Here is a 576716-nt window from a genome sequence, read left to right as displayed (position 1 = left end):
AGCGCTGTCCGACATCGATAGCACCACCTTTGGATCAAGGCAACCTAACATGTCCGCCTGCATCTTCCTCACAGACCGGCAGTTTGCCGGGGACACCCTTATCAACCCCGTCTAAGCACAATAGCCAGCCCTCGGTCCCTCAGATGTGGACAAGTAAAAGACCATTTCCTCCTAGCCATGAGAAAGCTAAGAGGTTGAATTTCACCATCTGCAAGCTCTTGGCTACAGAAATGCTGCCTTTCCGCCTGGTGGACACAGAGGATTTTCGAGACCTTATGTCTGTCGCAGTGCCCCAGTACCAGATGCCCAGTCGGCACTACTTCTCAAAGAAAGGTGTGCCTGCGCTCCACCAGCATGTCGCACACAACATCACCGCTTCTTTGAGAAACTCTGTGTGTGACAGGGTGCATTTCACCACAGACACTTGGACGAGTAGGCATGGACAGGGGCGTTACATGTCGCTGACTGGGCACTGGGTAACTATGGTGACAGCAGGACAAGGGGCTGCTGTCCAAGTCTTGCCGTCCCCACGAGTTGTGCGTCAATCCTCTTTATGTCAAAGTTCCTCCACTGCTTCTGCCTCCTCAACCTCCTCTCGGTCTTCCACCTGCACCCAAAGCCTGTCTGGTCATGCCACAAGCTTTCTAACTGCGCAGAAGGGATCCTGCACACCTCCTTACTATGCTGTCAGTAGGGCTCAACGTCATCAGGCGGTTTTTACATTGAAATGTCTGGGAAATGTGAGTCACACAGCTGAGGAGTTGTGGTCAGCTCTGGAGAACCAATTTCATGAATGGTTGTCTCCACTGGACCTGAAACCAGGGAAGGCCGTGTGCGACAATGCTGCAAACCTGGGTGCGGCCCTTCGCCGGGGCAATGTCACACACGTGCCTTGTATGGCTCACGTGTTGAACCTGGTTGTCCAGCAATTTTTAGCCCACTATCCCAGACTAGATGGCCTTCTGCAGAGGGCACGGTCGCTGTGTGCTCACTTCCGCCATTCGCATCCCGCAGCTCAGCGACTTACATCTCTACAGAAGTCGTTGGGCCTGCCACTTCACCGGCTAAAATGCGATGTGCCTACCCGGTGGAATTCAACTCTGCACATGTTGCAGCGACTGTGGCAGCACCGACAAGCCCTGGTGCAATACGTTCTGACGTATAGCCTGGGCCAACGAGATTCAGAGGTGGGGCAAATCACGCTGGAGGAGTGGTCTCAGATCAGGGACCTATGCACCCTTCTGCACAGTTTTGAAATGGCGACGAAGATGTTTAGTGCTGACGATGCCATTATCAGCATGACTATTCCGGTGATTTACATGCTGGAGCACATGTTAAACAGAATTCGGAGTCAGGTGGTGGCACAAGAGGAGGTGGAGGAAGTAGAGGAGGAGGAGTTGTATGCGGAAGGGCTAACATCTGCAAGGTCCAGACGGTCGGCAGCACCAAGGCGGCAGGCATGTGAGGGTGGGGGAGATGGTTTTACCAGGGCGCATGGTAGCAGCCAAACTAGTGAGGAAGGTGCAGGAGCCCAGGAAGAAGTGGAGGACGAACTGATGGAAGACTCATCAGATGAGGGAGACCTTGATCACATTTCTGTTGTGCGAGGTTGGGGGGAGAGGACAGAGGAAGGAAGCATGATTGTTACCTCGCCACCAACACAACAGGGACTTGGTGCTCCTGGATGCGCAACACACATGAGTGCCTTCTTGCTGCACTACCTGCAACATGACCCTCGAATTGTGAGAATTAGAAATAATCCTGACTACTGGGTTGCCACACTGTTAGATCCCCGGTACAAAAGTAAATTTGCAGAAATTATTCCTGCCATAGAAAGGGATGCACGCATGCAGGAGTATCAGCAGAGACTGTTGCAGAATCTTACATGTGCTTTTCCACAAAATACCAGTGGTGCATGTAGTGAATCTCACAGTTCCAACTTGCCAACCGTGGGACCGTCAAGTGTTCAGCACTCAAACCGTAACAGAACCACAGTATCTGCTGGTAACATCAATTTTGCGGAATCATTTCACCACTTTTTTAGCCCATCCTTTGCAAGGCCACAGGAGACAAGAAGTCTGACACATAGTCAACGCCTAGAGACGATGGTACAGGAGTATCTCCAAGTAAACATTGAAGCCACGACTGTGTCACTGGACCCTTGCTCTTTTTGGGCTTCCAATCTGGATAAATGGCCGGAGCTAGCCACTTACGCCTTGGAGATCTTGTCATGCCCCGCAGCCAGCGTTCTGTCTGAACGTGTGTTCAGCGCTGCTGGTGGTGTGCTGACAGATAAGCGCACGCGGCTCTCCACTGCTAATGTAGACAGACTCACGTTCATAAAGATGAACAAATCATGGATCCGAAACGACTTTTCTACCCCTGTGTCATCCTGGGGAGAGTAAAAGCTTGATGATTGGTTAAAATCACCCTACCAACCGTTTTAAGCTTTCAAATTACTAATCATGTTTATCTGTATCTTGACTGGAAAATAATTTGGGCTTTGTAGCAGTGTGCAGCACTGATCCTATTAGGCCATCTATACTAAAGCTTCACCAGATTTAAAATTAAAAATAATTTTTACCTGCATCTAGCCCGGAAAATAATTTTGGGGCTCCGAGATGCGCAAGGCACATAAGTGCCTTCTTGCTGCACTACCTGCAGCATGACCCTCATATTGTCAGAATTCGAAGTAATCATGACTACTGGGTTGCCACACTCTTAGATCCCCCAAACTTTTCGATCAACCTTTTCATTTTAATAAAGACCAAAAAAATGGTCATTTTTGAAATTATAAGCATTAGCAGGTTGTTAGAAACTGAAATAAAACAGTTTTCAACTCAAAACTTTATTCTAGGTGATGTTACATTTTCACATAGGACCCCTTGTTCGAAAGGAGCTTCTGAACTCTCTCGTCCATTGAATTTGTCAGGTTTTGGATGGTTTCTGCTTCAATTGTTTTGCATGAGGACAGAATACCCTCCCAGAGCTGTTGCTTAGATGTGAACTGCCTCCCGCCATCATAGACACTCCTTTTAATGATGCTCCAAAGGTTCTGAATGGGGTAGAGGTCAGGGGAGCATGGGGGTCACACCATAAATTTGTCCCCTTTTATGCCCATATCAGCCAGAGATGCAGATGTTTTATGTGCAGCATGAGATGGTGCATTATCATGCAGAAAAATGATCTTGCTGTGAAATACACGGTTCTTCTTCTTGAACCATGGCAGGAAGTGCTGTTTGAGAAAATCCACATACATTATGGAGTTCATCTTTAGCGCCTTCAGGGATCCTAAAGGGGCCGACAATCTCTCTCCCCATGATTCCAGCCCAAAACATTACTCCACCTCCTCCTTGTTGGTGCTGTAGCCGTGTTTGCGTGGGGTGTCCATCAACCAGCCATCCTCCACTCCATCCATCTGGACCATCGAGCGCTGCACGGCACTCATCCGTGAACAAAACAGTTTTGAAATCAGTCTTCATGTAATGTTTGGCCCACTGGAGCCGTTTCTGCTTGTGTGAAGTGGATAGAGGAGGTCGACAGGATGGCGCATGCACAGCTGCAAACCTCTGAAGGACCCTGCATCTTGTTGTTCGGGGGACGTTGGAGGCACAAGCAGCTTCGAAAACTTGTCTGCTGCTATGACAAGGCTTTTTTGCCGCTGCTCTTTCAACCTGACGTAATTGCCTGTAGGAAAGAGTCCTCAATTTGCCCTTATCAGCACGCACACGTGTGTACTGTGAATCAGCTACATACTTCTTGATTGCCAAGACACTTCATCCTGATCATCGCACAATGTTGATTGTAGTCATGCCTTGACCTAAACACTCCACAATTTGTTGCTTCTCAGCAGCCGACACATCCTTTTTCTTTCCCATTTTGGCAGAAAATGTAGGCTGCTTAATAATGTGAGAGAGCCTTCTTAAGTAGTCTTGCCTTTCATTGGACACACCTGCCAAACTAATTAGCACAGGTGTCTGCAATTGCTTACAGTGATATAAAGAGCCCTGACACACATCACCATCAATGAGTTTAACTGACAAACAAACAAATTCTTCCCTTATCACTCCTAAACACTTTTTGTATAATAATTTGGAACGCAGTGTACATGTGCTTTTCCACAAAACACCAGTGGTTCACGTAGTGAATCTTACAGTTCTAACTTGCCAACCGTGGTCTGTATGGAGTTGTTCAATAAAGGGCCCAAAATTAAGATAACATAGATGGGAAAGGTCTCTATGAATAGGAATTCCTAAGTATTTGATACCCTGTGAGGGCCAGGCAAAGGGAAAGTTGGACTGGATGGAATCCTATATGGATTTGGGGAGGGAGACATCGAGGGCCTCAGACTTCGCTGCATTGATTTTAAAATTTTACCATGTAACAAAGTGATCTATTTCAGCCATAACAGCATGGATGGATATATGTGATTGAGTGATATATACTAGGACATCTTCAGCAAATAGAGAGCACTTGTACTCGGTGCCTCCCACCTCAATCCACCTAATATTGGGGTTATGGCGAATTAATGAGAGCAGGTGCTCCATCACTAGGATGTATAAGAGAGGGGACAGAGGACATCACTGCCTTGTCCCATTGGTGATTGTGAAAGGTGATGAAAATGTTCTGACGCACCCCCTGGGCCTTGGGACACCCGGAGCCGGACCCTTTTTGGTGGATGCTGGTGGTTGTAGTCTTCGTGGCGGCGACCCAGTTCCGTGGCTCAGGGCGGTCAAACCAGTGGCGGAACTATTTATGTGGTTTTCATGTTTAAATGTCCGACTACGCCACCCGTGGATTGCGGTCAGAGTGAACCGCCGCTTCAGGGCAGACCACTGAGGCTGGTGTTGTGGGTGCAGCAGAGCGTAGCATAACTCCCCACGGGAGGAGTATAGCCTCAGGGCAGTGTATGCGGAGGATGGGGGTAATGGTGCAGGGCAGCAGCAGTAACGACACGGAGTCAGTGATGCAGTTCAGGGCCTTTACTCACAGTTCTTATTATCCAGACCATGTCTGCAGGTAACGGCTGCCCACGTCGTACTGTGCTCACCAGGTGAGGGGCTCAGACAACTCCCAGATAACTTTGGAGCACTTCACAGGACCCCCTTTGTGTGTCCTTTGTCTGGCCTTTCTTACCAACACTTCTGTCCGGCTGCCTCGGGCCTCCTCTTGGTAAACTTGGCGCCAGTTTCCCTGACCCTATGTGGTGCGTTCCTAGCGGGTGTAGCGAGGGGCTGCGCCACATAAAATGTCAGAGCCTCCGGTTTCTAGCTGAGGGTCGTTTCCTGCCTCCACTAGTTCGGGGACCGGTCTCCCCCTTTGGCCTGACCCCTCCACGCAGGTGGATTCGGGCGTGCGGTGGCGACTCGCCCGTCCGCACCCCTGGGATCCCTTCATTCCTCGTTCCTGGAGCCTTCTCCGCTCCTCTTCCTTCCTTCTCCCTCTTCCAGGCCTGGGCCTCTGTTACTAGGCCCGCCTCCGGAGCAGAGCTCATGCAGAGCCCCTGCTCCCTGCCACTTCTGCTCAGACTTCTCTGCACTGAACTAAGATGGTGCCCACCTTTTATACTCCCTTCTCAATGCACCCAGGAACTGCTTCCTCCCTGCTCCTGCACTACAGGGTTCCCCTTCCTCAGTGTTCCCTCCCCCCACTCCAGCCAGGGACAGGGACTGTCGTGCCCATCTCAGAGGCATATTGGTCGCCCTGCCCCACGGCAATGTGGTGTAATGCATGCAGGTGTCGGGTCCTGATCCACACTCCATCCTTACCTGAGAGTGAGATATCACACCTCTGGGTGAGGTGCAATACGTCTGTAGCAACCGAGCCCTCAGGGTGCTACAGTTCCATTTATCTTCAGCCTAGGTGACGTATTGCGATACAGGGCCGTGATTTTGGCTATAAAAGGGTCCCCTAGACCCCTACCCCAAGCTTTTTAAGAGAATCATATATGGCGTGCCAGGAGACTCTATGGAATGCTTTCTCAGCATCCAACGAGAGTATCTAATTACAAATTTTTAACTGCATCTAGCCCAGGAAATACTTTGTGCCTAGTAGCAGTGTCTGCTAGTGAGCGGATTATCCCGGCTGTTAAGCAAGCTGCACCACCTGTAGTTTAGACACTTAATTTTTTCAAAGGAAATGCTTCGGGACCATGGGATACTTAGTGAAGAGCATCAGGAGGCACCCCAAGGCATAGGGGCTGGGACTGGCAGTAGGATGCCTTGCGGTGGACAGCCAAGCTCAATCCTTATAAAAGCTTTTTAACTGCAGCAGCTTTAGTGGACGCTACTGGAGCTGGAATTACCGCGGCTGCTGGCATGAGACTTGCCCTCCAATAGATCCTTGTAAATGGATTTAAAGTGTATTCATTCAAATTAGAGAGACAATTTAAATTAAAAAGCTTAGAGCTGCCTCCACCACAGGGGGGCTCGCTCGACCCACCAGCGGACAGGCACCAGTATTGGGAGAGGGGGGCTGGCCGTCAGGGTTCACCGCGGCTCTGGCACAAACCCGGCGACACGGAGGTGGCACGGGCAGGAGCGGACTGGCCGTGTCGGCTTCTCACTTTTTGGATTTTAGAAGGGCATGACATGCCTATATCTGTGTCTCCCCCTCCTTTTACTCCTCCACCTCTTTTATTTTCGCATGACTATATGTACTTGTCACTTTTCCATGTGTTAGTTATGTCTTCTGAGCAGTTTGTCAGCTTTTGGACACCTTTGAAGGTGTTTTCTATGTGTTTCTATGTGTTTTTGTTTGCCTGCCATTGGTTTTAACGGTGTTCGAAGGTGTTCGACGAACAGTTCGACGAACAGTTCGGCGAACACACGGGTGTTCGACGAACCGAACCGAACTCGAACACTACGGGGGTGGCTCAACACTAGTCCTCATTGTTAAATAGTATACAGTATGTGAAATCTTTTCTTTTTAAACTAATGAATGTATAAATATTTAATACATGTAGCTGCTTTATTGTTCACTCTGAGACAAGTACTTTGAAGAGCTTTTACACAAATTTTTATAACTTGCATTAAGACATTAAAAAAGTAATACTTGTCTGCATAAACCCTTTGTCCTATTTCACTGTAACTCTTAGCATATGATATATTCAGAAAAACAAGGTCTATTTTCATTATAATCAATTGGATGAACTGACAAGTCTCCATAGCCTTAGTAAACTCAATCGACTGTCGCGGGAAAAGAAACCTTCTAATAACAATACATTTAATGCAATGATTAAATCTATGGCTAAACTTTTTTTGCCAATGTAGTACTTGTTCATTTAGGGATTTGTTAAACTAAGAGGGGTAATGATAGTCTAGGGCCTTGAAGGGGTTTTCACCCTGTTAGGAAGTTACCTATTTGCGCTGAAGACTACAAGACCCCTACTTTTTACTCATCCTGTTGTGGCAGTAGATTGTGCAGATAGATGATACATCATCAACCATCAGGCAATCACGGATCAGATTGGACAGTTTTAGAGTCACATTGATTGGCTGGTTATGATGATGAAATGCAAGTCCAGTGGGTGTTAGGCTCATTAGGTGAGGGGGATCCACCAAGCCCAAGGTCTGATTGGGCACAGCTAGGTGAGGAACATAGGACACGGACAGCCAAGAGATCATAGACAGGTAGGCAGGATGGATGTCAGGAAACCGCAGGCAGGCGGAGGACATCAAGAAACCGCAGGCAGGCAATCGAAGGGAACCAAGGTCAAGCAACACAGAAGTCTTAATGCAATACCAAGACGCAAGGATGTGTCTCAGTGAGCCTTATATAAGCCCGGGCTGGTTCTCACATGTGATCAAATGGGGCCAACTCCAAAGCCCAACATGGAGAATAGCAGAGTCTAGTGGTGCAGGGGAGGGAAGAAAGGCACAGAATGGGGAAAGGTGCTTAACAGTGAGGAGGTTGAGCAGGAGGTCAGAGGGGCAAGAGAAGAAGGAAACTTGTTTCAAAACCCTCTGTGATCAAAGAGGATTCCCGAGTTTCTTTAACTTCTGTGCAGAAGATCAGGCTACAAAGTAGCAAGTGTTGATGAATGTTTTGCATGCTAAAGCACAATTACACTTTATTTGCTTAGATTGGAATGCAACAAACATTTGTTTCATGCAGTGGAAATTCGTTTGGTGCGGATCACTAGATATGAGCGGTGTTCGACTCGAACTGTTCGCCAATCTCAAATTCGAGCTGTTTTGGGCGGTGTTCGAGCCGTTCGGCGAACCCGAAGGATTTGAAAAAAATTCGGCTGTTCGAGGTTATGTTCGATAACTGTTCGTGCACCAAAATCATAACTGGATTTTTTCTCAGTAATGCTGAAAATTAATGTTAATACGCAGTTTGAGTGTACAGTGGGGCGGGGGGAGGGGCAGGGGATGGATCTCTGCAGAAATAATGAAGATCTCCATTTTTTTTTCTCTTTCCCGCATTTACAGTGGGGAGGTGCAATCTGTCAGCCTATCAGCAGCGCACACACGGAGCGAACTGCTTTTTTTCACACAAGCAAGGGCATGTGTCATTGGCAGTGTATGTCACATGTACTTGCCCTATAAGACCCAGCCATTTTCCCCGTCGCCACCATTTTCTCACTGCTGCAGCTGCGTGTTAGACGGCACCGCTGTTGCTGTGCGCGCTATACTTTGTTAATTTGAAGCCAATTTTCGCACAAATCTACAGATAGCTAGGGAGTAGGGAATAGTTGTGAATGCAGTCCTTTTAAGGACTAGGTTACAGCATTTCCTACGACTTTTATCAGGCAGGTCTGTGCTCTTAAATAGATTGGTTGGGAGTAAGGAATAACTTTAATTGCAGTCCTTTTCAGGGCTAGGTTGCATCAGTTCCTATCACTTTTATCAGGCAGGTCTGTGCTCTTAAATAGATAGGTTGGGAGTAAAGACTAATTGTAATTGCAGTCCTTTTCAGGACTAAGTTACATCAGTTCCTATCACTTTTTGCCAGGCAGGTCTGTGCCAGTGCTGTGCAAGTTTTTTTCACAGCATTTGGCTGAATCTAGCAAAGCAAATCCTTTTTGTCCTCTTGCAGTGTGTGTTAGTCAGTGGAGAAGCCTATCTGTGTTGCAAGCTACACCACCTGTGTATAGAATACCAATTTTTTTACTGCACCTAGTGAAGTAAAACCTTTTGGGCATAGCATCATTCTATTAGTCCATCAATACTAACCTCCACCAGGTTGCAAATTCAAAATAATATTTATCTGCATATAGCTCTGAAAAAATATTTGGGCTTGGGCTTGTAGCAGTGTGTGGGACTTGTTCTATTAGTCCATGTATATTAACCTCCAGCAGGTTGCAAATTCAAAATAATTTTTATCTGCATCTAGCTCTGAAAAAATATTTGGGCTTCGGCTTGTAGCAGTGTGTGGGACTTGTTCTATTAGTCCATCTATACTAACCTCCATCATGTAGCAAATTCAATATAATTTTCTTCTGCATCTAGCTCTGAAAAAATATTTCGGCTTGTAGCAGTGTGTGGGACTTGTTCTATTAGTCCATCTATACTAACCTCCAGCAGGTTGCAAATTCAAAATAATTTTCATCTGCATCTAGCTCTGAAAAAATATTTGGGCTTCGGCTTGTAGCAGTGTGTGGGACTTGTTCTATTAGTCCATCTATACTAACCTCCATCATGTAGCAAATTCAATATAATTTTCTTCTGCATCTTGCTCTGAAAAAATATTTCGGCTTGTAGCAGTGTGTGGGACTTGTTCTATTAGTCCATCTATACTAACCTCTAGCAGGTTGCAAATTCAAAATTATTTTTATCTGCATCTTGCTCTGAAAAAATATTTGGGCTTCGGCTTGTAGCAGTGTGTGGGACTTGTTCTATTAGTCCTTCTATACTAATCTCCATCAAGTTGCAAATTCAATATAATTTTTCTCTGCATCTAGCTCTGAAAAAATATTTCGGCTTGTAGCAGTGTGTGGGACTTGTTCTATTAGTCCATCTATACTAACCTCCATCAGGTTGCAAATTCAATATAATTTTTTTCTGCATTTATCTCTGAAAAAATATTTCGGCTTGTAGCAGTGTGTGGGACTTGTTGTATTAGTCCATCTATACTAACCTCCAGCAGGTTGCAAATTCAAAATAATTTTTATCTGCATCTAGCTCTGAAAAAATATTTGGGCTTCGGCTTGTAGCAGTGTGTGGGACTTGTTCTATTAGTCCATCTATACTAACCTCCATCAGGTTGCAAATTCAATATAATTTTTTTCTGCATCTAGCTCTGAAAAAATACTTCGGCTTGTAGCAGTGTGTGGGACTTGTTCTATTAGTCCATCTATACTAACCTCCATCAGGTTGCAAATTCAATATAATTTTTTTCTGCATCTAGCTCTGAAAAAATATTTCGGCTTGTAGCAGTGTGTGGGATTTGTTCTATTAGTCCATCTATACTAACCTCCAGCAGGTTGCAAATTCAAAATAATTTATATCTGCATCTAGCTCTGAAAAAATATTTGGGCTTCGGCTTGTAGCAGTGTGTGGGACTTGTTCTATTTATCCGTCTATACTAACCTCCATCAGGTTGCAAATTCAATCTAATTTTTTTCTGCATCTAGCTCTGAAAAAATATTTCGGCTTGTAGCAGTGTGTGGGACTTGTTCTATTAGTCAACCTATACTAACCTCCCTCAGGTTGAAAATTCAATATAATTTTTTTCTGTATCTAGCTCTGAAAAAATATTTCGGCTTGTAGCAGTGTGTGGGACTTGTTCTATTAGTCCATCTATACTAACCTCCACCAGGTTGCAAATTCAATATAATTTTTATCTGCATCTAACCCAGCCAATACGTTTGGGCTAATACCACAATTTGGCCACTCAGCTCTTTTCGGTTCCCATCCATTGTTTTTTGTGCAAACAACTCCACAGTTGTGAATTAGTTAACCACCAAAATGAGTGGAAAAAGGCCTGCTGCTGGTTGAAAGGGGAATAGGCGTGTTGGGAAGGGAAAAAAAGGTTGTGTCCGTGGGGTAGGTGTTAAAGCAACAGTAACATCTGCAGAAGAAAGACCTTCTTCCAGCAAAACTAAGAGGTCTACTTCTTTTAGCGGACAATGTGATAAGATCCCTTTCTTACGGCCTCGCCAATCGCTACAAATTCCAGATGAGGCACAAAAACAGCAGGTGCTTCAATGGATATCAAGTGCTCCTTAAAGTGGGCTCTCCTCCACCTCAACTTCAACATCACAAATACTCCAGTCCTCAGAGGTGTCACCCCAATCGCACTTGCTTCCTCACAGCTCCCAAGTCTCCAGCTGCCTGTCAGAGTATGGAGTAGAACAGATGGTTGAGTCTGCAGTGCTGTTTACTCATACTATAGCCGGGGAATCACAGGTCGGCTCCAGAGCATCTGTGAATCCAGACGAGGAAATGATCTGCACTGATGCCCAGAAACTTTATGAGTCGGATCCAGGACCAGACGCAGAAGGTTCTGACTATAATGTAGACCCTCGTTCCAAAACTGTAACTCCTGTTGGTGGAGACAATGAGGAAGATGATGATGAGACTCAAACACATGATTGGAGCGACAACTTTTTCTTTTTTGTCAGGGCAGGAAGAGGTTGGCTCTGAGGACGAGGGGTGTGATAACACACAGGGTGATGATGATGAGGTTTGAGATCCCACTTAATGTCAACCCACAGTCTGCCAAGAGATGAGGGCAGCAGAGGAGGTGGAGGAGGATGCTAGTGACGACGAGGTCAGGTTTCGCCTTCCAGGACAGAGACATAGTACTGGAAGCACGTCAACAACTGCATCCTCAAACACAACTCTGCCTCTGACCACAAGTAGTGGTGGCTCTTCAGTTCGCATGGGTGCTAAGCCTTGCATAGCCTGGGCATTTTTTCAGATCGATAAAGATGACCCAACTCGTGTTATCTGTAACATTTGTCAGCAAAAGCTAAGTAGAGGCCAAAAAATCCATAGTTTGAGTACTTCATGCATGAACCGGCAAATGGATATGAAGCATAAGTTGCAGTGGAAAGCTCACTGTGCTACAATGCGGCCTAGCCGGCCGGGCCAACCACCGTCTGCCACATCTTGTGTATCCGCGGCCTCTTCATCCTCTGTGACTGGGGGGACAGCAGTCACACCTGTTTTGGGACGCAGACCTGCCACCTCTTTACCTTCAACAGTCAGCGTGATTAGCAGGTCATCATTTTCTTTGGAGGTGGAAACACCAGCTGGTGTTCAGCGCTGTCCGACATCGATAGCACCACCTTTGGATCAAGGCAGCCTAACATGTCCGCCTGCCTCTTCCTCACAGACCGGCAGTTTGCCGGGGACACCCTTCTCAACCCCGTCTAAGCACAACAGCCAGCCCTCGGTCCCTCAGATGTGGACAAGTAAAAGACCATTTCCTCCTAGCCATGAGAAAGCTAAGAGGTTGAATTTCACCATCTCCAAGCTGGGCTACAGAAATGCTTTCTTTCCGCCTGGTGGACACAGAGGATTTTCGAGACCTTATGTCCGTCGCAGTGCCCCAGTACCAGATGCCCAGTCGGCACTACTTCTCAAAGAAAGGTGTGCCTGCGCTCCACCAGCATGTCGCACACAACATCACCGCTTCTTTGAGAAACTCTGTGTGTGACAGGGTGTATTTCACCACAGACACTTGGACGAGTAGTCATGGACAGGGGCGTTACATGTCGCTGACTGGGCACAGGGTAACTATGGTAACAGCAGGACAAGGGGCTGCTGTCCAAGTCTTGCCGTCCCCACGAGTTGTGCGTCAATGCTCTTTATCTAGAAGTTCCTCCACTGCTTCTGCCTCCTGAACCTCCTCTCGGTCCTCCACCTGCACCCAAAGCCTGTATGGTCATGCCACAAGCTTTCTAACTGCGCAGAAGGGATCCTGCACACCTCCTTACTATGCTGGCAGCAGGGCTCAACGTCATCAGGTGGTTTTTACTTTGAAATGTCTAGTAAATGTGAGTCACACAGCTGAGGAGTTGTGGTCAGCTCTGGAAAACCAGTTTCATAAATGGTTGTCTCCACTGGACCTGAAACCAGGGAAGGCCGTGTGCGACAATGCTGCAAACCTCGGTGCGGCCCTTCGCCGGGGCAATGTCACACACGTGCCTTGTATGGCTCACGTGTTGAACCTGGTTGTTCAGCAATTTTTAGCCCACTATCCCGGATTAGATGGTCTTCTGCAGAGGGCACGGTCGCTGTGTGCTCACTTCCGCCATTCGCATCCCGCAGCTCAGCGACTTACATCTCTACAGAAGTCGTTGGGCCTGCCACTTCACTGGCTAAAATGCGATGTGCCTACCCGGTGGAATTCAACTCTGCACATGTTGCAGCGACTGTGGCAGCACCGACAAACCCTGGTGCAATACGTTCTGACGAATAGCCTGGGCCAACGAGATCCAGAGGTGGGGCAAATCACGCTGGAGGAGTGGTCTCAGATCAGGGACCTATGCACCCTTCTGCACAATTTTGAAATGGCGACGAAGATGTTTAGTGCTGACGATGCCATTATCAGCATGACTATTCCGGTGATTTACATGCTGGAGCACATGTTAAACAGAATTCGGAGTCAGGTGGTGGCACAAGAGGAGGTGGAGGAAGTAGAGGAGGAGGAGCTGTATGCGGAAGGGCTAACATCTGCAAGGTCCAGACGGTCGGCAGCACCAAGGCGGCAGGCATATGAGGGTGGGGGAGATGGTTTTACCAGGGCGCATGGTAGCAGCCAAACTAGTGAGGAAGGTGCAGAAGCCCAGGAAGAAGTGGAGGACCAAGTGATGGACGACTCATCAGATGAGGGAGACCTTGATCACATTTCTGTTGTGAGAGGTTGGGGGGAGAGGGCAGAGGAAGGAAGCATGATTGTTACCTCGCCACCAACACAACAGGGACTTGGTGCTCCTGGATGCGCAAGACACATGAGTGCCTTCTTGCTGCACTACCAGAAACATGACCCTCGAATTGTGAGAATTAGAAATAATCCTGACTACTGGGTTGCCACACTGTTAGATCCCCGGTACAAATGTAAATTTGCAGAAATTATTCCTGCCATAGAAAAGATGCACACATGCAGGAGTATCAGCAGAGACTGTTGCAGAATCTTACATGTGCTTTTCCCCAAAACACCAGTGGTGCACGTAGTGAATCTCACAGTTCCAACTTGCCAACCGTGGGACCGTCGAGTGTTCAGCACTCAAACCGTAACAGAACCACAGTATCTGCTGGTAACATCAATTTTGCGGAATCATTTCACCACTTTTTTAGCCCATCCTTTGCAAGGCCACAGGAGACAAGAAGTCTGACACATAGTCAACGCCTAGAGACGATGTTACAGGAGTATCTCCAAGTAAACACTGAAGCCATGACTGTGTCACTGGACCCTTGCTCTTTTTGGGCTTCCAATCTGGATAAATGGCCGGAGCTCGCCACTTACACCTTGGAGATCTTGTCATGCCCTGCAGCCAGCGTTCTGTCTGAACATGTGTTCAGCGCTGCTGGTGGTGTGCTGACAGATAAGCGCACGCGGCTCTCCACTGATAACGTAGACAGACTCACGTTCATAAAGATGAACAAATCATGGATCCGAAACGACTTTTCTACCCCTGTGTCATCCTGGGGAGAGTAAAAGCTTGATGATTTGTTAAAATCACCTCACCAACCGTTTTAAGCTTTCAAATTACTAATCATGTTTATCTGTATCTTGGCTGGAAAATAATTTGGGCCTTGTAGCAGTGTGCAGTACTGATTCTAATAGGCCATCTATACTAAACTCCACCAGATTTAAAATTACTAATCATGTTTTTCTGTGTCTTGGCTGGAAAATTATTTGGGCTTTGTAGCAGTTTGCAGTGCTGATTCTATTAGGCCATCTATGCTAAGCTCCACCAGCTTTCAAATTAATAATAATTTTTAGCTGCATCTAGCCTGGAAAATAATTTTGGGTCTCCTAGATGCACAAGACACATGAGTGCCTTCTTGCTGCACTACCTGCAACATGACCCTCAGATTGTCAGAATTCGAAGTAATCCTGACTACTGGGTTGCCACACTCTTAGATCCCCCACACTCTTCGATCAACCTTTTCATTTTAATAAAGAACAAAAAAATGGTCATTTTTGAAATTATCAGCATTAGCAGGTTATTAGAAACTGGAATCAAACAGTTTTCAACTCAAAACTTTATTCTAGATGATATTACATTTGTACATAGGACCCCTTGTTCGAAACGAGCTTCTGAACTCTCTCGTCCATTGAGTTTGTCAGGTTTTGGAAGGTTTCTGCTGCAATTGTTTTGCATGAGGACAGAATACCCTCCCAGAGCTGTTGCTTAGATGTGAACTGCCTCCCGCCATCATAGACACTCCTTTTGATGATGCTCCAGAGGTTCTCAATGGGGTTGAGGTCAGGGGAGCATGGGGGTCACACCATAAGTTTGTCCCCTTTTATGCCCATATCAGCCAGAGATGCAGATGTGTTATGTGCAGCATGAGACGGTGAATTATCATGCATGAAAATGATCTTGCTGCGGAATACACAGTTCTTCTTCTTGAACCATGGCAGGAAGTGCTGTTTGAGAAACTCCACATACATTATGGAGTTCATCTTTACCCCTTCAGGTATCCTAAAGGGGCTGACAATCTCTCTCCCCATGATTCCAGCCCAAAACATTACTCCACCTCCTCCTTGTTGGCGCCTTAGCCGTGTTTGCATGGGGTGTCCATCAACCAGCCATTCTCCACTCCATACATCTGGACCATCGAGCGTTGCACGGCACTCATCGGTGAACAAAACAGTTTTGAAGTCAGTCTTCATGTATTGTTTGGCCCACTGGAGCCGTTCCTGCTTGTCTGCAGTGGATAGAGGAGGTCGACAGGATGGCTTACGCACAGCTGCAAACCTCTGAAGGACTCTGCATCTTGTTGTTCGGGGGACGTTGGAGGCACCAGCAGCTTCAAAAACCTGTCTGCTGCTATGACCAGGCTTTTTTGCCGCTGCTCTTTTAACCTGACGTAATTGCCTGTAGGAAAGAGTCCTCAATTTTCCCTTATCAGCACGCACAAGTGTGTACTGTGAATCAGCTACATACGTCTTGATTGTGCGATGATCAGGATAAAGTGTCTTGGCAATGTTGATTGTAGTCATGCCTTGACCTAAGCACTCCACAATTTGTCGCTTCTCAGCAGCCGACACATACTTTTTCTTTCCCATTTTGGCAGAAAATGTAGGCTACTTAATAATGTGGGACAGCTTTCTTAAGTAGTCTTGCCTTTCATTGGACACACCTGCCAAACTAATTAACATCCAACAAGAGTATGTAATTACAAATTTTTAACTGCATCTAGCCCAGGAAATACTTTGTGCCTAGTTGCGGTGTCTGCTAGTCAACAGATTATCCCAGCTGTTAAGCAAGCAACATCACCTGTAGTTTGGACACTTAATTTTTTCAAAGGAAATGGTTCGGGCCCCCGGGACACTCAGTGAAGAGCATCGGGGAGGCTCCCCAAGGCATAGGGGCAAGGACGGGCGTTAGGACGCCTTGCGGTGGACCGCCGAGCTCGATCCTTATAAAAGCTTTTTAACTGCAGCAGCTTTAGTGGACGCTACTGGAGCTGGAATTACGCGGCTGCTGGCATGAGATTTGCCCTCCAATAGATCCTTGTAAAAGGATTTAAAGTGTACTCATTCAAATTAGAGAGACAATTTAAATTAAAAAGATTAGACCTGCCTCCACCGCAGGGGGGCTCTCTCGACCCACCAGCGGACAGGCACCAGTATTGGGAGAGGGGGCTGGCCGTCAGGGTCCACCGCGGCTCTGGCACAAAGCCGGCGACACGGAGGACGCACGGGCAGGAACGGACTGGCCGTTTCGGCTTCGCACTTTTTTGGTTTTAGAAGGGCATGACATGCCTATATCTGTGTCTCCCCCTCCTTTTACTCCTCCACCTCTTTTCTTTTCGCATGACTATATGTACTTGTCACTTTTCCATGTGTTAGTGTGTCTTCTGAGCAGTTTGTCAGCTTTTGGACACCTTTTAAGGTGTTTTCTATGTGTTTCTGTTTGCCTGCCATTGGTTTTAACGGTGTTCGAAGGTGTTCGACGAACAGTTCGACGAATAGTTCGGTGAACATATGGATGTTCGACGAACCGAACCGAACTCGAACACTACGGGGGTGTCTCAACACTACTGATCACATCTGTATGTACAGTATTTATTACACCATCATCACTGTCCCCAGTGGGGCTCACAATCTAAATTCCCTATGGAGTGTGAGAGGAAGTTGGAGAACCCAGAGGAAACCCACACAAACATGGGGAAAACAACACAAAACTCCTTGCAGATGGGATAAGAACCCAGGAACACCTCGCTGCAAAGCAACAGTGCTAACCTCTGAGCCACCCGGCACAGGATGTCAAATGATCCATATTGCAAAGCTGTAACTCAACGTGCACTCTATGTTCCACTGTATAATGCCGTTGCCAGACACCTTACTTTAGGGAACCTTTAAGGCATGCAATTTAATAATACATGTTTTTATTTTCATCCTTAGCTCATATGGGATGGGAATATCTCTGCATGCTTCCATGTAAAGTTGAGGACTTTTTATTTCAACTATGCACTTTTTTGCAACTTACAACGAACCTTTACATATTTTTGGTACGTGAGACCTTAGCCCACCTTCTTCTAATTTCCCTTCATATTACAATCTTTGAAATGTCCTTATTTAGACATTTCGATTTCCCTTGATAGATAATGTGATAAATAGACAATCTCTATTTATACTTTTTGTTTTCTTACTCTCGAAAAATTGCTCCACAATGCCGGACTCTTGGTATTTCCCTTATGTCTATCTTGTTGTCTACCGCCTGTTGCCAAGTATAATCCATCTCTAGCAGCAGAGATGCCAAAACAGATTACAGTAAGTGAGGGAGTCTCTTTCTCTCTCTCTCTATCTATTTCTCTATCTCCTGGATATAGGGCTAGATCTCTCTTCTTTTTATTTTCTGTCTGCAAAATTGTATACAGACATACAGGCAAAAAAAAGGATGGCATCTGGTTTGGGGCATAAAATCCATTGGACATTGGCAGTAGCAATGCATGATGAAAAGTAGGGGAAAGGAAGTTCCAGCATCTATAATACTGGCAGAACGCTCATGAGTAACATACACAAAATAAGCCGATTTTATGCAATTGTCCTTTTCATTAAATGAACAATTGTAGCACAGTTTATATATTGATACAACTATCTTTAAATATATTTAAATTAAATTATTACATTTTCAGGATATTTGACAATTATATGTTACCAGTGCGAACACTTTTCTTGCTTTCTTCTTTATTTTACGGTATACATTACAAAAAATGCTTAGATCTTTAAGTGTATTGATTGTGCTACTCCAGATCTACAATGTATTATGAGAACGCGTGGACTGGAATAATGTTTTGTGACCGTGCCATTCTATCTTTCACAGCAGTTTGCAGAGTAGTGTTGACAATTGGCATTCACATAAAAACCTGACTGAATCCCTGTTTAAATTTCCCATTTCTGCATAATCCTAGCAGTTCAGCTTGTCAGTTATTTAGGTATTTTCTGTCTCCACTTTTATAAACAGTAAAACATGAAAGAAATAGAATTGCTTTTTTCACATCTGAATTTTATGGAAAAAATCCATAGCAAAAAAATGTGCTCAAGAACACTCACAATGGATTTTCATTTGAATGGTCACTGCAATTTCAGACTGCTTGATCTTATTTGAATGAGAATGTGAGAAATTGTCATTCTTCAAATCACTTTATTTTGAAATTTTGTTATAATATCCCCCTAAAAAAAAACACTCTAAATAGGTGTCTCCCTTATGTCTAACATGATGCCAGTTGTCAAGTGCAATCTGTCTCTACCACAAGATAGACGGGTTGCAGGAAGTGAAGTGGGGGGCAGGTCTTTGTCCTTATACAGTTTGAAAGGTCTGGCATTTATCTCTCTACAGTATGTGGGGACTGGTATTTGTTTGTCTCTACAGTAAGCAGGTGGTGGTATTTATCTCTCTACAGTATGCGGGGGCAGGTATTTGTTTATCTCTACAGTAAGGAGGGATTAGTATTTATCTTTCTCCAGTATGTTGGGGAATTTCTTTGTCCTTCTACAGTAAGGGGAGGTTGGTACTTATCTATCTACAGCATGTGAGGACAGGTCTTCGTTCTTCTACACTAAACAGGGGCTGGTATTTATTTCTACAGTATATGGGGGCTGGTCTTTGTCTCTCTACAGTAAGCATTGGTTGGTATTTGTATCTCTTTACAGCAAGCAGGGGCTTGTATTTATCTTTCAACAGTACGCAGGGGCTGCTATTTAGTTCTCTACAGTAAGTAGAGGCTGCTATCTATATTTCAACAGTAAGTAGCAGGGGCTGGTATTCATCTCTCTACAATAAGTGTGGCGCCCCTGCGGGTTCAGTCGCCACAGAGGTACTGCATCTCACCCAGAGGTGTGGTATCCCACTCTCAGGTAACGATAGAGTGCTGCCCGGGACCCTAACACCTGCATCCAACACATCCACTTCAGTAGGGCAGGGAGAGATTGCTCCTACGGGAGAGCACAGTCCCTGGTCCCTGGCTGGAGTGGAGGGGAACCAAGTGAGGGGGAACCATGTAGTGGGTGTGGGTGGAGGACGTAGATCAGGGGAGCACTTGAAAGAAGCTGTATAAAAAGGGGAGCCATCTTGAGAGAGAGTGTTCAGTTGGAGGAGGAGAGTGTGTGGAGCAGAGGCTCTGCAGGAGCTCTGCTCCAGAGGCGGGCCTAGTGAGAGGCCCAGGAAAAGGAGAGGAGAGGGAGCAGGAGAAAGGCTCCAGGAACAGAAGGGATCGCAGGGGTACGGGAAGTGCTGGAAGCCACCCGTACGCCCGAATCTGCCAGGCGGTGGAGGGATCGAGCCGCAGAGGGGACCGGCCCCTAAACTAGTGGAGAACTACAAGGCTCAGCTAGGAACCGGAGGCTGCTGTACTTGCAAGGTGCAGTGGCCACAATCGCAATTATATCGCCGAGAAGGTGGCCACAGAGGGTCCAGGGGACTGCAGGTCACTCGACAAGACCCGTGGCTACCGGATTGGGACACTGATTGCGAGGCGCAGGGCAGGAGGGCGTGAGCCAGTGCAGGAAGATGACTGAGGAAGGCACATGGAAAGGGGTCCTGTCAGGCACTCTTGAACTACTTGAGGGATTGCTGAACCCCTGCCTGGTGAACGCAACATGACATGGGAGGTTGTAGTCCAGAACCTGTTACCTGAGGAACTTAAGAACTGTGAGTAAACTCAGAAGACTGCACCCCACTGTCTCTGTGATTATTGTCTGCTCCATCACCCCTGCACTACAACGCCCAGCACAACCTATAACATCTACATTGCCCTGGAGCTAAGCTCTACCTGTGGAGAGCCACACCAGCTTTGATGCAGTAACATCAGCTCCAGAGGATCTGCTCCACACCGGTGGCTCCCTTAGCCGCATGCCACAGGTGGTGTCAGGAACTTTGTATATAAACTATAATCCCCTGTAAATAATCCCCTTTTGATTGACCGCCCTGGGTCACAGACCGGGTCACCACCACTGTGACATCTCCCCTAGCAATGACCGGCCCGGCACGAGTACCCCACGGCCTAGGGGGCGCGTCATAAGCAGGGGCTGATATTTACCGTATCTTTCTACAGTAAGCAGCGGATGGTATTTATCTTTACAGTATGTGGGGGCTGGTATTTATGTCTCTGCAGTAAGCAGGGGCTTGAATTTATCTTTCAACAGTACGCAACGGCTGCTATTTATCTCTACAGTAATTGGGGGTTGCTACTTATCTCTACAGTAAATAGGGGCTGGTATTTATCTCTACAGTATGTGGGGCTGGAATTTGTCTCTCTACAGTAAGCAGGGGCTGTTATTTATCTTTCAACAGTAAGCAGGGACTAGTATGTATCTCTCTACAATAAACAGGGACTGGTATTTGTCTCTCTACAGTAAGCAGGGGCTGGTATTTATCTCTATACAATTAGCAAGGGCAGGTATTTATCTCTCAACATTAGAGTAAGCAGGAGCTGGTATTTATCTCTCAGCAGTAAGCAGGGACTAGTATGTATCTCTCTACAATAAACAGGGACTGGTATTTATCCCTCTACAGTAAGCAGGGGCTGGTATTTATCTCTATACAATAAACAGGGACTGGTATTTATTTCTCTACAGTAAGCAGGGGCTGGTATTTATCTCGCTACAGTAAGTGGGGGCTGATATTTATCTCTCTACAGTAAGCAGCGGCTGGTATTTATCTCTATACAATAAACAGGGACTGGTATTTATTTCTCTACAGTAAGCAGGGGCTGGTATTTATCTATATGCAATAAACAGGGACTGGTATTTATCTCTCTACAGTAAGCAGGGGCAGGTATTTATCTATATGCAATAAACAGGGACTGGTATTTATTTCTCTACATTAAGCAGGGGCTGATATTTATCTCTCCAAAGTAAGCAGAGACTAGTATGTATCTCTCTACAATAAACAGGGACTGGTGTTTATTTCTCTACAGTAAGCAGGGGCTGGTATTTATCTCTATACAGTAAGAGTAAGCAGGGGCTGGTATTTATCTCTCTACAGTAAGCGGGGGCTGATATTTATCTCTATACAGTAAGCAGGGACTGGTATTTATCTCTCAACAGTAAGAGTAAGCAGGGGCTGGCATTTATCTCTCTACAGTAAGCAGGGGCTGGTATTTATCTCTCTACAATAAACAGGGACTGGTATTTATTTCTCTACAGTAAGCAGGGGCAGGAATTTATCTCTATACAGTAAGAGTAAGCAGGGGCTGGTATTTATCTCTATACAGTAAGCAGGGGCTTGTATTTATCTCTATACAATAAACAGGGACTGGTATTTATTTCTCTACAGTAAGCAGGGGCTGGTATTTATCTCTCTACAATAAACAGGGACTGGTATTTATCTCTATACAGTAAGAGTAAGCAGGGGCTGGTATTTATCTCTCTACAGTAAGCGGGGGCTGGTATTTATCTCTCAACAGTAAGAGTAAGCAGGGGCTGGTATTTATCTCTACTGTAAGCAGGGGCTGGTATTTATCTCTCTACAGTAAGCACTGGCTGGTATTTATCTCTGTACAGTAAGCAGGGGCTGGTATTTATCTCTTTTCCTTCAACAGCTCTTCGGTCTTCACCATAGTGGAGTTTGGAGTGTGACTGTTTGAGGTTGCGGACAGATGTCTTTTATACTGATAACCAGTTCAAACAGGTGCCAGTACTACAGGTAATGAGTGGAGGACAGAGGAGCCTCTTAAAGAAGAAGTTACAGGTCTGTGAGAGCCAGAAATCTTGCTTGTTTGCAATTGACCAAATACTTATTTTCCACCAAAATTTGAAAAAAAAATCCTTCCAAATCAGACAATGTGACTTTCAGGATTTGTTTTCTCATTTTGTATCTCATAGTTGAGGTCTACCTATGATGCCAATTACAGGCCCCTCTCATCTTTTTAAGTGGGAGAACTTGCACAATTGGTGGCTGACTAAATACTTTTTTCCCCACCGTATAGTTGCAAAGTGTTGACTAAGTACTACATCAACATGAGTGGAACATTGCACCCTTACATGTATTTTAGAGTTTTTAGTGTGTCTACTCTTTTCTTGAGACAAAAGGATGCTGATGCTGCACCCCTGACTGTAAATATTCTCCCTGAAGCAAAGATTAGAGGAGAAATGGCAAATTTTACTTATAGCAGGCACAGATCTCAGTGAGAACACCCTTTATAACAAACAGATGCAAAGGCTTATTGGTTCCAAGTGGCAGGCTGACAGTAAATGGTTTGCCACTTTCAGGAAAGTTTCCCCCAAACTGTGCAAAATACCTAAAATAACAAACTCTGCCGGTCTGGTTCTGGGGTTTTGGCTTCACCGTGGTCATCACGTCAACTACGTGCATCACTGCTCTAGCCAGTCACTGACTTCAGCATCTGTGCCAAGGTTGACGGCACACGCCACTAAGTTCAGTGTTCAAACACTAAGCACAGTGACTGGATAGAGCAGTGATGTCTACTTTTGACATGATGTCACTAATGCAGTCAAAACAGGACTGGAGAAGTGGCAATTCATCGAGGACTAGTACCTGCTGATTTTGTTATTTTAGGTATTGTACATACATAGTTTGAGACCCACTTTTCTGAAAGTGGTCAACCCCTTTAAATGACTTCACTTCCAATAGCAAAAGATTTTTGATACATTTGGCTTTGGTAAGCAATATAGTAATCAACTCTAGTTACATGGAGCTGCATAGAAATATATGCAGTCACGCTCGGGTCATGAGAGCCGTAGGCCAGCTCGAGCATTGCGATGGATGCGATTGTCATTCATGTTATATGGCCATCTGACTGCACCCTCAATCTGCCCCAATATCTGTTGGCTATGAATTTTTGCTAATGTGATATTAGTATATTCTTTTTGCATATACAACATTGTTTTAGCTTTTTGATGAGTATTGTATATTTTTTTGTTGTTGCTTTTGCAATATAAGGATTGATTTCACTATTTTAAAGGCTCATTATAATAAATGGTTAAAAATAGCTTTCCTTGGTCCATGTTCAGTGTGGTACACACCATGATACCAAACAGCACAATGACTACTTTTGACCCTTTAAATAGGCAGACTGACTGATTACAAGTTGGCAGACATTTGTTTCACATGTTCCTATGGTCAAATTATTTTCAATCTTTTCTAAGGGTACCATTATTTTTGTCCAGGCCATTTTCAGTAATTTTTGTATTAAACTTTTTCTGTTGAACTACATTTCAGATACAATAGGCAGAACAGTGGTGCATTTCTGCAGGACTAGTTGAGAAAACCCATAAAGCATGCTCTTTTTGGCAGTACGGTTATGATACTTACTGCTGACATACTCCTTATAGCCAGAACTATCTGACTTTCTCAAGGGGTGTCTTCTTTCCTATATTCTCCAGTTCTTTATTCCTGCTACTTGTTCACTAACTCAAGTATCCTGCTTAACACTCCATGCCTGTACGCTGCATTGTTACCAGGTTGTTTTCTTGTAGTGATCCTGATTCTCCACTTTGATTACTCTGGTGCTTACTGTTATGCTAGGTATGGGAAGGACCTAGCATATGATGATGGGAAAAGGGGGGAAGCCCAAACAACTAGGGAAAGGGAGAATGGAGACCCCTAGGCAGATCTAATAACACACTAACTCCCCTATTGTCCCTAAATAGGTTACACACAGATCGCTGAGAAGGATACCTTAGCCCTGGCTGACCCTAGAGCTAGGCCCTATATAAGGAGGGGAAGGGGTGAGCAGAGGACTAGTCAGCCCCACTACAAAAAAAGACAAACAAGGGAAATAGACAAGGGGATACATTTAGCTTTGAGAAGACACCAGAAAGATCATGGCTACAATCCAAAAAGGAACTCCAAGAAGAATCTAGCCCACTGCTAGAACTTCAGACCTGAGCAGAGAAATATACTCTATCACCGTTGATTCTCTGGAGCAACTGAGTGTATTTAAGGGTGTGTTAATTAGCAGAAGAAGATGGATCATCATCGCTGGGTCCTAGAGCACTAGGGAGAAATGATGAAAGAATCAAGAAGGTGTCTGCAAGGCCAAGACCTTCTACAGCCGGATTCAGAATGATTGTGTCACGGGTGTGTCAGAGGTGACCGTCGCCCTGCAATGGTTTGCAGGAGATCTCCATGTTTGGCAATGCAGACAGCTGCCTAGATAGGAGGCTGTGTTTAGGACCCAGCAACTACCTCCCTTTAGTCTGGGTGTATATATACCTAGTGTGTCTAGGTGGGTGTCGCCGGTTATACTTATTTCTACTTGGAACTTGGCTGAAGCAGCATCACTTCCTCTCTGGAGTCTTAGGCCGTGTGCCCTGTTGGAGTTCTTCTAAAGCTGAGTTGTTGTTCCCCTGTGTTGTCTTCTCCTTTTGTCTTTAGAGTGCTAGCGGAGGTTGACTAGTGCTCATCTCCTTCCTCCCCCAGTTATAGCTTTACGCCAGGGATAGTAGGGTGAAGTACGTTATCGGCGACAGCTGCGGAGGCTGTATAGGGATGTTAGGGGGAGACAGGGTGATGCTAGTCCAGATTAGGAGGTCACCTCTTCCTCCTTTCCCTAGTGTCTGGGCTCCCTTTCCCCTCCATGTTGCACTCACACCTGGCGTGACAGATTGTCAAACCTGACACACCCGTGACAATTACTCACTATCATTCTACTATGCCAAATTGAGAAGGAACATCCACTTTTAGGTTTGGTGAGATTTTTTATGCTCTGGTTCTTGTTACGTTCCGACAAAATTGGCACTGGTGGCAACTATGTATGTGACTGGTTCTGACTGAGCTGAGCACACGATCTCTGCATACTCACCTTTGTATTGGCCTTATCTTCCTCATTATTCCTTATAACAAAGGATCTGACAACCTTTGTGGCTAAAGTCAGATACATAGGAGATGGATATTGTGTATTAATTTTGCACACAACCACAAGTCAAAGTTCACAGACATAAGAGAGAAGGATGCCCCATTCAGCTTACATTTCCATTATGTAATCACAATAGTCAAAGGAGCACCACACCTCCTTAAAGCGGTTGTCCGGGCTTGGGACCAAACTCTGCAGTCTCTCTTTGTGACTCACAACTAAAATAAAAAGTTTTGACAGCAAGGGGTGTGACCACAGTCACAATTCTTGGTATTGGTATTGTTGGTTCGAGCGGGTGGTCAAGTGATTGCATGTTTGCCACGTGCACACTTTTAGTCACATGCCAACTAGATTCTTTCAGCTTCTCACAATAGAAGTGAATTGAGAGAGGCTGGACAAGTCTAGTTGGCATGTGACTACAAGTATGCAAAATGCACTGAGAATACAGCAGAACTGTGGCAGCATTTGCAATGTAAACTGCCACAATTCGTCAGTCTGTAGTTACACAGAGTGACTGTAGACTTTTTTTCTCAAGCCCGGACACTGGTGTTATAGTTTTGAGCAACATGTATAGGATCTGCCCCAAAATACAGAAGTGGTGACGTGTTTCTATTATTCTTTTCCTCTGATTGTTCTACTCCTGATTTTGGCTTATAAATACTGATGTAATTTACTGACCAAAAAACTGAACGTGTGAACGTGGCCTTACACTCTTCAGCACAGTATTATTGTATTTTTACATCGTTGACACATTGATTAATGTTCCGTTGTGCATTTTTATTTTTTTATGGCTGAAATGTGAGGGTACATTGAAGGCATTTACTTTTTTTTTTTTTGCCGTCCAATAATTATAATGATAATAAAACTGACATCTTCACTGCTGGCAAAGAAAAAACAATAAATACTTTAATATAGTTGATTTGACTTTGACAGCCATAATAATTTAATCCAGGAAAAAGTTGTACATGCCAAACTTAAACTGATAGTGATGGGGACAGAAATGCACAAGTAATTTGCAAGATTTTACTCTAAAATAGTAATGCTGGCATAAAATATTCTCATGCCTGTTGTCTGAAGAAGAAGCCACTCAGAGATAAACGCTGAGCTTCACGTGCACAGCCTCCAGGGATTTTAATGCCAATGTCAGATCCTCAGCTCAAAGAATTTATTCCCATGGCGTCTGTGAATAAAATCTATTTTATATTTGTTCCCACTTGTATTCTAGAGAGCGATGCATGATGGATGATATGTTGTACAAAGCAATACAGAGATCATATTAGTACATGCTCTTATCTCCTAATAGGTTACGGTATAATTATATAGATTGCATGTCATATAGCAACATTCACAAAGCATCACATGAGGTTTTTTTCTATAACTTGAGTAGTTTTTATCTGTATGATGGAAAATTATTTATTTTCAAATGTAGTGTATCAATTATATATCCACCGTTGAACGTAGACAGAAGTGGTCTCTGTGCAAGAACATTATTGGGCCCTTTGCAGTCCAATAGCTCATCATAATGCCCAATTCCATCAGCTTTGGAGGTGGTAGTGGCCCCCTTACCTCTTGGACCCCTGTGCGGCTGAACAGGTTGCACCAATAATATGTTCGCCCCTGGATCCCTCAAGGGTTTCAAGCAGATATGAATAAAACGATTCTCAATAATCTTATGAATTTTCTAAAACATTCAGATTTTCGATAATCTGTATTTTTCACTATTTATTTTGCACAATTTCTAGCCTTCCGCCATTTTGCTAGATTCAGGAAGGGATTAAAATACAAAATTGTATACTGATCACTCCTTGGACCTCCCCATACCCCACTTCCTCGGCAACCTCACCAATGGCCCTCCAATAAGCTCCTCTGCCTTCCATACTGAATGTTCTTCTGTTGTCCTTTTTAGGGGCCTCCAACAATGCCGTTCTGCATTAAGTCTTATATCTCTGAATATGGCATGACTTTAATTTTCATGTCATTCCCCACATGGTTAACGTTATTTATGTCGAAACGCATGTGATAGCGTGGGATCTAGTGAAGAACGGCAGCACCAGAGGCCTAGAAAGAAGAAGATAAGAGATATAAAACAGAGGACTGAAATAAAAAAAAGGTTGAGGCAGAAAGGGTACTGGGACTTCCAAGGAAAGGTGAGTATAAACTTAAATTAATTTTGATACTAATCAAATTCAAGCTGATTTCAAGGAAATCTGTCGAATTTTAATTTTGGCAAAAAAGGAAACTGTTACATTTCGGTGGGCTGAGCTGTGGGAATGAAGAGCCTTGGGATTCCAAATTGGTTTTTATTCATACCAATAAGTTTCTGCTCTAGACTGGCAGACACAATTAGCTTTTAGACTTTGAGAAAGTCACCGTTCCGGTGCAGAAACGCGTTGGTATTAATAAAATTCAATTTGGAAACCCAAGGCTCTTCATTCCCACAGTGCAGCCCACCTAAACATGCCAGTTTCCATTTTTGCCATTATACATCTGGAAGAACCATTTCCTCCAGCCACAGTGCAGCAGCGGCCTTCCACGCTTTTACAGCTGCTGTGCCTATATTGACAGTATTGCCCTATTTTGTGTGCACTTCTGTCCCTTTCCAGAGCTTTTTAATTCACATTTTGGCAGATCTCTACTTTCAAAACCTCTGTTTACAAACTTTACTGCTTCCTCCAGTACTTTTTTTTGTACCAAATGTCACATCATGGCCAAAAACCCTTCAAATTGCTCTACGGATCCACATCAATGTCCAAGCCTTCTCTTCTGGTGCGGACGGACACTACATGATTTCTGCAACCAATCAACGGCTGCAGCAGGGAACAACACATTACCACTGCAGTCAGTGATTGGCTGCAGCAGTCACATTTCTGTATGAACGGAATCAAATGTAAAGATAAATCCCGGACCCTTAACAATATATAACAATCTGCTGGTGTAATGAACACAGAGGTACGATGCTTGAATAATGTCACTGACTGCTGGTACATCGGTCATCAACACTCCATGATGTTGATTTTTCTTCTAGACAGATTATGTATTTTTTCCCATAAAGGGGTTTTCTGGACACCACATTAATATCTGCAGTTAGTTTATATGAGATTCCCATTCATTTTAAAATTAAGCCCATTAACTTTAGCATTGTAAATTAGGGTTTCTGTCCTTGTAGGGTGCACTTATATAGTGCTGGGCAGCCCACCTAATGTAAAAGTATGGACCTCACTAAGAGGCTGTAAACCAGACATTGTTCATTACATGTGTGACCTGTGCCCTATACAAGTGGTTGTATGGTTGTTTCAACAGTACCTGTGTGTTTTACACCTGTGTTCCTTCCACCTTTATCAAGGGGTAGCTGCTGCATCCTGTTAGTTCATTCATTTCTGTAACCTGGCTGGTAAATACTGTTGCCTTTTCTTCTTTATTTTCTATTTTTTAATATTTAGAGGAGGGTACATTTTTTTTGTTTTTGTGGCTTTGCTTTTAACTTTATATTTGCAAATCCTAACCGAGTGCAATTTGCACACGGTCAGGATTTCTTTCTTTGGAATGCACTACCCAGGACAGTTCGATTAATTCCCAATACCCACAGTTTCAAGCGGACCCTAAAAACCCATTTCTTTAGACTGGCGTATCACCTCCACACACTATCTGTCCATCCCAGTTGTCCGTCCCAGTTTTCCCCCATATTAAAATCTTCTTCAATTTCAGGTTCATACCAACCATGCACATAATAGCCTCGGTCAGGACTGCACACATACTGGCAGGCGACCAGTCCATGTATTATTTATCCTATTTTGTATATCAAGGCTGCATTATACAATTTTTGCTCATTCTACCTTTTGTGTCTCCCCCATTTCCTCGTAGACTGTAAGCTTGCGAGCATGGCCCTCACTCCTTTCGATATGAAATATGCTTATTCTGTAGTGTCTGTATAAGTCCCCCTTAAAATTTGTAAAGTGCTGCAGAATATGTTGGCGCTACAAAAATAAAAAAATTATTATTGCTATTAAGAAGATGAGACACTAATTGACATGTGAGTGTTTATTCTGCCACCGATTTACGTGGGGCGAGATGTGTCTAAGGGATGTGACACGGATCTCTGTATAAGCAGTGGCGGATAGTGTCAACTCACTGACCTGCGCTCCTGTTCCTGATGAACTGCACATGGTAATCCGGAATGATGATGCAGTGATGAATTCAACGGATTTATTTACAGTTCTTGATGAGGTGAGATGAGGGAAAGTGAAGGATGAGGAAAGGGTATGAATTGTAGGTATTAGAAGCGCCAGGTAAGGTGATAACAAGAGAATCGTTTCTCCAGTCCTGCAGCATGAGTAGTCAAGATGGATGTGATGAAGAAGAAGGAGGTGAGGAGAAGGAGATAGGAGGAGTTACAGACCGAAGGGGTTTGTGGGTAAAACACAAGAATAATACATGTTATAACATACAGTATTATAACAATGGCCAGTAGATGGCAGCAAAGTACAACAATACAACAATCCTGCAACACCAGGCAATGTCCAAAATGGCTGAAAGTCTTTTCAAACAAAGAGCTGGACAGCATACTCCCCGTCTGAAATCCCTGGATTTCACTATATTATCAGTCTTGAGGTGGAGGTGTTTTCCTGAAGTACTGAGGGATACCTCAACCTGAAAGAAAAACAATGCATGCAATGCAACAATAACATATAACAAACGAGGTAGACGAATGTCTATAACAGTTCCTGAAGCAATCCAAATGATGCCCATCTTTGGATTGGAGAAGCCGCACTAGGCCAAACTGTCTCCAACCCAATTGTAATCCAGTGGTTACAGTTCCTGGTTGCAATTAGTGTTGAGCCACCCCCGTAGTGTTCGAGTTCGGTTCGGTTCGTCGAACACCCGTGTGTTCGCCGAACTGTTCGTCGAACTGTTCGTCGAACACCTTCGAACACCGTTAAAACCAATGGCAGGCAAACAAAAACACATAGAAACACATAGAAAACACCTTCAAAGGTGTCCAAAAGCTGACAAACTGCTCAGAAGACACAACTAACACATGGAAAAGTGACAAGTACATATAGTCATGCGAAAAGAAAAGAGGTGGAGGAGTAAAAGGAGGGGGAGACACAGATATAGGCATGTCATGCCCTTCTAAAATCCAAAAAGTGAGAAGCCGAGACGGCCAGTCCGCTCCTGCCCGTGCCACCTCCGTGTCGCCGGGTTTGTGCCAGAGCCGCGGTGAACCCTGACGGCCAGCCCCCCTCTCCCAATACTGGTGCCTGTCCGCTGGTGGGTCGAGAGAGCCCCCCTGTGGTGGAGGCAGCCCTAAGTTTTTTAATTTAAATTGTCCCTCTAATTTAAATGAATACACTTTAAATCCATTTACAAGGATCTATTGGAGGGCAAGTCTCATGCCAGCAGCCGCGTAATTCCAGCTCCAGTAGCGTCCACTAAAGCTGCTGCAGTTAAAAAGCTTTTATAAGGATCGAGCTCGGCTGTCCACCGCAAGGCATCCTAGTGCCAGTCCCAGCCCCTATGCCTTGGGGTGCCTCCTGATGCTCTTCACTAAGTATCCCGTGGTCCCGAAGCATTTCCTTTGAAAAAATTAAGTGTCCAAACTACAGGTGGTGTAGCTTGCTTAACAGCCGGGATAATCCGCTGACTAGCAGACACTGCTACTAGGCACAAAGTATTTCCTGGGCTAGATGCAGTTAAAAATTTGTAAGTAGATACTCTCGTTGGATGCTGAGAAAGCATTCCATAGAGTCTCCTGGCACGCCATATATGATTCTCTTAAAAAGCTTGGGGTAAGGGTCTAGGGGACCCTTTTATAGCCAAAATCACGGCCCTGTATCACAATACGTCACCTAGGCTGAAGATAAATGGAACTGTAGCACCGAGGGCTCGGTTGCTACAGACGTATTGCACCTCACCCAGAGGTGTGATATCTCACTCTCAGATAAGGATGGAGTGTGGATCAGGACCCGACACCTGCATGCATTACACCACATTGCCGTGGGGCAGGGCGACCAATATGCCCCTGAGATGGGCACGACAGTCCCTGTCTCTGGCTGGAGTGGGGGGAGGGAACACTGAGGAAGGGGAACCCTGCAGTGCAGGAGCAGGGAGGAAGCAGTTCCTGGGTGCATTGAGAAGGGAGTATAAAAGGTGGGCACCATCTTAGTTCAGTGCAGAGAAGTCTGAGCAGAAGTGGCAGGGAGCAGGGGCTCTGCATGAGCTCTGCTCCGGAGGCGGGCCTAGTAACAGAGGCCCAGGCCTGCAAGAGGGAGAAGGAAGGAAGAGGAGCGGAGAAGGCTCCAGGAACGAGGAATGAAGGGATCCCAGGGGTGCGGACGGGCGAGTCGCCACCGCACGCCCGAATCCACCTGCGTGGAGGGGTCAGGCCAAAGGGGGAGACCGGTCCCCGAACTAGTGGAGGCAGGAAACGACCCTCAGCTAGAAACCGGAGGCTCTGACATTTTATGTGGCGCAGCCCCTTGCTCCACCCGCTAGGAAGGCACCACATAGGGTCAGGGAAACTGGCGCCAAGTTTACCAAGAGGAGGCCCGAGGCAGCCGGACAGAAGTGTTGGTAAGAAAGGCCAGACAAAGAACACACAAAGGGGGTCCTGTGAAGCGCTCCAAAGTTATCTGGGAGTTGTCTGAGCCCCTCACCTGGTGAGCACAGTACGACGTGGGCAGCCGTTACCTGCAGACGTGGTCTGGATAATAAGAACTGTGAGTAAAGGCCCTGAACTGCATCACTGACTCCGTGTCGTTACTGCTGCTGCCCTGCACCATCACCCCCATCCTCCGCATACACTGCCCTGAGGCTATACTCCTCCCGTGGGGAGTTATGCTACGCTCTGCTGCACCCACAACACCAGCCTTAGCGGTCTGCCCTGTAGCGGCGGTTCACTCTGACCGCAATCCACGGGTGGCGTAGTCAGACATTTAAAGATCAAAACCACATAAATAGTTCCGCCACTGGTTTGACCGCCCTGAGCCACGGAACCGGATCGCCGCCACGAAGACTACAACCACCAGCATCCACCAAAAAGGGTCCGGCTCCGGGTGTCCCAAGGCCCAGGGGGTGCGTCAGAACATTTTCATCACCTTTCACAATCACCAATGGGACAAGGCAGGGATGTCCTCTGTCCCCTCTCTTATACATCCTAGTGACGGAGCACCTGCTCTCATCAATTCGCCATAACCCCAATATTAGGTGGATTGAGGTGGGAGGCACCGAGTACAAGTGCTCTCTATTTGCTGATGATGTCCTAGTATATATCACTCAATCACATATATCCATCCCTGCTGTTATGGCTGAAATAGATCACTTTGTTACATGGTAAAATTTTAAAATCAATGCAGCGAAGTCTGAGGCCCTCGATGTCTCCCTCCCTAAATCCATATAGGATTCCATCCAGTCCAACTTTCCCTTTGCCTGGCCCTCACAGGGTATCAAATACTTAGGAATTCCTATTCATAGAGACCTCTCCCATCTATGTTATCTTAATTTTGGGCCCTTTATTAAACAATTCCATACAGACCACGGTTGGCAAGTTAGAACTGTAAGATTCACTACGTGAACCACTGGTGTTTTGTGGAAAAGCACATGTACACCGCGTTCCAAATTATTATGCAAAAAGTGTTTAGGAGTGATAAGGGAAGAATTTGTTTGTTTGTCAGTTAAACTCATTGATGGTGATGTGTGTCAGGGCTCTTTATATCACTGTAAGCAATTGCAGACACCTGTGCTAATTAGTTTGGCAGGTGTGTCCAATGAAAGGCAAGACTACTTAAGAAGGCTCTCTCACATTATTAAGCAGCCTACATTTTCTGCCAAAATGGGAAAGAAAAAGGATGTATCGGCTGCTGAGAAGCAACAAATTGTGGAGTGTTTAGGTCAAGGCATGACTACAATCAACATTGTGCGATGATCAGGATGAAGTGTCTTGGCAATCAAGAAGTATGTAGCTGATTCACAGTACACACGTGTGCGTGCTGATAAGGGCAAATTGAGGACTCTTTCCTACAGGCAATTACGTCAGGTTGAAACAGCAGCGGCAAAAAAGCCTTGTCATAGCAGCAGACAAGTTTTTGAAGCTGCTTGTGCCTCCAACGTCCCCCGAACAACAAGATGCAGGGTCCTTCAGAGGTTTGCAGCTGTGCATATGCCATCCTGTCGACCTCCTCTATCCACTTCACACAAGCAGAAACGGCTCCAGTGGGCCAAACATTACATGAAGACTGATTTCAAAACTGTTTTGTTCACGGATGAGTGCCGTGCAGCGCTCGATGGTCCAGATGAATGGAGTGGAGGATGGCTGGTTGATGGACACCCCACGCAAACACGGCTACAGCGCCAACAAGGAGGAGGTGGAGTAATGTTTTGGGCTGGAATCATGGGGAGAGAGATTGTCGGCCCCTTTAGGATCCCTGAAGGCGCTAAAGATGAACTCCATAATGTATGTGGATTTTCTCAAACAGCACTTCCTGCCATGGTTCAAGAAGAAGAACCGTGTATTTCACAGCAAGATCATTTTTCTGCATGATAATGCACCATCTCATGCTGCACATAAAACATCTGCATCTCTGGCTGATATGGGCATAAAAGGGGACAAACTTATGGTGTGACCCCCATGCTCCCCTGACCTCTACCCCATTCAGAACCTTTGGAGCATCATTAAAAGGAGTGTCTATGATGGCGGGAGGCAGTTCACATCTAAGCAACAGCTCTGGGAGGGTATTCTGTCCTCATGCAAAACAATTGAAGCAGAAACCATCCAAAACCTGACAAATTCAATGGACGAGAGAGTTCAGAAGCTCCTTTCGAACAAGGGGTCCTATGTGAAAATGTAACATCACCTAGAATAAAGTTTTGAGTTGAAAACTGTTTGATTTCAGTTTCTAACAACCTGCTAATGCTTATAATTTCAAAAATGACCATTTTTTTGGTCTTTATTAAAATGAAAAGGTTGATCGAAAAGTTTGGGGGATCTAAGAGTGTGGCAACCCAGTAGTCATGATTACTTCGAATTCTGACAATATGAGGGTCATGCTGCAGGTAGTGCAGCAAGAAGGCACTTATGTGTCTTGCGCATCTCGGAGCCCCAAAATTATTTTCCGGGCTAGATGCAGCTAAAAATTATTTTTAATTTTAAATCTGGTGAAGCTTATTATAGATGGCCTAATAGGATCAGTGCTGCACACTGCTACAAAGCCCAAATTATTTTCCAGTCAAGATACAGATAAACATGATTAGTAATTTGAAAGCTTAAAACGGTTGGTAGGGTGATTTTAACCAATCATCAAGCTTTTACTCTCCCCAGGATGACACAGGGGTAGAAAAGTCGTTTCGGATCCATGATTTGTTCATCTTTATGAACGTGAGTCTGTCTACATTATCAGTGGAGAGCCGCGTGCGCTTATCTGTCAGCACACCACCAGCAGCGCTGAACACACGTTCAGACAGAACGCTGGCTGCGGGGCATGACAAGATCTCCAAGGCGTAAGTGGCTAGCTCCGGCCATTTATCCAGATTGGAAGCCCAAAAAGAGCAAGGGTCCAGTGACACAGTCGTGGCTTCAATGTTTACTTGGAGATACTCCTGTACCATCGTCTCTAGGCGTTGACTATGTGTCAGACTTCTTGTCTCCTGTGGCTTTGCAAAGGATGGGCTAAAAAAGTGGTGAAATGATTCCGCAAAATTGATGTTACCAGCAGATACTGTGGTTCTGTTACGGTTTGAGTGCTGAACACTTGACGGTCCCACGGTTGGCAAGTTGGAACTGTGAGATTCACTACGTGCACCACTGGTATTTTGTGGAAAAGCACATGTAAGATTCTGCAACAGTCTCTGCTGATACTCCTGCATGCGTGCATCCCTTTCTATGGCAGGAATAATTTCTGCAAATTTACTTTTGTACCGGGGATCTAACAGTGTGGCAACCCAGTAGTCAGGATTATTTCTAATTCTCACAATTCGAGGGTCATGTTGCAGGTAGTGCAGCAAGAAGGCACTCATGTGTGTTGCGCATCCAGGAGCACCAAGTCCCTGTTGTGTTGGTGGCGAGGTAGCAATCATGCTTCCTTCCTCTGTCCTCTCCCCCCAACCTCGCACAACAGAAATGTGATCAAGGTCTCCCTCATCTGATGAGTCTTCCATCAGTTCGTCCTCCACTTCTTCCTGGGCTCCTGCACCTTCCTCACTAGTTTGGCTGCTACCATGCGCCCTGGTAAAATCATCTCCCCCACCCTCACATGCCTGCCGCCTTGGTGCTGCCGACCATCTGGACCTTGCAGATGTTAGCCCTTCCGCATACAACTCCTCCTCCTCTACTTCCTCCACCTCCTCTTGTGCCACCACCTGACTCCGAATTCTGTTTAACATGTGCTCCAGCATGTAAATCACCGGAATAGTCATGCTGATAATGGCATCGTCAGCACTAAACATCTTCGTCGCCATTTCAAAACTGTGCAGAAGGGTGCATAGGTCCCTGATCTGAGACCACTCCTCCAGCGTGATTTGCCCCACCTCTGAATCTCGTTGGCCCAGGCTATACGTCAGAACGTATTGCACCAGGGCTTGTCGGTGCTGCCACAGTCGCTGCAACATGTGCAGAGTTGAATTCCACCGGGTAGGCACATCGCATTTTAGCCGGTGAAGTGGCAGGCCCAACGACTTCTGTAGAGATGTAAGTCGCTGAGCTGCGGGATGCGAACGGCGGAAGTGAGCACACAGCGACCGTGCCCTCTGCAGAAGGCCATCTAGTCTGGGATAGTGGGCTAAAAATTGCTGGACAACCAGGTTCAACACGTGAGCCATACAAGGCACGTGTGTGACATTGCCCCGGCGAAGGGCCGCACCCAGGTTTGCAGCATTGTCGCACACGGCCTTCCCTGGTTTCAGGTCCAGTGGAGACAACCATTCATGAAATTGGTTCTCCAGAGCTGACCACAACTCCTCAGCTGTGTGACTCACATTTCCCAGACATTTCAATGTAAAAACCGCCTGATGACGTTGAGCCCTACTGCCAGCATAATAAGGAGGTGTGCAGGATCCCTTCTGCGCAGTTAGAAAGCTTGTGGCATGACCAGACAGGCTTTGGGTGCAGGTGGAAGACCGAGAGGAGGTTGAGGAGGCAGAAGCAGTGGAGGAAAAATGACATAAAGAGGATTGACGCACAACTCGTGGGGACGGCAAGACTTGGACAGCAGCCCCTTGTCCTGCTGTCACCATAGTTACCCAGTGCCCAGTCAGCGACATGTAACGCCCCTGTCCATGCCTACTCGTCCAAGTGTCTGTGGTGAAATGCACCCTGTCACACACAGAGTTTCTCAAAGAAGCGGTGATGTTGTGTGCGACATGCTGGTGGAGCGCAGGCACACCTTTCTTTGAGAAGTAGTGCCGACTGGGCATCTGGTACTGGGGCACTGCGACGGACATAAGGTCTCGAAAATCCTCTGTGTCCACCAGTTGGAAAGGCAGCATTTCTGTAGCCAAGAGCTTGCAGATGGTGAAATTCAACCTCTTAGCTTTCTCATGGCTAGGAGGAAATGGTCTTTTACTTGTCCACATCTGAGGGACCGAGGGCTGGCTATTGTGCTTAGACGGGGTTGATAAGGGTGTCCCCGGCAAACTGACGGTCTGTGAGGAAGATGCAGGCGGACATGTTAGGTTGCCTTGATCCAAAGGTGGTGCTATCGATGTCGGACAGCGCTCAAGACCAGCTGGTGTTACCACCTCCAAAGAAAATGATGACCTGCCAATAACGCTGGCTGTTGCGGGTAAAGAGGTGGCAGGTCTGCGCCCCAAAACAGGTGTGACTGCTGTCCCCCCAGTCACAGAGGATGAAGAGGCCGCGGATGCACAAGATATGGCAGACGGTGGTTGGCCCGGCCGGCTAGACCGCATTGTAGCACATTGAGCTTCCCACTGCAACTTATGCTTCATGTCCATGTGCCGGTTCATGCATGAAGTACTCAAACTATGTATTTTTTGGCCTCTACTTAGCTTTTGCTGACAAATGTTACAGATAACACGAGTTGGGTCATCTTTATCGATCTGAAAAAATGCCCAGGCTATGCAAGACTTAGCACCCATGCGACCAGAAGAGCCACCACGACTTGTGGTGAGAGGCAGAGTTGTGTTTGAGGATGCAGTTGTTGACGTGCTTCCAGTACTACGTCTCTGTCCAGGAAGGCGCAACCTGACCTCGTTGTCACTAGCATCTTCCTCCACCTCCTCTGCTGACCTCATCTCTTGGCTGACTGTGGGTTGACAGTAAGTGGGATCTCCGACCTCATCATCATCACCCTGTGCGTTATCACACCCGTCGTCCTCAGAGCCAACCTGTTCCTGCCCTGACAAAAAACTAAAGTTGTCGCTCCAATCAGGTATTTGAGTCTTATCATCGTCTTCCTCATTGTCTCCACCAACAGGAGTTACAGTTTGGGAATGAGGGTCTACATTATGGTCAGAACCTTCTGCGTCTGGTCCTGGATCCGACTCATAAAGATTCTGGGCATCAGTGCAGATCATTTCCTCGTCTGGATTCACAGAAGCGCTGGAGTCGACCTCTGATTCCCAGGCTATAGTATGAGTAAACAGATCTGCAGACTCAACCATCTGTTCTACCTCATACTCAGACGGGCAGCTGGAGATTTGGGAGCTGTGAGGAAGCAAGTGCGATTTGGGTGACACCTTTGAGGACTGGAGTATTTGTGATGTTGAAGTTGATGTGGAGGAGAGCCCACTTAAAGGAGCACTTGATATCCGTTGAAGCACCTGCTGTTTTTGTGCCTCATCTGGAATTTGTAGCGATTGGCGTGGCCGTAAGAAAGGGATCTTATCACATTGTCCGCTAAAAGAAGTAGACATTTTAGTTTGGCTGGAAGATGGTCTTTCTTCTGCACCTACCCCACGGACACAACCTTTTTTCCCCTTCCCAACACGCCTATTCCCCTTTCCACCAGCAGCAGGCCTTTTTCCACTCATTTTGGTGGTTAACTAATTCACAACTCTGGAGTTGTTTGCACAAAAAAACAATGGATGGTAACCGAGCAGAGCTGAGTGGCCAAACTGTGGTATTAGGCCAAAACTATTGGCTGGGTTAGATGCAGAAAAAAATTATTTTTAATTTGCAACCTGATGGAGGTCAGTATAGATGGACTAATAGACCAAGTCCCACACACCGCTAGAAGCCCAAATATTTTTTCAGAGCTAGATGCAGAAATTTTTTTTATTCAATTTGCAACCTGATGGAGGTCAGTATAGATGGACTAATAGACCAAGTCCCACACACTGCTAGAAGCCCAAATATTTTTTCAGAGCTAGATGCAGAAAAAAATTATTTTTAATTTGCAACCTGATGGAGGTCAGTATAGATGGACTAATAGACCAAGTCCCACACACCGCTAGAAGCCCAAATATTTTTTCAGAGCTAGATGCAGAAAAAAATTATATTCAATTTGCAACCTGCTGGAGGTCAGTATAGAAGGACTAATAGAACAAGTCCCACACACTGCTAGAAGCCCAAATATTTTTTCAGAGCTAAATGAAGAAAAAAATTATTTTTAATTTGCAACCTGATGGAGGTCAGTATAGATGGACTAATAGACCAAGTCCCACACACTGCTAGAAGCCCAAATATTTTTTCAGAGCTAGATGCAGAAAAAAATTATTTTTAATTTGCAACCTGATGGAGGTCAGTATAGATGGACTAATAGACCAAGTCCCACACACCGCTAGAAGCCCAAATATTTTTTCAGAGCTAGATGCAGAAAAAAATTATATTCAATTTGCAACCTGCTGGAGGTCAGTATAGAAGGACTAATAGAACAAGTCCCACACACTGCTAGAAGCCCAAATATTTTTTCAGAGCTAAATGAAGAAAAAAATTATTTTTAATTTGCAACCTGATGGAGGTCAGTATAGATGGACTAATAGACCAAGTCCCACACACTGCTAGAAGCCCAAATATTTTTTCAGAGCTAGATGCAGAAAAAAATTATTTTTAATTTGCAACCTGATGGAGGTCAGTATAGATGGACTAATAGACCAAGTCCCACACACCGCTAGAAGCCCAAATATTTTTTCAGAGCTAGATGCAGAAAATTTTTTTATTCAATTTGCAACCTGATGGAGGTCAGTATAGATGGACTAATAGACCAAGTCCCACACACTGCTAGAAGCCCAAATATTTTTTCAGAGCTAGATGCAGAAAAAAATTATTTTTAATTTGCAACCTGATGGAGGTCAGTATAGATGGACTAATAGACCAAGTCCCACACACCGCTAGAAGCCCAAATATTTTTTCAGAGCTAGATGCAGAAAATTTTTTTATTCAATTTGCAACCTGATGGAGGTCAGTATAGATGGACTAATAGACCAAGTCCCACACACTGCTAGAAGCCCAAATATTTTTTCAGAGCTAGATGCAGAAAAAAATTATTTTTAATTTGCAACCTGATGGAGGTCAGTATAGATGGACTAATAGACCAAGTCCCACACACTGCTAGAAGCCCAAATATTTTTTCAGAGCTAGATGCAGAAAAAAATTATTTTTAATTTGCAACCTGATGGAGGTCAGTATAGATGGACTAATAGACCAAGTCCCACACACCGCTAGAAGCCCAAATATTTTTTCAGAGCTAGATGCAGAAAAAAATTATATTCAATTTGCAACCTGCTGGAGGTCAGTATAGAAGGACTAATAGAACAAGTCCCACACACTGCTAGAAGCCCAAATATTTTTTCAGAGCTAAATGAAGAAAAAAATTATTTTTAATTTGCAACCTGATGGAGGTCAGTATAGATGGACTAATAGACCAAGTCCCACACACTGCTAGAAGCCCAAATATTTTTTCAGAGCTAGATGCAGAAAAAAATTATTTTTAATTTGCAACCTGATGGAGGTCAGTATAGATGGACTAATAGACCAAGTCCCACACACCGCTAGAAGCCCAAAAATTTTTTCAGAGCTAGATGCAGAAATTTTTTTTATTCAATTTGCAACCTGATGGAGGTCAGTATAGATGGACTAATAGACCAAGTCCCACACACTGCTAGAAGCCCAAATATTTTTTCAGAGCTAGATGCAGAAAAAAATTATTTTTAATTTGCAACCTGATGGAGGTCAGTATAGATGGACTAATAGACCAAGTCCCACACACTGCTAGAAGCCCAAATATTTTTTCAGAGCTAGATGCAGAAAAAAATTATTTTTAATTTGCAACCTGATGGAGGTCAGTATAGATGGACTAATAGAACAAGTCCCACACGCTGCTAGAAGCCCAAATATTTTTTCAGAGATAAATGAAGAAAAAAATTATTTTTAATTTGCAACCTGATGGAGGTCAGTATAGATGGACTAATAGACCAAGTCCCACACACTGCTAGAAGCCCAAATATTTTTTCAGAGCTAGATGCAGAAAAAAATTATTTTTAATTTGCAACCTGATGGAGGTCAGTATAGATGGACTAATAGACCAAGTCCCACACACCGCTAGAAGCCCAAATATTTTTTCAGAGCTAGATGCAGAAAAAAATTATATTCAATTTGCAACCTGCTGGAGGTCAGTATAGAAGGACTAATAGAACAAGTCCCACACACTGCTAGAAGCCCAAATATTTTTTCAGAGCTAAATGAAGAAAAAAATTATTTTTAATTTGCAACCTGATGGAGGTCAGTATAGATGGACTAATAGACCAAGTCCCACACACTGCTAGAAGCCCAAATATTTTTTCAGAGCTAGATGCAGAAAAAAATTATATTCAGTTTGCAACCTGATGAAGGTCAGTATAGATGGACTAATAGAATGATGCTATGCCCAAAAGATTTTACTTCACTAGGTGCAGTAAAAAAATTGGTATTCTATACACAGGTGGTATATCTTGCAACACAGATAGGCTACTCCACTGACTAACACACTCTGCAATAGGCCAAAAAGGATTAGCTTTGCTAGATTCAGCCAAATGCTGTGAAAAAAACTTGCACAGCACTGGCACAGACCTGCCTGGCAAAAACTGATAGGAACTGATGTAACCTAGTCCTGAAAAGGACTCCAATTACAATTAGTCTTTACTCCCACAATCTATCTATTTAAGAGCACAGACCTGCCTGATAAAAGTCGTAGGAAATGCTGTAACCTAGTCCTTAAAAGGACTGCAATCACAACTATTCCCTACTCCCAAGCTATCTGTATATTTGTGCGAAAATTGGCTTGAAATTAACAAGGTATAGCGCACACAGCAACAGCGGTGCCGTCTAACACGCAGCTGCAGCAGTGAGAAAATGGTGGCGACGGGGAAAATGGCTTGGTCTTATAGGGCAAGGACATGTGACATACACTGCCAATGACACATGCCCTTGCTTGTGTGAAAAAAAGCACTTCGCTCCGTGTGTGCGCTGCTGATAGGCTGACAGATTGCACCTCCCCACTGCAAATGCGGGAAAGAGAAAAAAAAATGGAGATCTTCATTGTTCCTGCAGAGATCCATCCCCTGCCCCTCCCCCCGCCCCGCTGTACACTCAAACTGCGTATTAACATTAATTTTCATCATTACTGAGAAAAAATCCAGTTATGATTTTGGTGCACGAACAGTTATCGAACATAACCTCGAACAGCCGAATTTTTCTCAAATTGTTCGTGTTCGCCGATCGGCTCGAACACCGCCCAAAACAGCTCGAATTTGAGATTGGCGAACAGTTCGAGTAGAACAACGCTCATCTCTAGTTGCAATCAGATGAGTGTCTTTAGTAGTCCAAAAGTTTCTTGAAAGTTCCAAGTTCAAGTTCCAGATGTGTTGGCGCAAACAAGCCTTGTCCATCTGGAGAAGTGTTCAAATTGCTGTCAACCCAAGCCAACCTTCTCTTTGGCAATGGGGGTGCTGACATCAGGATGGATCTCTGGGTCAACATCTGGATCCTGAAGACTGAAGCTGTTTTCAACGGCAGTCTCTTCACACTGGTCGCAAAGGAACTCCGGTCCTGTTAACCAAGAAGAGTTTGCGAAGGCACCAACAGACACTGGCCTAGTAGCAAGGTCAGCTGGGTTAAGATGTGATGGAACATACTGCCATTGCTCTGGTTTAGAGGATTTCCCGATCCTTTCAACGCGGTTACTGACATAGACATAGAAGCGTTTTGTCTGGTTGTATATGTAGCCCAGAACAACCTTGCTGTCTGTGTAGAATCTTGTGTCATCCATGTGAATAGCTAGTTCATTCTGTATGAAGTCTGCAATCACGATGGCTAGTACAGCTGCACAGAGCTCAAGTCTGGGTATGGTGTGTTCAGGTTTAGGAGCCAATTTAGCCTTTCCAAATAGAAATCCAACATGGGATTCATTGTTAGAGTCTATTACCTTCAAATAGGCAACAGCTGCAATAGCTTCAGTAGAGGCGTCGGAGAATATATGGATCTCTTTCCTTTGACTCGTAGCAAGAGATGCTGGAGTATAACAACGTGGTATGTGGATTTTATCTAAGGCACAAAGAGATTCCCTCCATGACTTCTAGTTTAGTTGTTTGTCAGCAGGAAGTGGTGCGTCCCAGTCCTTAATAGACTCTGAGAGTTGCCTTAACAGAAGCTTGCCTTGTATAGTCAGGGGTGCGACAAACCCGAGTGGATCATATAGACTTCACCACTGACAGAACCCCACGCTTAGTAAATGGTTTTTCTGTACCACTAACCTGAAAGCTGAAGGAGTCCTTTAGCAAGTTCCATCACAAGCCCAGACTTCTCTGTACTGGTGGGTTGTCTGAACCTAGATTCAAGTCTCGGAATTCTGAAGCATAATCATCAGAGTGAAAAGCCTTCATGACAACAGCACTGTTGGAGGCAATTTTATGCAATCTTAAATGAGCTTTAGAAAGCATACCTTGTGTCCGTTTGAGCAGATCTATGGCTTCTTCCGCTGTGGGCAGGGATTTGAGACCGTCGTCCACATAGAAGTCCTTTTCAACAAACTGTTGGGCGTCCTTTCCGAATTCTGCTTCACCATCAGAGGCGGTCCTACGTATGTTTCCGAACACGTGCACCTTCATGCGGTATTCAACCATTTCCTTGCTGGTGTCGTTGTCTCGGTGCCATAGAAAACGGCGATAATTTCTGTGATCTTGTCACACGATAAAACAATGGAACATTTGTTCAATGTCAGCAGTAATGGCAACTGGCTCTTTTTAGAATCTCATGAGCACTCCCACCAGGTTATTAGTCAGGTTGGGACCAGTGAGGAGAACATCGTTCAGAGATACACCATCATGTTTGGTGCTTGAATCGAACACCACTCTGATTTGTTTAGGCTTTCTTGGATGGTATACGCCAAAGGAAGGTAGATACCAGCATTCTTCATTGACTTGCAAGGGTGGAGCTGGCTCTGCGTGGTCATTGCGAAATATCTTCTCCATAAAGGCTACAAAATGGTCCTTAATTTCAGGCTTATTTCTCAATGTTCTCTGCAGTGAGGTGAACCTTGATAAGGCGTGTTCTTGGTTGTTAGGAAGCTTGGCCCTTGTACCCTTGAAGGGTAAGGGAGCGACCCAATGGTCAGATTCGTTCTTGAAGAATCCACTGTCCATTATTTTAATGAATTCCTTGTCTTCTATGGATAAGGTGACCTTGTTGTCATCTTGTGTTGTGCAAAACACTGTTCTCCCTAAGTTGTCACCATAGGGAGTGGGAATGATGTCAGGCTCTTGGATGAAGTCAGAGAACCTTTCTTTCACTTCGTAGTGATGAGAGCATGGTTTGAAGTGAGTTGTGCGACCATTTTGAAGCACATACAGTACGTTTTAAAGGAGTTGACTTTGGATGCCTTGTGACTATTATCCAGACATATATTGGCCACGATTACCCAGCCTAGGTCAAGTCTTTGGGTGTATGGAGCATCATCTGGGCCATTGCATTGTTGGTGCACCTTGTGGACCCTTAGAATGTCTCTCCCCAGTAGGATTAGAATATCAGCATTCGTGTCCAGAGGAGGAATTTCGTTAGTTAGGTGCCTCAAGTGGGGATGATGAAGTGTGGCTTCCGGAATGGGAATTTCTTCCTTGTTATCAGGTATCTGGTCACATTCAATTAAAGTTGGCAAGGGTATGTGCACATTCCCCTTAATTGAAGAGATAATGTACCCAGAGGCTCTCCTACCAGAAGTCTCAATACGACCAGAACAGGTGTTGAGTGTGTAAGGAGCCGTTTGTCCTTTTATATTGAAGATCTCAAAGAGTTTTGGCTTTGCTAGAGACCTGTTACTTTGCTCATCTATTATGGCATACATTTTGGAGGCCTTGTCGGGTTGTCCTTCTGGATAGACATTGACCAGACATACTTTGGTGCAGCATTTAGGACCAGTCCCTTCTCCACATATTTCCATACATGAGTAGGAAACAGCAGTTGCAGCTGGATCAGGAACTTGTGGCTCCCCGCCATGCTTTTGAGCAGGATTGGGTGCTGCATAAGGTTGTGAATTGTGTGGAGCTGGTGTGGGATGCATAGATGTAATGTGTTTGTCACTACTGCATTTGGTGCACTTAATGACAGCCTTACAGTCCTTAGCAAGGTGGTCTGAGGAGGCGCCACACTTGTAACATACCCCTAGCTCCTTGAGAGTATCTCTACGTTCCTGCAAAGTCTTTGCCCTGAATCCACAGCATTCCTTAAGTGGGTGAGGTCTTTTGTGAATAGGGCACATACGGTTACTGTCCATAGCCTTAGGAGCAACAGCGTTTGTTTTGGTAAAAGAGGGTGCAGTAAATGGAACGTCAGTCTTTTTCACGGATATTGTGCTTCTTAACTCTCTACGTTTGGTGATATTGTTATCATGCCTTGTAGATGATGATGATGATAAAGCTGGTGGAGTAGGTTCAGTGAAGTCAAAGCTGGGATCATTCTTCTTCCGAGCTTGATCACTGATGAACCAGGAGAAATAGGAGAAGGGAGGAAAAGACACATTATGCTGTCCTTTATACCGTGAGCCGTGGCCTGCCCATTTATCCTGCATGCCTTTTGGCAACTTGAGAACTACTGGAATCACGCCATGAGCAGTATCAAGGTAGCTCAGTCCTGAAAGATGTGGGTCTAATTTTGCCAATTCTATTTCCTTTAACAGGTCACTCAGGTCTTGCAGTTTTCGATTATCCTTGTTAGTTATTTTTGGGAAGGCTTGCAGTTTCTTAAATAAGGCAGACTCTATGGCTTCTGAGCTGCCGTAGGTTTGCTCCAGTCTCTCCCATGCTGCAATAAGACTTGCGTCTGAATAGTCCACATGAACTGCCCTTATTGTCTTGATGCGCTGTGCTGATTCAGGACCTAAGCAGTTGACAAGCAAATCTAGTTGTTCCTTGCCGGTGAGAATAAGGTCTTGGATTACTGCTTGAAAGGTCGATTTCCAGGCTCTATAATTTTCGGCACAATCATCAAACTTTGAGAGGCTGATGTTTATTAACTCCCTGCGAATCATATATCTGGCGAATTCAGACATGTCCGACCTCCCGGTAATAGTTGCAGGATTAACTTGTGGTATCGCTGGGGAATGTAAGTTCTCTGGCTTATATGACTGAGACGGATCAGGACGGAATGATGTGGCATGAGGGTTAAGTTGTGGTTTAGTCTCTATAGGGTCTGCTGGCTGCGGCCTAAATTGTGGGTTAGTGCTGGAAGTTACCTTGTCGGCAGTAGGTGGCGAAATTTCTTGGCTTACGGGTGCATCCGTGTGGTGGATTGGAGGTGGCGCTGGTACAGATGGTAAATGTTTTAGCACATAGTCTGTAGTGCGATCAGCTGGGTCCTCCATTTCTTCTGGAATAGAGCAGTCCATATTAGCATCTTGACTTAGTGCTTGTTCAAGGACCTTCAGTTTAGCGAGGGCTGCTGCTTCTTCCCTTTCTGCTTGGAGTATTTTTAATTGAGTTTCCATCTCAGCTTCCTGCTTTTTTAATTGGGCTTCCATCTTGTTTCTTTGAGCTTCCTGCTTTTTTAATTGGGCTCCCATCTCAGCTTCCTGCTTTTTTAATTGGGCTTCTACTTCAGCCTCCTTCCTAGCAAAGGAGCTTCTTACTCTAGCTTCCTCTGCAGATGCACGGATTTCCAGTATCTTGTCAGGCAATGTTGACTTCCTGGACTGAGATAAACTGGAAGACCGAGATGTGATTTTGGTCGAGGTTGTACGATGTGACCTAACCTCTTGGAGGTGTGCGATGCGGAGTTCTGCCTTATCCTGGGCATCTCACACTAATATGGTCTTTTCTTGGAGAAGAGTCTCCCTTTCAGCCAGCTCTGCTGGGGCATCATCCATATCACAGTTACTCAGGAATGCAATGTACTTAACAGACAGTCTCTGGTAGCGATCATAGGCGGCAGATAAACTCTTCAATTTGGCGGTTAAATCTGCTCCGTCATTGTTAGCACGTGGAAGAGCTGCTAAATAATGATCAACTCTGCCCCATAAATGATCTATGTTATCATGGAGCTCATCTCTGGTTGTCTGCAGGTTCTCTATGACCTTCTGTGTTGGCTTGGTTACACGTTTGGGTTGTACATCCTGCTCTGCAGTAAGTGTGGTCTCTGCTCCTGGAGCATCTGTGGTGTCAGGAACATGATGTGCTTCTCCCACAGAGAGATCCACTGTGCCCTTTGTAGACTTGCTTTAGCTAAGATGGTGGATGGTCATAGACTTGCTAGCAGACATGCATATGCACACAGATACTGAAGACTTAGGTCTCTTGTTACTATTCTGCCACCGATGTACGTGGGGCGAGATATGTCTGAGGGATGTGACACGGATCTCTGTATAAGCAGTGGCGGATAGCGTCAACTCACTGACCAGTGCTCCTGTTCCTCATGTACTGCACGTGGTAATCCGGAATGATGATGCAGTGATGAATTCAACAGATTTATTTACAGTTCTTGATGAGGTGAGATGAGGGAAAGTGAAGGATGAGGAAAGGGTACGAATTGTAGGTATTAGAAGCGCCAGGTAAGGTGATAACAAGAGAATCCTTTCTCCAGTCAGGCAGCATGAGTAGTCAAGATGGATGTGATGAAGAAGAAGGAGGTGAGGAGAAGGAGATAGGAGGAGTTACAGACCGAAGGGGTTTGTGGGTAAAACACAAGAATAATACATGTTATAACATACAGTATTATAACAATGGCCAGTAGATGGCAGCAAAGTACAACAATACAACAATCCTGCAACACCAGGCAATGTCCAAAATGGCTGAAAGTCTTTTCAAACAAAGAGCTGGACAGCACAGTGTTCATTTGCAAAGTGCATACCTGCAACCACATGATGACACTCAAGCAGACAAAAACAAGTGGAATCCTGACAGAATGATATTTGCACATTGTCAAGTCTCATAGAGGGAATTGCAGACATGTATTCCTCAGGTTGTAGAGAAAATATTTAGTCATAGGTTTGAATCCAATATCTATCTATATGCTTCCAATAGGTGGCACTATAGAGTTCAAGTCCTCTTTTTCTCTGAAGAGGCAATTTGCATATCCAATATCTATCATCTCAAAGAAACACTCCCCCCCACAAAGTTTTTATCCTCTTAATATATAGCAGACATCATATTATATAGCACTATGTACTTATAATTGCTCGTTTTACTTTTCTACCCAGTTAATTACTCTCTTATCTCTTTTCTATGTAGAAACAGAAAGTCTCTTTTCCCTGCATGAGTCATCCCCTTCTCCAACTCTTGACCCAGCTGTTCTGCTCCTCTTCCCTGCCAGGGTGATGTAGAATTGTAGATCTAATGATGACTCAGGGAAAAGAGGCTTCCTGTTTCTACATAAAGCTTAGAAGGATTCAACTAGCCAGGTTATAATCACGCGATATCATAGACCTAATGGAAAAGAGAAGAATTAACTGAGTAGAAAGGCAAAATGAGCAATTGTAAGTACACAGTGCTATATAATATGACTGCAATATAGGGGATAACAATTTTGATGGAAGTGCTTCCTTAAGATGACTTTATTGACAACAGAGATAGATCTAATAACTCCTGTGCAATTTAAGTAGAAGACCTTACAGAAGACTCGACACCTTACCCGGAATATCCAGGAAGATCCTAGAAAAAAAGGAGTTGACAAATCTCTCAAGCACCACGTAAACCCTTTGGAAACCATCTTTAAGTATTTCTTGAAAAATTTGTGTGTCTGACACCAGGAAATAAAAAAAATACTGAATTGGAATGTGAAAAATGTTTTCAAAAGCAAATGTTTCGAGTAGATTTGATTTTTGGAGGATTCTTCAAATATTTTGTGAGTCATGTAGGACAACAAGCAGCCTGGTTACATGGTGAAGACAGCGGTGAACCCTCAGCTCAGTCTACGAATTGTATTCTTTTCACTTTCTTAATAACAACCCTTCAGCGTTCCCATTTGGCCGCTATGGGATGACACAAACAATTACACTGCAAAAGAATGGAGAGCTCAGAACGGTTTGGAAAAGTGCAAGCATCTCAATCTTAATTAATGTTTCATAACTGTGACCCTAATGTGTCCTGCAGAAGCTTATGTGGGTATTCCAGTCTGGGCTCTCATCCAAGAATAACAAAGACGGAGAGACTTTAGATGACCATCTTTCACAACTCTAACCTAAGACATTATTTTACTATTCACTTTGCAGGAGAAAACAACATAATGCCTCAAAATATAGTAGTATAGTAAAAAAATAAAAAACCTTACTCATTTAGCGATATGGGAAGTCTAAGGGACTGTGTTACCAGTGCCATGCAGATCCCCTTTTAAATGAAAGTGCCTACAAGATGTAATGGAAAGTCAACATTTTTCCACCTACTAAACAGCGACATTGTGCTTCTTAGGGCTCAAATGTAGCACATACCGTATGCAAATATCCAACTCTGACAATATGGAGCTATCTTGTCCTATGATGTTAATTGTGAGCTACGTTGTATGAGGTTTGTAGTTTGTCTGGCAAATTTTACAAATTTTAGATTCTTAGAACCTTATTTCTTCCAATTAAGCTGTCCTCCAGATTCTATGTCTTAAATCAATTGTACAATATGAAGTTCTGAATTGTCAAATTTTAAAGGGAACCAAACATCAGGATTTCCACCTAGAAAGTATTAGGCTTCATCTACCTTCTAATACTCTTTTTAATGATGCATGTATTAGCCATTAAGTTTAATTGTTCCTTTTCTCCCGGTCTGCAGTCACACAGACTAGCCCAGGACTGCTGTCAATCAATGCCATTCCGCGGTTGGAATCTGTCCACAGCAGTGTAACTGGAATCTCGGCAAGTGAGGGAGAAAAAGAGGATGGAGAAGAACCCTTCCCTCTTATCTTCTTCCCTACTCTTCCCGCACTTGCCAGGATGCAAATTATGGCTCATTGAGACGCCTGTTTTTCACTTTTGAGTACTCTCTGTGGTCTTCCGATTTTTTGTCAAAAAAAGTGATCCACATCAAATTGTGGAGACATGTCCGATATTGATCTGAGTGATGGATCCAAATCGACAATTCAAGTCTCTGGTTCCATTAAAAAATCAGACAGCACTCGGATGCCATCTGCATGCTGTCTGTTTTTCAGAGACTGATAGATAGAGGAAGCTGGAGAAATATTTTTATTTCAAATATTAAAAACACTGGTGAAACTCTCACTAAACTCTAGTGACACTCTTCTGAAACGCAGATGAAACGCTGATCACAAATACTGAAGACACATTTTCTGTTTTTCACAAATGTGCAAAAAACAGATGTCTAAATGAGCCCTTACACTTATGTGGGCTCCTAATACCTTCTAGGGGTAAATCTTGATAATGTGTTTCCTTTTAAGGGGTGTTCTCAAGTTCTTCAATTGTTTTAATTAGTTAGCATGAAAATAAGCAAGTTTGCAATTGACTTGTTTTTACTAATTGCTGTCATTCTCCTGCAATGAGAGCTTTTATCTTTTACAGTGTACTGCTCATTTCCATAGAGCCTGGCCTCTAGTTCCTGGCTGAGAGTGCATAGTAGTTTTATTCCAGGAGAGGGGTTAACTCTTAACATCCCTGCTACCTCCAGTCCTTTTAATTTTATACAGCAGTTATCTGCTCACCCCCCTCCTCTCTTCTGAAGAGATGCAGTTATAAATCACCAGTGTCGCACATTTCACAGCAGTTCTCATAATTATGTCTCTCTGTTCTCGCTGTTTGATGCGCTGTTTTTGTTTAAATGTCTTGTTATCTCTATGTGTAAATTCAGGGATAACAGTGTAAACTAAGAACAAACCACTGATATCAAAATGTGCTATAGCAGAACTTTTGCTGAGCTATATAGTACTACTAATACTACAATTCTATTTGCCAGAGCTGTCATTCAATGAAGAAAGTCCGCCCTGCCAGAAACCAGGAAGTAAGGAAACTGTAAGGAGACTGCATTGGTTTGAACTGCTCAAGAGACAACTTGAGAACACCCCTTTAAGCAAAGTTTTAATGCACACCTTTTATGGTAATAAGAAATTAAAATAAGCTAAATAATATGGAAAACTCCGGGTGCCTTTTTGTTTCAGAAAGCACATGCATTTTTTTTTTACTTGCAAGAATGTTTGCATTTGGGTTTCATTTAAAAAAATATTAGATTCTGTGCCTTCTACAGCCTCTATTTACACTTCTCAAAAGAATAAAGGGGACACTCAAATAACACACCCTAGATCTGAATGAATGAAATATTCTCATTGAATACTTTGTTCTGTACAAAGTTGAATTTGCTGACAACAAAATCACACAAAAATCATAAATGGAAATCAAATTTATTAACCAATGGAGGCCAGGATTTGGAGTCACCCCCAAAATTAAAGTGGAAAAACACACTACATGCTGATCTAACTTTGATATAATGTCCTTAAAACAAGTCAAAATGAGGCTCAGTATTGTTTGTGGCCTCCACGTGCCTGTATGACCTCCCTACAATGCCTGGGCATGCTCCTGATGAGGTTGCGAATGGTCTCATGTGGGACATCCTCCCAGACCTGGACTAAAGCATCCGCCAACTCCTGGACAGTCTGTGGTGCAACGTGACATTGGTGGATGGAGCGAGACATGATGTCCCAGATGTGCTCGATCGGATTCAGGTCTGGGGAATGGACGGGCCAGTCCATAGCTTCAATGCCTTCATCTTGCAGGAACTGCTGACACACTCCAGCCACATGAGGTCTGGCATTGTCCTGCATTAGGAGGAGCCCAGGGCCAACTGCACCAGCATATGGTCTCACAAGGGTTCTGAGGATCTCACCTGGGTACCTAATGGCAGTCAGGCTACCTCTGGCGAGCACATGGAGGGCTTTGCGGCCCTCCAAAGAAATGCCACCCTACACCATTACTGACCCACTGCCAAACCGGTAGCGCTGAAGGATGTTAGAGGCAGCAGATCGCTCTCCACAGCGTCTCCAGACTCTGTCACGTCTGTCACATGTGCTCAGTGTAAACCTGCTTTAATGTGTGAAGAGCACAGCGCGCCAGTGGCGACTTTGCCAATCCTGGAGTTCTGTGACAAATGCCAAGCGTCTTGCACGGTGTTGGGCTGTCAGCACAACCCCCATCTGTGGACGTCGTGCCCTCATAGCACCCTCATGGAGTCGGTTTCTAACCATTTGTGCAGACATATGCCCATTTGTGGCCTGCTGGAGGTCATTTTGCAGGGCTCTGGCAGTGCTCCTCCTGTTCCTCCTTGCACAAAGGCGCTGGTAGCAGTCCTGCTGCTGGTTGTTGCCCTCCTACGGCCCCCTTCACGTCTCCTGGTGTACTGGCCTGTCTCCTAGTAGTGCCTCCAGCCTCTGGACACTACGCTGACAGACACAGCAAACCTTCTTGCCACAGCTCGCATTGATGTGCCATCCTGGATGAGCTGCACTGCCTGAGCAACTTCTGTGAGTTGTAGAGTCCGTCTCATGCTACCACGAGTGTGAAAGCACAACCAACATTCAAAAGTGACCAAAACATCAGCCAGAAAGCATTGGTACTGAGATATGGTCTGTGCTCCCCACCTGCAGAACCACTCCTTTATTGAGTGTGTCTTGATAATTGCCAATAATTTCCATCTATTGTCTATTCCATTTGCACAACAGCATGTGAAATTGATTGTCAATCAGTGTTGCTTCCTAAGTGGACAGTTTGATTTCACAGAAGTTTGATTTACTTGGAGTTATATTCTGTTGTTTAAGTGTTCCCGTTATTTTTTTGAGCAGTGTATAACTGTACATAACAGACTGCAGAAGCAGTTACCAGTGATTTTGTCAGTCAGCTCGTTCGGAAGAGTCACATTTGAAACTCTTATCTCTCTTCTCCTGAATAAACCACTGTAAAACAGCTTACAACACAGTTCAGAAGAAGGAAGATGAGTGTTACAGATCTAAGCGTAGATGAGTGAAACTGTCAAAATTGAAAATAGAAAAAGCAATTATACTCATCTCACCTGCCCTGCACTAAAGCTCCTCACCAAATCCTTCTCTGATTCCTTATCCCAGGATGGTCTTCTTCTCTTCAGTCTTCTCTCTTCATTGCCTCTAACACTGACTAGACCTCAATCTACATCATGACATGCATCGCCCCATGATGTCATGACATTGCATGACGCCTGATTGGTGCTAGAGGCAACGAAGAGTGGTGGAAAACATGACTTGACCAAGAAGGTAGCCAGTAGAAGACTAAGCATGAAGCTGCAATTGAAGAGTGAGGTAAATCTAATATTTTTTATTTTGTATCCCTTCTTGGCCTTAAAAAGAATCAGAACAGGGGTCAGTGCTCAATGAGATCACTAAAAGATTTACTGTTAATTCATTCTGCAGTCTGTTATGTACAATGAAACATAGAAGCTGGAAAAACCAATTTTTAAAATGAAACCCAATTACAAAAATGTGTGTTAGCCAAAAATGCATGAATTTATTTAAAAAAAGCCCAAAAGGTGTTCATATACTTTAAAGGAATTGCATGAGAACAGTGAAAAATGATCAGTTTTCTTTCCCTAAAAACAGCATCACTCTAGCTCATAGGTTATGTCTGGTATTGCAGCTCATCTCTATACTCTGCAATACCACACACAACTAGTGTTGAGCGATACCTTCCGATATCTGGAAATATCGGATCGGATTGGATCGGACCGATACCGAAAAAGTATCGGATATCGCCGATTCCGATACCGGAAACCAATGCAAGTCAATGGGACATAAATATCGGAATTAAAATAAACCCTTTCTTTCCTTGTAGGTTATTTCTACATGAAGGAAAACAACTAAGAATAATGTAGAATGTATTGGGGGAGGTGGGGGAGACAATAAAGGCATAGAGGTTTAGCCCAGTCAAATGGAATAGCAGGAATTAATATTTTTTTATTATGTTCTGAGTTACGGAAATATTAACTATGTTAAGTATTTTTATATTTTGTCAGATATTTATGTTTCACTACTTCCATGCTCTTCACCTTCTTTTTTACTTCTCCCACACTTTCTCCTTCATCATCCTCAGCATCTTTTTCATCCACTTCTTCTTCACCTTCTTCTTCTTCACCTTCTTCGTATTATTCTTTTTTTTACATTCTTCATATTCTACTTCTTCATCTTCTTCATCTTCTTCTTCTTCATCATATTCTTATTTGTGACAGGCATTCCTGTAGTTGTTATCTATAAAAGGTTGGACATTACACCTTTCGTTCTGCCCGTCACAAAAGATTTACAACAGGATTTGTCCGCGTTCAGTTTGGCCTGCAGCAGCAGGTCTTTTCCAGGGGCACCACGAGGAGGAACGGACTCACCCCCATACACTGCTTAGTCATCTTCTGCTTATAATTTAGATATTATCTTTTGCTCTGATTTTTAGTCTTATGCTTAATGTTCTTCCGCTTTTTGTTCTGCAGCTTCTTGTATTTCTGCTTCTTGGTTTTCTGTCTCTTGTTTTTCTGTATCTTGGTGCTTGTCTTCTCTTCTTTGTCTTCTTGGTCAACTTCTTCAGGGTCATCTTCTTGGTCTTCTTCGGGGTGGTCTTCAGGGTCGTCGTCTTCGGGGGTCCTCGTCTTCGGTATCCTCGTCTTCTTCGGGTTGGTCTTCTGGGTCCTCGTCTTCGGGGTCCTCGTCTTCTTCGGGGTGGTCTTCAGGGTCCTCGTCTTCTTCGGGGTGGTCTTCAGGGTCCTCGTCTTCTTCGGGGTGGTCTTCAGGGTCCTCGTCTTCAGGGTCATTGTCTTCGGGGTCCTCGTCTTCTTAGGGTTGGTCTTCAGGGTCCTCGTCTTCAGGGTCCTCGTCAGGGAGATCCAGAGTGATTACCAAGAACCATTTCAAAAAGCTTGAACTTGGAAATGTAGCAGAAGGTACAAGAAAGCTGAGGAACTACCGAGGACCAGCTGACGGTACTGGAACCCGGATGGATAGCAGAAGGTACAAGAGCCAATGGAACTACCGAGGACCAGCTGATGTTACTGGAACTCGGTTACTAAGCAGGAGGTACCTGTGCCAGAAAGCACTACCAAGGACCAGCAGACGTTGGTGGAACTTGGATACCGAGAAGGAGGCACCTAATCCAAAGGCACTGCCGAGAACCAGCTGACGGTACTGGAACCCGGATGGGTAGCAGAAGGTACAAGAGCCAATGGAACTACCGAGGACCAGCTGATGTTACTGGAACCCGGATGGGTAGCAGAAGGTACAAGAGCCAATGGAACTACCGAGGACCAGCTGATGTTACTGGAACTCGGTTACTAAGCAGGAGGTACCTGTGCCAGAAAGCACTACCAAGGACCAGCAGACGTTGGTGGAACTTGGATACCGAGAAGGAGGCACCTAATCCAAAGGCACTGCCGAGAACCAGCTGACGGTACTGGAACCCGGATGGGTAGCAGAAGGTACCCATGTAAAAAAAAAGTTCAAGGCCGCGAGCCGGCCGCAGTTACCAAAACCCACAGTCCTACAGAGGGTGCTTGTCCTATTGGCACTATGGAACCAGCCTTCATTGCCAGATCCCGCAGCCCACATAGGAGTCACCTAAACTGCAGGCACCATAGAGTCGGCTAACCCGACCGCAACACGACAGGACAACGCATTGGAGGCAAAGTGACGTTGACACTACCCGGAAACAGCTGGCGTGCTGGAACCAGGCTGGGCAGGAGGGAGTACCCGTGCCAAAGACACTGCCGAGAACCAGCTGACGGTACTGGAACCCGGATGGGTAGCAGAAGATACAAGAGCAAATGGAACTACCGAGGACCAGCTGACGGTACTGGAACCCGGATGGGTAGCAGAAGGTACAAGAGCCAATGGAACTACCGAGGACCAGCTGATGTTACTGGAACTCGGTTACTAAGCAGGAGGTACCTGTGCCAGAAAGCACTACCAAGGACCAGCAGACGTTGGTGGAACTTGGATACCGAGAAGGAGGCACCTAATCCAAAGGCACTGCCGAGAACCAGCTGACGGTACTGGAACCCGGATGGGTAGCAGAAGATACAAGAGCAAATGGAACTACCGAGGACCAGCTGACGGTACTGGAACCCGGATGGGTAGCAGAAGGTACAAGAGCCAATGGAACTACCGAGGACCAGCTGATGTTACTGGAACTCGGTTACTAAGCAGGAGGTACCTGTGCCAGAAAGCACTACCAAGGACCAGCAGACGTTGGTGGAACTTGGATACCGAGAAGGAGGCACCTAATCCAAAGGCACTGCCGAGAACCAGCTGACGGTACTGGAACCCGGATGGGTAGCAGAAGATACAAGAGCAAATGGAACTACCGAGGACCAGCTGACGGTACTGGAACCCGGATGGGTAGCAGAAGATACAAGAGCAAATGGAACTACCGAGGACCAGCTGACGGTACTGGAACCCGGATGGGTAGCAGAAGGTACAAGAGCCAATGGAACTACCGAGGACCAGCTGATGTTACTGGAACTCGGTTACTAAGCAGGAGGTACCTGTGCCAGAAAGCACTACCAAGGACCAGCAGACGTTGGTGGAACTTGGATACCGAGAAGGAGGCACCTAATCCAAAGGCACTGCCGAGAACCAGCTGACGGTACTGGAACCCGGATGGGTAGCAGAAGGTACCCATGTAAAAAAAAAGTTCAAGGCCGCGAGCCGGCCGCAGTTACCAAAACCCACAGTCCTACAGAGGGTGCTTGTCCTATTGGCACTATGGAACCAGCCTTCATTGCCAGATCCCGCAGCCCACATAGGAGTCACCTAAACTGCAGGCACCATAGAGTCGGCTAACCCGACCGCAACACGACAGGACAACGCATTGGAGGCAAAGTGACGTTGACACTACCCGGAAACAGCTGGCGTGCTGGAACCAGGCTGGGCAGGAGGGAGTACCCGTGCCAAAGACACTGCCGAGAACCAGCTGACGGTACTGGAACCCGGATGGGTAGCAGAAGGTACAAGAGCCAATGGAACTGCCGAGAACCAGCTGGCGGTGCTGGAGCCCAGGGTAAATACTAAAAACAGAAGAGCCAGAGGTGTATTTGGAGGAGGTTTTAAATCCGTACTACAGTGGATGTGGACAAAGCAGGAGAATTTGCCGGACACACAGCTGGGGATCAGCTGACGTTACTGAATCCCAATAACACTGGAGCAAGCGTTGACTGTGCAGACGGCACTTCTGAGCAGCAACTAGCGGTATTGGAGCCCAGGGTAAATACTAAAAACGGAGGAGCCAGAGGTGTAATTGGAGCAAGTTTTAAATAAGTAGCACAGTGAATATGGACAGAGCAGGAGAAATTGCCGTGAACACAGCAGGGGAACAGCTGACGTTACCGAACCCCAATAACACCGCAGCAAGTGTTGACTGTGCAGACGGCACTTCCGAGCGCCAACTGGCGGTGCTGGAGCCCAGGGATAAGAATGAAAACAGAGGAGCCAGAGGTGTAATTCGAGCAACTTTAAAATGTGTAGTACAGTGGATGTGGACAAAGCAGGAGAAATTGCCGTCCGCACAGCAGGAGAACAGCTGACGTTACTGAACCCCAATAACACGGCAGCAAGTGTTGACTGTGCAGACAGCACTTCCGAGCGCCAACTGGCGGTGTTGGAGCCCAGGGTAAATACTAAAAACGGAGGAGCCAGAGGTGTAATTGGAGCAAGTTTTAAATAAGTAGCACAGTGAATATGGACAGAGCAGGAGAAATTGCCGTGAACACAGCAGGGGAACAGCTGACGTTACCGAACCCCAATAACACCGCAGCAAGTGTTGACTGTGCAGACGGCACTTCCGAGCGCCAACTGGCGGTGCTGGAGCCCAGGGATAAGAATGAAAACAGAGGAGCCAGAGGTGTAATTGGAGCAACTTTAAAATCTGTAGTAGTGAGAATGTGGACAGAGCAGGAGAAATTGCCGTCCGCACAGCAGGGGAACAGCTGACGTTACTGAACCCCAATAACATGGTAGCAAGTGTTGACTGTGCAGACAGCACTTCCGAGCGCCAACTGGCGGTGCTGGAGCCCAGGGATAAGAATGAAAACAGAGGAGCCAGAGGTGTAATTGGAGCAACTTTAAAATCTGTAGTAGTGAGAATGTGGACAGAGCAGGAGAAATTGCCGTCCGCACAGCAGGGGAACAGCTGACGTTACTGAACCCCAATAACACGGCAGCAAGTGTTGACTGTGCAGACAGCACTTCCGAGCGCCAACTGGCGGTGTTGGAGCCCAGGGTAAATATTAAAAACGGAGGAGCCAGAGGTGTAATTGGAGCAAGTTTTAAATAAGTAGCACAGTGAATATGGACAGAGCAGGAGAAATTGCCGTGAACACAGCAGGGGAACAGCTGACGTTACTGAACCCCAATAACATGGTAGCAAGTGTTGACTGTGCAGACGGCACTTCCGAGCGCCAACTGGCGGTGCTGGAGCCCAGGGATAAGAATGAAAACAGAGGAGCCAGAGGTGTAATTCGAGCAACTTTAAAATGTGTAGTACAGTGGATGTGGACAAAGCAGGAGAAATTGCCGTCCGCACAGCAGGAGAACAGCTGACGTTACTGAACCCCAATAACACGGCAGCAAGTGTTGACTGTGCAGACGGCACTTCCGAGCGCCAACTGGCGGTGCTGGAGCCCAGGGATAAGAATGAAAACAGAGGAGCCAGAGGTGTAATTCGAGCAACTTTAAAATGTGTAGTACAGTGGATTTGGACAAAGCAGGAGAAATTGCCGTCCGCACAGCAGGAGAACAGCTGACGTTACTGAACCCCAATAACACGGCAGCAAGTGTTGACTGTGCAGACGGCACTTCCGTGCGCCAACTGGCGGTGTTGGAGCTCAGGGATAATACTGAAAACAGAGGAGCCAGAGGTGTAATTGGAGCAACTTTAAAATCTGTAGTAGTGAGAATGTGGACAGAGCAGGAGAAATTGCCGTCCGCACAGCAGGGGAACAGCTGACGTTACTGAACCCCAATAACATGGTAGCAAGTGTTGACTGTGCAGACAGCACTTCCGAGCGCCAACTGGCGGTGCTGGAGCCCAGGGACAAGAATGAAAACAGAGGAGCCAGAGGAGTAATTGGAGCAACTTTAAAATGTGTAGTACAGTGGATGTGGACAAATCAGGAGAAATTGCCGTCCGCACAGCAGGAGAACAGCTGACGTTACTGAACCCCAATAACACGGCAGCAAGTGTTGACTGTGCAGACGGCACTTCCGAGCGCCAACTGGCGGTGTTGGAGCTCAGGGATTACAGTTCAGGTGGTAGAAACATGAACAGAACAGGAGACCTGGATACTGTTGCCAACCAATTATTTATTCTGGAAGAGGACTGGCAAATTCATGAGAGATCCAGGCCTTGTTCATTTTGAGAAAAGTAAGCCGGTCAACGTTATCGGAGGATAGTCGCATGCGACGGTCTGTTAGTACACCACCTGCGGCACTAAAGACGCGTTCCGATAATACACTAGCAGCAGGGCAAGCTAGCACCTCCAGTGCATACTGACTAAGCTCTGGCCATGTATCCAGCTTACAGACCCAAAACTTGAAGGGAGAAGAGCCGTCTGGGAGTACACTAAGAGGGCAAGACATGTAGTCTGTCACCATCTGACGGAAACGTTGCCTCCTGCTGACTGGAGCTGTCTGTGATGGTGTAGACATTTGTGGCGGCGGGGACACAAAACTTTGCCACATTTCGGCCATACTGGTCTTGCCTTGTGCTGAGGCGCTGCTTCTGCTCCCTCTTTGTGCAGAGCTTCCTCCACTGCCTCGACGCACTGAGCTGCTTTGTAAAGCACTAGCAGCACTGCTCTCGGTTGGAATGGAGAACATGATGGAATGCACCAGTGCGTCTTGGTACTCCCGCATTTTACGCTCCCGGTTCAATGGTGTTATGAGGCTTTGTAAGTTGTCCCGGTAGCGAGGATCTAGGAGGGTGGACACCCAATAATCAGCCGTGTTGAGAATGTGGGCGATGCGGCGGTCGTTTCTGAGGCACTGCAGCATGAAATCAACCATGTGCTGCAGACTGCCAACTGGCCAAGAAACGCTGTCCCCTGCTTGAGGCGTGATCTCTGCCTGCTCTGCATCACCCCACCCTCGCTCTAGATACTGACTACTAGAGCATTGTGTACCTCCCTCCTCTGGACAGATGTCTTCCTCATCCATTGACTCCTCCTCATCCTCCTCACAAAGTGTCCCCTGCCTAGGCCTTTGTGAGGAACCACGTTGCGCAGACTGTAGAGAAGCAGATGGCATTTGTGACTCCTCATCCTCCACCTCTTCCAAAACCTCGTCCCTTAGTGCTTGCAGTGTTTTTTCAAGCAGGCAGATAAGGGGGATAGTCATGCTGACTAGTGCATCATCTGCACTCGCCATCCGCGTGGAATAATCGAAGGCACGCAAAACGTGGCAAATGTCCTTCATAGAGGCCCACTCAGTGGTGGTGAAGTGTGAACGGCGCGCACTGCGACTTGTTTGCGCCTGCTGCAGCTGGTACTCCATTACTGCTGCCTGCTGCTCACACAACCTCTCCAACATATGTAACGTTGAATTCCACCTGGTGGGTAGGTCACATATGATGCGATGTTCCGGAAGACATAATCGGCGCTGCAGAGCTGCAATGCGTGATCTTGCATTGCTGGAACGCCGCAAGTGAGCGCACTCTATGCGGACCTTGTGAAGCAGTGCATCAAGATCCGGATAGTCCCTCAAAAAACTCTGCACGACCAAGTTGAGCACATGTGCCAGACATGGGATGTGAGTGAGGTTGCCTAGGCCCAGAGCTGCCACCAGATTTCGGCCATTGTCACACACTACCATGCCTGGCTGGAGATTCGCTGGCACAAACCACACGTCACTCTGCTGCTTGATGGCATTCCAGAGCTCCTGCGCTGTGTGGCTTCGATTCCCCAAAGAAATTAATTTTAATACGGCCTGTTGACGTTTGGCCACGGCTGTGCTCATATCGGTCATCATAACAGGTAACCGTTCACGGGTCGATGTGGAGGTAGACCGTGACGGCTCCTGCAGCGCTGATTCAGAGGAACTGGAGTATGAGGAGGAGTCAATGTGTACAGACTGGATTCCTGCAATCCTTGGAGTTGGCAGAACACGTACAGCGCCACTCTCAAGATCTGTACCCGGCTCCACAACATTTACCCAATGGGCAGTGAGGGAAAGGTATCGTCCCTGTCCATGCTTACTGGTCCACGCATCAGTGGTCAGGTGGACCTTGCTACTGACGGCGTTTTGTAGCGCATGTTTAATTTTTCCCTCCACATGATGTTGCAGGGCAGGGACGGCTTGCCTGCTGAAATAAAAGCGGCTGGGCACGTTGTATTGTGGGACTGCCAATGCCATAAAGTTACGGAATGTGTCAGTCTCCACCAGCCTGAATGATAGCATTTCAAGGGCCAGTAGTTTAGCAATGCCAGCATTCAGAGCCTGTGCTCGGGGGTGGTTTGCCGAGTATGGGCGCCTTTTCTCCCATGCCTGTGCTAACGATGGCTGTAGACTGGCCTGGGAGTGTGAGGATGACTGGGAAAGTGGTGCTGTGGGTGGAATTACACTGTGTCTCTGTACAACAGTGCCAGAGATTCTTCCATGGCGATCCTGTGAGGAAGCCGAACCAGCTGTGTGTGAGCTGGAGGAAGAGGCTACAACACGAGCTGAAGAGGTGGTAGGTGGCGCTGTAGGTTGGCCTAGGTCTTCAGTGTGTTTGTGTAACTCCACCACGTGCTTGGTCCGCACATGTTTCCACATATTTGTGGTATTGAGGTTGCTGACACTTTTCCCTCTTTTCACCTTCTGATTACACAGCTTGCATTTGACAAAGCAAATGTCATCTGCAACTGTGTCAAAAAAGGACCAGGCACTGCAAGTCTTGGGAGCGCCCGCTTTGGATTTTGGAAGAGCCATGCTCCTAATGGGTGCCGAAGTGGAGGCTACAGGCAACCAAGTCTGCCCCCTCCCTCTCCCTCCTTTTTGGGCCGTTCGGGGAATCTCTTCCTCAGAGCTGCTCCCACCACCTTCCTGTCCCTCACGCCATGATGGGTCAAGGACCTCATCATCTACACCACCCTCTTCAAACAACTGCTTCTCCTGGGTAGTCTCGACAGCACAGTACGCACCAGAAAGTGGCACCTGAGTCTCATCATCAGATGCGTACTGAGGTGTGCTGCTGACCATAGGCACTGGCCCACCCGCCTCTTCAGATTCAGAGAGACAAAACGGTTGCGCATCACTGCATACTACCTCTTCTTCAAATTCTCGAATTCTGCTTGGCTGGCCCCCTCTTTCCAAGCCAAGAGATTCAGAGAACAGAAGTAGAGATGGCTCCTGTCCAGGGCTCTCTGACTGCCTGGGCAATTTGGCAGGTGGTGAAGAGACAGATGGGTGCTCTTCAGTGCTCAGGACCTGAGAGGATCTGGAACTAATTGAAGTCGATGCGTTAGCTGCCATCCATCCGACAACGGCTTCAATTTGGTCCTCGCGCAGCAGTGGGGTACGGCTAGCTCCTACAAAGCTGCGCATAAAGGACTGTTCCCTGGTAAAACTGGGGGATGCTGAGTCACTGGTGCCCGCAGCAGGCACAGAATCCCCACGTCCTCTCCCTGCAGGCACAGAATCCTCACGTCCTCTCCCTGCAGAAACTCCACGCCCACGCCCACGACCACGACCACATGCCTTACTCCCTGCCTTCTTCATCTTGGTAGACTGATAAAGATAGGCAGAAAAGTACTAAGGGCTTAGTGTGCTTATTCCTGAACAGCTGCTAACAGGTATAAGAAACACTAATTTTATAAAGTGTGGACTAGACTTTAATATGAGCTAATGTGGCCTACACAACTGTAAAGTGGAGTGTTTGGTGAACTTTATTTAGGTTTTTTTTGTCACAAAAAGACACTGGATGTGCCTAAAGATGTAATAACGATAGTATCACAAACTTTTTGTAGCTATTACAATGTAGGAAGGTAACCTACAATGCAATAGATGAGGCTGCAAAAAATAGGCTAATACTAATCTGGCTGGGGCTGCAGGGCCCAATGCTGCAGAAAGGCTCCTCTATCTACTCCTATATAGTGTGTTTGGAATCAATTTAGCTGAATATGGATGGAACCACCACACTAATAGGAGATATCAGGAAAAATTATGAATTGGCAATAAAGGACAATGTATGAGGCAGTGACACACACTGAGTGCACTACAACCAGACGGGGTTGAAGCACACACTACAGGGTGAGCTGCACTCACACACCAGACCTTGCAGACAGCGGTGAACAGTACAGATGCAGAGCACTGTGCACTAGTGCTGCAAGACGGAAAAAAAATTCTCTATCTACTCCTATATAGTGTGTTTGGAACCAATTTAGCTGAATACAGATGGAACCACCACACTAATAGGAGATATCAGGAAAAATTATGAATTGGCAATAAAGGACAATGTATGAGGCAGTGACACACACTGAGTGCACTACAACCAGACGGGGTTGAAGCACACACTACAGGGTGAGCTGCACTCACACACCAGACCTTGCAGACAGCGGTGAACATTACAGATGCAGAGCACTGTGCACTAGTGCTGCAAGACGGAAAAAAATTTCTCTATCTACTCCTATATAGTGTGTTTGGAACCAATTTAGCTGAATACAGATGGAACCACCACACTAATAGGAGATATCAGGAAAAATTATGAATTGGCAATAAAGGACAATGTATGAGGCAGTGACACACACTGAGTGCACTACAACCAGACGGGGTTGAAGCACACACTACAGGGTGAGCTGCACTCACACACCAGACCTTGCAGACAGCGGTGAACAGTACAGATGCAGAGCACTGTGCACTAGTGCTGCAAGACGGAAAAAAATTTCTCTATCTACTCCTATATAGTGTGTTTGGAACCAATTTAGCTGAATACAGATGGAACCACCACACTAATAGGAGATATCAGGAAAAATTATGAATTGGCAAAAAAGGACAATGTATGAGGCAGTGACACACACTGAGTGCACTACAACCAGACTTGGCTGAAGCACACACTACAGGGTGAGCTGCACTCACACACACAGACCTTGCAGATAGCGGTGAACAGCACAGGGAACTGTGCACTAGCACTGCAAGGCACAGTGATTTAGAAAGTAGCTTGGGTAAAGCAGTATAGAGCAAATAGGTAGCTAAAACTGTCCCTCAGAACAACAGCGTCCTATCCCTAACTGAATTCACAGCAGAGTGAGCTCAAAATGGCGGCGGTGGCTTTTATAGTGCATCATGACATCATTTCAGCAGCCAATCACAGCCATGCCATTAGTTAAGATGCCTACATGCCTAACAGGATGTGCCCACACTTCTTAGGATCCTCATTGGCTGAATAAAATGAAAATGTCTCATTGCATTATGGGAACTTCCGATTCCGGTATACGATATTGCAATAGTATCGGAATTAAGTATCGGAATTCCGATACCGCGAATATCGGCCGATACCCGATATTTCAGTATCGGAATGCTCAACACTACACACAACCCTTGAACAAGAGTAATGTTGCATCAGGAAAAAAACCATCCTTTCTCCTATTTTCTTACAATTCTTTTACAATCCTATGAAAACTCTTAGGGCTCATTCACATTTGTTTTACTCACTTATATGGTGCCAATAATTATATATATAGCACTTTACAGACGTTATCAGCACTGTCCCCATTGAGGCTCACAATCTAAATACCCTACCAGTGTGTCTTTAGAGTGCTGGAGGAAACCTACTTTAACACAGGGAGAACATACAAGCTCCTTGCAGGTGTTGTTCTTAGTAGGACTAGAACCCAGGACCCAAGTGCTGCAAGGCAACATTGCTAGCCTCTGAGCCACTGTGCTACCTGACATTCATAAGTCAATTTCACTTGTATGAGTTCTTTTTTTCATGGATAGCACTTGTACCTATGATATTCTGCAGTGGTTTCCAAAAAACACCGCAAGGCAGGATTCAAGTACAGCACAGCAGATGAGGAGGCAGAAACAAAACAATGGCTTTATTATGTAAAAAGGGATTATATGCCGAGAGATAAGAATAACAGTATTTAAAATGAAAATATTAATAACATGAATACAAGAAGAAATAGCTGAAGCGTGTCACAGAATATGCTCCAGCTATGGCAATGACAGTACAATACAAACAGTACAAATCAAGTTTCACAAACTACTTTCGGCTAATTCACTATCTGGCTTTCCGCTAACGGGCCATGCTGCTACAGTGTCCTCACTAAAGAGAAAACTGCACTAAACCCTAATACAGTTCACCACTGGTGAGTCGCTCACAATTGTGCAGGTCAGGAACAGATGACAGCTGTCACTTAGTTCTGATGTAGCTGACCCGTGTGAGTTGCACTTGAGTTCATTCTCCTGTATATTGGATCTCTTTCCCTCTGCAGGTCTGGATGGTCTTGTTTCACTTTCAATGCTGAAGAATGGCTGGCACTCTGTGTTATCTGTTACCTCAGGTCAACAATCTTCAGGGAAGCTGATATACAGAAGTGGTAAAGTTCTGTACTTTTGGACACATATAATCAAAAACGAAACTCAGCTCTACTGGAAAGGTACTCAACTAGGGTCCAAACCCGAACTTATATGAGAAAAACCTCAGCACTCAGAACAGTTACTTTGCAACAAGAGATTTTAATGCAGTTCAGGAAAACAAGAAACGTGTAATCCGACTGCTGAGGCAATCAGGAATGGAGGGGGTGAGGGACGCAGTATCTCTAGTGGTGAGGGTCAAACGGACCTGTAATACTCAAGGTAAGGGATGTGTGGGGCTGGAACGCGGTGTTCACCGCTTGTTTTGGGTGGATACTTGAACAAGTGGTGGACACCGTGTTCCAGCCCCACATTCCCTTACCTTGAGTGTTACAAGTCCGTTTGACCCTCACCACTAGAGACACTGCATCCCTCACCTCCTCCATTCCTGATTTTTTCAGCTGTCGGATTACACTGATGAAGGCCAAATTGGCCGAAATGTTTGTTGTTTTCCTGGACTGAATTAAAATCTTTTGTTGCAAAGTAACTGTTCTGAGTGCCAAGGTTTTTCTCATATACTTTTGGACACAGTCCTGTCAACAAATCTTGCAATAGTCTGAACTTTATCTTTCCAGAGAATATCAGTTCCTCCTATAGTCTCTCCATATCTGGACACCGACAAAAGTCTCTCAGTTACGTCAGACACACACGAGGTCTCTCATTTCCTGATTTTGTCCCTACAGCAGTACACACCAAAAACAACAGGAGAGGAAAGGCGACTAATCCAAAAGCAAAACCAAGAGGGGAGATTGGTCTCTTAAAGCCACAGTGTCATTCAATGTTCAGTAAGTGCTGACTCCCTACAATTTTATGGGGGTGTTCACATGTCCTACTTTTTCCTTCAACTGAGAGGTCTGCGAAAAATATCAGAGACATTGAGCAACGGTTCAAAATTGGCAATGCACATCTATGGGTCAGTGAAAAAATTGGACTGCACTTGGATCTCATTTTTATTTCTCTCCACGTCCGAGAAAAACTGATGACACTCAAAGCACAATTTTATCAAACTCTTCAAACTCTGACCAGAATAATCGGTACGTCTTTCACATATGTGGAAAATTCTGACGTTTGAATGAGCCCTTAGATTACACAACTCTATAACTTTGATGTGTCGTGCCAAATGTCAATCTCTTCTCTGCAACATCCACATCGCTAGTGCTTTTCGCAGAATAAATATTACTCAGTGCTTACATTTTGATTTTGTTGGTGCCAACCTCATTCACTGATGTCCTGCCTTGCAGATAATAATATTTCACTTCCTACAGGGTTTTTTTTCCATTCTAATACCAGACAATGATCTATCATTATTCAGGGCAATGTCGGCTTCCCTGCGTCCTCTCACGGTAACTGAATGTGCTGTCAACAAGTGATGAGGCATCGGATTCTAGGTCAGAGTGGCTCGAACAAGATGCTGACTGATGCTGTCTGGTCAGTGTCTATTGATGTGCTCAAAAATTCAAGGACAAAATTGCAGCCTAGGCTTTTTGCCAACAGAACTGATACATTCATCCTAGGGGGATAAAGTCAATCAGTCAATGCATTAGTGACCCATGCGGACTTACCCAAAGTGCACTCTATTAAATGTCCTCAGTTCTGTGGAAAACAACAAGTAAAAGGCATTACCAGCTTCTGGCATTTTGTATTCATTTCAAATGTTAACTACAGGATAGCTACAGAGATGCAATTGGCTTACATGTCCGTCCGTTATTTTTATTTCTTCCATAAAATTCTTTAAATTTCTAGGATGTAGCAATGACGACAAATCACTGGCTATAACCAACAAGATGACTTTCAAAGCGTGCACTTGATATTTTATTAAAGTGGTCATAATGATATTTTCGCATAAATTATTAGACTTTGTGGGATAAATGCACCTCGTTATATTCCTTTGCTGCCATAAAAGATCTTACTTCTCAGAAAGTAAACTTAGATCCCCCAAGGAAATTTTGCCAGAAATTGCTTTGAAAAGTCATAAAATGTTTGAGCAATTCAAAGTTGCCCAAAAGTTTTGCAATTTTTGCCATTTCCACAACAATTTTCCTCAGTTTCATCAAATTAGGCACAGCTTGGGCAGGTCTGGAGCACAGCGGGGGTGGGCACAGCAGGGACGTGGCACAACAGCTTATCTAATTCATGATTTCATGATGAGTTGTGGTGTTCCTTATGCCAGAAATTTTACTCCACTCCCTGACTGAAGTTATATTTGGGCCATTCTTCATAAGCTCCAGATTCATTAAAGGGAATCTAAATGGAGTGAAAGGGTTAATTCTGCCAGTATGGAAGGATAAAGTGGAAAAAATGTCCAGGAATGCAGTTTTAATAGTCGCGTTTCGAAGTTCTAAACTTCTTCATCAAGACAAAGCCACTTTGGTTTTCTCCTGATGAAGAAGTTTGGAACATTGAAACGAGTTGAATATTAAAACCACATTCCTGGACATTTTTCTCCTCTTTATCCTCCCATACTGGCAGCGCAAAATTAACCCTTTCATTATATTTAGTATTTTTCCAAGCAGTCTTGAGCCTTTTAGTGGTTGTGGGTACACAACCACACCAAGTGAGTATCATTGTCTTTGGTCTCCCCTTTGTTTCTCAGGTAAAGCCCTATTACGTTTATTGTTATTCCAGTATCTTTAAATTATTAAAGGGAACCTGTCACCAGATTTTTGCCACTTAATCTGAGAGAAGAATAATGTATAGCCAGAGATCCTGATTCGAGCAATGTGTCACAATGTATGACCCTTCAAATTGCCTAGAAGTAGTCTCCACAAGGAGAAACAGTATCACTCTAAGAAACCATGTGAAAGGCATCTCATCCAACAAACCAACCAGTATATTTTATAACATTGACTTCCTATGCCAACTGGCATAGAAAACAATACCCTCCAGACTCTTATTATTAATAATAATAATAATTTTATATACCAATGGGATACCCACAAAAATATATATAGTGTAAAAGCCTGTAAGATTTTATCTCGAACCCTGGACTTCATTACAGGTTGAAACCGATGATAATAAACTGACAATCTAATTTTAGAGAGTCTGATCAAAGACATATAGAGCAACATGATGCATTGTTTGTATCAGAAAATTGTCTTATTGCAGGACATTGCAATTTAAGGTCTGGGACTGGAAATCGGCGATTATTGTGTGGCCCTGTGTTAAATATACTGCTGAGCCGAATCTAACAGCTATTATAAGGTTCCTTCTGGGTTACCACTGGGTTGATAGATCAAATTGATCTTACTTTGTTTTCTACTAACACCGGTCTACAATTTTGCCCTGTCCATACAAAGTTACCAAATCCTTTGGAAAGAAATAATACACTATTATCCAACACAGCGGGTACAGCACAGAGATTTCAGAAAGCAAAATTATTCTGTAAAGGGAGTTCAATTACTCTGTGGTTAATTGGATCAGAGGTGCACAGCAGCTCGCACTATTATCAATAAAACAGAAAAGTCTCAAAAAATATCATATTTTTTTTGTGTTTTACATTTTAATTAGTGATGAGCGAGCAATAAAATGCTCAGGTACTCGTTGCTCGGGTCGAGCAAATTGGAATACTCGGGTGCTCGACCCGAGCAACGAGCCCAATGTAAGTCTATGGGAAACTCGAGCATTTTTCAGGCGGCTCCCCCCGGCGGTCTGCAGAGGGCCTAAAAATTGCCCAAATCGATGGGACCAGTGCCAAAATGACATGGGAACAGCATGGGGAAGACCCCTGGAAGCATTTCTGACTCCCAGGTCACTGCTGTCAACAATGTTGTCAGAATATTACGCCACTTTTACAGACTCACAATAAAGCACACAAAAACTAAACTAAAATGGATTTTCCAGAGAAAAATGTTAAGGAACATCTTTTCCAGGGTAATGAATTTTATTTAAGGCAAAATAAATATACAAACACAAAAATGCTCCTCCACACCTTGGGCTATGTTCACACGTAGCATTTTTGATGCGTTTTTGCATTTTTGCATTGCTTTCAACAGTGAAAAATACATTCACCGGTAAACGTCATTTTAACATTTTACTACCTAATCTTGCCATGTGGTGTGTGAGACATAATCAGACACATCCTGTTTCATTTATGAAGGAGAGACTCTGAAAGTCACAAACACTATTTTTATAGGGCCATTTGGCGGCCCTTACTATTCTTAAAGGGAAAGCAGTTGGCTATGCTTTGTTGTTGCCATTATTAAAGAATGGGTCTTCTATACTGTTACTGGGTATGAAGTGACTACAAGGGCTGTCAAAAATTTGGACACACTCCAATACCCCTTTGAAGAGACAAAGAGGAGAGCCTCAGTAAAAAAAAAAATGTTCCCATTATAAAGGAGTGGGTCTCCTATAGTGGTAATGCCCATGCAGTGACTTCAAGGGCATTTGGGAAAAACCCCAATAACAATTTAAAGACACATAGAGGTGGGCATCAGTAACGACATGTTTCCATTAGAAAGGAGCGGGTCTGCTATACAGTTATAGGGTATGCAGTGAGTGCAATGGCTGCCAAAAGCTAGGAAAAAGCCCAATACCAATGTAAAGACACATAGAGGTGGGCCTCGGTAACGACATGTTCCTATTAGAAAGGAGCGGGTCTGCTATACAGTTATAGGGTATGCAGTGAGTCCAATGGCTGCAAAGTTTTAGGAAATACCCCAATAACAATTTAAAGACTCATAGAGGTGGGCCTCAGTAACGACATGTTCCCATTAGAAAGGAGTTAGAAAGGAGCATACCCTAATATCCAGTTATAGGGTATGCAGTAAGTCCAACGGCTGCCAAAATTAAGGAAAAACCCCAATATCAATTTAAAGACACATAGAATGGGCCACAGTAACAACATGTTCCCATTAGAAAGGAGTGGGTCTCTCATACTGCTATTGCTTATGCAGTGAGTGCAACAGCTGTCAAAAATTTGGAGGAAATCCAATGCCCCTTGCAAGAGACGTAGAGGTCGGAGGGCCTCCTAAAAACAATGTTTCCATTTTTAGGAAGTGGGTCTGCCATACTGTTTGCCTATGCAGTGAATGCAACGGCTGCAAAAAATTTGAAGGAACTCCAATGCCCCTTGCAAGAGACATATATATGGTGATATGGTAGATATTGTGGTGATATGGTGGTGGAGGACGAGGATGAGGAGAAAAAAGAGGACAAGAGCAAATACTGTAGATAAAATCAGGAAGCATATACCCATGTCTGGGTGTGAAGACAGAGGTGCATGGGAATAGAATTAGACCTCCCAAAAAAAAGACACTGTATTTGAGTTTATGCTAGGCTGCTATCATTCGGTGGTGTTGAGAAGTCTGGCCCAATCCAGCCCTTGTTCATTTTTATAAGAGTCAGCCTGTTAGTATTTTCAGTTAATAGGCGGATGCGCCTATCGGTTATAATTCCACCAGCGGCACTAAAAACACTAGCAGCAGGGCAGGCCAGGACCTCCAAGGCATAGAGAGCCAGTTCATGCCTCATGTCCAGCTTGGATACCCAATAATTTTAAGGCACAGAGTAATCATGGAGGACGTTGGTACAGTCAGCAAGGTACTCCTTCAGTATCTTCCAAAATTTTTCCATCCTTGTGAGAGTACCCCGCACCTCAGGGCTTGTGCGATGGGAGGGTCTGAGAAAACTGTCCCAGAACTTTGACAGTGTTACCCTGCCTCTGCTGGATTGCATTTGTGTCTCTCTCGTCTGTACTCCTTGGATGTCCAACAAACTGTGACCTCTGCCGCCAGCGTTTTCAGATGACAATTTTTGAATTAATTCCGCAACAAGGGCATTCTGATACTGCCCCGTATTATTAGGCCTGTCCGGCAAGGGTATAAGAGACAGAAAGTGCTCCTTGTAGCGTGGGTCTAGTAGTGTCACCAACCAGTAATGACTGTCATCCAAAATTTGGACAACGCGAGGGTCACGGGAAAGGCAGCGTAACATAAACTCAGCCATGTGTGCCATACTGCAAAGTCACCAAGAGGACGATTGACCATGCTCTCCTCCTCATTTTCCTCCTCCTCCCTGTCCTTAGCCCATCCACGCTGAACAGACGGTATGACAATTGTGCAGATAGTACCGTTTATAGCACAAGAAACTAGCTCCTGTCCTTCCTCCTCCTCTTCCTCATTGTCACCCAATCCACATTGGGATGAGATGAGACTGGGTTGTGAGAAATCACCCTGTATGGTTCCTTTCTCCATCTGATCATGCTCTGCCTGCAATGCATCCTCTTTAATTGTAAGCAGAGAGCGTTTCAGAAGACAGAGAAGCGGGATGGTGACCCTAATTATGGCGTCATCGCCGCTCACCATCTTGATGGAGTCCTCAAAGTTTCGGAGCGGTCAACAACTCTTCAGCAAGGTGAGGTTTGTCACCTAAGCATATTAGCTTCAGCACAGCATGTTTCCGCTTGGCCAAGGCAATGCTGCAGTGCTTCCAGCTTCTGACTGATGTGGTAATTTCGGAGATGGAGCCAGAAGAAGAGGAGGAGACTGAGGAGGATGAGGTGCAGGAGCTGTAGACCGTGGGGGCAACCCTGATTGACATAGGGCCGCAATCCTTGGCTTCGGCAGGACGTGTTCCGTCCCAAGGTCCGACTGGGTCCCGGCTTCCACTATGTTAACCCAGTGTGTCATGAGCGAAATGTACCGTCCCTGCCCACAAGCACTTGTCCACGTGTCCGTGGTTAGGTGGACTTTCCCGGTAACTGCGTTGTTGAGGGCACGGCTAATGCTTTGGGACATGTGCTTGTGTAATGTGGGGATGGCACACCGCAGAAATAGTGGCGGCTAGGGACCGAGTACCAAGGGACAGCCGCCGCCATCAGGTTGCGGAATGCTTCCTTCTCCACGAGCCTAAAAGGCAACATTTCGAGCGCAATCAGTCGTGAAATGTGAGAATTTAGTAGTGTGGCCTGTGGGGCATTGGCTGCATATTTGCGCTTGCGTTCCAAGGACTGGGGTATGGACATGGACGTGCTTCCTGATGCTGCTACTTGAGAGTGTGCAGCGACAGGTGAAGAAACAATGGTGCCACCTGCAGACACTTTTCCTGGACCCTGGGGTTCGGCCCACAAAGTCGGGTGCTTTGCTGGCATGTGCCTGATCATGCTGGTGGTGGTCAGGCTGGTCTTTTTGCCACCGATGCTGATGCTGGCCTGGCAGGTGGTGCAAATGACCTTTTTGGGGTTATCGGCCGAGTCTTTAAAAAACAACCAGACTCGGGAAGACCTAACAGTTGTACTGGCAACTACCTTTGTGTTGTTGTCACTGGGAACGGTTGCCTGCCTTCTGGCTGCAGCCACCACACTGCTTCTTCCTGCCTGTTGAGGTGCTCTGCCTCCCTCCCCCTGTGTGCTGCTGTCCTCTCTCTGCATGGCCTCCTGCCAGGTTGGGTCAGTTACTATATCATCCACTACCTCGTCTTCCACTTCCGCACCCTGGTCCTCCTCCTGACTTTCTGGCAATTGTGTCTCATCATCGTCCACCTCTTGTGACACTTTCCCACCGTCGCCTTCGTGTTACTGTGGCTGCTCAAATATTTGGGCATTGCTACACGCGATCTTCTCTTGCCCCGCTTCAAGTGGACCAGGCAAGAGGCCCGAATCTATAAATGGAAAAGTGAACAGCTCTTCAGAGTGTCCAAGTGTGGGATCAGTTGTCTCTGGGCACTCGGTATGGTGGGAGGTAGGAGGATCTGGGTGAGGAATATGCGGTCCAGACTCACAGCTACTGAGACTTGACCGTGTGGAAGACAGGGTGGTGGTGGTGGTAGTGGCTAAGTGATTTGAAGCATTATCCGCTATCCAACCAACAACCTTTTGACACTGCTCTGGGTTCAATAGTGGTGTGCTACGGACCCCTAGGAATTGGGACAGAAAGGTCGGGCGAGAAGATGTGGGTGTTTGTTTTGGCACAATTTCAGCTTGCCCACGGCCTTGTCCTCGGCCTCTGCATGCACCATCACCATCACGTCCAGTTCCCCGTCCCTTGCCACGTGCCTTGCCCATTTTAAATGGAGGACAGTATCTTCCACGCTCACTACAAATGACTGAGTTTGGAGCAAACTTATAAGTGATCCGTGTGACGGAGAAAACAGAGTTTTAAATACCTGGCCTGTAGGTAACTAGTTTGAACAGCAAACTGGTGTGAATTGCTTCACTGACACGCTGAAGGAAATTTTTAATGTAGGCCAAAAATGGCAGTATTTTCTGACAACGTATATGTGATCCGTGTGATGGAGAAAACAGAGTTTTAAATACCTGGCCTGTAGGTAACTAGTTTGAACAGCAAACCGGTGTCAAAAACTTCGCTGACACAGTAAAAAAAATTGGAATGGAGGCCAAAAATGGCAGTATTTTCTGACAACGTATATGTGATCCGTGTGACGGAGAAAGCACAGTTTTAAATAGCTGGATTTCTAGCGCTGTATTATGGAAAGTACCTGGCTATATTCTGCCATGCCAACAAGCAAATGGTGCAGAAAAACGGTGTTCTCTGGATTGCTTTTTAAGCAAATAATGAGGATTAAGATCCGGAAAAAAAAGTATTCCTGGCCCCTGAGACCTGGGCCTTTGTATACAAATATCTAACAGCAGCAGAAGGCAGAATTGGAATGGAGCCTCTTGTGCAATATGCACTGCAGTCTGCTATATACACTGCCTGCCTATATACCCTGCCTGCTTGATATCTCTGCAGATGGATTACTTAGTCCTCAAAAGGACTGTTTGTTAATATGGATATGTGTAATGTACGGTTTTTCTCCCTACACTACCTAATACACAAGCAAATCTCTCCCTGACGCAGCAGCACCTCTCCCTACTCTGCCTGATTCCGGAGTAACTGTGACGAGCACAGCGGCGCCAGGTCAGATATAGACCTGATGACGCTGTGCGGTCATCCGATCGCTGTAATGCCACAACCACCATGGCTGCGGCATTACAATGAGTGGCAGACAATGGCTGCATGTTGATTGGCACTCTAAATAGCGCCAAATATGCAGGGAGGGGACTCGAGCCCCCGTCGAGCAACCCCGTAAATACTCGGCGAGCGACGAGCTTCTCGAGCAGTGAGATGCTCGGGCGAGCACCGAGCAGTAGCGAGCATGCTCGCTCATCACTAACTAATATTATTCTTCACAGAGACCTAGTGTGAATAGCTTGACCAACACACTGCAACGAAATGAAAGGCAGAAATGGCTGATTTTTTAACATAGTTATATATGAGATACGTCTGACAGAGTACCACGGTTTTAAATAGCAGGCCTGTAGTTTAGTAATATTATTCTTCTCAGAGACTTAGTGTGAATAGCTTGACCGACACTGCAACCAAATGGAAGGCAGAAATGGCTGATTTTTTAACACAGTTATATATGAGATACGTCTGACAGAGTACCACGGTTTTAAATAGCAGGCCTGTAGTTTAGTAATATTATTCTTCTCAGAGACTTAGTGTAAATAGCTTGACCGACACACTGCAACAAAATGAAAATGTAAGCCAATATTTTCCACATTCAGTTCAAATTTTTGGATTTTTATCGCTGTAATGTGGAAAGGACCTGGCTGTATTCTGCAGTGCTAACAAGCAAATGGAGCAGAAAAAAATGTGTACTCTGGATTGCTTTTTAAGCAAATAATCAGGATTAAGCTAAAAGAAAATTGCCCCTTGCCTCTGATATATGGGGCTATGTCTACAAATATATGTCAGAACAGCAGCAGCAGACACAATGTTCAATGGACCCTCTTGGGTTCTATCATACACTGTAGTCTGCTACATAAACTGCCTGCTTGCCTAACTCCTGCTATCATCTTCACCACTGAAAATATGCACCTGGATTAGTCCTCAGAAGGACTGCTAGTTCAGATGGATATATATATATATGTTGTGGAATACCAATACCAACTATAAACAAGCTAATCTCTCCCTGACGCAGCAGCAGCTCTCCCTACTCTGCCTGATTCCGGGGTAGACTGTGACGAGCATGGCGGCCCCGGTCTTATATACACCTGATGACGCTGTGCGGCCAGAAAATCACTGTAATGCCCACAACCAACATGGCTACGGCATTATAGTGAGTGGCAAGTAATCCCTGCATATTCATTGGCTCTCAAAAGAGTGCCAAACATGCAGGGCGGGGACCCGAGTTCCCGCCCGAGCAACGCGGAAATACTCACCAAGCTTGTCGAGCACTGTGTTGCTCGGGCGAGTACCGAGCAGTGGTGAGCACGTTCGCTCATCACTAATTTTAATTCAAACTTGATCACTGTCCATGACTTATATCTCAAATTTATATATTTTTTATTAAAATTATTGTTTTTAGTTTAGAAATGTTGCACTAAACAGAACGCTAAAGTTTAGTTCCCATGATCAATTTTCAACGCTGTGTGTTTTCATTGCGCGAAAAAGCAACATCTTAAAGTTCCAGCAAAGTGGATGGGATTTATAGGAATCTCATGCCTATTGTGCATTTTTAGTTTTAACGTTGTGTAACCTGACCTGCGGTGCGTTTTTGAAATCCATAACATGTTAATTTCTCTTGCCGTTACGATGATTTTTATGTGCAGATTTTCCCCTTTCAATTGCATTAAATGCGGAAAATCCACAGCTTAAAAACGCATATGCATTTTTCGTGCCTTTGCACTGCGAAAACTCTCTAAAAATACATATAATCTGCAAATGACTGAATCAATTAAGTTTTGCTAAAGTCAAGGAAGTATCAAAAACAAAGAAGTTTCATTTAAAACATGACATATCAAAAAGAGACAAAAAACACAGTGTCAAAAATGCGATAAAATGCGTGGAAAAAAAAGGATTAAAAAAGCAATAAAAATGCATGTAACCTAATTTATCAAAAAAATGCAGAAAATCTGCAGCATTAAAAACTCATGAACTGCTCATCTTGGGAATGTAGCCTAAGTCATTCTCTTCACACAGCCATAGAGCAAGGATGTCAAACTCAAACACACGGAGGGCCAAAATGAAAAACTTGGACAAAGTCGCAGGCCAACCAGTATACAGTATAATGGGCCCCAAAAAGTCCTCCATACAGAATAATGGGCCCCACACAATCCTCCATACAGAATTATGGGCCCCACACAGTCCTCCATACAGTATAATGAGCCTCACATAGTCCTTCATACAGAATAATGGCCCCACACAGTCCTCTATACAGAATAATGGGCCTCACATAGTCCTTCATACAGAATAATGGCCCCACACAGTCCTCCCTACAGAATAATGGGCCCCACACAGTCCTCCATACAGAATAATAGGCCCCACATAGTCCTCCATACAGAACAATGGGCCCCACATAGTCCTCCATACAGAATAATGGCCCCACACAGTCCTCCATACAGAATAATTGGCCACACATAATTCTCCATACAGAATAATGTGCCCCACATAGTTCTCCATACAGTATAATGGGCCCCACATAGTCCTCCATACAGAATAATGGGCCCCACATAGTCCTCCCTACAGAACAATGGGTACTACATAGTCCTCCATACAGAATGGGCTCTACATATTCCTCCATACAGAATAATGGACTCCACATAGTCCTCCATACAGTACAATGAGCCCCACATAGTCCTCCATACAGAATAATGAGGAACCAGGAAGATCCAGCTGAACAAATCTTCTAAAATCCATATTTTATTGGGTCATGCAAAAAATATTAAAAGTCCACCTTGGAGAGGAACAGCAAACGCGTTTCGAACTATAAGTTCTTAATCATTGCCAAATATAACCACTCTGCAGGCCAGATTTGGCCCACGGGCCAGAGTTTGACATGTATGCCATAGAGTGAATGTTACTTTAGTTCTAGGCTTAAAACTTATAAGGGTTGTCCACTTGGGCATATAATCTCTTCTAATTAAGCAAATCATCTACTGTCCTCCATCAGCTGTGATTGGTAAAGAAACCTGGCAGTATGTGTTTAACTTCCCTAGGCAATGCCACCAAAGAAGAAATTAAGAATTACACAACATGTATATGGCCCAAGAGATGAGGATCCTGAAGAGGCAAGCACTCTCTATTCAATGGGTTGTCCACTACACTGATAGCCCCTTCTCAATCCCTATGTTTCCTCCTATTAAAATAATAACACTTATAATCACCTCTGGTACTGACCCAGTGGTGTTAGCACTGGCTCTCACGGGGCTCGCGTGACATTATGTCATGCAATCCCTGTGGTCAATCAACATTGGTTTCACTCTCCTCTCCTACTGATAAATCAGACATCCGAAGAAGTCAAAGCTGTGGCTGCTTTCTCATTCTCTCCAGATGTCAATTAAGTCTGTAGAAGAGGAGAGCAAAGTCAATGCTGATTGGCCACATTGTCTTGACATGAGAACTCGGAAGAGCCAGTGCCGACACCACTGGAACGATGCCAGCACCGGAGTTGAATATACAGTACAGACCAAAAGTTAGGACACACCTTCTCATTTAAAGATTTTTCTGTATTTTCATGACTTTGAAAATTGTACATTCACACTGAAGGCATCAAAACTATGAATTAACACATGTGGAATTATATACTTAACAAAAAAGTGTGAAACAACTGAAAATATGTCTTATATTCTAGGTTCTTCAAATTAGTCACCTTTTGCTTTGATGACTGCTTTGCACACTCTTGGCATTCTCTTGAAGAGCTTCAAGAGGTAGTCACCGGAAATGGTTTTCATTTCACATTTGTGCCCTGTCAGGTTTAATAAGTGGGATTTCTTGCCTTATAAATGGGGTTGTGACCATCAGTTGTGTTTTGCAGAAGTCAGGTTGATACATAGCTAATAGTCCTACTGAATAGACTGTTAGAATTTATATTATGGCAAAAAAAAAGCAGCTAAGTGAAGAAAAACGAGTGGCCATCATTACTTTAAGAAATGAAGGTCAGTCAGTGCGAAAAATTGGGCAAACTTTGAAAGTGTCCCCAATTGCAGTGGCAAAAACCATCAAGCGCTACAAAGAAACTGGCTCACATGAGGACCGCCCCAGGAAAGGAAGACCAAGAGTCACCTCTGCTTCTGAGGATAAGTTTGTCCAAGTCACCAGCCTCAGAAATCGCAGGTTAACAGCAGCTCAGATTAGAGACCAGGTCAATGCCACACAGAGTTCTAGCAGCAGACACATCTCTACAACAACTGTTAAGAGGAGACTTTGTGCAGCAGGCCTTCATGGTAAAATAGCTGCTAGGAAACCACTGCTAAGGACAGGCAACAAGCAGAAGAGACAAGTATGGGCTAAAGAACACAATGAATGGACATTAGACCAGTGGAAATCTGTGCTTTGGTCTGATGAGTCCAAATTTGAGATGTTTGGTTCCAACCACCATGTCTTTGCGCGACGCAGAAAAGGTGAACGGATGGACTCTACATGCCTGGTTCCCACCGTGAAGCATGGAGGAGGAGGTGTGATGATGTGGGGGTGCTTTGCTGGTGACACTGTTGGGGATTTATTCAAAATTGGAGGCATACTGAACCAGCATGGCTACCACAGCATCTTGCAGCGGCATGCTATTCCATCCGGTTTGCGTTTAGTTGGACCATCATTTATTTTTCAACAGGACAATGACCCCAAACACACCTCCAGGCTGTGTAAGGGCTATTTGACCAAGAACGATAGTGATGGGGTGCTACGCCAGATGACCTGGCATCCACAGTCACCAGACCTGAACCCAATCGAGATGGTTTGGGGTGAGCTGGACCGCAGAGTGAAGGCAAAAGGGCCAACAAGTGCTAAGCATCTCTGGGAACTCCTTCAAGATTGTTGGAATACCATTTCCGGTGACTACCTATTGAAGCTCATCAAGAGAATGCCAAGAGTGTGCAAAGCAGTCATCAAAGCAAAAGGTGGCTACTTTGAAGAACCTAAAATATAAGACATATTTTCAGTTGTTTCACACTTTTTTGTTAAGTATATAATTTCACATGTGTTAATTCATAGTTTTAATGCCTTCAGTGTGAATGTACAATTTTCATAGTCATGAAAATACAGAAAAATCTTTAAATGAGAAGGTGTGTCCAAACTTTTGGTCTGTACTGTAAGTGCTATTATTTTACTTGAAGGAAACATATGGATTCAGAAGGAGTTGTCCAAATAGTGGACAACTCCTTTAATTCTGAATTGTCTAATATGGTATTTGAAAGTAGTTTTTTTTTTACTATAACTAGACAACCTCTCAGAATTTCTTAAAAAGGTTGTCCACTACTTTAATATTGATGGCCTATCCTTAGAATAGGTCATCAATTTGTGATTGGTGGGGGTGCGACACCCAGCACCTCAGCGGACCAGCTGTTCTTGATGTTGGTGGCAGCCAGAAGTGTTCAGTTATATGGAGCTGCTCCATCCACTGGTAGAGAAGTTCTCAGGTATGGAGCTGCTCCATCCACTGATAGTGGCAAAAACTGGCTACTGAACATCCACCCCTTATTGATTTGAATAGGGGGCAGATATGAAGTATCCAGCCGCAGCCACTATCAGAAGACGGAGCACCTCGGTAACTGACCACTTTTGACTGCTGCCGACACCAAGAACAACTGATCGGCGGGGGTGCTGAGTGTCGCACCCCCACCAATCAGACATTGATGACCTAAGGATAGGCCATTAATGTTAAAGTAGTGGACAACCTCTTTAATTATATAACAAGAAAATAAAACTACAAAAGAAATACATGAATCCAGAGGAGCAAATGCTTAAAAAGTGATCTTGAATAAAACTTACTCTTTTTTTTACTTCTCCATTTTTTAACATTTTTCATACATAAATGACATTTTCCCAACAGACATGCGCCTCTGAAGATAATTGCATGAAATTAAACATGTTTGCCCTTTCTACTCAGTCAGTCCTCACCAAAGCCTTATCTTTTTATATATAGAAACACACACCTACACTCTCTGACAGCCTGGTAGCTATAAAGGTCAGTCGGTTGTCAATTTAGCGTTAAAACCTGATAAAGTGTTCGGAAATCCTGCGATGATATTTAATTAGAAGTGGATGACACTGTCTATAGGGAATTATATTTTCCGAGGTTTAAGCTTGGTAACGACGCTGATTTCTATTGCACAGTTTTATATCACCCAAAGCTACCGAAAAAAATATGACGGAAAATTCATCATTTTAATATTACTAAATACAGGAACTTGTTTTCCTAGAGAAACTGCAATAAAAGTAATTGCTGGATGCATGGCACTTAATGATATTCTGCATAAAATTGCTGATTTATTGATAAAATTATTTTCTAGCAGATCATAGCCCTCTGTAATATTGCAATTTAATTTACAGTGTAAAAATCATGCTTTTTTATTTAAGTTAATTTTTTATTCAAAGCCCCAAATTTACTGCAAGCAAAGAGCTAAAGGGGTTTTTGAGGAATGAATGAAACAGCTGATGGCCAGAAAAAAAAAATCATACTCCTCTCCAGTGCTGCACTTCCTTTGATGTTTCCTACCTGTCATGGTGTCCTTTCCTGCAATGATAATGTGTCATATACAGGTGCATCTCACAAAATTAGAATATCATCAAAAAGTTACATTATTTCAGTTCTTCAATACAAAAAGTGAAACTCCTATATTCTGTAGTCATTACAAACAGAGTGATCTATTTCAAGTGTTTATTTCTGTTAATGTTGATGATTATGGCTTACAGCCAATGAAAACACAAACATCATTGTCTCAGTAAATTAGAATACTTCATAACAACAGCTTGAAAAATGATTTAAAAATCCGAAATGTTGGCCTACTGAAATGTATGCTCAGTAAATGCATTCAATACTTGGTCTGGGCTCGTTTTGCATCAATTACTGCATCAATGTTGCGTGGCAGGGAGGCGATCAGCCTGTGGCACTGCTGAGGTGTTATTGAAGCCCAGGTTGCTTTGATAGCAGCCTTCATCTCGTCTGCATTATTGGGTCTGGTGTCTCTCATCTTCCTCTTGACAATACCCCATAGATTCTCTATAATAGATTCTCTATGGGGTTAAGGTCAGGCGAGTTTGCTGCCAATCAAGCTCCGTGATACTGTTGTGTTTAAACCAGGTATTGGTACTTTTGGCAGTGTGGACAGGGGCCAAGTCCTGCTGGAGAATGAAATTTCCATCTCCAAAAAGCTTGTCGGCAGAGGGAAACATGAAGTGCTCTAAAATTTCCTGGTAGATGGCTGCGCTGACTTTGGTCTTGATAAAACACCGTGGACCTACACCAGCAGATGACATGGCTCCCCAAACCATCACTGATTGTGGAAACTTCACACTAGACCTCCAGCAGCTTGGATTGTGGCCTCTCTACTCTTCCTCCAGACTCTGGGACCTTGTAGAGTGTGTCAGTGACTGCCTTCTGGACATCTGTCAAGTCAACAGTCTTCCCCATGATTGTGGAGCCTACTGAAACAGACTAAGAGACCCTTTTAAATACGTAGGAAGCCTTTGCAGGTGTTTTTTGTTAATTATTCAAATTTACTGATATTGACTTTTGTGTTTTCATTGGCTGTAAGCCATAATCATCAACATTAACAGAAATAAACACTTGAAATAGATCACTCTGTGTGTAATGACTCTATATAATATATGCGTTTCACTTTTTGAATTGAAGAACTGAAATAAATTAACTTTTTAATGATATTCTAATTTAGTGAGATGCACCTGTATATGTCTGGAGGAACCAATCACTGACCTCTGCATGTTCAGTACAAGATGGCACAGGTCAATGATTGACTACAGCGGTCAAATGCACCACTGCAGTATAAGGTACCAAAACTGGATGGAATCACTGAAGCAGCAGCACTGGCAGTTGAATTATTTTTTTTTATATTTGATCAGATCTTCTGCCATCAATTTTATTTTCTTTTGCTTCTTTTTTTTTATTCCCAAAAACCATTTTAAGTTTTATAATTCTGTTGGCCTGCATTTCCCACCAGGGGGTACTTAGTGAAGACTAATCTATTGTTAAGTTGAAAAGGAGCTGAATTTTATGATTTAATTAAGTTAAACCGGTTGTCTCATCAAAGGGTTATTCTATTCTCAACATCTTGAAAAGTTGAAATTGCAAAGGTCCCCAAAAAACAAGCTACTTTGAAATGTATCACTCATTAAAAAGTCAAGTGTTAGGCTTAGCAGGTGGGGTGAATCTTCCAAGCACAAGGTCCTGATGGGCACATGGGCCACAGGAGTTGGTATAGGGGTGCGGATGAGGAACGCAGGACACAGATACCTTGGATACTGGAAACCGCAGGAGGTCGGGAGACGTCCAAGAGACCACGTACAGACAGCAGAGATGTTGGAAACTGCAGGCAGCCAGCCAAGAAACATCCAGGAGACCACAGACAGACAGCTGGGATGCAGAACGCTCAGGCAGGAGACGCCCTGGAGACCACAGACAGACAGCTGGCATAGTGGAAACCACAGACAGACAGGAGACATCCAGGTGACCATGAACAGGCAGCTAGAATGCTGGAAACTGCAGGCAAGAGGCATCCAGAAGACCCCAGACAGGCAGCTGGAATGCTGGAAGCCACACACAGGCAGGATAAATTAAGGAGGCTGCAGATAGGCAGCACAGCAGATTAAGCTGATTATGGCAACTTAGAAGCTTAGGATAACTGAAGTCTTAATACAGGTGAATGTTTTGGTGAGCTTTATATAGGCTCGGGCAGGTGCTCTTAAGGGATAACCCTGGGCATCTGCAACGCCCAACGTGAAGCACAACAGAGTCTTGCAGACCTGGTTAGGGAAGCAAAGCATGGATCCGGGACAGGTGCATAACAAAAAGGAGCGCAGTGCTTACAAGCCCTTTGTTGTAGACCTTGTAGGTGCTGACCAAAGTTGGATGGATTGATGGATCTGTTCAGATTCAATGACTCTGCTTTCCTTCAATGCTTCAGAGGCAAAATTGCCCCTGCTTGCAGCATTGAAGAAGGCTCAGTTCAGGCCAGTGGCTCAACAATGCTGTTCGTCCCAACCGTCAATCAATCAGGAGTGCACCACTGCTTGAGAAATAGAAAGCTCCTATATTGAAACAACCCATTTAAGACAACCCCTGTCCCTATGTCTTACTAGTTCCCATAGAAATCCCTCTTTGTGAGCCAAAATAAAGAGCCACTCTGACAGATTAGGTGCCCAATTATCTAAGTGAATGCTATTTTCTAATACATTTGCAAGCCATTGCAGGTAAAAGGCTAGTTGGCTATAGCTTGCTCTTGCAAAATCAACTTTTTGTTGGGGGTGTCAGGAATCAGATATGTAACAATCAGCTGATTGTTGCAGCACCTGTATTTTAAAAACAGTTTTCACTTATGCAACGACCCCTTTAAGAGAAGTAACGAATTTAGATAACTATTACATAAATAGAGACAACATGGTATTTGTCAAGTTAGAAACTGCATTCAAAGTGCGTTAGACACTGTAATAAAAACATTGATATTCTGCCTTATTGTCCTGGAACCAGTTGCTAAAATAACATTTTTTTCCATCTTAATAAAACAATTATCTACAACTTTTCTTATTGTATTGTATTGTACTTTCACATTTTATCACTTTGACATCTAACACTTTCATTCCTTTCACAATGGTTTTAAGTCTCGAAAATACATTTTCAAAAATCTATACCAGCCTTGAAAGTGATTAGCTATAGAAGTTCTATAGTAAAGATAAACATGTGCGGTAACTCAGTAAAAAGGCAAAACAAAAGAATAAAAAGTGGACTATGAACAGCAACCACTGAAAGTTAACCTTTGTGAAAGCTCAATCATCCTTTTGTTATGATTCACCCAATCTAAAGCAATTTCTAGGAAAATAAAAACACCAAAGTACAAAATTTCCTACAGTTATTGGTAAAGTAAAGACTTAGACTTTTTTGCTATGGTGGTTTAGTCACACTTATCCCACACTCCAAAAACATATTGATATGCTTTGTATAGTGTGGGGAAATGAGGGTCAGTGGGTGCTCTCGTCCGCTGGCCTGGCTGTGTTTAGAAAGACTCCACGGGCCAGGGCTCATCCACTGAACACCCACACTCCTTCCCCATGGGCAGAATACTACTCAGACAATCCAGGGTGAGGGTAACACACTGCAGTAATACTTTATTGGATCACCAACAGTCAACAACATATAGTACATTGCCAGCAAGTACGTAAGATGTTGGAAATGACAGCGTCTCACCCTTTCGCTGGCTCACCGAAGATTAGAACTTCTGTGACTTTGCGATTTCGGGGCATTCAGGGCCAACTACCTCAACCAGTAGCACCCCGCTTTTGACGGGCATCCATAGAGAGGAGGTAGTGGCAAGTGTAGAAATCTGACCGAGCACAGTGATGTATGTGGCCAGGTGGCCTGATTGTCCTAACCTGGGTTTTTCAAACGTCTTTGTGGGTTAGGTGATGGGCAATGGAGCAGATCTGAATTCTAGCTGCTGGAGATGGAGCCGTGGTTCCTGGGATAATGTCCTGTAGAGACTGTCTGGAGACAGAGGCAGGCCATTGTTCCATTTTTCAATTAGACTGCATACTTGTCCTCCAAGTTGTGCAGACTAGTACACCACAGGGGGCTAATGCAATATATAATCAGCAGGCATTCCACAAATTAGCATACAACAAAGGTCAATGGACAGACTCACATAAAAAAATGGCTGATGTCCTTTGACCTACTGAACAAAGGAACAATACATCTGGTATAATTAAGAATAATTCATCCTCACACCAGTGACCAGATTGATGCTGTGACACCACATATGGTATGGCATTGATTAACACCACCAAACCACTAACCACCTTGACAAGGAGGAGTTAATATTTTTGGTCCCTCTTCTCCTATTCAAATTCTCTAAGTTTATTCTTTGATGATTTGAATAAGTAGTATCTTTGTGCTACTCTGTGGCAGCACCCAGGAATCATCGCTCTTTTTCCTGTTTGATTTCAATACGTTTCCTCCTACCAGTGTGTGGGTCAACGGTCAACCCAGGCAGGTGAGAATATGTAATAAGAATCAGTGATATCACTGACGGGCTCTTGCAGGATATGCCATTAATGAGGAGAGACTGCCATCTGCTGGGCAGGTGAAATCAAGCTGAACCAAATTGTGCTGGAATATTTGCAGGAGGGAAGCGACTTTGCATGCTGGACCTGATCAGGTGACCCAGAGAAAGGACTTCCTTGATATAAAAGCCCTGCGTGCCAGATTACAGGGGGCTTTGGTGCCAAGAGAGCGCAAGGTGCAGATTAGCATAGGAGAAGACGCTGCTGCCAGAGTGACAGGCCGCTGCAGGAACTGTGTGCCAGCAAAGTGCTAGCTGCTTGCAGTCAAGGTCCAGACGACAGCCAGTGAGACTCAGAGTCCAGACTGCCCCGGTCAAGACCAGGACCTGCGCACTACACCGGTCAAGCCTCGGAGACCAGACATCGCCTATCAGGAGCCGAGGCCCAGTCTTTTCCGCCGCAAGCTGAGAATATTCGCAAGGAAACTGCAACAGGAGAGGCACACCTGCGATTGTGGAGAGAAAATGGGAGTGAGCAAGGCAGTCACTTCCAGCTATAACTTATGGTACCATTGTCGACTGAGATTAGGACTAGAGATGAGCGGTGTTCGACTAGAACTGTTCGCCAATCTCAAATTCGAGCTGTTTTGGGCGGTGTTCGAGTTGTTCGACGAACCCGAACGATTTGCAAAAAATTCGGCTGTTCGAGGTTATGTTCGATAACTGTTCGTGCACCAAAAGCGTGTCCTGCATGTCTGGCGCTATTTAGAGCACCAATCATGCAGGGATTGTCTGCCACTCACTGTAATGCCACAGACATGGTGGTTGTGGCATTACAGTGATTGCCCAAATCGATGGGAACAGTGCCAACAGTGAAACATGAAAAGCCGGCAATTCAGCAGCGGCATACACCTGTACCCGACAATTTAGAACCGAAAGAATAGAGCTTCACACATAGATTAGATAGATAGAAACATGTCAGCCACATATATATGAAGTACAGTGAAAGTGCTGCTTACTGTACTTGTCATTTAGCGTAAAGGATTTATCAAAAAAAATAATAGTGTTTTCATGCACTGTCTCTTTAAAAAAGCCGGCCGGCAATTCAGCAGCGGTACCGACAATTTAGAATAGAAGGAATAGAGAATCACACATAGATTAGATAGATAGAAACATGTCAGTCACATATATAAGAAGTGCAGTGACAGTGTTGATTACTGTACTTGTCATTTAGTGTAAAGGATTTATTTAAAAAAATAATAGTGTTTTCATGCACTGTCTCTTTAAAAAAGCCGGCCGGCAATTCAGCAGCGGTACCCGACAATTTATAACAGACAGAATAGAGCATCATACATAGATTAGATAGATAGAAACATGTCAGCCACATATATACGAAGTACTGTGACAGTGTTGGTTACTGTACTTGTCATTTAGCGTAAAGGATTTATCAAAAAAAATAATAGTGTTTTCATGCACTGTCTCTTTAAAAAAGCCGGCCAGCAATTCAGCAGCGGTACCCGACAATTTATAACAGACAGAATAGAGCTTCACACATAGATTAGATAGATAGAAACATGTCAGTCACATATATATGAAGTACAGTGATAGTGTTGGTTACTGTACTTGTCATTTAGTATTAAAATAAAGGATTTATTATTAAAAAAAATGGCGTGGGGTTCCCCTTAATTTTAGGCTCTAGCGGAGGTTAAGCAGACGGCTGGGGCAGATGTTTGAAGCCTGGGAAGGGGGTAATACCCACGGAGCTTCCCAGGCTACTAATATCAGCCCCCAGCTGAATACATAGCCTTTACTAGCTATTAAAATGGGGGACCCCCCCAAAAAAATGACGTGGGGTCCCCCCTAATTTAATAGCTAGCAAAGGCTAGGCAGACAGCTGGGGGCTGATATTAATAGCCCAGGAAGGGAGCCATGAATATTGGCCCCCTCCCAGGCTAGAAACACCAGCCGTCAGCCGCCCCAGAAATGGCGCATTCATAGGATGCGCCAATTCTGGCACTTAGCCTCGCTCTTCCACGCTGCCCTGGTGCGGTGGCAGGGGGTAATAGGGTTGGGGTTGATGTCAGCTTATAATGCCAGCTGACATCAAGCCCAGGTTAGTAATGGAGAGGCGTCTATAAGACACCCCCATTACTAACCCCATAGTCAAAGTTAAAAAAAACACAAACACCCAGAATAAAGTCCTTTAATTGAAATAAAGACACAATCCTTTATTGTTCTAAATTAAACCATACTTACCGTCACGCCCATTCCAGCTGAAGCCAACGATCTCCTGCAATAAAAGAAAAATAATAAAGCAACCTCATCCTTACCTTTCCATGGTTCCCACGACAGCTTCAGCTCTGCTACATCGAGATGACAGGCTGGACCGCAGCAGAACGCTGCCATCCAGCCTCTCATCCCGGAGACACTGAGAAGCGCAGGCTTACTTGCGCTGCTCAGCGTCTCTCTGTGACGACATCCAGATGAGCCGAGTTCATGTCCAATGAACTCGGCTCACCTCATGCACGTCACTGACAGCGTGGGAAAATTCTCACGCTGAAGCGGTGAGTGCAGGAGAATTCTCCCATGCTGTCAGTGACGTGCATAAGGTGAGCTCATGTCCAATGAACTCAGCTCACCTCCTGCACGTCACTGACAGCGTGGGAGAATTCTCCTGCACTCAGCGCTTCAGCGTGAGAATTCTCCCGCTGAAGCGCTGAGTGCAGGAGAATTTTCCCACGCTGTCAGTGACGTGCATAAGGTGAGCTCATGTCCAATGAACTCAGCTCACCTCCTGCACGTCACTGACAGCGTGGGAGAATTCTCCTGCACTCAGCGCTTCAGTGTGAGAATTCTCCCACGCTGAAGCGGTGAGTGCAGGAGAATTTTCCCACGCTGTCAGTGACGTGCATGAGGTGAGCCGAGTTCATTGGACATTAACTCGGCTCATCTGGATGCCCTCACAGAGAGACACTGTGGAGCGCAAGCAAGCCTGCGCTTCTCAGTGTCTGCGAGATGACAGGCAGGATGGCAGCGTTCTGCTGCGGTCCAGCCTGTCATCTCGATGTAGCAGAGCTGAAGCTGTCATGGGAACCATGGAAAGGTAAGGATGATGTTGCTTTATTATTTTTCTTTTATTTCAGGAGATCGTTGGCTTCAGCTGGAATGGGCGTGATGGTAAGTATAGTTTAATTTAGAACAATAAAGAATTGTGTGTTTATTTCAATTAAAGGACTTTTTTCTGGGTGTTGTGTTTTTTTTAAATACTTTACTAGAAATTCATGGTGGTCATGTCTAATATTGGCGTGACCCCATGAATTTCGGGCTTAGGGCCAGCTGATAATGCCAAGCTGGCCCTAACCCCTTTATTACCCAGTGAGCCACCGCATCAGGGCCCTGGATGAGTTGGGTACAACGCCAGAAGATGGCGCTTCTATGAACGCGCCATTTTCCGGGGTGGCTGCGGACTGCAATTTGCAGCGGGGGTGGCCCAGAAAGCTTGGGCCTCCCTGCGCTGCGGATTCCAGCCCCCAGCTGCCTAGTTGTACCCGGCTGGACACAAAAACAGGGCGAAGCCCCACGTCAATTTTCTTTAAATTATTTCATGAAATAATTAAGAAAAAAAGGGCTTCCCTATATTGTTGTGTCCGGCCAGGTACAAATAGGCAGCTGGTGGTTGGGGGCAGCCCGTTCCTGCCTGCTGTACCTGGCTGGACACAAATATAGTGCGAAGCCCCACGTCAATTTTTTTTAAATTATTTCATGAATTTCCTGAAATAATTTAAAAAAATTGAAGTGGGGCTTCGCACTATATTTGTGTCCAGCCAGGTACAGCAGGCAGGAACGGGCTGCCCCCATCCACCAGCTGCCTATTTGTACCTGGCCGGACACAACAATATAGGGAAGCCCTTTTTTTCTTAATTATTTCATGAATTTCATGAAATAATTAAAAAAAATTGAAGTGGGGCTTCGCACTATATTTGTGTCCAGCCAGGTACAGCAGGCAGGAACGGGCTGCCCCCATCCACCAGCTGCCTATTTGCACCTGGCCGGACACAACAATATAGGGAAGCCCTTTTTTTCTTAATTATTTCATGAATTTCATGAAATAATTAAAAAAAAAGTACGTGGGGCTTCGCCCTATTTTTGTGTCCAGCCAGGTACAACTAGGCAGCTGGGGGCTGGAATCTGCAGCGCAGGGAGGCCCAAGCTTTCTGGGCCACCCCCGCTACAAATTGCAGTCCGCAGCCACCCCGGAAAATGGCGCGTTCATAGAAGCGCCATCTTCTGGCGCTGTACCCAACTCATCCAGGGCCCTGGTGCGGTGGCTCACTGGGTAATAAAGGGGTTAGGGCCAGCTTGGTATTATCAGCTGGCCCCAAGCCCAAAATTCATGGGGTCACGCCAGTATTAGACATGACCGCCATGAATTTCTAGTAAAGTATTTAAAAAAAACACAACACCCAGAATAAAGTCCTTTAATTGAAATAAAGACACAATTCTTTATTGTTCTAAATTAAACCATACTTACCATCACACCCATTCCAGCTGAAGCCAACGATCTCCTGCAATAAAAGAAAAATAATAAACCAACCTCATCCTTACCTTTCCATGGTTCCCACGACAGCTTCAGCTCTGCTACATCGAGATGACTGGCTGGACCGCAGCAGAACGCTGCCATCCAGTCTGTCATCCCGCAGACACTGAGAAGCGCAGGCATGCTTGCGCTCCTCACTGTCTCGCTGTGACGGCATCCAGATGAGCCGAGGTCATGTCCAATGAACTCGGCTCACCTCATGCACGTCACTGACAGCGTGGGAAAATTCTCACGCTGAAGTGCTGAGTGCAGGAGAATACTCCCACGCTGTCAGTGATGTGCATGAGGTGAGCTCATGTCCAATGAACTCAGCTCACCTCCTGCACGTCACTGACAGCGTGGGAAAATTCTCCTGCAATCAGCGCTTCAGCGTGAGAATTTTCCCACGCTGTCAGTGACGTGCATGAGGTGAGCCGAGTTCATTGGACATGAACTCGGCTCATCTGGATGTCGTCACAGAGAGACGCTGAGCAACGCAAGCAAGCCTGCGCTTCTCAGTGTCTGCGGGATGACAGGCTGGATGGCAGCGTTCTGCTGCGGTCCAGCCTGTCATCTCGATGTAGCAGAGCTGAAGCTGTCGTGGGAACCATGGAAAGGTAAGGATGAGGTTGCTTTATTATTTTTCTTTTATTGCAGGAGATCGTTGGCTTCAGCTGGAATGGGCGTGATGGTAAGTATGGTTTAATTTAGAACAATAAAGGATTGTGTCTTTATTTCAATTAAAGGACTTTATTCTGGGTGTTTGTGTTTTTTTTAACTTTGACTATGGGGTTATTAATGGGGGTGTCTTATAGACGCCTCTCCATTACTAACCTGGGCTTGATGTCAGCTGGCATTATAAGCTGACATCAACCCCAACCCTATTACCCCCTGCCACCGCACCAGGGCAGCGTGGAAGAGCGAGGCTAAGTGCCAGAATTGGCGCATCCTATGAATGCGCCATTTCTGGGGCGGCTGACGGCTGGTGTTTCTAGCCTGGGAGGGGGCCAATATTCATGGCTCCCTTCCTGGGCTATTAATATCAGCCCCCAGCTGTCTGCCTAGCCTTTGCTAGCTATTAAATTAGGGGGGACCCCACGTCATTTTTTTGGGGGGGTCCCCCATTTTAATAGCTAGTAAAGGCTATGTATTCAGCTGGAGGCTGATATTAGTAGCCTGGGAAGCTCCGTGGGTATTACCCCCTTCCCAGGCTTCAAACATCTGCCCCAGCCGTCTGCTTAACCTCCGCTAGAGCCTAAAATTAAGGGGAACCCCACGCCAATTTTTTTAATAATAAATCCTTTATTTTAATACTAAATGACAAGTACAGTAACCAACACTATCACTGTACTTCATATATATGTGACTGACATGTTTCTATCTATCTAATCTATGTGTGATGCTCTATCTTTCTGTTCTAAATTGTCGGGTACAGATGCTGAATTGCCGGCCGGCTTTTTTAAAGAGACGGTGCATGAAAACACTAATATTTTTTTTAATAAATCCTTTACACTAAATGACAAGTGCAGTAACCAACACTGTCACTGTGCTTCTTATATGTGTGACTGACATGTTTCTATCTATCTAATCTATGTGCGATGCTCTATTCCTTCTTGTCTAAATTGTCGGGTACCGGTGTATGCCGCTGCTGAATTTGCCGGCCGGCTTTTTTAAAGAGAGTGTCTTCTGAGCAGTTTGTCAGCTTTTGGACACCTTTGCAGGTGTTTTCTATGTGTTTCTATGTGTTTTTGTTTGCCTGCCATTGGTTTTAACGGTGTTCGACGGTGTTCTAAGGTGTTCGACGAACAGTTCGACGAACAGTTCCTCGAACATCCCGGTGTTCGACGAACCGAACCGAACCCGAACACTACGGGGGTGGCTCAACACTAATTAGGACAACAGGTTGGGAGGGTGCAGCTTGGTGCGTAGGAGGCTCAACGTGCTTTAATGGACTACACCAGAGAGAGACTTGTGGCCTAGTGGGAAAACCTGGTGATCCCCGCTAGAGCCAGAGCTGCAGAAGGAACTTGCGTGGTGACTCCCATGAATGGGTGCACCACCCTTGTTAAAGGGACATTAACGTTATATAGTGAAAGACTTTATTTGATATTCCATGCTTATGGTTATTCATTTCATTGTTTGTCTAGTTACTAACAACAATTGTTCAGAGTTACTCTAAATGACTGTAAAATTACCACTGACTGTTGTTGCCTTGTGTTCTCTGTGCGTTGCATCCAGACACATGCATTACAAATATACAATTGTTTGCTCAATGTGTCCTATAATGAGGGTAACACACTTAGAGCTCATTTTCTCTTTTTCTTTACAAAGATACCTCTACAATTTCTTCAGCTCTTGACTTACTGGGGACACTTACTACTAGGGCAGCAATTCTCCTTATGGATGATCACTGCCTTCACAGCCCAAAACTAACCTCGCCTCCATAACTTGATGACAATGTACCACCTTCAGATGTTTACGCTACCTATTTTCAATACATGAGCTATATCATGTAGTTTAGTTCTTACCCGCTCCATGTGCTCTCTGTGACTGATTTCAACTAGTTGGAAGGCTGGAGGTCAGCATACTCTCTGCTAAATCTCGTTTAATTCGTGACCACACGCATTCCCTAAATAACTGGGCAGATGCAGTGTTTGTATGACACACATCATACACAGAATGCAAAGATAAAAATGAACAGACGATATAACATAAACAAGTACACTAACCATAAGTCCAGGTGGGAGGCTTAAAGCACACACGTTTGTCAGTCAAAATTTCTTGTAAGAAGGTTAACAAATTATTTAATTTTCAACTTTCTCAAAGGTCCACCAGGGATGGGTTCCTATTACAGGGTGCCCTATTGGATGTACCTTTGATGAAGCTCTGTAACAGTCATCTGACTGCTCTGCCAATCACCAGCCTCAGCAGTCAGATGATTGAAGAATCTAATTTCTTGTCTCAGTGTAGGCTACCGGAGTTGCCTGTGCTGCAACAACATGGGTTATGTTACGGGTCCGGGTTGGTGGAACTTCTGTGCTTCACTGCAAGGAGGGGCAAGAGGGGAGCAACTAGGTGCCTACACGGTCTGACCAAGGTCACATGGCGGCTTAGTCGACTCCGTGAACCAGGGAGGGACCGGGCAGGTGAATCAGGTGCTACTCTGGGACCGACCTTGTGTGAGAGCAGATGACTCCCATGGAAGGGTGCCATGAATAGGCAGGCTAGAAACACCAGCCCCAGCCGCCCCAGAAATGGCGCATCCATAGGATGTGCCAACTCCGGCACTTAGCCTCGCTCTTCCCACTGCCATGTAGCGGTGGCAGTGGGGTAATAGGACTGGGGTTGATGTCAGCTTATAAAGCCAGCTGACATCAAGCCCAGGTTAGTAATGGAGAGGCATCTATAAGACACCCCCATTACTAACCCCATAGTGAAAGTTAAAAAAACACCAACACGCAGAATAAAATCCTTTAATTGAAATAAACACACATTCCTTTAATGTTCTAAATTAAACTCTACTTACCGTATCACCCATTCCAGCTGAAGCCAATGTCTTCTGCAATAAAAGTAATATAATAAACCAACCTCTTCCTTACCTTTCCATGGATCCCAGGACGGCTTCAGCTCTGCTACATTGACATGACAGGCTGGAGTGTAGCAGAACGCTGCCATCCAGCTTGCCATGCCACAGACACTGAGAAGCTTCTCAGTGTCGCGCTGTGATGGCATCCAGATGAGCCTAGTTCATGTCAAATGAACTCAGCTCACCTCATGCACGTCACTAACAGCGTGGGAGAATTCTCCTGCGCATGCGGTGCTGGCAAATGACATCACCGCTTGAGCAGGAGAATTCTCGCACGCTGGGATGGCATTGAGATGGCAGGCTGGATGGTAGCAGAATGCTGCCAACCAGTTTGCCATCCTTCAGAGTCACTGCGGAGCGCAATGCCTGACGCCTTCCCATTACTAACCTGGGCTTGATGTCAGCTGGCATTATAAGCTGACATCAACCCCAGCCCTATTACCCCACTGCCACCGCTACAATGCAGTGGGAAGAGCGAGGCTAAGTGCCAGAATTGGCACATCCTATGGATGTGACATTTCTGGGGCGGCTGAAGGCTGGTGTTTCTAGCCTGGGAGGGGGCCAATATTCATGGCACCCTTCCTGAGCTATAAATATCAGCCCCCAGCTGTCTGCTTAGCCTTTGCTAGCGATTAAAATAGGGGGACCCCACGTCATTTTTTTTTGGGGTCCCCCATTTTAATAACTAGTAAAGGCTAGGTATTCAGCTGGGGCTGATATTAGTAGCCTGGGAAGCTCCGTGGGTATTACCCCCTTCCCAGACTTCAAACATCTGCCCCAGCTGTCTGCTTAACCTCCGCTAGAGACTAAAATTACAGGGAATCCCACGCCAAATTTTTTTTTAAAGAAATCCTTTATTTTAACACTAAATGACAAGTACAGTAACCAATACTGTCACTGTACTTATTATATATCTGACTGACATGTTTCTATCTATCTAATCTATTTGTGATGCTCTATTCTTTCAGTTCTAAATTGTCTGGTACCGGTGTATGCCGCTGCCGAATTGCCGGCTTTTCATGTTTCACTGTGAGCACTGTTCCCAATGATTTGGACAATCACTGTAATGCCACAACCACCATGGCTGTGGCATTACAGTGACTGGCAGACAATCCCTGCATGATTGGTGCTCTAAAGAGTGCCAAACATGCAGGACGGGGACCCGAGCTCCCGCCCCAGCATCATTCAAGTACTCGGCGAGCTCAGAACATCTCGAGTACTGAGATGCTCAGGCGAGTACCGAGCATTGGCGAGCATGCTCACTTATCACTATAGGCGATTCTTCTGGAGCCTTAGCAGAACCTGGCGAACATCCCTCCTGTGTGAGGGCAGATCGGGAGAGAAAACCAAGATATCATCCAGGTGCACCACCACGCAAAAATACAGGAGATCATGGAAGATGTCGTTAATAGTGTTGAGCGAGCACTAAAATGCTCGGGTGCTCGAAACTCGGGCCGAGCTCGCCGTGATACTCAGGTGCTCAACCCGAGCAATGAGCCCAATGTTAGTCTATGGGAGACTCGAGCATTTTTGCGGTGGCACCCCCGGCAGTCTTTTAAAAGCCTAACAAGTGCCCAAAACGATAGTGACAGTGCTCAAATGACATGGGGACAGCATGGGGATCGCCCCAGGAAGCATTTCTGACCCCCAGGTCACTGCTGTCAACAACGTGGTCAGAGGTATTAAGCCACTTTTACAGGCTCACAATAAAACGTTCAAAAACGAAAGTGAAACTTTTTTCCTGTGAAATATGTTAAGGAACATCCTTTCCAGGGTAAAGACGTGTGTATAAGTTAAAATAGATGACCAAAAACAAAAATACTCCTCTACACCTTCGGCTATGTTCACAAGTAGTATTTTTTATGCATTTTTGCACTTTTGTATTGCTTTCAACTATGACAAATGCATTCACCGTGAAATGTCATTTTAACATTTTACAACCTTATCTGGCCATGTGCTGTGTGACACATGCATAAAGTGCTGAAAAGACAAGGGAACAGCATGGGGAAGACCCCTGGAAGCATCTCTGACTCCCAGGTCACTGTCTAAAAGTGTGCCCATCATAAGTGATCCTTACCGCATCAGAAGATGCAGACTTGCAACTATCCCCATGCAAGTTCTAGTCCCAGGGCAGTGTTCAATTGTACCTACCCCATTCCTTGCAATACAAGCTCAAGTATGCAGCCTGACACCCACCCACCCCCAGGCTGCAATACCATACTGCTTGCTTGCTTGAACTTGAAATTGGGCCTTTTAGGCATGTGGAGGCGGAATCAGGCCACCACGTCATGGCTGTGTTGGCGGCCTGGAATCCATACTCAGTCCCCAGCCGCCCGGCGGCCGGGTGTCCATACTCGGTCCCCAGCCGCTCCGCGGCCGGGTGTCCACACACGGTCCCCAGCTGCCTGGGGGCAGCCGGGTGTCCCTAAACGGTCCCCAGCCACCCCTAATTCTCCTTGAAACATCCCCCCACACACTTTTCTTAGCCCGGCCTGCTATAGGCAGCATTGGATGAGCCCATCAGAGAACCAGACTCCTCCGGTGGGCCCTGACTTCTCCATCGGTGGAGTTGAGAGTGCCAAGGTGAGGAGCATGATGATGATGACAGAAGTTAGCATCTGCTATGTTTTCTTTTAATGCAAGTGTAAGTGTGCAGCCTGCCACCCACCCACCCCCAGACTGCAATTCCATACTGCTAGCTTGCACTTGAAATGGGGCCTTTTAGTTTGGAGGAGGCGGAAGCTGGCCACTACCTCATGGCTGCTTCGGCAGCGAGGTATCGATACTCAGTCCCCAGCCGCCCATATTTGCCCTGGTGTGCCTTATAGATAAGATTAAGCGCGTATACTAAAACATTACCTGTGCCCTCCCCAGTGCATTTAGTGGGAAGGAGAGCCTATTCCGCTGTAGTGTGTGCATGCCAAACCCCTGTTCATGGTACATGCGAAGATGTCTCCCACCTTGCACCTGTCGTTGCAGACTTGCAACTATCCCCATTCAAGTTCTTGTCCAAGGGCAGTGTTCAATTGTACCTCTCCCATTCCTTGCAATGCAAGCGCAAGTATGCAGCCTGCCACCCACCCACCCCCAGGCTGCAATACCATACTGCTTGCTTGCTTTCACTTTAAATTGGGCCTTTTAGGCATGTGGAGGCGGAATCTGGCTACCACGGCATGGCTGTGACGGCGGCCTGGTATCCATACTCAGTCCCCAGCCGCCTGGTGGCCGGGTGTCGCCGCTTGCTCCCCAGCCTCCAGGGGGTGGCCGGGTGTCCATACTCAGTCCCCAGCCACCCCTATTTGTACCGGTAACCTTTCCCACACTTTTCTTAGCCTGGCCTGCTTTAGGGCAGCATTGGCCGAGCCCACCGGACTATCAGACTCCTCCGGTGGGCCCTGGCTTCTCCATCAGGGGAGTTGAGAGTGCCAAGGTGAGGAGCATGATGAGGATGATATAAGTTAGCATCTGCTTTGTTTTGTTGTAATGCAAGCGCATGTATGTAGTAGCGGCTAGGCCTGAGGTGGTCAGCGTTTTGGCGCATATCCTACCTCCTCCGAGGATTGCTGGATGTTTTCCTGCTACTATCCAAGTTCTATGACTCCCGTTAAAACAAAGCTTCAGGTGATAAATGATGGATGAGGTAGTGGCAAAGGAGAAAGAGCAGGAGGAACAGGGGCCATTCACATCAATATCAGGCCAGTCAACCAGATATGTCTTGTAGGATATGTTTCTGTAACAAAAGGAGCGGTTCGGCTACACAGTTATAGGGCATACAGTGAGTGCAATGCCTACCAAAAATTTCGAGCCACTCCAATGCCCCTTGGAAATGACATGGAGGTCAGAGGGCGTTAACTAAACCTTTTTTTCCATTTATAGCAACTGGGTCTCCCGTGCACTGTTGGCCTAAGCAGTGAATGGAAGGCTTTCCAAAAATTATGAGGAACTGCAATGCCCCTTACAAGAGCCATGTGTGGCACCCCAGGGGTCTGGTCACCACAGTAATAGAGATATTACGTCGGAGAGCAAGTGGGAGGTTTCCTGGTCAGGATCCCTTAAACATGCAACATCCTCCTGCCCCAATCCTGGGAGGGGAGAATTCTGCCCTTATAAACTGGATCTGGGGCGGGGTTGAGTGAGTCAGAGAACAGTCAGAGTCAGAGTGAAAGCAAGGGAAAGTAAAAGCAAGGAGCTCTGTAGGAGCTAGGAGCTAAAGACTAGAGATGAGCGATGTTCGACTAGAACTGTTCGCCAATCTCAAATTCGAGCTGTTTTGGGCGGTGTTCGAGTTGTTCGACGAACCCGAACGATTTGAAAAATTCGGCTGTTCGAGGTTATGTTCGATAACTGTTCGTGCACCAAAAGCGTGTCCTGCATGTCTGGTGCTATTTAGAGCACCAATCATGCAGGGATTGTCTGCCACTCACTGTAATGCCACAGCCATGGTGGTTGTGGCATTACAGTGATTGCCCAAATCGATGGGAACAGTGCCAACAGTGAAACATGAAATGCCGGCAATTCAGCAGCGGCATACACCGGTACCCGACAATTTAGAACCGAAAGAATAGAGCTTCACACATAGATTAGATAGATATAAACATGTCAGCCACATATATACGAAGTACAGTGAAAGTGCTGCTTACTGTACTTGTCATTTAGCGTAAAGGATTTATCAAAAAAAATAATAGTGTTTTCATGCACCGTCTCTTTAAAAAAGCCGGCCGGCAATTCAGCAGCGGTACCCGACAATTTAGAATAGAAGGAATAGAGAATCACACATAGATGAGATAGATAGAAACATGTCAGTCACATATATATGAAGTACAGTGACAGTGTTGATTACTGTACTTGTCATTTAGTGTAAAGGATTTATCAAAAAAAATAATAGTGTTTTCATGCACCGTCTCTTTAAAAAAGCCGGCCGGCAATTCAGCATCTGTACCCAACAATTTAAAATAGAAGGAATAGAGAATCACACATAGATTAGATAGATAGAAACATGTCAGTCACATATATATGAAGTACAGTGACAGTGTTGCTTACTGTACTTGTCATTTAGTGTAAAGGATTTATTAAAAAAAATAATAGTGTTTTCATGCACCGTCTCTTTAAGAAAGCCGGCCGGCAATTCAGCATCTGTACCCGACAATTTATAACAGACAGAATAGAGCTTCACACATAGATTAGATAGATAGAAACATGTCAGTCACATATATATGAAGTACAGTGACAGTGTTGGTTACTGTACTTGTCATTTAGTATTAAAATAAAGGATTTATTATTAAAAAAATTGGCGTGGGGTTCCCCTTAATTTTAGGCTCTAGCGGAGGTTAAGCAGACAGCTGGGGCAGATGTTTGAAGCCTGGGAAGGGGGTAATACCCACGGAGCTTCCCAGGCTACTAATATCAGCCCCAGCTGAATACATAGCCTTTACTAGCTATTAAAATGGGGGACCCCCCCAAAAAAATGACGTGGGGTCCCCCCTAATTTAATAGCTAGCAAAGGCTAGGCAGACAGCTGGGGGCTGATATTAATAGCCCAGGAAGGGAGCCATGAATATTGGCCCCCTCCCAGGCTAGAAACACCACACACATAGGATGCGCCAATTCTGGCACTTAGCCTCGCTCTTCCACGCTGCCCTGGTGCGGTGGCAGGGGGTAATAGGGCTGGGGTTGATGTCAGCTTATAATGCCAGCTGACATCAAGCCCAGGTTAGTAATGGAGAGGCGTCTATAAGACACCCCCATTACTAACCCCATAGTCAAAGTTAAAAAAAACACAAACACCCAGAATAAAGTCCTTTAATTGAAATAAAGACACAATTCTTTATTGTTCTAAATTAAACCATACTTACCATCACGCCCATTCCAGCTGAAGCCAACGATCTCCTGTAATAAAAATAAAATAATAAAGCAACCTCATCCTTACCTTTCCATGGTTCCCACGACAGCTTCAGCTCTGCTACATCGAGATGACAGGCTGGACCGCAGCAGAACGCCGCCATCCAGCCTGTCATCCCGCAGACACTGAGAAGCGCAGGCTTGCTTGCGCTCTGCAGTGTCTGGCTGTGACGGCATAAAGATGAGACGAGTTCATGTCCAATGAACTCGGCGCACCTCATGCACGTCACTTACAGCATGGGAGAATTCTCACGCTGAAGCGCTGAGTGCAGGAGAATTTTCCCACGCTGTCAGTGAGGTGCATGAGGTGAGCTGAGTTCATTGGACATGAGCTCACCTCATGCACGTCACTGACAGCGTGGGACAAGTCTCCTGCACTCAGCACTTCAGCGTGAGAATTTTCCCACGCTGTCAGTGACGTGCATGAGGTGAGCTGAGTTCATTGGACATGAACTCGGCTCATCTGGATGCCGTCACAGCGAGACACTGAGGAGCGCAAGCATGCCTGCTCTTCTCAGTGTCTGCGGCATGACAGGCTGGATGGCAGCGTTCTGCTGCGGTCCAGCCTGTCATCTCGATGTAGCAGAGCTGAAGCTGTCGTGGGAACCATGGAAAGGTAAGGATGAGGTTGGTTTATTATTTTTCTTTTATTGCAGGAGATCGTTGGCTTCAGCTGGAATGGGCGTGATGGTAAGTATAGTTTAATTTAGAACAATAAAGAATTGTGTGTTTATTTCAATTAAATGACTTTATTCTGGGTGTTGTGTTTTTTTTAAATACTTTACTAGAAATTCATGGCAGTCATGTCTAATACTGGCGTGACCCCATGAATTTTGGGCTTGGGGCCAGCTGATAATACCAAGCTGGCCCTAACCCCTTTATTACGCAGTGAGCCACCGCACCAGGGCCCTGGATGAGTTGGGTACAGCGCCAGAAGATGGCGCTTCTATGAACGCGCCATTTTCCGGGGTGGCTGCGGACTGCAATTTGCAGCGGGGGGGGGGGCCCAGAAAGCTTGGGCCTCCCTGCGCTGCAGATTCCAGCCCCCAGCTGCCTAGTTGTACCTGGCTGGACACAAAAATAGGGCGAAGCCCCACGTATTTTTTTTTTAATTATTTCATGAAATTCATGAAATAATTAAGAAAAAAAAGCCTTCCCTATATTGTTGTGTCCGGCCAGGTACAAATAGTCAGCTGGTGGTTGGGGGCAGCCCGTTCCTGCCTGCTGTACCTGGCTGGACACAAATATACTGCGAAGCCCCACTTCAATTTTTTTTAATTATTTCATGAAATTCATGAAATAATTACGAAAAAAAGGCCTTCCCTATATTGTTGTGTCCGGCCAGGTACAAATAGGCAGCTGGTGGTTGGGGGCAGCCCATTCCTGCCTGCTGTACCTGGCTGGACACAAATATAGTGCGAAGCCCCACTTCAATTTTTTTAAATTATTTCAGGAAATTCATGAAATAATTAAAAAAAAATTGACGTGGGGCTTTGCACTATATTTGTGTCCAGTCAGGTGCAGCAGGCAGGAACGGGCTGCCCCCAACCACCAGCTGCCTATTTGTACCTGGCCGGACACAACAATATAGGGAAGCCCTTTTTTTCTTAATTATTTCATGAAATAATTTAAAGAAAATTGACGTGAGGCTTCGCCCTGTTTTTGTGTCCAGCCAGGTACAACTATGCAGCTGGGGGCTGGAATCCGCAGCGCAGGGAGGCCCAAGCTTTCTGGGCCACCCCCGCTGCAAATTGCAGTCCGCAGCCACCCCGGAAAATGGCGCGTTCATAGAAGCGCCATCTTCTGGCGCTGTACCCAACTCATCCAGGGCCCTGATGCGGTGGCTCACTGGGTAATAAAGGGGTTAGGGCCAGCTTGGCATTATCAGCTGGCCCTAAGCCCAAAATTCATGGGGTCACGTCAATATTAGACATGACCACCATGAATTTCTAGTAAAGTATTTAAAAAAAACACAACACCCAGAAAAAAGTCCTTTAATTGAAATAAACACACAATTCTTTATTGTTCTAAATTAAACCATACTTACCATCACACCCATTCCAGCTGAAGCCAACGATCTCCTGAAATAAAAGAAAAATAATAAAGCAACATCATCCTTACCTTTCCGTGGTTCCCATGACAGCTTCAGCTCTGCTACATCGAGATGACAGGCTGGACCGCAGCAGAACGCTGCCATCCAGCCTGTCATCCCGCAGACACTGAGAAGCGCAGGCTTGCTTGCGCTCCACAGTGTCTCTCTGTGAGGGCATCCAGATGAGCCGAGTTAATGTCCAATGAACTCGGCGCACCTCATGCACGTCACTGACAGCGTGGGAAAATTCTCACGCTGAAGCGCTGAGTGCAGGAGAATTCTCCCACGCTGTCAGTGACGTGCATAAGGTGAGCTCATGTCCAATGAACTCAGCTCACCTCCTGCACGTCACTGACAGCGTGGGAGAATTCTCCTGCACTCAGCGCTTCAGCGTGAGAATTCTCCCACGCTGAAGCGCTGAGTGCAGGAGAATTTTCCCACGCTGTCAGTGACGTGCATAAGGTGAGCTCATGTCCAATGAACTCAGCTGCGGTCCAGCCTGTCATCTCGATGTAGCAGAGCTGAAGCTGTCGTGGGAACCATGGAAAGGTAAGGATGATGTTGCTTTATTATTTTTCTTTTATTGCAGGAGATCGTTGGCTTCAGCTGGAATGGGCGTGATGGTAAGTATGGTTTAATTTAGAACAATAAAGGATTGTGTCTTTATTTCAATTAAAGGACTTTATTCTGGGTGTTTGTGTTTTCTTTTAACATTGACTATGGGGTTAGTAATGGGGGTGTCTTATAGACGCCTCTCCATTACTAACCTGGGCTTGATGTCAGCTGGCATTATAAGCTGACATCAACCCCAGCCCTATTACCCCCTGCCACCGCACCAGGGCAGCGTGGAAGAGCGAGGCTAAGTGCCAGAATTGCCGCATCCTATGAATGCGCCATTTCTGGGGCGGCTGACGGCTGGTGTTTCTAGCCTGGGAGGGGGCCAATATTCATGGCACCCTTCCTGGGCTATTAATATCAGCCCCCAGCTGTCTGCCTAGCCTTTGCTAGCTATTAAATTAGGGGGGACCCCACGTCATTTTTTTGGGGGGGTCCCCCATTTTAATAGCTAGTAAAGGCTATGTATTCAGCTGAGGGCTCATATTAGTAGCCTGGGAAGCTCCGTGGGTATTACCCCCTTCCCAGGCTTCAAACATCTGCCCCAGCTGTCTGCTTAACCTCCGCTAGAGACTAAAATTAAGGGGAACCCCACGCCAATTTTTTTTAATAATAAATCCTTTATTTTAATACTAAATGACAAGTACAGTAACCAACACTATCACTGTACTTCATATATATGTGACTGACATGTTTCTATCTATCTAATCTATGTGTGAAGCTCTATTCTGTCTGTTATAAATTGTCGGATACCGCTGCTGAATTGCCGGCCTGCTTTTTTAAAGAGACAGTGCATGAAAACACTATTATATTTTTTAATAAATCCTTTACACTAAATGACAAGTACAGTAAGCAACACTGTCACTGTACTTCATATATATGTGACTGACATGTTTCTATCTATCTAATCTATGTGTGAGGCTCTATTCCTTTTTGTCTAAATTGTCGGGTATCGGTGTATGCCGCTGCTGAATTGCCGGCCGGCTTTTTTAAAGAAAGCGTCTTCTGAGCAGTTTGTCAGCTTTTGGACACCTTTGAAGGTGTTTTCTATGTGTTTCTATGTGTTTTTGTTTGCCTGCCATTGGTTTTAACGGTGTTCGACGGTGTTCTAAGGTGTTCGACGAACAGTTCGACGAACAGTTCCTCGAACATCCCGGTGTTCGACGAACCGAACCGAACCCGAACACTACGGGGGTGGCTCAACACTACTAAAGACCAGGGGCTGGAAGCTGAGCAGAGCTCGCCCTGGCAGAAGACAATAGGAACCGCACACAGGAGTCCGAAGCTGTGAGGACTTATATATCCAGCAGCAGAAACCAGCCGGCAGGGGATTTCAGGTCCTCTGGCCATAGAAGACCGGAGGCTCAGTCACAAGCAAGGGACCAGCACCGCCATCGTGGAGCGGAGGCTAACAGAAGACCCCAAGTCACCAGCCATACGGGTGAGCACTACACGGTACACTCAGGGACGTGGGCTACTTCTACCCGCTTACAGCAAGGTAGCCAGGAAGAGTGCAGACATACGGGGAGGCCTACAACTCCACCTGGCCAGGGGAACTCCTGCTTGCTCACAGACTGACCAGGCCTCTTATGCTAGCCAGTACTCCCGGGAGGGTCTACCTTATAATCATCAGTAAAGACCCTGAACTGCACTGCAAAGACTCTGAGTCATTCCTGCTGCGCTCGTGCACCATCACCCCCATCATCCACACTCACTGCCCTGAGGCTATACTCCTCCCGAGGGGAGTTATCCCATTCTATGCTGCGCACACAACACCAGCCTCGCAGCGGTGGTACTCCCTGACCGCAATCCACGGGTGGCACAGTCGGACAATTAACCTCAAAACCTAAGAAAGACTGCCACTGGTTTGACCAGCCTGAGCCACGGGACCGGGTCACCGCCACGGAGACTACAGACCCCAGAGACCCGGCACCGGGTATCCCACACACGTGTACACACGGCCTAGGGGGCGCGTCACATGCAGTACAGCATATTACAAACATAAGTCCCATTATTGTGGAGTGGGTGTCCCATGGTATTTTCGTATGCTTTCCAAGCAAAAGTTGCCAAAAATTAGGACGGAGCAACTTGCAATGCCCCTTACAAGAGCCATGCACTACAGTATATTACAAACATAACTCCCATTATTGGGGAGTGGGTGTCCCATAGTATTTGCTTATGCTTTCCCAGCAAAAGCTGCCAAAGATTAGGACGGAGCAACTTGCAATGCCCCTTACAAGAGCCATGCAGTACAGCATATTACAAACATAAGTCCCATTATTGAGGAGTGGGTGTCCCATAGTATTTGCTTATGCTTTCCAAGCAAAAGCTGCCAAAAATAAGGACGGAGCAACTTGCAATGCCCCTTACAAGAGCCATGCAGTACAGCATATTACAAACATAAGTCCCATTATTGGGGAGTGGGTGTCCCATAGTATTTGCTTATGCTTTCCCAGCAAAAGCTGCCAAAAATTAGGACGTAGCAACTTGCAATACCCCTTACAAGAGCCATGCAGAACAGCATATTACAAACATACGTCCCATTATTGGGGAGTGGGTGTCCCTTAGTATTTGCTTATGCCTTGCAAGCAAAAGCTGCCAAAAATAAGGACGGAGGAACTTGCAATGCTGGCACCCTGGTGGTATAGTGGTGGTGGAGGCTGAGGATAAGGAGAAGAAGATTAAACAGCCAAAACGAGGAAGCGTATACCCATGTGTGGGTGTGAAGCGGTGCATGTGAATACACCTCCCGAAATAACACAGTGGATTTGACTTTATGTTACTCTGATGTTATTTGGTGGTGATGAGAAGTCTGGCCCAATCCAGCCCTTGTTCATTTTGATAAGGGTCAGCTTGTCAGCATTGTCAGTTGACAGGCGAGTGCGCTTATCAGTTATAATTCCCCCAGCGGCACTAAAAACACGCTCCGATAACACGCTAGCAGCAGGGCAGGCCAGGACCTCCAAGGCGTACAGAGCGAGTTCATTCCAAGTGTCCAGCTTGGATACCCAATAATTAAAAGGCACAGAGGAATCACGGAGGATGCTGGTACGATCGGCAAGGTACTCCCTCACCATCTTTTGAAACTTTCCACTCCTTGTGAGAGTACCCCGCGCCTCAGGGCCTGTAAGCTGGGCGGGTGTCAGAAAACTGTCCCAGAACGTTGACATTGTTCCCCTGCCTCCACTGGATTGGAGTTGCATCTCTCTCGCCTGTACGCCTTGGTTGGGCAACGAACTGTGACCTCTGCCGCTAGCGTGTTCAGATGGGAATTTTTTTAAGAGTTCTGCAGCAAGGGCCTTCTGGTATTGCCCCATTTTTGTAGACCTCTCCACCTCAGGAATAAGAGAGTGAAAGTTCTCCTTGTAGCGGGGGTCTACAAGTGTCACCTACCAGTAATGACTGTCACCCAACATTTTGACAATGCGAGGGTCACGGTTAAGGCAGCGTAACATAATGTCAGCCATGCGTGCCAGACTGGTAACGGGCAATATTTCCGTGTCCTCACCAAGATGACGACTGACCATGCTCTCCTCCTCCTCCTCCTCTTCCTCCTCCCCCCTGTCCTCAGGCCACCCACGCTGAACCGACAGTATGACACTTGTACAGGTACTACCGTCTACAACGCATGATAACAGCTCCTGTTCTTCCTCCTCCTCCTCCTCTCCCTCATTGTCCCCCAATGCACGTTGGGATGAGATGAGGCTGGGCTGTGTGTAATCGCCCGCTACGGCTTCTTGATCCATCTCATCATACTCTGGCTGCAATGCCTCCTCTTTAATTCTCTGCAGAGAGCGTTGCAAAAGACAGACAAGTGGGATGCTGACACTAATGATGGCGTCATCGCCACTCACCAACTTGGTGGCCTCCTCAAAGTTTGTCAGGATGGTACATATGTCAGACATCCAGGTCCACTCCTGAGGTCTTATGTGTGGAGTCTGACCTGAATATCGATGGCCTTGTTGCAGCTGGTACTCCACAACTGCTCTCTTCTGCTCACAAATCCTTTGCAACATGTGGAGGGTAGAGTTCCAACGTGTGGGGACATCACACACCAGTCGGTGTTCCGGAAGCTGCAAACGCTGCTGCAACACAGCAAGGGCGGCGGAAGCTGTAGCCGATTTGCGAAAATGAGCTGACAGGCGGCGTACTTTCACGAGCAGATCTGGCAACTCGGGGTACGATTTAAGAAACCGCTGAACCACGAGATTAAGCACATGAGCCAGGCATGGTACGTGTGTGATCTCCCCTCGCCTCAGAGCCGCCACCAGGTTACGACCATTGTCACACGCGACCATGCCGGGATGTAGGTTCAGCGGTCTCAGCCACAGATCTGCCTGCTCTTTCACAGCTGTCCACAACTCACAAGCAGTGTGAGGTTTATCACCTAAGCTTATGAGTTTCAGCACAGCCTGTTGCCGCTTGGCGGAGGCAATTCTGCAATGCTTCCAGCTTGTAACTGATGTGGTGAGATCTGAGATGGAGGCTGAACATGAAGAGAAGGATGAGGATGTGCAGGAGCTGTACACTGTGGGGGCCACTCTGACTGACATAGGGCCCGCAATCCTCGGTGTGGGGAGGATGTGTTCCGTCCCAAGATCCGACTGGGTCCCGGCTTCCACTATGTTTACCCAGTGTGCCGTCAGAGAGATGTACCGTCCCTGGCCACAAGCACTTGTCCACGTGTCCGTTGTCAGGTGAACTCTCCCAGTAACTGCGTTGTTGAGTAGAGATGAGCGTTGTTCTACTCGAACTGTTCGCCAATCTCAAATTCGAGCTGTTATGGGCGGTGTTCGAGCCGTTCGTCGAACACGAACAATTTGATAAAAGTTCGGCTGTTCGAGGTTATGTTCGATAACTGTTCGTGCACCAAAATCATAACTGGATTTTTTCTCAGTAATGATGAAAATTAATGTTAATACGCAGTTTGAGTGTACAGCGGGGTGGGGGAGGGGCAGGGGATGGATCTCTGCAGGAACAATGAAGATCTCCATTTTTTTTTCTCTTTCCCACATTTGCAGTGGGGAGGTGCAATCTGTCAGCCTATCAGCAGTGCACACACGGAGCGAAGTGCTTTTTTTCACACAAGCAAGGGCATGTGTCATTGGCAGTGTATGTCACATGTCCTTGCCCTATAAGACCAAGCCATTTTCCCCGTCGCCACCATTTTCTCACTGCTGCAGCTGCGTGTTAGACGGCACCGCTGTTGCTGTGTGCACTATACCTTGTTAATTTCAAGCCAATTTTCGCACAAATATACAGATAGCTTGGGAGTAGGGAATAGTTGTGATTGCAGTTCTTTTAAGGACTAGGTTACAGCATTTCCTACGACTTTTATCAGGGAGGTCTGTGCTCTTAAATAGATAGGTTGTGGGAGTAAAGACTATTTGTAATTGGAGTCCTTTTCAGGACTAGGTTACATCAATTCCTATCAGTTTTTGCCAGGCAGGTCTGTGCCAGTGCTGTGCAAGTTTTTTTCACAGCATTTGGCTGAATCTAGCAAAGCTAATCCTTTTTGGCCTATTGCAGAGTGTGTTAGTCAGTGGAGTAGCCTATCTGTGCTGCAAGATATACCACCTGTGTATAGAATACCAATTTTTTTACTGCACCTAGTGAAGTAAAATCTTTTGGGCATAGCATCATTCTATTAGTCCATCTATACTGACCTCCATCAGGTTGCAAATTAAAACTAATTTTTATCTGCATCTACAGTACCTCTGAAAAAATATTTCGGCTTCTAGCTGTGTGTGGGACTTGTTGTATTAGTCCATCTATACTGACCTCCATCAGGTTGCAAACTGAATATATTTTTTTCTGCATCAACTTCTGAAAAAATATTTGGGCTTCTAGCTGTGTGTGGGTCTTGTTCTATTAATCCATCTATACTGACCTCCATCAGGTTGCAAACTGAATATAATTTTTTTCTGCATCTAGCTCTGAAAAAATATTTGGCCTTCTAGCAGTGTGTCGGACTTTCTCTATTAGTCCATCTATACTGACCTCCATCAGGTTGCAAATTAAAAATAATTTGTATCTGCATCTACAGTACCTCTGAAAAAATATTTGGGCTTCTAGCTGTGTGTGGGACTTGTTGTATTAGTCCATCTATACTGACCTCCATTAGGTTGCAAATTAAAAATAATTTTTATCTGCATCTACAGTACCTCTGAAAAAATATTTGGGCTTCTAGCTGTGTGTGGGACTTGTTGTATTAGTCCATCTATACTGACCTCCATCAGGTTGCAAACTGAATATATTTTTTTCTGCATCTACAGTACCTCTGAAAAAATATTTGGGCTTCTAGCTGTGTGTGGAACTTGTTGTATTAGTCCATCTATACTGACCTCCATCAGGTTGCAAATTAAAAATAATTTGTATCTGCATCTACAGTACCTCTGAAAAAATATTTGGGCTTCTAGCTGTGTGTGGGACTTGTTGTATTAGTCCATCTATACTGACCTCCATCAGGTTGCAAATTAAAAATAATTTTTATCTGCATCTACAGTACCTCTGAAAAAATATTTGGGCTTCTAGCTGTGTGTGGGACTTGTTGTATTAGTCCATCTATACTGACCTCCATCAGGTTGCAAATTAAAAATAATTTGTATCTGCATCTACAGTACCTCTAAAAAAATATTTGGGCTTCTAGCTGTTTGTGGGACTTGTTGTATTAGTCCATCTATACTGACCTCCATCAGGTTGCAAACTGAATATATTTTTTTCTGCATCTACCTCTGAAAAAATATTTGGGCTTCTAGCTGTGTGTGGGACTTGTTGTATTAGTCCATCTATACTGACCTCCATCAGGTTGCAAATTAAAAATAATTTGTATCTGCATCTACAGTACCTCTGAAAAAATATTTGGGCTTCTAGCTGTCTGTGGGTCTTGTTCTATTAATCCATCTATACAGACCTCCATCAGGTTGCAAACTGAATATAATTTTTTTCTGCATCTACCTCTGAAAAAATATTTGGCCTTGTAGCAGTGTGTCGGACTTTCTCTATTAGTCCATCTATACTGACCTCCATCAGGTTGCAAACTGAATATATTTTTTTCTGCATCTAACCCAGCCAATAGTTTTGGATTAATACCACAGTTTGGCCACTCAGCTCTGCTCGGTTACCATCCATTGTTTTTTTGTGCAAACAACTCCAGAGTTGTGAATTAGTTAACCACCAAAATGAGTGGAAAAAGGCCTGCTGCTGGTGGAAAGGGGAATAGGCGTGTTGGGAATGGGAAAAAAGGTTGTGTCCGTGGGGTAGGTGTTAAAGCAACAGTAACATCTGCCGAAGAAAGACCATCTTCCAGCCAAACTAAAATGTCTACTTCTTTTAGCGGACAATGTGATAAGATCCCTTTCTTACGGCCACGCCAATCGCTACAAATTCCAGATGAGGCACAAAAACAGCAGGTGCTTCAACGGATATCAAGTGCTCCTTTACGTGGGCTCTCCTCCACATCAACTTCAACATCACAAATACTCCAGTCCTCAAAGGTGTCACCCAAATCGCACTTGCTTCCTCACAGCTCCCAAATCTCCAGCTGCCCGTCTGAGCATGAGGTAGAACAGATGGTTGAGTCTGCAGAGCTGTTTACTCATACTATAGCCTGGGAATCAGAGGTCGACTCCAGCGCTTCTGTGAATCCAGACGAGGAAATGATCTGCACTGATGCCCAGAATCTTTATGAGTCGGATCCAGGACCAGACGCAGAAGGTTCTGACCATAATGTAGACCCTCATTCCCAAACTGTAACTCCTGTTGGTGGAGACAATGAAGAAGACGATGATAAGACTCAAATACCTGATTGGAGCGACAACTTTAGTTTTTTGTCAGGGCAGGAACAGGTTGGCTCTGAGGACGACGGGTGTGATAACGCACAGGGTGATGATGATGAGGTCGGAGATCCCACTTACTGTCAACCCACAGTCAGCCAAGAGATGAGGTCAGCAGAGGAGGTGGAGGAAGATGCTAGTGACGACGAGGTCAGGTTGCGCCTTCCTGGACAGAGACATAGTACTGGAAGCACGTCAACAACTGCATCCTCAAACACAACTCTGCCTCTCACCACAAGTCGTGGTGGCTCTTCAGGTCGCATGGGTGCTAAGCCTTGCATAGCCTGGGCATTTTTTCAGATCGATAAAGATGACCCAACTCGTGTTATCTGTAACATTTGTCAGCAAAAGCTAAGTAGAGGCCAAAAAATACATAGTTTGAGTACTTCATGCATGAACCGGCACATGGACATGAAGCATAAGTTGCAGTGGGAAGCTCAGTGTGCTACAATGCGGCCTAGCCGGCCGGGCCAACCACCGTCTGCCATATCTTGTGCATCCGCGGCCTCTTCATCCTCTGTGACTGGGGGGACAGCAGTCACACCTGTTTTGGGGCGCAGACCTGCCACCTCTTTACCCGCAACAGCCAGCGTGATTGGCAGGTCATCATTTTCTTTGGAGGTGGTAACACCAGCTGGTGTTGAGCGCTGTCCGACATCGATAGCACCACCTTTGGATCAAGGCAACCTAACATGTCCGCCTGCATCTTCCTCACAGACCGGCAGTTTGCCGGGGACACCCTTATCAACCCCGTCTAAGCACAATAGCCAGCCCTCGGTCCCTCAGATGTGGACAAGTAAAAGACCATTTCCTCCTAGACAAGAGAAAGCTAAGAAGTTGAATTTCACCATCTGCAAGCTCTTGGCTACAGAAATGCTGCCTTTCCGCCTGGTGGACACAGAGGATTTTCGAGACCTTATGTCCGTCGCAGTGCCCCAGTACCAGATGCCCAGTCGGCACTACTTCTCAAAGAAAGGTGTGCCTGCGCTCCACCAGCATGTCGCACATAACATCACCGCTTCTTTGAGAAACTCTGTGTGTGACAGGGTGCATTTCACCACAGACACTTGGACGAGTAGGCATGGACAGGGGCGTTACATGTCGCTGACTGGGCACTGGGTAACTATGGTGACAGCAGGACAAGGGGCTGCTGTCCAAGTCTTGCCGTCCCCACGAGTTGTGCGTCAATCCTCTTTATGTCAAAGCTCCTCCACTGCTTCTGCCTCCTCAACCTCCTCTCGGTCTTCCACCTGCACCCAAAGCCTGTCTGGTCATGCCACAAGCTTTCTAACTGCGCAGAAGGGATCCTGCACACCTCCTTACTATGCTGGCAGTAGGGCTCAACGTCATCAGGCGGTTTTTACACTGAAATGTCTGGGAAATGTGAGTCACACAGCTGAGGAGTTGTGGTCAGCTCTGGAGAACCAATTTCATGAATGGTTGTCTCCACTGGACCTGAAACCAGGGAAGGCCGTGTGCGACAATGCTGCAAACCTGGGTGCGGCCCTTCGCCGGGGCAATGTCACACACGTGCCTTGTATGGCTCACGTGTTGAACCTGGTTGTCCAGCAATTTTTAGCCCACTATCCCAGACTAGATGGCCTTCTGCAGAGGGCACGGTCGCTGTGTGCTCACTTCCGCCGTTCGCATCCCGCAGCTCAGCGACTTACATCTCTACAGAAGTCGTTGGGCCTGCCACTTCACCGGCTAAAATGCGATGTGCCTACCCGGTGGAATTCAACTCTGCACATGTTGCAGCGACTGTGGCAGCACCGACAAGCCCTGGTGCAATACGTTCTGACGTATAGCCTGGGCCAACGAGATCCAGAGGTGGGGCAAATCACGCTGGAGGAGTGGTCTCAGATCAGGGACCTATGCACCCTTCTGCACAGTTTTGAAATGGCGACGAAGATGTTTAGTGCTGACGATGCCATTATCAGCATGACTATTCCGGTGATTTATATGCTGGAGCACATGTTAAACAGAATTCGGAGTCAGGTGGTGGCACAAGAGGAGGTGGAGGAAGTAGATGAGGAGGAGTTGTATGCGGAAGGGCTAACATCTGCAAGGTCCAGACGGTCGGCAGCACCAAGGTGGCAGGCATGTGAGGGTGGGGGAGATGGTTTTACCAGGGCGCATGGTAGCAGCCAAACTAGTGAGGAAGGTGCAGGAGCCCAGGAAGAAGTGGAGGACGAACTGATGGAAGACTCATCAGATGAGGGAGACCTTGATCACATTTCTGTTGTGCGAGGTTGGGGGGAGAGGACAGAGGAAGGAAGCAAGATTGTTACCTCGCCACCAACACAACAGGGACTAGGTGCTCCTGGATGCGCAACACACATGAGTGCCTTCTTGCTGCACTACCTGCAACATGACCCTCGAATTGTGAGAATTAGAAATAATCCTGACTACTGGGTTGCCACACTGTTAGATCCCCGGTACAAAAGTAAATTTGCAGAAATTATTCCTGCCATAGAAAGGGATGCACGCATGCAGGAGTATCAGCAGAGACTGTTGCAGAATCTTACATGTGCTTTTCCACAAAATACCAGTGGTGCACGTAGTGAATCTCACAGTTCCAACTTGCCAACCGTGGGACCGTCAAGTGTTCAGCACTCAAACCGTAACAGAACCACAGTATCTGCTGGTAACATCAATTTTGCGGAATCATTTCACCACTTTTTTAGCCCATCCTTTGCAAGGCCACAGGAGACAAGAAGTCTGACACATAGTCAACGCCTAGAGACGATGGTACAGGAGTATCTCCAAGTAAACATTGAAGCCACGACTGTGTCACTGGACCCTTGCTCTTTTTGGGCTTCCAATCTGGATAAATGGCCGGAGCTAGCCACTTACGCCTTGGAGATCTTGTCATGCCCCGCAGCCAGCGTTCTGTCTGAACGTGTGTTCAGCGCTGCTGGTGGTGTGCTGACAGATAAGCGCACGCGGCTCTCCACTGATAATGTAGACAGACTCACGTTCATAAAAATGAACAAATCATGGATCCGAAACGACCTTTCTACCCCTGTGTCATCCTGGGGAGAGTAAAAGCTTGATGATTGTTTAAAATCACCCTACCAACCGTTTTAAGCTTTCAAATTACTAATCATGTTTATCTGTATCTTGACTGGAAAATAATTTGGGCTTTGTAGCAGTGTGCAGCACTGATCCTATTAGGCCATCTATAATAAGCTCCACCAGATTTAAAATTAAAAATAATTTTTAGCTGCATCTAGCCCGGAAAATAATTTTGGGGCTCCGAGATGCGCAAGACACATAAGTGCCTTCTTGCTGCACTACCTGCAGCATGACCCTCATATTGTCAGAATTCGAAGTAATCATGGCTACTGGGTTGCCACACTCTTAGATCCCCCAAACTTTTCGATCAACCTTTTCATTTTAATAAAGACCAAAAAAATGGTCATTTTTGAAATTATAAGCATTAGCAGGTTGTTAGAAACTGAAATCAAACAGTTTTCAACTCAAAACTTTATTCTAGGTGATGTTACATTTTCACATAGGACCCCTTGTTCGAAAGGAGCTTCTGAACTCTCTCGTCCATTGAATTTGTCAGGTTTTGGATGGTTTCTGTTTCAATTGTTTTGCATGAGGACAGAATACCCTCCCAGAGCTGTTGCTTAGATGTGAACTGCCTCCCGCCATCATAGACACTCCTTTTAATGATGCTCCAAAGGTTCTGAATGGGGTAGAGGTCAGGGGAGCATGGGGGTCACACCATAAGTTTGTCCCCTTTTATGCCCATATCAGCCAGAGATGCAGATGTTTTATGTGCAGCATGAGATGGTGCATTATCATGCAGAAAAATGATCTTGCTGTGAAATACACGGTTCTTCTTCTTGAACCATGGCAGGAAGTGCTGTTTGAGAAAATCCACATACATTATGGAGTTCATCTTTAGCGCCTTCAGGGATCCTAAAGGGGCCGACAATCTCTCTCTTCATGATTCCAGCCCAAAACATTACTCCAAGTCCTCCTTGTTGGCGCTGTAGCCGTGTTTGCGTGGGGTGTCCATCAACCAGCCATCCTCCACTCCATCCATCTGGACCATCGAGCGCTGCACGGCACTCATCCGTGAACAAAACAGTTTTGAAATCAGTCTTCATGTAATGTTTGGCCCACTGGAGCCGTTTCTGCTTGTGTGAAGTGGATAGAGGAGGTCGACAGGATGGCGTATGCACAGCTGCAAACCTCTGAAGGACCCTGCATCTTGTTGTTCGGGGGACGTTGGAGGCACAAGCAGCTTCAAAAACTTGTCTGCTGCTATGACAAGGCTTTTTTGCCGCTGCTCTTTCAACCTGACGTAATTGCCTGTAGGAAAGAGTCCTCAATTTGCCCTTATCAGCACGCACACGTGTGTACTGTGAATCAGCTACATACTTCTTGATTGCCAAGACACTTCATCCTGATCATCGCACAATGTTGATTGTAGTCATGCCTTGACCTAAACACTCCACAATTTGTTGCTTCTCAGCAGCCGACACATCCTTTTTCTTTCCCATTTTGGCAGAAAATGTAGGCTGCTGAATAATGTGAGAGAGCCTTCTTAAGTAGTCTTGCCTTTCATTGGACACACCTGCCAAACTAATTAGCACTGGTGTCTGCAATTGCTTACAGTGATATAAAGAGCCCTGACACACATCACCATCAATGAGTTTAAATGACAAACAAACAAATTCTTCACTTATCACTCCTAAACACTTTTTGCATAATAATTTGGAACACAGTGTACATGTGCTTTTCCACAAAACACCAGTGGTTCACGTAGTGAATCTTACAGTTCTAACTTGCCAACCGTGGTCTGTATGGAGTTGTTCAATAAAGGGCCCAAAATTAAGATAACATAGATGGGAGAGGTCTCTATGAATAGGAATTCCTAAGTATTTGATACCCTGTGAGGGCCAGGCAAAGGGAAAGTTGGACTGGATGGAATCCTATATGGATTTGGGGAGGGAGACATCGAGGGCCTCAGACTTCGCTGCATTGATTTTAAAATTTGACCATGTAACAAAGTGATCTATTTCAGCCATAACAGCATGGATGGATATATGTGATTGAGTGATATATACTAGGACATCATCAGCAAATAGAGAGCACTTGTACTCGGTGCCTCCCACCTCAATCCACCTAATATTGGGGTTATGGTGAATTGATGAGAGCAGGTGCTCCGTCACTAGGATGTATAAGAGAGGGGACAGAGAACATCCCTGCCTTGTCCCATTGGTGATTGTGAAAGGTGATGAAAATGTTCTGACGCGCCCCCTGGGCCTTGGGACACCCGGAGCCGGACCCTTTTTGGTGGATGCTGGTGGTTGTAGTCTCCGTGGCGGCAACCCGGTTCCGTGGCTCAGGGCGGTCAAACCAGTGGCGGAACTATTTATGTGGTTTTGATGTTTAAATGTCCGACTACGCCACCCGTGGATTGCGGTCAGAGTGAACCGCTGCTCCAGGGCAGACCGCTGAGGCTGGTGTTGTGGGTGCAGCAGAGCGTAGCATAACTCCCCACGGGAGGAGTATAGCCTCAGGGCAGTGTATGCGGAGGATGGGGGTGATGGTGCAGGGCAGCAGCAGTAATGACACGGATTCAGTGATGCAGTCCAGGGCCTTTACTCACAGTTCTTATTATCCAGACCACGTCTGCAGGTAACGGCTGCCCACGTCGTACTGTGCTCACCAGGTGAGGGGCTCAGACAACTCCCAGATAACTTTGGAGCGCTTCACAGGACCCCCTTTGTGTGTCCTTTGTCTGGCCTTTCTTACCAACCCTTCTGTCCGGCTGCCTCGGGCCTCCTCTTGGTAAACTTGGCGCCAGTTTCCCTGACCCTATGTGGTGCCTTCCTAGCGGGTGTAGCGAGGGGCTGCGCCACATAAAATGTCACAGCCTCCTGTTTCTAGCTGAGGGTCGTTTCCTGCCTCCACTAGTTTCGGGGACCGGTCTCCCCCTTTGGCCTGACCCCTCCACGCAGGTGGATTCTGGCGTGCGGTGGCGACTCGCCCGTCCGCACCCCTGAGATCCCTTCGTTCCTCGTTCCTGGAGCCTTCTCCGCTCCTCTTCCTTCCTTCTCCCTCTTCCAGGCCTGGGCCTCTGTTACTAGGCCCGCCTCCGGAGCAGAGCTCATGCAGAGCCCCTGCTCCCTGTCACTTCTGCTCAGACTTCTCTGCACTGAACTAAGATGGTGCCCACCTTTTATACTCCCTTCTCAATGCACCCAGGAACTGCTTCCTCCCTGCTCCTGCACTACAGTGTTCCCCTTCCTCAGTGTTCCCTCCCCCCACTACAGCCAGGGACAGGGACTGTCGTGCCCATCTCAGGGGCATATTGGTCGCCCTGCCCCACGGCAATGTGGTGTAATGCATGCAGGTGTCGGGTCCTGATCCACACTACATCCTTACCTGAGAGTGAGATATCACACCTCTGGGTGAGGTGCAATACCTCTGTAGCAACCGAGCCCTCAGGGTGCTACAGTTCCATTTATCTTCAGCCTAGGTGACGTATTGCGATACAGGGCCGTGATTTTGGCTATAAAAGGGTCCCCTAGACCCCTACCCCAAGCTTTTTAAGAGAATCATATATGGCGTGCCAGGAGACTCTATGGAATGCTTTCTCAGCATCCAACGAGAGTATCTAATTACAAAATTTTTAACTGCATCTAGCCCAGGAAATACTTTGTGCCTAGTAGCAGTGTCTGCTAGTCAGTGGATTATCCCGGCTGTTAAGCAAGCTACACCACCTGTAGTTTGGACACTTCATTTTTTCAAAGGAAATGCTTCGGGACCACGGGATACTCAGTGAAGAGCATCAGGAGGCACCCCAAGGCATAGGGGCTGGGACTGGCAGTAGGATGCCTTGCGGTGGACAGCCGAGCTCGATCCTTATAAAAGCTTTTTAACTGCAGCAGCTTTAGTGGACGCTACTGGAGCTGGAATTACGCGGCTGCTGGCATGAGACTTGCCCTCCAATAGATCCTTGTAAATGGATTTAAAGTGTATTCATTCAAATTAGAGAGACAATTTAAATTAAAAAGCTTAGAGCTGCCTCCACCACAGGGGGGCTCGCTCGACCCACCAGCGGACAGGCACCAGTATTGGGAGAGGGGGGCTGGCCGTCAGGGTCCACCGCGGCTCTGGCACAAACCCGGCGACACGGAGGTGGCACGGGCAGGAACGGACTGGCCGTGTCGGCTTCTCACTTTTTGGATTTTAGAAGGGCATGACATGCCTATATCTGTGTCTCCCCCTCCTTTTACTCCTCCACCTCTTTTCTTTTCGCATGACTATATGTACTTTTCACTTTTCCATGTGTTAGTTATGTCTTCTGAGCAGTTTGTCAGCTTCTGGACACCTTTGAAGGTGTTTTCTATGTGTTTCTATGTGTTTTTGTTTGCCTGCCATTGGTTTTAACGGTGTTCGAAGGTGTTCGACGAATAGTTCGACGAACAGTTCGGCGAACACACGGGTGTTCGACGAACCGAACCGAACTCGAACACTATGGGGGTGGCTCAACACTATTGTTGAGGGCACGGCAGATGCTTTGGGACACGTGCTTGTGTAGTGCGGGGATGGCACACCGGGCAAAATAGTGTCGGCTGGGGACCGAGTACCGAGGGACGGCCACCGCCATAAGATTGCGGAAGGATTCCGTCTCCACCAGCCTAAAAGGCAGCATTTCCAATGCAAGCAGTCGTGAAATGTGCGAATTTAGGACTGTGGCCTGTGTGGCGTTAGCTGCGAATTTCCGCTTTCGTTCAAAGGTCTGGGATATGGACAATTGAACGCTGCGGTGGGACGTGGACGTGGACGTTGATGCTGTTTCTTGAGAAACTGCCATAACAAGTGAAGACTAAGAGGAGGGGGCATCTTTACATGCAGTATGGACAGGGGATTGGCTTGCACACACAACAGGGGGTTCTATTGCATGCACAACAGTGGAAGAAGCAGTGGTGACACCCGCTGACACTGGTCGTGGACCCTGGGTTTCGCCCCACAAAGTCGGGTGCTTTGCTGCCATGTGCCTGATCATGCTGGTAGTGGTCAGGCTGGTAGTTTTGTCACCCCTGCTGATGCTGGCATGGCAGGTGGAACATATGGCCTTTTTGGGGTTATCAGCAGAGTCTTTAAAAAAATTGCAGACTCTGGAAGACCTACCGCTTGTGCTGGCAACGTCCTTCGTGTTCGTGTTACGGGGAACGGTTGCCTGCCTTCTGTCTGCGGCCACCACACTGCTTCTTCCTGCCTTTTGGGGTACTCTGCCTCCCTCCCCCTGTGTGCTGCTGGCCTCACTCTGCATGTCCTCCTTCCACGTTGGGTCAGTTACTAGATCATCCACCACCTCCTCCTCTTCCACTTGCGCACCACGATCCTCCTCCTCACTTCCTGGCAATTGTGTCTCGTCGTCGTCCGCCTCTTGTGACAGATTGCCAACGTCGACTTCCTGTGGCCGTGCCTGTTCAAATATTTGGGCATCGCAACATGGGATCTCCTCTTCCACCACTTCAAGCGGAGCAGGCGAGGGGCACAAATATGGAAATGGACCAGTGAACAGCTCTTCAGAGTGTCCAAGTGTGGGATCACTTGCTGTCTGACAACACTCGGCATGGTGGGAGGAAGGAGCATCAGGGTGAGGAGGAGTATGCGATCGAGACTCACGGCTACTAAGAGTTGACCGTGTGGAAGACAGACCGGAGGTGGTGCCCAGGTAAGTGGAAGTATTGTCTGCTATCCAATTAATAACCTGTTCACACTGATCAGTTCTCAATACTGGTGTTGTTCTGTGCTTCCCTAGTAATTCGGTCAAGAAGTGGGAGCGAGAAGATGTGGCTGTTGGTTGTGGCACATTTTCACCTTGGCCACGGCCCCGTCCTCTGCATGAACCATCACCAGAACGTCCACTTTCACGTCCCTTGCCACGCGCCTTGCCCATTGTAAATGAAGTAAAATAGCTTACACTTGCACTATCAATGGAAAAAGGGTAATAAAGAGTAGATTAGAACCGTGGAAGAGGAAAACCACAGTTGTTGTTTACTGGGGTACACCACACTTTTTTAAATAGAGATATTTGCGGCTGAACAGAGAGCGACACACTCAAACTGCTTTTTTTTTAGATACTAAAGGCCCAAAACTGGATAGTACAGCGATTTGACCCGTGGAACTGCAAAACCACACTGGGATGTAGGGCCTACACAAGACTATTTTCAACAGATATATTTTTGTGTCACAACAGTCAGGAGACACTACTGTTTTTCTTTACGGAAAAAACTACCAAAAGCTGAATAATAGAGATTTTTACCGTGGGATGGCAAAACCACAGTTATTGTTTACTGGGGTATACCACACTTTTTTAAATAGAGATATTTGCGGCTGAACAGTGAGCGACACACTCAAACTGCTTTTTTTTTAGATACCAAAGGCCCAAAACTGGATAGTACAGCGATTTGACCCGTGAAACTGCGAAACCACACTGGGATGTCGGGCCTACACAAGGCTATTTTCAACAGATATATTTTTGTGTCACAACAGTCAGGAGACACTACTGTTTTTCTTTGCGGAAAAAACGACCAAAACCTGAATAATAGAGATTTTTTACCGTGGGATGGCAAAACCACAGTTATGGTTTACTGGGGTATACCACACTTTTTTAAATAGAGATATTTGCGGCTGAACAGTGAGCGACACACTCAAACTGCTTTTTTTTTAGATACAAATGGCCCAAAATGGACAATACAGAGGTTTGAACCGTGGAAGTGCAAAACAACACTTCTGTTTCTCTAGCCTACACCAGACTATTTTCAACAGTTATATTTGTGTCTGAAAAATCAGAGACACGCTTTTTTTTTGAGGGGGGGGGGGGACACACCAAAAGGTTAATAAGACGGGTATTTGTACAGTGTGAAGGAGGAAAAAAAAAGGAGGATTTAGATGGAAAAAAAAGGATTTTTCCTGGCCCCCGACACCTGGTGCTAAGTCCAGCAATTTCAGCAACAGGAGCACACAGGACTGTAATGCTGAGTTTGCTGGTATAACCACTGTGTCTCCTATACAGCCTGCCTGCCTGGTATCTGGGATGGATATTAGTCCTGAAAAGGACTGTTTGTTTGTTCTGGCAGCCTTTACAAACCCTACACTAACTATTTCGCAGTTTATATCTCTCCCTAAATCAGCAGCGCTGTCCCTACACTGTCTAATCCGGAGCGTCTGTGTCCAAGATGGCGGCGCCCCATTTTAAATACTCGAGGTGACGCTGTGCGGCCAGCCAATCACTGTAATGCCCACAACCAACATGGCTGCAGCATTACAGTGACTGGCTGGCAATCCCTGCATGTTCTTTGGCTCTGTAAAGAGCGCCAAACATGCAGGGCGGAGACCCGAGCTCCCGCCAGAGTAACCCGGAAAAGCTCGGTGCTCGCCGAACATCCCGAGTAGCGTGATGCTCGGGCGAGTACCGAGCAGTGTCGAGCATGTTCGCTCAACACTAGTCGTTAACCAGCTCCTGGAAGATGGCTGGAGCTTTACAGAGACCAAAGGGCATCACGGGGTATACACAGTGACCGTCCCGGGTGTTGAATTCCGTCTTCCACTCGTCTCCCTGGCGAATCCGGACCAGATTGTACGCCCCACGAAGATCAAGCTTTGTGAAGATCTTTGCGCCTTTAAGGCGGTCAAACAGCTCTGAGATGAGAGGCAGGGGGTACTTATTTTTGATGGTAATCTGGTTTAGACCCCTGTAGTCAATACAAGGACGAAGAGAGCAGTCTTTCTTCTTGACGAAGAAGAATCCTGCTCCAGCCGGGGAGGTGGATTTTTGGATAAATCCCCTAGCAAGATTCTCCTCTATGTAGTCAGACATGGAACGGGTCTCGGCCAGCGACAAGGGGTAGATTAGCCCGCGGGGAGGTGAAGCACCAGTCACTAGGTTGATGGGGCAATCAATCATGCGACCTATGAGGTGGTAGTGTCTCAGCTCCCTTTTTGTCAAGGACGTCCGCATAGGACCAGTAGGGTGCCGGAAGGCCAGGCTGGTTAGCCGGAGTAGACGGGGGTCGAGCAGGATGAAACGGAACCAGGCAGGACTCATGGCATTCCTAACCCCAACGTAGCACTTCACCAGATCTCCAATTCAGGACGGGCTCATGTATTTGCAACCAGGGAATACCAAGCAGGAGAGGGTGAGAGAGACCAGACAGCACATGAAAGGAGAACTTCTCCGAGTGCAGCATTCCAACCTGAAGGGTTACAGGCTCAGTGATGAGCAAGATGGTCTCCTGAAGAAGCCTTCCATCTACGGAGGAAACCACCAACGGTTCAGCCAGACGTACAGTGGGAATCTGGTACAGCTCCACAACAGCGTGTTGAATGAGATTCCCAGTGGCTCGAGAATCCAGATGGGCAGTCTCGAAGAAGCTGGTCTCTCCACTAGAAATAGAAACAGACAGGGTCAAGGACGGAGAGGATTTACTCTTACCTAGGACGACCTCTCCAAGCGGTCCTAGACACTGGAGTTTCCCAGCCTCACCGGGCAGGAACGGATCAGGTGCTCTATACTGCCACAGTAGAAACAACTCCCCTCGGCTCGGTGTGTCTCCTGGCGAGACTTGACCATGCTGGCATGGTCAATTTGTATGGGCTCAGGCTAACATGCCTGGGGAATTGCTGGTTGCGAGGCTGGCTTTTGGAAGGTTGGAGCGGGATGCGGAAATCTTCTCTCCCGGGTCATCTCCTTAGCACGCTCCAGAAAACGAATGTCAATCCGGGTAGCTAAAGACACCAGGTCATCCAGGGTGGAAGGAATGTCACAACCGGCTAGCTCATCCTTGATCCGTCCGGAAAGACCCTCCCAGAAGGTGCACCCCAGGGCCTCGTTGTTCCAGGCAAGTTCAGATGCTAGAGTTCGGAAACATATCGCATACTGGCCCACAGTGAGACTCCCTTGGCGGAGACGAAAAAGTGAGGAGGCGGTAGAAGATTTTCGTCCGGGTTCATCGAAGACCTTCCGGAAGGCAGCGAGGAAAGCCGGAAGATCAGACAACAAGGGGATCCCCTCTCTCCCACAGAGGGTTTAGCCGTGCCAATGCCTCTCTGGTGAGATGAGACATGATGAATGCCACCTTGGCCCGGTCGGAGTTGAACTGGTGTGCAAGGAGCTCAAAGTGCAGCGTGCACTGATTTATGAAGCCCCAACATAAGACGGGGTCACCATCAAAATGTGGAGGCGTAGAGAGCCGGGGTCCAAAGCCGGGTGCCACAGCGCCACTGAGTTGAGGTGCCGCTGGAGCAGGTGCCGCTCGACTAGAGATGGACATGGATGGGGTGGACAGCGTGTCCAGGCGTGAGCTGACAGGATAGTTTCCTGTTCGGATCTCTGACGTAGGCCTCCTGGTACAGGTCAGAGAGCGAAGGAGCCTGGGGGCCACCGGGTTCCATGGCCTGTGCAAACTGTTACAGGTCCGGGTGGTGGAACCTCTGTGCTTCGGTGTAAGGAGGGGCCAGAGGGGCGTAATTAGGTGCCTACAAGGTCTGACCAAGGTCATACGGCGGCTTAGTCGACTCCGTGAAGCAGGGAGGGACCGAGCAGGTGAACCAGTTGCTACTCTGGAACCGACCTTGTGTGAGAGCAGGTGACTCCCACGGGTCAGATGACAGGAGCTGACCGGTACAGCGGATAAGCACGGCAGGAAGGTAGATGGGGATGGGTGGTCCAGGTAGATAAGCAGGCTGGTACGGCAGGTAGCCAGACGGGTGCTCTGGGAAGGCTGGCTGGCGAGCACAACAGGTAACTGGCAGGTGGGCAGGCTAGCAGGCACGACAGGTAACAGGCAGGAGCCTCCGGGTTAGCAGACTGGTAGGCACAACAGGTAACAGGTAGGAGCCTCCAGGTAGGCAGGCTGGCTGGCACCACTGGTTATTAGCAGACAGGCGGGCAGAGCCCATAGACAGACTGGCGGACTGGACTGTAGACAGACTGTCGGGCTGGATAGGAGTCAGACTGGTGGACTGGACTGAAGTCAGGCTGGCTGGCTGAACTGGTAAACAGACTGGCGGGCAGGACTGACTGGCAGCAGGACCTGAGGGCTGAAGCAAGTGTTAGTACACGGAACAACAACCTTGCACAAACACCTCCATTATGGAGGAGGTGCCTTATATAGGGGAAGTCCTCCGGCCATTGGCCGGGGACTCTTTAGGACGGCGCGCGGGGCCCCTTTAAAAGGAAGGAAGCGCACGCGCCCTAAGCATGGTGCCTGGAAAGCTGCGTGCACCAGCAGCAGCAGCAGGAAGGCCGCTATGACACATGCAGAGATTGACTGTTCGAGCGTGCTTGCCGAAAGGGTTAATGAAACATACTCGATCATCACTATAGTCTATCCAAGGGATAAAAAATATTTGGATGATTGGTGCAGGGTTACCCCAGGATGGCTATCATTATAAATAGATATTGCAAATTCATCCTGTTCAGCCCTATTTTCAACACAAGGTGATCTGTTAGTAGGATCAACTCTTCTAAGCCATCTATATGTACATGTAGCTCACAGAAAGTTGAATAAAGTGAAGGCTTGATATCTATGATCCGATGTCTTATCCCAGAGAAATCCATGTTATTCTTAATTTGTAAATGAGTTTTTAAGAACTATGGGCGGGACAGAGATCTCACTGCAAATCTGCTTCTAGAGCTTATTTTAAATAAAAGGGGATGTTCCCAGTGTGAGACATGTAGATCAGGAGAGCAGGCCGTCATTGGTCACAATGGTAACGTCCCCTTTTATTTAAAATAAGCTTTGGAGGCAGATTCTCATGGAGATCTATATCCAGCCCATAGATCTTAACAGCTCATTTACATATTGAGAAAAATGTGGATTTCTCTGGAATAAGACATCGGATCACAAATATCAAGGTATGATTTTGTTCAACTTTCTATGACATGCATGTCCATATTGATGGCTTAGGAGGGTTGATCCTAGTGACAGATTTCCTTTAAGTAGGCTAGTCAGTAGTAAAAGGCACTGCTAAAATTGTACAGACTATGCTGACTGCTGATTATTGTGTTTTTGGGGTGTGAACACTTATTGATTGAATACCACCTATCCACCCAACATATTCAATCAATTTTGGTCAAAAAATATATTTATCTCTCAATATGATGTATGGGCTCTTTTTGGTGACCTTTATGAAACCGTTTTCTTTAAATGCCTAGCACACAATATACATAATGCATACATTCATTTTGATTGATAAGATGAGTCCCTTGCATTGGTAAGTCAGATCCATGAGTTCCCTTCATTCTGTGCAACACAAAATTTTGCAAGCATAAGAAATCTGCATGCAATACTTGGAAAGGTCATCTCTAATAGAATAGTAAGCCAACTGATATTTAGAAAAATGTTGTTTAGGTTTGACTTCTCGCCCTCCTTAAATGCAACTAATCCAATACAATATTATGATAAGGATATTTCAACTAATAGCTCCATTCACGCAAAGGTGAAAGACGTTCCCTCTGTATAGAATGGCTCATAAATAAATATAGAATTCACATGAAGACTCGGATCAGTAATCACAAAGGCCCTTGTCTTACCAAGACTAAGACTTTGATGTTTATGACTCGCCCCCTGGGCCGTGGGGCACGCGGATCCGGGCGATAGGGGAACGACGGGGGTAGTAGTAGTGGCGGCCCGGTCCCGCGGCTCAGGGTGGTCAGGCCATTGGTAGTCTGCTACGTACTTGAGATAATGTCCGACTACGCCACACGTGGATTGCGGTTATTAGGAACCGCCGCTGCATGCAGACCGCTGGAGCTGATGAGGTGTGCAGCTAGGGTAATGTGACTCCCCACGGGAAAAGTGCGGCCCCAGGGCAGTGTAGTGGATGGTGGGAGTGATGGTAGTGCGAGTCCCGGTACCGGTAGTGCCGGAGGAGCGAAGGAGCACACGGACAACAAGTTACAGTCCAGGGTCTTTACTCACAGTTCGTTTGTTCCGGGTCACTTCCGTCGGCAGTGACCGCCCGAGCCGTGCTGCGTCCACCAGGTGAGGGGCTCGGTCAACTCCCAGGCAGTTCAGGAGCATGGCACAGGACCCCCTTTAATCCTTTCTCTGGCCTGCCTCACCAGTGACCCACTTTTGTCCGGCTGCCGCGGACTTGTGCGGTTAAACGTGGGCCCCGTCCTCCGCTGTCCTATATGGTGCCTTCCTAGCAGGTTTGATGAGGTGTCGCACCAATAGATGATCACGACGACCGGTCTTTGGCTGAGGGTTGTTTCTCCTCCACCAACTTGGGATCCGGTACCCTTAATCTGCCTGACCCTGCACCCTGGATTCTCGTGGGTTCTTAGGGTCCCTTCCACCTTCTTGTTCCTGAGCCCTTCTGTTTCTCTGTCTCTTCTTCTCTTTCTTTCCTGTTCTGTTCCTTTCTCTTGGAGCTGAGATGAGCCAGAAACTCAGCTCCCCTTCACCTCCTCCTCGGCCTCTCACTAGGCCCTTCTGGAGTAGAGCTCCTACAGAGCCTCTACTCCCTGTCTTCTCCTCTGGCTGAACGAACCTAGATCTAAGATGGTACCCACCTTTTATACCTCCCTCTGACCATGAGCTCAGGTGACCAGCAACCAATGGGCTCCTACCTACGCTCAGGAACCGCCCCCTATCTGCCCCTACAGCACTGGGTGTTCCACCCCTCCCTCCCCACTCCAGCAGGGACATGGTCGGTCGTGCCTGCACTTATGTCTAGTGGGAGCACCGTTGAGCTGTCCCTCGGAAATGGGGTGTGTGTGCTGCATGCAGCTAACTGAGCCCTGGTCCATACTCCATCCTTACCCGGGAGTGGAATATCACACCTCTGGACTGAGGTGCAATACCCCTGTAGCGGCCAAACCCTCGGGGCGCTACATTCCCCCCTTTTAAAGCACAGCACGTCCTCGGGCTGGAAAAGAGCAAAAACAGTTGATTACAGGACATGCAAAACTTTTTCAATAACTTCTTACATTTAGAAACAGACATTACGGTTCAACTCTCTTTATGGGACACACTTTTCTTTTCACTAGGCATTATAGAAAACTTTTTCAATACTTTCGGAACTCTTTTGACATTTCACACTATAGAAAACATTCACATCAATATCTAGCAGCATATAAAAATTTTCATATATAAAACATTTTTAATTAAAGCACATTCTTGGGTTCTTGGCTGCGGTGCAACTTGCAACCAGGTGCTCTTCCTTTTTAAAGGTGCAACAGTCCATTTTAACTTTGAGGTAGACGTTGCGGTTCTTGTATAAAACCAGTAGGGGGCGCTTTAAGAAGCGCAATTATATGCATGGAATTGGCCGTTTCCAGTCCGCGGCCGGTGGGGATAGGGGAATGGCTGCTCACAGTCCTCAGCCTGTTAGGGGAAGAGGGACGGCTGCTCTCAGTCCTCAGCCAGATTACTTAGGGGATAGGGGCACACAGGTAACAGTTCGATACTTGTCCCAACGGGGACCACACTTTCAAGACGGGAACAGTCCCAAAAACGATTCGGATGTCCTGACGGGTAACTATGTACACAGGTACTTTGCTACTTACTAGTAGCGGTGTCCTCCATAGGCTCCTTCTTCCTCCTCATATGGCTCTTCAGACCCGTCCGGGTCCTCTTGGCTCTCCTCATAGCCGCGGTGTTGTAGCTCCTCCTCAGTGAGCCGGTGGACATGTAGGGCATATGGTCCTTTTGCACCTACGTGGCGGGTGAAGGTGACCACATCACCAGGGTACAAGTCACGGCCACGATGCCCCTCAGGTAGATGACTTTCGATGTCCCTGCGGGTCACAAAGACGTCGCCTGCGGTTTCTGGGCCCCTGATGAAGCCCCAGCCGTTCTCCATGTGGAACTTGACTATGGTCCCGGTGATTCGGGGACCACGGGCTGCTTTGGGGTCTTGGCGGGCCTTACGTTTTGTTCAGCACTCTGGGCTTCGAGCCGTTCCTCTCTGACGCGTCTCTCTCGTCGCTCCCGCTCAAAGGTCGCCAGTTGCTGATGACAGGCCTCCAGACGACGGACCGCGTCTGCCCGAGTTTCTTGGGAGAATCCCATCAAGTTCTCGCCGGTGGGGTCCCACGCAAATTGGATGTCCTCCAGTGGGGGTAGGGGGACCTCCACGGGTTCTGGAGCCGGTAACAGAGGCTTGCGCGGGGGCTGGGTCTTCCATGGCTGATTGCTGATAACTTCGGCCGGCCACTCCAGGGGCAGTCCATCCGGACCGGTATGATGGGCAATCAAATCCACACCCAGTCGTGGTATGGTAGAGGGACTTGATCTGGGGGCAGCGCCCGGGGGCACTCGGCCTTGCGACCAGGCCAGGGGTCTCTCGGTCGCGCTAGGTGGCAGTCCCGTCCGGGACAGGGGCGCAGGCTTAGCGATGGCGCCCGGGTCATCCAGGCCTTGCGACCGGGCCGATGACGCTTCTCGCTTTACGGCGCCCGGGGTCAAGGGGCGTGGCGACCGGCGGGGCGTGGCCGCGGCGCTCACCGCTTGAGGCCTAGCTGGAAGTAGTGGCGGCGCGGCAACAGGCGCAGTGAGTGGGGCTTCGGGTGCCGCGACTGGGGGCTGGGGCAGGCTTGCGGTTGCTGGGCTTGGGGTGGTGACGTCCCCTTCACTTGCCTCAGTCCTCGCGGCTCCCTCCGCGGCGTCGCCTCCGGTCCTCTCTCCTCTTGCGCCGTCCTCCGAGGCAGGCAAACCGCGGGGTGCGGCTGAAGTCTGTCGCTGATGGGTCTCGGCCTGCCGGGCCAGTTCCTTTCTCCACTCTGTGAGTGCATCTTGCTGCGCCCGGACCATCCTCTGCTCCAGGTCCTCCAGTGCAGCTTGCGCACGCTCCGGATCTCTGGGGAGCTGTGCCAGGACTTCTGCTAGGCTGCAGAGCGGTTCGGCCTGCAGCAAGCTTCGGGCCAGGAGACTGGTGCGGCTCAGGGCGTCCATTCCCGGGTGCGGTCTGTCTGGACTCATCCAGACCACCCCCTGCCCCGCAGTTTTCTTCTCTTCCCACCCCCATTGGGGGCAGCCCCGGGGCAACTTGGTGACAATCACTTTCAGGGGCAGCCCCCCCATGTTGATAGACATCTCCACTGCTGCATTCATGGCTGGTGGGGGCGGGCCCCTTCTTTGGCGCCATTCTGGGATCTGGCCCACGATGGGAGGTGGCTTCCTGCTGTCTTTTGGTGCACACATAATGGCGTCCGCTCTGCCAGGGCGGGAAAAACGGATGAAGACGGCAGGAAACGGTCCAAGATGGCGTCTGATGGCGGGAATCGGCTCCGGATGGCGGGAAACGACTCCGGACGGCGGGAAACTTCTTTTTAAGGTACATGTGCAATTTTCTTCAGGCACGCAATACCCGCTTGTGGCGGGTTGGTAATGATCCTGCCGACTACGCCAAAAGCTGACTCGCCCCCTGGGCCGTGGGGCACGCGGATCCGGGCGATAGGGGAATGACGGGGGTAGTAGTAGTGGCGGCCCGGTCCCGCGGCTCAGGGTGGTCAGGCCATTGGTAGTCTGCTACGTACTTGAGATAATGTCCGACTACGCCACCCGTGGATTGCGGTTATTAGGAACCGCCGCTGCATGCAGACCGCTGGGGCTGATGAGGTGTGCAGCTAGGGTAGTGTGACTTCCCACGGGAAGAGTGCGGCCCCAGGGCAGTGTAGTGGATGGTGGGAGTGATGGAAGTGCGAGTCCCGGTACCGGTAGTGCCGGAGGAGCGAAGGAGCACACGGACAACAAGTTACAGTCCAGGGTCTTTACTCACAGTTCGTTTGTTCCGGGTCACTTCCGTCGGCAGTGACCGCCTGAGCCGTGCTGCGTCCACCAGGTGAGGGGCTCGGTCAACTCCCAGGCAGTTCAGGAGCATGGCACAGGACCCCCTTTAATCCTTTCTCTGGCCTGCCTCACCAGTGACCCACTTTTGTCCGGCTGCCGCGGACTTGTGCGGTTAAACGTGGGCCCCGTCCTCCGCTGTCCTATATGGTGCCTTCCTAGCAGGTTTGATGAGGTGTCGCACCAATAGAAGATCACGACGACCGGTCTTTGGCTGAGGGTTGTTTCTCCTCCACCAACTTGGGATCCGGTACCCTTAATCTGCCTGACCCTGCACCCTGGATTCTCGTGGGTTCTTAGGGTCCCTTCCACCTTCTTGTTCCTGAGCCCTTCTGTTTCTCTGTCTCTTCTTCTCTTTCTTTCCTGTTTTGTTCCTTTCTGTTCCTTTCTCTTGGAGCTGAGATGAGCCAGAATCTCAGCTCCCCTTCACCTCCTCCTCGGCCTCTCACTAGGCCCTTCTGGAGTAGAGCTCCTACAGAGCCTCTACTCCCTGTCTTCTCCTCTGGCTGAACGAACCTAGATCTAAGATGGTACCCACCTTTTATACCTCACTCTGACAATGAGCCCAGGTGACCAGCAACCAATGGGCTCCTACCTACGCTCAGGAACCGCCCCCTATCTGCCCCTACAGCACTGGGTGTTCCACCCCTCCCTCCCCACTCCAGCAGGGACATGGTCGGTCGTGCCTGCACTTATGTCTAGTGGGAGCACCGTTGAGCTGTCCCTCGGAAATGGGGTGTGTGTGCTGCATGCAGCTAACTGAGCCCTGGTCCATACTCCATCCTTACCCGGGAGTGGAATATCACACCTCTGGACTGAGGTGCAATACCCCTGTAGCGGCCGAACCCTCGGGGCGCTATATTTACATATGACAACCAGGGCAGAAATGCAATAAAGATGATGTGGACTTTCAATTAAAGTCAACTTGATATCTTGGGCCTATCAGTGGAAATAACCCTGAGGACCCAACTTACAGCTAGTGATGAGCGAGCACTAAAATGCTCGGGTACTCGTTGCTCGGGTCGAGCAAATTGGAATACTCGGGTGCTCGACCCGAGCAACGAGCCCAATGTAAGTCTATGGGAAACTCAAGCATTTTTCAGGCGGCTCCCACCGGCGGTCTGCAGAGGGCCTAAAAATTGCCCAAATCAATGGGAACAGCATAAGGAAGACCCCTGGAATCATTTCTAACTCCCAGGTCACTGCTGTCAACAACGTTGTCAGAGTATTACGCCACTTTTACAGACTCACAATAAAACATACAAAAACGAAACCAAAATGGATTTTCCTGGGAAATATGTTAAGGAACATCCTTTCCAGGGTAATGACTTGTATATAAGGAAAAATAAATAACCAAAAACAAAAATACTCCTCCACACCTTGGGCTATGTTCACACATAGCGTTTTTGATGCGTTTTTGCACTTTTGTGTTGCTTTCAACCAAGACAAATGCATTCACCAGGAAATGTCATTTTAACAATTTACAACTTTATCTGGCCATGTGGTGTGTGACACATCATCAGACACATGCATACAGTGCTGTAAAGACATGGGAACAGGATGGGGAATACCTCTGCAAGCATCTCTGACTCCCAGGTCACTGCCTAAAAGTGTGCCCATCATAAGTGTTCCTTGGTGCATGCAAAGATGCCTCCCGCCATGCACCTGTCGTTGCAGACTTGCAACAATCACCGTCCATGTCCTTGTCCCACTGCAGCATTCAGTTGTCCCTACCCCATTCCTTGGAATGCAAACGCAAGTATGCAACCAGCCAGCCACCCACCCACAGGCTGCAATACTATACTGCCAAATTTTTGACAGCTGCTTGCACTTGAAATGTGGCCTTTTAGGCTTGTGGAGGCGGAAGCTGTCCACAATTTTATGGTGACAGCGATCGGGTATCCATACTCGGCCCCCAGCCTCCACTATTTGTCCCGGTGTCGTCTCTGCCTTCCACAAGCACGAGTCCCACAACATTACCCATGCCCTCCCCAGTGCACTTACTGGGAAGGACCGCCTAACCAAAAACATGTGGACAGGTGAATGTGGCCAGGGACGGTACAGAGCCCGTCCACAGCTATTTTTGCTGAGTTGTATTTCACCACAGCCATATTCTTTAGCTTGGTGAAAGGACTTGGGAAAACATATCTACCCAGCTGTGCTTTCTCCCAGGAAGTCCTCTAAAGCTGCTTTCACTTGAAATGTGGCCTTTTAGACTCGTGGAGGAGAAAGCTTTTCATAAACTCATACCGGCGGCGGCCGGGTGTCCATACTTGGTCCCCAGCCATCACTATTTCTCCCAGTATCGTCTCCGCATTCCACAAGCACGGGTCCAACAAGATTACCCGTGCCCTCCCCATTGCACTTACTGGGATGGACCGCCTAACCACAAACACGTGGACAGGTGAATGTGGCCAGGGACGGTACAAAGCCAGTCCACAGCTGTTTTTGCTGAGAGTTGTATTTCACCACAGCCATATTCTTTAGCTCAGTGAAAGGACAGGCATAGAGGGAAACCGTATCTACCCTGGGTGTCATTTCTCCCAGGAAGTCCTCTAATGCAGCTTGTTGTAGAAGCAATGGCAGCCTGTCCAACATCAACTCGCACTTGTTTGTGGTGGTTTGACACACAAACATCTTTCTTTACACATTTAATTTCTTGACTACAGAGTTGGGCAATGGCCTGATCTGCAATGCGGTTTGAGAATTAACATGAATAAACACGTCTGATCCACATTAAAAAAGCAGCCATAGAATGTCCGGAAACCTTCCCCCACACTTTTCTTAGCCAGGGCTGCTTCTCGGCAGGGTTGGACTGACCCACCAGAAAACCGGAGACTCCTCCGGTGGGCCCCGGCTTTTTCTTCAGGAGAGATCATAGTGCCAAGATGAGGCCATGATGATGATAGAGGCCACCATCTGCTTAGTTTTCTGTTACTTAGAATGCAAGCGCAAGTATGCAGCCAGCCACCCACCCACAGGACGCAATACTAAACTGACAGATTTCTGGGCAGCTGCTTGCACTTGAAATGTGGCCTTTTAGGCTCGTGGAGGCAAAAGCTTTTCACAACCTCATGCCTCATGCCTCGTGTCCATACTTGGTCCCCAGCTGTCATTATTTCTCCCAGTGTTGTCTCTGCCTTCTACAAGCGTGGGTCCCTGAACATTACTGCTGGTACTTTTCTGTGGGAATTTGCTTGCCTCCTACTAGCCTGGAATATTTCCAGTAAACTATGGTACAACGACATGGTATTAGCACTTCCCCCAGTACCAGTAGCGAAACCATTCCCAATTTCCTTCTCAGGAATTTAATTTGGTAGACTGAGTGGCTGCCCAAATACATTAGTTTTTCACAAAGAAGCTGAAGATAGGTAGGTGCAAGTTTCTCCAGCCTGTTAGATATTAGAGGGTGAACGGCAGCACATTGGATCAATGGTTAGCACTGAAGCCTTGCAGCGCTGGGATCCTGGGTTCAAATCCCAGCAAGGACAACATCTGCAAGGACTTTGTATGTTCTCCCCGTGTTTGCGTGTGTTTCCACCTCAGTAAAAAAGCATCCATAGAGTGTCGGTAACCTTCCCACACACTTTTCTTAGCCAGGACTGCTTCTCGGCAGGGTTGGATGGTCCCACCAGAGAATCCTCTGGTGTGCCCTGGCTTCTACATCAGGAAAGTTCATGATCGCCTAACTTTGCAGCTGCTATGGAGCTCTTGAGCGGGGGAGAAAGGTGAGCCCTCAGAATCAAATCCTCTGGTGGCCACAATGTTTTTCAGTCTGAAACAGCTTCTCAGTGGGAGTTGTATTTCACCACAGCCATATTCTTTAGCTCGATGAAAGGACTGGCACAGAGGGAAACCGTATCTACTACGGCTGTCATTTCCCCGTCACCAGGTTCTGCCCATTGTCACACACGACCATGCTTGGCTGTATGTTTAGCGGTGAGAGCCACAGATCAGGCTGCTGTGTTACAGCTTTCAACAACTCTGCAGCACTAGGCGGTTTGTCACCTAAGAATTAAGCATGTTATCTTCAGCACAGCCTGTTGCCGCTTGGCCAAGGCAATGCTGCAGTGCTGTCAGCTTGTGACTGATGTGGTCATTTCAGAGCTGGAGGAGTCGGTGTGATTACATTGAGGTTACATTGGCGACTCTGTTTTTTATTCTAAAGAAAGATCCTACTGTTTTGCTTTTTTTTACGTTATTTTTTCAGACAAATTCATTCACCGGGAAATGTCATTTTAACATTTTACAACCTTATCTGGCAATGTGGTGTGTGACACATTATCAGACACATCCTGTTTCATTTATGATGGAGGGACTCTGAATGTCACAAAGCTTATTTTTATAGGGCCATCAGGCGGCCCTTACTATTATTAAAAGGCCAGCAGTCGGCCCTCACTATTGTTAGAGAGCCATCAGCCGGCTATGCTTTGCTGTTCCCATTATTAACAAGTGGGTCTCCTATAAAGTTATTGCATATGCAGTGACTGCAAGGGCTGGCAAAAATTCGGATGCAACCCAATTTCGCTTTGAAGAGACATAGAGGAAAGTCTCAGTAAAAAAAATGTTCCCATTATAAGGGGCGGGTCTCCTATAGTGCTACTACCTATGTAGTGACTGCAAGGGCTGCCAAAATTTGGGAAAAACCCAACTAACAATTTAAAGACACATAGTGTTCCTATTAGAAAGGAGAGGGTCTGCTATACAGTTATAGGGTATGCAGTGAGTCCAAGGCTGACCAAATTTAGGAAAAACCCCATTAAGAATTTAAAGACACAGAGAGCAGGACCACAGTAACAACAAATTCTCATTAGAAAGGAGAGGGTCTGCTATACAGTTATAGAGTATGCAGTGAGTCCAACGGTTGAACAAATTTAGGAAAAACCCCACTAAGAATTTAAAGACACATAGAGCAGGGTCACAGTAACGACAAATTCCAATTAGAAAGGAGAGGGTCTTCTATACAGTTATGGGGTATGCATTGAGTCCAACGGCTGAACAAATTTAGGAAAAACCCCACTAATAATTTAAAGACACAGAGAGCTGGGCCACAGTAACGACAAATTCCCATTAGAAAGGTGAGGGTGTGCTATACAGTTATAGGGTATGCTGTGAGTCCAATGGCTGAACAAATTTAGGAAAAACCCCACTAAGAATTTAAAGACACATAGAGCAGGGCCACAGTAATGACAAATTCCCATTAGAAAGGAGAGGGTCTGCTATACAGTTATAGGGTATGCAGTGAGTGCAACGGCTCACCAAATTTAGGAAAAACACCACTAACAATTTAAGGACACATAGAGCAGGTCTAAAGTAACGACAAATTCCCATTAGAAAGGAGAGGGTCTGCTATACAGTTATAGGGTATGCAGTGAGTCCAACGGCTGAGCAAATTTAGGAAAAACCCCACTAATAATTTAAAGACACATAGAGCAGAAGCACAGTAACGACAAATTCCCATTAGAAAGGAGAGGGTCTGCTATACAGTTATAGGGTATGTAGTGAGTTCAACAGCTGAACAAATTTAGGAAAAGCCCCACTAAGAATTTAAAGACATATAGAGCAGAGCCACAGTAATGAGAAATTTCCATTAGAAAGGAGAGGGTCTCCCATAGTGTTGGCCTATGCAGTGAATGCAAGGGCTGCCAAAAATTGGGAGGCACTCCAATGCTCCTTAGAAGAGACGTGGAGGAGGGCCTCATAAAAAATGTTCCCATTAGAAAGGAGCTGGTCTCCTATACTTGTAATGCCCATGCACTAAGTGTATGGGCTGACAAACATTTACCCCTGGGGAGTATACATGAACATACAGTATAATTTTTTTTTTTTTGCGGGCATCATAAACACCTTTTAAAAAATTTGTGGGTGTTGCATCATGGATCACGGTCACCCTGGTGATATGGTGGTGGAGGATGAGGAGAAGGAGGAGGACAAGAGCAAATAGCCAAAATCAGGAAGCGTATACCCATGTGTGGGTGTGAAGAGGTGCATGGGAATACACCTCCCAAAAAAAAGACACTGGATTTGAGTTTATGTTACGCTGATATCATTCGGTGGTGTTGAGGAGTCTGGCCCAATCCAGCCCTTGTTTATTTTTATAAGAGTCGGCCTCTCAGCATTTTCTGTTGACAGGCGGATGCGCTTATCAGTTATAATTCCACCAGTGGCGCTAAAAACCCGCTTAGATAAAACGCCAGCGGCAGGGCAGCCCAGGACCTCCAAGGCATAGAGAGCCAGTTCATTCCACGTATCCAGCTTGGATACCCAATAATTATAAGGCACAAAGGAATCACGGAGGACGTTGGTACGGTCGGCAAGGTACTCTCTCAGCATCTTCCCAAACTTTGCACTCCTTGTGAGAGTACCCCGCACCTCAGGGTCTGTGCGATGGGAGGGTCTAATAAAACTGTCCATGAACTTTGAAAGTGTTCCCCTCTGTGACCTCTGCCGCCAGCGTTTTTAGATGGGAATTTTTTTAATAGTTCCACAACAAGGGCCTTCTGGTACTGCCCCATTTTTGTAGACCTGTCCACCTCAGGCATAAGAGATATAAAGTTCTCCTTCTAGCGTGGGTCTAGAAGTATCACCATCCAGTAATGACTGTCACCCAAAATTTTAAGAATGCGAAGGTCATGGGAAAGGCAGCATAACATAAACTCAGCCATGCGTGCCAGACTGCTAACAGGCAAGCCTTCCGTGTCCTCACCGAGAGGATGACTGACCATGCTCTCCTCCTCCTCCTCCTCTCTGTCCTCTGGCCATCCACGCTGAACAGACGGTATGACAGTTGTGCAGGTAGTACCGTTTTTAGTGCAGGAAACTAGCTCCTGTTCTTCCTCCTCCTCCTTGTCCTGATTATCACCCAATCCACATTGGAATGAGATGAGGCTGGGCTGTGTGTAATCACCCTGTATGGTTCCTTGCTCCATCTCATCGTGCTCTGTCTGCAATGCATCCTCTTTGATTGTGAGCAGAGAGCATTTCAGAAGATAGAGAAGAGGGATGGTGACGCTAATTATGGCGTCATCGTCGCTCACCATCTTGATGGAGTCCTCAACGTTTTGGAGGTTGGTACATATATCTGACATCCATGTACACTCCTGAGGTCTTATGTGTGGAGTCTGAACTGAATACTGACGGCCTTGTTGATGCTGTTACTTAACAACTGCCCTCTTTTGCGCACTAATCCTTCCCAACATCTGCAGTGTAGAGTTCCAACGCGTGGGGACATCACACACCAGTCTGTGAGCCGGAAGCTGCAAACGCTGCTGAAACACGGCAAGGGCGACGGAAGCTGTAGCTGACTTTCTAAAATGGGCACACAGGCAGCGTACTTTAAAAAGCAGATCCGGCAGCTCCAGGTAGTATTTGAGAAACCTCTGAACCACAAAGTTAAGCACATGGGCCAGGCATGGTACGTTTGTGAGCTAAACTTGCCTCAGAGCCACCACCAGGTTCCGGCCATTGTCACACACGACCATGCCTGACTGTAGGTTAAGCGGTCTAAACACAGATCTGCCTCCTCTTTCAGAGCTGTCCACAACTCTTCAGCATTGTGCAGTTTGTCACCTAAGCATATTAGCTTCAGCACAGCCTGTTGCTGCTTGGCCGAGGCAGTGCTGCAGTGCTTCCAGCTTGTGACTGATGTGGTCATTTCGGAGATGGAGGCTGCAGAGGAGGAGGAGACTGAGGAGGATGAGGTGCAGGAGCTGTAGACTGTGGGGGCAGCCCTGATTGACCTAGGGCCCTCAATCCTTGGCATCGGGAGGACGTGTTCCGTCCCAAGGTCCGACTGGATCCCGACTTCCACTGTGTTAACCCAGTGTGCCGTCAGCAAGATGTACCGTCCCTGCCCACAAGCACTTGTCCACGTGTCCGTGGTTAGGTGGACTTTCCAAGTAACTGCATTGTTGAGGGGATGGCTAATGTTTTGGGACACATGCTTGTGTAATGCGGAGATGGCACAACAGGAGAAATAGTGGCAGCTGGGGACCGAGTACCAAGGGACCGTCGCCGCCGTAAGGTTGCTGCATGCTTCCATCTCCATGAGCTTAAAAGGCAACATTTCGAGAGCAAGCAGTCGTGAAATGTGGGAAGCTAGGAGTGTGGCCTATGGGGCATTGGCTGCGCATTTGTGCTTGCGTTCCAAGGAATGGACAACTGAATGCTGTGCTGGGACAAGGACGTGGACGTGCTTCCTGATGCTGCTAATTGAGAGTGTGCAAGGACAGGTGCAGGGCAGGAGACATCTTCGCATGCACCATAGACAGGGGATTTGCTTGCATGCACAACAGTGGAAGAAGCAATGGTGCCACCATCAGACACTGTTCCTGGACCCTGGGATTCGGCCCACAAAGTTGGGTGCTTTGCTTCCATGTGCCTGATCATGCTGGTGGTGATCAGGCTGGTTGTTTTGCCACACCTGCTGAAGCTGCCCTGGCAGGTGATGCAAATGGCCTTTTTGGGGTTATCGGCAGAGTCTTTAAAAAACAACCAAACTCGGGAAGACCTAACAGTTGTACTAGCAGCTTCCTTCGTGTTGGTGTTACTGGGAACGGTTGCCTGCCTTCTTTCTGCGTCCACCACACTGCTTCTTCCTGCCTGTTGGGGTGCTCTGCCTCCCTCCCCCTGTGTGCTGCTGTCTTTGCTCTGCATGTCCTCCTGCCAGGTTGGGTCAGTTACTATATCATCCACCACCTCGTCTTCACCTTCCGCACTCTGGTCCTCCTCCTGACTTTCTGGCAATTGTGTCTCATGATCATCTGTGGCACCCCAGGGGTCTGGTTTTCCACAGTAATGTAATGTTATGTCTGAGAGCAGGTGGGAGGTCCTTTGGTCAGGGATCCTGTGCATGCCACACCTCCTGCCCAGTCTGGGGAGGGGAAGAGCTTCCCCTGTAAAAACCCGGGGCTGAGGCAGGGAGAGTCAGACAAGGAGAGTGGAGACAAGAAGCAGCATAGGAAACAGCAGACTTACAAGGAGTCAGGGGCTGGCAGCTGCAGAGCTTGCCCTGACTAAGAAGATTCTTTACCGGACCCGGAGTCCGAGGCTGTGGGGACTAACTCCTACCCAGCAGCAGAATCCGTCAGGCAGGGGATTTCAGGTCCCCTGGCCCAGAAGCCCGAAGGCACGGTCACACGCGTGGGACCAGCACCGCCATCGTGGAGCGGAAGCCATTAGAAGGCCCCGAGTCACCGGCCATACGGGTGAGCACCACACGGTACACTCAGGGACGTGGGCTACTTATATCAGCTTCTAGCAAGGTAGCCAGAAGAGTACAGTCAGTTTGGGAGGCCTACAACTACGCCTGGCCAGGGGAGATCCCATCTGCTCAAAGACTGACCAGGCCCCGTTTGCTAGCAAGTACTCCGGGAGGGTCTGTCGTTGTTACCAGTAAAGACCCTGAACTACACCGTACCGTCTCTGAGTGGTTCCTGCTACCCCCATCATCCACGTCGGCTGCCCTGAGGCCATACCCCTCCCGTTGGGGGTTATACTATCACGCTGCACAATCCTACCACCGGCCTCAGCGGTCTGCCCTGCAGCAGCAGCTTCCTGGCTGCACTCAACGGGTGGCGTAGTCATCAACTATTTACTACTAATAGACTGCCGTCTAGTTTGACTCCCTGGGCACGGACCGGGTCACCGCCACGAGACTACAACCCTCCACTGATCCGGCTCCGGGTAGGCTCCCGCGTGCGCAACGCAGCGCGACACCGGCCCAGGGGCGCGTCAACTTTGGCGTAGTCGGCAGGATTTCGTGCCCGCAACCACCGGGTACTGCGTGCCTGAAAAGCAAAGACTGTTCAAACTTACCAGTGGTGAAGGTTTCCCGCCATCCGGCGTCATCTTCTACCTTCTTCCCGCCATCCGCGAAGTTTTCCCGCCATCCGGCGCCATCTTCGACCTTCTTCCCGCCATCCGTGGAGTTTTCCCGCCGTTGGACGCCATCTTGGGGACGCCGCGCGGGAAGAAGAGGGGCGTGGACTCCGAAAGCGCGCGAGAACTGAAGCCCCGCCTCACGTCCGGACGTTGCGTAAGGTCCTGGAAGGAGCCCAGCAGACGCCGACGTCACAGGAGCGCGACGGAAGGTCCTCAACCCTGACGATCCACTGCGGAGCCGCGGCCTACGGAAGAGGATCATCGCAAGGTAGGCCACGGTCCACTAGGGGGGAGGAAGATGTCGGATACGGAGGAGAGCTTCACTGCCCCAACCCCCGCCAGCGCTACCGCTGCTGCAGTTATGCCCTTCACCATGCCCTATATCCCGGGAGCAACTTGGCTACCCCAGTACTCAGGGGAGTCACATACCCTGCATGACTTTAGAGAAAAGCTGGATAGCCTCTTCCAGGTGTACCCCCTCACAGAAGAGCAAAAAGTGAGCATCCTGGTGGCCCAACTAACCGGGGCAGCCAAAAGGGAAGTAAAATCCTGGCCACCTGGGAGGAAGACTGTCGCAGGGATACTAACCCGGTTGAAGGACACCTTTGATACCCGCACCTCAGCCGAGATTAAGCTTAGATTCTACGGGTGCAAGCAGCGAGCGCATGAGAGTATAAGGGACTATGCACTAAACCTACAAGAGGCCCTGAGGGCCATAAAGCAGACCGACCCTGATGGGGTGGGAAACGAGGACAGGCTGTTGACTGAACAATTTATAGAGGGTTTATATTGCAATGCCCACCGAACCCAGTTGCGGGCAATGGCCTTACAGGATCCCCATCTGGACTTTGCACAGTTCAAGGACAGAGCCATCCGGGTGCTCCGAGAACCGGCACCAGGTGGCGTTGTGACCCACAGACGCCCCACTACCACTTACTACCAGGAGGCGGCGCCCTTGTCAGCCGGGCCTGTGGGAGCTGATGCGCAGGCTTTGGACAATGACCCGGCTCCAGACCTACGCCATCAGGTCCAAGAGCTAGCTAAGAGCGTTGCTGCGCTAACCCGAACTGTGCAGTCTTTACAGGTTTCCACCCCAGGGAAGATCCAGCTGGCATCCGGACCGGAGGACATCCCGTGGCGTCGACCAAGGAGGACCCCACCGGCCAGAGGAAGACCCAGTGACCGATACAGCGAGGACGGACGACCCATCTGCCGCCGCTGCAATCAACCCGGACATATGGAAAGGTACTGTTCTTTAAACGGGCACAACCTGGGGTAGAGGGCCAACCCCCAGGAAAAAGATCACCAGGCCCATCGAACTGGCGCGACAGATATGTGGGAGGACGTCCAGTCTTGCCTGTGGTACTGGATGGCATTCCCATGAGTGCCCTACTGGATACCGGGTCACAGGTCACCACCATCCCGTACGTGCTCTTCAAGCAGTACTGGAATGACTCGGATATTACCCACTACCCTGACGACGACTTGAGTATCATCGCCAGCAATGGCCAGCCCGTGCCACAGATCGGATTTAAGGAGGTGGCCCTCAAAATCGGTAGAGTCGAACTGGCCGCACAGGGACTGATCATTGTAGATATTGATAAACATGAGAGTCACCCAAAAATAACTCTAGGAACTAACGTAATTGAAAATTGTCTTGCAGAGGTGATTTTCCTTTTACAGCAGGTTGCCAAGAACGCCAGCTCCGGCGAGCAGCGGGTGCTCCAGAAAGAGATCCGGGCACTGATGCAACGGCAACAAGTGGAACTCTCCGGCGGTGAGATTGGTAGCGTAAGAATGTGTGACCCTTTTCCTATTGCCATGCCCCCAAAAAGTGAAATGATGATTTGGTGCCGGGCAGCTATTGGTCTGAGAGGAAGAGATTACCAGGCAATGGTAGAACCAGTTTACTCAGACAGTAGGCCCACCATTTTGACAGCACGGGGGGTGGTCAATGTACGCCATGGGAGGGTGCCCATTCGCATAATAAATATCGGGGAGAGGGAAGTGTACCTGCCCCGGTATGCCACGCTAGCCAAATTATATACCACTAATCAAAATTCTATACAATCTGTGGAACCCTTGCCTCCATCTCACCCGGAGGAAGGTAACGGCTCTAAGAAAGACATGGAGGACTGGTGTCAGCAACTACATTTGGGTACTGATTCCACTCCCTCACATCAGAAACAAGGAGTCTATCGGGTGGTTCAAGAGTATGAGAGAGTGTTTAGTAAACACCCGTTAGACTTCGGGCGAGTCAAGGGGGTAGAACACCGCATCCCCACGGGAGATCATCCTCCCATAAAAGAGAGGTATCGACCCGTACCCCCTGCACATTACCAACACGCCAAGGGGATGCTTAGAGACATGAAGGAGGCTGGGGTAATCCGGGATAGCTGTAGCCCCTGGGCAGCCCCACTAGTTTTAGTCAAAAAGAAAGACAACACCATGAGGATGTGTGTAGATTACCGGAAAATCAACCGTATCACACACAAGGATGCGTACCCCTTACCAAGGATAGAGGAGTCATTGGCTGCTTTAAGATCTGCTAACTTCTTCTCTACCTTGGATCTCACTAGCGGGTACTGGCAGGTTCCTGTAGCAGAGGCGGACCGGGAGAAGACCGCATTCACCACCCCGATGGGACTTAGCGAGTTCACCTGCATGCCGTTCGGACTCTGCAACGCCCCAGGAACCTTCCAACGATTAATGGAGTGCTGTCTGGGCCACAGAAACTTCGAGACGGTCCTGTTGTACCTGGACGATGTCATCGTATACTCCAAAACTTATGAGGACCACCTGAAACACCTGGCGGAGGTGTTCGAAGCTCTGGCGAGTTACGGCCTAAAGGTGAAACCCTCCAAGTGTCACCTCCTGAAACCAAAGGTGCAATACCTGGGACACGTGGTGAGCGCTGACGGAGTGGCTCCCGACCCCGATAAGATCACCGCAATTAAGGGATGGCCAAGCCCCTCCAGCGTAAAAGAAGTGCGGCAGTTCCTAGGGGTGGTAGGCTACTACCGAAGGTTTATTCCCGGTTTCACCAAAAAGGCAGCGCCTATGCAGGACCTCCTGATAGGCCAGTCCCGGAAGGCCAAGAACCAGAAGCCGCCCTTCAAATGGGAAGAGCCAGAAGAAGAGTCCTTCCGCCAGCTGAAGATGGCCCTCACGGGGGATGAAATCTTGGCGTACCCAGACTATAGCCAGCCCTTCATCCTCTACACCGACGCCAGTAACATCGGGCTAGGAGCCGTACTATCCCAGATTCAGCAGGGGAGAGAACGAGTTATCTCCTATGCCAGCCGAAAACTGCGACCCACCGAAAGGAACCCCGAGAATTACAGCTCATTTAAGCTAGAGTTCCTGGCCGTGGTATGGGCAGTCACCGAGCGCTTTAGGCATTACCTCGCTTCTTCCCGGTTCACCGTATACACGGATAACAACCCGTTGATACACCTGGACATGGCAAGACTCGGTGCCCTGGAGCAGAGGTGGATGGCCCGTCTGTCCAACTACAAGTTCACAATCAAATACCGGGCAGGACGCTCCAATACTAACGCGGATGCCCTGTCCAGGATGCCCAACCTGCCGGACGAAGGAGAAGATCCGGAGGGACTGGAAGAAGTTGAACTCCCTGCGTTCCACCGTCATGGGACTATCCAGTATTCCCACCGGGTAAGGGGTAAACAGGCTGCTACGTTGAACCCCTTACCCCACTACAACTGGGCGGAAACGCAAGACAGCGACCCTGCCGTCCGACTGGTGAAGGAGATGCTGACTCGGCCGGAGGCTCGACTTGAACCAGACGCTCTGGAGGAAGCCAAACAACTATGGGCGGAGAAGAGTCGACTATTCCTTTACAAGGGGAAGTTGTGCCGCAGAATGGTCAACTCCCGGACGCATGAACTACTCTGGCAAGTAGTGGTGCCACGAAGAGACGCAGCCATGGTGATGGAGGCATACCACGACGGAGCTGGACACTTCGGGTGGAAAAAGCTGGAGTTCCTGCTGCGCGAGCGGTTCCACTGGGTAGGCATGAGGGGAACCATCGAGAAGTGGTGCAGAGACTGTGGCCCGTGCAATCTGAGAAGGAAGGACCGGGCCAGCCAGAAGACTCCCCTGCAATCCATCGTCACCCGGCAACCGTTGGAACTGGTAGCCTTGGATCATGTAAAACTGACCCCAAGCAGAAGTGGCTACGTCTACGCGTTAACCATCGTGGATCATTACTCCCGGTTCTTGGTTGTCGTCCCCGTCAAGGACTTAACGGCTCAAACAGCAGCTAGAGCCTTCCAGCAGCACTTCTGCCGTCCACACGGGTACCGGACCAAGTGCTGACGGACCAGGGACCTGCCTTTGAAGCGGAGGTCTTCCAGGAATTCTGCAATCTGTATGGCTGCCGGAAGATAAGGACGACACCCTACCATCCGCAAACTAATGGACTTTGTGAAAAAATGAACCAGGTGGTAATGGATCTGCTAAAAACATTGCCCCTGGAAGAACGCAGTCTGTGGCCTGAGAAGTTGCCCGATCTGGTGGACCTATACAACCACATCCCGGTAGGTTCCACCAACTGTACCCCGGCTTACCTAATGAGGGCGAGACCTGGTAAGTTACCTGTTGACCTGGAAATGGGAGTCCTGACACCTGAGGACACTTCACCAGAAACAGACTGGGACACAGAGAGGCAGCAGCAGTACCGGAGAGTACAAGAGAGCGTGGAGCGAAGTCTCTGTCAGGCTAGGGAAAGACAAGAGAAGACTTACAACCAGTATGCTCCCGCTGTTCCCCTGGTACCCGGAGAGCAGGTCTTGAAGAGGAAAAGACGGCTCCACAAGTTGGATGACCAGTGGGAGGAGGACCCGTACACCGTACTGCCCTCAAGCCACGAGAACCCGAAGGTCTGTACCATCAGTAAAGACGGAGGGGAAACCACAGCCATTGTATCCCGGGACCACCTGAAGAAGTATCCCGAACAACTGAGGAACCCTGAAGAGGAACAAGAAGACCATCGACCCGTGGAAGAAAGGGAAGATATGGTTAGTACCGTGCTCGGGGACTTCCCTCAGTCTTGGACTCAAGTCAATGGTGCAGTTGTGGTACCCGTACTCACCTTCCTCCAACCATCATCCCAAGAACCTACGGAGCAACGGGTAGAGCTGGAAGAACAGCCGGTCCAGGAGGCAGAAGACTCCACACAAGCAGAACAGGAGAATCAACCCTCTGCTTATAGTGAGCCTGCCGTACCCCTAGTGAGACAAAGAGCCGGTAGACAGCTGCCCAGTTTACCCTTGACAGCTCCTACACCCTGTAGTTCAGGGCCAGACAGTCAGCTCCGTAGGTCCACTCGGGCCACTAGAGGCCAGTTACCCGCACGCTGGAGAATTTAAAGTGTATAAATTGTTTTATTTATGTTTTTTTTCTGTGTATTGTTGCTTGTGAATAATTTTGTGTTTCCAGTTGTTTTTAGGAAACCTTGGTGGATTTACCGGGAATCCTTGTATATAGTTGGAGCGTAACCCAGGATGGACTAGAGACTGTTAAGGACTCGGGGTAGGACAGACCCCTACCTGGTTACGTCTCCCTGTGTTGGTGAAATGGACACCTTTGCTTTTCTTCAAAGACTGCACCCGGTTGCGGACACGCCGCAACCATCTTATGTGTTTTTCTTATTGTGTTGTTATTGTTATACTTTGTTATGTTTTTCTAAATGTGTTTAGTCCCGGAGTACTAAATTTCACTAGGGGGGAATGTGGCACCCCAGGGGTCTGGTTTTCCACAGTAATGTAATGTTATGTCTGAGAGCAGGTGGGAGGTCCTTTGGTCAGGGATCCTGTGCATGCCACACCTCCTGCCCAGTCTGGGGAGGGGAAGAGCTTCCCCTGTAAAAACCCGGGGCTGAGGCAGGGAGAGTCAGACAAGGAGAGTGGAGACAAGAAGCAGCATAGGAAACAGCAGACTTACAAGGAGTCAGGGGCTGGCAGCTGCAGAGCTTGCCCTGACTAAGAAGATTCTTTACCGGACCCGGAGTCCGAGGCTGTGGGGACTAACTCCTACCCAGCAGCAGAATCCGTCAGGCAGGGGATTTCAGGTCCCCTGGCCCAGAAGCCCGAAGGCACGGTCACACGCGTGGGACCAGCACCGCCATCGTGGAGCGGAAGCCATTAGAAGGCCCCGAGTCACCGGCCATACGGGTGAGCACCACACGGTACACTCAGGGACGTGGGCTACTTATATCAGCTTCTAGCAAGGTAGCCAGAAGAGTACAGTCAGTTTGGGAGGCCTACAACTACGCCTGGCCAGGGGAGATCCCATCTGCTCAAAGACTGACCAGGCCCCGTTTGCTAGCAAGTACTCCGGGAGGGTCTGTCGTTGTTACCAGTAAAGACCCTGAACTACACCGTACCGTCTCTGAGTGGTTCCTGCTACCCCCATCATCCACGTCGGCTGCCCTGAGGCCATACCCCTCCCGTTGGGGGTTATACTATCACGCTGCACAATCCTACCACCGGCCTCAGCGGTCTGCCCTGCAGCAGCAGCTTCCTGGCTGCACTCAACGGGTGGCGTAGTCATCAACTATTTACTACTAATAGACTGCCGTCTAGTTTGACTCCCTGGGCACGGACCGGGTCACCGCCACGAGACTACAACCCTCCACTGATCCGGCTCCGGGTAGGCTCCCGCGTGCGCAACGCAGCGCGACACCGGCCCAGGGGCGCGTCACATCCACCTCTTGTGACACTTTCCCACCATCGCCTTTGTGTGACCGTGGCTGCTCAAATATTTGGGCATTGCTACATGAGATCTCCTCTTGCGAGGGGCCCAAATCTATTAATGTAAAAGTGAACGGCTTTTCGGAGTGTCCAAGTGTGGGATCAGTTGTCTCTGTGCACTTTGCATGGGGGGAGGAAGGAGATTCAGGGTGAGGAATATGCAGTCCAGACTCACAGCTACTGAGACTTGACTGTGTGGAAGACAAGGTGGTGGTGGTGGTGGCTAAGTGACTGGAAGCATTATCTGCTATCCAACTAATAACCTTTTCACACTGCTCTGTGTTCAATACTGGTGTTCTGCGGTCCCCTATAAATTGGGACAGGAAGGTCGAGTGAGAAGATGTGGGTGTTTGCTGTGGCACAATTTCAGCTTGCCCATGGCCTCGGCTTCTCCATGCACCATCATCACCGTCACGTCCAGTTACCCCGCCCTTGCCAAGTGCCTTGCCCATTTTAAATGGAGGACAATATCTTCCACGCTCACTTCAAATTACTGAATTTGGAACGAAATTATATGTGATCCGTGTGAAGAACAAACCTCAGTTTTAAATACCTGGCCTGTAGGTATCTATTTTGAACAGCAAACTGGTGTCAATTGTTTCACTGACACACTGATACAAATTTTTAATTTCAGTATTTTCTGAAAACGTATATGTGATCCGTGTGACGGAGAAAACACGGTTTTAAATACCTGGCCTGTAGGTAACTATTTTGAACAGCAAACTGGTGTCAATTGCTTCACTGACACACTGAAACAAATTTTTAATTTCAGTATTTTCTTAAAACGTATATGTGATCCGTGTGACGGAGAAAACACGGTTTTAAATACCTGGCCTGTAGGTAACTATTTTGAACAGCAAATTGGTGTCAATTGCTTCACTGACACACTGAAACAAATTTTTAATGGAGGTCAGAAATGGCAGTATTTTCTGAAAACGTATATGTGATCCGTGTGATGGAGAAAACACAGTTTTAAATACCTGGCCTGTAAGTAACTATGTTGAACAGCAAACTGGTGTCAAAAACTTTGCTGACACACTGAAAATTTTTTTTAATGGAGGCCAGAAATGGCAGAATTTTCTGAAAACATATATGTGATCTGTGTGATGGAGAAATCATAGTTTTAAATACCTGGCCTGTAGGTAACTATTTTGAACAGCAAACCGGTGTCAAAAACGTTGCTGAAACACTGAAAAAAAAATGTAATGGAGGCCATAAATGGCAGTATTTTCTGCAAATGTATATGTGATACGTTTGACGGAGAAAACACAGTTTTAAATACCTGGCCTGTAGGTAGCTATTTTGAACAGCAAACTGGTGTCAATTGCTTCACTGACACACTGAAATTTTTTTTAATGGAGGCCAAAAATTGTAGAATTTTCAGCGCAATTATATGTGATCCGTGTGACGGACAAACCACAGTTTTAAATAGCTGAATTTTTAGCGCTGTAATATGGAAAGGACCTGGCTGTTTTCTGCAGTGCCAACAAGCAAATGGCGCAGAAAAACTGTGTTCTCTGGATTGCTTTTTAAGCAAATAATGAAGATTAAGATCCAAAAAAAATAATCCTGGCCCCTGAGACCTGGGCCTATTTCTAGAAATATCTAACAGCAGCAGCAGACAGAACTGGCATGGAGCCTCTTGTGCTATATACACTGCAGTCTGCTATATACCCTGCCTGCCTGCCTGCCTATATACACTGCCTGCCTATTATCTCTGCAGATGGATTAGTCCTCAGAAGGACTGTTTGTCGAGAAGGATATGTGTCTCTAATATAGTTTGTTACACCTACACTAACTAGAAACAAGCAAATCTCTCCATAGCTCAGCATCACCTCTCCCTACACTGTCTGATTCCTGAGTGACTGTGATGATCATGGCAGCACCAGGTCTGACATAGACCTGATGACGCTGTGCGGCCAGCCATTCACTGTAATGCAACAACCAACATGGCTACAGCATTACAGTGAGTGGCAGGCAATCCCTGCATGTTCATTGGGATTGTGATTGGCGCTCTAAAGAGCACCAAACTTGCAGAGACGAGACACGAGATCCTGCCGAGCAACCCCAGAAATTCTCGGCGAGCGCCAAGCATCTTGAGTTGTGAGATGCTCGGGCAAGCACCGAGCAGTAGCGAACATGCTCGCTCATCACTACTTACAGCAATATAGAACATGTACTGTGAATATCTACTTATATTTATGGTAAATTGCAATCTATAATGTTATAATTTTATACATAGGACATATCATTACCCTTCTAAAGACATAGCCTAGTTTGAACTTAAAGGATTATGCCACCTTACCTATTCACTGTATTGATGATGACTTGTTGAGCAATAAAATTTGCACTAGCTTGGTCTAGCATTGGTTCGGTCCTCTGTGGCACCTAGACCGGGCAATCATCACTCCTATGCTCCTCTTCCACTCAGTAGGCCTCATGCCTTCATGACGTTGTGAGGCCTAGGAAGTGAAATAGGTTACCAAAATGCTAGGCGGATGATCACACCGCAGGAGTGAAGATGGTACTGGCTGGCCTGCAACGGAAGACCAGATTGGATGCTGAATCTGGGTGGTGCAAATCTTTTTGCTGAACTCTAATGATAACAGATAGTCATTTATCCACTTTTGGGATGCCTACTATCAATCAAAATGGGGACTTTCGTTCCCAATTCACCCCTGCTTCTTTCCTAGTCACAAAGGCCTAGATCAGAAGAGTTGAATAGTGAGTCATTTTGATCACGTTCCCTGCCTTCAAGTATATGATGCTGACAAAAATAGTCAAACATGGCACTGAGCTTAGCTATACTGAGGTATCTTCAGCGTCATAACTTTGAATCAAATGGCAGGTCGCATACTTGACTTGACACATTATCCAACTTTTCTGGCCAGGAGAGAACAGAGAATACCCACATATATCTGACAGGTCTCATCTATCCATTGAATAAGTGATAATTTTAGGCTACGGCCCCACTATCAGTATTTGCTCAGAATTTGGTCAGTATTTTTTGTGAGGAGTGGGAGCCAAAACCAGGTGAGAAAAAGGTATAATAGAAACACGTCACCAATTCTGCATTTATCAACCACTCCTGGTTTTGACTCCCACTCCTGAGAGAAAATACTGACAAAATACTGATAGTGGGGCCGTAGCCTTAGGCCGAAAAAAAGATATAGCATTTTAATCTACACTTTTTTGAAAAACTTTTCTTTTTCATTTTCTGTTGATTGAGACAGGACTCAAAAGAGGGACATGAACAGTTCCCAGGAGGTATCCATTCCTATTGTGACAGAATAAGGCCCCATTCAGACATCAGGGCTTTTTTCACATACAAGAAAAATGGACAGTTTCATCAGTGATTTTCATCAGAGTTTCATTAGATTGTCATCAGAGTTTGATCAGAGTTTGATCAGTTGTTTTCACTGATGAGAAAAAATAGTTTCAACACCTTCTCCTATCTATTAGTTGGTGAAAAACGGACATGCCATGGCATCTAAATGGTGTCAGATTTCTACACTGACTCCTAGATTTGCATATCTGATTTTGATCCAACACTTGGATCAATATCAGACATGTCTCCACTAGTGATGGACGAGCACTAAAATGCTCGGGTGCTCGATGCTTTGGTCGAGCACATTGGAATACTCAGGTGCTCGACCCGAGCAGCGATCCCAATGTAAGTCTATGGGAAACACGAGCATTTTTCAGGCGGCTCCCCCCGGCGGTCTGCAGAGGCCTAAAAATTGCCCAAATCGATGGGAACAGTGCTCAAATGGCATGGGAACAGCATGGGGAAGACTCCTGGAAGCATTCCAGACTCCCAGGTCACTGCTGTCAACGATGTTGTTAGAGGTATTACGCCACATTTACGGACTCATAATAAAGCATACTAAAACGAAAACAAAATGGATTTTCCTGGGAAATATGTTAAGGAACACCCTTTCCAGGGTAATGACTTGTATATAAGACAAAATAAATAGCCAAAAACAAAAATACTCCTCCACACCTTGGGCACGTAGCGTTCTTCGTGCTTTTTTGCACGTTTGCATTGCTTTCAACCATGACAAATGCATTCACCGGGAAATGTCATTTTAACATTTTACAACCTTATCTGGCCATGTGCTGTGTGAGATATCATCAGACACATTGTGTTTCATTTATGAAGGAGGGACTCTGAAAGCCACAAAACCTATTTTTATAGGGGCATCAGGCGGCCTTTACTATTCTTAAAGAGCCAGCAGTCGGCCCTCAGTATTCTTAGAGAGTCATCAGCCGGCTATGCTTTGTTGTTCCCATTACTAAAGAGTGGGTCTCCTATACTGTTATTGCGTATGCAGTGAGTGGCAGGGCTGCCCAAAATTAAGACGCACCTCAATACCCCTTTGAAGAGACTTAGAGGAGGTCTTCATGAAAACAATGTTCCCATTATTAGGAAGTGGGTCACCCATACTGTTTGCCTATGCAGTGAATGCAAGGGCTGCCAAAAATTTGGACCTACTCCAATGCCCCTTAGAAGAGACGTAGAGGAGGGCCTCCTGAAAAAAAATGTTCCCATTATTAAGCAGTGAGTCTCCCATTTTGTTTCCCTATGCAGTGAATGCTAGGGTTGCCAAAAATTTGCAGGCACTTGAATGCCCCTTGCAAGAGACAAGGAGGTCGGAGGGCCTCCTGAAAACAATGTTCCCATTATTAGGAAGTGAGTCTCCCATACTGTTTGCCTATGCAGTGAATGCTAGGGCTGCCAAAAATTTGGACCTACTCCAATGCCCCTTGGAAGAGACGTAGAGGAGGGCCTCCTGAAAAAAAATGTTCCCATTATTAGAAAGTGGGTCTCCCATTGTGTTTGCCTATGCAGTGAATGCATAGATTGCCAAAAATTTGGAGGCACTCCAATGCTCATTGGAAGAGACGTGGAGGTCAGAGGGCCTCCTGAAAACAATGTTTCCATTATTAGGAAGTGGGTCTCCCATACTGTTTGCCTATGCAGTGAATGCAAGGGTTGCCAAAAATTTGGACCTATTCCATTGTCTCTGGGAAGAGACATAGAGGAGGGTCTCCTGAAAAAAAATGTTCCCATTATTAAGAAGTGAGTCTCCCATTGTGTTTCCCTATGCAGTGAATGCAAGGGTTGCCAAAAATTTGGAGGCACTTGAATGCTCCTTGGAAGAGACATGGAGGTCGGAGGGCCTCCTGAAAACAATGTTCCCATTATTAGGAAGTGGGTCTCCCATACTGTATGCCTATGCAGTGAATGCAAGGGCTGCCAAAAATTTGGACCTACTCCTTTGCCCCTTGGAAGAGACGTAGAGGAGGGCCTCCTGAAAGAAAATGTTCCCATTATTAGGAAATGGGTCTCCCATTGTGTTTGCCTATGCTAGTGAATGCAAGGGCTGCCAAAAATTGGGACGCACTCCAATGCCCCTTGGAAGAGACAGAAGGCCTCATGAAAAAATGTTCCCATTATTAGGAAGTGGGTCTCCCATAGTGTTGGCCTGTGCAGTGAATGCAAGGGCTGAAAGAAAATTGGGAGGCATTCCAATGCCCCTTGGAAGAGACATAGAGGGCCTCATGAAAAAATGTTCCCATTATTAGGAAGTGGGTCTCCCATAGTGTTGGCCTATACAGTGAATACAAGGGCTGCCAAAAATTGGGAGGCACTCCAATGCACCTTGGAAAAGACGTGGAGGAGGGCCTCATAAAAAATGTTGCCATTAGAAAGGAGTGGGTCTCCTATACTTGTAATGCCCATGCACTAAGTGTATGGGCTGACAAACATTTACCCCTGGGGGGTATACCTGAACATACAGTATAATTTTTTTTTTTATGGGCATCATAAACACCCTTTAAAAAAGTTATGTGGGAGTAGCATCACGGACCACGGTCACCCTGATGATATGGGGTGGAGGATGAGGATGAAAAGAAGGAGGAGGACAAGAGTAAATAGCCAAAATCAGGAAGCTTAAACCCTTGTGTGGGTGTGAAAAGGTGCATGTGAATACACCTTCCAAAAAAAGACACTGGATTTGAGTTTATGTTATGCTGCTATCATTTGGTGGTGTTGAGAGTCTGGCACAATCCAAGCCATGTTCATTTTTATAAGAGTCTGCCTGTCAGCATTTTCAGTTGACAGGCGGATGTGCTTATCAGTTATAATTCCATCAGCGGCACTTAAAACCCGCTCGGATAAAACGTTAGCGGCAAGCCAGGACCTCCAAGGCATAGAGAGCCAGTTCATTTCACGTGTCCAGCTTGGATACCCAACAATTATAAGGCACAGAGGAATCACAGAGGACGTTGGTACGGTCGGCAAGGTACTCCCTCAGCATCTTCTCAAACTTTGCACTCCTTGTGAGAGTACCCCATGCCTCAGGGTCTGTGCAATGGAAGGGGCTGAGAAAACTCTCCCAGAACTTTGACAGTGTTCCCCTGCCTCTGCTGGATTGGAGTTGTGTCTCTCTCAGCTGTAATCCTTGGTTGTCCAACGAACTGTGACCTCTGCTGCCAGGTGGGAATTTTTTTTTTAATAGTTCCGCAATAAGGGCCTTTTGGAATAGTGTTGAGCCACCCCCGTAGTGTTCGGGTTCGGTTCAGGTTCGTTTCGGTTCGTCGAACACCGGCATGTTCGCCGAACGGTTCGTCGAACACTGCCGAACACCATCAAACACCATTAAAACCAAAGGCAGGCAAACAAAAACACATAGAAACACATAGAAAACACCTTCAAAGGTGTCCAAAAGCTGACAAACGGCTCAGAAGACACAACTAACACATGGAAAAGTGACAAGTACATATAGTCATGCGAAAAGAAAAGAGGTGGAGGAGTAAAAGGAGGAGGAGACACAGATATAGGCATGTCATGCCCTTCTAAAATCAAGAAAGGCTGGAGTAAAAATCTAAAATCAGCCTACCAACACCCAGACGTCGTGACAAGAAAATTAAAAAAAGAAATATCTTTAGGTAGAATGGCGGTTCCATCCAGAACACTTTCATTACAAGACGCAGTGGTATCGCCATTGGGAGTCGTGTCAAGTACGGAACCCAATACATTCGGACTAATCCACCATTTGTCATATCCAAGGGGCAGGTCGGTAAACGACAACATCGACGCGGAACCAAGTACAGTAGTATACACTGTACCTCCTTTGACAAGGCAATCAAGCGGGTCAAGAAGTTGGGAAGGGGCACCCTAATGGCCAAAACAGACATTGAGGGGGCGTTCCGGTTACTTACTACTAGAGATGAGCGGTGTTCGATGCGAACTGTTCGCCAATTTCAAATTTGAGCTGTTTTGGGCGGTGTTCGAGTCGTTCGATGAACTCGAACGATTTGCAAAAAATTTGGCTGTTCGAGGTTATGTTCGATAACTGTTCATGCACCAAAAGCGTAACTGGATTTTTTCACAGTAATACTGTTAATTAGTGATGAGCGAGCATGCTCGCCACTGCTCGGTACTCGCCCAAGCATCTCAGTACTCGAGATACTAGGAGCTTGCCTAGTACTTTCGAGATGCTCGGGCGGGAGTTCGGGTCCCAGTCCTGCATGTCTGGCGCTATTTAGAGCACCAATCATGGAGGGATTGTCTGCCACTCACAGTAATGCCACAGCCAGGGTGGTTGTGACATTACAGTGGTTGCCCAAATCGATGGGAACAGTGCTCACAGTGAAACATGAAAAGCCGGCAATTCAGCAGCGGCATACACCGGTACTGACAATTTAGAACAGAAAGAATAGAGCATCACACATAGATTAGATAGATAGAAACATGTCAGTCACATATATAATAAGTACAGTGACAGTGTTGGTTACTGTACTTGTCATTTAGTGTTAAAATAAAGGATTTATTAAAAAAAAAAATTGGCATGGGGTTCCCCGTAGTTTTAGTCTCTAGCGGAGGTTAAGCAGACGACTGAGGCAGATGTTTGAAGCCTGGGAAGGGCGTAATACCCACGGAGCTTCCCAGGCTACTAATATCAGCCCCCTGCTGAATACCTAGCCTTTACTAGCTATTAAAATGGGGGACCACCAAAAAAATGACGTGGGGTCCCCCCTATTTTAATAGCTAGTAAAGGCTAGGCAGACAGCAGGGGGATGATATTAATAGCCCAGGAAGGGTGCCATGAATATTGGCCCCCTCCCAGGCTAGAAATACCAGCCGTCAGATGCCCCAGAAATGGCGCATCCCACTGCCCTGTAGCGGTGGTAGTGCGGTAATAGGGCTGGGGTTGATGTCAGCTTATAATGCCAGCTGACATCAAGCCCAGGTTAGTAATGGAGAGGCGTCTATAAGACGCCCCCATTACTAACCCCATAGTGAAAGTTAAAAAAGAACACAAACACCCAGATTAAAGTCCTTTAATTGAAATAAACACACAATCCTTTAATGTGCTAAATTAAACTCTACTTACCCTCAAGCCCATTCCAGCTGAAGCCAAGTCTTCTGCAATAAAAGTAAAATAATAAACAAACCTCATCCTTACCTTTCCATGGTTCCCAGGACAGCTTCAGCTCTGCTACATTGACATGACAGGCTGGAGCGCAGCAGAACGCTGCCATCCAGCATGCCATCCTTCAGAGATACTGCGGAGGGCAGGCAATGTCTCTGAAAGATGAAAAGCTGGATGGCAGCGTTTTGCTACCATCCAGCCTGCCATCTCAATGCCGTCCCATCGTGGGAAAATTCTCCTGCTCAAGCGGTGACGTCATTTGCCGGCACCGCATGTGCAGGAGAATTCTCCCACGCTGTCAGTGACGTGCATGAGGTGAGCTGAGTTCATTGGACATGAACTCGGCTCATCTGGATTCCGTCACAGCGAGACACTAAGGAGCTTCACTGAGGAGCTTCTCAGTGTCTGCGGCATGGCAAGCTGGATGGCAGCTTTCTGCTGCGATCCTGCCTGTCATGTGAATGAAGCAGAGCTGAAGCCATCCTGGGAACCATGGAAAGGTAAGGATGAGGTTGGTTTATTATTTTACTTTTATTGCAGAAGACATTGGTTTCAGCTGGAATGGGCGTACCGGTAAGTAGAGTTTAATTTAGAACATTAAAGAATTGTGTCTTTATTTCAATTAAAGGACTTTATTCTGGGTGTTTGTGTTTTTTTTAACTTTCACTATGGGGTTAGTAATGGGTGCGTCTTATAGACGCCTCTCCATTAGTGTTGAGCGAGCATGCTCGACACTGCTTGGTACTCGCCCGAGCATCTCACTACCCGGAATGTTCGGCGAGCACTGAGCATTTCCGGGTTACTCGGGCGGGAGCTCGGGTCTCCGCCCTGCACGTTTGGCGCTCTTTACAGAGCCAATGAACATGCAGGGATTGCCAGCCAGTCACTGTAATTCCGTAGCCATGTTGTTTGTGGGCATTATAGTGATTGGCTGGCCGCACAGCATCACCTCTAGTATTTAAAACCGGGCGCAGCCATCTTGAACACAGTCGCTTCAGATCAGACAGAGTAGGGAGAGTGCTTCTGAGTTCGGGAGAGATATATAGTGCAAAATAGGTAGTGTAGGGTCTCTAAAGCCTGTCAAATCAAACAAACAGTCCTTCTCAGGACTAATGTCCATCCCAGATATCAGGCAGGCAGGTGTCTGTGACTTTTCTGTGACTTTTCAGACACCAATAAATCTGTTTAAAAGAGTCTGGTGTAGGCCAGATAACTAGAACTGTGGTTTTGCAGTTCCACAGTTCAAATCTCTGTATTGTCCTGCTTTTGGCATTTTTTCCGTAAAAAAAAAACAGTAATAGTGTCTCCCTGACTATTCAGACACAAATATATCTGTTTAAAAGATTCTGGTGTAGGCCAGATAACTAGAACTGTGTTTTTGCAGTTCCACGGTTCAAATCTCTGTATTATCCTGCTTTTGGCATTTTTTCCATAAAAAAAACAGTAATAGTGTCTCCCTGACTGTTCAGATACAAATATATCTGTTTAAAAGAGTCTGGTGTAGGCCAGATAACTAGAACTGTGGTTTTGCTGTTCCACGGGTCAAATCTCTGTATTATCCTGCTTTTGGCATTTTTTCCGTAAAAAAAGACAGTAATAGTGTCTCCCTGACTGTTCAGACACAAATATATCTGTTTAAAAGAGTCTGGTGTAGGCCAGATAACTAGAACTGTGGTTTTGCAGTTCCACGGGTGAAATCTCTGTATTATCCTGCTTTGTAAATAGTACTGTGGTTTTCCTCTTCCACGGTTCTAATCTCCCCTTCATTACCCTTTTTCCATTGATAGTGCGAGTGTAAGCTATTTTACTTCATGTACAATGGGCAAGGCGCGTGGCAAGGGACGTGGAGCTGGATGTTCTGTTGATGGTGCGTGTAGAGGACAGGGCCGTGGCCAAGGTGAAAATGTGCCACAACCAACAGCCATATCTTCTCGCTCCCACTTCTTGACCGAATTACTAGGGAAGCACACTACAACATCAGTATTGCGAACTGATTAGTGTGAACAGGTTATTAATTGGATAGCAGATAATACTTCCAGTTAACTGGGCACCACCACCTCCAGTCTGTCTTCCACACGGTCAAGTTTTATTAGCCGTGAGTCTCGACCGCATACTCCTCACCCTAATGCTCTTTCCTACCACCATGCCGAGTGTCATCAGACAGGAACTGATCCCACACTTGGACACTCTGAAGAGCTGTTCACTGGTCCATTTCCATATTTGTGCCCCTCGCCTGCTCCGCTTGAAGTGGTGGAAGAGGAGATCCCATGTTGCAATGCCCAAATATTTGAACAGGCACGGCCACAGGAAGTTGACGTTGGCAATCTGTCACAAGAGGTGGACGACGACGAGACACAATTGCCAGGAAGTGAGGAGGAGGATCGTGGTGCGCAAGTGGAAGAGGAGGAGGTGGTGGATGATCTAGTAACTGACCCAACGTGGAAGGAGGACATGCAGAGTGAGGCCAGCAGCACACAGGGGGAGGGAGGCAGAGTACCCCAACAGGCAGGAAGAAGCAGTGTGGTGGCCACACACAGAAGGCGGGCAACCACTCCCGTAACACCAACACGAGGAACTTTGCCAGTAGTCTGGGATTTTTTTAAAGACTCTGCTGATAACCCCAAAAAGGCCATTTGTTCCACCTGCCATGCCAGCATCAGCAGGGGTGACAAAACTACCAGCCTGACCACCACCAGCATGATCAGGCACATGGCAGCAAAGCACCCAACTTTGTGGGGCGAACCCCAGGGTCCACGACCAGTGTCAGCGGGTGTCACCACTGCTTCTTCCGCTGTTGTGCGTGTAATAGAACCCCCTGTTGTGCGTGCAAGGCAATCCCCTGTCCATACTGCATGCAAAGATGCCCCCTCCTCTCAGTCTTCACTTGATATGGCAGTTTCTCAAGAAACAGCATCAACATCCACGTCCATGTCCCACCGCAGCGTTCAATTGTCCATATCCCATAGCTTTGAACGAAAGCGCAAATTCGCAGCCAACGCCCCACAGGCCACAGTCCTAAATTCGCACATTTCACGACTGCTTACGTTGGAAATGCTGCCTTTTAGGCTGGTGGAGACGGAATCCTTCCGCAACCTTATGGCGGTGGCCGTCCCTCGGTACTTGGTCCCCAGCCGACACTATTTTGCCCGGAGTGCTATCCCCGCACTACACAAGCACGTGTCCCAAAACATCTGCCGTGCCCTCAACAATGCAGTTACTGGGAGAGTCCACCTGACAACGGACACGTGGACAAGTGCTTGTGGCCAGGGACGGTACATCTCCCTGACGGCACTCTGGTAACCATAGTAGAAACCGGGACCCAGTCGGACCTTTGGACGGAACACATCCTCCCAACATCGAGGATTGCGGGCCCTATTTCAGTCAGAGCTGCCCCCACAGTGTACAGCTCCTGCGCATCATCCTCCTCCTCCTCATGTTCAGCCTCCTTCTCAGATATCACCACATCAGTTACAAGCTGGAAGCACTGCAGTACTTCCTCAGCCAAGCGGCAACAGGCTGTGCTGAAACTCATAAGCATAGGTGATAAACCTCACACAGCTTGTGAGTTGTGGACAGCTGTGAAAGAGCAGGCAGATCTGTGGCTGAGACAGCTGAACCTACATCCAGGCATGGTCGTGTGTGACAATGGCCGTAACCTGGTGGCGGCTCTGAGGCCAGGCGAGATCACACACGTACCATGCCTGGCTCATGTGCTTAACCTCGTTGTTCAGTGGTTTCTTAAATCGTACCCCGAGTTGCCAGATCTGCTCGTCAAACTATTCCACCTGTCAGCTCATTTTCGGAAGTCTGCTACAGCTTCCGCCGCCCTTGCTGTGTTGCAACAGCATTTGCAGCTTCCGGCACACCGACTGGTGTGTGATGTCCCCACACGTTGGAACTCTACCCTCCACATGTTGCAAAGGATTTGTGAGCAGAAGAGAGCAGTTGTGGAGTACCAGCTGCAACAAGGCCGTCGATATTCACGTCAGACTCCACACATAAGACCTCAGGAGTGGACCTGGATGTCTGACATATGTACCATCCTGACAAACTTTGAGGAGTCCACCAATATGGTGAGTGGCGATGACTAGTGTTGAGCCACCCCCGTAGTGTTCGAGTTCGGTTCGGTTCGTCGAACACCCGTGTGTTCGCCGAACTGTTCGTCGAACTGTTCGTCGAACACCTTCGAACACCGTTAAAACCAATGGCAGGCAAACAAAAACACATAGAAACACATAGAAAACACCTTCAAAGGTGTCCAAAAGCTGACAAACTGCTCAGAAGACACAACTAACACATGGAAAAGTGACAAGTACATATAGTCATGCGAAAAGAAAAGAGGTGGAGGAGTTAAAGGAGGGGGAGACACAGATATAGGCATGTCATGCCCTTCTAAAATCCAAAAAGTGAGAAGCCGAGACGGCTAGTCCGCACCTGCCCGTGCCACCTCCGTGTCGCCGGGTTTGTGCCAGAGCCGCAGTGAACCCTGACGGCCAGCCCCCCTCTCCCAATACTGGTGCCTGTCCGCTGGTGGGTCGAGAGAGCCCCCCTGTGGTGGAGGCAGCTCTAAGCTTTTTAATTTAAATTGTCCCTCTAATTTGAATGAATACACTTTAAATCCATTTACAAGGATCTATTGGAGGGCAAGTCTCATCCCAGCAGCCGCGTAATTCCAGCTCCAGTAGCGTCCACTAAAGCTGCTGCAGTTAAAAAGCTTTTATAAGGATCGAGCTCGGCTGTCCACCGCAAGGCATCCTAGTGCCAGTCCCAGCCCCTATGCCTTGGGGTGCCTCCTGATGCTCTTCACTAAGTATCCCGTGGTCCCGAAGCATTTCCTTTGAAAAAATTAAGTGTCCAAACTACAGGTGGTGTAGCTTGCTTAACAGCCGGGATAATCCGCTGACTAGCAGACACTGCTACTAGGCACAAAGTATTTCCTGGGCTAGATGCAGTTAAAAATTTGTAAGTAGATACTCTCGTTGGATGCTGAGAAAGCATTCCATAGAGTCTCCTGGCACGCCATATATGATTCTCTTAAAAAGCTTGGGGTAGGGGTCTAGGGGACCCTTTTATAGCCAAAATCACGGCCCTGTATCACAATACGTCACCTAGGCTGAAGATAAATGGAACTGTAGCACCGAGGGCTCGGTTGCTACAGACGTATTGCACCTCACCCAGAGGTGTGATATCTCACTCTCAGATAAGGATGGAGTGTGGATCAGGACCCGACACCTGCATGCATTACACCACATTGCCGTGGGGCAGGGCGACCAATATGCTCCTGAGATGGGCACGACAGTCCCTGTCCCTGGCTGGAGTGGGGGGAGGGAACACTGAGGAAGGGGAACCCTGCAGTGCAGGAGCAGGGAGGAAGCAGTTCCTGGGTGCATTGAGAAGGGAGTATAAAAGGTGGGCACCATCTTAGTTCAGTGCAGAGAAGTCTGAGCAGAAGTGGCAGGGAGCAGGGGCTCTGCATGAGCTCTGCTCCGGAGGCGGGCCTAGTAACAGAGGCCCAGGCCTGCAAGAGGGAGAAGGAAGGAAGAGGAGCGGAGAAGGCTCCAGGAACGAGGAATGAAGGGATCCCAGGGGTGCGGACGGGCGAGTCGCCACCGCACGCCCGAATCCACCTGCGTGGAGGGGTCAGGCCAAAGGGGGAGACCGGTCCCCGAACTAGTGGAGGCAGGAAACCACCCTCAGCTAGAAACCGGAGGCTCTGACATTTTATGTGGCGCAGCCCCTTGCTCCACCCGCTAGGAAGGCACCACATAGGGTCAGGGAAACTGGCGCCAAGTTTACCAAGAGGAGGCCCGAGGCAGCCGGACAGAAGTGTTGGTAAGAAAGGCCAGACAAAGGACACACAAAGGGGGTCCTGTGAAGCGCTCCAAAGTTATCTGGGAGTTGTCTGAGCCCCTCACCTGGTGAGCACAGTACGACGTGGGCAGCCGTTACCTGCAGACGTGGTCTGGATAATAAGAACTGTGAGTAAAGGCCCTGAACTGCATCACTGACTCCGTGTCGTTACTGCTGCTGCCCTGCACCATCACCCCCATCCTCCGCATACACTGCCCTGAGGCTATACTCCTCCCGTGGGGAGTTATGCTACGCTCTGCTGCACCCACAACACCAGCCTTAGCGGTCTGCCCTGTAGCGGCGGTTCACTCTGACCGCAATCCACGGGTGGCGTAGTCGGACATTTAAACATCAAAACCACATAAATAGTTCCGCCACTGGTTTGACCGCCCTGAGCCACGGAACCGGATCGCCGCCACGAAGACTACAACCACCAGCATCCACCAAAAAGGGTCCGGCTCCGGGTGTCCCAAGGCCCAGGGGGTGCGTCAGAACATTTTCATCACCTTTCACAATCACCTATGGGACAAGGCAGGGATGTCCTCTGTCCCCTCTCTTATACATCCTAGTGACGGAGCACCTGCTCTCATCAATTCGCCATAACCCCAATATTAGGTGGATTGAGGTGGGAGGCACCGAGTACAAGTGCTCTCTATTTGCTGATGATGTCCTAGTATATATCACTCAATCACATATATCCATCCCTGCTGTTATGGCTGAAATAGATCACTTTGTTACATGGTAAAATTTTAAAATCAATGCAGCGAAGTCTGAGGCCCTCGATGTCTCCCTCCCTAAATCCATATAGGATTCCATCCAGTCCAACTTTCCCTTTGCCTGGCCCTCACAAGGTATCAAATACTTAGGAATTCCTATTCATAGAGACCTCTCCCATCTATGTTATCTTAATTTTGGGCCCTTTATTGAACAATTCCATACAGACCACGGTTGGCAAGTTAGAACTGTAAGATTCACTACGTGAACCACTGGTGTTTTGTGGAAAAGCACATGTACACCGCGTTCCAAATTATTATGCAAAAAGTGTTTAGGAGTGATAAGGGAAGAATTTGTTTGTTTGTCAGTTAAACTCATTGATGGTGATGTGTGTCAGGGCTCTTTATATCACTGTAAGCAATTGCAGACACCTGTGCTAATTAGTTTGGCAGGTGTGTCCAATGAAAGGCAAGACTACTTAAGAAGGCTCTCTCACATTATTAAGCAGCCTACATTTTCTGCCAAAATGGGAAAGAAAAAGGATGTGTCGGCTGCTGAGAAGCAACAAATTGTGGAGTGTTTAGGTCAAGGCATGACTACAATCAACATTGTGCGATGATCAGGATGAAGTGTCTTGGCAATCAAGAAGTATGTAGCTGATTCACAGTACACACGTGTGCGTGCTGATAAGGGCAAATTGAGGACTCTTTCCTACAGGCAATTACGTCAGGTTGAAACAGCAGCGGCAAAAAAGCCTTGTCATAGCAGCAGACAAGTTTTTGAAGCTGCTTGTGCCTCCAACGTCCCCCGAACAACAAGATGCAGGGTCCTTCAGAGGTTTGCAGCTGTGCATATGCCATCCTGTCGACCTCCTCTATCCACTTCACACAAGCAGAAACGGCTCCAGTGGGCCAAACATTACATGAAGACTGATTTCAAAACTGTTTTGTTCACGGATGAGTGCCGTGCAGCGCTCGATGGTCCAGATGAATGGAGTGGAGGATGGCTGGTTGATGGACACCCCACGCAAACACGGCTACAGCGCCAACAAGGAGGAGGTGGAGTAATGTTTTGGGCTGGAATCATGGGGAGAGAGATTGTCGGCCCCTTTAGGATCCCTGAAGGCGCTAAAGATGAACTCCATAATGTATGTGGATTTTCTCAAACAGCACTTCCTGCCATGGTTCAAGAAGAAGAACCGTGTATTTCACAGCAAGATCATTTTTCTGCATGATAATGCACCATCTCATGCTGCACATAAAACATCTGCATCTCTGGCTGATATGGGCATAAAAGGGGACAAACTTATGGTGTGACCCCCATGCTCCCCTGACCTCTACCCCATTCAGAACCTTTGGAGCATCATTAAAAGGAGTGTCTATGATGGCGGGAGGCAGTTCACATCTAAGCAACAGCTCTGGGAGGGTATTCTGTCCTCATGCAAAACAATTGAAGCAGAAACCATCCAAAACCTGACAAATTCAATGGACGAGAGAGTTCAGAAGCTCCTTTCGAACAAGGGGTCCTATGTGAAAATGTAACATCACCTAGAATAAAGTTTTGAGTTGAAAACTGTTTGATTTCAGTTTCTAACAACCTGCTAATGCTTATAATTTCAAAAATGACCATTTTTTTGGTCTTTATTAAAATGAAAAGGTTGATCGAAAAGTTTGGGGGATCTAAGAGTGTGGCAACCCAGTAGTCATGATTACTTCGAATTCTGACAATATGAGGGTCATGCTGCAGGTAGTGCAGCAAGAAGGCACTTATGTGTCTTGCGCATCTCGGAGCCCCAAAATTATTTTCCGGGCTAGATGCAGCTAAAAATTATTTTTAATTTTAAATCTGGTGAAGCTTATTATAGATGGCCTAATAGGATCAGTGCTGCACACTGCTACAAAGCCCAAATTATTTTCCAGTCAAGATACAGATAAACATGATTAGTAATTTGAAAGCTTAAAACGGTTGGTAGGGTGATTTTAACCAATCATCAAGCTTTTACTCTCCCCAGGATGACACAGGGGTAGAAAAGTCGTTTCGGATCCATGATTTGTTCATCTTTATGAACGTGAGTCTGTCTACATTATCAGTGGAGAGCCGCGTGCACTTATCTGTCAGCACACCACCAGCAGCGCTGAACACACGTTCAGACAGAACGCTGGCTGCGGGGCATGACAAGATCTCCAAGGCGTAAGTGGCTAGCTCCGGCCATTTATCCAGATTGGAAGCCCAAAAAGAGCAAGGGTCCAGTGACACAGTCGTGGCTTCAATGTTTACTTGGAGATACTCCTGTACCATCGTCTCTAGGCGTTGACTATGTGTCAGACTTCTTGTCTCCTGTGGCCTTGCAAAGGATGGGCTAAAAAAGTGGTGAAATGATTCCGCAAAATTGATGTTACCAGCAGATACTGTGGTTCTGTTACGGTTTGAGTGCTGAACACTTGACGGTCCCACGGTTGGCAAGTTGGAACTGTGAGATTCACTACGTGCACCACTGGTATTTTGTGGAAAAGCACATGTAAGATTCTGCAACAGTCTCTGCTGATACTCCTGCATGCGTGCATCCCTTTCTATGGCAGGAATAATTTCTGCAAATTTACTTTTGTACCGGGGATCTAACAGTGTGGCAACCCAGTAGTCAGGATTATTTCTAATTCTCACAATTCGAGGGTCATGTTGCAGGTAGTGCAGCAAGAAGGCACTCATGTGTGTTGCGCATCCAGGAGCACCAAGTCCCTGTTGTGTTGGTGGCGAGGTAGCAATCATACTTCCTTCCTCTGTCCTCTCCCCCCAACCTCGCACAACAGAAATGTGATCAAGGTCTCCCTCATCTGATGAGTCTTCCATCAGTTCGTCCTCCACTTCTTCCTGGGCTCCTGCACCTTCCTCACTAGTTTGGCTGCTACCATGCGCCCTGGTAAAATCATCTCCCCCACCCTCACATGCCTGCCGCCTTGGTGCTGCCGACCGTCTGGACCTTGCAGATGTTAGCCCTTCCGCATACAACTCCTCCTCCTCTACTTCCTCCACCTCCTCTTGTGCCACCACCTGACTCCGAATTCTGTTTAACATGTGCTCCAGCATGTAAATCACCGGAATAGTCATGCTGATAATGGCATCGTCAGCACTAAACATCTTCGTCGCCATTTCAAAACTGTGCAGAAGGGTGCATAGGTCCCTGATCTGAGACCACTCCTCCAGCGTGATTTGCCCCACCTCTGAATCTCGTTGGCCCAGGCTATACGTCAGAACGTATTGCACCAGGGCTTGTCGGTGCTGCCACAGTCGCTGCAACATGTGCAGAGTTGAATTCCACCGGGTAGGCACATCGCATTTTAGCCGGTGAAGTGGCAGGCCCAACGACTTCTGTAGAGATGTAAGTCGCTGAGCTGCGGGATGCGAACGGCGGAAGTGAGCACACAGCGACCGTGCCCTCTGCAGAAGGCCATCTAGTCTGGGATAGTGGGCTAAAATTTGCTGGACAACCAGGTTCAACACGTGAGCCATACAAGGCACGTGTGTGACATTGCCCCGGCGAAGGGCCGCACCCAGGTTTGCAGCATTGTCGCACACGGCCTTCCCTGGTTTCAGGTCCAGTGGAGACAACCATTCATGAAATTGGTTCTCCAGAGCTGACCACAACTCCTCAGCTGTGTGACTCACATTTCCCAGACATTTCAATGTAAAAACCGCCTGATGACGTTGAGCCCTACTGCCAGCATAGTAAGGAGGTGTGCAGGATCCCTTCTGCGCAGTTAGAAAGCTTGTGGCATGACCAGACAGCCTTTGGGTGCAGGTGGAAGACCGAGAGGAGGTTGAGGAGGCAGAAGCAGTGGAGGAAAAATGACATAAAGAGGATTGACGCACAACTCGTGGGGATGGCAAGACTTGGACAGCAGCCCCTTGTCCTGCTGTCACCATAGTTACCCAGTGCCCAGTCAGCGACATGTAACGCCCCTGTCCATGCCTACTCGTCCAAGTGTCTGTGGTGAAATGCACCCTGTCACACACAGAGTTTCTCAAAGAAGCGGTGATGTTGTGTGCGACATGCTGGTGGAGCGCAGGCACACCTTTCTTTGAGAAGTAGTGCCGACTGGGCATCTGGTACTGGGGCACTGCGACGGACATAAGGTCTCGAAAATCCTCTGTGTCCACCAGGCGGAAAGGCAGCATTTCTGTAGCCAAGAGCTTGCAGATGGTGAAATTCAACCTCTTAGCTTTCTCATGGCTAGGAGGAAATGGTCTTTTACTTGTCCACATCTGAGGGACCGAGGGCTGGCTATTGTGCTTAGACGGGGTTGATAAGGGTGTCCCCGGCAAACTGCCGGTCTGTGAGGAAGATGCAGGCGGACATGTTAGGTTGCCTTGATCCAAAGGTGGTGCTATCGATGTCGGACAGCGCTCAAGACCAGCTGGTGTTACCACCTCCAAAGAAAATGATGACCTGCCAATCACGCTGGCTGTTGCGGGTAAAGAGGTGGCAGGTCTGCGCCCCAAAACAGGTGTGACTGCTGTCCCCCCAGTCACAGAGGATGAAGAGGCCGCGGATGCACAAGATATGGCAGACGGTGGTTGGCCCGGCCGGCTAGACCGCATTGTAGCACACTGAGCTTCCCACTGCAACTTATGCTTCATGTCCATGTGCCGGTTCATGCATGAAGTACTCAAACTATGTATTTTTTGGCCTCTACTTAGCTTTTGCTGACAAATGTTACAGATAACACGAGTTGGGTCATCTTTATCGATCTGAAAAAATGCCCAGGCTATGCAAGGCTTAGCACCCATGCGACCTGAAGAGCCACCACGACTTGTGGTGAGAGGCAGAGTTGTGTTTGAGGATGCAGTTGTTGACGTGCTTCCAGTACTACGTCTCTGTCCAGGAAGGCGCAACCTGACCTCGTCGTCACTAGCATCTTCCTCCACCTCCTCTGCTGACCTCATCTCTTGGCTGACTGTGGGTTGACAGTAAGTGGGATCTCCGACCTCATCATCATCACCCTGTGCGTTATCACACCCGTCGTCCTCAGAGCCAACCTGTTCCTGCCCTGACAAAAAACTAAAGTTGTCGCTCCAATCAGGTATTTGAGTCTTATCATCGTCTTCCTCATTGTCTCCACCAACAGGAGTTACAGTTTGGGAATGAGGGTCTACATTATGGTCAGAACCTTCTGCGTCTGGTCCTGGATCCGACTCATAAAGATTCTGGGCATCAGTGCAGATCATTTCCTCGTCTGGATTCACAGAAGCGCTGGAGTCGACCTCTGATTCCCAGGCTATAGTATGAGTAAACAGCTCTGCAGACTCAACCATCTGTTCTACCTCATACTCAGACGGGCAGCTGGAGATTTGAGAGCTGTGAGGAAGCAAGTGCGATTTGGGTGACACCTTTGAGGACTGGAGTATTTGTGATGTTGAAGTTGATGTGGAGGAGAGCCCACTTAAAGGAGCACTTGATATCCGTTGAAGCACCTGCTGTTTTTGTGCCTCATCTGGAATTTGTAGCGATTGGCGTGGCCGTAAGAAAGGGATCTTATCACATTGTCCGCTAAAAGAAGTAGACATTTTAGTTTGGCTGGAAGATGGTCTTTCTTCTGCACCTACCCCACGGACACAACCTTTTTTCCCCTTCCCAACACGCCTATTCCCCTTTCCACCAGCAGCAGGCCTTTTTCCACTTATTTTGGTGGTTAACTAATTCACAACTCTGGAGTTGTTTGCACAAAAAAACAATGGATGGTAACCGAGCAGAGCTGAGTGGCCAAACTGTGGTATTAGGCCAAAACTATTGGCTGGGTAAGATGCAGAAAAAAATTATTTTTAATTTGCAACCTGATGGAGGTCAGTATAGATGGACTAATAGACCAAGTCCCACACACCGCTAGAAGCCCAAATATTTTTTCAGAGCTAGATGCAGAAAATTTTTTTATTCAATTTGCAACCTGATGGAGGTCAGTATAGATGGACTAATAGACCAAGTCCCACACACTGCTAGAAGCCCAAATATTTTTTCAGAGCTAGATGCAGAAAAAAATTATTTTTAATTTGCAACCTGATGGAGGTCAGTATAGATGGACTAATAGACCAAGTCCCACACACCGCTAGAAGCCCAAATATTTTTTCAGAGCTAGATGCAGAAAAAAATTATTTTTAATTTGCAACCTGATGGAGGTCAGTATAGATGGACTAATAGACCAAGTACCACACACCGCTAGAAGCCCAAATATTTTTTCAGAGCTAGATGCAGAAAATTTTTTTATTCAATTTGCAACCTGATGGAGGTCAGTATAGATGGACTAATAGACCAAGTCCCACACACTGCTAGAAGCCCAAATATTTTTTCAGAGCTAGATGCAGAAAAAAATTATTTTTAATTTGCAACCTGATGGAGGTCAGTATAGATGGACTAATAGACCAAGTCCCACACACCGCTAGAAGCCCAAATATTTTTTCAGAGCTAGATGCAGAAAAAAATTATTTTTAATTTGCAACCTGATGGAGGTCAGTATAGATGGACTAATAGACCAAGTCCCACACACCGCTAGAAGCCCAAATATTTTTTCAGAGCTAGATGCAGAAAAAAATTATATTCAATTTGCAACCTGCTGGAGGTCAGTATAGAAGGACTAATAGAACAAGTCCCACACACTGCTAGAAGCCCAAATATTTTTTCAGAGCTAAATGAAGAAAAAAATTATTTTTAATTTGCAACCTGATGGAGGTCAGTATAGATGGACTAATAGACCAAGTCCCACACACTGCTAGAAGCCCAAATATTTTTTCAGAGCTAGATGCAGAAAAAAATTATTTTTAATTTGCAACCTGATGGAGGTCAGTATAGATGGACTAATAGACCAAGTCCCACACACTGCTAGAAGCCCAAATATTTTTTCAGAGCTAGATGCAGAAAAAAATTATTTTTAATTTGCAACCTGATGGAGGTCAGTATAGATGGACTAATAGACCAAGTCCCACACACCGCTAGAAGCCCAAATATTTTTTCAGAGCTAGATGCAGAAAAAAATTATATTCAATTTGCAACCTGCTGGACGTCAGTATAAAAGGACTAATAGAACAAGTCCCACACACTGCTAGAAGCCCAAATATTTTTTCAGAGCTAAATGAAGAAAAAAATTATTTTTAATTTGCAACCTGATGGAGGTCAGTATAGATGGACTAATAGACCAAGTCCCACACACTGCTAGAAGCCCAAATATTTTTTCTGAGCTAGATGCAGAAAAAAATTATTTTTAATTTGCAACCTGATGGAGGTCAGTATAGATGGACTAATAGACCAAGTCCCACACACCGCTAGAAGCCCAAATATTTTTTCAGAGCTAGATGCAGAAAATTTTTTTATTCAATTTGCAACCTGATGGAGGTCAGTATAGATGGACTAATAGACCAAGTCCCACACACTGCTAGAAGCCCAAATATTTTTTCAGAGCTAGATGCAGAAAAAAATTATTTTTAATTTGCAACCTGATGGAGGTCAGTATAGATGGACTAATAGACCAAGTCCCACACACTGCTAGAAGCCCAAATATTTTTTCAGAGCTAGATGCAGAAAAAAATTATTTTTAATTTGCAACCTGATGGAGGTCAGTATAGATGGACTAATAGAACAAGTCCCACACGCTGCTAGAAGCCCAAATATTTTTTCAGAGATAAATGAAGAAAAAAATTATTTTTAATTTGCAACCTGATGGAGGTCAGTATAGATGGACTAATAGACCAAGTCCCACACACTGCTAGAAGCCCAAATATTTTTTCAGAGCTAGATGCAGAAAAAAATTATTTTTAATTTGCAACCTGATGGAGGTCAGTATAGATGGACTAATAGACCAAGTCCCACACACTGCTAGAAGCCCAAATATTTTTTCAGAGCTAGATGCAGAAAAAAATTATATTCAGTTTGCAACCTGATGGAGGTCAGTAAAGATGGACTAATAGAATGATGCTATGCCCAAAAGATTTTACTTCACTAGGTGCAGTAAAAAAATTGGTATTCTACACACAGGTGGTATATCTTACAACACAGATAGGCTACTCCACTGACTAACACACTCTGCAATAGGCCAAAAAGGATTAGCTTTGCTAGATTCAGCCAAATGCTGTGAAAAAAACTTGCACAGCACTGGCACAGACCTGCCTGGCAAAAACTGATAGGAACTGATGTAACCTAGTCCTGAAAAGGACTCCAATTACAATTAGTCTTTACTCCCACAATCTATCTATTTAAGAGCACAGACCTGCCTGATAAAAGTCGTAGGAAATGCTGTAACCTAGTCCTTAAAAGGACTGCAATCACAACTATTCCCTACTCCCAAGCTATCTGTATATTTGTGCGAAAATTGGCTTGAAATTAACAAGGTATAGCGCACACAGCAACAGCGGTGCCGTCTAACACGCAGCTGCAGCAGTGAGAAAATGGTGGCGACGGGGAAAATGGCTTGGTCTTATAGGGCAAGGACATGTGACATACACTGCCAATCACACATGCCCTTGCTTGTGTGAAAAAAAGCACTTCGCTCCGTGTGTGCGCTGCTGATAGGCTGACAGATTGCACCTCCCCACTGCAAATGCGGGAAAGAGAAAAAAAAATGGAGATCTTCATTGTTCCTGCAGAGATCCATCCCCTGCCCCTCCCCCCGCCCCGCTGTACACTCAAACTGCGTATTAACATTAATTTTCATCATTACTGAGAAAAAATCCAGTTATGATTTTGGTGCACGAACAGTTATCGAACATAACCTCGAACAGCCGAATTTTTATCAAATTGTTCGTGTTCGCCGACCGGCTCGAACACCGCCCAAAACAGCTCGAATTTGAGATTGGCGAACAGTTCGAGTAGAACAACGCTCATTTCTAGCGATGACGCCATCATTAGCGTCAGCATACCACTTGTCTGTCTTTTGCAACGCTCTCTGCAGAGAATTAAAGAGGAGGTATTGCAGCCAGAGTATGATGAGATGGATCAGGAAGCTGTAGCGTCGATTACACACAGCCCAGCCTCATCTTATCCCAACGTGCATTGGGGGACAATGAGGGAGAGGAGGAGGAGGAGGAAGAACAGGACCTGGTATCATGCGCTGTAGACGGTAGTACCTGTACAACTGTGATACAGTCGATTCAGCATGGGTGGCTTGAGGACAGGGGGGAGGAGGAGGAGGAGGAGTAGAGCATGGTCAGTTGTCATCTCGGTGAGGACACGGAAGTCTTGCCCGTTACCAGTCTGGCACGCATGGCTGACTTTATGTTACGCTGCCCTTACCGTGACCCTCGCATTGTCAAAATGTTGGATGACAGTCATTGCTGCTTGGTGACTCTTTTAGAACCCCACTACAAGGAGAACTTTCACTCTCTTATTCCTGAGGTGAAGAGGTCTACAAAAATGTGGCAGTACCAGAAGGCCCTTGCTGCAGGACTGATAAAAAATTCCCATCTGAACACGCTAGCGGCAGAGGTCACAGTTCGTTGACCAACCAAGTCGTACAGACGAGAGAGACGCAACTCCAATCCAGCAGAGGCAGGGGAACACTGTCAACATTCTGGGACAGTTTTCTGAGACGCACCCAGCTTACAGGCCCTGAGGCGCGGGGTACTCTCACAAGGAGTGGAAAGTTTCAAAAGATGGTGAGGGAGTACCTTGCCGACCGTACCAGCATCCTCTGTGATTCCTCTGTGCCTTTTAATTATTGGGTATCCAAGCTGGACACTTGGAATGAACTCGCTCTGTACGCCTTGGAGGTCCTGGCCTGCCCTGCCGCTAGCGTGTTTTCGGAGCGTGTTTTTAGTGCCGCTGGGGGAATTATAACTGATAAGAAAACTCGCCTGTCAACTGACAATGCTGACAAGCTGACCCTTATCAAAATGAACAAGTGCTGGATTGGGCAAGATTTCTCATCACCACCAAATGACAGCAGAGTAACATAAAGTCAAATCCACTGTGTTATTATGGGAGGTGTATTCCCATGCACAGCTTCACACCCACACATGGGTATACGCTTCCTCATTTCTGTTGTTTTTTGCTCTTCTCCTTATCCTCAGCCTCAACCACCACTATACCTCCAGGGTGACCGTGGTCCATGTTGCCAGCATAGCAAGTTCCTCTGTCCCAATTTTTTGCAGATTTTGCTTGGAAGGCATAGGCAAAGACTATGGGAGACCCAATCCCCAATAATGGGAATAATGTTTTTAATATGCTGTACATGCATGGCTCTTGTAAGGGGCATTAAAATCATCTTGTTAAGCTACTGCGACCTCCACTACTCTTCCAAGGGGCATTGATATTGTCTTTTTATTCCACTGCGACCTCCACCATTCTTCCAAGGGGCATTACAACCGTCTTGTTAAGCTACTGCGATCTCCACGTATCTTCCAAGGAGCATTAAAACCATCTTGTTAAGCTACTGCGACCTCCACCATTCTTCCAAGGGGCATTGATATTATCTTTTTATTCCACTACGACCTTCACCATGCTTCAAAGGGGCAGTAAAACCGTCTTGTTAAGCTACTGCGAACTCCACCACTTTTCCAAGGGGCATTGATATTGACTTTTTTTTCCACTGCGACCTCCACCATTCTTCCAAGGGGCATTAAAACCGTCTTGTTAAACTGCTACGACCTCCACCACTTTTCCAAGGGGCATTAAAACTGTCTTGCTAAGCCACTGCGACCTCCACGTCTATTCCAAGGGGCATTAAAACCGTCTTGTTAAGCTACTGCGACCTCAACCATTCCTCCAAGGGGCATTAAAACCGTCTTGTTAAGCCTCTGCGACCTCCACGTCTCTTACAAGGGGCATTAAAACCGTCTTGCTAAGCTACTGCAACCTCCACCATCCTTCCAAGGGGCATTTAAACCGTCTTGTTAAGCTACTGCGACCTCCACCATTTTTCCAAGGGGCATTGATATTGTCTTTTAATTCCACTGCGACCTCCACCACTTTTCCAAGGGGCATTAAAACCGTCTGGTTAAGCTACTGCGACCTCCACGTCTCTTCCAAGGGGCATTAATACAGTCTTGTTAAGCTACTGCGACCTCAAACAATTTTCCAAGGGGCATTCAAACCATCTTGTTAAGCTACTGCGACCTCCATGTCTCTTCCAAGGGGCATTAAAACCGTCTATTTAAGCTACTATGACCTCCACCACTTTTCCAAGGTGAATTAAAACCGTCTTGTTAGGCTACTGCGACCTCCACATCTCTTCGAAGGGGCATTAAAACTGTCGTGTTAAGCTACTGCGACCTCAACCGTTCTTCCAAGGAGCGTTAAAACCATCTTGTTAAGCTGCTGCGACCTCCACCACTCTTCGAAGGCTCATTGATATTGTATTTTTATTCCACTGCGACCTCCACCATTCTTCCAAGGGGCATTAAAACCGTCTTGTTAAGCTACTGTGACCTCCACGTCTCTTCCAAGGAGCGTTAAAACCATCTTGTTAACCTACTGCAACCTCCACCATTCTTCCAAGGGCATTAAAACCGTCTTGTTAAACTGCTGCGACCTCCACCACTTTTCCAAGGGGCATTAAAACAGTCTTGTTAAGCTACTGCGACCTCCACGTCTCTTCCAAGTGGCATTAAAACTGTCTTGATAAGCTACTGCGACCTCCACGTCTCTTACAAGGGGCATTAAAACTGTCTTGTTAAGCTACTGTGACCTCCAACACTTTTCCAAGGGGCATTAAAAACGTCTTATAAAGTTACTGCGACCTCCACCACTTTTCCAATGTGCATTAAAACCGTCTTGTTAAGCCACTGCGACCTCCTGCACTCTTTAAAGGGGTACTGATATTTTCTTTTTTTTCCACTGCGACCTCCACGTCTCTTCCAAGGGGCATTAAAACCGTCTTGTTAAGCTACTGAGACGTCCAACACATCTCCAAGGGGCAATAAAACCGTCTTGTTAAGCTACTGAGACCTCCAACACTACTCCAAGGGGCATTAAAACCGCCTTGTTAAGCTACTGCGACCTCCACCAATTTTCCAAGGGGCATTAAAACCATCTTTTTAAGCTACTACGACCTCCACCACTTTTCCAAGGGGAATTAAAACCGTCTTTTTAAGCTACTGCGACCTCCACATCTCTTCCAAGGGGCATTAAAACTGTCTTGTTAAGCTACTGCGACCTCAACCCTTCTTCCAAGGGGCATTAAAACCATCTTGTTAAGCTACTGCGACCTGCACCACTCTTCGAAAGCTCATTGATATTGTATTTTTATTCCAATGCGACCTCCACCATTCTTCCAAGGGGCATTAAAACCGTCTTGTTAAGCTACTGCGACCTCCACCACTTTTCCAAGGGGCATTAAAACCGTCTTGTTATGCTCTGCGACCTCCACCACTTTTCCAAGGGTCATTAAAACCGTATTGTTAAGCTACTGCGACCTCCACCACTTTTCCATGGGGCATTGATATTGTCTTTCTTTACCACTGCGACCTCCACCATTCTTCCAAGGGGCATTAAAACCGTCTTGTTAAGCTGCTGCGACCTACATGTCTCTTCCAAGGGGCATTAAAACTGTCTTGTTAAGCTACAGCGACCTCCACTATTCTTCCTAGGGGCATTAAGACGGTCTTTTTAAGCTACTGCGACCTCCACATCACTTCCAAGGGGAATTTAAACAGTCTTGTTAAGCTGCTGCGACCTCCCCGTCTCTTCCAAGTGGCATTAAAACCGTCATGTTAAGCTACTGCTACATCCACCACTTTTCCAAGGGGCATTAAAACCGTCTTGTTAAGCTACTGCGACCTCCACAACGTTTCCAAGGGGCAATAAAATTGTCTTGCTAAGCTACTGCGACCTCAACCACTTTTCCAAGGGGCATTTAAACCGTCTTGTTAAGCTACTGCGACCTCCACTACTTTTCCAAGGGACATTGATATTGTCTTTGTATACCACTGCGACCTCCACCATTCTTCCAAGGGGTATTAATACTGTCTTGATAAGCTACTGCGACCTCCACCACTTTTCCAAGGTGCATTAAAACAGTCTTGTTAAGCTACTGCGACCTCCACGTCTCTTGCAAGGGGCATTAAAACCGTCTTGTTAAGCTACTGCGACCTCCACCATTCTTCTAAGGGGCAATAAAACTGTCTTGTTAAGCTACTGCGACCTCCACGTCTCTTCCAAGGGGCATTAAAACCATCTTGTTAAGCTACTGCGACCTCCACGTCTCTTCCAAGGGGCATTAAAACCGTCCTGTTAAGCTACTGTGACCACCAACACATCTCCAAGGGGCAATAAAACCATCTTGTTAAGCTACTGAGACCTCCAACACTACTCCAAGGGGCAATAAAACCATCTTGGTAAGCTACTGCGACCTCCACCTCTTTTCCTAGGGGCATTAAAACCAACTTGTTAAGCTACTGTGACCTCCAACACTTTTCCAAGGAGCATTAAAACCATCTTGTTAAGCTACTGAGACCTCCAACACTACTCCAAGTGGCATTAAAACCGTCTTGTTAAGCTACTGCGACCTCCAAAAATTTTCCAAGGTGCATTAAAACCGTCTTGTTAAGCTACTGCGACCTACTCCACTTTTCCAAGGGGCATTAAAACCGTATTGTTAGGATACTGCCACCTCCACCACTTTTCCAAGGGGCATTAAAATCGTTTTGTTAAGCTACTGCGACCTCCAAAAATTTTCCAAGGTGCATTAAAACCATCTTGTTAAGCTACTGCGACCTACTCCCCTTTTCCAAGAGGCATTAAAACTGTATTGTTAGGATACTGCGACCTCCACCACTTTTCCAAGGGGCATTAAAATCGTTTTGTTAAGCTACTGCGACCTCCACGTCTATACCAAGGGGCATTAAAACCATATTGTTAAGCTACTGCGACCTCCACCACTTTTCCAAGGGGCATTAAAACCAACTTGTTAAGCTACTACAAACTCCACGTTTCTTCCAAGGGGCATTAATCCCATCTTGTTAAGATACTGTGACATCCTCGTCTCTTACAAGGGGCATTAAAACCATCTTGTTAAGCTACTGCGACCTCCGCGTCTCTTCCAAGGGGCATTGATATTGTCTTTTTATTCCACTGCGACCTCCACCTTTCTTCCAAGGGGCATTAAAACGGTCTTGTTAAGCTACTGTGACCTCCACGTCTCTTCCAAGGGGCATTAAAACCGTCTTGTTAAGCTACTGCGACCTACACCACTTTTCCAAGGGGCATTGATATTGTCTTTTTATAGCACTGCGACCTCCACCATTCTTCCAATGGGCATTAAAACCGTCTTGTTAAGCTGCTGCGACCTCCAACACTTCTCCAAGGGGCATTAAAACCATCTTGTTAAGCTACTGCGACCTCCACCACTTTTCCAAGGGGCATTAAATGCGTCTTGTTAAGCTACTGCAACCTCCACCACTTTTCCAAGGGGCATTGATATTGTCTTTTAATTCCATTGCGACCTCCACCTTTCTTCTAAGGGGCATTAAAACCATCTTGTTAAGCTACTGCGACCTCCATCACTTTTCCAAGGGGCATTGATATTGTCTTTTTATAGCACTGCGACCTACACCATTCTTCCAAGGGGCATTAAAACTGTCTTGTTAAGCTACTGCGACCTCCACCACTTTTCCACGGGGCATTAAAAGCGTCTTCTTAAGCTACTGTGACCTCCACCACTTTTCCAAGGGGCAGTGATATTGTCTTTTTAAAGCACTGCGACCTCCACCATTCTTCCATGGAGCATTCAAACCGTCTTGTTTATCTACTGAGACCTCCACCTCTCTTGCAAGGGTCATTAAAACCGTCTTGTTAAGCTACTGCGACCTCCACGTCTCTTCCAAGGGGCATTAAAACCGTCTTGTTAAGATACTGCGACCTCCACCATTCTTCCAAGGGGCATTAATACCGTCTTGTGAAGCTACTGCGACCTCCACTTCTCTACCAAGGGGTATTAAAACCATCTTGTTAAGCTACTGCGACCTCCACCATTTTTCCAAGGGGCATTAAAACCATTTTGTTAAGCTACTGCGACCTCCACCACTTTTCTAAGCGGCATTAAAACCATCTTGTTAAGCTACTGCGACCTCCACCTCTTTTCCCAGGGGCATTAAAACCGTCTTGTTAAGCTACTGCGACCTCCATGTCTCTTCCAAGGGGCATTAAAACCGTCTTGTTAAGCTACTGCGACCTCCAACACTTTTCCAAGGGGCATTAAAAACGTCTTGTTAAGCTACTGCGACCTCCTCCACTCTTCAAAGGGGTACTGATATTTTCTTTTTATTCCACTGCGACCTCCACCACTCTTACAAGGGGCATTAAAACCGTCTTGTTAAGCTACTGCGACCTCCACGTCTCTTCCAAGGGGCATTAAAACCGTCCTGTTAAGCTACTGTGACCACCAACACATCTCCAAGGGGCAATAAAACCATCTTGTTAAGCTACTGAGACCTCCAACACTACTCCAAGGGGCAATAAAACCATCTTGGTAAGCTACTGCGACCTCCACCACTTTTCCTAGGGGCATTAAAACCAACTTGTTAAGCTACTGTGACCTCCAACACTTTTCCAAGGAGCATTAAAACCATCTTGTTAAGCTACTGAGACCTCCAACACTACTCCAAGTGGCATTAAAACCGTCTTGTTAAGCTACTGCGACCTCCAAAAATTTTCCAAGGTGCATTAAAACCGTCTTGTTAAGCTACTGCGACCTACTCCACTTTTCCAAGGGGCATTAAAACCGTATTGTTAGGATACTGCGACCTCCACCACTTTTCCAAGGGGCATTAAAATCGTTTTGTTAAGCTACTGCGACCTCCAAAAATTTTCCAAGGTGCATTAAAACCATCTTGTTAAGCTACTGCGACCTACTCCCCTTTTCCAAGAGGCATTAAAACTGTATTGTTAGGATACTGCGACCTCCACCACTTTTGCAAGGGGCATTAAAATCGTTTTGTTAAGCTACTGCGACCTCCACGTCTATACCAAGGGGCATTAAAACCATATTGTTAAGCTACTGCGACCTCCACCACTTTTCCAAGGGGCATTAAAACCAACTTGTTAAGCTACTGTGATCTCCAACACTTTTCCAAGGGGCATTAAAACCACCTTGTTAAGCTACTGAGACCTCCAACACTACTCCAAGTGGCATTAAAACCGTCTTGTTAAGCTGCTGCGACCTCCACAACTTTTCCAAGTTGCATTAAAACCGTAGTGTTAGGATACTGCGACCTCCACCACTTTTCCAAGGGGCATTAAAATAGTTTTGTTAAGCTACTGCGACCTCCACGCCTCTTCCAAGGGGCATTAAAACCATATTGTTAAGCTGCTGCGACCTCCACGTCTCTTCCAAGTGGCATTAAAACAGTCTTCTTAAGCTACTGCGACCTCCACGTCTCGTCCAAGGGGCATTAAAACCGTCTTGTTAATCTACTGCAACGTCCACCACTTTTCCATGGGGCATTAAAACCGTCTTGTTAAGCTACTGCGACCTCCACAACGTTTCCACGGGGCATTAAAATTGTCTTGTTAAGCTACTGCGACCTCAACCACTTTTCCAAGGGGCATTTAAACCGTCTTGTTAAGCTACTGCGACCTCCACTACTTTTCCAAGGGACATTGATATTGTCTTTTTATACCACTGCGACCTCCACCATTCTTCCAAGGGGTATTAATACTGTCTTGTTAAGCTACTGCAACCTCCACCTCTCTTCCAAGGGGCATTAAAACCATCTTGTTAAGCTACTGCGACCTCCACGTCTCTTCCAAGGGGCATTAAAACCGTCTTGTTAAGCTACTGTGACCTACAACACATCTCCAAGGGGCAATAAAACCGTCTTGTTAAGCTACTGAGACCTCCAACACTACTCCAAGGTGCATTAAAACCATCTTGTTAAGCTACTGCGACCTCCACCACTTTTCCAAGGGGCATTAAAACCAACTTGTTAAGCTACTGTGACCTCCAACACTTTTCCAAGGGGCATTAAAACCATCTTGTTAAGCTACTGAGACCTCCAACACTACTCCAAGTGGCATTAAAACCGTCTTGTTAAGCTACTGCAACCTCCACCACTTTTCCAAGGTGCATTTAAACCGTCTTGTTAAGCTACTGCGACCTCCACCACTTTTCCAAGGGGCATTAAAACCGTATTGTTAGGCTACTGCGACCTCCACCACTTTTCCAAGGGGCATTAAAATCGTTTTGTTAAGCTACTGCGACCTCCACGTCTCTTCCAAGGGGCATTAAAACCATATTGTTAAGCTTCTGCGACCTCCATGTCTCTTCCAAGGGGTATTAAAACCATCTTGTTAAGCTACTGCGACCTCCACCACTTTTCCAAGGGGAATTAAAACCGTCTTGTTAAGCTACTACAAACTCCACGTTTCTTCCAAGGGGCATTAATCCCATCTTGTTAAGATACTGTGACATCCTCGTCTCTTCCAAGGGGCATTAAGGCCATCTTGTTAAGCTACTGCGACCTCCGCGTCTCTTCCAAGGGGCATTGATATTGTCTTTTTATTCCACTGCGACCTCCACCTTTCTTCCAAGGGGCATTAAAACGGTCTTGTTAAGCTACTGTGACCTCCACGTCTCTTCCAAGGGGCATTAAAACCGTCTGGTTAAGCTACTGCGACCTACACCACTTTTCCAAGGGGCATTGATATTGTCTTTTTATAGCACTGCGACCTCCACCATTCTTCCAATGGGCATTAAAACCGTCTTGTTAAGCTGCTGCGAAATCCAACACTTCTCCAAGGGGCATTAAAACCGTCTTGTTAAGCTACTGCGACCTCCACCACTTTTCCAAGGGGCATTAAATGCGTCTTGTTAAGCTACTGCAACCTCCACCACTTTTCCAAGGGGCATTGATATTGTCTTTTAATTCCATTGCGACCTCCACCTTTCTTCTAAGGGGCATTAAAACCATCTTGTTAAGCTACTCCGACCTCCATCACTTTTCCAAGGGGCATTGATATTGTCTTTTTATAGCACTGCGACCTACACCATTCTTCCAAGGGGCATTAAAACTGTCTTATTAAGCTACTGCGACCTCCACCACTTTTCCACGGGGCATTAAAAGCGTCTTCTTAAGCTACTGTGACCTCCACCACTTTTCCAAGGGGCACTGATATTGTCTTTTTAAAGCACTGCGACCTCCACCATTCTTCCATGGAGCATTCAAACCGTCTTGTTTATCTACTGAGACCTCCACCTCTCTTGCAAGGGTCATTAAAACCGTCTTGTTAAGCTACTGCGACCTCCACGTCTCTTCCAAGGGGCATTAAAACCGTCTTGTTAAGATACTGCGACCTCCACCATTCTTCCAAGGGGCATTAATACCGTCTTGTTAAGCTACTGCGACATCCATTTCTCTACCAAGGGGCATTAAAACCATCTTGTTAAGCTACTGCGACCTCCACCACTTTTCCAAGGGGCATTAAAACCATTTTGTTAAGCTACTGCGACCTCCACCACTTTTCTAAGGGGCATTAAAACCATATTGTTAAGCTACTGCGACCTCCACCTCTTTTCCCAGGGGCATTAAAACCGTCTTGTTAAGCTACTGCGACCTCCATGTCTCTTCCAAGGGGCATTAAAACTGACTTGTTAAGCTACTGCAACCTCCACCACTCTTCCAAGTGGCATTGATATTGTCTTTTTATTCCACTGCGACCTCCACCATTCTTCCAAGGAACATTAAAACCGTCTTGTTAAGCTACTGCGACCTCCACATCTCTTCCAAGCGGCATTAAAACAGTCTTGTTAAGCTACTGTGACCTCCACCACTCTTCCAAGGGGCATTGATATTGTCTTTTTATTCCACTGCGACCACCACCATTCTTCCAATTGGCATTAAAACCATCTTGTTAAGCTACTGCAACCTCCACATCTCTTCCAAGCGGCATTAATACAGTCTTGTTGAGCTACTGCGACCTCCACCACTCTTCCACGGGGCATTGATATTGTCTTTTTATTCCACTGCGACCTCCACCATTCTTCCAAGTGGCATTAAAACCGTCTTGTTAAGCTACTGCGACCTTCACGTCTCTTCCAAGGGGCATTAAAACCATCTTTTTAAGCTACTGCTACCTCCACCACTCTTCCAAGGGGCATTGTTATTGTATTTTTATTCCACTGCAACCTCCACCATTCTTCCAAGGGGCATTAAAACCGTCTTGTTAAGCTACTGCGACCTCCACGTCTCTTCCAAGGGGCATTAAAACCATCTTGTTAAACCACTCTAACCTCCACGACTCTTCCAACGGGCATTGCATTTCCTCCTAATTTTAGTCAGCTTTTGATTTTCAATGCATAGGCTAACACTAAGGGAGACCCACTCCTCAATAATGGGTAGAAGGTTTTAAGTATGCTGTAATCCACGTCTGCTTCAAGGGGCATTGCAGTTCCTCATAATTTTTGGAAAGCCTTCCATTCACTGCTTAGGCCAACAGTGTACAGGAGACCCAGATGCTATAAATGAAAAAAACGGTTTAGTTAAGGCCCTCTTACCTCCATATCACTTCCAAGGGTCATTGGAGTGCCTCGAAATTTTTGGTAGGCATTGCACTCACTGTATGCCCTATAACTGTGTAGCTGTACCACTCCTTTTGGTACAGAAACATATCCTACAAGACATGTGTGGTTGACTGGCCTGATATTGATGTGAATGGTCTCTGTTCCTCCTGCACTTTCTCCTTTGCCACCACCTCATCCATCATTCATCACCTGAAGCTTTGTTTTAACGGGAGTCATAGAACTGGGATATTAGCAGGAAAACATCCAGCAATCCTCGGAGGAGGTAGGATATGCGCCAAAATTCTGACCACCTCAGGCCTAGCCGCTACTACAAACATCCGCTTGCATTCCAAGGAACAAAAAGCTAAGGAGATGGATGGCCTCATGATCATGAATAATTTACTTGTTGTGTAGGAGGCCGACCACTGCTGCTGTCTACCTTCTGAACTTTGTGTTGAAGCCTGATTGACCCAGGACCCGCAATCCTCTATGTCTGGAGGACGTGTTGCATCCCAGTGTCCAACTGTGTCCCGGCTTCCACAATATTAACCCAGTGTGAAGGCGTCAGTCAGATGCGCCATTCTTGGCCACATTCACTTGTCCACGTGTTTGTGGTTAGGCTGTCCTTCAAATAGGGGCAGCTGGGGACCGTTTATGGACACCCGGCCGCACCCAGGTGGCTGGGGACCGTGTGTGGGCACCCGGCCGCGGGGCGGCTGGGGACTGAGTATGGATACCAGGCCGCCGACTCAGCCATGACATGGTGGCCGGCGTCTGCCTCCACATGCCTAAAAGGCCCAATTTCAAGTGCAAGCAAGCTAGCAGTATGGTATTGCAGCCTGGGGGTGGGTGGGTGGCAGGTTGCACACTTACGCTTGCATTCCAAGAAAACAAAGCAGATGCTTACTTCTATCATCATCATCAAGCTCCTCACCTTGGCACTCTCAACTCACCTGATGGAGAAACCAGGGCCCACCGGAGAAGTCTGGTTCACTGGTGGGCTCGTCCAATGCTGCCCTAAAGCAGGCCAGGCTAAGAAAAGTGTGGGGGAAGTTCCCAGGAGAAATAGGGGTGGCTGGGGACAGAGTATGGATACCAGGCCGCCGACGCAGGCATGACATGGTGGCCGGTGTCTGCCTCCACAAGCCTAAAAGGCCCAATTTCAAGTGCAAGCAAGTTAGCAGTATGGTATTGCAGCCTGGGGGTGGGTGGGTGGCAGGCTGCATACTTGCCCTTGCATTGCAAGGAATGGGGGAGGTACAATTTAACACTGCCCTGGGACAAGGACTTGCACAGGGATAGTCGCAAGTCTGCATCTTCTGATGCGGCAAGGATCACTTCTGAGAGGGCACACTTTTAGGCAGTGACCTGGGTGTCATAAATGTTTCCAGGGGTCTTCCCCATGCTGTTCCCATGTCTTTTCAGCACTGTATGCATGTGTCACACAGCACATGGCCAGATAAGATTGTAAAATGTTAAAATGACATTTCCCGGTGAATGCATTTGTCATGGTTGAAAGCAATACAAAAGTGCAAAAACGCATAAAAAATGCTACTTGTGAACATAGCCCAAGGTGTGGAGGAGTATTTTTGTTTTTTGTTATTTATTTTACCTTATACACAAGTCTTTACCCTGGAAAGGAAGTCCCTTAACATATTTCACAGGAAAACAGTTTCAGTTTCGTTTTTGAACGTTTTATTGTGAGCCCGTAAAAGTGGTTTAATACCTCTGACCACGTTGTTGACAGCAGTGACCTGGGGGTCAGAAATGCTTCCTGGGGCGATCCCCATGCTGTCCCTGTGTAATTTGACCACTGTCACTATTGTTTTGGGCACTTGTTAGGCTTTCTACAGACTGCCGGGGGTGCCGCCTCAAAAATGCTCGGGTCTCCCATAGACTAACATTGGGCTCGTTGCTCGGGTTGAGCACCCAAGTATCACGGTGAGCTTGGCCTGAGCTTCGAGCACCCGAGCATTTTAGTGCTCGCTCAACTATACTCTCCATTACTAATCTGGGCTTTGATGTCAGCTGGCATTATAAGCTGACATCAACCCTAGCCCTATTACCCCACTGCCACCGCTACAGGGCAGTGGGAAGAGCGAGGCTAAGTGCCAGAATTGGCGCATCCTATGGATGCGCCATTTCTGGGGCGGCTGACGGCTGGTGTTGTTAGCCTGGGAGGGGGCCAATATTCATGGCACCTTTCCTGGGCAATTAATATCAGCCCCCAGCTGTCTGCCTAGCCTTTGCTAGCTATTAAAATAGTGGGGACAACACGTCATTTTTTTGGGGGTCCCCCATTTTAATAGCTAGTAAAGGCTAGGTATTCAGCTGGGGGCTGATATAAGTAGCCTGGGAAGCTCCGTGGGTATTACCCCCTTCCCAGGCTTCAAACATCTGCCCCAGCCATCTGCTTAACCTCCGCTAGAGACTAAAATTACGGGGAACCCCACGCCAATTTTTTTTTAATAAATCCTTTATTTTAACACTAAATGACAAGTACAGTAACCAACACTGTCACTGTACTTATTTTATATGTGACTGAAATGTTTCTATCTATCTAATCTATGTGTGATTCTCTATTCTTTCTGTTCTAAATTGTCGGTACCGATATATGCTGCTGCTGAATTGCCGGCTTTTCATGTTTCACTGTGAGCTCTGTTCCCATCGATTTGGGCAACCACTGTAATGCCACAACCACCATGGCTGTGGCATTACTGTGAGTGGCAGACAATCCCTCCATGATTGGTGCTCTAAATAGCACCAGACATGCAGGACGGGGACCCGAGCTCCCGCCCGAGCATCTCGAAAGTACTCGGTGACCTACGAGCATCTCGAGTACTGAGATGCTCGGGCGAGTACCGAGCAGTGGCGAGCATGCTCTCTCAACACTAATTAACAGTATTACTGTGAAAAAATCCAGTTACACTTTTGGTGCATGAACAGTTATCGAACATAACCTCGAACAGCCGAATTTTTTGCAAATTGTTCGAGTTCGTCGAACGACTCGAACACCGCTCATCTCTTCTCAGGAATAACAGATACAAAGTTCTCCTTGTAGCATGGGTCTAGAAGTTTCACCAACCAGTAATGACTGTCACCCAAAATTTTGAGAACTCGAGGGTCATGGGAATGGCGGCGTAATATAAACTCAGCCTTGCATGTCAGACTACTAACAGGCTAGACTTGTGTCTCCTCAACAAGAGGATGACTGACCATGCTCTCCTCCTCTCTACCAGGCATAGTACTTGTGTGAGCTCACCTCGCCTCAGAGCCGCCACCAGGTTCAAACATGACCATACCTGGCTGTAGGCTCAGTGGTGTGAGCCACAGATCTGCCTGCTCTTTCAGAGCTGTCCACAACTCTTCAGCATTGTGCGGTTTTTCACCTAAGCATATTTGCTTCAGCACAGCCTGTTGCCGCTTGGCAGAGGCAGTGTTGCATTGCTTCCAGCTTGAGACTGATGTGGTCATTCCGGAGATGCAGGATGAAGAGGAGGAGGAGGCTGAGGAGGCTAAGGAGGATGAGGTGCAGGAGCTGTAGACTGTGGGGGAAACCCTAATTGACCTAGGGCCCGCAATCCTCGGCGTCGGGAGAATGTGTTCCATCCCAAGGTCCCAATGGGTCCCCGATTCCACTTTGGTAACCCAGTGTGCCATCAGCGAGATGTACCTTCCCTGCCCACAAGCACTTGTCCACATATCCGTGGTTAGGTGGACTTTCCCTGTAACTGCATTGTTGAGATCAACGGCTAATGTTGTGGGACACGTGCTCGTGTAATGCGGGGACGGCACAATGGGAGAAATAGTGGCGGCTGGGGACTGAGTACTGAGTGATGGCCGCCGCCATCAGGTTGCGGAAAGCTTCTGTCTCCAAGAGCCTAAAAGGCAACATTTCGAGCGCAAGCAGTCGTGAAATGTGGGAATTTAGTCGTGGGTCCTGTGGGGCATTGGCTGCGTATTTGCGCTTGCTCTCCAAGGACTGGAGTATGGACAAATGAATGCTGCGCTGGGACAAGGACGTGGACGTGCTTCCTGATGCTGCTACTTGAGAGTGTGCAATGACAGGTGCAGGGCAGGGGGCATCTTTACATGCACTATAGACAGGGGATTGGCTTGCATGCACAACAGCTGAAGAAGCAGTGGTGTCACCTGCAGATACTGTTCCTGGACCCTGGGGTTCGGCCCACAAAGTCAGGTGCTTTGCTGCCATGTGCCTGATCATGCTGGTGGTGGTCAGGCTGGTAGGTTTGCTACCCCTGCTGATGCTGGCCTGGCAGGTGGTGAAAATGGCCTTTTTGGGGTTATCGGCAGAGTCTTTAAAAAACAACCAGACTCAGGAAGACCTAACAGTTGTACTGGCAACTTCCTTCATGTTGGTGTTATGAGGAATGGTTTCCTGCCTTCTGTCTGCGGCCACCACACTGCTTCTTCCTGCCTGCTGGGGTGCTCTGCCTCCCTTCCCCTGTGTCCCGCTGTCCTTGCTCTGCATGTCCTCCTGCCAAGTTGGGTCAGTTACTATATTATCTACCACCTTGTCTTCCACTTCTGCACCTTGGTCCTCCTCCTGACTTTCTGGTGATGGTGTCTCATCATCTCCCACCTCTTGTCACACTTTCCCACCGTCGACTTTATATGACCATAGCTGCTCAAATATTTGGGCATCGCTACATGCAATTTCCTCTTGCCCCGCTTCAAGTGGACCAGGAGAGAGGCACGAATCTATAAATGGAAAAGTGAACAGCTCTTCAGAGTGTCCAAGTGTGGGATCAGTTGTCTCTGCGCACTCGGTATGGTGTGAGGAAGGAGGATCAGAGTGAGGAATATGCGGTCCAGACTCACGGCTACTGAGACTTGACCATGTGGAAGACAGGGTGGTGGTGGTGGTGGCTAAGTGACTGGAAGCATTATCTGCTATCCAACCAATAACCCTTTCACACTGCTCTGTGTTCAATAGTGGTGTACTTTGGTCCCCTATTATTTGGGACAGTAAGGTCGAGCGAGAAGATGTCGGTGTTTGTTGTGGCACAATTTCAGCTTGCCCACGGCCTCAGCCTCTGCATGCACCATAACGTCCATATCCCCATCCCTTGCCACGTGCCTTGCCCATTTTAAATGGAGGACAATATCTTCCACGCTCACTACAAATGGCTCAATTTGGAGCGAACTTATATGTGATCCGTGTGATGGACAAACCCCAGTTTTAAATAGCTGGCCTGTAGGTAACTATTTTTAACAGCAAACTGGTGTCAATAACTTCACTGACTCACTGAAACAAAATTTTAATAGAGGCCAGAAATGGCAGAATTTTTAGCGCAATTATATGTGATCCGTGTGATGGACAAACCACAGTTTTAAATAGCTGGCCTGTAGGTAACTATTTTTAACAGCGCCGAGCTCCTGTCAATAAGTTCACTGACACACTGTAACAAAATTTCAATGAAGGCCAGAAATGGCAATATTTTCAGCGCAATTATATGTGGTCCGTGTGACGGACAAACCACAATTTTAAATAGCTGTATTTTTAGCACTGTAATATGGAATGGACCTGGCTGTATTCTGCAGTGCCAACAAGCAAATGGCGCAGATAAACAGTGTTCTCTGGATTGCTTTTTAAGCAAATAATCCGGATTAAGATAAAAAAAAAAGTATTCCTGGCTCCTGATACCTGGGCCTATTTCTACAAATATCTGTAAAAGCACCAGCAGCAGACAGAACTGGAATGGACCCTCTTTCTATGTGCATTGCAGTCTGCTATATACCCTGCCTGCCTAGCACTGATATCTCTGCAGCTGGATTAGTCCTCAGAAGGACTGTTAGTTGAGATGGATATGCGTCTCTAATATAGTCTGGTATACCTACACTAACTAGAAAAAGGCAAATCTCTCCCTGACACAGCAGCACCTCTCCCTACACTGCTTGATTCCGGAGTGACTGTGACAATCATGGCAGCGCCAGGTCTGATATAGACCTGATAACGCTGTGCGGCCAGCCAATCACTGTAATGCCACAACCAACATGGCTGCGGCAGTACAATGTGTGGCAGACAATCCTGGGATGGTGATTGGTGCTCTAAAGAGCGCCAAACATGCAGGGAGGGGACCCGAGCTCCTGCCGAGCAACCCCGGAAATACTCGGCGAGCACCGAGCATCTCGAGCAGTGAGATGCTCGGGCAAGCACAGAGCAGTAGCGAGCATGCTCACTCATCACTAGTCTCCACAATTTTTCATGGACCACTCGGTCAAAGGAGAGAGTTTGGCATGTGAACAGTCCCGTTGACTACCTTAGGTATGAGTGTGAAAAAAACAGATAGCACTCGTAGATGAAAAACTGATATGCGTATGAGCTCTTAGTATGGAAAATGTGCACACGCTAAAAAATAAGTACAAATAAGTGTTTTCAATATCCCCCTAAGTGGAATTATTCAAATTCCTCAGTTTGAAGCTTAGCCAGAAAGCCAATGTTAAAACAAAGGTGTATATATTCAAAAATGTAAAAAACGAAATGCATGTTTTGGTGCTCCCTACTTGATGGTGCCTCATCAAGTGGGTTTACAATCACCAAGTTACTTTTGAGAACCATTTGGGTCACCAAGGTCTCTACTCACATTGGTCTTTTAAAGTAGCCAAGCTTATAACTTTGATCAAGCACTGTTCATTTTATGGCACCACTTAAGCCAGCCTACTTGTGCAAAACATACCATATTTTCTACTTCTCAATAACGCCCATCTAGAGTTGATCAAAAAGATTCAGAAGATAATGGACCAGCAGTCATGCCTGAAGTCCATGGTCTCTGGACCAGAGCCCTGAAAATCTCCTCCTATCTACTAGCATACCCAAAACCTCTTCTGATTCGTTGGCTTGGTGCAACAACTTGAATAGCCTACTAATCAGACGAGGTGTCGGGAATGCCACCTGCCACTTAGAGGTTTGCAGCAGTCGGGTCCAGTGGCCACAAACTACCAAAGCGATCTTTGGATCCTGCAAATCTTTTTGTTCAACTCTATCCTTATCATTACTACTGATATGGACAGATGCTGAACTCGATCTTATCCACAAGGCCAGGAAATATCAATGTCTGTTTGGGCAAAAACTCTTTGAGTGAGGCTTTCACCATGAGGTTCTACACTACCATAAAAAATGACAACTCAAGCTAGATGTTACACTCACCAGGTGAGATGGATCTTTCAAGCCCAAAGTCCAGTTGGGCACATGGGCCACGGGCATCGGTGCAGCAGATAGGTGGGGCACACAGGCCATGGACAGATGAAGGACAAGAGACCACAGGAAGGTAGGCAAAATTTAGGAAACGGCAGGCAGGTGGAAGACATCCAGGAAATCACAGGCAGGTGGGATGCCAAAAACCGAAGACAAGTGAGACGCCTCGCCCTCCCTGGGAAATGGGGTTTACTCAGAGCCGGGTCAGATGTTGGGGGTTGCTGGGGATGCAGTCACGGCCTAGACCCGTTCCATGCCCAGGGTTGTCTCATAAAAATTATTGGGCTTCTTTTAGGATGAGTGGTATTTCGACTACGCCACCTGCGATTTCCGGTGATAGACACCAGCGCTGCTTCAGTCCACTGAGGCCGGTGTTTAGGGGCAGCTAAGATGGGACGACTCCCCGCAGGCGGAGTAGGCCTCAGGGCAGTGAGAAGAGGTCTGGGGAGTAGTGGTAGGTGCGGTGCAGAAATGAGCAAACAAAGGCAGTCTGTGAAGTCATCCAAGATTTACTCACTTTGGTGAAATAGCAGCTGCAAAGCTCCTCTCTGCTTCTCGCGGGGCGCTGCGGCCAGCAGGAAAGGGTTCCAGCACTTCCCAGGTTTTTCAGGAGCACCTGTCAGGACCCTGCCGGGGTGTTCCTAGATTCTCCCACTAAGTCCTCTCCTGTCTGTATGTGGTGTAAGGCCGGGTCTCCCGCTGGATATACACAGGCTGGAGAGATACAGGTGGCGACTCCGCTCCGTCCGTATCCCCCTGGGATCCACTGAGCCTCCAGGCTTTTCTGACTGAGACTTGAAGTTACAAAGTCAGATATCGGGGGCTTGTCCCCTCTTGTGGCAGGAGTCCCTCTGGCCAGGCCAGAATGAGGAATACAGGTGGCGACTCCGCTCCGTCCGTATCCCCCTGGGATCCTTTCGCCTGTGGAGCCTATCTCCTCTGCTCCCCTCCTGGGCCCTCTTGGCTGGACTTTGACCAAGGACAGAGCTGGCTATAACACAAATCTGCCCCAATCCTCGTCTCGAGGCCTGAAACTGGGAATCGTGGACCCTCAGCCGACCGCAGCCTTATGCTGACTTGCCTTCCTCAGGTACCACAACTAAAGACCAGGTTATAAAGATGGCCACTGTATATATATGCCTAGATTAAGTGTAAATGTAAAGTGCTTCCTCAACCCTCACCCACTACATGGTTCCCCCTATCCTTGGTTCCCCCCATCTCCCGTGTCCTGGAACAGGGCAGCACACTAGTGTCTTTTAGCCCCCTGCAGGTGGGAGTGGTGTAGTGTTGGGTGTAAAGCAGGGTCCTGTGAGATGCTCCATCCTTACCTGAGAGAGGAGATACCACACCTCTATCTGAGGTGCAGTACCCCTGTGGCGACTGAACCCTCAGGGGCGCCACACAAGCGAAAGACTTCAGGGACAAAACAGGCAGACAAGCGGGATGCAGGAAGCTGCAAGCAGGTGGGAGACCTCCAGGAGACTGCAGGCAGTTATACTGGAGACATCCAGGAGACTACAGACAGCAGCTGACATGTCAAGGTGTATAGAGCAAGCCAGAGTCTAGCAGCACTGAAGTCTTAATACCAAGACACAGGTGTGTCTTGTTGAACCTTATAAAGGCAGATGCTCAAGATGATTCACGACAAGCCATCTGCAGAGTCCGACATGGAGCACAACAGGGTCTAGTGAACAGGGGTGAGAGAAGCAAGGCACTGGCCCAGGACAGGTGTGTAACACTAGAGAACCAAAATGTTAGTAATTTTCTGTTACCCTATGCATTTACTGTCTGAGAAGTCCCACTGTCCACTCAATATCAGCCTTTATGATAATTAGTCAGAGCAGAGTAAATCAGAACTATTGAATGGTGTCTATTGGCGGTCCTTGTCTGACCTAACCAAGCTCATGAATTGTGACAAAAGGAAATTGACTTTTCATTCCATTTTTCTGATGAACAGTGACTACTTGGAAGAACATTTCCTAATCCGTCTGTTTAAGGGAGATTCATAGTGAATAATCAATAATGACAAGTTTTGTTAGACAGAGAAAGAAAAATACATCAAGGTCATAAATTCATGCCATACAGTTGTGGCGCTGTGTAATTGTATAAGATTAAATGAATTGCATATAACACGCGTTAGGCGTTCTCCACAAATCATTAGAATAATGGTCCATGAACATGGTGTATTACTTTTTGTATACTGTAGCTTTTCCATTCACTTTGTAGCACTAAGGATAAATTGCAAGTGCTACTGTCTATTGAAAGCATGCCAGCAATAAATAACTAGGTTATAGATTTTTAGAGTGGAAATAAATAAAAACATAATGAAGAAAATTTCTGTAAGAGCACAGTCATAATCAACATAGAAAGCAAAGGAAGGCAGATGACTAAATGTGTATAGTGGAAGCTGTAAATCCAGGAGATATAGCCGAAAGCCTCAGGTTAAACCAGAAGTGAGTGTGCTCAAAAAGTGGAATATTAAGTAAATGTCCTATTACACCTTTTGTTAAGTAGGTTTCGGTGGTCACTGACATTGTACTTTCAGGCAACTTGTCTTAGCCTTACAAAATGGTACAAAAGTGCCAACCACTAGGTGTCTCCCTTCTGTCTAACTTGCTGCTCGCTGCCTGTTGTAAAGCGTTACCAATCTCTAGCAGCAGAGAAGCTGAGATGGATTACAGGAAGAGGAAGTGGATCTCTGCCTTTATAGGAAGTAGAGGTAGGTCTTTGTCCCTCTATAGGAAGTGAGGGCAAGTTTTTCTTACTCTACAGGAAGGAAGGACAGTTCTTTGTCAATAATAAGTATGGGCAGGTATTTGCCTCTACAGGAAGTGTGTGAGGGTCTCATTCTATCGAAAGGAGTGAGGGTAAGTCTTTCTCACTCAACAGGAAGTAATGACAGGTCTTTGTCAACAAGAATTTGGGGCAGGTCTTTGCCTCTGCAAGAAGTGGGGACAGGTCTTTGTCTCTGAGCAGGAAGTGGAGACAAGTCTTTCTCATTCTCCAGGAAGTAGGGACAGGTTTTCTCATTTTACAGGAAGTGAGGAAAGGTCTATGTCTCTCAACAGGAAGTGAAGACAGGTCTTTCTCACTCTACAGGAAGTGAGGACAGGTTTGTCTCACTCTACAGGAAGTGAGGACAAGTCTTTATCACTCTACAGGAAGTGAGGACTGGTCTTTATCACTCTACAGGAAGTGAGGACAGGTCTTTCTCACTCTACAGGAAGTGAGGACAGGTCTATGTCTCTCAAGAGGAAGTGGAGACAGATCTTTCTCACTCTACAGGAAGTGTGGACTGGTCTTCATTACAAAAAGTAGGGAGAGTTGTTTTCCTCTATAGGAAATGGGGCAGGTCTTTGCCTCTCTACAAGAAGTAGGGATAAATCTTTGTCTCTCTACAGGAAGTGGGGTAATTCTTTCTCACTCTACAGGAGGTGGAGAGAGGTCTTTATCTTCAAGAACTTGGGGCAGATCTTTACCTCTACCGGAAGTGAGGGCAATTCTTTGTCTCTCTACAGGAAGTGGAGATAAATCTTTACCTCTATACAGGAAGTGGAGGCATGTCTATTCCTCTCTACAGGAAGTTGGGGAAGATCTTAATTTCTCTACAGGAAATGAAGACTGGTCTTTGGAATTCTACTTTTGTTATCCTGTCCGTCAAACTGCATAGAGACATAACAGAAAGGTCGGCTTCAAGTTCAGGGAAGTCTTGGTAAAAATGATAGATGTAACAGATGTAAAGAAAGTCCCAGCACTTATGGTGCTGAGCTAATACTGATGAAGAGAAATCAACTACTGAAGGAGTGTGTGTGGAAAATTACAGAGGACATTCCTAGATAAGTTAGATAGGTATGTGCACAAAAAGACTTTTCTTTTGTCTTTTTGTGTGGGAAAATTCATACTGTTAAATCCTTATAAAGATAACATATCACCAATAGTATACAGTTAAATGTGTTGCTTTACTTCATATAAATATACAGTGTTGTCCTGTTTAAAAAAAAAATGTTTACTGCCTCAGTTGGTTGCAAAAAAGCAAAAAAAAAATGCGCTTTACTCATTCTCTGGCGCTGCACCAATGATTGCGTTTAAGTTCCAATTGTGCCCTCACATTGGCAGCACTGCAGCCAGTCAATGAACTCAGTGGCTTTGCTGACATAGATGGCATGAGCTGCTAGGCTCAGTGATTTACCACTGCAGAAAATCTGCTGCAGTGGTGAAGAAACAGAGCTGGACTCCATGAGAGTAAATAAAGAGAGGATGGAGCCGCGTTATCACCTATTGTAAATGGTTGATGGTTGTACAGGAAGAGGAGGTGAGCTGTGACATCTGTGTTATGTACAGATGTCTACTGTATATCTACTGTATATAGAGGTGTTATCAGATGTCTACTGTATATCTACTGTATATAGAGGTGTTATCAGTCATTGTACAGGAGGAGGAGGTGAGCTGTGACATCACCTATTGTGAATGGTGGATCCTGTGTTATCTACTGTGTATAGAGGTGTTATCAGTCATTGTACAGGAGGGGGAGGAGGTGAGCTGTGACATCATCTATTGTGAATGGTGCATCCTGCGTTATCTACTGTATATAGAGGTGTAATCAGTCATTGTACAGGAGGAGGAGGAGAGCTGTGACATCACATATTGTGAATGGTTGATCCTGAGTTATCTACTGTATAAAGAGGGGTTATCAGTCATTGTACAGGAGGAGGAGGTGAGCTGTTACATCACCTATTGTGCATGATGAATCCTGTGTTATCTACTGTATATAGAGGTGTTATTAGTTATTATACAGGAGGAGGAGGTGAGTTGTGACATCACCTATTGTGAATGGTGGATCCTGTTATCTACTCTATATAGAGGTTTTATCAATTATTGTACAGGAGGAAGAGGTGAGCTGTGACATCACCTATTGTGAATGATTGATCCTGTTAGATACTGTGTATAGTGGTATAATCAGTCATTTTACAGGAGGAGGAGGTGAGCTGTGACATCACCTATTGTGAATGGTTGATCATGTGTTATCTACTTTATATATAGGAGTTATTAGTCATTGTACAGGAGGAGGAGGTGATCTGTTACATCACCTATTGTGAATGGTGAATCTTGTATTATCTACTGTATATAGAGGTGTTATCAGTCATTGTACAGGAGGAGGAGGTGAGTTATGATGTCACCTATTGTGAATGGTGGATCCTGTGTTATCTACTGTATATAGAGGTGTTATCAGTCATTGTACAGGAGGAGGAGGTGAGCTGTGACATCACCTATTGTGAATGGTGGATCCTGTGTTATCTGTATATAGAGGTGATATCAGTCATTGCACAGGAGGAGGAGGATGCGAGCTGTGACATCACCTATTGTGAATGGTGAATCCTGTATTATCTACTGTATATAGAGGTATTATCAGTCATTGTACCGGAGGAGTAGGTGAGCTGTGACATCACCTATTGTGAATGATGGATCCTGTGTTATCTACTCTATATAGAGGTGTTATCAGTCATTGTACAGGAGGAGGTGAGCTGTGACATCAGCTATTGTGATTGGTAGGTCCTGCGTTATCTACTGTATATTGAGGTATAATCAGTCATTGTACAGGAGGAGGGGGTGAGCTGTGACATCACCTATTGTGAATGGTTAATCCTGTTATCTACTCTATATAGAGGTTTTATCAGTCATTTTACAGGAGGAGGAGGTGAGCTGTGACGCAGCGAAAATGCTTAAAAACGCTTGGTAATACGTGCTCCATGGTCCTCAATGATAATCCGCATGTGCTGTGCACATGCTGCGGAAATTTCCGCTGCGGATTATCATTGCGGAAAAATACGCAGCATGTCCATTAATTTTGCAGACATGCAGCGTAATCGCCGTCATTGACTTGCATTGAATCATTAAATATCCGCATGACTACATGTGCACATGCGGATATTAAGCGATTCAATGTGCGGATGGTACCCGGGTCTGGAGAAGAGGAGACTCTCATCCAGACTCGGGTACAATAATACCTGTAAAAAAAAAAAGAATTTGAAATAAAGAAAGATATTATACTTATCTTCTGATGTCCTCCGGTCTCCTGTACGATGCGTCCGGTCTCTTGTACGGCTCGTGATGGTCTAAAAGGACCTGCGGTGACGTCATTTAGTCATGTGACAGGTCACGAGACCGCTGACGTCGGCGGTTGCATGGATTTATATAGTGTGACCAAGTTGTCAAGCACTTTTCCAAGTGATGCTAAAATCTCTTGGAAAAGCGCTTGATAACCCGCATGCAGAAATGCATGCAAAAACGCTTGACAAACGCTTCTACCTGGCGGGAAAAACACATGTAAAATCCGCATGCGTTTTTCCTGCCAGGGAGATGCGGAAAAAATCTGCAGCATTTCTGCATCGTGGGCACATAGCCTCATTGTAATCTTGTCTGTGATGGTAATAAGACTGCTGAAAACTCTTCCTGAATCAAGAGGAAATATTAGTTCAAAATAGCACTAGTGTCCAGTATGAAAATTGCAAGATTTCTGTTATGTTTTTTAAATCAGATTGTGATTAAAAAAAATACATTAACAAGCTGAGTTTCAAAGCCATATATGCAAATGATCTTAGAAACCCCTTGGCGGCATATCAATTTTCTTGGAGGGCATTGACACAACCCTAATGCATTTTTGGAGGATGATTAACAAATTTCACATTGGATTACTACAAAATATGCATTATTGTATTTTTTTTTTATTGTTGCTCTATGAAAGAGGCATTTATATAATAAACACACGTAGCAGGGAAAAAATTACAGTGCACAGATGAGCCAGTAAATACCACGGTTAGTTCTGCTGTATCTGTACTGTAGTCACGTATTAGTCTTCTCACCACATCCATGAGCAGATGGAACCTTATGTTTAATATGTATCTGTTCCAGACACATGGCTAAGCGCTGCAGGACACGCTGATGTATGTAATAATACTGGATTCATTTTAAAATCTCCTTTACTTTATAAACTACCAACTGGAAAAATAAATAAAATCAGTTTTCTAATTTTCATCAGCTATTTACTTTAATTAGATTTGCTTGTTTTTAATTAACTCAGTTAAAGTGCTGCAAAATCTGTAGAGTAGGGAACACTCAATTCCACAGTTTCTGGTTTAATTGGTAATTGTAAAAGCCATTAAGCCTTAATGTAAAATACTGATAATATTGTGCTTGTAGCTTGTTTTGAGGCACACCTCACCATAGATAACACTAAGAAACCTCATATTAAGGTTTGGAATTTGGATTCGAGATATAAGACATTGAGTGGAACATTCATTTTGGACATGGATGTGAATAAACCCCATGTGTGCCTTGAGTGTTATTAGGGTTAGGGTTATAGAGTATCTACATAATTTTAGCTGTGATCACTTTGAGACTTCTTCTTTGTGACCTTAGGAGTCATGCATGGAGGTTTTGAAGAGTCCAAAATAATTTCGCGATTTCTTCCATATATTGGATTGATTCATCAAGACTGGCATAGTGCACAATGGTGAAATCGGTTGACCCTTTTAAGTGGCATGCCAGGCCTACTAATCAGAAGAGATGCCAAGGATTCCTGCAGATACTGTATAAGGCTGTTTGCAGGAATCTGGGATGGTGACCATGGACTACTGTTATGACCATTGCACCAGAGTCCTGCAAATCTTTTTGACCATGTATATTAGCAACCAATAAAGCATGAGTTCTTAAAAAATCCAAAAGAAATAAAGAACATTATTTTTCACAGTGCCCTAGATTGTTAAGCTCACTTAGGGGAGGTGGATCCTCAAATCCCAAGATCCAGTTGGGCAAATGGGCCACGGCGTCAGTGCAAAAGGCAGTTGGGGCAGTAGCAGAGGTACTAGAGACCATAGACTGGTAGTAGAGGTCCTAGAGACCATAGACTGGTAGTAGAGGTCCTAGGGACCATAGACAGCTGGTAGAGTTACTGAAATCCGTAGGAAGACAAGAGACTAGTGTTGAGCCACCCCCGTAGTGTTCGAGTTCGGTTCGGTTCGTCGAACACCCGTGTGTTCGCCGAACTGTTCGTCGAACACCTTCGAACATCGTTAAAACCAATGGCAGGCAAACAAAAACACATAGAAACACATAGAAAACACCTTCAAAGGTGTCCAAAAGCTGACAAACTGCTCTGAAGACACAACTAACACATGGAAAAGTGACAAGTACATATAGTCATGCGAAAAGAAAAGAGGTGGAGGAGTAAAAGGAGGGGGAGACACAGATATAGGCATGTCATGCCCTTCTAAAATCCAAAAAGTGAGAAGCCGACACGTTCAGTCCGCTCCTGCCCATGCCACCTCCGTGTCGCCGGGTTTGTGCCAGAGCCGCGGTGAACCCTGACGGCCAGCCCCCCTCTCCCAATACTGGTGCCTGTCCGCTGGTGGGTCGAGCGAGCCCCCCTGTGGTGGAGGCAGCTCTAAGCTTTTTAATTTAAATTGTCTCTCTAATTTGAATGAATACACTTTAAATACATTTACAAGGATCTTTTGGAGGGCAAGTCTCATGCCAGCAGCCGCGTAATTCCAGCTCCAGTAGCGTCCACTAAAGCTGCTGCAGTTAAAAAGCTTTTATAAGGATCCAGCTTGGCTGTCCACCGCAAGGCATCCTACTGCCAGTCCTAGCCCCTATGCCTTGGGGTGCCTCCTGATGCTCTTCACTGAGTATCCCGTGGTCCCGAAGCATTTCCTTTGAAAACATTAAGTGTCCAAACTACAGGTGGTGTAGCTTGCTTAACAGCCGGGATAATCCGCTGACTAGCAGACACTGCTACTAGGCACAAAGTATTTCCTGGGCTAGATGCAGTTAAAAATTTGTAATTAGATACTCTCGTTGGATGCTGAGAAAGCATTCCATAGAGTCTCCTGGCACGCCATATATGATTCTCTTAAAAAGCTTGGGGTAGGGGTCTAGGGGACCCTTTTATAGCCAAAATCACGGCCCTGTATCGCAATACGTCACCTAGGCTGAAGATAAATGGAACTGTATTACCCTGAGGGCTCGGTTGCTACAGAGGTATTGCACCTCACCCAGAGGTGTGATATCTCACTCTCAGGTAAGGATGAAGTGTGGATCAGGACCCGACACCTGCATGCATTACACCACATTGCCGTGGGGCAGGGCGACCAATATGCCCCTGAGATGGGCACGACAGTCCCTGTCCCTGGCTGGAGTGGGGGGAGGGAACACTGAGGAAGGGGAACGCTGTAGTTCAGAACCAGGGAGGAAGCAGTTCCTGGGTGCATTGAGAAGGGAGTATAAAAGGTGGGCACCATCTTAGTTCAGTGCAGAGAAGTCTGAGCAGAAGTGGCAGGGAGCAGGGGCTCTGCATGAGCTCTGCTCCGGAGGCGGGCCTAGTAACAGAGGCCCAGGCCTGGAAGAGGGAGAAGGAAGGAAGAGGAGCGGAGAAGGCTCCAGGAACGAGGAATGAAGGGATCCCAGGGGTGCGGATGGGCGAGTCGCCACCGCACGCCCGAATCCACCTGCGTGGAGGGGTCAGGCCAAAGGGGGAGACCGGTCCCCGAAACTAGTGGAGGCAGGAAACGACCCTCAGCTAGAAACTGGAGGCTGTGACATTTTATGTGGCGCAGCCCCTCGCTACACCCGCTAGGAAGGCACCACATAGGGTCAGGGAAACTGGCGCCAAGTTTACCAAGAGGAGGCCCGAGGCAGCCGGACAGAAGGGTTGGTAAGAAAGGCCAGACAAAGGACACACAAAGGGGGTCCTGTGAAGCGCTCCAAAGGTATCTGGGTGTTGTCTGAGCCCCTGACCTGGTGAGCACAGTACGACGTGGGCAGCCGTTACCTGCAGACATGGTCTGGATAATAAGAACTGTGAGTAAAGGCCCTGGACTGCATCACTGACTCCGTGTCGTTACTGCTGCTGCCCTGCACCATCACCCCCATCCTCCGCATACACTGCCCTGAAGCTATACTCCTCCCGTGGGGAGTTATGCTACGCTCTGCTGCACCCACAACACCAGCCCTGGAGCGGCGGTTCACTCTGACCGCAATCCACGGGTGGCGTAGTCGGACATTTAAACATCAAAACCACATAAATAGTTCCGCCACTGGTTTGACCGCCCTGAGCCACGGAACCGGGTCGCCTCCACGGAGACTACAACCACCAGCATCCACCAAAAAGTGTCCGGCTCCGGGTGTCCCAAGGCCCAGGGGGCGCGTAAGAACATTTTCATCACCTTTCACAATCACCAATGGGACAAGGCAGGGATGTTCTCTGTCCCCTCTCTTATACATCCTAGTGACGGAGCACCTGCTCTCATCAATTCGCCATAACCCCAATATTAGGTGGATTGAGGTGGGAGGCACCGAGTACAAGTGCTCTCTATTTGCTGATGATGTCCTAGTATATATCACTCAATCACATATATCCATCCATGCTGTTATGGCTGAAATAGATCACTTTGTTACATGGTCAAATTTTAAAATCAATGCAGCGAAGTCTGAGGCCCTCGATGTCTCCCTCCCCAAATCCATATAGGATTCCATCCAGTCCAACTTTCCCTTTGCCTGGCCCTCACAGGGTATCAAATACTTAGGAATTCCTATTCATAGAGACCTCTCCCATCTATGTTATCTTAATTTTGTGCCCTTTATTGAACAACTCCATACAGACCACCGTTGGCAAGTTAGAACTGTAAGATTCACTACGTGAACCACTGGTGTTTTGTGGAAAAGCACATGTACACTGTTTTCCAAATTATTATGCAAAAGTGTTTAGGAGTGATAAGGGAAGAATTTGTTTGTTTGTCAGTTAAACTCATTGATGGTGATGTGTGTCAGGGCTCTTTATATCACTGTAAGCAATTGCAGACACCTGTGCTAATTAGTTTGGCAGGTGTGTCCAATGAAAGGCAAGACTACTTAAGAAGGCTGTCTCACATTATTAAGCAGCCTACATTTTCTGCCAAAATGGGAAAGAAAAAGGATGTGTCGGCTGCTGAGAAGCAACAAATTGTGGAGTGTTTAGGTCAAGGCATGACTACAATCAACATTGTGCGATGATCAGGATGAAGTGTCTTGGCAATCAAGAAGTATGTAGCTGATTCACAGTACACACGTGTGCGTGCTGATAAGGGCAAATTGAGGACTCTTTCCTACAAGCAATTACGTCAGGTTAAAAGAGCAGCGGCAAAAAAGCCTTGTCATAGCAGCAGACAAGTTTTTGAAGCTGCTGGTGCCTCCAACATCCCCCGAACAACAAGATGCAGGGTCCTTCAGAGGTTTGCAGCTGTGCATACGCCATCCTGTCGACCTCCTCTATCCACTTCACACAAGCAGAAACGGCTCCAGTGGGCCAAACATTACATGAAGACTGATTTCAAAACTGTTTTGTTCATGGATGAGTGCCGTGCAGCGCTCGATGGTCCAGATGGATGGAGTGGAGGATGGCTGGTTGATGGACACCCCACGCAAACACGGCTACAGCGCCAACAAGGAGGAGGTGGAGTAATGTTTTGGGCTGGAATCATGGGGAGAGAGATTGTCGGCCCCTTTAGGATCCCTGAAGGCGCTAAAGATGAACTCCATAATGTATGTGGATTTTCTCAAACAGCACTTCCTGCCATGGTTCAAGAAGAAGAACCGTGTATTTCACAGCAAGATCATTTTTTTGCATGATAATGCACCATCTCATGCTGCACATAAAACATCTGCATCTCTGGCTGATATGGGCATAAAAGGGGACAAACTTATGATGTGACCCCCATGCTCCCCTGACCTCTACCCCATTCAGAACCTCTGGAGCATCATCAAAAGGAGTGTCTATGATGGCGGGAGGCAGTTCACATCTAAGCAACAGCTCTGGGAGGGTATTCTGTCCTCATGCAAAACAATTGAAGCAGAAACCATCCAAAACCTAACAAATTCAATGGACGAGAGAGTTCAGAAGCTCCTTTCGAACAAGGGGTCCTATGTGAAAATGTAACATCACCTAGAATAAAGTTTTGAGTTGAAAACTGTTTGATTTCAGTTTCTAATAACCTGCTAATGCTTATAATTTCAAAAATGACCATTTTTTTGGTCTTTATTAAAATGAAAAGGTTGATCGAAAAGTTTGGCGGATCTAATAGTGTGGCAACCCAGTAGTCATGATTACTTCGAATTCTGACATTATGAGGGTCATGTTGCAGGTAGTGCAGCAAGAAGGCACTTATGTGTCTTGCGCATCTCGGAACCCCAAAATTATTTTCTGGGCTAGATGCAGCTAAAAATTATTATTAATTTTAAATCTGGTGGAGCTTAGTATAGATGGCCTAATAGGATCAGTGCTGCACACTGCTACAAAGCCCAAATTATTTTCCAGCCAAGATACAGATAAACATGATTAGTAATTTTAAATCTGGTGGAGCTTATTATAGATGGCCTAATAGAATCAGTGCTGCACACTGCTACAAAGCCCAAATTATTTTCCAGCCAAGATACAGATAAACATGATTAGTAATTTGAAAGCTTAAAACGGTTGGTAGGGTGATTTTAACCAATCATCCATCTTTTACTCTCCCCAGGATGACACAGGGGTAGAAAAGTCGTTTCGGATCCATGATTTGTTCATCTTTATGAACGTGAGTCTGTCTACATTATCAGTGGAGAGCCGCGTGCGCTTATCTGTCAGCACACCACCAGCAGCGCTGAACACACGTTCAGACAGAACGCTGGCTGCGGGGCATGACAAGATCTCCAAGGAGTAAGTGGCTAGCTCCGGCCATTTATCCAGATTGGAAGCCCAAAAAGAGCAAGGGTCCAGTGACACAGTCATGGCTTCAATGTTTACTTGGAGATACTCCTGTACCATCGTCTCTAGGCGTTGACTATGTGTCAGACTTCTTGTCTCCTGTGGCCTTGCAAAGGATGGGCTAAAAAAGTGGTGAAATGATTCCGCAAAATTGATGTTACCAGCAGATACTGTGGTTCTGTTATGGTTTGAGTGCTGAACACTTGACGGTCCCACGGTTGGCAAGTTGGAACTGTGAGATTCACTACATGCACCACAGGTGTTTTGTGGAAAAGCACATGTAAGATTCTGCAACAGTCTCTGCTGATACTCCTGCATGCGTGCATCCCTTTCTATGGCAGGAATAATTTCTGCAAATTTACTTTTGTACCGGGGATCTAACAGTGTGGCAACCCAGTAGTAAGGATTATTTCTAATTCTCCCAATTCGAGGGTCATGTTGCAGGTAGTGCAGCAAGAAGGCACTCATGTGTGTTGCGCATCCAGGAGCACCAAGTCCCTGTTGTGTTGGTGGCGAGGTAACAATCATGCTTCCTTCCTCTGTCCTCTCCCCCCAACCTCGCACAACAGAAATGTGATCAAGGTCTCCCTCATCTGATGAGTCTTCCATCAGTTCGTCCTCCACTTCTTCCTGGGCTCCTGCACCTTCCTCACTAGTTTGGCTGCTACCATGCGCCCTGGTAAAACCATCTCCCCCACCCTCACATGCCTGCCGCCTTGGTGCTGCCGACCGTCTGGACCTTGCAGATGTTAGCCCTTCCGCATACAACTCCTCCTCCTCTACTTCCTCCACCTCCTCTTGTGCCACCACCTGACTCCGAATTCTGTTTAACATGTGCTCCAGCATGTAAATCACCGGAATAGTCATGCTGATAATGGCATCGTCAGCACTAAATATCTTCGTCGCCATTTCAAAACTGTGCAGAAGGGTGCATAGGTCCCTGATCTGAGACCACTCCTCCAGCGTGATTTGCCCCACCTCTGGATCTCGTTGGCCCAGGCTATACGTCAGAACGTATTGCACCAGGGCTTGTCGGTGCTGCCACAGTCGCTGCAACATGTACAGAGTTGAATTCCACCGGGTAGGCACATCGCATTTTAGCCGGTGAAGTGGCAGGCCCAACGACTTCTGTAGAGATGTAAGTCGCTGAGCTGCAGGATGCGAACGGCGGAAGTGAGCACACAGCGACCGTGCCCTCTGCAGAAGGCCATCTAGTCTGGGATAGTGGGCTAAAAATTGCTGGACAACCAGGTTCAACACGTGAGCCATACAAGGCACGTGTGTGACATTGCGAAGGGCCGCAACCAGGTTTGCAGCATTGTCGCACACGGCCTTCCCTGGTTTCAGGTCCAGTGGAGACAACCATTCATGAAATTGGTTCTCCAGAGCTGACCACAACTCCTCAGCTGTGTGACTCACATTTCCCAGACATTCCAAAGTAAAAACCGCCTGATGACGTTGAGCCCTACTGCCAGCATAGTAAGGAGGTGTGCAGGATCCCTTCTGCGCAGTTAGAAAGCTTGTGGCATGACCAGACAGGCTTTGGGTGCAGGTGGAAGACAGAGAGGAGGTTGAGGAGGCAGAAGCAGTGGAGGAACTTTGACATAAAGAAGATTGACGCACAACTCGTGGGGACGGCAAGACTTGGAAAGCAGCCCCCTGCTGTCACCATAGTTACCCAGTGCCCAGTCAGCGACATGTAACGCCCCTGTCCATGCCTACTCGTCCAAGTGTCTGTGGTGAAATGCACCCTGTCACACACAGAGTTTCTCAAAGAAGCGGTGATGTTGTGTGCGTCATGCTGGTGGAGCGCAGGCACACATTTCTTTGAGAAGTAGTGCAGACTGGGCATCTGGTACTGGGGCACTGCGACGGACATAAGGTCTCGAAAATCCTCTGTGTCCACCAGGCGGAAAGGCAGCATTTCTGTAGCCAAGAGCTTGCAGATGGTGAAATTCAACCTCTTAGCTTTCTCATGGCTAGGAGGAAATGGTCTTTTACTTGTCCACATCTGAGGGACCAAGGGCTGGCTATTGTGCTTAGTCGGGGTTGATAAGGGTGTCCCCGGCAAACTGCCGGTCTGTGAGGAAGATGCAGGCGGACATGTTAGGTTGCCTTGATCCAAAGGTGGTGCTATCGATGTCGGACAGTGCTCAACACCAGCTGGTGTTACCACCTCCAAAGAAAATGATGACCTGCCAATCACGCTGGCTGTTGCGGGTAAAGAGGTGGCAGGTCTGCGCCCCAAAACAGGTGTGACTGCTGTCCCCCCAGTCACAGAGGATGAAGAGGCCGCGGATGCACAAGATATGGCAGACGGTGGATGGCCCGGCCGGCTAGGCCGCATTGTAGCATACTGAGCTTCCCACTGCAACTTATGATCATGTCCATGTGCCGGTTCATGCATGAAGTACTCAAACTATGTATTTTTTGGCCTCTACTTAGCTTTTGCTGACAAATGTTACAGATAACACGAGTTGGGTCATCTTTATCGATCTGAAAAAATGCCCAGGCTATGCAAGGCTTAGCACCCATGCGACCTGAAGAGCCACCACGACTTGTGGTGAGAGGCAGAGTTGTGTTTGAGGATGCAGTTGTTGACGTGCTTTCAGTACTACGTCTCTGTCCAGGAAGGCGCAACCTGACCCCGTCGTCACTAGCATCTTCCTCCACCTCCTCTGCTGACCTCATCTCTTGGCTGACTGTGGGTTGACAGTAAGTGGGATCTCCAACCTCATCATCATCACCCTGTGCGTTATCACACCCGTCGTCCTCAGAGCCAACCTGTTCCTGCCCTGACAAAAAACGAAAGTTGTCGCTCCAATCAGGTATTTGAGTCTCATCATCGTCTTCCTCATTGTCTCCACCAACAGGAGTTACAGTTTGGGAATGAGGGTCTACATTATGGTCAGAACCTTCTGCGTCTGGTCCTGGATCCGACTCATAAAGGTTCTGGGCATCAGTGCAGATCATTTCCTCGTCTGGATTCACAGAAGCGCTGGAGTCGACCTCTGATTCCCAGGCTATAGTATGAGTAAACAGCTCTGCAGACTCAACCATCTGTTCTACCTCATACTCAGACGGGCAGCTGGAGATTTGGGAGCTGTGAGGAAGCAAGTGCGATTGGGGTGACACCTTTGAGGACTGGAGTATTTGTGATGTTGAAGTTGATGTTGAGGAGAGCCCACTTAAAGGAGCAGTTGATATCCGTTGAAGCACCTGCTGTTTTTGTGCCTCATCTGGAATTTGTAGCGATTGGCGTGGTCGTAAGAAAGGGATCTTATCACATTGTCCGCTAAAAGAAGTAGACATTTTAGTTTGGCTGGAAGATGGTCTTTCTTCTGCAGATGTTACTGTTGCTTTAACACCTACCCCACGGACACAACCTTTTTTCCCCTTCCCAACACGCCTATTCCCCTTTCGACCAGCAGCAGGCCTTTTTCCACTCATTTTGGTGGTTAACTAATTCACAACTCTGGAGTTGTTTGCACAAAAAAACAATGGATGGGAACCGAGCAGAGCTGAGTGGCCAAACTGTGGTATTAGGCCAAAACTATTGGCTGGGTTAGATGCAGAAAAAAATATGTTCAGTTTGCAACCTGATGGAGGTCAGTATAAATGGACTAATAGAACAAGTCCCACACACAGCTAGAAGCCCAAATATTTTTTCAGAGGTAGATGCAGAAAAAAAAATATTCAGTTTGCAACCTGATGGAGGTCAGTATAGATGGACTAATAGAGAAAGTCCCACACACTGCTAGAAGGCCAAATATTTTTTCAGAGCTAGATGCAGAAAAAAATTATATTCAGTTTGCAACCTGTTGGAGGTCTGTATAGATGTATTAATAGAACAAGTCCCACACACAGCTAGAAGACCAATATTTTTTCAGAGCTAAATGCAGAAAAAAATATATTCAGTTTGCAAACTGATGGAGGTCAGTATAGATGGACTAATACAACAAGTCCCACACACAGCTAGAAGCCCAATATTTTTTCAGAGCTAGATGCAGACAAAAATTATATTCAATTTGCAACCTGATGGAGGTCAGTATAGATGGAGTAATAGAACAAGTCCCACACACAGCTAGAAGCCCAATATTTTTTCAGAGCTAGATGCAGAAAAAAATTATATTCAGTTTGCAACCTGATGGAGGTCACTATAGATGGACTAATAGAGAAAGTCCCACACACTGCTAGAAGGCCAAATATTTTTTCAGAGCTAGATGCAGAAAAAAATTATATTCAGTTTGCAACCTGATGGAGGTCAGTATAGATGGACTAATAGAGAAAGTCCCACACACTGCAAGAAGGCCAAATATTTTTTCAGAGCTAGATGCAGAAAAAAATTATATTCAGTTTGCAACCTGATGGAGGTCTCTATAGATGGATTAATAGAACAAGTCCCACACACTGCTAGAAGCCCAATATTTTTTCAGAGGTAGATGCAGAAAAAAATATATTCAGTTTGCAACCTGATGGAGGTCAGTATAGATGGACTAATACAACAAGTCCCACACACAGCTAGAAGCCCAATATTTTTTCAGAGCTAGATGCATAAAAAAATTATATTCAATTTGCAACCTGATGGAGGTCAGTATAGATGGAGTAATAGAACAAGTCCCACACACAGCTAGAAGCCCAAATATTTTTTCAGAGCTAGATGCAGAAAAAAATTATATTCAATTTGCAACCTGATGGACGTCAGTATAGATGGAGTAATAGAACAAGTCCCACACACAGCTAGAAGCCGAAATATTTTTTCAGAGGTAGATGCAGATAAAAATTATTTTTAATTTGCAACCTGATGGAGGTCAGTATAGATGGACTAATAGAGAAAGTCCCACACACTGCTAGAAGGCCAAATATTTTTTCAGAGCTAGATGCAGAAAAAAATTATATTCAATTTGCAACCTGATGGACGTCAGTATAGATGGAGTAATAGAACAAGTCCCACACACAGCTAGAAGCCGAAATATTTTTTCAGAGGTAGATGCAGATAAAAATTATTTTTAATTTGCAACCTGATGGAGGTCAGTATAGATGGACTAATAGAGAAAGTCCCACACACTGCTAGAAGGCCAAATATTTTTTCAGAGCTAGATGCAGAAAAAAATTGTATTCAGTTTGCAACCTGATGGAGGTCTGTATAGATGGATTAATAGAACAAGTCCCACACACAGCTAGAAGACCAATATTTTTTCAGAGGTAGATGCAGAAAAAAATATATTCAGTTTGCAACCTCATGGAGGTCAGTATAGATGGACTAATACAACAAGTCCCACACACAGCTAGAAGCCCAATATTTTTTCAGAGCTAGATGCAGAAAAAAATTATATTCAATTTGCAACCTGATGGAGGTCAGTATAGATGGAGTAATAGAACAAGTCCCACACACAGCTAGAAGCCCAAATTTTTTTTCAGAGGTAGATGCAGATAAAAATTAATTTTAATTTGCAACCTGATGGAGGTCAGTATAGATGGACTAATAGAGAAAGTCCCACACACTGCTAGAAGGCCAAATATTTTTTCAGAGCTAGATGCAGAAAAAAATTATATTCAGTTTGCAACCTGATGGAGGTCAGTATAGATGGACTAATAGAGAAAGTCCCACACACTGCTAGAAGGCCAAATATTTTTTCAGAGCTAGATGCAGAAAAAAATTATATTCAGTTTGCAGCCTGATGGAGGTCAGTATAGATGGACTAATAGAGAAAGTCCCACACACTGCTAGAAGGCGAAATATTTTTTCAGAGCTAGATGCAGAAAAAAATTATATTCAGTTTGCAACCTGATGGAGGTCTTTATAGATGGATTAATAGAACAAGTCCCACACACAGCTAGAAGCCCAATATTTTTTCAGAGGTAGATGCAGAAAAAAATATATTCAGTTTGCAACCTGATGGAGGTCAGTATAGATGGACTAATACAACAAGTCCCACACACAGCTAGAAGCCCAATATTTTTTTCAGAGCTAGATGCAGAAAAAAATTATATTCAGTTTGCAACCTGATGGAGGTCAGTATAGATGGACTAATAGAGAAAGTCCCACACACTGCTAGAAGGCCAAATATTTTTTCAGAGCTAGATGCAGAAAAAAATTATATTCAGTTTGCAACCTGATGGAGGTCAGTATAGATGGACTAATAGAGAAAGTCCCACACACTGCTACAAGGCCAAATATTTTTTCAGAGCTAGATGCAGAAAAAAATTATATTCAGTTTGCAACCTGATGGAGGTCAGTATAGATGGACTAATAGAGAAAGTCCCACACACTGCTAGAAGGCCAAATATTTTTTCAGAGCTAGATGCAGAAAAAAATTATATTCAGTTTGCAACCTGATGGAGGTCTGTATAGATGGATTAATAGAACAAGTCCCACACACAGCTAGAAGCCCAATATTTTTTCAGAGGTAGATGCAGAAAAAAATATATTCAGTTTGCAACCTGATGGAGGTCAGTATAGATGGAATAATACAACAAGTCCCACACACAGCTAGAAGCCCAATATTTTTTCAGAGCTAGATGCAGAAAAAAATTATATTCAATTTGCAACCTGATGGAGGTCATTATAGATGGATTAATAGAACAAGTCCCACACACAGCTAGAAGCCCAAATATTTTTTCAGAGCTAGATGCAGATAAAAATGATTTTTAATTTGCAACCTGATGGAGGTCAGTATAGATGGACTAATAGAGAAAGTCCCACACACTGCTAGAAGGCCAAATATTTTTTCAGAGCTAGATGCAGAAAAAAATTATATTCAGTTTGCAACCTGATGGAGGTCAGTCTAGATGGACTAATAGAGAAAGTCCCACACACTGCTAGAAGGCCAAATATTTTTTCAGAGCTAGATGTAGAAAAAAATTATATTCAGTTTGCAACCTGATGGAGGTCAGTATAGATGGAGTAATAGAACAAGTCCCACACACAGCTAGAAGCCCAAATATTTTTTCAGAGGTAGATGCAGAAAAAATTATATTCAGTTTGCAACCTGATGGAGGTCTGTATAGATGGATTAATAAAACAAGTCCCAAACACAGCTACAAGCCCAATATTTTTTCAGAGGTAGATGCAGAAAAAAATATATTCAGTTTGCAACCTGATGGAGGTCAGTATAGATGGACTAATAGAGAAAGTCCCACACACTGCTAGAAGGCCAAATATTTTTTCAGAGCTAGATGCAGAAAAAAATTATATTCAATTTGCAACCTGATGGAGGTCAGTATAGATGGACTAATAGAATGATGCTATGCCCAAAAGATTTTACTTCACTAGGTGCAGTAAAAAAAATTGGTATTCTATACACAGGTGGTATATCTTGCAACACAGATAGGCTACTCCACTGACTAACACACTCTGCAATAGGCCAAAAAGGATTAGCTTTGCTAGATTCAGCCAAATGCTGTGAAAAAAACTTGCATAGCACTGGCACAGACCTGCCTGGCAAAAACTGATAGGAACTGATGTAACCTAGTCCTGAAAAGGACTGCAATTACAATTAGTCTTTACTCCCCCAACCTATCTATTTAAGAGCACAGACCTGCCTGATAAAAGTCGTAGGAAATGCTGTAACCTAGTCCTTAAAAGGACTGCAATCACAACTATTCCCTACTCCCAAGCTATCTGTAGATTTGTGCGATAATTGGCTTGAAATTAACAAGGTATAGCGCACACAGCAACAGCGGTGCCGTCTAACACGCAGCTGCAGCAGTGAGAAAATGGTGGCGACTGGGAAAATGGCTTGGTCTTATAGGGCAAGGACATGTGACATACACTGCCAATGACACATGCCCTTGCTTGTGTGAAAAAAAGCACTTCGCTCCGTGTGTGCGCTGCTGATAGGCTGACAGATTGCACCTCCCCACTGTAAATGCGGGAAAGAGAAAAAAAAATGGAGATCTTCATTATTCCTGCAGAGATCCATCCCCTGCCCCTCCCCCCACCCCACTGTACACTCAAACTGCGTATTAACATTAATTTTCATCATTACTGAGAAAAAATCCAGTTATGATTTTGGTGCACGAACAGTTATCGAACATAACCTCGAACAGCCGAATTTTTCTCAAATCGTTCGTGTTCGCCGAACGGCTCGAACACCGCCCAAAACAGCTCGAATTTGAGATTGGCGAACAGTTCGAGTAGAACAACGCTCATCTCTACAGGAGACGTCCTGGAAACCACTGACGGGGAACAGAGGTCCTGGAAGATCAGGAACAGGTATCAGAGGTAATGGAAGCCGCAGGCAGACAGGAGACATCCTGTAGACATCCTGTAGACAGCAGACTGGTAGCAGAGGTCCTGTAAGACTGAGAACAGGTCGCAGAGGTACTGGAAGCCATAGGCAGACAGGAGACGATATGGACACCACATACAGGTTGTCATGCACAGACAAACTAAAAGTTTTAATATCAAGACATAGGTGTGTGCCTTGGAAGGTCATGTATAGGCCTAGGTAGAAGACCACATGGGAGCACGCCGGGATACTTGCAAAGCCCGATGTGGAGAGTTTAGTGAACTGGGGTGAAGAGAGCAGAGCCCAGATCCGGGACAGGTGTAGAAAATAGATATTTCTCTTAAAGGGAATCTGTCAGCAGGTTTTTCCTATGCAATCTGAGGACAGCATGAGGTAGGGGTTAAAACACTGGACTTAATGTGTCGTGTCACTTATCAAACTTTGTGCTATTGTTTACTTACAGTGAAGGTTTTATCACAAGGAAATTATCATTGCTTAGACTACCTGGCATATTCTTGCTAGTCCGACTCCACCCTCTCCTGTGATAAGTAGCTAACTTTCAATAGACTATGTACATACAGAGCCTGGTGTGGGCGGGACTAGCTTTCTTAGCTTTCTCAGGCTGTATCTAAGACCTCTGAATGTGTGGGAACTGCTGCACCCACTAAACTAAGTGATACATTGTCTGAATCAGGGTCTCTTTGCCTACGTCATGCTATTCTCTGATAAGTTAGCAAAAACCTTTAATGTTAATCGTACATATGATCAACAATGAAATGACTAAATATCTCTAAAGAATTGAAGATGTTCTTACTCCAAGATCAAAAGTCTTTATACAGTCACCACATAAGAATAAATGTTGAGGGAGATTATATTGAGTTGTAAAAAAGCCGTAACCCCCAAAACATATCTGCAGCTTCTATTTGCATACCTTGTTTTATATATTGAAGAAATAAAAGTAAAGTTTTAATGGAGCTTTATCTCATTGGTGTATTAGCGTTGTGTCCATGTATGTTCTTCAATAATTTTAATAAATTATTCTCCATGCAATAATAAATATCAAACCAAACTTCTTATATAAAGTTCTAAGACACTGATAATGTGCAGTAACTATGTTTCTTTGATTACCTTTTCGCTTTGCTCAACAAATATCCCAACATGCGCTTCGAAAGATGGTCAGCTTTGAAAAAAACATGAATTTGGACTCAAGATTTTCCATGAAAGATTTAATAGTTATTCTACTGATCTTCTACTCATCAGGGTGATAACAAGATACAAGGACCTTCAGACATAACCAGGCAAGTTTATCACAACATTACAATCCATCTATCCATGTACTATCCATCCATCACTCGTTCAGTCTCCAGTGGTGGCTGAGACACTTATTAGCAGTGTTGAGCCACCCCCGTAGTGTTCTAGTTCGGTTCGGTTCGTCGAACACCCGTGTGTTCGCCGAACTGTTCGTTGAACTGTTCGTCGAACACCTTCGAACACCGTTAAAACCAATGGCAGGCAAACAAAAACACATAGAAACACATAGAAAACACCTTCAAAGGTGTCCAAAAGCTGACAAACTGCTCAGAAGACATAACTAACACATGGAAAAGTGACAAGTACATATAGTCATGCGAAAAGAAAAGAGGTGGAGGAGTAAAAGGAGGGGGAGACACAGATATAGGCATGTCATGCCCTTCTAAAATCCAAAAAGTGAGAAGCCAACACGGCCAGTCCGCTCCTGCCCGTGCCACCTCCGTGTCGCCGGGTTGTGCCAGAGCCGCGGTGAACCCTGATGGCCAGCCCCCCTCTCCCAATACTGGTGCCTGTCCGCTGGTGGGTCGAGCGAGCCCCCCTGTGGTGGAGGCAGCTCTAAGCTTTTTAATTTAAATTGTCTCTCTAATTTGAATGAATACACTTTAAATCCATTTACAAGGATCTATTGGAGGGCAAGTCTCATGCCAGCAGCCGCGTAATTCCAGCTCCAGTAGCGTCCACTAAAGCTGCTGCAGTTAAAAAGCTTTTATAAGGATCGAGCTCGGCTGTCCACCGCAAGGCATCCTACTGCCAGTCCCAGCCCCTATGCCTTGGGGTGCCTCCTGATGCTCTTCACTGAGTATCCCATGGTCCCAAAGCATTTCCTTTCAAAAAATTAAGTGTCTAAACTACAGGTGGTGTAGCTTGCTTAACAGCCGGGATAATCCGCTGACTAGCACACACTGCTACTAGGCACAAAGTATTTCCTGGGCTAGATGCAGTTAAAAATTTGTAATTAGATACTCTCGTTGGATGCTGAGAAAGCATTCCATAGAGTTTCCTGGCACGCCATATATGATTCTCTTAAAAAGCTTGGGGTAGGGGTCTAGGGGACCCTTTTATAGCCAAAATCACGGCCCTGTATCACAATACGTCACCTAGGCTGAAGATAAATGGAACTGTAGCACCCTGAGGGCTCGGTTGCTACAGAGGTTTTACACCTCACCCAGAGGTGTGATATCTCACTCTCAGGTAAGGATGGAGTGTGGATCAGGACCCGACACCTGCATGCAATACACCACATTGCCGTGGGGCAGGGCGACCAATATGCCTCTGAGATGGGCACGACAGTCCCTGTCCCTGGCTGGAGTGGGGGGAGGGAACACTGAGGAAGGGGAACCCTGTAGTGCAGGAGCAGGGAGGAAGCAGTTCCTGGGTGCATTGAGAAGGGAGTATAAAAGGTGGGCACCATCTTAGTTCAGTGCAGAGAAGTCTGAGCAGAAGTGGCAGGGAGCAGGGGCTCTGCATGAGCTCTGCTCCGGAGGCGGGCCTAGTAACAGAGGCCCAGGCCTGGAAGAGGGAGAAGGAAGGAAGAGGAGCGGAGAAGGCTCCAGGAACGAGGAATGAAGGGATCCCAGGGGTGCGGACGGGCGAGTCACCACCGCACGCCAGAATCCACCTGCGTGGAGGGGTCAGGCCAAAGGGGGAGACCGGTCCCCGAAACTAGTGGAGGCAGGAAACGACCCTCAGCTAGAAACCGGAGGCTGTGACATTTTATGTGGCGCAGCCCCTCGCTACACCCGCTAGGAAGGCACCACATAGGGTCAGGGAAACTGGCGCCAAGTTTACCAAGAGGAGGCTCGAGGCAGCCGGACAGAAGGGTTGGTAAGAAAGGCCAGACAAAGGACACACAAAGGGGGTCCTGTGAAGCACTCCAAAGTTATCTGGGAGTTGTCTGAGCCCCTCACCTGGTGAGCACAGTACGACGTGGGCAGCCGTTACCTGCAGACGTGGTCTGGATAATAAGAACTGTGAGTAAAGGCCCTGGACTGCATCACTGACTCCGTGTCGTTACTGCTGCTGTCCTGCACCATCACCCCCATCCTCCGCATACACTGCCCTGAGGCTATACTCCTCCCGTGGGGAGTTATGCTACGCTCTGCTGCACCCACAACACCAGCCTCAGCGGTCTGCCCTGCAGCGGCGGTTCACTCTGACCGCAATCCACGGGTGGCGTAGTCGGACATTTAAACATCAAAACCACATAAATAGTTCCGCCACTGGTTTGACCACCCTGAGCCACGGAACCGGGTCGCCGCCACGAAGACTGCAACCACCAACATCCACCAAAAAGGGTCCGGCTACGGGTGTCCCAAGGCCCAGGGGGTGCATCAGAACATTTTCATCACCTTTCACAATCACCAATGGGACAAGGCAGGGATGTCCTCTGTCCCCTCTCTTATACATCCTAGTGACGGAGCACCTGCTCTCATCAATTCGCCATAACCCCAATATTAGGTGGATTGAGGTGGGAGGCACCGAGTACAAGTGCTCTCTATTTTCTGATGATGTCCTAGTATATATCACTAAATCACATATATCCATCCATGCTGTTATGGCTGAAATAGATCACTTTGTTACATGGTCAAATTTTAAAATCAATGCAGCGAAGTCTGAGGCCCTCGATGTCTCCCTCCCCAAATCCATATAGGATTCCATCCAGTCCAACTTTCCCTTTGCCTGGCCCTCACAGGGTATCAAATACTTAGGAATTCCTATTCATAGAGACCTCTCCCATCTATGTTATCTTAATTTTGGGCCCTTTATTGAACAACTCCATACAGACCACGGTTGGCAAGTTAGAACTGTAAGATTCACTACGTGAACCACTGGTGTTTTGTGGAAAAGCACATGTACACTGCGTTCCAAATTATTATGCAAAAAGTGTTTAGGAGTGATAAGGGAAGAATTTGTTTGTTTGTCAGTTAAACTCATTGATGGTGATGTGTGTCAGGGCTCTTTATATCACTGTAAGCAATTGCAGACACCTGTGCTAATTAGTTTGGCAGGTGTGTCCAATGAAAGGCAAGACTACTTAAGAAGGCTGTCTCACATTATTAAGCAGCCTACATTTTCTGCCAAAATGGGAAAGAAAAAGGATGTGTCGGCTGCTGAGAAGCAACAAATTGTGGAGTGTTTAGGTCAAGGCATGACTACAATCAACATTGTGCGATGATCAGGATGAAGTGTCTTGGCAATCAAGAAGTATGTAGCTGATTCACAGTACACACGTGTGCGTGCTGATAAGGGCAAATTGAGGACTCTTTCCTACAGGTAATTACGTCAGGTTGAAAGAGCAGCGGCAAAAAAGCCTTGTCATAGCAGCAGACAAGTTTTTGAAGCTGCTTGTGCCTCCAACGTCCCCCGAACAACAAGATGCAGGGTCCTTCAGAGGTTTGTAGCTGTGCATACGCCATCCTGTCGACCTCCTCTATCCACTTCACACAAGCAGAAACGGCTCCAGTGGGCCAAACATTACATGAAGACTGATTTCAAAACTGTTTTGTTCACGGATGAGTGCCGTGCAGCGCTCAATGGTCCAGATGGATGGAGTGGAAGATGGCTGGTTGATGGACACCCCACGCAAACACGGCTACAGCGCCAACAAGGAGGAGGTGGAGTAATGTTTTGGGCTGGAATCATGGGGAGAGAGATTGTCGGCCCCTTTAGGATCCCTGAAGGCGCTAAAGATGAACTCCATAATGTATGTGGATTTCCTCAAACAGCACTTCCTGCCATGGTTCAAGAAGAAGAACCGTGTATTTCACAGCAAGATCATTTTTCTGCATGATAATGCACCATCTCATGCTGCACATAAAACATCTGCATCTCTGGCTGATATGGGCATAAAAGGGGACAAACTTATGGTGTGACCCCCATGCTCCCCTGACCTGTACCCCATTCAGAACCTTTGGAGCATCATCAAAAGGAGTGTCTATGATGGCGGGAGGCAGTTCACATCTAAGCAACAGCTCTGGGAGGGTATTCTGTCCTCATGCAAAACAATTGAAGCAGAAACCATCCAAAACCTGACAAATTCAATGGACGAGAGAGTTCAGAAGCTCCTTTCGAACAAGGGGTCCTATGTGAAAATGTAACATCACCTAGAATAAAGTTTTGAGTTGAAAACTGTTTGATTTCAGTTTCTAACAACCTGCTAATGCTTATAATTTCAAAAATGACCATTTTTTTGGTCTTTATTAAAATGAAAAGGTTGATCGAAAAGTTTGGGGGATCTAAGAGTGTGGCAACCCAGTAGTCATGATTACTTCGAATTCTGACATTATGAGGGTCATGCTGCAGGTAGTGCAGCAAGAAGGCACTTATGTGTCTTGCGCATCTCGGAGCCCCAAAATTATTTTCCGGGCTAGATGCAGCTAAAAATTATTATTAATTTTAAATCTGGTGAAGCTTTAGTATAGATGGCCTAATAGGATCAGTGCTGCACACTGCTACAAAGCCCAAATTATTTTCCAGTCAAGATACAGATAAACATGATTAGTAATTTTAAATCTGGTGGAGCTTATTATAGATGGCCTAATAGAATCAGTGCTGCACACTGCTACAAAGCCCAAATTATTTTCCAGCCAAGATACAGATAAACATGATTAGTAATTTGAAAGCTTAAAACGGTTGGTAGGGTGATTTTAACCAATCATCAAGCTTTTACTCTCCCCAGAATGACACAGGGGTAGAAAAGTCGTTTCGCATCCATGATTTGTTCATCTTTATGAATGTGAGTCTGTCTACATTATCAGTGGAGAGCCGCGTGCGCTTATCTGTCAGCACACCACCAGCAGCGCTGAACACACGTTCAGACAGAACGCTGGCTGCGGGGCATGACAAGATCTCCAAGGCGTAAGTGGCTAGCTCCGGCCATTTATCCAGATTGGAAGCCCAAAAAGAGCAAGGGTCCAGTGACACAGTCGTGGCTTCAATGTTTACTTGGAGATACTCCTGTACCATCGTCTCTAGGCGTTGACTATGTGTCAGACTTCTTGTCTCCTGTGGCCTTGCAAAGGATGGGCTAAAAAAGTTGTGAAATGATTCCGCAAAATTGATGTTACCAGCAGATACTGTGGTTCTGTTACGGTTTGAGTGCTGAACACTTGACGGTCCCACGGTTGGCAAGTTGGAACTGTGAGATTCACTACGTGCACCACTGGTATTTTGTGGAAAAGCACATGTAAGATTCTGCAACAGTCTCTGCTGATACTCCTGCATGCGTGCATCCCTTTCTATGGCAGGAATAATTTCTGCAAATTTACTTTTGTACCGGGGATCTAACAGTGTGGCAACCCAGTAGTCAGGATTATTTCTAATTCTCACAATTCGAGGGTCATGTTGCAGGTAGTGCAGCAAGAAGGCACTCATGTGTGTTGCGCATCCAGGAGCACCAAGTCCCTGTTGTGTTGGTGGCGAGGTAACAATCATGCTTCCTTCCTCTGTCCTCTCCCCCCAACCTCGCACAACAGAAATGTGATCAAGGTCTCCCTCATCTGATGAGTCTTCCATCAGTTCGTCCTCCACTTCTTCCTGGGCTCCTGCACCTTCCTCACTAGTTTGGCTGCTACCATGCGCCCTGGTAAAACCATCTCCCCCACCCTCACATGCCTGCCGCCTTGGTGCTGCCGACCGTCTGGACCTTGCAGATGTTAGCCCTTCCGCATACAACTCCTCCTCCTCTACTTCCTCCACCTCCTCTTGTGCCACCACCTGACTCCGAATTCTGTTTAACATGTGCTCCAGCATGTAAATCACCGGAATAGTCATGCTGATAATGGCATCGTCAGCACTACACATCTTCGTCGCCATTTCAAAACTGTGCAGAAGGGTGCATAGGTCCCTGATCTGAGACCACTCCTCCAGCGTGATTTGCCCCACCTCTGGATCTCGTTGGCCCAGGCTATACGTCAGAACGTATTACACCAGGGCTTGTCGGTGCTGCCACAGTCGCTGCAACATGTGCAGAGTTGAATTCCACCGGGTAGGCACATCGCATTTTAGCCGGTGAAGTGGCAGGCCCAAAGACTTCTGTAGAGATGTAAGTCGCTGAGCTGCGGGATGCGAACGGCGGAAGTGAGCACACAGCGACCGTGCCATCTTCAGAAGGCCATCTAGTCTGGGATAGTGGGCTAAAAATTGCTGGACAACCAGGTTCAACACGTGAGCCATACAAGGCACGTGTGTGACATTGCCCCGGCGAAGGGCCGCACCCAGGTTTGCAGCATTGTCGCGCACGGCCTTCCCTGGTTTCAGGTCCAGTGGAGACAACCATTCATGAAATTGGTTCTCCAAAGCTGACCACAACTCCTCAGCTGTGTGACTCACATTTCCCAGACATTTCAATGTAAAAACCGCCTGATGACGTTGAGCCCTACTGCCAGCATAGTAAGGAGGTGTGCAGGATCCCTTCTGCGCAGTTAGAAAGCTTGTGGCATGACCAGACAGGCTTTGGGTGCAGGTGGAAGACCGAGAGGAGGTTGAGGAGGCAGAAGCAGTGGAGGAACTTTGACATAAAGAGGATTGACGCACAACTCGTGTTGACGGCAAGACTTGGACAGCAGCCCCTTGTCCTGCTGTCACCATAGTTACCCAGTGCCCAGTCAGCGACATGTAACGCCCCTGTCCATGCCTACTCGTCCAAGTGTCTGTGGTGAAATGCACCCTGTCACACACAGAGTTTCTCAAAGAAGCGGTGATGTTGTGTGCGACATGCTGGTGGAGCGCAGGCACACCTTTCTTTGAGAAGTAGTGCCGACTGGGCATCTGGTACTGGGGCACTGCGACGGACATAAGGTCTCGAAAATCCTCTGTGTCCACCAGGCGGAAAGGCAGCATTTCTGTAGCCAAGAGCTTGCAGATGGTGAAATTCAACCTCTTAGCTTTCTCATGGCTAGGAGGAAATGGTCTTTTACTTGTCCACATCTGAGGGACCGAGGGCTGGCTATTGTGCTTAGACGGGGTTGATAAGGGTGTCCCCGGCAAACTGCCGGTCTGTGAGGAAGATGTAGGCGGACATGTTAGGTTGCCTTGATCCAAAGGTGGTGCTATCGATGTCGGACAGCGCTCAACACCAGCTGGTGTTACCACCTCCAAAGAAAATGATGACCTGCCAATCACGCTGGCTGTTGCGGGTAAAGAGGTGGCAGGTCTGCGCCCCAAAACAGGTGTGACTGCTGTCCCCCCAGTCACAGAGGATGAAGAGGCCGCGGATGCACAAGATATGGCAGACGGCGGTTGGCCCGGCCGGCTAGGCCGCATTGTAGCACACTGAGCTTCCCACTGCAACTTATGCTTCATGTCCATGTGCCGGTTCATGCATGAAGTACTCAAACTATGTATTTTTTGGCCTCTACTTAGCTTTTGCTGACAAATGTTACAGATAACACGAGTTGGGTCATCTTTATCGATCTGAAAAAATGCCCAGGCTATGCAAGGCTTAGCACCCATGCGACCTGAAGAGCCACCATGACTTGTGGTGAGAGGCAGAGTTGTGTTTGAGGATGCAGTTGTTGACGTGCTTCCAGTACTACGTCTCTGTCCAGGAAGGCGCAACCTGACCTCGTCGTCACTAGCATCTTCCTCCACCTCCTCTGCTGACCTCATCTCTTGGCTGACTGTGGGTTGACAGTAAGTGGGATCTCCAACCTCATCATCATCACCCTGTGCGTTATCACACCCGTCGTCCTCAGAGCCAACCTGTTCCTGCCCTGACAAAAAACTAAAGTTGTCGCTCCAATCAGGTATTTGAGTCTTATCATCGTCTTCCTCATTGTCTCCACCAACAGGAGTTACAGTTTGGGAATGAGGGTCTACATTATGGTCAGAACCTTCTGCGTCTGGTCCTGGATCCGACTCATAAAGATTCTGGGCATCAGTGCAGATCATTTCCTCATCTGGATTCACAGAAGCGCTGGAGTCGACCTCTGATTCCCAAGCTATAGTATGAGTAAACAGCTCTGCAGACTCAACCATCTGTTCTACCTCATACTCAGACGGGCAGCTGGAGATTTGGGAGCTGTGAGGAAGCAAGTGCGATTGGGGTGACAACTTTGAGGACTGGAGTATTTGTGATGTTGAAGTTGATGTGGAGGAGAGCCCACTTAAAGGAGCACTTGATATCCGTTGAAGCACCTGCTGTTTTTGTGCCTCATCTGGAATTTGTAGCGATTGGCGTGGCCGTAAGAAAGGGATCTTATCACATTGTCCGCTAAAAGAAGTAGACATTTTAGTTTGGCTGGAAGATGGTCTTTCTTCTGCAGATGTTACTGTTGCTTTAACACCTACCCCACGGACACAACCTTTTTTCCCCTTCCCAACACACCTAGTCCCCTTTCCACCAGCAGCAGGCCTTTTTCCACTCATTTTGGTGGTTAACTAATTCACAACTCTGGAGTTGTTTGCACAAAAAAACAATGGATGGGAACCGAGCAGAGCTGAGTGGCCAAACTGTGGTATTAGGCCAAAACTATTGGCTGGGTTAGATGCAGAAAAAAATTATATTCAATTTGCAACCTGATGGAGGTCTGTATAGATGGACTAATACAACAAGTCCCACACACAGCTAGAAGCCCAATATTTTTTCAGAGGTAGATGCAGAAAAAAATATATTCAGTTTGCAACCTGATGGAGGTCAGTATAGATGGACTAATACAACAAGTCCCACACACAGCTAGAAGCCCAATATTTTTTCGGAGGTAGATGCAGAAAAAAATATATTCAGTTTGCAACCTGATGGAGGTCAGTATAGTTGGACTAATACAACAAGTCCCACACACTGCTAGAAGCCCAATATTTTTTCAGAGGTAGATGCAGAAAAAAATATATTCAGTTTGCAACCTGATGGAGGTCTGTATAGATGGATTAATAGAACAAGTCCCACACACAGCTAGAAGCCCAATATTTTTTCAGAGGTAGATGCAGAAAAAAATATATTCAGTTTGCAACCTGATGGAGGTCTGTATAGATGGATTAATAGAACAAGTCCCACACACAGCTAGAAGCCCAATATTTTTTCAGAGGTAGATGCAGAAAAAAATATATTCAGTTTGCAACCTGATGGAGGTCTGTATAGATGGATTAATAGAACAAGTCCCACACACAGCTAGAAGCCCAATATTTTTTCAGAGGTAGATGCAGAAAAAAATATATTCAGTTTGCAACCTGATGGAGGTCTGTATAGATGGATTAATAGAACAAGTCCCACACACAGCTAGAAGCCCAATATTTTTTCAGAGGTAGACGCAGAAAAAAATGTATTCAGTTTGCAACCTGATGGAGGTCAGTATAGATGGACTAATGCAACAAGTCCCACACACAGCTAGAAGCCCAATATTTTTTCAGAGGTAGATGCAGAAAAAAATATATTCAGTTTGCAACCTGATGAAGGTCAGTATAGATGGACTAATACAACAAGTCCCACACACAGCTAGAAGCCCAATATTTTTTCAGAGGTAGATGCAGAAAAAAATATATTCAGTTTGCAACCTGATGGAGGTCTGTATAGATGGATTAATAGAACAAGTCCCACACACAGCTAGAAGCCCAATATTTTTTCAGAGGTAGATGCAGAAAAAAATATATTCAGTTTGCAACCTGATGGAGGTCTGTATAGATGGATTAATAGAACAAGTCCCACACACAGCTAGAAGCCCAATATTTTTTCAGAGGTAGATGCAGAAAAAAATATATTCAGTTTGCAACCTGATGGAGGTCTGTATAGATGGATTAATAGAACAAGTCCCACACACAGCTAGAAGCCCAATATTTTTTCAGAGGTAGATGCAGAAGAAAATATATTCAGTTTGCAACCTGATGGAGGTCTGTATAGATGGATTAATAGAACAAGTCCCACACACAGCTAGAAGCCCAATATTTTTTCAGAGCTAGATGCAGAAAAAAAATTATTTTCAATTTGCAACCTGATGGAGGTCAGTATAGATGGACTAATAGAATGATGCTATGCCCAAAAGATTTTACTTCACTAGGTGCAGTAAAAAAATTGGTATTCTATACACAGGTGGTATATCTTGCAACACAGATAGGCTACTCCACTGACTAACACACTCTGCAATAGGCCAAAAAGGATTAGCTTTGCTAGATTCAGCCAAATGCTGTGACAAAAACTTGCACAGCACTGGCACAGACCTGCCTGGCAAAAACTGATAGGAACTGATGTAACCTAGTCCTAAAAAGGACTCCAATTGCAATTAGTCTTTACTCCCACAATCTATCTATTTAAGAGCACAGACCTGCCTGATAAAAGTCGTAGGAAATGCTGTAACCTAGTCCTTAAAAGGACTGCAATCACAACTATTTCCTACTCCCAAGCTATCTGTAGCTTTGTGCGAAAATTGGCTTGAAATTAACGAGGTATAGCGCACACAGCAACAGCGGTGCCGTCTAACACGCAGCTGCAGCAGTGAGAAAATGGTGGCGACGGGGAAAATGGCTTGGTCTTATAGGGCAAGGACATGTGACATACACTGCCAATGACACATGCCCCGCTGTACACTCAAACTGCGTATTAACATTAATTTTCATCATTACTGAGAAAAAATCCAGTTATGATTTTGGTGCACGAACAGTTATCGAACATAACCTCGAACAGCCGAATTTTTCTCAAATTGTTCGTGTTCGCCGAACGGCTCGAACACCGCCCAAAACAGCTCGAATTTGAGATTGGCGAACAGTTCGAGTAGAACAACGCTCATCTCTACTTATTAGGTAAGGATGAGCGAATGCGCAGATATTAGAATTTGGAAGATTTGCTTGACTTAGGCCTAGACTTTTGATTTACATTGAGTTTATTACTACTTTATTGTGCTTTGAGTATTCTCCAGATCTAAGAGCAGAATAAACAAACAAAACAAAATAAAAAAGATATTTTCACCTAACCTTCATTTGTTTCGCCACGTATTCCTCCTCCAAGTCCAATGAGTTGTCTTCCTTCAGCTAATGACAAGGCCCCGCATTATCTTGACCCCACAACATATCAGACCTTATGGGATATAATGATTATGATAGGCTAGCAAGCATAGAAAATTTCAAGAGCCTAAGACACCACACCAGACAGTAGAAGAGATTGCACCAGACTGAAGAAGAAAAACACCAGAGCAGAACAAGGCTGTGAATAAGGGCAAATTAGAATGTTTTTTTTTGTAATATTTGCGTTAATTTGATTTTACTTAAACTGATTCACTTCTCTAACATTAGATTTAATTTCATGGGATGACAAGCTACTAGAGATGAGCAGATGGATCAAGTTTGAGTTGAATTTACTGAAATTTGTAGTCTCAAGTGAATTTGAACATTTTGAAATTTTGTTTTGTGGTTCACATAAAAAAATTTGTCAGGCACCGTTTCGCACACTGCTGAAGCATTGGAGAGTAGGCTAATGTCTTTCTGCGTTGCGGGCTTCCCTATAATGTCCCAGCAGCTGTGACATCTACCGGATTATGACACCTTGTACAGTGATGGTCAGTCCGGAGGTCATCACAGATCAGTGGTTTTCAGTGAAGCTCAGTTTGAACATCAGAGTTCTTTTCAATCTACAGGTTCACTGCGGAAGTCTCTCTCTCTCCTGTAGAGTGTAAGTTCTTAAGGTCACCGAGGTCCTCTCTCCTGTAGAGAGTAAGCTCTTATATTCAGCAGTGTCCTTTCTCTCTCCTGTAAAGAGTAAGCTCTTATATTCAGTAGTGTCCTTTCTCTTTCCTTTAGATCATAAGCTCTTATGGTCAACGGGGTGTTCTCTACTGTTAAGTGTAAGCCCTTATGGTCAGCAGGGTCTCCCTTGCATGTAGAGTGTATGCTTTTATGGTCAGTTGGGATTTCTCCTCTTCCTTGTATTTTCCAAGCAATTATAAGCCATCCAGTATTGAGATCCGGCAACATTTATTTGTCGCAAATTGAATTTCTAGAATAAATTGGTCAAAGTCGGCAATTTCGAATTTCTAAAGATTCAAGAAGTATTTTTGATATGCTTCCTGCAATATTGGAAAAGTGATCAACCTCCATTTAGGCACAGTGGGCCATCTTTCTTTATTTTTGAAATTGCGTTTCATCCTAAATATGTATTTTGTATGTAATAATGTGGTATTTTAACAGCTGACTTTACAGATTAACTAAAGTTTATATCTACTGGAATTTTGAGATGTTCTCCTACCATATACATATAACATTTAAGATGTGAAATATCGTGCCATGCTTGTGGGAATAAAGTCTTTTGAACTGTGTTAGTTTTTCGAAATAGGAAGACATAAGGTAGGTAAAGTACTCAGAGTCAACTAAACATTTTACATCTCCATATTTGATGCAGATGCAGCTGAGGACTGATCTGAACGTTGCTTGAATATGCATGAATCCCACAGAACATTAGTTCTCAGATAGACCTACGCTGCAACCACTAAAGAAATCAAACTTTGGTATTTAATCTGTTTTGAACTCCTTAATACATGTGAGACTATTCTGAAAAAGCTTTTCATGAGCAGCGGGATGCTAACAAAGTCTTATTTATGATGTCAGCCCGTTCTCAGGGGGGAATCATTTCAGAAAAAATCCATTAAAACGGCGGAGCAAGTTGTTATCAAAGAGCTGATTATGATGTACTTTTTCCGAGGTCACTTTGTCATGTAACAATCTTGCTACAGTTATGCACACAAGTCCATCAGATAGAAATCCAATTTCGTATGGTAACAATCAAACATACACCGAACAAAGGTTATTTATCAGAAATTCCCAAAGCCAAATTTTTATGTATAATTTATTCATGTCTTTTTTGTAATAAATTGGTCTTTTTTGTAATAAATTGGTCTTTTTTGTAGATTTTACTTTGCAAACCAATTAAAAGGGTGTTACAGTCTTCAAAATTATTCCCTATCTACCTATAAGTAATAATTGTTAGATCGGTGAGATTTCCACTGGCCAATGACACACATACAGTATATATACATTACACATGCATTGGTTTGTATAGTTTATTTTCAAAATTATTTTTTTTTATGTGTTTATTGTATTTGTTTTACACTTTTGTTTTTGACTAATTTTATGGGGAAAAAATCATCTTTTTTTCAGCATTGAGAGGTATATTTGTACATACATTGAAATAATACTTGTAAAGAAGAATACTATTGATTAAGGAATGGACGAGTGAAACAATTCTAAACAAATTAAATTTCCCAAATTTCTAGTACATTTTTTTTATCTCCTTCCAAACGCACATCATTCGAATGCCCCAAAAATTGGGGATTCGATTATGTGCGTTTGGAAGGAGATAAAAAACAATACAATTTCATACTCATCTAGTTCCCTCACCTGTCCCTACAATTGCAACTCTTCCCCGATGTCTCACTTGCTTACTAAGCACCGGTTAGAGTCTTTTTCATTCATTGATGATTCTTCCGGTACCGACAAAGCCTTAACTCTCAATATGGTGTCATAATATGCATCACTTGATAATATGTATTGAGGCTTAGCTGGTGCTAGAAGTGCCAATGAAGAGGGAGGGGAAATACAAGGCTGGAGCTGATGCCTTAGGGTTTGAGCAGAGGACCGGTGAGGAGCTGTGGTAGCAAGGACATCTTAGATGTGACTATAACATTTTATTGTTTTTTAACTCCTTCCCCGCTCATCCATTTATTGTGTTTTGGAATCAAAAGAACTCTGAGCACATTCGTGTCACATCAATGTAAATCAAATTTCCCATCAATCATAAACACATGTGGAGGGTTTAGGGTGATTGGTCTTTCACTTTGGGAGACTCCGCCCATGTGGATAGGGAAAAATATAAATAACTTTTAGGGGGTATATCCTCAGACACCTGATGAAGGCTATATTAGCCAAAGCGCATTGTGTTAATTTCCTTTAACTACATTTTATGGTTGGTAGCTGTGGTATTCCCAGAACACCCCTCCAACAAGTTTACCAACAAGTTTATAAAACTATTTTTAATAAAACTTTATTATCATAATTTATGACGACATCTTGTTAATTCATCTTGGAATTTCCTTCTGTGAAATTGAAGCGCCCTCCAGAATTTCTTTGGAAAGGAAAAATTTCCTCCACGGTCTACTGGAATGGCGACATGCTGATGAAGGAATCCATGTGTTACTAAAGTGGCATCTAGTGTTGTGCCTATTAGCACAACCACTGCAGGTGAGTGCAATACTTTCATTCTTTTTGATGTTAATGCACTCTCACTACACTTAGATAGCGCTTTCTGTTCTCTCCTCCCGATCTTTCCCTTTCTGGAGTCTCAGTGTTCCATCAGAATTTGAGCAAATCTTAATTTCAGCAGATTTGCTCATCTTTACTATTTACTGTTGAGGTTTTTAGGCAGAGAAAATTCTCTCATACTTAACAGTGCAGCTTCTAACTAACTGCAATTGTTTTTGCTTTCCATGCCACAAATTCTGATTTGAAATATAGAGAAAAATGTAACTTAATTTGACAATTATCACTTCTCTTACTTGGATCTTGCTGCAGACAATGGAGACAGCTGTTTTTGGTGGTGATCACAGCTGTAACGTCCCTTCAGATGCCTCCCTTCCATAGCTGAAATGGGCAGCATTACAGTTGTACAGTCCATGTTTGACTTTTCTTATCCCTAATTTAAGACAATATTTAATTTTTTGGGAATTGCTAACTAATTTGTGTGCTAATATCATATATAGGAATTGTACATAACTTGACTGGACAATCCAAAGCCACCTTTAGCCATTATAATAAAACAATCAACAACAATTTAAATTTTCCAGTGATACATTTTTCAAGTTGTTGCTATAAAGTATTTTAATTTACTAAGATAATGACTTTTGTGTTTTCATTGGCTGTAAGCCATAATCATAAACATTAACAGAAATAAACACTTGAAATAAATCACTCTGTTTGTAATGACTCTATAGAATATAGGAGTTTCACTTTTTGTATTGAAGAGCAGAAATAAATTAACTTTCTGATGATATTCTAATTTAGTGAGATGCACCTGTAGACAGAAGAGTGCTACTTTGCAAAAACAGTTCAATAGTTCACAATGCATTAGTCTCAAAGGTGGCATATCATTGGTGCGACCTGTGCATCCTCTCAGAGGCCCAAGAGGTAAGAGGCCCATTTTCACCTCCAAAGCAGGTGGAATTGTGCATTATTTTGCCCTATTGGGTTTTTCCTTTTTCTGGATCAACATGTTAGACTTTAGGTTGAACTCGATGGACTTAAAGGGGTATTCCCATCTCCGAGATCCTATCCCAATATGTAGTAGGTGTAATAATAGTTATATTAGCAAATATTTCCAATTAGAAATGTAGCATAACATTTTTGATTCCCTATGTCTCTTTCCTCATGTGCAGGCATCGCAGGACCTTAGGTATCCATGGCTACGACCTCTAGCAACTAGCTAACTAACTGTGACTTTATCAGTGGACGTAATCATGGATACCTAAGGTCCTGCAATGCCTGCACATGAGGAAAGAGATAGTGAATCAAAAATACTATACTACATTTCTAATTGGAGATATTTGCTAATATTACTGTTATTAAACCTACTACATATTGGGATGGGATCTTGGAGATGGGAATACCCCTCTAAGTCTACCTTCAACCTTAAAAGCTATGAAACTGTCATGAGCTGTTGGACTGCAATGGGCCCATATATTGTTTTGGTACAGGGACCCTCTTCTGTCTGTGTCCACCCTTGACCCCTTTATGTGCCTTCAACAGAAGCTGCTTGTACCTTCTGGCATGTAAATGGGCTCCCATGCTTCTTAAGCCCCTATGTGACTGCACAGTTTGCACTAATGGTTTGTCTTCTCCTGAACTCACCATTTAAAACGATTCATATATCTGTGTACCATGTGAGGTGCTTCAGCTTATGCAAAACATAAAATTAATTGTTACCAATCTTTTTTAGGCGACCAAAAAAATCCTGTTCCCGTTTCCGTCTAAAAAAAATATTCGACAGCATCTAAGGTGTGTGTTAGGAAGAAAATATTCCTTACAATACAGAATACACCTTATAGTATTATTCAAATACCTTTTTTTTGCAAAATCTGTCAATAAACTATTGTGTATAAAATCTGATGAAGCCATATTGGATTTTGTGCCCACCCTAGAGGATCCTATTAGACTTGCATGTTAGTGCATCCATCACTAATTACTAGCAATGTAATGGTCTGAAATAGCTGTGTACTATATTTATGATTTGAAGGAGAACTGGCAAAAAAATAGAGATAATCTATTGAATCTTCCAGTGAAAGTAAAGCAATTATGCCAGAAACAGCACTGCATGATGCACAAAGATTGGAAGACTAATCATAGCTTTCTATATAAGATATTCGGTGAGCAAATTATCCTTAGGAGATGAGGCATTAACACAATGTTTTCAGCTACTCTAGTTATTGGAAACATACACAAAAGCAAAGAATTTCTGTATTACAAATGATGCCATAGTTATGAAGATATACGACGTGATCTACTATATCAGTGATACAGTTCACATAATTCTGCCCTCTCACAGACAGTGCCTCTAATTGCAGCTATGCAGCACACATTTGTTGCTGACATATTGCTCTGCTGTTTTCCTATTCACTGGACAAAACTATCTGCTGCCCAGCACGTAAAACGGGATCCCTCTTGAGAAAAAAAGAAAAAGGGAGAGAACTAGAGAGGAGTGGCGATGTCAAGTTCTATACTGTAGTAGGAAAAGGAAGTGATGACTATGTGTACAGAGTGTAGGAGGTCACAATGGCAGGAGATAAATTCCAGCAGCATGGTCACATAAAAGAATGGGAGACCAGGTGTCAGGGTCATCTTGGCTTCAGACAGTACATTAGGGAATGCTACATCCTGTTGCAGGGTTCCTCAACTCCAGTCCTCAAGGCCCACCAACAGGTCACGTTTTCAGGATTTCCTTACTATTGCACAGGTGATAATTCCATCACCTACACAGGCAATAATTCCATCACCTGTGCAATACTAAGGAAATCCTGAAAACATGACCTGTTAGTGGGCCTTGAGGACTGGAGTTGGGGAACCCTGTCCTAATGCATGTAACAAATGTGCTACATATTTGTAAAGATTGGAAAACCAAATGTAAAAACAAAATGTAATAGGATACAAGATTACTTTATATATACTATACTACAGAACAAGACAATATATGGTCATACTGGTTTAAATTGGACTAGTGACATCAATGAGAATATAAATGTATAGTATATACATATATTGTTAGAGATCAGCTCTCTGGTGCACACACGAGGATTCAGTGTGTGGTTTATTAAATCTCCATAAACCGTCCAGGTTATCAAAATAAAACAGCCTCTTCTGGATGGAAAAGATATAACAGAACCAAAACAGCATATAGCATGGGCTTACTTGTTCAGATGTCAGTCCTTCACTCAACCTCTAGCAGAGACTGAACAACACAACTTTGCACACACACACACACTCCGATGAGACAGCCTGGCTACTTTATTTGAGCCGTACCACACCCAAGAGTGGAAATATGGGAACTGCCAGTCCCACCCATCTCTTTCTGACTGCCCCTAAAAGCCTAACCCATGCTATGCCCTATTAACTCTCTCTGCACTACTTGTGCTAATGCCGGCATTTTGGGTCTTTATATCACAGAGGCTAAGCTCCTCTAAGACACATATCCCCCTCAGTATCCTGTCCGGCTGTAAGCCTACAATATATATATGTGAGGAGCTGCCCACTTACTAAAGACTATGATACTTTTCCAGCAACGGACGACCATTTTTGTCAATATTATTATTGTGTTTTATTAGTGATTTACTTGTTATCTTTTATATAGTTCTGCTTACTTGTCAGTATGTAAGATTCACTTGTAAAATGTCCAGCATTCCACTAATCTCATCTTTATCTCAGGAGTCCAATGTTTCAACAGCCGATAATCTCATTAGGTGAGTGTCGATTGAGACACAGTGGAGCCGTCACCACAGGGGGTCTTAGAGGCAGTCTCAGATGAAGACTTCTAGAATATTCTTAATTGTTTTAGCGAACAGTGAATGTTTAATGGGGAGGGTGTGAACACTTCTGACCTGGGAGGGGACTGATCCCAGTGGAGCAAAGTGGATACATGTTTTAGAGAGTTGTGTGGAAGGATTGAAGGAAGAGGATGGAGACCGTGAACTTGGAAGAATGAATGGATAAACATGTTACCATTATGGATTATGTCGTTTGGATTTACACTTTCTTAAAAGGACTGCTGCCACTGGATATTTGTGCTTTCATCGTTTTATCTGCCGTCTAGAGGATCATGGACTGTGGCTACAGACTATACGGGCTGGAGATATGAAATCTGTGGGTTAACCAAATGTTGGGAGACAGTGAGTATGGCCTTATACAAAGCCAGTGTAACTACTGATCCAAGGTTGGAAACTCGAGGACTTAGAGAATTGCCTGTTGGACATTTACCTGGAATTGCTGTTCACCGTGGTTGGAAGGAATAAAACTAATTGCATCGATAACCTGCCTAGGTTATTATTAAAATCCACAACCGCACATCTTTACAAGTGATGGCAGCGGTGGGATCACCTATCTCTGGACAGCATACCAGGGAAAGTTACTGAGAGGTGACTTGGCAGAAGAGATGGCAGACTCCATCTACAAGAGGCTCAAGAAGGAGGAGCTGAGAGCCCTTACTATGAGAGAGAACTACAGTGGTTGCTCGAGGGCAATTGGGTGACCTTAATGCAACGCTTGGACGATTGGGACCAGATAGAGATAGAGCAGGCGGCAGTGCTAAGCAAATATCTGGGTGTGCATGTAGCAGTACCCCAACCCACCTCATTGCAGAGGACAGTGGATAACAGGAGAGAGGGGCCCGCATCTTTAAGGTACCGGGATATACCACAGTTCAATGAGGACACCTCGGATATTGATGAACATCTCCGGTTATTTGAGAACCTCTGTCTGCTGCATGAGGTGTCAGTCAGTGACTGGACCAGATTTTTGAGCGTTGGCCTGACCGGAAAAGCAAGAGAAGCTTTTAATAACTTGTCTTGTCGGGATCAGTGATGATACTCTTCCATTCACAGCACATTACTAGAGAGGTATGCTGTCATGCCGGAAACCTACCGGAGGAAGTTTCGGGAGACTGACAAGCCCGCCGCACACACACATCGGGAGTTTGCCAACACACTACATATGGCATGCACTCGGCGAATAGAAGGACTGAGGGCTCAGGAAGCAGAACATGTAATAGATATAATTGTGCTGGAACAATTCATGTCCAAACTCCCAGGTGATTTAAGAGAATGGGTGGCAGATAGAAAACAAAGCAGCCTGGATGAGGCTGCAAGATTGGCTGATGATTGGTCTGCTAATCGACCAGGGCAACGTGAAAGTACAGGCCCAGTGAGTTGGAAACAGGAGCTTACAGGGAGGCCATTGAAACCAATGGACTGGCCAGAGGAGGAACGGCAGGTAGTTCGGACTTCACAAAGAGGGGGAGATTTCCCAAGCCCCCAAGTATGGCCCATGTTGGAGCGAGGAAGGCTTAACTGACATAACTGTGGACGCATGGGACACTTTGCCAGAGAATGCCGGGAACGTTCTAGTCCACATCATCCGCGTCCCCGACCTGTGAACACTGTGCTGCAATGGGGCTGGAATGCTGAGGGAAAGAGGATCCCACTACCCCGACCGGAAGAAGAAGAGGCATATGTTGTACAAGGAGAAGTGTCCCGGACTAGATGGGACACCTCAGAGTCTATTAACCAGCATCTGCAGCCTGTCTGGGTAGAGGGTGTGCAGGCTGTGGGGATCCATGACTCCGGAGCCTCAGTCACATTGATAAAAGACCATTTAGTACCAGACCAATGTATTGTCCCCAGCAGCTGTCAATGTAGCCGGAGGAGAATTTTTGAACATTCGGGGGGCCCGACTACATTTAGACTGGGGTCACAGTCATGGAATGGTGGATGTAGGAGTAGTGCGGCACCTACCAGTAGAGGTGTTGCTGGGAAACAATCTGGGAGCAGGACTGGTGTGCCACTGGGCCAATCTCGTAACTGGAAGCCAAGGACCGGTTCACACTGCATCAGCCAATAGGGAAAGGAGCAATATCAACATGTCAGCTGTGAGTGATGCACAAAATGCAATGACTATCACAATGAAGGAATGTAATCTAGGGGAGGTAAACTACATCAGGGAGGAGGCCCAGGGACTTTGGGACACTGGATCTACCCTTACCCTGGTTAGCCCAGATACTGTTCACCCAGAGCTCCCTTTACCAGGCCGCCAAGTGACCATCCCCCTAACTGGGTGTCAGCACTCTGGGGTTGGTCGCAATGGATACAAGTTTGGTTCTCATGGGCATGTGTGGAGTTTCCCAGGACAAACTGGGGATCAGGGGGGGATATGGAGGACCCCGCGCAAAGGACAGACCCCTGATCCAGCGAACTAAATACAGAATCCTTGTCTTAGGGCTTCTGAAGTTGGCAGGATCTGAAAGACCATATGAGAGAAGCTAGAGATGTCAATTACACTGACGTATACCAGGGTGGAATGGGGACTGTGGAGTATATTCACAAGGACGACATGGAATATGCTTTGAGGAAACTGGATGATACAAAGTTTCATTCTCATAAAGGCGAGACCTCTTACATTCGTGTCCGTGCTGAAAAAGTGGGGGAGGTATGTGAGGAGCTGCCCACTTACTAAAGACTATGATACTTTTCCAGCAACAGACCACCATTTTTGTCAATATTATTATTGTGTTTTATTAGTGATTTACTTGTTATCTTTTATATAGTTCTGCTTACTTGTCAGTATGTAAGATTCACTTGTAAAATGTCCAGCATTCCACTAATCTCATCTTTATCTCAGGAGTCCAATGTTTCAACAGCCAATAATCTCATTAGGTGAGTGTCGATTGAGACACAGTGGAGCCGTCACCACAGGGGGTCTTAAAGGCAGTCTCAGATGAAGGCTTCTAGAATATTCTTAATTGTTTTAGCGAACAGTGAATGTTTAAGGGGGAGGGTGTGATCATTTCTGACCTGGGAAAGGACTGATCCCAGTGGAACAAAGTGGAGACATGTTTTAGAGAGTTGTGTGGAAGGATTGAACGAAGAGGATGGAGACCGTGGACTTGGAAGGATGAATGGATAAACATGTTACCATTATGGATTATGTCGTTTGGATTTACACTTTCTTAAAAGGACTGCTGCTACTGGATACCTGTGCTTTCATCGTTTTATCTGCTGTCTAGAGGATCATGGACTGTGGCTACAGACTTTACTGGCTGGAGATACGAAATCTGTGGGCTAACCACAAGTTGGGAGACAGTGAGTATGGCCTGATATAAAGCCAGTGTAACTACTGATCCCAAGGTTGGAAACTCGAGGACTAAAAGAATTGCCTGTCGGACATTTACCTGGAATTGCTGTTCACCGTGGTCGGAAGGAATAAAACTAATTGCATCGATAACCTGCCTAGGTGATTATTAAAATCCACAACCGCACATCTTTACATATATATATATATATATATATATATATATATATATATATATATATATATATATATGTATATATATATATATATATATATATATTTATTTATTTATTTATATTTATATATTGATATATATTATGTATATATGTTATGCAATATATGTTGTTATTTGTGTAAAATAAGGCAATTTTTAAGCAAAATTTCTTGATATTTATTGAACAGTATAAAGTGTATTTCAGTGGATGATGCTCATGGCATTGTACTGCATTGCTGTATAGGCAACTGTGTTCCACCTTCATTGGATTTTGACAGGCAATTGGGTCTTGTTGGACTCTATCAAGCCGCTGTTAAGCTTTTAAAGCAAAACAACTTTATTAATATCAAAGTGACCTCACCATAAATACATCTATTGGTAAACAGATGGTGGCTCTTCTTCACTGCTGTGCTGTCACACTCTGACTGTACTGTTTCTTCAGTATTTTATGGCCATATTTTCCTACGCCTATGGATACACTGTGAGATTAACGTCCCTTCACTATTCTGATTTAGTACAACATGGCTGCTGCATTCCCTGCCGTGGCTTTTACATTGGCTATGATGGTTCCTCATCTGATGTGATAGCTGCAAGGCATTATAGGGAAGCCCACCTGGCCATGCCTGGGGTCATGTGATCTTTCTCTGGCCGATGAAATGTTCTGCAATGAGTAAAATGTCTGTGGCATTTTTAGGTGAGTGCTCTGGGAATTCCTAAATATTTTAACACAAATTTGATTTGCACCAAATCAATTTGCTCATCTTTAGTAGACAAGTGTTTGTAAATATTGTTTGCTCATGTATAGCTTTATTATTGGGGTGCCATATTGTATGGCACTTAAAATATGGCACTGGACTGTATTGTTAGGGGTTATATATAGAAAGTACCAGACAGGGCACCTACAGAAAGTACCAGACAGGGCATCATTCTACCTGCAGTATTTATACTTATTAAACAACAGGAATAAATATAATTGTGTTGAGCACAAAAGAAAAGAAAATTTATGTATTTACGTAGAGCAGTTGACTCTGTTTGTGTCAGACAGACTGATACTTCTGGATATAAAAAACACTGTACAGCAGGAGTCTAATTTTCCTCAGGGCTTAAAAAAAGAAAAAAAAAGTATTGTGGTTTTACAAAAACAAGGCACATCTGGCCGATCTGTCAGTGGATAGAGTTAAATGTACCATCATTGTTGAGTCTTCTTGTCACACAGTCAAATAATATGCAAGTCAAAAATCTCCATGCTTCTTGTCTCTAGATATTCCCAAACTGGATTTGTTTTTTTTTTCAGACATTATTTTCTATCCCTGCTCTTCTAAAGTGAAATCCCTGAGGATAGCATTCACCCTTATTACATTTGATCTTGCTTACAATCTGATTTTCCTGTATCCACTTATGCCGGACTGCCATCTGCTGGCTGTGTGTGCGATGTAACTCGATCAATAGAGAACTCATCATCATCATTAAGAAAATTTTCATCCTATTAAAGTTTACCTGGAAAGGAATGGCTGTCATAAGGCAATGCTTGCAAATACCCATACTTGGTGACATATTGGGGGCACAATGACATAACAGATGCCCACCTTCGAAAAACAAATACATAGCAAAGACAGCTTGATAGACTTAGATCCATCATCAAAGCAGAATTTTTTTCCTGGATATCAGTTCTGTGGGGGGCTAGAACCTGTATTCAAAGAAGGCTTCCTCCTAGTATTTTCTCTGACATAAAAGCAAAGGCTCTGATTCATCAATGCCGGCGATTTTTTCACCCGTGTTAACGAAGGGACATGGTGGAGTCAGATGCTTCTGATTCATGAAGAGGTGCACGCCTCCTTATGAATCAGGAGCTGCTGACGAGTGACGTGCGCCACCGTGCTTCTCACCACAAATCTTATTCCAATCACTGACTGGAGTATAATTTATGGCTTAGGGAGTGTCACAGCTCATCATAAATTAGAAGAGTTATACTGTCACCCCCATCACACCCCTGTACTGCCCCAGCTCCATCCATTTTGGAGGAGCTGAAACAAACTTCGAGTTGCACATAAACTTTGCAACTTTTCAAAGCAATTTATGCTAGAATTCTGGAGAAATGGATGAATTGTGGCCTAAGTTTTCATAAAATTATTGCCCAGATTCATCTAGATGAGGAGGCATAATGGAGTCAGATGTGCCTCTTAATCAATCAGGAGTGTCTGAAAGGTGGTGTGCTCCTCACCACAAAGCGTACTCCAGTCATGGAGTTGCGGCGTAATGTCATGAATTTAACAATTAGAGGTTGCCACGCCCTTGTCCTGTAAAGGGCATATTAATATTCATGCTATCCAAGTGTAAAAGACATATTGATACTCATGCTAGAGCAACTCCATTTTGTCTGCTTGCTTTAAAATCATGTTATTATCACTCCTTGCATAACATACATTCTTTCTTTCTCTTCCCATGGAACTTTCCCACACTAACTTTTTATCTCAAGAACATTTGGTCAGACACCCCGCTCCTGTTATCTAACTAGTCTAGGCCAGGATTGACCTTGTACATTTCCACCATGCACCGAACTAACGATAATATGACCATATGTGTATTTCCGTAATAATTGTACTAACATTGGTTCAAGCCTGTAGTATGGGTGTAGATGATTGGACATTAATAAGCTCAAAACAATATAAAATGCTAAGCAAAATAAACGGGATCAGAGATTCTTTTGAATCCTCCCATACAGAGCAAGCACTGTCTCCGTCTGGTTCTCTGTTGGATTGCGCAATCAACATAATAATTTGACACTCACTTGGTCAACCGTGAAGGGCCATTGCTCTCCCTTAACAGCTGGTGCCGTGACTCAGATCCCTAACCAGTGACGCCCCTCCACCTCTGGATGTCCACAAAGAGAGACTTTTGATTTCAGCCTCCCCCACTGGAATTGGGACTGATCATCCCCCACAAAAGGCCACGGTAAGTGCACAAGTTCTTTACTAGTGACACTGACCATTTGGCGTGGTTTCCACGTGGTGTGTGGTTGTTTGCAGTATCTCTGGACATCCTGGTTGGATATAGTCAAAGGTGAGACTATAAGGGGTGTAGTCCCATTAGGGGTCTGATATTATTTACTTTCAGAACAGTATCACCTCGGATTGACAAGTGAATATTGTGTGAATCTTTCTCAACTTCTGACAAAGGTCCTTAGGAGACTGGACACTGTGAGTTTCAGTCGCGGCAGGTGATCGAAGATTGGGTAGGGCACGCACGTAGATATACATAGATATACATATATCGAGTGTCCGGAGTGCTGAAAAGCTGCAAAAGCGCTCCTCCTTTCATTAGCCGTCTGTACGATTTCCCCGATGGGAGGGGTGAATTAAAAAAAAAAAATCAGTGGAACAGCTGGGAGGTCCGGCCGACTCTGCTGTGCACAAATTAAGGATTTTTTTTTTGTCAGTTGTAGTGATTAATCAATGTTTCCGTGGAGCAGAAATAATTTGTCTCCCCTGGAGGAGGTGAGAGAGAGAGAGAGAGAGAGAGACAGGAGGTGAGAGAGAGAGAGAGACAGGAGAGAAGAGAGAGAGACAGGAGAGAAGAGAGAGAGACAGGAGGGAGAGGATGTGATGAATATCATGATCGGTCGAGAAGAGAAAAGATAATTTAAGAATGCACTAAAAATGTTTAAGGTGTTAAATTTTCCTGTGGGAGAGAGACCTCAGCCTGCCATCCGCCGTATCGCTTGCAGAGGAGGCCCACCCCTCGCTACTAGAGGGGAAGGCTTCAGCTTGCGTTGTGGGATGAAGGCATCCAGCAGAAAAGGGGTAGATTAGTTGACTGTGGATTGTTGGAAGACGCTGAAAAGTTCAGGAAAGTTGCACATGAGATTTGTGGTGAGGGGTATGTTGAAACAGAGGAGGAGACGAAGCCTGGTTGTTTTAATTATTTTTATGCAAAGAAGGGAGAATTATCTAGCACTGTGACTGTTTAGTGCTACAAAATGCAGCTGATGTGAAAAAAGGCTGCGCTGAGTTTATTGAAAGAAGGAAAAATGTATGTGGAGGAACTTAAATGGTTAACTAAAATATGCGCGCTGCCAGAAAAGCACCCAGTTACAGCTGCTAAGATAGGAAACAGCCTTGGCTTGATATGGAACAGCAGAGAATTTGTCAAAAAAAAAAAAGGGAAAAAAGGGTGAATGGAGGAAGAAAATACAGACAATAAGGGAAAGACGCTATGTTATGTGTATTACAAAGATACTGCTCTCCGAAAATGGCGGCGTAATGAATTGTTGGGAATGTTCTAATTGTGGCCAGCAGAATCCATTGTCAGCAGATTATTGTGTTGCATGTCATGCACCCCATCCAGGGTCCAGAAGGCCCACCCCTCGCTACTGCCCAAGCCACTCCTAGTGCCCCATCCTCATCTGTTATACCTATGTCCGCCCAAAGTTCCAACCCTTCCTGCAGCGACCATGTTGCTACACTCATTGCATCACCTCCGGCCTCTGACCAGATGTCCCTTTGGTGGTGGCCATCTTGGTGCACCCTTCCTGTAGCATGGTTCCTTCTGGTGGCGGCCATCTGGGCACACCCAGAATACAGGCAGCAATACACACTACACCCAGAATGTGTATGAGGAAGATCATCATGATCAGTGTGTGACAGAGCATTAGACGCCAATACGTATGAGAGTGGGGTTGACTTCTGTCAAGCCCTTCAAATATGGGCTCAGGATAAGTTGGCTAATCAATCCACTACCCTCAACTGCACATATTTATGTCCACTTTGACATTAGGGCTAAAATATGGTGATGTAAACTAATTTTCTAGATGGTCATATATCCTTAAGCTTTTAATAGATGCACATACACGTTGTCTGGTTTACAGTAATTGATTTAGCAAACGTTTTTTTTTTTTTTATTAGCATTCCACTACACAAAGACTGTCAGTTTCTGTTTGCATTTACATATCAGGGCAGGCAAATGACTTGGACGGTGATGCCGCAGGGTGCGCAGAATAGCCCTAATCAGTTTGCAAAGATCATGTCTAGCTGTCTGCTGCTGTGGCAGCTGGACAACTCTGAGGTAGTACTTTTACAATACGTGGATGATCTTCTTTTGTGTGCCCCCACGGAGCAAATGTCCATCAGGGCCAGTGTTAGCATCCTCATGCATCTAGCAAAACTGAATTGTCGAGTCTCAGCCTCAAAACTTCAGTTTTGCCTTGGTCAAGTGGTCTTCTTAGGCCACTGCCTTACTCAGGGTGCCAGACATCTCACAGAAGAAAGGAAGACTGACATCTACCTACTACCATTCCCAAAAGATCCCATAGAGCTGCAAAGGTTCCTCGGACTATGTACATATTGCAGAGAATGGATCCCAGACGCCTCACGTCTGATGCAGCCCTTATATGATGCATTAAAAGAAGACACTCTGGCTGATGTAAACAACAAGGACCACCAAGAACTGCTGCAACAAGCCTTTGAACAACTAAAGTCAAGGATAATGACAGCCCCTGCCCTTGGAAATCCAGACTATGCTCAACCTTTCCATTTGTATGTCTCTGAGACAGGAGGGCATGCAGCCGGAGTACTCACGCAGAGACACTGTACAAAGCAGCGCCCAGTCGGGTATTACTCAGTGCATCTGGACCCGGAAGCCAGGGCCTCCCCCAGCTGTCTACGAGCGGTTCACGCCACACAGCAACCTAAACATCTGTCTACACATAGACACCTGGGGCTGCAGTGTATGTTGATTTTGCCAGAAAATGTGAAATTACACCGGTGCACCACCATCAACCCAGCCACCCTGCTCCCAGCACCTGAAGGAGAGGGGAAAGAGGCTCCACCGCATAATTGTCTGGAACAAATTAATGCGGAGTCAACTCCACTTGTTCTAGTGGGGGAAGTACCCTTGGATGACCCAGAACTTACGTTATATACGGATGGATCCAGATATGTTGACACCTCTGGCAGGTTTCATACTGGATACTGGATATGCTGTCACAACTGAAGATACATTGGTGGAGGCTGTAGCCTTACCCCCCAGTATGTCAGCACAGGAAGCAGAGCTCAAAGCCCTGATTGCTGCTTGTAAACAGGCCGAAGGAAGACGTGTGAATATATTTACTAACTCGAGATACGTCTTCGGGATTGCACATGATTTTGGGGAGATCTGGGCAAGGAGAGGCTTTGTCACGACTGCAGGTTCTCCTGTGAGACTACCGCCAAGAAGCCTTTTCATCATGTGTATATCAAGAAATACTTACCATGATCGGATCAACAGTGACGTTACATACTCCTTACCATCCACCGTCAAGGTGGAGAGATTGAATGGCACACTGAAAAGGCAATTAACCAAAATGATGCAGGAGACTACGGCCCAGTGGCCTGAGCTCCTTCCCATTGCACTATATCACATACGCACCACCCCCATAGGGAAACATAAACCGTCACCCTATGAGATACTATTTGGGTCACAACCAGCTATAGCTAGATTTACCCCACAACAATTATCAGAAGAAACAGATTATGTTGTGCAATATGTGATTCAGCTTGCCAAAGCCTTAACTAACACCCATGAGTTAGTATCACCTTCTATTCCAGATCCAGCTGATGCAGAGGGTTGTCATACCCTCAAGCCTGGAGATTATGTGTATGTGAAGAAGCATGTTTGGAAACACGGACTAGAACCACTGTATGACGGACCATATCAAGTGCTCCTGACAACCCCAACAGCAGTAAAACATGAATTTTCTGAATATAAGCCTAGTGATCCAACATGTGACAACCCGGATGTTGGATATTGTAGCCCCCTGGGACAAATGCCTTCATGGTGTATGTTATCAAATAACACCGTTTTTATCGATTTGGTACATAAATTAGTATTACAGCACTCTGTTTTATGGGACCTCCCATCAGCCACATATTGGGTCTGTGGGAATAATGTGTATAAATGGCCCCCAGTCGGAGTAGGGGGGACTTGTACGTTGGCCCGGCTAACTCCAGCCACTTAACTTATTCCCCATAGAAAAGTAGATATGAGATCCATCCCTCTTCATACCATCTATAAACGTGCTAAGGACAACACCCCATGCCCATCAGGAAGACCTCATTTAGTACAAATGAGTATACCCAATAAGATAGCCAGTACTGTCTTCCTTTACCCTATGGTAACACAAATGTGGGACAAATTAGTGGAAGTCATTGATTACTTAGATGACCAGATTTGGAATATTTTGGAAGTAATTAATACTACTGTTGCAGTGCAGAATCAACTTATTATAGTGGCTAATCAACATACTTTAGTGCTGGACTATTTGACAGCAGCTCAAGGAGGGATGTGTCAGGTTATAGGCTGAGCCTGTTGTCACTATATTGACCCCGACGGTTAAAGACTAAAATCGAAGACATTAGGAAACTCAGGGAAGAGTATAACAAACATAATGAATTGACGAAAGACAGTTGGTGGTCTGATACATTTTCCTTTTTAAATCCTGCTAATTGATTTAAAGGGATTGGTGGATGGATTGCTGGAATATTACAAGGAGTGTTGCATATTGCTGCTTGCGTCTTGTTAATATATGTTTTACTAAAACTAGTCTTTTATTGTATCCCATTTTGCATGAGGAAAACCTGCTAGTCATCAGAGAGCAAGGAGGACGCTGTTAACCGACATCCAGTGCTACTATACACGGACCTCCCAGATGTAACCAGCATTGAGGACCTGGATGACAAGGGAATGATGACCTTTACCCGCTTGCCCCAACCAACCTCACGTCTGAAGATCTGAGCTTTATGATTATGTCAACAAACAAGGGGGGATGGACATGCCGCGACAGCCTCGATTGGTAACAAGGGCACTAATTGAGTGAAGACCAATGTCCCTCAGGCTCAAAGCATGACCCTGGGAAAGCACCTCTATTGTTGATAATAACATAATTTTTAGGGGGGAATGTAAAGGACATATTAATATACATGCTATCCAAGTGTAAAAGACATATTGATACTCATGCTAGAGCAACTCCATTTTGTCTGCTTGCTTTAAAATCATGTTATTATTAGTGTTGAGCGAGCACTAAAATGCTCGGGTGCTCGAAGCTCGGGCCGATCTCGCCGTGGTACTCGGGTGCTCGACCCGAGCAACGAGCCCAATGTTAGTCTCTGGGAGACTCTAGCATTTTTACGGTGGCACCCCCGGCAGTCTTTTAAAAGCCTAACAAGTGCCCAAAACGATAGTCACAGTGCTCAAATGACATGGGGACAGCATGGGGATCACCCCAGGAAGCATTTCTGACCCCCAGGTCACTGCTGTCAACAACGTGGTCAGAGGTATTAAGCCACTTTTACAGGCTCACAATAAAACGAAAGTGAAATTTTTTCCTGTGAAATATGTTAAGGAACATCCTTTCCAGGGAAAAGACTTGTGTATAAGTTAAAATAAATGACCAAAAACAAAAATACTCCTCCACACCTTCGGCTATGTTCACAAGTAGCATTTTTTATGCGTTTTTGCACTTTTGTATTGCTTTCAACTATGACAAATTCATTCATCGGGAAATGTCATTTTAACATTTTACAACCATATCTGGCCATGTGCTGTGTGACACATGCATAAAGTGCTGAAAAGACATGGGAACAGCATGGGGAAGACCCCTGGAGGCATCTCTGACTCCCAGGTCACTGTCTAAAAGTGTGCCAATCATAAGTGATCCTTGCCGCATCAGAAGATGCAGACTTGCAACTATCCCCATGCAAGTTCTAGTCCCAGGGCAGTGTTCAATTGTACCTCCCCCATTCCTTGCAATACAAGCGCAAGTATGCAGCCTGCCACCCACCCACCCCCAGGCTGCAATACCATACTGCTTGCTTGCTTGAACTTGAAATTGGGCCTTTTAGGCATGTGGAGGCGGAATCTGGCCACCACGTCATGGCTGTGTTGGCGGCCTGGAATCCATACTCAGTCCCCAGCCACCCGGCGGCCGGGTGTCCATACTCAGTCCCCAGCCGCCCCGCGGCCGAGTGTCCACATGGTCCCCAGCCGCCTGGGGGCAGTCGGGTGTCCATAAACGGTCCCCAGCCGCCCCCATTTCTCCTTGGAACATCCCCCCACACACTTTTCTTAGCCCGGCCTGCTTTAGGCAGCATTGGATGAGCCCACCAGAGAACCAGACTCCTCCGGTGGGCCCTGACTTCTCCATTGGTGGAGTTGAGAGTGCCAAGGTGAGGAGCATGATGATGATGACAGAAGTTAGCATCTGCTATGTTTTCTTTTAATGCAAGTGTAAGTGTGCAGCCTGCCACCCACCCAACCCCAGACTGCAATTCATACTGCTAGCTTGCACTTGAAATGGGGCCTTTTAGTTTAGAGGAGGCCGAAGCTGGCCAATACCTCATGGCTGCTCTGGCAGCGAGGTATCCATACTCAGTCCCCAGACGCCCCTATTTGTATTGGTGTGCCTTTTACATAAGATTAAGCGCGTATACCAAAACATTACCTGTGCCCTCCACAGTGCATTTAGTGGGAAGGAGAGCCTGTTCCGCTGTAGTGTGTGCATGCCAAACCCCTGTTCATGGTACATGCGAAGATGCCTCCCACCTTGTACCTGTCGTTGCAGACTTGCAACTATCCCCATTCAAGTCCTTGTCCCAGGGCAGTGTTCAATTGTACCTCTCCCATTCCTTGCAATGCAAGCGCAAGTATGCAGCCTGCCACCCACCCACCCCCAGGCTGCAATACCATACTGCTTGCTTGCTTGCACTTTAAATTGGGCCTTTTAGGCATGTGGAGGAGGAATCTGGCCACCACGCCATGGCTGTGTCGGCGGCCTGGTATCCATACTCAGTCCCCAGCCGCCTGGTGGCCGGGTGTCCCCGCTTGCTCCCCAGCCTCCAGGGGGTGGCCGGGTGTCCATACTCGGTCCCCAGCCACCCCTATTTGTACAGGTAACCTTTCCCACACTTTTCTTAGCCTGGCCTGCTTTAGGGCAGCATTGGCCGAGCCCACCGGACTATCAGACTCCTCCGGTGGGCCCTGGCTTCTCCATCAGGGGAGTTGAGAGTGCCAAGGTGAGGAGCATGATGAGGATGATAGAAGTTAGCATCTGCTTTGTTTTGTTGTAATGCAAGCGCATGTATGTGGTAGCGGCTAGGCCTGAGGAGGTCAGCGTTTTGGCGCATATCCTACCTCCTCCGAGGATTGCTGGATGTTTTCCTGCTACTATCCAAGTTCTATGACTCCCGTTAAAACAAAGCTTCAGGTGATAAATGATGGATGAGGTAGTGGCAAAGGAGAAAGAGCAGGAGGAACAGGGACCATTCACATCAATATCAGGCCAGTCAACCAGATATGTCTTGTAGGATATGTTTCTGTAACAAAAGGAGCGGTTCGGCTACACAGTTATAGGGCATACAGTGAGTGCAATGCCTACCAAAAATTTCGAGGCACTCCAATGCCCCCTGGAAATGACAGGGAGGTCAGAGGGCCTTAACTAAACCTTTTTTTCCATTTATAGCAACTGGGTCTCCTGTGCACTGTTGGCCTAAGCAGTGAATGGAATGCTTTCCAACAATTATGAGGTACTGCAATGCCCCTTACAAGAGCCATGTGTGGCACCCCAGGGGTCTGATCACCACAGTAATAGAGATTACGTCGGAGAGCAAGTGGGAGGTTTCCTGGTCAGGATCCCTTAAACATGCAACATCCTCCTGCCCCAGTCCTGGGAGGGGAGAATTCTGCCCTTATAAACTGGATCTGGGGTGGGGTTGAGTGAGTCAGAGAACAGAGAACAGTCAGAGTCAGAGTGAGAGCAAGGGAAAGTAACAGCAAGGAGCTCTGTAGGAGCTAGGAGCTAAAGACGAGGGGCTGGAAGCTGAGCAGAGCTCGCCCTGGCAGAAGACAATAGGAACCTGACACAGGAGTCCGAAGCTGTGAGGACTTATATATCCAGCAGCAGAAACCAGCCGGCAGAGGATTTCAGGTCCTCTGGCCATAGAAGCCCGGAGGCTCAGTCACAAGCAAAGGACCAGCACCGCCGTCGTGGAGCGGAGGCTAACAGAAGGCCCCAAGTCACCAGCCATACGGGTGAGCACTACACGGTACACTCAGGGACGTGGGCTGCTTCTACCCGCTTACAGCAAGGTAGCCAGGAAGAGTGCAGACAGACGGGGAGGCCTACAACTCCACCTGGCCAGGGGAACTCCTGCTTGCTCACAGACTGACCAGGCCTCTTATGCTAGTCAGTACTCCCGGGAGGGTCTACCTTATAATCATCAGTAAAGACCCTGAACTGCACTGCAAAGACTCTGAGTCATTCCTGCTGCGCTCGTGCACCATCACCCCCATCATCCACACTCACTTCCCTGAGGCTATACTCCTCCCGAGGGGAGTTATCCCATTTTATGCTGCGCACACAACACCAGCCTCAGCGGTCTGCCTCGCAGCGGTGGTACTCCCTGACCGCAATCCACGGGTGGCGCAGTCAGACAATTAACCTCAAAACCTAAGAAAGATTGCCACTGGTTTGACCAGCCTGAGCCACGGGACCGGGTCACCGCCACGGAGACTACAGACCCCAGAGACCCGGCACCGGGTATCCCACATATATGTACACACGGCCCAGGGGGCGCGTCACATGCAGTACAGCATATTACAAACATAAGTCCCATTATTGGGGAGTGGGTGTCCCATAGTATTTGCTTATGCCTTGCAAGCAAAAGCTGGCAAAAATTAGGAAGGAGCAACTTGCAATGCCCCTTACAAGAGTCATGCAGTACAGCATATTACAACCATAAGTCCCATTATTGGGGAGTGGGTCTCCTATAGTATTTGCTTATGCTTTCCCAGCAAAAGCTGCCAAAAATTAGGACGGAGCAACTTGCAATGCCCCTTACAAGAGCCATGCAGTACAGCATATTACAAACACAAGTCCCATTATTGGGGAGTGGGTCTCCCATAGTATTTGCTTATGCTTTCCCAGCAAAAGCTGCCAAAAATTAGGACGGAGCAACTTGCAATGCCCCTTACAAGAGCCATGCAGTACAGCATATTACAAACATAAGTCCCATTATTGGGGAGTGGGTCTCCCATAGTATTTGCTTATGCTTTCCCAGCAAAAGCTGCCAAAAATTAGGACGGAGCAACTTGCAATGCCCCTTACAAGAGCCATGCAGTACAGCATATTACAAACATAAGTCCCATTATTGGGGAGTGGGTCTCCCATAGTATTTGCTTATGCTTTCCCAGCAAAAGCTGCCAAAAATTAGGACGGAGCAACTTGCAATGCCCCTTACAAGAGCCATGCAGTACAGCATATTACAAACATAAGTCCCATTATTGGGGAGTGGGTCTCCCATGGTATTTGCTTATGCTTTCCCAGCAAAAGCTGCCAAAAATTAGGACTGAGGAACTTGCAATGCTGGCACCCTGGTGGTATAGTGGTGGTGGAGGCTGAGGATAAGGAGAAGAAGATTAAACAGCCTAAATGAGAAAGCGTATACCCATGTGTGGGTGTGAAGCGGTGCATGTGAATACACCTCCCGAAATAACACAGTGGATTTGACTTTATGTTACTCTGCTGTCATTTGGTGGTGATGAGAAGTCTGGCCCAATCCAGCCCTTGTTCATTTTGATAAGGGTCAGCTCGTCAGCATTGTCAGTTGACAGGCGAGTGCGCTTATCAGTTATAATTCCCCCAGCGGCACTAAAAACACGCTCCGATAACACGCTAGCGGCAGGGCAGGCCAGGACCTCCAAGGCATACAGAGCGAGTTCATTCCAAGTGTCCAGCTAGGATACCCAATAATTAAAAGGCACAGAGGAATCACGGAGGACGCTGATATGATCGGCAAGGTACTCCCTCACCATCTTTTGAAACTTTCCACTCCTTGTGAGAGTACCCCGCGCCTCAAGGGCCTGTAAGCTGGGCGGGTGTCAGAAAACTGCCCCAGAACGTTGACAATGTTCCCCTGCCTCTGCTGGATTGGAGTTGCATCTCTCTCGCCTGTACTCCTTGGTTGGGCAACGAACTGTGACCTCTGCCGCTAGGGTGTTCAGATGGGAATTTTTTTAAGAGTTCTGCAGCAAGGGCCTTCTGGTATTGCCCCATTTTTGTAGACCTCTCCACCTCAGGAATAAGAGAGTGAAAGTTCTCCTTGCAGCGGGGGTCTACAAGTGTCACCAACCAGTAATGACTGTCACACAACATTTTGACAACGCGAGGGTCACGCTTAAGGCAGCGTAACATAAAGTCAGCCATGCGTGCCAGACTGGTAACGGGAAAAATATTTCCGTGTCCTCACCAAGATGACGACTGACCATGCTCTCCTCCTCCTCCTCTTCCTCCTCCCCCCTGTCCTCAGGCCACCCACGCTGAACCAACGGTATGACACTTGTACAGGTACTACCGTCTACAACGCATGATAGCAGCTCCTGTTCTTCCTCCTCCTCCTCCTCTCCCTCATTGTCCCCAATGCACGTTGGGATGAGATGAGGCTGGGCTGTGTGTAATCGCCCGCTACGTCTTCTTGATCCATCTCATCATACTCTGGCTGCAATGCCTCCTCTTTAATTCTCTGCAGAGAGCGTTGCAAAAGACAGACAAGTGGGATGCTGACGCTAATGATGGTGTCATCGCCACTCACCATCTGGGTGGCCTCCTCAAAGTTTGTCAGGATGGTACATATGTCAGACATCCAGGTCCACTCCTGAGGTCTTATGTGTGGAGTCTGACCTGAATATCGACGGCCTTGTTGCAGCTGGTACTCCACAACTGCTCTCTTCTGCTCACAAATCCTTTGCAACATGTGGAGGGTAGAGTTCCAACGTGTGGGGACATCACACACCAGTCGGTGTGCCGGAAGCTGCAAACGCTGCTGCAGCACAGCAAGGGCGGCGGAAGCTGTAGCCGACTTGCGAAAATGAGCTGACAGGCGGCGTACTTTCACGAGCAGATCTGGCAACTCGGGGTACGATTTAAGAAACCGCTGAACCACGAGGTTAAGCACATGAGCCAGGCATGGTACGTGTGTGATCTCACCTCGCCTCAGAGCCGCCACCAGGTTCCGGCCATTGTCACACATGACCATGCTGGGATGTAGGTTCAGCGGTCTCAGCCACAGATCTGCCTGCTCTTTCACAGCTGTCCACAACTCACAAGCAGTGTGAGGTTTATCACCTAAGCTTATGAGTTTCAGCACAGCCTGTTGCCGCTTGGCGGAGGCAGTACTGCAATGCTTCCAGCTTGTAACTGATGTGGTGATATCTGAGATGGAGGCTGAACATGAGGAGGAGGAGGAGGATGCGCAGGAGCTGTACACTGTGGGGGAAACTCTGAATGACATAGGGCCCGCAATCCTCGGTGTGGGGAGGATGTGTTCCATCCCAAGATCCGACTGGGTCCCGGCTTCCACTATGTTTACCCAGTGTGCCGTCAGAGAGATGTACCGTCCCTGGCCACAAGCACTTGTCCACGTGTCCGTTGTCAGGTGGACTCTCCCAGTAACTGCGTTGTTGAGGGCACGGCAGATGCTTTGGGACACGTGCTTGTGTAGTGCGGGGATGGCATACCGGGCAAAATAGTGTTGGCTGGGGACCGAGTACCGAGGGACGGCCACCGCCATAAGATTGCGGAAGGATTCCGTCTCCACCAGCCTAAAAGGCAGCATTTCCAATGCAAGCAGTCGTGAAATGTGTGAATTTAGGACTGTGGCCTGTGGGGCGTTAGCTGCGAATTTCCGCTTTCGTTCAAAGGTCTGGGATATGGACAATTGAACGCTGCGGTGGGACGTGGACGTTGATGCTGTTTCTTGAGAAACTGCCATAACAAGTGAAGACTGAGAGGAGGGGGCATCTTTGCATTCAGTATGGACAGGGGTTTGCCTTGCACACACAACAGGGGGTTCTATTGCACGCACAACAGTGGAAGAAGCAGTGGTGACACCCGCTGACACTGGTCGTGGACCCTGGATTTTGCCCCACAAAGTCGGGTGCTTTGCTGCCATGTGCCTGATCATGCTGGTGGTGGTCAGGCTGGTAGTTTTGTCACCCTTGCTGATGCTGGCATGGCAGGTGGAACATATGGCCTTTTTGGGGTTATCAGCAGAGTCTTTAAAAAAATTCCAGACTCTGGAAGACCTACCGCTTGTACTGGCAACGTCCCTCGTGTTGGTGTTACGGGGAACGGTTGCCTGCTTTCTGTCTGCGGCCACCACACTGCTTCTTCCTGCCTGTTGGGGTACTCTGCCTCCCCCCCCTGTGTGCTACTGGCCTCACTCTGCATGTCCTCCTTCCACGTTGGGTCAGTTACTAGATCATCCACCACCTCCTCCTCTTCCACTTGCGCACCACGATCCTCCTCCTCACTTCCTGGCAATTGTGTCTCGTCATCGTCCACCTCTTGTGACAGATTGCCAACGTCGACTTCCTGTGGCCGTGGCTGTTCAAATATTTGGGCATCGCAACATGGGATCTCCTCTTCCACCACTTCAAGCGTATCAGGCGAGGGGCCCAAATATGGAAATGGACCAGTGAACAGCTCTTCAGAGTGTCCAAGCGTGGGATCACTTGCTGTGTGACGACACTCGGCATGGTGGGAGGAAGGAGCATCAGGGTGAGGAGGAGTATGCCGTCGAGACTCACGGCTACTAAGAGTTGACCGTGTGGAAGACAGACCGGAGGTGGTGGTGCCCAGGTAACTGGAAGTATTGTCTGCTATCCAATTAATAACCTGTTCACACTGATCAATTCTCAATACTGGTGTAGTTCTGTGCTTCCCTAGTAATTCGGTCAAGAAGTGGGAGCGAGAAGATGTGGCTGTTGGTTGTGGCACATTTTCACCTTGGCCACGGCCCCGTCCTCTGCACGAACCATCACCAGAACGTCCACTTCCTCGTCCCTTGCCACGCGCCTTGCCCATTGTAAATGAAGTAAAATAGCTTACACTTGCACTATCAATGGAAAAAGGGTAATAAAGAGTAGATTAGAACCGTGGAAGAGGAAAACCACAGTTATTGTTTACTGGGGTATACCACACTTTTTTAAATAGAGATATTTGCGGCTGAACAGTGAGCGACACACTCAAACTGCTTTTTTTTTAGATACCAAAGGCCCAAAACTGGATAGTACAGCGATTTGACCCGTGGAACTGCGAAACCACACTGGGATGTCGGGCCTACACAAGACTATTTTCAACAGATATATTTTTGTGTCACAACAGTCAGGAGACACTACTGTTTTTCTTTACGGAAAAAACTACCAAAACCTGAATAATAGAGATTTTTTACCGTGGAACAGCAAAACCACAGTTATAATTTACTGGTGTATACCAGGCTTTATAAAATATATATATATTTGCGGCTGAACAGTGAGCGACACACTCAAACTGTTTTTTTTAGATACAAATGGCCCAAAAGTGGATAATACAGAGGTTTGTACCGTGGAACTGGAAAACCACACTTGTATTTCTCGGGCCTACACCAGACTATTTTCAACAGATATATTTGTGTCTGAAAAATCAGGGAGACACTATTTTTTTTTTTTTTTACAGCAAAAAATGCAAAAAGCAGGATAATAGAGATTTTTTACCGTGGAACAGCAAAAGCACACTTTTGTCTCTCTGGCCTACACCAGACTATTTTCAACAGATATATTTGTGTCTGAAAAATCAGGGAGACACTATTATTATTTTTATACAGCAAAAAATGCCAAAAACAGGATAATAGAGATGTTTTACCGTGGAACATCAAAACCATAGTAATAATTTACTGGTGTATACCAGGCTTTTTAAAATATATATATATTTGCGGCTGAACAGTGAGCGACACACTCAAACTGTTTTTTTTAGATACAAATGGTCCAAAAGTGGATAATACAGAGGTTTGTACCGTGGAACTGCAAAACCACGCTTGTATTTCTCGGGCCTTCACCAGACTATTTTCAACAGATATATTTGTGTCTGAAAAATCAGGGAGACACTATTTTTTTTTTTTTTACAGCAAAAAATGCAAAAAGCAGGATAATAGAGATTTTTTACCGTAGAACAGCAAAAGCACACTTCTGTCTCTCTGGCCTACACCAGACTATTTTCAACAGATATATTTGTGTCTGAAAAATCAGGGAGACACTATTATTATTTTAATACAGCAAAAAAGCCAAAAACAGGATAATAGAGATGTTTTACCGTGGAACATCAAAACCACAGTAATAATTTACTGGTGTATGCCAGGCTTTTTAAAATATATATATATTTGCGGCTGAACAGTGAGCGACACACTCAAACTATTTTTTTTAGATACAAATGGCCCATAGAACTGCAAAACCACACTTCTATTTCTCTGGCCTACACCAGACTATTTTCAACAGATATATTTGTGTCTGAAAAATCAGAGGCACACATTTTTTTTTGGGGGGGGCACCAAAAGGTTAATAAGATGGGTATTTGTACATTGTGAAGGAGGAAAAAAAAAAGAGGATTTAGATTAAAAAAAAAGGATTTTTCCTGGCCCCCGGGTCCAGCAATTTCAGCAACAGGAGCAGCACACAGGACTGTAATGCAGCGTTTGCTGGTATAACCACTGCGTCTCCTATACAGCCTGCCTGCCTGCCTGATATACCTGGGATGGATATTAGTCCTGAGAAGGACTGTTTGTTTGATCTGGCAGCCTTTACAGACCCTACACTAACTATTTTGCAGGATATATCTCTCCCTAAATCAGCACCCTACACTGTCTGATCCGGAGCGAATGTGTCCAAGATGGCGACGCCCGGTTTTAAATACTCGAGGTGACGCTGTGCGGCCAGCCAATCACTGTAATGCCCACAAACAACATGGCTGCGGCATTACAGTGACTGGCTGGCAATCCCTGCATGTTCATTGGCTCTGTAAAGAGCGCCAAACATGCAGGGCGGAGACTCGAGCTCCCGCCCGAGTAACCCGGAAATGCTCGGTGCTCGCCGAACATCCCGAGAAGCGTGATGCTCGGGCGAGTACCGAGCAGTGTCGAGCATGTTCGCTCAACACTAGTTATTATCACTTCTTGCATAACATACATTCTTTCTTTCTCTTCCCATGGAACTTTCCCACACTAACTTTTTATCTCAAGAACATTTTGTCAGACACCCCACTCCTGTTATCTAACTAGTCTAGGCCAGGATTGACCTTGTACATTTCCACCATGCACCGAACTAACGATTATATGACCATATGTGTATTTCTGTAATAATTGTACTAACATTGGTTCCAGCCTGTAGTATGGGTGTAGATAATTGGACATTAATAAACTCAAAATAATATAAAATGCTAAGCAAAATAAATGGGATCAGAGATTCTTTTGAATCCTCCCATACAGAGCAAGCACTGTCTCTGTCTGGTTCTCTGTTGGATTGCGCAATCAACATAATAATTTGACACTCACTTGGTCAACTGTGAAGGGCCATTGCCCTCCCTTAACAGTCCCACCCCAACTCTGCCCACTTTTTTTTGGACAGAAGCGAAAATGCAGTGAGAATGACAAAATTTACTAAATGTTAGTGCAGCCTTATGTTGTGCCAAAATTTTGCAACTTTTACAAAGCTTTTTTACCAGAATTCTGGCTTTAAAGTTTTGATGAATCTGACCCTATATCTCTAAGAATTACTGTCATAAAATTATGCCAGAATGAAGTACTAGGGAATGGCGCTGTCCTTGTCACCGAGTTAGATCAAGGTGCAGGAACTTCAGGTAAACCTGAAGAAGGCTGCAAGCAGCCAAAACACGCTGTTTCTATAGTTTTTATTTGTTTTATATCAGTGTAAATAAAACTTTTACCTACAAGCAACCTGAAGTTCCTGCACCTTGATCTCACTCGGTGGCAAAGACAGCGCCATTCCCTAGTTCTCCATTCCGGTATCCACACTGTGGGATGCTCCTTGTCTCAAAGTCCAATCCCACTTCAGCAGGTCGGCGACAGTCTTTCGCAAATTCATCCATACTTTAAGCAGGAGTTGTGAATCTGTTTTCACAAATGCATCAGGTGAGTAGTTTCCTCACCTTTTCAATTGATTAAATCTTACTATGCTTAGATTTTCTCCTTTAGGAAATTCATCACTGGTCATAAAGTTATATGTGAAATATATATGGTCCAAATAATACCACTTCTTGATCACATATTACCACATAGTATCTGTATAATACCACCATGCTGTTGCTAAAAAATACATTTACAATGAAATTGTCACCATATACAACAAATCATATGCTATTAAATAATATTGTCACACTCTATAACAGCTGTGGCAAGGGCAAACCCAACTGCCAGAGAAGGGTTAATATTCAGCCACATGTTTGCCAACAGCTATGCCGTCTTCTTCTACACCTTAATGTACCTGCTAATACAGAGAGATAAGGTGCTAATCATAGTCTGCACAATATGAATCATGGCTCATTACCATATGGAGATAATAGTGTGCTAATCGCATGCTAATTATGTGTCTTATTGCAAAATTTTTCAGAAAGTTATATATATTAGAAAGGAAACCTTCCTGCCTGTTGGTCACCCTTCTTCTAGCTCCCAATGCACTCCATATCCAGAGAGACTGATCAAACGGCAAGCCTATAGTCTGGCCAGTATGAAAAGGTTCAAGTCATGGGCTTCCATCATCATGAGCAGTTTTGGGTTTAGATTGTCCCTTCTTGGTCTGTAGCTTGCCTTATTTGTCTCCAACTGGAGCTTCTTTTCTTTCTTCCACCCTACCACCTAATATACTTCATTACTGCATTATGCTGCTTGTGCTGACTCTGAGGCCATAAAGCGTTAGGACTCGTGCGGACAAACATATTTTTGGTCCTAGTGCGATCTGACATGACAAGAACTGACAAAATGGAGAAGATGGAGACATTTTTTTCCATCTTCTCTACATCTGAGAAAGTCGGAGTACACTATGATCAAACTGTGATCAAACCCCAATCAGAGTTTGATCATAGTGTGATTAGTAGAGATGAGCGTTGTTCTACTCGAACTGTTCGCCAATCTCAAATTCGAGCTGTTTTGGGTGGTGTTCGAGCCGTTCGGCGAACACGAACAATTTGATAAAAATTCGGCTGTTCGAGGTTATGTTCGATAACTGTTCGTGCACCAAAATCATAACTGGATTTTTTCTCAGTAATGATGAAAATTAATGTTAATACGCAGTTTGAGTGTACAGCGGGGTGGGGGGAGGGGCAGGGGATGGATCTCTGCAGGAACAATGAAGATCTCCATTTTTTTTTCTCTTTCCCGCATTTGCAGTGGGGAGGTGCAATCTGTCAGCCTATCAGCAGCGCACACACGGAGCGAAGTGCTTTTTTTCACACAAGCAAGGGCATGTGTCATTGGCAGTGTATGTCACATGTCCTTGCCCTATAAGACCAAGCCATTTTCCCCGTCGCCACCATTTTCTCACTGCTGCAGCTGCGTGTTAGACGGCACCGCTGTTGCTGTGTGCGCTATACCTTGTTAATTTCAAGCCAATTTTCGCACAAATATACAGATAGCTTGGGAGTAGGGAATAGTTGTGATTGCAGTCCTTTTAAGGACTAGGTTACAGCATTTCCTACGACTTTTATCAGGGAGGTCTGTGCTCTTAAATAGATAGGTTGTGGGAGTAAAGACTAATTGTAATTGGAGTCCTTTTCAGGACTAGGTTACAACAGTTCCTATCAGTTTTTGCCAGGCAGGTCTGTGCCAGTGCTGTGCAAGTTTTTTTCACAGCATTTGGCTGAATCTAGCAAAGCTAATCCTTTTTGGCCTATTGCAGAGTGTGTTAGTCAGTGGAGTAGCCTATCTGTGCTGCAAGATATACCACCTGTGTATAGAATACCAATTTTTTTACTGCACCTAGTGAAGTAAAATCTTTTGGGCATAGCATCATTCTATTAGTCCATCTATACTGACCTCCATCAGGTTGCAAATTAAAACTAATTTTTATCTGCATCTACAGTACCTCTGAAAAAATATTTGGGCTTCTAGCTGTGTGTGGGACTTGTTGTATTAGTCCATCTATACTGACCTCCATCAGGTTGCAAACTGAATATATTTTTTTCTGCATCTACCTCTGAAAAAATATTTGGGCTTCTAGCTGTGTGTGGGACTTGTTGTATTAGTCCATCTATACTGACCTCCATCAGGTTGCAAACTGAATATATTTTTTTCTGCATCTACCTCTGAAAAAATATTGGGCTTCTAGCTGTGTGTGGGACTTGTTGTATTAGTCCATCTATACTGACCTCCATCAGGTTGCAAACTGAATATATTTTTTTCTGCATCTAACCCAGCCAATAGTTTTGGCCTAATACCACAGTTTGGCCACTCAGCTCTGCTCGGTTACCATCCATTGTTTTTTTGTGAAAACAACTCCAGAGTTGTGAATTAGTTAACCACCAAAATGAGTGGAAAAAGGCCTGCTGCTGGTGGAAAGGGGAATAGGCGTGTTGGGAAGGGGAAAAAAGGTTGTGTCCGTGGGGTAGGTGTTAAAGCAACAGTAACATCTGCAGAAGAAAGACCATCTTCCAGCCAAACTAAAATGTCTACTTCTTTTAGCGGACAATGTGATAAGATCCCTTTCTTACGGCCACGCCAATCGCTACAAATTCCAGATGAGGCACAAAAACAGCAGGTGCTTCAACGGATATCAAGTGCTCCTTTAAGTGGGCTCTCCTCCACATCAACTTCAACATCACAAATACTCCAGTCATCAAAGGTGTCACCCAAATCGCACTTGCTTCCTCACAGCTCCCAAATCTCCAGCTGCCCGTCTGAGTATGAGGTAGAACAGATGGTTGAGTCTGCAGAGCTGTTTACTCATACTATAGCCTGGGAATCAGAGGTCGACTCCAGCGCTTCTGTGAATCCAGACGAGGAAATGATCTGCACTGATGCCCAGAATCTTTATGAGTCGGATCCAGGACCAGACGCAGAAGGTTCTGACCATAATGTAGACCCTCATTCCCAAACTGTAACTCCTGTTGGTGGAGACAATGAGGAAGACGATGATAAGACTCAAATACCTGATTGGAGCGACAACATTAGTTTTTTGTCAGGGCAGGAACAGGTTGGCTCTGAGGACGACGGGTGTGATAACACACAGGGTGATGATGATGAGGTTGGAGATCCCACTTACTGTCAACCCACAGTCAGCCAAGAGATGAGGTCAGCAGAGGAGGTGGAGGAAGATGCTAGTGACGACGAGGTCAGGTTGCGCCTTCCTGGACAGAGACGTAGTACTGGAAGCACGTCAACAACTGCATCCTCAAACACAACTCTGCCTCTCACCACAAGTCGTGGTGACTCTTCAGGTCGCATGGGTGCTAAGCCTTGCATAGCCTGGGCATTTTTTCAGATCGATAAAGATGACCCAACTCGTGTTATCTGTAACATTTGTCAGCAAAAGCTAAGTGGAGGCCAAAAAATACATAGTTTGAGTACTTCATGCATGAACCGGCACATGGACATGAAGCATAAGTTGCAGTGGGAAGCTCAGTGTGCTACAATGCGGCCTAGCCGGCCGGGCCAACCACCGTCTGCCATATCTTGTGCATCCGCGGCCTCTTCATCCTCTGTGACTGGGGGGACAGCAGTCACACCTGTTTTGGGGCGCAGACCTGCCACCTCTTTACCCGCAACAGCCAGCGTGATTGGCAGGTCATCATTTTCTTTGGAGGTGGTAACAGCAGCTGGTGTTGAGCGCTGTCCGACATCGATAGCACCACCTTTGGATCAAGGCAACCTAACATGTCCGCCTGCATCTTCCTCACAGACCGGCAGTTTGCCGGGGACACCCTTATCAACCCCGTCTAAGCACAATAGCCAGCCCTCGGTCCCTCAGATGTGGACAAGTAAAAGACCATTTCCTCCTAGCCATGAGAAAGCTAAGAGGTTGAATTTCACCATCTGCAAGCTCTTGGCTACAGAAATGCTGCCTTTCCGCCTGGTGGACACAGAGGATTTTCGAGACCTTATGTCCGTCGCAGTGCCCCAGTACCAGATGCCCAGTCGGCACTACTTCTCAAAGAAAGGTGTGCCTGCGCTCCACAAGCATGTCGCACACAACATCACCGCTTCTTTGAGAAACTCTGTGTGTGACAGGGTGCATTTCACCACAGACACTTGGACGAGTAGGCATGGACAGGGGCGTTACATGTCGCTGACTGGGCACTGGGTAACTATGGTGACAGCAGGACAAGGGGCTGCTGTCCAAGTCTTGCCGTCCCCACGAGTTGTGCGTCAATCCTCTTTATGTCAAAGTTCCTCCACTGCTTCTGCCTCCTCAACCTCCTCTCGGTCTTCCACCTGCACCCAAAGCCTGTCTGGTCATGCCACAAGCTAACTAACTGCGCAGAAGGGATCCTGCACACCTCCTTACTATGCTGGCAGTAGGGCTCAACGTCATCAGGCGGTTTTTACATTGAAATGTCTGGGAAATGTGAGTCACACAGCTGAGGAGTTGTGGTCAGCTCTGGAGAACCAATTTCATGAATGGTTGTCTCCACTGGACCTGCAACCAGGGAAGGCCGTGTGCGACAATGCTGCAAACCTGGGTGCGGCCCTTCGCCGGGGCAATGTCACACACTTGCCTTGTATGGCTCACGTGTTGAACCTGGTTGTCCAGCAATTTTTAGCCCACTATCCCAGACTAGATGGCCTTCTGAAGAGGGCACGGTCGCTGTGTGCTCACTTCCGCCGTTCGCATCCCGCAGCTCAGCGACTTACTTCTCTACATAAGTCGTTGGGCCTGCCACTTCACCGGCTAAAATGCGATGTACCTACCCGGTGGAATTCAACTCTGCACATGTTGCAGCGACTGTGGCAGCACCGACAAGCCCTGGTGCAATACGATCTGACGTATAGCCTGGGCCAACGAGATTCAGAGGTGGGGCAAATCACGCTGGAGGAGTGGTCTCAGATCAGGGACCTATGCACCCTTCTGCACAGTTTTGAAATGGCGACGAAGATGTTTAGTGCTGACGATGCCATTATCAGCATGACTATTCCGGTGATTTACATGCTGGAGCACATGTTAAACAGAATTCGGAGTCAGGTGGTGGCACAAGAGGAGGTGGAGGAAGTAGAGGAGGAGGAGTTGTATGCGGAAGGGCTAACATCTGCAAGGTCCAGACGGTCGGCAGCACCAAGGCGGCAGGCATGTGAGGGTGGGGGAGATGGTTTTACCAGGGCGCATGGTAGCAGCCAAACTAGTGAGGAAGGTGCAGGAGCCCAGGAAGAAGTGGAGGACGAACTGATGGAAGACTCATCAGATGAGGGAGACCTTGATCACATTTCTGTTGTGCGAGGTTGGGGGGAGAGGACAGAGGAAGGAAGCATGATTGTTACCTTGCCACCAACACAACAGGGACTTGGTGCTCCTGGATGCGCAACACACATGAGTGCCTTCTTGCTGCACTACCTGCAACATGACCCTCGAATTGTGAGAATTAGAAATAATCCTGACTACTGGGTTGCCACACTGTTAGATCCCCGGTACAAAAGTAAATTTGCAGAAATTATTCCTGCCATAGAAAGGGATGCACGCATGCAGGAGTATCAGCAGAGACTGTTGCAGAATCTTACATGTGCTTTTCCGCAAAATACCAGTGGTGCACGTAGTGAATCTCACAGTTCCAACTTGCCAACCGTGGGACCGTCAAGTGTTCAGCACTCAAACCGTAACAGAACCACAGTATCTGGTGGTAACATCAATTTTGCGGAATCATTTCACCACTTTTTTAGCCCATCCTTTGCAAGGCCACAGGAGACAAGAAGTCTGACACATAGTCAACGCCTAGAGACGATGGTACATGAGTATCTCCAAGTAAACATTGAAGCCACGACTGTGTCACTGGACCCTTGCTCTTTTTGGGCTTCCAATCTGGATAAATGGCCGGAGCTAGCCACTTACGCCTTGGAGATCTTGTCATGCCCCGCAGCCAGCGTTCTGTCTGAACGTGTGTTCAGCGCTGCTGGTGGTGTGCTGACAGATAAGCGCACGCGGCTCTCCACTGATAATGTAGACAGACTCACGTTCATAAAGATGAACAAATCATGGATCCGAAACGACTTTTCTACCCCTGTGTCATCCTGGGGAGAGTAAAAGCTTGATGATTGTTTAAAATCACCCTACCAACCGTTTTAAGCTTTCAAATTACTAATCATGTTTATCTGTATCTTGACTGGAAAATAATTTGGGCTTTGTAGCAGTGTGCAGCACTGATCCTATTAGGCCATCTATAATAAGCTCCACCAGATTTAAAATTCAAAATAATTTTTAGCTGCATCTAGCCCGGAAAATAATTTTGGGGCTCCGAGATGCGCAAGACACATAAGTGCCTTCTTGCTGCACTACCTGCAGCATGACCCTCATATTGTCAGAATTCGAAGTAATCATGGCTACTGGGTTGCCACACTCTTAGATCCCCCAAACTTTTCGATCAACCTTTTCATTTTAATAAAGACCAAAAAAATGGTCATTTTTGAAATTATAAGCATTAGCAGGTTGTTAGAAACTGAAATCAAACAGTTTTCAACTCAAAACTTTTTTCTAGGTGATGTTACATTTTCACATAGGACCCCTTGTTCGAAAGGAGCTTCTGAACTCTCTCGTCCATTGAATTTGTCAGGTTTTGGATGGTTTCTGTTTCAATTGTTTTGCATGAGGACAGAATACCCTCCCAGAGCTGTTGCTTAGATGTGAACTGCCTCCTGCCATCATAGACACTCCTTTTAATGATGCTCCAAAGGTTCTGAATGGGGTAGAGGTCAGGGGAGCATGGGGGTCACACCATAAGTTTGTCCCCTTTTATGCCCATATCAGCCAGAGATGCAGATGTTTTATGTGCAGCATGAGATGGTGCATTATCATGCAGAAAAATGATCTTGCTGTGAAATACACGGTTCTTCTTCTTGAACCATGGCAGGAAGTGCTGTTTGAGAAAATCCAAATACATTATGGAGTTCATCTTTAGCGCCTTCAGGGATCCTAAAGGGGCCGACAATCTCTCTCCCCATGATTCCAGCCCAAAACATTACTCCACCTCCTCCTTGTTGGCGCTGTAGCCGTGTTTGCGTGGGGTGTCCATCAACCAGCCATCCTCCACTCCATCCATCTGGACCATCGAGCGCTGCACGGCACTCATCCGTGAACAAAACAGTTTTGAAATCAGTCTTCATGTAATGTTTGGCCCACTGGAGCCGTTTCTGCTTGTGTGAAGTGGATAGAGGAGGTCGACAGGATGGCGTATGCACAGCTGCAAACCTCTGAAGGACCCTGCATCTTGTTGTTCGGGGGACGTTGGAGGCACAAGCAGCTTCAAAAACTTGTCTGCTGCTATGACAAGGCTTTTTTGCCGCTGCTCTTTCAACCTGACGTAATTGCCTGTAGGAAAGAGTCCTCAATTTGCCCTTATCAGCACGCACACGTGTGTACTGTGAATCAGCTACATACTTCTTGATTGCCAAGACACTTCATCCTGATCATCGCACAATGTTGATTGTAGTCATGCCTTGACCTAAACACTCCACAATTTGTTGCTTCTCAGCAGCCGACACATCCTTTTTCTTTCCCATTTTGGCAGAAAATGTAGGCTGCTGAATAATGTGAGAGAGCCTTCTTAAGTAGTCTTGCCTTTCATTGGACACACCTGCCAAACTAATTAGCACTGGTGTCTGCAATTGCTTACAGTGATATAAAGAGCCCTGACACACATCACCATCAATGAGTTTAACTGACAAACAAACAAATTCTTCCCTTATCACTCCTAAACACTTTTTGCATAATAATTTGGAACACAGTGTACATGTGCTTTTCCACAAAACACCAGTGGTTCACGTAGTGAATCTTACAGTTCTAACTTGCCAACCGTGGTCTGTATGGAGTTGTTCAATAAAGGGCCCAAAATTAAGATAACATAGATGGGAGAGGTCTCTATGAATAGGAATTCCTAAGTATTTGATACCCTGTGAGGGCCAGGCAAAGGGAAAGTTGGACTGGATGGAATCCTATATGGATTTGGGGAGGGAGACATCGAGGGCCTCAGACTTCGCTGCATTGATTTTAAAATTTGACCATGTAACAAAGTGATCTATTTCAGCCATAACAGCATGGATGGATATATGTGATTGAGTGATATATACTTGGACATCATCAGCAAATAGAGAGCACTTGTACTCGGTGCCTCCCACCTCAATCCACCTAATATTGGGGTTATGGCGAATTGATGAGAGCAGGTGCTCCGTCACTAGGATGTATAAGAGAAGGGACAGAGAACATCCCTGCCTTGTCCCATTGGTGATTGTGAAAGGTGATGAAAATGTTCTGACGCGCCCCCTGGGCCTTGGGACACCCGGAGCCGGACCCTTTTTGGTGGATGCTGGTGGTTGTAGTCTCCGTGGCGGCAACCCGGTTCCGTGGCTCAGGGCGGTCAAACCAGTGGCGGAACTATTTATGTGGTTTTGATGTTTAAATGTCCGACTACGCCACCCGTGGATTGCGGTCAGAGTGAACCGCCGCTCCAGGGCAGACTGCTGAGGCTGGTGTTGTGGGTGCAGCAGAGCGTAGCATAACTCCCCACGGGAGGAGTATAGCCTCAGGGCAGTGTATGCGGAGGATGGGGGTGATGGTGCAGGGCAGCAGCAGTAATGACACGGAGTCAGTGATGCAGTCCAGGGCCTTTACTCACAGTTCTTATTATCCAGACCACGTCTGCAGGTAACGGCTGCCCACGTCGTACTGTGCTCACCAGGTGAGGGGCTCAGACAACTCCCAGATAACTTTGGAGCGCTTCACAGGACCCCCTTTGTGTGTCCTTTGTCTGGCCTTTCTTACCAACCCTTCTGTCCGGCTGCCTCGGGCCTCCTCTTGGTAAACTTGGCGCCAGTTTCCCTGACCCTATGTGGTGCCTTCCTAGCGGGTGTAGCGAGGGGCTGCGCCACATAAAATGTCACAGCCTCCTGTTTCTAGCTGAGGGTCGTTTCCTGCCTCCACTAGTTTCGGGGACCGGTCTCCCCCTTTGGCCTGACCCCTCCACGCAGGTGGATTCTGGCGTGCGGTGGCGACTCGCCCGTCCGCACCCCTGAGATCCCTTCGTTCCTCGTTCCTGGAGCCTTCTCCGCTCCTCTTCCTTTCTTCTCCCTCTTCCAGGCCTGGGCCTCTGTTACTAGGCCCGCCTCCGGAGCAGAGCTCATGCAGAGCCACTGCTACCTGCCACTTCTGCTCAGACTTCTCTGCACTGAACTAAGATGGTGCCCACCTTTTATACTCCCTTCTCAATGCACCCAGGAACTGCTTCCTCCCTGCTCCTGCACTACAGGGTTCCCCTTCCTCAGTGTTCCCTCCCCCCACTCCAGCCAGGGACAGGGACTGTCGTGCCCATCTCAGGGGCATATTGGTCGCCCTGCCCCACGGCAATGTGGTGTAATGCATGCAGGTGTCGGGTCCTGATCCACACTACATCCTTACCTGAGAGTGAGATATCACACCTCTGGGTGAGGTGCAATACCTCTGTAGCAACCGAGCCCTCAGGGTGCTACAGTTCCATTTATCTTCAGCCTAGGTGACGTATTGCGATACAGGGCCGTGATTTTGGCTATAAAAGGGTCCCCTAGAGCCCTACCCCAAGCTTTTTAAGAGAATCATTTATGGCGTGCCAGGAGACTCTATGGAATGCTTTCTCAGCATCCAACGAGAGTATCTAATTACAAATTTTTAACTGCATCTAGCCCAGGAAATACTTTGTGCCTAGTAGCAGGGTCTGCTAGTCAGCGGATTATCCCGGCTGTTAAGCAAGCTACACCACCTGTAGTTTGGACACTTCATTTTTTCAAAGGAAATGCTTTGGGACCACGGGATACTCAGTGAAGAGCATCAGGAGGCACCCCAAGGCATAGGGGCTGGGACTGGCAGTAGGATGCCTTGCGGTGGACAGCCGAGCTCGATCCTTATAAAAGCTTTTTAACTGCAGCAGCTTTAGTGGACACTACTGGAGCTGGAATTACGCGGCTGCTGGCATGAGACTTGCCCTCCAATAGATCCTTGTAAATGGATTTAAAGTGTATTCATTCAAATTAGAGAGACAATTTAAATTAAAAAGCTTAGAGCTGCCTCCACCACAGGGGGGCTCGCTCGACCCACCAGCGGACAGGCACCAGTATTGGGAGAGGGGGGCTGGCCATCAGGGTTCACCGCGGCTCTGACACAAACCCGGCGATACGGAGGTGGCACGGGCAGGAGCGGACTGGCCGTGTCGGCTTCTCACTTTTTGGATTTTAGAAGGGCATGACATGCCTATATCTGTGTCTCCCCCTCCTTTTACTCCTCCACCTCTTTTATTTTCGCATGACTATATGTACTTGTCACTTTTCCATGTGTTAGTTATGTCTTCTGAGCAGTTTGTCAGCTTTTGGACACCTTTGAAGGTGTTTTCTATGTGTTTCTATGTGTTTTTGTTTGCCTGCCATTGGTTTTAACGGTGTTCGAAGGTGTTCGACGAACAGTTCGACGAACAGTTCGGCGAACACACGGGTGTTCGACGAACCGAACTCGAACACTACGGGGGTGGCTCAACACTAGTGATTAGCAGAATCAGACCGATTTTCTCAGATGAGAGAAAATACGGTTGAATGACCCTAGCCTTGTAATAAGTAGACCTAAAGTGACCTATGCCCATCTAGAATGAATATACCACTCTGTTTTTCCATTGAGTTTAACTATATCCATGATCTGACAGCATGAATGTTGTTCTACAAATAGACTGACCAGCACCTCCAAAAAGAACAAGACAATTAAATTTGCTGATGACACAAAGCTAGGAGGGATAGCTAATACTAGAGAAGAGAGAGAGAGGATTCAAAAAGACCTAAATAAACTGGAGCAGTGGGCAGCAACCAACAGAATGGTTTTTAACAGGGAAAAATGCAAAGTACTACATCTGGGCAATAAAAATGAAAAAAGCATATACAGAATGGGAGGAATAGAGCTAAGCAACAGTACATGTGAAAAAGACTTAGGTATACTAATAGATCATAGACTGAACATGAGTCAACAGTGTGATGCAGCAGCAAAAAAGGCAAATACAATTCTGGGATGTATTAACAGAAGCATACAGTCTAGATCACGTGAAGTCATTATCGGTCTTTACTCCTCTTTGGTTAGACCTCATCTGGAATACTGTGTACAGTTTTGGGCACCACATTTTAAAAAAGACATAGACAAACTGGAGCAAGTTCAGAGAAGAGCGACCAGAATGGTGACTGGTCTGCAAACCATGTCCTATGAGGAACGGTTGTAGGATTTGGGAATGTTTAGCTTGCAAAAAAGAAGACTGAGAGGAGACTTAATAGCTGTCTACAAATATGTCAAGGGCTGTCACATTGTAGAAGGATCATCTTTATTCTCATTTGCACAAGGAAAGACTAGAAGCAATGGGATGAAACTAAATGGGAGGAGACACAGATTAGATATTAGAAAAAACTTTTTGACAGTTAGGGTGATTAATGAGTGGAACAGGCTGCCACGAGAGGTGGTGAGTTCCCCTTCAATGGACGTCTTCAAACAGAGGCTGGACAGACATCTGTCTGAGATGATCTAATGAATCCTGCTTTGAGCAGGGGGTTGGACCAGATGACCCAGAAGGTCCCTTCCAACTCTACCATTCTATGATTCTATGATTCTAAGTGTGAACAAGCGCAAGCTGAGACCAAGTCAATAAAGCTAAGAAAAAACAGTTGCACTCTGAAATGCTATCATATTCAAACATTGAGCATAGGAAATTAGAACTTCATTACTGCTATAGAAAATACGTTAAAAAGGAAGATACTTAGCGTACAAATTGGCCAATTCTTGAGAGCCCAACAGCCAATGACAGGATGGGCCCCTTTGTTAGGAACCTAACCTAATATGATGCCTCTCCCAGGCTAAAAGCCTACAATTTTAAGGGCAGGTAGGATCCATCTCTAATTAAAAACGTCTTAGGCTGATGGGAGGAGCGCTCGCCACTAGCCTAAGCATTGTCATTATTCAGTGGAATCCTAAAACTCAAGTGGCATTTTCAAGAGGGCATGGCCTTAAAATATTTGCATGGGCACCAGTGAAGATTTCCTACAAAGCAGTTCAAGTGCCGCGTGTACGAGAATCATCCCATTTTCCCTCAATAAAATAATAAAGACTTACAAAAATAAAAAAACTAAGCATTTAGTATTACCTTGTCCTCAAAAGTCAAATTTATTAAAATCTAAAATCATTTAACCTGTACGGTAAACGCCATAAATGCACAATAACAAACCTTAACTTAACTCAATAGATGGAGAAATAAAAGAATTTGGGGGTCGCAGAAAATGGTGACACAAACCAAACTATGTTTTTTTTTTTTTTAAATATTGTGAAAACAATTTTAACATTTATTATCACTGAAATCTTCTGACCTGGAAAATATTTTTTTTTACCAGACAAGAAAAACTGTAAAAATGAAACCCATGAAAACAATGGAGGAATTGTCACCATTTCACCCTCTGGAATTTTTTTAAATATTTTTTATTACATTATATGGTAAAATGAATGGTGTCATGCAAAACTACATCTTGCTTTTGTTACGTCTGTCTGAGGCCACAGGCTTCAAAAAAGGCTACCTCCTACAGACTTGGCACAAGCCACTCTGTTTGGCATATTCCAGGGAAACCTCAACACCCTTTAACTCCTATACAAGGATCTGGACTTACAGCAGGATTGCTAAATACAGAAGGGCTGTCGTCCCGAAATACAAACCAGAGGCAGGAACATTTGCCAAGCAGGGCCAAAACCAAGAAGTCACATCAAGGACAAAATCAGGATCCATAAGAATAGTCAGAAACACAAACCGAGGTCAAAACAAGGAGCAAACATAACAAGGAGAAGGTTAAAGAGAGTGTGGTGCTCTACAATTGGCTGGTGAACGGAGCTGATAACTCCAGCTGGACAACACACACACCCATGCTGTCTGAAGGCTCTGCTGGTCCAAGTCACCCAATCTAAATGGCTGGACAAAGCCTACGCTATCCAGAGCCTCCAGTTCCAATGTCTCTTCTATCACCAGCGCCACCTTCAGAATAAATACCGTGCCACCTGTGACAGAAGAAGACGTCACAGAAGCAGTTCCTGGTGGAGATGTGACAGCTTTGCAAAAAGCAAGCCCTCATAAGCATATGTCAATGGATGGATAAAAAAAATAAGTGTGAAAAAGTGAGAAAGTGTGAAAACGAAAATTGAGAAGGGAGTAATATATATATTCCTAGGACAAATGATAGAGGAATAGAACAACATACAGTTATACAAGTACTGACTAAACCCACTTATCAAGGGAAGTGGCAGAACTTCTTTACAGTTCTTTTATAAACAGCTCATAGAAGGGTTTTCGGCCACCAGTAGACCACCCTTTTAAAGCTTGTCCTTGGCTCTGCTGGTTGTCAGAACATTTCTACACCTTAAGAACATATTTACCATCTTCTGGAGTTTACTTTGTAACTTTCAGTTTTTTTCCTCACTTTTTTTCAGAATCTCATCTGTTTTTTCCTGGCATCAGTCTCATTAGCTTTTCTTACACATCAGTGACATTTGGTGGCAACTGCTCATTAGCAGTAAAATTGTGAACAATGCGGTTGTCAGCTGATCGGCTCGGGGGTAATGCGGCTTCACTTACACCGCTTGATATAAAAGAGCAATATTTACAAGCACCTTTCTTTACGAGGAACATAGAAGGCAACGGGCAGGACGTATCCCAGCTCTGTGACCTCATGTATGTCATTCCATCTTGGGTATAAATAATGGCGCTGTCATTCATCTCTTCGCGAGATTGACTGTGTCTGCTGTGAACTTTCAGTCTATTACATTTAATCTCTCATCTCATTCATGGTCCTATCACGTTGATCCAGAGGCAATGATGATTCTCAGGCACAAGTCTTACTAAATCAGTGCATTATAGAGAAATGTACATGTAACTACAAATGTTTGGAAATGCCAATTACGTAATTAGCCAGATTTTTCTTTGTATTATACCCTATACATATATTTTTGGGTTTCGAAAAAATACTTGTAGGTTTGTTAGCTTCTAAAAAATTAGCCCTTGAATTTAAATGTTTTTGAAAGTGGAAAATAGATTATAAATCACATTGTACATTGCTCCAAAATGTATTGATCTTTGACACTATCTGAGCAACCAGAAAAAATATATGCTTAAAGGGGCTCTGCAATTTAGATTTTTTTAAGCATGCAGCATGGTCTAAAATATAATAAAACCATGGTCATCTACTGATCATCTGAGAATCCTTCCACAGCACGTCAAGAGTCCAACATAAGTCTACGGCTTTCTCATCCAATGGGAATGGGCATGTGAAAGTTGCAGGCAATCACTGGCAGCAGCTGTAATCAGATTCTTACCGCTGCTGCCAGTGATTTGATGCAGAGGTCACTTGTTTTTACAACAGGAAGAGGATTTACAGGTCAGGTTTGGTTTCTGTACATTCTGCTCTGGTTGTAGAGACATGTAACCTCTACAACAGTCACTCACTGTAGTGGCAATGGGAATGTCTTCAAGCAGTAGCTGGAAAAGGAGAGAACAATGGAAATCATCTCACCTTCCAGGGAGGACAATTCAGTGTGAAAACCACTTGTTTTCACATAGGAATTCTAGTAGACCTTGTTTGGTCAGGGTGTGGTGCACAGAGTGTAGAAACACACCAGGCTGGTATCCAAGTCAAAAATGGAAGAAGAGTCCATGAAGACTGAGCTCCTGCACCAAGGAGAAAATGTTAAAGATAACTTTTACTGTACAATTCAAAACAGGTTGAAAAAAAGCCAAAAGAATAAAAAAGATTAAGGATCCATAAGCTTATGCGTTTCAGGTACTTATTCACAGCTGCCAACCTGAAACGCGTAAGCTTATGGATCCTTAATCTTTTTTATCCATTTTCTTATCATGTTTTTAATTGCACAGTAAAAGTTAAGTTTTAAAATGTTCTCATTAGTGCTGGAGCTCAATCCTCATGGACCCTTCTTCCAGTAGCTGGAAAACCTTTTTCTTTTCTTTAGAAAATATGGCAGTTCTGTAGTTGACAACTATTATTCATCAAGAATTTGGACAAGAAAATGTGTTACATTACATGTTAGTAAACCCCCCAACAGGCTTCCTACCACAATCATTAATCACAATCATTAGGTGGTCACATAGTATAGACATCTCCTGATAGAATATCACTTAATCATATTTTTTTTTCAAAGTGGGCATCTTGCATCACGCATCTCTAGATATTTTAAGCCAAGAGAAAAGGTAAAGAAAGACATGACTCCAGTATTCTGTCATAAAAAGTTTAGGAAAGTCACATAATTTAGGTGTCACTGGAGGCTGCACTAAAATTATATGACTATTGGCATTCTGATGCCATTTTCGCCCAGCTCTACCATGATGAGTGGCAGAGTTCACTGCGCAGGGGTTGGAGTAGGATTTGTGGTGAGGCAAACACAAAGGTGCACACCACTCATCCAGAGCTCCTGATTATTGAAGAAATGTACACCTCTTCATGAATCAGAAGCATCTGACTCCAGTCCATCTCCTCATCAAGACCGATGTGAACAATGGCACGAAATATATTTGTAATAGTAAGCTCAATTAAGGTAATCCAAACTGCTTTTAATTTGTCTGAACAACCCCTTTAAAGTACTTATTGCAAGGAGTGAATGTTAATTTTTCTACACATTATATCTTCCTACTGACAATCTGACTATACCATGGACCGAGATGGGGAACGGCATGACTTGATTGATGCAAAAGCAACGACATGAGCCAGAACACATGTTAATATAAGTGTAATTTGTAGGTGCACATTCACACTTTAGCCAGTTAACAGATAGTACTTATGATAAAAACAAAATGAGCAAATGCAAAGTAGTAAGTAAATAGTAATAGTAAATGTAAAAAATGTAGAAAACTTAGATGACATTGTATTGATCAATGGGGGACAAAAACCATTCCACCATGGCAAGGTGTACCCAATCAGGATGGACCGTGAGTCCTGTTCCACCCCCATCTTTTTTTAGGTCAACTGACATGTAGCAAGGTGGACTACAAGAGTTAGGGTCCATCCTGATTGGGTACACCTTGTCATGGTGGGATGACTTTTGGACTCTTTTGATCAAAATAGTGTCAACTAAGTCCCCTACATGAACTATTGCTATTAATTTACTTACTGCAGCATGGAATTTGCTCATTTTGTTTTTACCCTAGGTTACGTACGTATCTATTGCCAAGATTCTTCATTGCCCAAGTTACGAGGTCTTCTGAAGTCACTTCTATGTGAGCTTCTTCTCCAGTCCTATTCGATAAGCTTTAAAGATAATGATCAGTAAGTAGAGTAGATTACAACTCCGTAGCTCATCTTTCGTCATGGCTCACACATTTTCCTTCATATCATAACATTTTTCTTGCTTTGCTAATGGGCTCTGGCTGGTAGAAAACGGGGTAATGATGTTTTCTCTTCAACTATTCACACATTTCATGTACCATAATTACAGCTTCATCGGAAGAGAGGAAATAAGAACGTGATGATTGCTATGGAGAAGGATGATTTTAATGAAATCCGAGGTAATGCTTGGGAATGGAGTCATCAGCCACTTCACAATTAGTCCATTCACAGCAGGAATCTGCAGTACAGTATACAGAATAGAAAGTGGCCCCAATTTTCTATCTACTGTAGGGATGAGTTCATGCGGTGTCGCTTGGTTTCCATGGATCCATAGATAACTAAATGCTTGTGTCAATTAACTAAATCATATTCTGTGCTAGATTACATATTATATTTCTAATATATTTATCAATGACAGATCTAGAACTCACATTGTCGTGGATTTCTTTTATGTTATTAATAATAAAGTAGATTAAAGGGGTTGTTCAGGAGTAAATTATTTTTTTACTATGAGCCCAAAAAGTTAGCAATTACCTGTCTGCTCCATCCGATGCCCACTCAGAGCGGTAACTGACACTGACAGCTCCTGTCGGTGATTCTGCTGCTCCACGTCAACAGAGCAGCTCTTCTGGGCTGCTCTGTCGACAGGGTGTGACTGATTGACAACAGGCTTCACACAGTTAGGCAGTGAGGAGCAAGCTGTCAATCAGAATGATGTCACCAGCCAAAACCCATCAACAGAGCAGAATGGAAGGGAAGTCATTGCTCTGTCGATGTGATATCAATGGAAGCCGCAGAATCCCCTGCATAATTGGTCTGTGACTACTCTGTGCTGGAAGAGAGCTGCACTGGGCAGAACAGGCAGGGAAGGTCTATGGATATTAGCCCCTTCCAAGCCTAATAAGACCAGCCCTCAGCCGCCTCAGAAGTGGAGCATCCATTAGATGTGGCAAGTCTGGCCCTTAGCATCAGCTCTTCCCGATTATCCTGGTGCAGTGGCAATTGGAGTAATAGTTTTTGGGATTGATGTTAGCTGTGAAATATCAGCTGGCATCAAGTCCAGGGGTTAGTAATGGAGAGGCATCTATCAGACACTCCCATTACTAACCCCATATTTAAAAAATAAAAAGACACACACAGAGGAAAAACAAGTTTATTTGAATAAAGACTCCCTGGCACATTCCCTGGTTCACCCATTTATTATTAAAAAAGAATCCCCGCAGCTCCGATATAATTCATTGTGGTTCCCACGACTTCCAGCGATTCCCTATGGCAATCTATGGAGCCTCATTCTGAGAATGATGCTCCATAGGTCATTTCCAGTCATGTCTAACAGACGATGACATTGATATCATTGAAAGTGAGACATGACCGGGAGTGACCTACGGTGGCTAAGGGCTGGTCTTATTTGGCTGGAAAGGTCCTAATATCCATGGACCTTCCCAGCCTATTAATATCAGCCCCCAGCTGTCTGCTTTGCCTTAGCTTTTTATTAAAAATAGAGGGGACCCCACATCACTATTTTTACAGCCCCTCCCCCCTATTTTTAGTAGCCAGTTTTAGCTCTGGCCCCCTGAGGAAGCCTGTATAGGCAAAACTAGTCGGGGGAGCTATATATGTGTGTTTTTCAGTATCTCTAGTGGAACTTGTTGGAAGAAGAAGCGAATATATTAAGAGAGTGCTACATAGATCTATGGACTGCAGCCATGATCTATATTTGAAAATACATGTATACAGAAAAATCTTAAGAATTGTAGCTATCTTAAGAGGGATACCAAGATTAGGAGATTCCTTTATATACTGGAACAGTACAAGTCCACTATAGTAGTTTTATAATGTATTGACCACTTTTTATGTCAAATTAATAAAGGTTATATTGTAGCACATCCCTTAAATAGGGTCCTTTTACCCTCAGGGTAACATGTTCTTTGGGATATCCCAGTCCACAAGACACTTCGCTTTAGGGCAGAAAGGGGAGTGATAGAAGTTTCAGATGATGATATGTTTGCGTATCCCATAATACACTAGAGATTCTCAAACAAATCGTCGTAGGAAGTGGGTAATACAAAGAGAACCCTAAGTTGCAGTACAGAATGAACGGTAAGGAGTTTTACCATGACTTAAATTACAAAAGTTATTTGTTTTTAAAGATTTATTAATTGAAATGTACTTTTGGGTTTCGGAATAACCCTTTAACCGACCTTGGTGGTTATATTTCTACCTTATATTTTCCACTGTCATATGCAACTATATGGCTATGCTGTTGTTAAGGTGTTAAGGCCATGATACCGTATAATGTAAATGCTGCGTTTTTTTTCCGATTTCAAAAGAAAATCTGCTGTATTTAACAACTGATGTAATTTCATAAAAACTCATGCCCAATGAGTTTTAAAGACTTTATTCAACTGTGTGTGTTTTTTGTGCATCTTTCTTCACATAGCCTTCTTTTGGGATCCTAAAAAATGCATTTAAAAAACGCAATTTTATTTTTATGTATAGAAGCCCAGTGTTTCTGCAATTGTCTTTTAAAAAAAAAGCTTAAAAAATCCTCCTTCAAATCTGCACCAAAAGTGTATCTACAGTAATGGCCAAAAGTTTTGAGAATGCCACCAAAATTATATTTTCACATGATCGGCTAGCCTCTGTTTTTTTTTAGTGTTTGTCTGATGTTTATATCACATACAGAAATATAATTGCAATCATATTATGAGTACCAATAGGTTATATTGACAGTTAGAATGAGTTAATGCAGCAAGTCAATATTTGCAGTGTTGCCCCTTCTTCTTCAAGACCTCTGTAATTCTCCCTGGCATGCTCTCAATTAACTTTTGGACCAAATCCTGACTAATAGCAGTCCATTCTTGCATAATCAATGCTTGCATTTTGCCAGAATTTGTTGGTTTTTGTTTGTCCACCCGTCTCTTGATGATTGACCACAAGTTCTCAATGGGATTAAGATCTGGGGAGTTTCCAGGCCATGGACCCAAAATCTCTATGTTTTGTTCCATGAGCCATTTTGTTATCACCTTTGCTTTATGGCAAGGTGCTCCATCATGCTGGAAAAGGCATTTTTGGGCGCCAAACTGCTCTTGGACGGTTGGGAGAAGTTGCTCTTGGAGGACATTCTGGTACCATTCTTTATTCATGGCTGTGTTTTTAGGCAAGACTGTGAGTGAGCCGATTCCCTTGGCTGAGAAGCAACCCCACACATGAATGGTTTCAGGATGCTTTACAGTTGGCATGAGACAAGACTGGTGGTAGCGCTCACCTCTTCTTCTCCGAATAAGCTGTTTTCCAGATGTCCCAAACAATCGAAAAGAGGATTCATCAGAGAAAATGACTTTGCCCCAGTCCTCAGCAGTCCACTCCCTGTACCTTTTGCACAATATCAGTCGGTCCCTGATGTTTTTTCTGGAGAGAAGTGTCTTCTTTGCTGCCCTCCTTGAAACCAGCTCTTGCTCAAAGAGTCTCCGCCTCACAGTGCGTGCAGAAGCACTCACACCAGCCTGCTGCCATTCCTGAGCAAGCTCGGCACTGCTGGTAGTCCGATCCCGCAGCTGAAACAGTTTTAAGATACGGTCCTGGTGCTTGCTGGTCTTTCTTGGGCGCCCTGGAGCCTTTTTGACAACAATGGAAGCTCTCTCCTTGAAGTTCTTGATGATGCGATAGATTGTTGACTGAGGTGCAATCTTTGTAGCTGCGATACTCTTCCCTGTTAGGCCATTTTTGTGCAGTGCAATGATGGCTGCACGTGTTTCTTTAGAGATAACCATGGTTAACTGAAGAGAAACAATGATACCAAGAACCAGCCTCCTTTTAAAGTGTCCAGTGATGTCATTCTTACTTAATCATGACTGATTGATCGCCAGCCCTGTCCTCATCAACACCCACACCTGTGTTAATGGATCAATCACTAAAACGATGTTAGCTGCTCCTTTTAAGGCAGGACTGCAATGATGTTGAAATGTGTTTTGGGGGTTAAAGTTCATTTTCTGGGCAAATATTGACTTTGCAAGTACAGTAATTGCTGTTAAGCTGATCACTCTTTGACATTCAGGAGTATATGCAAATTGCCATTACAAAAAATGAAGCAGTAAACTTTGGAAAAATTACTATTTGTCTCATTCTCAATACTTTTGCCCATGACTGTAGAAAGACTAAAAAAAGAATGTCCGGAAACCACTATGCAAACCTGATTTTGCAAATTTCTCATGCTCTTTACAAAACATGTCTCTCCGATAAAGATATATGGAGCTACAAGTGGGATTGACTGTTGGTGTCTAAGATCTTCTGTGATACTAGTTCTTGGTAAACTCAATAGCTGACCCAATACATAAGATAAAAATTGAGAGAACTCTTTAATTTCTGTAAGCTTAGCTAATGGTAATAATGGTATGAAGACTTCCAAATGGATTGGGGGGTGTTACAGATTTCAACACTCTGATTCGTTATGTGGGAGTGAAGTAGAGATGAGCAGATCGCTTTGTGAAACCCCAGTTCATGGTCCTAGTCAATGCTTTCTGGTCATGGGGAGCATCTACGCGAATTTCCTAAACATGGCGTTTAATTCGCCAGTCTAATGTCATGACTTCTGTGTAGCCTGTGGTACAAGTGACATCCCTCCAGCTTTTCAAATTACAAGTCAAGCCAGGTATCATAAAGTGTAAGGAAATTCACACAGTTCCTGTACACGGCCAAAGAGCATTGACCAGGATCGTGGACTGGGTTTGTGCAAAGCAATCATCTCTAGACTTAACCCATTGCCTAAATGATCTGTAATTATCATGTGTGCAACCATTGCTCAATTTAAGTTTCTATTCACTGTGTCCATGCACTGAGGAATATTGGGAGGCCCAAGATCTGCATTCTAGATTTAAGTTAGGTCTTAGTAATGAGGCCATCAATGATCAGACCATCCATTATCACATATCCTGTGGTTACAATTTAAAGAGGTTGTCCACTATATTTACATTTCTGGCCTATCCTTACGATAGGTCATCAATGTCTGATCGGCCATGGTCCGACACCCAGCACCCCTACCGATCAGCTGTTATCAGTGCTGGCGACTGCCGGCCAAAAGTACTCACATGCTGAGCTGCTCTGTCTACTGATAGTGGCCACCGTATGGTACTGCACATCCGCCTCCTATTGATTTGAATAGGAGGCGGACGTGCAGTACCAAACCTCTACAAGAAGAAGGAGCAGTTCAGCAAGTGAGTACTTCTGGCTGGCGGGGGCCACCGACACCAATGACAGCTGATCGGTGGGGGTGCTGGGTGTCGGACCCCAGCCGATCAGACATTGATGACCTATCTTAAGGATAGGCCACCAATGTAAAAGTACTGGACAACCTCTTTAATTACAGGATAACCCCTTTAATAGCAATATATATAATTACATAATGGACTAGATCGCTATGATTACTTTGAACCCATCTCACATTTCCATCATGAATCATGATGTTCCAATCTGAAAGAGGAAATTAATTTTAAATTCAATATTTGGGCTCATAATATTAAAAGCTATTGAAACATCCTTGTGTCACAAGTATTTCCGTATAAAACCAATTCAAAAGGCATTTTCCCTTTTGTTCTTCTATTATGTAAAGAAATCAACTTCCCTAGAAGAAAAATGTCTGAGATAATAGGATATTTAACAATTCCTTCCTTGCTCAATAAACATGAGCCTGATAAACAATGCATAAGATTAGAATGAAATATTGGAGCATAATACATTTCCAAATATGATACAAAGCGCTCGGTATTGGGAAGAACTGATTTCCATCCAATTTCTAATTTACACCTGTAAGAAGCATTTCTGTTAAACTCTCTCTTTATGACTAGATAGCTGGGGCTACACAGTCAAATAGGGGAAATATACAGTGTTTTCTGATTTAGGCAATTTTATGTAATTTAGCAAAAATGTGTCAAAAAGTAACATGGTGTCATTAGATTGGGATCAAAGCATCAAACATATTGTTATGGGATTGATTAACATATAAAAGAAGAGTAAAATAGTCATTTTTGAAAATGTTCTATCATTGTTATATGATTTGATGGCAAAAGTGTTGACTAGAGATGAGCGAATATAACAAAATTCAAATTCACCAAATCTCACCAATTGTCCAGGGAAATTTGATCCACAGTGAAGTTATTTGTCACGGGTGTGTCAGATGTAATAGACAATCGCTCTGCATCTGGCTACAGAAGGTCACTGCGTTTGGCATTGCAGACGCCTTCTTAATCCTTCTGACTTTTGGACCCAGCGGCAACCTCCCTCCTGCTCTGAATGACTCACCCTGTTGTGGGTGTTATAAACTCTCAGTCTGCTTCAGGGAGTCACCGGTGATATTCATATTTTCCTTTGTGAAGGCTTGGAGCTATAGTAGGAGGCTAGCTTCCTCTCTGGTGCCCTTGTAGGACATTTGGTGCTATCTCTCTGGTGTCTGCTCAAGCTACATTTTCCCCCTTTGTTTATCTCCCTTGTTGTCTTTAGTTTATAGTGGGAACTGACCAGTGCTCACCCCTCCTCCCTATCTAGAGCCTAGCTCTACGGATATACAGGGCTTAGGTTTGCTGCTCAGCAATTGGTGTGGAACCAATATAAGGACCGTAGGGTAGGCACGGTGTTATTAGATCAGCCTAAGTATCTCCACTCCCATTTACCTAGTGCAGGGAAGGGCAATTAGGCAACTGCCGTTCAGTCCTCGAAGCCACCTTTTCTTTCCCCAATTGCAAGCTGAACCTCCCGGCCCGTTCACTTTACATTGGGACATCAAGTTGCAACCAGGCCTCAGACGTCAATGCGCTTCGTATCCTGAAGTTCTAGCCTAACGTGAGCAGGCTAAAGCTACGTTAGCACAAAGAAAATTCTCTGAGGACCGGATGGCTGGCAATGAACAGCACAGCCATCTGTCCAGTCCTATTCTTTCCGCTATCACATCTTTGACCTATTCACGCTATACCATGACTTCCGGTCATGACCAGGCCTCAAAGATAACTGAATGTGGCAAAAATCAGGCAAAATGTTGGAATCAAGTGGCCATTTTCAAAAACATTATTTTTTTCCCATAGATCATAGTAAGGTAAGTTCTTATACACTTCAAAATAGTGGGAAGATGTATCAACAGAAAACAAAACATAAATGGCAGGATTATGACATCCTCCACAAAGAGAACATTGAAATGATGTTAGTTTTGAGAAAGTTATGTAGAAGGGTGTGCTCAAGTATCATCTTCAGTAGCACACTTCTTCCCAGTCAGCCAACTCCTTGGTTGGCGGGTGGGCAGTTCCTCCTATGTGAGTGACAGTTCAGATCAGTAGCAACTTAGTATGGCTGGTCTTAACGTTATACATTCCAGATACTGCTGTATGATGCAGCCTTGCAAGCACTGAACGTGTTTAGCCACCATTACTAGATGACAGCAGTGGCCGGTCGCCTTAGTAAAAATCTTTAACAATAGAAAAGTAGAGCTATTGGGGAAGAACAGGGGCATATTTTAACACAAAGTATTTGCAAAGTAGTTTGTTATTGCAATAACTAACTAACCATACCCATCTAAGAAGATGGTAAGAACCATTTAACTTTGGCCAATCTTTTTCTTTTAAAGTATTGGAATATTCACAAGTTGTTAGTAACCCGTGTTGCTGGTAATGTATCCAATAAGGAAGTACAATAAAGAAGGAGTTTCATTGTAGCTTATTCTCTATTTGCATCTGCAGGAGTATCTGCAGTTTATTCTTACTTCTTCAGGAGGTTCTTCTGGTAAGGCAGGCCACCCATTAAAATTAAAAGGAAAGTCATGTATTGCAAACATGAGACTGGTCCCCTGGAGGGCTGGATGTTCTTGGTAGCACCTCTCCATTCTGGCTCATAGTGGGTGGTCATAAGCAGACAATTCCTTAACTTTCTCCATCTTTACTTTTCAAAAAATATTCAAGTTTTCACACTAGTCACTGAAGTACAGGCATAGGTTTATATTAGATTGTAAACATTTTACACCAGTTTTTCTCATCTCCAATCTTCAAGTATGGACAACAGTCTTATTTTCAGAATTAGTTTGTTAATTATTGTCGTAATCTGTTGACCTGTTAAAGATACTGGAGGACTGGCATTGTGAAGCACTACTTAGACAGATAAGGCACTGTATACAGTTACATGTCATCCATTTTGCATTCCTGGAGACGGTATTGATATCTTTAATGGGTTGTCAAATCACTCCCGTGATCTTTGTTGGAACCAAACGTAATGACATTCCATCTATACATTCCCCTTACCTATAAGGCTATGGATTTGCTGCAGGATCCGATTAAAGTCGAATGGGATGGACATCATCCCCTCCATTGGTTATGACCTTTCAGCAAATTACTGGCCTTAGCCGGCTGTTGACTACATAAATAGTATGTCATCACTTCTGCTTTCGATATGTAGACCGATGGTCCTTGGAAGCGGTTGGGTTTTCCTTTTTTTTACAAGTTTCCCTTCCCACTGGCAACTTTGGAACATTGGAAAAGAGATGGAAAACCGTTGCAGGGTATTTGTCACCAGATTTTGGCATTTCTGAGGAAAGTATAAAGAAGCAACAAACAAGCAAGAAAGCAAGACCATAGAGAATACAGACCGTAGTGGCTGGTCATTGGCTTCAAAACCAACTGAAAGTTGACATCTTCTGGAGCTATGCTGCTTTAATTTAATGTGGGTTTATTATTGTATCAGGCTCGGCAGATGATATGAAATTATTCTGATCCAACTCTGGTAGTAACTAGGCTTTTCTCACATGAAGTGCCTGCTCCTTCAGCTTCATTCCTGATAAAACTAAATTGAAAACATGAAAAACTCCCTTTACATGAGTCACAACCCAAAAAAACATAACTCTCCCATTCCCTGACAAAAAAAGAAACCTGCAGATGAAAAAAAAAACAAATAATATTTTGTAATGTGGAGCACACCTATGAATTACAATTTGACTGTTTTATGTGCGGTTGGATACGTTCATGAAAAAGAGATTGGCTGTTTTAATTATGTTCCTTCCACAGGGAAGTCATAAAGTGACATTTTCCAACAGTTAAATCCCTGATACGCAGAGACTTCTATAAACTTTATGTAACCACAACAGCATTGATCTCAATAATTAAAAAGGAAAAAAAAAAAGAGCTGTTCAGGAGAAAAGCCCACTGAACAAACACAAGTCGACAGCTACTCAAAGTGCATGTAAATGAAAGATTAAATGTATTCATCAGTGCCAGCACGGGGACTGAGGGCACAAGTGCCTAGGCACTATATACTACCAAATGAGATGAAGGTACAAGATGTAGGATGACACATAGTGACATCGCTTTATGTCATAATCACCAATAAATAAGGCATGGCTCAGGCCGGGCATCTTTAGGTGGCAGAAAAAAATAATTGATAACCTCAAATAAAATATAATTTTGCTTATGGCCACAGATTTTCTTAAACGTGCTTTAGTAATATATCTCGTGAGCTATGTTTTGAGATCTAAAAAAATGAACTGTACAAACTTTTGAATTCTAGTAAACTTTTTACAATTGTTTCTGGGTAACTGGGAACCCTTTTCTCAAGCTTAAAGTGTTTATCCAAGATATTTTTTTTACTATGGGCCTAAAAACTTAGAGGGACGTGTGGAGACACGGGGTCTCCTGTGGGCATAATGCTACTCAGACCACACAGGGTGATGGTAAACCATTGTGGCAATAATTTATTGAACCACCAAACAACATATAGAACAGTCCCAGCAAATGCACAAGATGGTGCAAATTGCTGAATCTCACCCTTCTGCTTGCCCACCGGGAATAGAGCAGTGAGGTATTTGTCCAGGTGACCTGATTGTCACAACCTGGATTTCTTCATAACGTTTTTAAGTATTCAGTGATATTCAATGGAGCAAATCTGTATTCCTCTTGATGGAGCCATGTGTTCTGGTTGCTGTCCTCAAGAGTCTCTCTTGTCAGTCTTTTTATAACAGTCTCTTTGATACAGAGGCATATGCCTCTTAAATAGTTCACAATTGTCCTTTCAAGCACAAATCCACAGGTCACGGATAAAGGATGATGATATTAATCCACAGGGCTCGAGTATCCACAGCTCATCCTCCAATGTTGACTGGCAAACACCCTTCAATGATATTCAACATATCAAGCAAACATCCATTGTTCAAAGAACCTGAGTCGCTGTCTTTCAAAATTAGCAGACAATATATTGTAGGAGCTGATATAAGATGTAAATATCAGCTATTCATCAATTAACAAATATCAACTCAAGTGATCAACATTCAGGATTATTCAAACATTAGTCTGTGTTGATCAACCAAAGAAGAACACAAATTCAAAAGTCAACATGAGGATATGGGGGTATTTCTCCTGGCTTACTGAATTTATATGTCTGGATAATTAAGAAGAAATGCTGTGTTGTCACAGCAGGTATGTGTTGCCTACCTGTCTGTTGTGCATGGCCCTGACCTCTGCGAACACAGAGTAGCCACAGACCGCTCCTGCCAGTGATTGAGCGGATTCAGCTGTCGTCACGTCGACAGAAAAGAGGTTTCTTTTTCGATCTGCTCTTTTGATGGGATGTGACTGCCAAGGTCATGCTGATTGAAGTCCGCTCCCCACTGTCTAACTGTGCTGTCAACCAGTCAAGCGCAGTCTACAGAGCAGCCTAGAAGAGGAAGAGCTGCTCTGTTAGCGTTGAGCAGCCAAATCACAGGCATGAGCGGCCAATGACCGCTCTATGGTGGCGTCAGGTACAACAGGCACATAGTTAGCAATTACTTGCTTGTGTTTTATTTTTTTACTATGCGCTTAAAAACTAAGTCCTAAATAAACCCTGTAAGAATTTTGCCTCAAGTTTAAAAGACATATCGGGGACTTCATCATGGTTTTGAGAAGTCCACTCCTTATGATGAAACTTGTCAACTTTTGCTGAAAAATCCTGGAGGGGATAAGAACATTCTCGCCTACAGTATACCCACACCACTTTTGAAAAGTCACACTCCCTCCATGCCTCTTCCATGCTCTTGTCAAACTTCTTCCATGCTTTCCAGAAGTAGTGCCTTTCTGGAGGTTTTGGGAGAATCTGGAGATTTGTCAACTCGTGGAAATTTTGGGCAAGTATTTTTTTGATGTAAGTAATGGATGTATTTGATATGAGAGGATAAACTACATTTAAAGAGATGGCTTAGAAACTAAATGAACATATTGATTTTCAACTTTATTATTTAACTTTAACTTTAATAAAAACTAACCCTGTAAACCTCCTTTAAGGAGCAGCAGTCCAGGGTTCATTAATACTTGTACTGGTTTTTTTTCTGCATTTCTTTTTGAAAAACATCTATTTAGATGATGATCATTCAGTCTATTGTTTTGTTTTCACAGCTTCTATCTCTTTTCTACTGTATGTCTCCATGGTACAAGACTACAAGCAAAATCCATGTAGTCTGATCCTGCAGTCAAGCTCTTTGCTGGACTCTGAGGGACAAAAGTGTTAATTTTTTTTAGCTCACCGCTCCTCAGCCCTCCCCATACATCTTCCGCCATTGACACTCCTCTGATCTGTCCTTTTATTACACATTTGTCCCAAGTATCCCGCAATCTGCTTCCTTCACTCGAGTCTGATGCCCACATCATGTTTTGCCGATTGCCCGGCATGGCTCAGTGATGTCTTCTCCCACCCACGTTCTGAGTCTCCATAGGCCTTTAGCAACAGCCACTCCTGGGTCCCTCTGTGCTTAGCTAGACCCTGCGGCTCTGAACTGTGGTGAAGTTAGTATCGATAATGCTCATCAGATTCACCAAGTCACACTGCCCTCTTTGTGACCCGAGGACTCTGATGGGTGGTAACGTCACTGACGTCACCGGTCTTCAGAGCCGCCAGGTCTAGCAGAGCACAGTGTGACCTGGGAGTGGCTGCTTCTAAAAGCCTATGGAGACGCAGATTGAGGCTTTTAACGATGGGAACGTTGAGGGAATCACTGGACTACGTAGGACCTGCGTGGGATACTTATTTTCTAATAAATTGGTGAACGAGGGACAGATTTGAATTTGAGAAGATTCGCTCATCTCTGTCTACACAAGAGCTGTACAGAAAAACTATTGGTGAAGCTGTTCCATTTTTTCTTTTTTTTAAATGCAATGAAGCAAAAAAAATCGTTACTAGAGTGAAAATACCATAACTTCTGGCCATATTCTAAATTGAAGTCAAGATTGAAAAATGTCCAACACTATTGTCATGTATTCTGTTACGAAGAGTGAAGAATTGAAATGCAGCAAAACACTAACACATTATTATCTCCTATACCAACTGATGTAGAAACTTTCTGGGAAATTAATATATTCCTGTATTACCAAAAGCTTATCTTAAAACCATCTATACAGAAAACTCTGTTCACCTTATTTGCTTCCTTATTAAAAGTTTTCCAATCAATCAAGACTTCTCTGCCAATGGGGGCGATCAATCTTCGTAAGATCAAGCACCATTGATCCAGAGTATAACAGACAGCTTTTAATCCTCCTGGGGACATTTCATCTGCTAAATCAATTTACAGTGTCTTTTTTTGGGGTAAGATATATCATTTTAGGACACACAATGATATCTGCACAAAATGTTCATGTAGGTTATAAGAGGTTCTCGAATATTTCACAACGCAGACATGTCATTTATGTAGAGTCACATAATGGGCACATCGATGAAAAATGTCTTCTAGATGAATAACCTAAGAAAGTCAATGTGATAGTTTGTCCTTTCTACGGACTTAACTGTCCTTTTCTCATGAAAACTTTTGGTGGTTTCACCCTGACCATAGATTGAGATGTACTTTGTGACATGAGCCTTCATCCTGCCTAATAAATTGATGGACGTAAGTCATCAAAGATGGTGAGTACTATCGAGTAATGAAAATCTTCCAATACCAAAGCCAAAAAATCACGGAACAGTTCAGTTTACAAGACAACATTTCCATTGGTATAGTATTTATAACAACATTGTTTAGGTTAACTAAAATGAATCAATCACTTTTGAAGGACACTTTCACCCAAGAAAAAGTCTTAAGGTGAGCAAACGCATGGTCTTAATGGAAAAGTCTAGCAGCATATTGATTAAACTCTCTGGGCATGTTTCCTATAAATCTAAAGTCCTAATGATTGATATCTTTGTTGTACAGTTTGTTGCTGCATATTTCAAATCCCATCGGATGAACCTAATAAACGCTGTCGTCACCCATCAATGCTTATATTTACACCTCCCACATGGAGAAATGATTCATGGGAAATGAAATCATAAGCACTCAATGTGTAAACTTAAATGTAAGGTCATCAGTGCCACCGTGTAACTGAACGAACATAGTATCGATTACACACCTCATTAAGCGCGTTCTTGTCATATACTGATTTATTTTTCTACTGCGATACATTCTTAATTTTTATTTTACTATTTGATGGATCTTGTAGAATATTAATGTTGTCATTTTGATCTCGTGGGTACATTTTTTATTGCAATATTTTATTTTTTAACTTTGATTTCTCTAGGAACATAACATTGTTTGAATAAATATACCTACAAGGTGGTAACCAAACATGTGAAAGAGGTCCATTTTAAAAGAACCCAATATGAAATGCTCTTTGAGATCTTCTAAGGTTATGTTGGCTACTTCAAATAAGTTCAGCTTTGTGGTGCCCACCACAGAAATGGTACAATGGTCCCCTTGAACCAACTTGGGTCTCTTTGCCAAATTGTCCATGCTTGAAGTATACTGGTATGCTAAACATCTCCTTAATTTCCAATATAGACAGAAAGTAATACAACAAAATCTAAAACATTTAAACATTTAACGGGTTTGTACATACCTATCATATTGATGTCAAACCAAAGAAATGAGCTAGAACACATGTTGGTAAAAGTGCAATGTGTACGTTCATGTTCACACTGTGGCTACTTAACAGACAAAAACCTAAGAGATAAACAAAATGAGCATATACCCTGTTGTAAGTAAATAAATAAGTAGTTATACTACTTGTAAATAACATAGGTTACTTAGTTGACACTGTTTTTCTTTGGTTTTGCTTTAGTTTTTCATACTTTATACAGACTGGGGCATGGCTCCCCCTTTTTGGGCTGAGGATTTTTTCTGTATAGCTTCAATAAACAGGAGTCTGAATAGTTTGTTCTGGGTCCTGCTCTGCCCCCATCTATATTGAGGTCTGCTGACACATAGAGAGGTTTAATACTAGATATGGGAACATCCTGATTGGGTACACCTTGTCGTGGTGGGAAGGCTTTTATGCTTTTTTGAACAAAACAGTGTCAACTAAATGCTCTGTGTTAGTTCCATGTACTATTACTATTTATTTATTTAATTACTATTAGTGATGAGCGAGCACTAAAATGCTCGGGTACTCATTACTTGGGTCGAGCAAATTGGAATACTTCGGTGCTCGACCCGAGCAACGAGCCCAATGTAAATCTATGGGAAACTCGAGCATTTTTCAGGCGGCTCCCCCCGGTGGTCTGCAGAGGGCCTAAAAATTGCCCAAATCAATGGGAACAGTGCTCAAATGACATGGGGGCAGCATGGGGAAGACCCCTGGAAGCATTTCTGACTCCCAGGTCACTTCTATCAACAACGTTGTCAGAGGTATTACACCACTTTTAAGGACTCACAATAAAACATACCAAAACGAAACCAAAATGGATTTTCCTGGGAAATGTGTTAAGGAGCATCCTTTCCATGACATGTACAATGTAAATAAAGCAAAATAAATAACCAAAAACAAAAATACTCCTCTACACCTTGGGCTATGTTCACACGTAGCGTTTTTGATGCGTTTTTGCACTTTTGCATTGCTTTCAACCAAGACAAATGCATTCACCAGGAAATTTCATTTTAACATTTTACAACCTTATCTGGCTATGTGGTGTGTGACACATCATCAGACACATGCATACAGTGCTGAAAAGTCATGGGAACAGCATGGGGAAGACCTCTGGAAGCATCTCTGACTCCCAGGTCACTGCCTAAAAGTGTGCCCAACATAAGTGATCCTTGGTGCATGCGAAGATGCCTCCCGCCTTGAACGTGTCGTTGCAGACTTGCAACAATCACTGTCCATGTCCTTGTCCCACTGCAACGTTCAGTTGTCCCTACCCCATTGCTTGGAATGCAAGTGCAAGCATGCAGCCAGCCACCCACCAACCCACAGGCTGCAATACTATACTAACACATTTTTGACAGCTGCTTGCACTTGAAATGTGGCCTTTTAGGCTCGTGGAAGCGGAAGCTTTTCATAACCTCATGCTGGCGGAAGCCGGGTGTCCATACTCGGTCCCCAGCCGCCACTATATTTCCCGGTATCGCCTCCGCCTTCCACAAGCACGGGTCCCACAACATTACCCGTGCCCTCCCCAGTGCACTTACAGAGAAGGACCGCCTAACCACAAACATGTGGACAGGTGAATGTGACCAGGGACGGTACGGAGCCAGTCCACAACTTTTTTTGCTGACAGTTGTATTTATCTCGGTGAAAGGACTGGCATAGAGGGAAACCCTATCCACCCTGCATGTCATTTCTCACAGGAAGTCCTGTAATGCAGCTTGTTGCAGAAGCAATGGCAGCCCGTCCAACATCAACTCGCCCTTGTCGGTGGTGCTTTGACACACACACATCTTTCTTTGCACATTTCATTTCTTGAATACAGAGTTGGACAATGGCCTGATCTGTAATGCGGTTTGAGAAATAACATGAATAAGCATGGCCGATCCACATTAAAAAAGCGGCCATAGAGTGTCCGGGAACCTCCCCCCACTCTTTTCTTAGCCAGGGCTGCTTTTCGGCAAGGATGGACGGGCCCACCAGAGAACTGGAGACTCCTCCGGCGGGCCCTGGCTTCTCCTTCAGGAGAGTTCATAGTGCCGAGGTGAGGCCATGATGATGATAGAGGCCACCATCTGCTTAGTTTTCTGTTACTTGGAATGCAAGTGCAAGTATGCAGCCAGCCACCCACCCACCCACAGGCCGCAACACTAAACTGCCAGATTTCTGGGCAGCTTTTTGCACTTGAAATATGGCCTTTTAAGCTCGTGGAGGCGGAAGCTTTTCACAACCTCATGCTGGCTGCGGCTGGGTGTCCATACTCGGTCCCCAGCTGCCACTATAATTCCCGGTATCGCCTCCGCCTTCCACAAGCACGGGTCCCACAACAGTACCCGTGCCCTCCCCAGTGCACTTACTGGGAAGGACCGCCTACCCACAAACACGTGGACAGGTGAATGTGGCCAGGGACGGTACAGAGCCAGTCCACAACTTTTTTTGCTGACAGTTGAATTTAGCTCGGTGAAAGGACTGGCATAGAGGGAAACTCTATCTACCCAGCATATCATTTCTCACAGGAAGTCGTGTAATGCAGCTTGTTGCAGAATCAATGGCAGCCCGTCCAACATCAACTCGCCCTTGTCGGTGGTGCTTTGACACACACACATATTTCTTTGCGCATTTAATTTCTTGAATACAGAGTTGGACAATGGCCTGATCTGTAATGCGGTTTGAGAAATAACATCCATAAGCATGGCCGTTCCACATTAAATAGCAGCCATAGAGTGTCCGGGAACCTTTCCACACACTTTTCTTAGCCAGGACTGCTTCTTGGCAGGGTTGGACAGTCCCACCAGAGAATCCTCCGGTGTGCCTTGGCTTCTACCTCAGGAGAGTTCATGATAGCGCTAACTTTGCAGCTGCTCTGGGGCTCTTGAAAGGTTAGCCCTCAGAATCAAATCCTCTGGTGGGCACAATGTTTTTCAATCTGAAACAGTTTCTCAGTGGGAGTTGTATTTCACCACAGCCATATTCTTTAGCTCGGTGAAAGGATTGGCATAGAGGGAAATCGTATCTACCCTGGCTGTCATTTCTCCGTCACCAGGTTCCACCCATTGTCACACACGACCATGCATGGCTGTACGTTCAGCGGTGAGAGCCACAGATCAGGCTGCTGTGTTACAGCTTTCAACAACTCTGCAGTGCTGGGCGGTTTGTCAATTAAGCATTAAGCATGTTATCTTCAGCACAGCCTGCTGCCGCTTGGCCAAGGCAGTGCTGCAGTGCTGTCAGCTTGTGACTGATGGACATTTCGGAGATGGAGGAGGAGGTGCATGAGCTGAACAATGTGATTACATTGTTGTTAAATTGGTGACGCTGTTTTTTTATACTAGAGAAAGATCCTATTGTTTTGGTATTTTTACGTTATTTTTTAAGACAAATGCATTCACCGGGAAATGTCATTTTGACATTTTACAACCTTATCTGGCAGTGTGGTGTGTGACACATCATCAGACACATCCTGTTTTATTTATGATGGAGGGACTCTGAAAGTCATAAAGCCTATTTTTATAGGGACATCAGATGGCCCTTACTATTCTTAAAAGGCCAGCAGTCGGCCCTAGCTATTGTTAGAGAGCCATCAGCCGGCTATGCTTTGTTGTTCCCATTATTAACAAGTGGGTCTCCTATACTGTTATTGAGTATCCAGTGACTGCAAGGGCTGCCAAAAATTTGGACGCAACCCAATACCACTTTGAAGAGACGTAGAGGAGGGTCTCAGTAAAAAATATGTTCACATTATAAAGGTGCTGGTCTCCTATAGTGGTAATGCCCATGCTGTGACTGCAAGGGCTGCCAAAATTTGGGAAAAACCCCACTAAGAATTTAAAGACAAATAGAGCAGGGCCACAGTAACAAGGTACGACATGTTCCCATTAGAAAGGAGAGGGTCTGCTATACCGTTATAGGGTATGCAGTGAGTCCAACGGCTGACCAATTTTAGTAAAAACACCACTAAGAATTTAAAGACACATAGAGCAGGGCCACAGTAACAAGGTACGACATGATCCCATTAGAAAGAAGAGGGTCTGCTATACAGTTATAGGGTATGCAGTAAGTCCAATGGCTGACAATTTTAGGAAAAACCCCACTAAGAATTTAAAGACACATGGAGCAGGGCCACAGTAACAAGGTACGACATGTTCCCATTATAAAGGAGAAAGTCTGCTATACAGTTATAGGGTGTGCAGTGAGTCCAACGGCTGACTAATTTTAGGAAAAACCCCACTAAGAATTTAAAGACACACAGAGCAGGGCCACAGTAACGACAAATTCCCATTAGAAAGGAGAGAGTCTCCCATAGTGTTGGCCTATGCAGTGAATGCCAGGGCTGCCAAAAATTTGGAGGCACTTCAATGCCCTTTGGAAGAGACGTGGAGGAGGGCCTCATAAAAAAATGTTCCCATTAGAAAGGAGCGGGCCTTCTATACTTGTAATGCCCATGCACTTAGTGTATGGGCTGACAAACATTTACCCCTGGGGGGTATACATGAACATACTGTATCAAAAATTTTCTTTTTACAGGCATCATAAACACCCTTTACAAAAATTAGGTGGATGTTGCATTACAGACCACGGTCACCCTGGTGATATGGTGGTGGAGGATGAGGAGGAGGACAAGAGCAAATAGCCAAAATCAGGAAGTGTATACCCATGTGCGGGTGTGAAAAGGTGCATGGGAATACACCTCCCAAGAAAAGACACTGGATTGGAGTTTATCTTACGCTGCTATCATTCGGTGGTGTTGAGAAGTCTGGCCCAATCCAGCCCTTGTTCATTTTTATAAGAGTCAGCCTGTCAGCATTTTCAGTTGACAGGCGGATGCGCTTATCAGTTATAATTCCACCAGCGGCACTAAAACCCCATTCTGATAAAACGCTGGCCGCAGGGCAGGCCAGGACCTCCAAGGCATAGAGATCCAGTTCATTCCACGTATCCAGCTTGGATACCCAATAATTATAAGGCACAGCGGAATCACGGAGGACGTTGGTACGGCCGGCAAGGTACTCCCTCAGCATTTTCCCAAACTTTGCACTCATTATGAGAGTACCCCATACCTCAGGGCCTGTGCGATGGGAGGGGCAGAGAAAACTCTCCCAGAACTTTGACAGTTTTCCCCTTCCTCTGCTGGATTGAAGTTGTGACTCTCTCGCCTGTACTCCTTAGTTGTCCAATGAAGTGTGCCCTCTGCCACCAGCTTTTTCAGATGGGAATTTTTTTAATAGTTCCGCAACAAGGGCCTTCTGGTACAGCCCCATTTTTGTAGACCTGTCCGCCTCAGGAATAAGAGATATAAAGTTCTCCTTGTAGCGTGGGTCTAGAAGTGTCACCAACCAGTAATGACTGCCACCCAAAATTTTTAGAATGCGAGGGTCATGGGAAAGGCAGCGTAACATAAACTCGGCCATGCATGCCAGACTACTAACAGGCAAGACTTCCGTGTCCTCTGGCCATCCACGCTGAACAGACGGTATGACAGCTCCTGTCTTTCCTCCTCCTCCTCTTCCTCATTGTCACCCAATCCACGTTGGGATGAGATGAGGCTTGGCTGTGTGTAATCACCCTGTATGGTTCCTTGCTCCATCTCATTGTGCTCCGCCTGCAATGCAACCTCTTTGATTGTGAGCAGAGAGCGTTTCAGTAGGCAGAGAAGTGGGATGGTGACACTAATTATGGCGTCATCGCCGCGCACCATCTTGGTGGAGTCCTCAAAGTTTTGGAGGATGGTACTTATGTCTGACTTCCATGTCCACACCTGAGGTCTTATGTGTGGAGTCTGAAATGAATACCGACGGCCTTGTTGATGCTGGTACTCAACAACTGCCCTCTTCTGCTCACAAATCCTTCCCAACATCTGCAGTGTAGAGTTCCAACACGTGGGGACATCACACACCAGTCTCTGAGCCGGAAGCAGCAAACGCTGCTGAAACACTGCAAGGGCGATGGAAGCTGTAGCTGACTTTCTAAAATGGGCGCACAGGCGGCGTACTTTAAGTAGCAGATTCGGCTGCTCCGGGTAGGATTTGAGAAACCGCTGAACCACGAGGTTAAGCACATGGGCCATGCATGGTACGTGTGTGAGCTCCCCTCACCTCAGAGCTGCCACCAGGTTCCGGCCATTGTCACACACGACCATGCCTGGCTGTAGGTTTAGTGGTGTGACCAACAGATCTGCCTGCTCTTTCAGAGCTGTCCACAACTCTTCAGCATTGTATGGTTTTTCACCTAAGCATATTAGCTTCAGCACAGCCTGTTGCCACTTGGCCGAGGCAGTGCTGCAGTGCTCCCAGCTTGCGACAGATGTGGTCATTTTGGAGATAGAGGCTGAAGAGGGGGAGGAGGCTGAGGAGGATGAGGTACAGGAGCTGTAGACCGTGGGTGCAACCCTGATTGACCTAGGGACCGCAATCCTTGGCGTCGGGAGGAAGTGTTCTGTCCCAAGGTCTGACTGGGTCCCAGCTTCCACTATGTTAACCCAGTTTGCCGTCAGCGAGATGTACCGTCCCTGCCCACAAGCACTTGTCCACGTGTCCGTGGTTAGGTGGACTTTACCGGTAACTGTGTTGTTGAGAGCACGGCTAATGTTTTGGGACACGTGCTTGTGTAATGCGGGGACGGCACACCGGGAGAAATAGTGGCGGCTGGGGACTGAGTACCGAGGGACGGCCGCCATCAGGTTGCGGAATGCTTCCTTCTCCACGAGCCTAAAAGGCAAAATTTCGAGTGCAAGCAGTCGTGAAATGTGAGAATTTAGTAGTGTGGCCTGTGGGGCATTGGCTGCATATTTGCGCTTGAGTTCCAAGGACTGGGGTATGGACAACAGAACGCTGCACTGGGACAAGGACATGGACGTGCTTCCTGATGCTGCTACTTGAGAGTGTGCAACGACAGGTGCAGGGCAGGAGGCATCTTCGCATGCACCATGGACAGGGGATTGGCTTGCATGCACAACAGCGGAAGAAGCAGTGGTGCCACCCGCAGACACTGTTCCTGGACCCTGGGGTTCGGCCCACAAAGTTGGGTGCTTTGCTGTCATGTGCCTGATCATGCTGGTGGTGGTCAGGCTGGTAGTTTTGCCACCTCTGCTGATGCTGGTCTTGCACGTGTTGCAAATGGCCTTTTTGGGGTTATCGGCAGAGTCTTTCAAAAACAACCAGACTCGGGAAGACCTAACAGTTGTACTTCGTGTTGGTGTTACGGGGAACGGTTGCCTGCCTTCAGTCTGCGGCCACCACACTGCTTCTTCCTGCCTGTTGGGGTGCTCTGCCTCCCTCCCCCTGTGTGCTGCTGTCCTCGCTCTGCATGTCCTCCTGCCAGGTTGGGTCAGTTACTATATCATCCACCACCTCGTCTTCCACTTTCGCACCCTGGTCCTCCGCCTGACTTTCTGGCAAGTGTGTCTCATCATCGTCCACCTCTTGTGACACTTTCCCACCGTTGCCTTCGTGTGACCGTGGCTGTTCAAATATTTGGGCATCGCTACACGCGATCTCCTCTTGCCCCGCTTCAAGTGGACCGGGCGAGAGGCCCGAATCTGTAAATGGGAAAGTGAACAGCTCTTCAGAGTGTCCAAGTGTGGGATCAGTTGTCTCTGGGTACTCGGCATGGTGTGAGGAAGGAGGATTAGGGTGAGGAATATGCGGTCTAGACTCACGGCTGATACTTGACCGTGTGGAAGACAGGGTGGTGGTGGTGGTGGCTAAGTGACTGGAAGCATTATCCGCTATCCAACCAACAACCTTTTGACACTGCTCTGGGTTCAATAGTTGTGTGCTGCAGTCCCCTAGAAATTGGGACAGGAAGGTCAGGCGAGAAGATGTGGGTGCTTGTTGTGGCGCAATTTCGTCTTGCCCAAGGCCTTGTCCTCGGCCTCTCCATTCACCATTACCATCACGTCCAGTTCCCCGTCCCTTGCCATGTGCCTTGCCCATTTTAAATGGAGGACAGTATCTTTCCACGCTCACTACAAATGACTGAGTTTATATGTGATCCGTGTGACGGAGAAAATAGAGTTTTAAATATCTGGCCTGTAGGTAAGTAGTTTGACCAGCAAACTGCTGTGAATTGCTTCACTGACACACTGAAAGAAATTGTTAACCCTCCGTCACATACAATAGGCCTGACAGGAACATCTCTTTTACTTTCATTTCACCAGATTGTGAGGAAATCCCCTCCCTCCAGGTAGTTTCCTGTCTCTAGCAGCTCTGTGAAACCTCATACCACAGTTGGATTGCAGAGCTTCAGGAGGACAGATATAACTGCGCTAATCTCTCAGGCTCATTGTATGTGAACACGTCACACTCAATAAGGTTGGTATTTTATGTTTTTATTCATCACAATTGTTTATTTAGCTTGTTTTATGAATGTATAGCACAAAGTGTGAGGATATTTCATAGAAATAAGGCAGATTAAAAAAGAAAGTGTGCTGCTCAGGCATATACAGTAGTTCCCTAACACATATTCCTTCTCTTGCTTCAGATTATCTGCTGAAATGGAGAGGAAAATGTACAATTTATCAAAAAACCTTGATGTTGAGGAAGTAACAAACATGCTGTTAGATGATGCAGACCTCACACTGAATGAGGATTTAGGAGAGGAAAGTGAGATTGATTCTCATGATGAGGTGGAAGTATGTGAAGTGGATTCTGAAACAGAGCAAGATGGTGACAGTGATGAGGATGAAGATGTAGAATCTTATTATATGGGAAAAGATAAAAAAAAACAATGGAACAAGAAGCCTCTCCAGAAAAAACATAGGGAACCTCAAAACATTATTACTCACCTTCCTGCAGTTATAGGAACTGCAAGTAATGCAAAAACTGCAGTTGAATGCTGAAATAGTTTATTCACAGATGACATTGTGAACTCTATTGTCACATATACCAACCAATATATAGACATTATAAAGGACAAGTTCATCTGCAACAGAACCATCAAGGCCACAGATGAAATAGAACTGCGTGCTTTTTTTGGATTATTATACCTTGCAGGAGCTTATAGGGCAAATAGACAAAGTTTGGAGGAAGTTTGGAGTAAAGATGGGGATGGAGTTGAAAAATTTGGCCTTGTTATGTCCATAAACAGATTCAAGCTTCTAATTCGTTGCCTTCGCTTTGACGACAGAACTACCCGAACTGAACGTAAAACACATGACCGACTTGCTCCAATTCGTGATATATTCCAAAAATTTGTTGAAAACTGTAAAAAAAGCTATTGCCCTGGGGAGAATCTCACTATTGACGAAATGCTCCCTGTTTTTTGTGGTAAATGTGCCTTTCGTCAATATATTCCATCAAAGCCTAACAGATATGGAATAAAAATGTATGCCCTTGTTGATGCCAGTAAGACCTACACTTACAACCTGGAAGTTTATGCAGGAAAACAACCAGAAGGTCCTTACTGTGTCAGCAACAAACCCAGTGATGTTGTAAAAAGACTGGCTGAGCCCTTATTTGGATCGGGTCGCAATATAACAGCTGACAATTGGTTTTCAAATTGTGATCTGATTGATTATCTGAAAATGCAGAAGCTTTCATATGTCGGAACTGTAAGAAAAAATAAAAAAGAATTGCCTACACAGTTTGTAAGTGTGAAAGGGAGACAACAGTACAGCAGTATGTTTGCATTCCATAATGGAAAGGTTTTGGTTTCCTATGTACCACAAGCAAAAAAAATTGTACTTCTTCTATCAACACTTCATGATGATGATGCCATCGATCCTGGGACTGAGGCACAAAAAAAACGGAGATAATTACATTTTATAATGCAACCAAAGGGGGTGTTGATACAGCTGATCAGATGTGCTCAACTTTCAACGTCAGCAGAAACACCAAACGCTTTCCAATGGTCATATTTTTTGCTATGTTGAATTTGGGTGGTATAAATTCACAAGTCATTTACCTTGAAAACAAGCTTGAACCACTCCGTAGACGATTCTATCTGAAAAAATTGGCCCATGAACTAGTGCTTGGAGAGCTACGCAGAAGAAGTATGAAAACAATCGGTATCCCCTCTCGCCTTCAAGTTCAGCTCAAAAGATTCCGCCCAGAAGATGATAGTGAAAATTCACCACCTGCACCACCTCCCAAAAGAAGGAGATGCACCACCTGCACCACGGAAAGCGGAATCAGAAGGCTTTCTAATTATGAATGTCACAAATGTCATAATGCAATCTGCCTGACACATACAAAAATGATGTGTAATTCTGCAAGTGTAATTTTTCTGGGGAAACTTCAGGATCTAATTCTGATTGAATATGTGTTTAATAGTACTTAAGGTACCTTAAAATTAAGTTTGTTTCCATAAATTTTCTTTGTAGAGTTTTTAGACAGAGTCGAACTGGGGACTATTTGGCGGGAGTTTTGAAATGTTTGTATTTCAGAGTTATTAGATTTATGTTAAGTAAATGGTTTATTTTTGCACCTGATTATGTGTAGTCTCTTTTATTACATCCCTATGAAGGTCACTGATCACTTTTAGAGCACTGAAATTGCAAACATTAGATATTATAGGTATTTTTCTAGCCTGCGCCTGACAGTCACATTGTATGTGAACTCGTTAGAACCAATATTGTATGTGACGGAGGGTTAATGGAGGCCAGAAATGGCAGTATTTTCTGACAACGTATATGTGAGCCGTGTGTCGGAGAAATCACAGTTTTAAATACCTGGCCTGTAGGTAACTATTTTGAACAGCAATCTGGTGTCAATTGCTTCACTGACACACTGAAATTTTTTTTTTATGGAGGCCAGAAATGTCAGTATTTTCTGAAAACGTATATGTAATCCTTGTGACGGAGAAAACACAGTTTTAAATAGCTGGATTTTTAGCGCTGTTATATGGAAAGGACCTGGCTGTATTCTGCAGTGCCAACAAGCAAATGGCGCAGATAAACAGTGTTCTCTGGATTGCTTTATAAGCAAATAATGAGGATTAAGATCCAAAGAAAAGTATTCCTGGCCCCTGAGACCTGGGCCTATTTCTAGAAATATCTAACAGCATCAGCCGACAGAACTGGACTGGAGTGCTATGTGCACTGTAGTCTGCTATATACACTGCCTGCCTATATACAGTGCCTGCCTGATATCTCTGCAGATGGATTAGTTAGTCCTCAAAAGGACTTTTTGTTAAGATGGATATGTGTAATGTATTGTTTTTCTCTCTACACTACCTAATACACAAGCAACTCTCTCCCTGACACAGCAGCAGCGCTCCCTACACTGTTTGATCCAGAGTGACTGTGACGAGCATGGTGGCACCAGGTCTAATATAGACCTGATGATGCTGTGCTGTGAGCCAATCACTGTAATTCCCACAACTAACATGGCTATGGCATTACAGTGCATGGCAGGCAATCCCTGCATGTTCATTGGCTCTCTAAAGAGTGCCAAACATGCAGGGAGGGAACCCGAGTTCCCGCCCGAGCAACGCCGAGCTTGTCGAGCACCATGATGCTCGGCGAGTACTGAGTAGTGGCGAGCACGGTCGCTCATCACTAATTACTATAGCTCAGTTGCTATACTATTTGCTCATTTTGTTTTTATCTTAGGTTTTGTCTGTTAAATGGTCACAATGTGAACGTGTATCTCCACATTCCACTTATACCAACTTATGTTCCAGCTCATTTCTTTGGTTTTGCTTTACTTTTTTTGTACTTTGTACATAGAAGGGCGTGGCTCCACCTATTTGGGCTGGGAATTTTGTCCATATAGCTTTCTGTAGGTATGTATTTGAACAGTCAGATCTGGGTCATTCTTTGCTCCCATCTAGTGCAAATTGAGGTCTGTTGACAAATGGTAGGATGTAAACAATGTACAGAGCCTTAACAGTGCGACACCATTCATTTCTTAGTAACAGCTCCCAGGTACTACACCTTATCTCCCATTTGCTTAAATATAAGTTAAATGGCCTGATTCATCAAAAAATGTGCTGTTCTTGATGAGGGGGCATGCTGGAGTCAGACGCTCCCTGTCAGTGTTGTACTGGGGTCCCAAGTGCCCAACAGTAACCAACTCCGGGACCCCACTTTTCATCTACATGGAAATGTGACATTATCCTCAATCACAAATGTATATAACAATGAACTGGGTAGATTGTTAAATGAATAAGATGCTGCCTTAATCTGTACATAGCGATTCAAGTATTTTTTGCCAAATACTGCTCATTTAATAGGGTGGTGGCCCACCGGAGGATTCCCCTGTTCTCCTGTCGGCCAGTCCAACCCTACTCACGGTTCATGAAGAGGTGCATGCTTCTTCATGAATCAGGTACTGGAGTGAGGTTTCTAGTGTAGGGAATGCCACCCGCTTGTCATGAATTAGTCAAGCTTGGGCATCCATATTTTGGAAGAGCTGGGAGAAACTGGCCTAAAAACACCAAAAATTGCAACATTTTGTTGAAACTCTGAGTTGCGCCTAAATATGGTGACATTTTAAAACTTTTACACTAGAATTCTGGCATAAAAGCTTTGATGAAAGTGCACACCAAGGAGCGACCACTAAACAATGTGCAGTGCCATTGTATTCTAGCTCTGTAAATTGTTTCCATCCGGTTACAACTGGAACAGACAACAGCTGACGAGTTTTAGGCGTCTGGTGTTGGACGCCCATCAATGTGATGTGAAGTTGATAACTTAACACAGATTGGTTATAAATGTGTAAAGGTATGTTTACACCTAATGACTGATGTGCACATAGGCTGCCATTGTTCTCGGCAGCACGAGTCCTGTTTACACAGGATGATGTGCTGCCAAGACCAATGATCTTTTGTGCAGCTCAAAAGATCATTTCACCTAATGAACAAGCATACTTGTTTATCGGGTGACCTGCAGCCTGTTTACATAGCATAGGAGCGCACATTAATGAGAATCTTGCATTTTAAAGGCACCTTAAGGCGCTGAACAACCCTTTACAAAAAAATAAAAAATTGAAAAAAAAAATTACAAAAATTTTGGGTCAAGAAAATAAAAAAAGCAAATATTTTTTTCCTATACTTTAATAATAAAAATAGTTTCCTTTGGTGTTATTAATAAGGGCAAATTCATTACCAATCATTTCTTATCTAATTTATTTATGATCTGGTGTGTTTACTGTATTACTTTTTTATTTTTATAAGATTGTGACATAAATAATTAAAATTAAAATTTGACTTTTAATCCACATGTATAGAAAAATTATTCAGCCACATAGATTAAACTATAAAATCACAACAATCAACATAAGGAGGGAATTACAAGTAATTAATCTTTTGTTACGGCCACATGCTGAACAAGAAATTGTGCTTAGATTAAGGGTTGATATTTGTATCCGCTAATTGTTTCACTTTCTTTAATTGGGTCAAAGATATTTATCAATTTGCAAGGAAATTGTGATTTAACAGGTTTTATTAGAAGCAGGAAAAAATATCTAAATGAACATATGCATCCTTTGAAACATTTTCTCGTAGCAACACATATCGCAAATTGAGTCCCACTTTTGTCTTGGATGCAATGAGAGCTGGAGATTGGTCAGGAGACCATGTAGGCAATGCCATGAAGAGACTCTTATGAGGCAGCCATTTCTTAACAAGACAATGCTAAACTGCCTGTTATTTGTCCAACTGTGAGAAGTCTGTGTGGCCTAAACGTGCTAGCATGGGCTGAAGCGTCTCTGGACTTCCGGTCTCCCATCGAGCATATCCGGGATGTCATTAGTCGGCAATTGCAGAGGGAGCTGCCAGCAGCGGATTTTTTTGATTTACATATCGATTCTACGCAACAGAACAATCCTCAGGCAACCATTAATAACCTCATTGACAGTAGCCATGGCTGTAAGTGCCGGAATCTCTGTGCATGACTCTTATACTGAATGCTGAATAAATCGAGATGTTTTAGCTTCCATTTTTTCATCATTTGCATACCATTAATATGTATATCCATCCAATAAATTTCATAATTCCATGACTTTTCCTTCTTGGTTTTGCAATTACAATGTTGAAGAGTATCAGGGGTGTAACGTTTGCAGTTGTAGAGTGTTCAACATTACCGGCCCGTGCTGAAAGGCTGCCTGCTAGAGCATATTTCACCTGGAGGTGCGTCCTTCATTAGTTCTCATATGTTTATATCACTTCAATTTCTGCCATATTATTGACTTTTGTATTGATTTTATGCTTCATTTATTTACATTTTTAGTGAATTTTAATTATTAATTTTTAATGCATGATACAAGCTTTTGAACAAATCTTAAAAAAAAATTGTCAAAAGCACACCAATTCCTACTTTCAGACAAAATGTATGAACATGTCTGAGCTGGAAAACATACGTACATCTAAAACTAAGACTCTAAGTCTTAGTTTTAAGCAACGCAATATCTGAATTCTTCTGAAGAACCTTGTATAAATATTCAGGATTTCTATTTCATAAATGAGGATGTCACATAAGAATGAATAAGAAGCAATATGTTCCCTGAAGATCTCTTGCAGGATGTGCCATTAGGGAGGAAAGACTGCCATCTGCTGGCCAGACGAAATCAAGCGGAACCAAATTGTGCTGGAAGATTTGCAGGGGGAGTAAATTTGGGTCCTGAACCTGATCAGGTGACTCACAGAAAGGACTTCATTGGTATAAAAGCCTTGCGCGCCAAACCATAGTCAGATTTGCTGCCAAACAGGAAAGCGGAGCAGATGTGCCTGTGTGTCCAGTGTGACCGACTTCGGCGGGAAGCCTGCATCACCCAGGTACTGATCAGCGCTTGGCAAGGTCTGCATCCCCCACAGGACAACAGCAAATTCCGCCTACGCTGGTCAGAGTTAGGATCTGCGCCCTGCGCTGATTGAGCCCCCTAGACCCGGCGTCACTAACCAAGAGCCAAGGCCTAGTCCTCTCCGCCCCAAGCCTAAGAGACTACCTCCAACTGTCAAGCCAAGAGGAGCCGTGAGAAGACTGCGACAGGAGAGGCATGCCTGCGATGCGGAAGAACCGCGCGAGTGAGGTGTGCCGTCACTTCCAGCTTTCACCTATAGTATCGGGGACGGCTGGGAATTTCAGGTTGGGAGGGGGCCAATTTGTTCGTGGGAGGCTCAATGGACCTTGATAGACTACGTCAGAGAGGGACTTGCAGCCCAATGGGAAAACCAGCTAGGGCCAGATTGGGATAGAGGACTTACGTGATGACTCCCACAACTGGGTGCACCACCTTTGTGAAAAGGACATTACCGTTACTTAGTGGAAGACTTTCTTTGTTATTCCAGGTTTACTGTTGTTAGCTCTATTGTTGGTTTGCCTTATTATCAACACTAACAGTTTAAAGCCATTGCTTTATATAAGCTGGTTATATCAACCCCTGCCTGTTTCCGCCTCGTGGTCTCAGTGCATTGAATCCCGACACCTGTGTTACATGTGTTCCCAATGTGTTAGTCGTAAATAGCAAATTATATGCTGATTACAGGGGTTATCCGTTCAGAAAAATAAAAATCTACATGTGTTCTTGAGTTTTATCATCACTCATGGGTCCCAGCAGTTCCTCTTCAGGTTTGAAAGGATCGGCACATAAACCAGAGCATTCCAACTTCCTGCTGATTTTCACATATTTCTTGTCAAATTTTCTTCTATGCCAAAATTTTCTTACAGCTGATTTAATTGTTCTGGTCTCCTGGGAAAGTCATGTGATGTCAGTGATAAATGGCATCTACTTTATAGAAATTAATGTAAAGATTCATGTAACTCTGTGCACTTTCCATCAGTAGAGAATTTTGTAATATTCAAATAAAAAAGTACAACCATTGGCAGAGATTCATTACGTAGCAGCAAAGGTGACGTGCCACCGACCTGAGCATAATATTACGCACTCTGTGGAATTTCTCTGATTTTATTGTCACATTAATCAGAATGACAACCCGGTCTTACACTAAGCATATATTTAACGGAACAGTGCTCTATGGAGAGGCATAAAGATGCATGGATTCAGATTCATTCAAATTACATGTACCGAAGTATGAAAAGACAGAAAAAAATCTGCAAATCAGAGAATTTGTAAGAAACTGTGGCTAGAAGAGAATTCATGCTCATAATTAAAGGGCCAGTTTTTTGCACCATTTCTAAAACTTCTAAATAGATGTAATCTGCATAAAAAAGTAAAGTAACTTGAATGGGACAATTTCAAACTAGTGGTTTTTCTGTTTAAGTCATAAATAAGCAACACAAATGATACTGGTCTTGTAGTAATCTAATGTGTCATCGCTGAAAAATTAAGCTTTAAAGGGGTTGTCCAGTCAAAAGTGATAAGTCTTCAGTCCCTCTCTGTGACTGCAGACTTATGAATCTCCCCAATGCAGGCACTGTGGGATTTGCCGGTATGAGACCTGGTAACCGAGGGTATGTACGAGTGTGTTATATATACCCTCGGGCCAGTGGGCATGGTCTCGCTCTCCATACACTTGTATTGAGCGAGGCCGCACTTTCTACTCGGACTCACCCACTGGCTGTCCATTTCACTAGAAGGGAAAGTGAATGGAGCGAGGCGGCGCTGAATGGCGGGGGTATGTATAACATATACATACCCTCCGGTCCCGGGTAGCATACCTGCGAATCCCTGCAGCGCACAGTGCCTGTGCTAGGGGGATTCATAAGTCTGCAGTCACACAGAGTGACTGCAGACTTATCACTTTTGACCTGACAACCTTTTTAAAGTCACATGCAAATTAGCCTGGAAATTCCTTGGGGGGAGTATTGATGCTCTCGGAGTGTGTCAACATACTCCTGATGTACTTCCAGAGCTCAGCTGCAGTGACTACAAGGCAGGGAGTCAAGAAAGGTATAGCAATGGGCTTGTAGGGACCCTGAGACAGCAAAGGAGAGGTTTGGGGCTGAGGTGATGTTTAAGCCGGACCTGGAAGTGTTAGTGAAGTTATACTGGACTTGACAGGCCAGGTCATGAATACTGTGCAGAAATGGGCTGTAGTCAGAAAGCTAAAATGAATGTTACAAATCATCTATGCTATCCTGCAGGCTGCATCAGTGTCAGGACAAACTATCCGTGGACATTTGAATGAAATGGAACGCTATGGCAGGAGACCCAGGAGGACCCCACTGCTGAGACATAAAAAGCTAGACTTCAGTTTGCCAAAATGTATGTCAGTAAGCAAAATCCCTCTGGGAAAGCATCTTGTGGACAAATGAAACCAAGATAGAGCTTTTTGGTAAAGCACATCATATTAATTAAAATGTTAATAAAATTGTTTGAAAAAGCACATCATTCTACTGTTTACCAAAAACAGAATGAGGCCTATAAAGAAAAGAACACAGTAAATAGAGTCAAATATAGTGGAAGTTCAAAGATGTTTTGGGGTTGTTTTGCCTCCTCTAGAACTGGGTGCCTTAACTGTGTGCAAGGCATCATGAATTCTGAAGATTATCAAAGGATTTAGGGTCGCAATGTAGTGCCCAGTGTCAGAAAGGTGGGTTTGCATCCCAGGTCATGGGTCTTCCAGTAGGACAATAACCCCAAACATACTTCAAGAAGCACCCAGAAATGAATGGAAATAAAGCGCTTGAGAGTTCTGAAGTGGCAGCAATGAGTCCGGATCTATATCCCATTGATCACCTGTGGAGAGATGTTAAAATTGCTATTGGGAGAAGGCGCCTTCTAATATGAGAGACCTGGAGCAGTTTGCAAAAGAAGAGTTGTTTAAAACTCTAGATGAGAGGTGTAAGAAGCTTATTGATGTTTATAGGAAGTTATTTATTCCAAAGTGTGTGGAACAAAATATTAAGTCGAGGGTGCCAACAATTTTGTCTGGTCCATTTTTGTGGTTCGTGAGAAATTTTGTCCAATTTGCCTTTTTGTCTCGTTTGTTTGTGTTTTTCCAATACACACAAAAGAAATAAAAATGTGTATAACTAAATGTTTGTAATTGCAATAATTTTCTGGGAGAAATGCTTAATTTTCTAGAACAATTTCAAAGGTGCCAACAATTTCAGCCTTGACTGTATGAACACAATCATGCATTGAAAAATGGAAATATACTCAATTATCAAAGAAATTGGTTTTATTGAAATAGGATAATTTTGTTTATTTTTGTGAAGTTGACTGACTCCTTACTTAGAAAAATATTAAGATTTGAGAGTCCTCAGTGTTTGATACCTTTTAATGGCTAACTGAAAAGATGGTAAGTTGGTAACAAATTGCAAGCTTTCGAGACTACTAGGGTCTCTTCATCAACGTCTTTCAGCTGTTTTTTCTATTAAGTTTCATGCCTGACTTTGGCAAATTCAGCAGGTGGAGAAGCAGTCACAACCTCATCAGTTTCCAAGCTTTATGCAGTGCTGTGCTTGCTATTTGCACAACTTCATCAAGTGAGTGGCTCCCTTCGGTCCCCAGCCTTCCATTTAACCCCACCAGTTTCACACATACCGTAGAATGCTCCTGCCTCCTTTCTTTTAATTTTTGATTGTAATACTACAGCACAGCCCATGTGATCCTTACATCATTACTCTTTGGCCGCCAGACCAGAATATTGCATACTTTCTACTAACTGCCGGCATCCTGGGCACCTTTTATGATTAGTAGGTCCTACGATGTTATGAGGTTGGGACACAATGCACATCAAAACATATTCATGATGTTGCGCGGACCTGCTACTAATCAGAAATGGAGCCCAGGTTGTGAGAAGTTTCTCGTGGTCTAGTCCAGCTGCCACGGAATAACAATGTAGCCTTTGGGCCAGCATCCTGCAAGTCTAGTAAATAATTTTTCTTATTGCGTCCATATTCCCATTGTGTACTTTTTGGTTGCTCTTTAATAACCTCTTTAACTAAGCTCTTCTAATGTAAAGGAGCATTTAGTTTTCAATTATTGTAAATTTCAGCTTTAAACTCATGGAATTGTAAATGCAGATTTTGGGCTATAAGCCAATTTCTCTTTCAGCCATCAGTTATCTATCCAGACTTCTTCTCCATACACACGGAGCATGTACACTGTGTGCAGAATTATTAGGCAAGCTGTATTTTATAGGATTATTTTTATTATTGATCAACAACTATGTTCTCAATCAACCCAAAAGACTCATAAATATCCAAGCTTAATATTTTTGGAAGTTGGAGTGTTTTTTTTTTTAGATTTGGCTATCTTAGGAGGATATCTGTTTGTGCAGGTAACCATTACGGTGCAGAATTATTATGCAACTTAATAAAAACCAAATATAATCCCATCTCACTTGTTTATTTTCACCAGGTAAACCAATATCAGTGCAGAAAATTTAGAAATAAACATTTCTGACATGCAAAAACAAAAACCAAAAAAATTAGTGATCAATATAGCCACCTTTCTTTATGATGACACTCAACAGCCTTCCATCAATAGATTCTGTCAGTTGCTTGCTCTGTTTTCGATCAACATTGCGTGCAGCAGCCACCACAGCCTCCCAGACACTGTTCCGAGAGGTGTACTGTTTTCCCTCTCTGTAGATCTCACATTTTATGATGGACCACAGGTTCTCTATGGGGTTCAGATCAGGTGAACAAGAGGGCCATGTCATTGTTTTTTCTTCTTTTAGACCTTTACTGGCCAGCCACGCTGTGGAGTAGTTGGATGCATGTATGGAGCATTGTCCTGCATGAAAATCATGTTTTTCTTGAACGATATCGACTTCTTCCTGTACCACTGCTTGAAGAAGTTGTCTTCCAGAAACTGGCAGTAGGTCTGGGAGTTGAGCTTCACTCCATCCTCAACCCGAAAAGTTCCCACAGTTCATCTTTGATGATGCCAGCCCATACCAGTACCCCACCTCCACCTTGCTGGCGTCTGAGTCGGAGTGGAGCTTTCTGCCCTTTACTGATCCAGCCTCTTGCCCATCCATCTGGCCCATCAAGAGTCACTCTCATTTCATCAGTCCATAAAACCTTTGAAAAATCAGTCTTAAGATATTTCTTGGCCCATTCTTGACGTTTTATCTTATGTTTCTTGTTCAAAGGTGGTCGTTTTTCAGCCTTCCTTACCTTGGCCATGTCCCTGAGTATCACACACCTTGTGCTTTTTGATACTCCAGTAACGTTGCAGCTCTGAAATATGGCAAAACTGGTGGCGAATGGCATCTTGGCAGCTTCACGCTTGATTTTCCTCAATTCATGGGCAGTTATTTAGCGCCTTTTTTGGCCAACACGCTTCTTGCGACCCTGTTGGCTGTTTGCCATGAAACGCTTGATTGTTCGGTGATCACTCTTCAAAAGTTTGGAAATTTCAAGACTGCTGCATCCCTCTGCAAGACATCTCACAATTTTGGACTTTTCAGAGCCTGTCAAATTTCTCTTCTGACCCATTTTGCCAAAGGAAAGGAAGTTGCCTAATAATTAAGCACACCGTATGTAGGGTGTTGATGTCATTAGGCAACAACCCTCCTCATTACAGAAATGCACATCACCAGATTTACTTAATTGATAGTTGGCTCTCAAGCCTATGCAGCTTGGAGTAGGACAACATGTATAAAAAGTATCATGTGATCAAAATACTAATTTGCCTAATAATTCTGCACAGAGTGTATGTTTTCTCAGTAGGAAGAGGGAATTAAGCTGCTGCCAGAATCCTCTCGATAATTTTTCCTGGCCCCTGAGACCAGGGTGATAAGTCTAGCAATTTGACCAACAGGAGCACACAGTACTGTAGTGCAGCGTTTGCTGGTATAACCACTGCATCTCCTATACAGCCTGCCTGCCTGATATCTGGGATGGATATTAGTACTGAGAAGGACTGTTTGTTTGATTTGGCAGGCTTTAGAGACTCTACACTACCTATTTCGCACTTTATATCTCTCCCTAACTCAGCAGCACTCTCCCTACACCGTCTGATCCGGAGCGACTGTGTCCATGATGGCGGCACCCGGTTTTAAATACTCGAGGTGACGCTGTACGGCCAGCCAATCACTGTAATTCCCACAAACAACATGGCTGCGGCATTACAGTGACTGGCTGGCAATCTCTGCATGTTCATTGGCTCTGTAAAGAGCGCCAAACATGCAGGGCGGAGACCCGAGCTCCCGCCCGAGTAACCCGGAAATGCTCGGTGCTCGCCGAACATCCCGAGTAGCGTGATGCTCAGGCGAGTAACGAGTAGTGTAGAGCATGCTCGCTCAACACTAATAGCCACATATAGATATCCAGAAAATTAATTGCAATATAATTCTACAAGTTAGATATATAACGATTTGGTGCAATGTAATGCGCAAATGTAAAATCGATTGTGAAAAGATAAAGATGCATTACCCTAAAAAATAATAATAGAATAATTCATCACATCAGCACGTTTCGACCCTACTTCATCTGGGGGTTCACATGTTTAGACCCCCAGATGGAGTATCGTAGGGTCAAAACGCACGTCGGGGTCTGAGTTATAGGCTGATGCGGTTACACATCTATATTGTAATTACTTTATGGATTTTAGGCTTCTTTTCCTCATCCTAATATGTATAGCAAGCTTACTCCAACCACATATAATATCTTTCTTATGTCTAATACAGTATGTATAGCCAGCTTAACTAGTTTCCCTCCGTTATAATATCATCCTTGTATTTCATGGAAAATTTCTCTAGGTAAAGCTTCTGAAACCCAGTTGTACATTTTTCATGCAGCACCCACTGTAGGAGAATTACGGTATTACATGGAGATTCAAATAAATGGCCTTCCATGTATTACATAAAGGTGTTTTTTTTTTTTCGGTAAGTTTGTTTTTATATTTTATTTCTGAAAACAGCTACTACAGAACTTTAATGGATAATTGTTCCTTTTTCTCAATATACTACATTGCTCTACCATTTAATTATCCTGCAATGAAAATCACACAAGGTACATATCTTTCCTACCTTCTGTATTGCACATTGCAGTGTTACTTCCCTTTAACAGTAATATATCTGTGCATTAAACCATTCCACGTTTTTTTATGGAATTTTTTACAGTTTTCCAACTAATAAGCCATAATAGTTATATACAATGCTAATTCAAAGCTAAAAAAAAAAAGTAGACACAAAGAATTAAACATTGAACAGCTCGAAAAAAAAATACATGAAAGCCAGGAGATCAATAATTGATTGGATTTCAGCTTCAAGTCTCATACAAAACTCTGCAATGAATTAAATTGATGTTGTAGGTCAACCGCATCAATTTGTGCTAGCAAACACAGTAAGGCTGTGGTGGATAAGAAATTACAGCAACTACATCGGAGAGGACACATTTCCTTTATATATTGCATCGCTGGTATGCACAACCATTCACAAGGAAGAACAATGCAGGTACAATGAATCTCTCACATCTCCAGGCATCTCATTTTCAGATCCCTGAATCTCGGGAATTTGGAAGTAACTACACAGAAATAATTAGGACATAGATACATAGTGTCTGACAGCGGGTACAATGAAAATGGAGAGAGGCTTCAGATCGGAAAGAGAGATTATTCCTGTAATGTGCTTTTAAATTGACATAGTAACTTTGCTGATACTGATAAAGGAACCTTGGACCTCTTAGACTTCATCAGGATTTATTGTCACGCTCTTAAGACATTCCACCACTTAAATCATTGCTGGCCTCAAATATTATTCTACCTCTAAGGTTATGTGCACATGAAGTTTTTTTTTTTTTGCTGAGTTTACAAAGCAGAAACTGGCAAAGTCTTTTTCGAGTGGAAACTTTCAAAATTCTCAATAAAATCTCAAAACTCCTTAAAAACTTGGAGTTTCCGCTCAGTTTCTGTTCTGAAATCTAAGCAGAAAAACTGTGTTGACATAGCTTCTGAACGAAAACTCAAAGCTTTTAAAGAGTTTTGAGATTTGAAGGAGGATTTGGAGAGTTTTCACCTAGTTTCCACTCCAAAAACAACTCAAAAAACTTTTGCTAGCACACATGCCAAGCCTATGTTTATACAAAACTTTTTAAGGAATTTTTGGAACAGATGTGCTACAAAATCCTCTTCAAAACCTACTTCAAAGATCTTGGAAAATGCTTCCTATTCATTTTTTTTTTTTGGGGGGGGGGGGATTTACTTTGTTGTGCATATAAAGAGTTTTTTGATACCAAAAGGCAAGGTGTTTTGATAGGCAAAAGAAGATAAGAGAATTATGAATATTGCTGTATTGCAGTGCAGATCTGTATTTTATGCAATCATTAAACAGTATTCATAGCCTATTCAACTATTCTGTAGCCTGGGTGACTCTTTGATATGATGACAATAGGAGGATTTCTTTACTAAAATTACGAGAGTCACCCTGTAGCGTCATGTGAACTGCTTATCTGACTGTAGTAAAAATTGGTAGAGAAAATTGTATGCCACCAGAGTTTCTTGCAGTGAGCAAAAATACATATTGGGAGCAGCTCAAAAAAGTCAGAGAGTTGTTCAAGAGAAGAAATGTTACCTAGATTTCATTTTTTTTGGTGGGGAATTGACGTCATCCAGTGAAAGAAAGAGTAGGAAATGAGAGGCCACAAACTTAGATATTTCAAAATACAAAGGCAACTTCTGAAAGAGGCAAACTCTTTTTTTTTATAGCTACACCTGATGAAGGAGCCTGATTGGCTCTGAAAATGCGTAGTGCAATAAAGTATTATACTCACTTTGGACCATCATCATCGTCTTCTTGGCAACGCTTACCCAGTCCACGTTTTTTTTTGCTTCACCTTGTTTTTTATAGCTACGGCGTCTTTTCAGGATATTTCATTGGAGTCCTCCTTACGTATTTCCTAAAAGTGTGGTCAGGTGCCTGGTAGTGATGAGCGAGCTTGCTCTGTTAACCCTTTCAGGTGCCTGTTTGTTAGGCATTCCTCATATGTATTAAAGCCTTGTTCTGTTAACCCTTTCAGGTGCCTGTTTGTTAGGCATTCCTCATATGTAGTAAAGCCTTGTTCTGTTAACCCTTTCAGGTGCCTGTTTGTTAGGCATTCCTCATATGTATTAAGCCTTGTTCTGTTAACTCTTTCAGGTGCCTGCTTGTTAGGCATTCCTCATATGTATTAAAGCCTTGTTCTGTTAACCCTTTCAGGTGCCTATTTGTTAGGCATTCCTCATATGTATTAAAGCTGTCAAACAGTCGCAAATCATGAACACAAAGTGACTCAAACATAACATTCGAGTATACTGCAAATACTAGGCGAGCACCCGAGCATGCTCGCCTAGAGGGGTAACAGAACACGCTCGCTCATCACTAGTGCCTGGCATTGGATCAAGAGGTTTTCTAGATGTTTTGCTTTCCAAGAGTTTTCAGTGGCGACTATGTGGTTTGCCAGCTCTTGGAGAGCTTGGAGAGGTGTCCACTTCTTTTTTCGGGAAGACTCCTGGACAGTTCAGGAACATTAGTCAGCATGAACAATGATGGTAGAATCAAAACGTGGTGTCAAATAACTCTTTCCAAAAAAGTTGGAGACAAAAATTCAGTAGTTTCCTCCATAGACTTTTCATCAGATACATTAAAAAATGTCTTACATCACAATTCACATGACAATGCAGATTTCTAGCATTGGTTGTCAAAATCAATATGTGGCACCAAATCTTCGCGTGAGTATTGGGTGCCATATCTGAAATGCGCCCCTATTATGTGTTTGTGATAGTATAAATCAATTGTGAGCATGATGGATATTGTTACGACAGGCGGCATTCTCTGCATAGGTCTGCGGAACATGTTGACGCTACAGTAGGAACAGGGAGTCAAAAAAATATAATTTTCTCACACTATACCAGCAATATTTTTCTATGGAAATGCATATAATCATTTTTGACAAAAAAAAATATTAGCTTTCAGAGCATGGAGGGATGGAAATTCTTTACACTTTAGTTCAGTCCCAAGTACGTTGAGATATGGTCAATTTTAGCATCGGCAAAGTAGATAAAAGAACGAGACACACCAATGACTATAAATACAAAGGAATTATACAATCCCTAAACCAAAATACAAAATATGCTAACAAAATACCATTTACACCCTATCAAAAGCAGCACCTCTTACAAAACCCATAATAACAATATCTGCCATAGAAATTGAAAGCAGCTTAGGACACATTAGCATTTTAATTATAGTTAGAAACCAGCAGTTAGAAGAATGTTAACATCATCTTTACCAGGAGGCGGAATACAAGTGTCCAACTAGAACAAAGCAAGACTATTTCATATAAAAAAATGTTTTCAGTGCAGATTATATACAAAATACCATTAAATGATTAACCCTGCTCAAAACAGCATGTGAGATATAATTTTCAAAATTTGAAATTCAAATTTGCCAGGTTTGATTAATTTTTCCCAGTATTCAATTTGAGGTCAATAATTTTGCACCAATTGCCCGAAAGATATGTATATAACACTGCTAGATCTCCTAGGACTATGTTCAACCTCTATAATACAAACATGGTGGATGTTGTGTTATCTCTACATTACGCTGTACTGTACTTGCCATCCTATCACTTCTAATGCTTTCATTAAACTGAACTTTTGCTGTGCCTATTGCATGACCAGAGTGCCTCAAAATTCACAAAAAAAGCTCAGCTCTCTAGTACTGATAGAACATGTTGGGGTAGATAACTAATTGAACATCCCTGCTATTTAGAGGTGTTATCAGGCATTATACAGGAGAAGCAGAAGGTGAGCTGTGACCCCACCTATTTCAAATGGTAGATCTTGTTTTTTCTACTGTTTATAGAGGTGTTATCAGTCATTGTACAGGAGGAGGGGATGAGGTGAGCTGTGACATCACCTATTGTAAATGGTGGATCCTGTGTTATCTAGTGTATATAGACGTGTTATCAGTCATTGTACAGGAGAAGGAAGTGAGCTGTGATATCACCTATTCTGAATGGTGTATCCTGTGTTATCTACTGTATATAGAGTTGTTATCAGTCATTGTACAGGAAGAGGAGGTGAGCTGTTGTGGTGCCCCTGAGGGTTCAGTCGCCAAAGAGGTACTGCACCTCACCCAGAGGTGCGGCATCTTCTTCTCTCAGGTAAGGATGGAGTACTGCCCAGGACCCCAACACCTGCACTCAACATTACACTACTCCAGGTCGGCTGGAAGGGCATTATGCACTTCTTCTGCTGCCCTGTCCCTGGCTGGAGTGGGGGGAACCAAAAGTGAGGGTGAACCAGTAGTGGGTGTGGGTGGAGGATGCAGAACAGGGGAGCACTTAGAGAATATATATATAGGAAGCCATCTTAGAGTGAGTTAGTTGGTTGGTTAGTGAGTAGTAAGAGAGGAGGAGAGGAGGGGAGCAGAGTCTCTTCAGGAGCTCTGCTCCAGAGTGGGGCCTAGTAAGAGAGGCCCAGGATTGAGAGGGGAGTCAGGGAGGAAGGCTCCAGGAACAGAAGGGATCCCAAGGGGTACGGCGAGTGCAGGATGGCACCCGTACGCCCGAATCTGCCAAGTGTCAGAGGGATCAGGCAGCAAGAAGGGAACCGGTCCCTGGGCTAGCCGAGTTACTCCAGGTCTCAGCTGGAAAACCGGAGGCTTCTGCACTTTCATGGTACAGTTGCCACAACCGCACCTAAGCCGCCGTGAAGGGCACCGAGTAGGTCCGGGAACTTCAAGTTGCCCAGAGGGATCTCAGAGTACCTGATCGGTACTTTGTGTGGCGGGGCGCAGGGCAGGAGGGAGAAGACCCAGCGCGGGAAGTCGGCTAAGGAAGGAACATGAGGAAAGGGGGTCCCGTTAAGTGCTTCTAATATACTTGAGGGAGTGCTGAACCCTGCCTGGCAAATGTGGAGCACTGTGACATAACCTATTGTGAATTGTGGATCCTGCATTATCTACTGTATATAGAGGTGTTATCAGGCATTGTACAGGAAGAGGAGGTGAGCTGTGATATCACCTATTGTGAATGCTGGATCGTGTTATCTAGTGAATATAGAGGTGTTATAAGTCATTGTACAGGAGGAGGAGGTGAGCTGTGATATCATCTATTGTGAATGGTGGTTCCTGTGTTAACTACACTACATAGAGATATTATCAGTCATTGTACAGGAGGAGGAGGTGAGCTGTGATATAACCTATGCTGAATGGTGGATCCTGTGCTATCTACTGTGTATAGAGGTGTTATCAGTCATTGTACAGCAAGAGGAGGAGGTGAGCTGTGACATCACCTATTGTGAATTGTGGATCCTGCGTTATCTACTGAATAAAAAGGTGAAAGAAAACACAGTTGCATATTATTTGTGAAAAGGGACACCATAATAGGTATAATTAATCCCAAAATAAAAACTACTCCAAATAGACATTTAAGAACAGGAGGATACAGAGTATATATAGTTCAAACAGTAAATGTTTTTAATATAACAGTTAACAATTTAAAAGGTTGTGTAGAAAAGACAGACAGACCGACAACCATAGATCCTCAGGAAAGTCTTTAAAGGGGGCGCGCTTTCGTGCTTTCCTCCCCTTGAGAAAGCAAGCCATAAAATATGCGAAACGTGCCTTGGGGATTCCAGCATCTGTTTGTCCTGACAACCTAAGCCTCTTTTGTCTATGGGTAAGATGATTCCCTGTGAATTGCTATGTACTCATCTGGCTTGAGATACTTTATGCTTTGTTACTTGGACCAAGTCAGGGCTCTCTTTACCCATATATATATATATATATATATATATATATATATATATATATATATATATATACACAGTATATATATATATGACTGTTACAAGCTTTTAAGGAAAGACTTTCCTGAGGATCTATGATTGTTGTTCGGTCTGTCTGTCTTTTCTACACAACCTTTTAAATTGTTAACTGTTTTATTAATAAAACTTACTGTTTGAACTATATACTGTATACTACGGATCCTCCTTTTCTTAAATGTATATAGAGGTGTTATATGCCATTGTACAGGAGGAGGAGGTGAGCTGTGACATCACTTATTTGGCTGTCCAGGCTCGCCGTGCAGTCATTTGCCATAAAACTCTATTTAGGAAAATGGGATAACGTTGCATGTGCCCATCGTCTGTGAAGAGCTCACAGCATTGAACTGGCTACTTCATTAATTCTTCATTTAAATGAGGTGAAAAATCTTTAATATAAGAGAAAAGGCTCCAACAGAAAATTTGTTAGGGTTTACCTAATTTGCAAAGTTGAAGTGGTTTGGATACTATATGGAATGACTTGGTCACCCTTTTTTAAAGTGGCTTGATTTGGGGCCAAGCTTATTTACTTAGTATGACTATATGTCTCTTTTTTTACTAACACATTTAAAGGGGTTGTCCCAACAATATCACATGACCACATGATCACAAGAATAGGGATTGGTTACATTTTCTTAATAGAGCAGTACTGAGCATGTGCGACCATTGCACTATTCATTGGTTACTGTAAAGGGTTTTCACACATGCTCACTACAGCTCAATCCACACAGGAGACTTTGGAACCCCCTTTCTTGTGATCAGTCAGGATCCCAGCAGTCAGACCCCCTGCCATCATACATTTATTCCCCATCCTGTGAATGAGTGATAATTTTTGTTAACCTTTAAATTGACTCCCCCTTAAAGTGCATATACCAGCTACTTTATCATTTTCTCCCAAACATTTAACTAGAGATGAGCGGTGTTCGAATCGAACTGTTTGCCAATCTCAAATTCGAGCTGTTTTGGGCGGTATTCGAGCCGTTCGACGAACCCGAACGATTTGAAAAAAATCCGGCTGTTCGAGGTTATGTTTGATAACTGTTCATGCACCCAAATCGTAACTGGATTTTTTCACAGTAATGCTTATAATCAATGTTAATACACAGTTTGAGTGTACAGTGGGGCGGGGGGAGGGGCATGGGATGGATCTCTGCAGAAATAATGAATATCTCCATTTTTTTTCTCTTTCCCGCATTTACAGTGGGAAGGTGCAGTCTGTCAGCCTATCAGCAGCGCACACACGGAGCGAAGTGCTTTTTTTCACACAAGCAAGGGCATGTGTCATTGGCTGTGTATGTCACATGTCCTTGCCCTATAAGACCCAGCCATTTTCCCCGTCGCCACCATTTTCTCACTGCTGCAGCTGAGTGTTAGACGGCACTGCTGCTGCTGTTAGCGCTATATTGTGTAACTGAATTGCAAGCAAATTTTCTCTTAAATAGACAGAAAGGTTTAGGGAGTAGTGACTAGTTGTAATTCCAGACCTTTTGAGGGCTAGGTTACATCAGTTCCTATCACTTTTTGCCAGGCTGGTCTGTTTTAGTGCTGTGCAAGTGTTTTTCACAGCATTTGGCTAAATCTAGCTAAGCAAATCCTTTTGGGCTTCTTGCAGTGTGTGTTAGTCAGTGGAGTCGCCTATCTGTGTTGCAAGCTACACCACCAGTGTTTGTAATACAATTTTTTTTACTGCACCTAGCCAAGTAAAACATTTTGGGCCTGTAGCAGTGTGTGGTACTCAATCTATTAGGCCATCTATACCAAGCTCCACCAGCTTTGAAATTAATAATAATTTTCAGCTGCATCTAGCCCGGAAAATAATTTTGGGCTTAGTAGCAGTGTGTGGTACTCATTGTATTAGGCCATCTATACCAAGCTCCACCAGCTTTCAAATTACTAATAATTTTTAGCTGCATCTTGCCTGGAAAATAATTTTGGGCATAGTAGCAGTGTGTGGTACTCATTGTATTAGGCCATCTATACCAAGCTCCACCAGTTTTGAAATTAATAATAATTTTTAGCTGCATCTTGCCTGTAAAATAGTTTTGGGCATAGTAATAGTGTGTGGTACTCATTGTATTAGGCCATCTATACCAAGCTCCACCAGCTTTGAAATTAATAATAATTTTTAGCTGCACCTTGCCTGTAAAATAATTTTGGGCATATTAGCAGTGTGTGGTACTCATTCTATTAGGCCATCTATACTAAGCTCCACCAGCTTTCAAATTACTAATAATTTTTAGCTGCATCTTGCCTGTAAAATAATTTTGGGCATAGTAGCAGTGTGTGGTACTCATAGTATTAGGCCATCTATTCCAAGCTCCACCAGCTTTGAAATTAATAATAATTTTTAGCTGCATCTTGCCTGTAAAATAATTTTGGGCATATTAGCAGTGTGTGGTACTCATTCTATTAGGCCATCTATACTAAGCTCCACCCGCTTTCAAATTACTAATAATTTTTAGCTGCATCTTGCCTAGAAAATAATTTTGGGCATAGTAGCAGTGTGTGGTACTCATTGTATTAGGCCATCTATACCAAGCTCCACCAGCTTTGAAATTAATAATAATTTTTAGCTGCACCTTGCCTGTAAAATAATTTTGGGCATATTAGCAGTGTGTGGTACTCATTCTATTAGGCCATCTATACCAAGCTCCACCAGCTTTCAAATTACTAATAATTTTTAGCTGCATTTTGCCTAGAAAATAATTTTGGGCATAGTAGCAGTGTGTGGTACTCATTGTATTAGGCCATCTATACCAAGCTCCACCAGCTTTGAAATTAATAATAATTTTTAGCTGCACCTTGCCTGTAAAATAATTTTGGGCATATTAGCAGTGTGTGGTACTCATTCTATTAGGCCATCTATACTAAGCTCCACCAGCTTTCAAATTACTAATAAGTTTTAGCTGCATCTTGCCTGGAAAATAATTTTGGGCATAGTAGCAGTGTGTGGTACTCATTGTATTAGGCCATCTATACCAAGCTCCACTAGTTTTGAAATTAATAATAATTTTTAGCTGCATCTTGCCTGGAAAATAATTTTGGGCATAGTAGTAGTGTGTGGTACTCATTGTATTAGGTCATCTATACCAAGCTCCACCAGCTTTGAAATTAATAATAATTTTTAGCTTCATCTAGCCCGGAAAATAATTTTGGGCTTAGTAGCAGTGTGTGGTACTCATTATATTAGGCCATCTATACCAAGCTCCACCAGCTTTGAAATTAATAATAATTTTTAGCTGCATCTAGCCCGGAAAATAATTTTTCTTCCCAATAGTGGTAGCAATAGAAATATGGTGGGCGCGCCTGGCTAACAAAAATATACGCTTCATAACAAAAAACACCAGCCTAGCGCACTGCATTAATAAGATGGCATCATCATCTCTCCAGTGCTAGGCCTACTACGCCGGCTAGCATTCCTGTGCCTAAAACACAATGTATGGGTATGCGCTAGCCATGATGCTGAGGGGTCTAAAGCTGCTGCTAACGCTTTATCACAATTCAATTGGCAGATTTTCACAGAGCTCCTCCCCAACGCCCACCCATCGGGCAACAGTTGCCCACCCTCCCTATGGGATCTAGTGGCGAATAATTGATGCCATTAATCAGAGTGTCAGTTGCCCCGTCGACGTGGCAAGCATACGGTAAGGCATGGGAAGAGTGGACACGATTAGTAGCAGGCAGACGTGTTGACCAATGTGAACAAGCCAGATTACAAGTCACCATAGAATTTCTCCACCAGCTAATGATGAGGGGCATATCAGGGGCGTCAGCGCAGCGGTGTCTGACCGGAGTAGCATTTCACTTCCAACTACTAAATTGGGGAGATGTGACAAAGAGATTCATCATCAGACAATCCATTAAAGGGTGGAAAAGGGGTCAGCCAAGTCAGGAGTGTAGACGTCCCATTCCGTGTCACTAAAACTGATTTCTCACATCATATCCCTAACACCATTAACATGACACTCACAATTTGAAGCAACACTACTGTCTACTGCATTTGCGATCGCCTTCTTCGGGTCGCTATGCATAAGCGAATTAGTCCCTCAATCTAAAATTACCACCAGTGGAGGCTTATTACACCAGGACGTAGTCATAGCCAATATTGCAATACGTCTACGCATACACTAATCGAAAACAGTTCTAGCGGGCAGGGGCACTTGGGTACTTCTACAACCCACAAACAGTACACTGAGTCGGGTAACAATAGTAAAAAAATATATAACCATCAGATCACAAAGTAATTTCTTCCTATCACACATTGATGGAATGCCATTATCAAGATACCAGTTCCAAGCTATATTTAATAAATGCATAACATCGGCAGGGAACCACCCCAAAGATTACAGGACACACTCATTCCGCATAGGCGTGGCCACGGAAGCAGCAAGAGCAGGACTGTCAGAAACGGAAGATCAGAGGATATGGAAATGGCGATCCACGTATTTGGCGAGATACATAAGACCGGACTTGTTATCCTAACGTGGTTTGTTTCTTTTACAGGTGACGCTAAGCCAACAGTGTGGGTGATAGGCCACTCGTATATATATTGGGCAGAAAAAAGGGCGAAAGTCCGCCCAGGCGGGAGGAAATTAGAGTTTCATCACACATATTTCAACTGGAGAGGTATTAGAGGCCTGCTATGGCCACAGGTACTAATGAAGGTAATCAAGGTAGGGAGAGAGGCAAGAGGTCTGGTCATCTTAGTTATACAGGCTGGGGGAAACGACCTAGGTCATCACAAGAGCACATAACTAATGGCAATAATGAAACTAGACACTGAGCGCTTCAGAGAATTTTTCACAAAACTAACTATAGTATGGTCAGAGATTGTGCTGATAGCGGTATGGCAAGGTGCGCGAGACATCACGGCTGTAATGCACACGCCCGGGCTGAGCGGCGTGTGCGTGTGATTGTAGTGATTCCATTGGACCGTGCCGGAGAGTGAATGCCTGGAGGGGCGTAACTAGGTATTCACCCGATCCGACCAGGGTCGCACGACGGCATACGACGCCAGTGCACCAAGGAGGAACCGAGCAGAGGGACCAGGTGCTACTCCAGGACAGACCCCGAACACGGCTGTTGACCCACACAGGGGAATACAGGAACAGACTGGTAGGCTGGCACACAGACTGGTGGGTATAGGCTGGCTCGACTGGGATGCAGGCAGGCGGGTATGCAGGCAGGGGGGCACAGGCAAGCACAGCTAGAGTGCAGACAGGGAGGCACTAGCAGGTAGGAACACAGGCGGGATAGGACCCAGTACACACTGGGACTCAGGAACAATACAGGCAGAGGGGTACAGGCAAGCACAGCTAGAGTGCAGACAGGGAGGCACTAGCAGGTAGGGACACTGGCGGGATAGGACCCAGTACACATTGGGACTCAGGAACAGAACCACAGATGTGGCGGACAAACACAGCAGAGTGAGGCCGCCCAGAGAGGTGAGCAAGAGCAGGGCAGGACGAGGCCGCCTGGAGCGGTGAGCAAGAGTAGAGCAGGACAAGGCCGCCTGGAGCGGTGAGCAAAGGGTCAGAGCTGAGCGAGACTGCCGGAGCAGTGAGCAAGAGTAAAGCAGGACGAGACCGCCTGGAGCGGTGAGCAAGAGAGGAGCAAGACTGCCGGAGCAGTGAGCAAAAGGATAAGAGCGGAGCGAGACTGCCGGAGCAGTGAGTAAAAGGGTAAGAGCGGAGCAAGGCTGCCGGAGCAGCGAGCAAAGGAGTCAGAGCAGGCTAGAACCGCCGGAGCGGTGAGCAAAGGAGTCAGAGCAGGCTAGAACCGCCGGAGCGGTGAGCAAAGGAGTCAGAGCAGGCTAGAACCGCCGGAGCGGTGAGCAAAGGAGTCAGAGCAGGCTAGGCTGAGCAGGGGGGACAGGGCTCTGTTCACACGGAACAGACAGGAAGGGAAAGGCAGAGCCAGATACCCACAGGGTACTTGCAGTGAAGTAGCGAGTGGACCACAAACTGACAAACAGGAGTACAGAGACAACAAGCAGGAGTTAGGTACGAGTTCAGACTCTGCAGAAAAAGGAAGGGAACGGACATAGAGGCAAAACAGGTAAAGGATAGGAGAGAGTTCAGACTGGAACTGAGTGTACGGAGGAGACCGACACTGCAGCGGAATACAGGAGCGGGTCTGGGAATACGGCCCCCAGAGAGGCAGGACGAACAGGCAAGGAGCGTGTTCAGACAGGACAGACAAGATACAGGAGCGGGTCTAGGTAATCGGCCCCTAGAAGGCGGGAGGAACAGGCTAGGAGCGTGTTCAGACAGGCCTGGAAATACAGCCTCCAGGATAGGCAGACAAGAGAACACAGAATGGGACCTGGCACCTTCAGAGTGCAAGCACACACTGAATGAAACACTATGCTCAGGCAGGGATTGATTGGAACAGCTGAGCTATATACCAGGTGACAGACAGCAATAGGCTGAGGACACACAAGGGGTGTGACCCACAGCAGGTACAAAAAGCAGGAAGTGATCCGGCGCCGCCCTTAAGCAGCAGAAACAGACACAGACAGCATGGAGGGAAGCCAGAGAGACATTCTGGACTGGAGATCAAGAGCGCGCTCTTGCACAGTGGGAGATGGACCACCATGCAAGGACGCCGCCAGGTATGTTACAGTACCCCCCCCTTACACCCCCTCTTCTTCAGGCCTGCCAGAATCTTCCGCAGGGAATTCGAGGACCAGTCGTTCACTTCAAGGAGATCACTTCCACTGTCCACAGGAAAAACTGATCCCATCTGGTTAGCTAGGATGCTACCTCCTATCCAGCCATCCTCAGCAACAGACGAAACGGGTGGAGTACCAGGAACAGCACACAAGGAAGTCTCTCTCCACATATTTTCAGGTGGCACCCCAGAGGGTACAGGAGACAACTGGAAGTCCTTCACCGGGTTGGAGGGAGACAGAGACTTGGGGGTAATCTCTGCTTCGAGGTACATCTTGTCAAGCTCACAGGAAGAAATAGACGGGTTATCAGGTACATAATGAGGAAAAGTCACTGTCTCTTTGTTATCTGGTGGTACCCCGGAGGATTCAGGAAATAACTGGAGGTCCTCCGCCGGGTCAGAAGAGTGCAGAGGCTCAGAGAAAACATCTGCTTCAGAGTACACTAGGTCGGACTCACTGGACGAAGCAGGCGAGGTATCGGGTACCGAGTATAGGAAAGTCTCTGTCCATTCACCACCAGGTGGCACCCCGAAGGGTTCTGGAGACAACTGGCGGTCCTCCGCCTGGTCAGAGGGGTGTAGAGACTCATGGGTAACCTCTGCTTCAGAGTACACTAGGTTGGACTCACTGGACGAAGCAGGCGAGGTATCGGGTACCGAGTATAGGAAAGTCTCTGTCCATTCACCACCAGGTGGCACCCCGAAGGGTTCTGGAGACAACTGGCGGTCCTCCGCCTGGTCAGAGGGGTGTAGAGACTCATGGGTAACCTCTGCTTCAGAGTACACTAGGTCGGACTCACTGGACGAAGCAAGCGAGGTATCAGATCCAGGATATAGGAAAGTCTCTGTCCATTCACCACCAGGTGGCACCCCGAAGGGTTCTGGAGACAACTGGAGGTCCTCCGCCTGGTCAGAGGGGTGTAGAGACTCGGGAGTAACCTCTGCTTCGGAGTACACTAGGTTGGACTCAGTGGACGAAGCGAGCGAGGTATCAGGTACAGAGTATAGGAGAGTCTCTGTCCTTTCGCTACCAGGTAGCACCCCGAAGGGTTCTGGAGACAACTGGAGGTCCTCCGCCTGGTCGGAGGGGTGTAGAGACTCGGGAGTAACCTCTGCTTCGGAGTACACTAGGTTGGACTCACTGGACGAAGCGAGCGAGGTATCAGGTACAGAGTATAGGAGAGTCTCTGTCCTTTCGCTACCAGGCAGCACCCCGAAGGGTTCTGGAGACAACTGGAGGTCCTCCGCCTGGTTGGAGGGGTGTAGAGACTCGGTGGTAACTACCACTTTGGGGTACCCATTGTCAGGCTCACAGGACGAAGCGGACAAAGTATCGAGTACCGGGTGTAGAGAAGTCTCTCTCCATTTGTCAGCGAGTGGTATCCCGGAGGATTCAGGAGGCAACAGGGGGTCCTCCGCCAGGTAGTAGAGGTGCACAGACTCTGAGGTAACCACAGCTTTGGAGCATCCTTGGACATGCACACCGGTTAAAGTGGGTGAAGCATCTGATGCCGGGTGCAGGAAGTTCTCCTGTGTGGAGTCTGGATGGGCAGAAGTCTCTTCGGGCAGGAGAACTGGTGCACTACCCACGCACATTACCCGTTGGGGCTTCTCCGGGATACAGGGAGATGAAGCTTCAGTAGGGACTTCAAGGTTGGGGTCAGGAGGTCTCAGGGAGGACAGACCCTGGCGTGACGGCTTGCCTCTACGTCTAGCACGTCTGGACTGCCTCTTGAGGTTGGGAAAAGTATTCCAGAAAGCGTAGTCACCCTGTGAGGATTCTGGGTGGGCAGTAGTCTCATTGGGCTGGAGGACTATTGCGCTACCCACACACATTACCCATCGGGGCTGCTCCGGGATATTGGGAAGTGAAGCTTCAGCAGGAGCCTCCGGGTTAGGATCATCGAAGACCATTAGAAAGGCCACCAGGAAGGCCATTAGGTCCAGGAGGATCGGATCCTGTGTTTCAAATAGGGGGTTGATCCATTCCAAGGCATCACCCGCTAGGTAAGACATAATGAATGCCACCTTAATCCGATCGGTGGGAAAACATAGAGGGTAGAACTTGAAGTGTAGCATGCATTGCTCCACAAATGCACGACTTTGTCTTGGATCCCCATAGTAACGTAGCGGATCGGCAGGAACGAGAGCAGATAGATCCATCTGGACGGGTGCGTAATTCGCCTGGAACTCAGCTAAGAAAAAAAAAAATTATTTATTTTAATGCATGTATTCGCTGGAAAACTTCTCAGAGAGCGAAGGCCGTGGGGCTCAACGGGAACCATGGCCTGAGCATGCTGTAATGCACACACCCGGGCTGAGCGGCGTGTGCGTGTGATTGTAGTGATTCCACTGGACCGTGCCGGAAAGTGAATGCCTGGAGGGGCGTAACTAGGTATTCACCCGCTCCGACCAGGGTCGCACGACGGCATACGATGCCAGTGCACCAAGGAGGAACCGAGCAGAGGGACCAGGTGCTACTCCAGGACAGACCCCGGACACGGCTGTTGACCCACACAGGGGAATAAGGGAACAGACTGGTAGGCTGGCACACAGACTGGTGGGTATAGGCTGGCTCGACTGGGATGCAGGCAGGCGGGTATGCAGGCAGGGGGGTACAGGCAAGCACAGCTAGAGTGCAGACAGGGAGGCACTAGCAGGTAGGAACACAGGCGGGATAGGACCCAGTACACACTGGGACTCAGGAACAATACAGGCAGAGGGGTACAGGCAAGCACAGCTAGAGTGCAGACAGGGAGGCACTAGCAGGTAGGGACACTGGCGGGATAGGACCCAGTACACATTGGGACTCAGGAACAGAACCACAGATGTGGCGGACAAACACAGCAGAGTGAGGCCGCCCAGAGAGGTGAGCAAGAGCAGGGCAGGACGAGGCCGCCTGGAGCGGTGAGCAAGAGTAGAGCAGGACAAGGCCGCCTGGAGCGGTGAGCAAAGGGTCAGAGCTGAGCAAGACTGCCGGAGCAGTGAGCAAGAGTAAAGCAGGACGAGACCGCCTGGAGCGGTGAGCAAGAGAGGAGCAAGACTGCCGGAGCAGTGAGCAAAAGTATAAGAGCGGAGCGAGACTGCCGGAGCAGTGAGTAAAAGGGTAAGAGCGGAGCAAGGCTGCCGGAGCAGCGAGCAAAGGAGTCAGAGCAGGCTAGAACCGCCGGAGCGGTGAGCAAAGGAGTCAGAGCAGGCTAGAACCGCCGGAGCGGTGAGCAAAGGAGTCAGAGCAGGCTAGAACCGCCGGAGCGGTGAGCAAAGGAGTCAGAGCAGGCTAGAACCGCCGGAGCGGTGAGCAAAGGAGTCAGAGCAGGCTAGAACCGCCGGAGCGGTGAGCAAAGGAGTCAGAGCAGGCTAGAAGCGCCGGAGCGGTGAGCAAAGGAGTCAGAGCAGGCTAGAACCGCCGGAGCGGTGAGCAAAGGAGTCAGAGCAGGCTAGAACCGCCGGAGCGGTGAGCAAAGGAGTCAGAGCAGGCTAGAACCGCCGGAGCGGTGAGCAAAGGAGTCAGAGCAGGCTAGAACCGCCGGAGCGGTGAGCAAAGGAGTCAGAGCAGGCTAGAACCGCCGGAGCGGTGAGCAAAGGAGTCAGAGCAGGCTAGGCTGAACAGGAGGGACAGGGCTCTGTTCACACGGAACAGACAGGAAGGGAAAGGCAGAGCCAGATACCCACAGGGTACTTGCAGTGAAGTAGCGAGTGGACCACAAACTCACAAACAGGAGTACAGAGACAACAAGCAGGAGTTAGGTACGAGTTCAGACTCTGCAGAAAAAGGAAGGGAACGGACATAGAGGCAAAACAGGTAAAGGATAGGAGAGAGTTCAGACTGGAACTGAGTGTACGGAGGAGACCGACACTGCAGCGGAATACAGGAGCGGGTCTGGGAATACGGCCCCCAGAGAGGCAGGACGAACAGGCAAGGAGCGTGTTCAGACAGGACAGACAAGATACAGGAGCGGGTCTAGGTAATCGGCCCCTAGAAGGCGGGAGGAACAGGCTAGGAGCGTGTTCAGACAGGCCTGGAAATACAGCCTCCAGGATAGGCAGACAAGAGAACACAGAACGGGACGTGGCACCTTCAGAGTGCAAGCACACACTGAATGAAACACTATGGTCAGGCAGGGATTGATTGGAACAGCTGAGCTATATACCAGGTGACAGACAGCAATAGGCTGAGGACGCACAAGGGGTGTGACCCACAGCAGGTACAAAAAGCAGGAAGTGATCCGGCGCCGCCCTTAAGCAGCAGAAACAGACACAGACAGCATGGAGGGAAGCCAGAGAGACATTCTGGACTGGAGATCAAGTGCGCGCTCTTGCACAGTGGGAGATGGACCACCATGCAAGGACGCCGCCAGGTATGTTACAACGGCCATCGAACGGACAAGGCGGGTAATAAATATTCAGATGGCAAAATTTAGAAGAGACAGAGGCGGTGTAGTGATACAACACCGACAACTGGAAGGAGATAAAGCAGGCCTCATACGGCCCGACGGTGTTCACTTAATGGATATTGGACTGGACATATTCCTGTCAGGACTCCAGGACGGAGTGGAACAAGCGTTAAGAGTGATGGATGGGGGTCAGAGTCCAGCATACGAGTACGCAGGATCCTCCGTGGCCTGGAAATAGAAAGGACTTGTTGGAGAGTTACACTTGTTGGCCAACTTGCCGGTGTGGAGACCCAGGGCATGCTGCAACAAGCTGAATTATTTTAGAAATATAATGCCTTTCTAATGGAATGAGTATAAAGAGTTAATAAAGCTGTGACCGATCCTCACCCATCTAGTTGTAAGAGTTACATTATTGTATTGTCAAGGAAAGGGGGGCGGTAGGGGGGCTGAGCGTCTGGGTTTAGTTGGGGGTCCCCACAGTCTGCCTAGGCTAGATGCATTTAAAAATTCTTATTAGATACACAGGCGGTGCAGCTTGCTTCGCAGCTGGGCTACTACGCCCAAAGTATTGCCTAGGCTAGATGCTGTTAAAAATTGTACGCTGACTAGCAGACACTGAAGCTTTGGAGCAGACCTCTGATTAAACAGCTCTTCAGACTCAACCATCTGTGTTACCCCAAGCCATAGTGTATGTAGTTTCCTACAGTTAAAAGGGGGGGGGCAACCCAACCCACGTGGAATTGATGATGCCAACGTCACGTAAAACACAGCAAGGGGACTCCAAAAATTGTGGCACAGACACCACTTAAGTGGCATCAATTGCCCCAGAGTTGCTTAAAACGGTTGGTGAGGTGATTTTACCAAATCCTCAAGCTTTTAGTCTCCCCAGGATGACACAGGGGTAGAAAAGTCCATGAGGATCCATGATTTGTTAATCTTTAGGAACGTGAGTCTGTCTACATTCTCAGTGGACAGCCGCGTGCGCTTCTCTCTCAGCACTCCACCAGCAGCGCTGAACACACATTCAGAGAGAACGCTGGCTGCAGGGCATGACAAGATCTCCAAGGTGTGAGTGGCGAGCTCCGGACATTTTTCCAGATTGGAATCCCAAAATGAACAAGGGTCCAGTGACACAGTCATGGCTTCGATGTTCACTTGGAGATACTCCTGTACCATCCTCTCTAGGCGTTGACTATGTGTCAGACTTCTTTTCTCCTGTGGCCTTGCAAAGGATGATCTAAAAAAGTGGTGAAACGATTCCACAAAATTGCTGTTACCAGCAGATACTATGTTACTGTTACGGTTTGAGTGATGAAGACTCGACAGTCCCACGGTTTGCAAGTTAGAACTGTGAGATTCACTACGTGCTCCATTGGTGTTTTGTGGAAAAGCACATGTAAGATTCTGCAACAGCCTCTGCTGATACTCCTGCATGCGTGAATCCCTTTCTATGGCAGGAATTATTTCGGCAAATTTACTTTTGTACCGGGGATCTAAGAGTGTGGCAACCCAGTAGTTGGGATTACTTCAAATTCTGACAATCCAAGGGTCATGTTGCAGGTAGTGCAGCAAGAAGGCACTCATGTGTCTTGCGCATCCAGGAGGACCAAGTCCTTGTTGTGTTGGTAGCGAGGTAAGAATCATGCTTCCTTCCTCTGCCCTCTCCCCCCAACCTCACACAACAGAAATGTGATCAAGGTCTCCCACATCTGATGAGTCTTACATGCCCATCGCCAGTTCATCCTTCACTTCTTCCTCGGCTCCTGCACCTTCCTCAACAGTTTGGCTGCTACCATGCGCCCTGGTTAATCCCTCTCCCCCACCCTCCCATGCCTGCCACCTTGGTGCTGCCGACCGTCTGGACCTTGGAGATGTTATCCCTTCCGCATACGACTCCTCCTCTACTTCCTCCACCTCCTCTTGTTCCACCACCTGACTCTGAATTCTGTTTAACGTGTGCTCCAGCATGTAAATCACCGGAATAGTCATGCTGATAATGGCATTGTTGTCAGCTGCGCTTGGTATCACAGATCCTAGAAGAGTGCATTGATGGAATCCTCCACAAGAGGACCCCATAAACATTCACACATCTCCACCTTCCACCTCAGACCAGCAGAGGGACCCCATTTGGGATATAAAAAGGGAAGGTGAAGCTAGGCAGTTCAGTTCCTCTGAAGAGTTTCTGCAGTAGAGAAGCCTACGAAAGGTCAGTCTGCAGTGGAGCTCAGTCTAGTCTAGAGAACTCAGTTAATAGTTCAGCAGTGGAGCACGAGGCTCCTGTTAGCTAGATTCAGGGAGCCCAGTTAGAGCTTAAGGTGTGCTGGCGCCATAAGATCGGTGAAGCGCGGCAAGCTGCCGTTAGTGTGTATAGCCTAGTGAGGGCCCAAGTAGGCCGAAGGCGAGTGGAGAGTTAGTACATAGGGGGCAGAGGAGCTTAACCAGCTCACCCTGAAGCATTTACCGGACACCGGATCCGAGCTTACCGGGATCTCTATGACCCAGTAAGGCATAACCGGAATTCCTGAAGAACTACAAGTCCCAGGATCGCTAAGGTGCTGATACGTAACAGAGCCAGGAGACGCTTAGGCCCCGCATACTGGGAGCGTGAACTCCAAGACAAGGCCCTACCACAAGGTCAGCCAGCGCAGGACAGAGACAAAGTTAGGCCTAGCTCCAGGCAGGTCAGAAACTTACTACGCAGAGGCAAGAAACAGGAGGCCCTACACCCACTCATTGGGGAGGATCCTGATATGCACCCTTCACCCTACAGTGCTCCGGGATGTGCCTGAATTTCCACCAGTAAAAGGTACTGAAGTGACTACCGTGTCCATTCCCGTTCTTGCTCTGACCCAGCTGGGTCTCGCCTGTCCTGCATTCCCCCTGCATACGCTTTTCTGAGGCCTAGCTCCACCTGTGGGGAGCTATACCATCGAGCTGCCTTATCACCGGCCTCAGTGGATTGCTGCAGCGCTGGTGCTTCTCACCAGATACCACAGGTGGTGTCACAAACTCTTATAAAATTAACAATTATCCACCCTTTTAACCACTTTGCGCCAGAGCCTGTTTTTGCCTTCGTGACCGGGCCAATTTTTTCAATTCTGACCACTGTCACTTTATGAAGTAATTACTCTGGAACGCTTCAACGGATCCCCCTGATTCTGAGAAAGTTTTTTCGTGACATATTGTACTTCATGATAGTGGTAAAATTTCTTCGATATGACTTGCGTTTATTTGTGAAAAAATCGGAAATTTGGCAAAAATTTTGAAAATTTTGCAATTTTCACACTTTGAATTTTCATGCCCTTAAATCAGAGAGATATGTCACACAAAATAGTTAATAAATAACATTTCCCACATGTCTACTTTACATCAGCACAATTTTGGAGCCAAAATTTTTTTTGTTAGGGAGCTATAAGGGTTAAAAGTTGACCAGTGATTTCTCATTTTTCCAACAAAATTTACAAAAACATTTTTTTAGAGACCACATCATATTTGAAGTCACTTTGAGGGGTCTTTATGACAGAAAATACCCAAAAGTTACACCATTCTAAAAACGGCACCCCTCAAGGTGCTCAAAACCACATTCAAGAACTTTATTAACCCTTCAGGTGCTTCACAGGAATTTTTGGAATGTGGAAGAAAAAAATTAACATTTAACTTTTCACAAAAATGTTACTTTAGACCCAATTTTTTTATTTTCACAGGGGTAACAGGAAAAAATATACCCCCAAATTTTTTGTGCAATTTCTCTTGAGCGCGCTTATAGTTTATAATATTGAGCTTTGAATAATTAGCGGACGCCATGTTGCATTTGGGGAGCCCCTGATGTGCCTAAACAGTGGAAACCCCCCACAAGTGACACCATTTTGGAAACTAGACCCCTTAGGGAACTTATCTAGATGTGTGGTGAGCACCTTGAACCCCAAGGCGCTTCACAGAAGTTTATAATATTGAGCTGTAAAAATAAAATTTTCACATTTTTCCCATAAAAACGTTTTTCATCCCTTCATTTTGCATTATCATAAGGGTAATAGGATAAATTGCACCATGAAATTTGTTGTGCAATTTCTCCTGAACACGCCGATACCCCATATGTGGAGGCAAACCACTGTTTGGGCGCACGGCAGGGTTTGAAAGGGAAGGAGCGCCATTTGACTTTTTGAATGTAAAATTTGTTTGAATAATTAGCAGACGCCATGTCGCATTTGGGGAGCCCCTAATGTGCCTAAACAGTGGAAACCCCCCACAACTGCCACCATTTTGGAAACTAGACCCCTTAGGGAACTTATCTAGATGTGTGGTGAGCACCTTGCACCCCCAGCTGCTTCACAGAAGTTTATAATATTGAGCCGTAAAAATAAAATTTTCACATTTTTCCCACAAAAATGTTTTTCATTCCCTAATTTTGCATTATCATAAGGGTAACAGGAGAAATTGCACCTTGAAGTTTGTTGTGCAATTTCTCCTGAGTACGCCGATACCCCATATGTGGGGGAAAACCACTGCTTTGGTGTACGGCAGGGTTTGGAAGAGAAAGGAGCGCTATGTTGGCTGGGATAGGTTGCAGACACCATGTCACATTTGAAGAGTTGCTGACGTGCCGAAACAGCAGAAACCCCCACAAGTGACCCCATTTTGTAAACTACACCTCTCAAGGAATTCATCTAGGGATGTAGTGAGTATTTTTTAATTTTTAAATTTATACCATTGGGCAGTGAAAAAAGCATAATTATATTTTTACCACAAAAAAATGTTTAACCCTCAGATTTTACATTTTCACACAGGGCAATGGGTAAAAATGGTGCCGAAATGTGTCTCACAATTTCTTCTAAAAGTGGCAATACCCCATATGTGGCTGCATCGTACCGCTCAGCCATACGGCGAGATCTGGGGGGGACTGAGTGCTATTTGACAATTGGAGAACAAATTATTGTAGAATAGGTATTTGGATTTGGGAGCACAAAATTTTCTGAATTTCTTTTGGGGGGCAAGGGCCATTTCGCTTTTCCAGTGCCTTTCTGCTACCAGTAACTTGGAAGTCCCTTATATTTTTAACAGATGACGGACCTGAGTGGGGACTAGCTTTTTTTGAGGACTGAGTTGAAGCTTTTATTGGGAACATTTTACGTAACATTTATCCGGCGCTCTAGGCTGAGCACTTACATCGAGGTTTCCATCTAAATTTCCAAGTGATGTAATTCAGATGAAACCCCTGTGGGATCCATTCACTGTAATGAGGCAGCAGAGTTACTCTGGACTCCGTCTGGCCTCTGTTTAACGGTGTCCTTTTTTTCAGAAGTGCACAAAACTGTGGCCAACCGCACTTTTATTCACGCCTAAAACAAATGACACCGTGGGATCACAGGCCAGACGGCATCCACAGTGGCCTATATCTGCCTCATTACAGGGAATCTTCTGTCATGGGTTCCGTCTGAATCACGTATTTCAGAGATTTACACGGAAACTCTGGTGTAAGCGCTTAGCGCAGTGCGCAGGATAAATGTGGACAGAGCCTTACTGCGATCTCTGGGAGACATAATAAACAAATCAGTAGCAGGTGAAGAATTGGTTTTATTTATTTTTTACGCCATTCCTCGTGCGGTATTAGTGATGAGATTACTTTATTCTTCGGGTCGGTGCGATTACAGAGATACTAGATTTCTATCGGGTTTTTATGACTGACAGCTGTCACACACTAAGAGACGCTTTTTTTTCCAAAATCAAGTGTTTGCATCGCCATATTTTGAGAGCTATAATTTTTCCATATTTCGGCCGACAGAGTCATGTGACGGCTTGTTTTCTGCGGGACGAGTTGAGATTTTTATTGGTACCATTTTTGGGTATGTGACATTTTTTGATCGCTTTCTATTCCGTTTTTTGGGAGGTAAAATTAACAAAAACCAACAATTCAGGAATTGTTTTTTGAGGTTTTTTTATGCCATACTGGGTGTGGTAAAAGTGATCAGGCAGCGTTATTCTTCGGGTCAGTACATTTACAGTGATACTACATTTACTGTATATTTTTTTTATGTTTTGGCGCTTTTACACAATAAAACAATTTTAAAGAAAAAATATTTTTTTCGCATTGCTTTATTCTGAGCGCTATAACTTTTTTATTTTTCGGCTGATGGAGCTGTATGGCAGCTTTTTTTTTGCGGAACAAGATGATGTTTTCAGCGGTACCATTTTTATTTCCATTTTGCTTTTTGATCGCATTTTTTTTCCCTTTTTGTTTGGCGATATGATGAAAAAGCATATTTTTTTGCTCCGTTTTTTTTTTATTTTTATTACGGTGTGCACAGAAGGAGTTAATTAGTGTGACAGTTTTATAGATCGGGTTGTTTCGGACGCGGCAATACCAAATATGTGTACTTTTTTGGGTTTTGGATAAATATACGAATTATTGGTTTAATATTTTATTTATTTTTATTTATTTTGTGATTTTTTTTTTAACAGTTTAAAAAAAAATTTTTTTTTACATTTTTACTTAGTCACTGTATGGGACATTAATTTTTATTTTTCTAATCACTGATCTCATCCAATGTAATAGACAAGTATTACATTGGATGAGATCTTTGCTGACTGTTTCACGGTCAGTGTGTCCTGCCAGGCTTCAGCTGCAGGCTGAGCCTAGCAGGACACAATATATGGCAGATCTGGAGGCGGTCATGTGACCTCCAGGTGCCTTAGCAACGCCAGGTCCTGGAAGGTATCAGGGGTCGTCGGAGAGGTAAGTATATGACCCCCTCTCCTCTCACTATATTCTATATGCCGCGATCACTATAGATCGCGGCATATAGAACATAGCAAAGGGTTAACATCATTGGGACCTGATCCAATCAGGTCCCGATGATGTCCCCTGTCAGAGCTAATGCTCTGCACCGGAATCGCTGCGCTTGCAGGACCCTGGGGGTCCTGAGCGCTGCGGGACCACCCACCGTTTTTAAACGTCAGTGCTGCACAGAGCCCAGGCAGCGTGGACGTTTATCTACAGTGGGCGGTCGGGAACCGGTTAAAGAGTGACCCCAGGGTACGGGCCCGGGAGCCGACCACCGCGACATCCCAAAGGCCAGGCAAAGGCCCGGGTACCGAGTTATCCCCATCCCCTGGGCTAGTCACATCCTCCTCCACCTCCTCTGCTGACCTCATCGACTGGCTGACTGTGGGTTGACAGTAAGTGGGATCTCCAACCTCGTTATCATCACCCTGTGTGTTCTCACACCCGTCGTCCTCAGAACCAACCTCTTCCTGCCCTGACCAAAAAGTCAAGTTGTCGCTCCAATCAGGTATTTGAGTCTCATCATCATCTTCATCATTGTCTCCACCAACAGGAGTTACAGTTTGGGAACGAGGGTATACAATATGCTCAGAACCTTCTTCATCTGCTCCTGGATCCGACTCATAAAGATTCTGGGCATCAGTGCAGATCATTTCCTCGTCTGGATTAACAGAATCTCTGGAGCCAACCTCCATTTCCCAGGCTATAGTATGAGTAAACAGCTGTGCAGACTCAACCGTCTGTGTTACCCCATACTCAGATGGGCAGCTGGAGACTTGGGAGCTGTGAGGAAGCAAGTGCGATTGGGGTGACACCTCTGAGGACTGGAGTATTTGTGATGTTGAAGTTGAGGTGGAGGAGAGCCCACTTGAAGGAGCACTTGATATCTGTCGAAGCACCTGCTGTTTTTGTGCCTCATCTGGAATTTGTAGCGATGGGCGTGTCCATAAGAAAGGGATCGTATCAAATTGTCCACGAAAAGAAGTAGACATCTTAGTTTGGCTGGAAGATGGTCTTTCTTCTGCAGATGTTACTCCCCCTCCACCGCAGGGGGGCTCAACCCACCAGCGGACAGGCACCAGTATTGGGAGAAGGGGGCTGGCCGTCAGGGTCCACCGTGGCTCTGGCACAAACCCGGCGACACGGAGGTCGCATGGGCAGGAACGGACTGTTCGTGTCGGCTTCGCACTCCAGCGTAGTCCCTCTGCCCGCTCGCACCCGTAACCTCAAAGGGATGCGCAAGCGGCTTTTCTTCCCAGGGCTGTTCCCCGCCCAGCAGGAATGTGGGGGAGCTCAGGTCGGCCTTCCACTGTACTCCCTTACCTCCCTCGCCCTCTTTCCTTCTTCTGTTCTCCATTTAACCCCTCGGCTCAGTGGTGTCCGCTCTCCCTCCAGCTCTCTCCTTCTCACAGGTGGACTACCGCGTGTATTCACACTGTGGCAAATCTTTTGGGCCCAGGCATAAGAAGTTGTCGAGGTAATGGATAATATGTGCCCCCTCAGAAACGTCCATTACAACCCATTTGAGGAAGCAACTAAACGCCTCAAATAGTGAGCAGGATCTGGAGCACCCCATGGGCAAACAGCGATCTATATAGTATGCTCCTTCCCAGAAGCAGCCCAATAGGTGGACACTATTCGGAGGCACAGGTAGTAAGTAACCGGAACGTCGCATCAATGTCTGTTTTGGCCATTAGGGTGACCCTTCCCAACTTCTTGATCCGCCTGATTGCCTTGTCAAAGGATGTACAGTATATACTACTGTACTTGGTTCCACGTCGATGTTGTCGTTTACTGACCTGCCCCTTGGATATGACAAATGATGGATTAGTCCGAATGTATTGGGTTCCGTTTTTGGCACAACTCACAACGGGGATACCACTACGTCTTGTAAGGAAAGTGTTCTGAATGGAACCGCCATTCTACCTAAAGATATTTCTTTTTTTAATTTTCTTGTCACGACATCTGCGTGTTGGTAGGCTGATTTTAGATTTTTACTCCAGCCTTTCTTGATTTTAGAAGGACATGACATGCCTATATCTGTGTCTCCCACTCCTTTTACTCCTCCACCTCTTTTCTTTTCGCATGACTATATGTACTTGTCACTTTTCCATGTGTTATTTGTGTCTTCTGAGCAGTTTTTCAGCTTTTGGACACCTTTGAAGTGTTTTCTATGTGTTTTCTATGTGTTTCTATGTGTTTTTGTTTGCCTGCCATTGGTTTTAACGGTGTTCGAAGGTGTTCGACGAACAGTTCGACGAACAGTTCGGCGAACATACGGATGTTCGACGAACCGAACCGAACTCGAACACTACGGGGATGGCTCAACACTACATTTAACCAACTGAGGATAATGATTAGTAGTCTAAACCGTACTGAGACTGATATTCTTGATTTGTGAGCATCTTGATTTTACAGGCCAGGACAGAAAATATAGATTCTGAGAAGAACACTCTCCCTGTGTTTTGATTGTGGAAATGGAATATCTAGTACTTTCAGGACAAGTGTCATTCTCGGGTAACATGTACATTTGGATATGAGCAGCCAATATATTGTGCTTTCATTTGATTTTGCTAATGCACTTTTTAAGTACCGTTCCCAACGAAGAAAGAGATTAGGAGGGAGCTTTATTGCAATGGACAAGAATTTCTGAGACACATTATTAAATCTGTAATATAATAATCAGGGATGTGAACAGAATGAAGAGCAAATACTTTGCCGGTAATAGGAACATTCTCTCAAGTACCAATGTCCTGCAGGAGAGTGGTTTTAGTGCAGACATTGTTGGCCTGCAAACCAGAAAATAGCTGTCCGGGATAAAAGCAGATTTTGTTTTGTTAGGTACACAAATCTAATAAATTTAAGAAGACATTTTTGCATTTCACTTTCATTTTCTTTTTTATTCCCGAGTAGAGATGAGCGGTGTTCGACTCGAACTGTTCGCCAATCTCAAATTCGAGCTGTTTTGGGCGGTGTTCGAGCCTTTCGGCGAACCCGAATGATTTAAAAAAAATTCGGCTGTTCGAGGTTATGTTCGATAACTGTTCGTGCACCAAAATCATAACTGGATTTTTTCACAGTAATGCTGATAATCAATGTTAATACACAGTTTGAGTGTACAGCGGGGCGGGGGGAGGGGCAGGGGATGGATCTCTGCAGAAATAATGAAGATCTCCATTTTTTTTTCTCTTTCCCGCATTTACAGTGGGGAGGTGCAGTCTGTCAGCCTATCAGCAGCGCACACATGGAGCGAAGTGCTTTTTTTCACACAAGCAAGGGCATGTGTCATTGGCAGTGTATGTCACATGTCCTTGCCCTATAAGACCCAGCCATTTTCCCCATCGCCACCATTTTCTCACTGCTGCAGCTGCATGTTAGACGGCACCACTGTTGCTGTGTGTGCTATACTTTGTTAATTTGAAGCCAATTTTCGCACAAATCTACAGATAGCTTGGGAGTAGGGAATAGTTGTGATTGCAGTCCTTTTAAGGACTAGGTTACATCATTTCCTACGACTTTTATGAGGCAGGTCTGTGCTCTTAAATAGATAGGTTGGGAGTAAAGACTAATTGTAATTGCAGTCCTTTTCAGGGCTAGGTTACATCAGTTCCTATCACTTTTTGCCAGGCAGGTCTGTGCCAGTACTGTGCAAGTTTTTTTCACAGCATTTGGCTAAATCTAGCAAAGCAAATCCTTTTTGGCATATTGCAGAGTGTGTTAGTCAGTGGAGTAGCCTATCTGTGTTGCAAGCTACACCACCTGGGTATAGAATACAAATTTTTTTACTGCACCTAGTGAAGTAAAACCTTTTGGGCATAGCATCATTCCATTAGTCCATCAATACTAACCTCCACCAGATTGCAAATTCAATATAATTTTTTCCTGCGTCGAGCTCTGAAAAAATATTTAGGCTTCTAGCAGTGTGTGGGACTTGTTCTATTAGTCCATCTATACTAATCTCCATCAGGTTGCAAATTCAATATAATTTTTTTCTGCATCTAGCTCTGAAAAAATATTTCAGCTTCTAGCAGTGTGTGGGACTTGTTCTATTAGTCCATCTATACAGACCTCCATCAGGTTGCAAAATCAATATAATTTTTTTCTGCATCTAGCTCTGAAAAAATATTTAGGCTTCTAGCAGTGTGTGGGACTTGTTCTTTTAGACCATCTATACTAACCTCCAGCAGGTTGCAAATTCAAAATAATTTTTATCTGCATCTAGCTCTGAAGAAATATTTCGGCTTGTAGCAGTGTGTGGGACTTGTTCTATTAGTCCATCTATACTGACCTCCATCAGGTTGCAAATTCAATATAATTTTTTTCTGCATCTACCTCTGAAAAAATATTTCAGCTTCTAGCAGTGTGTGGGACTTGTTATATTAGTCCATCTATACTGACCTCCATCAGGTTGCAAATTCAATATAATTTTTTTCTGCATCTAGCTCTGAAAAAATATTTCAGCTTCTAGCTGTGTGTGTCACTTGTTCTATTAGTCCATCTATACAAACCTCCATCAGGTTGCAAATTCAATATAATTTTTTTCCGCATCTAGCTCTGAAAAAATATTTAGGCTTCTAGCAGTGTGTGGGACTTGTTCTATTAGTCCATCCATACTAACCTCCAGCAGGTAGCAAATCCAAAATAATTTTTAGCTGCATCTAGCTCTGAAAAAATATTTAGGCTTCTAGCAGTGTGTGGGACTTGTTCTATTAGTCCATCTATACTGACCTCCATCAGGTTGCAAATTCAATATAATTTTTATCTGCATCTAACCCAGCCAATACTTTTGGGCTAATACCACAGTTTGGCCACTCAGCTCTGCTCGGTTCCCATTGTTTTTTGTGCAAACAACTCCAGAGTTGTGAATTAGTTAACCACCAAAATGAGTGGAAAAAGGCCTGCTGCTGTTGGAAAGGGGAATAGGCGTGTTGGGAAGGGAAAAAAAGGTTGTGTCCGTGGGGTAGGTGTTAAAGCAACAGTAACATTGTAACGGGTCTGGGAGGCGGAACCTCTGAGCTACTATACAAGGTGGCGGTCCTTGTAAGGGAGCGGGTGGCGACCAGGCAGGCAGTCACAGCAGGTGACCGGGACAGTCTCTAGAAGAACGGGCAGGAGGTCACGGCAAGTGACCGGGGCAGTCTCTGGATGAACGGGCAGATGGTCACGGCAAGTGACCGGGGCAGTCTCTGGGTGAACGGGCAGATGGTCACGGCAAGTGACCGGGGCAGTCTCTGGGTGAACGGGCAGATGGTCACGGCAAGTGACCGGGGCAGTCTCTGGGTAAAGGGTTGGTACGACCTGTGGCGGCTGATGGTAGACGTGAGCTCCCAGGTGAGCAGGTGAGAGTCTCTGGATAAACGGGTGGTCACAGCATGTGACGGCGGAGCCTCCAGGAAGACCAACAGACAGGCGGTAGATGAGCGCTCCCAGGTGAGCGGGCAGAAGTCTCTGGACAGGCGGGTGGTCACAGCACGTGACAGCAGAGCCTCCAGGTAGGCTAGCAGACAGGCAGCAGATGAGCGCTCCCAGGTGAGCGGGCAGGAGTCACTGGACAGGCAGGTGGTCACAGCACGTGACGGCAGAGCCTCCAGGTAGGCTAGCAGGCAGGTAGCAGATGTCAGGCAGGAATTAGACAGCAGACTGGCAGGAATTTGGCAGGTATCTGGCAGGTAACTGGCAACGGGACCTGAGGGTTGAAGCAGAGTAGTGAACAGTGCTACAACATTGCTCGGGCACCTCCATTTTGGAGGAGGTGCCTTTTATATGGGAGGTCCTCTGGCAATTGGCCGGGGACTCCTTAGGACGGCGCGCGCGGTCCCTTTAAGAGAGGGGGAGCGCGCGCGCGCGCGCCCTAAGCACACTGCCGGGGAAGGAGCGCGTGCCGGAAGCAGCGGGGAGAGCAGCGCTGGAGGACGCCACGCCAGGAGCGGGGAGGTGAGAGGGACGGCATCTCTGACTAGAACGGGGCAGAGACGCCGATGCTACAGTACCCCCCCCTTTAGGCCCCCTCTTTTTTTGGCCAGAAAGAAATTTCTCAAGGAGAAGCGGGGCGTTGATGTTCTCCCTGGGTTCCCAAGTTCTCTCCTCAGGACCAAACCCCTTCCAATCTACCAGAAAAAAGGTTTTTCCTCTTACCCTCTTGGAGGCCAGAATACTCTCTACCTCAAAGATGTCATCAGCGGAAACCGGAGCAGGAGGGGCACCTGGATTTTTGGAAAAAAGTTAAAGACAACAGGTTTGAGGAGAGATACGTGGAAGGAGTTGGGGATCCGTAGGGTGGCCGGGAGTTTTAATTTGTAGGCCACAGGGTTAATTTGCCTGAGGACTTCGAAGGGGCCGATGAATCGAGGACCCAACTTGTAGGAGGGTACTTTGAGCCGCACATGTTTGGATGAGAGCCAAACCTTGTCTCCCGGACGGAATTGGGGCGGATCCAGACGTCTCTTATCAGCATATCTCTTCATCCGCTCAGAGGAGAGAAGAAGAGCGGACCTGGTGCTCTCCCAAATAGTAGAAAATTCGCTGACAAGAGACTCCGCAGCAGGGTTGTCCACAGAAACGGAGACAGGAAGTGGAATCCGGGGATGTTGGCCACCGACTATAAAGAACGGGGATTTGGAAGAGGACTCGCTCTCATGGTTGTTATAAGAGAACTCGGCCCATGGTAGGAGATCCACCCAGTCCGAGTGGTGAGCATCAACGAAGTGCCGGAGGTAGCTGGACAAGATCTGATTGATCCGCTCCACTTGACCATTGGACTGAGGGTGGTAAGCGGAGGAGAAATCCAGGGTAATGTCCAGCAGCTTACATGTGGCTCTCCAGAAGCGAGAGGTGAACTGAACCCCACGATCCGACACGATGTGGAGGGGCAGACCATGGAGACGGAAGATGTGGCGGATAAAGTCTTTAGCCAGCTCGGGTGCAGACGGAAGACCAGGCAGGGGAATGAAGTGGGCCATCTTAGAAAAACGGTCAGCGACAACCCAAATGACAGTGCAACCGGCAGAAACTGGAAGGTCAGTGATAAAGTCCTTAGCGATGTGTTGCCAAGGAGCAGCAGGTACGGGAAAGGGCAGGAGATGGCCGGCAGGTAGATGTCGGGGAACTTTGTTACGGGCACAGGATGAACAGGCCGCGACGAAGTCTACCACGTCCTTACGCAGGTTAGGCCACCAGTAATGCCGGGTAATAAGTTGGAAGGTCTTCTTTTGGCCAGCATGGCCAGCTAGTTTAGAAGAATGTCCCCAGCGAAGAACCCTCTCCCGATCAGGCACAGCTACGAACGTCTTACCGGGTGGAAGACGAGTCAGATCCAAGGGGGCCACATTCATCACCTTGGAGGAGTCGATGATGTGCGTAGGTTCCTCCTCTTGATCGGAGGACAGGAAGGACCGGGACAAGGCATCAGCTTTGACGTTCTTGTCCGCCGGACGGAAATGAAGAATGAAGTCGAAGCGGGCAAAAAACAACGACCACCGGGCCTGGCGAGGATTGAGTCTCTGGGCATTTTGGAGATATGCCAGGTTTTAGTGATCCGTGTAGATAATTACCGGGTAGAGAGCCCCTTCAAGCAGATAGCGCCACTCTCCCAGTGCCAATTTGATGGCTAGCAATTCCCGGTCTCCAATGGAGTAGTTGCGCTCCGACGAGGAGAAGATTTTGGAGAAGAAGCCGCACGTTACCATTCTCCCAGTAGAAGACTTCTGGGTGAGCACCGCTCCGGCTCCGGAAGAGGAGGCATCAACCTCCAGGTAGAATTGTTTATTACAGTCCAGACGGTGCAGGACGGGAGCAGAGGCGAAGGCTTTCTTTAGGGAAAGGAAGGCCTCCTCGGCTTCAGGCGACCATGTTCTGGGGTTAGCCCCCTTACGGGTAAGTGCAGATATGGGAGCAGTCCGAGACGAGAAGTGTGGGATGAAAAGACGATAATAATTAGCGAAGCCCAGGAATCGCTGTATCGCCTTCAAACCTTCAGGACGAGGCCATTTTAGAACGGAAGAGAGCTTCTCGGGATCCATTTGCAGACCTGTTTGGGAGATGACATAGCCCAAGAACGGAAGGGAGGTCTGATCGAAGAGGCACTTCTCGTATTTGGCGTAAAGGTGGTTCTGCCGAAGCCTAAGCAGGACCTGACGAACATCCCTCCGGTGTGTGGGGAGATCCGGAGAGAAGACCAAGATATCGTCCAGGTATACCACTACGCAGGAGTACAGGAGGTCACGGAAGATGTCGTTGACTAGTTCCTGAAAGACCGCGGGAGCATTACAGAGACCGAAGGGCATCACAAGGTACTCGTAGTGACCGTCCCGGGTATTGAATGCCGTCTTCCACTCGTCTCCTTGACGGATACGGACCAGATTATACGCTCCTCGTAGATCCAGCTTGGAGAAGATCCTGGCGCCCTTGAGACGGTCAAACAATTCGGAGATGAGTGGCAGGGGATATTTGTTTTTTACCGTGATGAGATTGAGTCCTCTGTAGTCAATACAGGGACGTAGCGAGCCGTCTTTCTTTTTGACAAAGAAGAATCCGGCTCCAGCCGGGGAGGTAGATTTTCAGATAAATCCCCTAGCCAGATTCTCTTCAATGTACTCAGACATGGCTCGGGTCTCGGCTGCAGACAACGGGTAGATACGCCCACGGGGAGGAGTGGTGCCAGGTACCAGGTCGATCGGGCAATCGTATGGCCTATGGGGTGGCAACATCTCAGCTTCCTTCTTACCGAAGACGTCCGCATAGGGCCAGTAGGGAGCCGGGAGACCAGGTAAGTTAGCTGGAGTAGGCTGAGGGCGAAGTGGACGGACCGGGACCAGGCAGGTCCTATGGCAGTCAGGACCCCATCGGAGTACTTCATCGGACCGCCAGTTCAATACGGGTTCATGTGTCTGGAGCCAAGGTAGACCTAGCAACAGGGAGTGAGAAAGTCCGGACAGCACATGGAATGAGATCTCCTCAGAGTGCAGCATTCCCACCTGCAGGGTTATGGGTTCGGTGACGAGCAGGATGGTCTCTGAGAGAAGTCTTCCATCCACGGAGGCGACTGACAATGGTTCAGCCAGGGACTTGGTGGGAATATGGTATCTCTCTACTAGAGACTGGGAGATGAGGTTTCCAGCAGCTCCAGAATCCAGATGGGCGAGTTCAAAGAGACGGTTTTCTCCCCAAGCAATAGAGACCGGTAAGGTCAGAGACGGAGAGGACTTACTTTTGTCTAGGACGACCTCTCCGAGTGGTCCTAGACACTGGCGTTTCCCGGCTTTTCCGGGCAGGAACGGATGAAGTGCTTCATACTGCCACAATAGAAACAGCTTCCCTCGGCTCGGCGAGATTCTTGGCGAGAACCGACCATCTTGGTCTGGTCGACCTGCATAGGCTCAGGAGAGTGTAGCTGAGGAGAGACGGAGGGAGTGACGGGTTTCTGAAAAGTAGGAGCTAGACGTGGAAACCTCCTCTCACGGGTGACCTCTTTGGCACGCTCCTGGAACCGCAGGTCAATCCGGGTGGCAAGAGTTATTAGGTCATCGAGAGTGGTAGGAATATCCCGACCGGCAAGTTCATCTTTTATATGGCCGGACAGACCCTCCCAGAAGACGGAAACCAGAGCGTCATTATCCCAGGCCAGCTCCGAGGCAAGGGTACGGAACCGTATGGCATATTGGCCCACGGTGAGACTTCCCTGACGGAGGCGTAGCAGAGATGATGCGGATGAGGTCTTCCGTCCGGGTTCGTCGAAGACTTTCCGGAAAGCCGTGAGAAAGGCAGGCAAGTCGGACACCAGGGGGTCTCCTCTCTCCCATAGAGGATTTAGCCAGGCCAGGGCCTCTCCGGTGAGATGGGACATGATGAAGGCAATTTTGGCCCTGTCGGAGTTAAACTGGTGAGACAGGAGTTCAAAGTGCAGGGTGCACTGATTTATGAAGCCCCGAGCCTGGGCGGAGTCGCCTCCGAAACGAGGAGGTGCAGAAAGCCGGGGTCCGGGGTAGGATACCATGTTATTAGTGGGCAGTGGAGCTGCCGGATTACGAGTCATGGCACTGGCGGTGGCTGCAGGCAGAGCGGTCAGAGTGTCCAGGCGAGAATTGACATTCCGCAGGTGACCCAGGATGGACTCCTGTTGGGACCTCTGACGGGACAGTTCATGACACAGGTCCGAGAGCGAGGGAGCTTGGGGGCCACCGGGTTCCATGGCCCGAGCAAACTGTAACGGGTCTGGGAGGCGGAACCTCTGAGCTACTATACAAGGGGGCGGTCCTTGTAAGGGAGCGGGTGGCGACCAGGCAGGCAGTCACAGCAGGTGACCGGGACAGTCTCTAGAAGAACGGGCAGGAGGTCACGGCAAGTGACCGGGGCAGTCTCTGGATGAACGGGCAGATGGTCACGGCAAGTGACCGGGGCAGTCTCTGGGTGAACGGGCAGATGGTCACGGCAAGTGACCGGGGCAGTCTCTGGGTAAAGGGTTGGTACGACCTGTGGCGGCTGATGGTAGACGTGAGCTCCCAGGTGAGCAGGCGAGAGTCTCTGGATAAACGGGTGGTCACAGCATGTGACGGCGGAGCCTCCAGGAAGACCAACAGACAGGCGGTAGATGAGCGCTCCCAGGTGAGCGGGCAGAAGTCTCTGGACAGGCGGGTGGTCACAGCACGTGACGGCAGAGCCTCCAGGTAGGCTAGCAGACAGGCAGCAGATGAGCGCTCACAGGTGAGCGGGCAGGAGTCACTGGACAGGCAGGTGGTCACAGCACGTGACGGCAGAGCCTCCAGGTAGGCTAGCAGGCAGGTAGCAGATGTCAGGCAGGAATTAGACAGCAGACTGGCAGGAATCTGGCAGGTATCTGGCAGGTAACTGGCAACGGGACCTGAGGGCTGAAGCAGAGTAGTGAACAGTGCTACAACATTGCTCGGGTACCTCCATTTTGGAGGAGGTGCCTTTTATATGGGAGGTCCTCCGGCAATTGGCCGGGGACTCCTTAGGACGGCGCGCACGGTCCCTTTAAGAGAGGGGGAGCGCGCGCGCGCCCTAAGCACACTGCCGGGGAAGGAGCGCGTGCCGGAAGCAGCGGGGAGAGCAGCGCTGGAGGACGCCGCGCCAGGAGCGGGGAGGTGAGAGGGACGGCGTCTCTGCCTAGAACGGGGCAGAGACGCCGATGCTACAAACATCTGCAGAAGAAAGACCATCTTCCAGCCAAACTAAGATGTCTACTTCTTTTAGCAGACAATGTGATAAGATCACTTTCTTATGGCCACGCCAATCGCTACAAATTCCGGATGAGGCACAAAAACAGCAGGTGCTTCAACGGATATCAAGTGCTCCTTTAAGTGGGCTCTCCTCCACCTCAACTTCAACATCACAAATACTCCAGTCCTCAGAGGTGTCACCCCAATCGCACTTGCTTCCTCACAGCTCCCAAGTCTCCAGCTGACCATCTGAGTATGGGGTAGAACAGATGGTTGAGTCTGCAGAGCTGTTTACTCATACTATAACCTGGGAATCAGAGGTCAGCTCCAGAGCTTCTGTGAATCCAGACGAGGAAATGATCTGCACTGATGCCCAGAATCTTTATGAGTCGGATCCAGGACCAGACGCAGAAGGTTCTGACCATAATGTAGACACTCGTTCCCAAACTGTAACTCCTGTTGGTGGAGACAATTAGGAAGACGATGATGAGACTCAAATACCTGATTGGAGCGACAACTTTAGTTTTTTGTAAGGGCAGGAAGAGGCTGGCTCTGAGGACGACGGGAGTGATAACACACAGGGTGATGATGATGAGGTTGGAGATCCCACTTACTGTCAACCCACAGTCAGCCAAGAGATGAAGTCAGCAGAGGAGGTGGAGGAGGATGCTAGTGACGACAAGGTAAGGTTGCGCCTTCCTGGACAGAGACGTAGTACTGGAAGCACGTCAACAACTGCATCCTCAAACACAACTCTGCCTCTGACCACAAGTCGTGGTGGCTCTTCAGGTCGCATGGGTGCTAAGCCTTGCATAGCCTGGGCATTTTTTTAGATCGATAAAGATGACTCAACTCGTGTTATCTGTAACATTTCTCAGCAAAAGCTAAGTAGAGGCCAAAAAATACATAGTTTGAGTACTTCATGCATGAACCGGCACATGGATATGAAGCATAAGTTGCAGTGGGAAGCTCAATGTGCTACAGTGCGGCCTAGCCGGCCGGGCCAACCCCCGTCTGCCACATCTTGTGCATCCGCTGCCTCTTCATCCTCTGTGACTGGGGGGACAGCGGTCACAACTGTTTTGGGACGCAGACCTGCCACCTCTTTACCCACAACAGCCAGCGTGATTGGCAGGTCATCATTTTCTTTGGAGGTGGAAACACCAGCTGGTGTTCAGCGCTGTCCGACATCGATAGCACCACCTTTGGATCAAGGCAACCTAACATGTCCGTCTGCATCTTCCTCACAGACCGGCAGTTTCCCAGGCACACCCTTCTCAACCCCGTCTAAGCAAAACAGCCAGCCCTCGGTCCATCAGAAGTGGACAAGTAAAAGACCATTTCCTCCTAGCCATGAGAAAGCTAAGAGGTTGAATTTCACCATCTGCAAGCTCTTGGCTACAGAAATGCTGCATTTCCGCCTGGTGGACACAGAGGATTTTTGAGACCTTATGTCCGTCGCAGTGCCCCAGTACCAGATGCCCAGTCGGCACTACTTCTCAAAGAAAGGTGTGCCTGTGCTCCACCAGCATGTCGCACACAACATCACCGCTTCTTTGAGAAACTCTGTGTGTGACAGGGTGCATTTCACCACAGACACTTGGATGAGTAGGCATGAACAGGGGCGTTTCATGTCGCTGACTGGGCACTGGGTAACTATGGTGACAGCAGGACAAGGGGCTGCTGTCCAAGTCTTGCCGTCCCCACTAGTTGTGCGTCAATCCTCTTTATCTCAAAGTTCCTCCACTGCTTCTGCCTCCTCAACCTCCTCTCGGTCCTCCACCTGCACCCAAAGCCTGTCTGGTCATGCCACAAGCTTTCTAACTGCACAGAAGGGATCCTGCACACCTCCTTACTATGCTGGCAGCAGGGCTCAACGTCATCAGGCGGTTTTTACTTTGAAATGTCTGGGAAATGTGAGGCACACAGCTGAGGAGTTGTGGTCAGCTCTGGAGAACCAGTTTCATGAATGATTATCTTCACTGGACCTGAAACCAGGGAAGGCCGTGTGCGACAATGCTGCAAACCTGGGTGCGGCCCTTCACCGGGGCAATGTCACACACGTGCCTTGTATGGCTCACGTATTGAACCTGGTTGTCCAGCAATTTTTAGCCCACTATCCCGGACTAGATGGCCTTCTGCAGAGGGCACAGTCGCTGTGTGCTCACTTCCGCCGTTCGCATCCCGCAACTCAGCGACTTACATCTCTACAGAAGTCGTTGGGCCTGCCACTTCACCAGCTAAAATGCGATGTGCCTGCCCGGTGGAATTCAACTCTGCACATGTTGCAGCGACTGTGGCAGCACCGACAAGCCCTGGTGCAATACGTTGTGATGTATAGCCTGGGCCAACGAGATCCAGAGGTGGGGCAAATCATGCTGGAGGAGTGGTCTCAGATCAGGGACCTATGCACCCTTCTGCACAGTTTTGAAATGGCGAAGAAGATGTTTAGTGCTGACAATGCCATTATCAGCATGACTATTCCGGTGATTTACATGCTGGAGCACATGTTAAACAGAATTCGGAGTCAGGTGGTGGCACAAGAGGAGGTGGAGGAAGTAGAGGAGGAGGAGTTGTATGCGGAAGGGCTAACATCTGCAAGGTCCAGACGGCCGGCAGCACCAAGGAGACAGGCATGAGAGGGTAGGGGAGATGGTTTTACCAGGGCACATGGTAGCAGCCAAACTAGTGAGGAAGTTGCAGGAGCCCAGGAAGAAGTGGAGGACGAACTGATGGAAGACTCATCAGATGAGGGAGACCTTGATCACATTTCTGTGTGTTGGGGGGAGAGGGCAGAGGAAGGAAGCATGATTGTTACTTCGCCACCAACACAACAGGGACTTGGTGCTCCTAGATGCGCAGGACACATGAGTGCCTTCTTGCTGCACTACCTGCAACATGACCCTCGAATTGTGAGAATTAGAAATAATCCTGACTACTAGGTTGCCACACTGTTAGATCACCGGTACAAAAGTAAATTTGCAGAAATTATTCCTGCCATAGAAAGTGATGCACGCATGCAGGAGTATCAGCAGAGACTGTTGCAGAATCTTACATGTACTTTTCCACAAAACACCAGTGGTGCACGTAGTGAATCTCACAGTTCCAACTTGCCAACCGTGGGACCGTCGAGTGTTCAGCACTCAAACCGTAACAGAAACACAGCATCTGCTGGTAACATCAATTTTGCGGAATCATTTCACCACTTTTTTAGCCCATCCTTTGCAAGGCCACAGGAGACAAGAAGTCTGACACATAGTCAACGCCTAGAGACGATGGTACAGGAGTATCTCCAAGTAAACATTGAAGCCATGACTGTGTCACTGGACCCTTGCTCTTTTTGGGCTTCCAATCTGAAAGAATGGCCGGAGCTCGCCACTTACGCCTTGGAGATCTTGTCATGCCCCGCAGCCAGCGTTCTGTCTGAACGTGTGTTCAGCGCTGCTGGTGGTGTGCTGACAGATAAGCGCACGCGTCTCTCCACTGATAATGTAGACAGACTCATGTTCATAAAGATGAACAAATCATGGATTCGAAACGACTTTTCAACCCCTGTGTCATCCTGGGGAGAGTAAAAGCTGGATGATTTGTTAAAATCACCTCACCAACCGTTTTAAGCTTTAAAATTACTAATCATGTTTATCTGTATCTTGGCTGGAAAATAATTTGGGCTTTGTAGCAGTTTGCAGTACTGATTCTATTAGGCCATCTATACTAAGCTCCACCAGCTTTCAAATTAATAATAATTTTTAGCTGCATCTAGCCCGGAAAATAATTTTGGGTCTCCTAGATGCGCAAGACACATGAGTGCCTTCTTTCTGCACTGCCTGCAACATGACCCTCAGATTGTCAGAATTCGAAGTAATCCAGACTACTGGGTTGCCACACTCTTAGATCCACCACACTCTTCGATCAACCTTTTCATTTTAATGAAGACCAAAAAAATGGTAATTTTTGAAATTATAAGCATTAGCAGGTTATTAGAAACTCAAATCAAACAGTTTTCAACTCAAAACTTTATTCTAGGTGATGTTACATTTGCACATAGGACCCCTTGTTCGAAAGGAGCTTCTGAACTCTCTCATCCATTGAATTTGTCAGGTTTTGGATGGTTTCTGCTTCAATTGTTTTGCATGAGGACAGAATACCCTCCCAGCGCTGTGGCTTAGATGTGAACTGCCTCCCGCCATCATAGACACTCCTTTTGATGATGCTCCAGAGGTTCTGAATGGGGTTGAGGTCAGGGAAGCATGGGAGTCACACCATAAGTTTGTCCCATTTTATGCCCATATCAGCCAGAGATGCAGATGTGTTATGTGCAGCATGAGACGGTGCATTATCATACATGAAAATGATCTTGCTGCGGAATGCACGGTTCTTCTTCTTGAACCATGGCAGGAAGTGCTGTTTGGGAAGCTCCACATACATTACAGACCAAAAGTTTGGACACACCTTCTCATTTAAAGATTTTTCTGTATTTTCATGACTTTGAAAATTGTACATTCACACTGAAGGCATCAAAACTATGAATTAACACATGTGGAATTATATACTTAACAAAAAAATGTAAAGCAACTAAAAATATGTGTTATATTCTAGGTTCTTCAAAGTAGCCACCTTTTGCTTTGATGACTGCTTTGCACACTCTTGGCATTTTCTTGATGAGCTTCAAGAGGTAGTCACCGGAAATGGGCTTGCAACAATCTTGAAGGAGTTCCCAGAGATGCTTAGCACTTGTTGCCCTTTTGCCTTCACTCTGCGGTCCAGCTCACCCCAAACCATCTCGATTTTGTTCAGGTCTGGTGACTGTGGAGGCCAGGTCATCTGGCGTAGCACCCCATCACTCTCCTTCTTGGTCAAATAGCCCTTACACAGCCTGGAGGTGTGTTTGGGGTCATTGTCCTGTTGAAAAATAAATTATGGTCCAACTAAACGCAAACCGGATGGAATAGCATGCCGCTGCAAGATGCTGTGGTAGCCATGATGGTTCAGTATGCCTTCAATTTTGAATAAATCCCCAACAGTGTCACCAGCAAAGCACCCCCACACCATCACACCTCCTCCTCCATGCTTCACGGTGGGAACCAGGCATGTAGAGTCCATCTGTTCACCTTTTCTGCGTCGCACAAAGACACGGTGGTTGGAACCAAAGATCTCAAATTTGGACTCATCAGACCAAAGGACAGATTTCCACTGGTCTAATGTCCATTCCTTGTGTTCTTTAGCCCAAACAAGTCTCTTCTGCTTGTTGCCTGTCCTTAGCAGTGGTTTCCTAGCAGCTATTTTACCTTGAAGGCCTGCTGCACAAAGTCTCCTCTTAACAGTTGTTGAAGAGATGTGTCTGCTGCTAGAACTCTGTGTGGCATTGACCTGGTCTCTATTCTGAGCTGCTGTTAACCTGCAATTTCTGAGGCTGATGACTCGGATAAACTTATCCCCAGAAGCAGAGGTGACTCTTGGTCTTCCTTTCCTGGGGCGGTTCTCATGTGAGCCAGTTTCTTTGTAGCGCTTGATGGTTTTTGCAACTGCACTTGGGGACACTTTCAAAGTTTGCCCAATTTTTCGGACTGACTGACCTTCATTTCTTAAAGTAATGATGGCCACTCGTTTTTCTTTACTTAGAATTTGTATTATGGCAAGAAAAAAACAGCTAACAGTCTATTCAGTAGGACTATCAGCTGTGTATCCACCTGACTTCTGCACAATGCAACTGATGGTCCCAACCCCATTTATAAGGCAAGAAATCCCACTTATTAAACCTGACAGGGCACACCTGTGAAGTGAAAACCATTTCTGGTGACTACCTCTTGAAGCTCATCAGGAGATTGCCAACAGTGTGCAAAGCAGTCATCAAAGCAAAAGGTGGCTACTTTGAAGAACCTAGAATATAAGACATATTTTCAGTTGTTTCACACTTTTTTGTTAAGTATATAATTCCACATGTGTTAATTCATAGTTTTGATGCCTTCAGTGTGAATGTACAATTTTCAAAGTCATGAAAATACAGAAAAATCTTTAAATGAGAAGGTGTGTCCAAACTTTTGGTCTGTACTGTACATTATGGAGTTCATCTTTACCCCTTCAGGGATCCTAAAGGGGCTGACAATCTCTCTCCCCATGATTCCAGCCCAAAACATTACTCCACCTCCTCCTTGTTGGCGCTGTAGCCGTGTTTGCGTGGGGTGTCCATCAACCAGCCATCCTCCACTCCATCCATCTGGACCATCGAGCGTTGCTCGGCACTCATCGGTGAACAAAACAGTTTTAAAGTCAGTCTTCGTGTATTGTTCGGCCCACTGGAGCCGTTTCTGCTTGTGTGCAGTGGATAGAGGAGGTCGACAGGATGACTTACGCACAGCTGCAAACCTCTGAAGGACTCTGCATATTGTTGTTCGGGGGACGTTGGAGGCACCAGCAGCTTCAAAAACTTGTCTGCTGCTATGACAAGGCTTTTTTGCCGCTGCTCTTTTAACCTGACGTAATTGCCTGGAGGAAAGAGTCCTCAATTTTCCCTTAGCAGCAAGCACACCTATGTACTGTGAATCAGCTACATACTTCTTGATTGTGCGATGATCAGGATGAAGTGTCTTGGCAATGTTGATTGTAGTCATGCCTTGACCTAAACACTCCACAATTTGTTGCTTCTCAGCAGCCGACACATCCTTTTTCTTTCCCATTTTGGCAGAAAATTTAGGCTGCTTAATAATGTAGGACAGCCTTCTTAAGTAGTCTTGCCTTTCATTGGACACACCTGCCAAACTAATTAGCACAGGTGTCTGCAATTGCTTACAGTGATATAAAGAGGCTGACACACATCACCATCAATGAGTTTAACTGACAAACAAACAAATTCTTCCCTTATCACTCCTAAACACTTTTTGCATAATAATTTGGAACACAGTGTACATGTGCTTTTCCACAAAACACCAGTGGTTCACGTAGTGAATCTTACAGTTCTAACTTGCCAACCGTGGTCTGTATGGAGTTGTTCAATAAAGGGCCCAAAATTAAGATAACATAGATAGGAGAGGTCTCTATGAATATGAATTCCTAAGTATTTGATACCCAGTGAGGGCCAGGCAAAGGGAAAGTTGGACTGGATGGAATCCTGTATGGATTTGGGGAGGGAGACATCGAGGGCCTCAGACTTCGCTGCATTGATTTTAAAATTTGACCATGTAACAAAGTGATCTATTTCAGCCATAACAGCAGGGATGGATATATGTGATTGAGTGATATATACTAGGACATCATCAGCAAATGCAGAGCACTTGTACTCTGTGCCTCCCACCTTAATCCACCTAATATTGTGGTTATGGCGAATTGATGAGAGCAGGTGCTCCGTCACTAGGATGTATAAGAGAGGGGACAGAGGACATCCCTGCCTTGTCCCATTGGGGATTATGAAAGGTGATGAAAATGTTCCATTTATCTTCAGCCTAGGTGACGTATTGCGATACAGGGCCATGATTTTGTCTATAAAAGGGTCCCCTAGACCCCTACCCCAAGCTTTTTAAGGGAATAATATATGGCGTGCCAGGAGACTCCATGGAGTGCTTTCTCAGCATCCAAAGAGAGTATCTAATTACAAATTTTTAACTGCATCTAGCCCAGGAAATACTTTGTGCCTAGTAGCAGTGTCTGCTAGTCAGCGGATTATCCCAGCTGTTAAGCAAGCTACACCGCCTGTAGTTTGGACACTTAATTTTTTCAAAGGAAATGGTTCAGGCCCCCGGGACACTCAGTGAAGAGCATCGGGGAGACACAGCAAGGCATAGGGGCTGGGACTGGCGGTAGGACGCCTTGCGGTGGACCGCCGAGCTCGATCCTTATAAAAGCTTTTTAACTGCAGCAGGTTTAGTGGACGCTACTGGAGCTGGAATTACGCGGCTGCTGGCATGAGACTTGCCCTACAATAGATCCTTGTAAAAGGATTTAAAGTGTATTCATTCAAATTAGAGAGACAATTTAAATTAAAAAGCTTAGACCTGACTGCACCACAGGGGGGCTCGCTCGACCCACCAGCGGTCAGGCACCAGTATTGGGAGAAGGGGGCTGGCCGTCAGGGTCCACCGCAGCTCTGGCACAAAGCCGGCGATACGGAGGTCGCACGGGCAGGAACGGACTGGCCGTGTCGGCTTCGCACTTTTTTGGTTTTAGAAGGGCATGACATGCCTATATCTGTGTCTCCCCCTCCTTTTACTCCTCCACCTCTTTTCTTTTCGCATGACTGTATTTACTTTTCACTTTTCCATGTGTTAGTTGTGTCTTCTGAGCAGTTTGTCAGCTTTTGGACACCTTTGAAGGTGTTTTCTATGTGTTTCTATGTGTTTTTGTTTGCCTGCCATTGGTTTTAACGGTGTTCGAAGGTGTTCGACGAACAGTTCGACGAACATACGGGTGTTCGACGACCCGAACCGAACTCGAACACTACGGGGGTGGCTCAACGCTATTCCCGAGAACAAACATTTTCATTTTTCCATTGACGTAGCCATGCAAAGACTTGATTTTTGCCCCATGAGCTATATTTTCTAATAATATTATTTCAATTATGTTGCATGCACGCTGCCTAAGTTCAGATAGGGGCGAGACCGGTTACATGAATTCGTTGGAATCCTGGCGGAACCGTTACTCAGGGCGACCATAGACTGCAGCTTCTCTCAGGCACATGATAGATTCAGTTGCTGACCAGACACATCTGACAAGAGTCTTCATAAACGGTAGAACAGTAACATTTAATAAGGCACGGCCAGTGCAATGCAAATGTCTCTTTGAGCAACAGGCTCCAGTAATAACAGTACAGTCACATTTGCAGCACAGCAGTACACAGTCTATTATCAAGTAGCACAGTACAGCACAGTTTTAATGCATACACAACCACAGGCTTTTCCTTCACAAGGACTCAATTGTACACAGCATTCTTTATCCTGCATGTAGATGGAGTGGGGGAAGAGTGTGATGAGGGAGATTATCTCTATGACAGGCTTCCTTCCAGTCCTTATCGATAATACTCCACACTGTTAGCTCAGGGGGTCTAACTGACCTTTGTTTAACTTTCTTCCTGACTTGAATTCTGTTCCCTTACCTTCTGAGAGATACAGATCATAAGCCACCTTTCTCTTCGGCTCTGGCCTGACAGTAAAGAACTTCCCTACAATCCCCCTGTGGCTCTGCTAAAACACTCCCTGTCTCCTATGACTGTGTTAACTCCTCTAGTTGCTGGATGCTTCTGGAGTATAACACTTCCTGTCTCATGTGCTTGTTTTACTTCTAATAGTTGCTGAATGATTTTAATGCAACAGCACTACTTCTGCATGTCACACTCTGCAACAGCACTACTTCTGCATGTCACAATGACCATTTGCATATAAAAAAATCACAGTGGGATGGAATTAAAAAAAAGACACAGCAATTTCAATATAGTATTTTTGCTCCATTCTTAAAAAATCTGGGTCCGTGCAATTTTGGTAAAACCAAATCGATATGGTTATTTTTATTTCTTAGTACTGTTAAAAAAATAAAACAACTTTTAAAATACTAATAGTTTTGGTGTTGTCATATTCTGTGAGCTGTAGTTTTCTTTGGTACCATGGCTAATTTTGTAGACACACTGCTATCAATAGGTCCTCGGCTGTCAAGACAACACACGTTTGCATCTCGGTGCTTCTGATGGGATAAAATAGGAGTTTCTAAATCTATCTTAGATGACCCAGGCCCAATTGTCTTTGACATCTAAGAGGTAAATTGCTACAATTGGAGTTAAGGCTTCATACATATTAGATAACTCTTGTTTGTCTGACAGCTATCTCGCCCAACTCCCCCATATACAGTAGCATTTGGCGTCACTGAACTTTTCCATGTCTACTATGCAAAAGCAGTTAGCGGACTCCTGTGGCAGCATTTTATTTCATAGAGAACAAATAGGATCAACTGACCATTAAAATTCAGCATCTTTCATCCTTCTTTTCCCCAACATCACCTGCCAGGTGAGAGTTGAAAGGCCCCCATACACATTAGACTTTCAACTAATTCCACCAGCATGTATATCCTATTGCATGAAGGGGTTAATAAAAGAAAAAGTTGTGTAGACTGTTGGATGTTAATAAACACCTTTGAAAACATTTTATACATTTTTATAAAGACTTATACTGCAACAAGTAAACCTAAAAAACTGCAAAAGTAACAAAACAGCAAAATCTGTAATATGCAAAAAATTGGATTTTATCATCCGGCACTATAAGGGGCAGGTCAAGTTTCCTTGACAACCAAGACAATAGTTTTAGAATACTCCCGACTCTCCGGGTACAGTAAAGCAGGACTATAGACAATCAATATATCTTTTCCATTGTTCAAGAATGACCTATTGTCGAACCTAGATGCTGGATGGAGAGTGGTGACAACTTGTCTCTTCAGAGTTCTTCATAGGTGTTTCAATTAAGTTCAGATTAGGAGACATATTTGGCCAATGGATCATTTACACCCTGATCTTCTTCATAAATGCAACAATGGCCTTAGATGAGCATTTTGGATCATATTCATGTTGGAAAAGTACATGTCTACCAAAGGAATGGAGTGATGGGAGCATCTTCTTGTTATGACTGCCAAAGCAAATTCACAAAGGTAACATACAAAACAGGGAGACAAATACCTGAACCTGACAGGTCCCTGTTCAGGCTAGGTAAAGCTCTTCTTTGACCCTGGTCTGTTCATGCCTGACCACGGAGGGTGGCACCCTAAAATAAAGCAATGGTGCCCCACTTGATGGTGGCTTACCCTGAATGCCCTTAGAAGCTCTTAGGACAGCTAGAGTAGCAGTTCCCTATGTAAAAAAGGAATCACACTCAAAGCAACTGCAACCAACACAGACTACAGACAAGTGAATGAATCCAACAAAGTCTATCACCAGCAGGAAACACCAGTAGGGCAAGGTATTTAAAGCTGCACTCGTGAAGTGATAAGGCAGACAAACAGAGCAAATTAAGAACACCTGTGTTCAACTAGACAGACTGCAGCCAGAATAGCAGAACCCAAACTTCTAGAGAAAAGGTGTGTCTCCTGTGGCTCATCAGAAAGACAGGCAAACCACAGAACACAAACTTAAGAGATTGAATCCAGGAGCTTAACAATAACCCCTATTTTACAAGGGGCCACTGGACCCAAAGAGACCCCCCAACCACTGATGCCACTGATAAAAATCCCTCACTAGGCACCACACATGCAAATATTGTGTATCAACCACAGCAATTATGACGCCCTGCGGCTGTAGGCTGTCACAGAACTCCTGGGTGTTGCAAAGATGGATTCTCCCCAGTAGCCTCAATACATGCAGACACCTCCACCCAAGTCCACTAGATGGAGCCCTGTCAGGTATATATATACTAGGTGGTGGAGTTCAGGAAGTCAGTCAGTGGGAAGCAGTGAGTGTGACATGATGCTGCAGCACCAGACAAGCTGAAGTCTGTGTGGCTGAAAGCCAGGCTAGGCCCAAGCTGCGGGCTAGTCTGGCTAGTGGAGAGCCTAGAGTGGGCTAGAAGGCAAGGAGAAGAGAAGAGCCATGAGGGACAGAGGAACCACAGAGGGTTCGCCCCTGATGCAAGCCGGGCACCAGGCCCTAGCCTATTGGGACCTCCATGCCCAGTAGGGAATCCGGCATACTGAGGAGGATTTCATATCCCTCAGTCCACCCGTGAATACTGCACATTCAGAGGACTAGGTACCACGAAGGCCCCAGCGTCCAGGAAGAGTGGTAACCAGTGGGAAAGCCCTCGCCGCCAAGCAAGACGGGTGAGAGAAACATCAATGGAGCTAGACCCTGTTCCAGGCCGGTCAGAAGCTCCAGGGAGAGAGACAGGAAGGTACAGAAAGGAGGCCTTACACCCGCTCACTGGGGAGCAAGTCCAGAAGTGCACACCACCTACAAGTACCCCGGATCGTACCTGACTACCATCATCAGTAAAGGTACTCAAGCGAACACCTGTGTGCGTGTCTGTTCTTCCTCTGACCCGGCTGGGTCCCCTCTCTCCTGCATCCCTTCACACCATCCCTGCCCCGGGGGCCCGCTCCACCTGTGGGGAGCAGAAACACCTCAGCTGCCATCCCAACACCCCCGGAGGTCTGAAGCAGCACTGGTAATCATTACCAGGTACCACAGGTGGTGTCACAAACTGTTTATTTGTTTTATCCAAGTTCCAATCCCCTTTTCAAGAGTGACCCCAGTGTACGGGCCTGGGAGCCGACCACCGCGACATCCCCAAAACCAGGCAAAGGCCCGGGTACCGAGTCATCCCCATGCCCTGGGCGCGTCACAATATCCTCCAAACCGAACTCATTCCATTTAACATACTGTTGCCGTTGACGTCTGACTCGTGTGGAACCCAATACCCACTCCCCCTCATTCTCCTTGTACTCCTTGTTCCTAGTATCAGAGAGATATGTCATAGATAAATCAATATCAGGTTGAATGAGGATAGAAGCTTTAGAGAAAGCTGTCTTGAGAGCAGCAAAAGCATCAACAGCCTCAGTAGACCTAGAGGAAAAATCAGTACTCTTCTTGGTCATATCACTAAGAGGTTTGACTATAATCAAAAAGTTCTTAATGAACCTATGATAAAGATTAGCAATCCGTAAGAACTTCTGTAAAGCTTTATGATTAGTTGGTTGTACCCAATCAAGGACGGATTGTACCGAAACGGGATCCATCTGAGCACAATCGTAAGACCTACAGTATGTGGAGGAAGAACTTCACCCTCAATCTCAGAAAAAAACATCTTCAGAATCTTGAACCATATAGGAAGGAGGAGATCTCATAGATCACAGGGATTTAGATAAATAATTGGTAAAACGGATATTCCCCCAAAACTTAAACTCGCGATACTCCCAATTGATAGTAGGATTGTGTTTCAGCAACTAGGACATAACCAACACAATTTTAGCTGGCATAAAAAAATAACCATGAATTAAATAGATTCATGAAACACCCACATTTATGCACACATTCTCAACCTTAGGTCACCGCCCCACTATCAGTATTTGGTCATTATTTAGTCAGCATTTTTTCTCAGGTGTGGTACCACCAGGTGAGGAGCAATCAGAGAAAAGGTATAATATAAACAAGTCACCAATTCTGCATTTATCACCCACTCCTGGTTTTGGCTCCCACTCCTGAGAAAAAATACTGACCAAATACTAATAGAGGGGCCATGACCTTAGAAGTAAGATGAGTCTGGGTAAGTGGAAAACTATCAGTTGTGGCTACTTGAACAGGATGACTAAGAGTTGCAACAGTATACCCACACTCGACAGCAAAATCACTGTCAATGAGATCTAAGGCGGAACCTGAGTCAACAAATGCAGAGGTGACAATGACTCCAGATTTGGTAGCCAAAGACCATTTTAAAAAAACAACCAGTAGTCTGCATGCGAGATAACCTCAAACCTTTAGAAGCTGTGTCCATACATATTAGGGACTCTTTTCTTTCCTTCTGCTTAGCTTTAAGAAATTCATTATTGAATCTGAAACACTAAACCATTACATGACCCATACTACCGCATTATAGACAGAAACGAACAGGTGTTTCATGCTTTACTCCCTCCTTGGAAGCTCTACGGGCCCCAATCTGCATTGGTTCTCCTGCCTCAATGGAGAACAAAAACACCCTCAAATGTTTTTCTTATCCCCAAGATGTCTGTCTCATCCAGGGACAAAAGGGAGGGACTGTAAGCCATCATATCTCATATCTGACTGGTAAGACCCTGCCAAAATTGACTGCAGAGAGCTGGGTCTCATTTCAGGAGGTCTCCACTGCCCAGTGTCTGAACTGAGAGCAGTACTCCTCCACACTACGTTTTTCCTGAAAAAACCTGCGGATCATTGATTCAGCAACCGCCATTTTATTTGGGCGGTCATAAATAATCCCCAGAGCAGAGAATAAAGTGTCTACTGAGGAAAGCACTTGAGAATCCTCAGGCAGAGAAAATGCCGAAGCCTGAGGATCTCCACAGAGCAATGACAGAACAATACCCACATATTGACTCTCACTTCTGGGTGAAACAGTGTGTAGACGAAAAAACAATTTACATGAAGAAAGAAAGATAGAAAACTTATTTCGGTGCAGGTCGAAACCATCCGGCAAATTTACCTTAAGCTCAGAAGGCGGATTTCGGAGTTGTAGAACCTGCATAGTGGCGGTTAACATATGCTGAAATTTCTGCTTGATATCTGCCACCTCCAAAGACAAGGAAGCAAATGCACTGTCAAGGTGTCCACAGCATTCACGATGGCTTCTTAGCACACACAAAAAAAAAATATATAAAAAATAAGATATTGTAATCATCATATTAGATAGCACTATGTGCTTACAATTGCTCATTTTGCCCTTCTGCCCAGCTAATTCTTCTCCATTATGTGTATGACATCAAGTGATTAAAAACAGGCTAGCTGAATCCTTCTAAGCTGTATATAGAAACAGGAAATCTCTTTTCCCGGCATGAGTCATCGTTAGATCAACATTTCAAAATCATTTCAAAGTCAAGGCAGTCCAACTCGAGGTCCTCAACTCCTGACCCAGTTGCTCTGCTCCTCCCTCCTGGCAGGGACTTTTCAGTGATGTAGAACTGCAGTTCTAATAATGACTCATACATGGAAAAGAGACTTCCTGTTTCTACATAGAGCTTCGAAGGATTCAGCTTATCTGTTTTTAATCACATGATGTCATAAACCTAATAGAAAAGAGAAAAAATAACTGGGTAGAAAGGCAAAATGAGCAATTGTTATATACTATAATGAATTAATGACTGCAATATATTAAGAGGATAAAAACTTTGATGGGAGTACTTCTTTAAATTATGCCTAGTGATCTAAGCTGCAAGATTAGTTTTTTATATAGCTAGTGATATGAAAAATTAAATATAAATGTATACAATTAAGAGAAAAATATATTTAAAAAAACTTGATTCAAAAATTTTTCAGATGCCATGTCATGTTCTCTCTAAGTGAATTAGTTAGAACAAAGATCATGATAAACTCTCCAAGTACACTTTTGTTGCTGTTGTACGAAAAGTTTAACTGATTTCACTGAATGAAAGTGGAGTCGAAAAAAAGGCACAGGGAATAAATTGATAGCAGTTCAATTTGGGATCTATTATTAGGGAAGAAAGGAAAATAATTTAAAATGGTTAAGGGAGAGACAGGCTCTTTAGGTTACAGCTCAAGACTGCTTTCTGGAATGGAGAAAGTATTATTTGAGTAAATTTAAATGGAGGAAACCCCAGCATGAAAAGACTGGGTTGGCGAACTGTGAAATTACTTGAATTTGTCTGTTTGGTAACAGATTCCTTTGACATTGTCTGGGGAAGCCAGTTAGTGGTTAGGAAAAGGAACATGAGGTCAAACCGAAGAGCATAATTAATGAAAAAGGGAATAAGGAGTAAATGACGTGGACCTTAATGTGCTCATTTTGAAGTTTCAGAGGTTTGTGTTTATCGGAAACTCAAAGGACTTTATCAAAGTAGACAACGAATTGAAAAATAGAACCAAAGCTGAAAGCAATCACGAATGTTATGTTCTGATTCTCTTAGGTCGTAGCAGAATTGCAAATGTAGATTGGATCAAAAATTGCTAAAAAGAGTCTAAAGTATTATCTGAAAGGAACTGTGAGAATACTGGTAAATGAAAAATATATAGACCCCACTCTACTTTAAGCACAAAACAGGTAATTTTCATGCATGATATGGATATATGCATATTCATTCTTAATGCATAAGAATATTGGTAATACCATTTGCAAAGTAGGCGATCTAGAGAACAAGGGCAGGCACACGTGGTATGGAGAGGATATTTACATGCCGTCTTTTAGATTCAACAGTGACCCCCCCCTAAGACAAAATTAGTATGCTAGACACCATCCTAATTGTCAGACGTTAATTTATATACAAAATGTAAATTGACGATTATGATGGAGGTTATGTAAGTTTTACTGTTTACTCTGCCAGTCACTGTATCAAAAAATATAATAATAACTGATGCTGCACTGTACCTTTAAAGTTTACCCCAGTTGATGATCTTTGCTTTCGAAACTGCTGTCAATGATACGTGTTGAACAGTTGTGGTTTGTTGCTGCAGGGGGCACCATGGTGGCGGCCATAGTCAGACGTCATTGATTGTCTGTAAATTTGTTATACTGTGTACAAATACAGTACATTGTAGTTTTAACTTGCACTACTACACAATTACATTGACTGGAGGATATATAAGGAGATGAAAGCAGGAAGTAGATCAGTGTGTGGTTAGAGCCACATGTAGTGCCAGAGAAACCTTTTCAAGTCAGTCTTAAGATATAACATCAAGATCTCTGGAGATGGACTTGTAACCTTGAGATTGTTGATATTGTTCAACAATTTTGGTTCTCAAGTCCTCAGACAATTCTCTTCTCCTCTTTCTGTTCTCCAATAGTGATGAGCAAGCATGCTTGTTTAACCCTTTGACCGAGCATGCTCGGGTGCATGCCGAGTAGCTTTGGCGTGCTCGTATATTATGTTTGTGTCCCTGCGTCTGCATGATTTACGCCTGCAAGACAGCCACAACACATGTGATGATTCCCTAACAAACAGGCAATCCCTTGTGAAAGGGGTAAATGAGCATGCTATCTCATCACTGTTCTCTATGCTTAGTGTGGCACACACATACACAATGCAAAGATTGAGTCAGCTTCTCCCCTTTTTATCTGATATCAGGAGTGATTTTCATATTGCCCACGTGTGTTTCTTGCCACAGGTGAGTTTGAACGAGCATCACATACTTGAAATAAAGTTGTTTACCCACAATTATGGAAAGTTGCAAACAAATTTGACGGGCCCATTTTGAGGTTTTTGTGTGAAATTATGCCCAATCTGCCTTCTTCTCTACATTTTTCTGTGTTGTTCCAATACACACAAGGAAATTAACATGAATATAACTAAACATGTGTAACCACAACAATTTTCTGGGAGAAATACACTTTTGGCCATGACTGTGTATACAGTATATATATATATATATATATATATATATATATATATATCAGCGGTGAAAATTTACAAAGCCAAAACATTTCCTATGTTAGGAATGTTAGCAAAGCATCAATAAGATTTGCATGCTGTACTGTTCATCGATGTGGGATCTGATTATTATTTGTACACCGATAGACTTGAATAGGTAAAACTCATCCAAAATACTTAACATTTTAGTGAATGTTGCATTTTTTCGGTCCATCCATATAAAAAGAACAGTCATCTGAACAGCCAAATTGAATAACATTGGTCCAAGTTTATTCTGCATGATGTTAGTGTTTTCCACGGACAGCACTCAGACCAAAAAGACAAACATAGTACAAACCACTACATCTGGTAGATTCCAGAGGTACCCTGTCCTTCACCCTTTAACCCCTTTAAGGGCATCTGGTCTTACGAAGGGGTCCACTGTATTGTTTCCATAGAAGGGCTACCATCCGAAAAAGCGAACCAGAGTCAGGAAGGATGGCCAAGCAGGGTCAGACTCAAAAGGTCATGTCAGAAACAGAATCGTAAGACAAGAGCATGATTAAAATTCATGCTGAGGTCTGAAAACAGGAGGAATAAGGAAACCAGCAAAAGCAAGGAATAGAGCACAAGTCAGGTAGCAAAATTAACTGACTGGCAGTGGAAGTCAGAGGTCCAGGAGTTTAAACAGCAGGCAGCCCAAGCCAAGGCTCTAAGAAAGGAGTAATAAAAAACAGAAAATTAACCCCATTGCTCCCTGATCTAGTGGCACCAAAAGTCCCAGGAATTAAAAAGGTCCAATGCTGTCACACATCACCTGCAGCAAAGGCGCGGCACTGCCTAGCTGATGAAGCAGAAATAAAAGGGACAGGTACCGACACATATGTTGAGCTTTGTATAACATTTACATTCAAGATACCTACTAACCATGACTTTTTCGAAGCTTCACCTTTACGGCAAATGGAAAGGTTCTGACTGTTCTGGTTCTGGTGTCCCAAAATTGCCACCCTTTGAGATGTAATTGTTACAGTACCACCAAGAGATATATATGAGAGAAACTAATGAGATTTATGATTTTAATTTGAAATGGCCAACATGTTTATTAGTATACACTACAATAGTCAAACCACCAAACCTTGAACCTCTACAGAGTAAACTTTTTGGCTTTTGCACCATTCTAAGTGTAATCATTTCTAGTGCACCATTCCTTCACCAATGCACCCCCAAGACTAGCATCTCTCAATGTCTCCCACTCCTGGTTATATCACTCAAGTGATATCAGACACAATTAGTTACTTAATGTACATGCTTCATGGCTATGCATATGCTTTATATGGCAAGTTCATAGCACAAGTCAAACCTCAAAGTCCCTAAATTTTGCGCCAATGAACACTTCCCTAGTGATAAGTGACTAGCACATTAAAACATGAACCATTTTTCATTTTCAAGTCTTCTTACATGCCAGCGGCTGATGGGCCATTTCGGACTCTCAGAGACCATATATTGATGCACCCATATTTTATATTAGCTTATTTTGTGCATCTCGCTTGTTAAAATTGTTGACAAACCGATCAGTATTCTGAGGTTACACACCATACAAAGCAAGCAGTGTTAAATTTGTGTATAAGTATTCAGCACACACTTTTCATTATTCAATTATTTTCTTATTTGTCAAGCTGACGGCTAAGGTTCTCATATGTCAAATGCGAGCTGCAGATCATGATTGAAAATCAAAGATACAGTCTCATACCTACCAACATTCTCCTGTGTTTGACAAGAGTTTACTGTGGATCATTTTGATTAAAGTTGGCAATATGTGAAGACGCTGGAAAAAAAAACTTTGATGGAATGAGATGAATCGTTCAATCAATTATTTATTAGAATCTATAAATAATGGGAACTACTTTTGGGAGATTTTTTTGGAGTTAATTCAGAATATTTATTTGGTTAAATTTATTGTTGAGCGAGCATGCTCGACACTGCTCGGTACTCGCCCGAGCATCACGCTACTCTGGATGTTCGGCGAGCACCGAGCATTTCCGGGTTACTCGGGCGGGAGCTCGGGTCTCCGCCCTGCATGTTTGGCGCTCTTTACAGAGCCCATGAACATGCAAGGATTGCCAGCCAGTCACTGTAATGACGCAGCTATGTTGTTTGTGGGCATTAGAGTGATTGGCTGGCCGCACAGCGTCACCTCGAGTATTAAAAACCGGGCGCCGCCATCTTGGACACAGTTGCTCCAGATTAGACAGTGTAGGGACAGCGCTGCTGAACTAGGGAGAGATTTTTCCTGCAAAATAGTTAGTGTAGGGTCTGTAAAGGCTGCCAGAACAAACAAACAGTCCTTCTCAAGACTAATATCCATCCCAGATATCAGGCAGGCTGTATAGGAGACGCAGTGGTTATACCAGCAAACACCGCATTACAGTCCTGTGTGCTCCTGTTTCTGAAATTGCTGGACTTAGCTCCAGGTCTCGGGGGCCAGTAAAAATCCTTTTTTTTCATCTAAATCCTCTTTTTTTTTCCTCCTTCACACTGTACAAATACCCGTCTTATTAACCTATTGGTGTCCCCCCCCCCCCAAAAAAAAAGTGTGTCTCTGATTTTTCAGACACAAATATATCTGTTGAAAAGAGTCTGGTATAGGCCACAGAAACAGAAGTGTGGTTTTGCAGTTCCACGGGTAAAATCTCTGTAGTATCCAGTTTTGGGCCTTTGGTATCTAAAAAAAACAGTTTGAGAGTGTCGCTCACTGTTCAGCCGCAAAACTATATATTTTAAAAAGTCTGGTATATACACCAGTAAATTAAAACTGTGGTTTGGCTGTTCCACGGTAAAAAATGTCTATTATCCTGCTTTTCGCATTTTTTGCAGCAAAAAAAAAACAGTAGTGTCTCCTGATTGTTGTGACACAAAAATATATCTGTTGAAAATAGTCTGGTGTAGGCCCGACAAATCCCAGTGTGGTTTTGCAGTTCTACGGGTAAAATCTCTGTATTATCCAGTTTTGGGCCTTTGGTATCTAAAAAAAAACAGTTTGAGTGTGTCGCTCACTGTTCAGCCGCAAATCTATATATTTAAAAAAGTCTGGTATATACACAAGTAAATTAAAACTGTGGCTTTGCTGTTCCACAGTAAAAAATCTCTATTATCCTGCTTTTCGCATTTTTTGCAGTAAAAAAAAAACAGTAGTGTCTCCTGACTATTGTGACACAAAAATATATCAGTTGAAAATAGTCTGGTGTAGGCCCGACAAATCACAGTGTGGTTTTGCAGTTCTGGGGACCATGTGTGGACACCCGGCCGCGGGGCGGCTGGGGACCGAGTGTGGACACCCGGCCGCCGGGCGGCTGGGGACTGAGTATGGATACCTCGCTGCCCAAGCAGCCATGAGGTAGTGGCCAGCTTCGGCCTCCACATGCCTAAAAGGCCCAATTTCAAGTGCAAGCAAGCTAGCAGTATGGTATTGCAGCCTGGGGGTGGGTGGGTGGCAGGTTGCACACTTACGCTTTCATTCCAACAAAGCAAAGCAGATGCTAACTTCTATCATCCTCATCATGCTCCTCACCTTGGCACTCTCAACTCCCCTGATGGAGAAGCCAGGGCCCACCGGAAGAGTCAGGTTCTCTGGTGGGCTCGTCCAATGCTGCCCTAAAGCAGACCAGTATAAGCAAAGTGTGTGGGGATGTTCCGCGGAGAAATCGGGGCGGCTGGGGACCGTGTGTGGACACGCGGCGGTGTGGTGGCTGGGGACCGAGTGTGGACACCCGGCCGCCCCTGGTGGCTGGGGACCGAGCGTGGACACCCGGCCGCTGGGTAGCTGGGAACTGAGTATGGATACCTCGCTGCCCAAGCAGCCATGAGGTAGTGGCCAGCTTCGGCCTCCACATGGCTAAAAGGCCCAATTTCAAGTGAAAGCAAGCTAGCAGTATGGTATTGCAGCCTGGGGGTGGGTGGGTGGTTGGCTGCATATTTGCGCATGCATTGCAAGGAATGGAGGTACAATTGAACAGTGCCCTGGGACAAGAACTTGCACGGGGATAGTTGCAAGTCTGCATCTTCTGATGCGGCAAGGATCACTTCTGATGGGCACACTTTTAGGCAGTGACCTGGGAGTCAGAGATGCTTCCAGGCGTCTTCCCCATGCTGTCCCCATGTCTTTTCAGCACTGTATGCATGTGTCACACAGCACATGGCCAGATAAGGTTGTAAAATGTTAAAATGACATTTCCCGGTGAATGCATTTGTCACGGTTGAAAGCAATACAAGGTGCAAAAACGCATGAAAAATGCTACTTGTGAACATAGCCCAAGGTGTGGAGGAGTATTTTTGTTTTTGGTTATTTATTTTACCTTATACACAAGTCTTTACCCTGGAAAAGAAATTCCTTACATATTTCACACGAAAAAAGTTTCACTTCCGTTTTTGAACGTTTTATTATGAGCCTGTAAAAGTGGCTTAATACCTCTGAACACATTGTTGACAACAGTGAACTGGGGGTCAGAAATACTTCCTGGGGCGATCCCCATGCTGTCCCCATGTCATTTGAGCACTGTCACTATCGTTTTGGGCACTTTTTAGGCTTTCTACAGACTGCCGGGGGTGCCGCCGCAAAACTGCTCTGGTCTCCCATAGACTAACATTGGGCTCGTTGCTCGGGTCGAGCACCCGAGTATCACGGCGAGCACCCGAGCATTTTAGTGCTCGCGCAACACTAGTTAAATTCAATTCAACTATAACAAAGTATAGATATGATGTATATTCTTGGTTATTATTCTTTATTTATTAGTGATTGGTAGATGTTAAAGGGAATCTATTATGGATAGAGATTAGCAGATCGATCCACGTAGGATCAACTACAACTCAAATTTCGTGAAATTCACCATTGCATGCAAATCTCAAAAACTTTGAGATTCAATTTGCGAGGAGCGTGAAAATATCTTTTCCGACACCATTTCCAACATTAGAATCATTAAGCAGGCTAATGACTTCCCTCTTTCTCACTCGCTCTTTACAAAAAGTAAGAGTGTTTTCCAAGCAATTAGAAACTTTCCATTAAAGGAAATTGCGGTAAATGTATTCAGGGGAAATTTAATTGTTTTGAAAAATTTGGCAAAGACCGTGAATTTGAATTTCAAATGAAATGTTTGTCTATGAAGAATGATCAAACCTCTTGAAATTTAAAATTTCGAGGTTCAACAAATTTGTCCAAAAATATTGATTCGCAGGAAATTGGTTCACCATGAATCTTAATACTGCAATGCCTCTAATTGCCCTGAAAAGACGTGTGTCACACTCTGTGGTTTCCAAGAACTGTATTTCACCATAGAAGCTGATGATAACCCAATTGTAACTAAAAGATCTTTTAACAACATAATGCACTGAAAGAGTTTTTATGGTTTTTTTTTTATTAAAAATGGTCCAAAAATTATCACTTATAGTTGTTTGTGATCAGACAGACCATTCTATGAAGAAAACTGACTTAAACTGAAGGTGTCACTGTCAGAGGTAACATCATCTAGCTGTGAAACGAGTGATGTGCCATATATTCCATAACACCCTCCATTTCATCTTCTATTAATATGCTTGCTAAAGGCAAAGGAGGCCAATTCTGACCTTCGTTTGGTAGCAGTACTGCCCGGATGTCTGGTGCCAGTGGTGGTGGTGCTTCTTCGGATAATTGCTTCCACATTCTTATCTGTACTTTTTTTTTATTTATTTTACACTACCCTATTAATTGCTATTGCCACTTTTCATTTAACCATACATTTTGTAACACTATGTATAACTTTTGACAGTCTTTCCAACCCCAATTAGTCAACTCAGGCAAAAAGTGATGTAATAAGAAATGCTAAGTAAGTAGGTATACATACAGAAAACTAAATGTGTCAGCAGGTTGAAACATAAGTGTGGCAGGTATGGTTGTCATATTGGACTAGTAAAGCAGGCATGCACAATACATTTCTACATTTATTTAAAAAATATATATTTTTTAACAAAACTCAACCTCTTACTAAAAATATTGTAACAAGAAATGCAAGTACAAAAAACAAATAAAAACAAGTCAGCTCACAGCAGATGAACCTGCGCGGGCCGGAAACCGTATACCAGAAATATCCGCCACATGGAGAGATATAGTGTATGGTCCAGTACGATGACCTGGATAAACGTTTTTTGGATTTATTGTTCTAATATAGTAAAATCCAGTACAAATTCGACAGATAAAAATAAAAAAAAAAAACATTTGTAAACAAATGCAAGTAGGTACACATACAAAAAAGTCAGCACCTGCAATAGAGTGCTGCATTGGTGTTTCATATACAGATATAAAATTTGACTAATACAACAGGTATGCAGACAAATTTTGTGGTAAGAAGGTAATTAGTGTATCATTTATAATACATAAGTAAGCGGGGTAGACTCAGCAATAAGGAACCAGTGTAGCAGATCTGTAATGTGCAGGAGATGTGTAAGGAAACAATACCTGTAGAAGTAAGATGTGCTGTAGCTTCAGCCCCATGGCTGGAGGAGAGTATTGTCCAGATAAAAGTTTGGCAAAGCGGAGATGATCATGATCTTAGGGCTGGGCTCACAGAAAGGAGGAGATCTGGAGGGTAATGCTTTTATTCACATCAACGCATTTTGGCGCATTTTTCAAGGTAAAAAAGCAAATGTCAGAGACTGCAATAGCACGAACTGAGATCAGATGCACTTCATTTGTACTTTTTTTTTCTGGTGGTATTCGTCTTTTCAGACAAGTAGAAAATCATAGTAGACTGTGAAAAGACAGATAAAATTGGAAAAAAAAAGGACAAATGGGGTCCATTTCAAATTTGTGTCATTACACTGTATGTCTTGTTAGATGGTTCAGTCTGAATCCCATTTTTTAGGAATACAGATGGAACCCTGACAAAGCCAAAAACGCACCACATAAATGAGTATTTACAGGGATGATTGCAAAGGGCTCATGAACCACAGGGGCAGCTCCAAAACAAAGCAGTAATACACCTGAGCCCTAACTTCTCAGCTATGAATGCCCAAAATCTTCTATATGAAGGAGGAATACATTTAGGCACAGGACATCTTGAAGGAAATATCAACCATCATGAGCTCCCTGTTTTTGCCAAAAATCACGCAGTTTCTATCTATACTGGCTCTAATAAATGTTTGCATCTTCTACAGTATCGAAAGGAACGACATTGCACAGTGACAGGGAAACAGTTTTCTTCTGTATATACCAAGTAAAGGATAAAAAGCCCTTCCACTCCAATGCGATAATAAAATCTCTCTCCGAATACAGGAATGTGATGGCTGCACAATCAAATCTGATCTTATTTTCTCTCTGGTTTATAACCGGTTAAGAGTCGGTCATTTTCCCTCCTTCTATCCCCGTGGAACCAGAGGTGTAGTGAGTTATCACACTTCAGCATAGACTATTTGCATATAGTTGCTCAGTGTAGTGGAAAGGATAAGTCTGATTAAATTCACATAGCAAATAGCGGGGAGAAGCAGCGGCCCTGCGACAATCACATAGATATGAGGGTTGCCATGGTAACAGGAGCATCATTTAATCCTCAGTGGATAGTAGTCTAAGCTGGAGTTTGGCATAGAGAGAGAGCATTAGCTGACCAAGTAATGAATCAGCCATGGATTTCTGTATTACTTGAGAATGATAAACCCCGTTATGCCCAATACTGTTTGCTGATAGTATTATTGACTGGAGGTCTCTAATAAAGTATAGAATGATTATTGACTGCAGGTCTAATAATGAGAGATGAGCAAAGTGAATTAAATTCTCTACTGCTAATTTCGCCCAAGAATGCAAATTTTTTTGCAGTTTGATTCACTCAAATATAGCAAAATCAAGCGAGTTGGCCGCCATTTTCTTAGATTTTTTTTTAAAGTCAAGTATTAAAAGATTAAAAAAAACACCAAAATATCATACGCTATTTATCTTATACATAGAAGAGATGATCAATAGAGATGAGCGTTGTTCTACTCGAACTGTTCGCCAATCTAAAATTCGAGCTGTTTTGGGCGGTGTTCGAGCCGGTCGGCGAACACGAACAATTTGAGAAAAATTTGGCTGTTCGAGGTTATGTTCGATAACTGTTCGTGCACCAAAATCATAACTGGATTTTTTCTCAGTAATGATGAAAATTAATGTTAATACGCAGTTTGAGTGTACAGCGGGGCGGGGGGAGGGGCAGGGGATGGATCTCTGCAGGAACAATGAAGATCTCCATTTTTTTTTCTCTTTCCCGCATTTGCAGTGGGGAGGTGCAATCTGTCAGCCTATCAGCAACGCACACACGGAGCGAAGTGCTTTTTTTCACACAAGCAAGGGCATGTGTGATTGGCAGTGTATGTCACATGTCCTTGCCCTATAAGACCAAGCCATTTTCCCCGTCGCCACCATGTTCTCACTGCTGCAGCTGCGTGTTAGACGGCACCGCTGTTGCTGTGTGCGCTATACCTTGTTAATTTCAAGCCAATTTTCGCACAAATATACAGATAGCTTGGGAGTAGGGAATAGTTGTGATTGCAGTCCTTTTAAGGACTAGGTTACAGCATTTCCTACGACTTTTATCAGGCAGGTCTGTGCTCTTAAATAGATAGATTGTGGGAGTAAAGACTAATTGTAATTGGAGTCCTTTTCAGGACTAGGTTACATCAGTTCCTATCAGTTTTTGCCAGGCAGGTCTGTGCCAGTGCTGTGCAAGTTTTTTTCACAGCATTTGGCTGAATCTAGCAAAGCTAATCCTTTTTGGCCTATTGCAGAGTGTGTTAGTCAGTGGAGTAGCCTATCTGTGTTGCAAGATATACCACCTGTGTATAGAATACCAATTTTTTTACTGCACCTAGTGAAGTAAAATCTTTTGGGCATAGCATCATTCTATTAGTCCATCTATACTGACCTCCATCAGGTTGCAAACTGAATATAATTTTTTTCTGCATCTAGCTCTGAAAAAATATTTGGGCTTCTAGCAGTGTGTGGGACTTGGTCTATTAGTCCATCTATACTGACCTCCATCAGGTTGCAAATTAAAAATAATTTTTTTCTTCATTTAGCTCTGAAAAAATATTTGGGCTTCTAGCAGTGTGTGGGACTTGTTCTATTAGTCCTTCTATACTGACCTCCAGCAGGTTGCAAATTGAATATAATTTTTTTCTGCATCTAGCTCTGAAAAAATATTTGGGCTTCTAGCGGTGTGTGGGACTTGGTCTATTAGTCCATCTATACTGACCTCCATCAGGTTGCAAATTAAAAATAATTTTTTTCTGCATCTAACCCAGCCAATAGTTTTGGCCTAATACCACAGTTTGGCCACTCAGCTCTGCTCGGTTACCATCCATTGTTTTTTTGTGCAAACAACTCCAGAGTTGTGAATTAGTTAACCACCAAAATGAGTGGAAAAAGGCCTGCTGCTGGTGGAAAGGGGAATAGGCGTGTTGGGAAGGGGAAAAAAGGTTGTGTCCGTGGGGTAGGTGCAGAAGAAAGACCATCTTCCAGCCAAACTAAAATGTCTACTTCTTTTAGCGGACAATGTGATAAGATCCCTTTCTTACGGCCACGCCAATCGCTACAAATTCCAGATGAGGCACAAAAACAGCAGGTGCTTCAACGGATATCAAGTGCTCCTTTAAGTGGGCTCTCCTCCACATCAACTTCAACATCACAAATACTCCAGTCCTCAAAGGTGTCACCCAAATCGCACTTGCTTCCTCACAGCTCCCAAATCTCCAGCTGCCCGTCTGAGTATGAGGTAGAACAGATGGTTGAGTCTGCAGAGCTGTTTACTCATACTATAGCCTGGGAATCAGAGGTCGACTCCAGCGCTTCTGTGAATCCAGACGAGGAAATGATCTGCACTGATGCCCAGAATCTTTATGAGTCGGATCCAGGACCAGACGCAGAAGGTTCTGACCATAATGTAGACCCTCATTCCCAAACTGTAACTCCTGTTGGTGGAGACAATGAGGAAGACGATGATAAGACTCAAATACCTGATTGGAGCGACAACTTTAGTTTTTTGTCAGGGCAGGAACAGGTTGGCTCTGAGGACGACGGGTGTGATAACGCACAGGGTGATGATGATGAGGTCGGAGATCCCACTTACTGTCAACCCACAGTCAGCCAAGAGATGAGGTCAGCAGAGGAGGTGGAGGAAGATGCTAGTGACGACGAGGTCAGGTTGCGCCTTCCTGGACAGAGACGTAGTACTGGAAGCACGTCAACAACTGCATCCTCAAACACAACTCTGCCTCTCACCACAAGTCGTGGTGGCTCTTCAGGTCGCATGGGTGATAAGCCTTGCATAGCCTGGGCATTTTTTCAGATCGATAAAGATGACCCAACTCGTGTTATCTGTAACATTTGTCAGCAAAAGCTAAGTAGAGGCCAAAAAATACATAGTTTGAGTACTTCATGCATGAACCGGCACATGGACATGAAGCATAAGTTGCAGTGGGAAGCTCAGTGTGCTACAATGCGGTCTAGCCGGTCGGGCCAACCACCGTCTGCCATATCTTGTGCATCCGCGGCCTCTTCATCCTCTGTGACTGGGGGGACAGCAGTCACACCAGTTTTGGGGCGCAGACCTGCCACCTCTTTACCCGCAACAGCCAGCGTGATTGGCAGGTCATCATTTTCTTTCGAGGTGGTAACACCAGCTGGTCTTGAGCGCTGTCCGACATCGATAGCACCACCTTTGGATCAAGGCAACCTAACATGTCCGCCTGCATCTTCCTCACAGACCGGCAGTTTGCCGGGGACACCCTTATCAACCCCGTCTAAGCACAATAGCCAGCCCTCGGTCCCTCAGATGTGGACAAGTAAAAGAACATTTCCTCCTAGCCATGAGAAAGCTAAGAGGTTGAATTTCACCATCTGCAAGCTCTTGGCTACAGAAATGCTGCCTTTCCGCCTGGTGGACACAGAGGATTTTCGAGACCTTATGTCCGTCGCAGTGCCCCAGTACCAGATGCCCAGTCGGCACTACTTCTCAAAGAAAGGTGTGCCTGCGCTCCACCAGCATGTCGCACACAACATCACCGCTTCTTTGAGAAACTCTGTGTGTGACAGGGTGCATTTCACCACAGACACTTGGACGAGTAGGCATGGACAGGGGCGTTACATGTCGCTGACTGGGCACTGGGTAACTATGGTGACAGCAGGACAAGGGGCTGCTGTCCAAGTCTTGCCGTCCCCACGAGTTGTGCGTCAATCCTCTTTATGTCATTTTTCCTCCACTGCTTCTGCCTCCTCAACCTCCTCTCGGTCTTCCACCTGCACCCAAAGCCTGTCTGGTCATGCCACAAGCTTTCTAACTGCGCAGAAGGGATCCTGCACACCTCCTTACTATGCTGGCAGTAGGGCTCAACGTCATCAGGCGGTTTTTACATTGAAATGTCTGGGAAATGTGAGTCACACAGCTGAGGAGTTGTGGTCAGCTCTGGAGAACCAATTTCATGAATGGTTGTCTCCACTGGACCTGAAACCAGGGAAGGCCGTGTGCGACAATGCTGCAAACCTGGGTGCGGCCCTTCGCCGGGGCAATGTCACACACGTGCCTTGTATGGCTCACGTGTTGAACCTGGTTGTCCAGCAATTTTTAGCCCACTATCCCAGACTAGATGGCCTTCTGCAGAGGGCACGGTCGCTGTGTGCTCACTTCCGCCGTTCGCATCCCGCAGCTCAGCGACTTACATCTCTACAGAAGTCGTTGGGCCTGCCACTTCACCGGCTAAAATGCGATGTGCCTACCCGGTGGAATTCAACTCTGCACATGTTGCAGCGACTGTGGCAGCACCGACAAGCCCTGGTGCAATACGTTCTGACGTATAGCCTGGGCCAACGAGATTCAGAGGTGGGGCAAATCACGCTGGAGGAGTGGTCTCAGATCAGGGACCTATGCACCCTTCTGCACAGTTTTGAAATGGCAACAAAGATGTTTAGTGCTGACGATGCCATTATCAGCATGACTATTCCGGTGATTTACATGCTGGAGCACATGTTAAACAGAATTCGGAGTCAGGTGGTGGCACAAGAGGAGGTGGAGGAAGTAGAGGAGGAGGAGTTGTATGCGGAAGGGCTAACATCTGCAAGGTCCAGACGGTCGGCAGCACCAGGGCGGCAGGCATGTGAGGGTGGGGGAGATGATTTTACCAGGGCGCATGGTAGCAGCCAAACTAGTGAGGAAGGTGCAGGAGCCCAGGAAGAAGTGGAGGACGAACTGCTGGAAGACTCATCAGATGAGGGAGACCTTGATCACATTTCTGTTGTGCGAGGTTGGGGGGAGAGGACAGAGGAAGGAAGCATGATTGTTACCTCGCCACCAACACAACAGGGACTTGGTGCTCCTGGATGCGCAACACACATGAGTGCCTTCTTGCTGCACTACCTGCAACATGACCCTCGAATTGTGAGAATTAGAAATAATCCTGACTACTGAGTTGCCACACTGTTAGATCCCCGGTACAAAAGTAAATTTGCAGAAATTATTCCTGCCATAGAAAGGGATGCACGCATGCAGGAGTATCAGCAGAGACTGTTGCAGAATCTTACATGTGCTTTTCCACAAAATACCAGTGGTGCACGTAGTGAATCTCACAGTTCCAACTTGCCAACCGTGGGACCGTCAAGTGTTCAGCACTCAAACCGTAACAGAACCACAGTATCTGCTGGTAACATCAATTTTGCGGAATCATTTCACCACTTTTTTAGCCCATCCTTTGCAAGGCCACAGGAGACAAGAAGTCTGACACATAGTCAACGCCTAGAGACGATGGTACAGGAGTATCTCCAAGTAAACATTGAAGCCACGACTGTGTCACTGGACCCTTGCTCTTTTTGGGCTTCCAATCTGGATAAATGGCCGGAGCTAGCCACTTACGCCTTGGAGATCTTGTCATGCCCCGCAGCCAGCGTTCTGTCTGAACGTGTGTTCAGCGCTGCTGGTGGTGTGCTGACAGATAAGCGCACGCGGCTCTCCACTGATAATGTAGACAGACTCACGTTCATAAAGATGAACAAATCATGGATCCGAAACGACTTTTCTACCCCTGTGTCATCCTGGGGAGAGTAAAAGCTTGATGATTGGTTAAAATCACCCTACCAACCGTTTTAAGCTTTCAAATTACTAATCATGTTTATCTGTATCTTGACTGGAAAATAATTTGGGCTTTGTAGCAGTGTGCAGCACTGATCCTATTACGCCATCTATAATAAGCTTCACCAGATTTAAAATTAAAAATAATTTTTAGCTGCATCTAGCCCGGAAAATAATTTTGGGGCTCCGAGATGCGCAAGACACATAAGTGCCTTCTTGCTGCACTACCTGCAGCATGACCCTCATATTGTCAGAATTCGAAGTAATCATGACTACTGGGTTGCCACACTCTTAGATCCCCCAAACTTTTCGATCAACCTTTTCATTTTAATAAAGACCAAAAAAATGGTCATTTTTGAAATTATAAGCATTAACAGGTTGTTAGAAACTGAAATCAAACAGTTTTCAACTCAAAACTTTATTCTAGGTGATGTTACATTTTCACATAGGACCCCTTGTTCGAAAGGAGCTTCTGAACTCTCTCGTCCATTGAATTTGTCAGGTTTTGGATGGTTTCTGCTTCAATTGTTTTGCATGAGGACAGAATACCCTCCCAGAGCTGTTGCTTAGATGTGAACTGCCTCCCGCCATCATAGACACTCCTTTTAATGATGCTCCAAAGGTTCTGAATGGGGTAGAGGTCAGGGGAGCATGGGGGTCACACCATAAGTTTGTCCCCTTTTATGCCCATATCAGCCAGAGATGCAGATGTTTTATGTGCAGCATGAGATGGTGCATTATCATGCAGAAAAATGATCTTGCTGTGAAATACACGGTTCTTCTTCTTGAACCATGACAGGAAGTGCTGTTTGAGAAAATCCACATACATTATGGAGTTCATCTTTAGCGCCTTCAGGGATCCTAAAGGGGCCGACAATCTCTCTCCCCATGATTCCAGCCCAAAACATTACTCCACCTCCTCCTTGTTGGCGCTGTAGCCGTGTTTGCGTGGGGTGTCCATCAACCAGCCATCCTCCACTCCATTCATCTGGACCATCGAGCGCTGCACGGCACTCATCCGTGAACAAAACAGTTTTGAAATCAGTCTTCATGTAATGTTTGGCCCACTGGAGCCGTTTCTGCTTGTGTGAAGTGGATAGAGGAGGTCGACAGGATGGCGTATGCACAGCTGCAAACCTCTGAAGGACCCTGCATCTTGTTGTTCGGGGGACGTTGGAGGCACAAGCAGCTTCAAAAACTTGTCTGCTGCTATGACAAGGCATTTTTGCCGCTGCTCTTTCAACCTGACGTAATTGCCTGTAGGAAAGAGTCCTCAATTTGCCCTTATCAGCACGCACACGTGTGTACTGTGAATCAGCTACATACTTCTTGATTGCCAAGACACTTCATCCTGATCATCGCACAATGTTGATTGTAGTTATGCCTTGACCTAAACACTCCACAATTTGTTGCTTCTCAGCAGCCGACACATCCTTTTTCTTTCCCATTTTGGCAGAAAATGTAGGCTGCTTAATAATGTGAGAGAGCCTTCTTAAGTAGTCTTGCCTTTCATTGGACACACCTGCCAAACTAATTAGCACAGGTGTCTGCAATTGCTTACAGTGATATAAAGAGCCCTGACACACATCACCATCAATGAGTTTAACTGACAAACAAACAAATTCTTCCCTTATCACTCCTAAACACTTTTTGCATAATAATTTGGAACGCGGTGTACATGTGCTTTTCCACAAAACACCAGTGGTTCACGTAGTGAATCTTACAGTTCTAACTTGCCAACCGTGGTCTGTATGGAATTGTTCAATAAAGGGCCCAAAATTAAGATAACATAGATGGGAGAGGTCTCTATGAATAGGAATTCCTAAGTATTTGATACCCTGTGAGGGCCAGGCAAAGGGAAAGTTGGACTGGATGGAATCCTATATGGATTTAGGGAGGGAGACATCGAGGGCCTCAGACTTCGCTGCATTGATTTTAAAATTTTACCATGTAACAAAGTGATCTATTTCAGCCATAACAGCAGGGATGGATATATGTGATTGAGTGATATATACTAGGACATCATCAGCAAATAGAGAGCACTTGTACTCGGTGCCTCCCACCTCAATCCACCTAATATTGGGGTTATGGCGAATTGATGAGAGCAGGTGCTCCGTCACTAGGATGTATAAGAGAGGGGACAGAGGACATCCCTGCCTTGTCCCATTGGTGATTGTGAAAGGTGATGAAAATGTTCTGACGCACCCCCTGGGCCTTGGGACACCCGGAGCCGGACCCTTTTTGGTGGATGCTGGTGGTTGTAGTCTTCGTGGCGGCGATCCGGTTCCGTGGCTCAGGGCGGTCAAACCAGTGGCGGAACTATTTATGTGGTTTTGATGTTTAAATGTCCGACTACGCCACCCGTGGATTGCGGTCAGAGTGAACCGCCGCTACAGGGCAGACCGCTAAGGCTGGTGTTGTGGGTGCAGCAGAGCGTAGCATAACTCCCCACGGGAGGAGTATAGCCTCAGGGCAGTGTATGCGGAGGATGGGGGTGATGGTGCAGGGCAGCAGCAGTAACGACACGGAGTCAGTGATGCAGTTCAGGGCCTTTACTCACAGTTCTTATTATCCAGACCACGTCTGCAGGTAACGGCTGCCCACGTCGTACTGTGCTCACCAGGTGAGGGGCTCAGACAACTCCCAGATAACTTTGGAGCGCTTCACAGGACCCCCTTTGTGTGTCCTTTGTCTGGCCTTTCTTACCAACACTTCTGTCCGGCTGCCTCGGGCCTCCTCTTGGTAAACTTGGCGCCAGTTTCCCTGACCCTATGTGGTGCCTTCCTAGCGGGTGGAGCAAGGGGCTGCACCACATAAAATGTCAGAGCCTCCGGTTTCTAGCTGAGGGTCGTTTCCTGCCTCCACTAGTTCGGGGACCGGTCTCCCCCTTTGGCCTGACCCCTCCACGCAGGTGGATTCGGGCGTGCGGTGGCGACTCGCCCGTCCGCACCCCTGGGATCCCTTCATTCCTCGTTCCTGGAGCCTTCTCCGCTCCTCTTCCTTCCTTCTCCCTCTTGCAGGCCTGGGCCTCTGTTACTAGGCCCGCCTCCGGAGCAGAGCTCATGCAGAGCCCCTGCTCCCTGCCACTTCTGCTCAGACTTCTCTGCACTGAACTAAGATGGTGCCCACCTTTTATACTCCCTTCTCAATGCACCCAGGAACTGCTTCCTCCCTGCTCCTGCACTGCAGGGTTCCCCTTCCTCAGTGTTCCCTCCCCCCACTCCAGCCAGGGACAGGGACTTTCGTGCCCATCTCAGGGGCATATTGGTCGCCCTGCCCCACGGCAATGTGGTGTAATGCATGCAGGTGTCGGGTCCTGATCCACACTCCATCCTTATCTGAGAGTGAGATATCACACCTCTGGGTGAGGTGCAATACGTCTGTAGCAACCGAGCCCTCGGTGCTACAGTTCCATTTATCTTCAGCCTAGGTGACGTATTGTGATACAGCGCCGTGATTTTGGCTATAAAAGGGTCCCCTAGACCCCTACCCCAAGCTTTTTAAGAGAATCATATATGGCGTGCCAGGAGACTCTATGGAATGCTTTCTCAGCATCCAACGAGAGTATCTACTTACAAATTTTTAACTGCATCTAGCCCAGGAAATACTTTGTGCCTAGTAGCAGTGTCTGCTAGTCAGCGGATTATCCCGGCTGTTAAGCAAGCTACACCACCTGTAGTTTGGACACTTATTTTTTTCAAAGGAAATGCTTCGGGACCACGGGATACTTAGTGAAGAGCATCAGGAGGCACCCCAAGGCATAGGGGCTGGGACTGGCACTAGGATGCCTTGCGGTGGACAGCCGAGCTCGATCCTTATAAAAGCTTTTTAACTGCAGCAGCTTTAGTGGACGCTACTGGAGCTGGAATTACGCGGCTGCTGGCATGATACTTGCCCTCCAATAGATCCTTGTAAATGGATTTAAAGTGTATTCATTCAAATTAGAGGGACAATTTAAATTAAAAAGCTTAGAGCTGCCTCCACCACAGGGGGGCTCTCTCGACCCACCAGCGGACAGGCACCAGTATTGGGAGAGGGGGGCTGGCCGTCAGGGTTCACCGCGGCTCTGGCACAAACCCGGCGACACGGAGGTGGCACGGGCAGGAGCGGACTGGCCGTCTCGGCTTCTCACTTTTTGGATTTTAGAAGGGCATGACATGCCTATATCTGTGTCTCCCCCTCCTTTTACTCCTCCACCTCTTTTCTTTTCGCATGACTATATGTACTTGTCACTTTTCCATGTGTTAGTTGTGTCTTCTGAGCAGTTTGTCAGCTTTTGGACACCTTTGAAGGTGTTTTCTATGTGTTTCTATGTGTTTTTGTTTGCCTGCCATTGGTTTTAACGGTGTTCGAAGGTGTTCGACGAACAGTTCGACGAACAGTTCGGCGAACACACGGGTGTTCGACGAACCGAACCGAACTCGAACACTACGGGGGTGGCTCAACACTAATGATCAAATCTGGGGAAATTCAAAGTAGCGAAATTCAGCCAGGAAATTCAATTTGCATCAAATTTATTCGATGCAAATTGAATGTAGCCGAATTGTTTCATAGTTTCAGGTAGAAGGTAGACTTAAAGAAGTTGTCCACTACTTTTACATTGATGGCCTTTCTGTAGGATAGGTCATCAATGTCTGATCGGCCGGTGTCCAACACCCAGCACTCACGCCGATCATCTGTCATTGGTGGCCGCCGGCCTGGAGTGCTCGCTTTCGGATCCGGGCATCTACTTGTAATGAACGAGGGTCTGTGCAGCTCGGAAAGTGATTACTTCTGGACAGTGGCCTTAGCCACCGCCGCAAATAACAGCTGATCAATGGGGGTGCCAGGTGTCGGACCCCCCGGCCAATCAGACATTGATGGCCTATCCTAAGGATAGGCCATCAATGTAAAAGTAGTGGACAACTTGTTTAAGTCCATCAAGTTCAACCTATAGGCCAAAATTTTGATCCAGAGGAAGGTGAAAAACCCCATGAGGCAGACACTAATAGCTTTATATTAGGGGAAAAATTCCTTCCCGACTCCTCACAGCAATTAAACTAGTTCCCTGGATCAACGCCTCATCACAGAATCTAGTGCCCATAACCTGTAACCTGTAATATTATATTTATCAAGAAAGGCATCCAGACCCTTACTGAATTTTAGCAGTGAATCAACCATGACAACATCATGTGGGAAAGATTTCATCAGTCTCACTGCTCTTACAGTAAAGAATCTGCATCTGTGATGATGATTAAACCTTCTCTCATCTAGACATAGAGGACGCACCCTTGTCCCCGTCAAACGCCTGTAAAAAGATCATTAGAAAGATCTCTGTACTGTCCCCTCATATATTTGTACATTGTAATAAGATCACCCCTATGACTTTGTTTCTTCAAATTGAATGATGGCTAAAAGACATTTATTACACTCTGACGTCGTCCCAGACTGCAGATTATAATAACTCCAACTCCCTCCCTTCATTTTTCGGCATTGACTAGGCTTTGCACTTTGTCATGACTTTGCATGAGGTTTAATCAGCACCAAAGATGTCAAAGAGTGTAGAGTGAAGAGAAGACTGAAACCGAAGGGATCCAAGAAAGGACCCCTTAGTTTATTATGCTCAAGGATATTGGATGAATTTGATGCAAATCAAATTTCCTGGCCAAATTTGAGTGAATCTAATGAATTTTTGACAGATTTTTTCATGGCTACTTATAATGTATATGCCATAATCATTATTGACTATAGGGCTTAATATGGTATATAAAATAGTTATAGACTCTGGGGCTACATTTTGGTGTATATAATACAGTTTCATTTGCTATGAAGAAGGATCATAAGTGATCCAAAAAGCACTGCATTACTGTACTGTTTGTACTGTTGACTTCCTAGTTGTCCGTGAATTATTCTTTTTGTTTCTCTTGATTCCTTCACTTATCCATAGGATAGGTTGTTAGTATCAAATTGGTTATGGTCCAAAACTTGGTATGTCAATCGATCAGTTTTTATCAGCTCTGATGGTACCTAGATGTAAAAAATGAAGGGAGTGGAACAACATAGCTCCGTTCAATGTGGAGTGACTACTGCTGAGAACTGCAGATCGGAACCCATTGGAGACACAGGATTCTGATCTGATTATATGATCCCACTAGCACCCTTGAAGTCCTGCCTCACATCAAGTTCTATACATTGTATGGCATGGAGGTTTCGTGAGGGATTTTAGTGTATGATGGAAGGTGCCACCATGGACAGCCATTTACAGTGGGGGAAATAATTATTTGATCCCTTGCTGTTTTTGTAAGCTTGCCCACTGACAAAGACATGTACAGTCTATAATTTTAAGGGCAGGTTAATTTTAACATTGAGAGATATAATATCCAAAAAAGAATCAAGGAAATCACATTGCATAAATTAGATAATTTTTTTTGCATTTTGCAGTGAGAAATAAGTATTTGATCCCTCAGGCAAACAACACTCCATGACCTTACTGTGCTTCTTTTTGAGCTACTCCTTTGTTGCCTTGGCTGTATGTTTTGGGTCATTGTCTTTCTGGAAGACCCAGCCATGACCCATCTTCAATGCTCTTACTGAGGGAAGGAGGTTGTTGGCCAAAATCTCACAATACATGACCCCATCCATCTTCCCTTCAGTACGGTGCAGTTGCATGTCCCCTTTGCAGAAAAGCACCCCCAAACTATAATGATTCCCCCGCCATGCTTCACGGTTGGGACGATGTTCTTAGGGTTGTACTCATCCTTCTTCTTTCTCCAAACATGGTGAGTTGAGTTGATGCCAAAGAGCTCAATTTTTGTCTCATCTGACCACAGCACCTTCTCCCAATACCTTCTCGCAGAATCATTCAGGTGTTCATTGGCAAACTTCAGACAGGCCTGCACATGTGCCTTCTTGAGCAGGGGAACCTTGTGGGCACTGCAGGATTTTAAACCTTTAAAGCATAATGTATTACCAATGGTTTTCTTGATGACTGTGGTCCAAGCTGCCTTGAGATCATTAACAAGTTCCCCTCTTGTAGTTTTAGGCTGATCTCTTACCTTCCTCATGATCAAGGATACCCCACGAGGTGAGATTTTGTATGGTGCCCCAGATTGATGTCGATTGACAGTCATTTTGTATTTCTTCCGTTTTCTTACTATTGCACCAACAGTTGTCTCCTTCTCATCCAGCGTCTTACTTATGGTTTTATAGCCCATTCCAGCTTTGTGCAGGTCTATGATCTTGTCTCTGACGTCCTTAGAAAGCTCTTTAGTCTTGCCCATGTTGTAGAGGTTAGAGTCTGACTGATTAATTGAGTCTGTGGACAGGAGTCTTTATACAGGTGACTATGTAAGACAGCTGTCTTTAATGCAGGTAACGAGTTGATTAGGAGCGTCTAACTGGCCTGTAGGAGCTAGAACTCATAATGGTTTGTAGGGGATCAAATACTTATTTCTCACTGCAAAATGCAAAAAAAATTAACTAATTTATACAATGTGATTTTCTTGAATTTTTTTGAATATTCTGTCTCTCAACGTTAAAATGAACCTTTCCTTAAAATTATAGACTGTTCATGCCTTTGTCAGTGGGCAAGCTTACACAAACAGTAAGGGATCAAATACTTATTTCCCCCACTGTAGGTGCATGCAAATACTTGAAATGGACCATGACACTTTTTTTACTATGTTTCCAAAAGGCCAAAAGACCATTTAAGCTGAAGTCTATATGTGATACCTGTCCATCTTTGGAAGTCAGAAGTCTGGCCAGGAGTGAGAAAAGCAGTGAGTGGCTAACAAAGCAGAAGGTGTAATTGGTTTTGGACAAGATGGATGGTGTGAGGAAACTTCCTGATGAAGAGGCCTTGTTGGTTGGAGAGAGGAGTCGTCCATCATGAAAGACAGAAACTCAATTCTATAGAGGTCTGGGAGTTGTACTGCGTCACTGTACTTATTATATTTGTGACCGACATGTTTCTATCTATCTAATCTATGTGTGATGCTCTATTCTTTCTGTTCTAAATTGTCGGGTACCGGTGTATGCCACTGATGAATTGCCGGACGGCTTTTTTAAAGCGAGGGGTGCATGAAAATCGGAGGGGACTAGTGTGTTCCAAGTGCCCTGCTATGTTTTTCATGCACCCTCCTATATACCCTGCCTGCCTGTCTGCCTATATATTCTGCCTGCCTGACGTTTAATTGAGCACTGTTCCCATCGATTTGGGCAATTTTTGACCTTTTGCAGACCGCCGGGGGGGACCGCCAGAAAAATGCTCGAGTTTCCCATAGACTTACATTGGGCTCGTTGCTCGGGTAGAGCACCCGAGTATTTTAGTGCTCGCTCATCACTATTCATTACACCAATTTTGGGAATGTGCCTAATAATGAGTAGTGGTCATTTTTTCTAGACTATTATAAACTGTTTCAAGCTATCTGCTATAGGCCACATCGTTTTAGTAAAAAATATTTTGTTCCAGTACTTTCCAAGTTCTTCCTCTGCCATACCTCTGCTAGGTGGTTACTACTAAGTCCCTCACCTACCGATGCAATAACATCCACTTTCAATGTTTTCCTGTGGACCCAGTTTGAAAATATGTATAAATTCAGATGTACTCTCCCTTATGTCATGGAAAATACGTAGAGGTTACATACCCAACTGCTGGCATGTTAAAGTTAAACCTGAGCTTTGAAGAAGGTTCACATGATGAAATATCAAGCTTTGAATCAAAGGGTTTTCCAGCTTTGGAACAACCCCATTCCCCAGCTCCAACTTGTTTAAAAAAGAAATATGCGCTTTACTCATCCTCCCTGGATCCAGCACACAGTCTACACCACCGCTCCTGGTGTCTGTTACTGTCCGCAGCGCTGACGTCACATCATCAGTGCTTCAGCCAATCGCTGAGCACATTGGCTCTGACTGGCTCGTGATGTCAACTTCGGCAATCCACTGAGCTCAGTTACTGACTGCAATGCTGTCGACATGAAACCAGCACTGCAGACAATACCAGATATCAGGATCAGTGGCAGAAAATTACCGCTGGACCAGGAGAAGGCAAGTAAAGAAATATTTTATACAAGGTGCGAGCTGCTATGATTCTGAGTAGCTTGTTCACAAGTCCAAACAGACAAACCTGTAGATGTATTTCTTGGAGCATCATCACTGGTCTCCATTAGTGATGACTGAATGTGATTGGTTAAGGGGTTAACCAAGCATGCTCAGGTGCTTATCGAGTATATTCATTGTGCTCGAAAACTATGTTTGAGTCTCCGCGGCTGCATGTCTTGTGGCTGTTAGACAGCCATGACACATGCAAGGATTGCCTGCTTGTCAGGCAATCCCTTCATGTGTCGTGACTGTCTAACAGCTGAAAGAGAGAGAGGAAAGAAGAGAGGAGCAGTGAGGAGGGCTCCAAGAAGACAGAAGGGATCCCAGGGGCATGGCGAGTGCAGAGGCCACCCGTGTGCCCGAAACCACGCTTACGTGGAGGGATCAGGCCGCAGAAGGGGACCGGCCCCAAAACTAGTGGAGAACAACCAGGCTCAGCTAGACTACTGGAGGCTGCTGCATTTTCAAGGTGTTGCAGCCAAAATCCACAATTAAATCACCGAAAAGGTGGCCGCATAGGGTCCAGGGGACTGAGAGCACGTCGCCCGACAAGGCCCGAGGCCACTGGCTTGGGACACTGATTGTGAGGCGCAGGGCAGGAGGGTGAGAGCCAGCACAGTGAGACAGTGAGACGACCAGGAAAGGTACCTCATAAAACCCCTATATCCTGCCCTGGAGCTTAGCTCTGCCTGTGGAGAGCTGAACCAACTCTGCTGCGTCACCATCAGCTCCAGTGCATCTGCACCGCAGCGGTGGCCCCATATAGCTGCATACCACAGGTGGCGTCACGAACATTATCTCTAAAAATGTTATTACCCTTTTACTTTCCCTTTAATTGACCGCCCTGGGTCACGGACCGGGTCACTGTCACCGTGACATTCCCCAGGATCGAACGGCCTGGCTGCCGAGTACCCCATACTTGGCGTCACGAACAGGATGAACTGACCCATTACACCGGGTCCCTTGCGCCTATAGACTGTGTTTAATACTGAATGCGGCTCCCACCCTAGAAGAACGGGCGCCATTATGTGTGTGATAAAGGACGACAAGAAACCTCCCATCGTGGGCCGGGTTCCAGAATGGCACCAAAAGCGGAGCCCGCCCCATGCACTTGCGGCCGTATATATAGACTTGTCCATCAGTCTGAGGGAGCCGCCCCCTGGTGTGGCCAACATCAAGCTGCAATGGAACCGCCCTCGAAAGAGGAGAGGAAAAGAAAAACTTTGCAGACAGGGCAGGGCCACCGGCAGTGGAGACAGAACACACCCGGCAGGCACCATGGATGGAGGCCAGAACCAGACTCCCGCCCGTGGCCTGCAGCCAATTGATTCCTCCCTCAACCTGGAGGGAGTCCTGGGTAAGCTTTCCCTGGAGGATACGGGGTTCCTCCATGCCGAGGTACAAGAGCTGGGCCGACGGAAGGAAGAAGCCCAGCAGGCCGCCGTCAAGCGGTGGAAGGATGAGCTGCTGGTGAAACTGACCTGGCAGCGGTCCGCGCTAAGTCCCACCATCAGCACCCCAGCCCCGGCGGAGCCTGTCCTGGACCTGGTGGCGATGCGCAGTGCCGGAGCCCATGAGAGCAGGTAAAGACAAAATCCCTGCCCCGGGCGCCGACAGTGCTGACACTCTCCTGGGCCCCCTGGAGGAAGCACCTGCCCCTGCACCGGGCTGGGTGTATGGGCGTACTGGGTGGGACTAGTACGCGAGGATCGAGGACCAGCAGGGAGCCCCTCTACTGCCCACGCCCGTGCCCCCAGTTGCCAGCAAGGAAGGAGAAGAAGTCAGGTGGGACAACCAGAAGGGTTATCTCATGGGGTTCCCGCAGGAGACCCAAGCCGAGGCCCTCAAAAGAGAGAAGTATTGCCAGCGGGAGCTCCGAAAGCTGGCAGCGAAGCGGCGGGACTGTCAGGAGTGGTGGGTGGCCATGGAGGCCCGCAATATGCAGGCAAAGACCAGGGCCCGCACCAAGGGAACCGTGGTCAAATTCGACCTGGACGGAGGATGGGGCTTCATCCGGGAGCCTCAGCTAGCCACGGACCTCTTCGTCAACAGGCGTGATGTGGAGTCCCACCTACAGCAGGGACACCCAGGACGGGATCTTTACCCTGGCGACAGGGTTACTTACACTCGGCACAGAGGAGAATGTGGGTGGTATGCCCTACATGTTCACAGGGTGGTGGAAGAGGAGATCATGCCCCTGCCATCCGAAGCTGATGACCTGGCTGGGCCATCTGGTGGTGAATCATTTCCCTGGAAGGGGCACCACTACTGAACTGTTCCCTTAAAAAGTTGAAAGACTGTATATAGTTACCCGGAAGGGTATTGCAATGACCTTTTGTGTTCAAAAAGTTTTTGTTTATTTGCTTAGTGTACCCAGTTAAGGTACAAGGACTTATAGGTTGTGGACGGTGAGCAGCCAAAACACTTTTATTTGTACATAGTTAGCACTTCTTAAGGTGCTTCTTGCTGGTTTTATATAGACCACTGAACAAAAACATGTTTGGCGTGGCCAAAGATGTGGTCCAAAGAGTGGATCAGCTATGCCCTGCAGCCATGCCCAGGGCCTACGTTGGGGGTTTTCGGACAGGTCCCTCATGTTGCACCTTCACCAGTGAGATGGACACCCTGTTAAGGATCTCACTACAGTTTGCTGGACTTGCTTGAAAAGTGATAAAATTGTTTTATGTGGAAAAAGAGAAGAAAAATGTTATTAAAAGTGGTTTTATAATGTTTTATATGCTGATAGAAACATGTAACGTTCAAGGAAACTGCCTCCCATAAAGGGAAAAGTTGTATATTGTTCTTCTATATGATGCATCTAAAAATTTTGTATGTCTAAAATACCTTGTTTTTACTCTGTTCCAGCCCTTGGACGTGCTGTGTTTAACTGGGGGGTATGTGGCACCCCTGTGGGTCCAGTCGCCACAGAGGTACTGCATCTCACCCAGAGGTGTGGTACCCCACTCTCAGGTAAGGAAGGAGTACTACTCGGGACCCACACACCCGCATCCAATACACTCCAGGAGGGCTCCAGGAAGACAGAAGGCCACCCGTGTGCCCGAATCCACGCTGACATGGAGGGATCAGGCCGCAGAAGGGGACCGGCCCCAAAACTAGTGGAGAACAACCAGGCTCAGCTAGACAACCGGAGGCTGCTGCATTCTCAAGGTGTTGCAGCCAAAATCCACAATTACATCGCCGAAAAGGTGGCTACATAGGGTCCAGTGGACTGAGAGCACATCGCCTGACAAGGCCTGAGGCCACTGGCTTGGGACACTGATTGAGAGGCGCAGGGCAGGAGGGTGAGAGCCAGCGCAGTGAGACGACCGGGAAAGGTACATAGAACAGGGTCCCGTTTAAGTGCTCCTGAGGTACCTGAGAGAATGCTGGACCCCTACCCTGGAAGACACAGGACGACATGGGTGGTCATTACCAGCTGCAGCGGTGACCTGGAACTGTCTTGAACTGTGAGTAAAGCATGAAGACTGCACCCCACTGTGTCCTTGACTCATTACTGCGCCACGAGCTCTGCACTACACCGTACCGACAACAGCTACCTCATAAAACCCCTATATCCTGCCCTGGGGAGCGTCACATGCAGCCGCGGAGACTCAAACATAGTTTTCGAGCACGTCAAATATACTCAGTAAGCACCCGAGCGTGCTCGGTTAACCCCTTAATCAAGCACGTTGGCTCATCACTAGTCTCCATGAATTCCAGAACATACTGCCAACAGTTTTGTAATATTCCACACTTCCATAACATAAGTATAACTGTTTCATCACCCATTAGACATCTTCGACATTCTGCAGTTTTCAGCTTGTCCATTTTATACAACTGTGAGGGAGTTTAAAAAATAATATTGAGGAACTTGTATCAGTTTATTCCGAATGTCTAGAACTATTTAGATGTTTTCTACTCAATGTCGGCAATAGTGTTGTCAATTCGTAAGAAGAAAGCATGTAATTCAATCTATGATCATTAATTCTTTTCCTTTCTTAAATTCTTTCCCATCACTAATATACTTTCACATTTATTTTACATGGCTGTAAAACATACCATACCGTCATTCTCTAAATTGCTTTTCAATTTGAAGCTGAATTAATTCTATTTTCACCTTGGAATCAGGAAAGGTTTGATGTTAGACTTTCATTTATTTGCATTCTTTCAGATGTCCCGATGAAGAGTTCGCAAAACGGTTTCTTATTACTTTTCATCTCTATGTAAACAGTAAGATATTACCAGCCATGAGAGTACAGTGATGTTCTTAGGGCCAAGGGCGTACATAGTGTGAAGGTAATCCACAATGTCGATATTGGGCCCTGAGTCTATGTTCATACAGAGTTTTATGAGGTGGTCAAAAACTAAGAGTTTTCAAGCTGAAATGGCTTCAAGAGTTGCTCATTTTGGGGAAGTCTTTGGTAGGCTTTTTTCACTCCAAAAAGTCTAAAATAGGCATAATTTACCTCTTTTTATCCTTCCCTGCTAGATAAGTACTGCTACGGTGGTCCTTGATGTTGCTTCCCAATCACATCAATCATTAACCTAACTAGACTGCTTCAGCCAACTAATGGCATTAGCACTAGCAGTCATCTATCATACATGCCACTGATTGGCTGCAGAAGCCAGGTCAACAATTGACATGATGTCTTCATTGTAGGAAATGGTGATAATTCCTGGAGATGAAGTGGTGGTGCAGTGGAGGATTGAATAGGTAAGCATATCAACATTTATTCTTTTAACATATTTCCAGTGGTTATCCTCCTTTTTAAAACATATATATTTTACCTTTTACTCTATCCGAAATGTTAAATTGATATTGTATTTAATATGCTCTTAAAGTGATTCTGCCAAGTTATCACCTATTCACAGTGCCATTTTTGTATGGAGTAGTTTACACACCACCACTCCACTGCTCATACCTGTATCCAGCTATCCCCAGCAGTCCCGGAATGGAGCTGTGATCCTGTTTGAGTCACCTGTTGCATGTGTGTAGGTCCTTGTTTGACTGTTACTGAGCAATGGGTGATAACACCTTCCTGTTTCCCAGTCCCTCTTTGACCAACTGTCCAAAATTTTTCTTTAGGTAGTGGAGTGTTAATGTGTTCTTGACGTTGATTCATCGTACTGGTTGAACTGGGGAAGATCCCAATATTCAGTAGAAAGTAAAATCAGCTGCACTCTTTGCTTTTGAATGCTTTACAAGAAGATACTTTATTGGTGTATCAAGCACAGAGTCAATGAATGATTATGTGGGAAAAAGGCAACCATTTGGGGAGGCGTTTAGACATGTCCCTGATCCTTATCGCTTATTCGCTGTGCCCAGCGCAGAGAGTGGGAAAGGCATAATGCTTCAATCTATCGACCTCTGGGTTATGGGCTCAGCATAGTACTCATTGTGCATTCTCTTCCCTCTTTCCATGTTGGCCACAGCAACTGAGTGATGGGTTGAAATATCCCCCCAAAAGGTCGCCTATGTTCCCACATAATCAATTATTGATTCTGTCCTTGATACACCAATAAAGTATCTTCTCATGAAGCAATCAAAAGACAGAGTGAAGTTTATTTTACTTTCTACAAAATATTTCTTTAGTGCATCAAAGAGTTTAAGCCTCTGCCGAGCCGCCCCCTCCCCCTCCACTTCTCCAATGCGTCGCCAGCACCAGGACTATAGAGGTTGTTAAATCCCAACCAAAAAATTCCGGATGTAAGCAATATCAACATAAAAATCCTATGTCAAGTCAGATCATCATAAATTCAAAGACCATACTCAAAATCCTACTCATAGCTAATGTTAGACACTGGAGCAGGTATGTGAATCAACAAACCGCTAATGACACGCTAGAAAGTATGGATGATGCTGTTATGGTTTAGAAAAGTCTTCTGTTGCCCTGAATTTTCCATTTGCAATCCCTTTAGGTTAGAAACCTCTAAGCAACAGCTTTAATCACAAGGTTGTCCATAGATCGATCCATTGTAAGATTTACAGATGGACATCTCAAGATAAAGCTAATGGGAGCCTTACAACTGTCAGAATTCACACCAATCAATATACCCTCAAAGCTTATTTTCCTTTTGTTCTCGGGATTCTTCAGTACAGATATATGTTGAGTATTATGATGCGAATTGTAGACAAATTTAAAAACATGAAAATAATAAAAAAACATGTAGCGTAGAATCATGAAAAAAGAGTTATTCCCATCTTATTAATTCAGTTTTTGGTAATAGCTATTAATAAATTATTAAACTTATCCAATATAATCAAGTTATTCTTGACTACCAACCACAGTGGTTTACAAATTGTTGTCAAAGGGTTCGGCCACTGTTGAAATCCAGCAGTGATGGATGAGTTTGCATTGTTCTTCACTCCCGATATCTATTGAGGATGGTCAAGATCATTAGAGAGAATATGCTAGAGACTATATGTTAGCTCTCAGCCACCACTCAAGTGTTGTGTACTATGCTTCCTGGGCAAGTCAAGTAGCCTTGAATTCAAATAACAGTGCTGTACACTCCATCTTGCTACACCGGGAGTGGGCAGGTTCAGGCCAGCTCCACTATTAAGTCAACCATTGCTTAGGTCAAGCAGTGTCAGACAGGATGTGCCTGACAGTGGACCTCCATGTGAGTTAAAGCAGTGTGGTTGGACAATCCCTTTTAGACTGTACAGTATAACACACCAATCAGACAACAAGTCTGGAAACTTAGACCTCAAGTTTCTTTACATTCTCATGTTAAAAATGCTGAAACTAATGCTGTTGATAGAGAAGAAAATACTTAAGTCCTGCTTTCATACAGCCCCTAAAGTCCCCCTAGAATGCCCTAAACTAGGTAGATACAAAAAAACCTTCTAAATGAGTTTTACATAGATCCCATCCCTTTTTTACAGAATTTTCCAAAATTCTGAACTGTTATTATTATTTAAAGGCCTTCAGCTTGATCTCCAGTCATGGTGAAAGATCGATCTTGTGGAGCCTGGATAGGTCCACCAGTGTCTTCTCCACCATTATCTTGATAATATCAAGACATCATGTTTCTGGTCTTCCTCTTCACCTTGTTTCTTCTATTCTTCCAACCATTATGTCCTTCTCCATTGATTGCTCTCTTCATTTGATGTGTCCAAAGCAAGCAAGTCGTAGCTTGGTGATCCTTGCTTCCAGTGACATGTCTGGCTTTATTTGTTCCAAAATTGATTTGTTTGTTCTTCTTGCCATCCATAGTATTGATAACATCCTTCACCAGCACCACATTTTAATTAGTCGATTCTTCTTCTGTGTTCTTTCTTTATCGTCCACATTTCGCATCTGTATCTTGCCACAGAAAAGACCAAACTATGTATGAGATGTGTCTTTGTTGGCAGTGAAATGTTCCTGGATTTGAGGACATTGACCAGTGATTTCATTTTTCATTTGCCCATAGCAATTCTCTTATTGACTTCCGGTGACAACAAGTATTAAAGAGTGTAAAAAATGTTCTGCTCTTTTATATCTTCATCTATTTCTATTCCTTCTATGGTTTTACAAATGAAAACTTTTAGAAAGTTTAGGGAGTTAGAGGAAATGTGATAACATTGGTAGACCAGAGTATGGGTTACACAGTGTTTGCCTGCCCTGATTACCAATGATCATCACAGTAAAATCGGAACAGACGATCATTGAGCTGGTGTTATATTTATGGGGCTGCACTGGCATAACGTGCATGAACCTTCCACCTTAGTGTCAGCAATTATCATGATGATATAATTAAAGCAGTTTATGAATCGCCCTCTTACCATGCCAATGTATCTTCATTATAATATTGACAATAACAGAAGCACAGAGAGCTAATTATCTATGGAGAACGATGCACCATGATGGAAACCGCTGGCTGCAGTTCGAGCATGACATAAACTCTTCCTGACAATTATTGTGCTGATACACTGTTCTCTTTACACATAATTTGTGTATAATGTGACACTGCTAATTAAGCTGAATGGAGATTGCGCCAGTCTGAGGAGATGAGGCTGCATATGTTAGAAAACAGGTTGGATTTAAGCCAGAGCACAACTCTGCTTTTATAGTCCACTGAGAATATGTGTTTGTACTTTAGAAAAAAGAGTCACATACAGATATTTTCTTTCTAACCATTTCTCTTGGCTCAACATATCCTGAAATGAGGGATTACCAGAAACATTTTGAAAACAAAAAGTTTGTAGCTATTTAATTTTTAGCTTTAAATGCTTCCTCGGGGGTGGTCACAATAGAAACACACCTTACCTGTTTAATGTGTATGGAAATAAAAATATATGCACTTTATTGTTGCTGGTTGTCCAGTGTTAAGATATTGATCCATAGGAATGGTCCTTAATATTAGATCTGTTTAGATTTGACAACTGGTACCCCCACAAATCAGCTGTTTGCTGATCCCGCGGCAGTGGAAAGTACACATTGTATGGAGTTGGAACACCTAAGTATCTTGAACTGTATAGTAGCCATTCTTAGTTAATATAATTTAAGCTATATTCACTTCAATAGGAGATGGGAGGTAGTCTGCATTAACTAAGAATGGCCACTACATTATATACAGAGAAATGGTTTTCTGGTTATCTACATTGTTTACTGCCAGCTGCAATTGGACATTGTAAAGGCAGATAGGTGGGGGTGCCAGAGGTTGGCTCCCACCAAACTGATCTTGGTGACCTTCTTGTCTATAGACTGTTTTCTCTGCTCTTCATAAGAGTTTAGATCTTCTGCTGGCAGTTCCCTTTGCAATTGCAATGCCAAACCAATTTCAGATATGCTCGATAGGAGACAAGTCCAGAGATGCTGAAGGCCATGTAAACATGTTTAGGGCACAAAGGCAGAATATTGTAGCACAAGCAACATGTGGCCTAGGGTTTTTGTTTCAAAAAACAGCTCCTGGAACACTTTGGAGAAATGACTGCACCACTGGTTCCATGATGAAATCAATGTAAAACTGACCTCTTAGAGTCTCTGTAATGAAGACTAGAGGGTTTCAGCTAACTTACATCTTGCCACACACATAACAATCTCAGGAGTAGAACTGGTGTGAACTGAAGTTCCCTCCTGAAGGCCTCTTCAGATTCAAAAAACTGTGCCTATAGATCCATTCTTTTTTGCAAGTAAAATTAGATGTCACATAACAAGACAAAGGTGTCAGTACCTATCCAAACCTTCAGAAAACATTTGCATTATATTGGGCTACAAGCCAGATCTCAAGCTACAGGTGTTCCATTAACCACACACCTTCACTCTCAAAGGCTATTATGGTGCAGAGCAAGACATTAATGCCTTTATTAGGGTATGTGAAAGTGTCACTGGAGCCATTTTTCCACATGACAACACCAGATCATATGTTACTGTGAGCAGCCTGCATGGCCTAAATGCACTATCACAGCCTGCATTGTCCCTGGATTTGTCTCCCATCGAGCCCATCAGGAACACAGAATTGTCAACCGTTCAGAAATTTTTGCTCAATCCATAAAATATAATTAAGCTGTCCGTGATTTTTTGGAAGCTGAAGAAACTTATAACAGATTATTTTAATAGTAATTATCATCATTTTACAGTTCACAGTGAATGCAGCTGATGTCTTTATATCAAAATTATGGGCTGAAGACATGGATCACTTTTAATCATAATGATTTATTATGGCTTTTCAAAGTTTCCATAAAAAATATTGTCTGACAATGATTTTTTGATAAGCTGTTCGTAAAAAATAAAAAGTCAAGTTGGCAACCCTGCTGGTCAGCAAAGGGAGCTGCCAGCAGTGAATCTTGATGATTTCTGTGCACAAGTTCATTCAATGTGGTGTAACATTCCTCAGACGACCATTAATAAGCTTTTTAATAACAGCGAAGGCTGTAAGTGTGAGGATTTCTGCACCTGGTGCTCAAACTCCATATTGAACATATCGAGATCTTTTGATTTCCATTGTTCCATTGTTTCCATTTTTTAATTATTTGCATACATTTAACATGTCTATCAATCCTGTGATTTCCACAATTCCAGGACTTTTCCTTCTTGGTGTTTCAATTTAAATGTTGAGGTACAGTGGTGGCCAAAAGTATTGGCACCCCTGCAATTCTGTCAGATAATACTCAGTTTCTTCCTGAAAATGATTGCAATCACAAATTCTTTGGTATTATTATCTTTATTTAATTTGTCTTCAATGAAAAAACACAAAAAGAATTGTCCTAAAGCCAAATTGGATATAATTCCACACCAAACCTAAAAAAGGGGGTGGACAAAAGTATTGGCACTGTTTGAAAAATCATGTGATGCTTCTCTAATTCGTGTAATTAACAGCACCTGTAGCTTACCTGTGGCACCTAACAGGTGTTGGCAATAACTAAATCACTCTTGCAGCCAGTTAACATGGATTAAAGTTGACTCAACCTCTGTCCTGTGTCCTTGTGTGTACCACATTGAGCATGGAGAAAAGAAAGAAGACCAAAGAACTGTCTGAGGACTTGAGAAACCAAATTGTGAGGAAGCATGAGCAATCTCAAGGCTACAAGTCCATCTCCAAAGACCTGAATGTTCCTGTGTCTTCCGTGCGCAGTGTCATCAAGAAGTTTAAAGCCCATGGCACTGTGGCTAACCTCCCTAGATGTGGACGGAAAAGAAAAATTGACGAGAGATTTCAACGCAAGATTGTGCGGATGGTGGATAAAGAACCTCGACTAACATTCAAACAAGTTCAAGCTGCCCTGCAGTCCGAGGATACAACAGTGTCAACCCTTACTATCCGTCGGCGTCTGAATGAAAAGGGACTGTTTGGTAGGATACACAGGAAGACCCCACTTCTTACCCCGAGACATAAAATAGCCAGGCTGGAGTTTGCCAAAACTTACCTGAGAAAGCCTAAAACGTTTTGGAAGAATGTTCTCTGGTCAGATGAGACAAAAGTAGAACTTTTTGGGAAAAAGCATCAACATAGAGTGTACAGGAAAAAAAAAGAGGCATTCAAAGAACACGGTCCCTACAGTCAAACATGGCAGAGGTTCCCTGATGTTTTGAGGTTGCTTTGCTGCCTCTGGCACTGGACTGCTTGACCGTGTGCATGGCATTATGAAGTCTGAAGACTACCAACAAATTTTGCAGCATAATGTAGGTCCCAGTGTGAGAAATCTGGGTCTCCCTCAGAGGTCATGGGTCTTCCAGCTGGACAATGACCCAAAACACACTTCCAAAAGCAATATAAAATGGTTTGAGAGAAAGCACTGGAGACTTCTAAGGTGGCCAGCAATGAGTCCAAACCTGAATCCCATAGAACACCAGTGGAGAGATCTCAAAATGGTAGTTTGGAGAAGGAACCCTTCAAATATCAGGGACCTGGAGCAGTTTGCCAAAGAAGAATGGTCTACAATTCCAGCAGAGCATTGTAAGAAACTCATTGATGGTTACCGGAAGCGGTTGTTCGCAGTTATTTTGGCTAAAGGTTGTGCAACCAAGTATTAGGCTGAGGGTGCCAATACTTTTGTCTGGCCCATTTTTGGAGTTTTGTGTGAAATGATCAATGATTTGATTTTTGCTTCATTCTCTTTTGTGTTTTTTCCTTGCAAGCAAATTAAATGAAGATAATACTACCAAAGAATTTGTGATTGCAGAATTGCAGGGGTGCCAATACTTTTGGCCACCACTGTATATGTTTATAAAGTTGCTTATCTTTGAGTTCAGAAAGCAAATGAGCAATAAAATAAAATTCTGTAGCCTTTATTACATTGGACTCCTTCAAGGCTGCACATTAAGATGTAAAATCTCTAAAAGTTCTGCCCAAAAACACCTAAGTAGCAAAGTGCTAAAAACATGCATTTGTTCCTACTTTTTGCTGTCCTTTCAGAAGGTAGAAACAGGGGCCTAAAAGGTTTCCATTAATCAATAAGTGCATAAAAAAGGTTTATATTAAAAACTTGAAAGAAGAAAATTGCGTTCTGAAGATGTGTTCCCACTCACGTAGCTTCTTTATAAAATAAAGTCTTTATCAACAGTCATTAATTCATGGAGTCAGTCATTTCAGAGGCAGCAGGGAACCTCTTTGGGGCATAATATACTATGGTATTAGCAATGTTAGCCTGAGTTCCATGGAGCAAACTTGAATAATTCCAACATACTGTAACTAAGAAGTATATTTTTATGATTTACGCGACATCATGTGCAACACGAAATATTCCAAATGCATCTTGTGCAGGAAATATACTATATTGATTCATAAGCTAATACTTGTAGAAGCCTCTTCCATACTGAGCATTTGGACAGAAAATGACTGTAAGAAAGTGCTAAGCAGATTACAAAATCAATATTGTCTTGAATAATGGAAAATGGATCTTCTTATAGAATTAATAATGTGAGATTTTCCTATAATATTTGCTCTTCTGTAGTGTCTGATGGCTGTACTACTTTATGTTCTTATATCTTACCGAAAATCATCTATTTTAGACTATGTTCATACAAAAATAACATTTTAAAGGGTTTGGCTACAATTAGTCAAGGGATCAAATGGTAAATCAGAAGCTATTTCATGCCAATGGATTGTCTTTCATCAGGAACCATTCACTAAAACCCAATGGATCTCTCATCATTTTTAAAAAAAACGCAACGTAAGAAGGAAGCTACTAGTGATGAGCGAGCATGCTTGTTACTCGAGATTTACGAGCATGCTCGGGTGTTTTCCGAGTATCTTTGGCGTGCTCGAATGTTATGTTAGAGTCACTCCGTGTGCATGATTTGCCTGCTCGCCGAAAGGGTTAACAGAACATGCTCACTCATCACTAGAAGCTACACTTTTCTAGAGACACACTGACCTTGATTCATCGAAGTGTTTACGCCAGTTCAAAATTCCAAAATTTTTGAACTTCGTGAAGTTTTTTGCATTTTCACGCAAGTTTGAGGCAGCTAATTTGAAATGGGTGGACCTGGGTAGGAGCTGGGTTTGAGATGGGGTAAGACCATCAAATTCATCAAATTCTGTATTCCTCACATGTATTAAAGTTGTCAAACAGTCGCAAATCATGCACACGGGAGTGATTCAAACATATCACCGAGCAGCTGTAACTACTCGGTGCTCGCCGGAGCATACTCGACGAAAGGGTTAACAAAACATACTCGCTCATCACTAGACCTTATTAACCACCTTCCGATGCCAAACTTCTTTGGAATTTTCAAAGCCTCCTGCGCTCACTAGACCAGAACATTATGACATTGCTCAGTGAACATTATAACATTGTTGTCTAGTTGATGGAGGAGAGACCAGTTGATACAGTGAAGACCACATCGGTTATTGGAATGAAAGATAGGTGTGGAAATGGTGAGTATTCATTTGTTAAACTTTTTCAACGCTTTTTAAATCCAGCAAAATAGCAACCAGCCGACCACAGTTTTTCTAAATTAATCGAAATTGAATCACAAAAAAAGAAATCATATTCTGGTGAATCCAATTTTTTTGCGAAATTCGAGACAAATTTGATTTACCTTGAGGCCATTTGCTCACCTCTAGCTATCATGATTTTTTTTTCTTGATACAGCACAGCATAGTTACACCTTTATATAAATTAAAGTTATAATCAGGTGACACCACTTTAAGGCCATGTCCACACGCTCAGTATTTTACATCACTATTTGTAAACCAAAATCAGGAGTAGAACAATCAGAGGAAAAGTATAGTAGAAACACTTCACCACTTCTGTATTCATCATGTACTCATGGTTTTGGCTTACAAATACTGATGTAAAATATTGACCAAATACTGAACGTGTGAATTTAGCCTTACACAAATTAAAGAGGAGCTAAATTCCTATGTTTCCAGCACTTACTTTTAATACTGCTCAGACAGACAACATTTCTAAAGCTGATTGTGTCCTTTGCGTCAGTGCCTACCCCTCCCGTCTCTGCTTCTGTTGCCAGGTGGCACCACCATCTTGTTGCAGCAGATGCAAGGAGGCAACTCTAGTTCCGTGTCCTCTGATACTTGTAGTTCTGTCCATACTAGGAGATCAGGAGTTCACTTTTCATTGTTTGCTTCCTTCTGTGTGGTCTGGGTGTGGCTGCAGGCTATTTAAGGTCCTGAAAGCCTGCTGTCTACTACCCATTATAATTTGACTTGCTCCAAGAGAACTTCTCAGTTTCCTGCATTGTCTCCCTATAGATATTGCTGATTTTGACTGCGGCTCTTATTTTGACTACTATCCTGCCTTGTGATTTTATCCTTGTACCGACCTTCTAGTTCTTACTTGGCTCGCACCACCAAATGGCAGCTAACTCCTGGGCTCCAGCTTAGAGGTCCCTGTTAATCCAGATCATTTTACAGGGGTTAAATGGTGGCAGCCAGGCAACCCTTGGGATCTGGAAAATGGAATATCTAGCACCAAGACTGTTCATGGAAGACCACTTCAGAGCTACCAAGTGATCATGAACAGTGCTTCCATTACACTGGTTATACACAGTTGATAGATGTTGGCAAAGTAGTCATGTGTTCTGAATGAAAAGAGCAGGAAGGTTGCTGCCAGACACTTTTAGGTGTTTTGTGGCTTATCTACCCTCAAAAAGAAAAAGAATCGGGAATGTTAAAACCCAACAGTAAAATATTTAGATTTGAGAGTCCTCAGTGGTTGATACCTTTTAATGGCTAACTGAAAAGATGGTAACAGGTTGCAAGCTTTCGAGACTACTCAGGCCTCTTCATATCTGAATATCCCAATATCTGAAGAGTCACATATTTTTACACAATATGGCACAGAAATAATGCAATAGATGAGACAGGTGTTGAAAAGCAGAGCTAATACTATGGGAGAGATAAACATTTCTGGCTGTAAATATATTAGCAGTTCATAGATAAGGACTGTGAAAGTTTTATTGTTTTGTGCAGTGTTGTGATGACACCACAAGTCTGATGGGCACATTCCTTAGTTGATATAGAATGACATTTCGAGTAGTCTCAAAAGCTTGCAACCTGTTACCATCTTTTCAGTTAGCCATTAAAAGGTATCAACCACTGTGGACTCTCAAATAGTGTTGAGCCACCCCCGTAGTGTTCGGGTTCGGTTTGGTTCATCGAACACCGGCATGTTCGCCGAACGGTCCGTCGAACACCGTTAAAACCAATGGCAGGCAAACAAAAACACATAGAAACACATAGAAAAAACATAGAAAACACCTTCAAAGGTGTCCAAAAGCTGGCAAACTGCTCAGAAGACACAACTAACACATGGAAAAGCGACAAGTACATATAGTCATGCGAAAAGAAAAGAGGTGGAGGAGTAAAAGGAGGAGGAGACACAGATATAGGCATGTCATGCCCTTCTAAAATCAAGAAAGGCTGGAGTAAAAATCTAAAATCAGCCTACCAACACCCAGACGTCGTGACAAGAAAATTAAAAAAATAAATATCTTTAGGTAGAATGGCGGTTCCATTCAGAACACTTTCCTTACAAGACGTAGTGGTATCCCCGTTGTGAGTCGTGCCAAAAACGGAACCCAATACATTCGGACTAATCCACCATTTGTCATATCCAAGGGGCAGGTCAGTAAACGACAACATTGACGCGGAACCAAGTACAGTAGTATATACTGTACCTCCTTTGACAAGGCAATCAGGTAGGTCAAGAAGTTGGGAAGGGGCACCCTAATGGCCAAAACAGATATTGAGGGAGCATTCCAGTTACTTACTACCTGTGCCTCCGAATAGTGTCTGCCTATTGGGCTTCTTCTGGGAAGGAGCATACTATATAGATCGCTGTTTTCCAATGGGGTGCTCCATATCCTGCTCACTATTTGAAGCGTTCAGTTGCTTCCTCAAATGGGTCATCATGGACGTTTCTAAGGGGGCACATATTATCCATTACCTCGACAACTTCTTATGCCTGGGCCCAAAAGAATCGCCACAGTGTGAATACACGCGGAAGTCCACCTAGGAGAAGGACAGAGCTGGAGGGAGAGCGGACACCACAGAGCCGAGCGATTAGATGGAAAAATGGAAGAAGGAAAGAGGGCGAGGGAGGTAAGGGAGTACAGTGGAAGGCCGACCTGAGCTCCCCCACGTTCCTGCTGGGCGGGGAACAGCCCTGGGAAGAAAAGCCGCTTGCGCATCCCTTTGAGGTTACGGGCGCGAGCGGGGAGGGGGACTACGCTGGAGTGCGAAGCCGACATGGCCAGGTCGTTCCTGCCCGTGCCACCTCCGTGTCGCGGAGTTTGTGCCAGAGCCGCGGTGGACCCTGACGGCCAGCCCCCCTCTCCCAATACTGGTGCCTGTCCGCTGGTGGGTCGAGACCCCCCGTGGTGGAGGCAGGTCTAAGCTCTGTAATTTAAATTGGCTCTGTAATTTGAATGAGTACACTTTAAATCCTTTTACAAGGATCTATTGGAGGGCAAGTCTGGTGCCAGCAGCCGTGATAATTCCAGCTCCAGTAGCATCCACTAAAGCTGCTGCAGTTAAAAAGCTTTTATATCGAGCTTGGCGGTCCGACGCAAGTCGTGCTACCGCCAGTCCCAGCCCCTTTGCCTTGGGGCGCCTCCCTGATGCTCTTGACTGAGTGTCCCGGGGGTCCGAAGCGTTTCCTTTGAAAAAATTAAGTGTCCAAAGCACAGGTGGTGTAGCTTGTGAAACAGCTGGGCTACTCCCCTGACAAGCAGACACTGCTACTAAGCCCAAAGTATTGCCTGGGCTAGATGCAGTTAAAAATTTGTAATGAGATCTACAGGCGGCGTAGCTTGCTTAACAGCTGGGCTACTCAGCTGACTAGCAGACACTGCTACTAGGCCCAAAGTATTGCCTGGGATAGATGCAGTTAAAAATTGTTATTAAATACAAAGGCGGTGTTGCTTGCTTCAAATGGGCTACTTCCCTGACAACGAGACACTGCTACTAGGCCTTAAAAGGATTTCCTGGGCTAGATGCAGTAAAAAATTAGAATTAGAAACACAGGTGGTGTAGCTTGCTTCAGATGGGCTACTCCACTGACTATCAGACACTGCTACTAGGCCCAAAAGGATTTCCTGGGTTAGATGCAGTAAAAAATTAGAAATAGATACACAGGCGGTGTAGCTTCCTTCACAGGTGGGCTACTCCACTGACTACCAGGCACTGCTACTAGGCCCAAAAAGATTTCCTGGGTTAGATGCAGTAAAAAATTAGAAATAGATATACAGGCGGTGTAGCTTCCTTCACAGGTGGGCTACTCCGCTGACTTTGAGACACTGCTAATATGCCCAAAAGGATTTACTGGGTTAGATGCAGTAAAAAATTGCTATTAGATACACAGGTGTTGAAGCTTGCTTCAGATGGGCTACTCCACTGACTACCAGACACTGCTACTAGGCCCAAAAGGATTTCCTGGGTTAGATGCAGTAAAAAATTAGAATTAGATACACAGGCAGTGTAGCTTCCGTCACAGGTGGGCTACTCCACTGACTAAAAGACACTGCTACTATGTCCAAAAGGATTTTCTGGGTTAGATGCAGTAAAAAATTGTTATTAGATACACAGGTGGTGTAGCTTGCTTCAGTAGTGCTACTCCACTGACTACCAGACACTGCTACTAGGCCCAAAAGGATTTCCTGGGTTAGATGCAGTAAAAAAATAGAATTAGATACACAGGCGGTGTAGCTTCCTTCACAGGTGGGCTACTCCGCTGACTACCAGACACTGCTACTAGGCCCTAAAAGATTTTTTGGGTTAGATGGAGTAAAAAATTAGAATTAGATACACAGGCGGTGTAGCTTCGTTCACAGGTAGGCTACTCCGCTGACTACGAGACACTGTTACTATGCCCAAAAAGATTTCCTTGGTTAGATGCAGTAAAAAAATTGAATTAGATACACAGGCGGTGTAGCTTCCTTCACAGGTGGTCTACTCTGCTGACTACCAGACACTGCTTCTATACCCAAAAAGATTTCCTGGGTTAGATGCAGTAAAAAGTTGGAATTAGATACACAGGCGGTGTAGCTTCGTTCACAGGTGGGCTACTCCACTGACTACGAGACACTGCTACTATGCCCAAAAGGAATTAATGGGTTAGATGCAGCAAAAAATTAGAATTAGATACACAGGCGTTGTAGCTTCCTTCACAGGTGGGCTACTCCACTGACTACCAGACACTGCTACTAGGCCCAAAAAGATTTCCTGGGTTAGATGCAGTAAAAAATTAGAATTAGATACACAGGCGGTGTAGCTTCCTTCACAGGTGGGCTACTCCGCTGACTACGAGACACTGAAACTTTGCCCAAAATAATTTACTGGGTTATATGCAGTAAAAAATTGTTAATAGATACACAGGTGGTGTAGCTTGCTTCAGATGGGCTACTCCACTATCAGACACTGCTACTAGGCCCAAAAAGATTTCCTGGGTTAGATGCAGTAAAAAATTAGAATTAGATACACAGGCGGTGTAGCTTCCTTCAAAGGTGGGCTACTCCGCTGACTACCAGACAGTGCTACTAGGCCCAAAAAGATTTCCTGGCTTAGATGCAGTAAAAAATTAGAATTAGATATACAGACGGGGTAGCTTCCTTCATAGGTGGGCTACTCCGCTGACTACAAGACACTGCTACTATGTCCAAAAGGATTTACTGGGTTAGAAGCAGTGAAAAATTGATATTAGATACACAGGTGGTGTAGCTTGCTTCAGTTGTGCTACTCCACTGACTACCAGACACTGCTACTAGGACCAAAAGGATTTACTGGGTTAGATGCAGCAAAAAATTAGAATTAGATACACAGGCGGTGTAGCTTCCTTCACAGGTGGGCTACTCCACTGACTACCAGACACTGCTACTAGGCCCAAAAAGATTTCCTGGGTTGGACGCAGTAAAAAATTAGAATTAGATACACAGGCGGTGTAGCTTCCTTCACAGGTGGGCTACTCCGCTGACTACGAGACACTGCTACTATGCCCAAAAGGATTTACTGGGTTAGATGCAGTAAAAAATTAGAATTAGATACACAGGCGGTGTAGCTTCCTTCACAGGTGGGCTACTCCACTGACTACCAGACACTGCTACTAGGCCCAAAATGATTTCCTGGGTTAGATGCAGTAAAAAATTAGAATTAGATACACAGGCGGTGTAGCTTCCTTCACAGGTGGGTTACTCCGCTGACTATGAGACACTGCTACTAGGCCCAAAGGATTTCCTGGGTTATATGCAGTAAATAATTGTTAATATATACACCGGTGTTGTAGATTGCTTAAGGTTGGCTACTCCACTGACTACCAGACACTGCTACTAGGCCCAAAAGGATTTCCTGGGTTAGATGCAGTAGAAAATTAGAATTAGATACACAGGCGGTGTAGCTTCCTTCACAGGTGGGCTACTCCGCTGACTACGAGACACTGCTACTAGGCCCAAAAAGATTTCCTGGGTTAGATGCAGTAAAAAATCAGAATTAGATACACAGGCGTGTTGTTTCCTTCACACGTGGGCTACTCCGCTGACTACGAGACACTGCTACTAGGCCCAAAAGGATTTCCTGGGTTAGATGCAGTAAAAAATTTGAATTATATACACAGGCGGTGTAGCTTCGTTCACAGGTGGGCTACTCCGCTGACTACGAGACACTGTTACTAGGCCCAAAAAGATTCCCTTGGTTAGATGCAGTAAAAAAATTGAATTAGATACACAGGCGGTGTAGCTTCCTTCACAGGTGGTCTACTCTGCTGACTACCAGACACTGCTTCTAGACCCAAAAAGATTTCCTGGGTTAGATGCAGTAAAAAGTTGGAATTAGATACACAGGCGGTGTAGCTTCCTTCACAGGTGGGCTACTCCACTGACTACGAGACACTGCTACTATGCCCAAAAGGAATTAATGGGTTAGATGCAGCAAAAAATTAGAATTAGATATACAGGCGGTGTAGCTTCCTTCACAGGTGGGCTACTCCACTGACTACCAGACACTGCTACTAGGCCCAAAAAGATTTCCTGGGTTAGATGCAGTAAAAAATTAGAATTAGATACACAGGCGGTGTAGCTTCCTTCACAGGTGGGCTACTCCACTGACTACGAGACACTGAAACTTTGCCCAAAATAATTTACTGGGTTACATGCTTCAAAAAATTGTTAATAGATACACAGGTGGTGTAGCTTGCTTCAGATGGGCTATTCCACTGACTATCAGACACTGCTACTAGGCCCAAAAAGATTTCCTGGGTTAGATGCAGTAAAAAATTAGAATTAGATACACAGGCGGTGTAGCTTCCTTCACAGGTGGGCTACTCCGCTGACTACCAGACAGTGCTACTAGGCCCAAAAAGATTTCCTGGGTTAGATGCAGTAAAAAATTAGAATTAGATATACAGGCGGGGTAGCTTCCTTCACAGGTGGGCTACTCCACTGACTACAAGACACTGCTACTATGTCCAAAAGGATTTACTGGGTTAGATGCAGTGAAAAATTGTTATTAGATACACAGGTGGTGTAGCTTGCTTTAGTTGTGCTACTCCACTGACTACCAGACACTGCTACTAGGACCAAAAATATTTCCTGCTTTAGATGCAGTAAAAAATTAGAATTAGATACACAGGCGGTGTAGTTTCCTTCACAGGTGGGCTACTCCACTGACTATCAGACACTGCTACTAGGCCCAAAAAGATTCCCTGGGTTAGACGCAGTAAAAAATTAGAATTAGATACACAGGTGGTGTAGCTTCCTTCACAGGTGGGCTACTCCGCTGACTACGAGACACTGCTACTATGCCCAAAAGGATTTACTGGGTTAGATGCAGCAAAAAATTAGAATTAGATACACAGGCGGTGTAGCTTCCTTCAGAGGTGGGCTACTCCACTGACTACCAGACACTGCTACTAGGCCCAAAAAGATTTCCTGGGTTAGATGCAGTAAAAAATTAGAATTAGATACACAGGCGGTGTAGCTTCCTTCACAGGTGGGCTACTCCGCTGACTACGAGACACTGAAACTTTGCCCAAAATAATTTACTGGGTTATATGCAGCAAAAAATTGTTAATAGATACACTGGTGGTGTAGCTTGCTTCAGATGGACTACTCCACTGACTATCAGACACTGCTACTAGGCCCAAAAAGATTTCCAGGGTTAGATGCAGTAAAAAATTAGAATTAGATACACAGGCGGAGTAGCTTCCTTCACAGGTGGGCTACTCCGCTGATTACCAGACAGTGCTACTAGGCCCAAAAAGATTTCCTGGGTTAGATGCAGTAAAAAATTAGAATTAGATACACAGGCGGGGTAGCTTCCTTCACAGGTGGGCTACTCCGCTGACTACAAGACACTGCTACTATGTCCAAAAGGATTTACTGGGTTAGATGCAGTGAAAAATTGTTATTAGATACACAGGTGGTGTAGCTTGCTTCAGTTGTGCTACTCTACTGACTACCAGACACTGCTACTAGGCCCAAAAATATTTCCTGGGTTAGATGCAGTAAAAAATTAGAATTAGATATACAGGCGGTGTAGCTTCCTTCACAGGTGGGCTACTCCACTGACTACCAGACACTGCTACTAGGCCCAAAAAGATTTCCTGGGTTAGATGCAGTAAAAAATTAGAATTAGATACACAGGCTGAGTAGCTTCCTTCACAGGTGGGCTACTCCGCTGACTACGAGACACTGCTACTATGCCCAAAAGGATTTACTGGGTTAGATGCAGTAAAAAATTAGAATTAAATACACAGGTGGTGTAGCTTCCTTCACAGGTGGGCTACTCCACTGACTACCAAACACTGCTACTAGGCCCAAAAGGATTTCCTGGGTTAGATGCAGTAAAAAATTGTTAATAGATACACCGGTGGTGTAGCTTGCTTCAGGTTGGCTACTCCACTGACTACCAGACACTGCTACTAGGCCCAAAAGGATTTCCTGCGTTAGATGCAGTAGAAAATTAGAATTAGATACACAGGCGGTGTAGCTTCCTTCACAGGGGGGCTACTCCGCTGACTACGAGACACTGCTACTAGGCCCAAAAAGATTTCCTGGGTTAGATGCAGTAAAAAATTAGAATTAGATACACAGGCGTGTTGTTTCCTTGACAGGTGGGCTACTCTGCTGACTACGAGACACTGCTACTAGGCCCAAAAGGATTTACTGGGTTAGATGCAGAAAAAATTAGAATTAGATACACAGGCGGTGTAGCTTTATTCACAGGTGGGCTACTCCACTGACTAGCAGACACTGCTACTAAGCCCAAAGTATTGCCTGAGCTAGATGCAGTTAAAATTTTTAATTAGATTTACAGGCGATGTAGCTTGCTTAACAGCTGGGCTACTCCGCTCACTAGCAGACACTACTACTAGGCCCAAAGTATTGCCTGGGCTAGATGCAGTTAAAAATTTGTAATTAGATCTACAGGCGGTGTAGCTTGCTTACGAGCTGGGCTATTCCGCTGACTAGCAGACACTGCTACTAGTCCCAAAGTATTGCCTGGGCAAGATGCATTTAAAAATTTGCAATTATATCTACAGGCGGTGTAGCTTGCTTAACAGCGGGGCTACTCCACTGACTGGCAGATACTGCTACTAGGCCCAAAGTATTGCCTGGGCTAGATGCAGTTAAAAATTGTTATTAAATACAAAGGCGGTGTTGCTTGCTTCAAATGGGCTACTTCCCTGACTACGAGACACTGCTACTAGGCCCAAAAGGATTTCCTGGGGTAGATGCAGTAAAAATTAGAATTAGATACACAGGTGGTGTAGCTTGCTTCAGATGGGCTACTCCACTGGCTATCAGACACTGCTACTAGGCCCAAAAGGATTTACTGGGTTAGATGCAGTAAAAAATTAGAATTAGATATACAGGCGGTGTAGCTTCCTTCACAGGTGGGCTACTCCGCTGAGTACCAGACACTGCTACTAGGCCCAAAAAGATTTCCTGGGTTAGATGCAGTAAAAAATTAGAATTAGATACACAGGCGGTGTAGCTTCCTTCACAGGTGGGCTACTCCGCTGACTTTGAGACACTGCTACTATGCCCAAAAAGATTTACTGGGTTAGATGCAGTAAAAAATTGTTATTAGATACACAGGTAGTGAAGCTTGCTTCAGATGGGCTACTCCACTGACTACCAGACACTGCTACTAGGCCCAAAATGATTTCCTGGGTTAGATGCAGTAAAAAATTAGAATTAGATACACAGGCGGTGTAGCTTCTGTCACAGGTGGGCTACTCCGCTGACTAAAAGACACTGCTACTATATCCAAAAGGATTTACTGGGTTAGATGCAGTAAAAAGTTGTTATTAGATACACAGGTGGTGTAGCTTGCTTCAGTAGTGCTACTCCACTGACTACCAGACACTGCTACTAGGCCCAAAAGGATTTCCTCGGTTAAATGCAGTAAAAAATTTGAATTAGATAAACAGGCGGTGTAGCTTCCTTAACAGGTGGGCTACTCCGCTGACTACGAGACACTGCTACTAGGCCTTAAAAGATTTTTTGGGTTAGATGCAGTAAAAAATTAGAATTAGATACACAGGCGGTGTAGCTTCTTTCACAGGTGGGCTACTCTGCTGACTATGAGACACTGTTACTAGGCCCAAATAGATTTCCTGGGTTAGATGCACTAAAAAAATTGAATTAGATACACAGGCGTTGTAGCTCTCTTCACAGGTGGTCTACTCTGCTGACTACCAGACACAGCTTCTAAGCCCAAAAAGATTTCCTGGGTTAGATGCAGTAAAAAGTTGGAATTATATACACAGGCGGTGTAGCTTCCTTCACAGGTGGGCTACTCCACTGACTACGAGACACGGCTACTATGTCCAAAAGGATTTACTGGGTTAGATGCAGCAAAAAATTAGAATTAGATACACAGGCGGTGTAGCTTCCTTCACAGGTGGGCTACTCCACTGACTACCAGACACTGCTACTAGGCCTAAAAAGATTTCCTGGTTTAGATGCAGTAAAAAATTAGAATTAGATACACAGGTGGTGCAGCTTCCTTCACACGTGGGCTACTCTGCTGACTACGAGACACTGAAACTTTGCCCTAAAGAATTTACTGGGTTATATGGACTAAAAAATTGTTAATAGATACACAGGTGGTGTAGCTTGCTTCAGATGGGCTACTCCACAGACTACCAGACACTACTACTAGGCCCAAAAGGATTTCCTGGGTTAGATGCAGTAAAAAATTAGAATTAGATACACAGGCGGTGTAGCTTCCTTCACAGGTGGGCTACTCCGCAGACTACCAGACAGTGCTACTAGGAACAAAAAGATTTCCTGGGTAAAATGCAGTAAAAAATTAGAATTAGATACACAGGCGGTGTTGCCTCCTTCACAGGTGGGCTACTCCACTGAATACGAGACACTGCTACTAGGCCCAAAAAGATTTCCTGGGTTAGATGCAGTAAAAAATTAGAATTAGATACACAGGCGGTTCGCTTCCTTCACAAGTGGGCTACTCTGCTGACTACCAGACACTGCTACTAGGCCCAAAAAGATTTCCTGGGTTAGATGCAGTAAAAATTTTGAATTATATACACAGGCGGGGTAGCTTCCTTCACAGGTGGGCTACTCCGCTGACTACGAGACACCGCTACTATGTCCAAAAGGATTTACTGAGTTAGATGCAATGAAAAATTGTTATTAGATACACAGGTGGTTTAGCTTGCTTCAGCTGTGCTACTCCACTGACTACCAGACACTGCTACTAGGCCCAAAAATATTTCCTGGGTTAGATGCAGTAAAAAATTAGAGTTAGATACACAGGCGGTGTAGCTTCCTTCACAGGTGGGCTACTCCACTGACTACCAGACATTGCTACTAGGCCCAAAAAGATTTCCTGGGTTAGATGCAGTAAAAAATTAGAATTAGATACACAGGCGGTGTCGCTTCCTTCACATGTGGGCTACTCCGCTGACTACCAGACACTACTTCTAGGCCCAAAAAGATTTCCTGGGTTAGATGCAGTAAAAAGTTAGAATTAGACACACAAGCGCTGTAGCTTTCTTCACAGGTGGGCTACTCCTCTGACCACGAGACACTGCTACTATGCCCAAAAGGATTTACTGGGTTAGATGCAGTAAAAAATTAGAATTAGATACGCAGGCGGTGTAGCTTCCTTCACAGGTGGGCTATTCCACTGACTACCAGACACTGCTACTAGGCCCAAAAAGATTTCCTGGCTTAGATGCAGTAAAAAATTAGAATTAGATACACAGGCGGTGTAGCTTCCTTCACAGGTGGGCTTCTCCGCTGACTACGAGACACTGCTACTGGGCCCAAAAGGATTTACTGGGTTTTATGCAGTAAAAAATTGTTAATAGATACACCGGTGGTGTAGCTTGCTTCAGGTTGGCTACACCACTGACTACCAGACACTGCTACTAGGCCCAAAAGGATTTCCTGGGATAGATGCAGTAGAAAATTAGAATTAGATACACAGGCGGCGTAGCTTCCTTCACAGGTGGGCTACTTCGCTGACTACCATACAGTGCTTCTAGGCCCAAAAAGATTTCCTGGGTTAGATGCAGTAAAAAATTAGAATTAGATACACAAGCGGGGTAGCTTCCTTCACAGGTGGGCTACTCTGCTGACTTCGAGACACTGCTACTATGTCCAAAAGGATTTACTGGGTTAGATGCAGTGAAAATTTGTTATTAGATACACAGGTGGTGTAGCTTCCTTCACAGATGGGCTACTCCGCTGACTACGAGACACTGCTGCTAGGCCCAAAAAGAATTCCTGGGTTAGATGCAGTAAAAAATTAGAATTAGATACACAGGCGGTGTTGCTTCCTTCACAGGTGGGCTACTCAGCTGACTACCAGACACTACTTCTAGGCCCAAAAAGATTTCCTGGGTTAGATGCAGTAAAAAGTTAGAATTAGATACTAGAGATGAGCGTTGTTCGACTCGAACTGTTCGCCAATCTCAAATTCGAGCTGTTTTGGGCGGTGTTCGAGCCGTTCGGCGAACACGAACGATTTGAGAAAAATTCGGCTGTTCGAGGTTATGTTCGATAACTGTTCGTGCACCAAAATCATAACTGGATTTTTTCTCAGTAATGATGAAAATTAATGTTAATACGCAGTTTGAGGGTACAGCGGGGCGGGGGGAGGGGCAGGGGATGGATCTCTGCAGGAATAATGAAGATCTCAATTTTTTTTTCTCTTTCCCGCATTTACAGTGGGGAGGTGCAATCTGTCAGCCTATCAGCAGCGCACACACGGAGCGAAGTGCTTTTTTTCACACAAGCAAGGGGATGTGTCATTGGCAGTGTATGTCACATGTCCTTGCCCTATAAGACCAAGCCATTTTCCCCGTCGCCACCATTTTCTCACTGCTGCAGCTGCGTGTTAGACGGCACCGCTGTTGCTGTGTGCGCTATACCTTGTTAATTTCAAGCCAATTTTCGCACAAATCTACAGATAGCTTGGGAGTAGGGAATAGTTGTGATTGCAGTCCTTTTAAGGACTAGGTTACAGCATTTCCTACGACTTTTATCAGGCAGGTCTGTGCTCTTTAATATATAGGTTGTGGGAGTAAAGACTAATTGTAATTGCAGTCCTTTTCAGGACTAGGTTACATCAGTTCCTATCAGTTTTTGCCAGGCAGGTCTGTGCCAGTGCTATGCAAGTTTTTTTCACAGCATTTGGCTGAATCTAGCAAAGCTAATCCTTTTTGGCCTATTGCAGAGTGTGTTAGTCAGTGGAGTAGCCTATCTGTGTTGCAAGATATAACACCTGTGTATAGAATACCAATTTTTTTACTGCACCTAGTGAAGTAAAATCTTTTGGGCATAGCATCATTCTATTAGTCCATCTATACTGACCTCCATCAGGTTGCAAACTGAATATAATTTTTTTCTGCATCTAGCTCTGAAAAAATATTTGGCCTTCTAGCAGTGTGTGGGACTTGTTCTATTAGTCCATCTATACTGACCTCCATCACGTTGCAAATTCAAAATAATTTTTTGTCTGCATCTAGCTCTGAAAAAATATTTGGCCTTCTAGCAGTGTGTGGGACTTTCTCTATTAGTCCATCTATACTGACCTCCATCAGGTTGCAAACTGAATATCATTTTTTTCTGCATCTACCTCTGAAAAAATATTTGGCCTTCTAGCAGTGTGTGGGACTTTCTCTATTAGTCCATCTATACTGACCTCCATCACGTTGCAAATTCAAAATAATTTTTTGTCTGCATCTAGCTCTGAAAAAATATTTGGCCTTCTAGCAGTGTGTGGGACTTGTTCTATTAGTCCATCTATGCTGACCTCCATCAGGTTGCAAATTAAATATAATTTTTTTCGGCATCTAACCAAGCCAATAGTTTTGGCCTAATACCACAGTTTGGCCACTCAGCTCTGCTCGGTTCCCATCCATTGTTTTTTTGTGCAAACAACTCCAGAGTTGTGAATTAGTTAACCACCAAAATGAGTGGAAAAATGCCTGCTGCTGGTGGAAAGGGGAATAGGCGTGTTGGGAAGGGGAAAAAAGGTTGTGTCCGTGGGGTAGGTGTTAAAACAACAGTAACATCTGCAGAAGAAAGACCATCTTCCAGCCAAACTAAAATGTCTACTTCTTTTAGCGGACAATGTGATAAGATCCCTTTCTTACGGCCACACCAATTGCTACAAATTCCAGATGAGGCACAAAAACAGCAGGTGCTTCAACGGATATCAAGTGCTCCTTTAAGTGGGCTCTCCTCCACATCAACTTCAACATCACAAATACTCCAGTCCTCAAAGGTGTCACCCCAATCGCACTTGCTTCCTCACAGCTCCCAAATCTCCAGCTGCCCGTCTGAGTATGAGGTAGAACAGATGGTTGAGTCTGCAGAGCTGTTAACTCATACCATAGCCTGGGAATCAGAGGTCGACTCCAGCGCTTCTGTGAATCCAGACGAGGAAATGATCTGCACTGATGCCCAGAATCTTTATGAGTCGGATCCAGGACCAGACGCAGAAGGTTCTGACCATAATGTAGACCCTCATTCCCAAACTGTAACTCCTGTTGGTGGAGACAATGAGGAAGACGATGATGAGACTCAAATATCTGATTGGAGCGACAACTTTACTTTTTGTCAGGGTAGGAACAGGTTGGCTCTGAGGACGACGGGTGTGATAACGCACAGGGTGATAATGATGAGGTTGGAGATCCCACTTACTGTCAACCCACAGTCAGCCAAGAGATGAGGTCAGCAGAGGAGGTGGAGGAGGTTGCTAGTGACGACGAGGTCAGGTTGCGCCTTCCTGGACAGAGACGTAGTACTGGAAGCACGTCAACAACTGCATCGTCAAACACAACTCTGCCTCTCACCACAAGTCGTGGTGGCTCTTCGGGTCGCATGGGTGCTAAGCCTTGCATAGCCTGGGCATTTTTTCTGATCGATAAAGATGACCCAACTCGTGTTATCTGTAACATTTGTCAGCAAAAGCTAAGTAGAGGCCAAAAAATACATAGTTTGAGTACTTCATGCATGAACCGGCACATGGACATGAAGCATAAGTTGCAGTGGGAAGCTCACTGTGCTACAATGCGGCCTAGCCGGCCGGGCCAACCACTGTCTGCCATATCTTGTGCATCCGCGGCCTCTTCATCCTCTGTGACTGGGGGGACAGCAGTCACACCTGTTTTGGGGCGCAGACCTGCCACCTCTTTACCCGCAACAGCCACCGTGATTGGCAGGTCATCATTTTCTTTGGAGGTGGTAACACCAGCTGGTGTTGAGCGCTGTCCGACATCGATAGCACCACCTTTGGATCAAGGCAACCTAACATGTCCGCCTGCATCTTCCTCACAGACCGGCAGTTTGCCGGGGACACCCTTATCAACCTCGTCTAAGCACAATAGCCAGCCCTCGGTCCCTCAGATGTGGACAAGTAAAAGACCATTTCCTCCTAGCCATGAGAAATCTAAGAGGTTGAATTTCACCATCTGCAAGCTCTTGGCTACAGAAATGCTGCCTTTCCGCCTGGTGGACACATAGGATTTTCGAGACCTTATGTCCGTCGCAGTGCCCCAGTACCAGATGCCCAGTCGGCACTACTTCTCAAAGACAGGTGTGCCTGCGCTCCACCAGCATGTCGCACACAACATTACCGCTTCTTTGAGAAACTCTGTGTGTGACAGGGTGCATTTCACCACAGACACTTGGACGAGTAGGCATGGACAGGGGCGTTACATGTCACTGACTGGGCACTGGGTAACTATGGTGACAGCAGGACAAGGGGCTGCTGTCCAAGTCTTGCCGTCCCCACGAGTTGTGCGTCAATCCTCTTTATCTCAAAGTTCCTCCACTGCTTCTGCCTCCTCAACTTCCTCTCGGTCCTCCACCTGCACCCAAAGCCTGTCTGGTCATGCCACAAGCTTTCTAACTGCGCAGAAGGGATCCTGCACACCTCCTTACTATGCTGGCAGTAGGGCTCAACGTCATCAGGCGGTTTTTACTTTGAAATGTCTGGGAAATGTGAGTCACACAGCTGAAGAGTTTCATGAATGGTTGTCTCCACTGGACCTGAAACCAGGGAAGGCCGTGTGCGACAATGCTGCAAACCTGGGTGCGGCCCTTCGCCGGGGCAATGTCACACACGTGCCTTGTATGGCTCACGTGTTGAACCTGGTTGTCCAGCAATTTTTAGCCCACTATCCCAGACTAGATGGCCTTCTGCAGAGGGCACGGTCGCTGTGTGCTCACTTCCGCCGTTCGCATCCCGCAGCTCAGCGACTTACATCTCTACAGAAGTCGTTGGGCCTGCCACTTCACCGGCTAAAATGCGATGTGCCTACCCGGTGGAATTCAACTCTGCACATGTTGCAGCGACTGTGGCAGCACCGACAAGCCCTGGTGCAATACGTTCTGACGTATAGCCTGGGCCAACGAGATCCAGAGGTGGGGCAAATCACGCTGGAGGAGTGGTCTCAGATCAGGGACCTATGCACCCTTCTGCACAGTTTTGATATGGCGACGAAGATGTTTAGTGCTGACGATGCCATTATCAGCATGACTATTCCGGTGATTTACATGCTGGAGCACATGTTAAACAGAATTCGGAGTCAGGTGGTGGCACAAGAGGAGGTGGAGGAAGTAGAGGAGGAGGAGTTGTATGCGGAAGGGTTAACATCTGCAAGGTCCAGACGGTCGGCAGCACCAAGGCGGCAGGCATGTGAGGGTGGGGGAGATGGTTTTACCAGGGCGCATGGTAGCAGCCAAACTAGTGAGGAAGGTGCAGGAGCCCAGGAAGAAGTGGAGGACGAACTGATGGAAGACTCATCAGATGAGGGAGACCTTGATCACATTTCTGTTGTGCGAGGTTGGGGGGAGAGGACAGAGGAAGGAAGCATGATTGTTACCTCGCCACCAACCCATCAGGGACTTGGTGCTCCTGGATGCGCAACACACATGAGTGCCTTCTTGCTGCACTACCTGCAACATGACCCTCGAATTGTGAGAATTAGAAATAATCCTGACTATTGGGTTGCCACACTGTTAGATCCCCGGTACAAAAGTAAATTTGCAGAAATTATTCCTGCCATAGGAAGGGATGCACGCATGCAGGAGTATCAGCAGAGACTGTTGCAGAATCTTACATGTGCTTTTCCACAAAACACCAGTGGTGCACGTAGTGAATCTCACAGTTCCAACTTGCCAACCGTGGGACCGTCGAGTGTTCAGCACTCAAACCGTAACAGAACCACAGTATCTGCTGGTAACATCAATTTTGCGGAATCATTTCACCACTTTTTTAGCCCATCCTTTGCAAGGCCACAGGAGACAAGAAGTCTGACACATAGTCAACGCCTAGAGACGATGGAACAGGAGTATCTCCAAGTAAACATTGAAGCCATGACTGTGTCACTGGACCCTTGCTCTTTTTTGGCTTCCAATCTGGATAAATGGCCGGAGCTAGCCTCTTACGCCTTGGAGATCTTGTCATGCCCCGCAGCCAGCGTTCTGTCTGAACGTGTGTTCAGCGCTGCTGGTGGTGTGCTGACAGATAAGCGCACGCGGCTCTCCACTGATAATGTAGACAGACTCACGTTCATAAAGATGAACAAATCATGGATCCGAAACCACTTTTCTACCCCTGTGTCATCCTGGCGAGAGTAAAAGCTTGATGATTGGTTAAAATCACCTCACCAACCGTTTTAAGCTTTCAAATTACTAATCATGTTTATCTGTATCTTGGCTGGAAAATAATTTTGGCTTTGCAGCAGTGTGCAGCACTGATTCTATTAGGCCATCTATAATAAGCTCCACCAGATTTAAAATTACTAATAATATTTATCTGTATCTTGGCTGGAAAATAATTTGGGCTTTGTAGTAGTGTGCAGTACTGATTCTATTAGGCCATCTATACTAAGCTCCACCAGATTTAAAATTACTAATCATGTTTATCTGTACCTGGCTGGAAAATAATTTGGGCTTTGTAGCAGTGTGCAGCACTGATTCTATTAGGCCATCTATACTAAGTTCCACCAGATTTAAAATCAATAATAATTTTTAGCTGCATCTAGCCCGGAAAATAATTTTGGGGCTCTGAGATGCGCAAGCCACATAAGTGCCTTCTTGCTGCACTACCTGCAACATGACCCTCATATTGTCAGAATTCGAAGTAATCCTGACTACTGGGTTGCCACACTCTTAGATCCCCCAAACTTTTCGATCAACCTTTTCATTTTAATAAAGACCAAAAAAATGGTCATTTTTGAAATTATAAGCATTAGCAGGTTATTAGAAACTGAAATCAAACAGTTTTCAACTCAAAACTTTATTCTAGGTGATGTTACATTTTCACATAGGACCCCTTGTTCGAAAGGAGCTTCTGAACTCTCTCGTCCATTGAATTTGTCAGGTTTTGGATGGTTTCTGCTTCAATTGTTTTGCATGAGGACAGAATACCCTCCCAGAGCTGTTGCTTAGATGGGAACTGCCTCCCGCCATCATAGACACTCCTTTTGATGATGCTCCAGAGGTTCTGAATGGGGTAGAGGTCAGGGGAGCATGGGGGTCACACCATAAGTTTGTCCCTTTTTATGCCCATATCAGCCAGAGATGCAGATGTTTTATGTGCAGCATGAGATGGTGCATTATCATGCATAAAAATGATCTTGCTGTGGAGTACACGGTTCTTCTTCTTGAACCATGGCAGGAAGTGCTGTTTGAGAAACTCCACATACATTATGGAGTTCATCTTTACCCCTTCAGGGATCCTCAAGGGGCCGACAATCTCTCTCTCCATGATTCCAGCCCAAAACATTACTCCACCTCCTCCTTGTTGGCGCTGTAGCCGTGTTTGCGTGGGGTCTCCATCAACCAGCCATCCTCCACTCCATCCATCTGGACCATCGAGCGTTGCACGGCACTCATCCGTGAACAAAACAGTTTTGAAATCAGTCTTCATGTAATGTTTGGCCCACTGGAGCCGGTTCTGCTTGTGTGAAGTGGATAGAGGAGGTCGACAGGATGGCGTATGCACAGCTGCAAACCTCTGAAGGACCCTGCATCTTGTTGTTCGCGGGACGTTGGAGGCACCAGCAGCTTCAAAAACTTGTCTGCTGCTATGACAAGGCTTTTTTGCCGCTGCTCTTTTAACCTGACGTAATTGCCTGTAGGAAAGAGTCCTCAATTTGCCCTTATCAGCACGCACACATGTGTACTGTGAATCAGCTACATACTTCTTGATTGCCAAGACACTTAATCCTGATCATCGCACAATATTGATTGTAGTCATGCCTTGACCTAAACACTCCACAATTTGTTGCTTCTCAGCAGCCGACACATCCTTTTTCTTTCCCATTTTGGCAGAAAATGTAGGCTGCTTAATAATGTGGGACAGCCTTCTTAAGTAGTCTTGCCTTTCATTGGACACACCTGCCAAACTAATTAGCACAGGTGTCTGCAATTGCTTACAGTGATATAAAGAGCCCTGACACACATCACCATCAATGAGTTTAACTGACAAACAAACAAATTCTTCCCTTATCACTCCTAAACACTTTTTGCATAATAATTTGGAACACAGTGTACATGTGCTTTTCCACAAAACACCAGTGGTTCACGTAGTGAATCTTACAGTTCTAACTTGCCAACCGTGGTCTGTATGGAGTTGTTCAATAAAGGGCCCAAAATTAAGATAACATAGATGGGAGAGGTCTCTATGAATAGGAATTCCTAAGTATTTGATACCCTGTGAGGGCCAGGCAAAGGGAAAGTTGGACTGGATGGAATCCTGTATGGATTTGGGGAGGGAGACATCGAGGGCCTCAGACTTCGCTGCATTGATTTTAAAATTTGACCATGTAACAAAGTGATCTATTTCAGCCATAACAGCATGGATGGATATATGTGATTGAGTGCTATATACTAGGACATCATCAGCAAATAGAGAGCACTTGTACTCGGTGCCTCCCACCTCAATCCACCTAATATTGGGGTTATGGCGAATTGATGAGAGCAGGTGCTCCGTCACTAGGATGTATAAGAGAGGGGACAGAGGACATCCCTGCCTTGTCCCATTGGTGATTGTGAAAGGTGATGAAAATGTTCTGATGCACCCCCTGGGCCTTGGGACACCCGGAGCCGGACTCTTTTTGGTGGATGCTGGTGGTTGTAGTCTCCGTGGCGGCCACCCGGTTCCGTGGCTCAGGGCGGTCAAAGCAGTGGCGGAACTATTTATGTGGCTTTGATGTTTAAATGTCCGACTACGCCACCCGTGGATTGCGGTCAGAGTGAACCGCCGTTGCAGTGCAGACTGCTGAGGCGGGTGTTGTGGGTGCAGCAGAGCGTAGCATAACTCCCCACGGGAGGAGTATAGCCTCAGGACAGTGTATGCGGAGGATGGGGGTGATGGTGAAGGGCAGCAGCAGTAACGACACAGAGTCAGTGATGCAGTCCAGGGCCATTACTCACAGTTCTTATTATCCAGACCACGTCTGCAGGTAACGGCTGCCCACGTCGTACTGTGCTCACCAGGTGAGGGGCTCAGACAACTCCCAGATAACTTTGGAGCGCTTCACAGGACCCCCTTTGTGTGTCCTTTGTCTGGCCTTTCTTACCAACACTTCTGTCCGGCTGCCTCGGGCCTCCTCTTGGTAAACTTGGCGCCAGTTTCCCTGACCCTATGTGGTGCCTTCCTAGCTGGTGTAGCGAGGGGCTGCGCCACATAAAATGTCACAGCCTCCGGTTTCTAGCTGAGGGTCGTTTCCTGCCTCCACTAGTTTCGGGGACCGGTCTCCCCCTTTGGCCTGACCCCTCCACGCAGGTGGATTCGGGCGTGCGGTGGCGACTCGCCCGTCCGCACCCCTGGGATCCCTTCGTTCCTCGTTCCTGGAGCCTTCTCCGCTCCTCTTCCTTCCTTCTCCCTCTTCCAGGCCTGGGCCTCTGTTACTAGGCCCGCCTCCGGAGCAGAGCTCATGCAGAGCCCCTGCTCCCTGTCACTTCTGCTCAGACTTCTCTGCACTGAACTAAGATGGTGCCCACCTTTTATACTCCCTTCTCAATGCACCCAGGAACTGCTTCCTCCCTGCTCCTGCACTACAGGGTTCCCCTTCCTCAGTGTTCCCTCCCCCCACTCCAGGCAGGGACAGGGACTGTCGTGCCCATCTCAGGGGCATATTGGTCGCCCTGCCCCACGGCAATGTGGTGTAATGCATGCAGGTGTCGGGTCCTGATCCACACTGCATCCTTACCTGAGAGTGAGATATCACACCTCTGGGTGAGGTGCAATACCTCTGTAGCAACCGAGCCCTCAGGGTGCTACAGTTCCATTTATCTTCAGCCTAGGTGACGTATTGCGATACAGGGCCATGATTTTGGCTATAAGAGGGTCCCCTAGACCCCTACCCAAGCTTTTTAAGAGAATCATATATGGCGTGCCAGGAGACTCTATGGAATGCTTTCTCAGCATCCAACGAGAGTATATAATTACAAATTTTTAACTGCATCTAGCCCAGGAAATACTTTGTGCCTAGTAGCAGTGTCTGCTAGTCAGCGGATTATCCCGGCTGTTAAGCAAGCTGCACCACCTGTAGTTTGGACACTTAATTTTTTCAAAGGAAATGCTTCGGGACCACGGGATACTCAGTGAAGAGCATCAGGAGGCACCCCAAGGCATAGGGGCTGGGACTGGCAGTAGGATGCCTTGCGGTGGACAGCCGAGCTCGATCCTTATTAAAGCTTTTTAACTGCAGCAGCTTTAGTGGACGCTACTGGAGCCGGAATTACGCGGCTGCTGGCATGAGACTTGCCCTCCAATAGATCCTTGTAAATGGATTTAAAGTGTATTCATTCAAATTAGAGAGACAATTTAAATTAAAAAGCTTAGAGCTGCCTCCACCACAGGGGGGCTCGCTCGACCCACCAGCGGACAGGCACCAGTATTGGGAGAGGGGGGCTGGCCGTCAGGGTTCACCGCGGCTCTGGCACAAACTCGGCGACACGGAGGTGGCACGGGCAAGAGCGGACTGGCCATGTCGGCTTCACACTTTTTGGATTTTAGAAGGGCATGACATGCCCATATCTGTGTCTCCCCCTCCTTTAACTCCTCCACCTCTTTTCTTTTCGCATGACTATATGTACTTGTCACTTTTCCATGTGTTAGTTGTGTCTTCTGAGCAGTTTGTCAGCTTTTGGACACCTTTGAAGATGTTTTCTATGTGTTTCTATGTGTTTTTGTTTGCCTGCCATTGGTTTTAACGGTGTTCGAAGGTGTTCGACGAACAGTTCGACGAACAGTTCGGCGAACACACGGGTGTTCAACGAACCGAACCGAACTCGAACACTATGGGGGTGATTCAACACTATTAGATACACAAGCGGTGTAACTTCCTTCACAGGTGGGCTACTCCGCTGACTACGAGACACTGCTACTATGCCAAAAAGGATTTACTGGGTTAGATGCAGTAAAAAATTTGAATTAGATACACAGGCGGTGTAGCTTCCTTCACAGGTGGGCTACTCCACTGACTACCAGACACAGCTACTAGGCCCAAAAAGATTTCCTGGGTTAGATGTAGTAAAAAATTAGAATTAGATACACAGGCGGTGTAGCTTCCTTCACAGGTGGGCTACTCCGCTGACTACGAGACACTGCTACTAGGCCCAAAAAGATTTCCTGGGTTAGATGCAGTAAAAAATTAGAATTAGATACACAGGCGGTGTAGCTTCCTTCACAGGTGGGCTACTTCACTGACTAGCAGACACTGCTACTAAGCCCAAAGTATAGCCTGGGCTAGATGTAGTTAAAATTTTGTAATTAGATCTACAGGCGGTGCAGCTTGCTTAACAGCTGGGCTACTCCGCTCACTCGCAGACACTGCTACTAGGCCCAAAGTATTGCCTGGGCTAGATTCAGTTAAAAAATTTTTAATTAGATCTACAGGCGTTGTAGCTTGCTTACCAGCTGGGCTATTCTGCTGACTAGCAGACACTGCTACTAGGCCCAAAGTATTGCCTGGGTAAGATGCATTTAAAAATTTGCAATTATATCTACAAGCGGTGTAGCTTGCTTAACAGCTGGGCTACTCCGCTGACTACCAGACACTGCTACTAGGCCCCAAGTATTGTCTGGGCTAGATGCAGTTAAAAATTGTTATTAAATACAAAGGCGGTGTTGCTTGCTTCAAATGGGCTACTTCCCTGACTACGAGACACTGCTACTAGGCCCAAAAGATTTCCTGGGGTAGATGCAGTAAAAAATTAGAATTAGATACACAGGTGGTGTAGCTTGCTTCAGATGGGCTACTCCACAGACTATCAGACACTGCTACTAGGCCCAAAAGGATTTCCTGGGTTAGATGCAGTAAAAAAATAGAATTAGTTACACAGGCAGTGTAGCTTCCTTCACAGGTGGGCTACTCCGCTGACTACCAGACACTGCTACTAGGCCCAAAAAGATTTCCTGGGTTAGATGCAGTAAAAAATTTGAATTAGATACAGAGGCGGTGTAGCTTCCTTAACAGGTGGGCTACTCCGCTGACTTTGAGACACTGCTACTATGCCCAAAATGATTTATTGGGTTAGATGCAGTAAAAAATTGTTATTAGATACACAGTTGGTGAAGCTAGCTTCAGATGGGCTACTCCACTGACTACCAGACACTGCTACTAGGCCCAAAAGAATTTCCTGGGTTAGATGCAGTAAAAAATTAGAATTAGATACACAGGCAGTGTAGCTTCTTTCACAGGTGGGCTACTCCGCTGACTAAAAGACACTGCTACTATGTCCAAAAGGTTTTACTGGGTTAGATGCTGTAAAAAATTAGAATTAGATACACAGGTGGTATAGCTTGCTTCAGTAGTGCTACTCCACTGACTACCAGACACTGCTACTAGGCCCAAAAGGATTTCCTGGGTTAGATGCAGTAAAAAATTAGAATTAGATACACAGGCGGTGTAGATTCCTTCACAGGTGGGCTACTCCGCTGACTACCAGACACTGCTACTAGGCCCTAAAAGATTTTTTGGGTTAGATGCAGTAAAAAATTAGAATTAGATACACAGGCGGTGTAGATTCTTTCACAGGTGGGCTATTCCGCTGACTAAACGAGGAGGAGGTGTTGCATTGTATGTTAGAAAAGCGTATATCTGCACAGAGATTGAAGCTTCAGAGACTGGGAGTTCTGTGGAAACTGTTTGGGTAAGAATACAAGGAGAGAACAATGGAAAGGACACCATTGTAGGCATTTACTACAGGCCACCTGGGCAAGCTGAAGATATGGATGAACTCTTTATGTATCAAATGACCAAGTTCTCCAAAAAATATGACGTAGTGGTCATGGGAGATTTCAACTATCCAGACATTTGTTGGGAATCTCTCTCAAGTAAAACTAACAGGTCAAGCAAATTCTTATCCTCTCTTGCTGACAACTTTATCTTCCAAAAGGTAGGGGAGAAAACAAGGGGATCTGCTACTTTGGATCTAATCCTTATAAACAGGGAGGAAATGTTTGAGGAGGTAAAGGTGGCTGGGACCCTAGGAGGCAGCGATCATGCTATTATAGAATTTTGGATAACTAGAGGAGGAAGACATGTGAAGACTCAAACTTCAAGGTTAGATTTTAGAAAGGCAGATTTTAAGAGACTCAGAAAGAGAATAGGAGGGATCCAATGGCTGGATGTCCTTAAGGACAAAAATGTCCAGGAAGGATGGGAAATTTTTAAAAATGAGATTCTCAAAGCACAATCGTTAACAATCCCGAAAAGTAGGAAGAATGGGAAGCATTTAAGGAAACCAGGATGGATGAACACAGAACTTAAACACATGCTAAAAAGAAAGAAAGAAATGTTTATTAAATGGAAAGAGGGAGGCATATCTAAAGAAGATTATAATGCAGTCTGCAGATCCTGTAGGGCACGTATCAGGTTAGCTAAAGCTGATAATGAATTAAGGCTTGCAAGAGATGTCAAAAGCAATAAAAAAGGATTTTGGGGGTATGTCAAAAGTAAAAGAAAAGTCAAAGATGCTATAGGATTTTTACAGGATGAAAATGGAGAAATGGTAAGAGAGGATGTTGAGAAGGCCGAACTTTTTAATTCCTATTTTGCATCTGTTTTCTCTCAGAAAGAAAATGTAACATCAACTGATCTTCACTGTCCTTTTATAGGAATAGAGGAATCCAAGTTATCTGTAAACAGAAAGATTGTGAGGGAATATTTAGCTAACATAAATGAGTTCAAGTCTCCAAGTCCAGATGAATTACACCCCAGAGTACTGAAGGAGATCGTAGAAGAAATTTTAGAACCACTCTCCATAATCTTTGAAAATTCTTGGAGAACAGGAGAAGTCCCAGAAGACTGGAGAAGAGCAAATGTTGTTCCTATCTTCAAAAAGGGGAAGAAGGTGGACCCAGGGAACTATAGGCCGGTGAGTCTGACTTCTGTACCAGGAAAGATCTTTGAACAAATTATTAAACAACATGTATGTAAGTACATGGATAAGAATGAAGTGATTAACCAGAGTCAGCATGGGTTTGTAACTAACAAGTCATGTCAGACTAACTTAATTTCCTTCTATGACAGAATCACTGACTGGGTGGATCAGGGAAATGCTGTAGATATAGTATATCTTGACTTCAGCAAAGCATTTGACAAAATATCTCACACCATCCTTATTGAAAAAATGACCAAGTATGCAATGGACCAGGCAACTGTTAGGTGGATTCATAACTGGCTTAGTGATCGGACTCAAAGGGTGGTTGTAAATGGTTTCACATCCAGCTGGATGAATGTCTCAAGTTGGGTACCACAGGGCTCCATCCTGGGACCTGTATTGTTCAACATCTTTATCAATGATTTAGATGAAGGAATTGAGGGTAAACTGATTAAATTTGCTGATGACACAAAGCTAGGAGGGATAGCTAATACTAGAGAAGAGAGAGAGAGGATTCAAAAAGACCTAAATAAACTGGAGCAGTGGGCAGCAACCAACAGAATGGTTTTTAACAGGGAAAAATGCAAAGTACTACATCTGGGCAATAAATATGAAAAAAGCATATACAGAATGGGAGGAATAGAGCTAAGCAACAGCACATGTGAAAAAGACTTAGGTATACTAATAGATCATAGACTGAACATGAGTCAACAGTGTGATGCAGCAGCAAAAAAGGCAAATACAATTCTGGGATGTATTAACAGAAGCATACAGTCTAGATCACGTGAAGTCATTATCGGTCTTTACTCCTCTTTGGTCAGACCTCATCTGGAATACTGTGTACAGTTTTGGGCACCACATTTTAAAAAAGACATAGACAAACTGGAGCAAGTTCAGAGAAGAGCGACCAGAATGGTGACTGGTCTGCAAACCATGTCCTATGAGGAACGGTTGCAGGATTTGGGAATGTTTAGCTTGCAAAAAAGAAGACTGAGAGGAGACTTAATAGCTGTCTACAAATATGTTAAGGGCTGTCACATTGTAGAAGGATCATCTTTATTCTCATTTGCACAAGGAAAGACTAGAAGCAATGGGATGAAACTAAATGGGAGGAGACACAGATTAGATATTAGAAAAAACTTTTTGACAGTTAGGGTGATTAATGAGTGGAACAGGCTGCCACGAGAGGTGGTGAGTTCCCCTTCAATGGACGTCTTCAAACAGAGGCTGGACAGACATCTGTCTGAGATGATCTAGTGAATCCGGCTTTGAGCAGGGGGTTGGACCAGATGACCCAGGAGGTCCCTTCCAATTCTACCATTCTATGATTCTATGATTCTATGATTCTATGATTTGACTACCAGACACTGTTACTAGGCCCAAAAAGATTTCTTGGATTAGATGCAGTAAAAAAATTGAATTAGATACACAGGCGGTGTAGCTACCTTCACAGGTGGTCTACTCCGCTGACTACCAGACACTGCTTCTAGGCCCAAAAAGATTTCTTGGGTTAGATGCAGTAAAAAGTTGGAATTAGATACACAGGCGGTGTAGCTTCCTTCACCGGTGGGCTACTCCACTGACTACGAGACACTGCTACTTTGCCCAAAAGGATTTACAGGGTTAGATGCAGCAAAAAATTAGAATTAGATACACAGGCGGTGTAGCTTCCTTCACAGGTGGGCTACTCCACTGACTACCAGACACTGCTACTAGGCCCAAAAAGATTTCCTGGGTTAGATGCAGTAAAAAATTAGAATTAGATACACAGGCGGTGTAGCTTCCTTCACAGGTGGGCTATTCCGCTGACTACGAGACACTGAAACTTTGCCCAAAAGAATTTACTGTGTTATATGCAGTGAAAAATTGTTAATAGATACACAGGTGGTGTAGCTTGCTTCTGATGGGCTACTCCACTGACTACCAGACACTGCTACTAGGCCCAAAAGGATTTCCTGGGTTAGATGCAGTAAAAAACTAGAATTAGATACACAGGCGGTGTAGCTTCCTTCACCGGTGGGCTACTCCACTGACTACGAGACACTGCTACTTTGCCCAAAAGGATTTACAGGGTTAGATGCAGCAAAAAATTAGAATTAGATACACAGGCGGTGTAGCTTCCTTCACAGGTGGGCTACTCCACTGACTACCAGACACTGCTACTAGGCCCAAAAAGATTTCCTGGGTTAGATGCAGTAAAAAATTAGAATTAGATACACAGGCGGTGTAGCTTCCTTCACAGGTGGGCTATTCCGCTGACTACGAGACACTGAAACTTTGCCCCAAAGAATTCACTGTGTTATATGCAGTGAAAAATTGTTAATAGACACACAGGTGGTGTAGCTTCCTTCACAGGTGGGCTACTCCGCAGACTACCAGACAGCGCTACTAGGCCCAAAAAGATTTCCTGGGTAAAATGCAGTAAAAAATTTGAAATAGATACACAGGCGGTGTTGCCTCCTTCACAGGTGGGCTACTCCGCTGACTTCCAGACACTGCTACTAGGCCCAAAAAGATTTCCTGGGTTAGATGCAGTAAAAAATTAGAATTAGATACACAGGCGGGGTAGCTTCCTTCACAGGTGGGCTACTCCGCTGACTACGAGACACTGCTACTATGTCCAAAAGCATTTACTGGGTTAGATGCAGTGAAAAATTTTTATTAGATACACAGGTGGTGTAGCTTGCTTCAGTTGTGCTACTCCACTGACTACCAGACAGAGATACTAGGCCCAAAAATATTTCCTGGGTTAGATGCAGTAAAAAATTAGAATTAGATACACAGGCGGTGTAGCTTCCTTCACAGGTGGGCTACTCTGCTGACTACCAGACACTGCTACTAGGCCCAAAAAGATTTCCTGGGTTAGATGCAGTAAAAAATTAGAATTACATACACAGGCGGTGCAGCTTCCTTCACAGGTGGGCTTCTCCGCTGACTACCAGACACTACTTCTAGGTCCAAAAAGATTTCCTGGGTTAGATGCAGTAAAAAGTTAGAAATAGATACACAAGCGGTGTAGCTTCCTTCACAGGTGGGCTACTCCGCTGACTACGAGACACTGCTACTATGCCCAAAAGGATTTACTGGTTTAGATGCAGTAAAAAATTAGAATTAGATACGCAGGCGGTGTAGCTTCCTTCACGGGTGGGCTACTCCACTGACTACGAGACACTGCTACTAGGCCCAAAAAGATTTCCTGGGTTAGATGCAGTAAAAAATTAGAATTAGATACACAGGCGGTGTAGCTTCCTTTACAGGTGGGCTACTCCGCTGACTACGAGACACTGCTACGAAGCCCAAAAGGATTTAATGGGTTATATGCAGTAAAAAAATGTTAATAGATACAACGGTGGTGTAGCTTGCTTCAGGTTGGCTACTCCACTGAATACCAGACACTGCTACTAGGCCCAAAAGGATTTCCTGGGTTAGATGCAGTAAAAAATTAGAATTAGATACACAGGCGGTGTAGCTTCCTTCACAGGTGGGCTACTCCGCTGACTACGAGACACTGCTACTAGGCCCAAAAAGATTTCCTGGGTTAGATGCAGTAAAAAATTAGAATTAGATACACAAGCGGTGTAGCTTCCTTCACAGGTGGGCTACTCCACTGACTAGCAGACACTGCTACTAAGCCCAAAGTATAGCCTGGGCTAGATGTAGTTAAAATTTTGTAATTAGATCTACAGGCGGTGCAGCTTGCTTAACAGCTGGGCAACTCCGCTCACTCGCAGACACTGCTACTAGGCCCAAAGTATTGCCTTGGCTAGATGCAGTTAAAAAGGTTTTAATTAGATCTACATGCGTTCTAGCTTGCTTACCAGCTGGGCTATTCCGCTGACTAGCAGACACTGCTACTGGGCCCAAAGTATTGCCTGGGCAAGATGCATATAAAAATTTGCAATGATATCTACAAGCGGTGTAGCTTGCTTAACAGCTGGGCTACTCCGCTGACTAGCAGACACTGCTACTAGGCCCCAAGTATTGCCTGGGCTAGATGCAGTTAAAAATTGTTATTAAATACAAAGGCGGTGTTGCTTGCTTCAAATGGGCTACCTCCCTGACTACGAGACACTGCTACTAGGCCCAAAAGGATTTCCTGGGGTAGATGCAGTAAAAAATTAGAATTAGATACACAGGTGGTGTAGCTTGCTTCAGATGGGCTACTCCACAGACTATCAGACACTGCTACTAGGCCCAAAAGTATTTCCTGGGTTAGATGCAGTAAAAAAATAGAATTAGATACACAGGCGGTGTAGCTTCCTTCACAGGTGGGCTCCTCCGCTGACTACCAGACACTGCTACTAGGCCCAAAAAGATTTCCTGGGTTAGATGCAGTAAAAAATTTGAATTAGATACAGAGGCGGTGTAGCTTCCTTCACAGGTGGGCTACTCCGCTGACTTTGAGACACTGGTACTATGCCCAAAAGGATTTATTGGGTTAGATGCAGTAAAAAATTGTTATTAGATACACAGGTGGTGAAGCATACTTCAGATGGCTACTCCACTGACTACCAGACACTGCTACTAGGCCCAAAAGGATTTACTGGGTTAGATGCAGTAAAAAATTAGAATTAGATACACAGGCAGTGTAGCTTCCTTCACAGGTGGGCTACTCCGCTGACTAAAAGACACTGCTACTATGTCCAAAAGGTTTTACTGGGTTAGATGCAGTAAAAAATTAGAATTAGATACACAGGTGGTATAGCTTGCTTCAGTAGTGCTACTACACTGACTACCAGACACTGCTACTAGGCCCAAAAGGATTTCCTGGGTTAGATGCAGTAAAAAATTAGAATTAGATACACAGGCGGTGTAGATTCCTTCACAGGTGGGCTACTCCGCTGACTACCAGACACTGCTACTAGGCCCTAAAAGATTTTTTGGGTTAGATGCAGTAAAAAATTAGAATTAGATACAAAGGCGGTGTAGATTCTTTCACAGGTGGGCTATTCCGCTGACTACCAGACACTGTTACTAGGCCCAAAAAGATTTCCTGGATTAGATGCAGTAAAAAAATTGAATTAGATACACAGGCGGTGTAGCTACCTTCAGAGGTGGTCTACTCCGCTGACTACCAGACACTGCTTCTAGGCCCAAAAAGATTTCCTGGGTTAGATGCACTAAAAAGTTGGAATTAGATACACAGGCGGTGTAGCTTCCTTCACCGGTGGGCTACTCCACTGACTACGAGACACTGCTATTATGCCCAAAAGGATTTACAGGGTTAGATGCAGCAAAAAATTAGAATTAGATACACAGGCGGTGTAGCTTCCTTCACAGGTGGGCTACTCCACTGACTACCAGACACTGCTACTAGGCCCAATAGATTTCCTGGGTTAGATGCAGTAAAAAATTAGAATTAGATACACAGGCGGTGTAGCTTCCTTCACAGGTGGGCTACTCCACTGACTACGAGACACTGCTACTAGGCCCAAAAAGATTTCCTGGGTTAGATGCAGTAAAAAATTAGAATTAGATACACAGGCGGTGTAGCTTCCTTCACAGGTGGGCTAATCCGCTGACTACGAGACACTGCTACTAAGCCCAAAAGGATTTAATGGGTTATATGCAGTAAAAAATTGTTAATAGATACAACGGTGGTGTAGCTTGCTTCAGGTTGGCTACTCCACTGAATACCAGACACTGCTACTAGGCCCAAAAGGATTTCCTGGGTTAGATGCAGTAGAAAATTAGAATTAGATACACAGGCGGTGTAGCTTCCTTCACAGGTGGTCTACTCCGCTGACTAAGAGACACTGCTACTAGGCCCAAAACGATTTCCTGGGTTAGATGCAGTAAAAAATTAGAATTAGATACACATGCGGTGTAGCTTCCTTCACAGGTAGGCTACTCCACTGACTACCAGACACTGCTACTAGGCCCAAAAGGATTTCCTGGGTTAGATGCTGTAAAAAGTTAGAATTAGATACACAGGCGGTGTAGCTTCCTTCACAGGTGGGCTACTCCGCTGACTAGCAGACACTGCTACTAGGCCCAAAAGGATTTACTGTGTTAGATGCAGTAAAAAATTAGAATTAGATACACAGGCGGTGTAGCTTCCTTCACAGGTGGGCTACTCTGCTAACTGCCAGACACTGCTACTAGGCCCAAAATGATTTCCTGGGTTAGATGCAGTAAAAAATTAGAATTAGATACACAGGCGATGAAGCTTCCTTCACAGGTGGGCTACTCCGCTGACTACGAGACACTGCTACTATGCCCAAAAGGATTTACTTGGTTAGATGCAATAAAAAATTGTTATTAGATACACAGGTGGTGTAACTTGCTTCAGATGGGCTACTCCTCTGACTACGAGACACAGCTACTAGGCCCAAAATGATTTCCTGGGTTAGATGCAGTAAAAAATTAGAATTAGATACCCAGGCGATGTAGCTTCCTTCACAGGTGGGCTACTCCACTGACTACCAGACACTGCTACTAGGCCCTAAAAGATTTCCTGGGTTAGATACAGTAAAAAATTTGAATTAGATACACAGGTGGTGTAGCTTCCCTCACAGGTGGGCTACTCCGCTGACTATGAGACACTCCTTCTAGGCCCAAAAAGATTTCCTGGGTTAGATGCAGTAAAAAGTTAGAATTAGATACACAAGCGGTGCAGCTTCCTTCACAGGTGGGCTACTCCGCTGACTTCGAGACACTGCTACTATGCCCAAAATGATGTATTGGGTTAGATGCAGTAAAAAATAAGAATTAGATACGCAGGCGGTGTAGCTTCCTTCACAGGTGGGCTACTCCACTGACTACCAGACACTGCTACTAGGCCCAAAAAGATTTCCTGGGTAAGATGCAGTAAAAAATTTGAATTAGATACACAGGCGGTGTAGCTTCCTTCACAGGTGGGCTACTCCGCTGACTACGAGACACTGCTACTAGGCCCAAAATGATTTACTGGGTTATATGCAGTAAAAAATTGTTAATAGAAACACAGTTGGTGTAGCTTGCTTCAGATTGGCTAATCCACTGACTACCAGACACTGCTTCTAGGCCCTAAAGGATTTCCTGGGTTAGATGCAGTAGAAAATTAGAATTAGATAAACACGCGGTGTAGCTTAATTCACAGGTGGGCTACTTCGCTGACTGCCAGACACTATTTCTTGGCCCAAAAAGATTTCCTGGGTTAGATGCAGTAAAAAATTAGAATTAGATACACAGGCGGTGTAGCTTCCTTCACAGGTGGACTACACCACTGACTACCAGACACTACTTCTAGGCCCAAAAAGATTTCCTGAGTAAGATGCAGTAAAAAATTAGAATTAGATACACAGGCGGTGTAGCTTCCTTCACAGGTGGGCTACTCCGCTGGCTACGAGACACTGCTACTAGGCACAAAAGGATTTACTGGTTTATATGCAGTAAAAAATTGTTAATAGATACACAGGTGGTGTAGCTTGTTTCAGATTGGCTAATCCACTGACTATCGGACACTGCTACTAGGCCCCAAAGGATTTCCTGGGTTAGATGCAGTAGAAAATTCGAGTTAGATACACAGGCGGTGTAGCTTCCTTCACAGGTGGGCTACTTCGCTGACTACCAGACAGTGGTACTAGGCCCAAAAAGATTTCCTGGGTTAGATGCAGTAAAAAGTTAGAATTAGATACACAGGCAGTGTAGCTTCCTTCACAGTTGGGCTACTCCGCTGACTACGATACACTGCTACTAGGCCCAAAAGGATTTACTGGGTTAGATGCAGTAAAAAATTAGAATTAGATACACAGGCGATGAAGCTTCCTTCACAGGTGGGCTACTCCGCTGACTACCAGACACTGCTACTAGGCCCAAAAATATTTTCTTGATTAGATGCAGTAAAAAATTAGATTTAGATACACAGGCGGTGTAGCTTCCTTCACAGGTGGGCTACTCCGCTGACTACGAGACATTGCTACTATGCCCAAAAGGATTTTCTTGGTTAGATGCAGTAAAAAATTGTTATTAGATACACAGGCGGTGTACTTGGTTCAGATGGGCTACTCCACTGACTACGAGACACTGTTACTAGGCCCAAAAGGATTTCCTGGGTTAGATGCAGTAAAAAATTAGAATTAGATACACAGGCGGTGTAGCTTCCTTCACAGGTGGGCTACTCCTCTGACTACCAGACACTGCTACTAGGCCAAAAAAGATTTCCTGGGTTAGATGCAGTAAAAAATTAGAATTAGATACACAGGCGGTGTAGCTTCCTTCACAGGTGGGCTACTCCGCTGACTACCAGACACTGCTACTAGGCCCAAAAATATTTCCTTGATTAGATGCAGTAAAAAATTAGAATTAGATACACAGGCGGTGTAGCTTCCTTCACAGGTGGTCTACTCCGCTGAATACGAGACACTGCTACTGTAACATACTTGGCGGCGTCCTTGCATAGTGGTCCATCTCCCACTGTGCAAGAGCGCGCACTTGATTTCCATTCCAGACTGCCACTCTGGCTTCTTTCCATACTGTCTGCTTTGCTCTACTCCGGCTGCTTAGGGCGACGCCTGCCGAACTTCCTGTTTCTTGTAGCTGCTGCAGACACACCCCTAATGTGCCTCAGCCTATTGCTGTCTGTCACCTGGTATGTAAACCAGCTCCTCCTTGGAATCCATACCTGAGCATCTTCTTCTGTCAGTTGGCTTCTAGTCACTGATATGCCAGGTCTTGTCTATGTTTCCTGCCTTGCGGTATCATTTCCCGTGTCTGAACTGTGTCCTGTCTGTGCACTCTAGCCAGCTGTCTTTCTGCCTTTCCTGGAGGCTGTAATTCCAGGCCCGTGTGAACTTGCTCTTAGCCTGTTCGTCCCGCCCTTTGGGGCCGCATACCCAGACTCGCTCCTGTATCTCGCTTCAGTAACTGTTCTTGTTTGAACTGTCTTCTAGCTTCTTACCTGTTTTGTCTTTATGTCCGTTTGCTCCCTTTTTCTGCAGTGTCTGAAACAGCACTTGGCTTTACCTAGGCTCGTTCTTGCATTTTGTTGCAGTAACTGTTCTTGTCTGAACTGTCTCCTAGCTTCTTATCTGTTTTGTCTTTATGTCCGTTTGCTCCCTTTTTCTGTAGAGTCTGAACCTGCACCTAACTTCTACTCGTTGTCATTGCACTTCCGTTTGTGAGTTGGAGTCCTTTCCCTACTTCTTTGCAAGTACCTTGTGTTTATCTGGTTCTGCCTTTCTTTTCCAGTCTGTGCCTTGTGAACAGAGCCCTGTCCCCTTTGCTTTGTCTTTGTTTACCGCTTTGGCGATGTATCTCTGTCCTGTCTTACTTACCGCTTCGGCGGCTCCTGCCCGCTCTGCCTTGTTCACCGCTCTTGCGGTTTCGCTCTGCTCAGCCATGTCTACCGCGTCTGCGGTTTCGCTCTGCTCAGCCTTGTCTACCGCGTCTGCGGTTTCGCTCTGCTCAGCCTTGTCTACCGCGTCTGCGGTTTCGCTCTGCTCAGCCTTGTCTACCGTGTCTGCGCTTTCGCTCTGCTCAGCCTTGTCTACCGCGTCTGCGGTTTTGCTCTGCTCAGCCTTGTCTACCGCGTCTGCGGTTTTGCTCTGCTCAGCCTTGTCTACCGCGTCTGCGCTTTTGCTCTGCTCAGCCTTGTCTACCGCGTCTGCGGTTTTGCTCTGCTCAGCCTTGTCCACCGCATCTGCGGTTTTGCTCTGCTCAGCCCTGTCCACCGCGTCTGCGGTTTTGCTCTGCTCAGCCCTGTCCACCGCGTCCGCGGTTTTGCTCTGCTCAGCCTTGTCCACCGCGTCTGCGGTTTTGCTCTGCTCAGCTTTGTCTACCGCTTCTGCAGTTTCGCTCTGCTCAGCCTTGTCTACCGCATCTGCGGTTTTGCTCTGCTCAGCCTTGTATACCGCGTCTGCGGTTTCGCTCTGCTCAGCCTTGTCTACTGCGTCTGCAGTTTCGCCTTGCTCTGCTTGATTACCGCATCTGCGGCTCTGAACCCGTCTCCCAGTCTGTACTGGACCCTACCCAGCCTGCGCTCTAGCCTGCCTTTTCCTGTATTCCCCGGTGTGAGTCAACAGCCGTGTCCGGGGTCTGACCTGGAGTTGCACCTGGTCCCTCTACTCGGTTCCTCCATGGTGCACTGGCGTCGCATGCCGTCGTGCGACCTTGGTCGGATCGGGCAGATACTTAGATACGCCCCTCTAGGCACTCTCCGAGTCATGGCACAGTGGAATCACTAATCTCACACACGCCCGTCAGTCCGGGCGTGTGCATTACAGCATGCTCAGGCCATGGTTCCCGTTGAGCCCCATGGCCTTCGTTCTCTGAGACGTTTTTCCAGCTAATACGTGCATCTAGAAGAAATTTATTTTATTTTTATTTTTTTTGCTACAAGCTGAGTTCCAGGCGAATTACGCACCCGTCCAGATGGAGCTTTCTGCACCCGTTCCTGCAGATCCGCCACAGTACTATGGGGATTCAAGACAGAGTCGTGCATTTGTGGAGTAATGCATGCTACACTTCAAGTTCTACCCTCTTTATTTTCCCACCGATCAGGTTAATGTGGGATTCATGATGTCTTACCTAGCGGGTGAGGCCTTGAAATGGATCACCCCCCTTTGGGAAGCACAGAATCCTATCGTCCTGGACCAGCAGGCCTTCCTGGTGGCCTTTCTAATGGTCTTCGATGACCCTAACCCGGAAGCCCCTGCTGAAGCTTTACTTCCCAATATCCCGGAGCAGCCTCGATGGGTAATGTGTGTGGGTAGCGCACTAGTCCTCCTGCTCGAAGAGACTACTGCCCACCCAGAATCCACACTGGATGACTACGCTCTCTGGAATACTTCTCCCAACCTCAAGAGGCAGTCCAGACGTGCTAGGGGTAGAGGCAAGCCGACATGCCAGGGTCTGTCCTCCCAAAGACCTCCTGACCCCAACCTTGAAGTCCCTACTGAAGCTTCACTTCCCAGTTTCCCGGAGCAGCCCCGACGGGTAATGTGCGTGGGTAGCGCACCAGTTCTCCTTCCCGAAGAGACTGCTGCCCACCCAGAATCCACACAGGAGGACTTCCTGCACCCGGTATCTGATACTTCACCCACTTTACCCGGTGAGCCTGTCCAAGGGTACTCCGAAGCAGTGATTACCTCCGAGTCCGTGCACCTCTACAACCTGGCGGAGGACCCCCTATTGCCTCCTGAATCCTCCGGGATACCACTTGATGACAAATGGAGAGAGACTTCCCTACACCTGGTATCTGATACCTCGCCCGCTTCGTCCAGTGAGTCTGACCTAGTGTACGCCGAAGCAGAGGTTACTCCCGAGTCTCTACACCCCTCCGACCAGGCGGAGGACCTCCAGTTGTCTCCTGAACCATTTGGGGTGCTACCTAGTAGCGAATGGACAGAGACTTTCCTATACTCTGTACCTGATACCTCAGCCGCTTCGTCCAGTGAGTCCGAACTAGTGTACTCCGAAGCAGAGGTTACCCCGAGTCTCTGCACTCTTCCGACCAGGCGGAGGACCTCCAGTTGTTTCCTGAATCCTCCGGGTTACCACCAGATAACAAAGGGACAGTGACTTTTCTACACCTTGTACCTGATACCTCGCCCATTTCATCCTGTGACCTTGACAAGATGGACCCCGAAGCAGAGGTTACCCCCGAGTCTCTGCACCCCTCATACCCAGCGGAAGACTTCCAATTGTCTCCGGAACCCTCTGGGGTGCTACCTGATAATAAGTGGAGAGAGACTTCCTTGTGTGCTGTTCCTGGTACTCCACCCGTTTCGTCTGGTGCTGAGGATGGCTGGATAGGAGGTAGCATCCTAGCTACCCAGATGAGACCAGTTTTGTCTCTTCCTGTGGACAGTAGAAGTAATCTCCTTGAAGAGAAGGATTGGCCCTCAAATTCCCTGCGGAAGATTCTGGCAGGCCTGAAGAAGAGGGGGCGTAAGGGGGGGGGTACTGTAACATACCTGGCGGTGTCCTTGCATAGTGGTCCATCTCCCACTGTGCAAGATCGCGCACTTGATTTCCAGTCCAGACTGCCACTCTGGCTTCTTTCCATACTGTCTGCTTTGCTCTGTTCTGGCTGCTTAGGACGACGCCTGCCGAACTTCCTGTTTCTTGTAGCTGCTGCAGACACACCCCTAATGCATCCTCAGCCTATTGCTGTCTGTCACCTGGTATTTAAACCAGCTCCTCCTTGGAATCGATGCCTGAGCATCTTGTTCTGCCAGTTGGCTTCTAGTCACTGATGTGCCGGGTCCTGTCTATGTTTTCTGCCTTGCGGTATTGACTCGCCCCCTGGGCCGTGGGGCACGCAGATCCGGGCGATAGGGGAACGATGGGGGTAGTAATGGCGGCCCGGTCCCGTGGCTCAGGGCGGTCAGACCAATGGTAGTCTGCTATGCTCTATTGATGATAATATCCGACTACGCCACCCGTGGATTGCGGTTATTAGGAACCGCCGCTGCAAGGCAGGCCGCTGGGGCTGATGATGTATGCAGCTGGGATGGTGTGACTCCCCACGGGAAGAGTGCAGCCCCAGGGCAGTGTAGTGGATGGTGGGAGTGATGGTAGTGAGAGTCCCAGTGCTGGTAGTGCTGGAGGCGCGAAGGAGCACACAGACAACGTACTGCAGTCCAATGTCGTTTACTCACAGTTCAGGTACTCCAGGTCACTTCTGTACAGGTAGTGACCGCCCGAGCCGTGCTGCGTCCACCAGGTGTGGGGCTCGGTCAACTCCCAGGCAGTTCAGGAGCATGGCACAGGACCCCCTTTAATCCTTTCTCTGGCCTGCCTCACCGGTGACCCACTTTTGTCCAGCTGCCGCGGACTTGTGCGGTTAAACGTGGGCCCCGTCCTCCGCTGTCCTATATGGTGCCTTCCTAGCAGGTTTGATGAGGTGTCGCACCAATAGATGATCACGACGACCGGTCTTTGGCTGAGGGTAGTTTCTCCTCCACCAACTTGGGATCCGGTACCCTTAATCTGCCTGACCCTTCACCCTGGATTCTCGTGGGTTCTTAGGGTCCCTTCCACCTTCTTGTTCCTGAGCCCTTCGGTTTCTCTGTCTCTTCTTCTCCCTTTCCGTTCCTTCCTGTTCCTTTCTCTTGGAGCTGAGCTCAGTGTTAGAACCTTGCTCTTAGGTTTTTTCCTTTGCTGGTCACATGACCTCGTTGGCCTATTTAATCCTGCTCCGCCCTTCTGGCTTTGCTGGACTTCATTGTATAACTACTTTCTAGCTAGCCTGTGCTCTGTATCTAACTCTGTTAGCTTGCTTGATCTACGGACCTCAGTGTTCTATATATTTTGTTTGTTTGTCTGACTGCTACTATTTCTGTTAGGAGGTGTCCCATTTTCCTCCCAGTCCTTAGTACTTGTAGGGATTCCTTCCCCACATCTATAGGTCTCCGTACAGACTAGCTTAGGACTTTAGCAGGTCTGATCGCAGGATCAGGTTCCCTGTTACATCGTAGGGATTCAGCTGAGTTCTATCGTAGGGACAGATTTCCTCTCTTTCCTTAGCTCTGGTAGCAGAACATAACAGTAAGTCCAGCCAGCAAATTCTCTAAGGAAAGATTTTTCTGTTCCATCATGGTGTCGGTTCAGGATTTGGTTCATCGCCTACAGGGACTCTCTCTGGAGGTGGCCGAGCTCCGTCAGCACGTGAGTAACTGTCCTGGAGCACATTTCTTGGAGCCTAAGGTATGTTTGCCGGATTTATTTTTTGGTGAACACCGAGAATTTTTTTCATTTAAAAATGCTTGCTTATTGTATTTTTGCTTGAGACCCAAGTCCTCTGAAGATGAATCCCAGCGCATAGGGTTCATAATGTCACTTTTGCGCAAAGAGCCTCAGGAGTGGGCCTTTTCTTTGCAACCTAGTGATACATGCTTCAGATCAGTGGATAGTTTTTTTTCTGCTTTGGGACTATTATATGATGATCCTGACCGTGTCGCATCAGCTGAGACTGAGTTAAGACGTTTGAGACAGGGATCAGGTAATGTGGAAAAATATTGTACTCATTTCCGTCGTTGGTCTACTCAAACAGGGTGGAACGATTCTGCTCTGAAAAGTCTATTTCTTGCTGGGCTCAATGAAAGGGTTAAAGACCTGCTAATTGCTTATCCTACACCTGAAGATTTGCAACAGGCTATGCAATTAGCTATACGGGTGGATAGGAGACTGCGTGCAAGGGTTAATGAGAGCAAATCCTCTGCTATGTCAGTTTCTGGTTATGAGAATGTGTGTACTAACAGTGGTGAATCGATGGAGATTGGATCGGTGGCACCTCGCTCTCAAGAAAAAGACCGTCGATTTTCTGAAGGCTTGTGTTTCTATTGCAGAAAATCTGGTCATTTGATTAAAGGCTGTGAGCTTCGTATGAAGAAAGAAAAAAAAATGGTCAGTCATGCCCGTATTGCCTGTTTAATTCCAAGGGTGTATTCTTAGCTGCTTCCACGATTGCTCAGGATAAATTATTGGAATTTCGGGTGTTTGTTGATTGTGGATCTACTCTGAATGTAATTGATGGGGGATTCTTGGAAAGACTCAATTTAAAACCCGAACCTTTATCATCCCCCATTGCTGTGGTTTCTGTGGATGGTTCCCCTTTAAAGAATATTACTCTCAAGGTCTGTGAATTTCCTCTCACTATTAATGGTGTTCACCATGAGAAATTGGATTTGGTAGGTTTGAATAACTTGCCTTCTCCGGTAATATTGGGATTGCCCTGGTTAAAATTTCACAATCCTGTACTGGATTGGTCTACCAATGAAATTAAATCCTGGAGCCATAAATGTTATGACAAGTGTTGTAACGGGCGTATTGCAGCTTTGGATAGGGGAGAATTGCCTGTTCCTATTCAGGATTTTTGGAGAGTTTTTTCTGAGAAGGAATCGCAGGTTTTGCCTCCCCATAGAGACTATGATTGTTCTATTGAATTTGTCCCTGGAGCGACTCTTCCTAAAAGTCGTTTATTTAACCTTACTATTCCTGAGAGGAAGGCTTTGGATGAATATATACAGACAAGTTTGGCCGCCGGTCACATTAGGCCCTCTAAGTCTCCTGTGGCGGTTGGATTTTTTTTTGTAAAAAAAAAGGACGGCGGTTTACGTCCTTGTCTGGATTTTCGTGAGATTAACAAAATTACTGTACGCAATCCTTACCCACTGCCATTGATTCCTGATCTGTTTAATCAGTTAATGGGGGCCAAGTGGTTCTCTAAAATTGACCTTAAAGGGGCATACAATCTGTTGCGCATGAAGGAGGGTGACGAATGGAAGACTGCTTTTAACACTCCTGTTGGTCATTTTGAGAATCTGGTTATGCCTTTTGGTCTTACTAATGCTCCTGCATTTTTTCAGAATCTTATTAATGACATCCTTAGTAGTGTTGAGCCACCCCCGTAGTGTTCGAGTTCGGTTCGGTTCGTCGAACACCCGTGTGTTCGCCGAACTATTCGTCGAACTGTTCGTCGAACACCTTCGAACACCGTTAAAACCAATGGCAGGCAAACAAAAACACATAGAAACACATAGAAAACACCTTCAAAGGTGTCCAAAAGCTGACAAACTGCTCAGAAGACACAACTAACACATGGAAAAGTGACAAGTACATATAGTCATGCGAAAAGAAAAGAGGTGGAGGAGTAAAAGGAGGGGGAGACACAGATATAGGCATGTCATGCCCTTCTAAAATCCAAAAAGTGAGAAGCCGCGACGGCCAGTCCGCTCCTGCCCGTGTCGCCGGGTTTGTGCCAGAGCCGCGGTGAACCCTGACGGCCAGCCCCCCTCTCCCAATACTGGTGCCTGTCCGCTGGTGGGTCGAGAGAGCCCCCCTGTGGTGGAGGCAGCTCTAAGCTTTTTAATTTAAATTGTCCCTCTAATTTGAATGAATACACTTTAAATCCATTTACAAGGATCTATTGGAGGGCAAGTCTCATGCCAGCAGCCGCGTAATTCCAGCTCCAGTAGCGTCCACTAAAGCTGCTGCAGTTAAAAAGCTTTTATAAGGATCGAGCTCGGCTGTCCACCGCAAGGCATCCTAGTGCCAGTCCCAGCCCCTATGCCTTGGGGTGCCTCCTGATGCTCTTCACTGAGTATCCCGTGGTCCCGAAGCATTTCCTTTGAAAAAATTAAGTGTCCAAACTACAGGTGGTGTAGCTTGCTTAACAGCCGGGATAATCCGCTGACTAGCAGACACTGCTACTAGGCACAAAGTATTTCCTGGGCTAGATGCAGTTAAAAATTTGTAAGTAGATACTCTCGTTGGATGCTGAGAAAGCATTCCATAGAGTCTCCTGGCACGCCATATATGATTCTCTTAAAAAGCTTGGGGTAGGGGTCTAGGGGACCCTTTTATAGCCAAAATCACGGCCCTGTATCACAATACGTCACCTAGGCTGAAGATAAATGGAACTGTAGCACCGAGGGCTCGGTTGCTACAGACGTATTGCACCTCACCCAGAGGTGTGATATCTCACTCTCAGATAAGGATGGAGTGTGGATCAGGACCCGACACCTGCATGCATTACACCACATTGCCGTGGGGCAGGGCGACCAATATGCCCCTGAGATGGGCACGACAGTCCCTGTCCCTGGCTGGAGTGGGGGGAGGGAACACTGAGGAAGGGGAACCCTGCAGTGCAGGAGCAGGGAGGAAGCAGTTCCTGGGTGCATTGAGAAGGGAGTATAAAAGGTGGGCACCATCTTAGTTCAGTGCAGAGAAGTCTGAGCAGAAGTGGCAGGGAGCAGGGGCTCTGCATGAGCTCTGCTCCGGAGGCGGGCCTAGTAACAGAGGCCCAGGCCTGCAAGAGGGAGAAGGAAGGAAGAGGAGCGGAGAAGGCTCCAGGAACGAGGAATGAAGGGATCCCAGGGGTGCGGACGGGCGAGTCGCCACCGCACGCCCGAATCCACCTGCGTGGAGGGGTCAGGCCAAAGGGGGAGACCGGTCCCCGAACTAGTGGAGGCAGGAAACGACCCTCAGCTAGAAACCGGAGGCTCTGACATTTTATGTGGCGCAGCCCCTTGCTCCACCCGCTAGGAAGGCACCACATAGGGTCAGGGAAACTGGCGCCAAGTTTACCAAGAGGAGGCCCGAGGCAGCCGGACAGAAGTGTTGGTAAGAAAGGCCAGACAAAGGACACACAAAGGGGGTCCTGTGAAGCGCTCCAAAGTTATCTGGGAGTTGTCTGAGCCCCTCACCTGGTGAGCACAGTACGACGTGGGCAGCCGTTACCTGCAGACGTGGTCTGGATAATAAGAACTGTGAGTAAAGGCCCTGAACTGCATCACTGACTCCGTGTCGTTACTGCTGCTGCCCTGCACCATCACCCCCATCCTCCGCATACACTGCCCTGAGGCTATACTCCTCCCGTGGGGAGTTATGCTACGCTCTGCTGCACCCACAACACCAGCCTTAGCGGTCTGCCCTGTAGCGGCGGTTCACTCTGACCGCAATCCACGGGTGGCGTAGTCGGACATTTAAACATCAAAACCACATAAATAGTTCCGCCACTGGTTTGACCGCCCTGAGCCACGGAACCGGATCGCCGCCACGAAGACTACAACCACCAGCATCCACCAAAAAGGGTCCGGCTCCGGGTGTCCCAAGGCCCAGGGGGTGCGTCAGAACATTTTCATCACCTTTCACAATCACCAATGGGACAAGGCAGGGATGTCCTCTGTCCCCTCTCTTATACATCCTAGTGACGGAGCACCTGCTCTCATCAATTCGCCATAACCCCAATATTAGGTGGATTGAGGTGGGAGGCACCGAGTACAAGTGCTCTCTATTTGCTGATGATGTCCTAGTATATATCACTCAATCACATATATCCATCCATGCTGTTATGGCTGAAATAGATCACTTTGTTACATGGTAAAATTTTAAAATCAATGCAGCGAAGTCTGAGGCCCTCGATGTCTCCCTCCCTAAATCCATATAGGATTCCATCCAGTCCAACTTTCCCTTTGCCTGGCCCTCACAGGGTATCAAATACTTAGGAATTCCTATTCATAGAGACCTCTCCCATCTATGTTATCTTAATTTTGGGCCCTTTATTGAACAATTCCATACAGACCACGGTTGGCAAGTTAGAACTGTAAGATTCACTACGTGAACCACTGGTGTTTTGTGGAAAAGCACATGTACACCGCGTTCCAAATTATTATGCAAAAAGTGTTTAGGAGTGATAAGGGAAGAATTTGTTTGTTTGTCAGTTAAACTCATTGATGGTGATGTGTGTCAGGGCTCTTTATATCACTGTAAGCAATTGCAGACACCTGTGCTAATTAGTTTGGCAGGTGTGTCCAATGAAAGGCAAGACTACTTAAGAAGGCTCTCTCACATTATTAAGCAGCCTACATTTTCTGCCAAAATGGGAAAGAAAAAGGATGTGTCGGCTGCTGAGAAGCAACAAATTGTGGAGTGTTTAGGTCAAGGCATGACTACAATCAACATTGTGCGATGATCAGGATGAAGTGTCTTGGCAATCAAGAAGTATGTAGCTGATTCACAGTACACACGTTTGCGTGCTGATAAGGGCAAATTGAGGACTCTTTCCTACAGGCAATTACGTCAGGTTGAAAGAGCAGCGGCAAAAAAGCCTTGTCATAGCAGCAGACAAGTTTTTGAAGCTGCTTGTGCCTCCAACGTCCCCCGAACAACAAGATGCAGGGTCCTTCAGAGGTTTGCAGCTGTGCATACGCCATCCTGTCGACCTCCTCTATCCACTTCACACAAGCAGAAACGGCTCCAGTGGGCCAAACATTACATGAAGACTGATTTCAAAACTGTTTTGTTCACGGATGAGTGCCGTGCAGCGCTCGATGGTCCAGATGAATGGAGTGGAGGATGGCTGGTTGATGGACACCCCACGCAAACACGGCTACAGCGCCAACAAGGAGGAGGTGGAGTAATGTTTTGGGCTGGAATCATGGGGAGAGAGATTGTCGGCCCCTTTAGGATCCCTGAAGGCGCTAAAGATGAACTCCATAATGTATGTGGATTTTCTCAAACAGCACTTCCTGCCATGGTTCAAGAAGAAGAACCGTGTATTTCACAGCAAGATCATTTTTCTGCATGATAATGCACCATCTCATGCTGCACATAAAACATCTGCATCTCTGGCTGATACGGGCATAAAAGGGGACAAACTTATGGTGTGACCCCCATGCTCCCCTGACCTCTACCCCATTCAGAACCTTTGCCGCATAATTAAAAGGAGTGTCTATGATGGCGGGAGGCAGTTCACATCTAAGCAACAGCTCTGGGAGGGTATTCTGTCCTCATGCAAAACAATTGAAGCAGAAACCATCCAAAACCTGACAAATTCAATGGACGAGAGAGTTCAGAAGCTCCTTTCGAACAAGGGGTCCTATGTGAAAATGTAACATCACCTAGAATAAAGTTTTGAGTTGAAAACTGTTTGATTTCAGTTTCTAACAACCTGCTAATGCTTATAATTTCAAAAATGACCATTTTTTTGGTCTTTATTAAAATGAAAAGGTTGATCGAAAAGTTTGGGGGATCTAAGAGTGTGGCAACCCAGTAGTCATGATTACTTCGAATTCTGACAATATGAGGGTCATGCTGCAGGTAGTGCAGCAAGAAGGCACTTATGTGACTTGCGCATCTCAGAGCCCCAAAGTTATTTTCCGGGCTAGATACAGCTAAAAATTATTTTTAATTTTAAATCTGGTGAAGCTTATTATAGATGGCCTAATAGGATCAGTGCTGCACACTGCTACAAAGCCCAAATTATTTTCCAGTCAAGATACAGATAAACATGATTAGTAATTTGAAAGCTTAAAACGGTTGGTAGGGTGATTTTAACCAATCATCAAGCTTTTACTCTCCCCAGGATGACACAGGGGTAGAAAAGTCGTTTCGGATCCATGATTTGTTCATCTTTATGAACGTGAGTCTGTCTACATTATCAGTGGAGAGCCGCGTGCGCTTATCTGTCAGCACACCACCAGCAGCGCTGAACACACATTCAGACAGAACGCTGGCTGCGGGGCATGACAAGATCTCCAAGGCGTAAGTGGCTAGCTCCGGCCATTTATCCAGATTGGAAGCCCAAAAAGAGCAAGGGTCCAGTGACACAGTCGTGGCTTCAATGTTTACTTGGAGATACTCCTGTACCATCGTCTCTAGGCGTTGACTATGTGTCAGACTTCTTGTCTCCTGTGGCCTTGCAAAGGATGGGCTAAAAAAGTGGTGAAATGATTCCGCAAAATTGATGTTACCAGCAGATACTGTGGTTCTGTTACGGTTTGAGTGCTGAACACTTGACGGTCCCACGGTTGGCAAGTTGGAACTGTGAGATTCACTACGTGCACCACTGGTATTTTGTGGAAAAGCACATGTAAGATTCTGCAACAGTCTCTGCTGATACTCCTGCATGCGTGCATCCCTTTCTATGGCAGGAATAATTTCTGCAAATTTACTTTTGTACCGGGGATCTAACAGTGTGGCAACCCAGTAGTCAGGATTATTTCTAATTCTCACAATTCGAGGGTCATGTTGCAGGTAGTGCAGCAAGAAGGCACTCATGTGTGTTGCGCATCCAGGAGCACCAAGTCCCTGTTGTGTTGGTGGCGAGGTAACAATCATGCTTCCTTCCTCTGTCCTCTCCCCCCAACCTCGCACAACAGAAATGTGATCAAGGTCTCCCTCATCTGATGAGTCTTCCATCAGTTCGTCCTCCACTTCTTCCTGGGCTCCTGCACCTTCCTCACTAGTTTGGCTGCTACCATGCACCCTGGTAAAATCATCTCCCCCACCCTCACATGCCTGCCGCCTTGGTGCTGCCGACCGTCTGGACCTTGCAGATGTTAGCCCTTCCGCATACAACTCCTCCTCCTCTACTTCCTCCACCTCCTCTTGTGCCACCACCTGACTCCGAATTCTGTTTAACATGTGCTCCAGCATGTAAATCACCGGAATAGTCATGCTGATAATGGCATCGTCAGCACTAAACATCTTCGTCGCCATTTCAAAACTGTGCAGAAGGGTGCATAGGTCCCTGAACTGAGACCACTCCTCCAGCGTGATTTGCCCCACCTCTGAATCTCGTTGGCCCAGGCTATACGTCAGAACGTATTGCACCAGGGCTTGTCGGTGCTGCCACAGTCGCTGCAACATGTGCAGAGTTGAATTCCACCGGGTAGGCACATCGCATTTTAGCCGGTGAAGTGGCAGGCCCAACGACTTCTGTAGAGATGTAAGTCACTGAGCTGCGGGATGCGAACGGCGGAAGTGAGCACACAGCGACCGTGCCCTCTGCAGAAGGCCATCTAGTCTGGGATAGTGGGCTAAAAATTGCTGGACAACCAGGTTCAACACGTGAGCCATACAAGGCACGTGTGTGACATTGCCCCGGCGAAGGGCCGCACCCAGGTTTGCAGCATTGTCGCACACGGCCTTCCCTGGTTTCAGGTCCAGTGGAGACAACCATTCATGAAATTGGTTCTCCAGAGCTGACCACAACTCCTCAGCCGTGTGACTCACATTTCCCAGACATTTCAATGTAAAAACTGCCTGATGACGTTGAGCCCTACTGCCAGCATAGTAAGGAGGTGTGCAGGATCCCTTCTGCGCAGTTAGAAAGCTTGTGGCATGACCAGACAGGCTTTGGGTGCAGGTGGAAGACCGAGAGGAGGTTGAGGAGGCAGAAGCAGTGGAGGAACTTTGACATAAAGAGGATTGACGCACAACTCGTGGGGACGGCAAGACTTGGACAGCAGCCCCTTGTCCTGCTGTCACCATAGTTACCCAGTGCCCAGTCAGCGACATGTAACGCCCCTGTCCATGCCTACTCGTCCAAGTGTCTGTGGTGAAATGCACCCTGTCACACACAGAGTTTCTCAAAGAAGCGGTGATGTTGTGTGCGACATGCTGGTGGAGCGCAGGCACACCTTTCTTTGAGAAGTAGTGCCGACTGGGCATCTGGTACTGGGGCACTGCGACGGACATAAGGTCTCGAAAATCCTCTGTGTCCACCAGGCGGAAAGGCAGCATTTCTGTAGCCAAGAGCTTGCAGATGGTGAAATTCAACCTCTTAGCTTTCTCATGGCTAGGAGGAAATGGTCTTTTACTTGTCCACATCTGAGGGACCGAGGGCTGGCTATTGTGCTTAGACGGGGTTGATAAGGGTGTCCCCGGCAAACTGCCGGTCTGTGAGGAAGATGCAGGCGGACATGTTAGGTTGCCTTGATCCAAAGGTGGTGCTATCGATGTCGGACAGCGCTCAAGACCAGCTGGTGTTACCACCTCCAAAGAAAATGATGACCTGCCAATCACGCTGGCTGTTGCGGGTAAAGAGGTGGCAGGTCTGCGCCCCAAAACAGGTGTGACTGCTGTCCCCCCAGTCACAGAGGATGAAGAGGCCGCGGATGCACAAGATATGGCAGACGGTGGTTGGCCCGGCCGGCTAGGCCGCATTGTAGCACACTGAGCTTCCCACTGCAACTTATGCTTCATGTCCATGTGCCGGTTCATGCATGAAGTACTCAAACTATGTATTTTTTGGCCTCTACTTAGCTTTTGCTGACAAATGTTACAGATAACACGAGTTGGGTCATCTTTATCGATCTGAAAAAATGCCCAGGCTATGCAAGGCTTAGCACCCATGCGACCTGAAGAGCCACCACGACTTGTGGTGAGAGGCAGAGTTGTGTTTGAGGATGCAGTTGTTGACGTGCTTCCAGTACTACGTCTCTGTCCAGGAAGGCGCAACCTGACCTCGTCGTCACTAGCATCTTCCTCCACCTCCTCTGCTGACCTCATCTCTTGGCTGACTGTGGGTTGACAGTAAGTGGGATCTCCGACCTCATCATCATCACCCTGTGCGTTATCACACCCGTCGTCCTCAGAGCCAACCTGTTCCTGCCCTGACAAAAAACTAAAGTTGTCGCTCCAATCAGGTATTTGAGTCTTATCATCGTCTTCCTCATTGTCTCCACCAACAGGAGTTACAGTTTGGGAATGAGGGTCTACATTATGGTCAGGACCTTCTGCGTCTGGTCCTGGATCCGACTCATAAAGATTCTGGGCATCAGTGCAGATCATTTCCTCGTCTGGATTCACAGAAGTGCTGGAGTCGACCTCTGATTCCCAGGCTATAGTATGAGTAAACAGCTCTGCAGACTCAACCATCTGTTCTACCTCATACTCAGACGGGCAGCTGGAGATTTGGGAGCTGTGAGGAAGCAAGTGCGATTTGGGTGACACCTTTGAGGACTGGAGTATTTGTGATGTTGAAGTTGATGTGGAGGAGAGCCCACTTAAAGGAGCACTTGATATCCGTTGAAGCACCTGCTGTTTTTGTGCCTCATCTGGAATTTGTAGCGATTGGCGTGGCCGTAAGAAAGGGATCTTATCACATTGTCCGCTAAAAGAAGTAGACATTTTAGTTTGGCTGGAAGATGGTCTTTCTTCTGCAGATGTTACTGTTGCTTTAACACCTACCCCACGGACACAACCTTTTTTCCCCTTCCCAACATGCCTATTCCCCTTTCCACCAGCAGCAGGCCTTTTTCCACTCATTTTGGTGGTTAACTAATTCACAACTCTGGAGTTGTTTGCACAAAAAAACAATGGATGGTAACCGAGCAGAGCTGAGTGGCCAAACTGTGGTATTAGGCCAAAACTATTGGCTGGGTTAGATGCAGAAAAAAATTATTTTTAATTTGCAACCTGATGGAGGTCAGTATAGATGGACTAATAGACCAAGTCCCACACACCGCTAGAAGCCCAAATATTTTTTCAGAGCTAGATGCAGAAATTTTTTTTATTCAATTTGCAACCTGATGGAGGTCAGTATAGATGGACTAATAGACCAAGTCCCACACACTGCTAGAAGCCCAAATATCTTTTCAGAGCTAGATGCAGAAAAAAATTATTTTTAATTTGCAACCTGATGGAGGTCAGTATAGATGGACTAATAGACCAAGTCCCACACACCGCTAGAAGCCCAAATATTTTTTCAGAGCTAGATGCAGAAAAAAATTATATTCAATTTGCAACCTGCTGGAGGTCAGTATAGAAGGACTAATAGAACAAGTCCCACACACTGCTAGAAGCCCAAATATTTTTTCAGAGATAAATGAAGAAAAAAATTATTTTTAATTTGCAACCTGATGGAGGTCAGTATAGATGGACTAATAGACCAAGTCCCACACACTGCTAGAAGCCCAAATATTTTTTCAGAGCTAGATGCAGAAAAAAAATATTTTTAATTTGCAACCTGATGGAGGTCAGTATAGATGGACTAATAGACCAAGTCCCACACGCTGCTAGAAGCCCAAATATTTTTTCAGAGCTAGATGCAGAAAAAAATTATATTCAATTTGCAACCTGCTGGAGGTCAGTATAGAAGGACTAATAGAACAAGTCCCACACACTGCTAGAAGCCCAAATATTTTTTCAGAGCTAAATGAAGAAAAAAATTATTTTTAATTTGCAACCTGATGGAGGTCAGTATAGATGGACTAATAGACCAAGTCCCACACACCGCTAGACGCCCAAATATTTTTTCAGAGCTAGATGCAGAAAATTTTTTTATTCAATTTGCAACCTGATGGAGGTCAGTATAGATGGACTAATAGACCAAGTCCCACACACTGCTAGAAGCCCAAATATTTTTTCAGAGCTAGATGCAGAAAAAAAATATTTTTAATTTGCAACCTGATGGAGGTCAGTATAGATGGACTAATAGAACAAGTCCCACACGCTGCTAGAAGCCCAAATATTTTTTCAGAGATAAATGAAGAAAAAAATTATTTTTAATTTGCAACCTGATGGAGGTCAGTATAGATGGACTAATAGACCAAGTCCCACACACTGCTAGAAGCCCAAATATTTTTTCAGAGCTAGATGCAGAAAAAAAATATTTTTAATTTGCAACCTGATGGAGGTCAGTATAGATGGACTAATAGAATGATGCTATGCCCAAAAGATTTTACTTCACTAGGTGCAGTAAAAAAATTGGTATTCTATACACAGGTGGTATATCTTGCAACACAGATAGGCTACTCCACTGACTAACACACTCTGCAATAGGCCAAAAAGGATTAGCTTTGCTAGATTCAGCCAAATGCTGTGAAAAAAACTTGCACAGCACTGGCACAGACCTGCCTGGCAAAAACTGATAGGAACTGATGTAACCTAGTCCTGAAAAGGACTCCAATTACAATTAGTCTTTACTCCCACAATCTATCTATTTAAGAGCACAGACCTGCTTGATAAAAGTCGTAGGAAATGCTGTAACCTAGTCCTTAAAAGGACTGCAATCACAACTATTCCCTACTCCCAAGCTATCTGTATATTTGTGCGAAAATTGGCTTGAAATTAACAAGGTATAGCGCACACAGCAACAGCGGTGCCGTCTAACACGCAGCTGCAGCAGTGAGAAAATGGTGGCGACGGGGAAAATGGCTTGGTCTTATAGGGCAAGGACATGTGACATACACTGCCAATCACACATGCCCTTGCTTGTGTGAAAAAAAGCACTTCGCTCCGTGTGTGCGCTGCTGATAGGCTGACAGATTGCACCTCCCCACTGCAAATGCGGGAAAGAGAAAAAAAAATGGAGATCTTCATTGTTCCTGCAGAGATCCATCCCCTGCCCCTCCCCCCGCCCCGCTGTACACTCAAACTGCGTATTAACATTAATTTTCATCATTACTGAGAAAAAATCCAGTTATGATTTTGGTGCACGAACAGTTATCGAACATAACCTCGAACAGCCGAATTTTTCTCAAATTGTTCGTGTTCGCCGACCGGCTCGAACACCGCCCAAAACAGCTCGAATTTGAGATTGGCGAACAGTTCAAGTAGAACAACGCTCATCTCTAATCCTTAGACCTTTGATCGGCAAAAATGTGGTTGTGTATTTGGATGACATTTTGATTTATTCGCCGGATCTGGAGTCTCATTGGCGGAGCGTACGTGAGGTATTACAATTGTTAATGGACAATTCGCTTTTTGCTAAGCTGGAGAAATGTGAGTTCGCTGTACAGAGAATTAGTTTTTTGGGTTACATTATCTCCAGCGAAGGTTTTGAGATGGACCCGGTTAAAGTTCAAGCTGTACAGGAATGGCCTAGGCCTATTGGTTTGAAATCGATACAGAGGTTTTTAGGTTTCGCCAATTATTACAGAAAATTCATAAAAAATTTTTCTAGTATTGTCAAACCTCTGACCGATCTCACCAGGAAAGGTGCTGATGCGGTTCAGTGGTCTTCTGAGGCCATTGAAGCTTTTGTGTATCTCAAGGAGAGGTTCACCTCTGCTCCCATCCTTATGCAGCCTGATGTGACTAAGCCGTTTTTGGTTGAGGTTGATGCTTCTTCGGTGGGGGTTGGCGCAGTATTGTCTCAGGATAACGGGGATGGATTACATCCCTGTGCCTTTTTTTCAAAAAAATTTTCGGAGACTGAACTGAATTACGATATTGGTAATCGGGAATTATTGGCTATTAAACTCGCATTTGAACACTGGCGCCACTTCTTGGAAGGTGCGGAATTTCCCGTTCAGTTTCTTACGGATCATAAAAATCTGATATATCTTGATGCTGCCAAGCGCCTGAATGCCCGTCAGGCTAGGTGGGCACTGTTTTTCTCGCGGTTTAATTTCTCCGTTACTTACATCCCTGGTACTAAGAATGTTAAGGCGGATGCCTTGTCTCGCAGTTTTTCTCCCATAGTTGGTGCTGAGAAAGAGGAGAACATTTTACAAGAAGGTGTTGTGATAGCTGCTTTGGACTCCGTTTTGGAAGACGAGATTCTTAAAGCACAGGAGAATGCCCCATCTAACACTCCTCATGGGAGGTTGTTTGTGCCTGGGACCTTTAGGAGAGATTTGTTTATTGAGTGTCACGAATCTCGGTTGGCATGTCATCCCGGAATCTCTGAGACCAAGAGACTGGTGCGTCGCAGTTTTTGGTGGCCTGGATGGCAGAAGGAAGTCATTAAGTGGGTGCGTCAATGTACTATATGTGCTAGATCTAAGTCCTCACATACTCCTGCTGCGGGGTTGCTTTGTCCTTTGGAGGTTCCTAGTGCTCCTTGGACACATTTGGCTATGGACTTTATAACTGACCTTCCCCCCTCTGAGGGTTTTACTGTCATCTGGGTGGTCGTAGACCGTTTTAGCAAGATGTGTCACTTGGTTCCCTTCGTCAAACTGCCCTGCGCTAAAACTCTCGCTAAGGCCTTTGTCAAGGAAATTGTCAGACTTCATGGCGTTCCTACTGACATTGTTTCTGATAGGGGTCCTCAGTTCGTGGCTCGTTTTTGGCGTGCCTTTTGTGACAGGTTGGGAGTTCATCTGTCGTTCTCGTCCGGATATCATCCTGAATCTAATGGCCAGACAGAAAGGAAAAACCAGGATGCTGAGCAGTTCTTGCGTTGTTTTGTGGCAGACAATCAAGAGGGGTGGTCTGAGTTTCTGCCACTTGCTGAATTTGCTCTGAACAATCATACATCTTCTTCTGCTGGTTGTTCGCCTTTTTTTTGTTGTTCTGGGAGACATCCGTCGTTTGGGTCGTTCTCCAAGTTGGGATCTGCCGTGCCTGAGGAGGAGAATTTTTCCGGTGATTTGGAGAGAGTTTGGACGGATGTGCGTGGTAATCTTCAGGAGGCCAACAGAAAATCTAAAGACTACTTTGATAGGAAACGACAGGAGGTTTTGTTCGCTGTTGGTGACATGGTTTGGTTGTCCTCTTGGAATCTGCGGTTGAGGATTCCTTCTAAGAAATTGGCTCCCAAGTTTGTAGGGCCCTTTAAGGTGCTTCAGGTTGTCAACCAATCTGCTGTTAGGTTGGAGGTTCCTACCTCCTGGAGAATTAATCCGGTATTTCATGTCTCTCTGTTAAAAAAAGCTGTTGTGTCGGATGGTGACGCCTCTGCCTCTGTTCATCCGGTGGTGGAGGACGGGGAATATGAAATTTCTCGCATCCTTAACTGTAGACGGTATAGAGGTAGTTTGCAGTATCTGGTGGCCTGGAAAGGTTTCGGACCCGAGGATAACTCTTGGGTGAGGTCAGATGATGTTTCCGCGTACAGACTTATCAGAGCGTTTCACAGGAGATTTCCTGATAAGCCTGGTCCTAGGGGATCCGGAGGATCCTCTTAGAAGGGGGGGTACTGTTAGAACCTTGCTCTTAGGATTTTTCCTTTGCTGGTCACATGACCTCGTTGGCCTATTTAATCCTGCTCCGCCCTTCTGGCTTTGCTGGACTTCATTGTATAACTACTTTCTAGCTAGCCTGTGCTCTGTATCTAACTCTGTTAGTTTGCTTGGTCTACGGACCTCAGTGTTCTATATATTTTGTTTGTTTGTCTGACTGCTACTATTTCTGTTAGGAGGTGTCCCATTTTCCTCCCAGTCCTTAGTACTTGTAGGGATTCCTTCCCCACATCTATAGATCTCCGTACAGACTAGCTTAGGACTTTAGCAGGTCTGATCGCAGGATCAGGTTCCCTGTTACATCGTAGGGATTCAGCTGAGTTCTATCGTAGGGACAGATTTCCTCTCTTTCCTTAGCTCTGGTAGCAGAACATAACACTCAGGTGGCACCACAGCTCCCCTTCACCTCCTCCTCGGCCTCTCACTAGGCCCTCCTGGAGTAGAGCTCCTACAGAGCCTCTACTCACTGTCTTCTCCTCTCTGGACAGAACGAACCTCTCCTAGAGCTAAGATGGTGCCCACCTTTTATACCTCCCTCTGACCATGAGCCCAGGTGACCAGCAACCAATGGGCTCCTTCCTATGCTCAGGAACCAACCCCTATCTGCCCCTACAGCACTGGGTGTTCCACCCCCCCTCCCCACTCCAGACAAGGACATAGTCGGTCGTGCCTGCACTTATGTCTAGTGGGAGCACCGTTGAGCTGTCCCTCGGAAATGGGGTGTGTGTGCTGTATGCAGCTAACTGAGCCCTGGTCCATACTCCATCCTTACCTGGGAGTGGAATATCACACCTCTGGGCTGAGGTGCAATACCCCTGTAGTGGCCGAACCCTCGGGGCACTACATTCCCCCCTGGTAAAGCACAGCACGTCCTCGGGCTGGAAAAGAGCAAAAACAGTTAATTACAGGACATGCAAACTTTTTAAAACTTTTCACATCAGAAAACAGGCAACATGGTTCAATTCCCTTTATGGGAAACGCTTTTCTTTTCTTGTCACACTATTATAAAACGCTTACTAATACTTCTGGAACTCTTTTGACATATAAACACTATTAGAAAACATTCACATTACTATCTAGCAGCATATAAAAACTTTTCATATAAAACATTTGCAGGAAAACATTTTTACAACACATTCTTGGATCCTGGCGGCAGTGCAACTTGCGACCAGGTGTGCACTCTTCTTGTAAGTGCAGGAACTTTGGCAAACTTGTAAACACGAGGGACTTGCTGTCCCGAGGTAGACGTGGTAGTCTTTTTATAAAACCAGTAGGGGGCGCTTTAGAAAGCGCAACTATATACAAGGGATTGGCCTCTCTCAGTCCTCGGCCAGTTTTGGGAAGGGAATGGCTGCTCACAGTCCTCAGCCTGGTAGGGGATGAGGGGCACACAGGTAACAGTCTCTTAACAGTAATCAGTTCTCTGTACCCTGACGGGTAACTATGTACACAGGTACTTTGCTACTTACTAGTAGCGGTGTCCTCCATATGCTCCTTCTTCCTCCTCATATGGTTCTTCAGACCCGTCCGGGTCCTCTTGGCTCTCCTCATAGCTGCGGTGTTGTAGCTCCTCCTCAGTGAGCCGATGAACATGTAGGGCGTACGGTCCTTTTGCACCTACGTGGCGAGTAAAGGCGACCACATCACCAGGTTACAAGTCACGGCCACGGTGTCCGTCAGGTAGATGACTCTCAACGTCCCTGCGGGTCACAAAGACGTCGCCTGCGGTTTCTGGGCCCCTGATGAACCCCCAGCCGTTTTCCATGTGGAATTTGACTATGGTCCCAGTGATTCGGGGACCACGGGCTGCTTGGGGGTCTTGGCGGGCCTTACGTTTTTGTTCAGCACTCTGGGCCTGGAGCCGTTCCTCTCTGACGCGCCTCTCTCGTCGCTCCCGCTCAAAGGTCGCCAGTTGCTGATGACAGGCCTCCAAACGACGGACCGCGTCTGCCCGGGTCTCTTGAGAGAACCCCATCAAGTTCTCGCTGGTGGGGTCCCACGCAAATTGGACATCCTCCAGTGGGGGTAGGGTGACCTCTACGGGTTCTGGAGCCGGTATCAGAGGCTCGCGCGGGGGCTGGGCCTTCCATGGCTGACTGCCGGTCACTTCCGCCAGCCACTCCAGCGGCAGTCCATCCGGACCGGTATGATGTGCCAATAGGTCCACGCCCAGCGATGGTATAGTGGGGGGGCCTGATCTGGGAGCAGCGCCCGGGGGCACTCGGCCTTGCGACCAGGCCGGGGGTCTTTTGGCTGCGCTAGGTGGCAGTCCCATCCGGGACAGGGGCGCAGGCTTAGCGATGGCGCCCGGGTCATCCAGGCCTTGCGACCGGGCCGATGATGCTTCTTGCTTTACGGTGCCCGGGGTCAAGGGGCGTGGCGCCGGGCGGGGCGTGGCCGCGGCGCTCGCCGCTTGAGGCCTAGCTGGGAGCACTGGCGGCGCGGCAACAGGTGCGGTGAGTGGGGCTTCGGGTGCTGCGACGGGAGGCTGGGGCAGGCTTGCGGTTGCTGGGCTTGGGGTGGTGACGTCCCCTTCACTTGCCTCAGTCCTCGTGGCTCCCTCCGCAGCGTAGCCTCCGGTCCTCTCTCCTCCTGCGCCGTCCTCAGAGGCAGGCAAACTCCGGGGTGCGGTTGAGGCCTGTCGCTGGTGGGTCTCGGCCTGCCGGGCCAGTTCCTCTCTCCACTCAGTGAGTGCACCTCGCTGCGCCCGGACCATCCTCCGCTCCAGGTCCTCAAGTGCAGCTTGCGCACGCTCCGGGTCTCTGGGGAGCTGCGCTAGGACTTCTGCTAGACTGCAGAGCGGTTCGGCCTGCAGCAGGCTTCAGGCCAGGAGGCTGGTGCTGCTGAGGGCGTCCATTCCCGGGTGCGGTCTGTCTGGACTGATCCAGACCACCCCCTGCCCCGCAGTTTTCTTCTCTTTCCACCCCCATGGGGGGTGGTCCTGGGGCATTCTGCTGACAATCACTCTCAAGGGCAGCCCCCCCATGTTGACGGACATTTCCACAGCCGTGCTCATGGTTGTTGGGGGCGGGCTTCCTCTTTGGCGCCATTCTGGGACCCGGCCCACGATGGGAGGCGGCCTCCTGTGGTCTTTTGGCGCGCAAATTATGGCGTTCATTCTTCTAGGGCGGGTTCCATCTTTAGTACAACGAAACAGTCTCTTTTCAGGTGCGCAGTACCCGTTGTTAGCGGGCACGAAATCCTGCCGACTACGCCAAAGCTGACTCGCCCCCTGGGCCGTGGGGCACGCAGATCCAGGCGATAGGGGAACGATGGGGATAGTAGTGGCGGCCCGGTCCCGCGGCTCAGGGTGGTCAGACCAATGGTAGTCTGCTATGCTCTATTGATGATAATGTCAGACTACGCCACCCGTGGATTGCGGTTATTAGGAACCGCCACTGCAAGGCAGTCCGCTGGGGCTGATGATGTATGCAGCTGGGATGGTGTGACTCCCCACGGGAAGAGTGCGGCCCCAGGGCAGTGTAATGGATGGTGGGAGTGATGGTAGTGAGAGTCCCAGTGCTGGTAGTGCTGGAGGCGCAAAGGAGCACACAGACAACGTACTGCAGTCCAATGTCGTTTACTCACAGTTCAGGTACTCCAGGTCACTTCTGTACAGGTAGTGACCGCCCGAGCCGTGCTGCGTCCACCAGGTGTGGGGCTCGGTCAACTCCCAGGCAGTTCAGGAGCATGGCACAGGACCCCCTTTAATCCTTTCTCTGGCCTGCCTCACCGGTGACCCACTTTTTGTCCAGCTGCCGCGGACTTGTGCGGTTAAACGTGGGCCCCGTCCTCCGCTGTCCTATATGGTGCCTTCCTAGCAGGTTTGATGAGGTGTCGCACCAATAGATGATCACGACGACCGGTCTTTGGCTGAGGGTAGTTTCTCCTCCACCAACTTGGGATCCGGTACCCTTAATCTGCCTGACCCTTCACCCTGGATTCTCATGGGTTCTTAGGGTCCCTTCCACCTTCTTGTTCCTGAGCCCTTCTGTTTCTCTGTCTCTTCTTCTCCCTTTCCGTTCCTTCCTGTTCCTTTCTCTTGGAGCTGGGCTCAGGTGGCACCACAGCTCCCCTTCACCTCCTCCTAGGCCCTGCTGGAGTAGAGCTCCTACAGAGCCTCTACTCACTGTCTTCTCCTCTCTGGACAGAACAAACCTCTCCTAGAGCTAAGATGGTGCCCACCTTTTATACCTCCCTCTGACCATGAGCCCAGGTGACCAGCAACCAATGGGCTCCTTCCTATGCTCAGGAACCAACCCCTATCTGCCCCTACAGCACTGGGTGTTCCACCCCCCCTCCCCACTCCAGACAGGGACATAGTCGGTCGTGCCTGCACTTCTGTCTAGTGGGAGCACCGTTGAGCTGTCCCTCGGAAATGGGGTGTGTGTGCTGTATGCAGCTAACTGAGCCCTGGTCCATACTCCATCCTTACCTGGGAGTGGAATATCACACCTCTGGGCTGAGGTGCAATACCCCTGTAGCGGCCAAACCCTCGGGGCGCTACAGTATCAGTTCCCGTGTCTGAACTGTGTCCTGTCTGTGCACTCTAGCCAGCTGTCTTTCTGCCTTTCCTGGAGGCTGTAATTCCAGGCCCGTGTGAACTTGCTCTTAGCCTGTTTGTCCCGCCCTTTGAGGCCGCATACCCAGACTCGCTCCTGTATCTCGCTTCAGTAACTGTTCTTGTCTGAACTGTCTTCTAGCTTCTTACCTGTTTTGTCTTTATGTCCGTTTGCTCCCTTTTTCTGCAGTGTCTGAAACAGCACTTGGCTTTACCTAGGCTCGTTTCTGCATTTTGTTGCAGTAACTGTACTTGTCTGAACTGTCTCCTAGCTTATTATCTGTTTTGTCTTTATGTCCATTTGCTCCCTTTTTCTGTAGGGTCTGAACCTGCACCTAACTTCTACTCGTTGTCATTGTACTTCCGTTTGTGAGTTGGAGTCGTTTCGCTACTTCTTTGCAAGTACCTTGTGAGTATCTGGTTCTGCCTTACTTTTCCAGTCTGTTCCTTGTGAACAGAGCCCTGTCCCCTTTGCTTTGTCTTTGTTTACCGCTTTGGCGATTTATCTCTGTCCTGTCTTACTTACCACTTCGGCGGTTCCTGCCCGCTCAGCCTTGTCCACCGCTCTTGCGGTTTCGCTCTGCTCAGCCTTGTCTACCGCGTCTGCGGTTTCACTCTGCTCAGCCTTGTCTACCGCTCTTGCGGTTTTGCTCTGCTCAGCCCTGTCCACCGCGTCTGCGGTTTTGCTCTGCTCAGCCTTGTCTACCGCGTCTGCGGTTTTGCTCTGGTCAGTCTTGTCCACCGCGTCTGCGGTTTTGCTCTGCTCAGCCTTGTCTACCGCGTCTGCGGTTTCGCTCTGCTCAGCCTTGTCTACCGCGTCTGCGGTTTCGCTCTGCTCAGCCTTGTCTACCGCATCTGCGGTTTCGCTCTGCTCAGCCTTGTCTACCGCATCTGCGGTTTTGCTCTGCTCAGCCTTGTCTACCACGTCTGCGGTTTCGCTTTGCTCTGCATGATTACCGCATCTGCGGCTCTGAAAACGTCTCCCAGTCTGTACTGGACCCTACCCAGCTTGCTCTCTAGCCTGCCTGTTCCTGTATTCCCCAGCGTGGGTCAACAGCCGTGTCCGGGGTCTGACCTGGAGTGGCACCTGGTCCCTCTACTCGGTTCCTCCCTGGTGCACTTGTGTCACCCTGGCCTGGATGCCACAAATGTTTAATAAAGCTGTGTCTGAGAGCAAGGGGGAGGTTCCCTGGTTAGTGACCATTAGCATGCAGCACCTCCTGTCCCAGGCCAGTTGGGGGAGCAGGCTGCCCCTATAAAAGCTGGAACTGGGGGCAGAGTTAGGGAGAACTGGACGACCTGTCTCTGAAGTGAGAGGCATCCAAGAGAAGGGAGAGTCAGTTCGGCTGTAGCTGAGGAGGTCGTGTGGCAGTAGAGGAGCCACGAGCCAGGGACGGAAGGCGAGGTGAGCCTGTCCTGGCTGAGAGAGAAACTGATCTACTGGACTCTGGTGTCCGAGGCTGTTAGGATTCCAAGTCCTACAGCAAATAACCAGCCCGCAGGGGATTGTATGTCCCTTGGCCTAAGAAGCCCGGAGGTTCCGCCACAGCAGAAGGGACCAGCAAAGCTGCACCAGGCCAAGAGTAGAAAGGGACCCAAGTTGCAATCCATACGGGCGAGAAGACACGGCGAGCTCAGGAACATGGGCTGTTACACCACGAGGAGGGAAATAGCCAGAAAGAGTGCAGAGAGCAAGGTAGGCCTTCACCCTCACCCTGACCAGGAGGGCTTCCCACTTGTTCTCAGACATCCAGGCCGGGACTGTTTTTGGGTCGTCTCACCTGTTCCAATAAAGACCCTGAACTGTTCAAGAGGCCTCCATTTCCTGGCTATTGCGATCGGAATCATCCCCTCCATCATCCACATATACTGCCCTGGGGCTACACTCCTCCCGTGGGGAGTTATACTACTCAGTGCTGCACACTTACATCTGCCCCAGCAGTCTGCACTGCAGCGACGGTTATCCCTGACCGCAATCCACGGGTGGCATAGTCGGAACTTCCCATACATATATCAAAAGACGGTTCCCCTTTAAGTCTGACACCCTGAGCATGGGACCGGGTCGCCACTACTACTCCCCTTCCGCATCCAGAGGCCCGGCCCTGAGTACTCCACGGCCCAGGGGGCGAGTCACACTGGCGTTGTATGGCGTCGTGCAACCTTGGTCGGATCGAGCAGATACTTAGTTACGCCCCTCCAGGCACTCTCCAGTTCATGGCACAGTGGAATCACTAATCACGCACACGCCAGTCAGTCCGGGCGCGTGCATTACAGCTACTAGGCCCAAAAAGATTTCCTGGGTTAGATGCAGTAAAAAATTAGAATTAGATACACAGGTGGTGTAGCTTCCTTCACAGGTGGGCTACTCCGCTGACTATGAGACACTGCTACTATGCCCAAAAGGATTTACTGGGTTAGATGCAGTTAAAAATTGTTATTAGATACACAGGTGGTGTAGCTTGCTTCAGATGGGCTACTCCACTGACTACCAGACACTGCTACAGGCCCAAAAGGATTTCCTGGCTTAGATGCAGTAAAAAATTGGTATTAGATACACAGGTGGTATAGCTTGCAACACAGATAGGCTACTCCAATTACTAACAGACACTGCTACAGGCCCAAAAGGATTGGCTGAGCTACATTTCGCCAAATGCTGTGAAAAACTCTTGCACAGCACTGGCACAGACCTGCCTGGCAAAAAGTGTTAGGAACTGCTGTAACCTAGCCCTCCAAAGGGCTGCAATTAGAACTAGTCCCTACTCCCTAAACCTATCTCTCTATGTAACTGGAAATTCGCTCGCAATTCACACAGTTATACTGTATAGCGCCCACAGTAGCAGCGGTGCCGTCTAACACTCAGCTGCAGCAGTGAGAAAATGGTGGCGACGGGGAAAATGGCTGGGTCTTATAGGGCAAGGACATGTGACATACACAGCCAATGATACATGCCCTTGCTTGGGTGAAAAAAAAGCACTACGCTGCGTGTGTGCGCTGCTGATAGGCTGACAGACTGCACCGCCCCATTGTAAATGTGGGAAAAAAAAAACATCAAAACCCAACAGTGAAAATCATGATTCCCCCAAAATCTGCTTTTTGTGCAAAGTCAGAACATGCACATTCACATTAGATGTTTGGCTGGTCCTGCTGAAATCTGATGATTTGGTTGGACATTTATGTGCATGGTCCTTCCCATCTCAGCTGCGACACAGTGTCCAAGAATTGGCTGCAAGAGGTGGGGCTACAAAAACAGCTGAAAATGACTGATTTATGGTCTTCCCTTAATTTCTATAGGAATAAAAGGGAATTAGAAAAACAGCATAGGTCGGTGAGCCATATTGTTCATCCATACCGATGTTGGGACACTATTGTCAGCTACATCGATCATCCAAGCCGAAGTTGGGATACTCTTACTCCCATCTTAATCATGAATGTCTAAGATGAAAATAAGCCTTTAAGCATTTTGAGTATAAAAAAAAGAAAAATTGTAATTGACTCTGTAAAACATCTACTGGACTCATAGACTACAAGAGTACGAGCTTGCTGAGTCGATACAACATGAAGAGAACCAGAATTTCCTTACTGGCTGACTATAGAAGAAACTGCTTATTGATTGTGCAGGGATGTAACAGAAGTTACTTCCCGTGCTAATTACCTGCCTGCGATAGTTGATTGTTACATCGTTTATTCTGCACTGTGTTCCTATGCAATTGACAAAAATGTCCACCTTGACTTATAATCTTCTTCTATCCCGGGTAATATTTGCAGACATATCAGTGATGACGATAATAGGAAATGAAAGGCCACAAGAAATCACTGGAAGGCGGCTAAGAAAGCTAATTATTGCATAAATATTAAAAATAATATTAGTAAATTAAAAGCATAATTTAATCATTAAAACCAGTCGATATGAGTGAGTGATTTGAGGAGAATGGAATTGACCACAAATTTTATAAAAAAAATGAATTCTTTAGAATAGAAATTTTTTAAGATGCACTTTGGAAGAATCCAGCAAAATGACAGCTGGGTGACTGCTGGTCACCAGTGCTTGATTATAGAGGGCAGGGAAAGGGTTTAAAAAAATTCTTATACCCACCTCTACTCCGTCATCCGTGTATCTATCACACAGCCGCTGGTACTTTGACAGACTTTTATATCTTCTGTCTTTCATCTTTATCTTTTATCTTCCTTCTGGCTGGACCTTCACTAAGCGTCCTTATCCAAATTAAAAAAAGATTGGGCATATCTACAATGGCTTGACATAATTTGTGAGCCCCAATGAAAAATCTCCAGTAGGGCCACTCAACTATTATGGGTCTTTAATAGAAATGTTTTTTTCATCTGGGCTAAAAGGTACCTTTTGACAGAAAGTTAGAGGGACAAAAAAGTGAAATAGGGTGTTATCCAGACACCAGACATATGGTGATGCGGCACTGCTCACTTGGTATTATTGTGAGAAAGCACTACAATTTAAGTGCTTAAGATACAAATTCAACTGTTGCTGCTCCACAGGTTGGGGTCCAATGCAGAAATCAATTGTAGGAGATGCAGGCATGTTGCGCTTCTGGTCGGTACAGAATAAAGTTATCTAGAAAGTCCTGGGTATAGTAAAATGACTGCGGTTTTAATCTCAACACATTTCGAAACATCTACAACTTCTTCATCAGGAGAAAAGACAAAGTTTATTCTAATAAAGAAAGTTTGAAGTTTGAAAAAAAAAAGAAAGTTTCTCCTGATAGTTTCTCCTGTTGAAGAAGTTATAAATATGCTAAACGCATTGAGATTAAAACCGCAATCATTTCATTATACCCTGGAGTCTCTGGATATCTTCATTTCCTACCAATGAGCCACGCAGCATACCCACATCTTCTACAAATAAAAGGGACCTTTTGGACGCTCTTAGGCTCCAGTGTTACTGGAACCCATGCACTCAAAGATAGTGGTAGATAATCCAAGAGCAGAAGTGTTGTGGGATTTTTGTGACAACATCGAGGGGACCCTAGAAATGTCAGAATTATGTAATCTATTATCTAATTTTATCTAAAGAGGTTGTCCACTACTTTCCTTCCTTAGGATAGGTCATCAATGAATGATTGGTAGGAGTATGACACCCGGTGCCCCCGCCGATCAACTGTTCCCAGTGTCGGCGGCTGTAAATGCTCAGTTATGGATTTGAAAAACGCAGCTCCATTGACCGCGGTCAGGTACTGCACATCCACCCTCTATTGATTTGCTTAGAGAACGGATGTGCAGTACCCAGCTGCGGCCACTATAGAGTTGACAGAGCTGTGCTGTGCAGCTCCGTAACTGAGCAGTTCCGACTAACGCCATCATTGGGCACCGTGTGACACATTCCCATCGATCAGACATTGATGACCTATTCTAAGATTCTAAGGCTAAGTCACCAATGTTAAAGTAGTTGACAACCTCTTTAAGTGTTTTATCGCTTTTTGAAAGTACCCCCCCAAAACATCCGAAAAAAATATTTTACAGATTTTTTTTTTAATTCACTGCATATTTTTCCTATAAAATATTATTTACAGGAAAAAACAGCCACAATCATGTGACGACTATCACTAGCTAGTACTGTACTAAAATCTAGTTGGGCCACCTACATGTCCATTCCCGATCAATGAAGAAAAGTGACAGCGCTGCTGTGTCCATTATATACATAGTACTCATTTGATTGCAGAGTACAGAAGTAGGAACACTGTGCTCCAGAGGAAGGGGAAGTCTAACCTAAAATATGTATCACTAACCCACTAAATAGGTGAAAATGTTACTTAGATGGTGCATTATGGCTAGGACCCCAATTTATTGATAGCTTGAGAGACCTCAGTTCAACACCACCCCACACCCTACAATATATGCTGACCTAGAACAGAGCCATACATTTGATATGTACATTTCAAGCTCAATCAATGTCATCAGTGCTGAAATTATTTTTTTCAAGTTAATTTAAGATAATTTAATTTCCAGTTCTCTCGATCTAAGCCAGAAAACAAAGACATCTGTGAACGTGAACCAAATAGACTTTTCTTCGGCTTGGATGAAATTATTAGGCTGATTATATTGATGGACATGATGCGGCGCTCCTTCAATATTGTATGTACATAGGAGGTGTAATGGGAATATAAATGTCAGGCTCATTAAATGTACAGTACACAAAACTGTTCTCATACAGGAGGACGTTGTTATTCCGCACTTATAAGAAATTATAGATCACTACATTGAAATCCAAACTTCTTTCCCTTCAGATATTCTAAATCTCAATTACATTGAGAATGATCTGATCTGCTTCTCATCTCGCATCTTTGAAGATGAGATGGTGGTTATCTTCCTTTGATTTTACTGTATCTAATGAACTCCTGGAGAGAGCCGAAGGAAAAGCATTAACAGGACATGTATGGAAGAGATTTCATATCCCGAGACTAGGAAATACATCAAGTGCTTAAGGATAAGACTCCATTTTTCTCTAACTCAAGAAGCAGCTATACAGGAAATTTCAAATACAATTTCATTTTAAATCAATAAAGCTAGATAAAACGTTTTGATCATAAGCTATTTTTATGTTCATTCTGTGTAGATTATGATCATTTCAAAATTCCCAGCTAGATTGCCCCCAAGCAGCCACTTTTCAATGTTCTCCACCTGGAGATAAGAAAATCGGCTCAAGGCAAATTAAAAAGAAAAATTTGGACTCTACTGAATCTGATTTTTTTTGTAATTTGCTTCTTGCAATTAATACTCATCTGACCTCACAACTGTCCCATCAACATAGCCCTCAATCCAGTCCTCCTTGAAGCTCCCACCAGCCTCATTTCTTCTTCTGTGCAAGATATACTAGGTCATCTAGTACTCATATGCCATCACCCTGTAACCTGCCATCAACACTTTTGAGTAAATGGTTCCTCTTCAATGGCATTCTACCAGCACTTTAAAAATAGGAACCAACTTTTTGCCTGATAGACAGACAGGAGAACAAGAGCAGAGAAGCAAAGGTCCCACTTACTATAATCTGCTTCTAGAGACAGATTTCACTTGACAATAGGCATTAGACGCCAAGTTAGAGAAAAGGAAACATCTATTGCCATTATTCAGACGTAAAATATAGTCTTTCAAGCCAAAGACATTACATAACCTTCCACATCAGCAACAGGCTGTATTAGATCAGTAAATGTATTGAGGTTAAACAGAGTCACTCACAGACCACAGGGACCCAGGTCACAATCCACAGAAGGAAACAAAGTCATGTCTCTAGAGCAAACAAGGACTTTTATAAAGAGCTGTTGTAAAGCATCAGTATAAGGTGTCTACATGGACTTCCATTCCACTGTTCTGTTGCGTAGAAGATGGTTAGCAATAGTGGTGCTATTATAGAGAACATTGTAAGGTGGTGTGAGGAGGATACACACGTATTAGAGGAATGGGTAGCGGCACCGAATTTTTGCCCATCCGGGAGTTGAATGGTTAAAATGTGCTGGAAAGAAATTGTGACTGACCGTTAAGAAAAGTGGTGGCACAGCAGGTGTAAAACAATACCTTTATTGAAGTTTTTAGAAGCACAAGCCAGTTTCTGGCTCAGGGCCGAAAACTGGTTTGTGCTTCTAAAGATTTCAATAAAGGTGTTATCTTATACCTGCCGCACCACCACTTTTCTTATCGGTCAGCCACAATTTCTCTCCAGCACATTTTTGAACCTCGCACCTCCGTTTCCAAGACTTCTCTCGTGCTGCGCCAGTTCTCTGGAATGCTCTACCCCAGACGATCCGATTGATGCCTAGCCCCGATGTCTTCAAGCACGCTTTAAAAACCCATCTCTTTAAACAAGCCTACTATCTCAAATACCCAGTAAGCTAACTTTCCCCTGTTCCCTCCTAAATACTATTCAGAATCTGCCCCCTACTGTTCATCTGTTTCTACACCCTCCATGCACACGATAACTGCACTCGGTAATTGAGTATTGCACTTGAACATACAGGCTGATGACCGGATCATACAGCTTTATATGATAATGCCGACTTATTACAATTGCCTGACTTGAAATAACAAGCACTTTCCACCTATTGTGTCCCCCCATTTCCTTGTAGAATGTAAGCTTGCGAGCAGGGACTTCACTCCTGATGTAACTGTTTAAACTGTTCTTAAATTGTATTGAATTTATTGTCTGTACATGTCCCTGCTTAATTGTAAAGTGCTGCGGAATATGTTGGCGCTATATAAATAAAAATTATTATTTATTATTATTATTATTATTAACCATTCAACTCCCGGATGGGCAGTTTTCCTATCGGTCAGTCACAATTTCTCTTCACTAATATTATCACTATCCTGTTGCGGACACTTGTACAGCAGACACTCCCCTGCAGATACATTTGACTGTCCAACCCAAGAGATTCCGTTTTGAATACAGCAGCCAGGGTCGTATTTCTGTCCAGCCGCTTCACCGATGCCTCCATCTTGTGCCAGGCATTACACTGGTTACCCATTCGCTACAGAGTCAAATATAAGCTCATCGCTTTCACCCACAAAGCTCTCCACAGTTCTGCACTGCCCCTTTTCTCCTCTCTCATCTCTGTCTATCGCCCTACACATTCCCTCCATTCTACAAATGACCTAAGACTAACATCCCCCATAATCCGAAGCTCGCACCTCCGTCTCCAAGACTTCTCCTGTACTGCACCAGCTCTCTGAAATGCACTACCCCAGACGATCTGACTGATGCCTAGCCCCCAAGTCTTCAAGCGCACTTTAAAAACCCATCTCTTTAAACAATCCTACCATCTAAACTCACTAACCTAACTCTCCCCTGTTCCCTTCTTCTAAATAGTATTCAGAATCTGCTCCTTGCTATTCCTCTGTCTCCACACCCTCCATGCACACAATAACTGCACTCGATACTTTGTTATTGCACTTAAACATACAGGCTGATGACCGGATCATGCAGCTCTATATGAAAATCCCTATTTAGGCTATGTGCATAAGTAGCGTTTTTGATGTGATTTCGCCGCGAAAGCGCTATGTAATCCACCTGCTAGGTATTTCAATGGTAATCTGGATGTGCTGTGCACATAATGCGGAAATTTCCGCTCAGGCTTACCATTGCGGAAAAAAATGCAGCATTTCCATTTTGCACGCGTTTCCGCCGCAAATTTGCCCCCATTGTCTTGAATTGAACCACAGCAAATCCGCAGGTCTAATTTTTAGACCTGTGGATTTGCTGCGTTTCAATTAAAGCCAATGAGAGCGAATTCGCGGCGGAAACACGCGGCAAGTGATACTCAGGTCAGCAGAGGAGGACTACTACTCCTCTCATCCGACCGCCACTCCCACTTGATAACAACGAGAGCGGCGCGTCTGGGGGGAGCAGTAGTCTCATACCTAACACAAAACAACCCTTTTTCTTAAAAAAATCATCTTTAATAATCACAACATGACACATACAACATGAAAAAAGTGCCCATAAAAAAGTGACTTAGTGCAGGTAGTTATGTAGATACTAACTCTATGTGGTCCCTACCCCCACACCACCGCCAGAGGCGATAAACAAAAAAATTTTTGCCACTGGATATACAATATATTAGTGTGAGGTTTCAATATGAAAAAACCTTAAATGCATAAATCACTTGTTTTAAAAACAACAGGAAGATGTAGTTAGGGGGTACATATCTGATGCTCATAAATCATACTAATCTTATCCCCCCGACCATAGATAACACATAACAACATATCAGGGGTGCAACCTGCAAGATAAGCTCAGACACTATTAACATGCCCTATTATAAATGCAGTACCCCTGTTGTTCCCTATGCTGGTAGGCCCACAGATATTTTAAAGTGGCAGGTGGATATCACTGCCACGTCTGCCATTATTGCCATTATATATTAGCAACATAACATATAGGGAATTAGAAGATAAACTTATCTTTTCAAAAGTGTTGGGTTGCCCCCAGTACATCTCGACGCATTTCCCCGTTAGTGGTTGGTTCATCAGGAGAAGATCCAGTCATCCTGCAGAGAGCTATGAGCAGTAGTCTCCCCAGCCGGGCCGGTGTGCCCGCGGTTAAACAACAACAACAAAAAAGTAAAAAGAAAACAAAACACTATACTCACCTGTCCGGCGCCCCCCGGTCCCCGGTGAAGTCTTCAGCCTGGCGGCCGGCGGTACATTGCTGGGAGCGCGCTCGCTCCCAGCGGTCTACTGCGCTACCAGGACCTGCGGTCACGTGAGCGATCAGCTGATCGCTCACGTTACCTCACCGTGGGAACATTCTGAAGAATGCTCCCATGGTGGTGAGATCACCGAGGCTGATCAGCTGATCTTCAGCTGATGAACCCCAAATACCTCACTCCAGCAGCAATTCATACTGACAGGAGTGATTTTACACTCCTGTCAGTATACATTGCTGTCTTCTACAGCAGTGACATCAGAGATCGCTGATGTCACTGCTGTAGAAGGGACCCGGATCACCGAGGGACAATCTTGACGGAATCGTGGACTGCATTGTGACGGCGGACAGGTGAGGGATATGGTTGTTTGCTTTTTGACTTTTTTTCAGAAGATCAAAGGCTTTGGGGACTGACAGCGCAATAAAAAAAAAATTAAAACCATGTTTTTTATTTCATTAAAATACTTTATTCTGGGAGTGTATTTATTGAAAAGGTGGCAATAACTTTACTATGCAATTAGTAATAGGGGCGTCTTATAGACGCCCTCGATTACTAACCTGCGCTTCATGTCAGCCGTCAATAAAAGGCTGACGTGAAACCCAACCCCACTCGCCACCTCTACAGAGCAATGGGAAGAGCGGAGGCTAAGCGCCAGATTTGGCGCATCTTATCTTACGCGCCATTTCTGGGACTGCTGAGGGGTGATATTAATAGCCGCGGAGGGGGCTAGTATTTATGGCCCCTTCCCTGGCTATTAATATCAGCCCGCAGCTGTCTGTTTAGCCTTTTCTGGTAAGATTTTATAGGGGGACCCTACAACAATTTTTTTCTGGGGTCCCCCTGTAATCTAGCTAGTAAAGGCTAAACAAACAGCTGTGGGCTGATATTAATAGCCAGGGAATATTGTTGGCTAATGGCCTCTTCCCCAGCTACTAATATCAGCCGCCAGTGGTCGGCTTTCCCTCTGCTGGTTATAAAAATGACGCAGGAGCCCAAGCCTTTTTTTTTTAAATTTTACCAATTGAAGTGTCATTATATGCAGTGGATTCACATGTACCGACAACAAAAGTGCGTCATTAGAACACCGCATATCCAAATCGCTGCTGAGTGCTGTTCGAAGGGATGTAGAGGCTAATGAAACAGCTGTGAGCTTATAATAATGGCCAGGGACCATGTTTGCCTAATGGCACCTTCGTAGGCTAAAAATAGCAGATCACAGATGCACCAGAAATTACATGAATGGAAATGCTAATGAAGATTGGGTGAATGGGATTAGCTCACACCTAGCTCTTTCGTTTGGTGATGACAAGGTGTCAATCAGACCCTTTCATCATCAAATCTAATTAAAGTAAGCTAAAGAGTTAACTAAACACACAGACACGGAGTAAACACTTTATTTGAAATACAACAGACATATTCTTTAATCATTTAACCAACATACCCCAGTTCTGTCGGTAATCCAAGGGTTTAAGCAATGTCCCACCAAATAACTTTATCTAGCTCCGAAAATAATTCATTGATATTAAAAATGCTTAAAAAAACACTTAAAAAAACGCGCGTAAAACCGCATCAAAATCGCGGCGAAACCGTATGGTTTTTCGCAGTGTTTTTCCTGCCAAGGAGATGCAGAAACGCTCAGGAAATTCCTGCTTCAAATCCTGAACATGCACACATAGCCTTATTATAATTTCTGGACCTGAAATAACAAGCACTTTTCACCTATTTTGTCCCCCTATTCCCTTGTAGATTGTAAGGTTTCGAGCAGGACCCTCACTCCTAATGTACAGTGGTGGCCAAAAGTATTGGCACCCCTGCAATTCTGTCAGATAATACTCAGTTTCTTCCTGAAAATGATTGCAATCACAAATTCTTTGGTATTATTATCTTCATTTAATTTGCTTGCAAGGAAAAAACACAAAAGAGAATGAAGCAAAAATCAAATCACTGATCATTTCACACAAAACTCCAAAAATGGGCCAGAAAAAAGTATTGGCACCCTCAGCCTAATACTTGGTTGCACAACCTTTAGCCAAAATAACTGCGAACAACTGCTTCCGGTAACCATCAATGAGTTTCTTACAATGCTCTGCTGGAATTGTAGACCATTCTTCTTTGGTAAACTGCTCCAGGTCCCTGATATTTGAAGGGTGCCTTCTCCAAACTGCTATTTTGAGATCTCTCCACAGGTGTTCTATGGGATTCAGGTCTGGACTCATTGCTGGCCACCTTAGAAGTCTCCAGTGCTTTCTCTCAAACCATTTTATAGTGCTTTTGGAAGTGTGTTTTGGGTCATTGTCCTGCTGGAAGACCCATGACCTCTGAGGGAGACCCAGCTTTTCACACTGGGCCCTACATTATGCTGCAAAATTTGTTGGTAGTCTTCAGACTTCATAATGCCATGCACACGGTCAAGCAGTCCAGTGCCAGAAGCAGCAAAGCAACCCGAAAACATCAGGAAGCCTCCACCATGTTTGACTGTAGGGACCGTGTTCTTTTCTTTGAATGCCTCTTTTTTTTCCTGTACACTCTATGTTGATGCTTTTTCCCAAAAAGCTCTACTTTTGTCTCATCTGACCAGAGAACATTCTTCCAAAACGTTTTAGTCTTTCTCAGGTAAGTTTTGGCAAACTCCAGCCTGGCTTTTTTATGTCTCGGGGTAAGAAGTGGGGTCTTCCTGGGTATCCTACCATACAGTCCCTGTAGCGCCGGCGTCCCTGCCCTCTGCTAGGCAGCGCGCGCTCCTTCCCGGCCATTGTGCTTAGGGCGCGCGCGCGCGCTCTCCCTCCCTCTTAAAGGGGCCGCGCGTGCCGTCCTAAGGAGTCCCCGCCCAATGGCCGGAGGACTTCACCATATATAAGGCACCTCCTCTAAAATGGAGGTGCCCGAGCAATGTTGTTGCACTGTTCACTACTCTGCTTCAGCCCTCAGGTCCCGTTGCCAGTTACCTGCCAGATACCTGCTAGATTCCTGCCAGCTTGCTGTCTTATTCCTGCCTGATATTCTGCTACCTGCCTGCTAGCCTGAGGTCCGACGGTCTGCCTTACTACTCCTGTCAGTCTGTCTAAGGACCAGCTTGCCCGCTCACCTGGCAGCGCACATCTGCTACCTGCCTGCTAGCCTACCTGGAGGCTCTGCCGTCACGTGCTGTGACCACCTGCCTGTCCAGTGACTCCTGCCCGCTCACCTGGGAGCGCTCATCTGCTGCCTGTCTGCTAGCCTACCTGGAGTCTCTGCCGTCACGTGCTGTGACCACCCGCCTGTCCAGAGACTTCTGCCCGCTTACCTGGGAGCGCTCATCTGCCGCCTGTCTGTTGATCTTCCTGGAGGCTCCGCCGTCACATGCTGTGACCACCCGTTTATCCAGAGACTCTCGCCTGCTCACCTGGGAGCTCACGTCTACCATCAGCCGCCACAGGTCGTACCAACCCTTTACCCAGAGACTGCCCCGGTCACTTGCCGTGACCATCTGCCCGTTCACCCAGAGACTGCCCCGGTCACTTGCCGTGACCATCTGCCCGTTCACCCAGAGACTGCCCCGGTCACTTGCCGTGACCATCTGCCCGTTCATCCAGAGACTGCCCCGGTCACTTGCCGTGACCTCCTGCCCGTTCTTCTAGAGACTGTCCCGGTCACCTGCTGTGACTACCTGCCTGGTCGCCACCCGCTCCCTTACAAGGACCGCCTCCTTGTATAGTAGCTCAGAGGTTCCGCCTCCCAGACCCGTTACAGTCCCTTTTCATTCAGATTCCGACGGATAGTACGGGTTGACACTGTTGTACCCTCGGACTGCGGGGCAGCTTGAACTAGTTTGGATGTTAGTCGAGGTTCTTTATCAACCATCCGCACAATCTTGCTTTGAAATCTCTCGTCAATTTTTCTTTTCCGTCCACATCTAGGGAGGTTAGCCACAGTGCCATGGGCTTTAAACTTCTTGATGACACTGCGCACGGAAGACACAGGAACATTCAGGTCTTTGGAGATGGACTTGTAGCCTTGAGATTGCTCATGCTTCCTCACAATTTGGTTTCTCAAGTCCTCAGACAGTTCTTTGGTCTTCTTTCTTTTCTCCATGCTCAATGTGGTACACACAAGGACACAGGACAGAGATTGAGTCAACTTTAATCCATGCTAACTGGCTGCAAGTGTGATTTAGTTATTGCCAACACCTGTTAGGTGCCACAGGTAAGTTACAGGTGCTGTTAATTACACGAATTAGAGAAGCATCACATGATTTTTCAAACAGTGCCAATACTTTTGTCCACCCCCTTTTTTAGGTTTGGTGTGGAATTATATCCAATTTGGCTTTAGGACAATTCTTTTTGTGTTTTTTCATTGAAGACAAATTAAATGAAGATAATAATACCAAAGAATTTGTGATTGCAATCATTTTCAGGAAGAAACTGAGTATTAGCTGACAGAATTGCAGGGGTGCCAATACTTTTGGCCACCACTGTAACTGTTTAAACTGTCTTACATTGTATTGGATTTACTGTCTGTATATGTCACCGCTTAATTGTAAAGTACTGCGGAATATGTTTGTGCTATGTACCATAAATAGAAATTTTTATATTATTACTATAGCTTATTGACTGCAAATCTCCTTCCTAGCCAAAGCTGTTGTGCTGACAGCTAAATAGTGCACTACAGAACTCAGCCATTATGTAACTAATAAGAAAATAAATAGTGTTCCATCTTCTATGTAAGTCACATGTTTACATACTTATTTTATTGTGAAGTGTGTAAATTATAAGGTAATCCAAGAGGTTAATAAAAATCTCAGTTCAAATCTCTTAAGGAGCTTTTATGTTCTCCCCATGTTTGTGTGAGTTTCCTATGGGTATTGAGAAGGAACTTTTATTGTGAGCTCCATTGGGACTGAGAAATGACAATGTCTGTAAAGCTCTGCAGAATACATTGACACCACATAAATAATAGAAATAAATATACACAGTTGCATTAAAACACCACATTGTATGAAGGTGCAAGATTGTATTGATAGAGGCATATTGTGCCCTCCAAATTTATATGCAAGTTTTTTTCTGTCAGATCCATAACGAATCATCGAAAGTTCCATTGGATGACATAAGTTTAGCTGTATCCTTCCCTTGAAGCATTGCTCTTAAAGGGTTTTCCCACAAACAATAGTTGATTTTAATCAATAGATCTTGGAATAAAAATAAATTCCACAATTGGATGTGTTTAAATAAAATGTTCCTGTGCTGAGATAATCTTATAAATGTGCCCCTGCTGTGTACTGTGTAATGGCTGTGTGTGACCGTGCTGGAACATAGTGTGATCATACCACATCTCCTGGGCCGGGGAGAAAGCAAAAGAGTATACAGACATTACAGCAGGGGATCGCAGCTGATTCTTTCTGTGAGGTAAAACATTTCACTGCCTGTTTTTAAATAATGTTTTACTTCAAAGAAAGAATAATTTGCGACCCTGTGCTGTAATGTCTGTAAACTTTTTTTCTCTCCCCACTGCCCAAGAGATGTGGTATGATTAGACCATGTTCCTGCACTTTTTCCTGTAAGACACAGCCATTACACAGTACACAGCAGGGGCACATTTATAAGATTATCTCAGCACAGGAACATTTTATTTAAACACATCCAACTGTTGAACTTATTATTATTCCAAGATCTATTGAATAAAATCAACTTTTGGTCATGGGAAAACCCCTTTAACCCCTTAAGCCCCGCGGGTGGTTTGCACGTTAATGACCGGGCCAATTTTTACAATTCTGACCACTGTCACTTTATGAGGTAATTACTCGGGAACGCTTCAACGGATCCCCCTGATTCTGAGATTGTTTTTTCGTGACATATTGTACTTCATGATTGTGGAAAAATTTCTTCGATATCACTTGCGTTTATTTGTGAAAAAAATGGAAATTTGGCGAAAATTTTGAAAATTTTGCAATTTTCAAAATTTGAATTTTTAAGCCCTGAAATCAGAGCGATATGTCACACAAAAGAGTTAATAAATAACATTTCCCACATGTCTACTTTACATCAGCACAATTTTGAAACCAAAATTTTTTTTTGTTAGGGAGCTATAAGGGTTAAAAGTTGACCAGCGATTTCTCATTTTTCCAACAAAATTTACAAAACCATTTTTTTAGGGACCACATCACATTTGAAGTCACTTTGAGAGGTCTTTATGACAGAAAATACCCAAAAGTGACACCATTCTAAAAACTGCACCCCTCAAGGTGCTCAAAACCACATTCAAGAACTTTATTAACCCTTCAGGTGCTTCACAGGAATTTTTTGAATGTGGAAGAAAAAAATGAACATTTAACTTTTTTCACAAAAATGTTAATTTAGACCCAATTTTTTTTATTTTCACAGGGGTAACAAGAAAAAATGGACCCCAAAATTTGTTGTGCAATTTCCCCTGGGCACGCAGATACCCAATATTTGGGGAAAAAATACTGTTTGGGCACACGGCAGGGCTCGGAAGGGAAGGAGCGCTATTTGACTTTTTGATTGTAAAATTTGCTTGAATAATTAGCGGACGCCATGTTGTGTTTGGAGAGCCCATGTGTGCCCAAACTTTGGAGCTCCCCCACAAGTGACCCCATTTTGGAAACTAGACCCCCCAAGGCACCTTTCTAGATGCATAGTGAGCACTTGGAACCCCCAGGTGCTTCACAAATTGATTCGTAACAATGAAAAAGTGAAAAAAAAAAACACTTTTTCATTTTTATGAATCAATTTGTGAAGCACCTGAGTGTTCCAAGTGCTCACAATGCATCTAGATAGGTGCCTTGGGGGGTCTAGTTTCCAAAATGGGGTCACTTGTGGGGGAGCTCCAATGTTTGGGCACACAGCGGCTCTCCAAACGCAACATGGTGTCGCTAACAATTTGAGCCGATTTTCCGTTAAATTTGTTAGAGGACACCATGTTGCATTTAGAGAGTCCCTGTGTGCCCAAACATTGGAGCTCCCCCACAAGTGACCCCATTTTGGAAACTAGACCCCCCAAGGCACCTATCTAGATGCATAGTGAGCACTTGGAACCCCCAGGTGCTTCACAAATTGATTCGTAACAATGAAAAAGTGAAAAAAAAAACACTTTTTCATTTGTATGAATCAATTTGTGAAGCACCTGAGGGTTCCAAGTGCTCACTATGCATCTAGATAGGTGCCTTGGGTGGTCTAGTTTCCAAAATGGGGTCACTTGTGGGGGAGCTCCAATATTTGGGCACACAGCGGCTCTCTAAATGCAACATGGTGTCCGCTAACAAATTTAACGCAAAATTGGCTCAAATTGTTAGCGACACCATGTTGCGTTTGGAGAGCTGCTGTGTGCCCAAACATTGGAGCTCCCCCACAAGTGACCCCATTTTGGAAACTAGACCCCCCAAGGCACCTATCTAGATGCATAGTGAGCACTTGGAACCCCCAGGTGCTTCACAAATTGATTCGTAATAATGAAAAAGTGAAAAAAAAAACACTTTTTCATTTTTACGAATCAATTTGTGAAGCACCTAGGGGTTCCAAGTGCTCACTATGCATCTAGATAGGTGCCTTGGGGGGTCTAGTTTCCAAAATGGGGTCACTTGTGGGGGAGCTCCAATGTTTGGGCACACAGGGACTCTCTAAATGCAACATGGTATCCGCTAACAAATTGAATGGAAAATCGGCTCAAATTGTTAGCGGACGCCACATTGCGTTTGGAGAGCCCCTCTGTGCCCAAACTTTGGAGCTCCCCCACAAGTGACCCCATTTTGGAAACTAGACCCCCCAAGGCACCTTTCTAGATGCATAGTGAGCACTTGGAACCCCCAGGTGCTTCACAAATTGATTCGTAATAATGAAAAAGTGAAAAAAAAAACACTTTTTCATTTTTACGAATTAATTTGTGAAGCACCTAGGGGTTCCAAGTGCTCACTATGCATCTAGATAGGTGCCTTGGGGGGTCTAGTTTCCAAAATGGGGTCACTTGTGGGGGAGCTCCAATGTTTGGGCACAAAGGGACTCTCTAAATGCAACATGGTATCCGCTAACAAATTGAATGGAAAATCGGCTCAAATTGTTAGCGGACGCCACATTGCGTTTGGAGAGCCCCTCTGTGCCCAAACTTTGGAGCTCCCCCACAAGTGACCCCATTTTGGAAACTAGACCCCCCAAGGCACCTTTCTAGATGCATAGTGAGCACTTGGAACCCCCAGGTGCTTCACAAATTGATTCGTAATAATGAAAAAGTGAAAAAAAAAACACTTTTTCATTTTTACGAATTAATTTGTGAAGCACCTAGGGGTTCCAAGTGCTCACTATGCATCTAGATAGGTGCCTTGGGGGGTCTAGTTTCCAAAATGGGGTCACTTGTGGAGGAGCTCCAATGTTTGGGCACACAGGGACTCTCCAAATGCAACATGATATCCGCTAACAATTTGAGCCGACAATTTGTTAGCGGATATCATGTTGCATTTGGAGAGTCCCTGTGTGCCCAAACATTGGAGCTCCCCCACAAGTGACCCCATTTTGGAAACTAGACCCCCCAAGGCACCTATCTAGATTCATAGTGAGCACTTGGAACCCCAGGTGCTTCACAAATTGATTCATAAAAATGAAAAAGTGTTTTTTTTTTCACTTTTTCATTTTTACGAATCAATTTGTGAAGCACCTGGGGGTTCCAAGTGCTCACTATGCATCTAGAAAGGTGCCTTGGGGGGTCTAGTTTCCAAAATGGGGTCACTTGTGGGGGAGCTCCAAAGTTTGGGCACAGAGGGGCTCTCCAAACGCAATGTGGTGTCCGCTAACAATTTGAGCCGATTTTCCATTTAATTTGTTAGCGGATACCATGTTGCATTTAGAGAGTCCCTGTGTGCCCAAACATTGGAGCTCCCCCACAAGTGACCCCATTTTGGAAACTAGACCCCCCAAGGCACCTATTTAGATTCATAGTGAGCACTTGGAACCCCAGGTGCTTCACAAATTGATTCATAAAAATGAAAAAGTGTTTTTTTTTTCACTTTTTCATTTTTACGAATCAATTTGTGAAGCACCTGGGGGTTCCAAGTGCTCACTATGCATCTAGAAAGGTGCCTTGGGGGGTCTAGTTTCCAAAATGGGGTCACTTGTGGGGGAGCTCCAAAGTTTGGGCACAGAGGGGCTCTCCAAACGCAATGTGGTGTCCGCTAACAATTTGAGCCGATTTTCCATTCAATTTGTTAGCGGATACCATGTTGCATTTAGAGAGTCCCTGTGTGCCCAAACATTGGAGCTCCCCCACAAGTGACCCCATTTTGGAAACTAGACCCCCCAAGGCACCTATCTAGATTCATAGTGAGCACTTGGAACCCCAGGTGCTTCACAAATTGATTCATAAAAATGAAAAAGTGTTTTATTTTCACTTTTTCATTTTTACGAATCAATTTGTGAAGCACCTGGGGGTTCTAAGTGCTCACTATGCATCTAGATAGGTGCCTTGGGGGGTCTAGTTTCCAAAATGGGGTCACTTGTGGGGGAGCTCCAATGTTTGGACACACAGGGGCTCTCCAAACGCAACATGGCGTCCGCTAACAATTTGAGCCGATTTTCCATTCAATTTGTTAGCGGACACCATGTCGCGTTTGGAGAGCCCGTGATGTGCCTAAACAGTGGAGCTCCCCCACAAGTGTCCCCATTTTGGAAACTATACCCCTCAAAGATTTTATTAAGGTGTATAGTGAACATTTTGAACCCAGAGGTACGGCACATTATTTGTTTACATTAGGTCATCATATTGAATAAGTTTTCATTATTCTTGAGCGCAAGTGCTCGCTACTTGAGTTTGCATCGGGTACTCAGGTATGCACCATGTACAGCGTGTGCTCGAGTGACATGCTCGAGTCCCTGCTCCGCATGTTTCACGGTTATTAGACACCCAAAAAAAAACATGCGGGGATCGCTCGTGCATGGCAGGCAATCCCCGTAAAGTTTTTTGGCCGCGAAGCATATGGGGCAGAGACTCGAGCATGTCACTCAAATACCCACGATACTAAATGCATACCAGAGCACCCGATGCAAACTCAAGTAGCGAGCACTTGCTCTCAACACTAGTCGCCATATCGTCATCTTTTTTTCTTACTTTTGAAAAAAATCCCAACCCCAGCCCTAACCCTAGCACAACCCTAGCCCCAGCACAACCCTAGCCCCAGCACAACCCTAGCCCCAGCACAACCCTAGCCCCAGCACAACCCTAGCCCCAAACCCAGCCCTAACCCTAGCCCAATCCTAACTCAAGAGTTTATTTTTGACGCCGTTCCTTGTGCGGTATAAGTGATTAGACGACTTTATTCTTCGGGTCGGTGTGATTACAGCAATGCCAGAATCATATGGGGTTTTTATGACTGACAGCTGTCACACACTAAAAGACGCATTTTTTGTAAAATCTAGTTTTTGCATCGCCATATTTTGAGAGCTATAATTTTTCCAAATTTTGGCAGACAGTCATGTGACGGCTCGTTTTTTGCGGGATGACTTGACGTTGTTATTGGTGCCATTTTCAGGCACGTGACATTTTTTGATCGCTTTCTATTCCGATTTTTGGGAGGCAGAATAAACAAAAACCAACAATTCAGGAATTGTTTTTTTTTTTTTTTTTTATTCTGTTCCGCGTGTGGTAAAATTGATGAGGCAGCTTTACTCTTCGGGTCAGTACGTTTACAGCGGTACCACATTTGTATAATTTTTCTATGTTTTGGCGCTTATACACAATAAAAGCTATTTTATAGAAAAAAATATTTTTTAGTATCGCTTTATTCTGAGAGCTATAACTTTTTTATTTTTCGGCTGATGGAGCTATATGGCAGCTTGTTTTTTGCGGGACGAGATGACGTTTTCAGCGGTATCATTTTTATTTATATGCGTCTTTTTGATCGCGTGTTATTCCACTTTTTGTTTGGCGGTATGGTGATAAAGCATTGTTTTTTGCTTGGTTTTTTTTTTTTTTTTTTTACCGTGTTCACTGAAGGGGTTAACTAGTGGGACAGTTTTATAGGTCAGGTTGTTCCGGACGCGGCGATACCAAATATGTGTACTTTTATTGTTTTTTTTTTATTTTTTTTATAATAATATTTATTGATGGGTACATTATATTTTTATTTTTGGTGTATTATTTTTTTTATTTTTTTATAATATTTTTGCACATTTTTTTTTTTTTTTTTTTTCCACTTTCACACAGTTTATACACTTTATTACTTTGTCCCACTCTGGGACTTTCACTTTTTTTTTTCTGATCGCCTGCATGGCACAGGAATGGAGCACCATCCCTATGCCATGAAGGCTGTCAGAAGTGCACAGTGTGAAGATTGCTTGGAGATGCACTGCGCATGTCCAAGCAATCTTCCTGCTCTCTGGTGACCCGGATGTTGTCATGACGACATCGGGTCGTCATGGCAACACCCGGGAAGCCTTTGCAGACTGCGCTGGAAGCCGGAAGAGGAGGTGAGTATCGGCGATCACCTCCCCTTGCCCCCGCAATGCCGCGATCGACTTCGATCGACTTCGATCGCAGCATCGCGGGGGTTAATGTGCTGGGAGCGGTGCGTGACCGCTCCCTGCACATAGTACCGGGTGTCAGCTGTGACAATCAGCGATCGCGCCCGCACAGCCTGTGTGCGCGCGCGATCGCCATGACGTACTAATACGGGTCTGGCTCTTAAGTCCCAGGGCACAGACGCGTATTAGTACGTCAGATGTTATTAAGGGGTTAAGAAAGGATGCATCAGCTATCTGGTGGTTGCACACTGATTCCATATGGCGCATATTTGAATGGCTACTAACTAAGGTACGCTTCTTTGCTTATCAACATAAATCTGCATTATAAACCATAAAACTAATTAACACTAGTGGGTTTTACAAAGTAGACTGCTGATTAGATGTGTTATTGTAGATCACGATGCCGGCGTCTATCTCTATCATGTTTGTTTTTTTCCAGATAGTCACTTAGGTTTTCATTTTTGCTTTTGGCTGGTGACAACAATTGTCTTCATTTCCAGGCCGAAAAGCATTACAGTCACTTTGAAAATTGCTGTAAAATGTTCTCCGTACAGAATATGTGTGATTAAGTATAGCTGCTTATATCATCTACAAATATAATATAGGTTCACGTTATTCTATCCAAATTAAGTTAAAAAAATATAAATGTGGATCCAGTTTGGGAGAAACAAGGGCTTAAGAAAGGCTCACACCTAGAACTAAAACGTTGCCTGGAGCCCCTATGAGCTAATACATCACCATCAACTTTTCTAAAGAAAGAGTACTGTCTTCATTTTTTTCAATTCTATGTATAAAAGGTTTGGAGCATACCTGGAGGACCTGGCACACTCATATTTTTTATTGCTTGTTAGTGCTGGTTTTTGTCTTTTTTTCTAGATAGATAGATTGGTAGGTAGACAGATAGATAGATTGATTTGATAGGTAGATGGAAGCTGAGGATCAATTAGCTGTGGTGATCATCATCCTTTACAATGAATGATTGGTAGTGATGAGCGAACGTGCTTGCCACTGCTCGGTACTTGCCCGAGCATCTCACTGCTCGACATGCTCAGCGCTCTGCGAGTATTTTCGGGGTTGCTCAGGCGGGAGCTCTGGTCTCCTCCCTGCATGTTTGGGGCTCTTTAGAGAGCCAGTGAACAAGCAGGGATTGCCTGTCACTCATTGTAATGCCGTAGCCATGTTGGTTGTGGCATTACAGTGATTGACTGGCCACACAGCGTCATCAGGTCTATATCAGACGTGGGGCCGCCATGCTTGTCACAGTCACTCCAGAATCAGACAGTGTAGAGAGAGGTGCTGCTGAGTAGGGAGAGATTTGCTTGTTTATTAGTTAGTGTAGGTATACCACAACATCTATATATATCCATCTGAACTAACAGTCCTTCTGAGGACTAATCCAGCTGCACCTACTCAGTGGTGATAGCAGGAGTTAGGCAGGCAGTGTATGTGGCAGACTACAGTGCATATAGCAAGATGGTCCATTGAACGTCCTGTTAGTCTAGGTATTCCACAACATATATATATATATATATATATATATATATATATATATATACACAATGCTCAAAAAAATAAAGGGAACACTTAAACAACAGAATATAACTCCAAGTAAATCAAACTTCTGTGAAATCAAACTGTCCACTTAGGAACCAACACTGATTGACAATCAATTCCACATGCTGTTGTGCAAATGGAATAGACAATAGATGGAAATTATTGGCAATTATCAAGACACCCGCAATAAAGGAGTGGTTCTGCAGGTGGGGACCACAGACCACACAGTGGAGGCCACACACAATACTGAGCCTCATTTTGACTTGTTTTAAGGACAGTACATCAAAGTTGGATCAGCCTGTAGAGTGTTTTTCCACTTTAATTTTGGGGGTGACTCCAAATCCAGGCCTCCATTGGTTAATAAATTTAATTTCCATTTATGATTTTCGTGAGTTTTTGTTGTGAGCACATTCAACTTTGTGCATAACACACAAGTGTTCAATTAGAATATTTCATTCATTCAGATCTAGGATGTGTTATTTGAGTGTTCCCTTTGTTTTTTTGAGCAGTATATATATATATATAATATATATATATATATATATATATATATATATATATATATATATATATACATATACACTGTGTTCCAAATTATTATGCAAATAATATTTTCTCAGATTTTCCTAAATTACCTATATGAATTGCAGTCATTGTAATTTTCCAGTCAAATAACTATTAGAGTACAATTGAAAGGTTTTTGTACAAACTGCCTTTGATAACAGTATATTTTTAAAAAAAGAAAACACTCAAACTGCACTCAAAATGCATGTTCCAAATTATTATGCACAGCAGAGTTTTCAACCTTTTCATTTTAATAAAGAACAAAAAAATGGTCATTTTTGAAATTATAAGCATTAGCAGGTTATTACAAACTGAAATCAAACAGTATTCAACTCAAAACTTTATTCTAGGTGATGTTACATTTGCACATAGGACCCTTGTTCGAAAGGAGCTTCTGAACTCTCTCATTCATTGAATTTTGACAGGTTTTGGATAGTTTCTGCTTCAATTGTTTTGCATGAGGACAGAATACCCTCCCAGAGCTGTTGCTTAGATGTGAACTGCCTCCCGCCATCATAGACACTCCTTTTGATGATGCTCCAGAGGTTCTCAATGGGGTTGAGGTCAGGGGAGCATGGGGGCCACACCATAAGTTTGTCCGCTTTTATGCCCACAGCAGCCAGAGATGCAGATGTGTTATGTGCAGCATGAGACGGGGCATTATCATGCATGAAAATGATCTTGCTGCAGAATGCACGGTTCTTCATCTTGAACCATGGCAGGAAGTGCTGTTTGAGAAACTCAACATACATTATGGAGTTCATCTTTACCCCTTCAGGGATCCTAAAAGGGCTGACAATTTCTCTCCCCATGATTCAAGCCCAAAACATTACTCCACCTCCTCCTTGTTGGTGCGGTAGCCATGTTTGAATGGGGTGTCCATAAACCAGCCATCCTCCACTCCATCCATCTGGACCATCGAGATCATTTCATGCATGATAATGCCCCGTCTCATGCTGCATGAATTTCCTGAAATAATTTAAAAAAAATTTACGTGGGGCTTCGCCCTATATTTGTGTCCAGCTAGGTACAGCAGGCAGGAACGGGCTGCCCCCAACCACCAGCTGCCTATTTATACCTGGTTGGACACAACAATATAGGGAAGCCCTTTTTTTCTTAATTATTTCATGAATTTCATGAAATAATTAAAAAAAAAAATACGTGGGGCTTCGCCCTATTTTTTGTCCAGCCAGGTACAACTAGACAGCTGGGGGCTGGAATCTGCAGCGCAGGGAGGCCCAAGCTTTCTGGCCCCCCCCGCTGCAAATTGCAGTCCGCAGCCACCCCAAAAAATGGCGCGTTCATAGAAGTGCCATCTTCTGGCGTTGTTCCCTACTCATCCAGGGCCCTGGTGCGGTGGCTCACTGGGTAATAACGGGGTTAGGGCCAGCTTGGTATTATCAGCTGGCCCTAAGCCCAAAATTCATGGGGTCACGCCAATATTAGACATGACCGCCATGAATTTCTAGTAAAGTATTTATAAAACACAACACCCAGAATAAAGTCCTTTAATTGAAATAAACACACAATTCTTTATTGTTCTAAATTAAACCATACCTACCATCACGCCCATTCCAGCTGAAGCCAACGATCTCCTGCAATAAAAGAAAAATAATAAACCAACATCATCCTTACCTTTCGATGGTTCCCAGGACAGCTCCAGCTCTGCTACATCGAGATGACAGGCTGGATCACAGCAGAAAGCTGCCATCCAGCCTGTCATCCGGCAGACACTGAGAAGCGCAGGCATGCTTGCGCTCCTCAGTGTCAGGCTGTGACGGCATCCAGATGAGCCAAGTCTCTTACGCTCACCACATGCGCAGGAGAATTCTCCCACGCTGTCAGTGACGTGCATGAGGTGAGCTGAGTTCATTGTCGGCTCATCGGGATGCCGTCACAGCCAGACACTGAGGAGCGCAAGCATGCCTGCGCTTCTCAGTGTCTGCGGGATGACAGGCTGGATGGCAGCTTTCTGCTGCGATCCAGCCGGTCATGTGAATGTAGCAGAGATGAAGCTGTCCTGGGAACCATGGAAAGGTAAGGATGATGTTGCTTTATTATTTTATTTTTATTGCAGGAGATCGTTGGCTTCCGCTGGAATGGGCGTGACGGTAAGTAGAGTTTAATTTAGAACAATAAAGAATTGTGTGTTTAATTCAATTAAAGGACTTTATTCTGGGTGTTGTGTTTTTTTTAAATACTTTACTAGAAATTCATGGCCGTCATGTCTAATATTGGCGTGACCCCACGAATTTCGGGCTTAGGGCCAGTGGATAATACAAAGTTGGCCCTAACCCCTTTATTACCCAGTGAGCCACCGCACCAGGGCCCTGGATGAGCTGGATACAGCGCCAGAAGATGGCGCTTCTATGAACGCAACATTTTCTGGGGTGGCTGCGGACTGCAGTTCGCAGCAGGTGGGGCCCACAAAGCTTGGGCCACCCTGCACTGTGGATTCCAGCCCCCAGCTGCTTAGTTGTACCTGACTGAACACAAAAAAAGGGCGAAGCCCCACCTATTTTTTTTTTTTAAACTTATTTCATGAAATTCATGAAATAATAAAAAAAAAAGGGCTTCCCTATATTGTTGTGTCCGGCCAGGTACAAATAGGCAGCTGGGAGTTGGGGGCAGCCCGTTCCTGTATTCTGTACCTGGCTGGCATACAAAAATATGGCGAAGCCCATATCAAAATTTTTGGGAAAAATTAATTAAAAAATAAATATTAATTTAGGGACTGCATCTTTATCAACCCCTCAAGTGTCATTTAGTGTTAAAATAAAGGATTTATTAAAAAAAAAATTGGCGTGGGATCCCCCACAATTTTAGTCTCTAGCGGAGGTTAAGCAGACAGCTGGGGCAGATGTTTGAAGCCTGGGAAGGGGGTAATACCCACGGAGCTTCCCAGGCTACTAATATCAGCCCCCAGCTGAATACCTAGCCTTTACTAGCTATTTAAATGGGAGACCCCCCAAAAAAATGACGTGGGGTCCCCCCTATTTTAATAGCTAGCAAAGGCTAGGCAGACAGCTGGGGGCTGATATTAATAGCCCAGGAAGGGCGCCATGAATATTGGCCCCCTCCCAGGCTAAAAACAGCAGCCGTCAGCCGCCCCAGAAATAGCGCATCCATAGGATGCGCCAATTCTGGCACTTAGCCTCGCTCTTCCACGCTGCCCTGGTGCGGTGGCAGGGGGTAATAGGGTTGGGGTTCATTTCAGCGCCAGCTGCCATGAAGCCCAGGTTAGTAATGATGGTCGTCTATAAGACACCCCCATTACTAACCTACAAAGTGTTAAAAAGAAAAAACACACACTACACCCAGAAAAAAATAATTTATTTGAAATAAAACACACCATTTTATTTAATTCTTAGTGACGCACCCCTGGGCCTGTGTCGCGCAGCGTTGCGCACGTGGGAGCTTACCCGGAGCCGGATCTGTTGAGGGTTGTAGTCTCGTGGCGGTGACCCGGTCCGTGCCCAGGGAGTCAGACTAAGTGGCGCTGTATCAGCGGTAGATGTAGGACGACTACGCCACCCGTTGAATGCAGCTATGGAGCTGCCGCTGCAGGGCAGACCGCTGAGGCCGGTGGTAGGATAGTGCAGCGTAGATGGTATAACCCCCAACGGGAGGGGTATGGCCTCAGGGCAGCCGACGTGGATGATGGGGGTAGCAGGAATCACTCAGAGACGATGCGGTGTGATTCAGGGTCTTTACTGGTGACAAAGATAGACCCTCCCGGAGTACTGGCTAGCGATCGGGGCCTGGTCAGTCCTTGAGCAGATGGGATCTCCCCTGGCCAGGCGGAGTTGTAGGCCTCCCAAACTGACTGTACTCTTCTGGCTACCTTGCTAGAGGCGGGTATAAGTAGCCCACGTCCCTGAGTGTACCGTGTGGTGCTCACCCGTATGGCCGGTGACTCGGGGCCTTCTAGTAGCTTCCGCTCCATGACGGCGGTGCTGGTCCCATGCATGTGACCGTGCCTTCGGGTTTCTTGGCCAGAGGACCTGAAATCCCCTGCCTGATGGATTCTGCTGCTGGGTAGGAGTTAGTCCCCACAGCCTCGGACTCCGGGTCCGGTAAGAAATCTTCTCAGTCAGGGCGAGCTCTGCAGCTGCCAGCCCCTGACTCCTTGTAACACTGCTCCCACAGAGCTCCTGTTGTTTCTTCCTATGCTGCTTCTCTTCTCTACTTCTGGCATGGCCCAGGAGCTGGGCCCAGCCGGAGCCACAGCTCCCTGTCAGCCCTCCTGGCTGCACTCTCCCTCTGAACTCTCTAACCCTGCCTCAGCCCCAGGTTTATATAGGGGAAGTCCTTCCCCTCCCAGGACTGGGCAGGAGGTGTGGCATGCATAGGATTCCTGACCAAGAGACCTCCCACCTGCTCTCAGACATAACATTGCTATTATTGTGGAGACCAGACCCCTGGGGTGCCACATTAGTTTACTAAAAAAAAATAGTTACCTGTCCACGTTCCTGCGCTGATCTCCCACGCACAGCTGTCACATCCGGAGGTGGTGACAGCCGTGCATGGCTGCTGTAAGCTCACGCTGCCGGGAACACGTCCGCTCCCGGCAGTGGGAGCCCCTGACTGAGGTCACCGGAGTGCATTCAGTCAGCGCAGCTCCGGAGACCTCCTTTACTGCACTGCTGTACCGTGGAAATTTTCACGGTACAGCAGGGCCGTAAAGGAGCTGACCGGAGCAGCGCTGCCTGAACTCCGGCAAACCCGCTTATGCAATGACGGGGCTGCTTTACGGCCCCGTCATTCTAGCGGCGGCAGCGGTTCAGAGCAGTCACATTCTATGTGGCTGCTCTAAACTGGAGATCATCGTGGGACACTCGTGGACTACTACGGAGTGGTAAGGGTAAGGTTGTGGTTTAATATTTTATATTTTATTACAGGAGATCGATGGCTTCGGGGAATTAGGTGGCTAGGTGAGTATAGGTGTATTTTTTTATTTTTTACTTTATTTTAGGTGGCGATCGGCGGGGACAGGTAATGTATAAACTAATTTATTTTAGGTAACCACTGGCCACCAATGACATGTATTTAAAATTTATTGGGGACACAGCAGGGCAATTTAAATAGCAGGATCAGGCTGATGGGAACTACTGCTCCCATCGAGCTGATCCTGCTGGCACGAGTGGACGGGGGACAGACATAGGCCAATGGGAGTAGTAGTGTCACATCGGCCTATGTCTGCCTGCACGCACACACCCGCACACATCGCACAGACTCCCGCACACACCAATCATGACGGGCTGATGGTCTGCGAGGTGTGGCTGACCTGTGCAGCCGTGGGAAAGTTCATGTGAGTTCATGCAATGTAGTCAAGCATGAACTCACATGAACCCTCTGAGGGCACCGCGGCGACTTCAAATGAACAGCTGATTGGCATCACCTGATACCTCAGCTGTTCATTTGAAATAACCGGCGGGAAAGCGCAGCACAGAATGGGAAATCCGGCGGTGAAGTCTTTTCATTGCCGGCTTCCCCGCCCGGGTCCTTTGCTCCCAGCTCCTTGGTGCTGTGCTCCCCGCCCGGTCCTAAGTTACGATCGGGATGGGAGGTGGCGAGGGGAGTGGAGGATCGGGGTGGGAGGCTGCGGGGAAGCGAGTATGGGGCTGAGTGATTGTTTAAAAGCCGGCGGGCGGTAAAAAGCCGCCGGCTTTTAAACAATCAGGAGAATTTTCCCACGCTGGGATGGCATTCTGATGAAAGGCTGGATCGCAGCTGAGCGCTGCTATCCAGCTTGTCATCCTTCAGAGACACTGCAGAGCGCAGGCATTATGGGAACTTCCGATTCCGGTATCCGATATTGTAAAAATATCGGAACTCAGTATCGGAACTCCGATACCACGAATATCGGCCGATACCCGATATTACAGTATGGGAATGCTCAACACTAATTACTAGGTCTCCTCGTGTTTGCGAGCCTGGTGATGCCAGTAGGAAGGGTTTTTTCTCGTCATTTATCGCCCGCAACAAAAGGGGCATCAAAACCGAATCATAGAATCAGACTCAGCAAGCAGCTACGGGCGGACTTAGAGGTGTGGAAAACCTTCTTATAATCATTCAACGGTCACACGTTATTTATGTCAGCAGAACAGTCCAACATTGAACTAAGATTATTCACCGGGGCGGCAGAATCAGGCGGATATGCAGCGATACTAAATAACCAATGGTGCACAAGCTTATGGCCTCCGTATTAGGCAGAACAAGTGCTGAAAAAAAACAGACACCAGCCTAGCGCACTGCCTTAATAAGATGGCATCATCGTCTCTCCCAGTGCTAGGCCTACTACCCAGGCTAGCATTCCTGTGCCTAAAACACAATGTATGTGTCCGCGCTAGCCACGATGCTGAGGGGTTTAACGCTGCTGCTAACGCTTTATCACAATTCAATTGGCAGATTTTCACAGAGCTCCTCCCCAACGCCCATCCATCGGGCAACAGTTGCCCACCCTCCCTATGGGATCTAGTGGTGAATAGTTGATGCCATTAATCAGAGCGTCAGTTGCCCCGTCGACGTGGCAAGCATACGGTAAGGCATGGGAAGAGTGGACACGACTAGTAGCAGGCAGACGGGTTGACCAATGTGAACAAGCCAGATTACAAGTCACCATAGAATTTCTCCACCAGCTAATGATGAGGGGCATATCAGGGGCGTCAGCGCAGCGGTGTCTGACCTGAGTAGCATTTCACTTCCAACTACTGAATTGGGGAGATGTGACAAAGAGATTCATCATCAGACAATCCATAAAAAGGTGGAAAAGGAGTCAGCCAAGTCAGGAGTGTAGACGTCCCGTCCCGTGTCACTAAAACTAATTTCTCACATCATATCCCTAACACCATTAACATGACACTCACAATTTGAAGCAACACTACTGTCTACTGCATTTGCGATCGCCTTCTTCGGGGCGCTATGCATAAGCGAATTAGTCCCTCAATCCAAAATTACCACCAGTGGAGGCTTATTACACCAGGACGTAGTCATAGCCAATAATGCAATACGTCTACGCATACACAAATCGAAAACGGTTCCAGCGGGCAGGGGCACTTGGGTACTTCTACAACCCACAAACGGTACATTGAGTCTGGTAACAATAGTAAAAACATATCTAACCATCAGATCACAAAGTAATTTCTTCCTATCACACATTGATGGAACGCCATTATCAAGATACCAGTTCCAAGCTATATTTAATAAATGCCTAACATCGGCAGGGAACCACCCCAAAGATTACGGACACACTCATTCTGCATAGGCGCGGCCACGGAAGCAGCAAGAGCAGGACTGTCAGAAACGGAAGTTCAGAGGATAGGGAGATGGCGATCCACGTGTTTGGCGAGATACATAAGACCGGACTTGTTATCCTAATGTGTTTTGTTTCTTTTACAGGTGACGCTAAGCCAACAGTGTGGGTGATAGGCCACTCGTATATATATTGGGCTGAAAAAAGGGTGAAAGTCCGCCCAGGCGGGAGGAAATTAGAGTTTCATAACACATATTTAAACTGGAGAGGTATTAGAAGCCTGCAATGGCCACAGATACTAATGGAGGTAATCAAGGTAGGGAGAGAGGCAAGAGGTCCGGTCATCTTAGTTATACAGGCCGGGGGAAACGACCTAGGTCATCACAAGAGCGCATAACTAATGGCAATAATGAAACTAGACACTGAGCACTTCAGAGAATTTTTCACATAACTAACTATAGTATGGTCAGAGATTGTGCCGATAGCGGTATGGCAAGGTGCACGAGACATCACGGCCATCGAACGGACAAGGCGGGTAATAAATATTCGGATGGCAAAATTTAGAAGAGACAGAGGCGGTGTAGTGATACGACACCGACAACTGGAAGGAGATAAAGCAGGCCTCATACGGCCCGACGGTGTTCACTTAATGGATATTGGACTGGACATATTCCTGTCAGGACGGAGTGGAACAAGCGTTAAGAGTGATGGATGGGGGTCAGAGTCCTGCATACGAGTACGCAGGAATCTCCGTGGCCTGGAAATAGAAAGGACATGTTGGAGAGTTACACTTGTTGGCCAACTTGCCGGTGTGGAGACACAGGGCATGCTGCAACAAGCTGAATTATTTTAGAAATAAAATGCCTTTCTAATGGAATGAGTATAAAAAGTTAATAAAGCTGTGACCGATGCTCACCCATCCAGTTGTAAGAGTTACATTATTGTATTGTCAAGAAAAGGGGGGCGGTAGGGGGGCTGAGCATCTGGGTTTGGTTGGGGGTAACCACAGTCTGCCTAGGCTAGATGCAGTTAAAGATTCTTATTAGATACACAGGCGGTGCAGCTTGCTTCGCAGCTGGGCTACTACGCCCAAAGTATTGCCTGGGCTAAATGCAGTTAAAAATTCTTATTAGATACACAGGCGGTGCAGCTTGCTTCACAGCTGGGCTACTACGCCCAAAGTATTGCCTAGGCTAGATGCAGTTAAAGATTCTTATTAGATACACAGACGGTGCAGCTTGCTTCACAGCTGGGCTACTACGCTGACTAGCAGACACTGAAGCTTTGGAGCAGACCTCTGAGTAAACAGCTCTTCAGACTCAACCATCTGTGTTACACCAAGCCATAGTGTATGTAGTTTCTTATGGTTAAAAGGGGGGGGGGAGCGACCCAACCCACCTGGAATTGACGATGCCAACGTCACGTAAAACACAGCAAGGGGACTCCAAAGAGCGTATCCATTTTTTCCAAAAATTGTGGCACAGACACCACTTAAGTGGCATCAATTGCCCCAGAGTTGCTTAAAGCGGTTGGTGAGGTGATTTTACCAAATCCTCAAGCTTTTAGTCTCCCCAGGATGACACAGGGGTAGAAAAGTCCTTGCGGATCCATGATTTGTTCATCTTTATGAACGTGAGTCTGTTTACATTCTCAGTGGACAGCCGCGTGCGCTTATCTGTCAGCACACCACCAGCAGCGCGGAACACACGCTCAGAAAGAACGCTGGCTGCAGGGCATGACAAGATCTCCAAGGCGTGAGTGGCGAGCTCCGGCCATTCTTCCAGATTGGAAGCCCAAAATGAGCAAGGGTCCAGTGACACAGTCATGGCTTTGATGTTCACTTGGAGATACTTCTGTACCATCCTCTCTAGGCGTTGACTATGTGTCAGACTTCTTGTCTCCTGTGGGCTTGCAAAGGATGGTCTAAAAAAGTGGTGAAACGATTCCACAAAATTGCTGTTACCAGCAGATACTGTGTTACTGTTACGGTTTGAGTGATGAAGACTCAACAGTCCCATGGTTGGCAAGTTAGAACTGTGAGATTCACTAAGTGCACCACTGGTGTTTTGTGGAAAAGCACATGTAAGATTCTGCAATAGCCTCTGCTGATACTCCTGCATGCGTGAATCCCTTTCTATGGCAGGAATTATTTTGGCAAATTTACTTTAGTACCGGGGATCTAAGAGTGTGGCAACCCAGTAGTCGGGATTACTTTGAATTCTGACAATCCGAGGGTCATGTTGCAGGTAGTGCAGCAAGAAGGCACTCATGTGTCTTGCGCATTCAGGAGGACCAAGTCCTTGTTGTGTTGGTAGCGAGGTAAGAATCATGCTTCCTTCATCTGCCCTCTCCCCCCAACCTCGCACAACAGAAATGTGATCAAGTTCTCCCTCATCTGATGAGTTTTCCATGCCCATCGCCAATTCGCCCTCCACTTCTTCCTCGGCTCCTGCACCTTCATCAACAGTTTGGCTGCTACCATGCGCCCTGGTTAATCCCTCTCCCCCACCCTCCCATGCCTGCCGCCTTGGTGCTGCCGACCGTCAGGACCTTGCAGATGTTATCCCTTTCGCATACGACTCCTCCTCTACTTCTTCCACCTCCTCTTGTCCCACCACCTGACTCCGAATTCTGTTTAACGTGTGCTCCAGCATGTAAGTCACCGGAATAGTCATGCTGATAATGGCATCGTCAGCACTAAACATCTTCGTCGCCATTTCAAAACTTTGCAGAAGGGTGCATAGGTCCCTGATCTGAGACCACTCCTGCAGCGTGATTTGCCCCACCTCTGGATCTCGTTGGCCCTGGCTATACGTCAGAACGTATTGCACCAGTGCTTGTCGGTTCTGCCACAGTCGCTGCAAACATGTGCAGAGTTGAATTCCACCATGTCGGCACATCGCATTTCAGCCGGTGAACTGGCAGGCCCAATGACTTCTGTAGAGATGTAAGTCATTGAGCTGCGGGTTGCGAATGGCGGAAGGGAGCACACAGCGACGGTGCCCTCTGCAGAAGGCCATCTAGTCCGGGATAGTGGGCTAAAAATTGCTCGACAACCAGGTTCAACACGTGAGCCATACAAGGCACGTGTGTGACATTGCCCTGCGAAGGGCTTCACCCAGGTTTGCAGTATTGTCGCACACGGCCTTCCCTGGTTGCAGGTCCAGTGGAGACAACCATTCATGAAACTGGGTCTCCAGAGCTGACCTCAACTCCTCAGCTGTGTGACTCACATTTCTCAGATATTTCAAAGTAAACACCACCTGATGCCTTTGAGCCCTGCTGCCAGCATAGTAAGGAGGTGTGCAGGATTCCTTCTGCGCAGTTAGAAAGCTTGTGGCATTACCAGACAGGCTTTGGGTGCAGGTGGAGGACCGAAAGGAGGTTGAGGAGGCAGAAGAAGTGGAGGAACTTCTAGATAAAGAGGATTGACGTACAACTCATGGGGACGGCAAGACTTGGACAGCAGCCCCTTGTCCTGCTGTCACCATAGTTACCCAGTGCCCAGTCAGCGACATGTAACGCCCCTGTCCATGCCTACTCATGCAAGTGTCTCTGGTGAAATGCACCCTGTCACACACAGAGTTTCTCAAAGAAGCGGTGATGTTGTGTGTGACATGCTGGTGTAGCGCAGGCACACCTTTCTTTGAGAAGTAGTGCCGACTGGGCATCTGGCACTGCAACGGACATAAGGTCTCGAAAATCCTCTGTGTCCAACAGGCGGAAAGGCAGCATTTCTGTAGCCAACAGCTTGCAGATGGTGACATTGAACCTCTTAGCTTTGTCATGGCTAGGAGGAAATGGTCTTTTACTTGTCCACATCTGAGGGACCGAGGGCTGGCTGTTGTGCTTAGACGGGGTTGAGTAGGGTGTACCCGGCAAACTGCCGGTCTGTGAGGAAGATGCAGGCAGAAAAGTTAGGTTTCCTTGATCCAAAGGTGGTGGTCTCGATGTCGGAGAGCGCTCAACACCAGCTGGTGTTTCCACTTCCAAATGAAATGATGACCTGCCAATCACACTGGCTTTTGCGGGTAAAGAGGTGGCAGGTCTGCATCCAAAAACATGTGTGACTGCTGTCCCCCCTGCCACAGAGGATGAAGAGGCCACGGATGTACAAGATGGGGCAGACGGTGGTTGGCCCGGCCCGCTATGCCGCATTGTAGCACAGTGAGCTTCCCACTGCAACTTATGCTTCGTCATATCCATGTGACGGTTCATGCATGAAGTACTCAAACTATGGATTTTTTGGCCTCTACTTAGCTTTTGGTGACAAATATTACAGATAACACGAGTTGGGTCATCCTTATCGATCTGAAAAAATGCCCAGGCTATGCAAGGCTTACAGCCCATGCGACCTGAAGAGCCACCACGACTTGTGGTCATAGGCAGAGTTGTGGTTGAGGATGCAGTTGTTGACGTGCTTCCAGTACTCCGTCTCTGTCCAGGAAGGCGCAACCTAACCTCGTCGTCAATAGCATCCTCCTCCACCTCCTCTGCTGACCTCATCGACTGGCTGACTGTGGGTTGACAGTAAGTGGGATCTCCAACCTTGTCATCATCACCCTGTGTGTTCTCACACCCGTCGTCCTCAGAGCCAACCTCTTCCTGTCCTGACCAAAAAGTCAAGTTGTCGATCCAATCAGGTATTTGAGTTTCATCATCGTCTTCATCATTGTATCCACCAACAGGAGTTACAGTTTGGGAACGAGGGTCTACATTATGCTCAGAACCTTCTTCATCTGGTCCTGGATCCGACTCATAAAGATTCTGGGCATCAGTGCAGATCATTTCCTCGTCTGGATTAACAGAAGCTCTGGAGCAGACCTCCGATTCCCAGGCTATAGTATGAGTAAACAGCTCTGCAGACTCAACCATCTGTGTTACCCCATACTCAGATGGGCAGCTTGAGACTTGGGAGCTTTGAGGAAGCAAATGCGATTGGGGTGACACCTCTGAGGACTGGAGTATTTGTGATGTTGAAGTTGAGGTGGAGGAGAGCCCACTTGAAGGAGCACTTGATATCCGTTGAAGCACCTGCTGTTTTTGTGCCTCATCTGGAATTTGTAGCGATGGGCGTGTCCGTAAGAAAGGGATCGTATAACATTGTCCACAAAAAGAAGTATACATCTTAGTTTGGCTGGAAGATGGTCTTTCTTCTGCAGATGTTACTGTTGCTTTAACACCTACCCCACGGACACAACCTTTTTTTCTCTTTCCAACATGCCTATTCCCCTTTCCACCAGCAGCAGGCCTTTTACCACTCATTTTGGTGGTTAAATAATTGACAACTCTGTAGTTGTTTGCACAAAAAACAATGGATGGAAACAGAGCAGAGCTGAGTGGCCAAACTGTGGTACTAGCCCAAAAGTATTGGCTGGGTTAGATGCAGCAAAACAATTTTATTAGGGTACTACAATGAGTAACAGACACTGCTACAGGCCCAAAAGGATTTACTGGGCTAGATGCAGTAATAAATTGTTATTAAATACAAAGGTGGTGTAGCTTGGTACAGATGGGCTACTCCACTGACTACCAGACAATGGTACTATGCCCAAAAGGTTTTACTTTGCTAGATGCAGTAAAAAATTGTTATTAAATACAAAGGTGGTGTAGCTTGGTACAGATGGGCTACTGCAATGAGTAACAGACACTGCTACAGGCCCAAAAGGTTTTACTTGGCTAGATGCAGTAAAAAATTGTTATTAAATACAAAGGTGGTGTGGCTTTGTACAGATGGGCTACTACAATGAGTAACAGACACTGCTACAGGCCTAAACGTATTTACTGGGCTAGATGCAGTAAAAAATTGTAATTAAATACAAAGGTGGTGTGGCTTGGTACAGATGGGCTACTCCAATGAGAAACAGACACTGCTACTATGCCCAAAAGGTTTTACTTGGCTAGGTGCAGTAAAAAATTGTTATTAAATACAAAGGTGGTGTAGCTTGGTACAGATGGGCTACTACAATGAGTAGTGTTGAGCCACCCCCATAGTGTTCGAGTTCGGTTCGGTTCGTCGAACACCCGTGTGTTCGCCGTACTGTTCGTCGAACTGTTCGTCGAACACCTTCGAACACCGTTAAAACCAATGGCAGGCAAACAAAAACACATAGAAACACATAGAAAACACCTTCAAAGGTGTCCAAAAGCTGACAAACTGCTCAGAAGACACAACTAACACATGGAAAAGTGACAAGTACAGTACAGACCAAAAGTTTGGACACACCTTCTCATTTAAAGATTTTTCTATATTTTCATGACTATGAAAATTGTACATTCACACTGAAGACATCAAAACTATGAATTAACACATGTGGAATTATATACTTAACAAATTAGTGTGAAACAACTGAAAATATGTCTTATATTCTAGGTTCTTCAAAGAAGCCATCTTTTGCTTTGATGACTGCTTTGCACACTCTTGTCATTCTCTTGATGAGCTTTTAAAGGTAGTCACCAGAAATGGTTTTCACTTCACAGGTGTGCCCTGTCAGGTTTAATAAGTGGGATTTCTTGCCTTATAAATGGGGTTGGGACCATCAGTTGTGTTGTGCAGACGTCAGGTGGATACACAGCTGATAGTCCTACTGAATAGACGGTTAGCTGCTTTTTTCTTGCCAAAATACAAATTCTAAGTAAAGAAAAACGAGTGGTCATCATTACTTTAAGAAATGAAGGACAGTCAGTTCAAAAAATTGGGTAAACTTTGAATGTGTCCCCAAGTGCAGTTGCAAAAACCATCAAGCGCTACAAAGAAACTGACTCACATGAGGACTGCCCCAGGAAAGGAAGACCAAGAGTCACCTCTGCTTCTGAGGATAAGTTTATCCAAGTCACCAGCCTCAGAAATCGCAGGTTAACAGCAGCTCATATTAGACAACCAGGTCAATGCCACACAGAGTTCTAGCAGCAGACACATCTCTTCAGCAACTGTTAAGAGGAGACTTTGTGCAGCAGGCCTTCATGGTAAAATAGCTGCTAGGAAACCACTGCTAAGGACAGGCAACAAGCAGAAGAGACTTGTTTTGGCTAAAGAACACAAGGAATGGACATTAGACCAGTGGAAATCTGTGCTTTGGTCTGATGAGTCCAAATTTGAGATCTTTGGTTCCAACCACCGTGTCTTTGTGCGATGCAGAAAAGGTGAGCGGATGGACTCCGCATGCCTGGTTCCCACCGTGAAGCATGGAGGACTAGGTGTGATGGTGTGGGGGTGCTTGGCTGGTGACACTGTTGGGGATTTATTCAAAATTGAAGGCATACTGAACCAGCATGGCTACCACAGCATCTTGCTGCGGCATGCTATTCCATCCGGTTTGCATTTAGTTGGACCATCATTTATTTTTCAACAGGACAATGACCCCAAACACAACTCTAGGCTGTGTAAGGGCTATTTGACCAAGAAGGAGAGTGATGAGATGCTATGCCAGATGACCTGGCCTCCACAGTCTCCAGACCTGAACTCAATGAAGATGGTTTGGGGTGAGCTGGACCGCAGAGTGAAGGCAAAAGGGCCAACAAGTGCTAAGCATCTCTGGGAACTCCTTCAAGATTGTTGGAAGACCATTTCCGGTGACTACCTCTTGAAGCTCATCAAGAGAATGCCAAGAGTGTGCAACGCAGTCATCAAAGCAAAAGGTGGCTACTTTGAAGAACCTAGAATATAAGACATATTTTCAGTTGTTTCACACTTTTTTGTTAAGTATATAATTCCACATGTGTTAATTCATAGTTTTGATGCCTTCAGTGTGAATGTACAAGTTTCATAGTTATGAAAATACAGAAAAATCTTTAAATGAGAAGGTGTGTCCAAACTTTTGGTCTGTACTGTACATATAGTCATGCGAAAAGAAAAGAGGTGGAGGAGTAAAAGGAGGGGGAGACACAGATATAGGCATGTCATGCCCTTCTAAAATCCAAAAAGTGAGAAGCCGACACGTTCAGTCCGCTCCTGCCCGTGCCACCTCCTTGTCGCCGGGTTTGTGTCAGAGCCGCGGTGAACCCTGATGGCCAGCCCCCCTCTCCCAATACTGGTGCCTGTCCGCTGGTGGGTCGAGCAAGCCCCCCTGTGGTGGAGGCAGCTCTAAGCTTTTTAATTTAAATTGTCTCTCTAATTTGAATGAATACACTTTAAATCCATTTACAAGGATCTATTGGAGGGCAAGTCTCATGCCAGCAGCCGCGTAATTCCAGCTCCAGTAGCGTCCACTAAAGCTGCTGCAGTTAAAAAGCTTTTATAAGGATCGAGCTCGGCTGTCCACCGCAAGGCATCCTACTGCCAGTCCCAGCCCCTATGCCTTGGGGTGCCTCCTGATGCTCTTCACTGAGTATCCCGTGGTCCCGAAGCATTTCCTTTGAAAAAATTAAGTGTCCAAACTACAGGTGGTGTAGCGTGCTTAACTGCCGGGATAATCCGCTGACTAGCAGACACTGCTACTAGGCACAAAGTATTTCCTGGGCTAGATGCAGTTAAAAATTTGTAATTAGATACTCTCGTTGGATGCTGAGAAAGCATTCCATAGAGTCTCCTGGCATGCCATATATGATTCTCTTAAAAAGCTTGGGGTAGGGGTCTAGGGGACCCTTTTATAGCCAAAATCACGGCCCTGTATCTCAATACGTCACCTAGGCTGAAGATAAATGGAACTGTAGCACCCTGAGGGCTCGGTTGCTACAGAGGTATTGCACCTCACCCAGAGGTGTGATATCTCGCTCTCCGGTAAGGATGGAGTGAGGATCAGGACCCGACACCTGCATGCATTACACCACATTGCCATGGGGCAGGGCGACCAATATGCCTCTGAGAAGGGCACGACAGTCCCTGTCCCTGGCTGGAGTGGGGAGGGAACACTGAGGAAGGGGAACCCTGTAGTGCAGGAGCAGGGAGGAAGCAGTTCCTGGGTGCATTGAGAAGGGAGTATAAAAGGTGGGCACCATCTTAGTTCAGTGCAGAGAAGTCTGAGCAGAAGTGGCAGGGAGCAGGGGCTCTGCATGAGCTCTGCTCCGGAGGCGGGCCTAGTAACAGAGGCCCAGGCCTGGAAGAGGGAGAAGGAAGGAAGAGGAGCGGAGAAGGCTCCAGGAACGAGGAATGAAGGGATCCCAGGGGTGCGGACGGGCGAGTCGCCACCGCATGCCCGAATCCACCTGCGTGGAGGGGTCAGGCCAAAGGGGGAGACCGGTCCCCGAAACTAGTGGAGGCAGGAAACGACCCTCAGCTAGAAACCGGAGGCTGTGACATTTTATGTGGCGCAGCCCCTCGCTACACCCACTAGGAAGGCACCACATAGGGTCAGGGAAACTGGCGCCAAGTTTACCAAGAGGAGGCCCGAGGCAGCCAGACAGAAGGGTTGGTAAGAAAGGCCAGACAAAGGACACACAAAGGGTGTCCTGTGAAGCGCTCCAAAATTATCTGGGAGTTGTCTGAGCCCCTCACCTGGTGAGCACAGTACGACGTGTGCAGCCGCTACCTGCAGACGTGGTCTGGATAATAAGAACTGTGAGTAATGGCCCTGGACTGCATCACTGACTCCGTGTCGTTACTGCTGCTGCCCTGCACCATCACCCCCATCCTCCGCATACACTGCCCTGAGGCTATACTCCTCCCGTGGGGAGTTATGCTACGCTCTGCTGCACCCACAACACCAGCCTCAGCGGTCTGCCCTGCAGCGGCGGTTCACTCTGACCGCAATCCACGGGTGGCGTAGTCGGATATTTAAACATCAAAATCACATAAATAGTTCCGCCACTGGTTTGACCACACAGAGCCATGGAACCGGGTCGCCGCCACGAAGACTACAACCACCAGCATCCACCAAAAAGGGTCCGGCTCCGGGTGTCCCAAGGCCCAGGGGGTGCATCAGAACATTTTCATCACCTTTCACAATCACCAATGGGACAAGGCAGGGATGTCCTCTGTCCCCTCTCTTATACATCCTAGTGACGGAGCACCTGCTCTCATCAATTCGCCATAACCCCAATATTAGGTGGATTGAGGTGGGAGGCACCGAGTACAAGTGCTCTCTATTTGCTGATGATGTCCTAGTATATATCACTCAATCACATATATCCATCCATGCTGTTATGGCTGAAATAGATCACTTTGTTACATGGTCAAATTTTAAAATCAATGCAGCGAAGTCTGAGGCCCTCGATGTCTCCCTCCCCAAATCCATATAGGATTCCATCCAGTCCAACTTTCCCTTTGCATGGCCCTCACAGGGTATCAAATACTTAGGAATTCCTATTCATAGAGACCTCTCCCATCTATGTTATCTTAATTTTGGGCCCTTTATTGAACAACTCCATACAGACCACGGTTGGCAAGTTAGACCTGTAAGATTCACTACGTGAACCACTGGTGTTTTGTGGAAAAGCACATGTACACTGTGTTCCAAATTATTATGCAAAAAGTGTTTAGGAGTGATAAGGGAAGAATTTGTTTGTTTGTCAGTTAAACTCATTGATGGTGATGTGTGTCAGGGCTCTTTATATCACTGTAAGCAATTGCAGACACCTGTGCTAATTAGTTTGGCAGGTGTGTCCAATGAAAGGCAAGACTACTAAAGAAGGCTGTCTCACATTATTAAGCAGCCTACATTTTCTGCCAAAATGGGAAAGAAAAAGGATGTGTCGGCTGCTGAGAAGCAACAAATTGTGGAGTGTTTAGGTCAAGGCATGACTACAATCAACATTGTGCGATGATCAGGATGAAGTGTCTTGGCAATCAAGAAGTATGTAGCTGATTCACAGTACACACGTGTGCGTGCTGATAAGGGCAAATTGAGGACTCTTTCCTACAGGCAATTACGTCAGGTTAAAAGAGCAGCGGCAAAAAAGCCTTGTCATAGCAAGAGACAAGTTTTTGAAGCTGCTGGTGCCTCCAACGTCCCCCGAACAACAAGATGCAGGGTCCTTCAGAGGTTTGCAGCTGTGCATACGCCATCCTGTCGACCTCCTCTATCCACTTCACACAAGCAGAAACGGCTCCAGTGGGCTAAACATTACATGAAGACTGATTTCAAAACTGTTTTGTTCACGGATGAGTGCCATGCAGCGCTCGATGGTCCAGATGGATGGAGTGGAGGATGGCTGGTTGATGGACACCCCACGCAAACACGGCTACAGCGCCAACAAGGAGGAGGTGGAGTAATGTTTTGGGCTGGAATCATGGGGAGAGAGATTGTCGGCCCCTTTAGGATCCCTGAAGGCACTAAAGATGAACTCCATAATGTATGTGGATTTTCTCAAACAGCACTTCCTGCCATGGTTCAAGAAGAAGAACCGTGTATTTCACAGCAAGATCATTTTTTTGCATGATAATGCACCATCTCATGCTGCACATAAAACATCTGCATCTCTGGCTGATATGGGCATAAAAGGGGACAAACTTATGGTGTGACCCCCATGCTCCCCTGACCTCTACCCCATTCAGAACCTTTGGAGCATCATTAAAAGGAGTGTCTATGATGGCGGGAGGCAGTTCACATCTAAGCAACAGCTCTGGGAGGGTATTCTGTCCTCATGCAAAACAATTGAAGCAGAAACCATCCAAAACCTGATAAATTCAATGGACGAGAGAGTTCAGAAGCTCCTTTCGAACAAGGGGTCCTATGTGAAAATGTAACATCACCTAGAATAAAGTTTTGAGTTGAAAACTGTTTGATTTCATTTTCTAATAACTAGTGTTGAGCCACCCCCGTAGTGTTCGGGTTCGGTTCGGTTCGTCGAACACCGGGATGTTCGAGGAACTGTTCGTCGAACTGTTCGTCGAACACCTTAGAACACTGTCACTGTACTTCATATATATTTGACTGACATGGTTCTATCTATCTAATCTATGTGTGATTCTCTATTCTTTCTATTCCAAATTGTCGGGTACCGCTGCTGAATTGCCGGCCGGCTTTTTTAAAGAGACGGTGCATGAAAACACTATTATTTTTTTTGATAAATTCTTTACACTAAATGACAAGTACAGTAAGCAACACTGTCACTGTACTTCATATATATGTGGCTGACATGTTTCTATCTATCTAATCTATGTGTGAAGCTCTATTCTTTCGGTTCTAAATTGTCGGGTACCGGTGTATGCAGCTGCTGAATTGCCAGCTTTTCATGTTTCACTGTTGGCACTGTTCCCATCGATTTGGGCAATCACTGTAATGCCACAACCACCATGGAAGTGAGTGGTTGAGTGGCAGACAATACCTGCATGATTGGTGCTCTAAATAGCGCCAGACATGCAGGACAAGCTTTTGGTGCACGAACAGTTATCGAACATAACCTCGAACAGCCGAATTTTTTGCAAATCGTTTGGGTTCGTCGAACAACTCGAACACCGCCCAAAACAGCTCGAATTTGAGATTGGCGAACAGTTCTAGTCGAACACCGCTCATCTCTACTAATAACCTGCTAATGCTTATAATTTCAAAAATGACAATTTTTTTGGTCTTTATTAAAATGAAAAGGTTGATCGAAAAGTTTGGGGGATCTAAGAGTGTGGCAACCCAGTAGTCATGATTACTTCGAATTCTGACAATATGAGGGTCATGTTGCAGGTAGTGCAGCAAGAAGGCACTTATGTGTCTTGCGCATCTCGGAGCCCCAAAATTATTTTCCGGGCTAGATGCAGCTAAAAATTATTATTAATTTTAAATCTGGTGGAGCTTAGTATAGATGGCCTAATAGGATCAGTGCTGCACACTGCTACAAAGCCCAAATTATTTTCCAGCCAAGATACAGATAAACATGATTAGTAATTTTAAATCTGGTGGAGCTTATTATAGATGGCCTAATAGAATCAGTGCTGCACACTGCTACAAAGCCCAAATTATTTTCCAGCCAAGATACAGATAAACATGATTAGTAATTTGAAAGCTTAAAACGGTTGGTAGGGTGATTTTAACCAATCATCAAGCTTTTACTCTCCCCAGGATGACACAGGGGTAGAAAAGTCGTTTCGGATCCATGATTTGTTCATCTTTATGAACGTGAGTCTGTCTACATTATCAGTGGAGAGCCGCGTGCGCTTATCTGTCAGCACACCACCAGCAGCGCTGAACACACGTTCAGGCAGAACGCTGGCTGCGGGGCATGACAAGATCTCCAAGGCGTAAGTGGCTAGCTCCGGCTATTTATCCAGATTGGAAGCCCAAAAAGAGCAAGGGTCCAGTGACACAGTCATGGCTTCAATGTTTACTTGGAGATACTCCTGTACCATCGTCTCTAGGCGTTGACTATGTGTCAGACTTCTTGTCTCCTGTGGCCTTGCAAAGGATGGGCTAAAAAAGTGGTGAAATGATTCCGCAAAATTGATGTTACCAGCAGATACTGTGGTTCTGTTACGGTTTGAGTGCTGAACACTTGACGGTCCCACGGTTGGCAAGTTGGAACTGTGAGATTCACTACGTGCACCACTGGTGTTTTGTGGAAAAGCACATGTAAGATTCTGCAACAGTCTCTGCTGATACTCCTGCATGCGTGCATCCCTTTCTATGGCAGGAATAATTTCGGCAAATTTACTTTTGTACCGGGGATCTAACAGTGTGGCAACCCAGTAGTCAGGATTATGCCTAATTCTCACAATTCGAGGGTCATGTTGCAGGTAGTGCAGCAAGAAGGCACTCATGTGTGTTGCGCATCCAGGAGCACCAAGTCCCTGTTGTGTTGGTGGCGAGGTAACAATCATGCTTCCTTCCTCTGTCCTCTCCCCCCAACCTCGCACAACAGAAATGTGATCAAGGTCTCCCTCATCTGATGAGTCTTCCATCAGTTCGCCCTCCACTTCTTCCTGGGCTCCTGCACCTTCCTCACTAGTTTGGCTGCTACCATGCGCCCTGGTAAAACCATCTCCCCCACCCTCACATGCCTGCCGCCTTGGTGCTGCCGACCGTCTGGACCTTGCAGATGTTAGCCCTTCCGCATACAACTCCTCCTCCTCTACTTCCTCCACCTCCTCTTGTGCCACCACCTGACTACGAATTCTGTTTAACATGTGCTCCAGCATGTAAATCACCGGAATAGTCATGCTGATAATGGCATCGTCAGCACTAAACATCTTCGTCGTCATTTCAAAACTGTGCAGAAGGGTGCATAGGTCCCTGATCTGAGACCACTCCTCCAGCGTGATTTGCCCCACCTCTGGATCTCGTTGGCCCAGGCTATATATCAGAACGTATTGCACCAGGGCTTGTCGGTGCTGCCACAGTCGCTGCAACATGTGCAGAGTTGAATTCCACTGGGTAGGCACATCGCATTTTAGCCGGTGAAGTGGCAGGCCCAACGATTTCTGTAGAGATGTAAGTCGCTGAGCTGCGGGATGCGAACGGCGGAAGTGAGCACACAGCGACTGTGCCCTCTGCAGAAGGCCATCTAGTCTGGGATAGTGGGCTAAAAATTGCTGGACAACCAGGTTCAACACGTGAGCCATACAAGGCACGTGTGTGACATTGCCCCGGTGAAGGGCCGCACCCAGGTTTGCAGCATTGTCGCACACGGCCTTCCCTGGTTTCAAGTCCAGTGGAGACAACCATTCATGAAATTGGTTCTCCAGAGCTGACCACAACTCCTCAGCTGTGTGACTCACATTTCCCAGACATTTCAAAGTAAAAACCGCCTGATGACGTTGAGCCCTACTGCCAGCATAGTAAGGAGGTGTGCAGGATCCCTTCTGCGCAGTATGAAAGCTTGTGGCATGACCAGACAGGCTTTGGGTGCAGGTGGAAGACCGAGAGGAGGTTGAGGAGGCAGAAGCAGTGGAGGAACTTTGACATAAAGAGGATTGACGCACAACTCGTGGGGAAGGCAAGACTTGGACAGCAGCCCCTTGTCCTGCTGTCACCATAGTTACCCAGTGCCCAGTCAGCGACATGTAACGCCCCTGTCCATGCCTACTCGTCCAAGTGTCTGTGGTGAAAAGCACCCTGTCACACACAGAGTTTCTCAAAGAAGCGGTGATGTTGTGTGCGACATGCTGATGGAGCGCAGGCACACCTTTCTTTGAGAAATAGTGCCGATTGGGCATCTGGTACTGGGGCACTGCGACGGACATAAGGTCTTGAAAATCCTCTGTGTCCACCAGGCGGAAAGGCAGCATTTCTGTAGCCAAGAGCTTGCAGATGGTGAAATTCAACCTCTTAGCTTTCTCATGGCTAGGAGGAAATGGTCTTTTACTTGTCCACATCTGAGGGACCGAGGGCTGGCTATTGTGCTTAGACGGGGTTGATAAGGGTGTCCCCGGCAAACTGCCGGTCTGTGAGGAAGATGCAGGCGGACATGTTAGGTTGCCTTGATCCAAAGGTGGTGCTCTCGATGTCGGACAGCGCTCAACACCAGCTGGTGTTACCACCTCCAAAGAAAATGATGACCTGCCAATCACGCTGGCTGTTGCGGGTAAAGAGGTGGCAGGTCTGCGCCCCAAAACAGGTGTGACTGCTGTCCCCTCAGTCACAGAGGATGAAGAGGCCGCGGATGCACAAGATATGGCAGACGGCGGTTGGCCCGGCCGGCTAGGCCGCATTGTAACACACTGAGCTTCCCACTGCAACTTATGCTTCATGTCCATGTGCCGGTTCATGCATGAAGTACTCAAACTATGTATTTTTTGGCCTCTACTTAGCTTTTGCTGACAAATGTTACAAATAACAGGAGTTGGGTCATCTTTATCGATCTGAAAAAATGCCCAGGCTATGCAAGGCTTAGCACCCATGCGACCTGAAGAGCCACCACGACTTGTGGTGAGAGGCAGAGTTGTGGTTGAGGATGCAGTTGTTGACATGCTTCCAGTACTACGTCTCTGTCTAGGAAGGCGCAACCTGACCTCGTCATCACTAGCATCTTCCTCCACCTCCTCTGCTGACCTCATCTCTTGGCTGACTGTGGGTTGAAAGTAAGTGGGATCTCCAACCTCATCATCATCACCCTGTGCGTTATCACACCCGTCGTCCTCAGAGCCAACCTGTTCCTGCCCTGACAAAAAACTAAAGTTGTCGCTCCAATCAGGTATTTGAGTCTCATCATCGTCTTCCTCATTGTCTCCACCAACAGGAGTTACAGTTTGGGAATGAGGGTCTACATTATGGTCAGAACCTTCTGCGTCTGGTCCTGGATCCGACTCATAAAGATGCTGGGCATCAGTGCAGATCATTTCCTCGTCTGGATTCACAGAAGCGCTGGAGTCGACCTCTGATTCCCAGGCTATAGTATGAGTAAACAGCTCTGCAGACTCAACCATCTGTTCTACCTCATACTCAGACGGGCAGCTGGAGATTTGGGAGCTGTGAGGAAGCAAGTGCGATTGGGGTGACACCTTTGAGGTCTGGAGTATTTGTGATGTTAAAGTTGATATGGAGGAGAGCCCACTTAAAGGAGCACTTGATATCCGTTGAAGCACCTGCTGTTTTTGTGCCTCATCTGGAATTTGTAGCGATTGGCGTGGCTGTAAGAAAGGGATCTTATCACATTGTCCGCTAAAAGAAGTAGACATTTTAGTTTGGCTGGAAGATGGTCTTTCTTCTGCAGATGTTACTGTTGCTTAAACACCTACCCCACGGACACAACCTTTTTTCCCCTTCCCAACACGCCTATTCCCCTTTCCACCAGCAGCAGGCCTTTTTCCACTCATTTTGGTGGTCAACTAATTCACAACTCTGGAGTTGTTTGCACAAAAAAACAATGGATGGGAACCGAGCAGAGCTGAGTGGCCAAACTGTGGTATTAGGCCAAAACTATTGGCTGGGTTAGATGCAGAAAAAAATTATATTCGATTTGCAACCTGATGGAGGTCAGTATAGATGGACTAATGGATTTAGTAAAGCTGTCTCTCAGCTTCAAGTGGAGAAAATGGAAAAAGGAACGGCGCAGATCTAAGTGCAGTATATTTTAGGATTTGTAAATAAGGGTGAGGTAACTAAAAACTGCTCACCTTTAAGTAATCTTGAGGTTTAACGTTTAGTAGTGATGGACTCTTGTGGCTTGCAGCACGCTTTACCGGAAGGATCAGGTCCTCATGTTGGAAGATCCTGTTTGCTCAGTAGATCGGTTCGATAAATTCCGGTTTGTATATCGCGGCGCTTCCAAATAGGGCCCAGTGGATATTTACATTCGGGATTTATTGATTAGAATATAAAATAGCAATGTACAACGCGTTTCTACTCATTACAGAGTCTTCATCAGGTACAATTTCGTAGTCATGCTTATGGAAAGTCTCTTCATTATATAAAGCACTGATCAGGTTCATCAGGGTCATGGACCGCCCAGTTAATTAATCATGTTAATTGAGTTGATTTATGCATGTGATTAGTTATGCAATCTAAGGTTGTCTCTACTAGAGTAAAATCAAATAAAAATACAACAACAACTACAATAAAAATGCAACAACAACAACAACAACAAAAAAAAAAAAAAAAAAACACACAAAATACTTTCTTAAATGATTAAGAAGAAATAAAAACCTGTTTTTGGTTAAAATGTTTAAAAGAATGTTTTTCTCCCCTGCATGTAGATCCAGTAACACTATCGCTCACTATTGACAGATTGTATTTAAGAGGAAAATCAGATTCATAATAATATTATGTTGTTCTTACTGACCTTCAGTGTGGTTATTATTTCTCTATTTAATGACTAATAAATATATGTTTATTGTTAATATATTCAAGGTCCTCTAATGTAGAGTGAACTCAGTGTGGTTCTGCCTGTTCAACTTTGTTTTTCTATCAAATATATTCAAATCTGTCATTTAATCCCTCTGGCTGTAGACACCGCATGCGATAAATCCAGAAGGATTCCTTTCTATTCAATGTTTGAATTCTATTCTGGGTGGAAACTGGTATGGATTCTACGGGGGTTATTTGAACTTCAAATTTCCCCCCGTGATTCTGCAGTAGATGGCGTGATAGGCTATGTGTTAAAAGCCCTATTTTGGCATTGTGACGGTGTCCACTAAGGCGGTTTTGCACTTTTCTTATGGTACGACCGACGTATTGTAAACCGCATTTGCAACTAATAACGTATATAACGTAGTCTGTTTGACAGGTGAGATACTGGCGAATTGGAAATTTTTCACCTGTACTATGACAGATAATCTCTTTGCAGCCGTGTGATATACATCTGCAACAGTTGCAAAGTTTCTTTCTGCATTTGAATACTCCCACTGATTTGGTTGTATTGAATCTTTTTCGCTCAGATAAAGTGGGGATGTTTTTAAGTCGGCTTGGAGCTATCAAATTCCTGATGGTTTTTCCTCTTCTAAAGGTGATCCCTGGTCTTTCAGGTAGGGATTCTCTTAGAAGAGGATCTTGTTGCAGAATATACCAATATTTACTGAGTATTTTTCTGACATTTAAATTTTCCTTATTATAGGCTGTGATGAACTTAAATCTCCATTTATTAGGTTGTAAATGATTTTTTGTGAACCTTGTACTGTCATTGGGGAATTTTAAGGTGGTATCTGTTTCTAATTTGTGTTCCTTGCTCTTTTCCTTAATTTTTTCTGTCTTATTTGACTTATTTTTCATTGCCAAAAGGCAATCCTTCTGTGTCTTTTTTCTGTTGGTTTCATATGCTGCTGAAATTAGTTTTTTGGGGTACTTTTTTGTTTTAAACCGGTCTATAAGGACTTTTGCTTGTATATTATAGTCCTCTAGTTGTGTGTTATTTTTCCTTATACGTAAAAACTGTGGACTAATAGAACAAGTCCCACACACAGCTAGAAGCCCAAATATTTTTTCAGAGGTAGATGCAGAAAAAAAATATATTCAGTTTGCAACCTGATGGAGGTCAGTATAGATGGACTAATAGAGAAAGTCCCACACACTGCTAGAAGGCCAAATATTTTTTCAGAGCTAGATGCAGAAAAAAATTATATTCAGTTTGCACCCTGATGGAGGTCAGTACAGATGGACTAATAGAACAAGTCCCACACACTGCTAGAAGCCCAAATATTTTTTCAGAGCTAGATGCAGAAAAAAATTATATTCAATTTGCAACCTGATGGAGGTCAGTATAGATGGACTAATAGAATGATGCTATGCCCAAAAGATTTTACTTCACTAGGTGCAGTAAAAAAATTGGTATTCTATACACAGGTGGTATATCTTGCAACACAGATAGGCTACTCCACTGACTAACACACTCTGCGATAGGCCAAAAAGGATTAGCTTTGCTAGATTCAGCCAAATGCTGTGAAAAAAACTTGCACAGCACTGGCACAGACCTGCCTGGCAAAAACTGATAGGAACTGATGTAACCTAGTCCTGAAAAGGACTGCAATTACAATTAGTCTTTACTCCCACAATCTATCTATTTAAGAGCACAGACCTGCCTGATAAAAGTCGTAGGAAATGCTGTAACCTAGTCCTTAAAAGGACTGCAATCACAACTATTCCTTACTCCCAAGCTATCTGTAGATTTGTGCGAAAATTGGCTTGAAATTAACAAGGTATAGCGCACACAGCAACAGCGGTGCCGTCTAACATGCAGCTGCAGCAGTGAGAAAATGGTGGCGACGGGGAAAATGGCTTGGTCTTATAGGGCAAGGACATGTGACATACACTGCCAATGACACATGCCCTTGCTTGTGTGAAAAACAGCAGTTCGCTCCGTGTGTGCGCTGCTGATAGGCTGACAGACTGCACCTCCCCACTGCAAATGCGGGAAAGAGAAAAAAAAATGGAGATCTTCATTATTCCTGCAGAGATCCATCCCCTGCCCCTCCCCCCACCCCACTGTACACTCAAACTGCGTATTAACATTAATTTTCATCATTACTGAGAAAAAATCCAGTTATGATTTTGGTGCACGAACAGTTATCAAACATAACCTCGAACAGCCAAATTTTTCTCAAATCGTTCGTGTTCGCCAAACGGCTCGAACACCACCCAAAACAGCTCGAATTTGAGATTGGCGAACAGTTCGAGTAGAACAACGCTCATCTCTAACAATGAGTAATAGACACTGCTACAGGCCCAAAAGTATTTACTGGGCTAGATGCAGTAAAAAATTGTTATTACATACCAAGTTGGTGTAGCTTGGTACATATCGGCTACTACAATGAGTAGCAGACACTGCTGCAGGCCCAAAAGTATTTACTGGGCTAGATGCAGTAAAAAATTGTTATTAAATACAAAGGTGGTTTAGCTTGGTACAGATGGGCTACTACAATGAGTAACACACACTGCTACAGGCCCAAATGTATTTACTGGGTCAGATGCAGTAAAAAAATGTTATTAAATACAAAGGTGGTGTAGCTTGGTACAGATGGGCTACTACAATGAGTAACAGACACTGCTACAGGCCCAAAAGTATTTACTGGGCTAGATGCAGTAAAAAATTGTTATTAAATACAAAGGTGGTGTAGCTTGTACAGATGGGCTACTCCAATGACTAACAGACACTGCTACTATGCCCAAAAGGTATTACTTGGCTAGGTGCAGTAAAAAATTGGTATTAGATACACAGGTGTTGTAGCTTGCAACACAGATAGGCTACTCCACTGACTAACACACACTGCTAGAGGCCCAAAAGGATTGGCTTAGCTAGATTTAGCCAAATGCTGTGAAAAACACTTGCACAGCACTGGCACAGACCTGCCTGGCAAAAAACGTGCTAGGAACTGCTGTAACCTAGCCCTCAAAAGGGCTGCAATTACAACTAGTCCCTACTCCCTAAACCTATCTGTCTATTTAAGAGCAAATTCGCTTGCAATTCACACAGTTACAAAGTATATCGCACACAGCAGCAGCGGTGCCTTCTAACACTCAGCTGCAGCAGTGAGAAAATGGTGGCGACGGGGAAAATGGCTGGGTCTTATAGGGCATGGACATGTGACATACACAGCCAATGACACATGCCTTTGCTTGTGTGAAAAAAAAGCACTTCGCTGCGTGTGTGCGCTGCTGATAGGCTGACAGACTGCACCTCCCCACTGTAAATGCGGGAAAAAAAAAAGATGGAGATAGGCATTATTTCTGCAGAGATCCATCCCTTGCCCCTCCCCCACCTACTCTACACTGAAACTGTCTATTAACATTGATTAACAGTATTACTTTGAAAAAATCCAGTTATGATTTTGGTGCATGAACAGTTATCGAACATAACCTCGAACAGCCGGATTTTTTGCAAATCGTTCGGGTTCGTCGAACGGCTCGAACACCGCCCAAAACAGCTCGAATTTGAGATTGGCGAACAGTTCAAGTCGAACACCGCTCATCTCTACATATTACATCGATAAAAATATGGAAATTTGTAGTGAACGTGGAAAATATTGGCCATATAAGTTTTCTCCTAATTCAGCCATTTCTGGCCTCCATTTGAATTTTGCTGCAGAGTGTCAGTGAAGTGATTGACACGAGGTCGTTGTGAAAAATAGTAAGCTACAGGCCAGCTATTTAAAACTGTGGTTTTCCGTCACACGTATCACATATAAGTTTGCTCCAAATTCAGCCTTTTCTGGCCTCCATATAAATTTGTTGCAGTGTCTTATTGAATTTATTGACACCACGTCTCTGTGAAAAATCGTGACCTACAGGCCAGGTATTTAAAACTGTGGTATTCCGTCACAAGTATCACATATCACTCCAGTTCAAATCCAGTCATTTGTAGTGAACGTGGAAAATATTGTTCTTCATTTAAAATGGGCAAGGCTCGTGGCAAGGGACAGGGAAGTGGACGTGATGGTGATGGTGCATGCAGAGGACGAGGACGAGGCCGTGAGGAAGCTGAAATTGTGCCACAACAAACACCCACATCTTGTCGTTCGACCTTCCTGTCCCAATTAATAGGGGACCGCAGAAAACCACTATTGAACACAGATATAAAGTTCTCCTTGTAGCGTGGGTCTAGAAGTTTAACCAGCCAGTAATGACTGTCACCCAAAATTTTGAGAACGTGAGGGTGACGGGAAAGGCAGCGTAACATAAACTCAGCCATGCGTGTCAGACTGCTAACAGGCAAGACTTCCGTGTCCTCACCAAGAGGATGACTGACCATGCTCTCCTCCTCCTCCTCCTCTTCTCTGTCCTCTGGCCATCCACGCTGAACAGACGGTATGATAGTTGTGCAGGTAGTACCGTCTATAGAGCATGAAACTAGCTTCTGTTCTTCCTCCTTCTTCTCCTCTTCCTCATTGTCTCCCAATCCACGTTGGGATGAGATGAGGCTGGGCTGTGTGTAATCACCCTGTATGGTTCCTTTCTCCATCTCATAGTGCTCTGCCTGAAATGCATCCTCTTTGATTGTGAGCAGAGAGCATTTCAGAAGACAGAGAAGAGGGATGGTGACACTAATTATGGCGTCATTGCCGCTCACAATCTTGGTGGAGTCCTCAAAGTTTTGGAGGATGGTGCATATGTCTGACATCGATGTCCACTCCTGAGGTCTTAAGTAGTGGAGTCTGAACTGAATACCGACGGCCTTGTTGATGCTGGTACTCAACAACTGCCCTCTTCTGCTCACAAATCCTTCCCATCCTTCCCCAATCCTTCCCCATTCCCAACATCTGCAGTGTAGAGTTCCAACCCGTGGGGACATCACACACCAGTCTGTGAGCCGGAAGCTGCAAATGCTGCTGAAACACAGCAAGAGTGGCCAAAGCTGTAGGTGACTTTCTAAAATGGGCACACAAGCGGCGTAATTTAACAAGCAGATCCGGCAGCTCCGGAAAGGATATGAGAAACCGCTGAACCACGAAGTTAAGCACATGGGCCAGGTATGGTACGTGTGTGAGCTCGCCTCGCCTCAGAGCCGCCACCAGGTTCCGGCCATTGTCACACACGACCATGCCTGGCTGTAGGTTCAGCGGTGTGAGCCACAGATCTGCCTGCTCTTTCACAGCTGTCCATTACTCTTCAGCATTGTGCGGATTGTCACCTAAGCATATTAACTTCCCCACAGCCTGTTGCCGCTATGTCGAGGCAGTGCTGCAGTTCTTCCAGCTTGTGGCTGATGTGGTCATTTCAGAGATGGAGGCTGAAGAGGAGGAGGAGGCTGAGGAGTATCAGATGCAGGAGCTGTAGACTGTGAGGGCAACCCTGATTGACCTAGGGCCCGCAGTCCTTGGCATCAGGAGGATGTGTTCCATCCCAGGGTCCGACTGGGTCCCATCTTCCACTATGTTTACCCAGTGTGCTGTCAGCGAGATGTACCATCCCTGCCCACAAGCACTTGTCCACGTGTCCGTGGTTAGGTGGACTTTACCGGTAACTGCGATGTTGATGTCACGGTTAATGTTTTGGGACACATGCTTGTGTAATGCGGGGATGGCACACCGGGAGAAATAGTGGCGGCTGGGGACCGAGTACCGAGGGACAGCCGCCATCAGGTTGCGGAATGCTTCCATCCCCACGAGCCTAAAAGGCAACATTTCGAGCGCAAGCAGTTGTGAAATGTGGGAATTTAGTAGTGTAGCCTGTGGGGTGTTGGTTGCATATTTGCGCTTGCTTTCCAAGCACTGGGGTATGGACAGCTGAATGCTGCGCTGGGACAAGGAAGTGAATGTGCTTCCTGATGCTGCTACTTGAGAGTGTGCAATGACAGATGCAGGGCAGAAGGCATCTTCGCATGCACCATGGACAGGGGATTGGCTTGCATGCACAACAGCGGAAGAAGCAATAGTGCCACCCGCAGACACTGTTCCTGGACCCCGGGGTTTGGTCCAAAAAGCCGGGTGCTTTGCTGCCATGTGCCTGATCATGCTGGTGGTGGTCAGGCTGGTCGTTTTGCCACCCCTGCTGATGCTGGCCTGGCAGGTGGTGCAAATGATCTTTTTGGGGTTATCGGCAGAGTCTTTAATAAACAACCAGACTCGGGAAGACCTAACAGTTATACTGACAACTTCCTTCGTGTTGGTATTACGGGGAACGGTTGCCTGCCTTCTGTCTGCGGCCATCAAACTGCTTCTCCTTGCCTGTTGGGGTGCTCTGCCTCCCTCTCCCTGTGTGCTGCTGTCCTCGCTCTGCATGTCCTCCTGCCAGATTGGGTCAGTGACTATATCATCCACCACCTCGTCTTCCACTTCCGCACCCTGGTCCTCCTCCTGACTTCCTGGCAATTGTATCTCATCATCGTCCACCTCTTGTGACACTTTCCCACCATCGCCTTCGTGTGACCATGGCTGCTCAAATATTTGGGCATCGCTACATTCGATCTCCTCTTGCCCCGCTTCAACTGGACTGGGCGAGAGGCCCGAATCTATAAATGGAAAAGTGAACAGCTGTTCAGAGTGTCCAAGTGTGGGATCAGTTGTCTCCGGGCACCGGCATGGTGGGAAGAAGGAGGATCAGGGTGAGGAATATGCAGTCCAGACTCACGGCTACTGAGACTTGACCATGTGGAAGACGGGGTGGTGGTGGTGGCTAAGTGACTGGAAGCATTATCTGCTATCCAACCAACAACCTTTTGACACTGCTCTGGGTTCAATAGTGGTGTGCTGCTATCCCCTAGGAATTGGGACAGGAAGGTCAGGCGAGAAGATGTGGGTGTTGTTGTGGCACAATTTCAACTTGCCCACGACCTCGGCCTCTGGATGCACCATCACCATCATCACCACGTCCAGTTCCCCGTCCCTTGCCCCGTGCCTTGCCCATTTTAAATGGAGGACAATATCTTCCATGCTCACTACAAATGTCTGAATTTGTAATCCGTGTGATGGAGAAACCACAGTTTTAAATACCTGGCCTGTAGGTAACTATTTTGAACAGCAAACCGGTGTTGAAAACTTTGCTGACACACTGAAAAAAAATTGAATGGAGGCCAAAAATGGCAGTATTTTCAGCGCAATTATATGTGATCCATGTGACGGACAAACCATAGTTTTAAATAGATGAATTTCTAGCGCTGTAATATGGAAAGGACCTGGCTGTATTCTGCAATGCCAACAAGCAAATGGAGCAGAAAAACGGTGTCCTCTGGATTGCTTTTTAAGCAAATAATGATTATTAAGATTTAAGATCCAAAAAAAAGTATTCCTGGCCCCTGAGACCTGAGCCTTTGTCTAGAAATATCTAACAGCAGCAGAAGGCAGAACTGGAATGGAGCCTCTTGTGCTATATGCACTGCAGTCTGCTATATATGCTGCCTGCCTTCCTATATACACTGCCTGCCTGATATCTCTGCAGATGGATTAGTCCTCAGAAGGACTGTTTGTTCAGATGGATATGTGCAATGTACTTGTTTTCTCCCTACACTACCTAATACACAAGCAAATATCTCCCTAGCTCAGCAGCACCTCTCCCTACACTGCCTGATTGCGGAGTAGACTGACGAGCACAGTGGGGCCAGGTCTGGTATAGCCCTGATGACGCTTTGCGGCCAGCGAATCACTGTAATGCCACAACCAACATGGCTGCGGCATTACAGTGAGTGGCAGGCAATCCTTGCATGTTGATTGGCATTCTAAAGAGCGCCAAACATGCAGGGAGGGGACCCGAGAATCCATCCGAGCATCTTGCAAGTACTCGGCGAGCTCCAAGCATCTCGAGTACTGAGATGCTCGGGCGAGTACTGAGTACTTGCGAGTATGCTCGCTCATCACTAATTATTACACATTTATTAATTAATTAATTTCATTTATTTATGTATTTGTTCCAGATGGACTCCTCCAAAGGACGATTTTATTACTGAAACTAGTTGTACGGCTGTATAGGTCCTAGTGCAGCAATAAAAATGATATCTATCTTGTAGGAATTCAATGTACTAATACTTAGAAATGAAGAAAATTAGTCTACAAGTGCATTGGGAGAGTTTTTAAGCATTTAGAGTTCAATGACACGCCCCCATGCACTTCCAGGCTACTTAACTTGTTGCTTCAAAGCTTGATTTCTCAGCGCTGGCATATTGTATTATAACAAAATAGGTATCATTTTTATTGTTGTGCTAGGAGCTATATAGCTATACAACTAGTTTGATTAGTAAAATCGCCCTGACAGATCACTTTGTAGATTATTGTACACTAAACAGAGACAAAGAGTATGTGTTAGCAATAGACTTCTATCCTCATCTTGGCTTGAAACTTTCATCTTACAAATGGGTTAGACTTTTTTTTAAGATAATTGTAGATAATGCACTGGTTATATGTAGGCATGATGTTAATATGAAGTAGAAAAGTGCTGTGTTTGAAAGTGCAGCTCAAGGAAGGTTTAAAGCAGGATAAATCTGATGACAGATCCAATTTATGTCAATGACTCATTTTTAAAAAGCTTTGAGCAGATGCGAAGGAAAGATTACTGAGATTGGTGCAGCGGACATCAAAGCAGAAGTATGTTTATTATTGGTGTTAAAAAAAGAAATAATTACATTTCCCAACAGAACTGATGTGAGCAATTTATGTCCTCAGTCACTACAGAGGTGAACATGGAGTAGTATTCGTCATTTTGATGTCATTATTGTTATTGCTATGGTCTTTCGGAGGTTGTATTAATGGACAATGTAAATAACTGTACAGGTTCTTAAGCTTCTTATTCATATATTTAGAATCAATTCATAGTGATTATGCATCACACTGCTTTGTTTCTGCATCAAACCTTCATAGCTGAATCTTAAAGGGGTTGTCCACTGCAAAAAATATATAAAAAATTGTAAAATATAGATAAACACATGATCACCTACCGGACCCCTTTGCAACTCCTTCATACTACTGCCAGCGTCCCCTGTCAGTCTCATGGCTTCCTCAACTGGCAGGGAGCATTAGATGACCTCCAGGGCATTCTGGCTCTTCCTTATGACTCAAACTATGCCTACTGCAGTCAATCAGAAGCTGCTGATTGGTTGCAGGGGTTATCTAATGACCTCGCTATTAAAAGAAGCCAGAAGACCAACACATGGAATTGCCATCAGTACAGTGAATATGGTAGTTTTTAAATATTATTCTAGTGCTGCTATGAGCCCACTACCCAGACAACTCCTTCTCAATCACCATATTCCCCTATTTAAAATATTAACAGCCTATACTCACCTCCAATGCAAGCATCTTTCCAGCAATGTCTGCAACTTGTCTCCCAGGACTCATGTGACATTGTTATGTGATGCAAACCCTGCAGCCAATCAATGGCTGCTTCCCTCTCACTTCCTTCAAACAAAACTTACATCCAGAGGAAGCGATACAGCTGCAGCAGCTTTTACTTGTTCCAAATTTTGTTTGTCCAAAGGAAGTGAGAGTGAAGTGGCCGCTGATTGTCACCATGGCTTGCATAACATAACAATGGTACGCAAGCCCCAGGAGACCACTCACACACACCTCGATTAGCGCCCACACTGAAGGTGAATATAAACTGTTATTATTTTACATGGGGGAATAAAGTGATTCAGAAAGGATTGTCTGAGTAGTGGACAACTGCTTTAATTATTATTAGCAATATATAACTTCTTTACCAATAGCAGTGTTTTATAAAGATACTAGGCATATTTGAAACAATAAGTAACAATTAAGTTAATAGAGTTCAATAGGCAGCTGTAATCTGATACCTCAGTGAGCTGTAAGTCAGTCTTGTGCTAACCAATATGGATTTTAGTGGATTAATAGCCAAGTTCTTTAAACAATAGTAGTGCTAAAATTATTATTATTATTTATTTTTAGAGTACCATTGATTCCATGGTGCTGTACATGAGAAGGGGTTACATACAAAATACAAATGTAAATTACAAAGTACAAACTACCAATGTCTGTCTGAAAGTTTTGAATGTGGTAGATAATCAAATGTATTGGGGCACAGAATTCCAAAGGATAAGGGATACTCAGGAGAAGCCTTGGAGATGATTGGGTGAGGAAATTACAAGTGTGGAAGTGAGAAGGAGGTCTTGGGAGACCGGATATTTCATGTGGGAAGGTATTGAGAGGTTAATTCGGAAGATACTTGGCATATTATAAATAAAAAATAAGAATTAAATACATAGAATTCATCAGGCAGCTGTAATCTGATACATCAGTGAGTTGGTAGCCCGTCTTGTGCTTACCAATATGATTTCTTTGTGGACTAATGGACAATCCCTTTAAACAATATTAGTGTTTTATAAAGCTATTTGAAATACTATAAATAAAAAATAAGAAGAAAAAGTAGAATTCAATAAGCAGCTGTAATATGATACCTCAGTCAGCTGGCAGTCTGTTTTGGGCCTATTAATTTGGATTTTAGTGGATTAATGGACAAACCCATTAAAAAATTGTAGTGTTTAATAAAGCTACTTGGCATATTATAAATAAAAAATAAGAATTAAATACATTAGAATTCAACAGGCAATTGTAATCTGATACCTCAATGAGCTGGCAGTCCATATTTTGCTTACCAATATGGATTTTAGTGGATTAATGGACAATCTCTTTAAACAATAATAGTTTTTCTCAAAAATATTTGGCATGTTATAAATAAAAATTGAGAATTAAGTACATTGAATTCAATAGGCATCTGTAATCTGATACCTTAGTGAGATAGCAGTCCATCTTGTGCTTACCATTATGGATTTTGGTGGATTAATGGACAATCCCTTTAAAAAATAGTAGTATTTTATAAAGTTGCTTGGCATATTATAAATAAAAAATAAGAATTAAATACATAGAATTCAATAGGCAGCTGGTACCTTAGTGAGATGGCAGTCCATCTAGTGCTTACTAATATTGAATTTATGGATTAATGGACAACACCTATAAACAATAGTGTTTTATAAAGTGTTCTCATAAATAAGAATGCAATACATATGATTCAATAGTCAGCTGTAATCTGATACATCAGTGAGCTGTCAGTCTATCTTGTGCTTACCAATATGGATGTTAGTGGATTATTTACAACCCTTTAAAGAACAGTAGTATTTTATAAAGCTACTTGGCATACTATAAATAAAAATAAGAATTAAATACTTAGAATTGAATAGGCAGCTGTAATCTGATACCTCAGTGAGCTGGCAGTCCGTCTTATGTATACTACTGTAGATTTTAACAGTTGTTAATGAGTTGTTGAGGCAGGGAGCAAAAGTGTTTCAGAAGTCGAGAATGAATTTTATTTATTTGAAATTGCACATTACAATATTTCTTATATTTACTTCTACTATTGTCTTCCACAAAGTTTATTGATCATTTAATGTTGGGCTCCACATTTTCTTGCCTCCATAACCGTGGAATGATCTTATCCCATTATTTGATTTATGCCACCTTATTATAGTAGTAAAAAAAAATTTGTCAATTCCTTTTCCAATCCATCTAATTCCAGAAATTTCACAAGATGCTCCTCTATAAGGATTTGATGTGTCAAGAATAAATTAGCAAAAAAATAAAAAGACAAAATGAATTGGAAATGAAAAGTATTCAGCATATGAGAAGTCTATTTCTAGTACTATAGTAAGACGCTTTAAAATTAGAAAGTTTCCCTCTTAGCATTTATTCAGAAATAAAGAGAATACTGTAATTTGGGATCCATAACACTGTAATTACGGCTCCTTGTGCGCATTTCACATTTGTTAATAAAAATAGAAGTTGTTATTAACGGATGATTTAGTCTCCTTTATTATATGTAACAGATGCTTAAATCTAAGTGTATGATTTCAATATGCGGGAATCTAAATTTGTTTATTAAGGGTACAGATTAATTTTTTAGTACTGTAGTCCAACTGTCAGGTCAGTATTGCATGGCCACTGGATGAGATCCATGTTTATCTTCTTCTACCTGATAACATCCAGGTAGAACATCCATTGGATTAGCCAGCCTGGGGTAATGTATTGAATCGTCAAGAGAAAAAAAAACACTGATCAGCACTATCTCGTAGAATAACATTGGCCCGAGGGTTATTGAAAAAAACACAGGATAGCACTCGTCTGATGTATACGCTCGTGTAAGCGAGCCTTCAAAAAGGTAATTTCCACAGAATTTTCCACCGAGTCAGTATAATTATCATTCGATTAACAGTATACAGTAGTGATGAACGAACCTGCTGAAATTTTAATTCAGCAGTTCGCTCAAAAATTTTGGCCAGGAAATTTGATAAGTTTTTGCTACAAATCGATTGTACATCATTATGTTCTAAGGGGTCTCCAAAGACCGGAGCCTAATAAACATAGGTAAAAAAAATAATAATGAGAAAAGGTTCGAATCTGTTAAGGGGACGGTTGCAAACAACTTTATTATAATGGAACGCAAGCGACCCAGGGTCCGCGATGCAGCCTGGTGGACTGCTGCCGAACACCGTCCGGGTGAGAAGGTAAAATAACCAACTTAAATGACAATTCCCTCCGTGTTACAGCACACCGGAGCGGGAATAGGAATTCGCACTATTTCCGTTAACTGTGTAGCAGAGGCGAGAGAGCCTTTAAGAGAACTCTTATATGATGCTTCAAAGATGGAGAGAGACTGCCATCTGCTGGCTAGACACAGTCAAGCGGAACCAAGATACACAAGAGAAGTTGAAGAGAGAGCAGATTTAGATGCTGAACCCGATCAGGTGACTTCCAGGAAGGAGTTCCTGGAGATAAGGGGCCAGCGCGCCAAGCCTGAGCAGTTTTTGGCACCAAGCAGCAGAGAGGAGGAGACGTGTTCTCTGCGTGCTGAGAAGCCCCGTGTGGCAGGCCTAAGCCAGAGGTCTGTGAGGTGCCACAGCCGGACGCCGGTGGAAGAGCTCCAGATCCCTCACAGATGTGACCCGAGTGCTGTGCCTGCTGAGGAGACTCGGAGACTGCTTGCGGTGCTGAGTGAGTTCGCGGAACCCGACGTCACTCGCCGACAGACGAGGTCTGGACCCCCTACCCAAGGCTTGAGAGATTGCCTCCAACAGCAAAGAAGAGAGGAGTTGAGAGACTGCTGAGCCAGGAAAGTCACGCCAGTGAAAGCAGAGGAGCTGCATACGTGAACAGGCCCGTCACTTCTACTGTTCACTCACGATACCGGGGCCAATTGGGTTTAGGTACTCAGATTGGTAGGGGAACGGTTGGGGTTAAAGGAGCTCAACGTGATCTAATTGAAATTGTCCAGAAAAAACTTTCGGCCTAGCGGGAATAACCGGTGACCCCCGCTAGGGCCATATGCAGAGTTAAAGAACTAACTTGGTGTCTCCCATGACTGAGGGCACCACATTACTTTGAGAGACTCCGTATCTTGCTAATATTTCAAATTACTGTTCATTACCCTTGTTGCAAATCCCTTGTTCAGAATACCTGTTATATACATATATAAACTGTTTATATTCATCTCTGACTGTTCTCGCCTTGTGTCTCTGTGCGTTGCATTCCGGCACCTGCATTACAACTGCACGAGAGATGTGTGATAAATAAAGTATCTGTAGTCCTGTTGCAGCAAAGGGACTACACAGTTGGTGCTAGGATGCGTGTGTGACTCACGCCGGCATGTAAGTGCTCTTAGCCGGCATGCTACCGGACTGAGGAGAATCACTCCACGTGGCTTACAGGCGGTACCGGGAATACGGCATCTGCAGACTTCTCGGGGTGTATGGCGACCCCTTAGTCGGAGCCAGACTGTCAGACGAAGCTACCTGCCTATTTCCACTAAAGCACACGTGGAGCTCAAACAACCAAGCGTCCACACATCACCATCACTGCTCAATGATCAGAGCGCGCCGCCATGTTTGTGGGCGGGCTATTTAAAGATTAAGCCCTGCCCACCGTCGCACCATTGGAGACGTCACCCATGACCAAACAGGCGGTGCCAGGTCACCGGATCAGCTGACTCCCAAACCACCAATCTCGGTCAGCCATGTCACGGGCATGCTCAGTACAGAGAAACCTGGACTTATGCTTTAACAGCCGTCTCCCTCCACAACCTATGCTTCATGTTGCTAGGCACAAAGGCCCAAGAGACAACCTGTAATTCTTGTGGACAAGCTAGGCATTGGTGATGATGCTGAACAGCATCAGTCCTGGCTGGACCAGAATGGGAGACCACAGAAGGTTCTGGACCCATTTCAAATCCAGCAAACGCCCGACACCTAACATTATCCCCCCTTCTAACATTCCCCTCCACTTGACGCTCATTTTCCTCAACGAGCAGGTGAGCATGAAAGTGGTCCACTGGTTCACAGGGATGATCCTCAGGTCCATGGCCCCTCCAGTGTACTGGGTAACCTTTTTTTCCCACGAACCATCTTAGACCCCATAATAGCCTGCACCTCGAGATTATCACCCCTGGTGTCTGTAGCAGGTTGGGGTTCAGTGAGTTTTGTCAGGTGAACGGGTCTAAGGAGCAACACATGGAACGTGTCGTGAATCCTCAGGTGTCGTGGTAACTGTAACCGGTACATTACAGAGTTTACTTGGGCCAAAATTTTGAAAGGACTAATAAAGCGGGGGGCAAACTTAGCAGATTCCCCGCATACTTTAGTATTGTGAGCCGTGAGCCACACTCTGTCGCCCGGATAGAATACGGGAACAGGACGACGAAGAGTGTCAGCCGACTCTCTATCTGTGGAGTCCACCATGGGTAAGAGTGTCAGCCGACTCTCTATCTGTGGAGTCCACCATGGGTAACAGGTGGAGAAGGCCAGCCCGACTTTGACGGGAAGATTTAACTCTCGCACAGAAGGCACACGCAAGAACATATTCCTTAACGTCCTGGCGCCACCGGGGCCACCAATAGGACCGTTGAAGGGACTTTGTGGTACGTTTGACCCCAAGATGGGCTCCCATCTTAGGGGCATGAGCCCAGGAGAGCACCTCATTTTGTAGATTAGGGGGAACGAACGTCCTCCCCGAACGTACCTGGTTTAAGGACACTGGGGCCACAATGGTAGAAGGGTCAGAGACTACCCTCCGGGTGACTGTAACCATACACTGAGACACACAATTCTCACTCCAGGAAGAAATTCTCCCCATATTCCAGTCAATGTGTGGAGTGTGACAACGTAACCATGGAAGACCCAATAACACCTCATCTAATCCATCGGGAATAATAAGAAAGGAGATAACCTCACGGTGGCCCTGAGGAAATGACATGGTGAGGGAATCGACTGGTGGGTGATTTGTGTGTCCAGGAGTGAACCATTGATTACCCTAATGTTCATTGGTCTTGGCAGTAACTCTATAGGGATGGCATGCCTCTGGGCAAACGTAGATGACAAAAAATTGCCATCGGCGCCAGAATCCACCCACGCCTTGGCAGTAACTGCGGATGCTCCTCAGGACAATGTCACCTTATACAATAATTTGGAGGAAGAAGCCCAAGAATCTAACACACCTCCTACAATGGTGGTTAGACAAGCTAGGCATTGGGACTGATGATGATGCTGAGCAGCATCAGCCCCAGCTGGACTGGAATGGGAGACCACAGAAGGTTCTGGACCCATTTTGAATCCAGAAAATGCCTGACACCTAACAGAATCAACAGGAACTCATTTGTCCTGCCATGCAGCTTGAGTTCTCTTCCCTGGGCCATCATATCATGTCCCATTACAAGGTGTTAGTGTCTTCCAGCACCTTCCATCTTTGGCATCTTAAGCGGTGAGTGATGCAACCTGCCGTCACAACGCACATCATAACATTGTGTCTTAGTAAGAGAATGAAACACAAGGTCACCATTAATGGGCCTGGCTGCACCCTGGCAGATAAAAAAGTGTAAAAATATCATATGGGGTATTAGTTAATATTATGGCCAAAATACGTAAGCTCGCAACCCAAATGTCAAGGGTCCCTACTCTATCATTAAAAACAAACAGGATAGCCAGAACAATGAACAGAATTTTTAAAAAAAATTCCAAAGTCAAATTAGAAAACAGCAAAAAGGCAATGATACTCACCAGCCAAGATGTCAAGAAAAATGCACACCGGGACGCAGCCGGCCCCCTTTTGTAAGAAGGAGATAACACAGGTGCAGAATGCTGATGAACAATCACTCTCAACCTCTCACTGAGAATGAAACACCAAAGATTCTGAGTGCCGGAAGAGAACGAAGAAGACTCATCGAAGACAGTAATAGTAACCCGACTGAAAGACATGTGAGCTTCGGGTGATATTGTTGTTTTAATTTTTTAATCCCTACTTGACCCTTTTCAATCCAAAAAAAATGCCAAATCCAATTTTTTTTCATCAAATTCGAGGTGAAGTCATTGACTCACTCAATTCAAACATAAGAAATAATAAAAATGGAAAAATGAAACTTTAAGCCCTATGAAAACAAAAGCTCAGCTGCATCCAGTCAAGGGAGGGAACATAATATAAATCCATGACTTAGAATTACCAAAGCAACCTTTATGGAGCCCGCATTTGTAAATAGCAGTTTCCTATCTATAGAGACTGCTGGAGTGAGAATCAGGGTATTTTTAGAGTCCAGATGCTCAGTCTAGTGCAGAATGTTCTACTACGTCATTTCAGAATCTTTATTCTGAATATCAGAGAAAGTACAGTGAATTTCTCCATTTTTTAGCTCCTCGGGAACACTGGTAATGGCTTTCCATTACAAAGAAGTAAAATCAAACTCTATTTAAAAGCAACTATAAAAAAAAACACTTAAACGGAATTTTCACCTGGTGATTTCTTTTTCTTTTTTTTTCTTAGTTCTTTTTTGCCTTCTAATACAATGTGAAGTAAAATACTTTCGAAATTAATGTTCAAAGACTGCCTTCCGGTGATGAAAACCAGTGGTGGTTCTCATCAGCACCTAAAAAAATGCCCATCTTCATGTGATTGTAAGATTGGAGTAGGAGAGTTAGCCAAACATTAAAGTTGATTTCATGTAATTTTTTTCCTTCAAAACACTACAGTAGAAATTAATTCATCTACTGTTGGACTGAACACTATAGCTGCTGCGAATCGATGTGCAGGACTCAGTCCAAAGTCAGTAAACTATGGCCATCAGACTGGAGCCATAATAACCGACTCCTACCTCCTGGCATCCACTTCTTTTAATTAGCTGGCGCAAAGTCCTGTTGTGGCTTGATGCACATGTGACATTGCGCCAGTCTGGCTAATCAAGCCAATGAGAGGCAGATGTCAGGAGGTGAGAAGTGGTGTCAAGTCTCTGGTCCAACAGTCACAGCTCATGCATGAAGCCACTGGACCGGGTCCTGCAAATTTTTTCAAAACCAACTCTACCTAAATGACCTTAGTGGATATTTTCTATTGATAGGTTTGAGCTATACAATTCATATGAATGTTCCTTCACTTTAATACTTAAAGAGGTTTTCCCACCATGTACTTTTATCGAATCAAATAATCAAATGATCGTATGTTCAAGACCCTTAGAGGAAATAAAAAATAAAAGTAAAAAAAAGTTTTAAAAAATCAATAAAAATTAAAATCATCCCTTTTACCCAGTTTAAAAATAAAGCATTTTTGGTATTTCTGCATCCATTTAAGTCCAACCTATCAAACTATAAAATAATTTTACCCATACAGTAAAAACTGAACAGGAAAAAAAAGTCAAAATGTCAGAATTGACATTTTTTTAGTGGCTCCAAAAAAATGCAAAAAAAAGTGTTTAAAATATAATTTGTACACCAAAATAGTACCAGTAAAAATGTCAGCTGTCCATGAGAAAACACGCCTTCATGTAGCTCCATTGACCCAAAGATGAAAACGTTGCTGGTCTCAGAATATAGCGACACAAACTAAATTCTTTAAAAAATCCTCCTGACTATTGAACACGTAAATTAAAAAATATATATTAATTGTACTGAACTGGAGAATCATGTTGCCAAGACATGTTACCACATAATGTATGTTGTAAAATCATAACCCACAAAACAATGGCAGAATTGTGTATTTAGAGCCATTTATATCCATTTTATTTTAACACTTGGATTTTTTTCCTATTTTCAAGTATATAATATGGTAAAATGATTGGTGTAGTTTAAAACTACAACTAATTCCATAAAAAACAAGCCCATACAAGGCTATGTCAATGGAAAAAAAATAAAACAGTTATGGTCTTTGAAAGAGTAAAGGAAAAAACTAGAAAATTGCTCTTTCATAAAGAGGTTTAAGACAATGGTATTAGGTACAGCAATGATGCTATTATAGGGAAATCTATTTAAAAAGTGAATTTTGTGTAATTAACTGAATACAGAATGCCTGAAAAGATAGACAGGGTGGACAACAGTATAAGCAGCCTCTTCTTACCTCAGCACCTCTGGTATCTCCAGCATTAGATCAGACAGACAAAGTGGACAGCAATGTGAGCAGCCTCTTCCTACCTCAGCATTCATGGTATCTCAAATAATAGATCAAATAGGCAGTGTGCACACCAGTATGAGCAGTCTCTTTTTAACTCAGCACCTCTGTTGTCTTCAGTATTATATCAGATAGATATGATGTCTAGCAACGTAAGCAATCTCTTTTCACTTCCACACTTCTGGTATCTCTAGTATTAGATAATATAGACAGGGTGGAGAACAGTGTGAGCAGCCTATTTTTACCTCAGTATCCTTGCTGTCTCCAAAATAATGTCAGAATGACAATGTGGAAAGCAGTGTGAATGGTCTCTTCTCACCTTAGCACTTCTGGTATCTCCAGTTTTAGATCATATAGACAGGGTGGAAAGCAGTTTTGGCAGCCTCTTCCTACCACAGCATCCCTGGTATCTCTAGTATTAGATTAGATTGGTAGGCTAAACAACAATCTGAGCAGCCTCTTCTTACCTCAGTTCTCATAGTATCACTTGTATTAGATCAGATAGACAAGATGGACAGCAGAGTGAGCAGCCTCTTCTTACCTCAACACCCCTGGTATCTACAGTATTATGTTAGATAGGGTCGAGGGTAGCATGAGAAGCCTCTTCTTTCCTCAGCATTCCTAGTATCTCCAGTATTAAATTAGAAACACAGAGTGGACAGCAGTTTGAGAAGCCTCTTCTTACCTTCTTACCTCAGCACACCAGGTATCATTTGTATTAGACCACATAGACGAGGTGGATACCAGGGTGAGTGGCATCATCTTACTTTCTTACCTCAGCACACCTTGTATCTCAAGTGTTAGATCAGATAGACATGGTGGTCAGCAGTGTGAGCAGCTTCTTTTTATCTCAGCACTTGTACTATCTCCTGTATTATATCAGACAGACATCATGGACAGCAGTCTGAGCAGCCTCTTCTTACCTCAGCACCCCTGGTACTTCCAGCATTAGATCAGATAGACAAGATGGACAGCAGTGTGAGCAGTCTCTTCTTACCTCGGCACCTTGGTATTTCCATCATTAGATCAGTCAGACAGGGTGGACAGCAGTGTAAGCAGTCTCTTCTTACTTCATCACCACTGGAATCTCCTGCATTAGATCAGCTAGATAGGGTGGACAGCTGTTTGAGCAGCATCTTCTTAACTCAGCACCACTGGTATATTCAGCATCAGAACAAATAGACATGGTGGACAGCAGTGTGAGCAGCTTCTTTTTATCTCAGGACCCGTACTATCTCCTGTATTATATCAGACAGACATCATGGACAGCAGTCTGAGGAGCCTCTTCTTACCTCAGCACCCCTGGTACTTCCAGCATTAGATCAGATAGACAATATGGACAGCAGTGTGAGCAGTCTCTTCTTACCTCAGCACCTTGGTATTTCCATCATTAGATCAGTCAGACAGGGTGGACAGCAGTGAAAGCAGCCTCTTCTTACCTCAGCACCCCTGGTATATTCAGCATCATAACAGTTAGACATGGTGGACAGCAGTGTAAGAAGCCTCTTCTTACCTCATCACCCCTGGAATCTCCTGTATTAGATCAGATAGACATGGTGGACAGCAGTGTGAGCAGCCTCTTCTTACCTCAGCACCCCTGGAATGTTCAGCATCAGAACAGATAGACATGATGGACAGCAGTGGGACAGTGGGAGATGCCAGGTACCTCATCACCCTGGCATCTCCCGTATTACATCAGAGTATCCACTGAGAGCACATCTTCTCAAAAATAAAGAGAGGTTCCTATTGCATTTGCTCACAGGCACCTGTTAATTATATCATAGGTTTCTGTCAGTGTAATAAGACAAAAGCCATAATATACTATATTACCCCCATAGACCAAATGAATGTTATTTATGAATTTATTTACAATGATAATTTCTAGAGTTCTATATAATTTTTCTATTACCCCTTTAATGAAAGAGTAATGGACCCTACACAACCAAATACGTAGCAAAATCCAATGACCGACCTTGGTTATCCTAGTCCAATATATTTATCATGAAAATGGCTCCAAGCGCATGGCCATATGTGTTAGGACTGGTATTGTGTTGGCAGATAATAAGAAGAAAGCATTGAGTTTGCACCTTTGGTAGATAACCTCTATCTCAGAGGCACGGTATTCGACTCAGCAGAAGCCGCACATTCAGCCATTTCATAGAATATTCTGTCGTTGCACACAATGCTGAGGCACGCTTTTTGCTTTGATAACTCATCTTTACTGACATTCCTAATGATGCTGTTATCACAAAAAAAACTGCGTTCTGTTAATCACACAAGGTTCACTTGGCTTCTATCGAAAGAATACAAAGGAATCCTGCAGGGAGCTCTTCTGAAGCAATATGGATTATGCAGACTGATTTTGTTTATTCTCATTGTAAGCTTCTGCCATCACCATCAGTTCTTCCAATGAATTAAAAAATGATTTCACAGCAAACATCTAATTCCAAAGATCCAGGGCATCAGCCACACCATCTGCTCATATAGAGAGCTATTTTTATAGGCATCTTAAAAGTTTATGAGTATTCTGAACTCAATATTTCACACTGGGATAGTCATATGCTCGTATGCAGTCAACAGGGTACATGGGAAATAAAAAACAAGAAAAAAGTCTTGGATTAAATCTTGTTGTTTTTGCGTAATATTACTAAAATGAGAACATCCACCCTGGCTGGGCTTATTTTTTGCGGAACAAGTTGTACTTTTTAACGACATTACTGGTTTTAACATATCGTATACTGGAAAACGGGAAAAAAATCCAAGTGTGGCGAAATTGCAAAAAAAAATGCAATTCCGCAGTTGTTTTTTTTTCTTTACCATGTTCACTGAATGCTAAAACTGACCTGCCATTATTATTCTCCAGGTCATTACGAGTTCGTAGACACCAAACATGTATACGTTCTTTTTTATTTAAGTGGTGAAAAAAAAATCCAAAGTTTGCTAAAAAAAAAGAAAAAAAAAGGCGCCATTTTTTGAGACCCTTAGCATCTCCATCTTTTGTGATCTGGGGCCGGGTGAGGGCTTATTTTTTATGCGCCGATACCATTTTGGGGTAGATCTGACGTTTTGATTGCCCGTTATACGCCCCACTTTATTAAGGGGCTAAAGGGAAACTGTCACCAAATTTTTCCCAAATGAGGTAAGAGCACCCCTTTCAGCTTTGATATACAGCATTATATAATGTTGTATCTATGCCCCCAACCTGGCCTGCAAGACAAGAAAAAGACATTTTATTAAACTCACGGGTGGGGCTGTTCGGTCAGAGGGGCGTCGCTCGTCTTGGTCCAGTGCCTCCCCTCTTCTTTTGATGCCATCCTCCTTCTTGTTTCATGTGGATGACACGATCCCGTACGTCATGCACACAGTCTTCCTGGCATCACATTCCTGTACAGACGCACTTCTCTGCCCTGTCTAGGGCAGTGCAAAGGACTGCAATGCGCATGCGTGAGGAAAGGTCAAAGAGCCCTGACACATGCGCACTGCAGTACTTTACTCTGTCCTGGTCAGGGCAGAGAAGTGCGTATGTGCAGGAGCGCTATTGAAGGGAGATTGTTCCTTTAAGGGGCGCATGCTTCTTAATGAATCAAGCGCATCTGAAAAGTGGCATGCGCCTCATTACGAATCTTACTCCTGTCATGCCCCAGTTCCACCCCAACTCCATCCATTTTGGCGAATTTGGGTGACACCAAAAGTCTAAAAATGTTTACACAACTCCACATTTTTTAAAAAAAATTGTGACTTTTCAAAGCGATTCTGGAGTAATCTCTATAATGAATTGGGGACACAGTTTACTGTGATGATTTGCATTCTAAGAAGTATAGTCCTTAGACAAGGGTTGAAAACCTTATTCTCGCTTGAAGCCAATTTGGTCAGAAAAAAATACTTTCAAAAACTACCCCTTAAAGGGGTATTAACATTTGAAATATTTGGGGCACATCGACAATGGCTGGTGGTTCCATTTCCAGAACCACACTAGATCAGGAAAATAGAGGCCCCCTTACTCTTCTCCCATATTCATGCATGCGACTCTCTCTATTGTAGCTTATGTGAGTTGATGGTATGGGCCAGTACTTCATTGCTCTTACTGACTAGTGTTGAGCCACCCCCGTAGTGTTCGGGTTCGGTTCGGTTCGTCGAACACCGGGATGTTCGAGGAACTGTTCGTGGAACTGTTCGTCGAACACCTTAGAACACCGTCGAACACCGTTAAAACCAATGGCAGGCAAACAAAAACACATAGAAACACGTAGAAAACACCTTCAAAGGTGTCCAAAAGCTGACAAACTGCTCAGAAGACGCTTTCTTTAAAAAAGCCGGCCGGCAATTCAGCAGCGGCATACACCGGTACCCGACAATTTAGACAAGAAGGAATAGAGCCTCACACATAGATTAGATAGATAGAAACATGTCAGTCACATATATATGAAGTACAGTGACAGTGTTGCTTACTGTACTTGTCATTTAGTGTAAAGGATTTATTAAAAAATATAATAGTGTTTTCATGCACTGTCTCTTTAAAAAAGCCGGCCGGCAATTCAGCATCTGTACCCGACATTTTATAACAGACAGAATAGAGCTTCACACATAGATTAGATAGATAGAAACATGTCAGTCACATATATATGAAGTACAGTGACAATGTTGCTTACTGTACTTGTCATTTAGTGTAAAGGATTTATTAAAAAAAATAATGGTGTTTTCATGCACTGTCTCTTTAAAAAAGCCGGCCGGCAATTCAGCATCTGTACCCGACAATTTATAACAGACAGAATAGAGCTTCACACATAGATTAGATAGATAGAAACATGTCAGTCACATATATACGATGTACAGTGATAGTGTTGGTTACTGTACTTGTCATTTAGTATTAAAATAAAGGATTTATTATTAAAAAAAATTGGCGTGGGGTTCCCCTTAATTTTAGTCTCTAGCGGAGGTTAAGCAGACAGCAGGGGCAGATGTTTGAAGCCTGGGAAGGGGGTAATACCCACGGAGCTTCCCAGGCTACTAATATCAGCCCCCAGCTGAATACATAGCCTTTACTAGCTATTAAAATGGGGGACCCCCCAAAAAAAATGACGTGGGGTCCCCCCTAATTTAATAGCTAGCAAAGGCTAGGCAGACAGCTGGGGGCTGATATTAATAGCCCAGGAAGGGAGCCATGAATATTGGCCCACTCCCAGGCTAGAAACACCAGCCGTCAGCCGCCCCAGAAATGGCGCATTCATAGGATGCGCCAATTCTGGCACTTAGCCTCGCTCTTCCACGCTGCCCTGTAGCGGTGGCAGGGGGTAATAGGGCTGGGGTTGATGTCAGCTTATAATGCCAGCTGACATCAAGCCCAGGTTAGTAATGGAGAGGCGTCTATAAGACACCCCCATTACTAACCCCATAGTCAAAGTTAAAAGAAAACACAAACACCCAGAATAAAGTCCTTTAATTGAAGTAAAGACACAATCCTTTATTGTTCTAAACTAAACCATACTTACCATCACGCCCATTCCAGCTGAAGCCAACGATCTCCTGCAATAAAAGAAAAATAGTAAAGCAACATCATCCTTACCTTTCCATGGTTCCCACGACAGCTTCAGCTCTGCTACATCGAGATGACAGGCTGGACCGCAGCAGAACGCTGCCATCCAGCCTGTCATCCCGCAGACACTGAGAAGCGCAGGCATGCTTGCGCTCTGCAGTGTCTGGCTGTGACGGCATAAAGATGAGACGAGTTCATGTCCAATGAACTCGGCGCACCTCATGCACGTCACTGACAGCGTGGGAAAATTCTCACACTGAAGCGCTGAGTGCAGGAGAATTCTCCCACGCTGTCAGTGACGTGCATAAGGTGAGCTCATGTCCAATGAACTCAGCTCACCTCCTGCACGTCACTGACAGCGTGGGAGAATTCTCCTGCACTCAGTGCTTCAGCGTGAGAATTCTCCCACGCTGAAGCGCTGAGTGCAGGAGAATTTTCCCACGCTGTCAGTCACGTCCATAAGGTGAGCTCATGTCCAATGAACTCAGCTCACCTCCTGCACGTCACTGACAGCGTGGGAGAATTCTCCTGCACTCAGCGCTTCAGTGTGAGAATTCTCCCACGCTGAAGCGCTGAGTGCAGGAGAATTTTCCCACGCTGTCAGTGACGTGCATGAGGTGAGCCGAGTTCATTGGACATGAACTCGGCTCATCTGGATGCCCTCACAGAGAGACACTGTGGAGCGCAAGGCAAGCCTGCGCTTCTCAGTGTCTGCGGGATGACAGGCTGGATGGCAGCGTTCTGCTGCGGTCCAGCCTGTCATCTCGATGTAGCAGAGCTGAAGCTGTCATGGGAACCATGGAAAGGTAAGGATGATGTTGCCTTATTATATTTCTTTTATTTCAGGAGATCGTTGGCTTCAGCTGGAATGGGCGTGACGGTAAGTATGGTTTAATTTAGAACAATAAAGAATTGTGTGTTTATTTCAATTAAAGGACTTTATTCTGGGTGTTGTGTTTTTTTTAAATACTTTACTAGAAATTCATGGCGGTCATGTCTAATACTGGCGTGACCCCATGAATTTTGGGCTTGGGGCCAGCTGATAATACCAAGCTGGCCCTAACCCCTTTATTACCCAGTGAGCCACCGCATCAGGGCCCTGGATGAGTTGGGTACAGCGCCAGAAGATGGCGCTTCTATGAACGCGCCATTTTCCGGGGTGGCTGCGGACTGCAATTTACAGCGGGGGTGGCCCAGAAAGCTTGGGCCTCCCTGCGCTGCGGATTCCAGCCCCCAGCTGCCTAGTTGTACCTGGCTGGACACAAAAACAGGGCGAAGCCCCACGTCAATTTTCTTTAAATTATTTCATGAAATAGTTAATAAAAAAAGGGCTTCCCTATATTGTTGTGTCCGGCTAGGTACAAATAGGCAGCTGGTGGTTGGGGGCAGCCCGTTCCTGCCTGCTGCACCTGACTGGACACAAATATAGTGCGAAGCCCCACGTCAATTTTTTTTTAATTATTTCATGAATTTCCTGAAATAATTAAAAAAAATTGGGGGGCTTTGCACTATATTTGTGTCCAGCCAGGTACAGCAGGCAGGAACGGGCTGCCAAAAACCACCAGCTGACTATTTGTACCTGGCCGGACACAACAATATAGGGAAGCCCTTTTTTTCTTAATTATTTCATGAAATAATTAAAAAAAAAATATGTGGGGCTTCGCCCTATTTTTGTGTCCAGCCAGGTACAACTAGGCAGCTGGGGGCTGGAATCTGCAGCGCAGGGAGGCCCAAGCTTTCTGGGCCCCCCCCGCTGCAAATTGCAGTCCGCAGCCACCCCGGAAAATGGCGCGTTCATAGAAGCGCCATCTTCTGGCGCTGTACCCAACTCATCCAGGGCCCTGGTGCGGTGGCTCACTGGGTAATAAAGGGGTTAGGGCCAGCTTGGTATTATCAGCTGGCCCCAAGCCCAAAATTCATGGGGTCACGCGAGTATTAGACATGACCGCCATGAATTTCTAGTAAAGTATTTAAAAAAAACACAACATCCAGAATAAAGTCCTTTAATTGAAATAAACACACAATTCTTTATTGTTCTAAATTAAACTATACTTACCATCACGCCCATTCCAGCTGAAGCCAACGATCTCCTGCAATAAAAGAAAAATAATAAAGCAACCTCATCCTTACCTTTCCATGGTTCCCACGACAGCTTCAGCTCTGCTACATCGAGATGACAGGCTGGACCGCAGCAGAACGCTGCCATCCAGCCTGTCATGCCGCAGACACTGAGAAGAGCAGGCATTCTTGCGCTCCTCAGTGTCTCGCTGTGACGGCATCCAGATGAGCCGAGGTCATGTCCAATGAACTCGGCTCACCTCATGCACGTCACTGACAGCGTGGGAAAATTCTCCTGCACTCAGCGCTTCAGCGTGAGAATTCTCCCACGCTGTAAGTGACGTGCATGAGGTGAGCCGAGTTCATTGGACATGACCTCGGCTCATCTTTATGCCGTCACAGAGAGACAATGTGGAGCGCAAGCATGCCTGCGCTTCTCAGTGTCTGCGGGATGACAGGCTGGATGGCGGCGTTCTGCTGCGGTCCAGCCTGTCATCTCGATGTAGCAGAGCTGAAGCTGTCGTGGGAACCATGGAAAGGTAAGGATGAGGTTGCTTTATTATTTTATTTTTATTACAGGAGATCGTTGACTTCAGCTGGAATGGGCGTGACGGTAAGTATGGTTTAATTTAGAACAATAAAGGATTGTGTCTTTATTTCAATTAAAGGACTTTATTCTGGGTGTTTGTGTTTTTTTTAACTTTGACTATGGGGTTAGTAATGGGGGTGTCTTATAGACGCCTCTCCATTACTAACCTGGGCTTGATGTCAGCTGGCATTATAAGCTGACATCAACCAGAGCCCTATTACCCCCTGCCACCGCACCAGGGCAGCGTGGAAGAGCGAGGCTAAGTGCCAGAATTGGCGCATCCTATGGATGCGCCATTTCTGGGGCGGCTGACGGCTGGTGTTTCTAGCCTGGGAGGGGGCCAATATTCATGGCTCCCTTCCTGGGCTATTAATATCAGCCCCCAGCTGTCTGCCTAGCCTTTGCTAGCTATTAAATTAGGGGGGACCCCACGTCATTTTTTTTGGGGGGTCCCCCATTTTAATAGCTAGTAAAGGCTATGTATTCAGCTGGGGGCTGATATTAGTAGCCTGGGAAGCTCCGTGGGTATTACCCCCTTCCCAGGCTTCAAACATCTGCCCCAGCTGTCTGCTTAACCTCCGCTAGAGCCTAAAATTAAGGGGAACCCCACGCCAATTTTTTTAATAATAAATCCTTTATTTTAATACTAAATGACAAGTACAGTAACCAACACTATCACTGTACTTCATATATATGTGACTGACATGTTTCTATCTATCTAATCTATGTGGGAAGCTCTATTCTGTCTGTTATAAATTGTCGGGTACAGATGCTGAATTGCCGGCCGGCTTTCTTAAAGAGACGGTGCATGAAAACACTATTATTTTTTTTAATAAATCCTTTACACTAAATGACAAGTACAGTAAGCAACACTGTCACTGTACTTCATATATATATGACTGACATGTTTCTATCTATCTAATCTATGTGTGATTCTCTATTCCTTCTATTCTAAATTGTTGGGTACAGATGCTGAATTGCCGGCCGGCTTTTTTAAAGAGACGGTGCATGAAAACACTATTATTTTTTTTGATAAATCCTTTACACTAAATGACAAGTACAGTAATCAACACTGTCACTGTACTTCATATATATGTGACTGACATGTTTCTATCTATCTAATCTATGTGTGATTCTCTATTCCTTCTATTCTAAATTGTCGGGTACAGATGCTGAATTGCCGGCCGGCTTTTTTAAAGAGACGGTGCATGAAAACACTATTATTTTTTTTGATAAATCCTTTACGCTAAATGACAAGTACAGTAAGCAGCACTTTCACTGTACTTCGTATATATGTGGCTGATATGTTTATATCTATCTAATCTATGTGTGAAGCTCTATTCTTTCGGTTCTAAATTGTCGGGTACCGGTGTATGCCGCTGCTGAATTGCCGGCTTTTCGTGTTTCACTGTGAGCACAGTTCCCATCGATTTGGGCAATCACTGTAATGCCACAACCACCATGGCTGTGGCATTACAGTGAGTGGCAGACAATCCCTGCATGATTGGTGCTCTAAATAGCGCCAGACATGCAGGACACGCTTTTGGTGCACGAACAGTTATCGAACATAACCTCGAACAGCCAAATTTTTTGCAAATCGTTCGGGTTCGTCGAACAACTCGAACACCGCCCAAAACAGCTCGAATTTGAGATTGGCGAACAGTTCTAGTCGAACACCGCTCATCTCTATTACTGACTACTAGAAAGATAGCTAAAAACATGGATGGTGACCTAACCTACTTCTTTATGCAGATAAGAAGTAAAGTATGTCAAGAGGAAGTCAGTAAAGTATTAGTATCAGCATCATCTTGGATAAACACAGAGCTCACATCCAGCCTATATTACTGAGAGAAACAGATCTTACATCCAGCCTAAATTACTGTGAGATACCCAGACCTCACATTCAGCCTATATTACTGGGAGAGACACTCTCATCAGAAAAAAAGCTGAAACTTGGATAATACTGCAAAAGAAAAAATGCATGTCAGGGGGTCTAATATTAAATGAAGGAATGAAGTTTGAAGAGCTAATCTTGGTGCATTGTTTTTACGATGAGCCCTCGGATATGTCACAGATGTCTTTAGCCTCTACGCATTTCTCATTTTTGATCCTTAGTCATAGTTAGTGATGAGAGAGCATGCTCGCTACTGCTTGGTGCTCGCCCGTGCATCTCACTAATTGAGATGCTCGGCGCTCGCCGAGTATTTCCGGGGTTGCTCGGCGGGAGCTCGGGTCCCCTCCCTGCATGTTTGTCGCTCTTTAGAGCGCCAATCAACATGCAGGGATTGCCTGCCACTCACTGTAATGCCGTAGCCATGTTGGTTGTGGCATTAAAGTGATTGGCTGGCTGCATAGCGTCATCGGGTCTATATCAGACCTGGCGCCGCCATGCTCGTCACAGTCACTCCGGAATTAGACAGTGTAGGGAGAGGTGCTGCTGCGTCAGGGAGAGATTTGCTTGTGTATTAGGTAGTGTAGGGAGAAAAACCGTACATTACACATATCCATCTTAACAAACAGTCCTTCTGAGGACTAATCCATCTGCAGAGATATCAGGCAGGCAGTGTATATAGGTAGGCAGTGTATATAGCAGACTGCAGTGCATATAGCACAAGAGGCTCCATTCCAATTCTGCCTTCTGCTGCTGTTAGATATTTTTATACAAAGGCCCAGGTCTCAGGGGCCAGGAATACTTTTCTTTGGATCTTAATCCTCATTATTTGCTTAAAAAGTAATCCAGAGAACACCGTTTTTCTGCGCCATTTGCTTGTTGGCAATGCAGAATACAGCCAGGTTCTTTCCATATTAGAGCGCTAGAAATCCAGCTATTTAAAACTGTGTTTTCTCCGTCAAACGGATCACATATACGTTGTCAGAAAACACTGCCATTTCTGGGCTCCATTAAAAATTTCCTTTAGTGTGTCAGTGAAGCAATTCACAGCAGTTTGCTGTTCAAACTACTTACCTACAGGCCAGGTATTTAAAACTCTGTTTTCTCCGTCAAACAGCTCACATATAAGTTCGCTCCAAACTCAGTCATTTGTAGTGAGCGTGGAAGAAACTGTCCTCCATTTAAAATGGGCAAGGTATGTGGCAAGGGACGAGGAACTGGACGTGATGGTAATGGTGCATGCAGAGGCCGAGGACAAGGCCATGGGCAAGCTGAAATTGTGCCACAAAAAACACCCACATCTTCTCGCCTGACCTTCCTGTCCCAATTTCTAGGGGACCGCAGCACACCACTATTGAACTCAGAGCAGTGTCAAAAGGTTGTTGGTTGGATAGCGGATAATGCTTCCAGTCACTTAATTAGCATCACCATCCCGCATCTCTGTCTTCTGAAACGCTCTCTGCTCACAATCAAAGAGGATCCATTGCAGGCGGAGCATGATGAGATGGAGCAAGGAACCATACAGGGTGATTATGTAGCACCCTGAGGATTCGGCTGCTACAGGGGTATTGCACCTCAACCCAGAGGTGTGATATTCCACTCCCGGGTAAGGATGGAGTGTGGAACTGAGCTCGGTAGGCTGCATGCACTACATACATCCCATTTCCGAGGAACAGGCCGACGGTACTCCCACTTAGAAATGTGCAGGTACGACCGAGTCTGTTCCTGGCTGGAGTGGGAGGGGGGTGGTACATCCCAAGTAGTGTAGGGGCAGATAGGGGGAGCAGCCTGGGTAAAGATAGGAGCTCATTGGGTGCTGGTCACCTGAGCTCACACATAGAGGGTGTATATAAGGTGGGCACCATCAGAGAACAGGGTCAGTCAGTCAGTCAGTCAGCCACAGTCAGTCAGGCTGTGAGTCTTTGCAGAGGAGAGGAAGAGGAGCAGCCTGAGCCAGAGTGAGAGAGGAGAAAAGAGAGAAAGACCCAGAGGGGGAAGCAGAAGAGAGGATCTCTGAGACCCCAAATCCAATCTCCGGGTGAAGAGTCGGCATCAGGGTACCGGAACCCAAGCTGGTGGGGGCAAAAACACACCCCAGCCAGAGACCGGAGGCCGTGGGCAGCGTCTGCCACGGCCACCCACCACATCCACCCCGAAGGCATACCACGTGGAGGGTCAGGGAACCCAAGGCCAAGGGTCTCCCAACAGAAGGCCCGAGGGAGCTGGACCTGGGTGGATCACTAGTGGGGACGGCCAGAGAAAGGACAGAAGGAGAGCTCAGGGTCACGCTCTGGACTCGCTTGGGGGTTGGCTGGATCCAGGACCTGGTGGATGCAGCACGGCTCGGGAGGTCACTTGAAGCTGGAGTGACCGGAACATCAGCAGTGAGTAAATACCCTAAACTGCATAACCCGACTCTGTCTTCATTTAACACCTATGCTGCACCACCACAACCCCCATCCTCTGCACCTGACCCCCTGAGGCTATACCCCACCCGTTGGGGGTTATACCATCAAAAGCTGCACCTACACCATCAGCCTCAGCGGACCCTGCTGCAGCGGCGGCCATAGTGACCGCAATACAATGGGTGGCGTAGTCGACAATAAAGAACTTAATAACATCTGTAGGACTGCCACATACAACTGAGTTTGACACCCTGGGCACGGACCGGGTCACAGCCACTCGGAAGACTACAACTCCCATCTGATCCGGCTCCGGATATTCCCCCTAAAGAATATGGCCCAGGGGGCGCGTCAACTTTGGCGTAGTCGGCAGGATTACATGCCCGCAACAACCGGGTACTGCGTGCCTGAAGAAAAGAATGAGTTTACCTCAAAAAGAAGTCTCCTGCCGGTTCCGGAGGGTCCCCGCCATCGGACCCCATCACCAGTCGATTCCAGCCAGTTGTCCGCCATTAACAGCGTTTTCCCGCCATCTGCAGAGTTTCCCGCCACTGGGAAGCGATTCCCGCCATTTCCAAAGGTTTCCCGCCTTGGAAGAGCGGACGCCATTATGGGCGTGCTAGAGGGTGGCGAGAGGCCACCTCCCATCGTGGGCCAGGACCGAAAATGGCGCCAAAAATGGAAACCGCCCCCACCAACAGAGACTGTGATGCTAGAGGTGTCTGTCAGCGTGAAAGAACAGCCCCTGGAGCTGACAGTCACCAAGTGGCCCCGGGACTGCCCTCGAGGTGGGAGGAGACGAAAGAAGAGAGCAAAGATGGGTGCCGCCTGGAGCAGTCTAGAGAGAGCGCACCCGGAGGCAAGAAGCCTGGAGAAGAGTATCGGAGGAGCTTACCCGGAGATGGCGAGAAAGCAGAGCAGCACCGGCCCGTTGGCCAGGAGCCTGCTAGAAACGGAGGAGGAAGAGCAGAGCAGCACCGGCCCGTTGGCCAGGAGCCTGCTGGAGACAACGGAAGGAGAGCAGAGCAGCACCGACCCGTTGGTCAGGAGCCTGCTGGAAACAACGACCCCACTAGGCCTAGTGGAGGTCCTAGCACAGCTCCCCCGAGACCGGGAGTGTGCACAGACCGCTCTGGAGGGCCTCGCAAGGAGGATGGCCCGGGTGCAGCGAGAGACGTTGGCGGAGTGGAGCCGTGAGATGGCCCAGCAGACCGAGACCTGTCAGCGGAGCACGCCACCCGAGACGAGGAGACAGACCGCCTCTGAGGATGGCGCGGGAGGATTGAAGGCTGGAGACGGCGCCGAGAAGGGAGCCGAACGAGTGGAGGCAGGTAAAGGGGACGTCTATACCCCAAACCGGGAAACCGCGTACCTGCCCCAGCTCCCCGTCGCAGAGCCCGAAGTCTATCCTGCCGTGCCCGTCGCTGCAACGTCACCGCCGCAGACTAGGCCTCAAACGGGAGCCGCGACCCCTGTGACGTCACACGCCTCGACCCCGAGCGTGACCAAGCAGGAAGTACCACCAGCCTGGTCGCAAGGCCTAGTACCCCCGGGCGCCGCAATACCAACAGCGCCCCCTACCTCCGCGGAGCCCCCGGCCTGGTCGCAGGGCCAAGTAGCCCAGGGCGCCGCCGTCCTTACGGTGCCCTTCACCTTCCAGATACCCCAGGCCTGGCCGCAAGGCCCGGGCAACCCGGGCGCTAACACCACCGCGCCCATAAGACCAAGAGTGCCGCATCTGGGAGAGGACCTGTACGCCCAGCATACGTGCCCGGATGGGCAGCCATTTATATGGCCACCGGAGTTCCACCATCCCCGACTCCGGAGAGAGAGACCCCTGGATGAACCCCTGATCCCGGCTCCAAAGCCCGTAAAGAGGATCTCGCCCCCGCTAGCGGAAGCGCAGTTTGAGTGGGACCCCACCGGAGAAGATCTTATGGGATTCACTCAAGAGACTCGGGCAGCTGCAGCGGAGCGTGCTGAGTGCTGCCGCCAACAGCTCGAGGACTTCGAGAGGGAGCGGAGAGAGAGGCGGGTCCGGGAACAGCAAGCTCAAATAAGGAGCGCGGAGCAGAAGAGCCGGGCCAGGAGAGACCCCCGTGCAGCGCATAGTCCCCGCACCACCGGGACTGTGATAAAGTATAACCTGCAGCATGGGTGGGGCTTCATCCGAGACCACCACACCATAGGCGACGTCTTTGTGACCAGGAGAGACGTTGAGTCCCACCTACCGGAGGGACACAGAGGTCGTGACCTTTACATCGGGGACGAGGTCACCTTCACCCGGCACAAGTGTGCCAAAGGTCCCTACGCCCTCCATGTGCATCGCCTGACGGAGGAAGAGCTGCGGTGTGAGGAGGAAGAGCAAGAGGACCCGGACGGGTCTGAAACTAGAGCCAAAGGTAACCAAAAAGCAAGAGCAGGAGGACGCCGTCGCTAAGGACAGCGAAGCAGAAGCTGTATATAGTTGCCCGTCGGGGCACAGTAAACTGAAACAGTAAACTGAAACTGAAACTGTTGTTGCTAATATAGTCCCCGTTGGGACCAGCAAGTGTGAACTGTTACCCGTATTTCCCTTAATTCCACTGACCGAGGACTGAGAGCGGTCATTCCTCCCCAATACCTGGCCGAGGACTGAGAGCGGCCATATCCCTGTAAATAGTTGCGCGTCCTAAAGCGCCCCTACCGGTTTTATAGGAAAAACCAGTTTTCCAGAGAGACTGTCGCACTTTACCCGGTCACACGTTGCACAGTGACCGGAGGAGGAGCCAGAGGCGACGAGAATGTTTTATATGGAAAGTTTTATTAATATATATATATATGATGTTTTATATGTTTATGCAAAAATTTGTATGTTTTGGTGTTGTTTATGTCTTACAGCCCGAGGACGTGCTGTGATTTACCAGGGGGGAATGTAGCACCCTGAGGATTCGGCTGCTACAGGGGTATTGCACCTCAACCCAGAGGTGTGATATTCCACTCCCGGGTAAGGATGGAGTGTGGAACTGAGCTCGGTAGGCTGCATGCACTACATACATCCCATTTCCGAGGAACAGGCCGACGGTACTCCCACTTAGAAATGTGCAGGTACGACCGAGTCTGTTCCTGGTTGGAGTGGGAGGGGGGTGGTACATCCCAAGTAGTGTAGGGGCAGATAGGGGGAGCAGCCTGGGTAAAGATAGGAGCTCATTGGGTGCTGGTCACCTGAGCTCACACATAGAGGGTGTATATAAGGTGGGCACCATCAGAGAACAGGGTCAGTCAGTCAGTCAGTCAGCCACAGTCAGTCAGGCTGTGAGTCTTTGCAGAGGAGAGGAAGAGGAGCAGAGCAGCCTGAGCCAGAGTGAGAGAGGAGAAAAGAGAGAAAGACCCAGAGGGGGAAGCAGAAGAGAGGACTCTGAGACCCCAAATCCAATCTCCGGGTGAAGAGTCGGCATCAGGGTACCGGAACCCAAGCTGGTGGGGGCAAAAACACACCCCAGCCAGAGACCGGAGGCCGTGGGCAGCGTCTGCCACGGCCACCCACCACATCCACCCCGAAGGCATACCACGTGGAGGGTCAGGGAACCCAAGGCCAAGGGTCTCCCAACAGAAGGCCCGAGGGAGCTGGACCTGGGTGGATCACTAGTGGGGACGGCCAGAGAAAGGACAGAAGGAGAGCTCAGGGTCACGCTCCGGACTCGCTTGGGGGTTGGCTGGATCCAGGACCTGGTGGATGCAGCACGGCTCGGGAGGTCACTTGAAGCTGGAGTGACCGGAACATCAGCAGTGAGTAAATACCCTAAACTGCATAACCCGACTCTGTCTTCATTTAACACCTATGCTGCACCACCACAACCCCCATCCTCTGCACCTGACCCCCTGAGGCTATACCCCACCCGTTGGGGGTTATACCATCAAAAGCTGCACCTACACCATCAGCCTCAGCGGACCCTGCTGCAGCGGCGGCCATAGTGACCGCAATACAACGGGTGGCGTAGTCGACAATAAAGAACTTAATAACATCTGTAGGACTGCCACATACAACTGAGTTTGACACCCTGGGCACGGACCGGGTCACAGCCACTCGGAAGACTACAACTCCCATCTGATCCGGCTCCGGATATTCCCCCTAAAGAATATGGCCCAGGGGGCGCGTCAATTACACACAGCCAAGCCTCATCTCATCCCAACGTGGATTGGTTGACAATGAGGAACAGGAGGAGGAGGAGGAGGAAGGACAGGAGCTAGTTTCATGCACTATAGACGGTACTACCTGCAAAGCTGTCATACCGTCTGTTCAGCGTAGATGGCCAGAAGACAGAGAGGAGGAAGAGGAGGAGAGCATGGTCAGTCATCCTCTTGATGAGGACACGGAAGTCTTGCCTGTTAGTAGTCTGGCTTGCATGGCTGAGTTTATGTTACGCTGCCTTTCCCATGTCCCTCGCTTTCTCAAAATTTTGGGTGACAGTCATTACTGGTTGGTGACACTTCTAGACCAATGCTACAAGGAGAACTTTATATCTCTTATTCCTGAGGTGGACAGGTCTACAAAAATGGGGCTGTACCAGAAAGCCCTTGTTGCGGAACTATTAAAGAAATTCCCATGTGAAAACGCTGGCTGCAGAGGGTACACTTCCTTGGACAACCAAGGAGTACAGGCGAGAGAGACACAACTTCAATCCAGCAGAGGCAGGGGAACACTGTCAAAGTTCTGGGAGAGTTTTCTCAGCCCCTCCCATCGCACAGGCCCTGAGGCGCGGGGTACTCTCACAAGGAGTGCAAAGTTTGGAAAGATGCTGAGAGAGTACGTTGTCGACCGTACCAACTTCCTCCGTGTTTCCGCTGTGCCTTATAATTATTGGGTATCCAAGCTGTATACGTGGAATGAACTGGCTCTCTATGCCTTTGACGTCATGGCCTGCCCTGCCTCCAGCGTTTTATCAGAGCGGGTTTTTAGTGCCGCTGGTGAAATTATAACTGATAAGCGTATCCGCCTGTCAACTGAAAATGCTGACAGGCTGACTCTTCTAAAAATGAACAAGGGCTGGATTGGGCCAGACTTCTCAACACCACCGAATGATATTGACTCGCCCCCTGGGCCGCGGGGCACTCGGAGCCGGGCAACAGGGAAACGATGGGGGTAGTGGTGGCGACCCGGTTCCGTGGCTCAGGGTGGTCAAACCAGTGGTAGTCTGCTATGTGCTGTAGGTAATGTCCGACTGCTCCACCCGTGGATTGCGGCTATTATGAACCGCCGCTGCAAGGCAGACCGCTGAGGCTGATGGTGTATGCAGCTGAGGTAGTGTAACTCCCCACGGGAAGAGTGCAGCCCCAGGGCAGTGTAGTGGATGATGGGGGTGATGGTGCAGGGAGTCCCAGTACCGGTAGTGCTGGCAAAGTAAAAAGAACAAAGACAACGTGTTGCAGTCCAGGGTCTTTTACTCACAGTTCGTATATTCCCAGTCACTTCTGTCAGCAATGACCGCCCGAGCCGTGCTGCGTCCACCAGGTGAGGGGCTCGGTCAACCCCCAGGCAGTTCAGGAATATGGCACAGGACCCCCTTCCATCCTTTCTCTGGCCTGCCCCACCAGTGACCAACTTTTCTCCAGCTACCGCGGATCTGCGTGGGTAAACGTGGGCCCCGTTCCCCGCTGTCCTATATAGTGCCTTCCTAGCAGGTTTGGTGAGGTGTCACACCAATAAATGATTACGACCTCCGGTCTTTGGCTGAGGGTAGTTTCTCCTCCACCAACTTGGGATCTGGTACCCTTAATCTGCCTGACCCTTCACCCGGTATTCTCATGGGCTCTTAAGGTCCCTTCTGCCTTCTTGTTTCTGAGCCCTTCTACACTTTGGGTACTTTTCTTTTCTTTGCTGTTCCTTTCTGTTCCTTTCTGTTTCCGTTCCTTTCTGTTTCTTTCTGTTTCTGTTCCTTCCTTCTGGCTCCGGCCTTCACCCTAGGCCTGCCTCATGGAGCTGGGCCCAGACTGAGCCACAGCTCCGTGTCAGCCCTCTCTGGCTGAACTCCTTCTCTCACTGAACTCAACTCAGAACTAAGATGGTGCCCACCTTATATACCTTTCCCTAGTGTGTGAGCTCGGGTGACCAGCAACCAATGAGCTCCTATCTATGCTCAGAAACCGTCCCCTCCTGCTCCTACATCACTGGGTTTTCCTCCCCCCTCCCCACTACAGCCAGGGACATGGTCTGTCGTGCCTGCATTACTATATAAATGGGAGCACCGTTGAGCTGTCCCCCGGAAATGGGGTGTGTGTGATGCATGCAGCTAACTGAGCCCTGGTCCATACTCCATCCTTACCCGGGAGTGGAATACCACACCTCTGGCGGAGGTGCAATACCCCTGTAGCGGCCGAACCCTCGGGGCGCTACAATATCAGCATAATATAAACTCAAATCCAGTGTCTTTTCTTGGGAGGTGTATTCCCATGCACCTTTTCACACCCACACATGGGTATACGCTTCATGATTTTGGCTATTTGCTCTTGTCCTTCTCCTTCTCCTCATCCTCCACCACCATATCACCAGGGTGACCGTGGTCTGTGATGCAACACCCACATAATTTTTTTAAAGGGTGTTTATGATGCCCATAAAAAAAATGTTTATACAGTATGTTCATGTATACCCCCCAGGGGTAAATGTTTTTCAGTCCATACACTTAGTGCATGGGTATTACAAGTATAGGAGGCCCGCTCCTTTCTAATTGGAACATTTTTTTATGAGGCCCTCCTCCACGTCTCTCTTCAAAGGGGCATTGAAGTGCCTCCAAATTTTTGGCAGCCCTTGCATTCACTGCATAGGCCAACAGTATGGGAGACTCTCTCCTTTCTAATGGGAATTTGTCGTTACTGTGGCCCTGCTCTATGTGTCTTTAAATTCTTAGTTAAATTCTTAGTTTAGCTTTTCCTAAAATTGTTCAGCCGTTGGACTCACTGCATACCCTATAACTGTATAGCAGACCCTCTCCTTTCTAATTGGAAAATGTCGTACTTGTTATTGTGGCCCTGCTCTGTGTGTCTTTAAATTCTTAGTGGGATTTTTCCTAAAATTGGTCAGCCTTTGGACTCACTGCATACCCTATAACTGTATAGCAGACCCTCTCCTTTCTAATGGGAATTTGTCGTTACTGTGGCCCTGCTCTATGTGTCTTTAAATTGTCAGTGGGGTTTTTCCTAAAATTGGTCAGCCATTGTTCTCACTGCATACCCTATAACTGTATAGCAGACTCTCTCATTCCTAATGGGAATTTGTCGTTACTGTGGCCCTGCTCTATGTGTCTTTAAATTGTTAGTGGGGTTTTTCCTAAAATTGGTCAGCCGTTGGACTCACTGCATTCCCTATAACTGTATGGCAGACTTTCTCCTTTCTTATTGGAAATTTGTTGTGTCTTTAAATTCTTAGTGGGGTTTTTCCCAAATTTTGGCAGCCCTTGCAGCCACAGCATGGGCATTACCACTATAAGAGACCAGCTCCTTTATAATGGGAACATTTTTTTTACTGAGACCCTCCTCTATGTCTCTTCAAAGGGGTATTGAGTTGCATCCAAATTTTTGGCAGCCCTTGCAGTCACTGCATATGCAATAACAGTATAGGAGACCCACTTGTTAATAATGGGAACAACAAAGCATAGCCAGCTGATGGCTCTCTAACAATAGCGAGGGCCGACTGCTAGCCTTTTAAGAATAGTAAGGGCTGTCTGATGGCCCTATAAAAATAGGCTTTATGACTTTCAGAATCCCTCAATCATAAATAAAACAGGATGTGTCTGATGATGTGTCACACACCACATTGCCAGATAAGGTTGTAAAATGTTAAAATTACATTTCCCGGTGAATGCATTTGTCTTAAAAAAATAACATAAAAAAACCAAAACAATAGGATCTTTCTTTAGCATAAAAAACAGCGTCACCAATTTAACCTCAATGTAATCACATTGTTCAGCTCCTGCACCTCCTCCTCCATCTCCGAAATGACCACATCAGTCACAAGCTGACAGCACTGCAACATTGCCTTGGCCAAGTGGCAACAGGCTGTGCTGAAGATAACATGCTTAATGCTTAATTGACAAACCGCCCAGCGCTGCAGAATTGTTGAAAACTGTAACACAGCAGCCTGATCTGTGGCTCTCACCGCTGAACATATAGCCAGGCATAGTCGTGTGCGACAATGGGCGGAACCTGGTGACGGAGAAATGACACCCAGAGTAGATACGGTTTCCCTCTATGCCAGTTCTTTCACCAAGCTAAATACAACTCTCATCAAAAAAAGCTGTGGACTGGCTCCTTACCGTTCCTGGCCACATTCACCCGTCCACATGTTTGTGGGTAGGCGGTCCTTTCCATTAAATGGACTGGGGAGGGCACTGGTAATGTTGTGGGACCCGTGCTTGTGGAAGGCGGAGACGATACTGGGAGAAATAGTGGTGGCTGGGGACCAAGTATGGACACCCAGCCGCCGCCGACATGAGGTTATGAAAAGCTACCGCCTCCACGAGCCTAAAAGGCCACATTTCAAGTGAAAGCAGCTTTAGAGGACTTCCTGGGAGAAATGACAGCTGGGTAGATATGGTTTCCCAAGTCCTTTCACCAAGGTAAAGAATATGGCTGTGGTGAAATACAACTCAGCAAAAGAAGCTGTGGACTGGCTCCGTACTGTCCCTGACCACATTCACCTGTCCACGTGTTTGTGGTTAGGCGGTCCTTCCCAGTAAGTGCACTGGGGAGGGTATGGGTAATGTTGTTGCTCCCGTGCTTGTGGAAGGCGGAGACGACTCCAGGAGAAACAGTGGCGGCTGGGAACCGAGTATGGACACCCAGCCGCCGCCGGCATGAGGTTGTGAAAAGCTTCCGCCTCCACGAGCCTAAAAGACCATATTTCGAGTGCAAGCAGCTGCCCAGAAATCTGGCAATTTAGTGTTGCGGCCTGTGGGTCGGTGGCAGCCTGGCTGGCTGCATACTTGCGCTTGCATTCCAAGTAACAGAAAACTAAGCAGATGGTGGTCTCTATCATCATCATGGCCTCACCTCGGTACTATGAATTCTCCTGAAGGAGAAGCCAGGGCCCACCGGAGGAGTCTCTGGTTCTCTGGTGGGCCCGTCCAACCCTGCCGAGAAGCAGCCCTGTCTAAGAAAAGTGTGGGGGAAGGTTCCCGAACACTCTATGGCTGCTTATTAATGTGGATCGGACATGCTTATGCATGTTATTTCTAAAACCACATTGCAGGTCAGGCAATTGTCCAACTCTGTATTCATGAAATTAAATGCTCAAAGAAAGATGTTTGTGTGTCAAAGCACCACCGACAAGTGCGAGTTGATGTTGGACGGGCTACCATTGCTTCTGCAACAAACTGCATTAGAGGACTTCATGGGAGAAATGACACCAAGGGCAGATACGGTTTCCCTCTATGCCAGTCCTTTCACCAAGCTAAATACAACTCTCAGCAAAAAAAAGCTGTGGACTGGCTCTGTACCGTCCCTGGCCACATTCACCTGTCCACGTGTTTGTGGTTAGGCGGTCCTTCCCAGTAAGTGCACTGGGGAAGGCACGGGTAATGTTGTGGGACCCGTGCTTGTGGAAGGCGGAGACGATACCGGGAGAAATAGTGGCGGCTGGGGAACAAGTATGGACACCCGGCCACCGCCGGCATGAAGTTGTGAAAAGCTACCGCCTCCATGAGCCTAAAAGGCCACATTTCAAGTGAAAGCAGCTTTAGAGGACTTCCTGGGAGAAATGACAGCCGGGTAGATATGGTTTCCCAAGTCCTTTCACCAAGGTAAAGAATATGGCTGTGGTAAAACACAACTCAGCAAAAAAAGCTGTGGACTGGCTCCGTACCGTCCCTGGCCATATTCACCTGTCCACGTGTTTGTGGTTAGGCGGTCCTTCCCAGTAAGTGCACTGGGGAGGGCACGGGTAATGTTGTGGGACCCGTGCTTGTGGAAGGCGGAGACGACACCAGGAGAAACAGTGGCGGCTGGGGACCGAGTATGGACACCCGGCCGCCGCCGGCATGAGGTTATAAAAAGCTTCCGCCTCCAAGGCCACATTTCAAGTGCAAGCAGCTGTCAAAAATTTGACAGTATAGTATTGCAGCCTGTGGGTGGGTGGCTGGCTGCATACTTGCGCTTGCATTCCAAGGAATGGGGTAGGGACAACTGAACGCTGCACTGGGACAAGGACGTGGACGGTGATTGTTGCAAGTCTGCAATGACAGGTGCATGGCGGGAGGCATCTTCGAATGCGCCAAGGATCACTTATGATGGGCACACTTTTAGGCAGTGACCTGGGAGTCAGAGATGCTTCCAGGGGTCTTCCCCATGCTGTTCCCATGTCTTTTCAGCACTGTATGCATGTGTCTGATGATGTGTCACACACCACATGGCCAGATAAGGTTGTAAAATGTTAAAATAACATTTCCCAGTGAATGCATTCATCACGGTTGAAAGCAATGCAAAAGTGCAAAAACGCATTAAAAACGCTAAGTGTGAAAATAGCCCAATGTGTGGAGGAGTATTTTTGTTTATGGTTATTTATTTTGACTTATATACAAGTCATTACCCTGGAATGGATGTTCCTTAATATATTTCCCAGGAAAATCCATTTTGGTTTTGTCTTTGTATGTTTTATTGTGAGTCCGTAAAAGTGGCGTAATACTCTGACAACGTTGTTGACAGCAGTGACGTGGGAGTCAGAAATGCTTCCAGGGGTCTTCCCCATGCTGTTCCCATGTCATTTGAGCACTGTTCCCATCGATTTGGGCAATTTTTAGGCCCTCTGCAGACCGCCGGGGGGGAGCTGCCTGATAAATGCTCGAGTTTCCCATAGACTTACATTGGGCTCGTTGCTCAGGTCGAGCACCCGAGTATTCCAATTTGCTCGACCCGAGCAACGAGTACCCGAGCAATTTAGTGCTCGCTCATCACTACTCATAGTTCTTAAGGAGGTTTAAGTCTGATACTCGTAAGATGAAGCTGTGGTTTATTTGTGGTTTAGCATGTGTAATATACTTTCTTTGTGGTCTTTTATAGCAAAATGCACCCAAAATTAGATCACAAAAATGACTTTTATATTTAGTTATTTCTCTTTACAAAAGCATTACAATATCTTTCCGACCGCTCATGTGAGAAGTCATGGAAGGCTCTTTCTTCGTATATATAAAATCTGCATTGATAACTTCCACATAAGTTTGAACATCGGGTATAATGCAACTTGCATCAAAGCCTTCCAAACATTGCCATTATTATTTAGTCTTGTACGTCTCTGCGACTTGTGGGAAAAAAAGGAAAACTATAGTGTTTCCAGTGCCAGCCAATTATTTCTTCTCATTTGTGATCCTGAACAAGAAGTATAGCTGAAACGCTTTTCCCTTTGTACTGGTTTTCATAAACGTTTCCCCACTGAGATTTTAATTAAAAATAGGTTTAATCCAAAAATAAAATGACTTCATGTAATCTCCTGCACATTGAGTTTCAGAATTTAGAAACAGTAATTATATTTAAGCAAGTAATACATTACTGGTTTAACTGTTTTACTGCTGGAAATGTACGCCAACGTTCTATAGCTTTTTCGGCCTAATTCTGTTATCTCAAAATCAAAAAAATTAGAATAATGAAAGAATGATTCCTCCAATTGATCAATAATATAGCAAATGAATTCAAATTAATGGATATTGCTTGGTAATTACAAGGTCCTGTTCAAATCATAGTGTTTTGCATGTTCTGGGAGCTACCTCGCCAAAGGGCTTGAGCTGAGCAGAGGTCCGTATTTTCGGTCTGAATGCTATCCATTGAAAAATTACATCGGACTCTGACCAATCTTATTCAATGAGGCCGTATATACAGTATGTCTTATGTTGGACATTCAAGTCTATGGGTCCATGAAAATAAAAATCGTACTGCACTCGGATGACATCCAAATGCTGTCCGATTTTCACGGACTGACATAATGGAGAAAGTGGAGAACCTTTTTTTATTTTTTTCTCTTCACCTCCAATAAAAACTGATCCTACTCTGATCACAGTCTGATTACCATAATTGGACCATTTTTCTCGGATGGCAAATACGGTCATGTGAACCAAGCCATGGGTCACACTGGCCCACCAGATTACCATAAAAGTTCTAGAATGCAAGACATGAGGACCTAGATGACCCTCTGTCGTATGGTGCCTACAAGAGTCACTATATCGACCCGTAGAAGCCATTTTTTAAAAGTCTTACCCAAGTAGTCACGTGCACAAAATAACTTTTTCATGATCTAGAAGCTAACTGGCCTCAAGGCTCGGGAAGGTAAAACTGTCCTCTGCAATCCCAAAGGTTCCTACTGTTTTCCCAGGTTCCTAAGTAGTAATTAACCCCAAATGTCCAGCTGAAGATAATCTTGTTTGAAATTGATTTGAGTAATAACAATGTAAACTGAGTAATAACAATGTAAACTGGAGTGCGCTCCATAATCTAAGTAGGGGTGCAAGTGAAATGGGGGGGTGCCACCTCTAATATCTGAAGACAGGAAAAATCCACTGAACATTCTCATATATGATACAATAAGTTGAATAGTCATTAATTGTGCCATTAGTGACAGTAACAGTGTTAAAGAAGATGTTTCAACCTTCCCAGGTCTTTTTCTATATAGTCACTGTGTGGGGAGATGAACAGGGACGTAGGAAGTGTAATGGCGCATTGATTATTCACCTTATTGCATTATTGATGAGAGTGTAGTGGATTCTTCTTATCTTCTGAATTTATTTTGAAGTCAACCACTTGCTGCGATGGATAGGGCAACACATGAGTCCTTGCATGACCCACAGGCATGTGTACCACAATATGGTGCCTACCATAAACATTATATTTTCCTCTACAAGATATTTTTCCTTAGACAAAACAGAGATACTTTATTGAAATCTTGCATTAGACAACCCCAAAATGGGATTTGTTTTGACCATTCACCACCTCTTTAGTTCCGTAAATTATTAGATAAATTATATGTATCTGTTGAATGTTATCATCAGAGACACAACACTGTAGGTAATTTTTCTCCAAATCAACAGGGGTTTGAGATTTTAATACAAGAGGCAAATCTGTTAAAGGGTTATTCCCAGAATTCAGATTGATAATTTAACAAACATTGGTTGGTCCAACCACTAGACCCCCAGAAATCCTAAGATCAGGCTTGTTTTGAAAGGAGCAGAGGTGCACATGTTTAATTTCCACTCAATTCATTGTCTATGGCAGTGTTTCCCAACTCCAGTCCTCAAGTGCCACCAACAACTCATGTTTTCAGGATATCCTTAGTATTGCCCAGGTGATAATTGCATCACCTTTATAGACAAGAATTCCATCGCGTTGGCAATACTAAGGAAATTCTAAAAACATAAACTGTTGGTGGCTCTTGAGGACCGGAGTTGGGGAACACTGGCCTATGGTACCACTGGAAAAAACTGAGTGATCTACTCAAATTTCCCACAAAAAATGTTACAGGGACTGTCTGTGGAATCTGGAAACTCTTAAGCGGACTTCCATGGATAGTCTTTGGACTGAGGGAATGCTTTAGCATTCAACCATTCACTCCTATTTAGGGATCTGGTCTTTGATGTAAAAGCCCATGAATTGGAGTTACATAATAGGATCTGAATCAGTGGGATGGAACCAATCACAAAATTAGTAGGCAGGGACAATATTACATAGACAACCAGGGTCGAACAAAAGGGACAGAACCAGAGATAGAATTAGAAGGCAAGAGATTCAAGTACAGGCAGTCCAGCGTCAAATCCAAGTATCAACCAAGGGTTAGACAAGATTGTAGTTATTAACTAACAAGATCAGGAGTCAGAAATTGTAATCAAGAATATTGCACCTGAAACAGAATAAACATTTAGAATTGGCAAGAATAAGATGTCATTATGGAACCTGGTCACCAGTAGGGATGAGTGGACCCGTGCAATTTTGGGTTCTGGTATCTAACCCAAACGTTATTCCAAAGTTCGTTCGTATACCAGAACTGTTCTTGAACTTGAACCAGAACGTGAACCACATTGAAAACAATGGAACTTTTGAGCTGGAAAATTCTCTCTCTCTTCGCCCAGAAATCTGGACTTTGAAATGGACTTCCGGGAGAATTCCGTGTTCAGTGTTTAGCACCAAACACTAACTGTTCAGTGTGAACCCTGAACTTTTAAGTTTGGATTTTCTCATCTCTAGTCACCAGGTCAGTTTCTGCCTCCACCTTCTGTGTCACTTAATTAAGTTTCTAAACATCCATTTCTTATGGTCTTGCAGCCCTGCATGCTTGAAGAAATTAACTTTATTCATTGCTCTCATTGGAAATCTCTCCATGATAATCATCGTACATTCGCAGGTACGGACTGACTTTGGAGCTTGCTGCTAACCTTGTTCCTCTGACTCTGACTGAGATACCAGTCTCCAAACAAGAGTTGAGGTTTGGCCAAAACAGCCCATTTTACCCCTCAACGTAGATTACCTGGGAGTTCTTGACAGGGAGAGCAATGTATAAATTTCATAGTATGGATAGTTAGGACCCTAATTAAGTAACACAAAAGGTTTGGGCAGCAGTATGAGCGGATACGAGCAGGAATCTGGTAACAGGTTACCTTTATATATACTCGCACCATGCACAGATTGGCTGTCAAATTTGCCCTACCAATAATCTACTGACTGGCAAGAGCGTATTAACATATATAAAAAGAAAAAGGACTAGAGCTGAGCTGTGATCATCCTGCCTACTTTATGTTTGGTTCAATATACCTTTCATTTATTAAAGAAATAGTGCCTGACAGCAAAGGCAGGTAGCACTCGAATAAAGGCAGGTGAGTATTTAAGGAAAGTTAAGAACGCTAGGAAGATTTTATTTTTTTAATTTAAAGGAAATCTGTCAGCAGTTTTTGCTATGAAATTTGAGAGCACAATGATGTAGGGGCAGAGACCCTTATTCCAATGGGGTGCCACTTAATAGGCTGTGTTTTGCTGTTACAGTATAGCAATTGCTTTATCAGCAGGAGATTATCACTACAGAACTAGGTGACTTGTGCCTCCTAGTCCAGCCCCACCATTAATTAGCAGCTCACAACATACACAGAATGAGGCCAATTAGTGGTGTGGGTGTGGTTACACAAGTATCAACATCTGAGCGACTATGTCACGAGTGTGTCAGTCGCCCTGCAATGGGTTGCAGGAGATCTCCACATTGCAAACAGCTGCTTAGATAGGAGGATGTCTTTAGAACCGAGTGACTACCTCTCTCTTGCTCATTTGCTCTCTGGCCTGGGTGTATATATACCTGGGGTGTCTGAGAGGGCGTCGCTGGTTATATTCATTTCTACTTGTGAAGCTTAGCAGGAGCAGTACCTCATCTTCTCTGGAGCTTGAGGCCGTGTGCACATTTGGAGTTCATCTAAAGCTAAGCCATTTTCTCCTGTTTTGTCTACCCTTGTTGTCTTTAGAGTTTTAGTGGAGTTTGACTAGTGCTCATCTCCTTCCGTCCCTAGCTGTAGCCTTACACCAGGGAGAGTAGGGCGAGGCACGCGGTCGGCGATAGCTGAGGAGACTATACAGGGACGTTAGTTGAGACAGGGTGACGCTAGACCAAACTAGGAGGTCTCCACTTCCCCCTTTCCCTAGTGTCTGGGCTCCCTCTCCCTTTTCCCTCTGTGTTGCACTTACACCTGGCGTGACAGATGAGCATCTAAGTGACACATAGCAGGAATCGGGGTCTCTTTCCCTACATCATGCTGCTGTCAGATTACATAGCAAACACCTGCTGACTGATTCCCTTTAAGTTTGTTTTTATGTATTATTGGCACTCAACAATTCCCAGATGACTGGTTTATTAAATTTTAAGATTTTAATAGTCCAGAAAAATGATATCTTATTGTAATAAATTACCTTTAATGTAAATATTTTTTCTGCTTTATATTGTGCTTGTTCTATACTTTGATCCTGATTTCCCGATTCCTGCATTATTTATGGTAATTGCTTTACTGTTCCCATTGCCGCAATTTCTGTGTGAAATGGAAGCGCACCATCAACATCTAAACTAGATCAATGTCGCATTTTCCTGAAAGACAGGCAACCCAGATGGAAGAGAAATTTGGAACAGAAGTTGCCATCTGACAATCATTAGGACACTGTTTGTGAATTGCTGCCCTTAATTTGATTTTAAGCAGGGATTTTCATCATTACTATTATTACTAATTCAGTGCTTTTGGCAGCGAGCACTGGCAATAGGCTTTTAATAAACTGCTTGGAACGACACATTGCATCAAGACACCAGAGATTCCCGAAAGGGAGGACCATGTAACAGGCAAAAAAATTAAACTGCTCATCAATCTAATTGGTTCATTTGGAAGAATTTGTGTTTACTAGGATGTTTTAATCCAGGATGTGCTTCTTTAGTCAATTTGGACATTTTACATTAATTCAACTGTAAAGAAATCAAATAGTACGAATAATCAATGGTTACTATTCGGGAACTGTAAGGTCCTGTTCATACATCACAGCTTTTTTATGCTCTGGCAACTGTCCTCCTTATGTGTTCATGCACATGGTCTTGTTCTTAGTCTAAATTTGGTCCAGTGGTATACAGAGGGCCTATTAACTGCTAGACATTCATTGTGTTGTAGTATAGTCTATCCACTTGGAAAAAAATGCAGTGATAATATAGTTTTACTACAATTTCCTTTCTCATTGAAAGGCCTGCGTACTTTAGAAACCCATGTTCACATACTTCTGGCTTTCTTTATGGATAACATTTACTGGGGGTCTCAAAAGCAGGTTACTGTTTGATAAAATTACTGGTGGGGAATACTTCTAAAATAAATGTGTTATTCAAAGAGAAACAACCCCAAGTACCTCTAGTATTAGAGGGTGAAAAAAAGAAAATCCGTGTTGGATTGTTGCAATTTTCTTTCTCAATGAAAAGGCTGCCTACTTTAGAAACCCAGAATGGAGGGGAGACACCAGACACAATAGGGACTTATCCGATGGATAAATGAGTCTAGGTGAGAGATATAGAGTTTGCTTACCTTTTGGGGTTGTTATAACCCACAATCGAGGAATCAAGATATTAAAGCTGCTCCACTATCCTCAGGTCGAGAGATCCCGCCGTGTAGACCAATAGATGAGAGACTAGGAGTAGTAGTCTGCACTGCTCTGCTAGGTTCAAAAAAATCCAGAGCACATAATGGAGAATTATACCATGCTTTTTAATCTCTACGCATTTCGAAGTTGAACCAACTTCTTCATTAGGAGAACCGCAGTTTAAAACACAATGTACCATGAACAAACTTAAATAGTGAACATTTTTTTAAAAAAGTGCTCGTAAAGACCGCTTTTTTTTGTTACGGATCCGGGTGGTGGAACCTCTGTGCCGAGGTGCAAGGAGGGACCCAGAGGGGCGTAACTAAGTATCAACTCAGACCGACCCTGGTCGTACGGCAGCTAATGACTCCGTGACCAGGGAGGAACCGAGCAGAGGGACCAGGTGCTACTCTGGGGACGACCTTGTAAGAGAGCAGCTGGCTCCCACGGGTCAGAAGACTGGGACTGACCAGTATAGCGGATGGGCACAACAAGCAGGCAGAAGTCTCTGGGTTAGTAGACGGGAGGTCACGGCACGTAACAGAAGAGCAGGCTGAAGTCTCCAGGTTAGCAGACGGGTGGTCATGGCAAGTGACAGCAGGAGCCTCCAGGTAGGCTATCAGGTGGTCACGGCAAGTGACGGCCAAGCAGGCTGAAGTCTCTAGGTTAGCAGGCAGGAGGTCACGCCAAGTGACTCCTGGACAGCTAGCAGGTTACAGGCAGGTAACAGGCGAGTGCTCCCAGGTGAGCGGGCTAGCAGGCACGGCAGGTAGCAGGCAGGAAACTGGCAGGTGCTTCCTGGTAAGCAGGCGGACTTGCCCATAGACAGACTGGCGGGTTGAACGGAAGACAGACTGTCGGGCTGGAGAGTAGTCAGACTGGCGGACTGGAACAGTAGTCAGGCTGGCAACTGGACCTGAGGGCTGAAGCAGAGGCAAGTATACTGTGCAACAACTATTGCTCGGGCACCTCCATTTTGGAGGAGGTGCCTTATATATGGGAGGTCCTCCGGCTATTGGCCGGGGACTCCTTAGGACGGCGCGCACGGCCCCTTTAAGAGAGAGGGAGCGCGCGTGCGCCCTAAGCACAGTGCCGGGGAAGCTGCGCGTGCCGGCAGCAGCAGGAAGAGGAGCGCAGGAGGATGCCACGCGGGGAGCGGGGAGGTGAGAGGGATGGCGTCTCTGCCTGGCAGGGGGCAGAGATGCCGATGCTACATTTTTATTGATAACTATTGAAGTTTGTTCATGATACGTTGTGTATTAAACTGTGGTTTTCCTGATGAAGAATTTGGTACAACTTCAAAACACGAAGAGATTAAACTGCATGGTATAATTCTCCATTACACCCTCCGGATTTTTTTTTACTTAGAACAACAGCGCAGACTACTACTCCTAGTCTCCCATCTATTGATTACTTTAGAAACCCATGTTCACATACTGCTGGCTTTCTCTATGGATAACAGCTTATTGGTGAGGGTCTCAAAAGCAGGTTACTGTTTGATCAGTTTATTGTTGCGGAATACTTCTAAAATATATGTGTTCTTCAAAGAGGAACAACTCCAAGTACCTTTAGTATCGGAGGGTGGAAAAACAAATTCAGTGTTGAACTGCTGTAATTGCTTTTCTCATTGAAAGAGCTGCTGTTTGATCAGCTTCTTGTTGGATAATAGTGAATACTTCAGAAATAAATGTGTTCTTTAAAGAGAAAGAACACCAAATACCTTTATTATTAGAGGATGAAAAAACAAAATCAATGTTGGATTGCTATAATGTTCTTTCTAATTGAAAAGACTGCCTAGTTTAGAAGCCCATTTTCACACACTGCTTGTTTTCTCACTTGATAACAGCTGATTAGTGAGGGTCTTAATAGCAGATTACTGTCTGACCAGCTTATAACTGAAGAATACTTTTAAAATGAAGGTGTTGTTCAAAGAGGACCCACCCTTAAGACTAAAGAGGAGCAAATCAACTTTGTAATTAATAAAACTCATTAATAGTGCATAAATGGTCACCGAAATCAGGAAGCTCGGGAACTGCGCCTCTAGTATCAAACTCTGTTGGTTTTAAACGACATGTCTTCTTGAGGGTGTGCAATTATTACTCCTTTCAGACATAGTTATGGGGGGGAGGGGTTAGCATTAATTTGGTAAAACTTCCTATAGGTTTATTTCTTTTCCATTCATAAATTTTGCCATTTTTATAATCACAAGTGAAGGGACTTTTGTCTTAGTCCGCGGGGCACCATCCTTTTTCCTAGATATTTCTTAAAGGGGTTGTGCCATGAACAAAAGTATATTTTGCTCAACAAATCTTGGAATAAAAATAAACTTCACAATTGGACGTGTTTAAAAAAAATGTTCCTGTCCCGAGATAATCTTATAAATGTATCCCTGCTGTGTAATGGCTCTATCCGACAGTGCAGGAACATGGTTGCATATACCACAGCTACTGGCCAGGGGAGGAAGCAAAAGAGAATACAGACAGGACAGCACGGGATCACAGCAGTTTTTTTCTTTGAGGTAAAATATTCACCAGGCAGTGAAATGTTTTACTCAGCTGTGATCCTGTGCTGTCATGTCTGTATACTCTTTTGCGTCCTCTCCTGCCCAGGAGATGTGGCATGATCAGACCATGTCCCTGTACGGTCAGACACAGCCATTACACAGTACACAGCAGGGGCACATTTATAAGATTATCTCAGCACAGGAACATTTTATTCAACCACATCCAATTGTGAAGTTTATTTTTATTCCAAGATCTGTTGATTAAACTTAACTTTTGTTTGTGGCACAACCCCTTTAAGTCTACTGTAGTCCCACCAAGTGTGCTGCTCTTGATTTTGCACTTTCTCCTGGAGATAATTCAGCATGTCACTTTTTTCGCATACATTAAAAAAAAACTATACCTCCATAAAACATCAGACATACAGTAAGGTACAGAATGGATCCATTGCAGTCTATGGATGCTGCATCCGAGATCTAAAGAGCGTGGATTAGTAACAAAGATGTACACGAGTCATTAGCTTATTTTACTAATTATTGATAATCTAGGGCTAGCGTCAGTGTGTGTTATTTGGGCAAAAAACACACCACAAAGTGTTTGGTGCACTTTATTGTGTATCGTTGAACCTAAAAGTACAATTGTCCACAATTTCTGGGCTAAACTTATGCCAGAAGGACTCACAACTTTTCCCCCATTAAACATTATTGGGCACGTTGGAATAAATAGTACAAGATCTTTGTTGTGTTCTTGTGAATGGCACAGCACAAATGCAGAGTGAATTTAACCTTAGTCATTTTTGCAGCATTTTTTTGCGGCTTGTTTTCTGCAGAAAAGAAGCTGCATTTTACAGTACCAGCAAAAATTATGAGATTTCAGAAATCTCATGCACACGCAGATTTTTTTTTCCTGGCAGCATTTTTGAACATTTGCAGCATATCCATTCTATTAGCATTTTTGCAGCATTTTTTCAACCATAGAAAGCATTGAGGAAGTACACAAACGCAGCATAAGGCTATATTCACACATCATGTTTTTTTCAGCGTTTTTTGATGCAGTTTTTTATGCAAATTTTCAGCTGCCTTTTGCAGTAACAGCAAAGTCTATGAGAAACCAGAATTCTCTGTTCACACATCATGTTTTTTTTTCGTTCAGGATTTTGTGCTTTGCATGTTTTTTTAGGAAAATAGAGCATGTCACTTCTTTCAGCGTTTTTTCACCCATAGGAAGTAATGGGTGGTGAAAAAAACACTGAAAAATGCACCAAAAACGCAGGTAACATTTTTCAGCATTTTTTCAGCGTTTTTGATGCCAAAATAGAATGGTGTTGTTTTTTTTTTCACTGAACTTTATGTACATGCATAAAAAAACACAGAAGGACAGTGAAAAAAAACGATGAAAAATGCATCAAAAACGCATCAAAACTGCAAGAAAAATCATGAACAAACCTCCTTATAGAGATCAAGTTTTGTTGCAGAAAATTGACGCCAAAAAAAAACATGATGTGTGAACGTAGCCTTAGGCCACCTTCACACACTGCAATTTTTGCAAAGCTGTTATGCAAATTAGAAGTGGTGTTTTGCAATAACAGCAATAGCAAGATTTCAGAAATCTCACGCACATGCTTGTTTTTTTTTCTTCCTGACTGAATTTGAGAAATGTATCCTTTTTTTAAATCTATTGTATGGCAATTCTTTCAGCATTTTTGCAGCCTTTTCACATTCAGAAAGCCATGAGAAAGTTCAAAAATGCTGCAAACAAGTTTTGCTACATTTTTGCTGCAGTTTTTTTGTGAGTAAAACTAACTTTATTAAACAATGTACTGTGCACAAAACACACATGTAATCCAAACAAAAAAAGCAGCTAAAAAAAACGCATCAAAAGCGCTGCAAAAAAATGCAGCAAAACCTGTCTTGAATTCAGCTTTTTTTTTACTGTCAAGTTAGCAGGTTTCGGCTGCAGAAAAAAAATGCATTTTCTCAGAGTTTTTTTCACATACAGAAAGCCGTAAGAAATTGCAAAAATGATGCAAAAAAACTGCAGCAAACAGGTTTTGCTACATTTTTGCTGTGTTTTTGGCAAGTAAAACTAGCTTTATCAAACATGTACTATGAACAAAACACATAGGTAATCCGCACAACAAAAAAAAAAACACAGCTAAAAATGCAGCAAAGACTACTGCAAAAATATAGCAAAACCTGAGTTTTGCATGCAGTGTTTCTACTACTAAAAAAATGTATATGAATAAATGAATAAAACTGAGTTTATTAATATTAACTGTAAAAGAATCACACATTTAATCTGCCTAAATAATGCAGAAAAACCCACAGCTAAAAAGCAGGTGATTACTGGCTGCATTTTAAATGCAGCGTTCTATCTGTCAAGATATGAAGGGTAACGTTTCTCCTTATGGAGAATGACAAGCCAAGACTGGCATGTCAGAGTGAGGAGACTTATAGGCCATGCAAGCTCCTCTGGGAAATTAAATAGGCAAATTGTCTCTTCAAAGAGGAAGAGGGCTAGAACTCTAGCGCTACCTAGTGGAAGCAGTGATCCTAAAAGTCAATATCGTGTTTTTTTAACGAGCCTTGCATATTGCAAAGCTCATTAAAGAGTTGATATTGACTTTTAGGATCGCTGCTTCCAATAGGTGGCGCTAGATTTCTAGTCTTCTTCCTCTTTGAAGAGGCAATTTGCATACTGCCAAGGATGAAATTATGACTTCAGCAAAAAAAAAAAACTGCTACAGAAACATCACGTGTGAACATAGACATACTGTAGTCACAGACTGGTTTTCGGCAGCAGTTTAATGTTCATGAAGTTATTTCCTTCTAGGAGGAAGGCAATGGATCAGGATTCTGTAATTGAGCTGATCATCACGATGTTCTGCATATCACACTCTGGCCAAATTTTTTGCAGGAATAAATTTTCTGTGGTTGCATTTGTCATTTCATCATTTCCATACCGTTGATTAGCGTGCAATAGTTGAAGTGTCTGTCTTTGATTTGCTTGATGACAATGGCTCTGACAATTTCCATCAACAATCTGAATGCATTATATTAAAATTAATCCCCAGTTAACCCTTTGTGAATGAAATGCAAATGTAACAATGTAACAACTACAGTGATAAATACACTGGATTTCACCATCTTAAATATCATAGAAGCAGAATTTTAAGGATGTTAGAAATTAACAGATAGCGTGCAGTATTTTTCGCACTACAAGGTGTCTGGGCGCTCGTTAGATGTCGGCGCCGGTGAGCGGGGTCGCCTTTCCCTTTCAATTCTGGAAAATGACCGCCGGAGGTGGCGCACGTGTGGCGCCCTGCTGCCCATTGGTGCCACAGATCCTAGAGTGGTGCATGGACGGATTCCTCCACAAGAGGCCCTCATAGCATACTCACACCTCCACCTTCCACCTCAGACCACCAGAGGGAGCCCGGATAGGGATATAAAAAGGGAAGGTGGAGCTAGGCAGTTCAGTCTAGTCTGGCGTCCACAGAGAGTGCAGTCTGTGAGGAAGTCAGTCCAGCCCAGACTCAGGGAGCTCAGGTTAGTGAGCTCAAGGCGTGCCGATGAAGAGTAGCGAGGACTACTGCCAGTGTGAAGCCTAGTGAGGGCCCCGAGCGTGGCCGAAGGCAAGTGGAGTAAGCGAGTTACATAAGGGGCAGAGGAGCTTAACCAGCTCACCCCACAACCACTTACCAGACACCGGGTCCACGTCTGCAGGGATCCCTAAGGCCCAGCAGAAACAAAAGGAACCCCTGGCGAACTATATGTCCCAGGAACACCAAAAGCTGACTGATATACCAGGGTCAGGAGTCACTGAGGGCCAAGAGACCGGGGAGTGTGATCTCCAACAGAAGGCCTACCACCAGGTCTGCCGGTGCAAGACAGAGACCAAGTTAGGCCTAGTTCCAGGCAGGTCATAAACTTATCAGGAAAAGGCAAGAAACAGGAGGCCCCACACCCGCTCACTGGGGAGAGTCCTGAAATGCACCCTTCACCCTACAGTGCCCTGGATCGTGCCTGAAACACCACCAGTAAAGGTACTGAAGTGAACTGTTGTGAGTGTGCCTATTTTTCTTCTTCTGACCCGGCTGGGTCCCCTCTGTCCTGCATCCCTTCTCCTACGCTGCCCTGAGGCCCTGCTCCACCTGTGGGGAGCCGCACCAACTAAGCTGCATGACCATCGGCCTCAGAGGACTGTAGCAGCGCTGGTGAGTCCCACCAGACACCACGCGTGGCGTCACGAACTTTCCCTATCCCATACACCTTTCCCCCAACTCCTTGCTTTTAAGAGTGACCCCAGGGTATGGGCCCGGGAGCCGGCCACCGCGGCGTCCCCCAAAACCAAACAGCAAGGCCCGGGCGCCGAGTCCCCATCCCCTGGGCGCGTCATCTCTTCCTGGCGTCACGAACTGGATTCCATGCCCATTGCAGCGACGGAGTGTTGTTCCCGTTGCCACCGGGTACTGTGCGCCTTTAATCAGAACTGTGTATTTGACTGTGGCGAAGATCGCCGCCATTGTTGTGCCGCCGAGTGGGAAGAAGGGCGTAGCCGCGGGAAACTGAGAGGCATACCTGCTGAAGCGCGCGAAGCCCCGGACACGCCCCACGCCTCGACGTCAAACCAGTAAGCGCCAGGTCCTGGAAGGAGCCCCGGTGAGCGCTCTGACATAGGACGCAAGCGACGCAAGGTCCTGAAGAAGACAGTTACCGGCCTACCGGAAGAAAAGAAAAGAAGGTAGGCCACGGTTCGCTAGGGGGGCGCCAGAATGTCTGAAGAACAGCACAATGCCGGAGTACTGGTTAACCGCCCTGATGTTCAACCCGCACTCGGCATAGAGCAGGCTGGAGCAGCCGCTCCACCAGCAGGGCTTGTAACCCCTGTCATACCCATGGCCCTACCGTACATCCCTGGAGCGAAGTGGCTCCCACAGTACAGCGGCAAACCAGATACCCTGTCTGGACTCAAAAGGAAAATATGCAGTATACTGGAAATGTACTCTATGACAGGCAAGCAAAGAGCCGCTGTTGTATTGGGACAATTGACTGGTGCTGCGCAGCGAGAAGTAGAAAACTGGTCGGATGCAGACCAGGAGTCAGTGTCCGCAAACTTTAAAAAGTTATAGACTGTCTTTTAGAATCGTACTGAGACACACCTCCGGATGAGGTTCTACAACTGCTCTCAGCAACCGGAGGACAGTGTTCGGGACTATGCCTGCCGTTTACAAGGGGCCCTGCGAGCTCTGAAACAGGTTAGTCCAACCAGCATCGATAATGAAAATAAAATGCTGAAGGAACAGTTTATCCGGGGACTAAAGTCTCAAGAGGAGAGCAGGACTGTGCATTGGTGGTCCCTGGATTATCCAGATGCCACCTTTGACACCCTTAAGGACATGGCTATAAAAGGACTGCAGCCCCTGGAGACAACTGTTATCCAATGTTACCAGGGTGGGGCCACCCTAGTGCCTGCAGCGTCCACCTTTTCCTTGGTGGCTGCTGAAGCCAAGGTTCCAGGAACGTCCCCTAGTGAGCTGGACAGCCTGCGCTCTGAAGTGCGTCAGTTGAGCAAAACCCTGACCACTGTACTGAGTGCCCTGCAGCTGCGGATGGAGCCCGAGGAGGAAGGAAGGATCCTGCTAGCCGACAGCCCTGAGAATGTCCCCTGGATGAGAAGAAGGAAGAGGACAACGCCACCCCCTGGGAGGACCAGCGACCAACGCCGCCCGCTGAAGGATCCTGTCTGCCACCGCTGAAACAAGACCGGTCACGCCATCCGGAGCTGTCCTTTAAATGAGAAAACCCTGGGGCCGAGGGCCGACACCCAGGAGTAGACCCCTCAGGCCTATCAAACTGGTACCGCAACTTCGTGGGAGGAAGACATTTCCTGTCCATTGTGCTGGATGGCATCGCGACACCCGCTCTGCTGGACACAGGATCTCAGGTAACCATCATGCCTGATGTCCTCTACAAAAGATTCTGGTCCATAGACGAACTTCACCCACCAGATCCAAATCTTTCCGTGTATGCCTCCAACGGATGTAGCAGTAAAGGTGGGAAGAGTGGAACTGAAGGACCAGGGACTAATTGTAGTAAAGACTAATCATGATGATACAGACTTGTATATGGTACTTGGCACAAATGTTGTTAGTAACTGTTTGGTAGAAGTGTTGTTCTTGCTCCAACAGATAGCTGACACTGCCAGACCAGGGCAGAGAAGGGCGCTGCAGATAGAGATCCGAGCCCTTGTGTACCAGCAACAGGTAAAGCTAACAGGCGGTGAAATTGGTAATGTACGGGTGACAGACCCGGTACCCATTGTGATTCCCCCGATGAGTGAAATGCTGATTTGGTCTAGAGCAGCAATAGGTCTCAAAGGACGGAGCTACCAGGCAGTAGTAGAGCCCCTTAGCTCGGAACATAGACCTACACTCTTAACTGCCAGAGGGGTAGTGGATGTACGCAATGTGAGGGTGCCTGTACGCCTCCTAAACTATGGGGAGGACGAGGTTATATTACCACGCTATGCCACTGTTGCCAAACTGTACACAGTAGATAACAACTCCATACACATGGCGGAGTCCTTAACCTCACCAGACGAAGTGGAGGATAATGACACGGCAACCCAGGTGGAGGATTGGTGTCAACAGCTCCATGTTGGACAGACACCACTCCTGCCCACCAGAAGCAGGGTGTACACCGGGTGGTTCAGGAATATGCGCAGGTATTCAGTAAGCACCCACTTGACTTTGGGAGGATTAAGGGTGTTCAACACCATATCCCCACAGGTGACCATCCACCCATCAAAGAACGTTACAGGCCTATACCACCAGCACACTACCAGAAGGGGAAGGAGATGTTGCACGACATGAAGAAGGCAGGGGTAGTAAGGGATAGTTGTAGTCCCGGGGGAGCTCCCCTAGTTCTAGTCAGGAAAAAGGACGGAAGCATGAGAATGTGTGTAGATTACAGACAGGTAAATCGCATTACACATAAAGATGCATACCCTTTACCACATATAGAGGAATCCCTGGCTGCCTTAAAGTCTGCAAAATACTTCTCCACCCTTGACCTCACTAGTGGGTACTGGCAAGTAGCTGTTGCTGAGGAGGATCGGGAGGAGACGGCCTTCACCACCCCAATGGGACTCTGCGAGTTCAATAGTATGCCGTTTGGACTCTGCAACGCCCCCGGAACGTTCCAAAGATTGATGGAGTGCTGACTGGGACACCGCAACTTCGAGACTGTACTACTATACCTGGACGATGTGATAGTGTACTCCAAAACATATGAGGACCACTTGAAGCACCTGGCGGAGGTATTTGAGTCGCTGTCCCGGTATGGGATGAAGCTGAAGCCCTCAAAGTGCCACCTGCTCAAGCGAAAGGTACAGTACCTGGGGCACATCGTTAGTCCAGAGGGAGTAGCACTAGACCCAGAGAAGGTCACTGCCATCCAGAAATGGCCGGAGCCGAAGAGCCTCAAGGAGGCACGTCAATTCCTGGGACTAGTCGGGTATTACCGGAGGTTTGTGAAGGACTATACTAAGAAAGCGACGCCTCTGCAAGACCTCCTGGTAGGATAGTCCCCCAGAGGCAGAACCCCCCCCCCCCGTTCCAGTGGGGCAAGGAGCAAGCTGAATCCTTTGAGGTGATGAAGGAGATCCTGACCGGCGAAGAGATCCTAGCCTACTCTGACTACAGCCAACCGTTCCTGCTGTACACTGACGCCAGCAACGAGGGATTAGGAGCTGTACTGAGTCAGAAGCAGAATGGCTGAGAAAAAGTGATCGCCTATGCAAGCAGGAAGCTCCGCCCGACCGAGAGGAACCCGGAGAACTATAACAGCTTCAAGTTAGAGTTCCTGGCCCTGGTCTGGGCCATCACCGAGCGGTTCAAGCACTATCTAGCCTCCAGTAAATTCACTGCCTTCACTGATAACAACCCCTTGACTCATCTAGAAACAACCAACTTAGGAGTAGAGATGAGCGTTGTTCTACTCGAACTGTTCGCCAATCTCAAATTCGAGCTGTTTTGGGCGGTGTTCGAGCCGTTCGGCAAACACGAACAATTTGAGAAAAATTCGGCTGTTCGAGGTTATGTTCGATAACTGTTCGTGCACCAAAATCATAACTGGATTTTTTCTCAGTAATGATGAAAATTAATGTTAATACGCAGTTTGAGTGTACAGCGGGGTGGGGGGAGGGGCAGGGGATGGATCTCTGCAGGAACAATGAAGATCTCCATTTTTTTTTCTCTTTCCCGCATTTACAGTGGGGAGGTGCAATCTGTCAGCCTATCAGCAGCGCACACACGGAGCGAAGTGCTTTTTTTCACACAAGCAAGGGCATGTGTCATTGGCAGTGTATGTCACATGTCCTTGCCCTATAAGACCAAGCCATTTTCCCCGTCGCCACCATTTTCTCACTGCTGCAGCTGCGTGTTAGACGGCACCGCTGTTGCTGTGTGCGCTATACCTTGTTAATTTCAAGCCAATTTTCGCACAAATATACAGATAGCTTGGGAGTAGGGAATAGTTGTGATTGCAGTCCTTTTAAGGACTAGGTTACAGCATTTCCTACGACTTTTATCAGGCAGGTCTGTGCTCTTAAATAGATAGGTTGTGGGAGTAAAGACTAATTGTAATTGGAGTCCTTTTCAGGACTAGGTTACATCAGTTCCTATCAGTTTTTGCCAGGCAGGTCTGTGCCAGTGCTGTGCAAGTTTTTTTCACAGCATTTGGCTGAATCTAGCAAAGCTAATCCTTTGTGGCCTATTGCAGAGTGTGTTAGTCAGTGAAGTAGCCTATCTGTGTTGCAAGATATACCACCTGTGTATAGAATACCAATTTTTTTACTGCACCTAGTGAAGTAAAATCTTTTGGGCATAGCATCATTCTATTAGTCCATCTATACTGACCTCCATCAGGTTGCAAACTGAATCTAATTTTTTTCTGCATCTAGCTCTGAAAAAATATTTGGCCTTCTAGCAGTGTGTGGGACTTGTTCTATTAGTCCACCTATACTGACCTCCATCAGGTTGCAAACTGAATATATTTTTTTCTGCATCTACCTCTGAAAAAATAATGGGCTTCTAGCTGTGTGTGGGACTTGTTGTATTAGTCCATCTATACTGACCTCCATCAGGTTGCAAACTGAATATATTTTTTTCTGCATCTACCTCTGAAAAAATATTGGGCTTCTAGCTGTGTGTGGGTCTTGTTCTATTCATCCATCTATACAGACCTCCATCAGGTTGCAAACTGAATATAATTTTTTTCTGCATCTATCTCTGAAAAAATATTTGGCCTTCTAGTAGTGTGTGGGACTTTCTCTGTTAGTCCATCTATACTGACCTCCATCAGGTTGCAAACTGAATATATTTTTTTCTGCATCTACCTCTGAAAAAATATTGGGCTTCTAGCTGTGTGTGGGTCTTGCTCTATTAATCCATCTATACTGACCTCCATCAGGTTGCAAACTGAATATAATTTTTTTCTGCATCTAGCTCTGAAAAAATATTTGGCATTCTAGTAGTGTGTCGGACTTTCTCTATTAGTCCATCTATACTGACCTCCATCAGGTTGCAAACTGAATATATTTTTTTCTGCATCTACCTCTGAAAAAATATTAGGCTTCTAGCTGTGTGTGGGTCTTGTTCTATTAATCCATCTATACAGACCTCCATCAGGTTGCAAACTGAATATAATTTTTTTCTGCATCTAGCTCTGAAAAAATATTTGGCCTTCTAGCAGTGTGTGGGACTTTCTCTGTTAGTCCATCTATACTGACCTCCATCAGGTTGCAAACTGAATCTAATTTTTTTCTGCATCTAGCTCTGAAAAAATATTTGGCCTTCTAGCAGTGTGTCGGACTTTCTCTATTAGTCCATCTATACTGACCTCCATCAGGTTGCAAATTAAAAATAATTTTTATCTGCATCTACAGTACCTCTGAAAAAATATTTGGGCTTCTAGCTGTGTGTGGGACTTGTTGTATTAGTCCATCTATACTGACCTCCATCAGGTTGCAAACTGAATATATTTTTTTCTGCATCTACCTCTGAAAAAATATTGGGCTTCTAGCTGTGTGTGGGTCTTGTTCTATTAATCCATCTATACAGACCTCCATCAGGTTGCAAACTGAATATAATTTTTTTCTGCATCTACCTCTGAAAAAATATTGGGCTTCTAGCTGTGTGTGGGACGTGTTGTATTAGTCCATCTATACTGACCTCCATCAGGTTGCAAACTGAATATATTTTTTTCTGCATCTACCTCTGAAAAAATATTGGGCTTCTAGCTGTGTGTGGGACTTGTTCTATTAATCCATCTATACAGACCTCCATCAGGTTGCAAACTGAATATATTTTTTTCTGCATCTACCTCTGAAAAAATATTGGGCTTCTAGCTGTGTGTGGGACTTGTTGTATTAGTCCATCTATACTGACCTCCATCAGGTTGCAAACTGAATATATTTTTTTCTGCATCTACCTCTGAAAAAATATTGGGCTTCTAGCTGTGTGTGGGACTTGTTCTATTAATCCATCTATACAGACCTCCATCAGGTTGCAAACTGAATATATTTTTTTCTGCATCTACCTCTGAAAAAATATTGGGCTTCTAGCTGTGTGTGGGACCTGTTGTATTAGTCCCTCTATACTGACCTCCATCAGGTTGCAAACTGAATATATTTTTTTCTGCATCTACCTCTGAAAAAATATTGGGCTTCTAGCTGTGTGTGGGACTTGTTCTATTAATCCATCTATACAGACCTCCATCAGGTTGAAAACTGAATATATTTTTTTCTGCATCTACCTCTGAAAAAATATTGGGCTTCTAGCTGTGTGTGGGACTTGTTGTATTAGTCCATCTATACTGACCTCCATCAGGTTGCAAACTGAATATATTTTTTTCTGCATGTACCTCTGAAAAAATATTGGGCTTCTAGCTGTGTGTGGGACTTGTTGTATTAGTCCATCTATACTGACCTCCATCAGGTTGCAAATTAAATATAATTTTTTTCTGCATCTAACCCAGCCAATAGTTTTGGCCTAATACCACAGTTTGGCCACTCAGCTCTGCTCGGTTACCATCCATTGTTTTTTTGTGCAAACAACTCCAGAGTTGTGAATTAGTTAACCACCAAAATGAGTGGAAAAAGGCCTGCTGCTGGTGGAAAGGGGAATAGGCGTGTTGGGAAGGGGAAAAAATGTTGTGCCCGTGGGGTAGGTGTTAAAGCAACAGTAACATCTGCAGAAGAAAGACCATCTTCCAGCCAAACTAAAATGTCTACTTCTTTTAGTGGACAATGTGATAAGATCCCTTTCTTACGGCCACGCCAATCGCTACAAATTCCAGATGAGGCACAAAAACAGCAGGTGCTTCAACGGAAATCAAGTGCTCCTTTAAGTGGGCTCTCCTCCACATCAACTTCAACATCACAAATACTCCAGTCCTCAAAGGTGTCACCCAAATCGCACTTGCTTCCTCACAGCTCCCAAATCTCCAGCTGCCCGTCTGAGTATGAGGTAGAACAGATGGTTGAGTCTGCAGAGCTGTTTACTCATACTATAGCCTGGGAATCAGAGGTCGACTCCAGCGCTTCTGTGAATCCAGACGAGGAAATGATCTGCACTGATGCCCAGAATCTTTATGAGTCGGATCCAGGACCAGACGCAGAAGGTTCTGACCATAATGTAGACCCTCATTCCCAAACTGTAACTCCTGTTGGTGGAGACAATGAGGAAGACGATGATAAGACTCAAATACCTGATTGGAGCGACAACTTTAGTTTTTTGTCAGGGCAGGAACAGGTTTGCTCTGAGGACGACGGGTGTGATAACACACAGGGTGATGATGATGAGGTTGGAGATCCCACTTACTGTCAACCCACAGTCAGCCAAGAGATGAGGTCAGCAGAGGAGGTGGAGGAAGATGCTAGTGACGACGAGGTCAGGTTGCGCCTTCCTGGACAGAGACGTAGTACTGGAAGCATGTCAACAACTGCATCCTCAAACACAACTCTGCCTCTCACCACAAGTCGTGGTGGCTCTTCAGGTCGCATGGGTGCTAAGCCTTGCATAGCCTGGGCATTTTTTCAGATCGATAAAGATGACCCAACTCGTGTTATCTGTAACATTTGTCAGCAAAAGCTAAGTAGAGGCCAAAAAATACATAGTTTGAGTACTTCATGCATGAACCGGCACATGGACATGAAGCATAAGTTGCAGTGGGAAGCTCAGTGTGCTACAATGCGGCCTAGCCGGCCGGGCCAACCACCGTCTGCCATATCTTGTGCATCCGCGGCCTCTTCATCCTCTGTGACTGGGGGGACAGCAGTCACACCTGTTTTGGGGCGCAGACCTGCCACCTCTTTACCCGCAACAGCCAGCGTGATTGGCAGGTCATCATTTTCTTTGGAGGTGGTAACACCAGCTGGTGTTGAGCGCTGTCCGACATCGATAGCACCACCTTTGGATCAAGGCAACCTAACATGTCCGCCTGCATCTTCCTCACAGACCGGCAGTTTGCCGGGGACACCCTTATCAACCCCGTCTAAGCACAATAGCCAGCCCTCGGTCCCTCAGATGTGGACAAGTAAAAGACCATTTCCTCCTAGCCATGAGAAAGCTAAGAGGTTGAATTTCACCATCTGCAAGCTCTTGGCTACAGAAATGCTGCCTTTCCGCCTGGTGGACACCGAGGATTTTCGAGACCTTATGTCCGTCGCAGTGCCCCAGTACCAGATGCCCAGTCGGCACTACTTCTCAAAGAAAGGTGTGCCTGCACTCCACCAGCATGTCGCACACAACATCACCGCTTCTTTGAGAAACTCTGTGTGTGACAGGGTGCATTTCACCACAGACACTTGGACGAGTAGGCATGGACAGGGGCGTTACATGTCGCTGACTGGGCACTGGGTAACTATGGTGACAGCAGGACAAGGGGCTGCTGTCCAAGTCTTGCCGTCCCCACGAGTTGTGCGTCAATCCTCTTTATGTCAAAGTTCCTCCACTGCTTCTGCCTCCTCAACCTCCTCTCGGTCTTCCACCTGCACCCAAAGCCTGTCTGGTCATGCCACAAGCTTTCTAACTGCGCAGAAGGGATCCTGCACACCTCCTTACTATGCTGGCAGTAGGGCTCAACGTCATCAGGCGGTTTTTACTTTGAAATGTCTGGGAAATGTGAGTCACACAGCTGAGGAGTTGTGGTCAGCTCTGGAGAACCAATTTCATGAATGGCTGTCTCCACTGGACCTGAAACCAGGGAAGGCCGTGTGCGACAATGCTGCAAACCTGGGTGCGGCCCTTCGCCGGGGCAATGTCACACACGTGCCTTGTATGGCTCACGTGTTGAACCTGGTTGTCCAGCAATTTTTAGCCCACTATCCCAGACTAGATGGCCTTCTGCAGAGGGCACGGTCGCTGTGTGCTCACTTCCGCCGTTCGCATCCCGCAGCTCAGCGACTTACATCTCTACAGAAATCGTTGGGCCTGCCACTTCACCGGCTAAAATGCGATGTGCCTACCCGGTGGAATTCAACTCTGCACATGTTGCAGCGACTGTGGCAGCACCGACAAGCCCTGGTGCAATACGTTCTGACGTATAGCCTGGGCCAACGAGATCCAGAGGTGGGGCAAATCACGCTGGAGGAGTGGTCTCAGATCAGGGACCTATGCACCCTTCTGCACAGTTTTGAAATGGCGACGAAGATGTTTTGTGCTGATGATGCCATTATCAGCATGACTATTCCGGTGATTTACATGCTGGAGCACATGTTAAACAGAATTCGGAGTCAGGTGGTGGCACAAGAGGAGGTGGAGGAAGTAGAGGAGGAGGAGTTGTATGCGGAAGGGCTAACATCTGCAAGGTCCAGACGGTCGGCAGCACCAAGGCGGCAGGCATGTGAGGGTGGGGGAGATGGTTTTACCAGGGCGCATGGTAGCAGCCAAACTAGTGAGGAAGGTGCAGGAGCCCAGGAAGAAGTGGAGGACGAACTGATGGAAGACTCATCAGATGAGGGAGACCTTGATCACATTTCTGTTGTGCGAGGTTGGGGGGAGAGGACAGAGGAAGGAAGCATGATTGTTACCTCGCCACCAACACAACAGGGACTTGGTGCTCCTGGATGCGCAACACACATGAGTGCCTTCTTGCTGCACTACCTGCAACATGACCCTCGAATTGTGAGAATTAGAAATAATCCTGACTACTGGGTTGCCACACTGTTAGATCCCCGGTACAAAAGTAAATTTGCCGAAATTATTCCTGCCATAGAAAGGGATGCACGCATGCAGGAGTATCAGCAGAGACTGTTGCAGAATCTTACATGTGCTTTTCCACAAAACACCAGTGGTGCACGTAGTGAATCTCACAGTTCCAACTTGCCAACCGTGGGACCGTCAAGTGTTCAGCACTCAAACCGTAACAGAACCACAGTATCTGCTGGTAACATCAATTTTGCGGAATCATTTCACCACTTTTTTAGCCCATCCTTTGCAAGGCCACAGGAGACAAGAAGTCTGACACATAGTCAACGCCTAGAGACGATGGTACAGGAGTATCTCCAAGTAAACATTGAAGCCACGACTGTGTCACTGGACCCTTGCTCTTTTTGGGCTTCCAATCTGGATAAATGGCCGGAGCTAGCCACTTACGCCTTGGAGATCTTGTCATGCCCCGCAGCCAGCGTTCTGTCTGAACGTGTGTTCAGCGCTGCTGGTGGTGTGCTGACAGATAAGCGCACGCGGCTCTCCACTGATAATGTAGACAGACTCACGTTCATAAAGATGAACAAATCATGGATCCGAAACGACTTTTCTACCCCTGTGTCATCCTGGGGAGAGTAAAAGCTTGATGATTGGTTAAAATCACCCTAAAAACCGTTTTAAGCTTTCAAATTACTAATCATGTTTATCTGTATCTTGACTGGAAAATAATTTGGGCTTTGTAGCAGTGTGCAGCACTGATCCTATTAGGCCATCTATAATAAGCTCCACCAGATTTAAAATGAAAAATAATTTTTAGCTGCATCTAGCCCGGAAAATAATTTTGGGGCTCCGAGATGCGCAAGACACATAAGTGCCTTCTTGCTGCACTACCTGCAGCATGACCCTCATATTGTCAGAATTCGAAGTAATCATGACTACTGGGTTGCCACACTCTTAGATTCCCCAAACTTTTCGATCAACCTTTTCATTTTAATAAAGACCAAAAAAATGGTCATTTTTGAAATTATAAGCATTAGCAGGTTGTTAGAAACTGAAATCAAACAGTTTTCAACTCAAAACTTTATTCTAGGTGATGTTACATTTTCACATAGGACCCCTTGTTCGAAAGGAGCTTCTGAACTCTCTCGTCCATTGAATTTGTCAGGTTTTGGATGGTTTCTGCTTCAATTGTTTTGCATGAGGACAGAATTCCCTCCCAGAGCTGTTGCTTAGATGTGAACTGCCTCCCGCCATCATAGACACTCCTTTTAATGATGCTCCAAAGGTTCTGAATGGGGTAGAGGTCAGGGGAGCATGGAGGTCACACCATAAGTTTGTCCCCTTTTATGCCCATATCAGCCAGAGATGCAGATGTTTTATGTGCAGCATGAGATGGTGCATTATCATGCAGAAAAATGATCTTGCTGTGAAATACACGGTTCTTCTTCTTGAACCATGGCAGGAAGTGCTGTTTGAGAAAATCCACATACATTATGGAGTTCATCTTTAGCGCCTTCAGGGATCCTAAAGGGGCCAAAAATCTCTCTCCCCATGATTCCAGCCCAAAACATTACTCCACCTCCTCCTTGTTGGAGCTGTAGCCATGTTTGCGTGGGGTGTCCATCAACCAGCCATCCTCCACTCCATCCATCTGGACCATCGAGCGCTGCACGGCACTCATCCGTGAACAAAACAGTTTTGAAATCAGTCTTCATGTAATGTTTGGCCCACTGGAGCCGTTTCTGCTTGTGTGAAGTGGATAGAGGAGGTCGACAGGATGGCGTATGCACAGCTGCAAACCTCTGAAGGACCCTGCATCTTGTTGTTCGGGGGACGTTGGAGGCACAAGCAGCTTCAAAAACTTGTCTGCTGCTATGACAAGGCTTTCTTGCCGCTGCTCTTTCAACCTGACGTAATTGCCTGTAGGAAAGAGTCCTCAATTTGCCCTTATCAGCACGCACACGTATGTACTGTGAATCAGCTACATACTTCTTGATTGCCAAGACACTTCATCCTGATCATCGCACAATGTTGATTGTAGTCATGCCTTGACCTAAACACTCCACAATTTGTTGCTTCTCAGCAGCCGACACATCCTTTTTCTTTCCCATTTTGGCAGAAAATGTAGGCTGCTTAATAATGTGAGAGAGCCTTCTTAAGTAGTCTTGCCTTTCATTGGACACACCTGCCAAACTAATTAGCACAGGTGTCTGCAATTGCTTACAGTGATATAAAGAGCCCTGACACACATCACCATCAATGAGTTTAACTGACAAACAAACAAATTCTTCCCTTATCACTCCTAAACACTTTTTGCATAATAATTTGGAACGCAGTGTACATGTGCTTTTCCACAAAACACCAGTGGTTCACGTAGTGAATCTTACAGTTCTAACTTGCCAACCGTGGTCTGTATGGAATTGTTCAATAAAGGGCCCAAAATTAAGATAACATAGATGGGAGAGGTCTCTATGAATAGGAATTCCTAAGTATTTGATACCCTGTGAGGGCCAGGCAAAGGGAAAGTTGGACTGGATGGAATCCTATATGGATTTGGGGAGGGAGACATCGAGGGCCTCAGACTTCGCTGCATTGATTTTAAAATTTTACCATGTAACAAAGTGATCTATTTCAGCCATAACAGCAGGGATGGATATATGTGATTGAGTGATATATACTAGGACATCATCAGCAAATAGAGAGCACTTGTACTCGGTGCCTCCCACCTCAATCCACCTAATATTGGGGTTATGGCGAATTGATGAGAGCAGGTGCTCCGTCACTAGGATGTATAAGAGAAGGGACAGAGGACATCCCTGCCTTGTCCCATTGGTGATTGTGAAAGGTGATGAAAATGTTCTGACGCACCCCCTGGGCCTTGGGACACCCGGAGCCGGACCCTTTTTGGTGGATGCTGGTGGTTGTAGTCTTCGTGGCGGCGACCCGGTTCCGTGGCTCAGGGTGGTCAAACCAGTGGCGGAACTATTTATGTGGTTTTGATGTTTAAATGTCCGACTACGCCACCCGTGGATTGCGGTCAGAGTGAACCGCAGCTACAGGGCAGACCGCTGAGGCTGGTGTTGTGGGTGCAGCAGAGCGTAGCATAACTCCCCACGGGAGGAGCATAGCCTCAGGGCAGTGTATGCGGAGGATGGGGGTGATGGTGCAGGGCAGCAGCAGTAACGACACGGAGTCAGTGATGCAGTCCAGGGCCTTTACTCACAGTTCTTATTATCCAGACCACGTCTGCAGGTAACGGCTGCCCACGTCGTACTGTGCTCACCAGGTGAGGTACTCAGACAACTCCCAGATAACTTTGGAGCACTTCACAGGACCCCCTTTGTGTGTCCTTTGTCTGGCCTTTCTTACCAACACTTCTGTCCGGCTGCCTCGGGCCTCCTCTTGGTAAACCTGGAGCCAGTTTCCCTGACCCTATGTGGTGCCTTCCTAGCGGGTGTAGCGAGGGGCTGCGCCACATAAAATGTCAGAGCCTCCGGTTTCTAGCTGAGGGTCGTTTCCTGCCTCCACTAGTTCGGGGACCGGTCTCCCCCTTTGGCCTGACCCCTCCACGCAGGTGGATTCGGGCGTGCGGTGGCGACTCGCCCGTCCGCACCCCTGGGATCCCTTCATTCCTCGTTCCTGGAGCCTTCTCCGCTCCTCTTCCTTCCTTCTCCCTCTTCCAGGCCTGGGCCTCTGTTACTAGGCCCGCCTCCGGAGCAGAGCTCATGCAGAGCCCCTGCTCCCTGCCACTTCTGCTCAGACTTCTCTGCACTGAACTAAGATGGTGCCCATCTTTTATACTCCCTTCTCAATGCACCCAGGAACTGCTTCCTCCCTGCTCCTGCACTACAGGGTTCCCCTTCCTCAGTGTTCCCTCCCCCCACTCCAGCCAGGGACAGGGACTGTCGTGCCCATCTCAGGGGCATATTGGTCGCCCTGCCCCACGGCAATGTGGTGTAATGCATGCAGGTGTCGGGTCCTGATCCACACTCCATCCTTACCTGAGAGTGAGATATCACACCTCTGGGTGAGGTGCAATACGTCTGTAGCAACCGAGCCCTCAGGGTGCTACAGTTCCATTTATCTTCAGCCTAGGTGACGTATTGCGATACAGGGCCGTGATTTTGGCTATAAAAGGGTCCCCTAGACCCCTACCCCAAGCTTTTTAAGAGAATCATATATGGCGTGCCAGGAGACTCTATGGAATGCTTTCTCAGCATCCAACGAGAGTATCTAATTACAAATTTTTAACTGCATCTAGCCCAGGAAATACTTTGTGCCTAGTAGCAGTGTCTGCTAGTCAGCGGATTATCCCGGCTGTTAAGCAAGCTACACCACCTGTAGTTTAGACACTTAATTTTTTCAAAGGAAATGCTTCGGGACCATGGGATACTTAGTGAAGAGCATCAGGAGGCACCCCAAGGCATAGGGGCTGGGACTGGCAGTAGGATGCCTTGCGGTGGACAGCCGAGCTCGATCATTATAAAAGCTTTTTAACTGCAGCAGCTTTAGTGGACGCTACTGTAGCTGGAATTACAGCGGCTGCTGGCATGAGACTTGCCCTCCAATAGATCCTTGTAAATGGATTTAAAGTGTATTCATTCAAATTAGATAGACAATTTAAATTAAAAAGCTTAGAGCTGCCTCCACCACAGGGGGGCTCGCTCGACCCACCAGCGGACAGGCACCAGTATTGGGAGAGGGGGGCTGGCCGTCAGGGTTCACCGCGGCTCTGGCACAAACCCGGCAACACGGAGGTGGCACGGGCAGGAGCGGACTGGCCGTGTCGGCTTCTCACTTTTTGGATTTTAGAAGGGCATGACATGCCTATATCTGTGTCTCCACCTCCTTTTACTCCTCCACCTCTTTTATTTTCGCATGACTATATGTACTTGTCACTTTTCCATGTGTTAGTTATGTCTTCTGAGCAGTTTGTCAGCTTTTGGACACCTTTGAAGGTGTTTTCTATGTGTTTCTATGTGTTTTTGTTTGCCTGCCATTGGTTTTAATGGTGTTCGAAGGTGTTCGACGAACAGTTCGACGAACAGTTCGGCGAACACACGGGTGTTCGACGAACCGAACCGAACTCGAACACTACGGGGGTGGCTCAACACTAGTTAGGAGCCATGGAGCAACGATGGAAGGCTCGGCTGTCAAACTACCAATTCACTATTAAGTACAGGGTGGGCTGCAAGAACGCCAATGCTGATGCCCTGTCCAGGATGCCTCACCAGTCGGACACTGAAGAAGAAGTGGATGACTTGGAGGAGATTGAACTACCTGCCTTTCATCGGAATGGAATGGTCCACAAGCAACGAGCCTCCAGGAGGCATCGCGGTAAGACGTTAAACCCCCTGCCTCACACCACAGCTGGAAGGAGACCCAGGACAGCGACCCGGTTGTCAGCCGTATCAAAGAGCTGATAACCCAGGAAGTTTCCTCCCTGGAGAAGGACGCATTTCTACAAGCCAAGCAGCTGTGGAATGAGAAAAGCCGGTTGTTCATCTATAGGGAGAAACTGTGCCGGAGGTACGTCAACCCTAAAACTCATGAGATGGTATGGCAGATAGTGGTGCCCAAGACAGACATCCAGATGGTGTTGGAAGCCTACCACGATCAGGCGGGGCACTTTGGCTGGAAGAAGCTAGAAACCCTGCTGAAGTGTCGGTTTTATTGGGTAGGAATGCGCAGTTCCATTGAGAGGTGGTGACGGAATTGTGGACCCTGTAGCCTCAGAAGAAAAGACTACAGCAGACAGAAGGCACCCCTGCAACCCATCAAGACAACTCGACCTTTGGAGATCGTGGCCCTGGATCATGTCAAGCTGTCACCCAGCAGGTCAGGATATTCCTATGCCCTGACCATGATGGATCACTACTCCCGGTACCTGGTGGTCGCCCCCGTCAAGGATCTGACGGCCGAAACTGCGGCAAAGACATTTCAGGCGTACTTCTGCAGGCCCCATGGATACCCGGAGCAGGTGCTGACAGATCAAGGCTCAGCCTTTGAAGCCGAATTGTTCAAGGAGTTCTGCCATCTGTACGGTTGTAAAAAGATTAGGACTACACCGTACCGCCCCCAAACCAACGGTCTCTGTGAAAAGATGAATAACATCGTCATCAACCTGCTGAAGACCTTAACACTAGAGGAGAGAAATCAGTGGCCAGACCTACCACCTGACCTGGTAGGTCTGTACAACCACATACCTGTGAGTTCCACCAATTGTACTCCAGCATATCTCATGCGAGCCAGACCCGGGAAGTTGTCCATGGTCCTGGAGCTTGGTGTAGTAGAACCAGAAGCAGATATGTCCACTAAGGACTGGGACACGACCAGACAGGAGCAGTACAGAAGAGTACAGGCCTGTGTCGAAGACAGTCTCACTCGGGTAAGGGACAAGCAGGAAGCCCACTACAATAAAAGTGCGCCCGCAGAACCCTTCACACCAGGAGAAGTGGTGTTAAAGAGGAAAAGAAGAAACCACAAACTTGATGACCAGTGGGAGAGAGTACCCTACACTGTGTTAAATTCAAGATTTGATAACAAGAAGACCTGTTTGATTAGTAAAGATGGAGGAATAACGACTGCAACGGTATCAAGAGACCATCTGAAGTTGTGTCCAGACCTGCTAAAGCCCCAAGAAGAAGTGCCTCTCACCGTACCGGAGGAGCCTAAAGAAGCAGTACTCCATACTGACTTAGGAGATTTCACGGCAGATTGGCCTCAACTATGAGGAGCAGTAATAATACCTGTGATCCACTTCTTTCAACAACCAGAAGACCCTCCACAGCAAGTAGAGCCTGTAAGTGCTTCAGAAGAGCCTGATCAAGAAGAATCCCCGGAAGAAGGATCCCCGGTTGGAGCAGAGCAAAAAGGCCCAGCCAATGGTATACTTGCCAGTCCTGTAGAGAGGTTTAGGCAACCCTGCAGTTCCCCAACACTTAGAACTGACAGAATGAGAGGTAGCACACGAGGTCAGACCCCTGTCAGATACAGAGAGTAAAGAAGGAAACTCTGACAGTGTAAATAGTTGCCCCTGGGGTATTATATTGTGTATTTTCATGTATATGTATTTATTAAGTTGTGTTTTGCTTTATAATGGACAATTTAAGTGAAATGGACACTTTCCCTTGTTGTCTCTAGTTACCCGTAAGGGTACATCAAGAACTTTGTGGCTGAGGACAATGTGCAGCCCAAAAACTGCTTCTTGCAAATAATTGCACTCCCTGGAGTGCCCCCTTTAGGTGACCTAAGAAGAAAAACCTGTCTGGTGTGGCATAAGCGGAGTAGTGTTGAGCCACCCCCGTAGTGTTCGGGTTCGGTTCGGTTCGTCGAACACCGGGATGTTCGAGGAACTGTTCGTCGAACTGTTCGTCGAACACCTTAGAACACCGTCGAACACCGTTAAAACCAATGGCAGGCAAACAAAAACACATAGAAACACATAGAAAACACCTTCAAAGGTGTCCAAAAGCTGACAAACTGCTCAGAAGACTCTTTCTTTAAAAAAGCCGGCCGGCAATTCAGCAGCGGCATACACCGGTACCCGACAATTTAGACAAGAAGGAATAGAGCCTCACACATAGATTAGATAGATAGAAACATGTCAGTCACATATATATGAAGTACAGTGACAGTGTTGCTTACTGTACTTGTCATTTAGTGTAAAGGATTTATTAAAAATTATAATAGTGTTTTCATGCACTGTCTCTTTAAAAAAGCCGGCCGGCAATTCAGCATCTGTACCCGACAATTTATAACAGACAGAATAGAGCTTCACACATAGATTAGATAGATAGAAACATGTCAGTCACATATGTATGAAGTACAGTGACAGTGTTGGTTACTGTACTTGTCATTTAGTGTTAAAATAAAGGATTTATTAAAAAAAAAAATTGGCGTGGGGTTCCCCTTAATTTTAGTCTCTAGCGGAGGTTAAGCAGACAGCTGGGGCAGATGTTTGAAGCCTGGGAAGGGGGTAATACCCACGGAGCTTCCCAGGCTACTAATATGAGCCCCCAGCTGAATACATAGCCTTTACTAGCTATTAAAATGGGGGACCCCCCCAAAAAAATGACGTGGGGTCCCCCCTAATTTAATAGCTAGCAAAGGCTAGGCAGACAGCTGGGGGCTGATATTAATAGCCCAGGAAGGGAGCCATGAATATTGGCCCCCTCCCATGCTAGAAACACCAGCCGTCAGCCGCCCCAGAAATGGCGCATTCATAGGATGCGCCAATTCTGGCACTTAGCCTCGCTCTTCCACGCTGCCCTGTAGCGGTGGCAGGGGGTAATAGGGCTGGGGTTGATGTCAGCTTATAATGCCAGCTGACATCAAGCCCAGGTTAGTAATGGAGAGGCGTCTATAAGACACCCCCATTACTAACCCCATAGTCAAAGTTAAAAGAAAACACAAACACCCAGAATAAAGTCCTTTAATTGAAATAAAGACACAATCCTTTATTGTTCTAAATTAAACCATACTTACCATCACGCCCATTCCAGCTGAAGAAAACGATCTCCTGCAATAAAAGAAAAATAATAAAGCAACATCATCCTTACCTTTCCATGGTTCCCACGACAGCTTCAGCTCTGCTACATCGAGATGACAGGCTGGACCGCAGCAGAAAGCTGCCATCCAGCCTGTCATCCCGCAGACACTGAGAAGCGCAGGCATGCTTGCGCTCTGCAGTGTCTGGCTGTGACGGCATAAAGATGAGACGAGTTCATGTCCAATGAACTCGGTGCACCTCATGCACGTCACTGACAGGGTGGGAAAATTCTCCTGCACTCAGCGCTTCAGCGTGAGAATTCTCCCACGCTGAATCGCTGAGTGCAGGAGAATTTTCCCACGCTGTCAGTGACGTGCATAAGGTGAGCTCATGTCCAATGAACTCAGCTCACCTCCTGCACGTCACTGACAGCGTGGGAGAATTCTCCTGCACTCAGCGCTTCAGTGTGAGAATTCTCCCATGCTGAAGCGCTGAGTGCAGGAGAATTTTCCCACGCTGTCAGTGACGTGCATAAGGTGAGCTCATGTCCAATGAACTCAGCTCACCTCCTGCACGTCACTGACAGCGTGGGAGAATTCTCCTGCACTCAGCGCTTCAGTGTGAGAATTCTCCCACGCTGAAGCGCTGAGTGCAGGAGAATTTTCCCACGCTGTCAGTGACGTGCATGAGGTGAGCCGAGTTCATTGGACATTAACTCGGCTCATCTGGATGCCGTCACAGAGAGACACTGTGGAGCGCAAGCAAGCCTGCGCTTCTCAGTGTCTGCTGGATGACAGGCTGGATGGCAGCGTTCTGCTGCGGTCCAGCCTGTCATCTCGATGTAGCAGAGCTGAAGCTGTCATGGGAACCATGGAAAGGTAAGGATGATGTTGCTTTATTATTTTTCTTTTATTTCAGGAGATCGTTGGCTTCAGCTGGAATGGGCGTGACGGTAAGTATGGTTTAATTTAGAACAATAAAGGATTGTGTCTTTATTTCAATTAAAGGACTTTATTCTGGGTGTTTGTGTTTTATTTAACTTTGACTATTGGGTTAGTAATGGGGGTGTCTTATAGACGCCTCTCCATTACTAACCTGGGCTTGATGTCAGCTGGCATTATAAGCTGACATCAACCCCAGCCCTATTACCCCCTGCCACCGCACCAGGGCAGCGTGGAAGAGCGAGGCTAAGTGCCAGAATTGGCGCATCCTATGAATGCGCCATTTCTGGGGCGGCTGACGGCTGGTGTTTCTAGCCTGGGAGGGGGCCAATATTCATGGCTCCCTTCCTGTGCTATTAATATCAGCCCCCAGCTGTCTGCCTAGCCTTTGCTAGCTATTAAATTAGGGGGGACCCCACGTCATTTTTTTGGGGGGGTCCCCCATTTTAATAGCTAGTAAAGGCTATGTATTCAGCTGGGGGCTCATATTAGTAGCCTGGGAAGCTCCGTGGGTATTACCCCCTTCCCAGGCTTCAAACATCTGCCCCAGCTGTCTGCTTAACCTCCGCTAGAGACTAAAATTAAGGGGAACCCCACGCCAATTTTTTTAATAATAAATCCTTTATTTTAATACTAAATGACAAGTACAGTAACCAACACTATCACTGTACTTCATATATATGTGACTGACATGTTTCTATCTATCTAATCTATGTGTGAAGCTCTATTCTGTCTGTTATAAATTGTCGGGTACAGATGCTGAATTGCCGGCCGGCTTTCTTAAAGAGACGGTGCATGAAAACACTATTATTTTTTTTATTAAATCCTTTACACTAAATGACAAGTACAGTAAGCAACATTGTCACTGTACTTCATATATATGTGACTGACATGTTTCTATCTATCTAATCTATGTGTGATTCTCTATTCCTTCTATTCTAAATTGTCGGGTACCGCTGCTGAATTGCCGGCCGGCTTTTTTAAAGAGACGGTGCATGAAAACACTATTATTTTTTTTGATAAATCCTTTACGCTAAATGACAAGTACAGTAAGCAGCACTTTCACTGTACTTCGTATATATGTGGCTGACATGTTTCTATCTATCTAATCTATGTGTGAAGCTCTATTCTTTCGGTTCTAAATTGTCGGGTACCGGTGTATGCCGCTGCTGAATTGCCGGCTTTTCATGTTTCACTGTTGGCACTGTTCCCATCGATTTGGGCAATCACTGTAATGCCACAACCACCATGGCTGTGGCATTACAGTGAGTGGCAGACAATCCCTGCATGATTGGTGCTCTAAATAGCACCAGACATGCAGGACACGCTTTTGGTGCACGAACAGTTATCGAACATAACCTCGAACAGCCGAATTTTTTGCAAATCGTTCGGGTTCGTCGAACAACTCGAACACCGCCCAAAACAGCTCGAATTTGAGATTGGCGAACAGTTCTAGTCGAACACCGCTCATCTCTAAAGCGGAGGTCCAACTCAGGATCACCATGCCCTGCAGCCACCCCAGAGCCTACGTGGAGGGTTTGCTTTGGACAGGTCCCTCAAGCTACCAAGTACTCTAACCTGTGAGATGGACATCCTGTCGGGGAACCTCACCAGAAGAGACTTGAATTCTTGGGTTGCTTATCAAATTGTACATATATATTTATTATTTATAATGTTTTATATGTAACGTTTAAGCAAAGTGCCTCCCATAAAGGGAAGATTTATTGTATTGTTGTTATAAAAAGTACTTCAGTCCAAGAGTACTGAGCTTTGCTAGGGGGGAATGTGGCGCCCTGCTGCGCATTGGTGCCACAGATCCTAGAGGGGTGCATGGACGGATTCCTCCACAAGAGGCCCTCATAGCATGCACACACCTCCACCTTCCACCTCAGACCACCAGAGGGAGCCTGGATAGGGATATAAAAGGGAAGGTGGAGCTAGGCAGTTCAGTCTAGTCTGGAGTCCACAGAGAGTGCAGTCCGTGAGGAAGTCAGTCCAGCCCAGACTCAGGGAACTCAGGTTAGTGAGCCCAAGGCGTGCCGATGCCGTAAGAGCGGTGAAGAGTAGCGAGGACTACTGACAGTGTGAAGCCTAGTAAGGGCCCCGAGTGTGGCTGAAGGCAAGTGGAGTAAGCGAGCTACATAGAGGGCAGAGGAGTAAACCAGCTCACCCCACAACCACTTACCGGACACCCGGTCCACGTCTGCAGGGATCCCTAAGGCCCAGCAGAAACAAAAGGAACCCCTGGCGAACTATATGTCCCAGGAACACCAAAAGCTGACTGATATACCTGGGTCAGGAGTCACTGAGGCCCAAGAGACCGGGAAGTGTGATCTCCAACAGAAGGCCCTACCACCAGGTCAGCCGGTGCAAGACAGAGACCAAGTTAGGCCTAGCTCCAGGCAGGTCATAAACTTATCAGGAAAAGGCAAGAAACAGGAGGCCCCACACCCGCTCACTGGGGAGAGTCCTGAAATGCACCCTTCACCCTACAGTGCCCTGGATCGTGCCTGAAACACCACCAGTAAAGGTACTGAAGTGAACAGTTGTGAGTGTGCCTATTCTTTTTCTTCTGACCCGGCTGGGTCCCCTCTGTCCTGTATCCCTTCTCCTACGCTGCGGCCCCGCTCCACCTGTGGGGAGCCGCACCAACTAAGCTGCCTGACCATCAGCCTCAGAGGACTGTAGCAGCGCTGGTGAGTCTCACCAGACACCACCGGTGGCGTCACAAACTTTCCCTATCCCATACACCTTTCCCCCAATTCCTTGCTTTTAAGAGTGAGCCCAGGGTACGGGCCCGGGAGCCGGCCACCGCAGCGTCCCCCAAAACCAAACAGCAAGGCCCGGGCGCCGAGTCCCCATCCCCTGGGTGCATCACATGCGCAGATTGAGATCTCGGGAAACGAGATCTCGGAGACATTTTTAGAGATCTCAATCTGCCCATGTACCACCTCCGGCAGCTATTTTCCCGAAACCCACTGCAGTTATCTGAATGGGAAAAGGGACTCCGCTCACTGGCGTCGACATGTAATAAGCGCCCAGACACCGTAGCATCACACCACTCCTGCCGCCGGCCTCCTGAAGCTGCGACCCTGCCTCCTGTGACCCCACTCCACCGCCGCCTACACCCACCCCGGCAAGCTATCAATAAAACGGACTATAAGACGCACCACCATTTTATTTAAAACACTTTTTTTCTATTTTCCACCGGTTCATCTAATAGTCCGTTGCGTCTTGTAGTCCGCAAAATACGGTATTTCATTTATAGTAAAAGGTGAAATTGCAAGATTCCATATAAAAAATATTGGTCGGGTATGAAAACTTTTCTAATGTCTTCCAAAAGAGACTGGAATTGATAATGTTTAATATGAAGTGGCATCTTTCACTGGTTGGAAAGACTTTAAAACTAATATATGTTATGGTGTCTTATTTTTTAGCATTGCAATGAACAATGGTGTATTTTTGAAAATAGCGTTTTTACATCAATGGATGTGATATTCTTATACTCTTGATAATGATTTAATGCAATTATTAGGAATGTATATGTTCAAGTTTTTAAAGAGGTTTTCTATTCCATCTTTATTTTAAAAAGTGTGGCACTCACCTATGATATTGTGGCACTTAAAATTAGATAATTATTACAGGTCCTCCTTCTTCCCCACAGAATGCAAAGCTGTCCTATCCATAAAATGGCAAGTGATGGAGGATTATGTGAGTAAACCAGTCCTCCAGCAGAAAAATGCTGCACATAGGAACAGGTAAGTGATGCAGTTATTGAGGAAGGAGGAGAACCTGTAATACTTATATATTGGTAAGTGACATATGACCTCAAATGATCTGATAAAATAAAAATAATATCTCTAATAGTGTTGAGCCACCCCCGTAGTGTTCGAGTTCGGTTCGGTTCGTCGAACACCCGTGTGTTCGCCGAACTGTTCGTCGAACTGTTCGTCGAACACCTTCGAACACCGTTAAAACCAATGGCAGGCAAACAAAAACACATAGAAACACATAGAAAACACCTTCAAAGGTGTCCAAAAGCTGACAAACTGCTCAGAAGACATAACTAACACATGGAAAAGTGACAAGTACATATAGTCATGCGAAAATAAAAGAGGTGGAGGAGTAAAAGGAGGGGGAGACACAGATATAGGCATGTCATGCCCTTCTAAAATCCAAAAAGTGAGAAGCCGACACGGCCAGTCCGTTCCTGCCCGTGCCACCTCCGTGTCGCCGGGTTTGTGCCAGAGCCGCGGTGGACCCTGACGGCCAGCCCCCCTCTCCTAATACTGGTGCCTGTCCGCTGGTGGGTCGAGCCCCCCGCGGTGGGGGGGGAGTAACATCTGCAGAAGAAAGACCATCTTCCAGCCAAACTAACATGTCGACTTCTTTTCGTGGACAATGTGATACGATCCCTTTGTTACGGACACGCCCATCGCTACAAATTCCAGATGAGGCACAAAAACAGCAGGTGCTTCAGCGGATATCAAGTGCTCCTTCAAGTGGGCTCTCCTCCACCTCAACTTCAACATCACAAATACTCCAGTCCTCAGAGGTGTCACCCCAATCTCACTTGCTTCCTCACAGCTCCCAAGTCTCCAGCTGCCCGTCTGAGTATGGGGTAACACAGATGGATGAGTCTGCACAGCTGTTTACTCATACTATAGCCTGGGAAACGGAGGTCTGCTCCAGAGCTTCTGTTAATCCAGACGAGGAAATGATCTGCACTGATGCCCAGAATCTTTATAAGTCGGATCCAGGACCAGATGAAGAAGGTTCTGAGCATAATGTAGACCCTCGTTCCCAAATTGTAACTCCTGTTGGTGGAGACAATGATGAAGACGATGATGAGACTCAAATACCTGATTGGAGCGACAACTTGACTTTTCGGTCAGGGCAGGAAGAGGTTGGCTTTGAGAACGACGGGTGTGATAACACACAGGGTGATGATGACAAGGTTGGAGATCCCACTTACTGTCAACCCACAGTCAGCCAGTCGATGAGGTCACCCGGGCCTTTGCCTGGCCTTTGGGATGTCGCGGTGGTCGGCTCCCTGGCCCGTACCCTGGGGTCACTCTTTAAAAGGGTGGATAATTGTTAATTTTATAAGAGTTTGTGACACCACCTGTGGTATCTGGTGAGAAGCACCAGCGCTGCAGCAGTCCACTGAGGCCCGTGATAAGGCAGCTCGATGGTATAGCTCCCCACAGGTGGAGCTAGGTCTCAGGGCAGCGTATGCAGGGGGAATGCAGGACAGGCGAGACCCAGCTGGGTCAGAGCAAGAATGGAAACGGACACGGTAGTCACTTCAGTACCTTTTACTGGAGGAAATTCAGGCACATCCTGGAGCACTGTAGGGTGAAGGGTGCATATCAGGATCCTCCCCAATGAGCGGGTGTAGGGCCTCCTGTTTCTTGCCTCTGCGCAGTAAGTTTCTGACCTGCCTGGAGCTAGGCCTAACTTTGTCTCTGTCCTGCGCTGGCTGACCTTGTGGTAGGGCCTTCTCTTGAAGTTCACGCTCCCAGTATGCGGGGCCTAAGCGTCTCCTGGCTCTGTTACGTATCAGCACCTTAGCGATCCTGGGACTTGTAGTTCTCCAGGGATTCCGGTTATGCCTTACTGGGTCATAGAGATCCCGGTAAGCTCGGATCCGGTGTCCGGTAAATGCTTCAGGGTGAGCTGGTTAAGCTCCTCTGCCCCTTATGTACTAACTCGCCACTCGCCTTCGGCCTACTCGGGCCCTCAATAGGCTATACACACTAACGGCAGCTTGCCGCGCTTCACCGATCTTATGACGCCGGCACACCTTAAGCTCTATCTGGGCTCCCTGAATCTAGCTAGCAGGAGCCTCGTGCTCCACTGCTGAACTATTAACTGAGTTCTCTAGACTAGACTGAGCTCCACTGCAGACTGACCTCTCTTAGGCTTCTCTACTGCAGGAACTCTTCAGAGGAACTGAACTGCCTAGCTCCACCTATTTATATCCCTAACGGGCTCCCTCTGCTGGTCTGAGGTGGAAGGTGGAGATGTGTGAATGTTTATGGGGGCCTCTTGTGGAGGATTCCATCAATACACTCTTCTAGGATCTGTGATACCAAGCGCAGCGGGGCGTCACAGATGCTATTGACGACGAGGTTAGGTTGCGCCTTCCTGGACAGAGACGGATTACTGGAAGCACGTCAAAAACTGCATCCTCAACCACAACTCCGCCTCTGACCACAAGTCATAGTGGCTCTTCAGGTCGCATGGGCTCTAAGCCTTGCATAGCCTGGGCATTTATTCAGAACGATAAGGATGACCAAACTCGTGTTATCTGTAATATTTGTCACCAAAAGCTAAGTAGAGGC

This window comes from Phyllobates terribilis, unplaced genomic scaffold (assembly GCF_046119375.1).
Source record: "Phyllobates terribilis strain yellow unplaced genomic scaffold, ASM4611937v1 Scaffold_12__6_contigs__length_324123572, whole genome shotgun sequence".
Classification (NCBI taxonomy): Eukaryota; Metazoa; Chordata; class Amphibia; order Anura; family Dendrobatidae; genus Phyllobates; species Phyllobates terribilis.
This window is presented reverse-complemented; position numbering follows the sequence as displayed.